Raw genomic sequence first — 451,453 nt, forward strand, 5'->3', positions numbered from 1 at the left:
TTGAGCAGGTCTTGAAGATGAGAAAAATGGTTCTGCTTTCTTACCTCTTGCAGAAAACAGGAGGTGGGTACTGAGAGAAGGGAGAACTGCATAAAGAAAAAGAATAATCTTGTAATCTGCAAGCAGTTGCCACAGAAGTTTTGCATAATGTCAATTATGTGACCAAACTACGAGTCTCACAAATCCTGTCACTGGTTACAGGTTCCTCGTTCTTTAACTGCAGACCTTCAGCTATGACTTGTGGAAGTCCTGTTTGCTCACAGCTGCAACTGAAGTCTGAAAAGGCTGGAGCCTCAGCTGGGTGCTTGGGTTTAGGTACCTCAGCTGACAGTCCAAAATGGATTTGTATTTTTTCTTTAGGCTGCTGTACAGTAGCTCTCCACTTATAAACCCAGATTGCTCCATCTCACAGGCTTATTTTTTGAGAAAGTAATTACTGGCTAGAAAAAGAAAACATGGGGAGTTTTTCAGTCTTTCTCTGGGTAGTGTCATATAAACATGCTCTGAAGGACAAAACTAAGCAGAGAAAAGCTGCTCAGCCATGAAGGACGAGAGCCAGGCACAAAACAGATATGAGGGGACAAGTTAGGGAGCCAGGATTAGCAAGCACATTTCCCTAAAGACCAGGGTTTCTGGTATTAATGTTGGCTATGAAATCATAGACTGTCCAGAGCATGCCTTCATAGAAGTTATGAGGGGGGGTCAGGAGCATTTCTGTGAAATAAAGCTGTTACTGGCCATTCCTTTGATGCTGTTGTTTAAATGTCTTGTTCATGCAGCATGAAAACTGGGCTCCTCACAGGAGTGTGAACACCTAATGAGTCCTGCTGAATAGAAACCCCTCAAGTGTGGATGCAGCATCCCCATTTAGTGATCCTGTCTTCTGCTAGACTTTTTTGTCCATCTGATTAACATTACTTTCTTCAACCCCTTGGCATGCAAGCAAGACACCTCACAGAATTCCTTGCATTCCAAATCCCCTCTTTGATACACAAAGTTAGCTTGGTTGTACTCTTGACCTCCTTACCTTGTTTTCCACCAGCACCTTCATACCCAGGCAATGTGATCTCCTGCTCACACGCTGTTTTCCAAGTAGCATAGACTGGGTGTGACATGCAGGGCAGAACACAAACAGCAATTTCACTTGTCAGGGAATTCCTCTGGCTTGACAGCTCGTGCTGTTGACTCACCAGGAGGCTTTTAACCTGGAGCACTACAGCTGTGGGACCCAGTTTTACTGGAGGGCAGTTCCTCTGGCACACCTGAGTGGCTCTGTGCATGTACTGTGCCTTTCCAAGATACACAGTAAGTGTTTGATGGATGCTACGCATTGCCTTGATTGAAGCCTGACACCCACGTAGCAACTGGGATGTTCAGTGTGTGCTGGGAAGGGAAACTACTGTTAGTAATCCTTCTACAGCTGTAGAAGCCATAAGGTATTTGTGTGAAGGTAATGAAATGTACATGGAGAAAATCCTTATAAATGAGTAATGATTAGTTTACATCATTATTGCTTATTTGGCCTATCATGAGGGGTTTTGGTCATTTTATGGTTTGGGGGGAGGCCAGGGTCAGACTTTAGAAACAAAGAGAGTATTTTCTGTTAATTAAGAAAAATATGCTTGAGTTCTAAATTAAATCAGAATACTCTTAAGCTGCCCTGCTGCGAATGCTTCTATGCAGATCTTCTGGCACCAAGTTAAACATTGTCACCACTCATGTGCCTACTATTTGTTATTTAGGCATGTGTGTGGGGATTTCTGGTGAAGACAGGACAATATTAATGCTGCTGTGCAAGCCCTGGGTGAAACTTCATCCAAACATGGGCAAACAACTCCAAGAGAGACTTCTGAACCAGAATGAGTGCAGAGAAGCTTGGAAAAAGATGTATTAAGGATCTGTGGCCTAGACTGATTCATAGGTTGTACAGAGACTTTGTAGTCATCTTTTCTGACTTTCTGTATTACACAGCCATTAAACTGCACTCCTGGATTGACTCTGTTTTGACCACAGGTGCGTGTTTATGAAATGGGAGGAGGAAGGAATTTGACCTGAATTTACAAAAGTTCATTGACAGAGAAGTCATCACAGCTCTTGGTAAAAGGTCTTAGTCTTTATAACCTTCACAGGTAATTACCTTCCATTATCATCACCACAGTTAAATGCTTATTATTCATTTCTACTCTAAACTTTCTTCAGGCTCCATATGTTCAGGCTTGGGATGCTGTAGTTCACTACAGCCAGGAGATTGGATGTGATGTCTGTTCTGGCACAGATGCCAGTGGAGGATCCAGCACCTTACTGGAAGAATCAGTAGAGGTGGGAAGAAATGGGACTTCACTTCTAGCAGTGGGGTTTATAGCCTAGTATTCTCATGTATGTCACCACTCCAGTAACCCTCATGGAACAAGGCTCTGTTCCTGGCATGCACTGCAGAAGCATGGTCGGCTTTTCAACTTCTTTGACCTTGTATGTCAGCCCCATGATATGTGGGATCAAGAGAAATTTGCTTTAAGAATCAAATCAAGCTGATGGAGCCAGGAATTAACAAGAGAGGCATTAGGAGCTCATTTATTTCCTCGTAGTGTAAATCTAAACCCCTGGCATGGTATCCAGAAGACATTTAATTTTGTAGGTGAATAGCACCTACATTTAATTTTGTAGGTGAATAGCAGTAGTCTGTGTCCTTTTGCAAATCATCTCTTCACACTTAACAGCACTGTTGTTTGTTCTCTCTGACCTGACACACCAGAGATGAGAGGATTAGGTTTCCAGACACTGTGAGTGTTAGGGACCAATTTGAATTTCAGGCTCAAGTGAGCCAATCGACTGCCTGGTGAGATACGGCACACCTTGGAACTAATGAGCCTTGACTTTAGTTGTAATTCATCAGTGACACCTGCCTGTACTACTTTACGTGGTTAGCTGGCATTGACTCTGCAGTGTGTGAAATCTGCTGGCTTTGTTGAGGGATTGGGCAGGCTGCCCCACTTAGGAAACTAAAGACACTGAAAGACACCATCTAAATAAGGTTTACAGAGGATCTAAGCCAAGCAGACTGGAAAGAAGAGACTGCTGGAAGAGATCACTGGTGTGTAGTCTGCTGATTACTAGTTTAATAAAACCAGAGAATAGGTGTGTGTATGTATGCAGGGAGAATTAAGGTAGACTGTGTAGACTATGTAATGTGCACAGCTTGTTTGAGAGTAAGCTGGAAAAAGATCCATTCATGTAATAATCAGTGAATTAATGGTTGGCTTTAGAGGTCAGCTGTGGCTATCTCACAACAGTAATTTATAGGGATGACCATTTAAAATAAACCTCCCTATAGGTCTTAAAAGTAAGTACCATGTATTTCTATGATTGGAAACTACATGTGTTTGTTTATGTCATATGGATAGAAAAATGTGCTTTATGTATAAGCTTCACAAGCACTTGAAAGCCATATCTGGTTCTGCATGATTCTGCTAGCTGTTCCAAGTACAACTGGAACAATTGTAACAATTTTCAGAGACCTCATTCTAAATATCTTGATGGAAGATATTCTTAATATGTTCTTACTCATTCTAATCATGGCTGCTTTTATTTAAAAATATTTTGAATGAAAATGGCTACAAACTCCCTACACCTATTTTTGTACTCTTGAACAAAATATTTTCTTGCATGCCAGCTAACAAACTGCAATTGCAATTAATCACAGAATTATTTTTCCCTTCTTGTCTTATTTCTTTCCAAATAATTAGTTTTAACTTGAAAGATGGTGATTATTACACAAGCACTCACTTTCCCGTGTTCTTTAGGTCCTGGACAGTGATTCACAAAATATACATTTGTTTGTGATGGAGCCAATACCTACATGTTGCTTCTGCAGTTCTTTTGATAGACAGGGATGTGTTCAGCTATTTCATTAAAAGGGCTGATCCTTTAAGTTTTACTATTGGCTTCCTTAGATCTGGATCAGTCTTAAAACTAATCAGTTCTTAGCTGGGTAACACCCAATGAATCTGGATGGTGAATAAAGCAGCATAAAGGGTATCATTTTCGCAACTGAGACAACCTACATGCACATAAGCTTATTTTTGGCTGCCAGCTCCTTAAGTGATTTTGTTTTCTTCAGTATTAATGATCATCAATTAATGATTAATTCCATTGACATAGGTTAAAAAAAATCTAAGCAAGCATTTTATCTTTTCCTCCTCTATTTTTTCCATCCTCCTGGTCCTGTGGCTGAATCCAGTCTTTTTTGCTCAAAATGCTCTCCACTTGGAATCTTGCTTATTTCTTCAAGGCTAAAAAACATTTGAGAAGACATCCCCAGCTTTTTGAAAGAGTCTGTTCTCTTTCATCCCCCCCCTACAGCACTGCTGCTGTAGAAGCTTAAAACTTCTTGCCTTCCTCAGCCTCTCCTTCCCTGGAGACTGGAGCCTCTAATCTCCTGCCTCCAGTTTCTTACCAGCCTCTGTGGAAAACATCATTTCTTGCAGCTGTCACACAACATAGTGCTGCCCTTACTGCCTGCCATCTCTCACCTCCAGATGCCATCAATTTGCCACTCTAATTCTGCTTTAGGTCACTCCAGTATTTTTTTGTGTCCTACCCAATGTGTTTTTCAGCAACATCCTGTCCTGTGTGGAACCTTGGGACCATTGCCTTCTGATTCCCTTTCTTTCAGATCTTAAGGCAGAACAGTGCTGTCCCTAAGAGCTTTCCTCTCCAGCACCCCTCTGAGTGATGGGAGCCCCAAACACAGCTTCAGCTGTTAGCTTTGTTCTGCCCACAGCTAACTCCCACAAACAGGATTCATGCTTCTTGGTGGGTACCTAGCCCTTGGCTAGCCCACTTGGTCACAATCATCAGTATCATTGTACTTCTTAATCATCAGACCTGGAATCTTGGTTTCCTATGGTTAGATCCTAATGTTCTGGTTTTGTCTCAATATTTTTATTCTGGTCTGCCCTGTGTTTTCCAAACAAGATCTCATGTCTCTTCACACTCCTGTAATGTTTTCCTGGTCTCAGCCACGCTGTTCCCCTATGACTGCATAGCCTGCTCTCTGTCTCTGGCTTCTTTTCAGATGATGCCCATTTATTAGTCAACTGTTCAAATCTCCTCCCCTTCCTGTTTGTTATTCTCTTATTTCTCCTTCAGGTTATCTTACTGCCTCACCTAGTCTAGAGAAGGAAACCCCTCAGACTTCTCCATAGCTTTGTTCAGCCCCACTTGCCTGGCTTTTTGGCTTCTGAAGCAGTCTGCTCTGCTATGCTGACCCAAAATCAGCTTTTAATTAAAATATAAGAAACCACTATACTCCTCCAATCCTTGCCTCTCACCCAAGAAAATCAATGCCATTGAGAGGTTTCTAGTGCTTGAATTGATGAGAGTAATGTGGCTCAAGGTGATGGGTCCTCTGTGAGGGATCCACACTGAACTCTTTACCAGGAATCACTGGTAGCTGCAGCAGGGACTTCCAGAGCATTCCTTGAGTGAAGACAGCAATTAGCTGTCCCCTAGTTTCCAGGGGTGCTGCATGGTGCTGCTCCCCACCTGTAAGAACATGATCTCTCCTCTGCCTTAACACTGTCAGCTCTTCACAATGTTTTTCCCATCTGACCCAGATTTAATTTTGCTAGCATAATGTCTGGGAGTTTTCATGAAAATGTGTCATAGGCTGACTCACAGTAAAGAAGCAATCAAAACAGGACAAGAAAATCTCTTTCAGGCAAAATAGTATCTCATGTATGCATCTAACTGATGTTCTTTGCTTTTTTCACACTAGATTGCGACTGAACAAGAATTTCAAAGTTGGGAAAGAAATGTGTGCTTGAGGCTCAGCTTTCCCTTCAGTGAATCCCAGGCAGCACTCCCTAAATGAAAGCTGTCACACCTGTGTTAATAAGGGTAGTACCTGGGCCTCAGCACACAGAGCATGGGAAACTGTGACCACAGACAGGATGCTCAAGCACAACAGCAGAATGTCCTCCAGTCTCCTAGAAAACTCATTCCAGAGTATAGTCTCAGAGAAGACTTGCTGGCATGTGCTGTCATGCCAATACTGTAGAACTATAGGGAATTGCTTATTAAATGGATTAAAAGTGCTTCATTTCAATGGATACTTTTCCAACTAACAGTAGTAGCCAAAGTACACGATGAAAAACATGCCATTTGAAAAGAGAGATGTAAGATTATATGTACTCAAAAGTCAAGTGTGATATGGATGAGAGAAAACATCTGAGAACATAATGGTGTCCTAGCAGCACTGGGGAGAGAAGCTTGAGAAAATTTCTCCCCAGCCACATTTGTCTCCCTTGAGAAAAGCTTCTCCCCAACCACATTTCCAGGGGATGCCATCTCCCTGAAAAATGTTAGGGCAGGGCTGCAGGAATGGAAGAGGCCCCCAGATGCCAATAGATGTCTCTTGTGCCCATGGAGATGACACCTGTGGTGCCTACCATCACTGTATGACCCCCCTTATGGATGGCTGGCACCAGAGGGGACTTGGGATGCCATGAACTGCAACATGCTATCCTGCTTTTCAAAATGAGCTCAGTGCCAGATGCCAGAAGAGTCCCTTGCCAGGGTATGTGTCATCTCTCTGAACTCTGGGGTGCCCTGGTGCAACATGAGGCAGGGTGACAGTGCTTTCCACCCATACAGGGTAAATGAAGCTGGCTGTTGCCTTTCAGCCTTGGCCAGGTGCTGCTGCACTTCAGCATCTGCAGCAGCTCAGAGGAGTGTGAGATGTGCTTTCCTAAGCCACAGCTCAAACAGGGATTGCAAACAAGTGTAACTTCACCCAATTTCATCATGGATTTGTTTGCAGAACCCTCTCCCCTCAGCAGGCAAACTGACCCCGGGTATCAAAAGCTGGACGGAGATCAGTCATCAAGGGGATATCCTGCTTCAACCCTGTGCCTGACAAAGGCCCTGATGGTGCCAGCCACAGAGGGAAACACAGGTCTTGATGTTTCTTCAGGTATGTGAACCAGCACAGTGGAAAATATCTGTGTATTATCCTGAAAATCCAAACTGATGTTTACTGAGCAAGACCAAAAAAATCCCTGATTCTGTGCTGGGAGAAAGCAAAGCAGCTGGGACTGGGCTGTCCTTCAGGTTTTTTACTTAAGCATGAACAATACCACCTCATTAGAATACAGTGTATAATGTGAACTAATACATAAATTGAAAAATTAATCCATTTTCATTCTATAAAGACTGATTCCTATCATAGCTAGGGAAGGGGGTTTTCTTAGAAGTGCTTATCTCAGAAGCTATTGGAAGGGAATCCGGTAGTACACTTTAATTGGCTGCTTTTGCATCATAAGATGTGTTAATGATTTGTTGGACAATTATTAAGCTGTTTAATCTTCCCATCAGCCCATGCAGGATGTAGTTACGAATAACATCTCTTGTACAGAACACATGTGTGACTCTGGCAAGATGAGATCCGTCTCCCTCTTTAGGATCTTGCAAAGAAAAATGAGAATCTCTAGAAACAGCCCTAGCTCCTGCAATTCACAGCAGCTGCATTAATGTATTACGTGTCTTCTGGGGGGAAAAAAAAGACCTTTGCTATGTTTAACATCAATAGATTTTAGCTAACACCTTTTTCATCACTGGCACTTCCCTGCAACTTTCTTACAAAAATACTTCTGAAAGAAGGCTTTCTTGAAAAAAAAAAAAACCAACAAAAATTACACTATTGCTATTTCAGTTGGGGCAAATTCATTAAATTGGCAAAGACTTTAGTAGTAATAATTACACAGTGACCTTTTCTTTTGAAAGCTGGAAAGCTTGTAATAAATGAGTCAGTGATTAGGGAAGGAGAAAGCAGTTAGGTGCTGGCTGGAAGGACTGCATTCAGCACTCTGCTGTGGGTGTTCTCTGTGCCAAAGTGTAAGGCATTTGCATCATGCCTTGAGAGGTGGTGGTGGTGCTAATTGTGTAGCTTTTGTTTGCAGACTGTTCTAGCTGAGGCCCAAACACAGACTGAAGTCTCAGCACCTCTGTCCAAGTTGCAGCCCAACCCAAGGAAGATGTACTTCTGAAATAATCTGCATATGTGAAAATTCATATTCTGAAATTTCATCCACTAAGTCCAATGCCTCAGGTTAGTGGCCACTCTAGACCTACCTCAGTTTCCCAGTTCTCAGAGGGTGAACTGTTATTCCTTTTGACTCATACTCTTGTTGAAAATATAAACGTGTGCATATTTGTGAATATTCCAGTGCTGTACCCTGAATTTTACAGAAAAACAGACAAGGAAATTTATAATTCTGCTACTGCAGCAAAGTAGGACTAATACAAATTAAAAGGTGCAAGGAGACTGCACAGTGACCAGGGAGAGATTACACTTTGGATGCCCATTAATTATCTTCTTTCCTGAAGAAGACAAGACTAAACCAAGACAGGCATGCATCCTGTATTAGAAAATAGTATGTAATTAATTAAAATCATATCAGGTTAATGCATGAAGGAGATATTAAATAAGCCTACACAGATTTAATTATACTGTACCCTAATTTTCATGTCTTTGACTTTACAACTTCTGTAATGCTTTAGCATGGCAACTGTATGTGTGCCTGTGCATTGATAATACCCTAATTAACTTATTCTGAAACAATAAAAGACAGATTTCCTCCAAAAAAATCATCAAAACAAACTGGAGTTTAATACTTCAAACTACCTTGCAACGGAAAAGTGTTAGAGGAATTAAAAATGCCCTCCAAATATGTAAATTCTGTCACTTCAAAGTTACTTCATCTTCTCATTTCCCCTTCAAGCCCCAAGTAAATTCTACCCCGGGGAAAACCCTGAGGAAGCTGGGCCTCAGGAAGAAGTTGAAAATTAGGCTATGAACTTAAAGGAAACCTCATGACAACTTTGAAGTGTGTAACTGTGACTCATTGGAGTAAGTACCTGTAATTCCCCCCTTGGGAAGTGGATGGACTTCTACATGTTGCTTGAGAGTGCATGATGAGGCCAGTCCTAAGGGGAAGCACATTACTAACGGGAAAATAATATTGCTAAAGGAGAGAGCCTCTAACAGCCTTTCATGGAGAAGCCAAGTTTGTGTGATGGGGCTTTTTAAAAAATGATGAAGCCAGAAGCAGTTTTGCCTGCTAGTGAGTTAGTGAGTACAAGAGGTGGTCCTTTATTTCCTGTGGTGGGCAACATTTCAATCCTATGCAGTAGCTACAGCTTTTCTTCAAACAAAAATTATAAATCAACTTGGTGTCTTGTCACCTTTCAGTTCCTTTATGGAAAATCCATTCTGTTTTGTGGCTGTTGCAATCAGTTGCTTGTAGTTTGTCCAGCAAGAAGCCATAGACCACATGACCGTGTCATGGGGCACCTGTTCCACTGGTCTTTCTTGGCTGGAGTCCCCATGTCACGTTTGCTGTGGTAGGCATACTACTGATAATTTCAGTAAGAAGCATGAGCTTCTTAAGTATACATTTTTAATAATTTTACTTTTGTTTCTTTCCCCCTGGTTCTTGCTGTTTCTTTGTCTATCATTCTTTCCTGGTAATTATTAATATTTAGAGGTGGCTCAAGTGGTGAGTTGACATTTTCATCGTCCCTCCAAGATCTGCAGCTCAGTGAATTCTTATCAATTTTGCAAAAGGCAGCTGCATTAAAGTGGCTTTGTTGCTCAGATAAGAAAAAAAGCAAATACAAGTGCAGCCAGATGTACAAATGAACCATGTTCTGGAGCAAGAAGGCCTGTGAAAGAACACAGCCCCAAAATAGGCATTGGGGTGAAGAGTGACGCAGGTGTGCTCAGACACAAGGTGGCAAGCAGTTCTGCTCCTAGGAAGCAGAGAAAAGCTGTGCCAGTTTGAACAGCAGTGAGGTAATTTTGTTCCCTTGCAAATAAATGTCTTGGAAGAAAGCAGAGGCTGGGTGCCAAGAGGCTATTGATCACGCTGCTAAATAAAGTAGTAGCCTCACTTCATGGGAGGTTCCTCTAGAAGCACCCGCTAAGCATTGATGAGGAAAGGGCTGGAGCCGTCCCAGCATGCCAGCCTGGCACGACACCTGCACAACAGCAAATGGGGGCCATGTCCAGCACCAGCCCCTGAGCCCCTGAGCCTCCCAAATCACTGCCCATCAGAAGGGACAGATGGAGCTGAAGGAGTATCACACAGCAGGCCAATGACACGTGGAGAAAAGTGGTGTGACAGGATGGACTTGCCCGCTGTCTCCTTCTTCAGGAAAGCAAGGAGGGCTGCTGGGGAGTTCCCAGCCAAAGAGCCTAATCACCAGATGAGTGCAATGGGGGCAGTCAGCCAAAATGCTGCTCTTCCATATTGGAGTCATAGGAATGAGAGAATAATGCCGTGAGGTAGCTCTAGCACTAAGTCCACATTTTCATCATCTGTCCAAGATTCCATGGCTTGTCCTTGATACCACAGAATAGAACGAGCCACCGTGTTTCTGTCCTCTCTATAGTGTGAAAAATGTCCCTAAGTGACTTAGATAAAATGGCAATGGGATTCCATCCCATCTTAACTGCAAGTTAAGAATGTGTCAAGAAAGGGAATGATGAAATACTAACAGGATGCCAAGGTCACCTTCTGGGTAGAAGCCTTGAGCCAAGGAAGTTGGTACAATTGTTGAAGTGAGCATTGCCCAAAGAATCAACTGTTAGGAACATGAACACTGCAAAATGGATAAGTCATGGAGCAACTTAGTGCAAACATATTACTGTTCTGAAAACCAGCAATACTTCTATAGCCATCATCCACCTGCTTCTTTATTGATCCAGACATCCCAGAGTCAGTCTTGCTACAGTTTCTCATCTATGATGAAAGTAAGGGGAGGGTTTTACAGAGGTGCTGGAGGGGCTAGGATGGCTGGTGCTATCTTGGCAGTCCCTGGGTATCCTTTATCTGTCATGAATGGCTCTGAGGATCTGAGGAACAAAGGTTCTGTTCCTTGCCGTTAGCTGGGATCCTGTGGTCATGCTTACTCCACTGTGAATATTGATGCTTACTTAAGCCTGACTGTGCAGTATGACATCAACACCATACATCTAAAGAAGGTTAATACCTTACTATTGTTATGAATGAAGTTCTATATGTCTAATTTAATAAACAACAAAATTGAATTTAGCAGGAATTTGAACTGAACAGCAATTTTATATAAATTAATACAATCAAGTGTATTAAATATAATGAAGCAAATACAAAAAAAATTGCAGTGATTAATTAACTATGATTAAGGTTCATACAAAGCATAAGCAAAACCGACCGGGGCACGGGGAGGGCTTCTCACCCTGCCTCATGTACGAAACAAAGGAATCCAAACTAAACTTATATTCCATATGCTAATACATATTCATCAATATTTTTCTGTAAATCCCCTCCTATTTTTGATTCTTGAAATCTACGTCACTATACTGCATAGTGCATACTCCACTTGTTGTTAGAGGGTCTCCTGGCTTTTTGGTGGTCTTTTCAGAGGAAGGCTCACTGTCTTCCTCTCTGTCCTCTGAATAATCTTACAGGTTGCACATGTGCACTAAGCTTTGTGTTATGTAAGTAAGCATTATGTTCTAAGTAAGCCTTATTATTTCATAGATTAAACCACAACTTAGATTCCATACTTGGAATCGTCCCAACTTTGTTCATCCCAAGGCTGATTCTGCTTTGGGATCTTGCTTATCTCAATACTACATCCTGTATCCTGTTTTTCACGTGTAACGTCTGCAAAGTGGTCCATCTGCTTTGTAGCACTAATCACATATACTTTTCCTTAATTATTTTATAACAATTATTTTCTAAAATATTGATATAGTTACAATTTAATTAGCACAAATCATATCCATTTATCACACACAGCAGTCCAAAGGCACGTGGGGAAAAGTGGTGTGACAGGATGGACTTGCCTGCTGTCTCCTTCTTCAGGAAAGCAAGGAGGGCTGCTGGGGAGTTCCCAGCCAAAGAGCCTAATCACCAGATGAGTGGGATGGAGGCAGTCGGCCAAAATGCTGCTCTTCCATATTGGAGTCATAGGAATGAGAGAATAATGCCGTGAGGTAGCTCTAGCACTAAGTCCACATTTTCATCATCTGTCCAAGATTCCATGGCTTGTCCTTGATACCACAGAATAGAACGAGCCACCGTGTTTCTGTCCTCTCTATGCTGTGAATAATGTCCCTAAGTGACTTAGATAAAATGGCAATGGGATTCCATCCCATCTTAACTGCAAGTTAAGAACGTGTCAAGAAAGGGAATGATGAAATACTAACAGGATGCCAAGGTCACCTTCTGGGTAGAAGCCTTGAGCCAAGGAAGTTGGTACAATTGTTGGAGAAGTGAGCATTGCCCAAAGAATCAACTGTTAGGAACATGAACACTGCAAAATGGATAAGTCATGGAGCAACTTAGTGCAAACATATTACTGTTCTGAAAACCAGCAATACTTCTATAGCCATCATCCACCTGCTTCTTTATTGATCCAGACATCCCAGAGTCAGTCTTGCTACAGTTTCTCATCTATGATGAAAGTAAGGGGAGGGTTTTACAGAGGTGCTGGAGGGGCTAGGATGGCTGGTGCTATCTTGGCAGTCCCCGGGTATCCTTTATCTGTCATGAATGGCTCTGAGGATCTGAGGAACAAAGGTTCTGTTCCTTGCTGTTAGCTGGGATCCTGTGGTCATGCTTACTCCACTGTGAATATTGATGCTTACTTAAGCCTGACTGTGCAGTATGACATCAACCACATACACCTAAAGAAAGTTAGCATCTTACTATTTTAGAAAATCCGTACACTTTCATAGTACCAAGACTGTTTGGTACAATATTTAATGAATGAGATTTTCCTGATTAGCTGGGGGCCAGAAGCCTAACAAGAGAGGCAAAGCCAAAATCCCCTCTGCTGTCATCTGCAGCCCAAAAAGCAGCTGGATGTGGGTCTCTCCCCATTGGATTGAAAGGCTTTCCGCTTCTCAGAGCAGTTTGTTTACAGCTGTGTCTAAAATAAACGTTGCCGAACTTATTTTTTTTTCCCCCGCTCCTGTTATTCCTGCGGAGCAAGTTGGATTCCTCTCTGACTCACGCATGATTAACTAACTTCCAGCTGCATTATCTTTATTGTTGCTGCCGATACACAAGCCAGCGCTCAGCACGACTCGTGGATCCCAAGCTGTGCTGGCGAGGCTGCCACTTAGAGAAAAAGATTTTTTTTCTAACAGTTGTGGTGTTTGGGAAATGTTATTATTTTTGTATTTGTGTATTTATTTATTTAAGAGACAGCAAGTACCTGCTTTCTCGGGGACCAGAGAAATTAAAATAAACAACTGATAACGCTCCCTGACCCACACGGTGCGGTGCTGCTGACGGAGAGGCCGTGTCCGGCGGCGGGGGGACACCGAGGGGTCCCGGGGCACGGCGGGACGGGAGGCGATGGGACAGGAGGGTCCGGCCGCCCCGGCGAGGAAGCGGTTAACGCCGGGCACCAGGAAACGGGAAGGAAGAGGCTGAGCTCGGCAGGAGCCGCACGGCGGAAGCCCCCCCGGCCCCGCTCCCGCTGCTGGAGCCGCCGCCGCCGGACCGGGCGCACGTGCGGGCGCGGCGGCGCAGGGGCACGTGCGGGGCGGGCACGTGCGGCACCGGCACCTGGCAGCGGCGGCCGGGCGGGCACCGAGGGAGGGAAGGGGAGCTCCCGCCGTGCCACCGCTGCCCCCGGGGAGGGCGGGCGCTCTGCCGGCCTCGGGTGCTTTTACCCAACCACTCGCCCCTTACATAAGCCAGGAGCCGGTCCGTCCCCCCCCCCTCCCCATCCCCACCGCCGCTCCCCGTTCCCCGTTCCCCCTTCCCCCTCCCGGGAGCCGCCCCCCTGCTGCAGAGATGTGACACGCCCCCTCTCCATCCCTCCCTCCCTCCCTCCCTCCCTTCCGTCGCCGTCCCCTCCCAGGAAGAAGCCGGAGTCGGCAGCGCCGCGGGCCCAGCATGGAGTAGGGCGGCCCGGGGCCGGCGGCGCCGCGCGGGCATGGAGCTGGGCCCGGGGCCCTGCGCGCTGCCGCCCGCCGCCGGGGCCGGGGCGAGGGCGGCGGCGGCGGGGGGACCCTGCGCCGAGATGCTGCAGGTGGCGGAGGAGGCCTTCCGCGGCGGCAACTTCGAGCTGGCGGCCGAGATCTACGGTTCCGAGCTGGCGGGGCTGCCGCAGCCCGAGCGGGGCCTGTGCCTCCGCCGCGCCGACGCGCTGGCCAGGGCCGGCCGCATGGCCGAGGCGCTGGACGCCTACGGCGCGGCGGCGCGGCTGGCGCGGCTGCGGCCCGAGGAGCTGCGGGAGCTGGCGGAGAGTGTCGCTCTCAGCATCCGCGACAAGGAGCTGCGTCTCCCGCCCTGGGGGAGCGGCGCGGCCGGCGGCGGCGGGGCGGAGGGCGAGAGTCTCGGCGACCCGGCGTGCTGCCGCCCGCCCGAGCTGTTCGCCTGCCCGCTGTGCCGGCGGCTGCTGTGCGAGCCGGTGACCCTGCACTGCGGGCACACCCACTGCCGCCGCTGCGCCGAGCCCGGCGACTGCGGCCGCTGCCACCGCCCGCGCCGCCCTGCCGAGCCGACCCCTGCCGCCGCCGCGCTGCCGCCGGCCGCCGGCCGCCCGCGGGTCAACGTGGTGCTGGGCAACCTGCTGCACAAGTGGTTCGGCGCCGAGAGCCGGGCGCGGCGGCTCCGCGCCGAGGGCGACGCGCTGCGGGAGCGCCAGGAGCTACCGGCCGCCCTGGAGAAGTACAACCAGGCCCTGGAGATGGGTGAGTGGCGCCGGCGAGAGGAGGAGGAGGAGGGGGCGCGGCGGGGACAGCGCTGGCCGCCGCCACCGGGCTGGCCCCGGAGCCGGGCGGGGAGGGGGCTTGCGGTGAGTGGTGGGAGAGGGCGCCTGCGGGAGGCTACGAGCAGGAATCCTGCCAGCGGGTCTCCTCACGCCCGCCCCCTGCTCCAGTGAATGGCTATTTTTGTTCCACTGGTATTTTTGTCCTTGCTCTGAAGGTGCTTGGCGTTTAGCTGTTCGCTGCCGATGACTCATTATGCAGTATTTCTAGAAAACCCGCTTTCCTATTTATGGGGAAGCCATCATTCAGCGTAGGATACGCAGTAGTGGTCGTGTTGAGCCGCGCCACGGCTTCCTGGAAGAAATGAGTGTGTGGATCAGATTCATTCAGCTACGTGCAGCTGCACCTTTAGCAAGATAAAAGCTTTGAAAACACCTGATGGGATATCAGTAGGTGTAAAGGCTCAGAAAATTTCCTTTGTCTTGCACTGTGCAAAATACTCAAGGTTATCTACGTTTAGCCTTGGAGAGACAGTCCACTCGTGTTTTGAGCGTAGCCTCTTTGTTGACACAGAGGATTTCTGTGTGCATGGTGTTCTCTGAAAAGCTTGGCTTTAAATAATAATGCCTGCCTTCCTCCTCTGCCAAACCGGTGGCAGCCTTAGTTTATCAAAACCAGCTTGTTTTCAGGTTCTGCGCCGAGTAGTAGGTGGGTGCTGCTCGCTCGGTTGTAGCCCTGTAGTAGTGGATGTGTGCGTGCGCCCGGCTGTTTGCCCTGCGAGCGGTGGGGGTGGTACAGCACCGGGCATGGCTGGGAGGCGTGCGGCGGGGAGAGCCGTGAGCTCGGCACAGCCCCCGCGATCTGCCGCTCCTCCGCTCTCAGCGACGTGGATGTCCGGTTTAATCGAGGAGGAAGGGGGGAGAATGCCTCCGTCGTTTTAACACTGACGAAATCCTGCGGGTAAATGTCTTTGAAAGACAAGCGTAGGGAAAATTGTGCCGCTCCTCTGTCAATGAGCTCCTTCCCTGCATTGACTAAAAATCACGTTCTTTGATCCTTGCTGTTACATGCAGGGATAAATGGCTCTGATTATTATTTGTTTTAATTTCTTTTGTTGTGGAGAGAAATAATTTCACCGTTATTCCAGTCCTTGGCTCACTTTCAGTTTTTTGCCACGGCTTAATGATAGGCATTGGAGATAGAAGAGTTTGGGATGGGATAGCATAACATACTATCTACTCACAGCTGGTACTGACTGTAGAAAGCATTACTTCTGCTGTTTCTTCCACTTTCCCAGCTAGATGTGACAAGTTTTCAGTCCTATCTGAAAACTATCCTATAAAACTATTATGTGGTTTAGCTGAAGTAATCCCTGTTAAAGTAGGGCAGGATGGAGCCCAAGAAGGAAGGTGAAGCAGAGGGAGAGGAGAGGCTTAATGTAGGTCACTGGTGGATACGGTGAATTTTCAGTAGGGAAGCATCCTAATATTTTGGGTTCAGGGTCCTACTGCTGGGAAAAATAGCATCTCATCAATGAAATTAATGTTTGAAGAGTTTTTTAGAGAACTATTTCTCACTGTTGTCTCTGCTTCTTGCTGTGTCTGCATGGGGCTGAAAGGAGAGGGAAGACTGTGGTGTGCTGCTGGTGTTCTCACACAGCATGTGTCTTTCTCCTTCCTCTCCCTGGGGTACAATCTCCAGCCATGGCTGTTGTGCATCAGGGCCTCAAGATAATTCCTTTGCAGTGTCCTTATTTCTGTCTTCAGTGATTTCCCAAGCAGCCTGGGAATCCATTCAGAAGGTCCTCACTCTGTCAGTGAACTTGAGTCTTTTCTTTTTAATAAAATTGTAATTGGAAATAATAACAGGTATCTTGCTAGCTTTTGAAATCCACATTCCAGAGGCTTACGTGTTGAAACTTCCCTGTAGTGGATCCAAATTCCTACTGATGAAGGGCAGCCCATGCCCCCAGCCCATCATCTTTTTTGATGTTTTGTGCATGCTGGTGCTGTTCCTCACAAATTGAACTACTGTGTATGAGCCTTGTGTTCTTAAATTCTTGCCACACGTTCACTGCTCTCCCACATGCTGGAGTTGCCTTCTTGTTTTCCAGCCAAGTATCATGGTAAATAAGGAAAAACCCCACAACTCTTCCAACTGTTCAGTGTTGAAATGTTAGCATGTGAGTGACTAAAAAGCACAGGACAGCCCTAGCAGTCACACCAGGTGCCTGAGAGCATTGTCCAAAAGCTTCCTGAACTATCAAGCTTGTGGCTATGACCATTTCCTTGGGGAGCCTCTTCCAGTGCCCAGCCACCCTTTGGGTGAAAAATCTTCTCCTAAAATCCAACCTAAACCTCCCCAGACTCAGCTTCATGCTGTTTCCTCAGGTCCTGTCCCTAGTCACCAACGAAAAGAAATCAGTGCATGGGCCTCCACTTCCCCTTGTAAGGAAGCTGTAAATTGTGATGAGGTGTCCTCTCAGTTTCCTCTACTCCTGGCTGAACCCACTTCTGATGTGTGAGAAGATAAGTGCTTTTTACAACCGCCAAATGCTCGTGTATTGCACAAGCATGTCAAGGGCCTGGCTATTTGAATTTTATTTTTTTTTTTTAGTGACTGTAGGCTCATGAACGCATTGATAATACAATTGTGATATAAAGTTAGGTAAAATTCCAGGTTTCTTGGCAGTACACATACTTCAGTGGGATTTTTTTACTGGTGTTTTTTGTGAAATACTTTCCTACTCTATTTGTTACAGCTAGCTTTGTGTGATGCAATATTAAAGCAAGTTTTCTTGTCATTTTGCTCGTTTTGATTGTGACCTTCTCCTGATTGACACTTTAGTTCTTGAGGTGCTTCAATTCTTGAATTACATTTCTGGTGCAATCTGGAATGTCTGGTACATATTTCAGGCCTGGGAAGAGATCTACATGCCTTCAAGTTGTCAGCTTTTTCCAGTTGAACTAGTTAGTCTTACAAACTCATACTGTCAGTGAGTATGTTCATCTTTTATCCTTAGCTATCACATTTACAACAGCAGTGCTGCTCCCATGTTCACTCCTGTAGTCTGATATGGATTCAGGTGTGGTTGAGTGGGGTTTTTTTGTTCTTAAGAAAATCAGCTTTGCTATTTGATCCTTCCAGTCCTCTTGAGAGGTGATCTCTGCTGTATTATACAAAGTCACTGCCTTTCGTTTTTCCTCTGCTATAGACATTGTAATAGATCCTCCATTATTGTAAGGTGTCTAATTACCACAGATTCAAAGCAAGCACATGTCAAGCTGCTTGAAAGAAAGCATTTGTTTCCAGATGGATCATTTTTTGTGCCAAGCTTTATGCTGTTCAGCCATCATAATATCAAGTATTGTCCAAATGTTGCTCTCATGGCTGTTACCCCAGCTTTCTGAATTTCATTTGTGTGGGGTGGGCTTCCTCTCTGACATCCCTTCTCTTCTAACTAGCCTTTTGATTGGACTCCTAGGTTAGTTAAACTGAAATATATGATATATGTGTGTGGGATTGCTTTGTTTGTGGGGTTGTTTTCTTTTGTTTATTTGGGTTTGGAGCCTCTTTGTGCAGTATGTGCTTTCTGCACCCTTTTTTCTTTGACCTGCTGCTCTTGCTGATGGAGGTACTCTCTGGAGGGACTGTGCTTGGGAGGAGTAGTTATTTCCTTATATCCAGGCATACAGACTCTTTAAGCTGTGTGCCTGAATTAAAGTAAGCTAGATTTCAGTGACAAATAAATTTATTTTGAGGATGTGCTTTTGGGAGTGTGTTCTGGTTTTGTTTTGGTTTTTTTTTTTTTTTTTTTTTTAATTTATTTCTCCAAAGCAGTTCTCATTTACAGAGGCAACAGGTAGCTGTTGCTTCATTGGGAAGATTGTGAATAGAGCTTTTCCCAAGTACAGCTCTAAAAGAGATGAAGCTCTCGTTGGCATGAGGGTGCATTCATTAGACAGCATTCATGTTACAGGTCCTGGGTGGTCTCTCAAGCCTGCCCACAGGGCTGTGGCTCTGCTGGGAAGGGCTGTGACCTTGTGCCCACCTGACCCTAATCTCAAATTAGCTTCTTGGGGTGTGGAGGGAGCCCTGCCCTGGCTCCTGTGATGTGATGTGTGAATTTTTTTTTTGCTTGCTGTGTGCTGTACGGTTGGGTCCCAGCCCTGAGGGTGGCACCCATCCTATCTGAATGCTGGTATTCCAGGACAGCTTGTTTCTACATGAGACATGTTGCTTCAGTGTGTAGTTACCCACTGCTGCAGAGTTTTATCAGGCTCGAGAAGATCATTGTTTCTGGAAGGCTGTAAGAGCTCAGCAAACACTCAAAGTGATGGTGTTTACTTCTAGTGTGATGGACTCTTTCTGAGCAGAACTATGTTTGTCCCGGGGCAGGGGGGGGTAGCTAATGCATGCAGCCACTCACATTGCCCAGGATTTTAGTTCTGCCCCTGCCAAGGTTTCCAGAATGAGCATATAGGAGATAAAGCTCAGCTGTATCATAGAGTTTTCAAAACACAATGACAGATTGAGGCCTTAGGAAGAAAGGGCTCCTTTGCACATACATCTGTGTGGGTCATTGTTTCAAGTGGATAAAGGATGGGTAGGAAAGGCCAAGGAGAGGAGGTGAGTTTGTACCAAGCCCAAAGTAGTGCCAGAGGTAGCAGTGCTACAGGGCAGGCAAGGGAGGTGCTGCTGTGTGCCTGCTGGGGATGCTCTGGTCTCTGGGAGTGCAGAGCTGCTCACTGACCTCTGGCCCACAGCGTGGTGGTTGAGGTATTGCTAGGAACAAAATGCAGATGCTTTTGTGAGCTTTGGTGGAAAGAGGAGAATCTGCCTCTCTTGGCCAGACCTTGGAGAGCCCTCCCCTCTCATCCCAGTGGATGATCATCATAAATTGGTCTGATCCAAAAGAAAGCTTATTGTGGCCACTCAACACTAATTACTTTTGTGGTCAAGCAATTAATGGAAATTTATCTGATGCTTACCAAATTCTCTCTTTGTAAGAATTGAATTAAGGGGGTGGGGCAAGCCAGGAAGCAGTAGAAAAAAGACAAAAGAAGCTACAGACCTTCAGTGTGAGTTGATTCAAGAGCAATTGCTGTAGATTTTCCTGCCAGGTAAATGCTAGATTGTGGGGTTGCACTCCTTCCTGGAGAGCATGGCATAGGTAAACTTCAAGCCAAGCATTCTTTGAGTTAGACTGAGTGCTTACAGCCATAAGATGGGTGTTGGCAAGTGTTCTGCCATGCCCCAGGAATAATTTGCTTGGGCATTTTCCTTTTATGTCTGTGTCTAAGTTGTTTCACATAAGGGTGGGAAAGGGTGATCAGAATTTCTTGGTGGACTGGTGGAACACTCTTCAGGTGCTTTCCTACTGCAGCCCTGACTAGTGATGGATTTCTCTGTTAATCCTGGGTCAAGGTCAGAAGAAGCAAAGAGCCCCAGTCTGTAAAGGGACTGAATTGTCTTTAGAGAGAGCTGTGCTTAAGTTTTTGTAGAGATTGTTGATGCCATTGTATGCATTTTATTAATTCTGCCATTTTCTAAGGTTGTACCCTTGTTAATGGTGCACCAAAGTCTTATTCAAAGAAAACTGCTAGAGAGCATCCATATGCACCTGTATGTGCATTATATATATTAGAATACTTTAATGGTCTCTTCTTTTGTATACCATCTATAGAAGGCTGCTATTAAAGATAAGGTCATTTGTCTTTTCCTGATATGATAAAAAAGATGTTTGCCAAATCTTCCTTCCTCACAGGGTCTTGGGTATACTTTCCTGTTTGCAGTAGTAAAGAAGTAAGTCTTTGATATTGTTCCAGCCATTTAGCAAAACCAACAAAAAAGTCATGGTAGACAGCTGTCATGCCTCCTACAACAGCAACTGGTTCAGTCATTTTAATAATTTATCAGAAGAATATTTAATTTTTTACCTCCTGATGTAAGGTGACTTTAACTGAAGAATGAGAGGTAGTGTTTCTGAAATTACCTGCTACAAAAAATAGTAGTTGCTTGCTGCTTAGAGGAGTTGTGCTAAAAAAGGAACTTTCCCATCCCTCTGTAAAATCTTGGAATCCCTCTGTAAAGTCTTGGAATCCACTTAAAGTGTGTGTCCAAAACCTCTTTGCCATGTTCTACATGGACAGAAAAACATGTAAAAGTAGGAATCAAGGTTACTTAGAGACTATTGCAGTAATCCCAGAGTTATTTTTAAACTTGAAATATTTTTCGGAGTTCTGCCCCACAGTGCCTCCCCCACTTCTTTCCCCCCCCCCCATTTTACTGTGAATTAGGGCTTGGAAAATAGTAGTAAATACTTCATGTATGTCACTACTGGAAACATGTCAAGTCATTTGGAGGAGAAGCTCATGTTACTCTTGGTTTGTACAGAGCTTGTGGTTGAGTGCTCAGGTCCTGTAGTTGGATCTCTGGAAGGTTTTGCCTGCTTGCAGAGGGTCTGCTGAAGGCAGAGGCATTGCTGAGCTGCAGCACCAGAGCCAAAGTGGTCAGGAGGCTTATTCATCACTGGCAAAGGGGAGAAGGCATCATGTTGTACAGTAGACAGTCTTCCTTTGGGTTTTCGGGGTTTTTTTCTGTGTTTTTTAAAAAAGTAATTAACGTTGCTCATGTAACTTATCCCATCTTAAATGGTACAGAACTGTATTTTCCCCTCCCCCTTCATGTATGTAACCCAGATGTAATTTCCTATAAATAATTGAACTGCTTCAGCAATCGTTGAGAATGAACTATACCTACTTAAAGTCTGAAGATTTTTTGAAGTCTCTTCAAACAACATACTCTTTTTTTTTCTTTGATTAAGTATAACAGAATGTCTCTTGCTTTTGAAAGATGTTTATAGAACTGACTTGTGCTTCCTTATCTTAAAATTAGTAGGGTATTGCAGTACTCTTTTCTTTTTTGCAACTGTATTGAGGGACCTGCTTGTTTTGAGGACAGAAGAAGTGAGGTAGTAACAGAGAAACAAGAGGGTCCTTTTTTGCAAAAGTCAGAAATTCTGAAACAAGCTTTAACTGGAAAAAGAGGTTACAGAGACCTGAAGGGTAACTTTAAGAAATGTAGCTTACGTAGTGGTCGTGTCAAAGAAGGCAGCTATGTTGTCACTGGTAAGGTAGTTTTATGATAGAATATCTGGCTGTAAACTGATCTTGTTAAATAAACTGTGACTGTGGGAGATCTACTTGGCTGGTCCCGCCTTGTCCGCAAAGGACAATGGTGTCTTTGGAGTCTCCTTGCAATCACAGGTTCTTTTGCACCTAGCATAGGTCCCTGTTTCTTTGGGAAGATCAGAACTTTTCCTTGGGTGCTTTGAACATCTGGTGGGGGGTTGACCCCTTGATGTTTTTTGTTTTGGTTTTGAATCCTGCTTGTTATGTCATACTTCAGTCAGTAGATATCTTGATTTGGGGCAGTCTCTGTACCTGCTGTTTGAGAGGATAATTCCATTGTGACTGAGGCTTTGGTAGGAAACCTTTCCCAGCCTTGAACTAAATGCTGGGTGAATTAGTAAGCATTGAAAAATGAGTCATATTTGTGTACTTACTGTTTTTATTATATGATGGCAAGAGGCCATAGATGACCTTGGGGTACATCATGTGAAGCAGCCCAAATGTCCAAAGGGTAGAGTGGGAACTGAAAATACAGGGAGAGTGTGTTGTTTCATGTTGTATTATCTGGAAACAGTAGCAGGCATCTAGCAGAGTGTTGAAAGATGAGTATTTGCACAGGAGGGAGCAGTGATCTCATATATTGTGCTTAGCTCCACGTTGGGACTTTCTTGAATTTCGGACTTCTGCTGCTGCAAATCATGACATGGATTTGAGAGGAAGGTTATCATTGGCTTTGGAGTTGTGGACATGGAACATAAACTGTAGGTTAATGTAATTGGTAATACATTAATTTGCAATAATGTAATGTTAATGGGCATGCTTCTTCCTCATGAGGCCAGAGCTACAGCACAAAAGCAAGGATGCAAAATGAGCTGCATCATCTGTAGCAGCTCTTCTGGGTAGCATACAACTTCCCTTACAGTGTATCTCCTGAGTAATAATGGGAACAGTGATTAGCTGTGCTTAGCAGTGATGACAGTCCAGCTTTAAATAACATATGGAGCTTCCTAACTGAGGACTTACTGAGCCTGAAATAAGACTGCTGAGAATCTAAAGCATTTTGTTCAGCACACTACAAGAGCTGGGTTTTTAAGCCTGGACTTTTGAGCAGCAAAATACTGGGACCTGAGAGAAATTAGTATCATTCTTGAAATTAAATCTTCCTTAAAAATTGGTGGCATAGGCTCCAAGTGGAGGATGGTGGTGCCCTGTGCTCCTCATCCTCACCACAACCTATTTCAAGGGTACCTAAGGCCATACACTACTGCCTGCCAGTGTTGGTCCCTTGGTCCCCCAGGGAAAATGCCTGCAGAGTCCTGTTCACAAGTGCCTGTCTCTAAGTGCTGTGGAAGGGTGCTGGGTTGCACAAGTAGATTTCTGGAGGAAGAGCCATCTTTTATTGCATTCTCTGTGCACTAAAAGCTCTTGCACATTTCCTCTGGGGTCTTTGGTTACTCCACTTCAGGAAAATGCCAGTGATTTAAATGCAAGAAGGAAAAGCCATGTTATTCAGAAAATATGTATACCTTTCAAAGTCCAGTTGTTAATCCAATTAAGGTGGACTGATGATTTAGAAAACATGGGTTTGCTGATTGCAAGTAGGTGGTCATAGTCATTGTCCCTCTTAATCAGGTTTGGGAAGCTGGTTTTCATCTTTGTTGTGAAATGAAGTTTTATTTTAAAGTCCTGAATGTCTTTACTACTTCTGCTAATTATGTTATCTAAACTTCACCTTTCTCTTTGCCACCCCCTCTTTCCCTACCAAACAATCCTGTGCATCCATTTTTTGTGTGTGGACTTGTCATGCTTACATGAAGTTGGAGGTGAAAAGCTAGTTTGCTATTCAGCTAATTACTAGAACTTTCTTATTTCTCACTAAAAAAAATATATATTTCATATTATTTTTCAAGCTTATTAAAAGGCTTTCAATACTGAATTGTTCAGAATTAAATGCATGATGTAGCAAAACAAGCCAATTTTCTTTCTCTCTCCAGGGCAGAAATTTCTTTAAAATGTGAGAGAAGTTTCTACTGAAATACTGTGCAGGCTGACTCTTACAAGCAATACTGAAAGGTTTTTGTGATGACACTTTCAGTTCTGTTCATGCCTTCAGGAAATATGCTTAGTATTGAAATAGGTTTGAAGAAGATGCAATTTTCTAGGAAGAATTATCAGATAAGGAGACTTAGAGAGTTCTTGAACTTGTTCTTTCTGTTCTGAGTTCCTGGAAGAATAAACTGTAGTTTATTACAGTAAAACTTCTATCATCATCTATGGTCAGTTGGGCAAATTCTCATAATTCCTCTAACTGCCTTCCAGGCACAAGGAGATTTTGGGGAGCCCTGTTCTCCTACCAGCCTCCCAAACTCAGCAGAATAGTTTTTTACAAAACTTGAATTCTTGGGCATATCTAGAAAAGTAATTCTGGGTGATAGCTTCTGTAACATAGTATAAAAAATGTGCAGATGAGCAAACGCACAAACATGGTGTGAGAGGAAAATTAATGATTTTGAAGAAATCCAAGCTGACAACCACACTCAGGGTAGGCAATATTTGGTGGTCCATAGGAGAGTCCAGGAGGCAAAGACCCAAACATTCCTCTGCTCTGGGCCCTGTATGGGCTAGGGTTTTGTCTGTTACAGTGAAATTATGGCTGGGGGGAAGGGAGATGCTTGGGAAGACTTCCAAGACTTGTGTCTTGGAGGAAGTCCCTGTGTTCCAGCTGCCCGGAGCCGCAGATCATGGGAGCCTCAGTACTGCATCTCTGATGCTGACAAGGACATAAATTTTGCTGTGCAGCTGTAGATTCCCAGGAGGAGATGGATTCACAAAATGCCATCTGCTGGTATTGTGGAAACAGTAAAATTTTTTATGCTTTTCTTTCTTAATATGGCCTGAAATAATGAGCCATTTCATAAAATAAATCTTCTTTTTCTCTGCTCTTTATCTCCAAAAGAGCAAAAGGGTGCATTATTTTAAAACAAATTTTTAACTATTGTGCAGCTTTTTATTTTAGGGTTGTTTCTTCGGGTTTGTTTTGTTTGTTTGTGGGTTTTGCTTGTTTTTGTTTTGTCTTTTGTTTGATTCTTTGCTCATTTGCTTTTTAATTGAAAAAAATAAACTTGACAGTTCTTATAGCATAGAATCAAAATGTTAGGAGTTGGAAGGGACCTTAAAGATCATCTAGTCCCATAGGCTGGGACACTTCTCGCTAGGCAACTGGATTGGGTTGCTCAAGGCATTGCTGAGCATGGTCTTGAACACTGGCATACTTGTATACTGGCATCCAGCAGCTTTCACAAACTCTGTACATCCTCAAGCCCTCTCCTTCCACCTTCTGTGACTTATTATTTTCACCACAGCATTTGCTGTGGCATGGAACAACTCAATATCATGGTGCTCTGTAGAAACCCTGTAGTTATTTAGGCTGTGGGTGGGTATACACTTTTTCATCCCACTTCCATGTGAGCCTTGAGTTGGACAAAGAATGAGGTTTCAGTCCATCTGGCTTTGCCCTGATGGGATGCAGACCCTCTTGGGACAGTCCTGCTGATAGCAGGAGGCTGGGAACTAGGATGCATGGGTTGGGTGTAGAGCCAGCAAGATTTCAGGCTGCACTGCTTGCTCTGTGAGTGAGGTGAGCCTCAATGGAGGTGGCTAGGCACCACTCTAGCTATGGCATCTAGTCTAGAGGCTTCCTCTCCCTTTAGAAGACTTGTTACACTATAGCCTCATAAATACTGTTGTCTTTAGCAAAGTTGTTTGATTTGTTGGGTTTTTTTATCCTTTCTCTCAGTTAACTAAACATTCCCTGCCAGGTACTCATTAAGATGGGCCACACCTTTTGCTTGCTGACTGAGTCTCAGGGAACGAGAGGTACTAGCCCTGAATACACGTAGTTTTTCTGGCTTGCCTCCAGGTTGGCTTATTTTCCCTTTGTATTGTGAGACCCTTTGGACTGTGCTTCAGGAGGACCTGCTGCTATTCCCACAGTGTTGTGCTCTGCTATGGTTTTTGTTTTTTTTTTTTTTTTTGCTTAAAACTCTTGCAGTGAAGATAAGTTCCTGAAAAAGAGCTGATGAACCTGTTCTCTCTCTGGGTCTGTTTGCACTGAAGAGTGCTGGAAAGCATCAGTGTGGTTAAAATGTGCAGTAGTGAATAGAAGCAGCAAGCTGACTTGCTTTGTCCCCTAATCTCACACTGCTTCCTTTCCCTGTCATGCCAGAAATACCCTACCCTGCACACTGCTTTCCTGTGGAGGTGCCTAACTCTGCTTGCTGCTTCTACCCACCTCAGCATACCCTGCAGCTGGGTACCCTAGAGCAGTTACAAAGATGGAAATATAGTATTAATTCCTTACTGTTCAAATGCAGCTAAATAATTTTGTATTTGAGCATTTACTAAAAGGAACAAAAAGCTTACTTGAAGATCTTAGGTTAATTGCTTTTCAGTTTCATTTAACTTGAAGTCTTTTTAAAAACTATCAGGTAGAAATGTGGATCACTGCATGCAGCAGTCTGCCTGTGTAATAGTTAAAAAAAACCACAACAAAACACCATAAAACCACACAAGCAGAAACCAGCACAGAACCCCACCTTGTGAGCTTTTGCAGAGCTCTTTAAGTGTAGTCTCTAGCTGTCACTGTCTGAGAGCAGTTGGAGAAGCATCAGCCAGGGTATGCCATGCTGCAGTTAGTGTATCTGGCGTCAGTCCACGCTACAGCCAAAAAAGGCAGCGCTCCTTGCTGCTTCTTTCCTTCTCATCTGGTGTCCTGGCACTCAAGTTTGTGTGGCTGGACAGTGAACTAGTTGAGGGGAAACTGATCCTCTTCAACCTTTCTATTTATTTGTTGCTGTTGAATTAACTTCCAGTCAATTGATTCTTTGCTCTGGTTTTCGGTGCAGGGTGCGAGCCTGGTTTGCTGCACAAGCAGTAGCATCAGCCCAAGAGAGGGGAGGAGGTGGGAGGGGGATGTGATCTTGGGCCATCCCTCCTTGTAGGTCCTTGAACTTAGAGTGGTGGCACCTGCAGCAGTTGTGCTTGCTCTGTGTGTCCATGCATATGTGCTTGTACCTGGGCTGTGTATGGGTGATGTGTTCTTACTGAGGGTGGGTTTAGGATGCTGGTGCTGAAGTGAGATCCAAACAGTGAAGCCAAAGCAGGCTGAAGAGAGTATGGAGACAGGAGCCCTGTGTGTGAACATGCATAAGGGGATATTTGTTGGAAAAGTTTAGATGTGAGCTAGTTTGGATGTGAAGTTTAAAAGTTACAGAAACGTGGTACTGTCTTTCAGCACACCTTGAAGCCTTTTTAAAGATTGTTACCAGTTCTGACAGTTTTAACCAGCTCACCTTTGGAAAGGATTACTGCACTTAGCTGCCAGCAGCCCCCTTCCAGCCTTCCAGAGGCCTCTCCCAGTACATGAAGGTCACCAGTGACCAAGAGTAAATCTCTCATAAATCTCATCACCTATGATGACATATCTGTTCTAGTGAACAAAAGCAGAGCATTATTTGGGATTTAGTGTGTGTTTTGCAAGGATGCTGCCACAGCCTGCTGCAGTGTCCTTGCCAAGCTGGGGACGTGGCAGGGAGGTGGAGAATTGACTGGACCATGGGCATGAGGTGGTCCCTTGTGGCTTGGGAGCTGCTGGGCAGATGGCTGCCAGTGGCATTGTCCAGGTGTTGTTGGTAATGGGGTTGACACAGTTCAGTACCTTACTAACAGCTTCCATCACAGGCAAGAGCACATTGTCAGTGACACCAAACTGGGAGAGGAAGAAGCGATTCATGTGTTGAAGGGCAGGGCTGTCATCAAACCAACAGCCTGGGGTATGAGCTGACCAGCGGTGCCTACTTCTGCAAAGGAAGTACACCTGGGACACAATAACTCTGTGCAACAGGATGGGCTGGACTAGACAGCAGATCTGCAGAAAAGAGCTGAAGGTCCTGGTGCACAGGCTGAACATGGATCAGCCAGTGTTTCTGTGAAATTAACATGTGTTCTAGAGACCTAGAAAGGACAGATTAATAATGCTTGGGAACTTTATAATCCATGTGAACTGAATGATTCATGAATTTGTGGAGGCAAGATGTGTGATCATGAGAGGTTTGCTTGCCCTGGAGAAGGCAAGTGGATATGAAGTGTAAAGGCTGCATGCATTTTTGTTATTTAATGGCTTCTGGTAACGTTTTAGCTGAAGGTCTGCTCTGGTGATTTCTTTCTCCATACTGAGAGTAGAAACATTTGCAGCTTTTTTCTTTTTGCTTTCTGAAGTGCCCTGTAAGCAAGACAGGTAAATAAGCAGTGGCATCCTGTTTGTGGATATGAAATATATCCTGTTAGATAAAACACAGCGATTGCTTCAGAGTGAGAAGAATATATTTTAAGCAGGAAAGAATGAAGGAATTGCCTTTTTTCCATTACAGGAGAGTATAAATGCAGTGGGTGGAAAGCAGTGACTTTTTTTGTTACTGTGGCTGGATATGAGGTTATAGTATTTAACATGTCCTGGTACTTCTTTTAACGAAGTTCCTTGCGACTGTTTTTGTTTTCCAGCTCCTTGCAAGTGTTCATTGATAGCACAGCGGGCAGAGCTCTGTACGCTGATGAAGAACTACCAGCAAGCTCTTCACGACGCGGACATCCTGTGCCGGAGCAAACCCCACTGGCCTGCGGTACGGTGCTTGCCCTTTGTAAAGACCAAAATGAAAACTGCTTCTTCTCGGAGTTCTCTCTGTGCTGGGCGTGGTGTTGAAAGAGCATCGTGGCATTAACAGGGCCAAAAACATCTTAAGTTCTTCAAAGAATAAGTCTGGAAGCTCCTCAGAATCTCCCCGGCTGGTGGGATTTTGGTGGTGGGCAGCTGGTGGTGTGGTTTTGGTCATGGTGCCTATTATCTGTAACAGCTTGTGCTGCAGCTTGGCAGGAGAATCAGTCTATAAGATTCCATCAGCCCAGGATGGCCCTGCAGGTCCCTCTGGGATGGATGTGTCCCCAGGAAATGGGTGACTATGACAGCCTGCTGGCCAGTGTGTGTTTCTGAGAAGCCACCTGCACTGTATTTCAGGATTATTTTCTTTCCCTCTTCAATCCTAAGATTTCATATCTGTGCTGTCTATCTGTGTCATGGTGTTTCATAGAGGGGTTGGGATTTTTTTCATAACCAAAGCATGTGCTACAAAGAGCAGTGGGCAGCTTGAAGCAAGTATCAGAAATGATGTTAGGAGGGAGAAATGGAAGAAGCACGTGGTGCCCCTCACTACTACTGGTTGCTTGAGGCTGGACTGAGTGTCCAACAGTTCACCCCACCTAGGATTACACCTGCAGTCAGTCTCTCTCCTGTCAGCAGCAAAACTGCAGCACAGGTTTGAGCAGTGGGGAGAGCATAGCGTGGGGAATTGGGGAAGGATTTTAGGCAGAACTTGTCTTCTGTGGAGACTAAGGAGCCTCCTGCCTGAGCAGGCAGGACTATGCATCTAGTGCTCCATTCCCAGTCAGGGCTAATACAGAGCAGGCAGAGAGGTGCTGTCTGAAACACCAAGTCTCTGGCAAGTTAGGTAATTTTCTCTGAAGGCTATCTGTGCTTTCATGTTGCAAGGCAGTTCATAATCTTCCCTTGCATCCAGTTTGCTTCTCTGTCTTGGATAATTTCTCATCAAGTCAGGAATCCCATCATGGTTGATGCTGGCTGGGTTTCTGTGCAGAGGGAGAAAAATTAATAATGTACATTCAGATATTTTCTTGAAGTGTCTTCTGTTAGCCTGAATCCATGGAAATGTGATGTGTGTCAGTCGTAGGCGGATAAAGGTTTCATTAATCACATCTCTGAAGAATGTAATTGAAAATGAAATTTGTCATCATGGCGTAACCAGCAGTGTCTCAGACGTACTTCACTTGTGCTTTCATGTTTGTGAGGACATCAGCATAAGCTGTGCTGACCCAGAATCCATGTTCTCCAGGAGTTCTGGGCATCTGCTTTGTTTTGTGTATTGCAGCATCTCATCCAGTAGCAGAGATTAGCTCAAACATGAGCTGTGTAGTTAAAAAAACCAAACCTAACATAAAATTAAACTCAATTCTGGGAGTAGCTCCTAGGATGCAAGTGTTCACCTACCAGTATCTTTTGGCTTATTGGTAACAGATGTAGTGGCTTGCTGAGTTACTGGTGAAACTCCTTGATATGCAGTAGTCATTGGAGCTATAGATAAGTTGGTTCTTTTTCAGTTGCTATGAAAACCAAGACTCTGTAGGGCAGGGAGAGTTTTCCAGTTGTGTTTTTATTTAGAGGCAGACAGAACTGCCCTCCTGTCTGCTACTCATGGTCCTGCTTGCATCTCCCTTTCAGTCTGATGCTTGTCAGGGGTATATGAAAATAGGAAAGGGAAAGGTGGCAGTGGTAGTCTCTGAAGTATAGGGGCCTCTGGTCCCTGGGCCTAACTTCTGGTGTTGGATCTTTAGGTACTTTGTCTGTGGACAGCCCACCTCAATCCTCCCTTGCAGATCAAATAAGGCCATTGCTCTTACAGCCTTGAAGGACAAGTCCAAACAAGCTTGTAGGCTCCCCAGTGCAGTGCAGTAATGCTGGCAGTGATGGCAGGTGTGTAAAAGGTTATATGGAGGCTGTGCAGGCATCCAGGCAAGAAGGTCAGGGTCAGGCCTCACAGTATCTTTTCTTACTGCATTGAGGAAAAGAAAAATGTACCTCTCCTGGAGAGAATTGATGTGTACAGGTCACCAAATGATAATTGGTAAATTCTTGTGCAGGTCACCAAATGATAATTGTGTTAATTAACCTGGCCTATGCAGTGCTTGCTGCTTGCTTTTGGCATAAGCTTCCTTCTTCCAATTCCAGTGGGATGGTAAAGATCTTAACAGGTCTCAGCTTGGACAGCAGTATTGAAAGAATGAGGGAGTTACCTGCTGAGGAAGATTGTGTGATACTGGATCTTTCAACATTATTATGAAGCAAGAAAAGTGGATCTGCTCATCTAGCCAGTCTCTTAGATGCATGAAGCTGTGCTTTCAGTACAGCCCAGAGATGTTCACATGGGTCAGGGGTGGACTTGTAGAGCACACTTCTGTCTAATAAGCAAGGGGGAAATGTTTAAATGCACACTTAGTTTCTTTTCATTGTAAAGGAAGTAATTTCTGAAGTCAAATTAGAACTGTAGTTTGATACTTGCAGGTAAGTTCAGAGTTGAAGCATTCCACTCTTGGTACTAGTAACAAGTACAGTATGATTTGTTCCCAAGCTGGCTACCGTAGCTGTTGGCCATGGATGTGTTACTCCAGAACACATGGGAGAGGTAGGGTGGGCTAAAATGCTTCAGGTTAAGCATTGATACATTGCCCTAAACTCATGATGGTTTTGGGACAAAGTAGACAGGTGAAAAGTTCTCTCTGTCCTAGTAAAACATTCAGGAGAAGTGACTCTCATGAAGTCTCTCAGTTGACACTGCCAGTCTGCCCTGTGCCACTGCCTTTTCTGTGCAGATGTCTTACTTTTTAAGCTTGTCCTGGTATGTGAAACTGTTCTCTGGTGTATCCAAGCACAGTGGGATGTGTAGTAGACTTTACCCCTGGGGGGAAAAACACCCCTCCTTATTCCCAGCTCTTCTCTTGGGAAATGAGCAATGCCTTTGGCAAGGGATGATGCAGCAGAGGGTTCCTGGGGAATCTTTTTTCACCAGAAGGTACTGAATTTCTTTCAGTCACGCATGTCAAAGAGGTTGTTACCTGAAAAGCATCTTGTTCTTCACCTGCAGAATGACTTGGACTTTCAGGTTTGTTTTCAGGTGTATTGCTGCCACTTCAGAAATGATCTCTAGATTTGTACGTTTCCTTTGTGTGAACAGGGCCATTATGTGAAAGCAAAAGCTCTTTCTGGATTGGAAAGGACTGAGGAAGCATTGAAGGAATTTCTTTATTGTGTTGCCTTAAATCCTGAATGGAGCTCAATGAAGAAAGAAGCCCAAAAGGTATAAAAAGTATTTACTAACTATTTGGCCATTGTGCTGCTTTTAATCCCACAACCAAGTAAAATTCATGGTATTTCAGGTGATAGTAAACACCCAAAGGATAGTTTGATTCAGGAGGTTATCCAATAAACCTTTTTAGCATCATGCTTTGTGAGGCACCTCTTGGTTTTGGTTGATGCCTCAGCTGGAGGGATTATATATTTGTGAATTCCACTGCGTAGGCTTGAGGCTGCTAATTTTAGGACCCACCAAAAAATGACTTTTATGTGGGAAGTGGCAGAGGATTGAGGAGAGGAAGCTGCGTGCTGCCCTGTGCTGGAAAAATCCTGCAGTCTTTGTAGCATTTTGTTCCTTATGGGAAGTCAGACACATTAAGTGCTAACAGCCCATCATCAGGTTCTCTGTAACCATCCACACAGGCAGCTTTTTATAAAAATGAGATGAGGATTTGGCAAGATGCTTGGTGTGGACTGGTGAGAAGAGGAGCAGGCTTTAAGCTGGGGGTTAAATCTGCTTGAGGATGGAGGAGATGGATGAAGAACACAAGGAATGTTTAAACACATCTTTGTTAACTGGCTTTGATGGGAAAGCATGATCTGAAGAGTTCTGGAGGCAGGGTCAAAATGGAAATGGGTAGGATCAGGAGAAGGATGCAACAAACTGCTGCCTTTGTTGCTGTTGGGGAGCAGGATCCTTTGGTAAGGGAGATGGGCACCAGAAGAGCACCTTGGAATGTGACTGTGGTTGTGGTGGGCGCTGCCATCCAGGTTTCCCATGGGCATTGGGGAGTGCAGGATGTCTTGGATGTTGCAAGCTTCTTGGCATCTAGAAACAGTGAAGTTTGTGGCTCTATGTTCACATAAACATAAACATCTATGTTGTAATTATTACCTTTTCTTTTTTTTTCTCTCTAATTGACTAGATAATGTGTGAGATGTTTTTCCCAGCCTTTGAAAATGTGCATGATAGTCTAACAGCACCTTTCTCTAGTCGAACATCCCATACAAGATTGAAACCTGCATTTCTGAGTAGCATAAACACACAGTCAGCTGTGGAAGATAACTCTGTTGCTGGGTCCTCAAAGGTAAAGCAAAAAGTGTTCAACATAAAAATACCAAAAATAGTATATGGATCTTTCTGATTTGTGTGCCATTGTCTTTGTCTGCACCTGAGTAGGCACTTACTTTAATGATAAGCCTGTTCTCTCCATTGCTGTTGGATCTCTTATTGGGATGTACTTCCTCAAAAAAATAAGAGTGAACCTTTTTCTTCAGAAAACAATGTGATGCCTTCATGTGGGGGTCAGTTGTGTTAGTGGTTTTTTTTACTGAAGATTTTAGTATGACAGGAACATAATTCCCAGAGACAGGAGCTGTAGGGAGAGATATGGCCTTACTTCATGCAATTGGGAAGTGACCTCTGATACAGACCTTTCTCCATTGCTAGGCTCCTTGTGGGAACATTGATCTATTGCTGATAAAACTAATAGATAAAAGCAAACCAAAATTGTCTCATGCTGTATATAACTTCTTATTTTTCTAGGATACTATGTTCAGGTTAACAAAAACCCCGTCCCAAGAGTCTGATGTATTCAGAAGCACTGATTCTTCTGTTACCCATCATGTTCTGGATCTCTACTTTGATGACAACAAGAAGTCTTTGGGAGCTATTCTCTCCAGTTTACCTGGGGTTGGCTTAAAAAGAAAGCTGTCCAGTGATATGAGGGATTTGCAGAGTTTGGATGTCCCCAATAAGATTCTTAAAAAAGGTTTGTGTTATGGCTTAGAAAAGTGATTTCTCTTGCACATACTGAAAAACTGTAAACTTTTTACTCCTCCCTTTTTATAGGGGTCAATAAAACATTCCCTACAGGAATTGGGGTAATATTTTGTTCTCTGGTGTATCTATTTCTGCTCTAACAACCTATTTAACTTATTCCAGAGCAGTTTAAGTTCACTGACTGAAAATTGTATTTTTCTTTCTCAAATGGGCTATTTCCAGTGTAATGTGTGTGTAATCCACTTTCACTTAGTCTTCATGTTGGTGGTGCCATTTCCATTTTCTAGGTCTCAGATATAGCTGAACTTCATTGTCTTTCTATATGATTGAAAGATGAAGTAAGCCCAGAAACTAATCTTTAACTGGCATTAGAAGTGGTCACATGCAACTTTATATGAAATATTCCAAGCAAACAAAGAAGCCTTTTTAAGGGTACTAAGCCCCCACTCCCCAGTTTTCTGTTACTTGATAGCTGTGCTTACAATTTGCTTCTTGCTTGTTATGCTTCTCAAGCTTCTAACAAAGACCTACAGAGTGGCTTTAAATGCTGGAGGCAATACTTTACTGAGCAGTGTAATAATTGGTTAACATAGACTTTGAAAATGTTGCTGTGCTGGTGTGAATTTTTTCCCCTAAAGAAAAAAAAAAACAACCCACACCTCCAGGAGTTTGACTTGTTCCTTGCAAGTCTTCTAGTACAGCTGTCTGTCTTTGACCTCTACAAAAGATACATATATATGGCCACTTTCTGATCATGTTGCTATGGGGGGAAAAAAACCCCTGTACTTGCCTGTGAACTGCAGACTCAGTAAATAGATTGTGAAATCTGACCCACCTGTATCTTCACAGGGAAGGCCAGAGATCGTGTTTTACCCATAAGCACTAATTTCTGGTGTGTTCTAGGTCCCAGTGCCATGTTACTATTTGCAGAATTAACTCAGCCAGGTCCTTGCAATTACTAAATGCTAACATGTGAGATGTAGGTTAAAGATAGCACTGTTTTTCTTTGTAGGCCACACACCACCTATCCTGTCTGTGCTCGAGATAAACCAGATGCTGAGCATAAGTTACTCTTTAACAAAGCATCCTAGTATTTTAACTTAACAGAAAAAACAGGGCTTTTAAATGATGAAGAATTTGGTTAATAAAAAACATGTGGAGGCAGCAGTCACAGCTCTTTTGCAACTCATCACAAAGATGCAAATTGTAAAAGAAGTTCCAGGATTTGCTTGTGTAAATGTCAACAGAAGCTGGAGCTGATAGCTTTTGAGCCTAAATAATGCTGCTGTGAAGTCTGAAGTGCATACCCTTAAAGTGAGTTTAACCCAGAGATATAAACCACCCCCAAAAATCAATCTGGGTAGAATTTTAAGTGAAGTGTTTTGCCTCTCTGTTTGCAGATTGTTGAGCTAGTAAAAGCTGTGTTAGCTCATGCAGCTCCAGTAGTCCTTTAAACTTTTAAGCTGTCTGAAATTTGGGATTTCTAGAACAGCCTAGTCTAGAAAAATGTAAGCCTTTTTATATTTGTAAGAAAAATTACCCCTGCTGAGAAATCTATAATAAGCAGTGATGAAATATTTTGACTGTGTGTAAACAAATTAAATTCTGGACCTAATGTACTTAAAAACATCTGGCCTGGCTGATGTGAGGGTGGTGGTGGGAAAGCAATAGCAGAATATTTTAAAAACTAGCCTAGAAAAACCCACAGAACAATCATTTTTGGAGAAGCAAATAATGGGTATTCAGCTCTAAAGTGTATTCTCTGGCCACAGACGTCATCCTCTGCTCTCCAAAAGATCTCCTGCCAAAAAATCTAAAACTTAGATGGGAGGTATGTTTGTTAGAAACAAAACTTCAGAAAAGAAAAGACAAAAATCAGGTTTTTTATGGAAGAGTTAACAGTGCAAAGAGCATTGGAAAATGCAGTAATGCTTATGACTTTACTAAGATAATCTTCTTGACTACTTAGATGGAGATGTTTTACCTGAAAACACCACTGACACTTCAAGTGAAATACCGACGACTCTGGTGGATGCATCGGACTTTGAGTGTTCCCTCTGTATGAGGTATGACTGTGTTGACCTGGCATTAACATAACAAAGCCTCTCTAGCTTCTGAAAAAAGTTACCATGGTGTAAGAAGAGAAACCTGCCAGAGAATGTCAAAGTCATTATTCTGTTCCTTTTTGCTGAACCTTACATCTGGTGAATCTTTACAGATGTGTTTTTTTTCCATTATGTATGCAGTTCTCGATTGTTTACCACTTGTAAAAAGGAAAACCTTTTTTGTATCATTGGGTAATGCCTGTCACCTGTGCTTTATACAAAAGCAGAAAAGAAAGAAAGAGTTAGGACTCTTTCCTCTCCACACATTGGGAATTGTTTTTGTTGGCAGCTTAGCTTTTCTGTTTGATGTTTTCATGTTAAGGTTGTTCTTCGAACCTGTTACCACACCCTGTGGACACACCTTTTGCCTCAAATGCCTTGAGCGTTGCCTTGACCATAATCCACTCTGCCCACTCTGCAAGGAAAAGCTGTCAGAAGTAAGTATGTCCTTGCCCCAATTAAACTGCACAAACTTGTGTTCTTCTGAAAACATCTATGTGGAGATTTTCTATGCTCTACTTGTGAGTTGCATCCAAAGCAGTGTGGCCAGCAGGGTGGGGGATGGGGTCTGTCCTTCTACTCCTCTCTGGTGAGACCCACCTGGAATGTTGCACCCAGCTCTGGGTCCCCAGCACAGGGGGGCAGCAAGTCCAGAGAAGGGCCATGAATGTGGTCTGGGGCTGGAGCACCTCTCCTGTGAAGAAAGGCTGAGAGTTGTGGTTGTTCAGCCTGGTGAGGAGAAGGCTCTGGGAAGACCAGCTCTTGGCCTTACAGTACCTCAAGGGGGTTTATAAAAAGATAGGGACAGGCATTTTAGTAGAGGGCCAATGCTTTTAAAGTGAAAGAGAGTTGATTTAAAGAGATTAGATGTAAGTAAGAAATTTTTTGCCAGGAGGATGATGAAACACTGGAAGAGGTTGCCCAGGGAGTTGGCAGATTGTCCATTGCTGGAAACATTACAGGTCATGTTGGATGGGGGACTCTGAGCAATGGATGGGGGGCTCTGAGCAATCTGATCCGTTTGAAAGTGTCCCTGCTCACTGAAGGGGTTGGATTAGATGACATTTAAAGAACCTTTCCAACCCAAACTTCTATGACTCCTTGAAAACAGAACAAGACAGTACCGACAACATCAAGCTGTGCACAGACCTCATTTACTCAAGGGTATATTTGGCATTCATTGGAATACAGGTGGTTTAGCTGGTTCTTAAAAAAATGGAGGCTTCTGGTATCACATCAGGCTCATGCCTGGGGAACCCCTCCATAGCCATGTTCTTACCAAATTTCCAGTTTGTGTGGAAACTGTGGTACATGAGGAATGGTTGCCCCTTGGTCAACACTTATTAGCAGCAGACATAAGGTATCCCATACACAGTGCTTCTTGCCAGTAAGCTGACAGCTGTAGATGAAAAAGATGCATGTATCTTTGCAAAAGTGAGGATGGACTGCCTTTTCTTCCTGCCAGTACAACTTTTCCAAAAAAAGGGATGGGGTTAAAAGGACAGTGGGGTGAACCACATAGGCTGAAGTGGAAGCTTTGGTGCCTGGAAGCTTAAAAGGGTAAGGAATCTGTCCTAACTAATGTGCACTTGGGCCTCAGGGAAGAATGGGCTTGGGAGGAAGAGATGTTACTTGTTTTCATGTTACCAGACTTAAGAGTTGACTGTTCCTTGTAGTTTCTGGCAAGCAGAACTTACAAGAAGACCGTCCTTACAGAAGAGCTGATAGTCCGTTACTTGCCAGAGGAATTATCTGAAAGGAAGAAAGTTTATGATGAAGAAATGAAGGAATTGTCAAAGTAGGCTCTCTTTATACTACCGACAGCTGTTACAAAAATGTATTCTTCAGTCTAAATTACTGAAGAAGATTAATTTGCTTATGAAAATGCACCAAAGGAATGAATTTGTAAATGAACCTGCCAGATGTTTTGTATTTTTGATGTGTATAATGCAGATAAACAAGTAACAATGTGCTTGGATGGTGGAGAGGCAAAACAATATTCTTAAAATAAAGATAATTGCTCTTTCCTATGAAACAACATACAGCTTTAGAAGTCACAGTGGGGGTTTTCTGGCAGTAGAATTCAAATTATCAATGGGTTATACTTCAGGTCAGGAAAAGTTCAAGGATCCAGTTTTGTCAGTGACTTGCGGATGTTGTGCTATAACTCAGCTAAAAAGTAAAACAAAACATGCAGTTAATCCTGAAAAAAATTAAGTGGATTAATGGCTTTGAAATCAAAGGGGTTTACTGAGTTTGGGGATTCTCTGCCATCTTGCTTTGAACATGACTGGGTCTTAAGTACTTTATTACTGTGAAAAGTTGTCACCAAAATCTTGCCATGTGTATAAGATGTATCACTGTGCATGTTTTTGGGAAATTGGCTATTTCTTGACTTTTTTCCTTTATGGAAGTAGGTTAGAGGGATTGTTTACTTAATGTATTAAGGAAAAGAGTCCTGAAATATTGTTTGTCTTGTGAAAATGGCAAACCTCAAAGAGATAGGCATTTAGAAAGATTGAGTCTAAGGAAGCCATTTATCTTCTATTAAGGATATATGCTGAATATAGCAGCACCCAGAAAAGTGATTTTTTTTTTAACAATTTTCTTACAGTTTGAATAAGGATGTGCCCATCTTCGTATGTACCATGGCCTTTCCTACCATCCCTTGTCCACTCCATGTCTTTGAACCTCGCTATCGCCTAATGATAAGAAGATGCATGGAAACTGGTACCAAGCAGTTTGGCATGTGCTTAGCTGATGAATTAAAAGGGTAAGGAGATGAGCTGAGAATGTCCTGTTGTTGCAGAGGCTGCTGTGAGCTAATGGAATACTGCAGCACAGTATACTTGTCTCCCCAAACCACTGTGGTTCCTTCCAGTTCTGTATGAACCAATACTAAAGTTGCTTACTTCTTAGTTTTGAACTTTAAACATTCCTTTTTACACAAAGAAGTACTTTTATTACTCTCCTGTTGGTTAATAGCAAGAATGCAACTCATCCTGTTACTACAGGCTCCAAAAATAGCATTTAATTGGCTGCGTGTTTGGAAAGCTTGCTGGCCTGTTTGTTCCAGTGAAAACTGACTGTCTGGGTAAGGTTCCCCCTCTGTCTACTCAGTTTAAAAAAAGGCAAAACAAAAATAAGACAAAACATTCAGACCTCCCATAGCTTTCTTGAAAGAGTGGTATCATTTTAATGAGACAACGTATACACTTGGCTGAGAAGTCTGTTTTGCTGCTGGATGTTGAATTTGAATGTTTGTCTTTACTGCTGTGTTGCAATGTCTAAACTATCTGCAGTGAGTGGGTTACATTGTCTTTCTATATGATCATACCTTTCATTCATTTTTGTGAATTCTGACACTGATGTGTTCCAGCTCCCTATGCAGAGACTGACTAGATTAAAGCTCCCTTACAAAACAAAACTATCCTCTGATTCTACTAAAGCCTTCAAGTTTAAATGTTTACAGATAATGGGGTTTTGAGACCATGCTCATGGGAGAAGCATGAGGTGATCTTGAGAGGTTTGCCTTATGAGATGCAATAGTTGCTGACTTCAGAAGCTACATTGGTAGGCTGTAGAATGGATCATGAACATGGGAATTTTTAAGAACACAGTAGACAGGCATCCTCAGGAACAGCATTTTTGTATGTGATCATCACTGGAGCTGAGAAGGGGTCAATCATTACTGAGGCGTGGCAGCCTTTCCTTGTCCACTCCATGCTTCTTGGGGGGAGGGAAATTTTATTTTTCTCCCAGACTGGACAGTAAGGTAGCTGTAAGAGTACAGGAGATGCTGCAGCTTCCAGTTAGCCGTGGCTGTGCTGCAGTGCCATTTGGCATGCTCTCAGTACTGCACTCAGTGGAGTTCAGACTCCAGCAGCAGCTGATGTTCCACAGGCCCTTTCAGGTCTATTACCAATTTTCTGGAAGCGAATACTTGGGAGAGTGAGGACAGAATTACCCTAGGACTTCGGTGATAACTCTCCTTACATCCCTGCAGGCTTGTGGAAGAGCCAAATTTATTTGGAATCAGGTATAATAATACAGAGAGCCATGGCATTACAATCCCCAAAACACAATAATTGGTTTGTTAAATAGCATCATGAAGGGTATTTTAAAATGAACAGTATGGTTAGATTTCTAAGTCATGTCTGTTTTGAGTTACTGAAATAATTAAACTTTTTGAGCTCGATGACTTAAATAAACCACTGAAGTGCAGGAAACCTTAATCTGCAGACACCTGCCAGGCTGTTCCAGCTTCTTACACAAGTAAAGAAGTTCTTCTGTTTATTCAAAATTGCGAAATCAACTTGGGAATACAAGAAGCAGGGAAACTTGTTTTGCCTCATCTGCTGAGACATGGCTACATACCTCCCTTTAAAAACACAGTGACAGAGCATGTTTAGTTCATTACCTTCCTCTGGTTTACGTCTCCATTTTAACTTATAATTGGTAAAAGAATATAAGCTCTTAATGTTGTCAGCACATTTTATGCCTGTCTCCAGGTGCTTTCTTGTCTCTCTGATTCAGGTCCCTGTCTACCCAAAAGTAACTCCTCTAAGGACAAAAAAGACAAAATCATCACTTCTGTATTAATTTCAAGATCCAGTATGAATGTCACTAAAATCGTTAATTAAAAACAATAGTTATGTAGCTGTTTAAATAGTGTATAGTGTAATATTGCTGTAACAAACTAACAGACTTGCTTTTATTAATCAGTTCTGTTGGTAGAGCACCAGGACTTAGCTGTGTGCAGCTCTGCTCCTCCTGCTCTTCCTGATTTTTTCCTGTACACTGGCTGGGAGAGAACAGTTGTTCCCCACCCCTCCCAAACCCATGATTTCTGGTAGACCAGAAACAGGAGTCATTTCTTCATCACTCCATTGTAAGAAATGACCAAGCCCTAGTAAAACAAGCATTTCCATGATGAAGAATTTATCAGACCCTGTGGTTTGGTATCTTGAGATTGAGACTAGATACAGTGCTTTCTCCTGCTTAACAGTAGGCTGAGTTGTAGATGTGCAAATGTATTGTGAAGAGTCATTGTGCAATCAGCCTCTCTAGTGAAATCACTGCGCCACTAAGGTAGAGTTAGGTAAGCTTGATAAAGTAAAAGTTAATTTCGTGCCTGTTTCCAGGGTGTGATTAAAACACACTACTACTTTAAATATAGTGGATGGAAAAGTGTTTTTTGAAGAGGGTATTTTGAGTTTGATTTGACTTTTTTTTTAAAGGAAACAAATGCAAGAAAAGACTTGTTATATGGAAAACATTTTTCTTCTAAAGCCTGTAGTCTTCTGCTTACACCTTGGAGTAGGGGGATAGCCCTCACAGCCATGCATTTGTTCCTCACTTTCTGTACTTTCCTCACGGTATCTTTACCCATCTTGTTTTCTTTGCAAACCAGATGAATTTGCCACCAGCAGCTGGCAATTCCCAGCATGAAACATGCTTCATTTAGTTTCCTGTCCCTTTCCAGCCCTCTCACCCCATAAACCTGCCCTGAAAATGCTGCTGCCCAGGTCCTCTGAGGGATGGCAGAAAGGGTGGGGGTTGTGTGGCTTATGTGAATAAGCAGAAATGTATTGTCACCAAAGCAGAGTCCTCTTTCAACTAAGAAATGGTGAATTAGGCCCAGTATTTGTCCTGATGTCTATAAACACTTGTTGATGACTTCCACTTTTATGCCCTTCTGTCATTTCAGATTTGCAGATCATGGCTGTATATTAGAGATCAGGGACGTAAAGTTTTTTCCTGATGGACGCTCAGTTGTTGATACAGTTGGTGTCCGTCGTTTTAGGGTCTTAAGCCATGGCCAGCGAGATGGATATAACACAGCAAACATCGAGTATCTTGAAGATAAAAAGGTGATCTATGGTGCAAAGTTATTCATACCCATGTATTGCTGGATTCACTTAAATAGCCTTTCCTTGTTGCATTTCAAGCTAGCTGTGCATTATTTTAAGCCAATATCATTACAAATTCACTAAAGCTCTGTTTTAAAAACCGTGGAACAAACTTTGTATCTTCTTTCCCTTTCTTCCTTTTTTCCCTTATAATTATCTCTGCTTAAAGTGTTACACTCTTTTCATGGATCTCAAAGTAGCTTCTAGGATGCTGAGGTCATGGTGTGTAGGTGAGGTCAGAGTAACATTTTAAAACTGGTACAGAATTTAAAGCCTTCTAAAAGCACATGCTCCAGTCGGTAGAGAACTGAGTGTTCTCTTGCACTGAATAGACAGTTGGCACACTTCATATGTCCTCCAAGTTCTCATTTACAGAACAGGTCCTCAGATAAATGTGGGAATCTGCTCTTAAAATGAGTTCTTAGGGACACGTAGTTAACCATGCCCTGTACAAGCATCCATTAGAGCTGACTGAGAACAGAAATGCAGAGAGGAAAGTAGATTTTAAAAACAAGTCCTCTTAGCAAAGCTGCATCAAGGCAGGTGTTTGTGATGGGTGTTGACCAAAAGTTGAATTTTTGGCCATGCTTTTTGGATCATCTTTGGGCTGTGTCTATAAAACCTTGGTAGCTGTTAACATGGAGCTTAGCAGTAATTTCCTGCTGATTGATGAAGTCAGTTCTGTCATACAGCTCTAGAGTACTCTCACAGTTGAAGTGAAAGTCTGTAAAGCCTTAGCAGTGCTTTTCTAACCTGAGTAGGGTGATGCAGTTGTTTGCCAGGACAGGAAAGGTTGAGCTCATGGAGGTGCCTCTGCCTGTGAAAGGCTGGAATAGGCAATCTGTTCAGAGTGAGGGTTGTGCTCTGTTTAAATCCCTAGTGAAGAGTAGTGGAACTCAGGTATACAGGCATTGTTTACAGATGGTGCCAGAGATCCACCTCTTCATAATTAGAGTGAGATTCACCTTGTCTCACAGTGGACACTGGTGTCTGTTCAATGCCCTACATCCACATGTCTGATGGTCAAAAATCTCAGTCCAAAGCTACCTGTTTTATATGCTCTTAGATACTTATCTTAAGATGAGATTAATTGTTCTCTAGAACTGCTTCTCCTTGATTGTGAAGGGCATCTAGAGCAGGTGGATCAGATGTGTACCTGAGTGGGTAGCATAGGTGAAATCACCTATGTGATGTGCACATGTTAAAGGGGAAAAAAAAAAAACCCCAAAAAATCCAGAATCAAAACCCCCAAAAAACCCCACAAATCACCAATTTGTAGTGGTTTTTGCTTATGCTTTTTTTTTTTTCCCTAATAGCTAATAGTAGGCCTGTGCAACTAAAACACTCTGCTTCAATAAGGGTGTTTCTTCATGATTGTTTCTGGTATTGGGAAAGCATCGCTTTCCCTGCTTCCTGCCTGCTCAGGTGTCTACCCTCCTCCTTCTCCTTGGCTGTCCTACCATGGCCTTACCACTTCTATAAAATAGTGCTGGTCTCTTAAGTGCTGTAGCCCCCCCGTCTCTGTGCTCGGTGGCAGTAGTGTTTGTTTTGTTTTGCCAGATGATGTACCACTGTCCAGAGGTCATTCTGTGACAGGGACTTGAGGTTGTGGGTTTGAGATTATAAATATGTCCCAGGATTAGAGAGCATATTCTTCTATTATGCCAGCATTTAGGAATGGATACTAGTGAGGCAGTTACTGCTCCAAGAAATATCACTTCAGGACACCTAGGGGAGGGTAAAAAGACTCCAGCATCACAGGTTTGAAATCTGAGACTTAGGCACAGTTGGTTTACATAAGGACATTTGAACAGCTGTAGTCACTGCATTATTTTGCTTCGTTTGCTTCTGGGGAAGCATGTGGACTCCACGGTATCAAACCTGTTTTGTTCCATCTCCCTTCTTTTAACAATAAGGTTGAAGGACCAGAATATGAAGAACTTGTCCGCCTTCATGATTCAGTCTATGATCAAGCTGTTGCCTGGTTCACTTCACTTAAAGACAATATGAAAGTGCAAATTCTCAATCATTTTGGATCTATGCCAGGAAAAGAACCAGAGCCACAGGTAATAAAACCTGCCTACTTATGCAGCCTTACTGTAGACAGAATTTTAACACTAGACTCTTTTCTGACAGGTTGTTGCTGTGGTTTATACATTCTAGACTCTTATTTACTCAATTTTGGTCTGTTGGCATGAAGCGTGGTAAACAATATACCTGTGTAATTTGGTAGCTGAAGAGATAAATCTTAATGGTGTATACAGATAAAGAGAACACCTGCAATGAAGTGTTCTCTTGTTGCTTGTTTTGTGGTGACTTTCTTAGCAAATAGAAGGTGAGAAGGAGGGTGATGTTCTTTGTGGGGCTGGGCTGGTGAATACATAACTGCATGTTTTTCCATCCTTTTGCAGAGCAACCCCAGTGGTCCTGCCTGGTACTGGTGGCTCTTGGCAGTGTTGCCTCTGGAAAACAGAGCTCAGCTGGCTATACTGGCTATGACCTCCCTGAAGGATCGTCTCATCGCCATCCGGCGCGTATTGATATTTGTGACTCGCAAAAGACCCAGATAACATGGACTTGTGTTGTGAGTGGGCACCAAAAACACCTCATGACAGGTTGTTCTGGGGGAGGGCAAAAGGGGAGGGGTTGTTTTTTGTATTTTTTAAAGATTCCTTCAAGAAGGAACAGCCCTTTCTGACTGCGTCCTGCATCCATCGATTGCATCGGTTTGTTACCTGGGTATTCACCAAACCTTGCACACTCTCCTGTTGTCCTGGTGAAAATGGAGCCTCTGCAGAGCTGTGCTACATTTAGAATGTAGCTGATGGATGTGGATAATTGCTTCAAAGTACTTTGATAGAATTGATGTTTCTAGCCAAGAGAGTTAAGTACTAGAGTAGTGCCATTGGCCTGCATGTGATCTGAATTTTCACTCAGTAGGAAGAGGAAACTGGACAGTGGATTGAAGAGGTGTTTCCTAGACTTTCTTGAAGGTAGTGAACAGAAGAGGAGTTATGCTGCCCAGCAGAAGTATGCACAAGGACTATAACCAACAGTACTCTCTGTTAGTGAATTGAAAGGCAGTCTGTCATACACCCACATCTCCCACTCTCTCTCTCTCTCTTCAGCAAATAACAGTTTGAGGGGAAAAAACAGGTTAAGCCGTTTGTAGTCAAGGCATCTGAGGATGTTTATCTGAAAGAATAATAGCTACTGAATAAGCACACTATTTGGTAGCCTTAGGTAATCCCTCCTTTGTGATTTACATGTTGTAGCAGAATAAGTATATACAAAATGTTTGGAAATACATACTTAGGTTTCTTTGAAGAGAAAACCCAAAGTAATCCTAGCCAGTCTTACTGCTAAATTCAAACCTAGCCACTCACTAAAGTATAATAAACACTGCTGTGAAATAATGATTTCACCCCAAGTACGAGGGAGGCATGCTGCAGTTTACTCTGAACACCTGCTCTGCCAGTGGAACCAGCGATGATGAAAAGTGGGGAGCTTTCCATCTCTCTCCTTCCTGCAGTGTCATGCTGACCTCCTGTTACATTGGGGTGGTCTCTACTGAACGTGTTTCAAACCGAAAGTATTGTAGTTTAGTACCAGTTGCTGTATGTGATGGAAATCAGCCCACAGTGACACCATGAAAGGAGTCACAAACCGAACCTATAAAGGCACGTCTCAATGCAAGCTTCAGTCAGGTGTTAAACTTCATTTGTCTCTTTGATTATTTTTTTATGTATTGTTTTGTTAATATCTAACTTTGATAGCTGTTAAATTGATCGCTTGTCAGTCAAATGATCAACATATGCTCAACTGCCAATGAAATAACTCAGTGTTACCAATTCAATTGGCATAGTTTCATATAACTAGAACTGATACTACCAACGGGGAAAAAAAGTTGACTTGAATCTCCATGTGCTGCAAGCATAGCAAGACCAATGTAAAGACTTGTTCATGTGCAGAAGTCTGGTAAGAAGAAATGGCTGCTTACCTAAATGGTCAAAGTGCCTGGTTTCTATTTTAGTTCTTTTGTCCTTATTTGTCAATGAAGAGGTATTTAAACTTTTTTTTTTCCACTTTGTACATGAATTCTGGAAGAAAACTGCATTAAAATGCAGTGATTGGGATATATTACCTGCTCTCTTTGGGTATTGTAGTTATAACCTCTGTGGTCTGGGAAACAAAAATTCCGTTTTTTTCCTTTCAGCAAATGGCTACCACAAATGGTTTCTGTAACATACCCTGAATGTACTGTAACTGCCTCTACCTTGAACACGCCTTTTCTATTTAAGTGGTTTGTAAGTGTATTCTCTGAATTGTGAAGTGCATAATGTACAACCAATGATGTCATAACCTCTACAGTAGCCTTCTGCAAGTTCTGCTACCACCACCAAAATACTCAAAATTCAAGTTGAATGCATTTCCTCCAGGATTTGAAGATGATGAAGAGGAATTCACTGAAGTATAAGGAATTGTTGTATTTGTGGGGAGGAAATGTCAGAAGTCAGTAGGTCTTCAGCCGACTGTCAGCTGAGCTACTGAAGGGTGATTTCACAAACTAATTCTTGGACCAGAAGATGGACTGTATTTGATCTCGCAATCCTTTCTGTTTAGCTTCCTGTTCTTCCCATTCCTTTCCATGCTGTGTATTTCTTCAAGACTCATTAATCTTGCTTGTTTGTGTGTCTGGCCTAGTTTTGAGTGTTACTAGTTTAGCTGGAAGAGGATGCTGATGGTATTTGTATATTGCTGGTCCCTGATCTTATATGTGCTTAATTTTACAGATAGGAGTGCATTTAAGAAAAAAAAAAAATCAAGGTGCTAGTTAGTGTCTTCTTGGCTTTGCCTCAGTAAATGTTAATGTTAATATTCTTCTCTGCAAAAGTGATTTTTTCAAGATATCTACTTTTGAGGTACTTCTGACAGAAAACCCTATGAAATGAGAGGTTGTTTACTGCTGTTCTGTAATGTGTAAAGACATTCTACATGGGAAATGACATTACTGTGTTCATGAAGGCCTGCATAGTTAATAGAGTGATTGTTATTGAAAAGAAAGCTGAACTGTAGAGGGATTTTTTTTTAGTCAAGGTTTAAAGCAGTTTGTGAATATTTCAGTGGCTGATGTTTTGGATAAAGGATAACAACAAAGGAATTGTCTGTGTATGGATGCAAATAATAATATTAGCAGCCCAAAGCTGACATTTCTTCCAAAACATTGAATGCTGATCAAATAGCAAAGCTTTAATAAATAGATAAAATCACCACTGCCCTGTGGTACTTGCTTTTTAAGGGGAAGTACCAGTTTCATTTTTACCAAATCACCTCTGCCATATAATATCTGCAGCATCCAGTAGTACCTCATGGGAAAAGCTGTCTCGTTGCTCTCTAGAGGAAATGTCCACGTTACAGCCAGTCTGTGCTTAGGTGTAACTTGTTGCCAAGGTACATGTGGAAGCATTGGAGCTGAGCTCCTGGAAGAGATAGACAGGATTTGTTGCCTTTCTAGCTCATTACACTTTTCTTGCTTGCTGTCCAAGCAAGGATGCTGGGATATATGATGAGTCTTTTCACTGTGGTGAATGTGGCCCTTCTTTATACATCGTAAAGAGGCCAAAAAGAAAAAAAAAAATCCCTCTACCTCTACACCTGTTGTTCACCTGTAAAATTTCAAGCTACAAAATTATATATATATATATTTTAACCTTTTTTGTCTTTCAGAAGCATACTAATTGTTTGCCACTGAGGCCTTTTATCTACTGTATTTTAATATGTTCATTTGATAGTCATCGAGATCTCTTTGTACTTCTAACCTGTAGAACTTGTCATGTTTCTTACTGCTCCTTTTTCCTTCTTCTCCAGTCCACTTTTAAATTGATAAATAGAAAGCTGTACACTCTATTCCTGTTACATTTTACACTAGTGGAACTGGTATTTTGGTAGCGCCTTAATTTTGCAGTTGTGAAATGATTGTATCAACTCTTATCTGGGGCTTCTGACCAGATGTAAATGAGTATGTTTAATGTAGATAAACTTGAAACCATTTTTTACTGTTTTAAAGCTAGAAATGAAATGGAGTGTGTACATATGTATAAATATAAATTATTAATCTGCACCTTTTTGTATCTAGTAAATACAGGAGAAGTTCATGTTCTAACCACATTTGGCACTTCTTGTTGCATAAACAAAGCCAAAACTTTTTTTAAAAATTGCAGTGTTCATTTCATGTGTATTTGCAATATTCATGGGAAATGTGTTTAATTTATGTGATATTTGGAATAAACCAGGTTGAATTTATGTGAGTGTAAGTTCCTGGGGAAAGCTTTATCACTATGAGGACCGAGAGCTAGAGCCGAGGTGAACACGGTCTGAACGAAACAAGCCACTGATGTGCTGCTGTCAGAAGAGGGGTGGTAGTTTGGTTTTCCTGACAGGAGCCCAAGGGCTGACAGTTGGTCTGATGAGGCTTTAGGAAGCAGATGGCATCCCAGAAGCAGTGGTGGTTAGATGTTGGGGTTCATGAGTTGCATGGCAATTGTTTTAGCCCCTGTGCAAGGAAGTGGGGAGGCTGCAGAGGCTGTGGCACAGTGGGGTTTGCTGGGCACACAGGGCAGACTGTGGCACTGGGTGGGAATATGCGGGGTGGATTTGAAGGAGGGTTGGAGGGTCTCAAAATAAGGGAAAGATTAAAGGACTTGAGCCCTCAGCAAGGGCTGAGATGGAGGAGGTAAACCTTCAGCTTTCTCAGAAGTGGGTTGTGACAAAGATGGGGTATGATTGTGAAGTGGGCTCTTCCTTTTGTAGTTTATTGGATTATTTTGTAGCCCTAAGCATGACCTGACTGGCCCGGTAAACTAAACTCTAAAAAAATACATGGTTACAGTGAAGAACAACAAATGCTTTATTATCTTAAGCCCAGTGAAATAAAGTACCTTCAGGGTGCTGTGAGGGAGGCAGTGTTCCAGAACAAGGCAACTGCACATGGCTAGCACCAGTGTATCAGGGGGTGGGACACTGTCAGGAGCAAAACTTTGAAGACCCTCATGGGTTCCTTCCAACTCAGGATAGTCTCTTCTGAAACAGAGTTATGTGGAGACAAAAGCCAAGTCAGATTGTGGAGAGCACATCATGTTCCTCAGTCACATCTTCCTGCCAGCTAAGCTGTGGAGCTAAACTGCTGTGAAGGCATTTTTGTAAATACTATAGCGTGGTTTTTTTTTTCCTTTTGGTGTTGGATTGACTCACCCTTGTATGAATGTCTGAGCATACAAACATCAGTTACAGGACTGCTCTTTTAGGTTGCAAGTGTATGTGGGAGTGTCTGTAAATGCTGCTTGAGTTTCTTCAATACCCTGGACAACAGCTTTTTGAAACAACATTTCTTTCACTGAAGAAAGGAGGTTTCCAAGGTTTCCTTTTTATTAGCCAGATCCTCGTGCTCCTTGAGACTTGAGAAGAATAGAGGTAAAGTAACTGCATGAAGTTGTAAATAGCTTTTTTTCCCCTTATTCTGCATGTCCTTTGCTAGTAGATAGATACCAAGCCTTGGAAAGGCAGCATCTCAGACTATGCCTACTTCCCTGAGCAATGCTGTTCTTAGAGTGTTGTCTGTTGTCTTGCATCACTAATCAAACCAGGAACCAAAAATAATGCTGCTTAATTCTGTCCAACAGCACTTGCTTGAAGCTGTTACCTATTGAATAATAGAATAAGAAAAATCAGGAGAAAATCTGATACTTTCAGGTGCAAAAAAGAATAAAAAGAAAGTAAATCTGTGCCAGCACTTTGCTCAGTTCCTCTAACGACTGTGCCTACTACACTTGCAGCTAAAAGACAAACATGTTTTCCATTGCATTTATGTTGCATGGTAGGAACAAGTTGTTTCTAAATTGAGATGAATATCACTTGCTGACAACTTTTATAGCTCTGTTCTGCCATATGTGGGGTTCTGCCTTGTCTGCTAAATTTGGGACTTCATGCATCCATGGAAGAAATGTCTTCACTTGTAAATGTTGCTTACGTTTTTTCTCATAAACATCTGCTGCTCTTTTTGTGCAACAGCCATATCGGAGCCTTGCTCCTGGGAGGACCTGGATTTTGAACACAGAAGCTTTTGTTGGGGTCAGGCTAGTTAACCTTACCACAAAGTTACAGAAACAGCTCTGGTCCCCTTTTCTCTGCGCCAGAGGCAGAGCTGGAAGTTTTAAAGTTATAGGCCTGTGTCCTTGCAAACCTGAGGATGGCATGTTGAGAATGGTATACAGCAAGTGACCAAGAGCATAATCTGTCTTTACCATAGCAAAAGCCAAAGGGAGGCACCTCTCTGTAGCCCCCTCAGCCCATCAACCTGTTCACAACATCTTAAAATCCTCCTACTCTCAGTTCAGCTCACAAAGCCCTCAGGAGACCCACTACCCATCATCCTCAATCTTGCCTGTGATTCCCTGCCCCTTCTCATCACAACATCCTCTTCCCTTGCTGACCCACTGGCTTTCTTTTCAAGGGAGAAAAGAGAGAAAAGGTAAATAAACCAAAAGCCTGGGAAGGGTTTGCTGACTGGTGGCTTCAGTTGCAAGTTCTTTGGCCAAAGCTATAGTAAGAGAGCAGGTTCAGGCTGCAGGGCTTCTTAAATCAGAGTAGATCTAAGGAGAAGGAGGGAGGAAATGTAGTGTCCATCATCATAAGTGGAGAGATATCCAACTTCAGTCTCAGCCCTGCCCTGGAGCGAGTACCTCATGTTTTCTGCTAGTGGCTGGGGTACCTCACAGTGCTGGCTGGTTGCCCTTGTTGGCTAAGAGAATGCAGACTTGCTGGGGCTAAGTTGTCATGGTATCAGAAAACACCTAACTGCTCTGTGCCAGCTTTATTTTCTTTTATCTGAAATTATTTGGCTTGGGCAGAAGGAGGAAGATCATCAGATGCATGAATGGAAGTTTACCTAGCAAGGGCCCAGCACCAATGTGATTTCCCTGTCTGTTCAGGGAAGATCTATCACCATGAGGCTGCATGGAGATCTGAAACTGCCACCAAATGTCTTTCATCAGTTCCAGGTAAACCATCAGTGATGGTGTGTGTTACAGAGAACAGCTCTTATATCGAGAGGGGTACCAAAACTGTCAAGGTAAATTTGCTTTCTGCCACTTAGGTACATGTCACCAGAGCCTAAGCTGCATCAGGGGCATTGCTGAAGGGTGACTTCATTCCTGATACATTCATGCATCTGCTGGGAGCTCTGCCCATACTTAGAGAAACACTGTGGAAAGGACACTGTTGTCTACAGGCACATCAAGAGGTGCTTCTTCATGTGGAGCACTCTCAGATCAACTTTTTAAGTAAATCTGCGAAGCCTTATGTTGTAGACCCAAAGTTCATTTGCCAATGGAAACCAAGATTCAAATAGAGATATTCAAAGAAAACAGAAGTTACTTACCCAGAACCAGAAATCACCTGGTTCTTTCTTTCCCCCACTCTACTGGAAGTGAAGGGCAGGAGGGCACGTGAGGGAACATCCAAACCTCAGGCACTGAGCCTGTGGTGAGACCACAGTAAATTCCAGAGGAAGAGTGAACACTGAAATACCCAGCCTGGTTTGCTTAAGGTGCAGTGTTCCCAAACCTTATGTGTACTTGTGGGAAATCCGTTTGGAAGATAGGAAGTTACTTTGGAGTAAGTTTTTATTCTCCCTTGCTCGCTGCTCTTATGAGTTGACTCTGCCCCCACCCCAGGTTTACCTACAAAGCTCAAGATTAAGCTCATTTGCACCCAGGCAGACTAAATCCTCCATAAGAATTGGATCAGTTTCCAAGTAGTCTAATGTTCTTTCTCAATATTGAATACTAGCAGACACTTGGAAAGTACAAGAAATTCTTGAATGGGAAAAAATAAAAGAATCTGGCAAGATGTTTCTCCCAAGTCCCTCAATTTGATTCTTCTACACATCCTGGAAAACTTTTTATTTTCCAAATTTATATATAGAATTTGAGAGGTGCTCTGAGTTTGAGCAAGTAATGTGGCATAATCATGACATTCATAAAAAACAATCGATTCCTTCTATAATTCTGCAATATTGTGACCTTGGTAACAAAGTGTATCAATTCCTCAGATTAATTGTGCATGAAGATCTTCCATTTTCCCTCATTTTGGATTGTTTTGTCTAGGCTCAGAGCTTCTGTTATTTCTGGTACGTTTTGTTTTGCTTAGAGAGGCCCAAATCGATCACACTTTCCTAAGTAAAGGAACTGTACAAAAAAATGTTCCTCCCACTCTTCACACACTGAAGTGTTTTGTTTGCTGTGTAGACAGTTACAAGGTTGTGTTCAGAACTCTTTATCTGAATCACGAGCTTCTCATTTCACAGAGGTGCCTCCTTACCAGATGGTGCTTTCAAGAAAGTAATTTTCTTGTTTACTTTGCAGCAATTGACTCTGCCTAAGTGCTGGCTTTGGCCAGTTATTTTCAAATATTTTCAGTACGTGCTAATTCTGCAGTGCAGAGGCTTCTTCGTTTTATTGTTGAGAGCAGTAAGAAGTAATTCCTCTTTGAGAATGTGTACTAAAGCATTGGTAAGGGTTGATGTTCTTCCAGTTGTAAGACAGCCTGGGTTTACATCCTTTATTTAGCAGCAATATCTGTTCCCCTTTAGACAGACAGCTGCTGGTTGCAGTTTGCCTTTTGCTCAGCACTCTGCTCCTTCTGCGTCTGGTGCTGGAAAATCTCTTGGCACAGAGGAGTTAAATATTTCTGAGCTCTTGCTTGAGTCATCTGTCCCCGGCTGGGGAGTGGGTTTGCTGCAAGCACGTCCTGCTCTGGAGCTGCTCCTGGAGCACGAGCAGGGCTCACGTCCCCCATGCACCGCCCGGCAGAGCCGGGGCAGCGGCGCTGCAGGTCCCAACCAATGGCACTGGCACTTTCCGCCGTGCATTCCAGGTGGAAGAGGGAATATAGGGAAAGCAGGTTTGGGCTCTGCTCTGTTCAGAAGCTGTGAGATTGTTCTCTGGCTCAGGCACTGCTTGGCACAGAAGAGATGTGTGTGGCCGCAGTGTGAAATCCTCTTTGCCACCCAAAATGTGCAGCTTCACACAAACTACCTGCTGGGAATGGCTCCTGAATTGGACAAATTTGAGGAGCTGGTGGGGCAGAGGGTGTAACATTATCTGGAGCCCAGAGAAATGCTGGTACTTCATCTCACAGACTCTAACACTGTTCCTAAGCCAGATGTGACGTCTGTGTGTTCCAGAGCCCCCAGTACATCTCACACCTTTGTTTTTTATGGCACTGTTTTGAACCCATAGACTTTTTTAGCAAGGATGTCCACAGGCTGACTGGAGGGTGTGTAAAGGACTGCTTTTCATTTTGGACTAGGCTATTACTAGCTTCTCTTTGCACTCCCTAGCTCTTGCATTGGCAGATTGGAGTAAACAATAGGGACTTGGTCTTTAGGGGGCTCAGGTGGGTGAGGATGGGTTAGTGAAGGCAGATTTTTGGAAAAAGCCATGGGCAGGTGGCCTTAACATCTCATAATTTCTTCCAATAGAGGAAATCAGGGGGCACCAGGAGCTGAACAAGGAAAGGGATTGCTCTTCCAAGCCAGTGACCTCTTTTTTTCTCCATTTCTGCTGCACTGCTAGAACTTTATCCAGCCAGGGAGTCCAGGCTTAGTCTCCCCCTTAGATCCCTTCTGTAATTTCCCAAGGTCAGCCTTCACTGGTATAAACCTGAATGACACAGCAATATCAAGGGAATAGTCCTGTGAGAGGTGGCTGAGGGGGCTGATGTTGTTTAGCCTGGAGAAAGGGAGGCTCAGAGGAGCCTCTTCAGCTCTACTCTCCCTCTGCTCTCTCTCTATGGCTACTCAAAAAGAACTTGTGGTGAGCTGGGGCTTGGCATCTTCTCACAAATAATAAGCAAGAGCACAAGAAAATACAGCCTCACTTTTACATCAAGGGAGGTTTATATTAGGAAAAAGTTCTTCACCAAAAGTTTTGTCAAGCATTGAAGCAGGCTGCTCAGGGAAATGGTAGAGCTGCCATCTCTGGAGGTATTTGAAAGACCAGCAGATGTGGCACCTGGGGACATGGTTTAGTGGTGAACTTGGCAGTGCTGGGGCAGGAGTTAGACATGTTGACCTTTAGTGTAATCTCCAACTTAAAATATTCTATTATTCTATGGCTCATCCAAATGCTTTCCTTCTGAAATCTTCTAAATTGGCAGTCCTTTGCTGAGTTTTCCTGTTCTTCTTTGCCTAGACCTTTTCTGTCTACCTTTCTCTTTCCTGTACTGGAATACAAAGGAGCTTGAGGGTACCATGGGAAGCAGAGGGAGCCTGAAAAGAAGCCAGAACTTGGGTATTTTTGCTAAACACCTCATTGACTTCCCAGCCTGACTCACTGCACTCCATCACTCACTCCAGCCCCTCCTGGATGATGCAGGAGGTCATGGAGTTGTGTGTAGCTGTTGTAATGGTGTGCTGGTTTTGGCTGGGATAGAGTTGGTTTTCTCTGCAGTAGCTCCTTTGGGGCTGAGTTTTGGATTTGGGCTGGAAACAGAGTTAACAATACAGATGTTTCAGCTGTTGCTGAGCTGTGCTTACACAGAGTCAAGGCCTTTTCTGCTCCTCACCCCACCAATGAACAGGCTGGGGGTGCACAAGGGGCTGGAAGGGGACACAGCCAGGACAGCTGTCCCCAACAGACCAAAGGGATGCCCTACACCCTATGGACTCAGGATATACCAACAGGGAGAGAAGGAGAATGAGGGGAAGCTCAGAGTGCTGGCATTTGTCTTCCCAATTCACCATTATGTGTGATGGGGCCCTGCTTTTCTAGAGCTGACTGAACACCTTGTCTGTGGGAAGGGGTGAAAGAATTCCTTCCTTCACTTTGCTGATGTGTGTGGCTTTTGCTTTACCTGTTGAACTGTCTTTATCTGAACCCAGCATTTTTTCCACTCCTACCCTCCCAATTCTCACCCCTATCCCACCAGGGAGAAGGCAGTGAGTGGCTGTGTGGTGCTTCACTGCTGTCTGGGGTTGAGCCACGTTACACAACACGCACACAAATCCTTTATTTTGGTTACCACTGGTTACCCAGCTCCCCTCATTGCATAACGTCTGACAGGAGCACCAGGTGACTTGTCACCCTATCTCCTCTCACCTCCACTCACCTCTTGGCTCCTGCTCAGGCAAAAAGGCAGCAGCCTGTGCTGCTCTGAGCCAGCCCAAGGGCTGCACCCTCAGCCTAACCTGGAGCCACTTCCAGGCACCACGGAGAGTGGCCCTACTGCAATCCTCCGTGCCATGCCCCACCAACTCTGTTCTTGACAATAACTTTATGCCTTCAGGGCTGTACAGATGCAAGTATTTTTCCCAAGCACATTTGTATGTCCTGCACCCCTCTGGGAGTTTTTAGTATAATATTTGTACTTTGGGAAAATGAGCATCTTTACTTCTGGGAGCCAGGAGTTCCCTGCACATTCCCAGAAGAAGCTTAGGAAGAGCCCTATGAACCTGTTTGCATCCACACATCCTGCTCAGAGAAACTTGGCTCCCAATTGCTTCTGGAAAGAGGCACTGAGACTCCTCCTTAATGCCTCATTTCTCTTGCTAAATTTTAGACAGAAAACCCTTCCTGGGTGCAAGGTTGTGCCTCTGTTGTCAGCCACATCAGTGCAAGATGACTGAAATCAGCTACCTCTCCCAAGAGCTACTGGGAGGTAATTACATTATCCTGCCCCTGCAGACTGCTGGGACTGAGCCATGACAACCACTGACAGAGACAGTGTTATGTTGCAACCACTACTTATTATTGTGGTTAAAATATACCCAGAGCACATAAAACATGAAGTAATCCTTCCCATCTTTCTAGAGGGCTCCAAGTGCTGCTGCCAGCTGGGACAACACCAGTGGGACTCTGTAAGGTCTCATGGCTGGAGCAGCAGTCCTTCCCTCCACAAAATGTTAAGCTGCTTGGTGATTTCAGCAAGATTTTCCAGTGAAAGAGAAGCCTCAGTTTTTATAGCTTTAGTGAAAAGTGGTGGCCACACAGAGGACAGAGACACTAATTTTAATTCCTGTTCCTGCTAAGGAAAAATCTGCATTTTAAAAGATTATTGATCAAGCAGAAGAAACAAATATTGAGAAAATAAGATGGATGGTTCTGAGAGCCCTGGGAATGACTTGTTTTAGTACTAATCTGCTGTGTTGTCTTGTTCCCTCAGAGCATGACTAATCCTGCAGTACACTGCAGGGGTCTGGCTCTTGCTCTGCCCAAGTGTGACCAGAGCAGTGCTTGGCCTCTGGACTTGTGACTAATTCAGGATTGCTTTTATTTTTGTCGGCTTCCAGGCAGGAACCTGGTGATCTTGCCCTTGTACCCCTCCTGCCCCCTTACCCAGACTGCTGTGGGTTTCCCCTCATCCTCATCCTTTGGCTGTGCTGTGGGACACGGTGGTGCTTCTCTCACAAACGTGTCTTGCCTGGGCTGCAGCACCCTGCAGCCGGCCCCGTGCTGGTGGAGCACTTTAGCCCAGGAATCACAGGGATGCTGTGCCTCAGCTTCAAGGAGAACCCCATGCCTCAGACACTGGCCAGGAGGGCAATTACATTGCTGTGAATGACCATGCAACACTTCAAAGGGAGGTAATTAAACATCTGAAGGCCAGAGACCTGCATTAATGGCAAGAGATATCAATCAAGAGCTATGGGGGCAGTGTCACTGCCCAGGTGAAATGATGATCCCTGGCTGTGCTGCTGCCAGTCTGCTGTTTCTGAAACTTGAGAAAGAGATTTGAGACCTATGGAAATTTGGAAATCATATTAAGTGATGAATCTTAGAAAGTAATTACAGAGAAAGAAAAACAAGCAAAATGAGTAGTGGGGTTTTTTTTTCTCCCTTCCTCCCCCATGTGAAATGGTAATGGAATATGGTTTCCTGGTGTGGTGCTTTAAGTACACTGTGTCCCAGTTTCGCAGTGTTCGGTACAATGTGTACAAAAAATAATATGAGTGTGTTGTGGTTAGGCTGTTTATCAGCTATCTACTTTACTAAGTAGATATTTCTATAAAGGTGGTGTTTTCACTATGAATTAACTATATAAGTAAAGAAAATGAAAAATCTGTTACCAGAAAATTAAATCTCACAGGATCCTGAAAAGAAGCTGCAGGGGACAGTCAATGTCAGGAAGGTAACCTCCTGGGGATTTTTTCCTCCCTTTTTTAAAGTATGACATAGTTTGGGGCTTTTTTTGTTTTGGTGTGGAGGAGGGGGATGATGTTATTTGTTTTAATAAATGGTTCCTGGATAAAGAAAGCAACTACACTGTCACTTTGCAAAATTTGCTGTGTCTCCTATCCTCTGCTGTAAGTCCTCTGAATATGAACTTATTGTGTAAAGTTGGCATCATTCAACCATCATTCTGTGCCAATACCTGCAACTGACAGCATGTTCCAAAAGTCCATCAAACCCTGGTTCACATTTCTAATGACTGGTCATTTTAGCCAAGTGTGTGCTTCTTTTTATTTGCTCTTCCTGGAAAGGCTTGTTTTCTTTAAAGGTAAGTTGATGTTTTTGTCTCTTCCACGATGTACATGGAAGGGGTGTTTAAGCTTCCTTTTGCTCCCCGTCCTTCTCTTTGTGGTCCCTTCAGGCTCCTCACATGGTGGTGGGACTTTGGTCCTTCACCTGCTGCAGACACTGACTGGTCAAAGCAAAGACTGCCAAAGCTGCTAGGCTCACTTGTTGGTGTGTGCTCTGCAGATTTCCCCTTTCATGTCCTCCAGCCCAACTGGAACTGTGCAGAATAATCATCACTTTCTTCTCCTTTTGCTGGCAGGAGCAGGATAGCTTTGTCCTCTTCTCTGATAGTCAAAGCAGCCCATCTCTTCATTAGATCAACTTTCAAGTTCCTATGTCCTTAATACACATGCCTAGAAATTTACATTGTATTATATTCCAATATTTCCCCTTGGATGGGACACACCCCTCTCAAGACTGAATCTTCCCCTCAATGGATCCCAGTGCCATTGATGGGTCATCATAAGCTCACTCCTTCTTTCTCTCTCTCTTTTCAGCATTTCCAGGTTTCTCTTCGTCTTCCAGATAATTTTTGTTGCTGCTTCCAAAAATGAGTTTTGCATTATTGAATTTCATTTCCATTCAGTTTAGTCCTATGGGTGTTCAGACACATTATCCTTTCCCTCCTCTGTGCCAATGTCTTTCAGCTTTGTAAAACACTTCCATGGGTATGTTAACCTCAGGAGTTACTGAACAGGAAGGATTTCTCCCAAGACTAGTCCTTGGGAAAAAAACACTAGGTATTTCTTCCCCATCTCCAGCACATAATTCTTTTTCAACTTGAAGCATGGATCACCTCTCCTATGAGGAAAGGCTGAAACAGTTGGGTTTGTTCAACCTGGAAAAAAAAAGGCTTTGGGGTGACCAAACTGCATCTTTGCAGTACCTGAAGTAGCCTACAAGAGAGCTGGAAAGGGACCATTTACAAGGGCATGTAGTTATAGGATAAGGGGGAATGGCTTCAAACTGACAGACAGTGCATTTAGATTAGATGTTAGGAAGAAATTCTTTCCTGTGAGGGTGGTGAGACACTGAAACAGGTTGCCCAGAGAAGTGTTCTCTGAAGTGTTCAAGGCCAGGTTGGATGGGGCTCTGAGCAACCTGGTCTAGTGAAGTGTCCCTGCCCAAAGCAGGGAGTTGGAAATAAATGATCTTTAATGTCCCTCCCAACCCAAACCATTCTGTGTTTCAATGAAAGAGATATTCATGTCCTGTGTTTATTCATCCAGCCTTTCTGCAAAAACCTACCAGCCCTTCACCAGAGTGTATGAGACTCAGCCACTTTGGCATAAAGCTCAGGCTCCTGGGTTCAAACACTGCTGAATGCTGACCACGGGCCTGTTTATGACTTTGAGAAGAGCACAGTAAGGGCTAAGCCCAAGTATAAGGTGGCACAACATGCAGCTGGAAACAAAAAAGAGAGGTATGGTGCAGAGCATCCTGTGACACTACTCCAAAACTACATTTTGTGTCTGAAGTCAAAAGACAAATTTGTTAGCCCAGGTGAAGTTACTACTGACTGCTTTTCTCAGACAGATGTAACATCTTTAATTGGAAATACCAAAGTCTGTCCATGACTTCTGGTTACAGTAGCTCACTTAATTAGTAAACCTCAAGCCCATCCATTTAGTTTTTAAACCAACTCTCTTCCTGTTCAATATATGTACTATTTTCCTTTCTAACGTAAAGATCTGGTACACTGAAATCAGGGATCTAGTAAGAAAACTTGATCAAGGGAGAAATTGTTTCTTCTTTTATTGAGTTACAAATGTATTAGAAATGCCAACAAACAGATCCAAAACTACCACCGGCTTAAAATAACTTGAATTAGAAAAGATTTTAGAAATATCCACAAGAGGTCACTGTTATCATTAGCAATAACTAAACAGAACTTCACACTTGAGAGCTGAGCATCCTTTCTCCCTTAGAGGAAACATAAGGTCGTTCAGAATGAATGTTCCCCCAATAAAATCTCTCTCATCTATCTTACAAAACAAAATGATTGAGGTAACAGTTTGTTATTACTAAATTAGTCCTAAGAATCCTAGATTTTAAAGAAACTAAAACTATTCAACAATTTCCTTGTCGAAGAATGACCTTTGCAAATCAAGATATTTTAATTGGAAGAATTTACAGAGATGTGCACATGGTCTGCTTTATGGTTTCCCAGGGTACTAAAGCAGAAAATATAAATAAATACGCCTCAAAATTTTGTCTTTCTTAGGTTGGTGGAGGATGGCAAACTCCCTTGGGGGAGAAAGGGGAGAAAGGCTGGAGCCTTTTCTTATCTTAAAAGACATGCAGACTGAGGAAAATGCCAGCAGAAATAAAAGCATCCTTCTTTTAATCTTACAATGCAAGATCCATACATTTTTTTAGGTTAAATGAAATAGTAACCTGATACCCTGACAGTTAAATTTGGTGGTAAAAAAAAGGGGCAATTTTGAACTGGGACCTCCAGAACGCTAAATTTTCAATCCCACAGAAATACAGTGACTGCCTGTAATTTCCACCATGCCAAACACAAGGGGAGAGTAGGATCCATGTTATTTGAGCATTCTCCTTTTTCAACGAAATTGCTTTCTCTTACCTTGAAAGAATCACTGAAAAGCATCATATTTGAATGATTACAATGCAGACAAAGGTGCCTTTCCTTTCTAGGTCCTCATATGAAATGGAAAAAGAAAGTAGGGAGGTCACCATAATGTGCTGTAGACAGTAATTCATAGCAGCAGCGTTGCCTACTTAGCGTGATTGCTCCAAAGTATTCTGCTGTCCAATGGAGGCAGCCATTCCTCACAAAAGCAGCAGTCTGCTTCCTCAGAGGGAAACAAACAGGATGGAAAGGGCAGAGGGATATTACTTTAGGACAGATGCAGATCCAATGAAGCAGTGCTTGACTCGGGCCTTGTGCCCAAATGACAGTGTAAGTGCTGTGTTAATGGAAACCCTGGAGTGGAATGAATGTGGGCCTTTCTCTGGGCAGGCAGTCTCTGGACCAGAGTAATTCTATACTGTGATTGAGGTGCAGATGACAAGAGACAAAAATAGGCTTTGCTTTTTTTTTCAGCATCAGTTTTGAGCCTGCTGAGTAAAATCTTCCATTCTGCTCATTATTGTTCCTTAACCTCTGGGCAAGTTGGTCCAAGAGGATTTCTAGTCAACGCCTCTCCTGACCTTCTCTACCTAAGCAAATTTGCTATAATAACTGTTACAGAATACATCATCTCCCAGTAGTTGCTTGGGAGTGGCTCTCACTAGGTTGTGCTAGTTGAAGCAAAGCCAATGTATTTCCAGAGGGCAGTGATTATTCATGGGAAATAATCTTTTTCAGGAAAGCAAAGCCACCAGATGAGCCATTCTAGAGCACCTATTGCATTGTCTTTGTTTTGGAGCAGCTATTCTGGTCTAAAAAGGCCAGAGGATTACCAGATAACCTGGTGTTCACACACACCCACACCCTGCAGCTGGCTGGGAGTGTGCAGTTGTGCACCTGTCCACACAATAATGGGGACATGTTACATGGCCAGGCACTGAGAAGCCTTAGTGGCCTGTGGCCCTTCTTGATCACAAAAATGTGTTCTCTATGCAAGGGGAAATATTGTTGTAGTTTTTCATATCACAGATTCATAGCATTGGCAAGATTGGAAAAGAGCTTTAAGTTCATCAAGCCAAACATTGCTCTTGCACCACCATGTTCACTACTAAGCCATGTCCCTGAGTCCTCTATCCACATGGTTTTTGAATGCTTCCAGAGATGGGGATTCCACCACTTCCCTAGGCAGCCATTCCAATGCCTGGCAACCCTTTTGATGAAGAAATTTTTCTAAATATCCAGTGATGATTTGGCCCTTGGCCATAAAATATAAGGCTGTCTTTGTGATTGAGGTAGACAACTTCAATTTCTCCTCAAGTATCTTAAAAATTTTAAACCTCCCTTTTGACAAATATCATTGGTATATCTGGCTTTTTCCTTTCCATACAGCACTATTACAAATGGTGTCTACCACTATAATTACTTGACAGTGGCATGAAGTAAGGCTTGTTTGTGAGCTTGCTCGTGAACCATTTTTGCAGTTGATGGAAAGCACAGCAGCATCTGAGCCCAGGCATTGAAGAGGTAAATCCTGTGAGTGAGAGAGAAGCAGGGATGGCAGCACAGCATAGAGCTGGAAATCCTTTTGTGGTGGTTTTCCTGTGGGAAGTGAAAAAAAGTTCTCTTGAAACACAATTAAGTGAAAGGCAAATGCTAAAACTGGTGCTTTGAAAAATGAACATAGACTTTTCTAGGCCATCTGTTTCCTAAATATGGGAGGCAATCCAGTCTGGAAGCATGTTCCCAAACACCTTTCATGTACAGCAAGGGGTTTCTCCCACCCAAAGCTGAAATTTCTTTCCAGGGGTAGGTGCCCTGTCGTGTTCCCAAGCTAATCATATTGCTACCTTAGATGATAACTAAAGAACAGGAACTGGAGTGATTTTTTTTTCTGATTCAGCTATAGTTACTATGAGGAAGGGTAATCTGTGGGGTGCACTCAGATATACCTTGTGATTGAAGTCCACATCTGTGACACAGTTTGATTCACACTTGCTGAATATTAGAAAGGCAACATTCATGATAGTGATCAATATATGTGCTGCATATAACAATGGCAGTTCAGGTAATTAGGAAGGATGCCTAGAATGAAGCTGGCATCTGAAACCTGCAGGTTTCCCTTCAGAGAAAGGCATAAAAGAGTAAAGCAGGAGGAATTAGCACATTTGGCTTTCAAGCCCTGTGGAAAAATTCTCTTTGCCAGTGGCAGAAGCTCTATCAATCAGAGGAGGAAAAGGATGCTGCCTTTGAACCTCTTTGCTTTCTTACCTCTTAGAGCTTTGGCTCATATCAAAATGAGGGACATTGGCAAGGAAGTGTGCACACACAACAACAGCAGGTAAGAGTATTGTAGCCACTAGAAAGAAAGGTTTCTTCATTCAGCCCTTGTAATCCTTGGGCAGGGCTTTATTTAGATGTTTCTAATTACCACAGTATGTTTAAATAGATACCCAGAGTAATCAGCAGGGAGCAACAGCTCTCCTCACTGCCTGGCAGGGCTGATGATGACAAGGGTCATGTAATGGCTTAATATGATGCCACTTAATATCCTACTTAAGCAGTGTAATTATGGGGTTTATTTGATAAAGCAAGAAGGTTTATCTCCTGCAGAAGGCGTGAATGAGATTGCCAGATGCAGGTGCTGCTGCATTATAAGATTCATTTTTTATATCATATAGTTTTTACAGCCTTGTCCACTTGGGTGATTTTGATTTTCTAAATCCAACACAGTCTGTCTCTTCAGTCTGTCTCAGTGGTGCCCCTGTATAAATAAGCCACTTTCCTCTAGTAGTTGGCAGCTCTCATTACAAATATTTTCTGCCAGCTGCTCTTGGAAGATTTCTTTATTTTAGCTTTTCACCACAAAATGGAGATCTCAGACACTCATCCCATGTTTTAACATAGTATGCCTCAAAGGAAGTGATTCAGTCTTTGTATACAGTCTTGGTCGACAGCAAAGTTTTCATGCAGAAACATAAAAAAGAGATTTATGTAACTAATATAACACTGAAAACAAACAAGCCCTCCAACCAAGTTCAAAGCACCAGGTTAACGTGTACTTTCTAAATAAATATGGTGCTTTCAAGCTCGTCTAGACCTCATGATCTAAATCTTAAGATGCTCAAAAGAACTGAGGGGGAGGGAGGGGGGGGACTGTGCTAAAATTTCAGAGCCATTGGGGGGTTTTCTGTAAGAATTCACGAGTGCTGAGCTCTTGCCACATCTTCTGAAGACTGTAACAGGAGAGGAGGGTGCCTGGCATTGAGGGCAAGGGCAAGACCCTCTGGGGAAGCGTACCCCCATCAGAGCAACACTGCTTCCTGCAAAAAATACTGAAACAAATAATCTGACACCTGGAATGGAGCAGGGAAGGAGTAGCTGCCAATGTAGGCTTGTCAAGCCAGTCTTATTTCTTTGTGTGACAGGGTGACAGATCTGGCTGACAGAAGCAAATGCATGTCTGGTCACGGCGGCTCCCACAGAGCGCTCCCAGGCAAGCGCAGCGAGTGTGTGGTCTAGACAGAGCTACTGCGTGGTGGGCACAAAACAGCCTGGAAAACATTGCTCAGAGAGGAACAGCGATTAACTCATTATCAAAATGGAAGTTTTGATCAAGAAGGGCTCAGTGGGAGGCTGCTGTGGCCCTGTGATTGCTCAGAGTCCTGGGCAGTGCAGCCAGCAGTGCCAGTGATGGACTGGAGAATGAGAATGGTGCATTTACAGACAGCAGCAAGGAGTGAGCACCTCAGGGGTGCTGGGGCAGGCTCCAAAAGACTTGAAGTATTTAAGATATGTCCCTGTAAAAAAAAGAAAAAACAAAGCAATTTAATGCAATTTGAAAGGAAAGTGTCCAAAGTCCAAATGCCAGAGAGGGATCAGCTCTGCAAATAAGCAAATCTATAAAAAAATTTAAAAACTCTAGTGGACTGGTTGTTTAAAGTGAATCTACTGTATCATGCTGCAATAAAAAAGATAAATCTCATGTTCCTACATGTACATAAGAATATGTAAAGTAATGCTTTCACTCTGTTCAGCTCAGGTAAGGTCTTAGCTGGAAGGCTATGTCAGGTTTGTGGTACTGCACTTGACAGAAGGTGAGACCCAAGAGGAAACAATGCAGAAGAGACCCCTGGAAAAGGCAGAGCCAGGAAAGCAGGATCAATTTCCCAGGTCTGAAAGTCATGGCTTTGGTTTAGCCTGAGGAGAGGCAGCTAATCTGCCCTTCATGCCTCTCCTGGAGGAGACAACTGAACCAGTGTCACAGCAAAGATGGTAAGGTTAGACATTATATAAGCCTCCCTTGCTGAGGCAGGAGACATTGTCAGGCCTCATTACCAGTGGCTGAAGGAGGGCTGAGACAGGCATTGCTGTGGAGCAGCCCCCATGCAGCAGACACCAGTGCCTGAGGGTGGTGGTGGGTGACCCTGCAAGGAGGGCAGCCGGCTCTGCTGGAGTGGCACAGCTGCCTCCAGCACCCGCACATGGGCTCAGACATCCATGATTTTGCTGAGACTGGTGGCCAAGGTGGTCTCCCTTCTTCCAGCCTTTAAACTCTGCCTGCTCCCTCTGCTAAGTGATGAGAAAAATAATGGAAAACATTGCTGAAAGGCATAAAGTTGTTCTTGGAACCTAGGAAATATATGCAAGTGGCCTTGATGTGCTGCCTGCCTGGCATGGGCCTGTGTATGCATGCCTTTACCTTGAGGTCAGTGAGACAATAACCTGTGTTTAGGTCAGCACCTCTCTTCAAATTTCTGCAAGATTCATCTGTATGTTACTCAAATGGCACAGTTTCAACAAGGTGTTATTTTACAAATGCTATTTAAAGTATTGAAACTTCTGGAGAAACCAGTGAGTTGTGGGCTGTATGGAGTACCGTGGTTTGAAATTCTGAAAGACATGTGGGTATCTGGTGGTGAGCTGAAGTGCAGGGCACTAACATCTAACCTTTCTTGAAATAGGTAGTCTCTTGCTTTGCTTCCTGTCCTCCAGCTAGTACAAGGGCATGGCAGTCACCAGACATCTTAGGCTTTGAAAGAAAATGAAATGAAATGGAAATGAAAATGAAAATCAATGAAAAGAGGCTGCTACCATTCTTACCTCAAGAAGAAACAGCTTTTTGTCCCTGGGGAGAACACAGGTTTGTGACAAACTAAGGGGAAGGACATCCTGCTCTGCCTGCCAGCTTTTGAAAGCCGTATCATGCCCTCTCAGCTGGCACAACCAAGGAACTGGCTCTCTTCATGTCCACGGGGAATTAAGGCTGGCTGAAGGAATGTAGAAAATCTGAAGTGATTCAGACAAGCATGACTCAGCCACCCTGTCACAGTAAGTTTATAATGCTGAGGAAGAAATTTACTCTTGAACATATTTTAATTGACACACCAGATAATATACAGTGAAAGAATATCTTTCAAAATAAAAGATGACAGACTTTCAACATCTGGTCTAGTTCCCTGCAACTATACTAGCAGATGTAAACTGTTATGTATTCCATTAGCAAATATCCTTCCTTTATTTCCTTTTTCTAAGTATATGAAAGCAGATGTATATATTTTTATTACAGCCATAATAATCTATCTTAATTTTATATATTCATGCTTGAATTCTGGATTTAAGCAAAAACTGCTCATGGTGCACAAAATTCTGCATGCTGAAATGGCAAGGAATTTTGCTAATTGCTTATGTGAGGCTAGGATTTTGCTCAATGAGATTATTCATGTGTCGGGAGTTTCCAGAAGTGGTATAAACTAACAGTATAAACTGTGAGTCTGAAGCTGAAGTTGTGTTTATAGGAACCATAATTGCACCAGAAAAATTCTGGGGGTTTTGTTGTTGTTGAGCTTATTTGCATTTTTCTTCTGGAGCTGATTGAATGAGGACTGCTTATGAGTCCTTATTTTGGCTGTCTCACGGTGATCAGAGAATGACAGAGTGGAAGAGCTGTGCCAGCTTTGCTCACTGCGCCCTGTCCCAGGAGCCCTCAGGGAGGTTTTGCAGGGATTCAAGAGGGGCTCCCAAGTGGGGTGCACAGGCCAGGGAAGAAAACCTGCCAAACTACTGGTTCAGATGATTTTTTATTTAATTTTTATTTTTATTTATATTTTTTCCTGCCTGCAGTAGTTCCTCACAAAGAAGATTCCCAGCTTTGGCTGCCCTTAGAGCTGCCAGCTCTCTGCTCTGGTGCTCACCACCTAACTTCTGTTAGTTCCAAAAGCTGACTTAGCACAGACCCACCATTTCTCCCTCATTTTCACATGGGCAGCTCAGCTGCTGAATTCAGGGGGTAGTAACTTCCAGCAAAGCTGTAGTGGCAAGTAACTGGGGGAGGTGACCTCGGCCACTGGAGCAGAACCAGCTGGGACAGGATGTGCCACATCCTGTGCCCCACTGCCCACTACAGCCAGTGTTAAAATCCCTGCTTTTATTGACCACACAGAATTGTTTTGGTAGGGCATTGTTCAAAGCATCTAGCACAGCATCTTCCCTGACAAAGTGTGTTAATGGAATGGGAGGGGGAAGCCAGCCTCTGAAACAGCAGTAGGCTGTCAACACACACAACATAGTGCTCATTCATCCAACATCAGCCTCTCCAAATATCTGAGTTAAAAAGTAAGCTTTGAAGCCAGCCTGGGAGGTAAAAATTGAAGGAGATGAGAAATTTGCATCTTTTTGTGCATTCAGTCAAAACTGCTCCTGCAAAAACACATAAAAGCCCCTAACCATTATGGATTTGTATATGTAGATTTAATTTTTCAGCTGCTTTGCAGTAAGACAGAGAAACCTGTCAACAGAAGCACTGTCACTATGTTCCATTACCATGTATTCATTTACATGACTATCAGAGACCAGCCACTTAAATACATCATTGTTAGGGAAGTGGTCTACTTAAAGAATGTGTGGCCCATTCACCCATAAAACACTAATTATCACAGCAGCACCTCTCCAATGAATCACTGGTAATGAGACACCATTATGGAAAGTATCAATTTTCAGTGCAACTCAGCCACACTGTAGATGGTCAAGTAATTTTGCTGAAGTGCCTAACAAATAAAACTTTTCCATGAAAATACATCTCTCTCTGAACAAAATCATTTTCCAAGAGGGCTTAGCAGGGTTTTTTTGTTATTTATATTAGGAGCAAATAACACCTTGGTCTGTGTGTTGCCTGTTGCTCTTAGGAAACCTGGATAGGTCATTACTAACGATAAGAGGAAATCTGTCACAACCTGTCATCCTCAAGTATAAGGTCACATTTGTGCTTCCTATCAGGAGGGAAGAAGATTCACAAGGCCTTTAATCAGAATCACAGAATCACAAAATGGGAAATGAAGGAAGGGACCACAGTGGGACATCTGGTCCAACCTCCCTGCTCAGGCAGGGTCATCCCAGAGCACATGGCACAGGATTGCCTCAAATAGTTCTTGAATATATTCAGTGACAGGAAACTCCACAGCCTCTCTGGGCAATCTGTGGCAGTGCTTGGTCACCCACACAGTAAAGAAGTTCTTCCTAATGTAATGTGATTTCATGACACAGACATGCAATTGAAAATATTCTCTGTTTGGTATTTCTGTGCACTTCTTGGTGGCACCTAGAGGCAGTGTATCTTTGTCATGAAGCAGACAAAACAGGTTTTTCAGATTTCTTGACTGACTTCATAAGATTCCCTCAGGAGCATATTTTCATATACTGAGGGGCAGAAGAGGCAGTTTCATACAGGTGTAAAATGGGGCAGAGCTTTGGTTCATGGGTAAAACCGAACCTGCTTTCTCTGAAAAGGAGATATCTATCTCAGATGTTCTGTGAGTCAAGAGTCCCTTCTCTGAGGCAGGTGCTCTACATCTCTGCCCTGACAGCCCACATTACAGAGAATCAGGTCATTGCCAGAGCTCATTGCAGCCTTCAGGTTCATTTTGTTGGAAGGAGATGGTGCCTCTTGCTGCAAAGTGTCTAGAGCAGCTGGAAGGAAATCTGCACAGCAACATGCCTGCCCATCCTCCTTTGGAAGGAAAGCAAGCGAGAGGACAAGTCATGTGTGCACAGGGCTCAGGAGTGACAGCCCCAGGCAGTGACAGGTTCTCCAAGCAGGTGCCTTGGCAGTGTATAGGTGACCTCCCCTGTTGCTGGCAGAGCTTTCTGGGCCATGGAAGCAGGCAGCAAGGGGAAAGGCAGCGCTTGTGTTAAGCCAGGGAGCTTTTTACACCATGAGAGCCCCCTGGTGTCAGGATGCCCAAAGCTGGACAAAGATACTGCTTCCAACAAGTTCCTGAGGCTGGCTTCCTCCTGGGTACATCAATGAGACCAAGCAGGTCCAGGCTGATAATCATGGCCAGCACTTTACCACAGGGTGTAAACAAGAGAATGCACCATGGTTTTTCTCATTCTTGATCTCTGTGCACACTGAAGGCCTATTGTAAAAGCTATTCAAGGATGAGCACATGGCATCAGTCAATAGAAGGGATCAAATACTTCCTCCTGTCTGCTCCAGCTGCAGTGCCTGGTTTAATTTTGAATGCATTCTTGCAGGGGTATGGATATGGGCCTCTCCTGCATCCTCTGAGGACCAGAGCTGCACACTCACAAGCATCACAGTCCTGCATGTCTCACATATATAGACATATTTCCCTAAAAAAGTCAATTTCCCAGGTTGATCCCTGTGGGTTGTCTCTAGCTAGACAATTTTGCTCACTTTTTGCATTTCCAAGAGCATCTCCTAGTGCCTGTGGGATGCATTCACATAGCCATGCACTACTTTTATCTTACAACACCTACATGAAGTAGGTTATTGTGGAGGTTTGCTCTTGTGAGGGATCTGCTGCTGCCTGGGATGTGGTTGGGAGCAAGACAGCAGGGCATTTACATTCTTCTTTTTGCTTAAGCAGCTGTCTCTTCCAGATTCTCTTGTGTGAACTCAAATCTCCCAGCTCAGTTGTTCACTGCTAAATATCTTTCTTCTTGCTTTCTCTGACATGTGACTGTGCCAAGGATGTAAGTGTATGATAAGAGGACAGGTATTTAGTATTTTTCCTTTGGAATGGACACTTGGTGGGCATGCTGCCTGCCTCATTCCAGAACAGTGTAGGCTTGTGAGTGGGATTTTATGGGGCCTGATTTATTACAGATTCGTTTATCATGGATTCAAGCAGCTGGCAGGAGGCTGGAGTGGCTGGTGCTTGCTCTCCAGTGCACAGGGCTCTGTGGCTGCAGGCAAAGCAGACCCACAACCCTCACCCAGGTCCTGTTCTTGGGTGCTGCCCTTATTGGCTGCTTAATTGCCCCTGCCAGTATGTAATTCAAAAGCACTGGTAGGCAGCCCTGGTTTTGGCAGGACAGGAGCTTCCTCTGATCCATGAAATGCTTCTGGCTATTGACTCCATGCATCAGGTTTCTCCCTGCAGAAAGCTCAAGGCAGCAGTGGATGTGTACTTTGTGGGTTGGGTTTTTTTGAACCTTCATTTCTCAAATAACTGCCCCTTGTCAAGCCTGGATCTGGTCCAGGGAACTAGACTTACCCTCACATTCTTAAAAAACATTGCATTTCTTTTTTTTGAGTTAAACACCCAAGTGAGCTATAAACAGAGACTAACTGCCATCCCCAAGAACAAAGGGTTTGCTAAGCAGTGATAAATAATAAATTGCCCGGGAAAAATGCATCCTGTACTTTGGGTTTTATTTTGCTTTGGCTTAGCACAATTTCCACAAAATTTTTGCAATCATGCTGCCATTATCTTTTCATGACAGAGGCCCTAGGAACTTGTCCAGCCCACAGTGAGAGCCCTTTATGTACCTACTAATGTGCTGGTTCACAGACAGACAGAGGAGGATGCTGATCTGAATAGCAATCAGATGCCAGCATACACTGCCTCTCTACAAGAACTGTGGACATTAATAATGTCTCTGGGGAGTGGCTGCAGCTGTAATAAAGAAAAGATATCTGCAGTGTTTGCACAGCTCTCTTCATTCATCCTGATATGTAGTGAAGTGTGATAATAAGGACTTTACAAAATCTGACTGTCAGTTTTGGGGGGAGATTCATCATGGGGGGAAAAAGATGGAAGAAACATTTGTTTTTGCTAAGCATAGTTGAAACACAGAGATAATCTTAAAAGTGATCCCCTTCTATTTTGTGCTTCTTGGTTTTTAGTTTTCTTTGGGGGGGCTGGCTATTTTTTGTACATGAAACAAGGGTCACTACAGGGTCACTTCTGAGGACAGCCTAAGAGGTTTCTATTTGGAGCTCTGACTCTGGAAAAATGTCACATCACAGGCCTGCATGCACACTTTTATTTTTCCATCCACAATAACAGTTGTGACTAAAGCAAGTTCAGAAAAAATAATTGCTTTTCCTCCTTTTTCCTTAACAACAGATCAGTTACATGGTGAAAAACCAAAATTGGCTACCTGGTAGTTTTGAAAATATTATAGAGCAGTTCCTGTGAATGCAGCACATCGTGAATCAGGTCCTTTGTGCTTCCTCCAAGACATCAGGAGCTAAGCATGAGTCAGTATACACAGGATAGCAGGGTGGACTTGCACTGCTGATAACCTCCTGGGGCTTCAGGAGCTGCTCACCTCCACAGAGCAAAGCAATGCCTCAGGTGCCTTCCTGGGAATCACAGGGCCTGAACTTGGATGCAGCCCCCAGTGTTTCCCTCCCTGGGAAGTGCCAGCAGATGTCCATGAGTCAGTCACAGCCAGGCTCCGTGTCTCAGTGTTAAATCACACCTCATCAGAGCTAAGCAAACACAAGGGGAGACTCAAGGCACAGCAAGGCTGACTTTGCATTACGTTTCCAATCTAACATTTTTCTTCTGGTGGCTTTTAGGCACTTAACTTTTCATTTGTAATGTTGCAGCAGCATACAACCACCTCCTTACTCCAAAAATGTGGGAGAATTCAGAAACACCGAGACAAAAGTGTTGTGCCAACTTAGTGACTCACATCTCTGGCTTGCACAGCAGGGCAGTCTGAGCCTCAGCAAAGAGGAGGAGATACATCCCTGCAGCTGCTGCCCAACGAGACAGAGATGACAAGGTACCTCAGAGTGTTTGGAGCACAGTTCAAGGTGCTTCAACCTTGGTTTCAGTGCAAAATCACATTTCCACCAGCAGTATCACTGGGAACCATTAAGAGCCTGGGGCAACTCTGTGTTCTCTGTAACAGGAGTGGTTTTGGTGACAGTAAAATGCAAGATGGGAAAGTACCTGTGGATGACAGAAGTGCCACTTAAATGAAATGCAAGAAAACTTCCATAAATACAAATGTAAACAGGCACAGTGTCAAAAAATTGAAAACCTAATGTCTCATAGCAGTGTTGCCAGGTCTTTTTACAAGCTTCTGGCTAATTGAGCTTTAAAAAAATCTTAGTTGCTGGAGTCTTTTGATTGTGGAAGGATCTCATCTTCCACTTCAAATACCAGTTGGACTGCTAGCCCTTTTGGCTGAGTATAAATATTCTTAAATTATGGCTTAGGGATTCAGAAACTAAAAGACAAATAAAAAGAGCTCCACATTTATTAATTTTAAAACACTTCTGACTCTTAATTGGCCCACATTGCATTTTGTGAAGGCTTCAATTTTAGCTCATCTGAGCATCTTACACATGCTCAGTGTAAGGTATTTCTCCACATAGCAAGTATATGACAGGCATAAGGGTAGAAGTAATCCCATATGCACATATTAATGCCTCCCTACATTCTCTGAAGATATCAGGAATGTGGATGTCAAAAAAAACAAGTCCCCAAGTATAAAGATGTCAGTGGTTTCTTATAGGGGTTGGTTGTTCTGGTTTTTTTCTTCAGTTTATGACAAGCTAAGATGTCGTGCTGGGCACGTCCTCACCATGAGTCCCCAATCTGCCTTTGTGCAGCCTCAGGGGCAGTCTGGGGCCAGAAGAGCCTCATAAAACCAGTTTGAGACAAAAACTGATGCTCTCTCAAAACTGTGAGCGGCTCCATTGGCCAATGCTCCTGTCTGGATGTCAGCAGTGCTCCACCACAAATGCTTTTCTTCACTGTCAATGGGCAATTCAGAGACAAACATCATCCCTCGTCTGCTGGCTCATGTTTGGGTTGGTTCCAGCTCCCAATTATCCAGGCTTGGCTTAGCTCAGAAAGTGTGTCTGAAGGGCTTCAGCAGCAGCAGCAGCAGCAGCAGGAGCAGCAGCTGGGCAGCCCTGCTGGAGCAGTGCTGTCAGCCCATGGCTGTGTGCTGGGGGCCTTGCCGTGTCCCTGGCAGGAGCATCACCTCCCTCTCCAGCACACAGAGGGATCTCAGAAGATGCCCAGCAAGGGCTGGGACAGCACGGGGTGGGGGTATCTAAGCCATGGCACAGAGAGCTCTCAGTGGGGCACCGTTGGCAGTGAGAATTTATGAAAAGGGAGATACAAACCCATCCATCTTTGTGTCACATTTCCCAGCTTTGGTGACAGTAACGGCTCCAGAGGCAAGAAAGGGTTTGCAGGACGTATGGCAGAATGGTTGGTGTTTGCTTACATTTATTTTTTTTAGCGGGTGAAAGGGGACAATGAAAAGTTTCAGAGTCCCCCTAGTTAATTCACAGAGCAGATATAGGTGTTATTAAGAGCAATATAGATGTTATTAAGATAAAATCTGTCTCTCCATATTGTAGTATTATAAAACTCAGAATCATAGGCAGATCACAGTGTCTCACTCCAACTAAATATACCTGTGCCTGTGCAGGTCAGACAGTCACCTTTCTGCTTTCACAGCAGAGCAGGCATCTGTCAATCCTCCAATATGTGCTTCAGGCCTGGCTTATATATGTCTAAGTGATTAATTAATCTCTGTGCAGCAACTGGAAAATGTAAAGTGCTACATAAAAGATAAGTATTACTATTACTAAATCTGTATTCGACGAGTGTGACTTGACATAAAGTGGCAGGTTTTATCTTACTCATTGCCACTATCTGAGAGAGGCCATTGACAGCAAATTTCTGGAGCACAATTTATTCCTCAGGCGGAGTGGGGTAAGCGGTGCAGGCGGGGAGCCGGCAGGATCCACCCGGGATGGGCTTTTCGCACCTCGCTCCGCTACCTGTGACTCAGGGGCATCAGAGGATGCGCCGGGCTCCCTCGGGACCTTGGGATGAATAAATCGATGGCGGCACACGGCAGCAGAGCCCCCAGCCGGGGGAGGAGCGTGGGGATGGCCCAGCGTGGCCGGCTAATGGCAGAGGCGTGACTGGGGAGCGGTGACCCCGGGCATGCAGAAGGGCTGCGGGAGGCGATGGAAGGAGATGGACAGCAGCTGATGGACAGCGGGGGTGCAGGGTGGGGGAGCTTCACCCTCTCCTATCGCCCCTCAGCCCGCAGGGCAGGCTTTGCCCCCGAGCAAGGCAGCGCGGACCGGATAGCTCAGTCCCTCCTGGGGACAGAGTGTCTGAATGCCCAAGCCGCTGGCAGCAGTGGCCACCTTAGCAAGCCCAAAGGAAATCAGCTCTTTAGTGATTATCAGCTATCTTAGAATTCCAGCTCTTTGCTTGCTAAGGCGCCTGGCAGGCTATTGGGGAAGCAGGCGTGAGAGAGGAGAAGAAAAATCATCCTGGAGGTCCACAGCGATGGTTTTATTGAGGGGTCTGTGAAGGGGTCCAGTGAGGGCTCTTCTTCTGCCCAATGGGCTAAAAAAGCCCCTTTTAATAGGGTATAAAGGGATCCAAACCTGTCCAATAGCAGGGGTTAAGGGAAAGTGACCTATGGGGTTACAAGGATAAGCTAGGGTCCGAGAGGCGATGACAGGAGCTTATTTTGCTATCTCATCATGACTCAGCAATTCCTACCGTGGAGCCTTAGCCCTCTATGGAGCCCCAGCCAGTGCCCTGGAGTCTGCTACGCTCTCCAGCTGGGCATTTCTTACAGGGCTCATCGGCTGGGTAGAAGCAGCAAGGGGGGGTCAGGAAGCTGGGAAGTAACACAACTGGTAAATACATATATGAATTGTGTCTGGCACTCTTGCGGGGAGCCTGGTGTCCCAGAGAGTTGATCTGACTATTCCCTCTGGGCCCTATGGTGGCATAAATATTTAATATTAACGATAATAATAGTAAAGAGCTTTGAAAATGGAGAACCCTGTAGGCAGTTATTTTTATTAATAGTATGGGCTATTTGTGGCTTAATGGCTGCCAAATACTTTCAGTTGATTTGAGTCTGTGAAGCCAACCTGAGCACATGATGGAGGCTAGCAGCTTAGTGGCTCACTTAATTTCTTTGAATTAGGTCTTGGTTCAAGAAAAATATGTGCTAGTGTTGCTGGCTTCTCCTTTGATTTTTTTCAGCCTTTCACGCCTCTTGACATCTTTTTGCAAAATAATGAAGGAACCAATCCCGGCGCTCCTGCATGGAGAAACTGCTCACATGAGCATGACCCCTGCCTTTGGCCCTTGACCTGCCTTTCTCAGTGTCTGTGGCCACAGCCCAACAGCAGGCACATGTTTGACTGATGTAATGTATGCTGGAGGGTGTAAATCCACCTGGTTAGTGGTTCAAACCTCACTTTCTTAGTAAGTCAGGTGATACAAGGCTCTGCTTGGGATCAAGATCCCTCCCATAACAGATGCAGTCCTTTGTTTCAGCCCTGAGCCTAGCATTCCCTCTGGCCATTTCTGGTTTCCCAAAGTTGCCTAGGAAGTGTTTCACTTTTAAAGGGCTTTGAGTTAATAAATGACAAATACAGCCACTGTCAGGTAATGTGTCATAGCTTAAGGAAAAGAGAAAGGTCATGAGCAAACCTCAGACGCAAAATATGTGGTTTCCCTGAAAAACCTCAAATGCACCAGGAGAAATTTTTCTTCTTGTGCCAAGCAAGGTTTCTGGATAAGTTCCCAAGCATCACTTTCTTATGGATCTCTTGCAAAGTCCCCAACCGTGCACTTAAAAATTTTGCTGGCCTCTAAATTTGTAGAAGAAACAAAATTAAAGTAGCTGTAAGGAGAAGGGTAAAGAAAAGACCTCTGAGTTTGGTTGTGTTTTGTTGTTTATTTTTTTTTTTAATTCTGGTTGAAAGCTACCAAGAGTGTGAGGAAGTCCTTGCAAAAATGCAGTGAGGACAGAGAGAGTGCCAAATGGAGGCAAATGCAGGGGAAGCGTGAGGAAGAAACAAATCTGGGCTGCCAGCATCAAACCGGTTTGCTACTTCTCACCATATTCCAATTTTTTTCCCCTCATATTAGCTTATTTGGCTATCATCCTAGTTTTCAGCAGCAATCCCACACAAGTAGACAAAGCTGTCTCTACCAGAGAAAACTGTAAAGAAATTTTGTGAGATCCAAAGTTAGCTGGTGCACCAAAAAGCATGTGATGAACATGGTGACCTGGAATCACTCTAGGGCCTTCACTGAAAAGCACAGAAAAAGTGCTACTTTAACCTGGTGACGGTCAAAAGAAAAATGGGACTTAAGCAGAACCTAATCAATTCTGCAAGATTTTGGACATGATCTTGATGTTCTTGACAGGATTTAATACAGAACTCACTGACTGCATTTAGTTTAGGTGAAAGTTGGGCTATAAGTCTCTCCTTCTCTTGGGAGATGTGGCTTCAAGCTTCTCAGCCACTGAGGTGGACTGTTGTCCCCAGGTGGAGCTGTGCTTGGACACTTCCTTAGCAGGAGATGGGGTAATGCAAGATGGAAATCAAGGATAGAAACCTGAATGAGGAGGGGATGGAAAAATTGGCCAACTTCTTTTGTGGCACTTATGTTTTCAACTCTGGTGGCAAAATTCCAGTTTTGGCCCCTTTTCCCTCCTATCTACAACATGTCCACTTGTCCAGGGCTTGGATCAGGAGAGGTCATGGACTGAGGGACATCACAGTGGATTTGCTGTCCTTGGCAGCCTCTTGCCTGCAGCTCATTGCTGCCAGCACTGCCTCCTGTGACGGGGCAGGGGGAATTGCTAAACTCTGCCTGCGAGCAGCTTACTTGTTCCACAGACCTGCAACTTTGCATCTCTTCAGATGCTGCTCAGGCATGCACACAGGGGTGAGATTTTTAGCTGTCTCAACATGCCAGAAGATGTTTGGGTTGTGGGGCTTTTTTTTATTATTTTCCACTTCTTATTTCATTGTTTTATAGCCAGTCTCTGCAAGTACATCACTAGCTCTCCATTTGCAATGGACTGTGGGTGCTGTGGAGTTATTTGATTGAGTATCAAACCGCACAATACAAAATTATTGAGTGGTCTTGTTCTTGAAGTAACCCTTTGGTGTCTCTTACATTCCAATACTGGACTTCTTCCATTTATTTCTGTATAGTCCTGCATTTGGAAGTAATTTGGATCTTGGAACAGCAGCCTGAAATTATTGGCTAGGCTTGTGTATAATGTAATGAGTGCTAGACATTTATAAGCTTAGCAAGTTTGTCAAGAGAATATCAGTTTCCACTCCTTACCCTATTACCAAAGGTGTTCTGGCTGACCCTACAGTTGCCCCAGAGTTTTAGTCATCTAGAAGTTTTGGCTTGAAAATCAATACAAGTTGCAATGATGTTCATATATTTTCAGCCATAGTAGAAATCAGTGGGCTCTGCATCCATCTGACCCTGGAAGTAGTGTTATCTAATAACTGAAAGAGCAGACAGCAGCTGGGCTGTCTTGGGCATGCTCTGCTCTGCTGAAATGGATTTTGAGACCTTGAATAAAACATTTAGTTTTTGTGATTCTTTTGTGGTCTCTAAAGTGTGGGTGTGTGGGTGGGTGTGTGGAGGGGGGTGTATGTGAAGAGGATGGATAAAGGAAGCAGGGAGAAAAATTTCATCTTCTTGCAAAATTTCATTATTTTGCACAAAACTCTATATGGGGTGTAGTTGCACACACAGCAAGTAGACACTAATAGACACTTGAAAGAGGGTCTGTCTAGAGGTAGAGCTTTGCACCACTCTTGGAGACCTTTCTGAGGGCAGATGAGAGAGGCCAGAATCTGTTGTAGTCCATGGTGTATGGACATGCACAAATTCCTAATGAAAGTTAAGAGAAGTAACACCATGTGCTCAAATGCCCACTAGAGCCATGTAGCTGAAGGATTCAAGCAGCACATCTTGCTTTAGCTGAGCTGTTTCCAGTGATTTAGTGTGCATATGTCACTTGGTTGCCACCTATTTTAAAAAAAAGTAAACTAATGCATGAAAAATAAGATAAAAGGTTCATTTCTCTAGTGTGATCTGTTCAAACAAAACAGATGTGCCTCACTTTCCAGAGAAATCATTGTTCTTCATTCTCTCAGTTTAAAAGGTACTTTGAACATACAGCCAAGCCACTTGATGTAGAAATGTTATCAGTGAAACAGATTGGACAGTGTTTTGTTACAATTCTCTAAATATGTAGTAGTCATTGACCTACAAGTACAACAGCTATAGCCTCAATAAGGTTTTTCAGTAGTGTAGATAAACACTGCAAGTGAAGGCTTGGCTTCCAGGCTGGATTCTGTTTCGTTTCCTGGACAGATGATGGCATTGCAGCCCTGCTGTATTCTGCAAACCCAGCCAAGGTACTCCCAGAGAGAGAGCTTGATTTGATTGTGCTATGCACGCTTTAGCAGCTTAAGATTTTGCCTTTTGCTTTTCATGTCTTCAGTGAAACAGATGAATGCTATAATAGCAGTACTTTCTAAAAGGAAGACATGAAATTTCTACATTTATAATAAAAAAGTGTTACCAACCTCATTGTAATTCAGACTTGAACTGTTCACCCTGTGCACGTCCAGAAACTCATTCTCTAATACTAGATGCAATGATCTCTGGAGGGAAGTTTTCCATCTGTTTCCTTATGATGTTAAGCTGTTAGTGCTGTTCATTATTTATTACATCTACTGGAGTATGTTGAGCTATGATTTTCTTCTTGTCTGGTATTAAGAATTTGACTTGGTTAGTGCTAAAAAAAAACCCCTAGGATTTGCATATTACACATTGATATTTAGTGTATTTGGGGAGGTGGGGGGGAAGATAGGGGGCTGTAATTGCTCCCAAGCTGCTTTTGTGCTAGCAGATAATTTATATTTAATTCAGCAATACAGAGCTAAATTAACCACTTTAAATGGAGATAAATATAGATGTGCTATATATGGGTGGAATCTGCCACCCATACTCTTATTAAGGAGTGTTATCTCTGCTTGACTTCAGTAGGACTTCTGCAGGGTAAGATGCTTCTCATTCTGAGCAAGGTGGGCAGAATTGGGCCCATCATAAATACGTATGAGTATATATTTCACCTATATGAATGAATGTGAGAGAGTGGGATTTATAAAATATGAGCATGCAGTTACCAATATGCACATTAAGCAAAAGCTCACAGGTCTGTTCTCTGTATTTTCACATCTTCTATTAGGAGAAGGTGTGGCAGACTTGGGTTATTATGTTGTTCTATGCAGAATAAATGCTACATAATAATCTCCTTGGGGTGAGGGATGGTTCAACCTGATTCTCCATTTCTTCACAGAAATTATTACATATTTCTGCAGGTGGATTTCTCATTGAGTTTATCCTATTTTGTCACTGGTTCCATTAAATCCTAACAACAGTTTGGATGTCCCAACATTGCCAGAAGGGACAGTGTTTGTGTTATTATTTGTATCTTTACATCCAGCGTCTTGCTCACAGAAATTTCTTTGAAGATGTACAGAAATTAGATCAGTATCTTATTATACTGTAATTAAAGTATCAGTTCAGGCTGTGAAACACTATCTAGATCAACCTTTGAGGTTACTCTTAACAATACTGGTTCTTTTGGAATAAATATATGTGTTTCCAAACTGCATAATGGCAAGGTTTTGCATATCATTCTCACGTGGAATGTCTTTTGATGTGATGGAGAATTGTAGATGAACTGAAATGTTCACTTTCCTGTCATGTAGTTGGTTCTTTATCATAATATAGATGTTATTAAGATAGAATCTGTCTCTCCATATTGTAGTATTATAAAACTCAGAATTAGAAATTCTTTATCATTTCTGAAGAACAAAGACTATGACTACTTTAAGCAATATCAAAGTCACACTACTTTTATCGGGGGGAGCATGAAGGAAAGCACCAATATTTGCAAAGCATAAGTTAATTCTTGTCAGACTTAACACAGGATATTTGCAATTACCAGACAGAATAATCACCAAATGATAAAACAAACAAGCTTTTCCTAGTGCTTCTTTAAAGTGGTAGCAAAAAACACCTACCTGGGAGCAAGATTGCTTGATTATGCATCTGCTCTTTGGACTGCCAGGCCAGATGGTTATCTGGAGTAAATCAACTCTGCTTTGGCATGCCAGTGGAGCTATGATGACCAGCACCTTCCAAGGTATATCTACAAGATACTAAGTTGGTAAATTTAAAGGTCCTATGAAGGTATTCTGAACACTGGAAAAATTTTTCGGTTTGCACCCACTGAAGGTCACTTGTGTAACACCAAACTCATTGGAGCAACTTTGGAGAGAAAGTTTGCATGCAGTCATTGATAGATTGCAATCTATCTTCTCACAGTGACATCACCCAGTGGTTTTTTTTTGAAAAGGATCTGGAAAAGTGTGGTTAATCACCATACAGCCATAAGGCTCTCCTGTAGCCCTCAAAACCTATCCTGTGTGCTGAAGCTCTGGTGATCATCTTTGTAACGTGTCTCTTACAAAGAGCAGCTCACCTCCCCACTTTCCAGACAGTTTTAAATGGAAGTTGTGGTATTAAATGAATGCTATTGGTATTCCTCCTCATACATGTCATTCTGCAAAAAGCATGTTTTGGGCACCAAGCCAGTTAATTGTGCAGTTATCTTCTTCAAGCATCCTTCCACCTGTTTTCTCTCTAAGGTGGACATATTCTTTAGTCCTGTCTGGGTATTACCACACCCTTTCAAGAGCTGCCAGGCCACCATGGATGCTCTGAGGTTGTGTTTCTCCATGCTGTCAGGTGACTTAATCAATGGACAGTCATATGTGATTATCTGGGTAGTGCTCAGAGGTAGTTCAGACATCTCTGGGTCAGACATTCCCACTGTCCAGGCACTCAGGCAACAGCAATGTTCATATAATTTCAGTCATGGAGCTGGTGAAAGGTCTGGAGGACAAGTCCTGTGAGGAGTGGCTGAGGGAGCTGGGGCTGTTAGCCTGGAGAAAAGGATGCTCAGGTGGCACCTTCTACAACCACCTGAAAGGAGCTTGTGGCCCGGTGGGTGTTGGTCTCTTCTTCCAAGCATTTCTATTTCTTCAAAAAGACATCGGGCAAGACACAGAACTGAAAAGCCTGAAAATTGACAACCCACCCTTGTCTCCTGCTGTCTTCTAGGCAGAGAGCATGGCAGAGCACAAACACCAGCTCTGCTCAGACAAAAAGGTCTGATAACTCCCAAAATTATGTGAGAAACCTGAATGACCTCTGTGAGTACTCCAGAGCCACCCAGAAAAGTACACTCTAAGAACTAATAGTAATGGATTTGTCAACTATATTTTCGTGCATATATAAAAAGGTTTATTTATTTATCTTGTTAAATATGCTTTTAGTAGGTGGATTGCACAGTCATAACAGTAACACTCTGAAACCACAACTAACATGGCACTTACATCCTAAACCCTTATTTTCAGTCACTTACAACTTTCTGAGAAAAGTAGCTTTCACATTGATTTATCATACTCCACCTGGGACCAGACACAATCATTTTGTTGACGAAAGGGAAGTTTTATTAACATCCATCCAGCCACTTAGCCAATTTGGAGTTGTCTGACTGAGAAAAAGCCTTTTTCACTTTTAAATCCAGCACATAAATTCTGAGGGCTGAGATAACTCCAGACTTCCTTGTTTTAAAAAACCCACCAGCAAACTCAAACCAATTTCACCTGGCTGGAGTAGAGTCTTCATCTGTCCCTTCTCTGAAGAAGAAACAAACTTAAAAATAACAGAATGGTGTTGTGTGTGAGTCCATGCTCACATATCTGTGTCTGTGCATATTTGAGTGAATGTATGGACCAGTTTCAAAACCAAACTACCACAGGCAAAACCTTCAACATGGGTCCCATGTATTGAAAGGGTCTAAAACATCTGCCAGTCTTTAATCTTATCCTCTAAACTGCCCACACACAGAAAGTGCTTAAGTCTCTGCTAAACTGGGGTCCTGATAACTTAAAAGAAAGGAGATATTAATTATGTGGGTTGACAAATCTCCTTAGCTTTTCAACTGTTACCTGCGCAGCGGTTGATAAAATGTTCAGGCTAATGGTATAAAGAAGTCAAATAATGATATTGCAGACTTAGAGGTTTATCCTGGGATTAATAAATTGCAGGAGTCCACAGTGAGTTGTGTTTGAAGGGATAGCAGCTGGATCCTTGAAAACAGATGGCCTTCCTTGTCAAAGTAGTCTTCATCTTGTCTAATCTTAAAAGCTAAGCAGGTTGGGGTTGGAAAGATTCACCAGAGAATATCTGATGCTCTAAGTTGTTACTTCTATAGCAGGAATTGCTGCTCACAATTTGATAAGAAATTTAATGATAATTTTGTGAATATAAATAAATAAATACAAAACTTATGGCTTGATTTTATGGGTTTTGTATTATTCTCAGTATCATATTGCTAGAAATTTTCTGTGTTCTCAGGATGATAGGAATTTAATACAAGCTTCTTTTGCCTTAATATATGATGCTTTGTTCAAATGGGAAAACATTACCAGCCTGTTGCTGTGACCTGCACCAGGAGTTTGAGAACGATCGTTCATCAACTAGAGAAAATTGAAAATTCCTGAAAACCCTAGATCCCCTGCATTTACAGCATTTTTTGTTTCATGAGCATTTTTGGCTGCAGGTTGGTTGGTTAGTTGGTGGTTGGTTGGTTCAGTTTTAACTGTATTGAGTGTGATTTTTTTGGAGATTTTCTTAAAAATTGGTGCAGTTAACAAAATACATGACCTCAGAGCACTGCAGCATGAGCAATTCAATCCTGGCAGGTACTGAGCTGATGCTACTTGGTTTTCTAAAAGCTGGGATCAGTAAAGATTTTGCCTTTGGCTTTGGTGAGAGCAGAGTGAAGCACTGGGGCAGCTGGGGAGCATTTATAGGTGACCGCTGAAGCTGGCAAACACTGGTATTCAAGACTGATCAGATTAATTAGTCTGTCAGCATGGAAGGGTCTGGTTTATAGCCACTTGACTGTTTGTTATGGGGCTTTCTCTCTGAGCACTGTTAACCAAATATAAATGCTTGGGAATTGCACTATTCATGAATCAAGTGAACATGGAGAGAGTAATTGTCACCTTCTTAAAATGCAACAATTCAAAATGCTTTATATAAGCATCTAGGATTAGAAAAATGCTGTTCTTTTCTGGTAATTTATTTTATATTGTACTGTATGATAGTCAGTGTGGTAAAGACCTATATCAATTATAGCATTTCATTACACAGTAGCACAAAACATAATGTTGTATAATAGTTTGCTTGCTTGAGAATAGGCAACTCTATCTCAGACAGTAAAACCCCCCCCAGAAATCCACAGTTAAATTACATCAAACATCTCATACTGTTGCAATCAAAAGGAGCATTTTTATAAAATCCAATTGAGCAAAATTAATTATTTCTACATAAGCAAGGTTTCAACAACAGAAAATTTTACAGCTGAGCTAAAATTTTGTGAATGATTATTTTATGCTTGTCATAGAATTTCTGATGACAAAAGGAAACCATTATCTTATAGCAGTTTCATGCTGAACTCTCTAAAACGACAGGCTTACAAGCAAGCATATTATACAAGTATTTATATAAATGCAATTTCAGACCTCCCAAGTACGTAAGTGCAGAAAGATGCTCATGCACAACACACAACTATGTGTGATTGCTTTCCCATTGACTGCAGTGTCCCTCGTAACACATTTGCCCCACAACACCAGTTCAAATGTTTTCTAGGAATTGTGAGTCTTCTCTGCAGATACTGATGGCATTATTCTAGCTACCAGTCACTTGCAAGACCTCATACCTGATTTGCATGTACCTTTATTTCTGTATTTTTCTTGGTATAGCAGAAGCAGTTTTTGCTAAGCATCAGTGTTCTTAAAATCATTGGATTCTGCTGCCTGAGGTAATGTGGATTAACGCTGTAATTTTGATATGATGAGATAAATGGGCAAACAAACTATTAAAAACATGAAATACTCTCTAAGAAAAAGTGTCTTAAAACTATAGCTCATCTAGTTTTCTGTTATAGAAATACTTTCACAAGTTTTAGACAAACTTCTAGATAAGGAAAGTGAGTAAGGAAAACTGCACATTTAATGGCATGGAAAAGTTATTACTGTATTATCAAAAACATTCCTCAAAACCAAAATATTTAGTGATTTTCTGAATTTTCATCTTTATGGCAATACTCAGTGACAAGGGCCAGCTACAGTCATGACTAGGTACTAAATTTTCATCTGATTACATGGCAAATTTATAAAGAAAATGTTTAATAACAATATGCTCATGTCTGCTCTGTGTGTAAAATATGACAACAGTCTTTGCAGGAGCCAAAAGAAGAAACAAATCATAGCTGTGTGTTTTCCCTCAAAGCAGAAAGGCAGGTGACCCTGCTGCTTCCAAGAAGAGCCCTGACTGCAGCACTTTGCATTTCTACAGTGCTCTTCACATCACAGATTGAAGGGGGAAATTAAAAAGCACTGCTTAATGTATCCTCCCCTTGGGTGCTAAGTCTTGTTGTCTCTATTTATGTTTGAGGAAATTTTGTGTTTGAGTGCTCTTTGGAAAGATTAAACTCCTTTGTGTTTTGGGCACCCAGCTTAAGCTGGACCAGGCCCTGTGTTCTGAGGCATCAAAGGGATAGCACCCCCTTCCAACCATGGGAAATGACAAGGTAAGCACTTCTAAAATTCAGTTTTCATGAATGAAGATAAAACTAAAGAAAATCCCATCTCTAGTCAATTAATAGAAACAACAAGTAGTGAAAAGAAATACACTGAACCCCCCTTTTTAAAATTAATTTTTGAGAACTTCTATTCAGTGCATCATTAGTTCCCTTTGGAAACGGTTGGAGAAGGCTTTCAGAAAGTATTCCAGACATTTATTGGTCCATAAACTTTTCTGTGAGACCAGAACGAGTCCCAGCTCACTGAGGCAGCAGTGTCAACTCTTGTCAGAAGACAAGGAGGAGGAGGATGAGGGTGAAGGAGAGAGAGGAATGAGTAGTCTGAGGCAGCAGGTAAATTTATTAGCCTGAGCTGAGCTACCCAGAGGCTGCTACAAGCCCTGTGTGCCACAGCATCAACAACTGCATTTGCTGCTTCCCCAAAGGCAGACCTGGCAGACCTTGATATACTTATTTGTGTATTGGTGAAGAAGTCAAATATTAAAATTGACACACTGTAAGAAGGTTTTCTCAACTGTACTGAATAAAAGGGAAAAAAACCCCAAAGGTTTGTCAGGTTGAATAAACCACTAGGATAAAAGGAGCAAAGTGATAAAGACTTAGATTCAAGGTACAGAAACAAGCATGAAAACACTTTTTTTTTTTATTTTTAAGTACATGGGGTGTTGGGTCAGCCAGCTAGTGTATCTGAACTATGCTTTTGAATGAATGTGAGATCTTACAAAAACATCTTCTCTCACAGGAAAACAGGGAAAAGCTGTTGCACTTTCTAATGCAAAACAACTTTGAATGGTAACACCAGTATTGGCATTTTCATTTGATCATAGTTCACTGCAGGGGCTTTTCCTTTTCTAAAAATAATTGATGCAAAAGAATATAATAAATATTTTGCAAATCAGATCTGTACCTAAATAAGACTATTCCAAAATGTATGCAGCATTGGAAAAAACATGCCTGAATTTGAATAATCATCCTATCAAGTAGAATCTTACTATTTACTTACTTTAGGAGGGGAAACATATTTATATAGATATATATAGATATAGATATTTCAATCTGTCAACTATGTAAAAATTAATCTTACATATATATGTGTGTGTATATATATATATATATGTATATACACACACACACACACACACACCCCATTTTAAAATGAGAATATGTATTACCTTCCTTAGTAAATGGATTAATTTTAAAATTTCAGCTGGAAACACTGAAATGTTTCCTGTGTCTTTGGAAGTTATTTAACAAATAAGAGTAAAGAGTAGCATAGAAGAGTTACATTTTCATAGTCTCTTCCTATGCCCTGCTACCTCATAGATTAATTATTTTCCAACACTTTCACAAGAATTGTAACTGTCAAGATGAACTTCCAGGAAAGTCAGTGAAAAAGTTGATTTTAATGGGAGAAAGTCAGTGCAATTTCAAAAAAGCCCCAAAATCCAAACCAAATGACAAATCCAAACTGCCAAATCTTGAGTATTTCAGAAGCTTGTAAAAATGTATAAAGTTATTTTTCTTTAATGTTCATGGAATTATAATGTAGCTCTTTGAGATGTAAATTTGGCCTGATGACCTCTTCTCTGGCTAATTACCACTGGCTTCACCATTCTGTTTTAAGATTATAATTGGCTCAACTTGTATAATGAACTCTTTTTAAAATTATTTGACTTCATAAAAACCCTCTGTTTGTAGCATTGTTTTTCTTTGCTAAAGAGATAAATGAATTTAGGAATGTGTCCCAATGAACCATTTAAGTGGGTTCACACCCTAAAATACTTGTAGAGTCCCATGGGTTTCTCCTGTCAAGGTTATATTCATTGCTGTGATATTTAAATGCTAAAAAATTTATTGCATAATTTTACTTTCCCTTTCCATTCTTCCTACCCACCTTCTCCTTCCCCTCACACATAGAATGATAGAATCATTTAGTTTGGAAAGACACCCAAGATCCCTCACTGTTCATAGTACTATGTCTGTTCACAGACTGCCAACAGTCTATTAGCCAACACAAAATCCAGCACATTCGTAGAAGATATTTCGGAGCCACAGCTTGGTTTGCTAGAACTTCCTGTGGTTTACCAGAGGCAATCTCAACCCAATAGTGCATTTTTGTTTGAAAAGCAGCTGAATTCATGTGGTAATCTTAGTGGAGACACTGCAGGTGTAGGACTTAGGGTGTCCCATGCAAGGAAATGTTGTAGGGAGAGTTGCTGCCTTTTGATACACGTCTCAAACATGGCTGGGAAAAGTGGCCAAGCTTCCAGTCTCTCTCAAGATCCCTGAGACCTCGGCCCACCTTTTCTAGTGATAGGTCCCTGTTCAACAGAGGGAATCCATTTTCTCTGTGAGCCCTGCATCAGTTAGATTGGAGGTTGTCCTGCTACCTCTGAACTCTGCCAAGTTGGGCCGAGATCCCGGCCAGCAAGGGTCTCAAATGCCACACAATGCTTTGAGCTGAGGTTAAGATGAGCCAGTGCTGTGACAGGAGACGCTCCTCTAGGCCTAGTTTTCCTTGTGGTACTCAAAGAGGCAACAATAAGGAAGGAGATTTGACACATAATGTACCTCCAAATGTGTTGAGGCACCTTTATATGATATTGCTTTCACAGTGTTCCCTGGAGTTATTATTGGTTCCACCCACACTAATTCACTCTAACAGAGCTTGACTCAGAAAAGAAGTAGTGCTTGTTTCATCTGACAATATCCTAAAAATTAACAAAAATGAGTGAAAAATAGCTGAAGAGGTTATTTTCTGATGTCTACTTTCAATAGGAAAAGGAAATTCCACTGTTTTTTTCTTTTAACTACATATCGTATTTTGTCAGGTGTAACTCTCAACCTGTTCATTGAAAGAAAGGGTACATTTTTAAAAAAGAATACTGCAGTACCTGGGCACAAAATTTGCAGAGTGGAGCAACCACATGCAGCAGTCTTTACTTGGTCTTGATACAAAGGTCCTCGTTAAAATGTCAGCAGGGTGATATTAAAAGAACCAGTTGAGGGACTGGGTCAAGTTAAGGTATTTTGGCATCCACAAAGTAGAACAGTACTCTAAAAGCCCAAAAAAGGCCGTTGAAGCTTAACAACCAGCAAGATGTTGTGTAGGTGTGTTTGTGAAAGAGAGAAGCATGCAAGAAAGTCCCCAAGGAAGACGCTTGCCTGGAACTGGAAGCAGATTTAAAACTGTGTCGAGCTGACAGACTCAGCAGGATCTCAGTAACTTTAATAAGCCTGGAAAAATACTTGCCATACTTATCAAGCCAAATTGACCCCCATTAACTCTTGGTTTCCTCTTATGTACACTTATAAGATCTGAGTTTTTCACCCTCACTTCACAGTTAGGATAGAGACATGCTTTATGACACTGAAAATTCTCAGCAGCCACTATAGCACACTTCTTTTCTCTGGCTGCAGAGTGTGGTCACAGCCTTGCTGCCCATCCACAATGGTTAAAGACAGATTATGTCTGCTGAAGAAAAATCAAATAAGGATCAAAGCAGTATATTGATTTATTAACAGCACCTAATTAAGCAGCAGTGAGTGAACAATACTTTAGGGATCAATACCAGCATGACAACAGATAAACCACAGCACTAGACTCTCCCACATATGACTTCAAGCACACCAGCAGCACCTTTGAAACCAAGTCTATTGCTACATCCAGGCCACATAGAACTGCTTTTCCATATGATCTGCTTTTAGCTCATAAAGGCAAATCAATTTATAGAAGAGATATAACCACGTCAATCCAGAATTATGAAGGTATGTAGAGATGCTTAGAAGAGAACACTTTGGGTTGAATGTGGATGTGGAGGCAAATGTTGTGATCAGCTCTTCCTGAGAGAGAACGACAGTCCTGACCTATCATTCCTCTGCCCACTTTCAGCCCATTCAAAGTGTAGTGTGAGAAGCCAGCATGAGCAAGGGTTGCTTTGTCAGAGAAGCTGGTACAGAAACTTCTACTATTTTTGCTTTTCATTGCAAGAACAATCTTTCAGAGATACTGACCTGTAAAATTCCAAGTTCAAGGCATTGACATTTTTTTCGTGTGTGAGGACTTTTTGTAGGGTTGGAGGTAGGATTTCTCCGGAAGTGACTTCTGCAGAGCAAAGTATCAAGGGATGCAAGCAGTATGGGGAAATTTTGATTGCATTTTCTTTTAACTTTTTCCCAACATTACCACATGTAATTGAATGACACATCTTAATTTCTTTCTGTATTGGTGTTAAACCTCTTTATCCTTGCTTTTTGCAGTCACTTTCTTCTAGTGATGATGAATGTTGTACAAATAGTGCAAGCATAATAAATCGGTTTTAATTTCCTTCTAGCTGATCTTGGATTTGGCTGGTGGCTATAAGTGAAGCAAATGTACTAGAAAAATAAATGGTAGGTTTTGATTGTCATAGCCAAATAGTCATTATGAGTGTTAATCACCAAAAGTGAATTCCAGTGTATACTTAACTGCACACCTGTCTGACATCTGGAAAATTGAACTAATCCATTTTCTGAAAGGAACTCCAACTTGGAAATCACATTTGCATTTGGCAGTGTTATGCCTACTATTGTTACAAATAGCCCTGAAGAAGATTAGACTGGAAGGAAATAAAGGCAATCTCCTTTGTTTTGTGGGTTGTGTGTGTCGTGGTTTTGACAGCCCCGGGAGGGAGTTATTTGCCTTGTTTATCAGCACAGAGCTCAATGCAGCACCAAGAAGGCTCCTGCAATGCTTGCCCCAGGGTCTGCAAGGGAAGAGTTACACAGGAGAGATTTTGGCAGAGCAAAGGTGCAGGAGGATGGGCACCAGGGCTGGGGAGGGGATGCACCTTGGGCTGGAGGAGAGAACCCCATTGTTTGGTGTGCTTCCCCACCCCTTACAACTGCCCTGGTGAAAGCAGAGCAAACAAGGGAAGGTTTCATGCTGTGCCTTCCAAAAGTGTTGAAAACTCCTTTGGAAGATTTTCCAGGTTAAATTAGCCAATTTATTTGTGGCCCTGTTTCAAAATCTTCAGAATCATCAGGTGAGTTTGTTTCTCTTGAGCAAAAAGGGGAGAACTACATCTCATGCATCACCCACACTTCTCAGGACTCCTTAAGCCCACCAGCATCTAAATGCAGGTTTTGCTAGCAAACCATAAAAGTGAGTGTCCAAGAATCAATATGCCAGAGATTAAATGGACACATTCATCCTAATATAAATTCATTTTATAACAGGTACTTTTTAGTTTTTATAGCTTTTAATTCATCTACCTGTAAATAAAAGAGTATACCTTCTATCACTGGGAGTGACAGTTATTATACCATAATTTTGTATTCTCTTTCTTAAAAAAATATAGAGAATCTTCTGGGCCAATATATTTCTTCCATATGTCTCAGTTGTTTTGTCACAATAGCAATATCTAAAAAAAATAAAATTACACATTACAGAAAATGAATCAGGCAGCTGATTTTAATTTTGGATTTTTTTAGTCCTATCATAATGTGTGATTGAAAGTTTGTGAGGTGCTCAGTGTGGTTTATAAAACCCTGTCAAGCTTGTAACTTTGGCAAAGAAAGACTTCTTAATACACAGTTTTTAATGTGAAATTACCATATTCTCTCTTAGCAAGAGAGGTCTTTTTCAGCAGCTAAAATTAACTGTTGAAAAACGTTGGAAATGTGCATGGTAATGAGTTCATTCCTGTCAAAATGAAATCATTAATATTAATTTTTTCCTCCTCTGAGTGACTCCTGCACCATTTTTCAAGTTAGGAAAGAAGTTAGAAAATTTGCAAGACCATTTCCAGGAATACAGGGGTAGCAGGTCTCCCACCATCATCAAAAGACAATTTTAATGTCTTGGCTTCTCCTTTGAAAACTTCTTACTTCACTGTTTAACTTTTCCTCTGATTATTTACATATTTACATTTATCACTGTAAGGCTGTTAACTTATAAAGCACATAAGATGTACAGACCTTGAGATTGCCATAAGATGGTCTTCCAAAAGGTTTTGGGGTTTTTTTTTGCAGCTAAGTAGAGCATTACATCCGAGTTCATAGTGTTCCCAGAGGACCTGTGTTCACTGAAGTCAATGGAAAAATTCCCATTGATTTCAGCATAGCTGGATGAAGTCCAAAGTTCAGACATTTATGAGAGGTCTCTGTGTACTGCAAAAAATAGGAGGATTCACAGGCTCTTGATTCTTCGGAAGATTTGAGTAGTATTTAATCTATGCTGCTTTTATTATGTTTAAGCATAAAACTAAAATTTTAATTTAGCATAAAACTAAAAATAAAATAAGCATGAACTTAAATTTCTTTTTTAAAAAGTTCTATTTATTTTAAAGATCCCACCCAATACTACAGCTCTGCTTACCAAGCAGGCAGGTGACATGGAGTCTCCCTGACAATAGCTTTTAACAATAAAAAGGTTTCATTTCTGTGTTAAAATTACAATTTTCACTCCACAGTACATCGTAAAACTTTTAAAAGATGACACTAACAGCAGAATCTTTTAAATTTAAAAATGTCCTGATATTTTTAACTGGATGTACCTTGTTGGCTTTTGTTTTAATTTGGGGGGAAGGGGAAGTGATCAACTTTTATCCTCGTTTAATGCCAACTAAATATTCCTTAGCTACTGAAGTGACTTAATGACATGAGTATGTGGTCTTATCAAAGTCCCATTATTGTTCTGACAGTATCTCATTTGTATGCAAATCCACTTGCATGCAACTTATTCTTTGGCAAACGGTGCTAGCAAGCCAGGGAGTGTCGTTTTAATTATGTGCATGTCTGTGCACAGTATATTTGTTACTGCACAGGAACATTATGCTGCTGTAACAACTACAGCACCTTATATCACGCTCATGAAGGCTGCTGCAGACCATCCTGCAATCTTTATTGTGAGTGATAGACATGCTCTGTCAGTCTCTGTCACCCAAGGGTAATCGCAATACATAAGGCAACCTTTTAGATGAAATATTAATGGGGCACTTTTTTGTGTATTCCCATCCTTTTTCATAATGGTGCCCAATGGATATCTGTTCAATTGGTGCCTTGCCTTCTCTAATTTCACAAATTCCTGACAATTAAGAAAAATTAATCCTGTTAGACACAAACCAAAAGGGAGAACCCTGAGCCCTTCTATGGTAGAGAACAGTTCCTGCTTGGCAGATGTAGGTTAGTGTCAGTAGCTGTACAGAGGGGAAAGAGATGGGGTGTACCTGATAGGGGGTATCAACCCAAAAATAAGGGGAATCTGCCAGGTGATTCACAGGGCTCCTTTCTGACACCCCCAAGAAGGGCTTCCTGGGAGATCTGGCCCCTCATTTTGTTTCTGCAACCTCTAGAAACACCATCCAGAGGATGGTGGGGGGGGACATTCTCTCTCCCCAAGGCCTTATGGACAAACCCATCCTTCTCTGCACTTCATCTGGTTTGCAAGATAAAGCTAACTCTGCATTGAGCCATGGAGCCAGCTCCATTACTCCTGATCCAACCCATGCTTTAGACAAATATCGCATTTGGAAAGATGACTTCAGAATTGTATGATTCCAGAAAAAAAGGACAGTGTCAGTGCCCCAGCTTTGAGCTAGCAGAGTTTTATCACAAATCTTTAGAAGAAAATAGTGAATCTATCAGGAGAAGCATAATAATGCAAAATCAGTCAGCAGAAACACAGAGGCACAGAGAAAGTGCAACATTCTCCTCTGAACGTAGCCTTAGCTTATATGGTTAAATAAAGGTGGATGTGACTGTACAGCACATCCATGTGTGGTGCTGCAGTTTGATCTATTTAGGAAGACAGGGCTGGAGGAGCTGTCTAGGTCATTATCTGCAGTGCTCTGCAATTGCATACGCCCCTCTGTATGTTTATGTACATCCCTGTGCATGGGAAGCATAAAATCTGCACACCTGCAAAGCAAAGTGCATTTAGAGAAACATTTTCTGTCTGCAAGGAAAGAGAAGCTCTAGTCGAACCAGACAACAAAACTTCTGCATTTACTAATAAACCTGACAAACTGATTTATGGCTGTTTTTCTTGCTGTGATTTGTTGACAGATTGTTCTTTATGCAAAAATTACCAAGGTTTAAATCTGTATCATATGGCCTCTAATTCAGCTGACAATATGTTACCAATTAAATTCCGCTTAAGCTATCATCAACTAGCAAACCACAGACTGTGTTAAAGAGAATGACAGTCAGATAGCCAGTAAAATCATTTGTGCCATTATTCTGAAGGCTGGCCTATAAAGGAGGGACATTAAGTAACTATATGAAAGATAAAAAGATGGTTTTTTGGTAGTGAAAATCTAACTGCTGCTTTTTTTTTAATTTAATACATCTCCCGTTGGAGAAAAAGAGATGGGATTCCTGTCCTTGGCATCCCATACTGTTCTCTCATGCAGAAGGAGAGGCACAGCAGGGTCAGTGGTTAGTGGGAGGAGTATTAATGAAACTCTACTATTTGCCCTTTAATTTGATCTTCAATTACTCTTTGGCTGAATTCTGGCCGTTGCTCTCCAGTATTGTTGTTTTCATTTGTAGGAAGAGAATGCATTTTCTGCCAGCAAAAGTGTAGATCCCTCAGTAAAAAATGTGTTTCTAAATGAGTCTAATTTCCCCAAGTAAATTTCTCCTTCACCAAGGTGAAAAAAGGACTCAGCACACAGAATGACATTGAATACCATAAAGAAGAATACAGGTCCTCCCTCCCAATACTGATCCTGGCAGCACCATGGAATTGGGTAGGGCATTGATACCCCTCCTTTGCAAATTTGCATAGGCAACCTCACCTGCAAAAGACATCTTTTAAATGTTGCTGTGAGATAAAAGCTGCTACACATCAAGGTCTGTGAGAGCTAAAAAAAAACCCAGCAAAAAAAAAAGTGCTTTTCTGAGCAGCCATTAGCTGGATTTGTTCCAGGAGAGGTGAGAACTTCCTCAGAGCCAGAGCTGTGCTGTGCGAAGTGGGCTGAGGTTCGCTTAGGCGTGGAGGTGGCCTGATTTGCTTTCTTGGCTTAAACACCGTAGTGCCAAAGCCCAGGGTTTAAACAGCGTGGTGGGAGCTTGTCTGTAAATGCTGCATTGTACAGAGCTTCCTGCTGTGAGTATTATCTACCTCCTTATCTCAGCTTTAATGTTGCAGTTGAGTATTAAGTGTATGTGTGCTCCGGAGAATGGGTAGTAATCTTTTGTTTAGAAAATAGAGCCTCTCGCTATTAACCCTAGTGAATTGAAATTTTACTCCTTTCCCCACTATATCATCACTGCAGTCATTATTTACTTAAGAGCTTTTTAATGGTTTGCTGTCTGTACTGATGACTGTGGTGTCCTAGGCAGGGACTAGGATTTGGGGACTGTGGATTTTGGGATCTCATCATGAGATATCTCTAATGAATGGTGAACTCCCCTTCATTTCTGTATGTTGCAATATAATAACATGAGCCAAAAAACCCCACTGAGAAGCAACTAAAATCATAACACTTAAAAAAATAAAAACATCCCTCTTACTGAAGATTACAATGTAAATCAGGCATCTATTATTTCTGTGTCAGTATAATAATTTAAAAAGAATTTGCACATGATAAGAGGCATCCTCTAAGGATGACAAATTAGGTATAATAAAACAGTTCGATGAGAACATAAATAAGAAGGCATTTGGGGCAAATCCTTTTCTTCCTCTGCAGTCATACAAATAAACAGCTTGGAGGATATACTTCTCTGCTTACAAAATGATAGCCAGTCCCCGAGGCTCTTACAGATCTCATCAAGTCCCTAGTCCCAGATGTCCTCCACGGAAGGGAAGGAGGGGAGCAGCAAAGTCTTTGGTCCTTGCCTTGCATCATGACTTTGTGGTCCCAATTGTAAAGATTACACTGCTATCTCACACCTGTCCATCGTGGACAGCTGTGCCTGCTCTACAGGTAGCTGAGACAGAAAGACCCAGGGTAGAACAGGCTGCCCCTCCAGTCAGCCCACCAATATGATGGTTATAAAATAGACCTCCATATCTGTAATGTCTATATGCATATCAGTGAGGTCTTCACCAGCTTTTGTCTGCACAAGAAAGGTAGGAATATTCTGGTGCAAACTTAATTGAACTACTTCATGTGTGCTCCTACATGAACTAAGAGTCAGTCCCTGTGCTACTCAATATTAACTCCTTCACTTTATCAGCATTCCCAGGCTGTAAAATTTTTCCTGGTTATTTAATCTCGCCTGGGCATCTGTGTGTGGTGTTGGAGAAAAAGGCAGTCCTGCAACAGCAGGTGCACCTCTTGCTGACAGCTCTGCCATGGTACATTTGTCAGTGTTTTCTGCTGCTCTGCCATCTCGTTCAGATTTTTTCTGGCTTATTTTATAGCTTGCCCTGCAGACCATTTGGGAATGCAGATCACTTCTACTGAAAAATATAGCCATGAGGGATGTCACACCAGGAGCAAGGATAGGTTTCTCTTCTCCATTTACTCTTTGAGAAGCTGACACTGCAGAAGCCCTGTGAGCCTCAGCTCTCTGCAGCCCTACTCTACCAAGTCTGGCAGACTGCACATTGCCTCCAGATTTTGTATCTGAACTGCTGGGTGTGCAGGAGTAAGATCCAGGACCCTACTGTTCAGATTCCCTCCCACCCTCCAATTTTCCCTCCCACAGAGAAGCTCCATGTCATTTCCAGCAGAGGAAAGAGGAAAAGTCACCTCACTTCAGAACAGTGTTTTATTACAAGCAAGAGGACAGGATGGAGAAGTCATAGACCATTTCCTCCAAAGAGCTGGGTGATCATGAGCAGCTGTAATAAGTCATGGTAGACTTTGTTGTAAATCAGCAGATCCTGGCCCCCATAATGGTCCCTCTGCTGACTTCTGTCTCGGCACAGCACGGGCCAGGCATAGCTCCCCACTCCAGCTCTGGAGAGGAATGTGTGTTTTGGACTGCTGCTGCAGTGGAATATATATATATAAATATATATATATAGCCCCAGTGGAAACCTCCCTCCTTGGCTGTTGAACTCCGTGCAAGGGGCTCTGCTTGTTGTAGCAGAGACTGCCATGGTTCTTCCTACTCCAGGTCACCAAGCAGATGGAGAGCATGGCTTTTCATAAGTTGGGTTGGTAGTGGTCAGTATTACAATTTAATTTGAATATTTGGCAATACAAGACTGCCACCCCTCGCTGTGATTATGGAGTAATGATATAAATTAGCAAAACTTCATTAATATCTTGCTGTCTTCCATCATAGCTTTTTTACTCCTTGCTTGATTTTTCAGATGAAACTAGATTTGTTCAGAGGTTCTCTGATAGTGAATGCATGTTTTAGTTAGATGTAATGAAGAGCAGGCTGCATGACACTTTGCAAGATTTCCTTTCCAGCTCTACCAGCAAACAATAGAGATAACCGCTGCCTCCCAGATTTCCATGCTCTGTTTCTTTCTGGGCATGGTCCAACTTGTCCTCAAGCTAAGTTCAGAAATTTTCATTGATTTTCATGGACTTTGGTCTTGTCCCTTTTAAGAGAAAGAATTTAATTTATACCAGAAACGCACACTTACCTAGTGGCATCTAAGCTGCATGTGGACACAGGAAGGATATGGGGAAAACAGACTCTGCACCATGGAACAGTGGCACCATCTAGTCCCCAGTTACTGTGTTTGATACATTTCCTAATTTCTGCAGTGATTTAACATTAGAGTGGGTCCAGCTCATTGAAGCAAATTTATATGCAGGAGCACTATTTTAATCTTAGACTTAAAATAATTTTAATTAGTAATAGCTTCCTTTTCCAGTCTGTCAACATACCTCCACCTCTTGGCTTTTTAAGAAATAAGGTAAATATAGAAATAAAAGTATTAAATTATTACCAGGCAACCAGAACAAGGAAAACATCAGAACTGTCAAACCTAGAAATGTGAAAAATGACCTAGACTTTCCAATTCTGACCTGTCTCCTCCACACAACTCTACCTGGTTCCATCTTATTTAAGGCTTGCTAATTTGACTAAATATTGAAATGAAATAATGAAAATACTATAATAGACCATCTCATCCTTTATTCTTTCAGTCACTTAGGTGCCAGGTTTCTTTCTCAACCTGCAACTGCTAACAAATATCACCTTCATGACTTTGCCTGCAGTGTTTATCCTGCTGCTGCTATAATTTTGCTTCCTCTTTGCAGGAGACAGCTGCTCTACACGGGTAGCTCTTCTGCAGCATGGTAAGGCATTATGGAAAAGCTTATTGCTGATGCTAATGGAGCTGGTCTAGCTGCTGACACAGAGCATATGGCTTTACTGGATTTCAGTTTCAAAATGCTGATCCCCTCTTTCAGGAGGAAGGAGCATGGTGATCTGGAGGACGTGGCTCAGCCACCTCCTCACTGTAGGAGACTGAGAGATGTATGGGCTATTTCACCCCCCTTGGTTTGGAAGGGAAAGTTACATTGCCTACACTTCCCTCGTACAATTTAAAGGAAACAAAGCAGAAATGTGGTGTTCAGAAACCATCATGCTGGTACCAATGGGGTTAAAATTTCTCCAGCAGTGTGCCTTTTCGAGGCATTTGGAATTTTTTGCTATTACTTGGATAAAAAAACCAATAAAGATAAGACATGCATTTTTCTTTTTCTAAAGCTGTACTTGTTTAATGGTTAAACGTGAAAGGGGGATACTAGAAGCATCCTGAATACAGTTTAATACATACTGAATACAGTTTAAATGAGTTTAAAACTCCAATTGCTTATAGTTTACGAAAAAAGTGTCTTAAACCAAATGGTCTCTGTGGGGTGATGCATGGGCAAAATGTAAAATGACACATAATGAAATAAAGTAATTTTATTTGCAAACCTGTTTGAAAGGCTGGTACAGAATGTAACAATCAAGCAGAAGCAGTCTGGCATTTCTCTTGGCGTTCTTTTGCAGAATTATGTGACCCAAGAAAGAAAACATTAAGATGTTCTGATTTCACCCTATAGGACAGAGAAATACACTTTGGTTAATGCTTACCATAATTCTATCTACTTGGCTCAGACAGTTATATTTTTATGAATCTTACGTTACTTTCTGTCACCCTCTAGGCAACAATATAGAGTTATTACAGTATAAAGGAAAATGCTTCCTGTTGAGCTTATACTTGAACAAGTCTTAACCAAGTGGAAGCTCTTAATAAAAGGGTAAATATACTAAAGAATAAACAGGTAGAGTGAATAAAAAAGGAATGTAGGCTTTATGGATGCTCAGGTTGATGGTGTAGCCCAGCGAAATGCAGAAAACTCCAAGGTAAAGCCGACGTGCTAAGCTACATCAGAAATCTGAGGGGGTTAGAATTTTGTTAAGTGAATTTAGTGCTCATTAAGGGATTTGCGGTGTCAGCATTATAAAGCAAAGTCCTCTCTCGCCCTCAGAATTGGAACAGCACAGTGCAGCAATATTAATTCCACGGCCGTTCCCTTCTTGGCCTTGCCAATAAAATTATTACCCAGGGACCCAATTGTTCGGCACTGCTCGGCGAGTGCCTCCTCACGAGAAATTGAGCTGAGATCACCGGCTCTTTTAATGTGGCAGACAGATTGCAGCACACTGTGCCATGCCAGGCTTGAAACACAGACAGCTTCTGCCTTTAGCTTAAAGGAAAATATTGTGAATTACTCTTGTTGTTTTCTGTGTCTCCCTGAAATGCCCACACAAATTATTTCCTTCTGCTTTACGTCTCTCATCATTTCCTCCTTTGTTCTCAGACCAGTTATTTTGACTAGAAGTTTATTTTGTGCAGCATAGGAAATAGAGATCCACAAATACTAACCAGACATAGGAAAAAATATCAGTGTGTAGGTTTTCAAATCAGTTGTGTGAAGCAGAGATCTACTGGTGCAGAAAACACTGATGAGGTTGAAAAAACTGTACTTGCTCTCTCTGTTTTTTTTTTTCTCTCTTAACTGAAAGTCAGCTAGGTATAGTTTTCATTCCATGGAAACTCTTCATAACGAGTATACATTTATATTGCAAACCCTTATTCCCTGTGGCCCCATGTGGCTTTTTAAGACCAAATAGAAAGCCTTCTTCAGCATTACTTTATCCCTTCGTCCAGACATCATTCAGAGCTACAGCTGATTTTCTAAATTACATCATATGTAAGTAGATTTATTTTTCCTTTTCTGCAGATATAGTTTCATTTCCTTTTCCAATTTGCATGGGTGCACATTCATAAATTTTAAATATATTTAACCTCTTTTCAAAGAATCCTTTTAATTTCTCTAAAGGTCCATGACCTTTAACTACGATACACAACATTTTGTACATTGAAACCCCACAAAAACATCCAGAAATAATGCCTTAAACACCTTACTACCTTTCCAAAGGTCCTCTTTTTCCCTCATGAAACAAAACATTCCCCTTAATGGTGCTCCTGGTAGCCCAGAAACAAGGGCTTTAGCTGAGAGGCATTTGCTGGGGCTTTGCTGATCACAGAGTTCATCAAGTATCTAATTAATGAGGGAAGATTGGATAGGCCACCCTGGACCCAAACAGGAATCTTACAAGCCGAGGAGCTGACCAGCACCTCTGGGTGCTAGAGCAAGGCAGAGAACACATTTCCACATGGCTGTGATAGGTTAACTTGCACCCATGGCAAGCCCTTTGTCACCTCCCGAGATGTTACCAGCGATGAAAGAATCCCACCTTAAACTGTGGGGTTTTAAGTGCCTGCTATTCCTGAATAGTCACCTTGTCACCCAGGCAGATCATTACCACTGTCATCCCTTGTTCCTCACCATTAGATGTCCCTTTCTAAGAGTAACTTCCCTGGGAAGTCCACATCCACACCTGCCAGGGCATGATGCTGGATGATTTCCTCGACTCTAATAAACCTTTGCTGTGAAAGGCAAGGAGCAGGAAGCAAATGACCTGCTCCCCAAGCTGAGCATCTTTGCTTAGTTTTGGAGAAGAGCAAGTAGCAACCTCTAAGCCCAGTTTGGGTGGCCTGTGTAGGAGAGCAAGAAGGGACACCCTGTTTCAGATGCCAGAGAAGATGACCAAGGGACTACAACTAGCCAGCATAGGAATGTCATGTTGGCTGTAACCCCATTCCCAACTCATGCTCCACAGCAGGGTCTGGCTGCTGGTACATAACCCCAGCTCACAGCAGCACCTGAGATCCCCAGAAAGAGCACACAAGTCTCTGGGATTGTTCAGTGAGGATCACCTGTCTCTTCCTTGTTTTGGTTTGCAAATGCAATTATCCCAAATATATCTTATTTGGGTGTATATATATATATATACATATATATGCACACACACACACACACACACACACACACACACACACACACACATATATATTTTATGTCACTGTGATCTTTCTCAGATTTCTCAGTACTGGCACTGCTCAGGGCTTGCCTGTGAGGTGGAGGCAGTGGAACAGACACAGCCTCTGGCACAGTGTGGAGGCAGGCAGGGACTGTGCTGTGCACCACTGCCTTTGTCTCCAGCTTTTCTCTGTTCAGTGAAGGCTGCCAGGCAGCAACCTTGGTCACATGGAGGTTTTCTTCAGGGAGCCACTGCTCCAAGAGATGCTCAGAAAAGATGCACCCTTAAACTGGTGCAGTCACTGAGAATTGTAATTATGGCATTTATTAAAGCCGTTTTCAAGGCATGAATGTAAGACAAAAGGAAATAGGTAGTAATCGCTCAACAGAATCTGACACCACTCACAAATTCAGAAATCTTTGGAGGAAAGATGAGGGATAGGTTAATAACCTTTCTCTTTTCCTTCCAAGGGGCATTGTGTGCTGCCAGCAGCGGTGACCAGCTTGAGCGTCCACCCGCTGATCCCTTGGCCACTTTGTGAGATGGCCCCTGACATCTGCTGGGGGGTGACTGGCTGGCAAGTGTAATTGGGAGCTGTCACTGGGGACACCCTCTTTGCTGCCCCCCTGCCCCCTGTGCCTGACCCCAGCCTGCAGAGCCCTCGATGGGCTCTGGTTCGGAGGGTGGCGTGTACCTGCCGTGCTCATTGCCAGCAGGTCGTGCCCTCCCCATCACCACAAAGCCACCATCCAGCAAAAGGGCTTTGTTCAACCTGGACCCCAGGGAAAGCCCACTCATAGCATTGGGTTCAGTCCTTTTGTTTCCAGGTTAAAAACTTGACCTTCCCCTCCCCTGAGCCTGAAACAGCCCTCACAGCACTTCTGTTCAGCAATTACATTTTCTTTTTAAATCTTTCCTTGGGGCTCAGGTGACAAAAAGACTTTGATAATATAAATAGGTCTCCAAACCTTTTGTGTGGGTAAAAAACTATAGGAAAGAGAAAAACAAGATGAAAAAAAAAAAATCTGTGTCTCTCTAATTGGCATAATTCCATCAGCCCTGGTTTATAATTTAAGATGGATCAATTCTGCAGCTGACATGATAGATGTTGTCATCAATACTTGGAAACAGCAATTTATATTTCTTTGTTTGGGGACACAGCCATCCACCTACCTCTGTGGGGGTATTATGTGTGAATCAAGAGCGATATGTGGCCAGTAGACTAAGACTTGACTTAGACTTCCAGCCATGCACCTTATTAAAATAATAAATATTTTCATTATCCAGAGAATCCATTATAGTTCTCTGTTTTAGCTATTGTTAACTAATAATTTGGATTAATTACCAAGTTAAATCATTAAAAATTAAATCCATATATTTTGCTTCTTTAAAAGAGTGATAGCTTGCAACCATTTGTGTAATATGCATGTTAAGTGGGAGAGTGGTGAAATATGTTGTGTTAACTTAACTTTGACAGCATCTGTATCCATGCCATATTACACTCTGGTCTTATCAAATCTCAGAAGCTACAGTGTATAAATAGACTGTGATGATATTTACAGGAGAGAAATCATTCACAATATTTTTGGCATCTTTTGTAGTGACTAGAGAAGAGCCACCTAACGAATACAATATACAATAATGCAATAAAGGAGCGTGTAAGAGCACAGAATCAAGGAGCACTTACACCTGCTGAGTCAGTTAAGGTTAGGCGAATGTTAGTGATCAGGCATAAACACAAGTTTCATCCTAAGGAATTTCAAAGCAGATTGCAAGTTTAAATAAATAGGGAAACACAATTCAGAGCTCATTTCTCTCTCTGCTGAAGCAATGCCAGCCATTGTGCTGGAACTTAGCACCAATTTAATGAAACATTATCTACTTGAAGACATAAAGATACAGGGAGAAAGTAAAGTTACTTAGGAAGAAAAATTGTTTCCAAATGTACATTTTATTATGTTAAGAGTACTAAACTATGGACTGTGCAACTGCTCAAACTGCAAGTTACTGAGTTCAGTATGGGAAGAACAGTGACACTGGATAGGCTGTGATATACAGGTGGCTAGACTAGATAATCCAGTGGGTTTGCCTTTGCCATAAACTATGAGGTTATGAAAACCCACTAGTACATTGAAAACTCTTTACACTTTAGTGTGTAAGTATTCACAGTGGAACACTGTATTTGAATTTAAATAGCAAACCTATTATAAAGTATACTCATTGGACTACTTTAGAGACCCCTGGAAAAACAAAACACATCCAAAAGCACTGAGGGACTGATTCCGCAAAACTGGCTCTAATTTAGGATCCCTTGCCCCTGTGGATGCTGCTGCCCAGCAGAAATAGGTACTGCTCAGAATGGAGATGAGATGCTAAAGAAAGACTAAATAATGCTTCTTGGTTTTTCATCTCATGGAGGAGATTTGTGTCTAGGCATTATGCAAACACTCACTGAGGAACCACGTGTGTCCTGCCACAGCCTACACAAGGGCTCAGTTACCAGAGCTGCCCTGGGAGCACTGCCTTGCTGTGAGAGGTGGAAGTGCATCACACACCAAGGAATGTGCGACTGTGCTTGGTAACCCTCCCTGCCAAACAGTGCAGCAGTCTGCCCTCTGAAGGAATTGCTGATGGATTAGGCTGTTGGGACAAGAGCAGGCATGGATTTACTGAGGAGATGTGGTGAGGTGTAACAGCCCTCACTTTGTCCCTGAAACTGCAGGATGTGACATGCAGGATGTGATTGTCTCACCCTGGACCACACTGCACGTACATGGCTGTGAGGCTGTCCCCAGCAACTCCTGAAATTCACAGGCAAGACAGAGGTTCTGCTGTGTCCCACCACTCTGCATTGGTGTGTCACAAGCGGGGCAAGATGTAGAATTTCTTATTCTTGAGACACACTGTACTAATGCTAAAGCATTTCCTGCACTGGCCACCCCCAGAATTCCTCTCTTCTGTTCTTTGAAAGTGTTCAGCTAAGGTCTTATGAATTCGCTGGGAATTAATTTCTTGCTGTGTACGTGTTTTAAAGGTAGGTGCTACCAAAGAGATACTATGGAGGTATTTTGCGTACAGAATGTTGACTAGGAATGTAGTATTTCTCACCTCCCCCTTATTTTATGTTACATTAAAATTATCTTTACTCTTCCTCTGGCAGTTGCTATGCCACGCTTAAGACAGAGAGTCTGAGAAGAGGGAAATGTCAACTTTTAAGATGATGTTCAGCTTTCCTGCTACATGCAATCTTTATGTAAGGGATTTGAATTACATATTGTTCCTAGGTTCTTCTTACAAAGTCTGCTTGACTGGACACAGTTGCTTGCTTGTTCTTAATGAAGAGTTGTTAACAGAGGAAAGCGTACAATGAAGGGGCAAATAATGTCTATATGAATCATGAAAAATATATGTATAATGAGCAGGATTAGGTAGCACATGGCATATTTTTATTTATATAATGCCATGCTTTCATAAAAAGGCAGGTTTCATTCCCTACAGGAGTTGAAAATGCATTGACAAGTCACACAGCAAGGGATGACAGGGGATTGCTAGTGGCTGCAGGAAAGCTGTGGGTTGCAACAGGCAGTGGGGAAGGACTTTCTTCAGCCACCATCCTGAAGTTTTTATAAACAGTTTGTGTCAATTTACTGCATGTTATGGTTTTGATCAAGGAACCAACTGGAGACAGAGGGGCCACTTCTAAGTAAGAAAGCAGCAGGTGAGTTTACTGTTCAGTGGCTGGAAAGAAGGAAGGATTTGAATGAATAAGACATGGAGCACAGAGGATGCTCCAGCCACAGGGACCAACCACAGTGTTATACTGAGGAGCCAGCACAGGACCCCAGCCAAGCATATCACAGGGGAAGCAAATGGGGTGGAAGGTTAACCTATAGGTGAGGTCTCTCATACAAGGAGCTTGAAAAATGCTAGCAGGGTCAGAGGAAGCATTGAGCACCTGGCAGATAGCCAAAGCAGTTGGGATTTTGAATTGACATTAATTTCAATGCAATTAGTCTTGATGTTCTCTGCTCTGCATGAGAGGAGAATAACAGCCATGATGGGAAAGAAAAGAACACCATGATAATGATACACATTCAAGAAATGTATAAGAAAAATAATAATTTTTTGTGTTAAAACATATTAAAAACATAAAACATACTGCCTATCATTATGTATTACTCTTTGAAATTTAATTCACTCAGTGCTGTTCATGCTGTTTGTTTACATTTTCTATTGATCTCAGTTTGGGTGATGAATTTAGCCTATGGAATTTTGCTTCCAAGTTTCCACACGAGTTACCACTTGTGAGCATTGCAGTCCACCTTGCTCTTCACAGAATGACCTGGGGTAAATTCCAGCACTGGTGTAAAGGGGGTCCCACTTCTAGTGATTTAGTCCATAAAGGTAGCCTAGGCTTGCCCTGCTGTATGTACCATTTCAGAGGTGATTTAAGCACTTCTGCAAATCACTGCTTAAGCTGGGTCTCGGGGAAAGAATCAGGGTCATGCTGCAATGGGGGTTGCACAACCTCCCTTAAAATAAGAAGAGTGAGGCAGCACAGGCTGTGGCTTGAAAAGGTCAGTGTAAATATGCTGCCCTTCACTCCTTCACACATAAGTAATGTATTTGTTGAGAGTGTTACCTGCTTTCCAGGCTCAATCTTCTGTCATGGTAAGCTTTACCCCAGCTGACAGAAAACCTGTTTTCAGGTGGTTTTATGTATCCATTAATACTGTACCAAGCCTGGCATCTGAACTGGCATGATTTTTTTTTTTCATTTTCATCTTCATTTGCTCTGGGTAGGCAGGGGGTGCCACAAGCCTGCCCAACCGGGACACACCCTTCTCCACCCCCCTGGGGAAAGTGAGGAGACGGGCATTACAGGAGCTGGCTCCCGTGTGTCACTCCGGGCTGAAATGTGCCACATCCCGAGGGTCGGGGGACTTCTGGCAGTAGGAGGCAGCACCACCTTGGCTGTGCAAGGGAACAGAAGCAGCTGTGGAATGGCTTGGGACTTTGAGATGACTCGCCGAAACTGGCGTGCAAACTGTTTTCAAAGCCGTGCAAACGGGTTTTCAAACCTTTCCCTTGGAGTGTGCCTACGCTGCAGCCAAAGCTGCGCCGCAGCTTGTGCAAGGTTACCAGCCCTAAATTAAATCAAGCTAACTCAGGAACGAATAACATACAGTCACAAAAGCAGGCGAGAAGCCTGCATAAATACTTGAGCGCTGCTGTGGGCTGCCAGGGTGCCATGCACGTCAGGGTGCCCTAGCCAGCTGCCAGCTGCCTTGGCTCGGTCTCCAAGAGCAGGGATCTCCCAGTGTGGGATCGCTCTGCAGATATTCGCGTTGGTGCTGTTGCATGAATAGCCCCCTCTTTTCGTCACGGATTTTGCACATTTCTTCTCCCTGTCTGCGATGACATGGCACTTCTCTGGCAGCTACTCACAGCTTAGCTGAAAAGCCCAGTATTCTGGAAAGTATTTAATGTGTGTTAACCTCTCTTAATGTGATTCAGCAACTACAAATCAGAAGCGCCTGCCTCCCCTGGCCAGCCAGATATCACAGCCGGTGCCTCACACAGGCTGGATGGCAGTGCAAGGCATCTTACTCGCTTTGGGTGGCAAATGCTGATGATTGGTACTTTTATTTTTAACCAGAGATCACTCATTTTTAAAGGCTTCGTGCAATCCAGGGACCTTTAATTGCCTGTGCAGGTCTAGGTGGACCTGTATGGGCATGAAGACTTGCACAGGTGCAGTTTATTACACATCTAATGAGGAATTGGTGCAAAAAGGCCTGAACCCAGCCCAAACCCTGGACTGCGGAGAGAGCCCCTGGGAGCATCCCGGGCTACTGGTTCCAGCATAGAGAACCGGCTCCCCGGCCCCATCCCACAATAAATGCCACAATTTCTCCCCAGTGTTTCTGAGCCGAACATCGTGGTGCTTACCCCGCATGAGGTGCGGGTGAGCCGGGATGCTGTGTCCCACCCCGGGGTACCTGGCCAGGAGGAGGAAGAGGAAGAGGGGAGGAAAAAGCCCACCCCAGACCCAACTTCTGCGCGCCAAACCCCCCACGGGGGTGCAAGCTGCCTCCAGCTCCCCTGCCCGCCGGGCTGTGCCGCCCCCCGCGCCGAGCGGGCGCTGCGCGGACGCGGGCGCTGCGTGCGCGGGGCGGGCGCCGCCTCGGCCGCGCTCCCGGCGGCGGGCGGGAGGGAGGGAGGGAGGAGGAGGCGCGGGGGAGCGGGGCGGGAGCGGAGCGCGGCGGCGGCGGCCGAGCCGAGCCCAGCCGAGCCGCGCCGCTCGCACACGAGCGGTGGCACCGTGTGCTTTCTTTTGGGGGCAGGGTGCTTGCTTCTTTCCTAGGGGGAAGCGGGAGGAAGGCGGCCGAGGGGTCCGTCCCCGCCCGCGCGTGTGCGGAGAGCGGCCGGCGGCGGCGCCGGGGGTGCTCCGCGCCCTCGCCCTGCCCGCGGTGCAGTTACGATGCGCCCCGGACGCCGTGTGGCTGCAGCGCGGCGGCGCTGACATCGCTCACCATGGACAGCTTCGACTTAGCTCTCCTTCAGGAGTGGGACCTGGACTCTCTCTGGTGAGTGGTGCCTCTGCTTCACCCCCGGCGCGGGGACACGGGGGCTGCGGGGGATGTGCGGTAACTGGAGGGGGTGCGATAACTGGGCCATGTGCAATAATTTGGAGTGGGTGTGCACTTACCGGGAGAGGTGCAGTAAATTTGGGGTACAGCAGTAGTGGGAGGGCAGTAAGGGGGGTGCACTGACTCGAGGGTACAATAACTGGGGCAGCGGGTGCATTGGCAGAGGGTGCAGCCCAGAGAGGTGTCTCCTCTGCCACTTGCTCTCCCAGCATTGCTGGCGCGGCAGGGGCAGAAGGAGGGGTACCCTCCTCCCCTGACTGCCAGGGTGGATCCGGGAGGTGAGTGTGGTGTTTGGCTGGAGGGGTCACCTGCACTCGTCCCTTCGCCCCCCCGCGCTCACCCCCTTCCCCTCTAATAATACCTTGTGCCCACCCACCTCTGGTACCTCGAGTTGGACTCATCCCCCATCCTTCCTGCACGCCCCTTTCACCCCTCCACCCCCACCTTCGCTCCGCAAGTCCCTCCCGGGCCGTCTTTATTGCGCCCCCCGCGTTGCATGCCCTTGACCTCCCCCTGCGCACCCCCGTCCCTGCCCGCCCCGGCGGCGGGTGCGGGGCTGCCAGGGAGGAGGGGAAACAATTTCTAGAAATGTCATTAGCGGCTGGAGGTGGGAAGCGCTGCCCTCCCCCCTGCACCACCCTCCCCAAGCTGCTGCCTCTGCCAAGTCCCGGAGTTTGCTGCGGGAGTCACGCTGCCCCCGGGCGGCCGCCGCTCCCCGCCGCCGGCCCCGGGTCCAGCTGGGGTTCGCGGGGTGGGGAGGACGCGCTCCGCTCCCCCTAGACCCCCCCGGGGTGCGGGGAAGCGCCCCGGGACCCGCGGGGCGATGCCGCGGTGGGAGCCAGCGGTGGGACGCGGGTGCGGAGCCGCGTGTGGCGGGAGCCCCGCTGCCCTGAGCCCCGCCGCCCGGAGCCCCGATACTCTGAGCCCCGCTGCCCGGAGCCCCGACGCTCTGAGCCCCGCTGCCCGCAGCCTCACTGCCCAGAGCCCCGCCGCTCGGAGCCTCACTGTCCGGAGCCCCGCCGCTCGCAGCCCCGTGCGGCCGGGCCGTGCGGGCCGTGCCGCCTTCCCCGGCGGGGCGCGCTCCTGCGCGGGGCGCTCCGCGGAGCAGCGGCGGCACTGCCGGCCCTGGAGTGCGGCGAGCTGAGGTTTCTTTTGCCGGCAATCAGACACCGGTGTGCGTTTTGTTTTAAGCCGTGCTAGGTGATCTATGGCTTCTGTCAGTAGGGAGCGCGTTCGACAGCGCCGGCTTTTCTCCTCGGTGGCAGGTGTAGCAGAGGGAGCTGGACCAGCGAGTCCCGTTAGTTGAGCCGCTTCTCACAAAAGACCTCGGGATGATGAGAACAGCTTGCGCTGCATAATGTGGGTGCTTATAAATGCATACATTGATAACATTGAGCCCAATAAAACTTTTACATTGCTGTGGGAACTTTAAAGAGCGCGTATAATACAAAATTAGTTATTACCCCATAAAAGTTTTTAATTATAGTGTTTCTGCCTGTGACACAAGTTAAGGTTATGTCCTCGTTTCAATTATAAATACCAATATTCAGTTTATATCCGAACCATAACATTTATCTCTGGCCTGATTTTAAGTTTACAGTCTGTATGCATAGTTTTACAATTAAATTACATGGTTTTTGCATTAAACAAGAGTGGGAGAAATAATACTTTTACACATTTGAATGCTTTTCCCTTTCTCCTTGAATGAAGACAAACTTTGGGCAAATTTTCTTTTTCAGCAAAAGTGGACTGTCCATTACTCTGTTCTCTGAGCCGGCTATTTGAGTTAATAATGATTTGAAAAACTAACAATGTAACTCTGGGACATTAGGGGTCTAGGCTGTGTCTGGCCATTGCTTCTTCTCATAACCTTCTTAGCACTCTTGGCTGTTTTGGAGCCACTTTCAAATGACTGTGGTTGCCATAAGACTCCTGTATGGGTCCAAAAAGACGTCAACTGTTTTCCAGCTAAATTACCTTCTTAAAAATATCTGTATTTGCATTACTTGCAATCTTGTGGTTTTATAGCTCTTGTTACTTGTTTTCCTCTATAACTGTTGCAGTTTAGAAGGTGAGTTCATCAAAAGGTCTCCAAAAAGCACATTAGAAGTTGTTGCATTGTGGCAGGCCTGCATTCACTGCTAAACTTTCACCCCTTTGTCGGGGTTGAACCCCACAAATACCCAGAGCAGTGCCTAGTGAGGGGAGCAAGGGGGTTGCTGTTGTGTTTCTGAGTCCTTTTTGGGGCACTGGGTTTTGCCACCAGCTTTAGCTTGGAGTAAAAGATCATGGGCTGTAAGTTTATCACGAAGCAGCTGTTTGACAAGTGGTTTGGAATAGTCAGTTTTGAAAACTCATACAAACAGTAATAAATAAAGCTTACCTTGGCTTAGTGAAAGCTTCCAAAGTCTGTTGTGAAGGTCAGCAGTGCCCTGGGGCCCTGGGTCATTCTCCCATTTGCAGGCAGGGTGGCTGTTGCCTGCTGCTCTCCTGCTGTCCTGCCTGCTCACCACGGGGCAAGTCAGGGGCATTCTCAAGAAACTGCTGTGAATTCTGCACTAAACTGGCCAAAACAAAGCTTTTGAACGTGGTGATGTTCCGCTATGAAGACTTATGAGAATGCCTTCAAAGTTGTGCAGTTGTTGCCAAAAAGGGAAATAAAATACACCACATTGATAGGAAGTACTTCATGGCAAAGAGCAACACTTAAAGAGACTTAATTGTCTCTGCAGCAAGAATAAATGTTGTCCTTTATTCTTTTGAATGTGGCCATAATGGCAATTTGTGCACTTAATTTATGACTGAAAATCCACTTTTTGAAGTATTTGGTGAACATTTTGCTTAGAAGTGCGGTAATTAAATATTAATGTGCTGTTCTAAAGTGAGGGGTTTTTTTGTTTGTTTGTTTGTTTTTCTTTTTCTTTTTGTTTTTTGGGTTTTCTTCATTTATTTGAGATGTTCTTGGAAAATCAAAAGGTGTTTCCAAATGAACAGGGGCATGCTAATCAATTTTCATTGATTGTTGCTATTATACTATTAATGAATTTTCTTTCCAATTAACACATGCTATATCTTTTTCTTTGCTGTAACAGAGAAAATGTAATGTTTTATCATGTAGTGGCTATAAGACAGTATTTAGCTAGTAAACTGTAATGGTAGAATATTGTAAGCTATTTTCTACTAAACAGTAGTTTTTCCAGATTGTATGGATGCCAATAACACTTCTGCTTTCCAGAAAACTACTATAATTCAAATAGTGAAAGCTGAGCCCAAACTCAAATAGGAATTTTAAGAAAACATACCAGTCTGTGGCATAAACAAAACTTGTGCCCATTTGGGAAGCTTTTTTGGGAACATTTTAGGGTGATCAGCCCAACTTAACTCAAAGTGTTGTTACTGCTGACCAACAGAGTTATCCTGAACACAGGGCACTGATGACTTCAAACCACAGCCCTGCCTCCTGTTTTTCCTCCTCCATGCATTTATTTGTGTGCTACATGTGTAGTTTTACTTGTCCAGACTCGAGGATGTGGATTCTCCAGTGTGTTACAGGTTTGCATTTGTTTACACAGGACAAAAAGAGATGGAAAATCTCAGATGGAGGTGTTTTATATGCCTGCTGTACATCAGTAAACATCCTATACATGATGGAAAGCAGCAAATGAACAGACCAAAGGACCTCATCACAGTGCCCAGACTAGTTCTGCATTACAGGCATTTGTTTTGTTATTTGCTTTATTTAACAAATCAAGATCAAAATTCAGCCAGGTCTTTAATTCCATGCTTATTCCAGGTTTGGGCACAGCAATAGTGAATAGCAGTCAGTGAAGGCTCTCCTCAAATGCTGATGTCAGATACAGGCGTAGGCAGAGTTGTTCCCCATTCATTAAAAGCAATTAGCAGATCTATTAAAGCACTTACTGTGCTGTACCAAACAAGAAAATAATTTTGAATGTAAGATGTTTGTTAGCCACAAACAACACAGTGTCTGTTTAGGTAAAAGAAGCCAAGTATGTAATTGGTTTATTTGGTAGTTACCTGATACTTCTGTGCCTTTTGAGTTAACACCAGTTTTGTAGGGGTTGGATAGTCCTGTAAAAAATGTATAGCTGTATAGCTTCCAAGCTAAGATCAATATCAAATGCCACAGTATAAGATGGCCCAGTGTGTGTTACAGACCTTGTACTGAATTATTAGTTCATTTGCTATCTTTGGGTCTGTTCCTGCTCCATTTGAAGTCAATGAGAGTTTTGTTTGGAAGTTGCTATTAACAAAAAGTGGTCAGACATCCAGCAGTCTTATAAATGAACCTTTTGTAACTTCTTGATTCCAGGTTGCCTGGCTTTTAGTCTCTAAATTTTATATTTGTGTAAGGCAAGATTTTTTTCTTATGTTGCATGGTGTTTACTGGAGACAGTTTTAGAAAGCTAATTCTACACATACTTCTTCAGTCAAAGTAGAAGATCACAATGTTTATTTTCAGATAACAGTAAGCAGCTACTTTGGGGTGAAAGGGGTCACTCTCTCAGTATGGTAACAGGCTGGACCAGCTTGACCTTTTTGCAGAAAATACTCAGCAATAGTACCTCCCTCTCAAAAAAAACAACAACAACAAAAAAAGTTAGTGTCCTCTTTTATCTCACATCTCCTTTGCAACTCCACTCCAGCCTGTGTCTTGGACTTTTCTCCTTATTTTTTTCTTTTTACTTCTTTTCCCTTTTCAACCAATAATGCTTGAAATCATCTTTGTCTCTTTATTTCTCTCTCTGTGTGGTGTTTCCTATTCTCCTTTCCTCCCAGTGTCAACTCACAGTTACCACCTGTCCCTCATTGAGATCCCATCTAAAAATTTGCTCTTTCTGTGATGATTATAAGTTGTGAGCAAACAATAGGCAAGTAATAACTATAGATTGTTCCCTTCTCCTGCTTTCACAGCATGTTCTCTCTTCTTGATGCCTGTTTTTTAGGCTGGAAGCCCTTTGGGTCAGGAACTGCTTTTATTGTTTGAGTTTTTTTTTTCTTACAGCACTGAACAAATTGTATATACTAAAACATTATAAGTAATAAGAAGAGCAAGCTTTTCAAAATACTTTATAAACATCAGCTGAATAATAATATTTTAAAAACATGTCTGCTGTGCCACGTGAGTGCTCATTTGCTGGGTGTAATATACCACATCCTCCTCATTTGAGTCTCCACTGAGTCCAGAGGCTTTGCCAGTTTACATCAGATGAGGATCTGGACTATTATCTCTAATTCACTGTACTTAGTTGGTTTTTTTTTAGAATAATTAGTTTTTTAAGCTTGTGATTTGTTTTTGTCTAATAAGTAAAATTCTGTTACACCAGTAGGACAATGGATGTGCTTTCATCTGTGTCCCTGAGGACTGTTTGAGTACCCATGTCCAATTGTGTGATGCAAGAGATGAACAGCCCTTTAGGCTCTCATTCTGACACTCAGACGTGAAGATTTGTCCTCCTCTGGGGATGTATTCATCAGAAGTTGAGGCGAAACCCTTACTCTAGGTTATTGGGGAAGGGTTCAGAAGAGGGCATGCATGAGATGCATGCAGCATTTCCCATTCTTTGTGAATATTTTGAAGAAAATACCAGGTTTCTTAAAACTAATGGACAGGAAATATGGGCCATTAACAAGCAGCATTCACAAATACTGGCTGTGGGAACATCTTGTCATCCATATATTAGCAATAATTTCATACTCAACTCCATGACACTGTCATTAAAGGAAGCAACTGTTTAATTACAGGGGTTTCTAACTTCATAAAACAAATTAATCCATTTGCTTTATATTTATTACGAGGAGATGACAAAGCACAAATAAAAAGAGAGATACCTTACAGTCAGGTTATTACTTTTTTATAATAGGAGTAATAGAGTAAAAGCTGTAGAAATTAAGAGAAACTGGCATCACATACAGGTAGAAATCAGGGAGGTTAAGTTCTGTGTGACATGTTGTCTCATCTGACAGACTGATCAGGTTGTAACTGTGAAGTGGCCCTGTCAGAAAATGAGATTTCAAAAGGATGGAATTTTCTAGGAAACCTATGGAAACTTTCTTTTTGTATGGTTGGTTAGCTGTAAGGCTAATTCCAGGGGAAAAAAACAACAAGTTCTTAGGGAAAAAGTGGAAGTTGGAAAAGAGAAAGCTGTAATCAAACTTCCTTGGTTTTGAACAGAACTAACTCTTCATAAACCCTGCCTTGCTGAGGAGTGGGAATTCCCATTTTGGTGCTGCTGCTGGGGTCTGGATTCTGACTGCTGCCAGGGAGGCCACTGGTCTCTGCTCTGGCCAAATCCATTGGATTCACATAATTACCAGTAGGGCTACTCTTCTGTCTCTTAAAAATCAGTATTAAGACACTGGTTATACTTGCTGGTGGTTGAAATAATGGATACTTATAGCTATATATTCAGGTAATACTCTACATAATTTCTGAATAATTTGTGGGTAACTACAAATTTATACTTAGGAGAAAGAGTGAATGAACTGTAGTGACAGTTAAATGAACATAATGACAATTATTAATATTCTGTGCTAAACGTTTTCTGTATTTTTTCAAAGGTAAAAACGCATAACTTGTGTTCCTCTCTTACAAGTTGATAGTTCAGCTTTCCTCGTACCTTAAGCAAACAAGAAGTAGTGTTAGTGACTTAGGAGGACTGCATTTTATCCTCTTAGGAAGATTTAAACCTGAATGCATGTACCAAGGACCTGGATACAAATGTGTCTTGGGAAATATGACAGTAGGAACGCAATTTAAACTTAGCCTCAGAGACCCTTTATGTCTTTCTTAAAAAATAAATTAGTTCCAATGCAGCAGTGGTGGTCTCTGCAGGCAGGAAACACTTAAAATTATGCAGAAGGGACCAGAAATCTTTGCTAAGAAGCTTTTTGTTGCTATGTTTTTTTTCTCAATAAAGATGATCCACAACTGTAAGCACTTAAAACTAAAAACAAGAGGGTTGTATCTGACAAAGCTGCACAACTTCTTAATGTAACCCAGTCTTTCTGTGTGGTTGTTTGCACATGTTTTGGAGCAGAGAAAGAGTCCTTTGTGGCTCAGCCTGGTTTGACTACATGGCAGGAGTGTACAAATAGAGGATGAAGGTGGTGTCTGCTTACACTGAGTATGTTTTGATTGCTTTGAGCTGTGATCACTTCTTTCTGCACAAATCACTTTTGATTTGATGTTAGGGAGAAACTCTTGGCTTCCCTGGCTCGTGCATTGCCATGATGGTGCAGTCTAGATGCCAGGTATTATGATGACCTGTGGTGGTAAGAAAAATGTAAATATGATAGACAGACTGATCAGAAGGAAAAAGGTTTGGTGAAGTATGCATTTGCAGAGTTCAGATTCAAAAGCCATCCCAGCAGTGGTCTCTGCAACCATGCATCTCTCTGTTTCTATCCTTGCATTCTTTGTTTTGGTCACTGTGAAGGTTTTGGGGAGCCTGTTCTCATGCATTGATGTTGGCAGGTGTCCTAAACCTCCTCTGGGGGGATGCTAGCTTTTGTTCTGCTGATGCTAAATGGTGTCTACATCCTAGTGATGCACCAAGAGAAAATTGATCCCTTCTGTCATTGACCACTTGTGATTGACCAGAAGGGTTCATCTCTCAGGTCTGTCAATTTCCAGAGAGAATGATTTAACTTTAATGTTTTTGTGCTCCTTGGTTTTAGAACAGCAAGTAGATGATTGTACCTTAGCCTAGAAAAAATTAACAGACTGAGTTGACAGAGACTCTGGAGAAGATAATTACATTGATATGCATCCAACAGAGGACACTTTTTTATATTTTTTGTTTCTGACATAGGGAGGGGACTTGTCATGTCATCAACTGTTTTTAAAGGACAAAGTAACAATAAAAGCTAAGCATGCATTTCTTCATTTGTGTTTGGCAGAGAGAGTGTAACATTTTCTCCAGGATGATGACCTTGAATTAACTAAATGTCACCAGTTTAAAGAGTAAATTAATGTCACAATGTGCTTTATTTGTGGTTAGGCTTGAAGACTGTCAGGAATTTCTTAATACAAAAGGTGTTTTTGTGCTAGTCCATTTACTAAGGCTCCCCACAAGAAAACCACCATGATCCTGACTGATCTGAATTTGTGTCACCACATTGCCTTGCATGTTTGTGTACACCAGAGTGTTTGCAGCTTGTGGAGCTCAGCCATTCAAAGTGTGCCACAGAATCACAGAAATGGCTTGAGTTGGGAGGGACCTTAGAGATCACTTAGTGCCAACCCCCTGCCTTGGACAGGGACACTTTCCACTGGACCAGGTTGCTCAGAGTCCCATTCAACCTGGCCTTGAACATTTCCAGGACAGGACATCCATAGCTTCTCTGGGGAGCCTGTTTCAGTGTCTCGCAGTGTCTTTACCTTCACAGTAAAGAATATCTTCCTAATACCTAATCTAAACCCACCCTCTTTCAGTTTGAAGCTGCTCCTCCTTGCCCTATCACTACATGCCCTGGTAATCAGACTCTCCCCAGCTTTCCTGTCAGCCTGCTTTAGGTCCTGGAAGGTGCTAAAAAGTTTTCCCCAAGACTTCTTGTCTCCTTTTTCTAAGGAGTGGATCCCATTCAGAACCCAGTCACTCTCTAATGTAAAAGGGGCAAGAATTATAGGTGGGTTTGGGTCTGGTTTTTGGTAACTGCCAGTGTCTATGAAAATCTGTTCCAAACCCATAGCATTGGTAGCAGAAATGTACTTATTACCAATATCTGTGGTAATGTGTAGCTGTTAATGTATCCCTGGCCATTTAGTACAGATGATTCTGCAACATCTGAGGTGAAATGGTGTTGAGATAACCCCAACAAAGGAAAGCACAGATAAATGCTTTTGCTGCTGGAGCTGAACCAGCTTTTGTAGATCCAAGAAAACGATCTCTTTATGGCAGTCTTCAAGGCTTCACACTTCACAAGACCTTGCCAACCGGGGTGCGTGGCTGTGTGAACATGATTACATAGCAAGTGGTATAAATGCAAACCTTTTTTGTTGTTGTTGTTCTTAGAAATATATAAGTAGCAGTATCTTGAACTAATTACAGCTGATGTAAAGCACATTTAAGGAAACCCATTAGCAAAGAATTAAAACTAGAGCAGATTAGCTATTCTTTAATGGCCTTGACTGTAGATCTTTTGATGCCTTGGTAGCTTTTTTAACACTCATTGCTCATCTGTCTTTATTCAATGACTGAGAAGCTTCTTTCAAGTGACAGTGAAAAATTTGCTGTTTTCTGCTGAAAAAATTATTACCTGGTAAGGTAAATTCTATGGAGTTCTGTACTGTTTTTGTTGTTGAGATTTAAAGCATTTTGCTGCTCAATGTGTCTGTGTAGTAGAATGAGCAATTCCTAATATGCTTCCTAGGAGTTATTAATTATTTACTTTCTTGAAATACAGATCATAGACAATTTTACATGACTTCCTTTCGTACAGACTTTCTTGACTCTTTTTTTATTTTTGTATGCTTTGCAAATGCCTATAAATTCATTTTCACTGAAAGGGGAAATAAGTAATTTAGATAATTGCAGCTGTTTCATAATTAATTAATTTCAATTTAAAATAATCAAGTAGTGCCCATCCATTGTTCTGTGTGCTTTTCTGAGGCATTAAGATTCACAATGTCAAAATAAGTTCCAGATGGAAGTGCATACTTTATAATCTGAGAAAAAATATCTGGTTTTGTCAAAAACCTGAAGAGTCCTGCCCTGATCTAAACAGAGAGTATTAAGCACATTTTCCATTTGCTTTCAAGTAATTCCAATTGCCTTAGGAATTACTTGAAAGTCCCAATTTGAAAAGTTTTATAGGGTAATAACTTATAAACAGAACTATAGAATAAGAGGAATAGTGATGTATGACTATATATTAATTTGTTTCCTCAAATACTCCTGGCATCTGTTAAAATGTAACAAGTAACAAGGATTAGCACATTTCCCCCTTTTTGGCACTCTTCTGTGATAAAGAGAAATATTTGCAATGATAAATCATCTCTTTGCTAATAATCAAACATCATCATATAATCATAATCATAACACATTCTCCTGATAAAAAATTCATGGTAAAATGAAATTTAAAAAATTGAGCAAAAGGAAAAATAGTTGAAGTGCGCTGAAAAAGTCAGTATGTTTTTATACTTTAATATATGCTTGGGTTAATGGAAGAACTTTTAATGTGGCAGTTTGCAATTGGAATAAAAAATCTTTTTTGAACATGAAAGACCCTTATGTAAGAGGTTTACATTATGTAAATGTTAGTGTTATTGGCAATAGCCCATTATAAAGGAAAACTTCGTATTCAGAAAAGCATTTGCAAATAATGGGATAGATGCAGCAATCACTAGTCCTCACTTGGACAACTTTCTCTTTGAAGTCAATGGAAGTTTTGCCTGAATAAGGTGGAAGAAATTAGCCCATTCATTATTATCTGAATTACATCAAGAGCTGACTGCTAAACAATAAAATCATGATTCATAACGTAACGGCTTCACTTAATTCTTTTGTAGTCTTAATATATCTCATTATATGGTACTTCTGTTCTTTCCTCTCTGTGCAGTATTCAAATTAATAACAACCACCTTTACATAACTGATGGGTCGACATGTTTTGCTGCCTTAGCAAGATCAAAGGATTTTATATACCCTTTTTGGATAGATATCAAGAATAGGGTGATCAATCTCTTCAGTAACCATTAAGCACATTGTAAATATCTCAGGGTACCCAATTAGACACAAGTGGTTTGCCAGATGCTGAGAGCATCACCAGTTGTCAGGAGATCCCCAAATCTGTGGGACAGTCCAGAATTTATTAGGGATTAGTGGTGGTTCGAGTTGTCACTCCACTGATTTGTGGCCATTCAGCTGTGCCCTGCCATAAGCAGCCTGCATGATATGTGGAGATAAGGTTCAGGTGACAGATATTTCGTCTTGCCCCCCAGGCACCTTTGGGTGGGACGGGGGCAGGGGTGGATGGACACTGGTGTTTCAGCTCCTCTCTTGTGACCAGGGAGGAATGCAAGTTATAGTAAGTGAAATTGCAAAATTAGAAGGGCATAAGAGAAGCAGACTGAAGAGAACAGCCCAAGAAAAGGGACCCCCAAAAGGCTTTATTACGAAGCTGGAGTTAACCCATTAACCCCTCTCCAGGAAGCCATCTGCAGCCTTCAGGGTTTAAGAATTCTTTTTATCTAGAGATGTAATTGACACAAGATGTGTAACAGCTGCAAGATGTCAGGTTTGTCAAAGTAACTAGAAAAATTAGTTCTATGACACACACGGAGCAGAGTAATGTACAGCTAAAAAAAGAAGAGGAATAAATTATCATAAGGGTTAAAAAGAGGAAGAAAAATAGTTGAATAATGAAAGTTGCAGTTAAATCTGAAACGCTGATGATTTGAAATTAAACTACAATGAAAGTTTCTGAGAAGAGTCAACACCCTATTTACCCCAATAGAAATAATAGTGAAACTCTTCATGTTTCCATTATAGCCATACTTCACTGAGGGGCTGGAACGCTCCAGAGTAGGGTGGCTACTGTGCTATTTTACCCTTCTGCCTGTTGCTGTTGTTATTCAGCATTACCATTGCACTTTGCATCTGCATAGGGACCCAGATTTGCTGTAAGAAGAGCTGTTGGGACTGGGGACAAAAATCCAGTGACAGTGCCAAAAACTTCATAGGCAAAGTGAAAAACTGAGGTAAATTATGGATAAAAGTTAAAAATGGTCAGAAAGAAAAGACTGGAGTCTTATTAATAATGTGAATAAACAGCAGTTGCAGCAAACCACCAGCCTGACAGTGCTGCCAAATCCATGAGTGTGAGCATGATGGGAAAACTGAGAACTTTTTTTTTAAGAACCTCAAAAGGAACAATGAAATGATTTGGGGCATGTTTATGAGGACTCCTCCCAAGTATGAGTGACAGCACAGGAATGACCTGAGGGGGATTAGTTGGAAACTTGGAGAGCCTTAATGGGTCAAGAGAAGACTAGAAAGCCTTATTTCAATAACTTCTGGTAATGACTTTTCATAATGATGGCAACAGGCCACAAAGGGCCTTCATGGTGAGGAAAGTGGGAACCACTGAAGAGCTGTGAAGAAAAGAGGTTCATAGTCAAAGCACCCTGCCTGGGAAATGCTGTTGGCTGTGGCATCTCAGCTGGAGCTGGCTCTCATCTGTGAAATCCAGTTGTGCAAGCTAAGGCATTCATAGCAGCAGAAAAATGCCCTTGCCCAAAGTCAGTAGATGGGTCTCAGTAGCACATTATAGTTTAGAGCCCCCATAATCCCAGTGTGTTAAAGTTCTGATACTGAAATGTTGATAACTATCGGGTGTTCTGTAAGGCAGTTCAGCACCTCATCAGACCACATGTGGCACCAATGGGAAATAACTAAATATAGCTATTACAGTACTACTATGGAGTACTCCTACAGTACTGCTGCTTTGGATCAGACTGAGTCTTGGAACATTGACCTGGAAGCCAGTCTGATATACCTAATTCCCACTTTCTGTAATTACTTGGAAATGTACCTCTTATTGAAAACCTTAAAGAAAATGGAATTCTGATTTTTTGAACAAATACGTAGCTCAAGTGTTTTCCTTTGCTCAACTCAATTCACGTGCCAAAACAACTAATAAAATTTCAGACTTGCTTATACTGTAATTTGGTTGGCGGAAGAAAAGTCATCTATTAAAGCTGAAGTCATCACAACTCATTAGGTGCTAATGTATCTGCTGTGTGGTGGAGAGGCAGGCCAGCTCTGCTGAAACGCTGTGAGTTTGCCCTCATCCGCTCACAGCTGTCTCTGGAGGATTGGGAAGTATAAACAAGTTTTCTAGCACTGCACACTCAGAGTATGCTGAGGTAGCTGCATTTACTTTAGCCCAGAAGTCTGTCTCTGTCTGCAGACAAGCATGGAACCAAAGGGAATGCAGAAGTTTGGGAATGGTTCCTGTATTTCCTCCCAGGAAGTCTCAAGAGGATAGGTGATTGTGTGTGCTCACAGATGTCCTGGGTACGTGCAGTAAATCCAACATTTTCTGAACATGCTGCTGGCCTTGCTGCACCTGGTAATAAACCCTGGCAATAAATCAGGTGATCTGCACATGCATAATAAATCCAATGCACCTGAATGCCGGCATACAGGATGGACATGCTGTGCACACACTGGCTGTTTTCCAGGTCTTCTGGATGTCAGGTTTCCTCTGTGACTGGCTTGCCTGGGAGTTCTGGCAAAAACTGCTGACATTCTCTTTTTATTTCAGCGTTTCCAGGGCACGTCCAGGGGGAGGGGGACATATGGGGGTACTAAAGCTTGAGCATCATTTTTCAGTGTGCCTGTACTCATTCAAGCCATGATACAAGCCTGAAAAGATAAACCACCCCTTACCTGTAAAGGTATTCTTTCTGTCAACTTAGGAATTTTTGAAAATAATACCCAAATTCATACAAGTTCAAATCTGTTCTCCATTTTCTTTACATAAAGCTTTTGTGTATCAGGTGAACGTTCGTACAGCTTCAAGGCATCGGCATCCTGAGTACCCTCTCAGTATCCATCAAAATATTTATTTTTGTAGGAGAACTTTAGTTTAAGAGCTGTCAGTGTGTGAGGACCTTCCTGAGGGCATGGAGGTCAGAGCATCCCAAGCAGGGAGAGGTTGGAGCCTGTAGTTGTACACTATGATTGTGTGTTGTTCTGCCAGCTCAGAGGATGTTCAAAAGAGGTCAGCTTCAAGTCACAATGGGTCATGGATTGCTCCCTGCCCTGTAGGCCAACTAACTTGGCACAAAATACATTTACATGCTGGAAAATCATAGAATTATAGAATCATAGAGTGGTTTGGGTCAGAAGTGACTTCAAAGATCATCTAGTTTCAACCTCCCTGCCAGAGCAGGGATGCCATTCACAAGACCAGGTTGCTCAGGGCCCCATCCAGCCTAACCTTGAATGCTTGCACGGATGGAGCATCCACAGCTCCTCTGGGCAACCCTTTCTAGTGTTTCACTACCCTCTGGCTAAAGAATTTCTTCCTAGCATCTAATTTAAACCCTCCTTCTTTCAGTTTAAAACTACTGTCCCTTGTCCTGTCACTATCTGCCCATCTGAAAAGTCCCTCTCCCTCCTTTTCATAAGCCCCCTTTAGGTACTGGAAGGCCTTGGTGAGGTCTCCCTGGAGCCTTCTCTTCTCCATGGTAAACAACCCCAGCTCTCTCAACTCATTTTCTTAGGAGAGGATCTCTGATCCTCTCTGTGGCCCTCCTTCAGGCCTTCTCTAAGAGGTTCATGTCTCGTGTGGAGGACTCCAGAGCTGTATGCAGTATTCTGAGTGGGGTCTCATGACAGCAGATAGAGGTGGAGGATTACCTCCCCTGACCTGCTGGCCACTCATCTTTTGATGCAGCTGAGGATGCCATTGGTCTTCTGGGGCTGACACAGCCCTGTCTCATGTACAGCTTTTCATCCCCCATAACCCCCAAGACCTCTGCAGGGCTGCTCTCAATGACTTCTCCCCATCCACCCATGTCTGGGAATGCCCTAACCCAGGTGCAGCACCTTGCTCTTGGATTTGTTGAAAATCGTGAGGTTCTGGTGCATCCACTTCTCAGGCTTTTCCAGATCCCTCTGCATGGCATCCTGTCCTTCTGTTGTGTCACCTGCACTGCTCAGCTTCACTCCATCTGCAAACCTGCTGGGGTGCACTCGATTCCACTGACGGTGTCTTTGACAAAGACACTGAAGAACACCAGCCCCAAGGAAGGGCTCTGGGGGACACCACTCATCACCCACCTCATCCTGGACACAGAGACATGGACCACAGCTCTCTGTCTGCATCCATCCAGCTAATTCCTTATCCACTGAACAGTCCATGGCTCTCCAATATGAAGATAAGCCTGTTATGTGGGACCATATCAAAGATTTTACAGAAATCTAGATAGATGAAATCTGTCATCTTCCCATGTCAACCATTGCCATAACTCCCTCACAGAAGGCCATCAGACTGGACAGGCATGATTTGTCTGTAGTAATAGAAGCAACTGGGTTTTACATTAGTAAGGTAAAAAAAGGTAGCCACATGCAACTTATTTATTGAAAATGCTTCCTTACCACTTGGTTATTGGAAACCCCAAGTGTGTACACTAGGGTTTGATTTTATTTTGGTCTGAGTGGTAGAGGTAATGAGCCCCATTGAGAAATGGCAGCAGAGAATTGTAACAGTGACCAGATTGGTAGTTCCTTCATCCCCACTTCTGCCATCATTTGGGAAATGAGGGAAAGGACCTCAGTGCTATGAGAGTAGGTGACTGATTTTGTAAAAATGAAAGCATCTTCTTCTTTATGTTCTGTAGGAAATGAGCCTTCTTTACCATCATGATAGATGAAATCTATCTGCTTAGAAATGAAGCCGGGGACTTTTCTGGACTGTATGTCACTGCACTTGTGTTTAAATAAGGACTATATCCAGGGCAAAGAAGCTGACTTGATTTCAATAAACTAGAAAGCATGTAAAATACTGCTAGACCCTACTGAGTTACCGTGTTGTGTCTCCCTTGGACTTTCTCATGGTGGTTTTCTGTGGCAATTTAGGACACTGCCTTTAAGCTGATTAGAAATTCTGAGCAAAGTTGGAGGGAATTTGTGTTTTTCTTCATCTGGGTGACATGCTTATCAAGTCAGCTACCCCCAGTCTGATACAGCAGGCTGCCAACAGACCTGTCACAGCAATGAAGTGGGTTTGTGGTGGAGAGAGAAAGTATAATGAAAACCACATCCACCAATTAAACACCTACATTTCCTTTTAGACTCCAAACAATGGACGTCTTTCCTTTTGCAAAAGAGATTTCTCAAATCAAAGCAACTCATAGAAGAAATATAAATTAGGAAGGAAGCTCTGAGCAGATCTTTAATGAGTCTCTGGCACAATGACACAGTGAGGTGTGACACATTCATGAATATGATGTAATTGAGAAGATTTAGGTTTGAAAAGGTTTGCTCAGCAATCAGGCAAAAGTAACGCAGCCAAATAAGGGACATGTTCAGGTCAAGTTTTTGGTACCTGTAATATCAGTTTTTTACAGATAGGAAAAGAGTACACTTGATGCTTTTCTTAGTCTGTGATACACATTTTTAACACCAGAAAAGTAGCATCAGTTACATTTTTTACTCAAGTGAACAGAAATTGACCTTCTTATAATACTGACAACACATAGAAGAAGATCTTTAAATATAACTGTGGATAGTTAAGGAGAGGATGAGGTAGAGCCTGGATATGACACATTCAGCAATACTGTAGATAGAGAGGTAGCAGCAGGAGCTTGAAGAAGAAAATCTGAAGAGAATCTCAGGTATAAAAAAAATCATTGCAAGGACACAGAAGAGCAGAACAGATACTTCAGGGAAAGGGTGTAAAAATTAACACTCAATTATCGTACAGTTGATATGGACCATATAAATTGAAAGATACTGCAAAAGTATACTGGATGATGATAAAACCAAATTGCACTATTATTATTATTAACAGTGGGCTAGTATTTACCTGAGGTAATGCTGTGTGATGCTTGGCACCAGTTGCATTGAACATCACATCTGCAGATCTGTAAAAGTTCTGCTGTGTTCATAGAGAAAAACATCTGAGTTGGTCAGCTTTGTCCATGGTTGCTTTTCTTCAGGAGAAAAGAGTAACTATTTTGGGCTCAGCATCATGCCAGTACATCTATGCTGCTTCTAGAGCAAAGCTATAGGGCTGCATGGTGCTGTATGTGAAAGCCCTCCTCTGGTCTCTGTTAGCTTGAGGATCTCTGCCCTGCTGTGCTGTGTATGTGTGCCCAAACCTTCCCAGAGGATGTGAGCCAGATGAACTCTGTCTTTGTGGGCATGGGCACCTTACAGGCTTAAAAAGAGAGAGGTGAGCCAGGCTTATTTGTGAGACTGTGTTTCCTGAGTATGATAGAATGTCAGCTGATTGCTTGTTGTACAGTATTTCAGACAGTGATGCATCTAAACCTGCAGTCTGTAATCTAAGGTGTGTGAATACTGAGAAATTCAGTCAGTTCAGGCAAGAGACACTGCTTATGAGGAGTACAGGCTAAGGGAGCACAGAAGGACCTTAGGTCTTCAGTGGAAATCAAAACTAGGCTGTTCTGGAAGGTCAAAGTACAGGAGTAATCCACAAAGGGTGCTTGTTAGTGGGCTGCAGATATACCTATGTTGCAAGCTGAATGCAGGACTAACATTCTAGTGCCCTATGTATCCAAACCACTGAAAATCACTTTGATTTTATCTGTTATTTAATGGGCCTAGCAATTGCAACACCAGCCAGAAATTCCTCTGGCTTATTTGGAGACTGGATTTTGATTTTGTTCAGTGAACCAGGCAGTGCAAGTTTATGCCAGGAGATTAATTTAGCTGATGATGTGTTGCTGAAGCAGATCCTTACTTGAGTTTTACCACTTTTAGGGAAGGTGCTGCATAGGGGTTTATGTGCTCATTTTTATCAGAATTAACATAGCAAACCCCATGACCCAGAAACCCCACACAGCTGAACTGGGCACCCAAGATGATGTTTTCTGGCAGAAGAACATTTAGACTTAGCTCCAGCTTTGCTACTACAGATACCTAGAGGCAATTTGGGGATTAGCAGGCTCATTAGCCCAGTGCATGAGGGCCTGGAGAGGTCCAAGATGTGCTATGGCCACAGGCTGCCTGTGCTGCTTGCGTGTCACACATTATTGCATCTTTGGGATGATACCACCCGGGGAAGTCAGGACTCCCCTGTTCCAGCTGAATGTTTCATCCACTTTACTTCTGGCCCCATGATCCCTCCATCCCAGATCAGGCTCCAGGGAGTGTGGTGAAGGGCTTTGAAGGTAATCCAGAAGTAGCCTTTGACCTAGTAAGCAGCACATGTTCCTTGAGACTGAATCTCTGGATGTGAAACTCATGCTGGAGAGATGCTTGGATCTGAGCTTCCCATCTCCTTATGCTGCTGCTTTAACCACTGGAGTGTTAGCAAAACAGAGTGTTTGGCTGTGTCCTTTGGTTTTCTTTTCAAAGGGAGGTATGCCCCCCTTGTCTGACCTAAATACCCAAGAGGGCACATAGGTGACACTCAAGCTGTGAGCTCTGCTTCCACTGGGAAGTCTAATCACAGCAAACCTGAAAGTTCTCTTTGACATTTTCCTTTGGCCAGCATAAGGTTTGCTTCCCAGTGTAGCCTCTGGATGATAAGAACTGGCTCTTTGATGCTGCATTCTCCCCATTTTCCCTGTGGGGAGCTTTGGCACCCAGTGCAGCACACTGAGATCCATTTTGAGAGCTGGGTACCAAACTCTGCATGCAGCTGTGCAGCTCATCCCTGTACCCAAGTATTTTAGAAGAAGGTTTAGATTTTAATGTCATTACATTTATTAAATTTATTGTTATCCCACCAAATTAACTGAAGCCAGCTGCTTCTCTCTAGCAAGAGGTGGTAAATGTTATTTCAGAGGAGATGGGAACATTTGTCCTATCTTTCATTTTTTCAGAGAAAGCATGTTTGCCTGGAAAAGATATCCTTTTTTTTTTTTTTTTTGTTAATTCCAAGATGGTCTAAAAAGACAGAAGATAATTCTAATCTAATCTAATCTATTTAGAGTATTTCTGGAGAGCCCATTACTGATGTCTGAGTGACAAATGAAGGTCTGGATTGCACCTGCCAGGTATGTGCCTGGGGAAAAGGCATGTGCAGTACATAAGGGTAAAGGCATGTGTGTCCTCATGCTCTCATGCAGGATTTATCCTCTATCCAGCATTTTCTCGTGAGATGTATAATAATTCCCAGGCAACAGCAGGTCAGATTTCTAAAAGAATATCATTAACTATGGCCATACCTCTATGTGAGCAAGCAAAATGCATGAGGATTTAAACTGAGTAGCCTGCTCTACAGTCTGCAGGATGCTGGCATTGATATGAGGAAAATTGCACACATACAAGCAGTTATTTAACTGAATTTGCTTGTATAGATTTAAAATATAGCTAATGTAATACCTGTACCAAATTCTGTGAGTTTAAGAGTAAGAAGTACTACTATAAGGTAGAACAGCCAAAATGAGCAGCTTCTATCCAAATTTTCAAGATAGCCTCTACCTGTAATTGGCAACTTCTCTCATGCTCAACCTGGTGCAGACACAAGCATGATGCACAGATTTCAGCATTAGCAGTAGCAGATAATTTCCCTCCAGAGAGAAAATGGGACAAATAAGCATCCTGTTCTGTTCCTGTCAGCAGGAACATTTCTATCTGTTCCTGCTACAGTTGCTCACTGCTTAGGGCCACTGACACCAAACAACACCAAGCAAACAGTACCAGATTTCACACCTAAGGCTTCAGCTGTGCCTTTGCAACACTTCTGGGCTGTCTTAGAGAAGTCACTGGCTGGTCCAGCATTCTGCTTCCTGTCTTTGTCTTCTACCTGAGCTGTTTTGACCACAAAGGACCAAGTCTAGGACTGGGTTGTGCTGGTCAAGAGAAGGGACGAGGCGGCGTACAGGAATGTGACAGTGGGAAATGAGGGTTGCTTGAGGCAAGGCTGGCTCTGAGAGGCTGGCAGCCTGCCCTCCTGAAGGGAGATGCTGACAGCTTCTCAGAGCAAATGAACTCAGCTCCTCTCCTGCTGTCCCTGACCATGCAGGAATGCCATGGCGGCAGAAAGGGGTTTGTTTATTCAGGGGAATGAGAAAGAGAAAAGGTTCTCCACACCCTTCAGGTTGCTGGCTACCATCCCTCATCTGACAACCAGAGAAAACAGGGGAGTTAAGGGCACTTCAGATTTTGCACCTCACCTCTGTTCTCTGCAGGCTCAAGAGGGGGAAGAGAGGATGGCTGCCTGCAGAAGGTTGGGTGCTTCTCATGTCCCTCAGATCTTTGGTTCCAGCAAAAATGAGTTTTATGAGGAATATGGGAGCTTGCCCATTGCTGCTGAGCTGCAGGGGGCCCTTGCCTCTCACCCCCAGTATTTGGTATTTTCTCATCAGTGAGAAGCAGGTAGGGAGCTGGGCAGCAGTAGGGCTTAGTGTCAGAGGGCTTCTTAGTTGGAGCAATCTTTTTTTGTTGGTTGTGTCTGGCCTCTCTGAGTGCAAAGAAAACCAGGGAATCTGGCTGTTAGCATGTATCCTCCCTAGACCCCAGCCTGCACTCAGGGATGTGGGTTATTTCTGGAACTGGGTACAGTGCAACATGTATACATTAGCAAAATCAAGTCCTTATGCTGTTCAGGAAAATTTGGCTCTGAACTGAATAGCTAAAAAAGCTATCTGTCTGAGCTGCTTAGAATACTGCACAGCTTCTGCCAGCTGAATAAAACCAATAGCATTTCTATGAACAGAGAGCTTTTGACAACAACCTTTGAATTATGAGTGGCAAGAACCATTCTCTTCATTTTTAACTTCTAACCCATGATGTATAGCATAGCCCTCATTTGAGGATAAGAGGTTACTATCTTATTGACTTGGCTTTAAATTGCATTTCATTGTATTAAAGAGCATCTGTCTTTTTTTTTTTCCCTTTTTTTTTTTTTTGTAGGGAGTAAGATATACTATAATGTATGAAGTGTTTGACTTTCATGTAGCTGTAAGGCTGAACTTCCAAAAACATTCAGCCTCAAAGCTAAGATGGTATTTAGTGGAAAACATCCCAGAAAATTAGGATTTTACAATTACCTTATTGGTAGTTTGATTTTAATATAGTTTTGCTGATAGCTACCTTTGTACTTAAGGATTGTAAATTAATTAGACATACTGCTTCATCTACTCAGGAGGCAGGAGAAGAGCTGAGCTAATAGCTATGGGAGTGCTCTACCAATTTGAGACTGAGGCTAAAATGACATGATAGAGGGAGAGGTTAGTCCTCTCCCAAGGTTGTCACTCCTGGTCACATTTTAATGTGAATTTATTAGACTGAAAGAGGTTAAAGAGGTAATTCTGGAAAGAAGAGAGAAATTTCTAACATAAAATGGAACTCATCAATAGTCCTGGTGTCTGTGGGGAGTTGTCAGATTCCATAATATTAACCATGTAATTAACAGGATATATAAAGTGATGTGCTTTCAAATAATTTATATTTCAGATGCCTATCGATGTGCTAATAATACCTCTCTTTTTTCCTTCAGTCTCTTGAAATCACTGCATTCCTTTTTTTTTTTTCCTCTCATCTGTATAAAACCCTTTGCATCTATCAGAGAGTTCTGACTAGTGCTCGTTCCCAAGGGTGACTTAATGGACAAAGTATAGATAAATCCACATGACAAATCCACTTTACAGTATGGCACAGCTGGCATTCCCTGCTCGAGTTCAGCTCACAAATAAACTTGTAGGGGAGCTGCATTGATGCAGAGTGCAGGGCAGTGCCTATTGCCTCACTCTGTCCTGGAAATGACCTCTCATAGGCATGGTGGTGACTCACCAAGTTTTGCTTCTCTCTTTCTGACAAATTGGGGTGCAAGGGGTCATTTGCACTGTGCTTTGCAAGAGGTTGTCTGCTTTTGTTGGCGTTTTTGTTGCTCTTCAGAACCTTATTTTTGTTTTTAGTGATTGGGCTTTGAATACCAAAAGGGTATTGACTGACAGTTAATAGAAGTCTATTATTATTATTATTATTATTATTATTATTATTATTATTATTATTAAGAGGAAAAGAAAAATCTTTCCTGAGCAGTGGAATTACCAAAATGACACCATAGTTTTGTGTGCTGTAATGCAGGAGCCCCACTACATAAACTCTTTGCCAGTGATGGCATCTTTCCTCGTGCTCCTCTCTGGTGATGCAGGGAGGGAGCAGGTCTGTGGCAGTTTCAGAGCTGTGCTTGCACTCAGCAGGGCTTGTGGGCTGATGGACAACCAGCTACCATGAGCTGGTATGGATAAGGACCAAGTTATTAGCACTGCTAGTAACTAAACTGCTGCTGATTTCAGTAGGACTTCTTGGAAACTTCTGTCAGATTTGGCTGAAATCAATTAGCAGGTTCAAAGTAACAGCTGTGGAAGAGGGACTAGATGGCAGGGAGACACCACAGTCTAGATTTGCTTTGCTTTCCAAGGAAACCTTGTTGACCATGCAGTACATGTCAATTTGTGAAACAAACATGGGTTTGGAAAAAAAATTGTTCTTGTTTCAAAACCATATTTACTGTTAGATGGAGGGAAAAAAGTGCAGGTTGAATATCTGGCACAGAGCCCAAAAAATGAACTTGCAGGAAATTTCCTTATGGGGTAATTTAGGTCTTTCAGGAAAGATGGTGTGGGAGGCAGCTGGAGTCTGTGAAGGGCAGTCACTGTCCCTGTGCTGGACCTAGTGCAGCATCTTGAACCAGAAGCATCCTGATCTCTGGTATTTACAGCTAAAATGATAAAAAACCTACAGAAAGCTGAAGAGAAGAGAAGGGTGAAACCTGGACCTCAGTCTGATGCAGGCCACCTTTCCCAAAGCATATTGAGCAGCACAGTGAGAGCCAAGCTGAGTCTGTGCCCTCAAACCCTGCATGGCTGAGTGTCACATCCTGGGCTTGTAAGTGACTGGGTTGCTGGGCAGTCTAATGATTACCTTTTGCTCTGACTGAAAATGAAAATGCCTGGTCTAGTTACAGGATGTGGGCCTGAACACAGACCCATGTAAGAACATATGTTCACACAGAGTAGCTGAAGGGTGTCAAGCTAGTTTTCCCTGCTATATATAAGCAACATACGGGAAAAATTCCATTTCCATGCTCACTTATACTAGAAACATTTTTCTCTTATAGCCATAATACTTATAACTGATCAACATAATGTAATGGTATTCTAGGCATATTCAAGTGACTGCGTGTGTTTCTACCCAGTGTTGTCAAGTAGCAATATTGTATATTAACATTTGAAGCATATCAGAAATTGAAGCATTTTCTTCTCCTATGCCCTGGCCATACTATTGTGAAAGTTCACTCATACAACCACTTCCAGCAACTGAACAATAAAACATTTCCAGCCACCCTGCGAGTTCATTTTATAGTAATTTAAAACTGCTCGTTACAACCAATAACTGTGGTGCTGGGAACGAGTGCACTGTTATAAAGTCCTGGCATATGACTTCTTATGGAAAGCAGTGGTTTTATCACAGCCATGAACACACAAGTGACCCAAGGCATAAAATTACTGCTCAGAAAAAAGAGATCTTATCTCCAGAAAATGCTCAGATATCTACTTATGACAATTACAACAATGATGATTTCACATCTGTTACGCAGACAGTTTTAATCTGTAAAAGGTTAAGTATTTGACAGTTACTTGTTCTCACATACAGATTAGCTGCTTGAAGGTTTAACCTTTAGATGTACTTAAGCAACTACTCTTTAAAATTTATTGTGTAAAACCACCCAAATAAAAACTGTCTCATCACTTGTAACTCAGAAATACAGGATGTTCCTTAGGTTCACGATATTTTCACCTTCCTTCTTACCAAATTGCTTAGCTTCTGGCTTTGCTTCTTCCTTTGTGCCTGAAAATATTTGCAAGCAATGCTGCTTTGATTTGGACAGGCATCACTTCATAATTAAAGGATAAAAAAAGGATTCTGTGATTAAATGTATGGCATCAGTTATTTTGACTCAGTAAAGAAGGCTGCTGAGGAACATGATAATTCCTTCACATTGAATAGTCCTGAAAAGCTGGGTAGGGGGAGAGGGAAAGAGGGAATGAATCTTCATGTGGCCTTTGCACTTAGGAGTGGAGGCAGAGGAATTATTTATCTAGTGGCAGACAGATTTCCAGATTTCTGTAGGCTTGTATTGATATTTCCTAAGCATGATAAAACATGGGATGTTTAAAACCTCTTGCATGGTAACGAATTAAATTTAAAATTATCATATGGAACTCGGATTTCCTTTTTCTTTTCATTTACACAGCTACAGTGAGACAGTGGGAAGGGCTTTCTCATTCACAGTAACAAAGCTGCCCAGTTCTCATTTTTGCTTGAATAGGTGTATCAGGCTATCAGTGCCCATACGTGTTGGGTGAGCATCCCATGTGGGCAGCAGCTACGGTGGGCATGCTGGTCATGGAGTGGAAGGAAGCCCCAGCACACACACTGGGCAGCAGCAAACATGTATATCCTCTCCTCTCCTCTCCTCTCCTCTCCTCTCCTCTCCTCTCCTCTCCTCTCCTCTCCTCTCCTCTCCTCTCCTCTCCTCTCCTCTCCTCTCCTCTCCTCTCCTCTCCTCTCCTCTCCTCTCCTCTCCTCTCCTCTCCTCTCCTCTCCTCTCCTCTCCTCTCCTCTCCTCTCCTCTCCTCTCCTCTCCTCTCCTCTCCTCTCCTCTCCTCTCCTCTCCTCTCCTCTCCTCTCCTCTCCTCTCCTCTCCTCTCCTCTCACCTTGTTTTGGCCATCAGTACTTGTGGACACTGCCAAAACCCTCCTGAGGATACCCACTGGAGGAACTGGAAGAAGTTGGGTGTTTTTCTGCTTGCAGTGGCATTAACCATTGTGGTTTTATGCCCCACTTGCCTTGCATCGTTGCAAATGGGACTGCAGTAGCTCTGTAGTACTGGAGACCATTTCAAACCCATTAAAGACTAATGGATATCTAGTGACAGAAAGTGTGCTGTGTGCCAATTAGAATATTTAAACTCTGCAATAAAAAGGAGTTAATAAAATCACCTTAGAATTTGAAAATATGATGGAAGGTAATGTGCTGTTTTTTCTTCAGGTGTTTGAACAATAAGAATGTTTTTAAAAGAAAATTGATGTGTCATTTTTTAAAGGCCAAGGAACATGCAGAAATGTATTCTTTCCCTATTTTCTCCAAATATTTTAATGCATATTTAGTAAGCTAGGGTTTTTTCCCCTCCACATTAAAATGAACTCTTTCAAAACTGATAGCTGGTAGATTCATGTGCTTAACCATAGATTTCATTCCATATATAGAGCAAGAACTTCACTGAAGATACAGAATGCCAGTGGCATGAATATTTAATAATTGCACTTTTAAAGTTTTTTCATCCTTTCTCTCTCTGGGATTGCCAAACCCATCTGTCTGGCCTCTAAACCTGTTTACAGGTATCTAAATTTAAAAATAAAAACCCCTTAGTTGCAGTTTCAGAATTTTGCGATGAAAGTGGGGTGGGAAATACTTACCTTATTTGTGAACTGCAAGATAAATAGAATGGGTTTTTTTTTTTGTTTTTCCCTTTTGTGTTTCTGATGATGTGCAGTATATTGTATTTCAGTTCACTTAGTGGGGAGTTACAGGCCAGACACAAAATGGAGTAAATTGGTAGAGCTACATTGACTTCCATGGAATTAGACCAGTTGGCTGATGGTAGCTGTGGATGTGGCCATCAGAAATCCTGAAATTCATATATTAGCTATAGCTGCCATGTGTGGAAGCTATTATTTAGGTTAATTGAATTAATTAATATAAATATTTATGTTTAAAGCAAAACAGTTTATGTTCTAATAAGATAACAGACATATTTTACGCATCCTTTTCTTTGCTGGATTTTCTTCCCTACAGATAATGATCTTTCAATCTCTGTTCCATAAATATGCATGTCATGTTCAGGTTTCTATTCAATGCATGCATGAGTAAGTACCACTGAATTTGATTAACTTCATTAACGATAAATAATGAAGAACACTATTTTAACTATTTTAGGACAAACAGTCACCTGGATAATGTTACTTGCTTGAGTAACCTTCTTCATCCTAATGGGATTGCACACAAGGGTAAAGTTACTCAGATATGTATGTGTAGGTTCAGTCTTTTATTATGTAGCAACCTTTAGAGCTTTTACTATCTGACAAGCAATCATTTATATCCTTTTTAAAAAATATTTATGGCTTCCTTGACTAATTGCTTCTTACATGACTTAGAGCCTTTTGCATTGGTATCATTTGTTAAAACATATCCAGAAGCAGGCAGAGCGGAATCATTTTTCAACTTTTTAGTGTCATTTTTATAGACAAATAACACTTGTAAATGATGGATAATAGCCAGCAGAATGCTGCGTTGTATAAAACGAGCATGAGTTATATTTGCTGGGAGATAGAAGGTTAACTTGGCTATGAACTAATTGAGGAGCCTCATGGTAAATGCAAAGTGGTGTGTGCACACTATAAACAAGGCTAGAACTAGCTAAAAGGAGGATTTAGGTTAATTCAGTATTTAATTTTTTTTTTGCACACTACCTGGTGTTTTCTTAAAAAAATAAACCTCAAAAGCCATATTGAGTCCTAACGAGCTTGTAAAAAGTCCAGAAGGAGAGACACACACAGCATGTTTAAAAAGATGAGATGTTAACCTGTCAGAGTATTGGGGGTGGATCTTGTGCTCCTTCAAGTCCGGCGCAGGCATGGTCACTTCCATTTGCAGTTTTGACTTGAACATTTGTTTCTTGTCTCATAAAATACTGCTTACTTGGCCAGTATTTGAAAAAGTCGTTACATTTTTTTGTGTTCTGCAGTTCATAGTTTACACTTATGCTGTGTTTTATGGCAGAATTCAAAATAACTGCCTTTTCTTTACCCGAGGAATATATGCAGTTGCATATTACAAATGTGTGCAACTGAATAACTTTTTTATAGGAGAGCACTTGACAGATGCCAGTTAACGTCAAGGGATACAAATGCTCAGTGCCAAGCGATGGCAGGATATACAAATCAACCTGGTACCAGATTTTTTTTTCTGCATAAACAGCACAAGGCTGTGACCTAAATGGACCCTGTGCAAATGTTTAACTTGATGCACAGGAGGAGTTGCAGTGATTTAAATGGAATTATTCAAGTATTTTAAATGTGTGTGCTTATGCGCTCACAAAATGGGGGCTACATGAAGTAAAATCAGAGTTTGAGCTTTCAGGTTCCGTAGAGCCCTGTGTAAATGTTCTTTCACTCATCCTAAAATTCCAAATAGGATCACTTTATTTCTTATTAGAGGGACTCGATCCAATTTGTCAGTGCTACCTGTCACTTTTGGGGACATTGCTGCAGAGCAGATGTAGCCAGCCTTTTATCTGTTCACTGATTAGATACTCTTCAATTGCTTTTGGGGGTTTTTTTGCACCTCGTTACTGTCAGGCTGCTTGCCTGCCTCATTGCATTGGCTTCCTTGGCTATGAGAGCTGAGAAAGCTGTAGACCATCCACACTGTTCTGGTGGTCTGTCTCAGGGGTGGTCAGCATCTCCTCCCCGATACAATCAGATCAAACACGCCTCCAGCAGGGCCAAAACAAAGGCATTGTTCTTGATGGGCACCCTGTGCCAGATCCTGAGCAGCTCAGCTTTTAGGTGCAGATCATGGGGTGATGGGGTCAGCCCTGTGCCCGCTCTGCCTGGGGGGAGAGAAGCCAGGGAGAGTCCTCCTGTTCCCACCCTGGCTGCAGGGCAGGCACCACTTCTATAAACTCAGTCATGACCAGCCTTTCCTCAGGGACTCCAAGTGTTCTCTGAAGCCCAGCTCAAACAGGGAGTTTGGGATGACCTTTTAAATTTGTGTTCCCTGAGGTTTTTCCAGTACTTGAGTAAGGCTAGTTTGCCCTTGTGGGTCATTGTAAATACTTAACATTGTATTTACTCATGCTGTCTTTAATTTTTGCAATGGTTTCAATTTTACTTTTAAATAAATATTTAGGGTGGGGATAGAAATTAAACAGTTGAACTCTTGCCAGCATCCCTTTTTTGTCCTTTTTCAAAGGCACTCATGAGACTCAGATGTAAAACTCTGGATAATATCCTTCCAGTTATGGCATCTGGCTTCTTGGCAGTCTCTTTGAGAAGTTGGCAGGCTTGGTGTTGCCTTTAAATCCAAAACTAGATCTCTTGTAAATTTTTTAAGATGCTTTCTCCTGCTTGTCATTTTTGCTTGCTTTACCTTTGATTCGGATGAATTCTTGCTTTATTAATCATTTGATTCTACCACGCTTGCCCAGTTTTCCATCTAGCCAGAATCCCATAGTGAAAAGAGATTTTTAAATGGCTTTAAGATGGGTGCATATATCTGTTTTAAAGTGATCTCCAACTGTGTGCAAGAATCTGGTTTTGTTTTTTTGGTGGGGTTGAGTGAATCAGGAATCAAGGTAATCTTAACTACACTGGACTGGGTAGCCTGAATGCTGTGTTTCAGCAGCTTCTTTATTGCTATGGTAGCACTCAGGTCCATGTTTCTGAAGCTCTTTAGAAGGTAATTTAACAGCTTTAGTAAAGAAAAGAGTTTGTATAGGGAATACTTGAATACAGCCACTTTTCAGATATTCTCCCCCTGCCTCCCCCCTTTTTTTCCTTGCAATTTCCTTTGGTTTCCAGGGTCCACGTGAAACCTGAATATATCTTTCAGTCTCTTGTAACTTCTAGCTTGCTGTATTTTTTCCCCATGTTGTACATAACGTGCAGCTGCCTATGTGTGAGTAGGTGTTGGTGTGTGAACATGAGTAGGAAGCAGCATTGCCCCAAGGTAGCTGGCAAGCCTGCACAGGGGAGCCTGCCTGGGCACACACACTCTGCCCTGCATTTCCCTGCAGGGCACATAGCCAAGAAATTGGTTTCTTTGCTTTAGTTGGTATGACAGTGCTGCTCCATGATACTCCAGCTGGGTCTGGGGGAGCTGAATCCTCCATGGCACAGTTTCACCCCAGTCTCAGAGAGAAGGGCACTGAGTCTGTGGTACTTCTTTGTCTCCCAGGAAGAAATATTCCATGCTGAGGTCAGGACTATTTGAAGCCTTTCGCACAACAGCCGCAGGAGCGGGCACCAGACAGGCTCCCTGGGAAGCAGCTTTGCCTTTTAGATAGTGTCACATCACAGGCATGGCTTAATGGAGTTGTTGCTTATCCATCAGCCCTGAATTGAGGATGGATGCATTTTCCCTGTGCTCTCTGTGTCTAGGACATTGGGCTAAAGTAGTATTACTTTCTACTAGGAGTAATAAAGAACGTATGACTTGTGCGTGTGTTATCTGTCTGTTCACACTAGTAGGTTTCCACTGGACACAGTTATCTTTTGGATCTTTGGATCAGGATCCTATTCTTTTGGAAAAGGCTGTCTTGCCTCAATCTTTGTTTGACAGACAGGAGGAGTGCAAATGCCATGTTCTGTACCCAGCTGGTTCCCAGCTGCAGCAGCGAGGCAGAGTGCCCCCCTGGCTGGCCAGGCAGAGCTGAGGCTGCTGTGCTCCTGACACTCAGTGAGCTTATTACCTGGTGGATGTGGGCTAAAAGTAATCAAAAAGCTCTCAGGTGGGTCAGCATTGCAAGCATTGAAGAAAATACCAGGCTTCTCTATGGGTTTTTTTGTGTCAAAATAGGCTGTGGTGGAGTGAAAAGAATAAAATCAAGTTGAATAGTTGGTAGGAAAAGCACATATCATTGCTTTTAGTCAATTGTTGCAGATTAAAAAAAACCTTTTGGGGGTTGGAGGATGCATATTGAAAAAGCCTAGAAAGCACCAGGCCATGGGTATAAGAAGATATACATCAGTGGGACAATGTCAGAGTAAATCAATATATTTCTCCTATAAACTCATATTCTTCTGAAGTCTGCTTAATATAACAACTACAGGCCTCTTTTTAAAAGGCATGTACCTTTGCATGTATATATCCTAAACCTTTAGAACTCAAATTCATTACAACTGCTTGTACCATACAAGTACATCTATTTCTTACTTCAGCAAAATAGCACTACCACCTTCATTTCAGTTTTAATTGCTTATGCCAGAAGTTGCTTGTGTACTGGCTTGATTTTGTTACAAAACATGGATTTCTCCATTTTAATTAAAAAATTAAAATAAAAACACCAATCAGAAATTTTTACTAACTACATTCATTTTCAATTCCCATTTATTTTGAGTAGTTGTGACTCAGACTAGATTTGTTATCCTACACTTCATTATTAAAGATAGTTAGCTATTAGAAATTTCCAGTGCACTTTGTATAACCTCCTGTCCCCGTGCCCCCTATGTAAATAAAAGAGAAGATAGAGAAGATGCTATTAGTGTAAGGTCAGAGATGGTGTCCTTTAAGTCAGCTTTTGCTACCAGTGACCACACAGGGTGGATAAAGGTGACACCAGAGCAGAGGAGGCACTAAATACTTGAAGTAAGCTTGTGTACATTAAAGTGTGTTAAAGCCCTGCATGAACAGGCTTGGTCTGTCCTCAAAGGGATCTTACATCAGTGCAGTTGATCCCTTTCCCTCCTGGCGGAAGGATAAGCTGCCATAATATATGTTCATCTGACTGGGAACTGACTTCATTCCCTCTGTTGATTTGCGTTGACTTTCCTGAGAACCCCTGTGAAGATGAATCTTCAATTGCAGCAGTATCTCTCTCCTCTTAACCTACAAAATAATTGCCTCAGCTGAGATATGTCTCTGTTAGCTTTTTTAAAATGCTGACTTTTTTAATAGCAGCTTTTTCTGAATTACATCAGGCTTTCTATTTATACACTGTTTTCTTTTCTGTGTTGCAGTGGGTTAGGAGAAGGGAGGTTTGTGATCTTTGGCCACATAAGATAATAGATTAATTGTTACTAGAAGTTTAGATTTTCATCATTTTTTACACATTGTATGTTAAAGACAAATTTAACTAGGAACAAATTCCCTTTGTGAGGGAGGTATCAAATGAAGCCCAAGCAGTCCAAAGTGTGATGAGCTAGATTCCTGTATTTGATCATTATGGGCAGCACTGCTAATAGGCACAGTTGTTGCACGTTGTTCCACAGGCAACCATTGTCCCTGTTTGGGGAGCTGTAGCCCTGTGGAAGCCACTTTGGCAGCATCAGCTCATCAGCTGCACCCTTTGGTGCCATGCAGGTGCTGTGCCCATGGAGTGACAGCGGAATAGTGAAAATGTTAAACCTTGATGGCTGAATGAAACAGAACCTTGTGACGCAGGACTCACTGAGGCTTCCCCCCTGGCTTGTACAATTTATCTGCAGTTTTAGTTTTCAGAGTGCTGAACTTTGTTGTAAGTACTAAAATAATGTTATTTGAAAGCAGCAGTATGTTGTACTACCTGCCAATATCATTTGCATAGGATAGGACCAGCAACTGTCAATTAGAGACGTAACTCTTTTTTTAATCCTCACTTAAGGTTTAAAACATAAGACTAGAAATGAGCTTCAGGGAAGCAATTTGTAAAGAATTTTTATGACTGTCTTCCTTTTTTATCTGTGTGAGTAGATAGATAATACAGCTTCCACTGGAAAAGCTCAAAGAGTCATATTTGTAAAGGATAAAGACATTACCTTTTGGTTCCCAAGAAGTTTAAATAGCACTCAATTTGCAAATTTATAAAGCACTTTGTAATATGTAAGACTAACTCTAGATACCAGTGGATGAGTATCAGTAGGAGTTTCCCAGTGTGAGCATATCTGAATGAGCTGGGGGCTTATCTGCCACTGATCCTGAGTTTATGAATGCTAAAGATGTTTCACCATGTCAGTGGTTTAAGATCTTTGATTAAAACTGTTGTGCTTGTTGTTCAAAGCAGAATATCATTCTGGTAATCTGCAATTACTGAATATACATTAACAAAAATCAGAGAAAGCAGTGAGGTCACATAGAAAGTGATACCCAGTCACCATATGTATTTATTAGTGTCACATATGAAATTTATGAGGTAAAGAAGTGCTGAAAGAATTTGCTGTCTTTCTAAGCAGTAGTCATTTGAGGAATTGCCTCAGATAAATGGGTTTGGCTAATTGAATCATACACTTTCATAGTGTGCTACATAGAAAAGTAGACTAGGAAATAAATATAATTAAAGTAAACATGCCCTTCTAATTAGTAATTGTTTCTGCTGTTTTAAGCAAATTTCAGTGGCACAAAGTAGCTGTTCCAGTACAAACCTAATAATGAAGGCTGTAATAACAGGTGTAAATTAACACAATGGAAAACATTTACAGTGTAACATTCTAAATTAAAAATGACATTAACAAGCCCGATTTTTAAAAAGCTGTATAATTAACATTTGTTCAACCCCTGACAAATTAGTGCAATACAAATACTAGATGATTTTATTTATAGCTTATAACATTTTTTCATTTTATTTTTGTTAAGCAGTAAATGGAGCAAATGTGGTTCATTTTTTTTCCTAGAACATGTCATATAAGGGCACTGTCAAAGGAAAGGCAAAGAAAAAGAAAAAGCAAAGATATTTACCCAAAGGCATTTTTTGGTAAGTGATGTGCAGGAATTGTTTGAATACTTAACAATATGACCCAGTCAGTGTTCTTGGTTATGTATGCTCTGAAATAAAATGTTGCAAATGGTTCAAGTTTGGAGAAATGCAAGTACAAACAGAATAGTATCTACTGTGCAATAAAATACTTTGATTCCCCCAAGTGCATCTTCAAAAAAACATAACATACTGCTAAGTGCTTAGCATTGATGTCTGTCTCTGCAAGAAAATATCACCAACAGTATTTTCTTTTTATGATGGAAGTAATAGAATGCCATGCCATGAATAGGTAAGCAAAAATATCCAAACTAGTTAAAAAAAGAAGGCTTTACTTCAATTTGTGACAAAACATGCCATATTTTTACATTATAGTAAATGTCTAATCAGATCCCAAAATAGAGTATAATATATCTGCACCATACAGACAAGTTCTTCTCTTCTTTCTTGATTTTTTTTTGCTAAAACTGTAAGAGTAGAAAAATAGTTTTCTGGTGGGATTAGGGGCAGTTGTAATTTTTTTCAGCTTGCCTATCAGTAGAAAATCATCATTGTTTAATTTACTTTTTTTTTACAATGTCTTCTTGGTTTGTCATAAATTACACAAGGTAGGTGAATTCACGTATCATGACTTCTTATTCCAAAGTGAATTTGTTAGACTGTATTTACCTCACAGTTGCAAATCCTGAGAGAAAGTGAAAAAGTAGTCCTTGTAATGTACCTGTACAGTGAACTTAAGCTCTGGGACTCAGCTTTTGAGGCAGACAGCTTCTTGCTAGCCATGATTTTCTACCACATTTCATGGGTGTTCCCAAAGCCCACACTGATGAGAATCTTCCTGAGTTGGCTCTGAATGGCTGGTGCTTAGTGTTTGGCTTGACATGTGCACTGTTGGGCATATTTAAGATGTCAGGGGTTTGAGTTTGGGCACAAAATCATCTTGCTTGTCCCTTACCTTCCCTGTTGTTGTAAAATGGCATTCAGATCTTTTGTTCACCAGATAGTTTTAGGAATGAAAAGTAAATTTCTAATAGCAAATATAAGTTGAACTGCCCTGAGTAGAACCCCTTCTGGAATTTTTAGTGTCAGAGATAATTTTAAGCTCTTCATAACCAATATATTTTAGAAAACCTCTTACTTGTTTTTGCATGTCACCTCTTGCATGTGCCTTGCATGTCTCTGCAGCAGCTAAAGATGGTTGATTTGGAGGTTGTGGAAAAGATGTTCCTATTCTCACATCTTACAGATCAGTTTCTGAATTCACTTACAGAAAAAAGGAAAATTTCATTCTCCTTTAACCCATACATTAAAAGAAAAGCCCAAACTATTCAAAATAAAAATTGTTGCAAATGCTGGGCTGCATAGAACCTTGATTCCACCTCCTAGCTCTAAGTCAGGAGCAGTGCACCTAGGCCAGCCTGACAGAGGAGAATCAAACCTTTATAGTGCCTATGAGTCCCTCAGGATTGTGGAGTAGCCACATAGGGACTTCTATAGGTCCCTACTCCAGAAATAATCTTTTAATACATCTTTTTGATGTATGTCCCTCCAGGAAGTGTCTTCATTGATGAGGAGAACAAGTCTTTGGTAAATGCTAACAGTCAGGTATTTCTGAAGGAGGAGCATCCCTGTAATAATGTCAGGGGGCAGTTTTGCTCATCTGGAAGGAAGATAGGATGTTGTCTTGTTCAGTGGATAAAGATTTCCCATTCTTGTTTATTTTATGTATTAAACCTGTCTAAGAAGGAACAATCTTAACAATAACTGTCTGCTGGTGAGGACAGGGTTGTGAGGAGGACTGAGATAAAGAAGCCAAGGAGGCTGTGGAGTTGATAGCCAGACTCTTCCAGCCCTTCCTTTTAAAGTTAGATAGCATTTCTGAAATCACATCTAAATCTCCTCTTCTGCAAAATAAGTTGCATGACTTAAGAGACAGAGAACACAATTCATCATTGTCTGCTCTGCAACAAGTTTTTATAGGTGGGTAGATCATTATCATGTGTTTCCCAGTCTTCTCTTTTCTAAACCAGACAAGCTCCATTTGTCCTTTTTCATACCTCACTCCTTTATCCATCTGTCTCTTTTCTGGGCTACATCACATCTTTCCTACAGCAGAGGTCCCAGGCCAGTGTGGGATTTTCTCAGCACCCAGCTGTGGGTCAGTTTTGGGTGAATCACAGAATCACAGAATGGGTGAGGTTGGCAGGGACCACACTGGCCTCCCTGCTCAAGCAGGGTCACCCCAGGGCACATTGCACTTGAAGTTTGTTATCTTAGCTTTAAATGATATCATCTCACCTTGATACTTAGGTCTTCCCAACTATAAAATTCTTTTTAATTTAGTGGAACACATCACGAACAGCAAAATGTTCTCTAGAACCATGTCCAAAACTCTGAAATCTTTATTGAGTTACTAAGATACTGTCTTGGTTCACAGCAAAATAGATCCATGCATATTACAATTGTTTCACAGTTTTTTCAAGAAGCAACCCCAAATAGAAACTTGAACAAATTCACTGAGTTTATTTTCTTTTGCTTGTATTCAAAAACCACCCAAATGGATTATCATAAGTTTTTTGCTTTCCATAACCTAGAAGGAAGTAATTCTCTGCCATTCCCTTTGTCACTGAGAAACTCTGTCAGCATTGCTGCTTAGGAAATTTTAAGGAAGGCTAAATGTAGTAGCAGTTTCCTGCTTAACATGGCATGTTAGCAACAAAATATTCTCTTGTTAATAACAGCTTCTGTTTATTTTTTGCACTGGGATATTCCAGTTACCAAGTGTGAATTTTACCTTGGTTTGTTTGGCTTGAAATAAAAATCAAGTTCACTGGTGATTGGTGCAGTTTTGTGCTCTCTCTCACCCTCACCTGTCATTTTTTCCTCCCTGTGGGCCCATCCAGCAGGGTTAGGGAGGAACAGCAAGCAGGTCCCTCATCTTTCTGTTCAGTTTCTGGGTTGCTGCAAGCAAGCAGCACTGTGGAATTCCTCCACTGCTCCTTTGTCTTACAGCCCACCCCAGGAATCAGCTTTTAGTGGGGAAAAAATTGTTCTACTAGATCTACCTGACTCACTCTACCAGTGTCTTTAAAATGTTAAACACCTTCCTTGAGGTTCAAATGTTATCTCTTGGCAAGAATTTGGGTATCTACTGGGGGGGTTTTGAATGTCATCACTTTTAAGACTAGAGAGCCTGAGAGCATGTGAGCAGCTAAATCCAAGCTGCATGATCAGCCTTCTTCTAAGTGCTGGATTTTCAGCATGGTGAATGTGAGTTTGAGTGAAACTGGCTAGGGATCAGGGCAGAGCTTCTCTTGTTTTCAGAGCCCTTTCTATTTCAGTCCTGTCCTATCCCCAGAGAACTGTGGGATCGTGGGTTGATAATCTGTCAATACAAAGAAGGAGGATGGGTTCCTCCTGTATGGATCTTTTTTTTAACATTGCAGATCTCCTATCTTAGGCATCAGCATTTTGTTGGCTTTTCTGAAAAATCAGGAGAATTGCCTTCAGTGTTGTTTCCTGGTTTTCTTTAACTCCTTTTGGTTATATTCTATTATCCTAGTGAAACAGAACAATAATTAAATTCTGGCTCTTTTTTTTAATGCACCACCTGTCAGAGAATTATTTCAGTCCTTCTCAGTTGTTCCCATGAAATCAGCTTCAGTGGGCTTACTGACAGGTCACACAAATTTGATATTCTTGAGCACTGTAGTGAGAGAAGGTCAAACTGAAGTCAAATGTTTTGACACATTTAAAGAATTTGTAGAAAAAATTACCCAAAGATTTCTAAGCTTCCTAACTCAACAAAAAGGGATCTTTGCCATGGAAGATTCAAATAGAAATGTTATAGGCATCTCCCAAATACATGTTTTTAGAATAATACATACAATTTAGATCCTTCCTCATGTTTTTGCAACTATGCATAGAATTTAGATACCTCTTAACACTTTCAAAATGAAACACTGAATAATTTTACACCTTATACTATACAGGTAAATAATATCTTTATAATTTACTGTGACACAAATATACATTTATGAACTCAGTCTTCAAGTAGAGTATGCAGTAAAAATAAAACATTTCTCTCTTGTAAGCTTTTGTTGTTCTTGCTAAAGCTAAAATTTGCTGAGAAAAAGTAGTCAGGGCAAGGCATCTGTTAGAGAGTGAGGGAGCAATGTATCCAACTTCATCAAGTCACTGGCTTCCCTGCTTTGGCCTGGAACCAGGCTGGTTCCCCCAAGTGACAGCATCTGCCTCTGGCACCCTCCCTGCATGGCCAGCTCTGCCTTCTGCATCCATCACAACCACTGAAGATTCTGGGTTGGTTTGTTTTGGTCATTTTTTATGTAATTTCCTTCAAATTTTGAAATATCTAAATGCATTTTAACCTACTTGAAAGTGAGGAACTTGAAGAGTCACACTGTTTCTGCAAGTTAAAATATAGGAGATTTTTTTGCACTGAAATTTCGTTTAGCCTTTTGTATTTCTGACATATTCAAGTTTTGGGTTGGATTTGTGGCATGGCCATTCTTCTTAAACAGAAGCAGAGTGTTAAGGGAGGCACAAACTGAAATTGTGATTCAAATCTGGGTTGGTTTTTTTGCCTTTTTTTTTTTTTTTTCTATAATGAGAGATAAAACACCTCAATTCCCATTGCATGTGACTTGAGGGGGGAAAGACATGGATGCTTCTCTGTGCAGCTCTGAAGGTGAGCATGAGTTATGTGATACAGTCATCTTTGTAGTCAGAATTAATTGGGACATGCATGTGTAAGAAGCTTACATGAATTACACCAGTCACAGGGCATAAAAGTTTTAACTTTTTCATCATTTTAACATGTGTGCATCTTTATTTATGTGTGGACATAAATTATTCTTTTATTCATGGGGATGCTGGTTTTGACTAAGTTCTCTTTCTAATTTTGATTGTATAACCCTTGGGGCTAATATGTCAAAATATGATAGAACAAGCAGGATATAATGAATAAGATACTAAAAAAGTCATATGTTTTGTGTAGCAGGCAGTTTTCTTAGGCAGGTTCTGAGGATATGTGGTGATACTATTATGTGGTAAAGCATAAGCCTCAGGTCCAGTTTATATTGTCCATTTTCACAAGAAAGAACTGGGAAGGAATTTGCATTCTTCTTAGTTTAAATGTACGCAATGTATTTTAGAGAGGTTGGTTAGCTTTATGGCACAGTGTATACTACTGTTTGGCTACTACTAGTGTCTTGTGAAAGGAGAGTGAAATACCCTCTATATAAACTCTTTTTTTTTTTCACTGTTTGTATCTTGAAGTTATATATAAGCCACAACTTTCTTAGGTTCTTGAACTCAGATTTATTACAGTGGTCCTTTTAGTTCTGTGAAAGCAAGCTGCCTTTATAGGCTCTAGAGAGTAGATTTAGGTATAAATTTTTATATATAGCCATCTTTATAAATAAATATAGGTGTCTCATTCCATTTTCTGTTGAAATGCTTTCAGTTGAGCAGAAGGAAGATGGAATTTCATAATTACCCATAATTAGATTTTATGCTTACAGACATTGATACAAGCAAATGATTGTTAAAACAATCACAGTTTCTTCTTATTGTGAGCTACAGTTGTGTGTTCAGGTAAGCAAAAGTAGGGATTTTTGTGGATTTATTATTTGGGAATTTACAGAGGTTGATTTTTTTTTTTAATCTCTATGATTAGCATAGGGTTTAACTTCTTTGGTTGTTTTATCTGCATGTGCAGTTATTAAAATGATCCAAAAACACCCTCCAAATTTATTTTTATCATGTAGATATGCTAGCACAGATCTGTTTAAAATTTAGTTCCACCTTACCTGTATGGAGTGATGGTTTCTCTGCAATATATAAAATAAAAGAATAAAAAATAAAAATAAAATAATAAGATCTCCATCTATCTATAAGATCTGAAGGAAAGATAAATTAAAATAAGGCATCTCAAAACATATTAATTCTATTTTTACAGAAAGCAGGCTCAGTGCTTGTCTGCTGAAGATCCTAAGTGATTTTCTGTGAATACATAAAATCTGATGACTTATGCACTGACTTGCTAATAACTTTTTTTTTTCTACAATGGGGTTGTTGTGTGGTTTCCATAATGCTGTAAATCATGATTAAACACATAAAAAAGATTGTCGCTCAAGATCCATTTTAAGCCAAGTGAAACATAATGCAGTATAAAATTTACATCATTTTCTTGATTAACCCTGATGAACCTTCAGTCATTATCCATTGTGGTAAAAGTAAATTGGAAATGTTGCTTTGTTAATAAAACATGTATAGACGTTTTCATGAGTCATAGATTTGATGGTTATTAACAGCTGACACATTCATAATGAAATACTGTGCTTTGGCTTTCTGTGAAAGTATAATACTGTGCAAGGCTGCAATCCTGTGTCCTGTAATTCAGGTCTGTATTTTGATATGCTTTGGACATCAGATAATTTTGAATATTGATCTAAAACCAGAACATAAATACAGGGAAGAGTTTTCAGAATCTGTGCATTGAGATGCTGTATTTTTCACTCCTGCTTCATAGGGATTCTTAGCAGCACCAAAATTGTTTAACTACTTAAAGCTACTTGTCTTTGTCATCCTGTGAAGTTTTGCTCCTTTTCCTTCTATGTCAAGAATATTTTTTAATAAACACTCTGTTACCTCTGTACTGGTAAAGTGCTCTTAGATCTGTCTTAATGTTTTAAGCTAGGTTTGAAGTGGGAAGGGGATAAAATCGGGCTCAATAGAGATGAGCCTAGGGGTCACATGCCAGTGTTGGTGTGAAATCAGTGGCCCAGGAGAAGTGCAGCTGCACCAGTGCAGCTGCATGGGGAGCAAACTCAAGGAGCCGGAAGCCATCGTGCACCAGGAAAACTGCAACAACATGGTCACTGTCACAGAGGTGTGGTGGGGTGACCTTCAGCACTGGAGCGCTGCAATGGATGGCTGTAAGCACCTCAGAAGGGACAGGCAAGGAAGGAGAGGTGGTGGGGTGGCTCTGTACATTAGGGAATGTTTTGCCTGTAGGGAGTTCAGGAATAGTGATGATGAGGTTGAGTGCCTGTGGGTGAGAAAAGGGGGAAGGCTACCAAGGCAGACATCCTGGCTGGGAGTCTCTTACAGACCACCCAACCAGGATGAAGAGGCAGATGAAAGGTTCTGTGAGTGACTGGCTGACATGTCATGATCTCTGCTCCCTGTTCTTGTGGGAGACTGTAACTTGCAGGATGTCAGCTGGAAACAGCACAGCAGAGAGGAGGTTCCTGGAGTGTGTGGAAGTTATCTTCCTGACCCAGCTGGTAAGCAAGCCTGCCAGGGGCTGTGCCCCTCTGTGCACTGCTAATGTGCTGTTCATGAGCAGAGAAGGGGGAGATGTGCTGATCAGAGGCCATCTTTGGCATAGTCATCACAGGATTATATTGCTTTCATTTCTCGGTGAAGTAAGGAAGGTGGTCAACAAAACCTCCTCCCTGGACTTTCTGAGAACAGACTTCAGCCTGCTCAGGACGCTGTTCAGAGAGTCCCTTGGGAAGCAGGCCTTGAAAACAAAGGAAGGCTGGGCATACATTAGGACAAAAATCTAAAGGCACAGAAGCAGACCATCCCAATGTGCTGAAAGGCAAACTGGCAGGGAAGAAGAATGGCCTGGCTGAATAGGGAACTTCTGCTGGAGCTCAGGAAAAGAATGAGAGTATGACCTTTGGAAGAAGGGGCAGGGAACTCAAAAAGAGTACAAGGATGTCTTTAGGTCATGTAGAGAGAAAATTAGAAAGGCAAAAGCTCAGCTAGAATTCAATCTGACCACCACTGTGAAAGATAATAAAACATGTTTTTATAAACACATTAACAAAAAAAAGAGGACTGAGAAAAATCTCCATCCTTTCTGGATGTGGAGAGGAACATTGTAACAAGGACAAGGAAAAGCCTAAGGTACTGTTCCCCAGGGCTCAATCTTAGGGCCAGCCCAGTTTAATATCTTAGTTGATGATCTGGACAAGAGAATTGAATGCACCCTCAGTCATTCAATTGCAGTTGCAAATGACACCAAGTTGGGAAGGAGTGTTGAGGGAGAGCAAGAAGTCTCTGCAGAGAGGTCTGGACATGATGGATTAATAGGCTGAGGCCAGTTGTATGAGGTTCAGTAAAGCAAAGTGCCAGGTCCTACTCTTGTGTCACAGCAAGCCCAGGCAGTGCTGCAGGCTGGGGCAGAGTGCCTGGAACACTGCCCAGTGGAAAAGGACCTGGGGGTGCTGGTGACAGCTGCTGAACATGAGCCAGCAGTGCTCAGGTGGCCAAGATGGCCAATGGCATCCTGTGTGTATCAGCAATGGTGTGGCCAGCAGGAGCAGGGCAGGGATTGTGCCCCTGTACTCAGCACTGGCCATCCCTTGAATGCTGTGTCCAGTTCTGGGTCACTTACTATAAGAAGAACATTGAGGTGCTGAAGCAGGTCCAGAGAAGGGCAATGGAGCAGAAGCCCTGTGAAGAAGGGAGCTGAGGTTGTTTAGCCTGCAGAATAGGAGGGTCAGAAGTGACCTTATCACTCTCTACAAGCACCAGAAGAGGCTGTGTCCAGGTGGGGATTGGGCTTTTCTTCCAGAGAACCAGGAACAGAACCAAGCCTCAAGCTCCCTCAAGCTGTGTCAGGGGAGGTTCAGGTTGGATCATCAGGAAGAATTTTTTCATTGAAAGGGTAAGAGTGGTTGGAAAGGGTTGTCCAAGGAGGTGCTGCAGTCAAATGTTCCAGAAATGAGTGTATGTGACACTTAGAGCTGTGATTTGGTTGGCATGGTGATATTTGGTCAAGGCTTGGACTTGGTCTTGAAGGTCTTTTCCAACCTCAGTGATTCTGTGATTCTCCAATTCTATGACTCTGATCTTTGCTTTTGCTACTTTAAGTCAGGTCATACGAGGGTGAATTGTATGGTAAAATTTTTCTACCAGTTGCAGAGCTTTCAATTTGTGTGTGCCATGTGAAGTATACCTTGGAGTATTTAGCAGTCCTGCAAATAGCTGTGGGTAGATGGATCACTGTACAGAGCCCCCTGGAAGAAACAGGCTACTTAAGTAGCTTAAAAAAATGGAGCAAGGAGAGATTTTTTTACTCTAAAAGACCTAGAGGCAAAACATAATTTTTCCACATTTTTCAGGGCACTTTTTAATTTATTTAGATTTTATGAAGTTTCAGGAAACTTTTAAACTTTTATTAGGTTAATTTTTATGAGTTTTAATTTTTTTATTACTGAAACTAACACTGAAAATCTTTATTGACTAAAACCCAGTTTTCAGCAAACATATCAAAAGGAAGTTCAACAAACATTTTAAATAAAGTATTAAACACTTACTGCAAAATGTCAAATAGATTTTTAAAAGGCCAGAATTTTTTCATTACATTTAAAAGTTCAGAGCATCCCTAGAAATCACACAATGATAAGAGTAAATTCCGTTTATGGGACTATTCAGTCTGAACAAGATTGTATGTATAATTCAACGTGTGTACATTCTCTACAGAAAGGATTTTTTTTTTAAGCTATAATTTTTGACTAATTATGACTGTAAGAAGCCTAAAGAAGAAATGCAAAGGAGAAGAAGAAAGGGCACAGGCTTGGCAGTTGGTAAGTGGAACAGTTTCCCATGAATAAGGATACAGTGGGAAGCAGAAATCCTTGTGGAGGAAAACAGGCACAGGGGTGTTGACATCTTTGGCAGGGAAGCAATGTGAGAGGAGAGTGATCAGATAGAGGAATGGCCAAGTTAGGTAAGGCCTTGTGTAGCAGCAGCCCAGGGAATTCAGCATTGTTAGGTTAGGCAGAAAAAAAAGTTCTCTCAGTTGAGAGCAGCCCTGAGGAGAAGGACTTGGGGGCGCTGATTGACAAGAACTCAGCATGGCAGTGGGCACTGGCAGTCCCCAGAGCCAGCTGTACCCTGGGCTGCACCAACGCAGCGTGGCCAGCAGGAAAGGGAGGGGACTCTGCTCCTCTTCCTCCCTGGTGAGACCCCACCAAGGGCGCTGCACCCAGCGCGGGCCCTCAGCATGGGTGGGATGTGGGCTTGCAGGATGGGTCCTCAGCATGGGTGGGATGTGGGCTTGCAGGATGGAGTCCAGAGCAGGCCTTGGGGATGATCAGAGGCTGGAGCACCTCTGCTGGGAAGCCAGGCTGGCAGAGTTGGGTTGTTCAGCCTGGAGAAGAGAAGGCTCCTGGGACACCTCATGCCACCACGCAGGACCTAAAGGGAGCCAGCAACAGATCTGGGGAGGATCTTCTGACAAGGGCGTGTAGTGATAGAACAAGGAGGAATGGCTCAGACTGAAAGAAGGTGGGTTTAGGTTAGAAATAAGGTAGAAATTCTTCACTATGAGGATGGCAAGCCAGTGGAACTGAGTTGTGGATGCTGCATCCCTGGAAGTGTTCAAAGCCAGGTTGGATAGGGTTTTGAGCAGTCTGCTCTAGTGGAAGATGTCCCTGCCCAAGACACAAGCTTGGAACTAGATGATCTCAAAGGGCCCTTGTGGGTGGCAACCCACACCATTCTGTGATTCTGTGATTCTGTGGGCTGTTGTATTTTTAAAATACAACATAAAAGTAATATTTTCAAAATTAAATTAAAGGACGTTATTGTGATCTGTCAGGTTTATGCTCTTCAGTCCTATTTTTTATTTTTTTTTAATCTATACCTGGGAGATATGGATGAGGACACAAAAGGAATACTTTGTCACATCTACAGTATCTGTTTCTTTGCAGCCAAGATTTTCACTCGGTTTCTAGAGGTTTTAAATTTAATTTTGAATTGTGAAGAAAAAGAAGCTCTTTCCAGGTGTAAGATTATTAGCAGTGGTGAATTTTACACTTGTGAATATACTTTCAAAGAATGTATTGTTAGAGCAGTGAAAAATCAAAGCTGTTGTAATGTTTTGTTTCTAGCTTGGCTCAGTGTTGTTTTAAGATCTTCAACCATCTTAGGCACTTTTGCTAGCAGAATCAGGGTTATAAAAGAAAATAAGGTATTGAAAACAGGATTACCTATTAATACAGAGTGGTGAATTTTTGAATATCTATGTGTAATGTAAGTATGGACTGGTAAATTTTTGTCGTTTGATGAAATTATTTTTCCTGAAACTAAAAATAAATTAGAATTATGTCTCAATTTCTCTCATTGATGAAAACTTCACAGAGGGAAGCAAATGTGCTTTTTTTGTCCGTAGTGAGACTGGAAGAGGTGCTCTTATAAAAGCAGGTGTTGAACTAAATACGATTTTTTAGTGTTCCTCTATTGTGATGCTCTGACTTAACAGCTTAGGTCCCAGTGTTAACTGCAGCCCTAGGTCTTCCCAGCATTTTGATACATATTTAAAATTCAATCAGGTTGCACAGAAAAGCACTTCTATTTTGTGAATGTCAGGTATGAGTGCCTGTAAGGTAATAACTGCACCCACAATTAGCCTTTCCTTGGTTCTTTCCACTTGCCCATTGTTAACCCTCAGAAGACCTCACCCGAACGCTGCCATGCTGATTTTGCAGATATGATATGTATATATTCATTTGTCTGGTGGATGCAATATATCTGCCCCTGAAAATACAGCTCCCTGTTTTGGACTTGGAATTTCCAGGCAGATAATTAAAGTAATCTCACACCTTCCAGCCTGCACCTGCCACTGTGTGAGAGGCTGCCCCGGCTCAGCTTCCCCTGATCATATTCATGTTTGGTCTGTAGTGTTTCATGGCTAATACAAATCATAAACAGGCTGTAAAAGCTGAAGCGTCAATGAAGCCTAGCTTTAAAATTGCTGGAAGCTAAAGTTTTAAAACTGATACTGCAAAGTGAAAAATGAAATTTAACCAGGCACTTTGGCGAAGGAAAAATAATTTATTGGATGTAAGATGAAAAGCTGTGAGAGTAAACATCAATCTCATCTTAGACACATGTCATTGATTGATGTTTGCTCTGTGCTGCTGCCTGGAGGTAAACTCTTTGAAATAGCAAAATAGGTACTTTATCTGTCTGTGGATAGGAGCACAGTTTGTTAAGTTACTGCTTTTTTGAGACCCTGCTACATCTTTATGTTCAATCAAAGTGAAAACAGTAAATCAGAGTAATTGCTTTACCCCACGGCATTCCTGTTTGTAAATGGGAAAAAATACTGTAAAAATCCTCAAATTAACTTCTGCTGTTTAGGATAGATAAAAAGTCTAAAAAAAGCCAGTTGTAGCCTAGGAAGGTATGTAATTGATTATGACACTTGTTCATCAAAGGCAGCTCCTTTGTTATAATTTAACTGATAGTTCAAATATCATTAGGGAAAATATTTAATGCTCAAAAATGAAAGGTGGCCATATCTTGGAGTTCCCTATACCCTGTCAGCAATGAGTTTCCAAGCAGATACCATTTATGCTTATCTGGAAATGAAACTGGCACCTAGACATTGGCCAGCAAAAACCATGGACATGAACAGTGAAATAGAAAACACTACTATGTTAAGCATGGCGATTCAGCAAACAAGACAACCTCAACTGTTGTAATTAAATCATTAGAGTTAAGATTGTTTTTTCTAAAAATGTTTGAGGCTTTTGCCTTTACAGGGTCTCAGTCTGACTCGTCCTTTTGAGTTTTAAAATATGGCAGAAATACAGGAATGAGGGTACATTAAAATTCAGAATCCAGTTTCTATTTTGAATTGAGTTTCATAATCACTGTCCTGCATCAGGGCTGGGCTGCTTTTTTATGGTGTTGTGTAAGTTTTTCCTTTGACTTACTCTATTTAGCTACTTTGGCATAAATGTAGTAATTCAGGGGAGAATTAGACTATTAAATATTTAAGAAAATGTCCTCACTTCAGCCTGAAATTTAGTATATTGATTTGTGTGCCAGATTAAAATTTGTGGGGAAATATTGAGAATAATCAGTAAACCATTTTAAAATTTATTTTCTTGAAATATTGCCTGTTTTCCACAGCTTTGAAGCAGTTCTAGCTTTGTTCATAATTCAAAAATGACCGTGTGCTAAAATTTAATTTCAAAGATATATAAGTCCTTGCAGAAAACTTGTTCATGGGTCTAGGTTTATTCTTGAAATACACATATCTTTTAGTCACTTACTGTATGGGTTATGTTTTTGGGGTGGGGTTTTTTTGCTTATTTGGAATACGATCAGCTCTGTGCTGATGTGGACTGCACCCAGCAGCTTGGGGATGGTGTCACGGGAGTGACAGGAGTGGCTGTTGTAGTCTGATGACATTGTGATGGAGCTTCTTCATTTCCTGATGGAAGAAGAAGAGTCAGTTTAAGAACAAGTGGGGAGGTTCACAAAATTTGGGAAAGAAGCTCAGCCCTGGGAACTAGGTCTTCCTTAGCAAAGGACTGCCAGGAACTGTGGGTTTGCCAGTTCAGAAATTGCTGCCTGTTATCATGAAGCATCAGCTCTGCTTTTGTAATTAATATGTCTAGACTTCAGGTTCTGAATGTTTTGTGCTAAGTGCCACAGGTAGCTGCCAAGGTGAAGGAGATCAGCCTCCTGGGTAAACATTAACTGCAAACAAACAAGCTACTCCTGCTAAATTTATATAGCAGTATTTATGTGCATGGGGAGGTAGAAGGAAGATGTGAGTATATATGGGTGTGGCAAAGCCCTCACAATTCAGAGAATAATGAACTAAGTTTTTGGACTGGAAAATTATATTGGAAGGTCTGGAAAGGCAAAGGCAAGATTGCAGGGTGCTGCCAATGATAAATTCAGAAACTGTGGCCAGGTCTCTGTACATATGTGGTAACACCTTCCTCTGTTGTGCTGGTACAGCTGGCTGGGTCACAGTCCCCTTTCTTTTCCAGAAAATAAACTGGTGCCAAGAAAGGGTAGTACCAGCAATCTCACCCTCATCTTACCTACCTGTGTCTTTAACAGCCTCAAAGACACCAGCTGTTAGGAGGATGGTGATCTTGTAACAGAATAACAGTACCCTTCCAGAATCTCCCTTCGTGATGCAGCAATTTTGTGGTTTCTGAAAAGGTCAAGCAGCATCGTTAATGCACACCATGTAATTCCTCTGTGAAGGTGCAGTGCTTCGTTTGTGGGAAAGGACATCTTCCTCTGAATGCAAATTTGAGTGTTCCCAAGCTGAAGGACAGGAGGGTATGTTGGTGCACTGTCGCCACCTCGTTCATCATGGAGATGAGACCTTTATATTTGAGTTGCTCCAAAAAGTGATATCTGAGCAAGTCAGGAATAGAGTGCTTAAAAAAAAAAAAGGAAAGGAAAGAAAAGAGAAGGAGATTTTTCAACACGTTAAGCTTTTTATATGATTTCTTTTAGCCTAGCCTGAGACAACATAACTCTTTGGACTTTGTAGGAGATTAAATCCAGCCCCAGGTTTTACAGGTAAAATGATTGCTCTGCTCCTAGGCTGTCCCCTGAGCCATCTCTGTCTATTTCTAATTAAGGACTAAAGGAAACGGTTCCTTCTGATGGCAGAGGTAGCATGAAGGAAGCTGTGAGTGTTCCTGTGGGGAGGCTGGTGCCACTGCCACCCTCCCACCAGGAGCCAGCACGCCTGGGCTCTCTCTGTGGGCTGGTCTCACAGGGAGCCACGCTCACCAGGGGCATGGCCAAAGACTGGGGACCATCCAGGTGATCTGCCAAAAGGTATCACAGCAGATCAAAATTCATGAAACATACCTACTCTGACATGTTTAGCAATCCATGGGAAATCTCATCTGGAAAATATCTGGGAGTGAAATTATTCCACGTATCTTGGAGAAGCAGAGGAGGTAGGGGTGCTGTGGCCAGGGTGGTGGCGGTGTGGGTGTGCTGAAAGCTCTTTGAGCCTGAGACACTGGAATTTAGGCACAATTCATTGGTATATCCAGCATGTGTCTTGGCAGATCTTAGGGCTGAGATAAATCAAAAAAGCAATGTGCCAAATTTGAGATAATTTAATTTCTATAATACAACCTTTATTCATACATAACTTTTGCAAGAGTTTGACTTGTTGCTTACGTTCTGGTTCATGTCCTTTAAGCACGAATTAGAAACAGATGCAACATTTTAAAAATAACAGTATACCATTTAAAAACTGTTTGATTTCACCTTTTGGAATTTGACCTGTAGGAAACAAATATAAATGACACTGACTTTTGAGTGGTGAGTGTTTGCATGTTCTTTGGCTCCAAGTCTTACAAAACTGAGCATGAATACTGCACATATATATGCATATATCACTCACATATGTAGACATGCCCTGATGAGGAAAAAGCCATGAGGTTTTCATGAGCTTGTTCTTCATGGCTTAGCTATTGAAACAAGACCCAGATTGAAGCATTAAAAGGTACCTCTGGGATTGTTTTAAATTGCAAATTTAAAAAAAAATAAAGAAGAATAAAGAAGAAATCTATTAAAAAGAATCATTTTCCATTAACTGAAGTGTTTGCAATAAAGACAATTATAGCAGTTGGCAGTATTCTCCTTGAACCAAAACAAATAAATACATTTGGTGACATACGTTCAAGGAAATGTGATTGCTGCAATGTTCATGCAAATAAGGAGTAGCTTCACAAATGCTAGACATTTTGCCATCTGGTATTACCAAAGGAACACAACTCTCAACTTGTAGCTCTTCCTAACTTACTGCTTGTAGATGGTGTATTAGGCATTGTCACGGTTCTGACATTTGCATAATCATTCTGAATTACTGCAGGTTGTGCATTGCATTGCCAGCAGTGAATTCATTTGAGAAGGGGGTTCAGAGATCTGATGACTTGTATGGCTTCATCAAATATATCTCTGTCCAATAAAGGGATAAAAATGTCCTTCCACTTTAGGACTACCACACCAGTGAATTTTTAAATTTGTATGAGGACTAGTGAAGAACGTTGCACTTATTTACTTCTTAGAAATTGGGTAGAGACCAGTATTGTAATTAATCTCAGGGAAGCTGTCCATCTCTATTTGGCTGCAGGCTAGAGTACAAATGCAAAGCATCTCAAAGAGTCAGGAGATTCTGGATGGGGACATGTAGCTGACAATGAAGTTATAACCTGATCTCTTAAAACTCCAGGAAGCCAGCCTAAAACCAGTTGTTAAGCATGGCAGAAAGTCTGATTTAGACACAGGTGGCTGTTAACTGACTCAGCTGATGGGAGTAGGCTCGATGGCACAATGAAGTGGAGACCTCTGCTCTCACAGCAGTCAATGACAACTACTCTGCCTCTGGTCTCAGCAGCATGCGCAGCATGTGCAGGAGGTGTTCTCCCTCCCAGGAGCCCACAGGGAGGCCTTCACCATCCCCTTCTTACTGGAAGAAGGCATTTTCCATGCCCAAAACTCCATCCCTATGATGGCCTCCTCATTATGCTGCTTTTCAAGGAGAGGGTGTTGGAGTGAATAACATGCATTGTTCATGAATAGTATGGGATTAAAACCCCAAAACTCTCAACCACCTGTAAGTGGTTGTAAACAAGGTGATGTTTGGATACTGTCTCCAACCTGCTGTGCTGAAACTCTGGGTTTCACAACAAACCCCTGTGTTTGAGATCTGTGCTGGGCCCCTGGCATCTGCCCTCAGACCATCAGACTAACTCTGCAGTCCTGCTCGAGTTAGCAGCATCAACAAGAAAACAAAAGATTTTCTGTTCATTTAGTGACTGTTGAGGCATTGTTCTGAAGTGTTAATAGCATCTAACATATCCTGTGTATTTTCAGCTCTCTCCAGTCCTGAATTAGAATCAGATAGCTGTTGGCCTTTTGGCTGCCTTGCCTGAGGCATACTAGGTAGCATCACGTGGGTAGCCAATGCAACATATGCCTTGCTAACTGGGAAGCTGGTTAGCAAGACAACGTTTATCTTATTAACACATGGTGCACTTACATGACATTAATATATATTCCTACTCCACAGATTTACTCTGTCAGAGGAAAAACATTAGCTGAGCTTAGCAAAATAGGAATCAGCATACTTGTCACATTGTCCTGAAGCAGCATGTTAACTTTGTTAGACATGTTGGCTTCCTTTGTGAGGAGAATAAAACATAATAAACTGAAATGTGTAAACCTGAAAGGTGTTGTTCTGTAGAAATTCAGAATAAGAATTCTCTGGTTTATGTTATCATGTATTTAACTAGAATTCTGAAAATAAAAAAGTCAGTTTTTATTCTGAATGTCTATATTTGGGCTAAAGTTGTTAATTTCTAAAAATTAATGCTGTTGTGTAATGCAGTGATTTTATTCTCTCTCCAGCTACACTCTACTAGCCATACATACACTGTTGTGCCACTATTCATTTATTCATGTTCTGTGGTTGTGATAGTGTCAAATCCATCAGAAAGAGGAATTGTTTCAGTAGTAGCTTCACGACTTGGCTGATTAGCAGAGATCAGAAGAAGCAACCTAACTGTGGAAACCACTGCAGCATATAGTTTTAACAGCTCTTTAGGGACCTAGTTAATGAAAGAATCACTACAGAAACACAGCCATGTGAAAAAAGGAGCATTTTCATACAACACTCAGAGGATATGTCATAAGTGGGAACATGTTCATAATTTCTATTTACTCACAGCTGTAATTACCATCTGCCTTAAGAGAACTTCTAGTCTTTGTCAAAGTTGCTTAGATATTTCCTTTGTCACGTTTCAAGCAGAGAAGTTCTGTACAGACTAGATCCTGCCATGTGATTTCTTTTTTATTTTTCTGTAAGAATTTAATTATCTATTCTCTGTGTGAAGAAAGCACTAGCATTCCCAGAGACCTGAACCTCCCCAGCCTACTTGAACTGGCGTTCATCTGATTCATGTTTGTGCTTATTTTTGCCATCTGTCTGCAAAACAAAGTTCTTAACTTTTAAATGCACACTGGTTTCTATGTTGCTCTCTCATTTTTAACTCTTAAAAACTATTTATCTTTTTTTTTTCTCTAACTCCAGTGTCTATGAGCCAGATAGAAACGTGCTGCGAAGGAAGGAGTGGGAAAGGAGAAACCAGGAGGCCCAGCAGGACAATGGCGCATTTAACACGAGCTATTCCCTCTTCAGTGAACCCTACAAGGTAGATGCTTCCCAGCTGGGCGAATCTTTGTTTATTTATTTATTCCTCAGTACAAAAATGTAGCCTGCAGAAGGCACTGTCCAGGTTTCATCACCTTCCCACGAGTGCTAGCTTCCCAAAATTCACAGAGAACATGCGTGATTCCCTGAGAGTCGGATTTTATATATATTTATGTTTATGTATGTGTATAAAGCTTCTTCTAGTGTTAGTAGCACACAAGAGTGAAATAAACTAGAAATATCCCAGCAATATTTGAGATGGAATTAAAATTAGGAGGTGAAGGTGAAAGTATCCTGTTTTTGCAATACTTAGAAGAAAACAATTGTGTAAGACTAGTGTGTGAAGGTCAAGCACTGCTGTAAACATTGTGCCCTGGCCAAGGTTATTGTACTGAAATATCTTTTTTTTCCTATAAGAATTACCAGGATAATAAGAAAATTTGTCTGCTCTACATGTTTTTCCTCCACCAAAGGCAGAAATAGCATAGGAGTCTCAACTCCCTGTGTTGTTCCTCACGGTAACAGCAGTTTGATGAGGCACAACTGTCTTTCATCACTCTGCATTAGAATGTCAAGCAGGGCCTTTTACATGCTGCAGGAGCTTGAAAATGGTGAAGAGGACTGGAGAGCAATGTCCCATGGGGGCTGCTCCTCTCCCTCAATTTACCCAACTACTGCTTGTATGTATCAAACCATCATCATGTATTTTCTGCTGTGCCTTTCCAGAAATGTCCAAGTTACTGTAACAGCTGCCACATTGTGAAGCCTTTCCCTCCATGCAGCATCACTTGCCCTTGATGCTCAGGCTGCTTTAGTGCCTCTTTCCAGGAGACCTATTTGGAACCTGGCACCTGGCTTCTGCTTTGACTTCCATGCTAGCATTTTAATTCTTGTGCTCCAGGGTCAGCTTTTAGCTTGCTCTTCTTCCAGATTGTTGTTTATATTTAGTCCCTAATAAAAAAGACAGATCTACCACTTTCAAACCATGTCCCTTGAAGGAACACAGCTCTGTCTGCCTTGAAGCTGACCTCCAGCTGCCCAGATTTCAGATTCATTACAAAGGCATTTAGAAACCATGTCAGATGTCTTGAACTCTTCAATGACCTAATTGAAAATGTCTACTGTGAGACCAGTCAAGGGCTAATCCATGGAAGAAGGCCTGGAAAGTGTAAGTCAGCTGTGTCTTGGCATTTCTTGAGGGCTGTGCTGCAGCGATGACTTAATGATTTCCCATTTGGTCCAGTCAAACAGACCACACACAAAAAGGACCTGGCCTTTTGCTGTGTCCCCAGTAGTGTTTTGTCTGTGGTACCTCAAATTGGCAATACTGAAGCTCAAATCACTTATAAAAGGCTATCACTTCGATTATTACTTCTGTGCTGATGTACTGACTGTCATGGCACAGATGTGATGTGCCATGGACACACCAGCAGTTTCTGAGTTGGGATGCCAGAAGGCACCTCTGTGCAGCCACAGTAAAATTCCATCAGCTTTAGTAGGAGTGGATGAAAAATCACTGCTGCCTCTAGAAGCAGAGAGGATACTGAGTGGATAATCCTATGAGGCAAGCAGAAAAATGGCTCCATTCCTGCTTCTTACCTTTAAACACTGTGTCCCTATTTTGAACAAATGTGTAAAGAGGGTGCTGCAGAAATGCATCCTACAGCTAACTTTGTCAAGGAGACTTGGGGAAAGGCAAAGCCCAGGACAGCAGTATAACTCACAGCTGTGTTGGTGTGGCAGAGTTGCTTGGGGTGATCAGTCCTTCTGATAGTATTGGACATCAAAACTTCTATCAGTGGCATACTCTGAATGTCATGTATACACTGGCAATGGACCATTGGACTCTCTGAACTAAGCCAAGCATTTGTGAACCTTCAGTGCAGGGAGAAAGAGCTGTGGCTTTTTGATCTTACTGTGGAGAGAGCCTAACTACAAAAGAGGAAACCTTTCTGCAAAAGCAAAACTGAAACCCACTTGTACTCCCTTTAAAGATCATGTTCACCTTTTAGGGGTTTCCAGAGGGGAATGAAGTTATAGCAGACATTCACTGCAAGCTCTGATTAAATTCAGTATTCCTCTGCACAGCTTGAGAAACATGAGCTAAAGTCAAAGGATATGCTATTCAGAAGACCATATCTGAAAATCAAAGGCAGGCTGGAAATCTCCTAAATCTTATGTCCTCTCTCACCTTGACATGTATCACTACTACTGTAACATCAAATTTTCTCAAAAATCCTAACTCTTCAGGTTGCCCCTTATCCTGTTCAAAGTATCCATAGCAACCCTCTATGAAGGATTACAGGAAATCCAGTATCTTTTACATAAAATCTCTTTTACAGGGGAATGAAAAAGTAGGAAATTAGTTCTGGATATTTTTTGGACAGAACACCTTGCCCCATTAACTATGTAAGTATTTTTAGTGAAGAAAAAAAATTCTGCTGGCCTTCCATGCAGCCATCAGGTTTATTTTTAGAAGTGTTATATGTTGCCGTCTTCAAATTCTTGGATTTGTCTTGCATTGCTGAAAAATATCAGAGCACTCTAAGTTAGACATGTTTGCACAGAATGCTTTTCCTACCTGCCCATTTTGTGACCATGTTTTCCCTGTGGGAATGCTTAAATAAGGCCAGCAATATTTCAGAGAAGATAATAGGACGAACTAAAGCTCAAAACAAGTTACCTCAGATCCCACCATGTTCCCAAGAGGATGTAGGTGAACTCTCTTGTATGAGATTAGCTCAACACAAAATCTCACCTGAAGCTGTCCCAGTGCATCTTGAAGGAATAAACAGCACAGACCAGTTGTCAGCACATGCCATGATACCAGTTTGCTGCAGTTATTCTTGTGGTTATCTGGGATCTCTCAGTACAAGATGTCTGTGTGTGACCTTCACATCACATCCATGTAGAAGACAACCCAATGACTCCTCTGAGTTGTTGATAGTCTACAGATAATCTGCAATTAGGATTTTGTTTCCTTTCCATCCACAGAGAAGCCATCATAAAAAACAGACCTAGGGAATTTGGACTTAGGGGCAAAACCTGCCCACAAATTTGTTTACGTTCATGGAGCTAGAGGCAGATGGGTGGAGAGCTGTCCTCACAAGATGTCTGCACTGTGGGAGACTTGTGGGTGCCAGGAGCCCCATTCCATTTGGTGGTCATTGTTGCCACGCTCCTGGCAGGGAAAGAAACCTCACATACACTCTGGCAGAATAATAATGACTATAGGCCCAACAGCAGATTTCCCACCATGGAGAGAAGCTGAAAAAATACTTCTCTACAAGGTATCTACACAGGGTGGAAGATCCAGTGAAGCATAAAAAGATGCACTGGGTAAAAGGAAAGTTTTCTATGCATCCTGGAGCACAATTCTGCTGGTCAAGGAGATGCCCAAGTGTAGAAGTTATTTAATTGACTTCAGGAGACATGAGGGTATCTCTAACCTTCTTTTTTTTCAGATGTATGTGATGCTTCCCAGATCTTTAGCCTCATTAATAGTTTCCTGTTCTATAGGACATTGATGTTATTCCTGTTAAGTGAAAGAACACCCTTTTTTAAAGTAACTTGCTATCTATGAGTCGGTCCTTCAAATTTTTTTCCATAGCAGGTTATTATCTTTGTAACAGCAACAGCCTCATGTGCAGAGGGAAGACCAGACTATAGGGGTTGAACCTTGAGCCATCTTACTCCAAGTTTCCAATGCAACATTTCAGATGCGAGACTTTCATGTTCTTCCCTTCCTACACCCCTTCAGTATATACTACTGATATATATATTTAGCTCTGTTAGCATAGTAACAAAAACATATCAGAAAGCTAGGTGTAATGCATTTTACAGGTACAAGGTAGTGTTGTTGAAATTTGAGGAGAAAAGTTTGAAGCAAAACAGGACTGCTTCTACTGTTAGACATAAGAATGCTTCCACTGTAGACCTCTAAAAGTTTGCATGTGGCAAGCACAGCATTGTGCTTTACTGTGCATTTTTGCCTGGATTCAGGTTTTCTACTAGGAAAACCTAAAAAGAAAAGATTCAAAACTGGGGAGTTTCTCTTGAATACCTTCCCTTCCATACCCCCAGTTTTACAGAGTAACTGATGTGGTTGCTACATCTTTCGTGTTTTTAAATGTAACTTTAAGAGGATCTTCTTCACTTCCTTTACTCCCTTCTTTCTCCTTCTTTCTGTTTTCCCCTAAAACAGAGAGTCTTGAGATGAAATCTTGGCCTTCTGAAACCAATAGGGGTTTTCCCATTCAGACTCCATGTCTGGAAGAGAGAAAGGAGAACTCCACTGTCTCATTACTGAGACAGTGTCTCTGAGCACTGTCTTCCTCTGAAAACGTAAAGCAAAGGACATCACATGCCTGAATCTTGGCGGGGCTTAAAAAATCTCTGCTGTAAAAATGCTAATGATATACCCTTTTGCTTACAGAGGCTTTTTTAAGCAAGAATTTTCAATCTTTTCCAGTATGTTTTGTTTGCTTGTTTTATTTCTTTGTGAAGCTTCTGCCTTTTCAGTCAGGAAGTAAATGGATCATTTTTAAGACAATAATTAATCTTGAAGGGGAGGAAGGGTGGCTGTATTCCCCTGCTATGCACAGCAAGCACTGAGAAATGTGAAGAATTTGGCAAGGGTTCTGTTCACCTTTTTTTTTTTTTTACAAGAGGAGAGTGCCCTGGAATGAGCACCCTGTCAGAGCATTTTTAAAGAAGGGACATAATCTGTACTTTTCTCATTTCCCACAAGCTGTTTTCAAGTCACCTCAGAGCATTTGGCTGGCTTAGACTGACAAATTCATTCAGCGCTTGCATGGGATGTTGCGTGGCCTCCCAGATGGTTATGAAAACTTAGGCAGGCAGAGGAAGAAATTGGGAATGCAGTGTTTTCATTCATGACTGAAGAAGAGTTTGCATTGGGCTACAGGAAAAGTTTTGTCATGGTCAGATTTAATCCAAACCATTCTGTGCAGTTGCAATAATAAATTTTCCAGTTTCCAGGTAATATACTTTAACTACAGCGTGATATCTGTGATAGATTTCTTTTTTTATATACTCTAAGGCCCTTTATAGCTTTTCCAGTTCAGGGTAGATTTAAGATGTTGACAAGTGTCTTCAGAGACAATAAGGATTTTCGATTTCATCCCTCAACGCTGCTGCTGAATAAGGCAGTCTTACTTCACTAAGGATTTGAGCAGAAGCATGCAGGGAATTTTGTTTTTCTTATGTTGACTGTAGCAGAACACTTGATTTTTGTTTTGCAGACTAACAAGGGGGATGAGCTTTCCAATCGCATCCAGAATACTTTGGGCAACTATGATGAAATGAAAGACTTGTTAACTGACCGGTCAAACCAGAGCCATCTCGTTGGGGTTCCAAAACCTGGGGTTCCTCAGACATCTCTCCCCAAGACCGATGAACATCTTATCGCAGACTCGAGACCACCACCTCCTCCTCCTATTTCCAGCACTACTTCTTCCACACCAGCATCCCTAGCTGCCCATCAGAGCAAGAGTACCACAATGGGCTGGCAGAAGGCTGGGCACAATGCCACTTCAGATGGCCAGCAGAGAGCGAGCAAACACGGACACCGGTCGCTGGAGTCACACAAGGGTGACTTCAAACTGGCCAGCCAAAAATCCAATTTGGAGAAACTAAAACACTATGCATCAAGTCCCACCTCCTCCTCTTCCTCCTCCTCTTCCTCCTCTTCCTCCTCCACCTCCTCTTCTTCCTCCTCCTCCTCCAATACTTCCCAGCAAAGCTCGCTGAGGGCCACATTAGGAGACAACACCAACAGAGTCCAGCAGCCAGCGAAGCTCAGTTGTAGCTCAGAAGGAGGAACCAAAGTCCAAGAGAGGCCAGCAAAGCATGGTGGGGCACACTGCGTCCAAAACTTCCCACCCTCTCTTGCTTCAAAGCCCAGTCTGGGTCAGCAGAAGCCAACAGCCTATGTAAGGCCAATGGACGGTCAGGACCAGGCTCCGGATGAGTCTCCAAAGCTGAAGTTACCAGCAGAGACAACCAAGTCATATCGGGGAGTGCCTTCCAGCAAGCCTGATTCAGCCAGGACCAAGTCAAAGATCACCAAGTTCAGCATTCCTAAGCAAGAAGAAGTAAGTGTTTTTACATTTCTTATGACATACCCCCATGGATGGATGGATGGATGGATGGATGGATGGAAGATGATGTCTTATTGCACCTGTCTCTTTACATATTTTTAACATACTGGTTTGCATGTTGATATTTTTGGTGACATTGATATAGCATATTGCAAATAGCAGCATCACAGGATTTAAAGGTATCTCAACAGCAAAATGCTCTTTGTCTTCAGGACCAAAACACTTCCTACAATGGCACATTTTCTAGTAGTGTATATTATTTCACTGACTCTTTCCAGAGTGCTCATTTATAAAACCTGGATTTTTTTTTTGGCAGGTGTATTGCTTCTTGCTGTTCATATTTCATTGATTTCTTTCTCTTTGGCAAAGATTAAATGAAGTGAATGTGAGCAGAAATAGTTCTGCCATCCTCAATGTCAAAGTAGTTTCACAATCTAAATAAATTACTTATGCAATATGAAATCTGTGGAATAGATAAGAATAGAGCAATGAGACTCTCCTTTTAGTTAGTATTATCTGTTTGTGTTTCAAGCCAATTTATGAGAAGACTGAGGTTTCCTGCTTAAAGAATTTCCATCTATAGAAACCTGGTGTAGTGGGTTGACCCAATACACCTGGCCATGCTACAAGTATGAGAACGTGTCTGAAAAAGCTTTTAGACAACTTTTATTTATCAACAATAGATATAGAATATGTCTGCTTGGACTTACTGTATATTCATTTAGTTCACATTCCTCTTATGCCAGGAGGACACTTTGCTTTACCACTTTGACTGTGATTGTCTGTTTTTCAACTATTTGGTCTGTTTTGATGGGAAGGAAGTGATTTGTTTTGGCAGAATAAAGGGTGGGTTTTTTTATTCAAATGTATTCAAAGGCCTCTAAGCCAATACAAAGATGGTCACATCATCCTCTTGTGAAAATTGATAGATCTCCCATGAATTCAACAATTTATAGTATTTATAGGACTCTAGGACTCTATTTGACTGAATCACTGTGACTTTCTCAGAGAAGAAGCAATGATTGTTTACTCTTTTTTGACAGCTGTGGTGTGTCTTGAGATGTTTTAAGTCTTAAAATTTTGTTTCTGGCATTGTTAAAGGAGAGGAAAAATCTAATTTTTGGTGAGTTCTCTGGCCTCTTAATGCCTGCTTTTCAGAAATGGAGTTGACTCTTGTATTCCCCTTGGGTTTGGCTTGGGAAAGAAATCTCTCTGGAAGCAATTATTTCTGTGATTTTTCTCTAAGTGAAAGTTCCATCAGTTCCAAACAACATGTAGGTGATATGTTGTTCCTGAAAAGGGGTTGTTTTAGGCTCTTAAGCTAGATCTTATAAGCAAATTTACATTCACAAAGTGCTGTAATTGTGCAGATAGATCAGTAACGGCAGATAGTAATATCCATTTAGCTGTTATTACCCCTTTCAGACTTGTGCTTCTATCTGCAAGTGGGAAGCGTTGTTAGAATTAAAGATGCCTGTGGCAATTATCTGACTCTTTCAAATTTCCCCCCTCTACTTGTAGGCAATACTCTAAGGACTAGTATGGAAAGGAGTTCTGATAGGCAATCATTTGTTTGTCTGAAACTCAGGATTTACCATTTGCATTCCAAATTTGTCTACCTCCGGAAAGAAATATTTAATTTGTTGTATGCAATCCCTGCTGCTGCATAAGCATAAGTTTATACTGCAGTTTCTAGATGAGAACACATGGCTGAGATCACTTTAAACTAGCTTGTTTAGATTCTGATGGCAATGTAGACTATAGTAGGAGAGAGTGGACTGCAGGTTACCTACTAAAATATTCACCAATTTCTCACAGATTTTATGTGATGCAGTGTTAAAAAACCAGTATTTTATAACAGAATATAAACATTCAACTGAAGTTGAAGGAGGAGGTGGACCAAAAGCAGTGTCTGGTGGTTTAAAAAAGATTTTATGAAAATTTGTGGACAAATTTCTAAGAAGAAAAATAGTAGGTACTATGGGTGTTGGAGTTTGAAACTGGACCTAACGAAAGTCAATGTTTAGATCTGAAAAATCAATGAAAGACAATGGACCAGCTATTTTTCACTTATCCTGATATTTTCTTTGTTCTAACTTTTTCCATCTCAAGTGGCACAAGCTGAAACTGGTAACCCACTGGTATTGCTACAGGGAGAAATATTGACCAAGACTGAAAGTTATTTATTTAGTGTTGCCTAATCCACACGCTCTTTGATTTTCAGTTGGACTTCTTTTAATTTCAAAATGTTTTTCCATTTCTATTATTTGTATCATAAATCTTCTAGTAGAGTTGTATAAGAATTCCCATCCTTTTTAAAAATTTCTTCTATTAAACTCATAAATTTTCTCCTTTACATCAAATGTTTGCCATCCCCTTTAGGGCTGGAAGTTTTAAGCTGCTTGCAGCACAAAAGCTGCCATGGTCCTGTGAATGTTTGCAGGCAAAATGAGGCCTCTGTTGTTCAGTGAGGCCAAAAGTGTTGGCCAGGACGGACCTGGTGTTCCCAAAGGCTGTGGGAAGAGCTGAGATGTCATATAGGATGACTGTGAGGGAAAGCAGGCTGACAAGGAGGCTGCAGCAGTGCCTGGAAGCTACATGGAAACAGAAATGAGAGTGGCAGAAAGCTGTTTAAGATCAGCCCGGAAAGAAGGAGAGGGGCAGAGGGCTTGGGGTAGGGTATCTGAAATGCTGGTAGTGAAATGAAGCTCTGTGTCAGCTAAAACAAAAGGTGTGTGGCTGAGAAGGGCTAGGCAGGGCACTCACTGTGCTCTAGGGTTTGTGTAGGCAGTGCTGGGAGGCCTTCCTGGCTCTGGGCAGCTTTCTGTCCACCAGAACCCCCAGGTCCTTCACTCCTGCTCAGCTTGCTGTCCACCAGAACCTCCAGGTCCTTCACTGAAGAGCTCATGTCCAGCCTGTTAGCACCCAGCCTGTATTGTTGCTGAGATTATCCCTCCCCTTACAATATTTCCCCTTGCCAGAGTCTTATCAGTTTATCTAACATGAGTTCTGGGCCCCCAGCCCAAGAAGGACGTGGGCCTGCTGGAGCAAGTCCAGAGGAGGGACACTGAGCTGACCAGAGGGCGGGAGCACCTCTCCTGTTCAGGCAGGCTGGAAGATTGGGGCTGTTCAACCTGGAGAAGGGAAGACTCCAGCGAGACCTTATGGCACCTAAAGGGGACCTTATGGACCTAAAGGGAGCTGCAAGAAAGCTGGGGAGGGACTTTTTACAAGGGCTTCTAGTTACAGGACAAGAGGTAATGACTTGAACCTCAAAGAGGGTAGGTTCAGATTAGATATTAGGGAGAAATTCTTTACTCTGAGGGTGGTGAAACACTAGAAAGGGTTGTCCAGAGAAGCTGTGGATGCCCCATCTCTGGAAGTGTTCAAGGCCAAGTTGGATGGGGCTTTGAGCAATGTGGTCTAGTGGAAAGTGTCCCAGCCTACGGTACCGTGGTTGAAGTTAGATTATCTTTAATATCCATTCAAACCCAAACCGTTCCGTGATACCTGTGCACTTCCATTTGTGTTCACCAGTTTGAAAGAACCGTCAGTGGAAAAATAAACACATAATGAAACAAAGTTAAGCTTCCCTGTAAGGACTGGAGAATAAGCAGCAGTGTCACACATAGTGTGTGTGTGTCTGTGTGTGCGTGCGTGTGTGTGTGTGAGCAGCAGGATACAAAACCCTCTTCCGTACATTCCATGAGGTTTTCAGAGAAACAGGGCACAGAGTTGGCTGCAGTACAATTATTATTCACTTGAAATAAGATCTCTTGAATACGAATTATAGACCATTACTTTTCAATACATGAAAAAGGTTGATTTTTAATGCAGTTCAATAACTCATTTTATATTTTTAATCAGTTTTGGAAAATCTTCAATGGACTTGACACAGAGTGAAGCTTATAAATTTTTAAAATTGTTTTAATGAGAATAATTTGGATAGACCTGTGTGTAGAAAGGTAGCATTTACTCGTTTGGGAATTTAATCTTTAGTAGCCCGGTTCATCAGTGTTAACTAGAATCCATACCCCACCTCCTGGTCATTCCAAAATTACCATACTGCTCTGTAGAAATGATAGCTCGTCATCTCAAGTGCTGGTATTTCACATTTTGAACTACTTAGAAATTATATTGCTGTAGGTAAAATCCCACTGTATTGGATAAAGGGGAAGCAAAATTTGATATCAGAGGAAAAGAGGCAGGGAAATCAAGTGCCTCTCTTTTCTAAAATGTTCTTGAGTGAAACAATATAAAAACACAGGGTGACAAATCATGTTCTTTATATCCAAGTTCTGTTTTTGAATTTCATCTCATAGGCTGCATGCTGCTTTTTTATTACATTGAGGAAGCCTTATCTATTGTCCTTTGCTTACTTCTCTTAAGGGTTATGGAACAAAGAAATAGAGGCTGTATTCAAGAATGACTATGAGTCTAATGGTAAAAAGGAAGATTTTGTTTTGTTAAATTTGGAAACACATTTATGTGAAATGTAGGTAAGGTCATCATGAGGACATATTCTTTCTTATGCACTTCACAGAGTACTTACACAACTTCTGCAGCAGAAATAATGCACCATAGATTAAAGGTTGAGTTTGGGGTTGGTTTTTTTTTTTCCTTTTTTTAATTTTTTTTTTTATTTTTGCCCTGTTCTTACTCAGGCAAATTCCTATTTGCCTGGGTAAGATACTCTCTGCAGTCACTCTCCTTTGAGTGGCTATATATAGCTATCAGCATCTGGCACACACTCTAGCAAGTGTCCTGTGAATCTGCAATCTCTTTTTTTGCCTATCAGCTCTATCCCCACATATTAATGGAAAGCAAAAACACCCCATAACTCTTCTCTCTGTCTGAAAAAACTACAATTTGGCCTCAGTGTTGATAATTTGGTCAAAATCAGTCTCTTTGAAGAAGATACATGTATAATAAGCAGTTCCATCCCAGTTTAAAACTGAAGATGCAAGTTCATGTGCTGCTACATTTCATTTGAGAACAGAAGGTCCGTGAAAACTAAATAGGGAATATAGTCATTATCATGACTTCATCTGGAAATCCCACATATCTGGATCTCTAGGACAGTAGAGGGGAAACAGTATCTCATGAGGAAGGAAGAGGGTTTAGAGGAGATCTGAGTAAGTGCTTTTCCTCAGAGGCACAGCACCACATCCCCTTGGCAGCAGTGGAGCCTGTTAAAGTGTTGCAGGAGTAAGAGTAGAATTCAGGCTTTTCTTCTCTACATCCCAGGGTGTTTAATTCTGGCCCAGAAAGGCAGAAATGAAAATAAAAGCACAGTCAAAGATGCTTTTAGATGAAAAGGGGGGGAGAGATTGAATGCATTAGCGAAAGGGTCCAGACCTCTTCCGGCACCGTTTCAGGATGCGCCCGAAGAGACTGGAGACATCAACACAGAATTAAGTGTGTTGATACTCCTCTACCATTTATTGACTTCATTGAAGAATTGCAGTGCTTGAGAAGCCAGTTAGCAATCACAGCACTTGAGTACTTGTAAGTATGAGGCAGTTGTAGATGTTTTCTTTCCCAGATGTTCGTGCTGCATTTACAAGGAGACACAGATCAATTCATCCCTGTAATGGTAGCACTGACCTGCCCCACAAATAAAGAATGTTTTCCCACATTAAACAGGAAGAACTGCACAACAAGAGCAGTGTGGTGCAGAGATGCCTGCTAGTGGTGAGTTACTCAGGACCTTCAAGTGTGTCTGTGGGAGGGCTGTGTGTTACTGCCTGTATTTATGTAGCAGAGTTCAACAGAGTAGGACTGTGAAGAATGAGTATATTAAATAGAGTGGTATTGGAAATGCTCTTAACAAACACAGTGGAGACCACAATGTGAAAGGGTTTTTTTTTGTATAGTTTTCAAATCATGACACAAGCCTTTGCCTTTCTCACCTTCTGTAGTCTCCAAGGCACACAACAACTGTGTGTGAGGGCAGCTTCAGTGAAAACAGTGGGCCTAATCTCTCTGGTTATTCTTCCATGACAGCTCTTGTAGAATGAAAATGCTGTTTAGACACCTTTACTTTACTTTTAGAGATCCCTAAATTTACTGTTCCTACCCTCAGTGAAACAAGTTCCTTTCTCTTTTGAATTAATTGTCAATATATTTTTTTCCTGGGACAGCACTAGCTAAACTTCTCTATAGGTTTTTGAAAATAAAGAATTTAATAGAATAATAACCTCTAAAGTTTTCTGTATGGATTGATTACCATATGGTATGTGCTGTCTGTTGCTATGGTGAATCACTTGTTCCTCTTTGTTTTTTATTGGTAAGATGACTGTGATCAGAGAAAAGTATCTTGAAATTAGATGTAAATTTATGATTTTCAAGGATATTCCTTAATGTTTGCACCTGTTTTTTTTTTGTTTTTTTTTTTTGCAAGTTTTCCCTGAGATTGCTGTTTTCTAATTATTGAAAACATACTTGAGCAGTTAATTTGGGTCTCTCATAGGGCAGATCCTCCCTGTGATAAAACTGGTCTTTCCATCTTTTCTGAAGTTGGAAAAGTAGCCACTTTTGGAGTAAGGAAAGCTCAGTGGATGTAAGAATATGATTAATTGTGAGAAACTTGTCTTGCCTTTTAGTTTATAACCGCCCCTCCCTGCCCTCCTCTAGTGGATGGCTTGGTTTATGAATCAGCTCTGGAGCTGATACAAGAGTGCATGCATAAAAATGTCCACAACCATGTTTAATTGCTTCTTTAGTTCCCTGTGGTAAGCACTAAAGTTATTGATGAAGGAAATAAGATTTCTGGAATTACCAACCCCAGATTTTAATTGCACATTTTGTCTGATTTTTTTTAATCCATTGTAGTGCTTATGATGATAACTGCATGTAATAAAAGTCATCCTGACCAGAAACAAAGTAGTCTAATAGATGTTCTTTGTAAAATGTGCCTGAAAAGATACACGGTATTGCTATCACTTTTCCACCTTTGGCCCCATTAGCATGGCTTGCTCCCAGGCCTGGAAGGTATTCAGCAGCTGGAGAAAGCAACTCCTCTGGATGTGGTTTCAGGAGCTGTGTGCTGGAGCACAGTGCTCCCACCAACACAAGAAACTGCCCTCCGCCTGCAGTTTTGGCTGAGCATCTTCTCCCCATCTGGTTCAGGGCTTCTTAAACAAAAGAGAGGGTCGAGGTACAGAGGGAGAGCAAGGGTGGGCTTGCTGTGGAGTTCAGATTACCAGTGAAATACTTAGATGGACTCTATTTCCCAGACAGCCCCTTGCACAACACTGGAGTGTTCTGTCAGGTGAGGAGTCCAAGCCCCTGCTGTTCTGCAGAGTACTTATGTTAATACCAGCTCACATCCTCCTTTCCAATAATTATAGCAAGGCAGGGCATTTCTGTCTACTCTTCACCTTCACAATCTGTAAGGGATCATGTAGGATGTAAAGGTAGTTTAGGATATTTTATATTTAAGAAAAAAAATCCATGAAAATTATTTAACTTCTTTGTTCTGTAGTTTCCCAGTCTTTCATGAATCAGAATGACATGAAAGTGCTACCACTGAACTTACTCACAGGGGTCAGATATGACTGATGAGCAAGAGAACTCAAGGAAAATACAGTGTGCTTCACAGATCACTGTTAATTCCAGCTAAATAAATAATGGGTATGTGCCGCTTGATGTGTAAGGTTAAAGAGGTCAGATCTCCAGCAACTGTCAATTCATCCAACCAGGCCAGAAGCAGTTAAATTCTTTATTTTTGGTCACATATTCACATACCAATAAATGAAGACAAATATACTTTTAAATATCTGCATGTTGCATACTTTATTCACACTGTGTGGTGTAAAGTTTTCGTTTCTGTACCACTTCTGAATATGGAAGATCTATCCCTGTGGTATCACAAAATAGCTTCCTAGAAAAGTAATTAACAGGAGGGTGGTTTTTTTTTTTTCAAGTTCAGAAAAGATATATAATGTAAGCATCTGATTTCCTGTCACTCTTGGTTAACTTTGTATGAAAATGGATAGCTTCCAAATTAAAGCAGGCACCGGACTGTCTGGAGAAAAATGCATCTGTAAAGAAACGTGTACATTATATATTCATGTCGTTCCAAATCTCTTAGTTGTATTTCATATATAACAGTTGCATGTTCTGAAATATGGTACCTTTTTTATTTCATGGGTCAAAACCAGCATGCCAGAAAGGCTGAGGCTGCCCCTTACATGGTCTAGGGCAAGTATTTCCTTTCCAAAATTCCCTCATACATTTCCCACTTTCTTCCCTTCCCACCATCAAGTTTCTCTGAGAAATGAAGGCATGATGTGAAGTTGCTTTTCACCACGATTTATTCAGAAGATAAATATACAAAAATAATTCAAGCCAGTGAGCCAACAGGTCAGGAATATTGAGAACCAGCATCTTCTCTCAGAACCAAAAATTGCTATTCATACTCCTCTGCATTTACTGCAAATGGCTGTAAGGGAAGCTTATGTAACTAGAAAGAAAGGAAAACCAAGAGCATTTCTTGTTAGCTCTTATCAGTAACAGATGTTTAAGGGGAGATGGGATGGAAGACTCTCTGCTTCATAGCTTCTTTGAAATGAGATATTGAAGATGATTTTTTTTTTCTTGCACATGCTAAAGATTATTAGTATTCAAATACCAGCAGCATAATCTATTGCTAATCAAATCTTACATTTATTTAAAGGTAGTTGTACAACCACAGTCAAATACAGAGGTAGGTACAACTTCATGTAACAGCTGAAACTTTGAGATCTAAAGTAGAAAAGGGGAAGACAGCTGTGAGATTACTGATCACAAATACAATCAAACAAAGTATTCATACAAAGTGTATAAAATGACCATGATTTGGTAGTTCTGAAATATTTTCCAAGAGGCCTTCTCTGATTTTAATTACTATCTCAGGGACATCAGATATAAGAAAGCATATTACCAAAGACAGTTGATACCTAAAACCTATTAGCTGGTTAATTTCTGATTTCATGGAAGTAGCAGTCCAGAGCAGAAGTATGCTGTGTAGAAAAAAGGCATGGGATGAAGGACCAAGTGCAGTGTGAGAAGGACAGTTGGGAAAATGCCATTAGCAGATGATGAATTGTCTTCCTTGCACTAAATCATTAGTGTTTAGCATGCAGGAAGAGTTAAAAATACATAGATAGAGAGGACATAAAAATGAACTGGGTTCTATAACAGTGAAGTAATCTGAGAAAAGAATTGTGTGGGAAACTGAAAAGAATGAAATTATGCTTTGGGAAACTCACCGAAAAGGAGTTAGTCATGGTCTAAATTTTTGTCCTCATGGGAGGATCAAGTGCAATGTGAGACAGTTTGAAAAATACCATAAGCAGCAATCATAATTTATGATAAGGTCTGCTTGCAAGACCTTTCAGTAGCTTAGAGATGGCTGTGCAGGGCCCAAAATGTTATTTTTTTCTGTAGTGTGTTTGCTCCCATGAGGAAGCCTTAGGACAGCATTCCTTCCCATGAAGTTTCTGCTCTCAGGTGGGAATGGACCTATGTCCAGACTACACCCCTGAAAAATAATCAAACTTCATGGTTGTGGTTATTTCTAAAGAAGCTTGTCCTCTCCCATGAGAAGAAAAATTTAGACAGTGGGGCATCACTCACTTCACAGATGTGCAGTCACTGTCTTGGGAGGAAAATGCATTACCTGTTTTGCCCCCATAAGCAGTACTGCAAAAGGCACAAATCTGGGCTTGTGGGTACACATAGCTTCTGTGGGAGGTGGAAGAGGCAAAACCTCATGCTCAAACAGGGTGTCTAAATATCTGTGAACAACCTCTACAAAGAGCTGACATCTGAAACACAGCAGGTCCTTTCTTTCCCACCACCCCTAAGCATAGGGAATATAGCTTCTGATCATACCCAGCTGCATTCTTATCAATAAACAAAAAAATCTCTGTTTTTTACTACTGTAATCTATTGCATTCAGGAGTTTCAAAGCTCTTCATAAGCTCTTTAATGACAACTCTGAAAACAATATTTTGGATCTGGTTGCAAAAGGGATTAGCTGAGGTGAAGGCAGATGGGGACACCTTCTGTGATGCTGCTGCTGCCAGAACAGGCCTGCTTCCCTTGGCCCCACTTGCTAGTGGTCCCAGTGGAGGGATCAGATGGAAAACTATGTGAGAGGCTGCTAGAGGACAGGATGGCACACCTGGATCATGCACCTTACTCCATTCCAAGAGCAAGGCTGGCCAGAGCTGGGGCTGGCCACAGGCCCAGAGGAAGCAGAGCCAGGGTGTTTTGGTGTCAAAGCTGAGTGCAGAAGTGCAGAGACCAAACCCCCAGCTCTGTGCCACAGCTGACCCCATCCAGAGTGACACATGAAGCTCTTCCATAACTTCATGCTGGAGATGGAAGCAAACGCAGAAACGTAACTAAAGGCTTCTTACTAAACTTAAATTATTGTTTCTCACTGTATTTCCTCCTGTCATTTAGGTCACTTGAGGCAGAGACAGTTCCTGAGTGATTATGTCACTGATGGTTTACCACTTCCATCTGAGTTATTCACTGCACATCCTCCACTAGAAATTAATAGAGGTTTTGCCATTGCATTAAGTGGTAGCAACACCAGGGTTTGACAAGGAGGAATATTTCTATTCTACATTGCATAAACTTCCTTTGGTCAAGAAGATATTGCTTGAGGGAAGATGGTCTTTTGTCTTCAATCTTCCTTTGTTTTGTTCCAGAGTGCAGATGTAACACTTGTGGTTGTTTTTTGACATTATTATTACTTTGAAGAAAGTCAGCAATAGTAATACAGAATAAAAATTGGGGCAGAAGCCAGCATTTGAACTCAAAACACTACGGTGCATTAATCTATTAATTTCAGGTCATGTCTTTAGCACATCAAAGGAGCTTCTTGACCAGTCTGAGGTGCTTGAGTAATTTTTTTCTCTCGTGTAATTAAAGTTTCTAGCTCCCTTTTCAGAATTGGTTTCCTCACCAACTGTTCAGTGCATAAATCTACGTGAGTGATTTCCTGACAGTTGTACATTAGGAATTATGGCATATCTCTGCTCATAACTTACAGAACTATCTCAGTACAGAGCAGAGACCATAAAACATGCCGAATGGGGATTTCTCAGATATGCTAATTGCTGCTATATAAAGAGCACGGGATGAAGAGCTGCCACAGAGGAAGTTCAGCTAAAAAGTACCCACCACAAATCTTTGAAGGTCCACAGAGAAGCATATCCTTCTGCTGCCACTTTTTGGCAGAGCTCTGCTGAGCAAAGGCTTTGTAGCTGAGTGAGCTTGGGCAGGGAGGGCTGGTGGCTCCCTGCAGCCCAGTGCAGTGGCCAGGCAGGAGCTGGGACAGGGATCTGCCCCTCTGGAGCTGCTGCCAGCATCTGGGGGCCTGTGGGGTTGGCACAGTACCAGTTATAAGAAGCACTCCCCACCTTCTTGGGCTCTTGGGTGTGGTGCCCAGGCAATGTTCTTGTCTGTTCTAAATTACACCCAAATGCAGGCCTAATTAATTTCTCTTGAAATGGACTGGATCACATGTCCCACTCCCATCTTCTCATCTGTGAGATGGCTCTCAGAATAAAGCTCCTGTTTTCTTCAGATTGAATTTTTGTGTATTCAGAGCAAAGGCTAAACTAACTAATGGACATCCACTGCCTCTTCTGACAAGCTTAGTTTTGCCATCCAGTGACAGGAAGATGTTGCCCATGTAAATAATTTTCCTATATTTTTTGAAATTTATATGAAATTTATAGCCATGCCAAACTTTGCAAATTAACTCCTTATCTGTAGAGTACCACAAAAGAATTTACAGCATGGAGGGGAGGATGCAGTTCAGCAAATCTGCTGTAGCCAGGTGTGAGCTACTCTCCTGTAGCTTTTCTATATGATACATTTTATGCATTGACTACAAATAGGTATTTTTGCACTCAGCAGAGTGGGACTGGATCACCAGATTAATTTTAAGTAGGCCATTAAGCATCATTGTTCAATACTGATTTTTAGCCATTGCACTTGAACCTTTTACCTCAGGCTGACCCAGTAGACAGAAACCAAAATTGCTGTGCCCCAGCAACTAACTGCAGCTCTGCTACTTCTGATACACCTATATACTTATTTTTTTAACAAGTTTTCTGTACTGTGAAATACATACCTTATTGAAGATAATAAATAACATGGAAATATTATACCACATAGCTATTATTTAATAATCTTAATATAGGGTACTTTTAAAATAAATCAGCTAGACAAATCAAAGAGTATAGAAATGGAATGTGCCTTTGTAGGCCCTGTGGGAAACTCAGCTAATGAACTGAGGGATATCAGTTTCTAGACAGGGAAAGAAAGTCTGCTTAATTTAAAGAAATAAGTTCAAGTATTTGCCTCCTTATTCTAAAATCATGGGTTTGGGCGTGATCACACAATGTGAAAAAAGTAACTTCAGTGCAGCCTTGTGTGTTTTGAAACACCAAGTGAAATACAATTAACTTTAAAATGGTAAATTGTAATGCTAAAAAGAAAATCTTCTGCCTTCCGGGTGTGACTGTCTTTTTAATTTGATGATGTCACCCTGTGAGCCATTAAAGCATTATCAATGAGCAGGCTGTGCATTTTCTAATGATTGCTGTGGAGTTGAAAAAGACTCTATAATGTTCCTGCAGTTTGTTCATCATTTTTGTTTGATAATTGTCCTGAAAATCAATGACAGCTACTGAGTACAGAAATTTGATTGAACCAAGTATAAATATAGGCAGCAATTTAGACTGTTCTTACTCAATAGAAAAATGTCTTTGGCTAATAAGTGGATTCCTATCTAAATTCATGAGTTCTTTTATGACATTTTGGGCTAAGCCTGAAATAGATTAATCTTTTTCTGATAAAGTTGCATAAGCTGTGATTTCTCTGGTGACCACATTTAATTGGATATTAAATAAAGTGCTTATCTTTACACCAACAGGTTTTATAGGCTGGATTTCACAGATTAAATAACAAGTAATAGGCACACACAAAATTTTTCTGATTAAACCGTGATATGCTCAGATTAAAAATTAGACTGTCCTGATTCAGGTAGGCTTTTGAGGTGCATGATTACAACTGAGGGTTAAATGCACAGAATAGAGGGAAACTGCAGGATGGTGCAAAGAGCTGTGAGAACAGGTCAGCTCTGTATATTCTTCTTTCCTGCTTATTCTTCAGCAAATGTACAGCAGGGTGGTTTTCTGTTGGGTTTGACAAGAAGCTTGAATTCTTGATAATGTTTTTGAAAAGCCTGAGGTTGGGATTCATTATGCAAGGTGCTGTACAAGCACACAGCGAGAAGTATCCTGTGATAGAGCCTATCAGCCCTGGAAAGGCAGAGGAAAGGTTAACAGAAGCCTGGAAAGTAAATTAACCTATCGCACCTGAAGAAAGGAGATAGCGACAAGGCTGAGAGAAGTACCCAAATAGAAAAACATGGATGGTGTTTGGGAGGAGGAAGGCTTAATAGGGTGAGCAAAGACCACACTTGGGAGGAAGAGTGAGGTGAGGAGGAGGGGATGGAGAAGGTGAAGCTGAAAGAATAGCCCAGCTGTTACAGGAGGCATTTGTCTGGTACTCCACTTGCTGGAGAATGCAGACTGACAAAAGGGCTCCAAAGGGGCAGGAGATAGTTAGGACTTGCTGCATTTCCTTTAATGACAATGAAGGACACTCTTGGAGCTGAAAGGACACTTCTGTCGCAGAAAAGTGCAGGACATTGAAGGAATTGAGCTGGATGGCTCGGGCACACGTGTGAGATCAGTGGAAAGGAGTAGAGCAGCTGTGCAGAATAAGACAGGAGGGGAACCACCAGTGTGAGCCTGAGGCCTTACATGGGGAGGAAGTAAATGAAGACATTTGCATTGAGTAGGCTGTGCTAAACCAAATGATGTGAAGCTCATGCTAATTACAATGTTTTCTTCACTGGTATGACATATTGTGAATGTGAAAAGAAACTGATGCCTCCCTATGTAACCAAGTCTACTTTTGACTTTCTGTGCATGGAGCTGGCAGCCCTCTGGTAGTGTTTTGTTGATTTTGTTCTTGTATATGGATGAGAGAATTGCAGTAGCACTAAGCAGCACTAAGCTCAGGAGCTTGGACAACCCTCTCCTGATGGATTTGACTCTTACAAGATCAGCCAGGAAGAGCTGAGGCATGAGTTTGTTGGGTGTTTTTTCCCCTAAATAAAACTGACCCGTTGCACACAGTATGTAATTGTCCCTGAGCTGATGTCAGACTTGCAAATGGTAATTTCTCACAGGAGGTATGTTACTTCTCACAGCAAGTCAGCAAGGCTGGCAGTGCTACAGGTGGCATTGTTGCCCAGGATCCAGTGACTCCAAGCCACTGGCATCATTTGTCTGAGACTCAAGGCAGAAGGTGTTAAACATCCCAACTGTGTTACTGAAAGATAAAAATGGAAAATAGCTCCACTGAGTAGTGGGGACAAGCAAATGGCCTTGTGCTGTACTTCGGTCTGGGGTCACTGGGCCCTGTCTTTTTGCATAGCTGAAATAGCTGGTGTCTAGATGATAAAGATGTTGACAATTATCTTCTCCTTCCTCCAGAGACCACACAAAGCTAAGCCTTTTTCTTTTACTTTCACATAACTTTCTTTTATTTTGACTTGTCATGACTTTTGACATTGGCATGAGGATGTTTTCTGGAGGAATTTCCTTTGCCTTCTTGGCATTTGGTAATGCAAAGCATTTTGTTAATATGTTTTTCTTTGAAGCCATATTTTTTGTTAAGACCTTTCAGGATGGTGTTCTATTTGCTGCCTCTCACAGAAGTCAGCTAGTAAATAGCAGCCATTATTTCCCCATAGGCTTTAGAAAAATGGTAAATTACTTAAAGCTTTTCTCTGACTTGTTTTATTTCTGGTAAAACAAGTATTTCCAATGAAACATCAGGAAAGGGATGGCAAGCTTCAGAGCTCATGTTGGTTTTGGAGGCCAAGAGCTGGTTCAAGGGCTGCATCAGCCCACAAACACATACACTGGTTTCTGTGGAGAGGAAGGCAGCACAGGGCTGTCTGGGGCAGCCACAGCCTGCCTTCAGAGATGAGACAGGATGCATCTCAATGCCCCGCTGGGAATTCCCTGGGATGTCTGCAACCTCTGCTGTTAGCAAGCAGGTGGCATGTTCCCTATGCAGTTGAGGCAGTGATAAACTAGTATGTGACTAGCTTGGAGACTTGGTGACTTAGCAGAACCGTATCTGTTTTTAAACCTTGTGCAAAAACATGAGTAGCTAAGTTCGCACTCAATGTACCCTTAGAGATGTGGTTTGTGAGGGGGCTGTTTGTGTGTAGATCTCATTTCTTTGCTAATAAGTAGGGAAGACTTAAAATAACCTGTGGAATTGTTCAAGGGGAAGCAGATCTCTGCAAAAGTCTCTTCTTTGTCAGGGTGTCAGAGCTGATACTGAAAATGCAGTATCTAGGTAAACACACAGGATAGGCATGTTTCATTTGCATGTAACAGGAACCAAGGCCTCTACAGATATAAACTGGTCTCATGCCACCAACACTGAACATTTACCTCTTTACTTGCTGGTCTCTTACTAGGTGCAAGTAAGTTCCCAGTGACCATGCACCCTAACAGTAGTTTAATCGCTGCTTTAACAGAGGGTCTTTGTAAAATTCATGTACGCAAATAGAGTGTTTCTAAATTGCCAACACAACAGCAGAAGCTTAAGTGCAATTTTTATTCCAATAAAGATGTGATGAAATTATGCCTAATGGTCTGCAGACTGCACTTTTATATGCACTTGCAATGCTCCCATTGACTTCAACTGCTGTTGTCAAGGTATTTCAGTAGTACTGAGCTAAGGATCATTACCCTGTGCTATTATAATACATTAAACTAATGCTGCCATTTTTCCATTATAACAACAGTACCTGGCGACTGAAGGCTACCTCCGACCCAATAACTTGCAATCAAATATTTGTTTCAGATTTCAAAATGCATATAAATTATGAGGCTTGACGAAAATGTTCAGATTAGACAAGCTCATACCTCCACCCTGGTCTTTAATTTTTTGCGTGCAGACAAAGCAAGCTTGGCACTGATGAACAATGTAGAAACTCTTATATTTTTAAGAACATGAGGATTTTAGTTTGTAAGTAAGTTTAGTAAAACTACATTTGAACTAAGCTTTCACTGACTTTCATGCAAACAGCCTGAAATTATATATCTATACTGTACATATCCCAAATCCCAAAGCTTGTGTCCTTCAAAAACAAAGTAATTCCCTGACTGCTGTTGATGCAGCATGCATAAGGGAATAATTATACAAGTGTCCTGGAGCTAATCTCAGTTGTCTGATATTAAAACCAACCCACCATTTTTTTTGGCCGAGTCCTGTTTGCTCTAATGCAACAAAAATACTGTACTTAAGTGCAAGGGGGAGATAGCTTTGCAGAGATTAGTCTATTGGTTCCTAAGAAATGAATAATTTTAAATTCAAAGAAAAACAAATTCACTAATTATATAGCCTTTGCTACACTTGCTGATAGCTTGCTACTTCTTTTATCTTTTTTATAACTGCCTAAAAAAGGAAAACGATAAAGAAAAGAAACTGAAAAATTCTTGAAGAGCTGACTGATATTACCTTTATGATAAAGTGAACCACAGACAAGATTAAAAAAAAGAAACCATGGCCCCAAGTTCCCTTGGAAACCTCTGCGAACTCATATTAAAAATGTACCTACAACATCTGCCGGACAAACAGGAATGAGGACTTGATAACCAAAACAGAATCCAGATGTGCACAAAAATAGGCTTCTTGCAGATACTCCTATGTCACTTGTACTGCACATCTAGAGCTGAGATACCCAAAAACGTGGGTGATTCATATAGCGGGTCCTTCTGATATTGTTTTCTCCCCAAAATATTATTTTATCTTTTCATGCATATTACTATATGTTGTTTGCCATTACAATGGGAAATATCCTTAACCTTATCTAAATTTTTTCTTTACCCTTTTCCTTTTAAGAACCTGCTTTTAAGAGCTATTCTTCAAGATGAAAATATTGTTATGAAAGAACAAATAATAAAGTTATGCACAGATCTGGAAAACTGTGTTTTTCAAGACATCAGGCCAACAAATTTCATTGCAAAAGCATTTCATGGTTCAAACTCAGGGCTTACTCTAATATGGCTAAGAATTTTCTTGTGGAACAGATGCAGCCTTGATTGCAGCAGTCCTAATTTGGCCACTTTTTTCTATTCATGCAAAGTTGCAGATACAGAATCTTCTACTAGTGCATCTTTGACAGCTTATCAATGTGTGAGGTCTAGCATTGGCATTATAGATGTCTTCAAACAGAACACTATCTGTATAATGTGGCACCTCTCACCTCCCTTGCTGAAGGGACAAGGAAGACAAGGAAAAAAAACAGGATTGGCTGGTGCAGGACCATGTAGTACTGTGCCAGAGGACACAATTGCATGCAGTGCCTGTGGGGTTCAAGAGACCTTGGATTCTGGTATTGTTACCTTCTGGTGGTTATCTCCCACTGCCTGTGGAAAGCATGGCCAGCTCACTGTATTTCCAAGAACAGCAATAGAAAGTGCTCATCTTATGTCATTGGGGCTTCACAAATCATCTCATCAGTGCTGCCACACTGGCTGAGAGTGGTAGAGGCAGCTGGAAGGTTAAATGGCATTTCTTGTATTATCTGGAGGCCCTTCCTGCAAAACACAGACAATCTGTGTTGTAGTGCTCTAAATATCTTATTTAGTTGGTGTTTTTACCCTGGTGATGGGAAAATTTTACTGGGTATGTCAGGTCACGTGGACCATTTATTCCCCCTTTCTCATCACATGGTTTCTCCCTCACATAACCCCCTGGTTTCTGCATGCCCTGGTGTCTGTCCCATGGGTGGTCCCTCCCCTTGCCCCTCCCCAATGTTATCCCATTGGCCACAGTCCTCTTTCCCCGCCCCCATCACCTGGGGCATAAAACCTACGGCAGGTGTGGTTCTGCCTCTTCGCTCATGGGTGGTTCCTGCCCCCAGAAGTGTCTGTCTCAAGCTAATGAACTGGATACTCATCTCCATGTGCAAAGAGCGCTTCTCGTCTTTTACCTTCCGTCCGTGCAATTCCGTGTGGGCTTTAGTCCTGAGCAAGCCCGATCTGGATTTATATTAGCCCAGAGAACCACGGATTTATTGCAAATCTGTACGTGGGTAAAAAGCATATACATATTAGCACCATTTTGCTTTCCTGGCTGTATAGCCCCCCTCATTTTTAATGGAGATTTCATTTGAATTCTTTATGCAGTGATTTGCTGTTAAAATCTTGCCATTTGCAGATAGTTATGTACTTCTGTGAAACAGCATTCATGATGCTTTGGTTTAATTATTTGCCTTATAACGGTGAATCCACTGTCTAGGAACTGGTTCTCAAGCAATAACCCTTTTTTTGTAAGCATGCAAAAATGTGCATGCAGATATCTGCAGGAACACTTTACAAGTCCCGTATCCTCCACTTACAGGTGAGTGTCACTAAAATGTGCAGATTTTAAATCCAAGCTCCTGCAGTACACAGGGAATCAGCTTTTGGAATGAGTACCAGAAGAGGAAGACTCAGGACACATCAGTTTGAGCATCTACAGTAAGAGCTGTATTCAGGCTTCTTTTATCAGGCATGCCTCCATCTGAAAAAACTGTGCTCCAACTTAATCATCCAGTTCTGCACAATACTTAAAATAAACAAATGAATTCTACAGGGGGATTTAAATTGAACAAATGTATTCACTAGGGAAAGCACAGTGGCATGACTGAATGGCTTAAAATACAGCTGAGGCGAAACTGTTCTTCAAATGATCAGATCTGCAGATTGGCTCCTTAAACGATCTATAGACCTTGATAATCACATTCTTTTTGTAATTATCACAGATTTACAGACAGGAAACAATTCCAAAAAACTGCTATGACAGTTTGCCTAAAACCAGTGAGGTTATTGAGCTATGAAATAGCCATAGCTAGGAAAGATGTGATTTTGGAGTGAGGAGAAGACAACCTAGAGAGTCATTGTTTTAAAAGAGAGTCTCTCAGGATCCTGCAGCTTCTGATGGACATGCTGCAGTTGTAGGGGTCCAGTCCCTGTTGCATTAATAATCCCACCCTGCTTTCACAGGGCATGATGCTATACCATTTTTACTTTGAGAGGGTTGCATTTCTTCTCCACTAAATGATCCTAGGTGACGTTTTAAAATGTGTGGATAAATGAAGGGGCAATAAATTTTGTGCTTGTCATGATTTAAGGAAGTAATTGCCATATTTTCCTCTTTTTTATCTTGCTTTAAAGCATGTCATTTACAAATAGAAGTGCCCAAGGACAGTTCAGAAAGCAATTCAAAATTGTATCTTATTGGACATAATAAACAATTTTGGTATTGGATTGCATGACTGAAATGTGGAGTTATTAGGTATTAGTGTTGCATTATATTTCATATACTGATTGAATGAATTTGATGAGCAAAGACAGAGGATTATTATGCAAACCACCCCCATTGTTTCATATTAAAAAGTGAATATTTAAGAGCTGAAAAAGCAAATTTGTTTCGGTTACACGACACACATTTTTCAGTATGCAAATGTGCCACATCTGTGTATTTGTTTTGCTGCAGATACAACCAGCAAGAGTTTAGTGATGAAATCTGTTCTTAATTATGATAGCAGCTGTTGGAGCAGTAGCCATTTTTTTCCTCCTGATGTGAAGTTGCCTGATTTACTCATTTTTGTCTGCATTTGTCAGGGCTGCCAGTGCAGAGAGAGAACTCTTTGTGAGGGGTTGCAATTTGTTTTCTGTGCGAGAGCCAGTGAAAATTGACTAAATCTGCGCAGCGGGGTAGTTTTATCTTTTCTTTTCCTGCATTGCAAGCTGTTGTACCTCTGCTCCAGCACAAGAGGCCTATAAAACTACCAAACAAATGAGGGAGCTGTTAAGTGTTCCAGCAAGTATCTTAAGCAGCAGTTCGTGTAAACGAACTATGCCTTAATGAAGAAGGAAGAAAGAAGTCTGACATCATAGCTGTGGGACAGATGGCATTAATATAATGAATTGATAAACACTTTGGAAGCTTATTTTTCCTTCCTCAATTATTTCATTTCCATATATGAGCATGAAGTTTGTAAATGCCAGACAGTTTAGTACTCTATTTCCTCAATATTTTGATAATAGCGAGAAAGAGTGGGAAGATTATAAAAGGATGATAAAACCTCCTTTCTGAATGCACGATCTCTTACAGTAATTCGTTAACGAGGCAATGCTGTTGCAAATCAAGACAGAAAACGACCAAGAATGCTTCATAGCATAATGAAAAATTGGCCAAAAATTGCAGTGCAAATGAAAACAGAATAAAGAGAAGACATAAGTTATTGATACTTAAACTTCTGTGCTAAAAGCCTACTGAATGAAACATTTATCGTCTCCCTACAATCATAGACTAATCATCTGTTTCACACTGGATTGTTTCCACACCAATATTTTATGCCTTGTTTTTCTTTTGATCTAGGCAACACTAAATTTAAACAGATTTCAGCCCTGTTTCTTTTTCAGTTAAGTTTTTGATGCCTTATCCTGCATCAGTGAAATCTTGGCCCCAGAACATAGTGAGAGCCTGTATAGTTCTTGAAAGAATATGCAAAATTTGCTGTTCTTTATTGAGAGAAGCAATCTGCTTTTGCTTCCACAAACAGAAAAGGGTTCAACAGATTGTGTAACTCTTCACTTAAGATAAGGCTTCTCACTTTATTTTCTGCCATTCAACTTTTCCTCTTTCACTTTTGACCTTTAAGTGTTGCATTTAACTGAAAGAAACATAAAATCATGAGCAAATGAGAGATTGCAGGTAAACTATAGCTTCCTTAAAAACAAAGGATATCTCAAAGTTAAGCTATCTGAAGTAAATCTGTAAGTATGGAATGTTCCTCAGTAGAAGAATATGTTTATATATCACGGACATGGTCATAATAAGAATTGATGTTCAGAATAAGAATATGGGCGTGGGTAGGGTGGGAGAGTCATCAGGAATTCCTGTCCACAAGTAGTTGTTTACTTTAATAGAAACATAAAAGGAGAAAGAGGGTTATACAGTGTATTCCAGTGAGGAACTGGAATGGTATAAACACACAGTAGGTAGGCAGGAGGAGACAGCACTTTATCCATGATGGGCAAAGCATACATACTGCCCATGTGCAGAGCTTGCCTTGGGTACCGCTGCCTGTCTGCTGCCACAGCAGCTACATTTGTGCTGAATGACTGCAGGGCCTCATCACTGCAATAATTGGCATCTCTAACCATCTACAAACTAAGTTTGCGTTATTTTTCTGAGCTTTCCAAGATGTCTGGGCATGGCCAATTTTACCCTTTTGAGCTGCATACGCTGTTCCCGTTAGCTCATGTATCAGAATGCAGCCTTGGACCTCTGCAGTTGCCCATATTTTCCTTCAAGCTTGACTTTCTTCAGGAAGTTACTTTGTCTCCTGTAAAGAAGTCCAGGTGCTATTGCTGCTGGAATATAAAAAACATATTTTGGACTTCTTGTCTATATCACGTGCGTGTTTCCATGTCATGTGCTTGTTTTCTTGAGAAGTATAGTTGTGGGGACAGCAAGAGTCATAATGAAGTTAATGGCCAAGTGAGGAAGGTCTGGATTTTTCACTGAAGTAACACTTAAAATTTTTCTTCTCTGACTATTTATTTTGACCATTTCTTGTCTTCTGTCTAATCTACCATTAGAAATTTCTAATGCAGAAGTGAACTAGTGACTCAAGGCTCTAGCTGCACTCAGTTGAAATAAATAGGCTATTTTTAGCTGCAATTAATCTGACGTTCCCAAATATCCATTTAGAATAAGATCAATCCTTAAAAGCATGCAACCCTCTCCATCAACCAGCAAGGGAATGTGGAGCAGTTAGCTTACATTTAGATGTCTACAGTTAGTCAAATAAATCCCTCACTTTCTGTGTCTGTTTTCTATTGCTGCTGTGCCAAGCATGTTGCATACCTAAATAATTACTGTAGTTTTGAACAGTAGTCACTGAGTCTGTAGCTGTGAATTGCATATTATTCACTTAGTGGATTTTTTCTTCTCAAAAAAGCCTCATTTACAAGAGGTTATAGGTTTTAGCAAGGTGTCTTTGCACTTTAGTGTCGTGATTACAGCAATAAATATACAGAAATGTTGCTCTGTAGCATTATGTCACTGAAATTTGCTGACACAGTAAATCCTAAATGGGATACAGTGACTTATGGCTTATGACTTCAGCATATGTTACAGAGGGTACTTTAATAGAAGAGAGGCGTATGATACTAATTACCCTGTGAAATCACACTATAATAATGCTTCAAGTAATCACACTTCAAAGTGACAAAATTTTCTTGAAAGACATCTTGTCAGGAATGCTGCCTTTTCCAACTTCTTATGCCTGTTCCTTATTACATAACAAAATTTACTTTTGTGTTGGCAAATAGTTTTAAATATATTCCCAGTAAAAACAAAGGTCTGATACTGCATTGGGATCCATGCAGGGCATTTCAAAGCACTTGGGGCAGCAAAATCTTTGCTCCTTCTGGAAGACTTGATGTGAAAATAGAGGAGATATGGCCTTCCCACTGAGGCAGAGAAAAGATTTAAAGATGCATTTTAGATGTCACCTCCTGCTGCTGGGTAACTTACGGTCTGTCAGCCAAGATAAGGGAAAAAAATGCCCTGTACTCAACACCTCAAAACTTGAATGGTTAAGAAATGTGTTCTGTCAGGAATTTGGAGAGGAAGCCATACCCAGTCCTTGCTGATCTGAGTAGCAGCTTTGCAGCAGTTCCCCAGGGCTAGGGAGGAAAAAGTGGGACATTTGATGCACTTCTGCTTCTCCACCCTACCACCCCACATTCCCTGCTTCCTGATGGAGATGTACACAGAAATACCCAAGGACTCAGCTCCAGCATCCCTCTCCATGTGGGGTGTGCTTGTTCTTATGATGTTAGTTATCTTGTAAGCATCATTTCCTCTGCAAGATGTTTGTAGGGAATTATTTTTCCTTGGATAACATGAATTTTTTTCCTCCCAGATGATTCACACAACTGACTTCTGGAACTGCAGTTCAAAAAGTAATAGCTCATAGGCAACTGCATAATGCTGGCTCATGGGCAATAATGCATAATCTATATCTATGTAGCTTAAAAATTCAGAGTACCAGGTTTGTTCCCAGCCCTTTCTAGGAAAAACACAATATCTTTATTCTGCAGATAAAGACAAAGAGAGAAGTCCTGACTCCATTGAAGGGAAAGGTAAATTTCTCTTGAGCTTCAATATTTTTTTTCAAGTTTGGCCTATTATTGATAGAGTAAAGTTAATTTTCTGTTTCTGATTCTTCAAAGCAGTTGGTGTAGAGACAACTAACTGCTTTAGCTGGAGGAAAAAAATAGAAGTGTTGAAATACTTACTTCCAAAATTTCAAAGTCAAATGTTTCAGATTTTTAATGTGAAAGAACTCCCTCATTTAAAAATTTTCCTTAGTTTCTTACTCTTTCAAGTGATGAAATTATCATAATATCAAACCATCTGGATTCAAGTAAAATAAATTGTTTTGATGGATGTAGTGTAATTAATTTAGTATTCCTTCTTTCCTTTTTGAAGGAAAAAACAAACCAAAAATATTCAGCTCAAATAAGAACAGTTTTTCTTACAATTTTCACTTCAGCTACCAACCCAGAAAATCCATTATTTTCACATTTTTAATTCATGGTAAAGTCTTAGGAGCTATTTTGGCCTGTCACTTGATGGGTGTATTGCATAAAATACCTGAAATATTTATGAGTATATCAAACTCTATGACACAAGTAGCTTGACTATCAGATTTGTTTTCTGAAGTAAACTTTACAGATATAACTCTGTATAATGAAGAAAGTCTTGTTTAAACTGATGCAAGAAACACCTAATTATAAAACACATGGTTTAAAATAGAAGTGGGGGAACACAGAAAGTATTTTCTGTCCTTCTGTCTTGGGTCACTGTTGACTGAACTACACTAAATGTTTAATTCATGACATTCATGAAATCAAGAATATATGATTTTTAGTAGCTTTTCCTGCTGGAGTACAGCTCTCTGTGACTTAATTGGAAATTTAATTTAATTTAAATTGAAAAGTTTTTTCATTTGTGAAGTATTCCCACCAGAAATCTATGATATCCTGTAGAATTAGACTCTGTATCATTGTTAAACCCTTAATTGACTATTTCCCATCAATGTGTTCTCATAGTCAAAAGTCTCTATGATGAATTTTGCATTGTGTGTATTTGATGACACATTCTCTTATTTAATGCATCATTTTTTTCCTAAAAAAAAAAAAAGACAATGGAAAGAACAAAAAGTACAGAGAAGTTAGAAAGTGACTAATTTATTGATAATTTGCTGAGAAGGTGTTGAAGTAAACCCACAGTACAGGTGTTTGGGATAAAGAACAAGGACAGGCTAGCAGGGAAGGTTAACACCAACAAGAAGCCAACTCCTGCATTGCTGGCTGGCCCCAGTCTGGCTCAGGTGGTCCTTTCTGTCCTCACTGGTGGCTGCAGGCCCAGGCATGCCTGGTGCTGTGTCAGTGTTCTGCTGTTTAAGCTCAGTGCCAGCTCCTGTAGCACTGCCTGGGGAAGCTGGAGAGAGCCAGCTGGGGCCTGTACACCATTGTCCATGAGGCTGGAGAAAAGGCTGGGCAGAGGGGTCCATCCACATCCACACTGGCAGCACAGTAGTAACATTTGAAAGTCAGGCCAATTTGTTCCAAAATTGGAAAAATAAATACTCATCTCTAGGCATTGACCTGACGTTCTTCTGCTGGAGCCTTGAAACCAAAGCCCACCAGACCCCACATACTTTGATGGTCTAATTTTTAAATTTCCTGACTCAGATTTTAAAAATAATGATTCATGAAAACATTTTCCTAAGGATGATGCACAGAAAAAAGCCCCAAAAGGTGAGAAGTAGGATCAATATAAACTATATATGGCCTTATTTTTATTTATGATAAGGCTCCTTTATCTTGCTTTTTATCTCCATTATAAAGAAGCCCTAAAATTAGTGTAGAAATTGCAATTTAAAACCCATTACCCTCACTGTAAAGCAATTCACTGTCAGGATGAAGGAGGAGAGGCATGGTTTGGTGATAAAGAGAATCAGGCCCATTATTCCCAAGAAATCCAGTTTGCTTGAGTGAGAGAAGGGGAACTTCTAGGTCATTTCAGTAGTTATTTTATTCAGTAGAGAATAAATAAAGGAGACTCTGTACCGCTGGCAAATTTGATCTATAATGCCTCATGCACAAATCAGATTTTTCAAATGAACCTTGATGGCTGCAGGAAAATATAAGAGAGACTGACAGGCACTACTTGGTTTGAAGAAAATAAATTTTTGTTCTGCAGCTGATTGACTTGCTCACCTCTTCTGTAGAGATATGTGTTTTACAGGTGGGTTTGTGGACACCATCCCTACACATAAGTAAGGTTTTCTTTTACTGTATGAGGCATTCAATATTTGTGTGTATGTGGATATCCATACACTTTGGGAAATACTGTATTCTGCTCCTCCCTGTGCTCTCTAAATCACTGTCACTGTAGTTTCCTCAAGTTAGGAGCACTCACCAATAACACTGCTCACCATGTTTACCAGTGTTTCAAGGGCCTTCTCCCTGTTCAGAAAACTGTAGTAAACTTTATTTACTCACTTTTGTTCATGGCTTAAAGATGGCTTAAGGGATTTAACTGAAACAACTTCTCAGACAAGGCCAAATGTGAGCCATACTAGCCAAAATGTTAAATATTTTGAAAAGCTGTAAGCTGACAAGAGGGAGAAATTATTATAGAGACAGTTTTGATTGGATGCAAGTAGATCACCCTTATGAAATCAGGTGATAAAAATTTAGTTTTCCTCTCCCATTCATGACATACTGAGATAAATTAATGGAATTTTTACTTTACCTATTGTAAGTATGCTAGCACCTATTAAAATATATAATCTTTTTATACAGTAACCTAATCCAATGCTGATTATAACACCAATATGACATATTTCTGTTATCATGCTCTTCTTGCTTTGGAAATAATGGCATGTAGGTCCAGAAAGACAGGCATGCCTTTCTGAGTTGTCTAATCTTCACTTCCTTTCAATTCCATAAGGAGTGTTAATACAATTGGTTGGTGAACATAGAAAGGGGAACTTGTGCTAATAGTTCTTAGATCAGTTTCTTGATCTCCCAGGAGGATTTTATCTTCTAGCTACAGTAGAATGATGAGGTGTATGACTGGGTTTTGTTTTAATTAAGGTTTTAGGCTTCTCATTTCAGAGAGTGTGGCTGGAGATGGTGTGGTCATATTGCACCACTGTGTCAGAAGTTTGAATAACACACTTCTCTGCTTGGGAGGACTTAATCATGAGTTCACAGATGTTAAACTAGAATTATTTCATAAAGTCAGGCACCAATTAGTTTCTCAGCATTGGTCAGGGCAAACTGGAGAATAATCAGGGAACAATTTTGAAGTCCTGTAGTAAATTGCTTCTTTACTCCAAGGCACTGCATTCTGATACCAAACAGGATTGGATTTTTTTCCTAAAGAAAGAGTAGCCTTATAGACAGGAACCCAACCGGTATAAAACAGTAAATTTGACAAACTGTGTCTCTCTCTCACTGTAATACAAAAACACCTCTTATCCCACATCACTGCTAAGATTCTATTCCTTTTGGAATAATACTCAAACATAATGCAGAAACAGTGACTTCTGGAATTAATGAATGTTTCTGCTGGTTTGGGTGTCTCTCATGTTCTGATTACAGGACTTGACATGAAGCTGCTATTAAGAAAGTGTCTCATTAATACACTACTTCCAGAAGGGAAGAATCCTCAGCAGACATTTCCTCCCATTCAGCAGATCACAACACAAGGTCCTTGCCACAGCCATTTAAAAAGGAAATTGAAACAAGCAGCCTAATTAAAATAATATCTGTTGAAACTCTATGTGCCACCAAAGACCCATACATGAAGTAATCATTTTCTGTAAAAGGTTTCATAAATAGAAAACAAAAGAAGCATCTAATTTCAAAGAAAAGCAAAGAAGAAAAATTCCAAAGGAGGAAACACAGTGCTTATTTGTAATTAGGAACATTTAAGTCCAGCTTCATCAAAACTGCCTTTGGAGAAAAAGGTTGAAAGAGTGTCTCTTTTTGCAATATATATTAGCTCATGTAGTGTTCTCAAAAAATATTGAATGATACAAAAGTGTCAAAGGCTATCTAGCAACCTTGACAAGATTGAAACCTGTGAATATACAGAAAAAAAAGGACTAAAAAAACAAGTTGAAAGAATTCACCCTTCCCTTAGCAGAGTTGTGAGAAGGTTTTTTTAAACATCATTTTAAACCTGTTTTAATCCCCCTGCAAAAGTATATGAGACTTGTTCTGGATTCAGGCAAGGGTAAAATCATCTAGTCTGAATTAGCAGCATTAGCAGCACTTCAGCAGAGAGAGGGGGGAAATGATCCTTTCAGAGCTTGTTTTAAGAAAGCTCAAACTCAGGGAATAAGTAGCTTCTCTTATTAGGGCATCTATAAAAATCCCTCCTTTATCTATGTTAGCATTTGGTTAATACTAATGTGGAGATAAGCTGCAAAATAGTGGAGAGGGCTTACTTTTGAGAGTTGCTCATGTAGTTGATGACAAGAGATGATAGAAGTTCTGCCAGGGATGAGTGCAGGCGCAGGATGCTGAGAGGAGCAGGTTTAACTTCACCAGGCAATCAATATGTGGCATCTGAAGGTCAAAGGAACTTGAGAGTGTTCAAAAATATATGAGGTATGTCAAGAAACTTGAGGGGGTTGCAAACTGTACATCTTTCTTTTGGTCATTTTCTGGGCAGACAGGTAGCTGATGTGATTTTTTCGCAGGATATTTAAGGGTGTATTTGGTAATGGTAGCATGGCCAGATATGACAGTCATTACCATTTCTGAATTATGATGCAGATGTACTGATATGTTGTGCCAAAGCAATTGCAGGTGGCTTTTGACTTCTTATGTGGCAGTAAATATTCGGTTAATTGCAATTGACGTGATCAGCTTGGCCTTTTAAGGAATGATATCTCAAGAAGAAAATCTCAAAATCTCAAGTCATTCTTCAAGAGCACAACAAAAATTCCCATCTGAAGACAGACTCTTTTTACCTGGTTAAAGTACCAAATGTGTATCTGGTTGAAGACAGGACTAGGTGAAACCACACATTTCCAGCTTGCAGAAAGTTTTGATGTTTCAGAAATTTGTTGTGCATTCTTCAGAGTCCCAGTCAATGTACTTATTGTATTGGTATATCCTGGCTCCTCCAGCTAAGGTAAAGGCAGCTCCCAAAAATCTCTGGCTCATCTGGAGGCCCAGTAGTGATTACCCCCTGCTCATCTTTCCAGCATCATCATTCCCCATTGGCAGACCCTTCAGGGAATTACATGGGATAGTAAGAAACCAGTCCAGCTTGGAGTGGGCTGGGAAGCCCCACTTGGGAGATGAATGTCTAAGGTTCCCAGTTTTTTTCAAAAATAGTGTACAAATGCGAGATAGACTGCAGCACTCTGAAAAAAGGGTCTCTTTTCAGATAGTCCTGCAGCTGTAGCTGAAGCTCAAAATGTACATTATTAATTCAAGTTCCCTTGTTCCAGTTGGTATGTATAAAACTGGCTCCATAGTTATTATCAAATATGGATGTACTTCTAACAGCTTCCTCTTAAGTGAACTAATGTAATCTGAAATATACTTATGTCTGTGTCAGATACCTGTGGTTGAAATAGATAATTTCACTGAAAGTCCTAATGCATGTTATTTCAAGAAGTGTTTTCCAAAAATGTTGCATTTTATAGACGCACTAAAGATTCATCAATACCCTTCAGAACCATCTGTTCCATTTCCTGATCACCTTTTCCACAGTACAGTGAGGTTTCTGTCCAGTTCCTTTTTTCCCTTCCTTTCTTCATGAAATGCAGACAATTCCCATGTATCAGACATTTGCTTGACTTACAAAGGCAAGTGTTTTGGAGGATCATTATCTGTAAAATTCAGTGCTATGAAAAGGAAAAGTGTGCTTTGTGTATGTACAGTGTATGTTATACATGGTTATTATTTAAAGTAAACGTGGAAAAGAGTAATGTAAATACATGGTAAGAATTTTAAAAGGTTCATCACTAGCCTCAATTCCTACTGACTCAAATGTGAGCAGAGAGAGGTTGAACACAGTAAGAATGTTCTTGAAAATCAACCGTGGTGGTTTTGATTTTTTTTTTTTCTTTAGAAAAAAGCTAGTTTGGAGATGGGAAAACAATGAGCATGTTCTGGTCTCTGTCAAATGGTGTTTGCTGTCACTGAGAGCAGAGAAAGTAGCAGAAATGGAGTATATTTAGCAGATGCTACAAATATACCTTCCTCCCCATCAGGACTTTGATAAATAGCGTGTGCTCTGCTGTGTTTCTCTTGCAGGGCATCCAGAAGCAGTAGAATGACACACACACACTCATTTTGTTTATATGACAAGCCTTCCATGTGGAAAAACTGATGAATGAAATGCCACATGTACAGCAGTGCGGGAGATCTCATTTCTCTTCAGGCTGGGAAACACAAACTGCTCTGAAATCACAGAACTCTGTGTGTCTGTGTGTGTCTGTGTCTGTGTGTCTGTGTGTGTCTGTGTCTGTGTGTGTCTGTGTGTGCCTGTGTCTGTGTGTCTATGTGTGCGTGTGTGTGTATGTGTCTGTGTGTGTCTGTGTGTGTGTCTGTGTGTCTGTGTGTGCCTGTGTCTGTCTGTGTGTGTCTGTGTGTGTGTGTGTGTCTGTGTGTGTGTGTGTGTGTGCAAACAAGCCTCTGCTGTGCCCACCTGGCAGCTGTGCTGAGAGTGCAGCTCAGGCCTTTGCCAGGGCTGCCTGCTGGCACCTCCTGAAATGAGGCACTGGGGATGCCCTTCCCTGGCTGGCCTCCCCACTTTGCCACTGCCCACCCCCAGCAGCAGCATTCCCTGCCAGAGCAGTCCCTGTGCCAGGCACCACCTGCTCTGGATTGTGCAAAGGTACAGTTTCTCTGTAGCTGATGTGATACAGGTGAAAGGATATACCCACTTTGGGGTTTGAATTCCATCCCCACCGCTGGTTGATCCTGACCCCTATGCTGCACATGGCTCCCAGGTGGGAATGCATCCCATGGCATTCCAGGGCAGGCAGGGGGGCCAGGGGTTGCCCAAGAGGGTTACCACCCAAGGGGGTTGCCCACCCCAGCCAGGTAGAGACCTGGCTCTCTCAACACCTTTCTGGTGTGGGTGGTACATGTCTGCTGGGCCAGAGAGATATTTTGTAGGGGGCCCAGAGAGGCAGGGAGGTTGATGGCACTATCACAGCTTAATGAGCATAGTACTGGGCTTCTGCCTTCCATTAGCAAGGCTCTGGCTCCCACTTTGGTACATGGTGTCTTAAAAACGCTGCCTGAATATTCTGTCATGTCTTCTCACCACATAACAAGCTAAACCTTTCTGGCCAAAGGATGTGATCCTTTTTGCTTCTCCTTCATCTGGCCAGCATGCCCAGCAGCTCATGCTTCCTTCTGATTGCTGTGCCAGGGACTCTCCTCCTCACAGATCCTCTCCATGATGATCTTATTTCTCACGCCATCCCCTCAAGTACCCGTAAGCAGCTTGTTTCAGAGGATGAGAGTCCTTGCCTGGCAGCTTTCTCCAAGGTCCACATCTGTGTTTCACACAAAGAGCATGTGTATGAAACAGTTTGGTTTTTGCATCTCGGGAGACCCTTTTGTCTCCCATATAACCTTTGTGTTCCTCTGGGGCAGTGGTGCCAGCACTGTCCTCTTCACAGTGACCTGGAGCAGTGTCATTGCCCTCCATGGTGATGCTTCTGAATCAGACAAAACTATCTGCATTTTCTGTTTTGCAATCTTCTATTTTAGTGCCTTCTCTGTCTGGTGTTTTTCTCTTGAAGAGTCTTTGCCACTTTGTATGCATGTCTGTGGTAAAATCCTCCAGCCTTAACCCTGTTTTCTCTTAATACCTGTGTAATCACAGAGTACACGTGCAGATGTATGTTTTCCTTTTCTTTATTTCTCTTTATGTGTGCCTCTTACCTCAGGTGCAATAGGAGGTGGGTGAGCTTTTTAACTGGGAATGATCACAAGGTATTGCCTACAGAAGTTTTGAAAGCTGACCCTGTAAACCATCTCAGCAATATTTGAAAGGATGTGCACATGCTATCTGCCTCATAAAAGCTTATATTCATGCAGTTAAACTATTTACTACTGGCAAAGGTGTGTTGGGTCAGTGAAGGGGAAAAGCAGAAACACCAGGCAATTTCTTCCTACAGTGCATGTCCTCTACCACAGATCAGAAAGGCAGTGGGTGTTGTATTTCAGGAGCTTCAGGTGTCCCTCAACATTGGCTTCATGTTGTCCATGCTCAGTGGATTCTGATCAATCCATATCTGACAGGATGAGGCCCCTCCTAGGCAGCAGGCTTGAGGCACTGCTTGCTGGATGCACACACCATCATATATCCCCCCTATGCCTTTCTCTCCACACTGCTGGGGAGAGTTGGGGCTCATGGTAAAGGGATGAGTGGTTTTCATATTTTTCTCCTTGATTTTGCTTCAGTCTTGGGCCTAGCTTGCATCTCTGTGTGCTTGGCCTCACAGCAGCCAGCAGATTCAAGCTGGCTGGCTGCAGCCCCCTCCTCTTTTGCGACCTGAGGTTGTCTCTGTTACCCACACCAAGCATTTCTCTCTCTATTCAGCCTCCACATCACACCTTACCTGATCCTGCACATCTGTGGGGGCCAACTGCAAATGTGAAATCACCTGCAGTGACTGTGACCTTCTGAACCCAGCAGGAAATACTTGGGATAGGGAATGGAGACCGTGTTGTGTAGCAAAGGAGGAGTCCTGAGCTGCTGAGCTTGGAAGGTGCCAACAGTAATGAGAGAAGCACAATCAGAGTTGTTGAAATGGCATCATTGGACTGCTTATGGCTGTAACATGACTGAAATTACATGTTTTGTTTTATTTTCTTCAAATGCTTGCTTATACCACAGGAATGTTGGACTAAATTGCATCTAGTGGTCCCTTCCAGCTTTAACCATTCTTGATTTTTTATTACCTGTCACCTCACCCCTCATTTGTCTTCCTGCCTTCAGTCTTTAGGAGTCTCAAATCCAGGCAGCATCTGCTTTTTGTTTGGAAACTTCCTGATGTATTGGAAATGCTCTTGAAGTAAACAAATGAAGACAATAGTGATGGCAGTGTAATGTAGACAACTTGTGAAGCAAAATTCTATTCCCCCAAAAGAGGTCTGGGTCAAATTTGGCTCTTCTTACATCCATGCAAGACAAGAGAGTGGAATCTGCTTGGATTTGTGGGAAGAAAATCTGATTTTTCTGGGCTCAGATGTAGATCAGAAGGGAAAGCAAGAGAATTCTGCTCCTGATTATGCTGTAAATCAAATTAACTTTACACGTCTGCTACGTCTTTCAAGTTTAGTGTTCTCTGAATTACTGCCTTCATGTTTACACTGTTAAAAGTCTAATGCATTAGTAAGCAGCAATCACCACAGCTTTGCTCCACATTAGAGGAAAAAACCCCACTCTCTTTACCAAGAAGGACTGTCAGGGATTACTGCATGTGCATGTCCTGACAAACCAAACAGCCTCCAGGGTGCTTATCTCTGCTGCTGCTCACTTCATGTTTTATCCATTAAATGAACATGATGATGGTATTTTTTCTTATTTCTTGACATCACTTTTAGCATGCTAGCAAAATTTAACATGCAGTCATCTTGGCTCAGTATAAGCAGTAATGTCATATAAATTAGTTTTGAAGAAATAATTTTCTTGTTAATCATGGATTTTAAAACCTCCCTTGTTCATTGTATGTGTTTTGAAGGGAAAGACCTAGGTTGAGTAGGTTTAAATTTGGCAAGATTAAGATAGATATGCAAAGCTTTTCTCATATCACAGGGGTTTTATTATTGCCCTGTTTTTCTGGGAAGTATATACATTTTTAAATTATTTCAATAATACAGGTAGGTTTATCACATAGAGAAGTCAACTGCTAATATAGCACTACTGTGATCTATAGCTTTTTTTAAAAAAGGTCTTTCCAAAAGAAGAGGAATTGTTTGAGGAAATAGGTTTATTGTAAATGTGTTGGGATTACACTCAATAATGGAGTTGATGTTCCCTGGGAAAAAGCTTTTCCCTTTTTCTCTGTTGTATGTCAGTCTTTATTTGCATTTTTAAAACATTTTCATTGCACTCTGTGGAGTTGCCTCACTTCTTCTTTTAAGAATTTAACATAGCTGAAAGTGATATTTGTCTCCAGTTTCTCTGGGAAAAGAACAACAACTGCTGCCAAGAAAACAGAGGATTTCTGATTGTTGGGTTTTTCCACAGAACTAATTACAAAATTGCATATTGCCTGGCATGACAGTCTTTGAGCTGTGGCCTCAGTTGGTTATGGCAGGATGAGAGGGTGTGCATGCCTGGCCTGCCAGATGGGATTTGTTTTATCAGGAAAATTCTGGTTTTGACAGGGCTACCATAGTGTCCCGCTGCTCGCCTTCCTCGGTATTGTACGGGCTGCTCTGTTCTTCAAACCCTGGCTCATCTCTTGTGCTTCTGATGTAGAACACACATCAGACACGGCAAGAATTTCCTAGATCCTGAGGTGGATTTCCCCTGAAAATGATTTTGCTTGCTGCCTTTATCATCAATAAATCTTGGCAGCCAGACAGCACAATCCGCTGCCATTCACATCCTGCTTTGTGTGAAAGTTACCCTTAACCTAACGGGAGCCATTTGATCCTTTTCAAACTGCAGGCTGGCTTTGGTCAGGTCCTGCTTTTCAAATACTCTGCTGCAGCTTCAAACAATTGTTTTGCCCTTGTCATCACCGTCATCATCCATTGTTCTTTTTCCCCCAATTGTACTTAATCTCCTGTATCTAAATCCAGTCTTGCATGTAAATAAAAGCAGAAAAATTCTCTTCACTTGGTTGTGTATGATAATGTTTAATAAAAACAAAAGTTGTGTGGTAGATAAATATTTAGGAATGATACAGGTGCACATTTAATTCGAGAATCATTTATTGAATGTAAAAAGGCTACCATGCCTCCCTGACCACATCATTCTGTAAAAGCAGACCTTTACTTAAAAATTATCTGTATCCCAGAGAAGAAACAAACCAATTTGGAAAAAAATATTGCTTTTATTTGTGGTGTCTTTGTACTTGTGGATATTATTAACAACAAGATGATGCCCATGAGTAGGGCTGGTTTTATTGGGTTCTGTGCTCTAACCCTGGTGCATTTTTTTAGGTTAGAGAGAGTGTTCTTATTTCTCCTGTTAGTGTCCATCCCTCAGAGGCATAAAACACCCTTATATTTTTGGTCTGAAATAAAAAGATCCTGGAGTCAGAGCCCCATACTCTGGGGACCGGAGTGGGCCTGTTGTGTCACCCAGAGTTTATTTCTTCTCTCCATCCACAGATCCATGCTATAAGCATCCACCAGTTCACATCCAGTAAGGGCAAAATGTCCTCCCTGTAGGTACCCCTGAAGTCAAGTGAAGTGTCAGACAGCAAGACCCCCCCAAGGGGTGGTCAGATGTGACACAGGTATGATCTGTGGTACCCAGGCTAGTCTGGAATGAGAGTCAGAAGCGCCCCACATGACCCCACTAGTGGTCATCCACTGGCCCAGCAATTGCAGCTGCCACCAGATAATCTTTAAGGTAAAAGTGTAATACATTCAGGAGGAGTCTTCTGCTAGGTGAACTACGTGAACTCAAGTCATCTAAAATCAAATCTTTCATTCTAGGTTTCAGAATTTTAAGACTTTACCACTCTGTCTTCTCTCTGTCAACAATGACAGCAGTTCAGTTACTGCAGCTTCATAATTCACAGCCTTGATTTGCTTCTAATACAGGATTTGGAGATAGAGATGTAAAAAAATATTTTCAAATTAAGAACTAAAGCCTCAATTTGAATTAAACTGTGTCAGTCCAGATTGAAGTAATTGAGAATTGGCTCCATAGGCCAGTTTGTTCTTGAGTTCACTTAGCTGGCAGAAGACATTTAAAAAGCCAAGTCCATATCCAGTAGGAAAGAAAGCTAAGAAAAAAATTGTTTTAAAACATTTTCCAATGAACAATCATCAGGTTTTACATAACATTGTATTTTTTTCTTCTGAATTCTTCGATTCATTCATTCTTTTTAGGCTGAAAATGCCAGAGCCTGAAGAACACTTTAGGTATTATATAGGAATTGCTTGAATGTTTTAGCAGAAACTTTTCAAGCAGCTTGAGCAGCAACACTGAGACAATAAAGCTTGCTTGGATTTTTAGATCATTAATCAGGGTTCTTTATACAGAAATATTGCTTGAATTGGCACAGTCCCACACATTGATGGAAAAGAACTGCAGAATGAAGAAGTCCTTTTATTTCAAAGCAAAAAATAACACTGCAGAAGCATGACTAGCAATATTATACTAAAAATAGTTGCTTTCTTTGGCTTTTTATCTGATTAATTTGTTATGTAAGAGGAATATTTATAGCATAGGAGCAGCTCAACCTGCTGCATGCCCAGAAAGCATAGCATGACATGCAAAATTTGGGAAGAATAGCTGAAAAAAAAGGCTTGTATTTCCTTTTGTTCTAATAGTATGCTATGATATATGATATATAATTTGATTTGATGATTTGATATGATTTAGCACTGGGGCCAAGAGACAAACAAAATAAGGATTGATTTAGCCCCTTTAGTTGGTTCTTGGGGTGGCAGATTTTCTATGAATGAATGAATGAATTTCCTACAAGCAGAACTGGTCGGTAGGTTTAAGTTTGATTGGTGGATTGTAGTAAATGGAACACAGCAATGTTAATGTCTCATAGTAATGACAGTTTCTCTCCTTCACAATTTCAAGTGACTTTACCTTGCTATGTTTAGTATTTTTCTTGCAGAACAAGTGAAGGTGCCATATGCCAAATATGTTTCATGTCATGGCATCTCCACCAACTCTCAATGATACATTACATCTGTCTTAAGGATTTGACTCCATTTTTGTCATTTTATGTAAGACTGCCAAGGGTTTCTCAAAGCAACTGAAGACACTGACTTACCAATCTGTTCCCGATGCATTAGGAGTAGAGAAGGAGTAGAGCCTAAGAAATATGGAAATGTATTCTTTTTCCTCTCTCTAAAATTTTCAACCCTTCTAATTTCCTTCTTTAAGAATAGGTTCATGAAAATGAACTTTTTTGCTCTGCATTTTGTCTGTTTCTGTTACAACTCTTTTATTCTATGCATACTACAACAAAACTTTTCTGAGTTAATAGAATTTGTGAGATTAAATAAGAAGTGAGAAATTAACAGCCAAATAACAAGTAAATCTTGGCAGCAGCCAAAGCAAAGGAGGAGAGAAGGCAGCACAGAAGGAGGGAATAAGAACTCCCAGAGTGAGAACACGTAGAAGTGCTGTCTGCAGTGTGCTGTTGTCCCTTCTCTTTTCAAAACAGACTCATGCAATCTTCATAGTTATTATTGCCCCTTCTGATTAAGCCCTGCCATTAGCTCTGCTCCTTACTCTAGAAGACTGCATTCCACATAAACACTCAACTTTTATTTTCTTGAAGGCCAACTAAGAGAACAAACTGTCCACAAGGAAGTAAAATACCAATCCTTCCCCTTAAAAGTTAATCTAAAAAGCATAAAACTGTTTTTTTCCAGTGCAGCTACATCAGTGCCCTAGTTTGGATCTGGAGTTGCACCTGAAGCCCGTCTTGGTCATCCTCACTTAGCAAATTTTGGTTCAGCTTGCTGAACAGTCAGAGTGTGCAAACTAGGTTCTTTTCAGGGGGAAGTAAATGTTTTCCAGAAGCACACCTAACCCACTAATGGGCACTCTGAGGAGCAGACTGAGTGCTAGTCTGCAGTAAGACACAAAAATTCAAGTGGGGGGCCTCAGCACAAGCTGTTTCAGTCTACTGCTCCACTTTGTCCCCACTAGTCAGTGAAATACTCTTCTTTATCCAGGTTCTCATTCACTGACTGTAACCTTGGCTCTGTAACCAGTCTGTCTCTCCCCCAGTACTGCCTGCACTGAGATCTTCCCTTCACTGTTAAAAATCAGCAAAGCATAAGGAAGTGAGTGAAGTGACATAGCTTCATACCAGCTGAAGATCTCAACTCTCCTGCTTTCATCTGCCAGCTCTGTCTCTCTCATGCTCAAAAGATGAATAGAAAGAAAAGCTGATGGAAGAAGTAGGACCTGTTGGGACATACACAGCAGCATTTTTGTGACAGATCCATCCAGTTTTACTTCAAATCTACTTCAAGCAGCATTGCACCTTTGGATTGGTTTTTAAATGGTAATGTTTATTCCTTATTAATAACAAGACTGTCTCATAGTAGACAGTTTTGGACCAAATCTGTCCAGTGCTCACATGTTTGAATAGTCACAAAAGAATTTTAACAGTTGCCTATAAATTTAATTGCTTCATAGCAATTATTATACAGAATAGTATATGTTTTTTATTACCCTCAGGTCCCTTTTTAATAGGAGTGCTGTGCTTTGTACAAGTCAATTATTTTTGATAGCTACAGTAATTAATGTTTAATTATATTTTATTAGTCTCATTTTGTTCAACTATCTTGGAACCAATCCAAGCATTTCTAAATGCTATACTTTGTGTGTGCATGTGTGCACACATCTGCATACTCTTCTTATGTTGATAAATGCAACCTCTGAGTGCATTATTCTCACAGAGGGGCAAATATGAGACTCATCTCAGAAGACTAAAGAAACGCATGTGCTGTCCTCTTTCCCATGGCTATCAATGATATCCCTCATGCTCATCTCACAACTGCAAGACAATCTCCCAATTTTCTCCTACACAGATAGATTTCTGATGTCTCCTGATACATGTTTCTCATGAGTTTAGAACTGTATTTTCAATGGCTTTCACTGTGCACATGTATGAGTGACTTTTTTCCTCTTCACTTATTTTCACTTTTTCTTCTTTGTTGGCTTTCTGCCTTTTTTCTCTTTTATTTCTCTTTTCCCTAGGAATGACTTTTGTTACTATTTCTGAATCCTCTTTGTGCCTCTTTTTTTCTGTAATGTTTTTCCCTTTCCTTTACTGTCTTTCTTCCCCACTTTAAAGGGAATAAAATCTTCTGTCTCTCTCTGAAATCTTTTTTCCCAAGTCTCATGTTACACCAGGTGTGTAGCCTATCTCAGAAGTTAAACAGCTCTATAATTTTATATTTTGTTTCATTTTTTCTGTTTAGGTTGGTGATTCTTTCCTCCTCTCTCTCTTTCTCCTCAATTTTGTCACTCTGTCATCTCTCTCCTCCTTCCTCAATAAGCAAATTGTATTTACTTTTTTCTTTCAAAAAGAAACTTTTTAATTTTGGCTTTTTGTGGCATACTTTTTAATTTTGGCTTTTCATTGAATCTTTGTGCACTTCATATGTTTGTCAGTTTTCCTGTGAAATGACAATAGCATGAAAATACTGATAATAATTTACTAGAACTTTTTCTTCTGGAAAGAATATACCACCATTTGAATTGCAGTGACCAAGCATTTTTTCCCAACAAGTTTAGGAGCTTGTGACCTTAAGAATCCACAGAAAACCTGCTGGCTACACACACATTACTATCTGCTGTCTCTGTTTGGCTTTTCTAGGTTCCATGTTTAACCTTTCTCCATCAGTGCAGCAGCTGTGACTAGTTTTGTTCTGAGTACTATTTATGTTATGGGAGTATTCAAAGGCCTTAATCAATCCTGGAGCTTCATAACCTGAGTGTCTTACATTCCTAGAAAGGAAGATTCATTCAGCTTAATTGGAGGATCTACTGCTTAAATGGCTGCAATGAGAGGTTTGCTGTGTGCAGTTTTCAAAGCTAACCTTTCTGGCATATTTGCCTAGAACACAGTGCAGTAAAAGGCAGCTGCTCATGACTTCTTGAGGCTGTCATTCCACTGACAGGTGTTTTCTGTTCCCTTCAGTGATGATTGAGTTCAGCGTAGTGAATTTTGCCCATAAATCAGGGATCAGAGTCACCAATGAAGTGTGGGAAGGGGCCTGAGTTGTCTCACTCATTACTTCCTTTTTATTGTGGTAAACTGGTGTTGACATGTCATGTTTTGGGGACAGATATTTTGCATGTTGAAGGAGAGCCAGTGTTTAAAGCTGTCTTTGCCTGCTGCTCATTCCTGCTTCCTTCCACTTTGCTGTGAGTACTTGCAATGCAGTTTGGTATTCAATACAATCTTTCTCAGATTGGTTTAATAATGCTCACTGGGTATGAGTTATGAAGAACACACTGGGAATAATAAGAATGGTTGTGTACTGACCACATCTTAAAGAACATTTTAGAACTGCTGAAAGAAAAGCTTCTTTACGCAGTATATTAGATAGAGCAATGGAAACTGAGGAAAATTATCTCTTCTGAGAGACAAGGAAAAGATAAATAAAAAATATTTCCCACAGTATAAAAAACATTGACAAAAGCCACAAAAAGGCAAGGTTCTCAAAAAGAGATCACACCTCAGAAAGACATCCAGGAGAGAGAATGTATGGGCTACATGATTCACTGAATGCTCCTAGAGGTGGACAGAGAGAGGTCCTGCTGTCCTACAGATACTATGGCAGAATTATGGTACAGGTTCACTTTGAGACTTCTTAAAGATTTTTGAGTTGGAGTGGTCCTTGCCTCCCTCCAGACAGAATGCTTTTGCTAATACTCATTATCAGATCAGACCACATATCTTCTCAATATATAAAAATTCAGATTATTCCCAAATAAATCAGAGTGGGGCCTTGAGTGAGTACCTAACTATTCACCTACACTAAAGAATTACAGTTTTTTACCACTCTGCCCTAAGGAACCCATCCAAAGCCACTTAATTGAACCCAATGTGTTCCTATTAAAAGCTTGAGCAAACCAGCATTTTCCATTGCTTATCATGAGAAGTTTACCAGCTGGCTCTAATTGTCAAATCCAAGTGCCAAATGCCAATAAGCATTTGTAGGGGGACTAAAAGCAAGCATTGCTGATTCATCCTTTGCCCTTTGCCTGAACAGAGACTGCAGAAGGCACAAACAGCTTTGGCAGAGGTGCTGCTTGTCCTTTCTAAAACAAAAACAACCCCGATGGCAGCCTGCTCAGAGATACCCACCACCTCATAAGGATGTGCAGTGAGGTCCTCGAGGGAGCTCTCCAGTCACACAACACTGTGCAGGAATTACTCAGCTGACTGAAAGGGCCCTGTTCCTCACTTCACTGCAGTGATGCTCACAGGCATGACATTAAACAAACTCTTACACACATCTAATTAAATGGGGCCTGAGCACCGTGTCCCTGGGTGCTTAACGCGGTGTGGGTTCTTGTGGCTGGCTCACACCGAGCCAGAGATGGCTGGTCTGTAATGAGATTACAAGATCTGATAATAGCTCTCCAGTTATTATCTCTGTGCCAAGACATTTGTAGCTGTAAAAGGTATTATGAATAGGAGACTGGAGGGCGCACTCCTAAGCCTCTGACTAGTAGATGGGAAACAACTTTGCAAGTTGAGCAAATTTAATACTTCCCCCAAAGAAATCCCTGTCTTCCAGAGCTGAGAAAGACAAATTGCTGGAGAATGCCCAGATGTGATTGTGTGCAGCCACTTTTGCTCCTGTCAGCTCCAGTCCCAGGCATCTGCTTGCAGGCTTGGACCCAAGCAGCATCAATCAGATGAGCTGAAACAGCGCAAGAAGGAACACCCATTCCAAAAAGATCGTGGGAGTTTTTTGTCGGGTGTTTCCCAGAAGAAGACTCAAAAAAAAAGACTGAAAACTTTGTTGTTTCTGGTGTGGTTGATACTAACCTAAGTATGCAAAGGCAAATTCAAAGAGATAATTAATTCAAAGAGATAGCACTTAAAAACAGTGAAAATACCAAGCACTGTGCAAACTATTTCTTAATCTTAGTAATAAATGTAGACTGTAAAATATTAACAAAGATAATGACTAGCAGATTAGAATTTATTATGCAAGACTTCTTCACTATAACCAAGAGGGATTCATTAGAAATAGATTACAATGTACAGCAATAATAACAGACAATTATTGAACATAATAAATCTATGTAAAGAGAGGGATGAGTTAATGTCTGTCTTTTCTATTAGACAAAGAAAAAATTAATCTGATCATGTAAACTCAAGTCATTCAGTGAGAATGAACAGGTCTATGTGTGACAGAAGAGAGGCATGGATATGCAGAAATTAACTCAAGGAGATGTTGTAGAAAGAGACATAAGCTCAAAATGCCCCACTCATTTTTAGGGTATTTTCCCCATAGTTAAGTGTAGCCTTATGTAACAACCACAAATAAATAGATTGGGTAAGGATAAGATAAGTGACACTAGTAAACAGTACATTAATATTACTATCACAACCAATATATGCTCCTTGTTAGTATTCTATATTTTTCTTTCTTACTCAGTTCAGTTAGATTGTAGGAAAGGAGGATGTGTGGGGTTTTTAACACAGCTTTAATTAATATTCAGAGCGCATTGTGGCATTATATTTCTAATACTCATATTTTGATGTTATTTTAGGCATTTTATTAAAAAGTTTATTCTAGTGGGAACTTGTTTTACAGTGCTTCAAATTGTTAAATATTGTGATCTGTGGCAAACTTTCTACAATTCTACCTGCAGGAACCATCTGCTTTGCAAATTTTCCAAATAGTAAACAGCTTTTTTCTAGGTTCTGTTGTCTTTACTCTGGTTTTCCTCCAGCCTTTCAGTCCTTTGCCAAGCTCAACACAAGACAGCTAATCTCAGAATGATCCAGTGATCATGTTAGGCCATTTTTCTTAATCTGAACAGACAGTCTTTTCTGATGCTGCCAGCTGACTGTACTGGGGCCCAGCTTGTTGGACTTACTCATGAAGTTCCATGGATCTTACAAACAGTTGAACTTTGCATCCAGCTCCTGGGTTACAAACAGGTGGGCACTTGTCTGTGTCTTCTGCTACAAAGAGCAGAACCTGTTCCACTGGCTTGTGACAAATAGAACTGTTCTTGTTATTGCTGCTATTATTGACAATAATTACGGTAGTAAATGTCCCATCAAGAGTTACTTATTTAGACAAATGTGTTTCCTTCTCCTTTTTCACTGAATATGTACTTAGATGGTGGGTTTTTTTAAGAAGTTAAATGCTTTCATTTTAATGAAGCAGTCCAAAGCAGCTGGCAGATACTCACTGTTCTTCAGTATGATTGACCTTAAGTAGGATGGAATGTTCATAAATTTAAGATTAAAAAAAATCATGACTTTGAAAACAAGGCTCTTGATGATATTCTGTGAATTTTAGCCCTAAACCTAAATTTCTGATCTCTGTTGAAAAATACAAGTAAAAGCTGATAAGGCTAATAAATCACTCTCTGATTTGAACTGAGCTCCATTAGAAATAGAAATTTGTTGCTTATAAAGTACACCTCTTGGCTCTCATTAAATCCTTGTAGAAGTGATACGCTGCACTTGAAAATCATAGACTGGAAAATAAATACATTCAAGTTGCTTTGCTGGGCCAGTACTCTGTATCCCAGTGGTAAACTTAGCCTATTAATGGCTAATGCTTTAAAGAAACACAAAAGCCCTAAGGCTACACTTGTATTGCATTGTAGCTGCATAGTAGCAGGGAATATTAAAGCCTTTGAACTTGTGAAGTAGCACATTGTCCTTGATTATCTGTAACTGAATCTAGACCAACTTTGGACACAGTTTGGCTAATTGCTCCTGCCTGAAAATGCTTGGTATCTTTTATGAAATAGCTTTATTCTCCACTTAATTGCCCAAATAAAAGAACATGTTCAACAGGTCACGCAGCAATGTTAGGCATTAGATGCTGGGGACCTGATTTTGCATAGATGTCCATGCTCATCTGCTCCTTTGAGGTGACTTCAGGAAGCCCCACAGAAGTCCCTCTCCCCCCTGCTCTCACATCTCCTTCCCCACCTTTGCAGTGAGCAAAGACCCTCAGTACTGGACCTTTCTGACTTTCTTCTCTCTGTCCTTCTCTTACCTTCTCCTACCCTTCCAATGTAGTCTTCATCCAAGGTTCCTTGAGACAGGGAAGAAGACCTCTCACTGAGATTAGAGAAGAGTATTTGCAGCTATAGAGATCATAAGAACATCCTTCTCTTCCTTCCTGTCCTTGTCCCTCCCCTGCTAACAGAGCACAGGGCTCTGGGGGTTTTACCAGAATATTGGCTGTCCTGAGCAGCAGCTCCATGCAAGGAGAGAAGACAAAATCCTCTCCTGGCCTTTCTTTTTTCCTGAGACAGACAGACACACTAGAGGAGTGTCTTTTCCTTCCATTCTGATGGTCCACATGAAGCACACAGTGCCAGTGCATCCATACCACTCTTGACTGGCTCAGTGGTGCCAAGAGCATCCATCGATACTCCTGGCTCAGATCTGGGCTTGAAGGACTAAATGTTTTAGCCTTGCAGTTAGCTGGCACCTGTATTATGCAGCATTCAGAGGACCAACACACAGAACTTGGTACAAGTATGTTCCAACATTTTATCCCTGTTTCTGTACTTTTTACATGGCATAATCACATTGAAATCCTAACAAGCAGGAGGGTATGGGATGAGGCAGCCCCTCATTTCCAGAGCTTCCTCACAGGGCCATGCTTGCTCCCTTGTGTGTGATGAGTGGCTGCATCTAGTTCCTGTGAATTAACACTGCAGCAACATGGAAAATTTGAGCTGTGTCACTGTGAAAAGAAACAGCTCTAGTGACGTGAAGTGAGTCACCTTGGAGTGGCTGGCAGCAGACTGAAGGGCACAGTCTGCTTCTTGGGACAGTAGTTGCTCAAGGATTTGTTTTTCCCAATCTCTTATATGAGTAAGGAGATAAAATAGAGTGTTCTGTGCATTTTTCAAACTCCAGGAAGGGTATCAGTCAATCTGACCTTCATCAATTTTGAAGACAAGCAAGCACAGTTGAGAAGAGTTGCTCTCCCACTGTGATCTGCTTGGGCAGACAGCAGGCATGGGGTCCTTGAAAACCTCAGGCCTCTTGTTCTGAGTGTGGAAGCTGTTGGGCTTGGCTTAGATCTTTCCCTGCCTGGTTTTGGTCCTGTTGCTGATTGCTCTGTTTATGTGTGGTTTACGGGACTAAATTGTTGGTGGTGTTGCACTGTGCACTCAAACTACAGCAATACCTTCCTTTTAATTTTGGTACTTCTTGCTTTCTATTTATCTCAGGATGTACAAATCTGCAGTGTAATTTGTTTACAGCTAAGGCTACACTTACTCAGTTTGAGAGCTGAGAAACTGAAGTTGCAGATTGCTGTAGGAAGACATGGACCACTATTTTAAATATTCTTTTTACAAAGTCATTTTATTTTACACAGTCAGTGTTAATATGGGAGAGTGATTTCAGAAGGAAACTATGAGGGAATACAGTATAAATTCAACTTGAAAAGGTTGCCTTTCACTAGTTACAAACAGAGTTAAATCATTTCACCACCTTTTTCTAGGTTCTTTTCAAAGATTTAGTTGTTTAGATTATGCCATTTTATTCAGACATTACAGCAGCAGCTTGTTGAAGATTCATGTGGCTATGATGTCTGCAGTCTCAAGATGAAGAACTGCACAGTGAAAATGATGCACACATTTAAGTTAATTTAAATCTATTAATTAGTTTTAAAAGAGCAAATGATAAATATTCATAATGATGAAATATAACTAGAATCCCCAAAGGACTCAGCTTATATCCTGGATGAGTGACTTGCAAATTTGCCTTTAAAGCAGGGGGTGGGGAGAGGACACAAAGCTATTTTTTAGTTGTAAGTTAAGAAGAAGAAGCAAGGTAAGCCAGCAAATATAGATAACAGTACATGGTACTTCTCTTTTCCAGATTTGTTTGAACTGCTTAGGGAACAGAGTGAAACCTATTTCACAACTCAGAAAATGTGAACAAATGGGTTTTGAGAGCTGTAAAATTAAATATCAATTATTCCTTCTCACATTCAAGCAGTAGCATCAGGCTTGAGAATAAACATAATTATAAGAATTAATAAAATTAGTTAGAGGACACACCATCATACTGAAGATTTTCACTGAGCAGAAATATTCTCAGCTGGTATAAATCAGTATGGCTCCATTGACGTCAAAGGCTCTGCAGCAATCTGCACTGGCTGGGGAAGCAGTCTTCTGTGGCTAAGAGTGCTTTTACCCAGGCCAGACCTGCTGCTTTAAGGATTTTAGAAAAAACAGAAGAATGCCTCATGGTCTTGTGACAATTGCTTGTTGCTGTTGGAGAAAATATTGTACTCTGTGCATCAGCACAGGCTGCTGGAACAGAAAGACACCTTCATTTGTGAGAATTATATCTGAGCACTTTAGACATTATTCAGTTTTACTGGCCTATATTTACTTTAACTGGCTTTATTTATTTCCTTTCCATACAAGAATTTAGTGCATACACATAATACTTTCTCTCTTCTTTATGATTGGATTTGCTTTATCAACTTATCTCCCTTAAATTTGTTTTGGTTATAACTGAGCTGTTACTTTTTACATATAAACACTGACATGTAGGAAATTGCCATTCTGGGCAAGACCAGCTATGCCTCCAGTCCAGCATCCTGCTTCTGGGCTCAGCACTGAGGCAAGGCACTGAGATTCAAAATTACCTGCTGATGGGCAGCACTGCTTCCACAGTCTTGAGGTTTCTAGTTGCTTTATAGGCTGCAATGTTAGGCTTTATACTTCTCATTAAGAAAACTGTGTTTGCCAACTAAGGTAACAGAATGTGTTCTCATTACCTGTATAAAGATCCTGTCCCTTTTTAATCCTGCTATGCTGCAGGCTTTTCTCATTACCTTGTGACAGTGAATGCCACAGTTTAATTATGTTTCACCTAAAAAAAATTAAATCTGTCTTCAGTGTCATCAACTGTTCTCTTATGTTGGTATTGCAAGAAAAGTCAAATGGCAGTATCTAATTGACTTCTGCAGGAATAATCTGTGACCCATTCTTCTGTCAGCTAAGCCATTCAAGTCTTTTCCATCTGTGTTCATCTAGGAGTCCACCCATCATTTTACCAGTTCTATCATTTTTACCAGTTATCATTCACCCTTCTATCATTTTTACCAGTTATGTCAAATCCTCTTTTCCCTGTGTCCTCATTTGGTCTCTGTCCTAACTGTAGGACTTCCCAGTCCTGATCCCCCAGTGATCAGAGAGATTTCTGGAGCATATTGATGCCTCCTTTCTGCCTACATACCTACTTTTCTACTAGAACTCAAAGCACTGGGCAGTGCCTAAAAATCTAAGCAAAGGGTGTTACACAACTGGGCATTCTTCCCCAGTTAAGACACAGCTGTTGGGACCTCAGAGCTGAGAAGTTCTCACCCACCCCAGAACTAAACATCACATTTCAAGGCAGTTCATTAGTTTGAAGCAAACCAACCTCATCTCTTCCGACTGGGGGGATGGAAGGTGTGAGAGATAAAGGATCTCACTAGATGTGACCTTTTACATGTACCTTATGAGATGTGTCCTCCTACCTGAAACGGAGTAAAACTGATTGTAGATTTGCGCTGTCATCTTTTTGTCTTTACAGCATGGTGACTTTGTGCAGGGTGTATTTATCAGATTACAGAATACCCAACAGTGCAGAGATTAGAGTGAGTTAGTTAATCACACAGCACATTCCATATGACACATATGACCCAGATGTGAAACAAAAAATATTGCCATTATGATGAGATCAATTTTAAAGTAGAACAGAAGATGGAAATTTAAAAATCTGTAAATTGCCTAGGCAACATAAAAACCATAAAACGGCTTGCAGCAATTGGTAGAAAAACCACAAATCTCTATGCAAAATAAAAGATAAGTGTGTGGCAGAATTATAGCCCCTTAGTCCATATGGTATTTATGCATATTGTTTTTATTTGTAGGCGTGCAAAAGAGAATAAATGTAAATATTTCCTTCTTTTTGATAAAAGAAGAAAAAAGAATGCTTTAGTATTGCCTTAAATTTATAAACAACTTTTCGTGATGAAGGATCCCTGACTGACAGGGGAACTGAAATGCAATATTCAAAATGCATCCTTCAAAATGCTGCACTTCATATTTCTGGTAGCATTGTTCATTTATTTGAAACAAGAGCTTCTTAAAGCTCTGTCTGGTTTTTCTATGTTTAATATAAGTTTAACAATTTTGGAGCTCAACAGATAAAAATAGACAGTTGAAGCAGATTGCTCTTCTAGTCTCAGTAACTAAACTGGGGCCCAGAAAAAATGTCTTTGCCTAAGCTAATGACATCTATTGGTGTGTCTTGGTCTAAAGACCTTCCTCTTTTGCAGAGGACAGGATGGTTGCATAACAGTGTTTTTGCTATATTTGCAGCAGAGCTGTTTAAAATTTTGACTCCTTTATGCATCTTCTCTAAGAGTGTCCCCTGCTGTCTCTAGCATGTAGTCCTCCTCCCCCGAAGGAAATTCTGACCACAGTACTGAAAAGGAGAGTATTCTTGAGTGCCAGGTAGGGTGCTAGAGAAGGGCCTTCACACCCACACCTGCAACAGAGTTGTTGGTGAAGATATTTATGAGCATTATGGCTAATGTAACTTGACAGGTGCAAAAGACTCTTCCTTGAGCAGTCACAATGGCTGCTGGGTCATTAGGTCTCCATTAGGAATTTATGTCTTTTTGCACCAGAAATAGTCGTGTGCTGATTTTTGAACAAGTACAATTTTTCATTTTTTTTTTCACTCTGCCATGTGCCACGAAATCTAGTGATATTAAGCAGTGTTTCAGCAAAAACTGTTTTGAGAGTGTGTCTCTTCTTTTCTGTTTTCTCTTTATTTTTCAATACTGTCAGCTCTATCCTCTAAATTGCCAACCTGTGCTTTATAAGCATCTCAAGTTTTGTTCTAAGCAGTATTAATACAGACAGGCTGTCAGCAACCTCATTGTGTAAATACTCCATTGGTTCCCTGAGGGAGCCATCTTGCTTTGAGCTACTTAGCACTTGGTCTACGAGTTGGTGGCTGTAAGCAGGCTCGTGTCCCTGAGGAGCCAGGTTAAACAAAACCCCACAGCTTGTCTCCTCTTCGTTTTTCCCCTCCTGCCTTAATGAATGCAGAGGGCTTTTTTTGACGGCTGCTAAATGGATCCCTTATATTGAAAAGCAGCAGTTTCTATCACGGATGGCCATAAGGCTGAGTTTGACTGGGAGAAGGAGGACCACAGAAAGAGTTGTTCTGAATAGTGGCCCTTAGTTTACATGGCAGAAGTGTACAGCATCATCAGGCTTCAGTCATGTTGTGCCTTCTCAGCATCTCCCCCAGTTTAGCAGCGAAGCAGAAGCAGCTGTCAAGATTGCCAGGAAAATACATTGAAAAGGCAAGCTGAAGAGATAAACACATGCAGACTGTGCTGCTGGGCTGGAGCAGCACACCCACAGCAGGCACGAGCAGCCTAGCACTGCATTTCATGTCACACTGTTGTGCAAGCTCTCCATTGCCTGCAGCAAATGAACTCTCAAAGCTGTAATAGGGGAGCAAGTGACAGGATGAATTAAAGAGCTGCAACAGCAAGGCAATAGTGGAAGCACAGAAATGCTTACAGGGTACCAGAAGGGACATCCAGTAAGGCTGCAGCCAGTATTTGAGGACAAAAAAAGATGGTTAGGACCTCTCTACAGCATTATGGTCATAAAGTGGCATCATTGTGGTGTTACATGGGAAGCCCTAGTGAGCTATCAGTCTCCTGGGATAGTTCAGGTAAATCTTTCCGTATGGGTGCTGTCAAAAAGAAATCAAGTACTAACTCTGAGATCATCATGTGTGATATGTGATCCTTGGGAACTACATCAGTGACCACCAGTAGGACAGAGTCTGTGGGAGAAATGCTGGAATATTCCTTAGGTGCTTCAGAAAGAGCAGGGTTGATTAAAATTATTTGATTTCCACTACCAAGTAACAAATTTTGTCAGAGGATTCTATATTCACATCAAATTTATAAAAGATGCATTCTAAATCAGTTCAAAAACTCATGTAAGTGGATACATAAATATTTGTGTATGTATATGAATGTAAATATATGTCTCTCATATGTGCATGGATGGATATATGAAATCATAAAATGTTTTGGATTAGAAGGGACCATTAAAGATCATCTAGTCCAGCCTTCCCTTGTAGTGGACAGAGACACCTTTCACTAGACTGGGTTCTTTAAACCCCTATCCAGCCTGGCCTTGAACACTTCCAGTGATGGAGTATCTGCAGCCTGTCTGGGCAACCTGTTCCTGTATCTCACCATCCTCACAGGAAAAAAATTTCTTCCTTATATCCAATCAAAACTGACCATCTTTCAGCTGAGAACCATTGCTCCTTGTCTTGTCACTACAGGACCTGATAAAAAGTCTTTCTCCATCGTTCATAAAGTCTCCTCGGTAAGATGGTAAGGCCTTCCTGAGCCTCTTTTCCTGGGTCAGCAGCCTCAACTTTTTCAGCCTGTCTTCATATGAGAGGTGCTCCAGTCCTCTGAGCATCTTCATGGCCCTCTGGACTCCATCAGGTCCATCTCCTTCCTATGCTGGGGAGCCCAGAGCAAGATGCAGTGCTCCAGCTGGGGTTTCACCAGAGTGCAGTGGCCCTGCTGGACACACTGCTTTTGATGAAGGCCAGGATACACAGTTGGCTTTCTGTGCTGCAAGTGCACATTGCCAGCTCATATCTGATTTTTGTCTTCACTATCCCCAAGTCTTTCTCCTTAGGGCTGCTCTCAATCCATTCTCAATCCATATGTATTTGTGTATTCATAGGATATCTCAGGGAAAGCAAGAAAATGTGTTACAGTCTCTTCTTTTGATGTTTTCCTATAATCCATTAATTAATTGTTGGAAGGAAAATCAGAAACTGGAATTCTTCACTGGATGAATGCCATGACCACCAAGCCACACAGTTATTTTCTTGTCATTAGATACAGGCTTTGTTGTACTTCATGTCTTGTAATGAGAACTTTGCACCTACTTTTACACCAGACATTGTGTGATAACAGGAAATTTCCATCACCTAAGAAAACACTGAATATTTTTGAGGATATAGTTAATACCAGTATTTCTGTGTCAGTCTTTACAGTCTATGTTTTGATGTTCTGTTCAGTCCCAGTAACAAGTGCTCCCCTTCTACCATATCCATAACATCAGTTCACAAAGCGGAATTTCAGGTCTGGCAATAGTCAGGTAGGTGATTTTTCTAAAATTTCTAAAATAAAGGGGGAAAAAAAGCAGAAGAAAACAAAGTCCAGCATTCAGAGAGCTGCATTATAAGTGTCTCACTGCAAGACACTTTCTCTGGGGGAGGTCAAGCATCACTGACTGTGCTGGGATCTACTCAGAGCTGAGCACATAAATATCAAATCCATAGAGGCTTATGTTGAGATGGCATCAACCTCCAGGAAGGCACGCTTTTCCTCTATACAAGAGAATCCTGTGCATGTGGGAGCCTGTGAGTATGATCTCAAGCATTTTTAAATATGCATAAGAACTTAAAATGGTTTTTTTTTGATTGTCAGAAGAACCAGTGTTAACTCCTGCTGGTGATAAGCAGACCTCTCTGGAGTGTCTCAATCCCTTCCCTCCTCCCACTCCTATACAATTTATAATACTCCCAGGCTACTTTTAGCCAGTTGCTGGAGTGAATTGGAGGAAATCAATTCAGGAAATAACCATTAACTGATTTGTTTTGCTTAAAACTCAGAAGGTTCAGTTCCACTATCATCAGTCAGCAGCAGTAGGAAAAAAAGAAAAGGGCAAACAGGACCTTGAGTATGTTATATGTGCTTTCTTGCAGTTCTCTAACCAAAGAAAAGCACATTAAAAATGTATAAGAATTAGCTGAAAGTGAAAATAGAAGGGGTGTTTTTTTAAATAAAAATCAAAAACTAGAGGAATTTTTTCTAATGGAACAAAGCATCCTACTCAAATCCAAAGGTAAAATGCTGCTATAGAACACACCTGTGCTGAAAGCAAAGCCACGGTCAAATTAGACTGATAAAATGGGATGAGGAAGAGATGTCACAGGTACCTCTACCTAGAAGCATTGGAAGGACAGTATGACTGCAAGCCTGCAGGATACTTCAGAGAGGACTGAGAAGGATTTTCCACCTTTTGCTTTGATACTGTTCTACTTTCTCCTTGCAAGCTGGTGCCTGGCATGGAGAGTAGAGCCCAGGCATTCTGTGTCCCGAATTAATTCCCCCTAAAGCAAGGGAGTTATTTACTAGCTCCCTTTCTTATCCAGTGTAAAAATAGTGGAACAGCTTTAACAGGAAGAAATTGCATATGTCCCATCTTCACATTGCTGAGTGGGAGTTCAGCCATGCTGTTATTGGGACCAGGATGGATCTAAATGTAGCACTCTGGTCTTCCCAAGGAGCATCTAGTGAGCACGCGACATGCACAGCAGGGCCAGGCTCACTCAGTCACTTCTGTGGGAGATATTCCATTTTTGCACCCTACTTAAACATGCAGTGAACCAGAGAGAGAAAGTGTGATGACCCAGGCTCAAATCCCTGCTTGCAGTTAATCAAGTAGCTGAGTATATTTGCTGGTTCTCATCCGTACTGTGTGCTGAAAGTGGGGCTAATGGTAAACAGATTGCTGTCAATATAAATGTATACCTGATTTTCTTTTCAACTTAAACAATTGAATAAGTTCATAAAGAGTCATGTGAAGGCCAGCATTGAAATTTGAAGTTCAGTAAAATATTTCTACACTAAAAGTTTGAATCTCTTGTCTTGAGAATGTGATCCAGGCCTCCTAGGACTTCACAGATAAATAGCTGAATTTTCTTGCAGAAACAGCATGAATAGCCATAAGCCTTTGTGCGGTATGGTCCAAGTGTGATGTTCCTGCCAATAACCTGCAGAAAGCAATTCCAGGTTTTTATTCTTAGAGAGAAAAATTGTGGGTTTTTTAGGTGATGAAATTTATTATCTCTCCATTTCTATTGCTCTTCACCAACCCCAGATCTAAAAAAAGCAGTAATTCAAAGGTTCTATCCACCACAGTTACCTTGACCTGTGGTCTTATAGGCAAGCCACAAAACTGATCAGGAATTTTAACCACTACTCAGGATTTTGCAATATAATGGGGAAATCATTATCTAAATCTTGTATTGTATTCACTCCAGTACTAGCAGTAGGGTCTTCCTGTATTCAGTCTGGAATTGGAGTGATGACACTGTGTTTTAGGGTGGTCACACATATTATTTTTTAATTCCCAATAGTCAATAAATTCTATTTTAGAAAGAGCTATCTTTCATTCCTGTCTTTAAATATTTTATGTAGTTATTTCAAAGTTTTAAGGGTCAACAGTTGAGCGTCAGCCCTCAAAATCACTCACAGGTCACTGTGTATTCATAGCACTTTTAGTTGAAAAATACATCAATGAACATGCTGCAAATGTACCTGGAGACCATTTACCATGACCATGAGAGTCACCAGTGATCACTGGAGCAGAAATTAGAAAGAAATCACACCAGTAGCAAGGCCAACATAGAGAACATATTTAGAAGAGAGTTTGATGCATCTTTTCCCATTTGAAAGTGATGCACTAGTATAGATCCCTCTTCTAATCAAGTAACCATGATATTTTAAAACATTGTGACATCTGAGATTTAAATGCAGTTCAGAATCCCTGTGTGATACTGAAGGCAGTAAATGAGTCACTTAGACACTGTCATTAAAAGATTTTAGGGATAGGCTATATGGGTCATGCAGTTGTTCTCATGAGGTTTTAGGTTCACTGCTACATATCTACTTGGGAAGAGGTAAAAGTGAAAAGTTGAACTGGAAATCTGATCCTCTAAGTACTGTTCATTCTGCTAGTAAATACTGACTTCTCCCCCAACAGTAACTGGTATGAAAAAGACAACTGAAAAGTAAAAATTAAATTGTGCATTTCTTAGGCGAAGACACCACTGATAGAGACAAGTGCTGTGCTATTTCATGCATTCATTTTTGTTTTCATCTTTTCAAAATTATTCCTCAAATAATTTAAAGATGCAAACATTTGGGAAGGGAGAGTTTTTTTTCTTTCATAATGATAAATTGAGGCCTGTCTCCAGTAGAAACATTGTATTTTTTCTTAGAAATACTGAGACTTCATCTGTGAAAATGTGCAAAAATCTGCTGGATGGAAGCAAGAACTAAATGCCTAGAACATAATCTCATTTGCTAAAAATATAGATACTTGAGTATTTGTGGTTGTTCCTCTCCAAGAAGTCTTAGGTTGGGGGACATTCTGGGGGTGCTCTGTCCAGGGCAAGGAGAATCTTCTTTCTACATGTGTCAGCGGGTAGAGTGTCAGCAGGACTGATGCTATGCTGGCTCCCACCCTGTGATCCTCTTTTAGACACGATCACCTCTAGTGTCAGCAAGGTGCTCCAACTCTGCTGAGTTTCCTGACAACTTTGTGGAGTCGTTTCCAAGACAGCTGTGAACCAGTTTGACATCACTGACTTGTATTCAGTTATATTAAGAATCATAGCATCACAGAATCATGGAATGGTTTGGGTTGGAAGGGCTTTTAAAGAACATCTAGTGCCAACCCTCCTGCCATGGGCTGGGACACTTTCCACCAGGCCAGGTTGCTCAAAGTGCCATCCAACTTCACCTTGTTATGAATTAAGACTATATATGTGCCTGTGTCTGATAAGCTGCACAGGGTTTTCATTTGAAAATTGGAAATTGTGGAAATTTTCATCAAAATAAATCAATGCAGTCCATACTGGTTTCAGAAATAAAGAAAAATAAAATGTACACCTGAACTCTTCTCAAGCTATCAGCATCCTTTTGGTGAGCTCACTTGACCAAGGGTCTCCTCTATGTTCTAAAAGAGGCAAAGGATTTTAAATGGTCAGATTGTAAACAAAGAGTGCTTTATATGGTAAATGTGAAGTAGAATAAATTTTTTAAAATAATAGGAGAGAAGTACCAGATTGAACAAGCAGTAAATTATTTATTCCCTTTGGACAACTAAACTACTCTGAAAGAGAAAAGCTTTTATAAGAATTGATTGTGTACTAGCACATTATGACTGGAGCAATACCACACCATACTAGTTCTTCAGGGTTTTTATTTCTGTAATATTTTTATGTAATAGCCAAAACAATAAATAAAGCCCAGAAATTTCTTTGTACTCTTTGTGTGGTGGGATAATGCAGCACCCTTGTCAGGAAAGAAACTACACAGGCTGTCATTTATTCTTATTATTGGCTAATATAGTATCTGATGTGGGGATGTTAGTTCATGAGAAATCTAGACAGGAAATAACATGAAAGGCTGTTAATCCCCATTAAGAAGAATAACAGTGTCATGAGAAATACGAGGACGCTGTTCCATTACGGGTGTTAAATGATGGGGAATGCACCATCCTAAGAAGCTCTCACTAACATCCTTTCTATCTGCAGGTTTCCGTGAAAGTGCATTTATGACCCTTTGCACAGCATTTGTCATCATGAACATAACCTTTAGAAGGTTTCCCTAGTTAGCACCTCTCTCCCCCCCTTTCTAGCACCTGGCCTGGGTCACAGTGCATCTGGTCCTTAGCACCGCAGGCAGATGGAGGACACGGGAGATGTGTGTTTGCACACATCCAGTGCAAACACCGCCAGGATTACAGCCCCCAGCTACAGGGAGGGGACAGCAACTGCACGGAGGAGCAAGTTGTGACCTTCTGCTTGGTTTTGTCATGGTTTCCGACTGCTCAGGAGGAGCTCCTGCATTTGAGACCAGGAGTTTAAATATCACGCTTTGATCAGTAATTGCGGTGCCGGCGCTAACCCTAAATCAAAATCTATAAAATGACAGCCATAAACTTTGGAATACAGATTTTACTGCTGACCTCTTGGTGATATCATGGCCAATTAAAATTGTTAAGGTGTGTTCACTGTGCTCCTTGGAACCTAAGTTCAGTTCTATTTCCTATACATAATTTGCAAATGCTACTGCCCTGAATACTATATATGTGTAAGAGACTGAAAATGTCTGTAACCTCAGTATAATTAAGGAAAGTAGTTAAAATAGGACACTGGAATGCATAGCAATATATCACTGTGAGCCCCTTTTTTCATAAAGTACTATTTCAAACAATAAATTTTAAAAAGCATTTATAAAAAATGACCTTTAATTTTTTAGAGATCAGTCAAATTTATATTTTCAATCTACCACATTTTAGATTCATTCTGCTACCTTATATATCTAAGAACCTGATTTCTTGATGGATCCGGATTGTTCTATAATTCTATATATACATATTAATTTCTAAGAGTTTAAAACTCTGGTCTGTTATAAAGTTTTGTCTCATTAGATAGTGCCTGAAGAACATAAACTCTGTACTATTAGAACAAAAAAAATATTTATCATATTTTTAACAGGATCATTAGGTTAAATAAAAATTTGAAAATCTTCTGAAAAAACTACTAATGGTTTTTTTTGCTGTGGTAAGACAGGGTTGTGACTCTTTGCTAATAATTTCTAGTAATCCAAATGATGAAGTGATGTTTATGAGCTGTATTTGGCATAATACATAAAATTTTAGCGAAAGGCAGAACTACTGATTTGCACTTTGGCTGGCAAATACTTTTTTATTGGTCATAGTGGCTCCCACCCTAAGAATATAATAATGCCCAACATTGTTGGGTTAAGTTAATAAATGGGAAGTTAAATTTTATAGACTAATAACTTCCACTTATCAAAGTTCACTTCTCTATAATAATGAGAACACAACATTTTTGTATACATTGCACTTTCCGTTTCTCATAACTTACAGCATGTTTTGTCAAGGTAGTAGCAATATATTACATCTAGATAGCACAATGCATGGAGGGTGCTATAGGTCAGGGAGCAGTGTCCAGAAGTCCTACCAAAGCTATCCATGTGGAAATCCTGCAAACAGGGCTGCACTTTTGGGCTGCTCTCCTCCCCAAGGCTTGTGTCTCTAACTCTGGACTGCAGATTGGTGCACTTAGCTGTAGGTGAAGAAGAAGGGATTACAAGTGACCTCGCTCCTGATAAGTCACAGTTGTTCTAATTACCAAAGGAGAAGAACAGCCTTGCCCTTAATGGGTTGCAGCTGTGACTAATAAAGTGTGATAAAAAGGGGTGGGTTGGCCAGCCAGAGAGAGCCTGGAGGAGGTAGACTAGTCCTGAGGAAGAAGGAATGATCCAGAGAGACGCAAGGAAGAACAAAACAAGGAACGGAGTTGCTGCTGCGAAAGATTTGCTGTGAGGCCAGTCTGGGTCTGAGTTGGAGCCTGCAGTCATAGCTGAGCTGGGTAAAAGCCTGTAGTCAGAGGCAGCAAGAAAATACTTGCAGTCATATTCCAGCAGGAAATAGCCAGCAGTCAGAGTCTGTCAGAGAAGCCAGCAGTAGGAGCCTGCTGTAGTTAGAGACAGGATGGCAAAGCTGTAAATAAGAATAAGCTGGGACCCTTTTCTGGTTGTGAAATGAGAGTCTGTGTCTTGGCTCATTTCTACCCCTAATGAAAGGTCTGCTGCAACACCTGAGACTAAGATAGAACATCTAAAGGCAACTGATAAAGAAGGAATAATCTACCTGTTTTCTGGGCTCTAGCACAAGGGAAAAGGAGAGCAAGGGCCTCTTCCTACCTACAAACGGGAGAGGAAATGAACATTCCCTTACCTGGATCTAGTGGTTTACAGGCACAAGAGTAATTCATTATATAGTCCACCTTGAACTGGGAGTTGATGGGATAATGATCTGCCATCTTGATCATCTTCTTGAGAGCATCATAAAATGGAGATTAAACTGATCAGGGAGGAAAATCCTTCTTCAGTGGAGCAGGTGAAGTACTTCACCAGGAAGCTGGCATCAGTGGCCACAAGAATTAGACCCTGGAAGGTTGATCAGAGGTGAAACTCCAGGTAGTCAAGATCATTGTCCCTGTAACACTTAGCTACTCCAAATTCACTTGCTCAAGCCCCTAGGTACCCTGCAAACTCCTCCAAAGCAAAGCTGTCTGAGGTGCTGCCTGTTACTGTCTTTCCCCTTCACTCCTTCTTCAGTAATAGGTCAGCAGTGAGAGCACTCACCTGGAAAAGAGAAAGCCAATTTTCAATCTCTCCTTTGTCTGACAGGTTTTCAGTCCATGTTGTCTATCTACTAGATGTTCTCAGCTTCTGTCAGCTACCACTCCTTCCCTAAGGGCAGATGGCTCTACATCTGTCCTTGCTGTTTTGGGTTTTGGTTTTTTTTTTCTGTAATAGTGGCTCTTCAGACTGCTGGCACTGTGTTCCTTAACCTTAGCAAAGCATCCTTGCCATGGAGGCCCTGGCTAAAAGGAAGCACCATTCTCCTGAAGGTCATGTGTTGTGTGGTACTAGCCCTACAGTTTGGTACTAAAAGGCTCCTCATGGTGAGAGCAGTGGGCTGGGAAGCTCATTGCAAGACTTCACCTTGGGGCTTTGGGTGTGCAGGTCTCCAGAGCCTGAATAAAGAGGTGTTTGAGCCACTTCAGTGCAATCCTGGTGCCCACACTGGGTGATAACTATGTCCCATTACAGACCAGGTCAGTATTTTCCCAATTGGGGAACATCCCTTTTCCCCAAGGCAAGGAACATGGAAATACTTGTGACTGTGGTGGGAGGAAGTGGGGAGAACAGCAGCCCAATTTTGTTCATCTTGGCACATCCAGTAGTAGAAAAGGATGCTGTGTGTGCAGGGACAGGGAACTTCAAGGTGTAGAAAGGTCTCTCTAAAGATCCTAGGCTCCCATGTGATAGGGAGACTGAGGTGCCTGTGGCACACCGGATTGGGTCTCAGTGACAAACTGCTCTTTGTGGACTGTTGATGGTTTAGATTCTCTGTTTTTAATATGGGGACCTTCTTGGATCATTTAGTTGTGTCTGTTCCATTTGTATATTCTAATTTGTCCAGTCATTGTGCTTTGTTTTGGTCTATTACACTTTGTTAAGTTAGGCATTTTTATGGTTTTTTGTCCCACTGCTAGCAGGCTTAATGGTATGCTCAAAAAATCATTATATAATTGGACTTAAACTTATTTTTTTTGTTGTTTGTATACTTCATGGTAATGAATTTGTATCTAATATAGTCAAATAAAGGTTAGAAAGAAAATAAAATCCAAGTACTTGTTACTTTTACAGAAGGGGGAAAAAAAACCCCAGCCTAAATTGTTGCAAACCTACTTACCTTTTTGAAATGAAGGCATGACTAGTGCCCAAAACATCTGACATAAAGACTATAAAATCATCTTTATCAAGGGCACGTGAAGGAGGCTGAAATTTTGCATTTAATTTGAACCTCCACAGATCCTTCAGAAGGGTTGGTTTGTAATATAAAATTAATTAGCCATGATACAGGGGAGAAACAAGATGGACTGGAAACAGCTGCAAAGACTTTGGAACATGCCATGTAGCCAGTGATGGAATTATTCAGGCATTTCAGTCAGGTAGGAGGGAGGACATTCAGGGAGATTGTAGGCATGGCAAAGGTTACAGAGTGCAGGGTAGCTGGAGGAGAAGGCACTTGCACCGCAGATGTTGTGACCATGCCAGGAGCTGATGGCAGGATGGGTTGTGCAGCTGGCAGAACCCACTCCTCTTGTTAAAGGGTTTGCTGTCCATCTCACCAGCCACTGATTCTGGGTCTCATTGTACACTATATGATGGACTCCAAGAAGACCCACATGTCCCAATTTGTAAACTGTTGAGCATCTGAGCCTGTCTCCCATACAGATGTCCGTTTCAAGGCCCTTAAGAAATAAAATGTGCCTCAGGATGCCAAAATGTGCCAGACTCTATCTACTCTAGCATAGTTGATATAAGAAGAAAAGATGGCACATGGTATCTGTGTCAGCTATGACCCATGCTGAGGTTCCAGGGCATTGCCTCCTGCCTCTCAGCCTTTTGTAGTCTGGGTGGGGTATGCACCAGTAGGCAATACAGCTCCCAGGACCACTGATTCCACATGGTTCAGAAGGGAAGTCATATTTTTGAAAGGGGATAGTAGGAGTTTTATGGGCCTGGACATATTTGTGCTATTTAATTTGTTTGGCAAAAGTTTGTGTAGATAATCCATCTGAAGTGCACATCTCATGATGGAATAGAGTCTTTTATGTCCATAATGCATGACCATTATATTACAGTAACAGGCAGGACAAGGAAATAACAAATGGGAAGATAAGAGATTAGTATAGTCTTTAAAAATGTCTATTATTATTCAAAACTCTATAACTGTCATTGCTGAAGACAAACTATATTATAAAAACACACTATAGTATTATCTGAGTTATGGAATCATGCCTTCTAGAAGCATAAATACCATCGTTTTGGCATTTCTGCTATGGTGTCAGTACATAGTTCTGCTTGTTCCATAGAATGAGGAAAAGCTAAATTAAAATTTCCTGACAACTTCTGATTCAGCAGTTTTTACAACAAGTAGAGGTTGTATCTACCTGAAAGCCTGTTTGAAATATGAAAAGGAAAAAAAAAAAAGGAAGTGAAAAGAGCATGAAAGAGAAGAGCAGAAGGCAAAGAAAGAGACCAGAGACATTAGAGAGGTGAAAGAGCCCCTACTGGATGCTTCATCCAGTTGGCAGCCAGTCATTCGTGGAGTTCCCCATGGCTCAGTATGGGGGCCAAACCTGTTTAATATTTTTATCCATGATGTGGAGAAGGGGATTGAGGGCGCTCTCAGTCTGTTTGCAGATGACACCAAGTTGGGAGGGAGTATTGATCTGCTGAAGTGCAGGAAGGCTCTGCAGAGGCATCTGGATAGGCTGGATCAATGGGCTGAGGCCAAAAGTCTGAGGTTCAACAAGGTGAAGTGCTGGGTCTTGCAGTTGGGTCACAGCAACCCCAGGCAGTGCTAGAGGCTGGGAAGCTGCCCAGTGGAAAAGGACCTGGGGGTGCTGGTCCACAGCAGCTGAACATGAGCCAGCAGTGCCCAGGTGGCCAAGAAGGCCAATGGTGACCCGGCCTGTATCAGGAATAGTGTGGCCAGCAGGACCAGGGCAGGAATTGTCCCCCTGTACTTGGGACTGGTGAGGCCTCACCTTGAGTCTTGTGTCCATTTTAGGCCCCCTCAGTACAAAAAGGACATTGAGGTGCTGCAGCATGTCCAGAGAAAGGTAACAGAGCTGAGGAAGGGTCTGGAATGCAGCTTTTACAAGGAGCAGTGGAGGGAGCTGGGGTTGTTTAGCCTGGAGAAATGGAGGCTCGGGATGGGCCTTATCACTCTCTACAACTGCCTGAAATGCTGGGTGGGGATTGGCCTCGTCTCTGAGGTAACAAGCGACAGAATAAAAGGAAATGGCCTCAAATTGCACCAGGCAAGGTTTAGATGTGATACTAGGAAAAACTTCTTCACCAGAAGGGTTGTCCAGCAGTGGAAGAGACTGCTCAGGAAAGTGGTTGAGTCACCATTCCTGAAGGTAAAGACATGTAGATGTGGAGCTTGGGGACATGGCTAAGTGACAGACTTGGCAGTTCCAGGTTAATAGTTTGAGTCAATGATATTAAGGGTCTTTTTCAGCCTTAATGATTCTGTTATTCTATGAATACCAGACTCAGTGAAATCTGAGGCCAGCAAACATGGTATCCAGTTAACTCAAATTGATTTGAACACACATGGAAGGGGTGTTCAGCTGACCTGGTTAATGAATAGTTCATGCACTGAAAGTTTTTTTCCTCGTGGAGAGGAGAACTAGATATGCTTTGTACAGCTGAAATGCCTGAGCAAAATACATTAATTTCAGTGGCTTCTACTCAACTTGTGTAAATTATTTGGATTACTTAGATTAATCAATAAAGTTAATTTCCTGTCTTCTCTGCCTACCTTCTAAAGAGACCAGAATAACATAGAGGAGAGGCAGAATTCCTCAGCTCCACAGCAGTACAGGCTGTCAGTCCATATGTGGGCAGCTCCAGATAGATGCTTCTGGAAGGCAGCATATTTACAAGTGGGACATAAAGACCCAATGTCAGGTCAGGAACCTGCATGGCTGGTGAGGAGGACAGCTTGCAACTTACAAAAACTTTGGGCACACATGCTCCAGAAAAGATAGACTGTGATATTTGGGGAATCTTTTGAGCCTTTTTTACATTTGTTGGCCAAAGCAAACTTCTGCTTATAGCCTCATCCCTCTGAATGAAAAGCTAAAGCACTAAGGATGCCAGTAAGTTTCCTTTTCCATCAAATCCTTATAACTTATATTTCAATATTATCTTGTATACCTGCAGCCAATTTTTTTAACTATGGTTATTCACAGTATTTCTTTAATAATATGTGAGTACCTTGCAACATCATATGGATTTCCTGGGGTTTGCATTAACTGTGACCATTAAATTGGTAAGCCAGCTTGTCCTCCATGGTGCTAGGGATTGATTTTCTTGATTTTTTGAAGTTATTGCCCAAATCTTTCCATACAAAGAACCAACTCATTCCCCCTTTTCCACCATGGTTTGTAAAGATGGGATTCAACTGATCAGATTTCACTGCTGACATCTGAGCTAATTGTCTAGACTGTCCTTGCTGTCACAGGAAAGAAAGGGGCCTCGTGGGTCTCAGTTCACTTAAGGCAGACATTTAAGACAGACCAGATGAGTGACACATTCTCAGTGCACGTTTCTTGCTGGTGATTCATGTGAGTCAAGATGATGTGAGTGTGGCTGTTTCAATGTGAGTCTTTACCACCTGTGAGTGACATCTGCAGGGGGGAGATGATTCCCCTTTAGCAAGGATTGCAGGTATAAGGGACCTTACTGAACAAAACAGGTTTTGATGATTAATTTCCCGCTATATATCTTAGAAACAATTTGTCTCCGAAAGAAGCATGCATTTCAGAAAGATTCTTACGTGCTGGGCTTCTTTTGGACTGGTTTGGGTTTTGAGGAGGGAGGTGTTTTGCTTTTGTTCTTGTTCTTCCCTTGAAATGCTTAACTGTCGTCAGTTCAGCCAGAGTTTCTTGTGTCTGTTGCACAAATGTTCATGTGCAAAGCACAGTAATCCTTGAAGTCACGGCACTGACTTTCATTGCTTTTTAAAGACCCTTTAGGAGATTCCTAGAAATCAGCTTGGGACCAGGAAGAAACAGTGCTGTGAATATTTACATTTTAACACAAGATGTCATTCAGTGGAGTAACATCTGCTGTGTCTGTAATGTGCTGTTTTTCCAGGAACTTGGATGAGTAACAGTTAAGTTTTATCTTGAATTTGTGCTGATAGTGTGATTCTTTGGATGAGAAGGGGAGAGTTTATCTGAATAGCCAGAAGCAGTGAAGAGCTCTTCAGTTTCTGGAGGTATTATGAAAAAGTTAAGCAGCCCTTATATTGCTGCTAACTAAAAGAAAACCAGCACCAACCATATCAAAGAGAGTCAAAATAAGCCCTACCTCTGGGTGGCCAGTTGAGTGGATCCAAGAACAGATTTCATCCTTGCTAAATAGCTCAGACACTTGCCATGGGTTTTGCAGTCTGTGTATACAAGAGCAAAATTCTGCCTTTTGCTGTCCTGCTGGTAAGCAAGGCCCAGATCCTTAATGACCTACTTTTTATTATTTGGTAAAACAATATTTATTATTCAGCAGGCTTCCCAATTAATTGATTTTCTGCTGTTTGGGATGTAAGAATTCAAGCTGATAACATAGATGGTGTTCATGATGGTAACACAGGCAGATAATGCTAGAAGGGAAGATTCAGGGATTTTTGGCTTTTAACTGATGCAGTGAAGTGTGTTCATTTGTTCATTAGAAGTGCATTTAAATTGGCTTAACCATATGTTCATTTAGCTCTTCATAATACTTTAATACTGGCAGGAGTGAAGCCTCCCAAAGAACAATTCCCTTATGCTTCCAAACATGATGTTAAACAGATCTGCTTTAATATTCTTTCACTGCATAAAGCAAATGTATAAAACAAACTCATTTATCAAATGAAAAGAATACAAACACTGAAATACAATTACTTTTCTGATGGCTGTTGAACAGGTGCTACATTGTAATGTATGATAAAATACCAAACAGATTCATTATGATTATTGCTCACCATTACAATAAAGGTAACCTTCTTTAGGATCTGATCCTTCAAGCATTTGTATACATGCCTAACTTTGCAGATGACTTCAAGGCAACTGGTCCCAAGGGCATGTTTTCAGGATTGAGAATTTAATGCCTGGACTTCTTAAATAATACATCACTTAAAGTATAAGAAAGTGGATGAGTTAATTATTTAGCTTGTTTTTCCTGTCGAAAACAGTTGCCAGCAAGTAGAACAGATAGGTAGGAAGAGTCACAACCCGTAGAGATTTTTAAATACAGAGCAAAGCAGAAAGCATTATGTTGCCATTTGCATACATTCCTAGAAGTTACAGGGAAACTCAGCTCACAAATCAGAAATTGTGAATGAATTCAGCAGATTTGTCAAACAACATGATTTAAAAATAACTGATGGGTATAGTATATGTCAAAACAAGCCAAGCAAGGCAGCTTCACTGCCCGTGCTCCTTCTTCTGTGGGAGTCAGCAGAGACTTGCTATCAGCCTTGCTGAGGAGGAAGGTTTACCTCCCCTTGCTGTGAGAGAGCAATCTCCCTGGAGCCTGCCTGCACCCTGGCCTCACCCCAGCATCCCTCAGCCACTGTCCCAGGCACATCTGTGGAGCTCTGCCCAGCAGTGGCCCTTTTATCCCCTTGCTAGCAGGATTTCTGTTCTCTTCTGAGTCAGTCGCCTTCCCTGTCCTGCGTGTTATGGCTCAGAAACATTCTGCTTCTTCAAAGCTTTGCAACAACAACACTTTGACAATCTGTTGGTGTTAAGCCAGGTTTATATCAAAGCACAGCAGTGAAGTAATACCACATATAGTGGCTGTGGGACTGATTTTTCCTTTCAGAGGTGTGGTTGATTTGCCATCTTCCCCAGACATATGGAAGATCTTCACAGAGCAGCATTACAGAAGGGGGAGAGTTTTATTGCTGTCCAGTTCCTGAGCCAAAACAGCGCACCAGGCTAGAGGAAGCATACCCTGTGTCATATACAAACCAGTGTGAAGTAAAAAAAAAAAAAAAAAAAAGGGAAGAAAGAAATTGGTACTAGAATATATTTATACTGAATATATACTCTGATATCAGAAAAATATTTGTATATCATACATGAATATTGTTGCTGGAACATGGGAAATATTGTATCTCTGTTTGTTTCTGGTTACTGTTGGAAAATTAATGGTTTTCTGGAGCAAATAAATCACCACTTGGCAGCTGTTACTGGCAGGACAGAGCGTAAAACACACATATGCTGAGCACAATATTTGTCTCCTTTTCTTTCTTATGAATGTGAATGAAATAAAGTACTGCTAGGTGTTTCCAACCAGCATTAAGCTGTTCTTTGGTAATCCTGTTAAACAGGATGAATACATAAAGATTGGCTGTAGTTGGTTTTCTGTAGTGCCCAGCTCTGGTTCATTCAACAAGTTGAAGTCACATGCACCTGTGCAGATTCAGACAAGTGAACAGTTTTCTTGAAGCATGTTTCGCCAAGAAGGGTCTGGATGAGTGCCTGGGACGGACCCTAAAGCTGGCAGATCCTTGTCATTGAAATGTAAAGCTGGCAGATCCTTGTCGTCTCAGCTTGGCAAGGGAGGGTCACCTGTATGCCAGTGAAGTTTGCTACATGGTAGCCAAAAGCGGTAGCTGCTTTCATTAAGGCTCTGTCTGTGTAAAAGCCTACACAGCAAGTTAGGACTTGTAGCCTCTTTTACCAAGATAGAAGTTAAAAATAGAGTTATCTGGTGAACAGCTCCCAGGATTTTCTCTTAGGTCTCTGAGATGAATGGTGTGTGTCCCATGGCTCTAGGTGGCCATCTAAGGAGCTATGTGGGGGTGTGGAGCCCTGATGTCATCAGAAGGAATTTGGATGTCAGTTCTCCTTGGCCTGACCTGTCCACGGCATGCCTATGCAAGACTGTAGGATATGTAAGGGCTGCCTCACTTTGATCTTAGGCAGCAGAGCTGGAAGGGCTCAAGAAGGCCATAGGGGCTATCTTGCAAGACTGAGGTACAGTGATACTTCTCAAATATCAACTGATGTGTCAAATCATTTTTTTTTTTCTTACAGATTAAAAAACATGACCCTGGACTGCGTCAGTTAATTTCTTTCAATAGAAGTTTACATACTTAAACCAAAAGGAAACTTGCTTGTTTATTAAGTTCTGTCAGCTTTTGTTAACTCTCTTTTCTTCATGCCCTTCAGTTTCCTTGCATTTCCTTGCATTAACCACCTAACGCAATCCTTTTTTCTTTTATTTAGCTAGAAGTGCTTTTGTAGTCCTTCAGACTTTGAAAAGCCTCTATGTCTAACCTCTTTCTTTCATAAGCAAGTACCTCTGCCACTTACAGACTGCTGCAGCCATTCATGCTGAAGTTTCATAAGGTTCCCTTTCCTTGTTTCTGTGTCTCCCTGTCTGCCAGTGTCTCCCCTGTAGCTGCAGTACCTTGGGTAAGGAGTCCTTGGAATTCTTGCTCTTCAGGGGAGAGCGGGGCACGGCCTTGCCAATTTTATAGAATTATTATGCTGCCTGAGGTGAAATCAAGCCCTTTCTTTTCTGAGCAACCCCGTTCTTTCTGACTGCCTAAAAGGTGGTAGCCTCTTCAGCTGCTCTTCCATGGGTTTCTTACAAGCCCCCTGAGGAGTCATAAACCTGGATTTTAGGGAAAAAAAGACATGGAGAGATTTTTTCCTGTGTTGTCACTTCAATTAACCTTATGCAAGCATTTAAAACTGCTAAGGGTTTAAAACCATCAGTGTGTCCCTGTTTTGTTGGGTTTGGGTTTTTTGGGGGACATTTGGTTGTGATTTTGGCGAGTTCTTTTGGCTTTTGGTTTTGTCTTTTTTTGTTTGGTTTTTTGGTTTTGTTTATTTGGGTTGGTGTTGGTATTTTTTTTTTGTTTGATTGGGGGGTTTTGTTTTTGTTTTGCTTTGGAGGTTTTTCTTGTTTGATTTGGTTTTGGGGATTTTTTTTTTATTTTTTTTTTCAATTTGATGACTACAGGAAAGGCAGCTTCATTTGCTGAACAACTACCTATTACTCTTTCACTTCAGTGTATTCAGGATGTTGTTCTTATCACTGATACTCTGCATAGGATTCATTTCCCTTCACTTGCAATGTTTAAAATTTGCATGTCCAAGACTATTTTGGACTCTTTTTATGGCCAAAAGACCAAAACAGGGGCCTCCAAAAGGTGCTTCATCTGGTCTTTCTTAGTCAAAGACCTTGGAAGAGGAACCGCTTGCAAAAAGTGTCTGATTCCTTCCATGGACTGTAAGCAGAGCAGAGAGTGACTAGCCATGACCAGAGATGTCTAGTTTCTAAAAACTTTAATTTAGATGGATAGCATACATCTGTTACCTAGGTATCATATAAAAATGTGCTACACACCTTCTCTGTCATTTTAACTCAATGCCATTGCATTTCTTTTCTTTTTCTTTCCTATATAGCTTTGCAAAAGTAGATTCATAGTTTCTCACAAAGACAGCAGTTCCTTGTGTCTTAGACAAACCTTGTATTTGTCCAAATAGTCTCTTACCACCTTAAATTCACATCATAATCACAATGTAGAGGGCTCTGCATGACTTTTGCACTGTAATTTTTATAATATCCCCGTGACTTCTTGAAGTAGCTGTTATCCTGCTTGCAATTAAAGCTGCATAAAGTCACTTCAGAGCATTCTCATTACTTATCAACGTGAATATATTGGCTGTTATCATGTGTCTTTTATTTTTTAAAGCAGAATGCATCAGTACAACTGTGATTCAGATTCATTGCAAATATAAAAATAAAGGCTCTTCTCTCTTTTCCCTATCATGTATTTCCTATCTTGTGGTTATATTCTACTTTATATATGGTAATGCTCATCCTAATTCACCAAGCCACATTCAGAATTGCAAACGAGATGCGGTGCATCAATGGTGGAAAGTCATATTTTGTCCTCCTCTTTAATACTCAAAGCAGCATAAATATAATCCTGATTTTTCAGCTCAGTGCCAGCAGTCTAAATATGTTCCCATTGTTCTCAAAATCTTCATATGGATAGTATTTCTTCATGATAACATTTATTTATCAAAGTTTATGCTTCTTTGACTTCTTATAAAATAACAGCAAAGATAAATGAATCGATTGACCCCAAAAGCAGTTTATTTATCCCTTTAGTCACACTTCAGTGGCAAAATCAATACTCTTCTGAAATATCTGATATTACAGTGGTTCCAGTAAATACTGACATTCCTGAGCTATGTGAAGGGGGAACAAAAATTTATTATCAACTTAGATTTTTAGTACCTTTATTGATTTTTCTGGGGATGCTTGAATTTTTATTTATCTGTTGCTAAGTAAGTGACCTTTGTTTCAAAAAAACCCCAAAACCTGCAAAGCAAAACCAAAAAGCCTTAAGTGTAAATGCTTTAGTTTAAAAAGCAAAAGGGGGAAAAAACCACACATCTAATACAGTCAGTGACAACAATTTTTACAGAAGAGTGTATCTGGTCTTAAATGATGCATAGCACATCACTGTGTGTTCTTTTTCATGCCATCTCTGCATTAGAAAGCGCATAACATGTAATTTTTTTTTATACTGATACTGTTGACATACACTTTGTGTGACAGCAAAGATGTTTCTGAGTCATGCATTGCTACCAATTATTTTGATACAAGGGTGAAAGAGATGAGTGACCTGAAAGAAAATAAAATAGTACACAACAGGTTACATACTTCATCTAATGAACAGATCTAATTCCTGTAAGCATCAAGAGGATTTATGCACACGTAGGGAAGAAAATTTTCTCTCTCTTACCCTGGAAGCTTTTAAAATACAAAAACTGGATGAAAAAGATAAGATTTGAGGGAGTTCCTAAGGGCAATGTGGTGTTTCCAGTCTGGGGAATCTCACTGAAACAGTGTTTGGACTGTATAGCAGAGAAAAACTCACTTTTTCAGTTGTGCTAAACTGAGAGGAACCCACTGTGTCAGAATTTGGAAGAGAGGTTTGTCTGAACCAGCTTGGGGCAGACATGGTTGGGAAAGCCTAAATTTAGCAGTCACCAAGAAGTGCAGGTTCATCCCAGGTGGACACAACAGGACAGGAGGAGGCCATCAGGGGTCTATAGCAGCCTTGCCTTACCATGCTTATGTGCCTTGAGTTGTGGCATAGTCATCCCAGGATTTGTCAAAGATGGACTAACAGTTGGACCACATTGCTTGGAAAATTCCATGTGACTCTGCTGTCTCTTTGGAGCATAAGGAGGATAAGAGGAATGAAGGGGATAAGTGGAAAAATCAAGGTATAAATCAGCTTTCCCATTGTTTTGTATCCTGGCCAATCACTGAATATTGCCCATGTTACTCGCCTGGGCAGAAAAAATTGAATGTAAATTTGAAATGTGTGTAGAGGGGTGCCTGCATCTGCATGTTTTACATAAAAGATCAGACCTCCTTAGGGAAATTGTCTTGGAAGAAGAATGACTTTTCCAGTAGCAGAGTATTTGAGACCTGAAAAAAATTTGTAGAAACTGACAGAAAAGCAAGCTATAGTTTGAAGTTTGAAAAGTTATTATTTCCTGCCAGTTCCTATTCTTGCTGGGATAAATGTGCTCATTTCTGAGCTGCCTTGATGTTCTTGAAGCACATCTAGATTTAAATCTTGAACATTCTTCACCAAAATTCACCAAAAAAATAACTGGTAGCGAGTGCTTTAACTTGGTTTGTCAGTCCTTCAGCTGTCACTGTTCAATCCTTGCCTCAAACAAGTCTGTCCTGCTTTCCATTGGCATCACTCAGAAACACAATCTGCCACCAGTGAGAACTAATGGTGTCTGTTTATGGTTCCCTGATGGAAGTGTAGTTCTCTCCAACACTCCTATTAAGAGCAAAAATGGAAAGGCTCAGTGGTCCTGTACATATTTGGGATGTAGGCCAAAAGATGTGTAAACTCAGCACAAGCTCTGGCCATAGGTTGGTAGGACTGTGGTGAGATTCAGTAAAGCAGAGGTCTTTTGTGAATAAAATTCTCTCCAAGGCCTTTTCACTGTTTCCTGGTACTGAAGTATTCAACAAGACCATCTAATATTAAAAAGCTCCCAACATTTTCTATGGTTTTTTCATTCTTTTCTAGCTACATCCCCTGATAATCATGAAATCATCCAGAGAGAACTATCTCACTGAACATTTCCTCCTCCTTTAGACCTGCCAAAAGATTAATTTTCTCCACAGAAAGAGAATTCCATAGCTTAATTCCATTTGTGTAAACCAGAAAATCACTTCCCTTCAAAAGACGGTGTAATTAAAATACATTTTCAGAATTTTTATGAAAATCAGAAAAGTTTTACTTAAAAGTTCTGATCCAGATGAAAACTAAAATATGTGTGTGGTTTTAAACTTAGTAATTACAGAAACTTCATGTAGACGACATGGTTAATCATGACCTTCACTTTTTTGCATAGTCAGGGATATATAATATTGAAACAAACAAAAATACCCCAACAAAACCACCAGCCTATTTCAAACTGTAAAGCTAAAAGAGAACTGACTGACTGAAGAAACATCTGGGAGCAGATAACTTTCTGGAAGTTTCAAAAACATCAGGACAGTGATTGTAATGTCCTGGAGCTAGAAACAAGAGAGTACATGAGGCCAGTCTACAAGTATTTTTATGCTGAATCTAATATTGAGAAAAAACTTGCCAGAGGACAGAAGAGAGAAAATAGACTGAAAAATGTTCAGAATGGCTGTTACATGATGGAGATTTTCTCTCCAAATGTTGCAATGCTCTTTCCCAGAGGCCTTTCCTGCTGTGCTGCTCCTTCAAAGAACTGATATAAGTTCTGTCTTATTTGGTTGTCTTCTATCTCTAATGTCATAGTTATAAATCTGCTGAGAATCAAATATATTTTGAAATTTTTAAATAAAGTACCACCAGAAATTCCTGCATGCATTGGCATATCTAGAGTAAATTTCCTGACAGGAACATTTCTCAGAGTTTCTCTTCAGTCTTGTTTCACAAAGTTCATGCTATGGACTGAGTATTGATTGCTTAATTCCCCAAAACAAAAGAAAAATCTACTTACCACTAGATTCAAAATTGGCTGAAATTTTGAAACATGGTGCTATTTGTAAATGAATGGATATCTCACTTTCAGTTAAAATCACGCTGTCTGATCAAGCAGAACCGCATCATAATTAGTAACTGGAAGACTACTTGGTTTTACTTCGAAATAGCCCTGGACACAAAATGGTTTTGAAGCTGGCTGAGTGAAGAATATTCCCCTTGCAGTTTGGTGTGTCAGGTGCTGTAAGGTTGTACTAGACCAAGTTGTTATGTATGCAGTTCTCCATTAAATATAGGAAATAAAAGGATGTTAACAGATGTATGGGGAGGGAGACTTAGAAGTCTCTGCATGCTTTTCATTTCTCCCCCACTCCCTCTGTGGCAAGTGCCAGCATATGTGTTTGGAGCACCAGCAAGGGTTCCTGCCATATGCCAGCCCATTTCAGTGGTTCTGCCTGTATGTGTTTGCATGTGTATTCATATGCATATATGCATACAGGTGCAAATGACATAAGGTCAGTGTTCAGTGCCAGAGGAAAGCAGTCGGTGTGGAGGAGGGGGAGAATCATAACTTTGACTGCTTTGAACTCAAATTAAATGTGAAAATGAGTAGTTACTTGAAATGGATTTGTCAAAATAGCCAAAGGGAGTTTTGACCTCATCACTCGTATGTGAATGGCTTATGGACAACTAAATCCCTGGGCTCCTTGAAAATCCCAAATCTAAAGGATATTTTTTAGAGCTAGCAACAAGACTCGGTGCCACTGACATACTTCTGAGAAATTGGCATCATGAACCTTCAATCTGATTAGTTACACAGGTACTTGTGAAATTGCTTTATACCAAAGCCTTAAAAAAAATTTACAGGATATATTCCAGTGCTCAGAGAAGTCATCACTGTAAGAAATACATGGTACCAACGGGAAAAAAACAAGTCAATATTCCCCTGCCTTCATATCTAGCCAATCTGCCTATCCAAGTATTTTCTTTAAATTTAGTATAAATTTAAAAGGTTTAAGGGCATGCAGTTGTATCATCATTTTAAGGCAGCCAAATTAATTCTTTCATGCAGTGCTTGAACTTAATGGAGATTGACTGTCCTGTTTTCCTATTGTAATGATGTGTACCAACTCGAAAATGAAGATGTTGGAGGATAAAAAATAGTGCTGTGACTGCTATTGATTAGCTGTCTTGTTTGCTTCATTGTTCAGGCTCTGTTGGCCTCTTGGGCAGAAGGACACCCAAGTATAACATCCCTGACATTTTCCTGAAAAGATGCATGCCTTAAAAGTGACAGCCTTACTTAAAAAATACAGTTTTGATGTATAAATGCGCTGGTTTTACCTGAAAGGATTCTGATGGATTAGAGCAGACAAAGAGAAAGATTTCTGAAACGTACCTTGGGTCAGCCTTGTATTGAGAATAGATTTAATAGCAAGTGTCTTACATGATGATGACACTTCTAGTGTCTCTCCATTTCCTTGTATGTGGGAATGAGCAAGAAAAGTGGAGTTTATCTTCAAAGACAGAGTAATTAGGTTATTCTGACTAATGTGCTCAAGTTTCTTTAAAGGCTTTGAGTGGTCATGAATTCCAGAAGACTTGACTGTGTGTGCTGAAGAAGAAAAGTGGCCCTTGAACTGGCACATAATTTTATCAAAAATACTGCCTGTATTTTTAAAAGTCTCTGTATAGATTGTTTCTTACAGCCTTAGATTGTTTCTTACAGCCTTCAGGCAGTGGGCTATTTGATACCATTTTGTTTATTCTCTTGCCTGTTTTTCATGAAAAATATTTAGAACAAGAGTCACGTAATTAAATTTGTAAAAACAATCATTCTTCATTGCATACATATGAATTTAATGCCACATCAGTGTGTATATTCAGATATGGCTCTTGCTTATACAGAAAAATAACTCATAATTTACTTAACTCTCTGTCAAGGTATTTAAAGGAGTCAAGTACACTAAGTGATTTCATGCATCACCTTTAATGAAATGCACGAACATATGAGCATGACTGTAGGACTGGGTTGCAGCCAAAGTTAGAAATGCCTCTGCTTTTATCAGTGTTATATTACAAAGGGCCAGATTCTGCCATGTGTACTGTCATGTCTGGGAGAAAATGGATTTTGCCAATGAATGACCTGTGGCTCAACAGGGGTGGAGATATTAGAGACTCAGTTTGCTAATGGCTCTGTGGCAAAACCATGTTTTCTATTAAATGATGTAATTGCTTTGCAAAAACCTGGGCAATCAGGCAGTAAGTGGAAATCAGCCAGGAAAAAAAAATGAGGTTTCTGATGTGCTTCAGCTGGAGGTATTGCAGCACCAATCTGACTCTTCCTCTCATCCTGCACACCTGAGAGCAAGCCAGGGTGCTGCTTCTCTTTGATTCATGCTTTATGAGGGTCCTGCCTTCACAGAGCACATCTAGCCCTGCCAGTTCCCTGGCTTGGTGTGTCTCGTCTCCTGGTTCATGGCAAGGTATTTTCATTCTGCTCTTGCAAACACCCCTCACAAAGACCACCAGCAACCTCAGCTCATTTCTTATCTACCAGATCAAAGTTACATTTCTTCTTTTCCCCCTCAAAGCCACTGAAAAGCTTGCTCCTGTTCTCTTCTTCACTTGTCCCTGGTGAGCTGAATTCCCTGCTCCAGTGGGGACGCTGTATCTCCTGCCCCTCTACCTGACACTGTGGACAATGGACTCTGATGAAATGACCCTCAAAGTCACACTTCTTTCCTTATTCAGGATCTCCAGGGAATTCATCTATCCTGCAGCATCCACTGAGATGTTTATTTACTAAAAGTAAACTCTAGAAAGGCTGACAAGTCCAAGCCAGTCTCCAGCCCTCAGTCCTCTGGTATGTTTTGTTCCTCTCTGTGCATGGTGTTCCTTGAGTCCATTTCAATGGCAAAATGTTTTGGGGGACAGAACCTGCTTCTTGCCTTCTGCTTACTTATCTGTTTTTGAACGAAATTACTTGAAAATGAAGTCCTCAAAATTGAGCTGCTCTTCAGAACTGAGGAGCAGCTCAATTTTGGCAATGGCAATCTTAATGGCAATCTTAATTTTCTTCCCATGCACTGTGATTTGATGTTTCATTATATGGTCCTGAACTATTTCTCAAATAATACAGCATATTTTTTTTGACTGAACAAAGAATCATTGGACACATATTTGCATTATCCCCCAAGCATTACCATGCATATATGCCTTCATACAATTACTCGACATATGGAAAATCTTAATAAAGTGTAGATACAGTGAAAATGGCATGTATAGACAGAAAGCATATTAAAATTATTTCAAGGAATACATTATCAGGTGTAATTTATTACTGAATTAACTACATGCATGTTACTTGAAGTAGAATCCATGTTTTTCATTCTGCGAGCACTCATTTCAAAACATGCAAGAATAGGATGGAAAAGTGAGCCGAGTACAATGTCAACTGTAGTAAGGAAAAAAGGGTCGTCTGACATATTCAATGTTCATTTGCATCCTTCAGCACTCTCCAAATCTCTTTATTCTTCATCATTCACATTTTACCCATTCTTGATGGGTAACTCCTAACTCCTTTGTGCTGTAAAAAGGATATTTGGAGGAGGTTTGTGACTTTCAGGACAGCAAAAGCTGTTAAACGCACTGTATTTTTTTTTCTTCTCGCTCCTTCTCTTTTCTGCCCAATTCCTTCTGTAATAGTGATTTTTGTAGTCTGTGCAATCTAGAAAACCCTCCACTGAAATGAAGGAGCCATAGCTGCTGCTGCCAGAGTCAGACTTACAAAGGGCTCCCATGTAACGAGCAGCAGCACATGAAACCAGCTGAGGAACAGAATGCATGAGCTCAGGGGAGATGGGAGCATTTTCCACAGAGAAGTTTAATCCTGCTACTTCCTTTGTGTTTTGATCTATTTGGCTTCCATCATTGTTGTCAACATTGTAAATCATTGCCAACAAGATGAACTCTGCATAACAGTCCACTCTTTGTCAGGACCACACCTGGGCCCCAAATAACAACACTTATTTTAGGGTGTGTTTTAAAAGGCTGCAAGTGCCAAGGAAGAGCAGAGGTTGTTAGTTTTGTGTAGCACCAACAGCTAATTTTCTTGTTGCCTTTCCATCTGCCGCAGGAAGCATTGAGGCCTCCATGATACTGAAGAAAGCCAGGATCTTTGGGAGCAAGCCTCAAGGGCAGATCAGTTCTAGTAACTTTTCCTTTGTTGCTGTTTCTGTTAGATTTTATAAATCAAATTAACACTGATAAAAGAAAAAAAAAAGGAAAGGAAAGGAAAGGAAAGGAAAGGAAAGGAAAGGAAAGGAAAGGAAAGGAAAGGAAAGGAAAGGAAAGGAAAGGAAAGGAAAGGAAAGGAAAGGAAAAAGAGAAAAGCAAACAGAAAAGCTGTTACATCCTGTTCTTTTCTAACTATGCCATTAAAATTGTGGTATTGTGGATGAGCTTTAAAATCGTGAATCTACAATATTCTTATAATACCATAATGAAATGCACTGTTTTCTGGCTGATAGAGAGTCAGAATAAAGAGGTTTTATTTTTTTATTTTCTCTTTTCTGGCTTTTTGGGTGTACTAAAGTCTAACAGGAAGATTTTTCTGAACTCTCTGTAGATTTGTGCTTCAGTTTTGGACAGCTGGCTGGAAAAACCCTAATTTGATGCAGTATATAGGATCCAAGGATCGGTGTTTGACTGTAGCGTAAAAAAATTAGATAATAAGAGGTAGTTAAATACATCAGTGAAAAGGGTAGTTAGGAAAAATACAGGTAGTGTACCTAGGTGGATCATACATGCACAAGGATGTGAAAGGCAGGCTTTGCATCTAGTAGATACTCTTGAGTTTGAAGATTAGTTGAGCAAAGTGTAAATTCAGATGATGCTGCATCATGTGACTCTTTGTGACGTGTTGAGTATGTTTGAAGTATCTTCAAATATATTTTCAGCTTCAGCAGCTTATTCTGTAGGCATAAAGTCTTTACTTAATTTGTAAATTACTGTCTTCATTTATAAATTACTATACTGTATGCATTTATTTTAATCAATCACTGCAGTTGTGAATGCCGGTCTGATTTCTGAATCAGCACTCAAAGATAAATGATAGATGGTTTGTTAAGCTCTCTCAGCTAGGGTTCATGATGCTTAATTTTCTTAAGTGATAATATTTCATGCCATAATACTGATCTTTTTTTATTCTTCTTTCTGCTTAGTGGAGTTTAACCTAATTACATATGGTCTCTCTAACAGTTGCAGTATGGAACCTTCACTGAACTTTCATAAATCACCATCTTAACTTTTTCAGAAGAAACCCTACAAAAGGTCACCTGTCATCAAAGATATTCTAACTAAAAGTCGTAACACTTAACCCCGTCTCTAAGCTCTCTTAACTCAATTATGCCAATGCATCACTCAGCTCTCTTTGGGTTAGCAATAAAAGGAGTATTGGTCTAGGGCCATTTTTTGGATCCCTGGCAGCAAGACACCATACATGTACTTACCTCATTCACAGCTGGATGGTTTCATTGTAACCCCTTGTGTCTCACTCCAGCATTTCGACCTCATAAAAGCATAATGTCACTGAATGCTGAGGTTTGATGTAATTTATTCTGAAGATTGTGGGTTTTAAGTCTTCCATGTGCAGTTTAATAACAGCATTCTTGTCATCAGGCAAACTTTCCTCTCTCAATATTTTCATCTGCATTTTTTACACACAGAAACGTATATAGACCCAAAATAAGCTGAAGATTTTTGAGTTTGATTTTTGAAGTTTTTGAGAAGTATTAGAGAAAGAGAAAGAGAAGGGAAGAGACAGAGAACAAGATAACTGAAGATTAATCATACCAAAACCAGGCATCCTTTTGCTGTGGTTTTTTCCATTCCTGTTATATTTTTGTTTGGACTGGCTCCAGAGAAGCCCTGTTCCATGTCGCTCTTGTTGTTGTGTGTGTGCTCATGCATAAATTCAGGTCAAGTATGAAACCTCTTTTCTTCATTCCTGGTAAGAATGTGTAATGTCCTTATCAACAGATAACAAGAAATCTGAACTAATTTAGCTCACGACCCTGGATTCTTTTCTTTTTTTCTGCCATTAGCAAAAATGTAGTGTTTGCTTAGTTGTTAATGTATTTGGTTCAGTAAATTAGAGCTGCTTGAAATTTCCACTAATCCTTTTCCATTGAGGGTTCCCTGTACTAAGTGACACTGAATAAAACAAAAACCACATGCACACACAGGTTTCTGAGATTTTCTGAATCAAATATAATTTAAGGAGGACAACATTTTAAAACAAAGTGTTGTAGTTTTGGGGTTTGGTTTTTTTTTTTTTTGGTCAGTCGGTTGGTTTGTTGGGTTTTTGGGTTGTGGAGGTTTTTTTAGGGGGCTGTTTTTTTGTTGTTTGGTTTTTTGGTTTTTTTTTGTTTTGTTTTGTTTTGTTTTATTTTTGTTTGGTTGGGTTTTTTTTTTTTTTTGTTTTAATTACTGTGCCAAAAGTAGCAATGAATAAACAGTATTTACTGAAAATATGCTTTGCTTGAACTTGGTCATTAAAGCTTACAAGGGCTGAGGGGTTATTTTGTAATGAAAGAATGGACCAATATATAAGGATAAAAGTAGAGAAAAGGTTTTACACACAGCACAAAGATGTTTTTGAATGAATCAGTCTTTGCTATTTAATTTACATTTTGAGGGCTCATTAGGATGATGAATGACACTGCTGGAGAATAAAACATACTTCCTGAACAAAAGAAAATCTCTGTAGCCTAATAACATTTTATGCCAGCACTTACATTTGTCAGAAGTGGATGCTATTTATCCCTATGATTATTTAAAAATCATTTTTATTGTCCTTTGTGCTGTGTCCTCTTCTGGGAATTTTAATTCAGAGTTTGACACCTACTTATTAACTTCCATGAAGTATGGAGTACAAAGGCTTATACTATATAAATGATTCTAACCAGCCATGTTTATATTGCCGGGAGCTGTATACAAATTAGCTAAGTTTGGATTCATTTCTCCTAGAAATGGAAAAAAAAAATTGGAGTTGTGTAACCTTTACCACCTCAGCAAAGTAAATGTGAGTTGAGCATGGCTGACCTGGGCTTACCAGGATATGGCCGTGAGTCAAAAGAACAAAGAGGAGAAGTTTATGGCATTAATGCCATGAATTAGGAATCTCTGTGAGTTGAGAACACTCTATTTCATGTCTTCTCCTTCCCCATCTGGAAGGATGAGGGTGAAATAGGAATGCTAATGTTTGAAGCTTCAATCCCATCCACTCCTTAATCAGTAAATAATTACTTGCTGTCTTTTCCTCAGTACTTACGTATGCCTATACTCTAGAGTCAAAGGTATGCAAATACCAGAAAACAGACTATCTCTGGAAAAATGTCAAAATATTTTGGTAAATTATACACTATTATAATAATTGTATTTTTATGGTTTGTCTCAGAAGACGCACTGCTTTTGTATCAAATATTACGTTTTAGACCCTTAATGAGTGTAAACCATCCTTTCACCTACCTTCCCTCTTCCACTCTCCCTGTAGTAGATCTGCTCAGCAGCAGTGATATCCAGCCTTAAGAGTGGAACAAGTCAAAGATTTGCTTTGCCTTGCTGGGGGAGTGCACTTGTTACTCAGTTAACTTTTTAACTTTTTGTGAGAGCATGTAAAACAAGGTGACATACAGATTTGTTTGGTCATTATGATAGGATGTGGGAATGTTTTATCTTGTTTTCCTTCCCCTTTCCAAAGCCATCCTCTATGCCTTTCAAGAAGTCTAGCTGACACTAAAGCAAGTATGAGTGTGCAAGAAAAAGTATTTTCTTATATCTAATTCTACAGCATTTCACATTGATTTTTGAGGTGGTGCTAATCATCTGAAACGTTAGATCCCAAATTTAGCTATCATTTTTATTTCTGAAGAAATTGCTCATCAGCCTCCAATATATTCCATAAATTTTCCCTGTTGCATATTTTGTGGGCAAATAAATTATGGGAACATTTTGTAACATTGTGTGCAAGTGTTACATGACTCTGTGCAGGTAATGGGTGAGCAGACAGAAACATTTGGCTACTTTTCATCCCCAAATGTGGTAGAGGTATTTCTGGGCATCAGTGTCAGCCTGTTGTTTGGAGAGCTCCCATGGAGTTCTTGCAAACCTCTTCCCCTTGGCTGGATCCAGCTGCTATGAGTGGAAGCTCTGGGAATACTGCTCCAGCACACACTGTGCCTTGGCTCCCCTTTTATGAAGGACTGAGCCTGAGAAGGTTTGATGTCTACAGGCTTAATTTTGAAAAGCTGAGATCTTGTGGACAGACCTTATGTTTGATTTCAGAATACCCATTGTAGATTTTTGAGAGTGTGTGTGCATGGGTGTGTAATAGAGTTTGTTAGGACTTCTCTTGTTTCACTTGTTACTGTAATTTTCAGAGGGAGTTCCATCCTGCCTACCTAAAATGCTTCCAACCCCTTAAGCTGCACAATGTATTCTTTGTTATCCTTCCTAAAAATATACTGTGTTGCCCATATAGAACTGTAGCTATATCTTGTATTTGAAATTATATATACCAATACATATCTAGATTGTGAAGTGCTATACAAGCTTTCATGGTAACATGCTTGCATACCAAATGCAGATTATTTCAGACTATTTTCAGTCGAGATGTCTGTTTAACATTTTTGTTGGTGACATGGGCAGTGGAATTGAGTGTACCCTCAGTAAGTTTGCTGACAACACCAAGCTGGGTGCTGGCAGCAGTGTGCTGGAGGTAAGGGATACTATCTAAAAGGACCTTGACAGGCTTGAGAGGTGGGCCTGTGCAAACTTGGCTCAGGGCAATCCCAAGCACAGTTACAGGTGGAGGGATGAATGGATGGAGAGCAGCCCCGAGGAGAAGGACTTGGGGATGCTGGCTGGCAAGTTCAATGTGACCCAGCAATGTGAGCTTGCAGCCCAAAAAGCCAACTGTATCCTGGGCTGAATCCAAAGCAGTGTGGCCAGCAGGGCAAGGGAGGGGATTCTGCTCCTCTGCTCCACCCTGGTGAGACCCCACCTGGAACCCTGCATCCAGCTCTGGGGTGCCCAGCACAGGAAACACACAGGCCTGTTGGAGCAAGTCCAGAGGGTCAGAGGGCTGGCTGTGATTCTGTGATTTAATATTTTCCTTCTGAACAAATAGCAGGATATACCACGTTCAAAAGTGGCATCTCTTGTGTTGGTAGCTTTGATTGAGCTCTGAACCCTAGTGAGACACAATGGTTGACTTTGGGTAGGTTCACATGGCAGTCTCTGCCATGGTTAGTCCTTATAGAGGCTGAGAGGTCTGATGCACAGGTGGACACAGATGAAGAGTTTCTGTCTCTGCTGTAGAGATCCATCAACCATTTATGCAAATTGCCAAAATCAGTGCTAGTTTATTTTAATATGCTAGACAGTCAACTGTAGCAATTCAGCAGCTGCTATGCAAGCAGGAACCTCTGAGACAGTGTCGGTACAGAGAGATAAGAATGAAAATGTAAGCCTGGCTTCTGTCTCATTTTTGCTGTTATTTTCTTCTTTAGCTTAGAGGTACAGTTATTCTGGGTAGCAAATGAACCAATATCACACCTTTTCAAAGGCAGTGGTTTGGTTTTGCAATTATTTTCTAGGAATGAGCAATCCCATTGTATCTTGAATTTATATTTAGATGCTGTCAACCAGGCATCTGGGGCAGTGAGTGAGGGGTAGCAGACCCTGAGACCCATGTGGGTGATCTGTGCAGACAGGCTGCTGTGTCTAAACAGTCCCCATGGATAAAGTGATGCAGGTATTCAGCCCATAACTGTTGGCTGTTTTTCCAACTGCAGGTGTTCAAAATCCCCTTGTGTTTCAAGCATAAATGTATATAAAATTTATACTAGGCAGGAGCTGCTCTTAAGTAGAGATTTTCCCAGTAACCCCCTAAGGCAGAGGCAACAGTGACCAGCTGGTTCTTGACTGTCAGGTCTATGCCTTCACCTGCACAGAAACAGTTAAAAGTCTTTGCCTGCAACCCTTGTTAGAGTATCTTGTTTCATAGTTGTATTTTTCCAGCAGAAAAAGAATCATGAAAAAGAGAGGGTTTTGCCAAGAACATTTTATTCTGTTCCTCACAAAATACCTATTGCTGCAAACGGTGCAGGACAATCTGTGTTTTGGAGTGGCTTTCCCATCTTCTACCTGCCCTAATCTCTAACTGGGCTACAAGGGACTTGGAGTGGCATCTGCACATAAAACATTCTGGAAGTGCTACTGGAAGTATGGCTGGGGAGAGGGAAACAGAGAGCTTAAAGAAGCCTTTAGAATATATGTAGCCTTTTGCATTTTAATTTTTCTCTGGTGTTATTGCCTGATGCCCCTATGTGACAATATGGGCACACAAATAAAAATCAGGTCCCAAGTGTAGTTTTGCCTTTCCCTCCTCTCCAACAAGAACCAGGACCTGAAACTCCAAACCCTTCATCAAATAGTTAATTCTCAGGAGAATGAGCCCCTCATCATTCCCTTCATAAACAAACAAATAAATAAAAGATACAAGGATCTGATCTGTTTAATACACACTCTAAAAAAAACCAGAGTGCAGACTAAACATAGTAATCTGATGATTACAAATTATTCAGTCCTATAAACAAAGCATGACAATTGATGACAATGTGGTATCATCTATCATAAATGCAGAGCATCCTCTCTCATCCATAACAAATAATTTGGAGTATTTCAAACCCATAACAAATATATTTAATGTAGTTCACTGTAAAACAATGCATGTTTCTCTGTTTCTAATGCTATATTCAAAAGCCAGCCAAGAGCTTTTTGTGTTTTATTCATTATATTCATTTATGCTGCCAATTCTACTTACTATTCTAGTATTCTGATTTGAAAAATCAAAATTTAATGTATTTCAAGCACATTTAATGCATGTGTGTCTTCAAATTATAGGAGATGGTTTATAAAGTAAATGATGAGACCATAATATAATTCTTGGGTTTCAGATAAATTTTTATCTTGCTAGTTAAAGTATTGATCACAAACCTTACATTCTATTGGTAGCTTTTTATGTGAGGCAAATCAGCTGCCATTGTTACCAAAGCTGAAAATCTCCCTGAGTAACCCATGATAGGTTTATTACATAGGAAGCTTTGATCCTCAGGAGTCGACTAAGATATTCAAAGTTCTTCTAAAGGTGTCTTAGAGACTGCGATACAAATTCAGATGTCTGCTGTCAAACGACTCCTATTCAACAAACCCCAATGAGCCACCTTTGAAAGTGAAGCAGCAAGATGACACCATTCATAGCCTGGCTTTTGGAGAGATCTTTGTGCTCCCCTGCCTTTCCGTACCTGAAAACTCGTTCCACCCCCTATCAAAGTTGCATAACAGAATTTGTAAAAAGCTACACAGAAGGGTTTAATGTGTTGAGAACAAATAACTTCTTTGTTGATATCCACTGCCAGATCAAAGTGACTGAGGGTAATAGGCCCAGGACTGCATTACCTTCAGTTACACCAGGGAACAAAAGAATAAAATAAAAGAGCAAAGGGCGGCAGAGAACAATAAAAAAGGGAAAATACTAACAAGTTTAAAGGATTCAACGCCCTGAAACATGAATAAAAGCCACAGAAAAATTCATCAAGATCACATAACAAAAGGGAAGCATGTGGCTTCTCAGCTGAAAGGCTTTCCAACTGCACTCCTGTTTTCTGTATGTGTTGTTATAATTCAGGGTGCCACAAGACCTGCCATTCTCAACAGGGACAGAGAGCTGGCTCTGCTGCTCAAAAATGCAGATTTGTTGTACTTGACCTAGATGGAAATATCTGTAAGCAGTATTAGGGATTTTCTCTCCATTTAGCTTCCATTTAAAATGAAATGGGGCTACACTGAACATTTCTTTCTCCAGAGACGAAATAACCTGTTTTTAAGTGGAGGATTGTTAAAAAAATCCTAAAGGCTTATTTTGAAGCTTTCCAGTGAAAGTTTTGGAAATCAACCCAAACCAAACCTAAGGGCAACATAACCTTTCTGTGAAACTCACGAACACCTTAAAGACATGGTGGTCCATTAGCTGTGTGGGAGGGCTCAATGCCAGCAGGTGGGAAATGTGTGCTTACTGGAAGGACAAATGTGCTTTTCCAGACAGAAAATCTGGGAAAGCTGAGACCAGTTTTTCTTTCTACTTTCTTTCTGTATTTCACTGTTACTTGTAACAGTGACGGCAAAAGGAAAATCAGAAAGCATTGTGACATTCAGATGCAATATCCCCTTTAAAAGTGGATACCTTGAGAGAATATGAAAAGGGAAAGCCAGAAGAAAAAGAACTAGGATCATTTAAAGCAAACCTTTTGTCCTCCAAGACTGAAGGACCAGTGTGGCTTCCATCAAAAAAAGTTAACAAGTACAATACAGCTACTTGGGAACTACCTGTAGCTCTCCCCCAAACCTGGGACATCATTTATTCTCCTGCTCCTGGTCTTTGTGATTGCCCAAAAGGTAGGATGCTCTCATGGAGCCCACATGAAAGCAGGGACTAGTGCTGGGAAGCTGCCATTCCCTGGGATGGATGATTTTACAGGTGTGGAGATATCTTCATTCTGGAGATAAGGGAGCATGGGACAGTGCCAGGCTCCTGCCTAGCTCCCAAAAAAGAGAACTGATATGGGCTTGCAGTGAATCAGTGGTAATTTTTTTTTTTCCAGTGGGATATAGGGAAGAGGGGGCAGGAAAAAATAAGGAAGGTATTTCTCTATTCTGCAACATTATAAATGTGCTGAATTTATTGGTTCCCATATTAAGGCTATTGTTGATAACATTTGGCACTTGTTTGGTTACTTTGGACATTTCCAGGAAACTTTTAGAGTTTTTTTGTGTGGCATGTACATACATACATGTACATGTATGTCTACCTCGGTATATATATTTATACCTTGATGTATACATGGTGCCATGTACATTCCTAGCTGGAAGGAACTTACATCTGTGAGCTCTAAGACATCCAGCCCTGACATTTTAGTTGAAATTTTACATATCCTGTTAACTGCAATACTTTTAGAAAGTACTGGTTTCAGTAGGTTTGCCGTGAATGTGTTCCCATCAGTCTGTCAGTGACCATGGTATGCCTTGATTTTTCTTTTGACTTTCAGGAATGCTGAAAGCACAATAAAACTCTGCCAAGGTTTTCACTGTAGCTTGAAGAATTGTGCTATTTATCAGCCTTCATGTGAGTTTTAAGAGAATCCACCTGAGCTGACCAGAGGCATCAATGGATTGATTTAAAGATGCAGATGCATACAACTCTTTTTCTTCATTGATAATGCTTTTGGTTTTCAATAGCAAATTACAACCCTCTTGGGCAAATAGGTGTCCAGGTCATAATTGCCATGACCAGAATATGGTTTTTGTGTTCTTTGCAATGAGGCTAAGCTATCATTGTCAAAACCATGTAAGGCTCTCTTCCTTACACACAAAAGATTCTTTTTTTCAAGCTCATTTCTGATCCATCTATTCTGTGAAGCAGTTGTATTCTGTGCAAGTCAGGGAAAGCAGTGCAATGTAAGTGTTCTAAATCACTGGAAAGGCAATATCACCTATGCTCAGGCAAGGTAGAAATATGGTCTAGCTCTGGATTTGCAGATAGGTTATTTGACTCTGCTGTCTTTATCACCAGATGCTCACTGGTCAGACTGGCTCAGTCGAAGGTTCTTGATGCTTGTTGCCCTCACAGTAGCAGTTACAGTGAAAGGTTGAGGTTTGTTTTCCTGGGGAGGAGACACTGTCAAAGCCAAAACTGTCAGATGTTTGTGACATCCTTAGACTAGCAAAAGCCATTAGCAGAAAGCCTCTGGTCTCCAAATCATGGGGGGTTTTTACCTGTTGAGTTTAGATCAGTCTAAGTCTCTAAAACTGAGAAGGCTGCTTTCAGCATTAGGGATTAGTGAGATGTTGTTTCTCCCCAGGAAAGCTTTTTCATCTCTGTGTGTTGTAGGAAATAATCCAGTGTTACCTTCTGGAGCTACAGGCTGCTGCTCAGTGTTTTGGGCTTCTGGCTGCCTCTTGAAGATCCTGTAATCCTCTTTTAGGCCTCTGTGAAAGCCTTTGGTCTTGGTATTGGGTAGAGTGACATTCTTGTTACCCATCATGACAGAAAATACCCTTGTGTCCTTTGTCCTGTCCTCAGCTTTTTTAACAGGATGGTCATTCAGATTTTTGGTAGTATTTCAGTGTTAGTATCTTTTCTTTGGACTTTGTAGAGATGTTTTTTGGATCATGAATTTTATTAATATTGAATTTCTCATATGAGGTTCTGTTTTTCAATTACTGCCTCCACCACTGCCCAAAGGGTAGATTTTTTCCCCCAGTGTTTCCTAAATGGATGTAAATAGGCTTTAAGGAACACCTGGTAGATGTTACTCTTTCCATCAGCACTCATGTACAGGGGCATTCTTCCATTGGGGCCTTTTGTGGGAAAGATTTCTCCAGAGCTGTGTACTGTAAAACCTTCAATCTGTAAGAGATTTAACCCTTTCTGTGCAACAGTTTGTAATCACATAACCTTTAGCTCAGTGGGAATGAATACCAATTATCATTTATAAACAGTTCCTCTCATTATGCGCCTATTTATGGCATCTTTTATAGCTTGCTAATTACAAGCACACAAACCAGAAATGTTTGGAGTTAAATAATGTAAACAGGGATGTAATTGATTTTCATGTTGAATAGTTTTTATTGATTTATCGTTAATTAACACTTTTAAAGGATCTCTTGGCAAAGTAATCCATTTAATTTATTCAGTGTTATACTAGCTGATGCTAAATTCATGTTAAAATTCACAAAAATATAAACAGTTCCATAGTACCTGTTTTTCCAACTGTTGCCATTATGCAGATGTTACATATCCTCCCCAAACAAACACAGACAATATATTAAATGCAGTCAGTCAGGCTCAGTCCAGGTCCCAGCCAACAAATGTCCACATCACTAAAAACAGCACATTCCAGTTGACACCAACTGGCCATCTGTGCAGCAAGGAGGACAGGTATCTGTGGGGGAGAAGAGCTGCTCTCTGTTGGTCTCAGGGCAGAGTCCCTGGGTGGGCTGTTGAAGGACTGCACGGGCTGAGGGAAGAAGATTTCATGCTGCAAAGCCAAGACTCTGGTGTCCATAACGGGAACTTTCTGACAAATACACCACTCTGTCAAGCAGCAGTCGCTTGACATGTTTGGGGCATGCATAGAGTACTGCAGAAAATGTAGCATGCTGAAGACTCTTCCAGAGGTCCCCAATGGCTTTTTCCAGTTTTTTCCGTGGGAAGCAGGGACTGTGGAGTCCATTCAGGGGGGTTTTGGCAGCATTTTCAAATATGTTAGATACCTTCCTCTCCTGCTGACTTTTCTGAAAGCACAGGTGACTTACTAGCACCTCCCCAGGATCAAGCATCTATCAAGGAGTAAAATTGCAAGGTGCAATCTCCATTATCACCAGCCCATTATATTTTTCAAATGGGTAGTAAGAGAGTGTAATCACAACAGGCCCTGTTTTTTCATTAGTGAAGAAAAACATTAATATACTGTGACATTATATTGATTTGATGCAATCAATCTTTCCCAATAACAATAAAACCTTTATATTTTATTAATAGAACAATGCAGTTCGTCTCAATTACAACTCCACTTTATTGTTCTGGGTCAGGGTGTAATTTTGGCATGTTTGGAATTTTATTTTTATTAATATAATGTAAAAGCCTGTAAAATCACTCTGCTGATCTGTCAGTAGGTTTCATTTGAGGCTCCCAAGCACCCTTTACTAGATGAAATGTTACCGGTGCAGCTCCAGTCATTGATTGTTCAATGACCCTTAGGGGTGGAGAGAGTGGGGAGGGTTAAGAAGAATTCTTGGCCTTTAATTGTCTTGATTTTATTTGTGGTGTGGACACTGAGACTTGGACTCAGACCATGTCATCAGTTTGAAGACCTCTCAACACATGGCCAGACCCAGCCCTTCCAAATACCCTCCCAGCTGGGCTGTAGGAGTCTGAGCTCTGCTGAAGCTCCCAGCAGCCATCCAGATGGCAGCCCTTCAGCATCATTTCACTCCCTCGTCCTGGCTTCTCAACATTTACTGCAGGCCAGGCACTGCATGGACAGGAGATGATGTCTCAAGCTCTGGGACAGGCCATGGGCACATAGGGGAGGAGTTATGCTCTAACATCAATTCCTTGCTCTTTTAAGAACAATACAATGAATGGCTTTACTTACACATCCACAGTACATCTATCTTCACCTAGACTCATCTGCTATAAGACCAGTACAGCCTTGTGATACTCTGGGTTATGGCTCTGTGAATTTCTCTCCAGTCTTTTTTTGGAGGGTCTTGCTCTCCAAAAGCTGCTGTTCTGCCTCAGTTCTAGGGGAGCTGCTGAGCACACTGCTCTGAGTGCCATTCATCAAGAGCACAATGGGCTCTTGCTTCTCTTTCCTAGTGTGCATGGCAAGTCTGTTGGGTCATTTGGCATTTCTCTCTCTCTCTACAGATATTTTTGATTCATCTCCTTTAATTAGCCAGAACATATTCCTGGTCCTGGTAAAAGACTAGGGCATCATGATATTCTAGTTGCAGTGAGGCCCCAATTAGTACAGATACTTTCATTAAAGCAAAGCTAGATTACTTTCATCACTTGATCTTTTTTTTTCCTTGAAATAAAATCTTTTTAAAAGCTACTCCTCTTCCCTTTTGAACCAAGAACAGTGTTGCAAGATCCCTTGGTAGGAAAAATAATCCACATAAAAATATGGTGGGTCCATTTCAAAAGAAATGGGTTTATTAAAGGTAGCAGTTTATTAACAGTGACTGTGAAATAGATGGATTTAATGACTTTAATTAGTGCAACACTTTCTGACACAGACCTTGAGGAGAATTTAGCTCCTCTTTCCCATCTCCCTCCTGCACTTCTCTGTGTCTAAAGAAGTGTCAGCAATTCCTCATAGTAAAAGTGAAACAGCTCCTACTCACAGCAATGCCAAGCACAGGAGAAAACTCCTGTACCAACAGACTGTGGCCACTGGCACTCCAATTAGTGGTAAGGCATAGCAGGAGTGCAAAGTAAAGCTTTCAAATATCAGGAACAGAAAATCAAGTTTTCTGAGCTGTCTCTTTATATCTATTTCCTTGGTGTAACCTTACACAGCTCAGCCCTGCTTGCCTGCCTCCTCAGGGAGAGATTAGGAGTCTTCTTCACAGAAGGCACAAGCATTATTAATGGCACCCAGTGAAATGAGGGTGACTGCAGTGTGCCATGGCTCCCTGAAGTCTATCCCTCTAAAGGTAGATGGAAATATTGCTGGTAGGTCTCGTGTCACCCATCAAGATCAAAATGCCGTCATTGTTAGAGAGGGAGAAAGAAACAAGAGAAATGCCATTTTTAATTTCGTCCTGATTTTTCCTGCTCAGTCCTTTTTCTATGGGATATTCCAGATTATCAGTAGTGAAAATGCCTGCATCCATGTTGATTTTGACCAACCCTATTTTCATTCTTTTTTGAAGAAAATGCTTTCTCAAAGTAAAAAAAAAAATTCCAAAATTTGGAGAGAAACATTTGATATTTTGGTTTAATGCCTTCTTGATTTAGGCCATATCTTATTCTATGATTACAGATTATATTTCTTAAAATTTGTCATTCGAGTATTGTGACTTGATCAAATTTTGATTTCTCAACTGAATTGAAGAATAGTTCATAAAAGTTCATTTTTAAGGTAATGATGTGACACAATTGCATTTTGTATGGAAGCATAGCCAAAGGGATAAAATCAACAAGTAGCCTGTGCCCAGGTCCCTATTCAGAATGAAAACATTACAAAAAATGGGGGCAAAAAGGTAAATTTTTAACTAGGTTGACCTTTTTAGTTCTTAAATCTTTTTACCAGGCCATCTTTCATGAGGTTCAAAGTCCTTCCTTTTCTCTTCAAGAGCCATGTGGGTTCAGCACAACGACTCCATAAAGAGCATTTTGGAGAATGTAGCATATGTAAGGAAAGCAGTAACAACTTAAGCCCTGCATGTCTAAAAACCCTTCCTGGACATCTGCAAATGACACTTCCCCAAAATTCCTTTCCACAGCCTGGCTATATTTCTGCAGAACCCCCAGAAATCACATCTCCAATCTCAGGCCCAAAACCCTGTTAAACTCCAGCAAATTCAACAACTTGAATGTGTTAAGATCTCGTTAAAGAAATGATTGAAGGGAAACTTTGAGAGTAATGGTTCTCCTGAACCCAACAGGCAGAACACATACTTACAGATAAGTAAAAAGATAAAGAGTTTGCTTCTTCATAGTGGATATCCCTTTCTAGCAAATGGATTGCATAGAAAATGTTGTATGTGCATGTGTCTCTGTGTGTGTGTGTGTGTGTGTGCCTGGCAAAGAAGCATTTCTAATATGCTTTCAGGTGGGATTTCTAATATTCATTTCTAATATGCTTTCAAGGTGGGATTTTCTCACCCCTTTTTTCCTATTTTGTTTCATCGTGGATTTTGGTTATTGCCTGCCAACATTCAGGGCCTGAAGCTTCCCTTTCCCCTTTCCCCTTTCCCCTTTCCCCTTTCTCCTTTCCTGAGGGGAAATCCTGCAGCTCCACGGTGAGCAGTGCTGTGCTGTGCCTGAGCAGCGTGGGGTGGACGTGAGGTGGCAGCTGTCATGCTGCTGGCTGGAGTTGACACAACCAGCCTGGCACCCATTGAGGGGAAGAGGATGAGTATGTACCTCAGGCTTCTGGAGATCGTCCTCATGCCTAATTGATACTGGAGACAAAAATCCAATAGCTTCTGGACACTTCATAAAAACACCTAGCACAGTCCAAATAATGACAGCACCAAAAGCTTGCATCATAAAAATCTCTTGGGCTAAAATGGAAATAGATACTTGCAGAAGATTTTTCTTTCTTTCCTCAACATAAAGATTTAAAGGAGGGAGAAGTGTCACAAGATAGGCAATTCCTTTCAGAGAGGTTTCTTTATATATCTCTGTGTGAATGCTCTTGGTAAGGGAAGAAAAAATAATGCTCTGAAACAAAATTTTTACCGAGGTAGCTTTTTTTTGAAATGGCATCCCGTTTCCCAAGAATTCTATGTAGCCTTTAGTCAGTCTTGTTTCTTACAGTTCTCTGTGCTTTGCATGGTAATTAGCTGCTCGTGTTATCAGCAGCACGACGCTCCCGGCTATTTCTCGAGCAGCGCTGCCGTTATCCTGGGCGGCAGCTCCGCGCATCCCCCGCCAGCCCGCACGGCGGCCGCCCCTGGGCGCGGAGCTCGGCGCTCTGCAGGCTCTGCTCACCGAGGGACGAGGGCAATGGGCACAGAATCCGAGGGGGAAAGAGGCTGAGCCCACTTTCCTTGACAGGTCCCCAAAACTTGGCAGTACTTCGCTGATGGTCCACTGGAGGTTCAGTGAGGCAAGTTTGTTATGACAGATCGCAAAACAGAGAGGAAGACAAACGAGACGGGTTCATCAGTGTCAGAGCAAACACAGGGGAGCAGCTCCTCAGCTTAGTTTGTAACAGCAGCCTCAAAACCTTTATTCGGTTTTAATTTTAATTTTTAAAAATAATAATGAAAACGTTTATTGCAGGAATGTCCTGTGGAGGGACTGCTTTGCAGAGCCTGCCAAGCTGTGCCGACATCAGCCATACGCAGGGGCCGCGTCACACAGCCGCCACCAACGCAATAGTGCTTGGATGGGGAAGTCCACCCAAGCAAAGAGCGTGTCAAGGGCTCTCTGCAGCTAATGCAATCCCTTCTTTTAATTTACATTTCAAGAAACATTTGCCAGCTTTTTTTTTCTTTTTTTTTTCAACCTAAACTGTGGCCACAAAGTTAAATTCAGTTTGCCAGATTCCATGGCAGCGCATGTTCCTCTGTAGCATCAGTGGAGGTGTAGTGGATGGTCTAGAAAGTTTGATATCAACAGTAATGTTAAGATGTTTGTAAATACTCAAAAAAAAAATCAAATTTACATTTGGCACTCAAGAGATGAAAAACAGAGAGGAAAACATAGACATTGAGGGAGTTTCCCCCAAATATTATATCAGTTTTACATATCTTGTCCTTCGTTTTGTGTTTCCAGCCTATTTTTCACCCTTTGAAATGGTGCATGATGATATTGAGAGGGAGATGTGAAAAGCTTTTAGTTCCTGCCCAGAGAGATGATGGGCTAGAAAGAAAAGCTAAAGTTTTAGTTCTGGGGTAATAGAAAGCAAAATTTCTTGCTGATGAGTACTTGCAGACTTTTTTCATTACACTTCTAGGGGAGTTATTTAATTTCGTAACAGACGCTTGTTCCTAATCCTAGTCTGAAATAGCCTGCTGCCAAATTCACATTCAGTATTTTTATCCTCACAGAGAAAGAGATCATCATTTTATCATATGTTCAATGTGCTCTATACAGCATAAGATCATATGGTCATCTCATCCCTTCTGTAAGATGGCAATAGACTAAAACAGACAACTTAAAGGTGGCAGTGAATTGGTTTCTCTCTAAACAAGGCACTCATGATGAGGGCTTTGCATTCTCCACTGTTAGAGGGACAGCAAGTGAACAAACTGGGGCTTGGGGAAGGAAAGGGAAAAAATAGATGGAAACCCACAGAGAAGAGAAAAATAGCAACTATTAATTTTTAAATTATTTAATATACAGAGATTGTTGTGTCTCTCCATCTTGCTAGGTTCACTAGCAACACAAACACTTGCACTCCTGCTCCTGTGACAGGAATATCACAAATGGTGGTGTGCAGCTCCTCAGGGGAGGTCAGAGGTCAGAACAGGGCTATCTGCTCAGGCCAGCAGCTTCTCTTCAGCATCCATAGATCAGATATGAGTCATTTTTCAAAGTCTGACTTCACCACATGTACCTTTACCTTTGAAATCAGTGGTGTAATTTGTAGTGAACTGTAAAGCTGATGGACTGTGTTTCACCAAGAAGAGTTGATGTGATTAATTTGTTTATTGAGGGCCATATTCACCAAAGATTTAGCAGGAGTGCAGGCAATAAAACATTTAAGACTTTCTATGAATTGGCATGAAACAACAGCCACAAAAAATTAGAAAACATAAGTTGTTCTTTTGCATATGCATGGCTGCTGTTCTCCTGACCTTGGTTACAGCTGGTGGGCTTTAAGCAGTTGAAGATCCAGATGTCCTCACTCCCTCAGCTCAAACTGGGGAGTGGTGGTAAAAGTGTCCAGGACTTGCACAAATTGGTCAGTGCAATCATTTGGCTTTTGTAGGCAGAGGTATCCATTTTTGAAAAAGCCTCATGATTTTTTGGGTGCACAAATACAGATGTGGTAGAGAAGTCTGATTTCCAGAAGAGAAGAACTTCATTTGGAAAAATGAATTGCTTTGATATATCTCCAGGTGCACACCTGAAAATTCAGAGCATCCAGGGGTTTTTTGAAAACAAGAGAAGACCAAGCTCACCTCTCTGCTAGCTCTTTGGGTACAGTAATTACCAGATGGACTTTTTTCTATCCCCCTTTCCCCACATGGGAAGATCTCAAACCCCTGCTTTGTGAATTAGTTCTGTTCTGCAGAAAGAAGAAAGCCTTTTTTGGGGGGATTGTCAGGGAGTGTAGTGTGGTGAAGGAAATCCCCAGACAGCCTGCTGCATGCAGCAGCCACCTGTATCTTGTGGAGAGCTGTAAGAGATGGGCAACCCCTTGGCATCAGTACCTCCATCCAAGTGTGCCCTCTCTTCCCAGGTGTGCTAGGCAGTGTGAGCAGGCAGGTACTGGGCAGGGGGCAGGCAGGAGGGAAGGGGGTGTGTGTCTCACACTGCCTCGTCCTTGCTGGCAGAAGTTTGGGTCCCAGTGAACACCCAGGCTGAGCAGGCAGGTGAGGCACCATCTGGATGGTCTCCAGCTGCCCTGCCAAATCTCTGATTTCCCCTCTGCAGAGTAGCTCTGGAGTGAGTCATACTGCTTGGGAGAGTCGAATTCTTCTGCGCCCTCAGTCCCACAATGCAGGGGTGGCCTTAGAGTCGGCATTTTAGGAAATGACAGCTTCTCAGGACTGCTGCGCCCATGCTCAGTGTTGCTGCCGGTGTTGCAGTCTCTGCAGCTCTCCCCTCGGCATCACATCTGCCCTACACATCCTCAGCCTTTGCACAGACAGTGTCACTGCACAGCTGTGCTGCCCAAAGGATGTGGAGAGATGTTATTTACTTAATAGAAATAAATGCACATTGGATCCATGTGCATGCAATAACTTCTTTGCTTCTGCTTACTCATACATGGTAGAGCCCAAACTGCAGGAACAGAACCCAAAAGTGGTGTGAAAAAAAGTCTGTTGAATTTATAGAAATATGTTGCAATCATATGTAAACACTGTAAATATTGCATCTTCCTGTGGTGCTGCTAGGGAATAATTTGGGAATTTTAAGCAGTGCAACTTTTCAGATGCTGGAAAGACTTGGTCTCATTTTGAATCTGTAATAGAGGTTGGAATATATTTCATGTGACAACCATGTCTTCAGACCTATTTGTTATTTCTTTTTAAAACATAAACAAACTGTCTTCTCATTTTGTTTACAGGACAGTGGAACAGGAGATAACAGCTGCATTGAAGAAATATTGCGGGTAGGAATCCTAAAAAAACCCATTTTTTCCAGTCCAATTTTGTTTGCTCTGAAAAGACAAGAGAATAACAAGAATATTGCAATTACTGCTGTTAAAATTTTCCTCCTTTAGATTGTCATCTTTCTAAGGAAAAAGTAGGCAAAATTATTTCCTCATGAAAAATAATTGAAAAATCTGTGAGAACAACCTTTCAAAGCCTGTGGATTTCACTGCTACTTTATGCCTGTACAGCTGACCTTCATGCATGGAGAAGCAGATAATGGGATAAATTATAAACTGAAATGTACAATGATGTTTCAGGTTTACAAACCATGCAAAGTGCATGTTTCCATTAATCATGACTGTCAAAAATCTTAATTTTGAAGGGAGGTCTAGGAAGGTCATTTTCCACCTGGATTTAATTATGTAATGTCATTATTTTCATTATGTCCATTACATAATGACAATGTGCAAAATCTGTAGTTATTTCCATATTTCATTATTATTTCTTTTATCTTTGTAATTTCTAGTTTATTTTCATGGAGCAAATTAATACACATCCAGACAGATCTTGGCTTGAATTAACTTGGATATTGATTATTTTCTGTGGCAGAAATATTTATAAACAGTGAAAATTTTCTGTAATATTTTAACTCGTGGTTATTTTGGTTCTTTTTCAAAAAACAATAATTCGATAATTCACAATTCTTAAAAATTTGATGTGATTGAAACACAAAGCAAGGTAGATGGAATGATAAAACCTCCCTGTTACTGTATGTGCTTTTACCTCTTGGATATTCCACCACCCAAATATTTCTAATGATTTATAAACTACAGGGTTATAAATATTTGGTTTGGAGGTTAGCACTGCATCAAGCCTGTTGTTTCTAAAGGCATTTCTCCATTTTCCCTCAATATGTTAAATGCAGCTTTTAATTCTTAAACTGGACAAAGAGTTTATGGAAGGGTGATGATGATGTATTGCTTATGACTTCACTGGCAGAGCTTTTGCTTAGCTGACATTTACAAAGTAGGCTTTGTTAGGACTTAGGTGCATATTCAACAAGCCCAAGCCACAGTCCCTGCTGGTTTGTTACAAATTAGTGGCAGATATCCTGAATTCATGATGTGATGTGACACTTAGGCTCCCATTTTCATTTTAAAGCAAAGCTTTTAAAATTAACAGTCAGAGAAACTGGTCTTCCTCCTTTAGTTTCTGTAGTTTGGCTCATGCTATTAAGCAAAAATGCAGAAGAGGCACAATTCCTTCCACTCAGAGGAAGATGAGTATGTAAGAGACCCCATCTGAGAAGGAAAATGCGCTGTATGACTAAAGATAGTAAGGTGCATCTCCAATATAATGAACATAGCTGCTGCTCTCTCTTTTTTTTCCTTTGGAATGTTCCTCAAGAAATGTTTTTGTCAATCTTCATGATGAGTAACCTCACCAATCTGCCCATCTTCCATGTCTGCAAACCTGGGCATCACTTTCTACTCTGACCTTCCCTTGTGTCTCTGTGTCTAGGACTACACGTAAATCTTCCAGGCTGTTACTCTGTAGAATTTCTGACTGAAGCTCTTTATTCACAAGGGTTTAAGTCTTTGGTCCAAAATTCTCATTACACACTTTGATTGCTGCTGCATCCTTTCCTAGTTTTTGACAAATGCAAGGTTACCCACCTCCATTCATGCTGCTGCACAGATCATTTTCCTAGCTTGACATCTTGCCCAGAGACATCTGTCTTCACATCTCACCACTGTCATCTCCTTCTCTATCACATCAAGTACAGCAATGTGTCTCTGACTTTAAGGTCTCCAGTCCATGCTAACATATGAAATCCCACTTTTAGCTTAGCTGGTGATGTCAAAATATTGCTAAGTTTTACATCAATTAATTTCTCCAATGCTTCCCATCAGATCTGGGAAGAGCCTTGAAAACTTTCCCAATCAGCTCCATAGCTACCTCCCAATCTTAAGGGGCTCTTTTTTCCCCAAGGATGGTGGAAAACCAGTGGTGAGGTCAGGGCTCTACCACTGTTTCTCATGCTTGAACATTTTTGTCCCAATTGTTTCTTGTAGTACTCTGTCAGGTCAGATATATCCATCTGCTCTCTTTTATACTGAAAAGTGGATTTTCTATGTCAAGGAACTGCTGTGTATTACAAAAGTAGTGCTTAGGTACTCTCATAATACAAATCCAGATCTGCAGTTGTGGTTGTTACTGGTAATTACTGAAAACAACAACAGTAATAATGTGCCTTTGCTGCTCACTTTGTAATTTACTGGCATCTAGACATTTGCATCCCTCTCCATTCCCCCTTTTTGTCCTGAGCAGATCCATGAAGTTGTAACACAGATTTCTACTTTTCTGACACAGCCTGTTAATAAGGAATGCCATTTCCATGGTTTTGTCATCATAAAGCCAAAGTTTAGCTTCTTTTCAAACAGAAAATATGAAGTTGCTATACAGGTGCCCAAAGGCAGACAATGAAAAGCCACAGCAGCTGAAATACTTGTGTTCCCCTTAGAAAAGATGGCTGGCCTGCTGGAATGTGTTTATTATGGGAAGGACCACTCCTAATACATGGAGCATCAGCAAAAGGAAGAAGATGTTTAAAATTCATCTTTTTAAGGAATGTTTCACCCTACTTAGGCTGTCTCTTGCACAACACAAAGCAGAAAATATCCCCTCTTTCTAGGTGATGTGTTCCCTGCACAAGTCAGGCTGTGGCTTTTCCATGAAACAGATACTTCCATGGCATGTCCATGCTGCTGCAGTCAAGAGTGAGGGCAGTAGTAAGTGTGCACCAGGTCTGCTCCATCTGCTTCCCTGTGTTCCCCCAGCAGGTGAGAAGAGGCAGGTTTGTGCATGGATCTTGTCACCCTCTGGTTCCAGCATGTGGCCATGGCCAGAACTAACATTTGGGCCTGGGCTGCAAATCAGTTTAGGCGTGGCTTTAAAATCACCAAATCTGATGTTGCCCTCACTGTGACAAGATTTTATAGTTTTTTTGCTGTCTGCTGCAACACAGGTTGCCACAGCTTAAGTCTAGCCTTTTTTGATGTCGTTTTACCAAATGTATTGAAGATCTATGGACTTTGTAAACTGACAGATCCTTCTGCACAAAACTGCAGCTTCCAGAGAATGCCCCCAAGTGCTGAAGCACAGAACCTCTTCCAGTCCTGAAGGAGGTTGATTAACAAGACAGTAACCCTGTCGAGATTGGAGCTGTTGTAAGGCCTCCTGTAGAGTTTATAATCACTGCAGGAATCCTGAACCTCATCTAACCCCATGCACTAATTTATAGCAGCTTCTTCAAAGTGTGCTGACTTCTCTGTCCAGCTGCAGGCACACACTTTGAGGATAGAGAAACTTCTAAGAGAGCTTTCAATGTAAATAACTCCAGTAAGATCAAGTTAAAGATGTAATGTTGAAACATGAGAGAAAAGCCTCATTTCTTGCAAGTAGATTTAAAAGGCAATTTCTTGTAAGCTTTGCATTGTTCATGGAGGACATGATAGAAAACTTTGAAGTGGAAAATAACAGTTAAGACTACACAAATACCCTTTGTTCCACCGTGCATGGAGCAGCTGCTATGCGAGTTCCTGAGATGTTGCCAAAGCCAACCTACTCACTTCCTTGCTAAAACACAGCCTGGCTAAGCAAGATTACTTCAGTTCTGGGGTCCCCAGTGCAGGAAGGACATCAACCTGTTGGAGCAAGTCCAAAGGAGGCCACCAAGTTGATTAGAGGGAAGGAGCACCCCTCCTGTGAGTAAAGGCTGAGACAACTGGACTTGTTCAGCCTGGAAAAGAGATGGCTTAGGGGTGACCTAATTACAGCCTTCCAGTACCTAAAGGAAGCCTACATGAAAGAGGAAGACTTTCCATGAGAGCATGTAGTGACAGGACAAGGGGGAATGGATTCAAACTAAAAGAGATTAGGTTTAGGTCAGATACTAGGAAGAAATTCTTTATTCTGAGAGTGGGGAGGCCCTTGAACAGGTTGCCCAAAGAAGCTGTGGATGCCCCATCCCTGGAGGTGCTTAAGGCCAGACTGAACCTGAGACCTGAGCAACCTGGTCTCATGGAAGGTGTCACTGCCTGTCCCTTCCCTGGAGGGTTGGAACTAAAAGATCTGAAAGGCCCCATCTGTGATTCTATGATAGTAATTCTGGCTGATTTCTATTTGACTTTATTAGTGTGTGGAACTGTGTATTTTGCTATGACTGGTGAGGTTTAAAGTAAACATTTATTTTACTGTAGTACCTTCAAAAAATGGGAGCAATAAGAGTCCTGCCTCTCCACTAAGTTAACTGTTGCAGTCAATATAGGAGGCACTCAGAGAATATTTGCTATGGAGTTAAGTAAGGGAGCGTGTTGAGTGCAGGCAGTTCTTGATTTGTAAAGTAAGCGGCGATTGATCTGGCTATCCTTACAGTCTTAGCTGTGATTTCCTAGAGCTGTGGTAGCTTTGTTGGAAGGAAACCCACAGGCAAGCTGAGCTTTTGATTATTGAAGAGGTTCCTTGTGAATTCCCTGGATTTTTTTGTTGACATGAGCAGTGTCATTGAACTGGGTAGAGAGAGGCATAGTTTGAGTGTTTGGCCTGCAAACAGTGTTTGGCTGCAGAATGAGAAGACAGCAGGAAGCTGGAGGAGAAACAGGAATGCAGAGAAAGGGCTGGAGAAAACCCGAGCACAGCCAGTTAACACAGAAAAAGCCACGTCCTTTGAAATGGCATGGAGCAGTGGGGAGACAGGCTGGGCTCTGCAGTGGAGGACAGATAATTTCTCTCAGAGGAGATAGAAAAAGCCATTGGGAGGCAGTGAAAGGACATGGACTCCAGCTGAGAACATCCGCCCCCGTGAAGGACAGCTCTCCTTGGTGCCATGAACCTCCTGTACAGGGAGGGATAAGCACCCACAGATGGCCTTGAAATAGGTTGTGACTCCTCATGGCCACAGGACATCCACTTATGAAAATGACATTTTAAGTCTGATGGCTGTGATAAGTGATTTACTTGACTCTCTCTACCCTGTGAATCTAATCAGAGTGTGTAAAGCACTGCATTTCTTATTTGAGCAACATTAAAAAAAATAATGTAAACAGAATCTAATTCTGTATTTTTCCCTTCCCCAATTGGGATTCCTGGCTCATTAGCAGTCTTGCTAATTCTTTAGCAGGAAGCATTAAGGATCGACCCATCAAATATTCAGGGCCTTTTTTCAAACCTCAGCAGCCATATGTGCCATGAGATCAGCTGCACTCCATCAGCTGATTGAATTAAAACAAGAGCAGAGGTAAATTAGAAACTGTCTGCACAAGACAAATCCTGTGAAAACATGAATTTCTACCAAACACACTGTCACTGTGAATAAGCATCACAGTCAGTGGAGCACGTGTCAATACTTAGAGGGGAGAAAAATCAGTTTCTTAGAGGTAGGTTGTTAGTTCAGCAACTGTGAACTGCTGCCTTGTAAATGTTAATGACTGTAAGATCCCACTGGCTGCAGTTAAGCTCCTGGTGGAGTCGGACATGTGAAGAATTACAGAACACAAATATGGTAATCAGTAGTATATTTCTAAACACTCCTGTTGCTTTCCAAAGCAGAGGCAAAACCCTACAGGTGGAGTGAGACCCACTTTGCTGCACAGGCTCATGCAGTAGCTGCCTCTGCACCAGCAGAGCCTTTCTCTGCAGTCTCACTGCTGGGCAGCATCAGGAGGGAGGTGAGAAGGCCAGCCTCAGACCAGCACCTTTGTGGAGTCATTTGGGTTAGTTATTGTGACTGAACCTGGTGGGAAATTCCTGGAAAAGTTTCTGGAGGAACACACCAACTTCGGCAAAAGAGAGATGGTCAAGGAGAGAGAAGATGTGGAGACCTATAAGCATCCCCAGTTTGCAGAGACTTGTTTTGTCTCATTGAATACAGAAGTACTCCAAAGTGTCAGAATTGTATAAAATAATGTATCAGATGCATAAAATAGCACTTTTTTTCATTGCAGTCTTTCAGAAGAACTTCCACAGCATAGCTTTGCTTTTAGTATCCTAAATTTCAGAGCAATTAAAGCATTTTGGCTGATGTATACTGCTCATTGCATCTCTTCAGTATTATTCTTTTTGTCTTTCTTACTCAAATAAATGAGAAATCATACATACCCAAGAGTGTTTGGAAAATCTAGCATTTCACTCAAGGACTAAATCCCAGAAACATTAAGATACATTTCAAGCCATTTAATGCAACCTGAAGGACTCACCTATAAACATTGCCCTTCTTACCACACCTACACCCAGCTCATCTGTACAGAACCTTTTCTGAGCAGTCACTGTGCCTTTGTCAGCTTTCTTCAGCCAGCCTGGGTATGCTAGTGGTGTGGACAGCAGCACTGTAGAGCTTCAGCAAGCTCTGCCTGGAGCTTCTCCAGCTTCTCAGTGAGAATTAGCAGTCCATACGGTACCTTGGGCTGTTAGAGCAAAATTAGCAGCAGTACCAAAGATAAAGATATTTTGTCTTTGTCTTTGTCCACATAAGCTGCAGTGATTACAGAGAGCCATACCTGTGTACACCACCATCCCCTTGACTCCTCACACCATGAAAATTTCAGGACACACCCTCTGTATGCACTGCCCTGGACTGTCTCTGTGTATCTGCTTAACCCAAGGTCTTCCTCCCTCCAAAAGGCTGGAGGGAGATTGCTTACTTTTCACACATTTTGTCCCTTTTGATGCCTTCTCAGATCATCAGAGTCCCTCTCCAGGTGATCTGTTAGTTATTGTTAGTTCATCTGAATAGAACCTGCTCCTGGTTTGGCCACCATGCATGGCACATACTTTTTATTGCCCACATTGTGGTTTTCAGCTGTCAATAAACCTTCACAGTCAACATTTTAAACCTAGACATGTAAATATTGCTTCCCTGACCCTTAACAGATAGAGTCTGAGGTACAGAACACCATGTAAAATGCGTTAAATGCTACACTAACAGTTTTAATGTCAACCAACCATAAATTAGTTGTACATCAGCTGTTCCCTTGAATTTTCACTCTTTGATTTTTTCTGCCTCCACTGTTTTTGTTGAAAAAGAGAGACAGTTTGCTGTCTCAAAGGAATCTGAGGTGGGAAGTATGCTGTATATTTAAAACTTGAACATAGTAAATCTTGATGTCAGTTAATAAATACCACCTTAAAAAGACAAAAATTATAAATGTTTTAGTGGAAATAGGAGATCAAGCTAGAAACTCATATGTGGGACTATAACTTAGAACTAATACCACTCAAAGGTAATCTGTCTTTCAGTCTTCAGGTGCCAGTGCAGGATGTGGAGGCACACTCTGTGCTGTTAGCCACTCATGTGCTGGGGCACTGACATTTTCAAATACAGCAAAACCTGGTGGTTTTTTGAACTGAATAGGGTACTACAGACAAAAGAGACCCATACTCGTATTAGAACTCAAGTAGCTGATGTGCAAAGGCTTTGTGGTAGGGAAAGTCAGGTCAGTGTAGAAATGAAACACTACAGTGCTAATTTGGTGGAATTAATTTTAAAAATTGCTGTTTTGTAGCAAGTGTATATACCCTCTTATTTGACAAAGCAAGAGAGAATCTAGAATTAATTATCCAGCCTCTCTGCTATGCAAAAACAATACAGTAAAATACTTACTAATTTTTCCCTCTGTTTAGAGTGTTTTCACAAAGCTGGGGAAAAAAGCACAATCACCAGCTTGTTCCAATACAGAGAAATGATTCCATGTTATTAGGGGCAAAGGGCTAGATAGATCCTCATTTTGTATAGCCCTGCCACAGCTCCTCTGAGGCCAACAAAATTAATACCAAAATAATACCAGAAAGGATCTGTATTATCAGTCCTAACACAAGAAGAATAAAATTTGGGCAATAGCAGTTATCTGCACTGCTGGGAGCCTGGGACTTAAGCCTTCAGCTGCTGTCCTTAGAGAAGAACTGACTTTCTACCCTCTTGGTAAGACTGACACAAAACAATTGAAACCACAGGGAAATGGTGTGACTTGAGATGGCAGAGCCCTTCAGCAAACCCTATGGTGACAGTGGTTTCCTCCTTGATTAAACAGGCATTAAGGAACTGACCAGAGAATGTTACTAGATGCTGGTAAATTGTCTGATTTCCAGGGATGGCCACAGGGCAATGGAGGGAGAGGCAGAGCCCATACTCCATGTGTTCTGGGCTGCAGAGCCAGACAGTCATTGCCCCACAGTCCCTGACACCTAGGGACACAGCCCTGGTTTGTCCTGTGAGCCTGCAGGGTGACAGACCTGGTGCCATCCCCACCTTAAGCTGTGTCTCTGAAAACCTGCATTGCTTTGAGCTGTGGGTTTCAGTGGCCAACACTGCACAAGTACTTTGGCCGTGCACCTTCTCCTGTCTCCCACACTGCTATTTTCGGTAGACATTCTCTTATATCTAGGAAATTCCTCTGTGGTGCCTGATTTTCCACAACTGGAGATGATCACCAGGAACTGTCCCACCACTGTCACATTTTGGTCTGACCCAGGATGCATGAGCTCTCTGCTTATGTCTGAGGGAAGCAGCTCTCCTCATTTGGGACAAATATTCTTTTGTTAATCTCACTTAATCATATTTAGGAGCAACACATGAGTTAGCAGTTAGCTTCACTTGGCAAAAAGACTTGAAGGAAATTGTGAGAGAAAAGAGGAGTCTAATAAAAGGAAATTAAATCACTTTCAAGAATATTCTATTGCAATGTCTGTACTAATAAGTGAAATGGTCTAATAAGTGTTCTCTTTGCCTGAGGCTAATCAGCATTGCATGGCTCATGCCCAAAAAGCTAAGCTCTCTCCCAGCCATGCAGCAGAGTGGATTCAGCCATGCTGCCTGTTGGGAGAGACCCCAGGCATGCAGGGTTTTTCTTTGCAAGAGCTGGCCCCAGTCAGAACCGTGCTGCTGTCAGAAAATACCATTTATGATATGAATGGCTGTGGGCCAGCACTCAGGTGTGATTCCCTCGCTGTGTCAGGAGGGATGCAGTCTAATTTTCTGTGGTTTCTTCCTGCCTTGTGCAAAAACTCAAAGACCTTGGACAATACAATACTAGCCACACTGCAAAAAAAATGTGGTTGAAAATCTGTAATGTTTCAAATTCTATGTATTTTGGCATGTTTTTGCCATTGTAGTTCTCTGCCCTTGGGACATACTGGGTTGGGTTTTTCTTTGAAAATGTAAAATTTGGTTTTGAAGGCAATACAAGAGCATATGCTACTTGTCTGCAGTGATGTTAATAGCATACTTCAAGAGAGACTGACTGAATACCAATCAAGTTTTGACCAACCAAAATGTCACAGTATCTGTCCTTTGTGATTAGTGCTAAATGCCATTTACTGTGTATGGTGCATTGTGTCATTCTTAAAGTTATTTAGGATTTAGTAATTTAGGAAGTAAAATGCTGTCATGTAGGCTTCAAAAGTGAGATACTTAGAAATAATGCAGTTATTTAATGTACAAATTTTTAATGTTTTCTGAAATGATGGGCCTCTGAGTGAGTTGTCACTCTGAGCTGTGTACAGATTATAATGAAGATGGTGATAAAACATGATAAAACATCACATTTCTGACAGTTTCTGAAAATCTAATTTTTGCCAACAGAATTAATTTAATTTAAAAAAAGACTTTTTTGCAATAATATTGACTAAACTTAAAGTCACCCAGACATAAAAGGACTTACATACAAGCTTCTCTTAGAAACCATGCAATTTTATGTAGAAATTGCAAGCCTGTCACTTTACCCTTGGAGGGGAAAAAAAGTTATTCAGAGTAATGACAATAGCTTGGTGGGAGAGAAAGAGGACTTCACGCAGCAAAAATGTTTCTCTCCAGCTGTGTGGGTTTTCCACAGGATTTTTTTTCATTAATATTATCAAGTTATTTGTTATTTACTCATGAATGGTGAATAAATACTGAGCAAATCCAAGACATTGTTAATTTTTCTCATATTGCACGTACGCATATGTAATGGTTCATTATAACTCTGCATTTCCAGAGTATTCCAATGTAAATGAAAAGAGCCCAATTAAAAAAATTGTAGACCCTGATCCAACCTTTGTTGACTTCAGACCCTGATTTTGAATTGAGCACCAGAAGAGAAAATCATGGCTATTAAATTGAGTAAACATTTTCTTCATTTATCTGGGTGGCTTTTTTCTGTCAGAGAAAACTATTTTTTGCTAAAAATGCCAACCCTTAAAAACTTAATGAGTATTAATGAAAAGCTGGAATAATTTAGCATGGACAAAAAAAAAGGGTAATTTTCCTCAGACATCATGTTAATATGAACTAAATACTGAAAGGCCTGTTCTCCTTGTGGTTTGTCAGAATAATTCTCCTTATAGGTGATAGGTACCAGGTATATATGCATCAATAGCAGAACAGACTGCTAAATATAGTTGCTGCAGCAGCAGCTGGTTCTCTATCATGTTCATCAGATGAGAAAGCTCAAAGCTGCAGCAGCCTCATAGCATAGGAAGGATGATGCTTGAAGAAAATTTTTCATGGGACCAGAGACATGAGCTTGGTTTTTCACTTCAGCCACTTCAGCCTTTTTCCAAGAACATGGACAATGTCCATCCTGCTATCTGTGGGCCTGCCCCACAGGGACAACCAGCCTGCCTCAGCCTAAGGAGGCTACCCAGATTTGCTGTGTGCATCACTTTGTCCAGGCTCTGTGACCACTGCAGGTTCTGTAGGCTTTCCAAAAAAAAAAAAAAAAAAAAGTGGTTGGGGCTTTTCCCTATTAGATTGAGAAGCAGTGTGTATTTCTAGACAAAGCAATAAAAGATCTGCACACTTTTCCTATTTAAATTTTCCCATCATTTTTTGCTGTCACTTCAGCTCTCTTGAATCCAAAGATGACATTTCCACCCTGTCTTCCAGGCTCAGCCTGGCTTTCCCTCTCTCTTCCCTCCCAGGCAGCAGCATCTTTCATCCTCCCTGGTGTCTTTCTGCTCAGAGAGCTGCCTCCAGGCTCTCTTCTCCTAAACAAGCTGCCTTTGTCTCTGGGCCCTTGGAGTCTCACAGGAGTCACTTAGGCTCTCTGATTTTTTTTAAGACCCAGGATTAGTATCTGATATCTTTTTTCACTTGTCTGGGATTTTCCACTACCCACATCTAGACCCCTCTGGAGAGGCAGGGGAAAAAACCATGGCCCTTAACCTTTTCTTTTCCTTGGGTAAAATCTTTTCAGGTGCTGATAATCTTTAGCTATCAACCTTCTCATGCACAGACATTAACTTTTTTTCCTTGTCGTCTTAGCATATGGAGTATAAAGCATTACATAGTAAAAAACAGCCATAAGGAATTCATAAATTATACATAGGCAGATTCCCCAAATCATCAAACATTCCCTTCTGTTAAAGATGTTCCCTATCAGTTATTTTTTCTGTGGTGTATGGACCTTTCCATATCTTGTCATCTAAGCTTTCATGGATTTTTTCTTCTTTGTTTGTGTGGTTTTTTTTTTGGTTGGTTGGGGGTTTTTGTTTGGTTTTGGTTGGTTTTCTTGTTTGGTTTTTTTTGTTTTGTTTTGTTTGGGGTTTTTTTTGTTTTGTTTTTTGTTTTGGTAATTTCAGTGAGTTCACATTTAAAACAAACCAACAGGACTCTGTTTTTTTACTCCAGTCTCTGTCCATTTTTGCCAGCAGAAACCATGCAGCTTGGGTGAACAAGTGAAGGGATTTCTCAGTTTAGATAGACATAAACCTAGTGTATTTGGTTTTGGTGTCCTTTCTCACATGCTTCACTTGGCAAAAGATAATTCAAAAGCCATGCCAGCTAAATAATGTGAGTACTAATAAACTCAACACATGCAGAAATGGGTTGATCCATGATTGCATCTTATTCTGCTGTTGAAGTGCCTGAATTTTGAACAAGAGCCATTGAATTATTATGCAAAGTACATCATAGGAAGCATGCAGGATGTAGGGCCAGCAAGAACTACTTAGTTGTGATGACACCATTATTATATGATCTATTGCAATGTGTCCTCAGTTTTTCCACAAAAGATGCCACTCTTACTAAGTTTTTAAGGCCATGTTTCAAATCAAATCTTACAAGTACCAACATTGGTGTCTTTAAAATACAAACCAAGGATTTTAAAGCATTGTTGGCTTAGCAGATGCATTTTTATGAAGCTCATATCCCAAAATAAAAGCACTTTAAGAATCCTGCAACTTAAAGTGTGTTAAAGTAAATGGAAATGGAGCATTCTTGGAGATGAAGATAAGGAGAATCAAGTGTTGAAACTAACAGAGGTAAAAGGGGAAATACAGCTGATCATACACCCATCCACCACAGCCATTCCTCTCCAGCTCACCTCCACTCATCTCTCCACTGCTTTGGTGCTGTTCCTGTATCCAGAAGGGATTGGGTATAGGGTCAGTCCAGCCAAGCACTGCAATTTTCTGTGTGGAACAAGTCAGGCTCCTGCTGTGAATCACACTCATGCTGCTGCCTCCTCCTCTTCTCTAGGTCCATGAGAACTGAGAGGGAGCAGGCACCCAGCCCTGAGTTCAGGGTCAGACACAGCCAGTGTGAGCACCCCGTGCAAAACAGACTCAGCCCTGACAGCTGAATGCTTTGTGTTAGTTCTGAGCAGGAGGGATTTGAGCAAGAACCTCAAATCTAAGATATGAAATGTTATAAAGATCTGCAAAATTAGATGCTTGGTGTAGTGGAGCACTGTTGGTTTATCTGACTCCATGTAAGCTGTTGGTGGCCAGGAGGTCCTTCTGATCTCACATGTCTAGCTGGGTCCTGCCCACACAGCAGGACAACAGACCTGCATAAATCAGTCCACACAACTTTCCTGCACCCTAGTTTCAGCCCCAAATCCCCTGGATGTACAGGTTGAAGGGAGTCCCTGTGTAGCTCAGCTGGGTTATGGATCTAAGAAGCAGGAAGACAAGGAGCATGGATGGCAAAGTACAGCTTTGCAGGTGAATTCAGACTAAGCCAGAAGGAAATTATTCTGCTCCTGTACTTTCCAATATTTATGTCATTTATCTCAAAATAGAATTAAGGTGTGAAAAAGCCTACAAAATGCACAACTGCATTTCTCTGTAAAATTACAGGGTTTCTTCTTTTTGGAATAATGACTGTAAATTCCTTGGTATCATGGAGACTACTTAAGGTCACATTTACCAAAGAATATTTAAAGAAAGTTCAGACCTTTTGTGTCTGACACATTCTGATTATCTGTCTGGAGGCAAGACTCCTCATTTTGATATGTAATGAATAAAATGCACAAGTGGAAGGAATGAGGATAATGAATTTGCAGGATAATTTTACTAATTATCTTGTTGCTGATCATAAAACTAAGGCTCTGCAAGTCAATCCTACCACAGCTATTAATATGCAATGCCTAAAGCTGTTCTTGTAACATTTATTATGCATCTCTCTGGTTCTGCACAAGTTGATAGTTTACTATTAAATTTGTAAAAGTGGGGTTAGTAACAAGTTCATTGTTCTAAGCATAACGTGTAGAATTACACAGGTTTACCAAAGTCTGAAGTAAATGAAAGCACATAAAATAAGATTTTCTTTTACTGTGTGAATATTACATGATGAGTTGAGATGGAATTTATCTCACCTTATTGTTATCTGAAGATAGGTGTCTAATCTAAGTTAAGATTTTAATCTCCCTACATAGTCACAGGAGAGAGGATGGGACAAATTATCCTCTGAAGATGCCTTTCTCCTCACTGACTATACAGGAATCTCAGTCTCTTTGCTATTTTTTTTTAATTAAAGCTAAAATGGATTCAAGATTATTGTTGAGAAGTGGTGAATAGGAAAATTTTCAACAAGGAAAAGAGTCAAAAATACGTAATAGTACAATGAGGTTATGATTGACCCACCAACCATTTGGATGAGAATGTTTAAAAGGTAGTTGGAGGACATAAACCTAGAGTCAGTCCACAGTGATGCTCTGCCTTTGGGAACAAATCAAGAACATGAAAAACTATTGTCAAAGTGAGAGAGACAAGCTCAGGAGCCATAATGAGATGCTCAGTTGTGACTTTAGGAATAGGAACCGATGAGTGAGGGTGAAAAATTACTGGCAAGAAAGACAACAGCAAACACAATACTGGAGAAGTGAAAAGTGGGAGGAAGCAAGTGGATCCTGGCACCTATTTCTTCTGCATCCAGAGGGCTAGGAGCTCAATCTCCTCCCTCTCCAGAGCAGTGCAGAATTGTCCCCCTCCCTGTGTAACTGACCACAAATCTCCTAAACTGTTCCTGTGACCTTCACTGCTTTGCTCTCCCCTCTACAAAAGTTTAGATATTGCCCATTATTTCTCCCATGTAGAAAAGTCTGGTGTTTAACTCATTATGGTGCAAAAGGGAATCAAAAGATAAAATCTGTAGGCATTAGAAATGAGGAATTCTGTAGGGGGACTCTGTGGCATGGGAGTGCTCTGGGAAAGTGGCATGGTAGATCTTAATCCTGTGACCTCAGTTCTGTGTCATTCTGCCTGGGCTCTGTAGGGACCTTGTCTCCACCTCACTCAGTACTTGTTCAAGCAGACTGCAGTCATTGGCATCACCTGTGCAATGGAGAGCATTGTGATGGGCATACAAATTTTTCTTAGAAAAAAAATACAAATCCTCCCAAAAAGATCTATTCAGACTACTCCTGCAGGTAGCTAAGATACCATAAAGTTTTTGATAACTAAATCCATTTGGTGTTTTATCTCCCACCTCAAATCATTTCCTTCTGATATTAGACAAAACTACAGCACAATAAAAACCAATAATGATCTGGCACTTGGCTTAATAAAAGAGTCTTTTGAACTGCTATAACAACATAGAAAAGAGGTTATCCATTTCAGCATAGATCTTAAAGTTAGCTGGAAATATTTATAATATTAACGGAAGAATCAAAGCTGCTTCTGTGCCAACCATGCCACAAATAAGAATTCTGCAAGTAAGGACTTTGGAAGCCCCACAGGACTCTGCTTTAATAAGCAAGTCATCTAAAAGCACTCTTGCAGACAGCCATGGGGTACAAAATAACCCAGACCAGAAATTATCTGGCTGCAGAGAGACATTGGAAGCAACAGGTTCTCTCCAGATAACAGGATAAAAAACAAGACCATTTTGAAAAATAAGTATTTTTCATGTTGCCTTTTTATTTTTTATTTCATGTCTTGCTTGGGCTTTTCTCACCCATAAAAGCTCATCAAAAACATTAGAAGAAGAAATGGAGTGCTATTTGCAGGTTTTGGTTTTGTTGTTGTATGAAATGGAGAGCATACTGTGCTATAAATAAAAACTTGTAAGCAAATTAAAACCTGCCTAACAGGAGATTAAGATGGTCTGAAGTCACTGACTCAGATCATAAACAGTGCCGCCGTTAGCTGAAACCATTAATCACTGTGGGGCGAAATAAAAGAGGAAATTTGTTAAAAAATAAGCAGGGGCAGGATGCTAACTCCAGGGGCATGCTGTTTGGCTCGTTAATAATGTATAACGAAGCGTGTGCCAGATCAAAAGCAAATCACATGCAGCTGGCAGAAAATGAAATGGCATTAGGCAAAGTATTTGTCTAGCTATGAGGCTATTTAAGAAACTGCTGTCTATTAATGTAATGTTGATTAAAGCTTTTCAAATTAAGCTTTTCAAATTAATTTTTGCTCATAGAAACCCCATCAATAAAGCATGGTATATGCCTTTTATATATATGCATGCACACATATGGGATGCCCATATGTATGCATTATATATTATAAATACGGCAAATATTTAGTCACAACTTTGCAAAATTACCAGGAGTTATCAGCAGCTAATTAAATCATCCTCACATTCTTATTGTAATTGATACTCTGGTGTGTGTGTGTGTGTGTGTGTACTGAATAATTGTTATTTGTCTGTGTTGTGATGCTATTTTTGATACGACAGACTTTGTTGAAAATCTATAGCAGAGGGAAAAAATGAGTGTTGATGTCACATCCCCGTTCCTCACATGTAAAATTGTTGGTTTCAAAAATCTAGAAGGGACACACCTGTCTCCTGAGCTCCTTCATCTTTGAATGTGTTGGCTCAGCAAGGGGTCAGGAAGCTGAGGTGCACTACTTAGACAGGTGCATTTCCACCAGCATTCTGTTTTTAAGACACTGATACACCCATAAGTAGCTGAGGTTGGGCTCATGCAGGAGGCCAGAGATGTGCTTCTGCAGCTGGGTGCAGTGTGGACCTGTTTTCAATCCAGTGAAAGGCTGAAGCACCAGGCCTGGCCTGAAATACCCATGGTCTAACCCATAGACTGGAAACATGAACCTTTGTCATGCCTGTTGGGCTGGCTTGGGCTTTTTCTACCTTTGCCAGAGGTCCAGATTCATCAGGAGAGAGTGGGCAGTATCTCCTCACAAAACTCAGCAGAGTCTGAAGGTCTTGAGTCTTTCATTAGTAAATTTGCAGATGACATTAAGCTGGGAGCATGTGTCAATCTGTTGGAAGGTAGGAGGGCTCTGCAGAGAGACTTGGAATGGTTGGATGGATGGGCAGAGTCTAGCAAGATGAAGTTTAATAAGTCCAAGTGCCAAGTCCTGCATTTTGACCACAATAACCCCCTGCAATGTTACAGGCTGGGGACAGTGTGGCTGGACAGAGCTCAGGCAGAAAGGGACCTGGGGGTGCTGGTCCACGTCTGAACATGAACTAGTGTGTGCCCTGGTGGCCAATGGCTCCTGGCCTGGATCAGGAATAATGTGGTCAGCAGGAGCAGGGAGGTCATTGTTCCCCTGTACTGGGCACTGGTGAGGCCACACCTTGAGTGCTGTGTCCAGTTCTGGGCCCCTCAGTTTGGGAAGGACATTGAGACACTTGAGTGCATCCAGAGGAGGCAACGAGGCTGGAGAGGGGCTGGGAACACAAACCCCACAGTAAGGAATGACTGAGGGAGCTGGGGGTGTTCAGCCTGGAGAAAAGGAGACTCTGGGGTGACCTTGTCACTCTCTACAACTCCCTGAAGGGTGGCTGTAGTCAGCTGGGGGTTGGTCTCTTTCTCCAGGCAGCAACTGACACAACAAGAGGACACAGCCTTAAGCTGCACCAAGGGAAATATAGGTTAGATATTAGGAAAAAGTTTTTCATGCAACGAGTGATAAAGTACTGAATGGTCTGCCCGGGGAGGTGGTGGATTCACCATCCCTGGATGTGTTTAAAAAAAGACTGGATGTGGAACTTGGTGCCATGTTTTACTTGAGGTGTCAGGGAACAGGTTGGACTCGATGGTCTTGAAGGTCTCTTCCAATCTTGTGATTCTGTGATTCTGTCTCCTGAGAAGCAGGAGCCCTTTGAGGCTGGCAAGAGCTTGCCAAGTTCCCAGCGTTGCTGCTGATGCGGGTGGCGGAGCACAGCCAGCCCCTCTGCCACCGCTCCCTCCGCCACCAGGCTCTGGAAGGGCACAGTGTGCTCTGTGTGCTGCACAATGAGCGACCCCGCATTGGTGTCAGAGCCCCGCGCTTGTCCCCGTGCAGCAGAGCCCATCAGCCTGGGACACACAGCTCCCGCAGCCTAGAAAACACAGCTCCCGCAGCCTAGAAAACACAGCTCCCGCAGCAGAGCCCATCAGCCGGGTCCTGGGACACACAGCTCCCGCAGCCTGGGACACACAGATCCCGCAGCCGGGAGCACACAGCTCCCGCAGCCGGGGACACACAGCTCCCGCAGCCTGGGAAGCACAGCTCCCGCAGCCTGGGAAGCACAGCTCCCGCAGCCGGGAACACACAGCTCCCGCAGCCTGGAACACACGGCTCCCGCAGCCTGGAACACACGGCTCCCGCAGCCGGGAACGCACAGCTCCCGCAGCCGGGGACGCACAGCTCCCGCAGCCGGGGACGCACAGCTCCCGCAGCCTGGGACACACAGCTCCCGCAGCCTGGGACACACAGCTCCCGCAGACTGGGACACACGGCTCCTGCAGCCTGGGACACACGGCTCCAGCAGCCGGGAACACACAGCTCCCGCAGCCTGGAAAGCGCAGCTCCCGCAGCCTGGAAAGCACAGCTCCCGCAGCCTGGAAAGCACAGCTCCCGCAGCCTGGGACACACAGCTCCCGCAGCCTGGGACACACAGCTCCCGCAGCCTGGGAACACACAGCTCCCGCAGCCGGGAAAGCACAGCTCCCGCAGCCTGTGACACACAGCTCCCGCAGCCTGGGACACACGGCTCCCGCAGCCTGTGACACACGGCTCCCGCAGCCGGGGACACACAGCTCCCGCAGCCGGGAAAGCACAGCTCCCGCAGCCGGAGACATACAGCTCCCGCAGCCTGGGACACACGGCTCCCGCAGCCTGGAAAGCACAGCTCCCGCAGCAGAGCCCATCAGCCGGGTCCTGGGAAGCACAGCTCCCGCAGCCGGGAACACACGGCTCCCGCAGCCGGGAACACACAGCTCCCGCAGCCTGGGACACACAGCTCCCGCAGCCGGGAACACACAGCTCCCGCAGCCTGGGACACACATCTCCCGCAGCCGGGAAAGCACAGCTCCCGCAGCCTGGGACACACAGCTCCCGCAGCCGGGAACACACAGCTCCCGCAGCCTGGGACACACATCTCCCGCAGCCGGGAAAGCACAGCTCCCGCAGCCTGGGACACACAGCTCCCGCAGCCTGTGACACACAGCTCCCGCAGCCGGGAACACACAGCTCCCGCAGCCTGGGACACACGGCTCCCGCAGCCGGGAAAGCACAGCTCCCGCAGCCTGGGACACACAGCTCCCGCAGCCGGGGACACACAGCTCCCGCAGCCTGGAAAGCACAGCTCCCGCAGCTTGCCAGCCCTGCACCCTTCTGCAATTACCACCAAGCTTCACTTCTGTCACCGCTTACTAAAAACATGGCACGGTTACCGAAATAAGTGAGCACTTAAGGGAAACCCAGACCTTTTATGTCTGCCACTTATTTCCTGATTATCTTCCTGGAGGTCAGGCCCTTAGTTTTGACACTTAATAAATAAAATGCCCACGTTGCAGGAAATGGGATAATGAATTGTGAAAAGACATAATCAGCAATGACTAAATAATTAAGGGAATTGAAATGTAGAGTCATGTGGGAATGTATTAATAATAACATGATTTTTCCATATGCTAAAAAATTCTGTCTGTTTTTAGAAAATCAGTCATCACACATGCTCTGTGGAAAAAAAAAATTAATGTAGACTAATATGAACTGTAATTAGATGTTCTGCTTTTAAACAGCTGAATAAAAGATGAAATCATATAGAAAGTATATTTAGATACAAGCCAGAAAGTAAACTGATTATTATTCATAGTGCTGTTAATAGGAGCTGTAATTTATGCATCTAGTGGGAATCATGTTAGGCAATTAGGAAAGGGAGTCACACTTGACTTCCCTTTATGCATTTACATATTTATATATTTTTCTATATCTTGCCAATGTCTCCATCTTTTCAGTTACCTTTAATCCACAAAACTGTTTAGAATAAGACCTTTTACACTGAAATTCTCTGTTGGAGCTCAAAAGTTGGCCTTCACTTAGATTAAAGGAAACCACACAAGCTTATCTTTGATCTTATTTGTCCCCTGACACTGGACTTTTGCAGGTCCTCAGTACTACATGAAGAATGGGACTTTTTAATTTTTCTCCACGCTTCACCTTCAAAGGCTTGCAGCAGAAATTATCCTGGCAGTAGATCAGGATTGTGCCTGCTTGTGCTCCCCTCTGCCTATGCTACCCTCTCCCTGCTTACCCAGGACTCAGGCACTCAATTGCTTGGTCCCTCTAGTCTGCACCTAACAAATCCTGGAATCCTATAATTCACCACACTCCCAGCACTGAAATCCCAGTGATCTGGATTTTGCTTGTTGGCATTGCTGAGTTCATAGAATATACAATCCACTATGAATATTTAATACTTTCAGAAGTTCAATGCAAGAATGCATTGTGCTTACCTTGGGCAATAACATGGTTAATGTTTTCATCTCAAAGTGTCCTGGTATCTAGTCACATGCTAATGCAGACTTGCAGCAATCCCATAAAATATGGGTCAGCTGGAGAGGGTCACATCACCAGATATGTTTGAACAGATGGGTGGGCTGAGGTACAGAGAGCTGTTGTGGTTTGCTCAAGGTAAAAAAGCAAGTGGCAGAGCAAAGATTAAAATTCAAGGCATTAGATCAGCAAAGGATTAAGTGTCATGTTCATCTGCTTCATTTCCAGACATATATAACATGTATCTCAATTAATCTGCAGATTTGGAAATATTCCAGCGTTTGGAAATATTCAGCCCATAACTTTCAAGAAAAGAGGCAGGGAGACATGACAGAGACAGGGAAGGGACAACAAGGGACTGCAGGATGGGGTGGACCAGTGAGCCTTCTCCCACAGGGGCTGTGCTGCCATTGGCTTGCAGGGCAGTTTCATAGGTAGCCTGTCCCCATGAGTGTGCAGGAACAATGCAAGGTGATAACCTGAGCCAAGTCCCCACTCCCAGCAGATAAGAAAGAGATTTTCCTCTCTGTGTAATGCTGAACTGAGCCAAACTACCCCATGACACTGGCTGCTACCAGACCTGTCTGAGATGAGTCCTCGATGAGCCTTGTAATACATTACCAGTCCTAAACTTCAGGTCATTGTGCTCTGGCTTTACTTGCCCTGTTTTGCTAAGGCTGTTCTTCTCATCACTTTGCTGGGTGTGATGCTGCAGAAGGAAAGTGAGCCCCCCAAGGCCTGGGGCACTTCCCCACTCTCTCTATTCCCCCACAAGCCCTCCTAGAGATGAGGGCCTGGTGTCTTGGCACGGCCCTCTGGCTGCAGGGCTTTCATTTTGGCTGTGGACCATCTTTTGTAACTGGGCTGGCGAGGGCTGCCTCTGCTTCTGCTTGGGGTTGGGGCTGCCAGTGCCAGCTGCTCCCCCTCCACCCAGGCTGCAGATTGCCCAGCAACACCTGGCACCTCACCCTCTGAGAGTCCCCTCTGTCACCCTGTCCTGTGCAACCATCTTCACAGTACTACTTTTAGCAGACATTATGCAGTCACGACCCACTCTTTGGCATGCCCTGACACCCTCCTCGCCTCTCCCATTCCCGAGCCAGGAAGCAGGAGGTACTCTGGGAGCAATATCATGTTAAGCTACAAGCCACAGAAGAAAAGAAAAAGCAATAAATGCATTTCTGTGCATTCCAATAATGCTATTTTTTTTATCAGACAGAAGGTGATTTTAATTCGCCCCCCATAAATGCATCTCTCTCTCTGCACGGGTCTGGCTCATTGCATTTGTTCTCTGTTGAAGTGTGATGTCTTGGGATGGATCCTGCAGGCTTAAAATAGAAATGTTCCTGCTTGCTGCTGCTGATGTATCATTGGGTAATCATTAAATAAATTCAGTGTTTTACTGCATTAACAAAAACACATGATTGTTTAACAGAGTGTATTACAGAAGATGGAGGCTTTAATGGTCTCTATGGATTTTTAGTTTGTAAGAGTACATTATGGAGCTGTCTTGGTAGGGTGCTGTTTTCATATGTGAAAGAAGTTACTGGCGTTATACATCATTTTTATATCTTGTTGCTAGGCAACATATCATAGTGCAGTTATTGCAAAGGTGTCTGCTTCCTCGTTAAAAATCTTCATGTTGCTCCTTAATTCTGCAAAATTAGCCCTGTTCTTGATCCTACCCTGCTTCCTCAGATATCTTTTGATTGAGGTTTCATCCGTTAAGTTTTGGAGAAATATAACAGGTCTTTTATTAGCTGAATTTGGGGTTGAAGCCTAAAGCATGTGCATTAGTGCTAATCTTTAGTTTCCACCTTCATCACGATTTGTTTTCACGTAGGGAGCCACGCACTTCCATCCACTTGGGATTCAAAATCAGACAAGTAATTTGAGTGGTGGTATATTTAAGATAGGGTTAAAAAAGCAGCAACAACAAAATACAGGGACTACCTAGGGTGTTCTGGGAAACTTATAAAATTCCCTTTCAAACTCATTTCTTCTGTTCTTCAACACAATCTGCAGCTCCTGCTTCAGCATAGCGTTTTTGCAAACTCCTAGTGTATTAGCATTTTCAAATCCAGGGACAGTTTTGCCTCAGCTTGGGTCAGGTTGTGCAAGATGTGGGGCTTTACAGGACTGAGCTGACTTCATCACCTCACTTCATTCTCACCTGGAGAAGGCAAAACTATTTCAGAAAAATGCAGTTGGTAATAACAGGCAGTATCACTCACAAATATCTTCCACACAACAAAATAACATTTTTTTTTCTGAGTGCCAGCATTTATTCCCTTCATTACCACTTCTCCCAATCTTCTTTGACTTGGAGAGCTGTCTGCTAGGGCTGTATGTGCTCCCCAGGCACAGAGGTGGCTCTGGCACGTGTACCCCCCAGATGCTTTTGCAGGCTCACGTGGATCCACAGCACATGAAGGGGCTGCCAGCGCTAGGCAAGGGGGAACTGGGGGCTTCCACAGACCTCAGCATGCAGCAAATGGCTCTTTATTATCCTCATCCCTCATACCTTTGTTGGTAGTGTATTATAACTCCTTTCATTAACCAAACTTAATGCACTGGCAGTTAGTATACCTACTGTTCATTTTGGGGCAAATGGTACTATTACAATATCTGGTTTTAATTAAGCTGTTCTGGATAAAAGCTGGCATGCTAAAAGCTTTTTTAAATGCTGTTCCTTGGTACACACCCACACAACAACAACCAGTAAGTCAATGGGATTTTGTCTAACATCTCCCTTGGAAGATATAATTTGAGGTGTGGTATCAGGGCAGTTATTTCTACAGGCATGTGCACCAGAGGCGGGGAGAAGTGAAAGAAACATGAAAGAAGTTCATTCTCTTATTCTTTTTAAACTGGAGAAGATTTAAAAATAGGTATAAGACTTATGCTCTAAAGACTACTTTTTAAAGGATAAATGTGCAAATAATTAATTTATAATAGGACTAATTTCACAATTCTGTGAAATTTTAATAGATAAAATTGCAAATGAAAGAAAAGAAATTGCAAAGGCCAAAATGTTTAACTTCATGATGAATCAATGTACCTTACTAAAAAATACCTGCAAATAATTTTGACAGTGATTTAAAGCTGATTAGTTAAAGCTGGTAGTCTGAAATAAATTTATTCCTGCAGATTTCACCCCAGAAACACACTGGATTATTTCTGAATAACCAAATGGCTCCATTTGCACCCTACCTACTTCCCTGTAACTTGCAAGGAAAGGGATAGGGTGGACTCACACTACTCTTCCATTGCTTCTAACCACACAATTTACCTTTAATGTTTGGGCCCCTGGGTGGTCCAGCAGCTTTAACTCTGTTCCTCCAACATAATTTGTGAAAACATTAGCACTGCTTTCCCACTAACAATTCCTCTGCTCTGCACCCCTCTCTGATCCTGCTAGAAGTGAGTAATGAATATCCAACCTGACCAGCTTTCCTCCCCTATCTCCCATCAGTTTGAGGAGACATTGTTAAAATGCATGCAACTCACTGTAGTCCAAGAAGTGTTGTCAGTGTCCAGAGGAATCTTCCTTCCATTTCAAAGAAAGGAGTTTGGGGAATCAGCATCACTTTTGGTATCTGTTTATCCATAAAGTTATAATTTTTTTTGAGCAATTTTATCAGTTGATCTCTTGAAATTCCTTTGGTCCATATAGAAATCCCTGCAAATGCAATTGCATCCCCTCATGCCCAATGAACTCAGTTATCAGTCAGAATCACCTTATGGTGGATGATTGTTTCATTCATGGGAAATTTCTAATAGGTAGCTGACTTGGCTTAATCACTTGTCTTTTCTCTGTGCAAAATACAGAGGAGAATTCTCTTTTAACCCATATTCAGATTCAAAAATTAACCAAGACAGTGCCACAGGAAAACAAGAGTACACTTGTGAGCACTGAAAAAGCTGTTGCTTCTCACTCAACAATGCACTCCAGAACAAAACAAGTGGTGAGACTCCAACTCACACACCACATCATTCCCCATGCCTATGTTTCACTGGTTTATAAAAAATTCATCTCTGGTTTCCAATGGCACTGTAGTTCCATGTGCTCCCACTGCTTCAGAAAGGCTGTCCTTGCTGATCATCAGGCCAGATGTGCAGCAGGATTGCCTCTTCTTCCATCTACAACAGTACCTGCCATCATGTTCATGTGCAGGTTGGCAGCTCAGGAGGTGAAGGGCAGCCTCCTTCTTGGATCAGTGGCAGACATGAAACTGCACACTGCCCCTCACCAGGACTGTGCAGGTGTGACAGGCAACCTTGCCCTCTGCCATTGCACTCATGAAACACTTCATCTGGGGCCTGGGGGACAAGGGCGGGTTTCTAAATTATTGTCAAGTAGACAATGCTTATTTCTGGCATGGTCTGTAAAATACCCTACCCCAAGCAACTCAGCTTTTCAGGGCTCTATAGGGATTTATGGATTTAAAAATAGCTGTGACCAGGAAGAAGGATGTTACCAACTTCTATTTGCTATGCACTTCATTAAAAAACCCTTGATGTTTTACTTCAATAAATTCTTTACTTCCCCACTGACTCTCTAGATGCCTGTAATTCTTAGAACACTCAAATAAACAGGATCAAGACAATTTTGTTTGTCCAATGTGATGATTCTTCCAGCCCTGCCTGTTGCCTTTCTGTGAATCTTAGTCTCCCAGGACCAGAGCCAAATTTGACACCTGGTGCCAGCCAACACCTGATAGTCCAAGTTCTTTTGGCCAACACTCTTCAAACATATTAGTGCCAGAACCCTCTACAAAGCTGATCATAAGAATTATATGGACTGGTTTGCTTCACAGTAACTCTCTGATCAGCTCAGTCATGATACATCTTTCTTGTTGGAGCCCAACAGCAGCATCTCACCATCTCATGTCACCATAAGTAGTCTTTCCATTTTTATTTCATTCTGAGTTATCAGGTAAAAAATAATAAACCAAAACAGAAGGAATGCTGAGCCAGTCAGCATCTTCAACCATGGGACAATTTTTCTGACATCTCCTTTCCTATATTTTCAAACATACATGCCTTGGCCCTTGCTGGTCTTCCCCCAGCTTAGTTACTGTGTCTTGGTTAGGATACAGAGGTGAATGATGCCTTTGATAAGCCCACTTGTTAAATGTGCTGTGGTTCTTCTGGGGAAAAAAAAGAAAAGAGCAAATATGCCTAGTAGCACTTGGACTTTAAAAACACTTTACACAATCTTAGTGTGCTAAAGTCGATTTGGTAGCCAAAATTAGATCACCATTTTCATGTATTGTTTCCTTTGCCTGCATCCATCTTGAATTTCATCTCATATTTGGACTGCCAGTGTTTTGGGGCAGGAGCTGCTATTTCAGTGTCTCTGTGGAGCACTTTGCTGAGTGGATCCAGACCAGGACTCAAGAAAAGAACTACATGTTTACACCTCCCATTCACAATTATCATGCAGATTCATGATCCAAAGGCAGATTATTTGCAGGGGCCTTGTGCTCCTAACTGGAAGGGACCCTTCCTCTTAGCATTTCAACAGGGTTTGCAACACCTGATAGGACCCTTTCCTGGAGAATGGGGGAGAGATCCAGAATGTGTTGGTTCACCCCTCTGCTGCTTCATCCTTTGAAGTTCAGCCTTATCTGAAATTGTCTCCTAAGTTCAAAAGATTCTGAGAAGTCTCAAATCCTAGGCTCCTTTGCCAATAATTATGTATCTGTAGCTTTACTTGTCATGAGGCTTTGCCCCCAAAGGCACCTCCACCTTAACTAGGCCATTCCAACTTCAGGCTCTTGCTATGTCTTATGAAGATGCAGAAGTGAATCTGTTGAACTTGTATATCTGGAGGAAAAAAATGATAATCCCTTCACTACCCTAGAGCATTTGTTCTTCTGACAGCTTTCAATAAAGTCCTGACACAATGTAAGTTCATCACTGGAAATGTGTTTAGCTTATGTCATGACCTGCAGATAGTTTTGGAGACTTCTGCAGATTTCACATCCATCTCCAGCTCTATCAGTTCAGCCTAATACCTCTTTTCTTCCCAAAATCTCAATGCACTCTTAAAAAAAATAAGGCGGTGATATGTCATTTAACATGTATAGGATTGACACTTCTAAGTGATCCTCCAAAATTGCTCAGAAGTCCAGTCTGAAAGGGTTAGAAACCAATTTATTTCTATGGAAAGTTGTCCAAGTAGATTTTGTACTATATTGCTATTTCCCATGAGTATCCTCCAGAAGATACTCTAGGCTTTGGGACCCCTTTTGACTCCATTTGAGGAGGTACATCTTCAACTTCCCACTTCCAGTTGGAAAATCAGAATGCTGATCAACTTGTCTCTCTGTTGCTCTTTGGATAAGATTTCTCCCCCTGCATCTCTATTTAAAATGCAGTTGTTCATTACCAAGAATTCATGGTCTCTGTGGCCCAGCATTTGGAAGAGAGGAGCAGCTTCCTTGACACTAACTCTGTTTTTCTGCAAAAGGTTTTCCACACAAACTCAATGACCCATGTCCCCTCACTGCTGTCACTGCTGACTTGGAGCCCAGTGCTCTGACACACCTCACTGATAAGGCACCAAGTGGCAAATGCCCTCCCTATCAGAACCTTGCTCTGGAAAGGTTCTGGATGGTGGTGCTGTACCTGGTGCCACCTCAGTCTTGTCACTGTAGAGGAAGCCAGGGACTCCTGCACTGGAAACTTGCCCCTAGGGCAAAATCTGTGTGGAAGCCCCTCTTCAAAACCACAGTTAATGTCAGGTAAGTTACCTTTTTTCCCCCTCAGTCTCTAATTAGACATCCCAATTATGCGGTTTAATCTAATTAAAGTAATGATGCAATTATACAATAATTGATACATAATCGGCATGCAAAAACCTGTGTAAGTATTATTTAACCAAGAGAGTAAATTTTAGATGAACCTTTTCAGTCTCTTAAAAGTATATCATTTTAGCAACCAGCTTGAGGAAGGGATTTTGCCTACTCAAGCATTTATAAATCCTAACTGCCACTAGTAAAATTCCTTTTACTTACTATTTATGGGCATTTATCTCCCATTGACTTCAATGGGAGTTGTCTCTGAGCACCCACAGACAGAAGTAAAGCTTAGATACTCCAAAAGGCTCACCGCAATTATCTCATCCAAAGATGGCAAAGTGCTATGAAGTCATTTCAGGAATGCCTAATACTGGATTGCCTGCTGCTAGAGATGATAAAAAAATAAAATAAATCTTATTGTAGATTGCAAGAGAAGACAGCTCTATGGTACCTGTACTGGTACTTTCTCAATAAACCTTACCACTTAAGATAATTTTTTTTAATTAACTGCAAATTGCTTTCTCATTATCCAAAATAAATGTGCAAAATGTGCATATTACATATGCACCACACTTGCAAATATATAAACTAAACCTTAGCTGTGTATCCACCTAAGGTCTGATGCAGCAAAATGATAGTGTGAATGGGGATGCAGGAGTCCTGGCTCTAATGGTATGATGAAGAACCTGGTTTTCTTCACTCATTTTTCTGAAACAGACAAACTGACAAGCATGTGTTTCATTGTATGAGGATGTTAGCTGTATCTGCAATAGCCAAAGACTCATGTTCTGAAATGACATCAGAGACTTGAGGGCTTGTCTGATAAAAAATGGGATTTCTTCTCATCCCTGGATAATACTTTCTTTAGCCTACTCCCCATCCCCTTTCTGTTGTGCAGAGAACTGTGCGCTCTATATAGCTTTTTCCCACCTGTGATGTGGCTGAATATCAGCAATATTTTACCCTTGTTTTGGGAAGCACTGTGGAATTAAACGTGTACATTTCTATAATACTCTATAAGTAATCCAGCATGCCTGGATGTGTGAAGAAATGGGAATGGCCTGTCCCTTTCTTTGTCTCTGTTGCATAACTCCTGCTTTAAACTAGGTGTGTTGTATTGAGAGATGTTATAAAGTGAGTTTATTCAAAATACCCCAGTATCTGTGTCAGTGGAACTATTTACAAGCAGGGAAATTTCAGAGGAAAATGTGAATGTTCCCTGACAAGCAGTCACTTCAGCTTTTGTTGTTGTTGTCGTTTTTTGCATGATTTGCTGCTAAGGTTCTAGTTTTAAGTGTTACTACCCATGTGTGTGCAAGTATAATTTTGATTTGATCCATATTCTTTTTAATGCCAAAATTGCTGAGAAAAGCCTTTTAAATTTGGTTTCAATTCAAATATGATGGGTTTACTGTCAGTATTTAATTGTCAGTATTCATATTGCTAATATAAGTGTTTAATCCTTTTCATGATAGACACTGAAAATACATTTTAAAAAAGCCTACAAATGAACAATTGTTCATTCCTGGTGATACAAATTTGGTTCTACATACAGAGTCACTGTGAGCCTGCATATATGGCTCACAGTTTCCAAGCTTAAGAAGGAGTCACCGGTGCTTAGGTGACCCTCTGGTCACTGGTAAGGGTCGCATAGGGAGAATTTTTGTCTCCCAACGTTTTTTTTTTCCCTCCCACTGTGTGTTTTCAAACTGAATGTAAGAGGACAGACTTGGCTAGGCAGTGTATACAGAAAGTCTCCAGTGCATACTGAGTCCTAGTTCTTTGACCTAAAGGATGCAGTTATTTCAAAGACAGGGGAAAGAAGCATTTCCTGTGCCTTTCTAAAGTGCAATTCTCTTGTTGATGGGCTACACAACATCAGTAGATCCATCAGAAAAGACTGCCCAGGGAAGTGGTTGAGACACCATCCCTGGAGATATTTAAGAGATGTGTAGATGTGGCACTTGGGGACCTGGGTTATTGGTGGACTTGGCAGTGCTGGATTAATAGCTGGACTTGATGATCTCAGAGTATTATTTACTCAGAGGTCTTTTCCAAGCTAATCAATTCTGTGATTTAGTAACAGAGATCTGGAGATGGGAAGAAAGCAAGGTAAAGGTAGCTAAAGGGTATGAAAAAATTCAGCAGGCATACTACTGCACAAAAACTTCCAGAACTCTAGCATATTTATATTCCATGGAAAAAGTCAGCATAAAAGCCTGGACATAAATGTCCAGTTATTTCACAGCTCTGCTTACCTCTATTGCTAACAGAAGTCTCATCACTGTAGATTGCAGGCAACATCATCGTGCTAATTTTTCACTAGTCCTTATTTTTTTAGCAGCAAACTCACCCATATTTATTGTAGGAACTTGAGTTAGAATTTGCCAACAATTTGGGGATTCTGGTAGGCCAGGGGCTGCTGTCTTTGGTCAAGATACAATAACTACCAAAGTACAGCTGATCTCTTATGGCTGAGCATGATTTAAAGGAAAATCTTTGAAAGAAGTATAACTGCCTGAATTACTACTCTTTTATATGTTTTTAAATGAGAATGTAAAGGCCAAGGGCATTTTTTCCTATTTAATACTATTAAATCCATCATTAAATCTCTCACTGAACACTGGGAGAATTTAATGGTGCCCTCAAGTGCCGATGCTGATGCTTGACTGTGTTAATATTGTTGTATATACAGATACAATAAATAACACTTAGCTAAGGTAGTGTTAGCAACCTTATTGGGTATATCAATACAAATAGCTGCACTAATGAGATTAAGCATCAGAAACCAATGGCAATGTGAATTGAGGCACTGAGGCTAAAATATGGATAGGGATTCAACACATTGAACCTATCAATAAAACTGAACAGACTCTACTAAAAGCTTTACTGCTAGTTGGCATTAAAGGATTAATTTGAAAGTACAGTTTTTATCTTTTCTCATCTCACTTTATCACATCCTCTGTCTTAAAACTCCTCTTTTTCTGGTGCACAAGTATTATGAGTGCTTCTATTTGCTGAACAGTCTGCAAAACCCTTGGCAGGTCATGGTGTTTTGCCTTGCTGTAACACAAGCTCCCTTTGGTTGATGTAATCCAGCACTGGAAATGCACTGGGTTTGTACCACTGGTATTTTTTCTGTCTGGTATTCTGAACATAGAGTTGCACTAGTTGAGTCACCTCTAGATCACTGTTTCTTCTCTCCACACTACAAACTACATCCTTTGGATGTAGTTGCCTTGCCCATGCAGATTATTTTAAGCCACCTTCTTGCAGGAACCCCAAATGTTCATTATTATAGTACTTTTTTACCAGTGCAGAGATCTTCAACTGACTCCATTGCATTTTGAGAGTATTTCAAATTTATGGTTTTATTGCTAGTAGGGAAAAAAGCTTTATGTTGTGGTCTTTCTTCTGATGGGCTTCTCTGTATCCTAAAGCTTAGAAGGATATACCCACTGCTTGTTTTACTAAGAAACTCTTTCAAAGTGAAAAAGAACTGACCTAAAGGACTAAGTTTAATCAACAGGGGTGAAAACCTTGCTTGGGCAGAGAAATCCCTGAAGGCTTAAATGGATATTAATTGCTACATAGACATTATCTGAACCTTCCCATTTCAATGAATTGCAGTTTGATGCTTCTTATAAAGAGGAATTAAAAGAAATTAATGTTTGCTACCATGAAACAACCTTTTGTGACTCTCAGTATTTTAGATTCCCAATGCTAAGGCAGTTATTTCTATTTCTCTGTACTCTGAAAAATAGGTAACATAATTATATAGTGGTAAAGATATGTCCTGTTTCCTTTTTCTTTATGTATTACGTTAATTTTTCTACATGATTTCTAAGAGATTAAAAAAAAGAAAACATATACATCCTCGTTTTTTAAATGTCAGCAAAGGAATGTTAATTATATTGTAAAGTGGATAAGTAAATCATGTAGTTAAGAGTTCAAAAATAAACAAACATTTGTAACCATCTTATTTCCTTGCATACCTCTATCATAATGTAGCCTACAATTTCATAATCACCTACTGTTTGCTGGCAAACATATTGAGGAATTTTTTAGAGAGTCATAAAAACTTTTGCTAGCATCATTTTTCATATCATTCTAGCTGTAAAACCAAGCTGTCTGTGGTGAGAGTCTGGTACAGCACTGGCAGAGAATGCCTAGAAATGGTGAGGCAGCCTGACATGCTGTCCCACAAAGGTTTGCTGTGCCCCATACAGGGCCTTCAGTAGTTCAAGTTAAACAGTTAAAAACTGTTTCAAACATCTGCTTATTTTGCTTTCTAATAATTTAATGTGATTTTAGAAAAACTAGATAAATCTAAATGTATTTCATTTTAGTTAAAATGGCTTAAAAATCATTGCTTTTTTTTAATAGATACAAATTTCTTACGCAGACAATGTCTACAATAATGCATAAGATACTGATGTTAATCTATTTCTTAATGAAATAAATGGTGTAATGGATGAAGCCAGAACATGTTTTCAGAGTTGACTGAAGTCTTCAATGTATATTTTCATACCTTGTACTATTTTTTCCATCTGGAACCACAGATTGGCATTGTCACCCTCAGTGCCATTTATGTCGAGACAAGGGTTTTCTTAAGGGACTTTCTGACTCAAGATTCTTTCAACCTTAGTTCCAATTTTATGAGTTGTAACTCATAATAATATTATGGTACTTACAGAGATTATGGGGATGCTGGGATGCCTAATTCAGCTTTGCAGACTACCTTGCAAATGAAAGCCAGTGCATATAATAAGCACGAAATACTGTTTCAGGGCTTAAAACAGACAGAGCTTGAGACAATAAGAGTTGTGAGGAACACACTTAATATAAGCACTAGACAAATGTAAATTGCACAGCTACAGAATGATCCCCTTCACTGCTCCATGGCTGTGTTTGCAGCTAGAGAGAAGCACACACACAAAATGAGCTTTAACAAGAAATGCCAGATTGCCTAGGGACATCTGAGGCAAACAAAGGGGCTCTGCCCGCCTCTGACAGCATTGCAAAGGCCACCCCATGTGTTGCAGGGAGAAATTGTAAGTGCTGTTTCATGCCCATGGAATCTGGAAAATATGGAAACTAAACCTTAAGGCATCAGCACTGGCTCCTGAGCACAGGATGGTGAGCAGAGCTCCCAGCCAGGCGGGCTCCCTGCTTGTGCACAGTGCCCTCACAAGGACTCCTGACACACCATGCTGCTGGCAAGCCTAACACCTCCCTGCACAGCAGCAAGAGACTGGCCTCAGCCCTCTCCCCACTCTTCTAGAGGATGGTCCAGATCTTAGGTCCACTGATGTGCCCCATGCTATCCTTCTGCAGGCCATAGCAAGAGTGTTGGGCAAATGCCTCCATTGTGTTTATCCCACACTCAAATCCCCAAGGTTTATTGTGGTGCATCAGGAGCTTATGAAATCAAAAGCAGCACAGGGCAAGTATGGACCATAGGTTATTCATACATAAGAAAATAAGAAACTTCTGTTTCTATGTTTTCTAAAGCACAATGGGACTTGCCTTTCTCACAGTCACTCCTTTTGTGGTCAGTACCTAACATTCACAGGTGAATGCAAATGGTTCACGTGTTTTCTTGACTTACAATGTATTGACAACCATAAATGCTGAGGATTTTTATGGACTGAAAAATAAACAAGAAAATCAGGCTTAGCTACATTTTAGGTGTGAGTCTGAATGGTGTATCTTATCACCCAGGATGACTAGTGCTCTGACCTGTGTGACAAGCCAGATCACTCCAGCCACTCTCCTCTGTCTTGAACCTATTATCTTGTATTTGGCTGAAGCATATAATTTGGAAAAACATCCTTTATCTTATGACTTGAAGAGATGAAGATAGGCATTTCCATAGCACTGCATCCCTGCAGTGAACCACTAGCTCATGAGAAGTTGTTCTTTTTTTCCTACCTTCACCTTGCCATTTGGTTCTTCTATCCATTGCCTTACAATACACACACAAGATGTATATTGTAACCCTAATGATGTAAGTGATTTTTGTCTTTTTCTATTATTGTGGACTGGCAAGAGTTTCCCCTGACTTTTAAAGTCATCTCTTGAGAGTCCTGTTAAAGGTGTTGAGTAGAAGTTCTGCCTTTCCTGGGGACACTTCACAGTTAGCTCCAAATAGTTTGCTAGAAGTCATGTTACAGGGGGTTTTGCCCCATGAAGATGCTGACACAAATCAAACCTAGTGGCTCTTAGTGTAACAGAGATGATTTCATCTGTGATCTTCCCTGTTCCTTTTTTTTTCACTTCTTCAGAATTCCCAGCATTTCTGAAGAATGGAAGGAAATACACTATTACAGCATTGGCATAACCAGTTCTGTTGTGCTACCATATTCAAATGCACCCCGATGAACTGAGCTCTTTGGGCAAGAGTATGAGATGTGGGATATTTGTTGTTAGTTTCCTGTCCTCCTAACACCTTTCTGGGTCCAGTGTCCCAGTCTATGGTGTTCCTAATTTCTGGACATGAACCTGTCTATGTTCAACTCTGTACACCTCTGTACCCTTAGCTGAACTAGTATCTGTTGCCTTCAGACATCACATTGTGCCACTGTGCTACTTCTAGAATACAAACCAGCAAGATTTAACATCTTTCTGTCAATTCAGATATAGGAGGCACATGATGTAACCTTGAGAACAGATGGCTGAATTCACATACACTGAAGCACACAGTGCTACACTGATTTCTTAATCTCATTCAGAATAAATGACTTGTATATGAACAGATTCCCCAAGTTGTCAGAGCATCATAAACAAAATTGTCTGCTAATTGCAGTCAGCCACATCCATGCAAGGTTGTCCAGGAAGGATTTACAGGCTGCTTTGCCTTGCAGAGCCTCTTTGTTTTATGGCAGGGAAAAGGGAAGGAGGGGCTCTGTCTTGGTGCTCAGCTTTTCAGTCCAAGGCTCCAGCCTGCTGTAATTTTCACCTGTAAATTTACAGATTTAATTTAATTGCATTAAGAAACCACAAGTGCAAAACCTCTTGGAACTATACTTTATAGAGCTACATTTGACAGCATTTTAACTTCTAATACTTTATTTCTGACTTTTTTCTTTTTATGGATTTTTCTTACCCTCTCTATCATCTTTTCACACTGACCATGTTTGTTGTAGTAGCACAGAACAGAAGCTTCCTTGCTTCTTGTTATGGTTGGCAGCCTTCACAGGTATGTTAGCCAAAAGGCATTCTGGTAGCACTTCAACCCAGAGTACAAGGTACATTTACTTCATGTGGTGTCTGCCCACAACTTGTGCACAGAGCACACAGGCATCACTGTGTTGCCCCTAAGTTCATGGAGGCTGACATGTTCAATCAGTTGGCTGAACAAGCTGAGCTAAAAATACCAATTCATACCCACTGGTGAATCTCCACTGTGGATGCACAAAAGAGCCCTTTGAGTGAGGCCCCAGGCTTCCAGGAACCAAGTAAGTCTTTATGGTACCCCCATTCCTCTTAAAATGGCTTCAGGGGTATGAAATTGGAATTAAGAACAAATTAGACTAAACCAATGACCTGTTATTTCATCTTCTGATCAGGGAGTGATCCAGGACCACTAGTGCACCTATCACAAAACTTCCAGCCTCCCACAACATAAGAGAATGGAAAATTTTGTTTAAAAAAAAATAGATTTTTTCCCCCACAAAATTTGTTTCAGTGACCTCCTTGCATTTATCAGTGTATTTTTATCTGAATTGAAGGAGTGTTTATATTGGAACATTGCATGCATTTGTGGAAAAGATATTTCAGTATTGATAAATATTTACCATGATGGTATTTCTGTCTTCTCCAAACCACAGATGTTTTCCTTACTAAATGTGCCTGGTTTTTGAGATTTGAGCATTTTTTTCTCTGCTGTTTTGTCTGTATTAATACAATAATCCATCAAAACAAGAGTAAGACCAGTGTCCTGCTATTTTTTTTCAATAGCCTTTATTTTAAATTCTTGAAATGTTTCCAGAGCATTTCTGAAGCCACTACCATTGCCTAAGAATTAACATGCTTGTTACAGTCTCTGAAAATGTCAGCTATATGCACTTTTTCATTATTATCTGAAATCATGCAGAGATCTGGACCTTGAAGTATCCTAGGTCTTTTCCTCTCCTCTTTTTCCTCCCCCCACTCCCAAGAGGCAGCTATTCATCTTCATTAGCCACTTCTGTTAGCTTGCTGCCAACTGAGACTAGAAAACTAGCTGCATCAGTCTTGCATGGCAATTCAGGAATTAGAATCCATAGTCCTTGGGTGCAGGAGGTTAATGCACTAATAAAGATTGTACCTTGATTAACCACATCATCTCAGCTTGCCCAAGCAAGGTTGGTGTTCAGACAGTTTGTTGTATCATATGGCTCAATGCATTCATCTGGAAACATAGCTTCTTAGCTAGGAAGAGATATTCATCTCTGTGACTAAAGGAGAAATTTTACCTTTTTTTTTTCATTCCAGTGAAGAATATTTAAAAAAAAAATAAGGAAGTGGTCTAGTGCTATTCTGGGATTTACCTGTAAAAGAACACCTTCCTTTCCTAATAAGGGAGGGGAGGGAGGTTTGCCCTAAACTCTGATATGAGAGAGCATGACATGGTTTATAAGCTAGTTACCTTGTTTTTAGAATGAAACCACATTTCTTTTAGGTATCCATAACTTCTTCCAGACTTACAGGCTCATTTATTCCCCCCCAAAATGAATAAAAATTTGCAAGCCTCTATGTTAAAGAATTATAATCATATAAATGAAGGACCTAAATAAGTCAGTTTGATAAGTAAGCAGCTGTAGCCTTCTTTTACATTTATCTGTCCTAGATTGCTGAACCTTGACTAAGTGTTGAGGTTATTTTCAGGATGGTTCCACTAAAGCAGAGATAACATATTCCAAACAGAAACTTATTGCACTGGCATTTCTGATTTGCTGTAGGGTGAATTGATCCGCAGATCACGTTGCAACTGCTCATGATTTGGAATGGTTTAGTTCTGTAGATACCAAATATCTGGAGATTTAATGCTGAACACATTCTTTAGTGCTGCAGTCGGCAAAATCTCTTACCTTCTTCCTTTTCATGGGCCAAATTTCTCCTTTTTTCTTCCCGCTCATGGGCATGAGCATGTACACACACACACACAGATACACACAGACACACACAGAGACTCCCAAGTCCTGTTACTATCAAGCAGTTTCTGCTGATGACCATCTGTGCACATCTGAAGAACCAAGCACAGCAAAAATGGCACAGTCACAAGCTACACAGTTACCTTTATTTCTTTGTTTAGAACAAAAAAAAAAAAATATTCCTTGACAATCACTTGCCCCTGGATTGCCATGTATCTTTGGACATTATACCAATGAAGTCTAATGAAAGGAATTCATATTACAGAGAGCAGCGAAGCATTTGGAGAGCCTTGGGACTGGTGCCAGAGGAGAAATGTGGTAGAATGTGTTTGCAGCAGATTGCAATGAAAAAAGTGACTCCCTGAAATCATTTTAGCAGGAGTAGGAGAGACAGAAGAACTGCTGACTGAGGTTCAGTGCTGAACTGGCACCCAGCTCAGTGTCCTTCCTGCAATTTCGGCACCATGATAGGGAGCTCACCAGAGTTCCCTTATTTCATCCTTCATTTAGTGGGTGAAGCCATGTGTGCTGCTTATCTCAAGTTTGGAAAGCATTTTGCATCATACATGGCTAATATTAATTATAAATTAAAACCCACCCAAATGAATGGAGAAAACATAAGTGAAAAAGGAAACAATTGAAGCTGGAAAATTATGAGGTATTTTTTCAGGTGGTGATGGTTCTGAATAACATGTTATCAAAAGGATAATGACCAATAAGAGATGCTCAAATGGAAAGCAGAAAATTATCAGTTGCTCCAAGGAAACTGTGGGGCTGATGAGGAAGTAGAAAACGAGTTCTAAGTATGGATAAGTGATATCATAAAGAAACAAGATGAAACAGCTTTATCTTTCCATTTTATAGGTGCATATTGGAGGTTTGAGTTAGAAAAGTTGCAGCAATGACAGATACCACAGGAACCAATTTTGAAAAATGAAAATTAGCTTTTCACATGATAAGAACCTTACCACAGTGAAATACTGCCAGCTTCAACACAGTCCCCAAAAGTTTCAGTGTCTGACTCTTTGCTTTGGATATTTGACACTAAAATCATAGCCATGTTGACAGCTAGTGGCAAGGAAGCTTCATTGAATTGAAAGGGATATTTGCCAACTGACAGCAGTTAAAAAGGGAGACTCGTGTTAAAAAAAAAAAAAAAAAAAGATAATATTGTGAAGACAGAAGAGTAACTAGATCAGAGGTTCTCAGACTGTGTCTTGTGATCACTTGCTAAAGGGTCTTGGAAAGCTCTGCATTAGTTTTGCATGGCCTTGACTTCCAGCTGAATAAATATATCTAATGCTTCCCTAAAATCTGCATTTCAGTGTAGGCAACTACAAAGACAGATCCTCTCCAGTCCCCCTGAGCTAACCAGCAAGAGTATTTGCAAAGGAAAATTGTGTCTCACAAATCTCCTATAATTCCTGTGACATGTCAGTAGAGCAGTGGATGAAGTTGAGTCAGCTAAAATAATTTTCTAAAGGTGTTTGACAGGGGCCTTTATGAGGTGCCACACATATTTCTTAAATCATCATGTCTAGAGAGACAAAATATTATTAATCAAAAATCAGCTAGGTGAGCATAAGCAGAGAGGAGGATTAAACAGTTGGTTTTCTTAATGATCCAGTGATAAGTTCTGGTTTTGGCACTGAGTGAACAGCAAGATTATGCATGTGGTAAGACTTAAAATCTAGATGATACCCATCTCCCTGCTTGTTATTAATTATGATTTTTCTGAATCGGTTCAACCATTCCCGGTATCATGTGCCACACAGCAAGACTGATGACACTAGATAAATAGCATTGCCTTAAATCTAGAGTGAGTACTATTATTTACCTCTGCATGGTACTTTTCCTGAAAAATTATCAACAAGCTAGGGTTAAAAGCTCCAAACAAAACACTGCCAAGCAGTCATTAATCCCCAAGAAATGTCTGGTTACTTAATTGTTGCTGCAGAAACTGAACTTGGAGCAAGGATATGCAATACTATAGATTTCTTTATTTGTAGGCTTTCCCTTCAGTGAGAAGAAAAGCCAAGTTGGCATGTTGAGTAAGATTAACTAGGCTTGGACCTTTATAGCTTGTAAAACTGGACATTTATGTATGACTGCTGAAAACTGATTTACTACAGGCAGAGACGAGCAGAGTTGCAGGGTTGTAGAGTTACAGCATGCATGTGAATGAGACCTGCCGTCACCACCAGCACCAGCGCAAAACAACATTGCTGCAACTCTCACAAGGAGAAATGTGTGTTACAAAACAAAGAAAGGGTCCCTGAGCTGCTCCTTGGGCTGGTGCATCTGGCTGCAGGAGAAGGAGGGCAGTCATTGTCATCTCAGGCAAGCTGTCCTCCAGTTGGGCAGGACATATCATTATCCACATATATTTTTAAGCAGCCTGGTCAGGGCTTCCTTCTTTGATCTAGAAGTCTTTGTTTTCCCCACTTCTGGACCCCAAATGTCTTCTGAGTACTTTCTTTAGTTGGCAGTGTTCAGGCTTTAGGATTAAGTTAATCAGGTTTGAAGAAGACTATAAATTGGTTTTAAATTGGACCATTATCTTGTAGTGGCTGGAACATTTTCTGGTGCCAGGTGTTTCTGACTTATTTTTTGTCTGATTTCTGCTAAAAATGACCCTGCTTTTTTTCTCTTTCTAATTTCAAAAACCTTTGTGTCAATCAATGTTCTAACACCAATTTGAAGGTGCTAAGGCTCTTAAATACATTTAAATTTTCATCAGTCTTTTTCAAACAGTTTTCAGTCCATCGGGTGCTTTATGGCAGTACTGCCAATGCCAAACTTCAAAGGCAGGGAATTTTCCTGAGAAAAGATGTGCATGAAAGTTCACTTTACAATAAAAGTTGAGTTCTTTCTGTTTAGTTAGTTAAATAGTTGCCATTTAGGCTTGCATTTTCAGACATTTCACACTATGTATCAAAAAAAATCTCAGTATAATCATATGTCCCTACTAGTGTTTGAATCTGTCTCAAATATCTTCAGATAGAGTCTAAAATCCTGAGACTTGGCACACTTGAACATATTCTGGATTTGTTTCTGCTTGATCTTGCAAAGTGTTGACATTTTCTGGACACCTTTATCCTTTCTCCTGATTTTTGAGGCTGTGTTCTTGGCAGCCAGAAGGAGACTCTGCACATAGTTTAATGTTTCTATTTTCAAGAAAACATTATACTACATTTAAATCTTACCACTCCTCAGTGCTGACAGCCTGTAGTTTGGGACATTTTTCATGGTGGCTTTCTGATTCTTTTTTTCCTAATTTTATTTAATTTTATAGTTTTCTGAATTTCAAAGGGTAGAGATAAATAAACAATATATCAACACAGTGTATTATTCACAATAATACACAACTCAGTGTATTATTCTTGTAAATTCACATTCAGATATTCATGATAATGTCAATTATCAACCCTGGCAGATATCAGTAGTCTTACTAAATCTTTGTGTCAGAAAGGGTTACATCAAATTTAAATTATGTAGAAAGCTTTATTATATACCACAACTGAAAGTAAAGAAGGAGAAGAGAAACTAGTTGGGGGAAAAAAAATACCATTAAGGCTGCTTTTTATTGAAGTGTGGATGAGAAATGATGTTGGAGAAAAGAAGAAATGAAAGATTTTGACATGTCAAAAAAAAAGGTCACCCTTATTTTTAATCAACCCTCTGGTCCTTTCCCTGGATGAAGGCATCATTGTCAGACTTGGGCAGGCAAGGTGGGAGGAAAGAGCTCTGCTGTTGTAACAGATTGGTTTGTGCTGGCACAGAGCAGACTCTTCAGGACACGTCTTCCTGAAGGTGACAGTGGGGTCACCAATTGTGTAACCTGGAAGAACTGCCTCTTGAGCAAATGGCAATCACAAGCACTGAATGGAATATTTCACAAGTAGGATAACTTTAGGTCAAAGCCACCAGATGTTCCCAGTCTGGCTGCCCCCATTCTTCAATTGACAAAGATAACTTAAAGAATTGCCCTTTGGAAGAAAGGGACACTTAGTCATTCCCATGTGTTCTTTTGGGTTCAGCACCTCAACTTTTTGTAGGGAAAAACACTTTGGTTGGCAACAGGGTTTTAGCAGTGGAAACAGCTCTAGTCTATGTATGCAACATCACATTTCTCACAAAATAAATGGTCCTCCGAGGGAGAAGTAAGAAAAAAAGGTGTGAAAGTGGTACTTTTTTAGATAACAGACTTAGGGTTAAATATCCACATTGCAAATCTCCTATTTGTCAATTTATAGTCATACACCTTTACTGTTGGAATATTCCTTAATACATAATTCCTTAATCTTTTGCAAACAGTAGCACATATGCCAGATACTTGAGGCAAACAGCAATCTGATTGCCTATGTTTTTTGCTGCCTGAGTTTTAAGAAGTTACTGTATATTAAAAATTGCTATATACTGTTATTGCTGGCACTTATCAGATAAGGAAGTCATAAGATGAATGATCTGCCTCAAAGAAGTGAAAAGCAAAGCAATTCTGATACTGAAACTGCAAACCAGATGATGCTCTGATTAGAGGCATGCACATAGATTACAGAAGTATAATAAATCATGCAACTTTTTAGCCTCAAATAAAATAAAAGAATGCAATTTTTATTAGGAAATAAACTGTTTATCAAGAATGCTTTAAAGGTGACATTTATTGCTAATAAACTGTGTTGAAAGGGCTGGTCCTTTCACTGGCAGAACAGCCAGAGACTTTCCACTATGTAAAAAATGCAGCAGCTCAGTCCATGCCAGGTCAGGAAGCAGTTCTGTCAGCACTAATGAGGAATGGGCAAGAGACTCACACACGCTTTTTTCAAACAAGAACATTTCTTTTCTCTTTAAAAAGAAATGAGTCATGGAAATATAACTCCAGTATTATTTTGGGAGGCTGTGGATCTCTGCATGGCTCCTTGGAATATCACTGAGAAACAATTCCACAGTCAGTTAATGGTAGCAAAACCCAGCAAAGCATCTGCCAGGCAGGCTCTTGATAGTGTCAGCAATCCCCCTGCCTAAGGCAGGATCTTATTGGCTCTTCAGTTCTTCTAACATACAAACCAACCTTCAGGATTGTCATGCTTGGCACTATTTCTCATATTAATTCTCTTAAGTTACTGTGTACCAAATACTGTGGCTGTTGGTGCTGAAAATGTCGAAGAAACATGTCCATCCCTTAAACTCCTGCACTAGAGAGGAGCAAACTTCTTGTCTGAAGTGTTTCATTTATCCCTTCCCAAAAGCTGCCTTGCTTTGGAGACCAACTCATTCAGACTTGGACCATAAGAGTATTGAGCAGGTGCCTACCTTCTACCTGAAGCTGTGTAAAGGATGACTACATAAAAGTCAGGTCAAGCTGCATCTATCTCTTAGGTATGAAAAAGTGTCCCTCAAGACAAAACAGGGAGGAGAAAAAGGTAGAGTGCAGCACCCCTCATCTGGGGCTTGCCACATGTCTGTGTCCTGCAAGGCACAAACACGTTGGAGTTAGGAACTTACTCAACTCCTTCACAATGATAAAGGCAATTTTAGGAATTAACTGCTAGCAAGTGGTAAGCATTTACCATTCTGACCTTGCCTTTGAAATCAGTTTTGTGGTTAGTCCACAGTGTGTACCCCATTACTTGGTCATGAACTGAAATTTCTATTCCCATCTACAAAAAAAAATGCACTTGTGTTAATCTCACCAGCCTGGATACATTCTGTGATTAAAATGTATTTGCAGATTGTCAGAAAAATCAAACTTTTTGCACTTAAGATGAATTATCTATTCAGGAAATTGAGACAGTGCTTAGGAACTGATCTCAAGAGTCTGTAAAAATCATTGTAGCTCATGTTTTGTCTAGATTATAAGAAAACTGGGCATTTCCTAGAAGCTGCAGTAACTTAAATATTCCACTGCCCAGGTACTCTTGCTACTGATTGCTATCATTGTCTCCTTTTCTACTGACTTTCTAAATGCAGTTTGCTGAACAATATTGTTTTTCAGGAGATGACCCATTCATGGCCTCCACCACTGTCAGCTATTCACACACCAGGAAAGGCAGAACAAAGCAAGTTTCCCTTCCCAAACAAGGTAAGGCATTCAGCATCATGGAGAAACATTCCTCCGGCATGTCACAATGTGGCCTACACAAGGACATAGTGACTGAGGTCTCTGGGCTGAGGTTGATGCCCTGGTGATGATCTTCTTCTTCTTCTTGTGTGTGTGCCAGTATTGCCTGTTTTTTCCCTTCTTACAGCCTCAGCAGGGCTACACAGTTTGCATCCCTTGGCAGCTGAATAGAAGGTGGTGTGGGAGTCACAGGTGCCTCATGGAAAGGCAAAACCACAGGTGTCTGTGGTGGGATGTCCAGATGGGATGGCTTCTGCTGAGGCTCCTGACTGATACCGTAGGGCACAGACAGCAGTGGAAAGTCCAATGCAAAGGGAGCTCCTCCTTGCATCCATTGCTGCTGTGTCATTTGGCTTCACCAGCTGAGATTTTTGTTGAAACCTTGGAGGAGGCCTTCACTAGTACACTGGCCTCTAGTTGGGGCCTGAGGATTGGCCATACATCTTCTGCCACCAGCCTGGCTTCAGATGGGCAGCTTTGCTAGAGAGGCAGTCAGCACAGTGCTGTGATGTCCAGAGGGGCCACAGAAGCATTTGCCACAGAAACATTTGATCCCCCAAGAGATCAAAGCCACTAGTCCTGCTGATGCTCCCTTAAAACCAGCCCCACTATTGGATATGTATCCACGGAAGGATGCAGCGCAGCATGGTAAAGCTCATCAGCACAAGCTTGGGGAAATCACATTATTTATACAAGGTAAGTCAGGAGGGAATGAAATCAACTGTCTTGTGCAAGAGCCAATAAATTTCACATTGTATCACCATATACTGTGTAGATGCCACAAGCATATTTCATGCAGCATTCAAGCTTGAAAGATGGTATTGATGCTGTTTATAGTCTTTCTCCTGTTAAAGCAAGCTCGTTTGGCAACTTTTAAGTCCATTCTGCAAAATTTAGTTCAGGGAATAATTATAACTACAAAGCCAAGAAAACTTCATTTGCCTACAGTAAAACAGCTTTTCTATGGATGAGAGTGTCACGATTTTGAAGTATCAGGGGTGTAAACCAAGACGTCTCTGGCATGTTATGAAAGAAAAAGAAGGAAATAACTCACTATTTGCTTGTTGAAGGCAGACAAATGACTGAAGATGGTAGGTGAGGTAGAGGCTTGTTAAGTTAAAGTCCTGTAGGAGAGAGGTGGACCAGCAGCTTACAGGCAGGTGAAGTGCCTGATAGGGATGACAAAGTGAGGTGGTGCTTGCAGTGCTGCATTTCCTGCCACAATGATCCCCACACGATGCATTTGTGTGGCACATGTGCAGATGTGCACGGGCACCTGTCAGTGGGTCTGTGTGGCCATCATGAATCCACTTCCTCCCAATAAATGCATTGTGATAAATATAGGAATAGGAGAACCACAGAGCAGAGAGCAAAGATACGTGAATAATGGTTGATATTGACTTTCTCATCTTCTCTCTGCCTGTTCATCCATCTCTCTGGGAAATTTTCTCTTATTTTGAATTGCAGAGCCATTTCAGAGACCTACCATTCATTTTTAAAGATCTTTTCCACAGTGGTTTCCTTTTCTCTTGCCAAAGTAGAATTTCAATTTTTTTTTAAGCTTAGGATGAACAAGATTTCATCTAGTAATATATGAGCATACTTTTGTACATATAATAACATCACAACTGTATTGTGGCCTGGGTGGTCTGCATGGCCACAAATTCGAGTGCTTTGTGTGTGATGGGAAAGAAGTACCTTAAAAAACTCACTGGAGTCCTGGAACAATCCTGTATTACTTGCCATAGATTATGTTAATTTTAGACACCACTTCTATTTTAAAATATTTTAAAATAATTAAAAGCTATTCTGTTGCTTAATTGGTAATCTGTACAGTTACAGACTTTGGAAAGGATTTGCTTTTCAGACTCCAAAATGCAAAAAATGGTTTCCTAATTTTTCAAACATGTTTTTCAAAATTTCATAAGCTAGCTATTGCTTTTCACAAAGCATGGTGTAAAATCTGTATTGGACATCATAGGGAATGTCTCCAGAGCTCTTGGAAAGCTTTCCCACAGATAAGCTACGTAGGTGTCCTTATTTTTTAAAACCTGAGGATGACACCAAACTTTTGTGGATCACACATTATTCAGATAAATGGGTCTGTCAGTTAAGTAGTGACCAAGGCAAAGAGAGAGATTGAAAGGCTAAAATCAGGGCAACAGCTTCATGTCTTAGTTACAAGTCATGCACAGTAACATGATTTCCTTTTCAGTCTTAAGGGCAGTGTTGAGACATCAGTTCTATCTATTTGCAAAGACTCTTCCAGCAAGAGAAGCAAGTAGGCTGCACCCACTTTTAACAGAAGACAGTTTCCAAACATAAAAATACTCATCATTTTGGGAATGAGAAAAAGAGAAGGCTCCTGCCCTGTTACAAGGATGCAAATCATAACTACTTTTCTGTCTGTAAAAACTGAGTGTCAGCATCATTAGTTCGCATTCACGCCACGCTGCTTTTAACCTGCAATTCAAGTAATTAGCGATCTGACAGCTTGAAACTTGAAATTTATTAATTAGGCTATTAAAGTTGCAAAGGCCACAGCAACTATGGCTAGAATGGTTTTGAAATCAGTCTAGTAAAAAAAAGCTAAATATCTGAGATTTATATATCACAAATATAACGGAATTCCACATTTGAAACTGCACGTGTATCAATCAATATAACTAAATGCTCATTTGATGGAGGGGATGGATGTGCATGTGCTGTAGTTCTATATGAAATCAGGCCTCATTAGCATGGGAGGTTTGGATTGATTCACAAGAATGGGAGGAGAGTCTGGGTCAGGTTTGACACATGTGGTACTGCCCAGTAGGTTTCCAAGTACTATGCTGCTGCAGGAGCACCACTAGAGACCCGTCCTTTATGTAATGGAGGGCAAAAAGTTCCATTTCATCCTTTACTTTTTGAATTTTCTTTCTCTCTGGAATTAATTTGTACTCTTGAATTTATTTGGAAGGGGCAATGACAGTCTCTGTATTTCTTGTTTTTCAAAGCTTAAGGATAATTGATTGAATGTGTGATGTGACAGGCTGTGTGTGCTTTCCTTTCTCCTATCTCTGCCACACTTTGTTATGTACAAATGATCAGGCATTTCTTCATTTTAATTTTATTTAAAGCATCTTAATAAATAAACTTTAAATGAATAATTAAATTTGTAACAGAGCTCACTTGATGCTTGTGTGGATGAGCTTTCATGTTCAAGCATTAACTCTCTTGTGCAGAAAAAAATGCTGTTAATTCTGCTGCCTGCTTTGCTCTCTTTCTTCATTTTTACTGTGATTTCTTGTCTTGATAGTTTGATCAGGTGTTTGATTTCTGGTTATGTATATGTGATATTATGGGATCAGCCATCATTTTGTTATTTGAGAATTAATTTAGCCACTCCAGGAGAACTGGTTTCTTGTCACAAAGCTATTGGGTGATTTTTCTCAGCAGATGCTAAGTTATCATAGTGATGCTGTTCTTTACAAGTGCAATTCATTTGCTTTTTCCTTTCTTGTTGATTTTAACAAGCTAGAGGAAATACACTGGACAATAATCTTCAGAAATGAAGGCTTCACCTTTTTTTAAAGTTATATTCTTTCTTTCCTCCATTGGTGGGAACATTCTGTATTTCTCTATGAGATATTTTTACTAGCCTTTGGCAGAGACAAGAACTGTACTCAGCAGTTAAAGGGGAAGGTGCATTCTTCCTGAGGTTAATGAAAAGGTAAAAGAGTCAGCAAGATCTTTGTTTAGAAGTTTCAAACACTTTTACAAATACAAATTCCCCTCAAAATTACTGTATTTCCTTGAACTTCTCCAGGTACATAAATTCTCTGTTTTGGAAACTGAACATGCTCTAAAAGCCTACTTTTATTGGGAGTGTGGTTGGCTACAAGAATAGCATTTAAATTCAGGTGTACATACCACTATGTCACCACTGCAAGCTGATCTTGACTTTTTAAGATTACATTCATTCTCTAGAAAAAAACAGGCTTTAATCTCTCTCCATCAGAAACATTCACAAAAATCTGATGCAATTTGTCAAAGTAAACAATTTCAGATTACTGAGAAATTATTCTTGGCATGTGAAACATGGTGCAGATCTTTTCATATTGCAGTAGAGGGTAGAAACTCCTGGGGCTTGCCCAAAAATTTGACGTCTCACATTACAGGTATGTAGGATGGAAGTAAGTTGCAGATGTGTACTATGGTATTGAAATTACAGACCAAATCCATGCAGTCTTGACAGAGCAAAATGTGCAGATTGAGGGATTCTGATCAGCTGAGCCCTCAAGATACTGGGCCTGCTGTCCAGCCAGCCTCTGTTTCGAGGGCCCACAAAGCTCTGGGCTCCCAAGCCCCTGAGGAATTCTCCTGAGTGACTTAGCAGCACAATCTCAGCCCAACCAAGTCAGAGCATCCTTGGCTCTCTGGAGACCTGCAGTTCCTCTCCCCATGAGCTCTGTGTTTGGCTCATCCCTCTGTGTCTGTGGACCAGGATCTGGTCCAGCACCCAGTTCCTCATTGAAAATGACCACGTGTGTTCCTGTGGGTGCCTGGACTCTCTGGGCAGCCTTAACTGCAGCTGTAACTGCAGCATGGATATGAGGTGGCATTCCTGTGTGTGTCTGGGTTATTCAGAAGAAGAGTTACATACAGGATACTTCTCCTGCTGCCATTCATGGCAAAGTATTGTTTTTTCCCTTGATTTAATTATCTTTTTGCTATGGTTTATATTTGTATTTATAGGCTTTTAAAATATATATTTTTGTGAATGCAAACAAATTCTGTGAGTAAAACACAGTGAGGTAACATTTGCTCTGGAGGGAAAAGTGCTCTGATTTATTGCACCACATTCACAGATATTGCTGTTGTCATACAAGGTCGACCTTGTAATCTCAGGGAACCAGAACTAGTCTGTATTTTCATTCTCTGATGCTGTCAATGTCAACATGTAAAAAGAAAAGACCAGCTGTGCTACTACCTCAGGAATCCAATGGTCCATGAAACAATATTGGCCTTCCCTCTGTCTTCTCATCTGAACTTGTAGAAGATAATAGACGAGTTTTGGCTGATCAATACATGAATAGTGAGCAGGAAAGTCATAGTAGCTGTACAAGGAATTGCACCATTAAGGGGTTGTTGTGAAATAAGTTTACAAGCCTCATAATTAATGGATTTTCCAATAAATATTGGACTTGTTCTCGTAAATGAAAATTACTTTGAAACCCAATGAACAATCATCAGTGCTGTTTGTACTGTTAAGGTTATGTCCAATAAGTATTGCAGAAAAAAATTGCTGAAAAAATAATACACCTTCCCTTTTTTCTGTTATTACTGTAGGAGTCACAACAGGGATCTACAGGACACAGCAATACAAGTAAGTACCAACTCATTTTCTGGCTTCATTGAGTGGAGGGGTAGACAATGACTTAGAAAAAGAAGTGGCTGATGAACTAAGGGATCAGTGAAAGACTGGGACAGCACAAAGCCTCAGCAGGCAGTACTCAGCTATGGACAAATATGGAGAGCTGAACTGAAGAGTGACCATCAAAATGTCAGCTCTTTTGGTGGCCTGGGAAGAACAAAAAGTTTTCATTTCACTATGGCTATTCCATTATGTAAACGACAAAGACTGAAAGAGCAAAAGAGTGGTTTTTTTGGAAAACCAGAAAAGAGCTGACCTACTTGCACAGTCAGATCTAGACTGCCAGAAAATTGTGCAAGAAAACTTGTAATCATTTATCTTTCATACACAATGGTATATTTTGTGGCTATTGCACAGTAATAAGCCACATAAATCTTGCCAAACTAACACTAGATAACATTTCAAAGACCCTATGGCCATGAGTCTTTTTGGCTAGCAGTGCAGGTAGGGGATGATGGGTGCTTGTGTGGCTCCTGCTCAGGGCTTTCCAGTAGACTCCAGTTTACAAGTCATGGTGCAGATCAGTACTACTTTTATAACATTTAACTGTGGTAAACTGTATTGAACAGGAAGATTGAGTTGTTCTGCGAAACAAAATATTAATCCTCTCCCTTGACACCTCTGATGGTTGTTGATGTTGTCTTGCATATTAAAAATACATGATTCTAGCCTGCTTTCCACATAAAATTATCACAACCAGAAGAATTATTTTGCTAGCTTCCTGACCTGTCAGCCAACACAAAGCCCAGTTTGCAAATTGCAGGGCTGTGACTGAAGGTGAAAAATTCCCTGAGCTCATAGATAGGGCTTTGAATGGGTCTGGTCACCCACTGTGTGAGGGAAAAGACATCCAGAGAGACCAGACTGGGAGATACAGGCTTTTAAAATTGTGTGGCTCTTCACTGGGGAAAGGTCAGCCTGAGGAAGACAATGTTGTGAAGAAACATGCAGCGGTGTCACTTAATTGCTGGCATTGGTTTGATATTGCTGCAAGTACCAGCACTAAGGAAATAATAAAAGGCAAAGGGTAGAAGGTTCTGTCAGAAAATAATGAATACAGTAATGAGAGAAAGAAGCACAAAAGAACCATAATAGAGAGGGCTATGCAAACACAGGCAGAGGCACAAGCATGACAAACACACTGGCTGAGCTGAGGGCTTTGCAATGACTTCAGAGGCCACAGTAGTTGGCCAGCTTTGGTCCTAGCTGAGTATTTTCTCCTTCCAGCACTTGAATAAAATAGGTTGTTCTGCAGATTTAATGAAACCTGCATTCCTGTGTATTACAAAATTGATCCTATGACCTTGCAACTTTTCCCTGCTTCTTACTCCTGTGGTCTCTGATCCCACTTCACTTCCTATTGTCCCATCCCTCCTACATCCCCTTACTCCGGTTCCTCCTCTCTTCATTCATCCTGCCCAGCAAAATCTGCAGCTGGGCAGAAGCTACACTTGGTACTGCCTAGCTGATGGCAACCAAACAGAAGAACAGCTGGACCCATGCAGAAATATTTTCTTCATTGGTGGCAAAAGCTAGGGTCACCGTTGGGTGCCCAGACATGTTTTCTAACATCACAGAGTTTGACTACCTTTGAGAGGTGTATCCATGAGAATTCCTGTTGAAGTGCTGGAATAAGATATCAGATAAAACACAGTTAGAATGAGATATAGACTTTACCAGTCATGTATGTCAAACTCAAGAGAAACTTGGGAAAAATTTATTCAGATGTGTGGTGGGTTGATCCTGACTGGACACCATGTGCCCACCAAAGCTGCTCTATTACTCTCCTGGACACAGGAGAGAAAATACAACAAAAGGATCATGGGTGGAGATAAAAACAGGGAGACAGCACTCACCAGTTACTGTCATGCGCAAAACAGACTCAACTTGAGAAAATAAATTTAACTTATTACCAATCAAATCAAAATAGGACAATGAGAAACAAAACCAGACTTTAAAAGCACCTTCTCCTCATCCATCTCTTCATCCTGGGCTCAACTTCACTCCCAAATTCTCTACCTCCTCCCCACCAGCAGTGCAGGGGACCAAGGAATGGGGGCTGCAGTCAGGTAATCAAATCACACCTGGTCTCTGACACTCCTTCCTCCTCAGGGAGGGGGACTCCTCACACTCTTCCCTGCTCTGGTGTGTGCCCCCCCCCACATGAACTTCATGAACTTCTCGTGAGCCCCTCCCACAGGTTTGCCTCTCATAAACTGCTGCAGCATGGGTCTCTCCTCCTCAGGGAGCAGTCCTTCAGGAACAATCCCTCACAGGGTCACAGGTCCTGCCAGCAAACCCACTCCAGTGTGGGCTCCTCTCTCCATGGGTCCACAGGTCCTGGCAGGAAATATTAGCAAATTACTCTGTGAGAAAGAACTCTAATGGTCAATGTATTGTGTTATCCAAGTGCATATCTTCAGAGTCCCAATTAGCTGTTTTTCCCCATTGCACCCTGAGCTTCTTTGGAGTGGCTCTTGAGCCTGTCATTTGCAGTGGTTTTACTGCAGCTGCCAACATTGTCTTTCTCATGGATAGCATTTGCATTTCTGTCATCCTTCCCTCACAAGGAAATCAAAGCATTTAAAAACTCATAATGGCTGAAATTATTCAACTCCATCACAATAAATATCATTTATCCCTGTTACCCAGAAAGGGAAATTTAATCTGGTTGAGTGATTCACCAAAATTCCAACTAAGAGGAGAAAAGTCCTTTTCTGGCCACCCACTATTCAACAGGGGAATCCTACAAAAGTTCATTTGAAATTTATTTTGAAATTTGAGCAAGCTGGACACATCTGCTTCTATCTAAAAAAGGTTGGGTAAGAAGTTGTGTGAGATGAGGCAGAAACTAGCAAAAACCTCCCAGTCCTGTGGCTAAGGATCTCTGGACTGACTGTTTCCACTGTGTGTTTTCTGCATACACCCACTGATACACACCTGTTTCAGGAGACATAACTCAGTGATTAGCATCTGAAATAAAATGTGCTAACAGCAATCCCATAGCAAGGTGGGTAGCATGTTCTTTGTTAATTACAAAAAGGCTTAGAAAAACAATGGTTCACACAAATTTGCCCATAAGAAGCAGTCAATACTAGAGAAGATTTAGCAGTTCAGCAAATGCCAGCCTCCCTCAATGGTACCTGCATGCATTTGACAGGTTACATGAAAAAATCAAAAGCAAATCTTAATTTGGCCACGAGTCAGTGTAAAAAAAAGCCAAGTTATTGTAACAGGTAATTACCTTTTACATACCCTTATTTAAAAATATTATCTGTACCGTATCTGTGACATTCACCTATGCTTAGGCTATACACATTTGTAAAATTTCCACATTTCAGTCAAGTGAGAATGAAGTTGGTAAGAACTGATAAAGCATTAATGGCCAGATTTTCTACTCTGGTAGGCTGTACTGATGCATTTCTACCATCTGTACAGGCTCTGTCCTTCCTCTCCACACAGAAGTATGTTAAGTGACAATTAGCATAAAAGCAGCTATAAATGCTTACAGTAGGGTAATCCATTAATATCCAGTTTGGCTAAATCACAGACATTCTGTTTCCTCACAGTACGTATGCTGTTTCCCTTGTTGCTGCATTAACATACATTGCTGAAAGTAGAACTGATGTGAACTCTGCTGGCAAAGCACTCAGGAATCCATATTCCCTCTCACACTCAAACAGACCAGTTCATGGTAATAATTCATCACTTAGAAAAGACCCAAGTTACAAATAGGAAATCTTTGAATATATGCCGACTGTTACTGTTGGTTTCTTGTTCCAAATTACCATGATGCAGATGAGCTCCAGGGCTCCAGGCTCCGGAAGGCTGACAAACATAGATTGTAGCAACAGCTTCCTAGCCAGCGAGTTCACCATCTGGATATACTTTCTGAGGTCTCTGCTGAAAGTGAAGGGTGACCTAGAGATTATGGAGTGGATGTGTTCCATCCTGTGTGGATGCCCTGCTCATGCCTAAATTTTAGGTGGCTTTAGCTGTCCTCTTATAGTGAATGCTGAGCTTTCCTAGAGGTTCATGTAGGCATTGGTGGTTTTGAAGTCATACAGTTTTCCCCATCCTATTCTGTAAAGTTTAGACACCTCAGCTGCACAGACACAAACCCTACCAGAAGGGAGGATGACATCTAAAAGCACTGTGTCAAGGTATTTGAGATACTCAGAACTTCCACTACAAGTCAGCTACCTCCAGAAGGTCACCGTCTAGAGTGTCCTTCAGCTTCCTGCTGTACAGCAGTGGAAGAACACTGGTAGCAGAGTCCTGCCTCTTCTGAAGGCAAGAGCAAGTTTTCCAGAGGTGCCCTTACAGCTGCTGCTCTGTGGAAACTGAGGCTGAGGTCTTTGTCAGCAGCAAATAGATGATGTGTAATGCTCATGTGCATGGACTAGGTATCCAACACCCACTCAACTCAACAAGCAGCACATCAGGCAACACCAAAACAGCCTGATCAAAATAAGAATTTCTCACGGTTTTTTCAGGAGGAATAGGTGCATTTTGGTTTAACACAGCTCATTATATGGTAATGGAGAAAAACACACCCATCAGTAAACCAGTCACATTCAACCTCTGTGCCTCCTTGTCTGCTAGGCAACATAAACTCACGTGTAGACAGCTATTAGCATCCAGCAACACACAAGAGCAGCAGCATCTGCACACTCACTAGGCCCAGGATTCAAGTTCAAGGTGGTTCAAGGGGAGTAGCTTACCCTCTAAATCCATGGTAGAGCTACACAGAAATCTTACACGGGAGTGCAGCTCCCTCAGGTTACTCAGAGAACATTAATTACAGCAAACATCAGCCTTGCTGCGTTTTGGCAGGCAGTAGAAAGGAGGGAGAAGGCACAGAAGGACTGTGCCTGGCTCAGCAGAAGCAGCGCCACCCCACCTGCCAGCAGCCTGCCTCCCACTGTCTGTGCTATGTTACTAAGTTGTGTTGGGCAAATACATTATTTTGGACCCGGGATGGGGATCATCACAAGCTAGCATACCAGAACCCACATGATCCACAGGGAAATGTGGAGAGGCATCCCTTGGGCCTCTGGTGCTTCCCAAGTATTTGGGTACTTGGCGTCTCCTGGCATTGAGAAGTCAAACATAGCAAAGAGGGCTTCCCCAGCCCCCACCTACAGAAGCTAAAGATCAAATCCTTAATGTGTCAAAATGAATGTGAACCAAAATATACACTGGCAGAACTGTGCCCTGATCACTGCCTTACTGTCCCCTGCTGATACTGTTTTGCTTTGTATGAAATAATTACTGTTCCTGGAGCAGGGTTCTGGAGCAAGTGCATGTTGTATGGAGTACAGTCTCAACAGCAGAGCTGTAGGGCCCTAGAGAAATCCTTTCCATTGCTCCAGGGTCTGCTCTCCCTGGTAAGGTCTGTGTACTCTGAGCACCTCCTCTTGTGGAGTTTCTCTGCCTACATTTACAGAGCACTTGTCAGTGACGAGAAGAGTCAAGTCAGGATTGACTCCCTGCTTGCAAATGCTCCAGCAGTGCCCCTGTGGTTGCCTCCACAGCTGTCTGTGTGTGTGGCAGGAGTGGTCAGTGTTAGCAGTGAATAAAGCGTTGATGTGTCACATCTGAGCAGTTTTCATACTGACCCATTTCTGATGTCATTTTCTTCTTCTCTTTTAAAGGGAAAAGTGATGTAGAGCCAAAGACCCCAGAGAAAAGCGCAACCCATACATCGTAAGTCACATTTGCGTTTAAGATTGGAGAAGGCAGCTGTGTTTTTATCAGATCTGTTGGGCAAAATAGAATTTGTTTGTTTTCATTAAGATAAAGCTCTTTCACTGATGCTTTTCGTAAAACGGCTTTTTAGATAATGACTAAACATTAATTATTCCTAGAACTTCTGCATGCTAGTAAGTCAGCAATCCTTGCAAGTGAAATGGCTCCATATCACACTGAATAGATATGAGATTATTTTTGTGGGTGGGCAAGGCTGGCCTTTAGAACCTTACTTCAACATTACCTTAATGCTGCTGGAGTTTGTCACACTTGCTAAAAAACATCATGTCACATATGCCTTTGATGTACTGATGTAATTTTAAAAGACTGCAGTCTTCAGCTTCACCTCTGAATAACTTGAAATCCAATTACAGTTATCTCTGGTCTCTCACGATTTTGTTGCTGTTTTTGAATTAACGAAAGAAGTCAAGAAATAGATAGGAACAGGCACTTGTAATATATCAGTGTTCACCTTCACTTTAGTGCAACAATAGAAGCTTTTACCATTTTTTACTCTAGTATACAAAAGGCTGAATTGTTTTGCCAACATCAACCAGTCTATGAAACAGATGGGCTGCAAGCTAAAAAAAATTTAAAATAGCATCAGTCTTCCAAACTAAGCAAGATAAGTGAATTCTTTTAATAACTACCAGGCAGTAGCATTATGAATTTCTGCAAAATCATTCACCTTTTTAATCCCATTTTAGAGAGAGAAGTTCTTGTAACCGTCAGTCATGTGAGTTTTAGAGTGCATCTGACCCATAATTTATGTTTTCTGATTCCTGTTATTTAAATTCAGAGCATTATATCATGTAAATCTCACAAGGTGTCACCATTTGTTACATGGCCAAAAGTAGTCACAGAAGGAGGTACAATAACAGTGATTTATTGTGGGACGTTTTGATTTCTGCTGCAAATACGCATTAAAAATCTTCTGGAAATTAATCTGGGAAAAGATTTGACACGGTGTAAGAAATGGCTTGTCCTGCAGATTGTGTTGTGGAATGTAATTATAGTATGCAAGCACATTTAGGCAAACTTATTAAATGAATTAAGCATTAGCAACCTTATGCCTTCTGATAGCATGATTGCTGGGAACATTTAATAGAATGATTTCAATAATTATCATTTTTAAAAATAATATTGCAATAAAGACCAAAAGAAGAAGGGTTTTAATGCCATCTGGAGGTATTTTGGAGAAATGAACGCATTTATTTTTCCTGATATTAGCAATATGTAAAACACAAGCCATCCTCCACAGTGTTTTTTCTAGTTAGTATTTTATTGATGAGGAATGTTCTTTTCTTCTGCATTAGATTAAAATCCTGTAAGATTTCTGAACCACAACAGTGGTATCTCTGAACCCAAAATACGGGTTCAGAGGTACATCCCAATATGGTTATGGGTTGGATTTGAGACTACATACTGGGTGATACAGTGTGTCAGAATCTGGTTAGGTGTGACAGGTTCCTTGCCTAATAAGAGATCTTGGTACCTTCTGAAACTGCTGTCTACTAGATACAGTATATTTCTAATGCTTACCTTTAAATTATTACTATGTTCTAAGGCTACCCCACAGCATACATTGGCTCACAGAAAATTTTTAGTGGCAGAAACAACTTGTTACTGTTGATAAATTACTGCATTCAGGAACCAGAGGCCCCTCTATTTAGGGAAATTCCATAGCAATGGAGGCAGGAGAAAAAAGAGGAGATGAGAAGAAGGGAGCCAACAAGTGTTGTGTCAAAAGAGAAGGAAGAAAGTGGGACTGATACAGTTAAGTTGGAAAAGGAATTGCTAACATCAAGTTTTCAGAAAGAGATAAAAAACTGGGAACAGTAGAAGAGAAAACCAGAGATCAGAAACTGAAGACAAGTAAAAGCCATTAGCAAACTAAAGATGTACATGTTGCTCAGAGGGCTGGATCTGTGAGCATTAGTGAAGGAAAGTAACTCACGCTGATATTTAGGCACACACTGATGCCCCAGTTCTCTTTATGGTACCCTGCTGTTGGCCTAGGTTTCTTCTCTTTTCCACCATCTTTTAGGACAGCTTTTTATCCCTGGTATCTCAGGCAGTCACAAATACAGAATTCCTCTGCTCTTTTGGGGCTGCAGCAACTCGCACCTGCGCACACGATGCACAGCCAGGAGAACCTGCAATGCACACCTGCACATGGGGCTGTGAGCCTGTGTGCCTGGTCTCTCTGCAGATGGGTGTTCCCTGCCCTGATGCACATGGAGAAGACCCTGCCTGGGCAAGAGCTCCAGCAGTGCCCAGCTGGAAGCCTCAGGGGTGTGCAAGGGGCAGGAATGCTGCCAGGGTCCCTGTGGGTAAAAGCCTGTACCCTCTTGCAAGGTGTCACTCCTTTCAGAGTGTCAAAGGAGCCCAGCTGGCATCTCCTGGCAGGGGTGCTAAAAAGGAGCAACACTGATGTAAGAGAGAGATGGCATGTTCAGGCCTGACATGGGGAAACTGTGGATGCACCTCACCGTGAATCAGCGTTTCCCTGTGAAACAGGAGCAAACAGCAACAAAAAAACCTCCCCCAAAGTCATGTTTGCCTAGAGGAAAACTACAGAAAAGATAGGGAGGATTAAATTAATGGTTTTTTCTTGAAAATGTATTTTTTATTTTCCTCAGGCATGTTACAAGCCTCACACTCTAGCCAAGCTTATATGATTCAGTGGCAGTTAATTCATCCCTGGTGCAGATATACTACCTCCATCCAAACATTATTTATGCAGCTTCAAAGGACAGGTTGATTACCCTCCTGAATCAGGCAGTGAGGCGTTTGTGAACCAAGCATTAACATGACATCTCCCCTCAAGATAACCCTCATGCCTTGCCCACTGGGCTCCAGGTCCTCAAAAACAAACATAACCCTGAGACCCAGAGCCCCAGGAGCAGAGGTGCTATCTGTAATCTCCAAGAGTACACAAACTGAGAGTGCAGAATGCATAGTGCTCTGTTCAGGGGCTTTGGGTACAGGAATCATTTGGAACAGCATTAAGCACAGGGGCTTTTCCTGTGTGTCTAACTCCATAGATAGACTCATTATGGCCTAGCTCTCCACTGATAATAATATTAAACATTAAAAAAATAGTAGGCATTAGATGATGCATATTAATTGATGCAGCATCCTAATGAGGCAGATGAATAAGGGCAGTTATTGCAATGCTAAGGATAACAGAGATGGGTCTAGGAGAATAAGACTGATGAAAAAGTGGAAAGGAAATCTAAGCAGAACTGTATCGTTTTGCACAATATTCCTATGGCTTTCACTGCCTTGGCATTCCCAATAATCACCTGAGCTGGCACTAAAGAATTGCAATAAAAGGTGCAAACAATACAGAAGTGTTAAGCTGTCTGGAGTCTTCCCCAGTTGATTCATGTTCCTTGTAATTGAATGCTTTTAAAGCCATGAGCATTCTGTATTTGAAGGGGTTTTGTTGTCATTGTACTCAATATATATAGCTCTCTATGGGTCATATGGTTATAGCTTTGCTGAGCATTTCCAAACTTTTAGGACTGATCAGAGATATCTAGTGATGCTTTGTTCTTTTGGTTTTGCGATCAGAGGGTCAATTTTCAAGGGTCAGAAAACTTTCACAAATTTTGTTTAAAATATCTAATTTTTATTAAAATTCTTTCCCCTCCCCATGCTTTTACCACCAGAGTCTGGAGAGCTGCATTAAGACATGGGCATGAATGAAGGAAGAGTGGTCTTTGGTTCTTTGATATTTGCAGTTACACGATTTTAGTCTTTCTTTTACAGATCTGTGTGTCCTTCCTGTAAGCCTCAGATTGTTATAATTAAAACTTTTAATTTTATAAAACTGCTGTGCAAGGCAAAGTGATTCCAACCAGTGCATGTGTTTCAGAGGATGTTGCAGAGCCACAGAAATGCCTCCCTGAACTGGGGATCTGGGATCTTCCATCTTCCCACGTGCAAAATATGACAATAATTAAAAAATAGCACAAATATACAAAGTGCCCAGCGTGACTCCTGCTCTTGGAGTGACTTTCGATGTACTGTCTGTTGCAATGTTCTTCAGTACCTTTGTGTTTGTAAATGATTTCCAGTTCAGACTACCCAAGGTTAATCATGCCTGACTGTGATTCACTGCTATGCATTTACCTCGACATTTCTAGTGCACTTACTTAATGATATCAGGGTTAGCAACCAGATACCTCAGTGCTGTCTCTTTATTAACCCTCCCACAATTGTTTTCATGCTGAGCTGCTCCAGATTTTTCCCTCCCTTTTTACAAGAGAATTAACTAAGATTGAGGGAGGCTTTTATAATTTATGGCAGTTGTGCAGGTTTTGTCCTTTGCTAATACTCTCTGAGAATCACAGCGATCACAGTGTGTGTATGTGTGCGTGTGTGTGTGTTTGCTTGTTTGCTTTTGCCAGGCAGAAATAGATGTTGACTCTGTTCCCTCCCTGTACTGGTCCCCAGCATCACGTGCAGAATGGTTTGCTCAGGGGGACCTTCATTAACAGCACTAAAGTCAGCAGCTTCTAAGCTGCCCATTTGCAGACATTAGTGCTACAGTTTCTTGCCCATCCAACACCTGCTCATCATTCTCACCACCCTGAATCTCCTTCAGGAAGGAAACATCATGTTGGAGCAACATCATTGCTGTTCTTGCTTGATGTGACATGTTTGTATTGGCATGAGCATCGCATGTTGCGATGCATCTTTGTTCCTCTCTTGTCTTGCCTTTTGTATCTTCAGAGTGGCTTACAGTTATTCAACAGCTGAAATCACCTGCTGGTTCCCCCCTTCTGCAATGGGAAGACTGAGGCAGCAGGGCTACAAGGTGCCTGCAGAGAACAGAGAGAGCCAGTCTCAAATACAGGCACTAAGTTTGAGCAGGTGCTGCCAGCTCACCATCCAGCCCTTAGCCCTCAGGGAGCTTGTCCTCTCACATCTGGCTGACGTGGGGTCTTGACCTCAAGTCTCTCAGGCAACAAGTGCAATCTAATGGGACGCTGGAAGCTGGAAGAGTAGCCTTAATCCCACCTCACTTTGCTGAAAGCCCCAGTGCAAGTTATTTCAAGTTAACCTTGGGCTTTTCCCCAGCTAAAATAATTAGACCACCGTGAAGACTATCTCATTAATATTTGTACAAAGTGTTGAAAAATGTAATGTCCTGTAAAAAATGCTGAGGATTACTCACCCAGAACAGTAAAGGAAATGGGTGGTAGTTTAAGTTTTCAAAGACAGACTTTGGTACTAAATGGCAAGTGTCCTGAGAAGTGCCACATGTAGGGAGAAAGGGAGAGCAGAAGCTGCCGCCTTTCCCAGGTGCCTGCAGACCTGGTGATCAGTGGCAGCTCCTGCCCCATCACCATTCTCCCATCCTCTCCCCAGAGTTTCAGTCTTGGGACAAGGGTCACAGTTTAAATTAGAAGGATTTGGCTTTAGTCTTGCTGAAGTGGAGGGAGAGATGGCAAATAGAGAAGGGACAAACATGCAAACTGCAGAGGAAAAAACCCTCCAGCGGTACATCTTCAATATCCTTCTCTTTGTTTGCCAAAAGAACCATGATGGATCAAGTCAACTGAACCAGAAAATAGCTAACAGATGGGCCTGGAGGACAATGGAAGGGGTGAAATCCATGCTAGTGAGGAAGCTGGTTCCAAAAAAAAAGGGCTGCACACACTTCTATGGGATATAATCCACTTTTCAGCTTTCTGATTAAGATACTGGGGCAACTTTCTAATCTCTCACAGCTCAGCTTGTGGGCATTTTAGATGGCAAGAACATCTGCTGCAGACACATCAGCCAGTGATTTGATGAAAACTCTTTTAGTAACTCCACGAGCTCTATCCAGGGCTGTCCTGGGGCACATCAATCTGCTGATAAGCCACCGATGACCCTGCTTTGCTGAGAAGCACAACTTCCAAAGGCAGGTAGCCAATATGAAATAGCACCCTTTATGATAATTTTGGGGTTTTTTTTATTTCTAAAAACTTTAATATGTCAATGGCTTTTAAAGTATATCTGTGATGTTTCTGAAAGAAGTCATGCAGTCCATGAAAAAAAAAAGAAAGAAAGAAAACAACCCCTCACTATGATGAATGAAGGCAGTGTTTTTCAGAGTGATGGAGGTCTTTAAAACTGCAGAAGTGAAAGTCTGGTGTTTATCCATGAACTAAGTCTCTGGCAGAAGAAGAAGGCTGGTTTCATTGCACTATTCCACCTGTTTACTTGAGCCTCAGCTTGCAGAGCTAACCCCTAACACAGCCAGATTCTCACTCTGCTCAGCCAGTCAAGCAAGGGCAGCTAAAATTTTAAAACCCTCTCCTCAGCTCTCAAATTTCCATGAAAAAGTTCCTCTTTTCTGCCCTCTTCCCTGAAATATTACCCTTAGTCCATGTACAGAGTGTTTCTCTGTGTGTTAAATATATAGACTGTTAAAAACGCAATTCTAACAGAACTTTCCACCCCCGAAAATGAAGTGATTTCACCTGTGGGATGCATCAGAGTCACTGTGGTATTGTCACAATGCTGATGTGAACCTTTCCTGCCAATTCCTAACCTTTTCTGAGCACAGATTTTTTGAGTTTACAGAGCACAATGCTGCCGATAGTTCACAAAAAACCCCTATTGTAAGTTGACACCAAGAAGTCTGTTTTCTTCAAATGCTATAAAGACATTTTTTTGGAAGACATTTGCTCACACACATCATGACTGAATCTGTCTTTAAGGTCTACAAAGTTAAGGAGAAAGAATAAATTTGTATTACTGGTCATCTTTTTGCCATGTAAAAAATATAGACACACAGTAGTCGAAGTTGATACAAGTAAAAATAATCTTTAAATAGCACCTAAAGTCATAAAAAGGTCTCAAAAATATGATCTTCCTGAAAGAAGATGAGTTGGAGCTGATTTGTTGGGTTCAGAAAGAAAACATACGGAAACCCAATCTGACCTTAATTGCAGCTGTGGCTTTCCTGGGATAAAATTGAGCTTCTGTTGATTTTGAGTCAGATCAAAAAAAGCATTATCTGAGATGTCAGCAAAAATGGGCATAGGTGAATGCTAAATAAAAGTACTACTGAGGTCTGGGGAAGTTTTGTTTGACTTAGATGGGGTGAGATAGGGCTTTCACTGTCCTAGTTTTAAATGCTATCCCTCTCTTTTACCAGATATAACAAATAGCTTGCACTAACCACCCTTATGGCTCAATGAAGAGTTTTATTTATAAAGTAGCCTTGATACAGACCCTCTTATGTAGCACCTTCACCTTTACTATCTACCTGTACTCCTCACACTGTAGGGAAAAATAATTAGTTGCAGGAAACTGCCCTCATTTTGATGCCACCCTTGGCTCAAAGCTGAAGGGGAAAGTGTTTTTATGCAAGAGAAACCTTCACTCCAAAACAGCAGCTTTGTCCCATTGGAAAACTCAGTATTATGCAGGGCATCATTTCTAATTTTATACCAAGTCAAAAAATGCTTCTGTATCACTAGTGTTCATTAAATGCCATTTAGAGTGAAGCTGACCAACTTAACTGGACAAAATATCATCATGCTTGAGGAAAGGTTTTCCTGTATTACACTGAGAGCATATTTTTCTCTTAGGGACTGTTTTCCTTGGACTTTGTCAATGGTAAGGGACTGATTAGGAATTTTGTATGTGTTATGTATTAGCTCAGAATGCAGTGGCTAAAGGGGAGTTGCCAGGACAATCAGGAGATGCAGGTAGCTGGGAAGAAGCCTGTTTTACTGGCAATGCCTCCAAGAAGGCAGACACAACACCACCGACCCCACGGTGTATTTTCTCTCTGAAGAAAATGATAAATGGAAGCTCTGCGTCTCGCACGTTGGAGTCGCGGTGTGCATGGTGCTGGTTTTTGCTGGGCTAAAATTCCTGGTTGCCAGGGTAACACATTTTGGAAATTCTCTACCCTGGGCGAAAGCTGCTGCAACTTGAAACCCGCCGTAGCTGATGCTTGGCGGGGGCACCAGCACTGCTGTGTGTGGGGGGCTGCTGGCTTTGCCCAGGGCTTTGGGGCAGGGAAACAAAACAAAATGGGTCCAAAGGAAGAGAAGAATGATTGGGAGTGTTCAGTACTTCCAGACTTCCAGGATGTCATAACCTGATTGTTTTCTCCACACCATGTCAGCCAAAGATGGGGGGGTTAGCTCATCTCAGGGCTGAATTGTGGGTGATGGGAAGAGGAGAGGTGTGTGTGCGCCTGGAGGGTGGGGAGAGGAGGAGGGTGAGAGGGGAGGAAAGAGAGATACAGGGTTCTGGCCACCTGCCAAGAAAAATAACTAACATTTTGCAAAAGAGAAATCCTAAGACTGAGGTCATAGTATGGAAAAAGTCTGTTTCACAGACTCTTGAGCCTGAATACAGGCCAAGTTTTTTAGGGGTTTTTTTTCCCCCTAAATGCAGGCATCCTATTAACATTTGAACACTAAAGCTCGTCCAGGAATAGAAAGATTTTGGTATCTGAAGTGCCTTAGTTTTATACTTTATTGGTAGACAGATATAATTTTTTAACAAGAAAGTGAGATTCTGAATGAGAAGCTCCCTCATTTTGCAATTAACTTATTTTATGACTATGAAGAACAAATTAAAGGAATCTAAAGAAGCGCCTGTTTCTCCCACAGAGTGACCAACTCGAAAAAAAGAGACATTTCAAGCTTGGTGGACAACTTTTTATTTGCCATGCAAAATACAAAAAGATACTGAAACCTGAAATGATGAATTTTCCTGTGTGGAAAAGTCTGACTGTTCAGCCATGAATAGCTATGATTTTTTTAAACCTTTATAGTGGCAGGCTGGCAGTTTCATGACAAATTACTTTTCATACCTAACTAAACAAATTGTTGAAGTTCTTCTGCCTTAATCTTTGGATTTGGATTAAAAGTCAGAGTGTGGATATTTTTTAACTGGGAAAAAATAACCCTTTGGATTTGTTAGGATGTTATTGCAAGCAAGTTTTCTGGTCTTTGATTTGCTAAGCTACAACTGGAGTCTGCCTTCCTCAGGGTAAGAATATTTCCACATTATCATTTCACCTGTGGTATTTTAAGAGGGAGAATATTATATCTCAGCATGTATCTTGGCTTTGTGCATTCTGTTCTTTGTTTAGCATGCAGACAAGCCTCATCTCCCAAAAGAGATGTGGAATATATTTATCGGCAGTTTTAGAACTGATGATAGATTTGACAAGCAAGCAGGGTGACACATTGAAGCTATCAAAGCTGGAGATGAATCAGGACAAAGGTTTGGATGAGGTATATTGTTCCTGAGATTCAAAAGGATTATACTTACTGATCATTCCAAAATCAGGGCAACTGTACCACTGACTTGCAAAGATAAAAGCTAAGTTTTTCCAAAGGGAAAAAAAAACAACCACATGGTTTGATTGGCCCACAGACCTTTTATGGCAAAATAGTGCAATTACAGCTGGCATTTCTGCATGCTGATTTTTATTAGTTTTGTAAGATATTTTGTCAGGATTCATTTGTGCTGATTCCCTCTTTCATGGCATAAACTGTAAGCAATTGTCAGTAGAGAGAAGGAGTCTCTCGACATATTTCTTCAGAGACACACTCCAGGAGGTGTGATAAATCAGGGATACTGAATTAAAACAGAACAGATCTGTTACCTGATAATCATGTGAACTTACTGTATATTTAATTGTGTTCGAATTTAGTGCAATTATGGGTAAAAATCCTGTACATTCACCATCAGCTTTCCTACTATCAAAGCAAAGCAGACAAATCAGCACAAATAATATCTTTAAAGTATTTAACACCACGATACAGACAAAGAATGAGCAAATCACCCTTTTGTCCCTGGCTTGATGACCAATTTTTGTGGCATTTAAGTGGGCATAGAGGGGACCTTCTGTTCTGAAGTCCCCCAGGGAGATGAGGCAGGCACCCAGATGTGTGACCTGTCTTGATGTAGTTCCGATGAAGGCCAAATACAGCAAAGAGCAAGGAAAGGGTCTGGGGCTGGGAACCCCAGAACATCACAGAATATACCCTCAAAAACAATTTGTCATTACTCTGGTCTATACTGGTTTTAACTTTTGATCTTAAGAAACAATTCAGATCCCTGCTCATGTAAAATCCATGTTTTCCTTATAACGTACAAAAATGTGATATGAGGCACAAACTTTAATACTTTTAATAACTGTAAGCAACAGCAATTTCTATACACTTCTATGGAAAAACAATGAAGCCTTTTGCCACAAACTGTTAAAAAAAAAATTGGGATTTCCTCTGTCACATGGGAAGATTTTGATCTCATAAATAATTATAGACAGGCATGATGCCTTTTAGCAGGACTTCTTTCAGTATTGTTTGAAAGATCAAGAATTCCTGTGAGTACATAGATTTGTGCTTGTGCTGTGCTGCCCATCTCCAGTTCAGTTAAAAAGCATTTCCCTGAGAGCAGCAGGCTTTACCGAGAGCAGCCTCAGTAAAGCAAGATGACTGGCATGTGTAGAAAAAAAGGGCTTGCTACAAAGTGACTACACATGGAATGAGCAGTTGGGGAAAAAAGAGGTTCCTGTGTTTGTCAGACTGGAGGTCTGCTTCTCCTGCCCATCCCTCCCAGCTGCCATCAGCACCCTGAGCGTTGTCCTGCAGCTCGGCTGTCCCAGCACAGCTCTGCTGTGCACAAGTGGTCCAGGAGCCAGGAAATGCACAGCCAGCCTAGGACAGATGCCCTGTCCCCTCCTGAAGAGTTTTACTCTTGCAGGCTTTGTATTCAGGATAAGGCAACCTCTCCCTGAGCCTTCTGCATGTATTTCATTACTGTCTAGGAGTGGCTGGCTGATGCCACTCTTCAGCAGGCAAGCTCTTGTGAGGAGCCCTGCTGCACCCACAGCAGCATCCAATGACTGATGCTGAGCAGGCAGGAGTCAGGGACCAAATTGCCAGCTCTGAAGCCTGGGAGACAATGGAATAAAGAGAGAAGGGGGAAGATCAGAGGTATGGTAACAGAAGACTTGTCATCCACAATTTTAGGGGTTTCCATTACTATATGTAACAAGTAAGACTAAACAAGTATAAAGACACACATAATACATAAACAGTGAGAGGTGGGCTGAAAGCTGAATGCTAAAGGTAGGATTTGTAGAAGGACCTATAATACTGATATTATTCCAAATTTGTATATATTTCCCTCAGACAAAAGTAGGTGGATTACTTAATAACCATCATCTCCAGGCCTTGTGAAAAGATTATATAAAGCAACAGCACTCCTTTTAAAATTATTTTGATTTATCTTTATCTAACAGAAATGGCCAAGTATCTCTTTAGCATGATGCCATTTGGCTCAATGACATTGCAGAGCTATGAATTCAGCATGAGAAGAACAACTCTTTCTGTGCACTGAAGAACATAAAAGTTCAGGTTCCTAGCTGCAAAGCAAATACCTCCTGCTCAAGCCACTTATGTTTTTCTACTTGAGAGAAATTAAAATCTCATCTTATTTCCTTGCATGCTCTTGTCATCCACTCAGATTTTTATTCAAATAAATCTCTGGTTCTTTTCAAAGAATGTCTTCTGTATGAGTTGCATTAGCTTTAAGGACTCACCAAGAACAACATGGTCCAGGCTGACACTCTCCCATCAGAGAAGGAACTGTATGAATCTTATCCTACAATTCTGCAGCTCAGTTAATTAAGTACTTGATGTCCTAAGAAGCTGCTGCCTCCCAAAGCCAAGGAGAGGAAGCTGCCAGACCCTGTTTCCATCTTTGGCCACCAGACCCAGTGACGTTCAGAGACTTTCCACCCATCACACCATGTTACACAACTCTTCCCCTCTCCCCAGCCCAGAGTGTTGATGAAATTAAGTAGCATGAAAAATTAACCCCACTGTTGTTGTAATGCAGCTGGGTAATGTGTGGCCTCATTTGCTGCTGCTTTGGTAGTGTTTGATGCTTTGGTAGTGTGGGACTGTGAATGGGCAGAGGGGAACCCAGTAGAACAAACGCAGGGAACAGCGCCAAAACCCTACCTACTCTCCAGGTATCCTTGGGCACCTTAGGCCCAATGCAGACTATGATTGCTGATTTCTCTTTCCCTGCCTTGTTACTTGCTGTCATCCTTCGCCATCCACCCCTTCTGCTTTTTTCCCTTCAATTTCTTCCCTGCTGCAACCTTTCTGTTGTTTTCCTACCATCGCATTCCTGGTTTTGTCAGGATTCATCACCTGCAGCCTCATTTCTTATTGTTTTTCACCTGTGTGAGCCCTCCCATTTTCTATTTCTTTTTTACAAAGCATGTCTCCATGTCTCCTGAAAAACAGAAAAGAAATAGAGAGATGTATGTAACAAGGGATACAAAAAATACACCCACAGTAGCTCAGATTTCTGGATTAGTGCATATCATCATTTGCCTCCTTTCTCCCTTGATTTTTTCCATCATGTCATCTCTGTTTAATGGTAAAGACTAACTTTTAACTCTTTTGTCAGGTGCTTGTTATTGCCCCAATCTTCCTTTAGGGTACATAGTTTTTCATTACTTCTCTTTCAAGAATCACACAAGAAAAAGAAAATAGAGAGAGAGAGAGATTAATATGGAGAAAAGTTTTACTTAGCTACAAAATGTTTTCCTTTTATAACTTTAGCCATGATTGACAGATAGGTTTATTTAATCAAATTGCCTTTTCTGACAGTGTATTATTTAATGAGGGAGTTCTCTTTTTTTGATTGCATAGGAAGTGTGGAAGCATCTGAGAATTTCTGATGTGCTATTTACTTATCCATTATGTTGGGAATCAGTGTAATTTCAATGTCAGCAGTGGAATTAATAACCATAACTGTTATCTGTCACAGAATGATCTATTTGGGGATTTTCTCAGCAAACCAGGATATATCCCCCTCCTTACACCACAGAAGGAAGTTTTAAAAAATAAGTCAAATTTGAATATGTTTTGGTTTTGATTATCCCTTCCAGGCTAATGGTAAAGGCACATATTTTTGGGCTTTAATTCAGCATGGAGTCACTGATATTAAATCCTTTAGCAACATAAATTATCCCTACTCTTTTTTCCCACTATTTATTTCACTCTGTTTCTCAAAAACATCTGTCAAGGATGGCTCCCCATTGAAGTGCACCCTCTCTTCACAAAAACAAAAACAAAAAAAACCAAAAAAACCTCCAACAAAACAGCAACAAAAAAACCCCAAAACCAACCAAAACCCCACCAACAAAAGAAAACAAACCAAAAAATCCCTGACACTCTAGTTTCCAGAGATAAGAAAAAAAATCCCTTTTTGGCAGTAGTGTGAATTTGTGCTGACTTTGTTCTGGTTTTGGTGTTGTGCTTCACCATGTGAAAGTAGGGGAGTGCCTGAGCAGAGAAATGGAATTCCATGAGAGAGGCAGAGAGGGCCCAAATCTGGTTCTTCTCTCTTGAGGTTATGTGCAGCCTCACATAAGTAAATAACTGATAAATGAATAAAACCTTTCAACTGATACATTTGATAAGCACCAAGACTTTTTATATGACTCCAAAGTAAGGGCAGTAACTATTAAATTAATTGCTTTTTAAATAAAACACATAAGAGAAATTTTTAAATCCTTCATTGTTCCTAAAAGTGTTTTAGTGCCTCATTAATTCTTGATTAGCCTGGTTGTTAAGAGGCCATTATTATGTGGTAATAAGGTGTAGGAAATTACCTCTAGGACTATAGTCAAGTCACACAGACCTGCTATAGTTAGCACCTCATCAGGTGCTCAGACCAAGTGCCAGTGGTGTAAATCAGGACTGCCCTGCCTGGTGGTGGGGCTCAGGGTGCTGCTCCTGTGTGATGGGATGTTAGCTGAGATGAGGTGAGTCCTCTGGACTGAGAAGTCCTGACAAAATATGATCCTCTCAGCAGCCTCCTGTCCTTCAAGGGCTTGCCAGTCTTGCCTTTGGCAGAACAGGAAAACTGCTATAAAACAGTGGAATAAAATTATTTTGCAATTACACTCATTTAAGTAATTTAAAATATGCCTGAAGCTAGTGCAGATGAAAGTTCACTCTTTGCTGTATGATTTGTTAGGTAGAGTCAGAGGAGATTTGGTGCCAGTCCAAGAGAATATCCCCAAACTAATGACCTCTTCAGGTCATTAATATTTCTTTTGAACACACAGTCCTTCTCAAAGCCTGCACAAACATTGGTAAAGCTAATCATTACTACCCTTTTACAAATAGGAAAATGAGCCTTGGGGGCTATTTTATTGGGATTTGATGCAACATTAATCAGCATTCTATGGAAAATATGTCTATGTCCTAGCTTGCATCTATTTATTTTTCAATGTGTATTATTTTATCTTTTTTCCCTAAATCTCTTTGAGGTTGGTGAGCTAATGCTCACCGTACATTATACAGCTCCCATTCATTACCTGTCCAGGGGGGCAATGTGATGCAGCAGCATCACCATCTTTGAAGAGCACTGAAGGTGCTCCAGCCAAAACCACAAAGCTCAGTGTCCTCAGAGGAGGGAGAGCCCCTGGTGTGGTTTCTTGGGGTATGTGTGACAGTGTCCCTCGCTCCAGCCCTGAGTGCCATCCCAGAACTCCTCAGGGACTGACCCTGAGCCACAAGCAGCTGGGGAAGAGCCCCTCCCATGTCTCCATTTCACCCTTTGCAGGCTCAGAGCTGGGGCTGTGGGACAAAGTCTCCATACTTGGTGTTTCAGCTGCATCAGAAGAAGCCCCAAGACCTGTGCATGGGAAGGTGCTGCAGGCTATGGGCACCACTCCCCCTCATTCCCAGAGCATCCCAGAGGGCATGGCCATCCTTCCAAGCTCATTTTCAGCCTGTCCTTCTCACTGTGACGAAGGACACCCTCAGTTTGGCACTTTGTTTGGCTGATTTTGGGTGTGCTTGCCTGCCTGCCGGGTCACTGCCATGGCAGTGACAGAGCCAGGCCCCACAGAAAGCCATGCTGCTGATGCCTTGTGGAGGTTGACCCAGAGCAGAGGCTACACAGAGTTAAACAGTAAAGTAGGTATTTATTAGAAAGCCTCAATGGATACACCTTGGGCAGCACAAGAGCCCAGCCAGGGCTACATCCAAGGTGAACCCAAAATGGTCACAAAATGGGCGGCTGTCATGGGGTCCCACGCTTTTATAAGTTCTGGTCCATTTGCATATTGGAGTTAATTGTCCAGTTATAGCTTTAGCTGATGAAGTACCATCCTTCTTGTTTTCCTCTCTTCAGTCCACTGTTGTTTGTACTCTTGGGCCTGAGATTTGGATCATTTGTTCTTGTTCCCCAGCTAGAGAAGGAATTCTTTTGTCTACCTGCTCTGTGAAGAGAGTTTACTGTCCCCTAATATGAAGCTCAGAAGTACACACTAAAGCAGTACAGAATTTGAAAAATATGAAAGCTAAAACCTGAGGCACCACCAGCAAGCAGCAGAGCCATCGCCATCAGACAGGCAGTCAGAGACCATCACCCCAGCTGCAGTGACATCCCACACACAGCCCCAGTGGTCCCAGGCAGGGCTGCAGGAGGCATCTATCTGCTGCTCCTTTCTACTGGAATGTATTTTTAATATCACATGATAATAATTAGCAGGCCAATTGTCATAGCTATTACAAGGATGGGGGGAAAACTCCACCAAAAAGCAAGTATTTAAAGGCCACTTCTGAGTGCATTTCAGATCTCACAAAAACTACTGGAAGAAACAACTACAGCCCAAACCACAGACTTTTAGGAGTTAATAATGACATGAGCGTAGCAGTAAAGAACATCAAGAGTTAACAGTCCCAGTGTGATAAAATATTTAATCCTAATCTAAACAAGCAATATAACAAATCCTTGTAAGGAATGAATGATCTCTCACATGTAGCTTAAAATAATCAAATTTTGATTTAAAATACCAAAATAGGTCAAATGTTATGGGTTTTTCTGGAAGAAATTGAAATCGTCCAGTCCAATTTTATTTTTTATTTGCAACACTCTGCAGATGAATAAATGCATTCTTTACACAAAACCCTCTTGCTCTGTCTCAGGTAGGAATGTCTGTTTGCCAGAGAATTAGGGACTGTGGAGTGTTGACATATTCTGTTCCAGTAGCTCTGCTGTGCTCTGATAGAAGAGAGATTGTTATGTGGAGGAAGATACAGTTTCAGCACCTCTTCACCTCCCCACCTTGGCTTTGGCTTTCTTTCACTTAAAATCTCCTCCTAGTGCAGGCTCAAAGATGAAGTAGAGAGTGAACAGTGTGAGATGTTGGGTCACAGGCACATCTGAGGCAGTGCCCATCCCAGCAGGACCTGGAGTTTCTGTTCTGGCTGAACAGTGACTTTGTTTAAAAGCAGTGAATCTCTTTGCCTCTATTTCCTCTTTCTGACTGCATGAGAATTATCATGGGTTTGCACTTTTGATTTCTTAGGGTGTTGGGAAATGTACCTATGCAGATATCTCTCACTAGAAAACAGTGCAATAGGATGAAGCCCAGTAGCAAATTGGTCTTGATAGGATGGATCCTGTTTCATACTAGTTAATGGTCCTGGTAATGAGGAGAGCAAGTTTGTTCAGCTAGATGGAAGAGTGAGAGAAAGTATCAATAAGAAAATTCTGACAGAATTCCTTTTTTTACTCTCTATTCTTCTTTGGAACTCCTTTCAATTGCAAATAAACTTGAAGCTTTTGAGACATTTATAAAAAGATGTAATGAGGGCTGGTTGCTGCATTTTTGGAACAGGAAAAACCTTTCTGTAGTACACTGAAAAATACACAATGATTTCTTTAGACTAATAAACACTCTGCTGGAGATAATCTAAGGGTTTGTAGAACTTCTGGAAAGTCATTTACATATTTCAAAGCTCTTTATTGTCAGTCTCCTACATTTTGCCTATTTTATTTCTTATTTTTATCTGGCATCTCTGCTGTCATCAGCACTAAAAATATTTAAGTGCCTGGTATAATACATACATCTGAAGTTTTTTCTCTTATCAGTAAAAATCATTTGCCTTGAAGGTAATATAGTGAGCTAAATTAATTGCTGATGAAACTGGTTTTACTAGAGTGACACTGATGATAAAAGTAACCCAATACATTTAGTTCAGGAGATCTACTTTTGACCATTAACAATGTTACTACTAAATTGAATTCTTCAAAAGTCAAGTGTCACTCCTTGTATATATGACTTTTTGAATATATATTGCACAATATAGACACCATATTTGCAGTTGTACTAAGTTAATGTATGATTATCTATAGGGTTTATTCTTATTTAAATATCAAACAGATAATTATCTACAGCTCTGACAATATTAAGTTCTGCATATTTTCTTTCCACACCCAAAAATACTGAAATTCTGAAATAATAGTGATTGTTTTGATTGGACTGAAGCTGATATCAAGTAATAGCAAGTTAAGTAATACTTAAACCCATTTTTTCAAAGGTGGAGGCCATAGGTAGATCCTGTTGGGCCTACATAGAATTCTTTTCCTGGGAACTCAGTGTCAGATAACCATAAATGTCAAACATATAAACCAACCAACCAGCTATGTAACAGAGTAGATTTAAGCAAGGATTCTTTATTCCTATCTGATTCTATAAAATAAACAAACAAAACTTAAAAGCCAGCAACACAAATCCCTCCATTTCAGTCACATAGCAATCTGAGAATCCAAATCCTGTGTGCTTGGTTCATTGCAATACTTGCTCACAACCCTGCTGGGGATGTTTGCATCTATTAATGTCAGTCTGACAACTGATGACAGAAAAAAATATTTCCCTGAAAGTTTCAATTAACTGCCAATGAGAGGGGAAAAAATGAAAGAAGCCAGTAAGTATTGTGGACCCATATGAAACTCAAAACAAATCTAGGTTTAGAACTTTGCAAACAGAATTAAATTAGCTTCTGAATCAGTAGGAGTAATTGATATTTTGTTTAATACAATAACAATTATCTGGGGTAACTGAAAATAAAAATAGTTTTGTTAATTTTCTCAGCAAAATGTAAAAGAACTACATCCAGAGCTGATAATTTCACTTAGGTTACCTTACTCCTGACAGAGCTTGGGCAGCCTTGTTATAGTACTAGATACAAGCATATTTCAAAGTAATGTTTTTGAAAGCAGGAAAAAAAAGCACAGCATTTCATAAATGTTGCAATTTATAATTTTATGTAGAATTTAAACTTCTTTAGTTATTTAGGGAAAAGCATTGCTCAAATCTAGCAACTGCCAAGCATTTTGGCTGGTCCTCACACTGTTCCTCATGGTTAAACTGTGTTAGAAAATTGCCCTCAGCTCTAAATCCCTCACAAAAGATTCTAGTCAGTCTTGTCCATGCTTGAGCCGTTGTGAAAAATTATTGTTGACATTTTTCTTGAGATGATTCAACATTTCCAAAGCTTTAGGATGGCAGAAAGCATTATCAGACATCATTTAGACTTCCAAATGAATATTTTTTATGTGATGGTTGTGGTGGTTTGCTGCTGGGTGGTAGAAGTTGGCAATCAGAATACAATTGTGCCTAATTCATTTTTACACAGTATTCCTATTAGTTAAAATAGGCTACTTCTTTTCAATTCTTTACAATTTCTTTGCAATTTCTTTACAATCCTGACATAGGATTTTTGATTGATTTTTTCTCAGAAACTGCCAACATGATACTGCCAGCATGCCAAGCTGGTGTCCAGAAGAAAATTTAAGAGCAGTGATAAAAGGAAAGGATAAAATAGAAGCACTTCTTGCAAACAAGGGTTTGTAATAGATATTCTGACATTATATGAATGATGAGGGATGGAAAATTCATAAGGTTGTGTGGAAGTGCAACACACACTCTGAGCATAGAAGACTGACCTATAACTCATAAGATAGTGTGTTTCAAGTGAGTTATGAGAGTTGTTCCCTGGTGTATATTTAAAAAGAGACATTAGAAAGGAGATATAGTGTGGTTTACTGTTTGAGAGCTAAATTCATAATTTTTTCCAAAGGGTATTTTTTAGAAAAAGGACTTTTTCTTTTCTTTTTTTTTTTTTAATACATACATATTGGAGTGCAGGTGGTGTATTTCTGCACAGCATGTGCATCTGAATGCTGGGAATAAAACTCTTCTCATCCATGGAGCAGCCCTCAGCTGACTATTTTTGCTGTTGCTATGACCAAAGGAGATTATTTCTAAGAAAGAGGAATAGCCAATTATGCATCCTAGAAGGGGTTATCTCAAAGTGAAACAAGCAGGCTAGAAGCACTTGGTGATATCAGACCCCAGGGCAGCTGGGGGAAAACCCCTCCTCAGTGGAGCTGCACAGCACAGTTTGAATTGATGGGACCCTACATGAGCACCCATCCCTTCACTGCTGCTCCGTGGGAAGCAAAGGAATTCTCTGACCACTGCAGCTCACACATGTGTTGTGTTCATGGCCATGTTCAAGGTGCCAGTGCCAGCCTCCACCTTCCCTGACTGTGCAGGACTTGTGCCCCAAGTCCTGGAGCTCCCTTAGCAGCTCCTTCCCTCTCTCCCTTCCCCCTTCAGCCCATCCTCAAGCAAACCTGAGAATTCCTGTATTTTGGTGGGACTGCTATCAGTTCAGAGATGTCTGCCCTGTTGGGATTATCTTTTCCCCAACATACCAGAAGCAGAGAGGAGTAAAGAGAGCACTATCACTAATGCACCATCTCCTAATGAATTAAGTTTGGTAAGCTAAGTAACCCTGTTGGAAACACGTGGCCATGGATGCAGCTTCAGGAGCAGGCTGCAGGACTCCTGAGGAGCAGCAATCCATTTGCCCCATGGGGCAGAATCTGCCTGGTGTTGGGCAGAGGGCTTTGCTTTCCTTTTACAGTCTGCCTTGGAAGGAAAAAAATAATGCATTTTTCCCTGTGCCTATCTTGGCTGAAAATGAAAGGCTCTGAGAAATCTGCTCATGGGAGAGGTTTAAGCCCATTCCCACAGAAATCTCAGGGCTGGAAATTTTGACAAAAGTCACAATGGTCCCTGAATGTTTAATGCACAGAACTCCCTATGGCTCACTTCTCAGCATCGAGTGATAGCACATCACCTTGGCCATGTGTGAGCTTTCAGGTCTTTCTGCCTTTTGTTTCTTTCTTTTTTCCCCCCTTCTTGCCACACAGTGAAATTAGTTATTAGAATTAGTTATTTGACAATTTATTCTGACATTGTATTATTCCAACAATAGTGAATGTAATGGTGTGTAATTAGGAGCCAGAATATAACAGTGGTATGAAGATGATTTTCACAGCGAGATTTCTTTAAATTAAAATTTCATTACTTGAAAAGTGTCATGCTTTTGCCCTTTCCAGAGTGTGAACAGTGTCCATGAATGAAAGGGATGACCCTCAGGGATGGATAGCGTGAGTTTCAGTCTCTTGCACTCCAGTTGGAGATTCTCCCAAGGCACGGCTCTTCCATAATATGTGAATCTATAAGGGCACAATATATTTTAAAGTCTCTGCAAAGTGTTGATTTTACAGTGAAACTCCTTCCACTTTTGAGGAGGTGGGGTTGTTTAGGGAGCTGTCTGTGTAGCATCTGGAGTTGTGAAAAGTCTGTAGCACTACAGACCTGTCAATTTTCTATAGATTATCCTCACAGCCCATATCTTTAAATAAAACGGTATGCTTCCTTTCACAGTAGCCAACTGGATTCTTGTCTGTTTATTTTCTTCTTTTAATCATTTTTTTCTCCATCTAGTCAAATAAACTGCTAAATTCAGTGTGTATGCTATGGAACTTCATCCAAAACTCTACTGTCTCCTTCCTGACAGGGCTGACAGAGAGTATAATCACTTGTATTGTCCAGAGTACTGTTTACATAAAGGAGCAATAAATACCTGTTGAAATTTTTACTGGAGGCCTCCCAGATGGATGGTTCATTTATTATTACAGACAGGGTTTCATTTACTTAGTTATTAAAAAAAGCAGGCCGCTACAGCCCATTTATAACTATATTAAAACTAAATGAAGCTATAAGTATTGCAGACGGGACTGAGTAAAATACATTTAGTGACTTTCCAGGAAATGGCTAGGCAAAGTATTTGAAAGGAAATGCTGAAAACTTCAGGGGTCCTGGTGTGTCTTTCACAGATGTGCTTCTACTGGCTGGAGCTGCAGACAGAATGGAGGAGGTATAGTTCCCATATGTTCCTGTGCCATTCATATATTCTGCAATAGCCTCTCTGTATCAGCCAGTCAGCCATGAGCCTTTGGGAATTGTTCCTTTCCTCCTCTAGCCTTTCTTGACATGGAAAACTCCAGCTCAGGATATCCAACAAACTTCTTCTTTATCCCAGAGACAAAATACCAACTGAATATCAACTCCAGTTACAAGAGGAGATGAAGGCACTCCATCAGCATCAATCTGTGAAGGAAAGGCAGGTTAATCAGGTGGATTGCAGAGGTCTTAGTTTGGAAGGTATCACCAGAGGTCTACACCGACAGCTTTGAAAGTGGAGTAAAGATTGTAGATGGTCTTTGTGGCACTTTTCTAGCACTGATGACTTTTCACCAGACATTCTCACCCCTCCTTTGAATAAAGATAAATTGGTTAGTGGATAGGAAGCACACAGTTGCCTGTGAACCAGACCATGATTTTATTATGTCCAAGCTAGAAAAATAAAGGGCAGTCCCAATAAGGAAAGGTGGGTGTCCCAAAGCATAAGAAATTGTTGACCATAAATAGATGGGATAGAAAAGCCTAGAAACAAGGCAGCTTGAAATTTTTAAAGCAGAGTTTGTTAGGTTAGCAGAAGGCTGCATTTCCAGAATCAAGGCAAAAACCAACAAAAAGCTAGTTCAGCATCAGTGGTGAAGTAAAAGTAGTAATTAGAAAGAAAAAGCAATTTGTGCAATAGACATGAAATTTTAAATATATGTAATATGATTACATATACATGCAATATAACAGTCTAAAAAGAAAATGTAAAATACTGAATATGGATAAAAGGAATGGATGATACTAGACAAAAACTCAAGGACAATGAGAATATGATGTTTCTTAAGGTACATGAAGAACAACAATAATAAAGAAATTCTAGCAATAGCCCCTCATTAGCTGGAAGTATTAAAGCTGTAATAATGTTAGAGTCAATAAATATTTTTTTTACATGAGAAAAAGCAGGTTTTCCTATTAGACAGACAGGAAGCTGAACAGTGTCTAGAGACAATAAGTTATTTACTATCAACTACCCTAGAGAGAAGTATCTGTATGCCTCAGATCCTCCATGTCACCATACAGACACTGGCTGGAACACCACTGGCCAGCAAAATCTGAGGGTCATTCGTGATGTACCTTGAAATGTGGGGTAAACCTCACCCTCATGAGGACTCCAGCATAAGGACAGATGCTTGTACTGCTGGGGATTTGCAGTAAGAGATCATTTGTAAGGAAATAATCACTGAGTACAAAATCAGATGCTGCACATTCAGCTCGGAGAATTGGCAGTGGCAGCTCTGTCTCAGACACATTAAATTCCCCAAGATTTCTGCCACAATGGCTGACACATAGGCAGTGCTGCAGTTCATGCACTCTTACTTCATTTCACATTTGAAATGAATATTTTTTAGGTGGCAGCATCAGCAATGGCTCAGAAATCAGAGGGAGAGCGTTAGTAAATAACTGCTAATCACACCTAGAGAAGCTTTGGGGGGGTGCAGGGGCAGGGAGGCAAGGAACAGATCAGAAAATTGCAAGCAGCACATTCAAAACTCTTATTCCTCAAATGTGCTTCCTCCTGTCACACAGAGCATGATTAGCCATGAAACTTTGGCAAGCCCTCAGACTGATTGGACTACTTAGGTGTGAGCTGCTGATATGTCGCTCATCACTCTTCCCTTTTTCAGAGTATTTGTGCATTTTTTGGTGCCTTTCTTGCTTGGGGAGCAGCCTCACAGGGGTTTGTTTCCTTGCTTTCCTCAATCTCTCTCATTTTTCAGGAGGTACTCTGGGTCCTTCTGCCCAAACATTCTCAAGAAATGCTGTGGTCTGCGGGGCACTTTCTCACCACCCTGCCAAGGACTTAAAAAATTCAGGGAATGATTCAATTGCATTTGTTGTCCTTTTTTTATAGGGGAAAAACATCACCAGGGCAAACACAGTCGCTCACAGGGGCAGCTGCTGCAGAAGAAACCTTATTTCAGCTTCTGCTCCTAGGAGAGAGTGATGGCTGTATCCCTTGGAGAGGACTGCCTTGCATTTCTAATGAGACCATCAGTGTAATGGGAATTTAGCAGAATATTTAGCTGGTCTAAATGGTTTTGAAGAGCAGTGCAGACCAGCCTAGATGGATTCAAGCCAAGGACAGAAAACTTTTCCTTCACAGTATCTATTTTTTATTGGAATTGCTAATTCTATTTCTATAGACTGAGTCCGTTTTTCAGGCATTTAAATTCTACACTCTGGAATTAAATCTCACATTGATATATAGGCTTCATTCCAGCATTAAGTGCATTAATATTTCACCAGCCTGATTTTACTGGCTTTCTCCCTCTGTTTTTAATTAGATTTGATGGTATTCTATATAATCATGTTTTCCTGCATGTTTCTGTGTAGCAGAACTTGCACAAACTGTTTGTTAGGGGATTTTTACAACTTAAACATCATATATACAGAGTGAATTTTAGATGCTGCAAGCAGTGCTTGCAGAGGTCTTACAATCCTGCTGAAAGCTCTGTTACAGCACTTATAAAATATCCTCTTGATCTCATTGCTTACCTTAATCCATAAGCTTTTGACTTTATTTTGTATAAAACAAAAATAAATACTACACTTTTCAGATAATATAAATGCATGAGCTTTTCCAAAGTGAAACATTTGCATCAATTATAGCACTAGAGTGAAAAATAATTTCAGCAATCAGAATCTAATTAATTAAAAATTACTACTGTATAAAACCAGCCACTCCTATATTTAGGATTTGTAAACAAAGCTATTTGAAATACCTGTTTTGGCTGTAGGTAAGTAGTGAATATAACTGCCCATCTGTTACGTGCAAGTAACCAAGGTTATAGCAACGACATTCATTTTCCTTTTTTCTCTCTTTTTTTTCTCTTTTTTCTTTTTTTTTTTTTTTAAGAAAGGAAACATGTTCATCTGTTTCTTATGAATTCTCTGTACTTCTTACCAGGCATAATTTTCCTAGCATTTCTCTTTTAGAAAGCAATGGAAGACAGCCAGAAACTGAAGGTACATTTGTCTTATTGGAGCTTAAGTCATATTATGTACGTGAGCACTCATAGCTGAAACAATCCCAGTAACATAAGGGCACAGTCTGTGTAGGAACATCAGATTCCCACCTGGCATTCTCTCTCATTTTTCTGGGGACAAGAGTTAAAGGTCTTATACTGTGCTGTGCCCCTGGGAAGGTTTTGTTTTGCTTTTTTTATAATGTGAAGGAATACTTTTCTTCTCCTATATCAGTGCATCAGTTGTGACTTTAAACATCTGGGGTCAGTCTGAAAGTCTTCTAGCATACTGCTACTTAGAATAATATCTATTTTCTTTCTGGGTTTCTGGTAATATCAAAACTAATGCCCAGTTCTTGAAAGGTCAGTATGCATTTATGGGAAAGAAAATAAAATGCCAGTAAGGTACATTGAAAATAAGATAATTTTCCAAAAGCATTCAGAATAAAACATTGTGGTAGCCTAAACTCAGAGCACTTAGTTATTTGATTTTGGTATTTCATTGCAACTCTTTGCTTCAGCTAAAATCAAAGTATTTTTCCACTACTGAAGTTCCTTCCCTACATAGTGGGAAGAAATCATAGAAGGCCATAGTGCACATGATATTCTGACTGAGATGCTGCCTAGAATTAAACTGGAACAATACACTTGATCAGATTAACACGTTCAGGAGATATTTTACAGATTGCAAAGACAGCACCTTCTGAGTTTATTTAAATGACAATTTCAATATACAAGTATTTGTATCCTGGGCTCACAAATTTGGCATGTTCTCTCCTAAAGCATTAGAGTTAATGATTTAATTACTATCAATATTTTTCCCTTCCCTTCTTGATTTTTTTTTCTGGTCATTATAATGACCAACATTATCATGAAGAAAGACTGTATCTTGTATAGTAGCTTAGACCACCAGAGGGACGTAGAGTTTTGTCCCTCACTTGTATAACCTCTCTTGAGATGCCAAAAGGGAACCTTTTTCTAATCAGAAAAAGAAAAAAAAACAAACAAAAAAAAAAAAAAAAAACCAAACAAACCACAGAGGAATTTTTTTAGAGTTTTATGCCTCAGTAAGTAATTTGCAGGGGAAAGGAAAGCAACCATTAGGCCAAGGAATGTGAAATTTATCAGAGGTTAAAGTGAAATACAAGGTGTGAGGCCTGCTGCTTCTTTCATGTGCACCAGCAGGTGTGAAGGATAATTCCAGGATTCAGGCATGTCTTCACTGTAGAAGAGAATAGATATCCTTCTAAGTAGGGCTATGCTGGAAGCACCTCAGAGTGGCCTCATCATCAAAAGTGACCACAGATTCTTCGCTGGCTCTTGAGGACGACCTCCTCCAGACACTGCTGCTTTGACATCTCCTTCCCCAGCAGCTCCTTCTTCTCAGAAGGAGAATCATCCAGCTCTGCCAGAAATCTTTGACATAAGGCCTGACTCTACCCTCACACTTGAAACTTGTTGTTATTTGGATGTTAATTCCCAGAGGGGAAACCAGATGTCTTCCTGCTGCTCCCTGCACTCTGGCTGGGCTGAAGAAAACACATGCTTGGGACTTAGCTTTCCTGCAGTGACAAACCAGGTAAAAAGGCAGACAAGCAAAACTGCAGAATTGCAAGTCTCAACTATTCCATTTGAGCAAGGTGGTTCCCTGGCAGCCTGTGATGACCTTCCATCCCAAATCCCCTGTAATTTTGATCAGGAGCAATTCCTGGCCCTGTGGCATGTTGGGATGAGCAAGAGTCCCACAGGTCTCTCTGCAGTGCAGCACAAGGCTACCCCAGCCCCAGTACCCTTCTGAGCCAGTGCAGTGAGTAACCCTCAGATTAAAACAGGTCAGGGTTTCTAAAGAGCTGTAGGAGATTTGGACACACAGTCACATTGACGTTGGCAGATGTTGTACATCAGTGCCCTCCAGACCACTCTGTATTTTCCTCTTTATGTAAGTAAGCCTGCAGAGCCCCTGCTTTTCCCCTGTAACTGAATGGCCCATCATCCCAGGTTGCAACCCCTTGTTCCTGGAGAATGAAACCAGCTGGCTTGCTGAGGCATTTCCCAATATCCCAAACCCATCCTCCTCTCCTTTCATTGTGGCTCTACCTGTCACATTCTTTGTAGAGAAAGGAACAAATGCATTAATTAGAGAGCAGTGAGCACTCCTGCCTAAACCCACCCCTCACTGCCTCCACAACCTCACAGAGATTTCACTAAAATGCATAATTAGGTTCTGCAAAGTGACTTCCTGACCATATGTGCCCTTTTCAAGTGCAGAAGCCCTAAGTGGTGCTGTGTGTTTTTCAGAGCTGCTTTGAGTACCACTTCATTTCTCTGGCTTTTGTTTACAAGGTTGTATTTACTTACCTCTTTACTGGTGCCCAAATACATAAAAGCTAGGCTCATTCTAAAAAATCTGAAAGCTCATGCATGATGTCACTTACTGGACTGAATTTTGCATGTTCTGAAAAAAGTGTAAAGGCTGTGTTTGCACATGAGCTTGTCTGTGCTTGTCTCTCCATCCTTATACTAAATTTGCCAGACTATGTAAAGAAATCCCATCCCAAACAAGGGTTGTTTTAAACATGGTCTGAAGTGCTCTGCTAACATGGTGTACCAAAGCTCATTCTGTGCTGAATTTGTGTCAAAGTGCTTTTGAGATAAATTACAATTTAATGTAACACCTCTTGTGAGCTTAGAGTATTTTATTTCTCTTCTGTTCTCACTCTTTTCAAGTGGGGTCTTCAAGTGGTCCAGTTGTGGCATTTTTCTTTCAACCACCATATTGTTTCCATGATGGAAATGAGCTGTTAAGGAGAAACATTCTTCAAAAACATTCATACTTAAAACCAATATACCTTACTTAAGACACTTAGTGCAAAATAGAATCCCTGTAACATAAACATCTCCTCCTCAGCCCAGGCCAGGTGACAGTGTCCTGCTCTGGCTGTGGCTTTGTGGATGATGGCTGAGGGCCTCATGTGAGAGTGAAAGCTGTCTGGGAGCCAGTGAAGACTTTCAGGCACAGAGGTTATACCTGCACAGCTCTTGCTTTACAAGGTAGACCTGTACTGGCAACCTGATACATCCTTGTATCAGCCAGATCCCTCTCTAGGAGGAAAAAAACCCAAGTATTTTATGATGACCGGGTTATTTTTCCTATCCCCAGTGTTAGGAGCATGTTTGTATTCTGATGGTAGTTCCAAAAGGGGCTGTGAGCCCCAGGCAGGCAGTGCTTTTCTTGGAAAGCAGCACTTCTAAAATGAAAAACAGACAGGGAAAATAAAGATGGTCTAAGATGTACAAGCAAGGAGAGTTTGAAGGATCAGTGCTGCTCTTTGTTATTCCTTTTGTCTGAATGGTACTGGATTGTAGTCCTTGTCTCACACCACCACACAGCCTGAAGGCTTCTAAATATCCTAGTTGCTTCTAATGACAAGCTCACAAAACATTTTTTTATATGTTAATACAAAAATCCAGGACACTGATAAATACACAGAGGTATCTAGAATGTTTCATTATATGCTTTTGATTTTTCAGCTTCCATTTAGGAGAAGAACTAAACTGCTAAACCTAAAGTAAATGTACTTAACTACCACATCACTAGCAGAAATTCATGCACTCGAGGAAGAGCAGGAAGTGACACCCTGGGAGTTCTTTTCACACAAGCATACCACTTTCTGGTTAAATCACTATCAGTGCAGATTTCATCACATAAGTGCCAAATTCCAGATCTGAGCTTTCTATTTTCATGCAGTGCTTTCTGAGGCATGGCCTAAACAGATCCAATTAAAAGAATGAGCAAATATAAGATTGTTTGGATCCCTGTAAGTGACGAGATCCAAGGCTAGTATGGATCTTGTGGTGTTTACAGGAAGTTTTGCCTCTCTGATGTGGTTTATTTCCTAGAGCTGTATCCTGTGTCATCATACCTGCCCTGTTTGCCCACTTCTCAACAGGGCTTGTTAGCTGGGTCAGTGCTTGCATTGATATGGCCATCAAAGGTTTGCTGATTTGGGAGATGGCAGAGAGAGCTTTTTCCTGACAATGGACATACTTTGAAATAAAACACAGGCGAGTCCTGCTGGGAGATTGTCAAGTCCCTCCAATTCAATGAGTGTCCTGTATATTCGAGGTGTCTGCACTGCCAAGAGATTTTGCTGAGTTTGATACGCTGATTTTACAAAGGAGAAACGTTGGCACAAGTAGAAGGAAATGTGGGGAAAGAAGCAAGAGGAGAATCTTTAAGAGGTGAACTGGCAAGAATCTGTGCTCCGACCCCCAGCCCTGCTCTCACCCACCTCCATTCCCTGAAAGGTGCCGTGGGGAGATGGGGAAGCAGCTGTGACAGCAGCAGCAGGCAGGGGCTGTGCGCACACGAGGCGCTGAGCAGAGCGTGCTGGGCTCTGTGCTCTTTTCAGGCACAGCACACCATGGAGCCCATGGAAGAGTCATGCTCTGCAGGCACGCTCTTGGAAGATCTAGGCACAAGTACAAGGAGGTGGTTTGAAATTACTACATATGTCTTCTTGCAATACTTACACTCCAGGGACCACCCACGGCACAGGATGTGTTTGAATTGCTCACCAAGCTTTCTTCTGGAGCTGAGATGAAATTACAGATTCTTTTTTCCGAGAGTGCAAGAAAAATTAGTAACTTTCTGAATTATTACTATTATTACCAAGGTACTTTTTAAAAATAGGTCCTATTCTCTAAAGACTTTTCAAGCACTGAGGGAAATCTTTGCATGTCTTCAACTCCTTTAACTCCTGGTTACTTAATCTTAGATTGTAAAAAAAAATTTATGGAGATAAAACCAGATTCCTCTTCTTTGTGAACCAGTTTAATCAAGTTGGGGAAAGGATATGGGAAGGCAGGATGAAACCCTCATTAGAAAAGATGCATTATTTTCTATATTTACATAACAGTGAAATCCTGTGGATACTCTTGTGCACTAAGAAAATATATTTTAGTTTTAATTGCTTCAGTCAATGTCAATTTTACAACAAGCATGCAATAAAGTAAAAGTGGCCTTTGGGAAACATCACTGAACTTTATTTTGTGCTGCAGTATTGCAAGTGTAAACATCTACTTTTGTTTTGTAAGCTCAAAGCCAAATGGACAGAAATTTCCTCTCAGGGAGAGTACTGACCTGTCAGCATCAAAAATATTCTTTTTAGAATATAAAATTGTTTGTCAGTGATTGTAATAACAAGAATTTTTGCAAAATCCATTATTACTCCAACAAACATTTTTTTTTAGGCAGCAACAGTAGGAAATTAACTAAAAAGTTAGCTGATAGCAACTGGATAAGTTATAATGTCACAGCTACAAGATTCCTGGGATAAAATATATTTTCTTTCTATTGACATTATTAAATATTTACAGTAGCTCTGAGAAAATATCCAATCTAAAGCATTTTGATAAGTTACAATTTATTCTGCTTGCTTTCCAGAATGCTAGAAGATGACCTCAAGTTAAGCAGTGATGAAGAGGAGAATGACCAGGTAAGAACCAGACAAGTAACGTGTCACTTGAAGCATGTTTCATGTCGAGACTGAGCTACTGCAAATATTTTGCTAATGCTTTTTCTAAACATACAGAAAGGTTATCAAAATACATGGCAGTACTGTAAGTGGAGTAACAGATGTTGCTGCTCAGAGCCAGCCTGCGTGTGCTAACTGCTGGATTGGTAGGGAACAGGCTGCAGTGCTCTTGATTTATTACCTTGATGCGACCCAGAAGGTTTTTGTATCAGCTTCCTTCTGATTTGAATTTGTTTTGTTTTAAAGAGTGGCCAAGGAAGGGAGAAACAGGAATTCTGGATTAAGGGTTCAGGCCAACTTTGCAATCATGAGCTGGCCCTGGGGATTAGCTGCTGGGCTGCTTATCTCTTACCTGCCTCCAGCATCCCCCAGCCCTGGCCTCTCCTCTGAGCATTTTTGGTCCTGACTCTGCGTGGCCCATGCCTGCTAAGAAAGCTAAAGAAAACTGAGAAAAAGCCTTGGCTGTGCATTTGATTACTCTGTAACACAGTGATTACAGCAACTGTGTTTTAAACACCCTACCCTGACTGGCAGCAGATACACCATCTAGTGTTCTCCATGTGTCAGGGGAGCTGGGTTTTGTTGGCTGTAGGAGGTGTCTCCCAATTTTTCCTTAAAATATTGTTGTGTTTTGTCTAAATAATTAAGGATTTAGTAGAATAGGGCTGGAGCTTGACTTTCCCATGATCAACTGAGTGCCTTGTTGCCAGGCAGTGCTATGCTCTGTTCTTCTCAGTATCCTGGTGTGGATGATTTGGTTGGGAGTGAGGCCAAGACCCCCTTCCCTTCCTTCTTTCCCTAAAATGCACAACCCATGCCTTCACCAGAGTATATGAGGGCAGTACTGCTCCTGGTTGCATCTCACAGATACAATGTGGTTTTCTGTCCTGGTTTTGGCCAGGATAGAGTCAATTTTGTTCCTAGTAGCTGGTACAGTGCTGTGCTTTGATTCAGTGTGAGAACAGCATTGATAAGTCCCTGATGTCTCAGCTGTTGCTGAGCTCACCTCAAGTCAAGGACTTTTCAGTGTCTCCTGCTCCACCAGTGAGCAGATGCACCAAAAGCTGGGGGAGCCTATGGCCAGGAAAGCTGCCCCAAACTGGCCAAAAGGATTTCCCTTCCACAGAACATCATTTCCAGTACATAAACTGGGGGGAGTTTGCTTGGAGGCACCAATCACTGCTTGGGAATGGGCTGGGCATCAATCAGTGGATGCTGAGCAATCATAGTTTGTATCACTTGTCCTTCTTTGGAATTTATTTCTCTCTTTTTGTTGTCTCCCTTTTCATTGCAATTACTATTCTTACAATATTATTATTTTATTTCTTTTATTTCAACTGTTTAACTGTTCTTATATCAACTCACAAACTTATTTTTGTCCCTGCCTCTCCTCCCCATCCCACTGGGGCAGGGGGAGTGAGCAAGAAGATGCATGGTACTGTTGCTGGCTGGGGCAAAGCCATGTGAGCTTCAAATATGATTATTTCAGTCATGGGTAACTGGAGTATCTAGATGGGTAGACTGGATGGATATCCAGACTTCTGAAATTCAAAAACTTAGACAAATAATTCTAGGTTCATAGGATAGGCATGATTTTCTTTAACTCTTGTTATTAGATGTCTCTATTTTACAATATAGTGCACACAACAGGTAAATCAAAACCTTTTAATCCATTTTGAACAGAGCTTCTTGGTGTTAAGATGCAGCACATAGATTCTGTTATTTACATATTTATTCAATTTCTTTTTGTTTAACATATTTCATCCTGAAACACTTCACATTTAATTACTCTTCCTGCTTGTCTAGATAGTTTAAAATACAGCTCACAGACAGCATAGGACAAAGTAAAGTGAGGGACGGAAGGGATGTCTGAAAAGTAACAAAAGCAGACCAAGGGGCCATGGTGTTTCAGCCAGGGGCTGGGTGATAGGGGAGGCAGGAGCTGCTGGCCAGCAGGGATGTCCTTCAGGCAGGGAGACAGGATCCTGAGTAATGCATGTCAGAGTGAAACAGGCTGGGAGAGCCAGAGAGAAAAAATTCTGGTTTGCTTCATAGCAATCAGAAAAGGACATGTGAAAGTGTTTCTTGTGCATAAAGAACATGAATAGGTTTAGGCAGAGAAGGGATTGTGGAAAAGTCCTGCTGATATGGCAGGCACACATGGACCTCTGGTTCAGCACTATGACTTGTAATTATTAACATCTTCTGTGTGTTCATGTGCTGTGCCAGGGCTCTGCTCAGTCACCAGGGCTCCAAGATGCAGCTGATACAGGCTGGGTCTGTCACCTCGGTGCTCCAGCAAGCTCTGCAGAGCCAGGAGAGAGCTCACCACCCACACGGCAAAGAGCAGGCCTGAGATCCCATGACTCACTTCTAATCATCACAGGCCCTGGCATGAGCAGCCTTTGGAAATTACTTATTTATTTGGTCCCCTTTCCTAGTCCCAATTTTTTTCCTAACTTGGCTCTACAGACAAAAATCTCCCAGAGGCACAGGCTGGCTCCTGCTGTATGAAATGCTTGGTAGAACCTTAGCTGAGACCTGCAGGTTTGCTTAATGAACAATCCTAAATAAATTTACCTGCTGAGAAAACAAAACACTGCCTTTCCATGCACCTTGCAGGAAATAAACACAACAAAGAGTAACACAGACTCTCTCTTCCAATAACTGCTCAGATGGACCTGTGTTTAAATGTCAGCAGAACTCATTTCCTTTTGCTTCCTAACTCAGAAGCTCTTTAATCTCATATATCCTGAACTCAGAAACAGGAAAGAAAAAAAAAATCGGAGATTAATGGATAGGAACAGTACATGAGAGATTCCCACATATTCCTTAATTCCCAAATTAACCTTTGAGCAGTCAAACTCATTCAAGAAGTCCAGTTTCTCAAAGAGCTGAAGATGAGCTGTACATAAGCTGGGAAGCTTTTAATTTTGCTGATTTCTAAATGGGGAAGTTCAGGGGAAAAACTTTGAAAACTTTGGAGGAGATTTTGCATTGAAGTCTGAAATTGCCAAGCAGCGAATGGGAAGTTTCTGAAGTGGTGCAAAGGGGGACAGGTGCTTCTGTGCTCCCAGGGCTGGTGTTTGGAGTGCTGTGACCAAACCAAGGAATGTGAGCCATGGATGAGGGAGGCCAAATGCAAGACAGAGGCATGATTAAAAGCTTTGAGACTGCAGTGGGCAAAGCATTCCCAGCCCTTCCCTCAACACCAGCAATTAAGGTATTGAGATTCACAAACCCAGGAGAAGCCAAAGAGGCTGGGTTTGAGCTGAGTACATGTGCACCCACAGTAATTATATTATCCACACATATTAGTCTTGTAATTTTAATTACATAAATGTATTTTTCCTCTTTAATGAGCATAGTTTATCCATTTAAACTGATCGTTTCAATTTTACAGGCAGTGATCATAGGATCTAATATGCAGAGAGAAAATTTCCTGTTGGCATATTTTACACCACACAGATTGAAGAAAATATACTTTTTAATCCTCAATCAATATCTGAAGAGCATGCAATTAGCAGATACCAAGGTAGTTAACATAAATCTGCAAGTTAAAGAGCCAATTCATTCTGATTTATAACACATAGAGTAATAATTTCATCATCATCTCTCCCAGAAAGCATCTGAAGCTTTGTAGCATGAAGATGTCAAAATTGTACTTAAGATTGTTCAGACTACTGAATTGTAGTGGTTATTGCCTTTTGGCTCTTTGAAGTGTGGCACAGCACATGAAACAGTCCCCATTATAATAACCTGCTCTTCTCCGTAGAGGTCACTGGATAACTTAAATCAGTCTTGGGTGAAATATTAAAAGGAGATTGTCAATTGTAATGTGAACAATTCTCTTTCCCCCCCCCCCCCACCCTTGTCCTTTTACAACATGAACATTTTGTAATAGAAAATAATTCCTTTAAAGGGAAAAAGATCCCTGGCATCATTTGTGCAATTCGTGTCAATCAATAGCCAAATAAATTAACTGACTGGTACACATACATGGAATAATAATCTAACATATTTTTGCAACCCAAGTCTGCTTCCTCATATGCATTTTTTTTGCACAGGATCAGGTTGGTTGCCACTGAAGTTTTGTGGCTGTGAAAATTTATTACCCACAGAGTCAATCTGCATTCTGGCTGCCAAGTCTGAATAAATAGAGTCATTGTGCTTGTCTGGAATATGTAACCAAAGTTCATCGAGTCAGCTTGACTTTCACATCCCACGAGATTCATAAAAGCCAACACCCTGGTATGTGCTCTTGATTCCTGCCAAAATTTTGTAAAATTGTATAAACAGAAGTTGAAGAAGCAATCAGAACACACTCCCAGGGACATGGCTCGGCACTCTAGCCCTGGCTGATCTCGAAAGGGAAGACACAAGATTTTTCTTTTCAAAGAAAAAATAGTATGACTACTCTCCTGTGGCGGCAGGTAACCACAGGGGTTTAAGGTGCCCCCCTTGCAGAGTGCACAGGGAGGCAACAATCAATCCTCTCAAGTTCCTTCATTTTGCTCATGTGTCCTGCACTGAAGGAAGAGATCAGGCAGCATTTGCCTGCAAGTGGCCACCATCCTCAAGAGAGGACAAGGACAGACTGGTCCTCCAGGGTGTGAGCGGTGTAAGTGAAACCAGCCCCTCCGCAGGCAAGCCAAGACAAACAGAAAGCCTTGTCATTTCACAGGAGACCTCAGGGGAAGAGCAGCCTCAGAAAGTTCATAGCTTTAGCACAGTAAAATAAAAGTCTTGTCAGCCTGATCTGGCTGGCCACTGGAGCCCCATAGGGTGCTGGAAGCCCACCCAGCCTGGTGCCTTCCTGGGCATCTTGGGGTTGCCTTCCACCCACGGCAGCCCAGGGACAGTTGGGGTGGGCTGCTGGCCCTGGGGGGCTTGTCCATGCTTCAGCATCACCCTGGTCATGATCAAGCCATAAAAACTGATGCTGATTTGAGTTACACTTTTAGCTGTCATGGGACATCTAAAATCCCATCATGTACATGTTGAGGGTTACCAGGGCACATTGCTGGAAATGCATCCTTCTGGTAGGACTGTCTGCAGCACAGGCATTTAGGACAAGCCAAATCTGTCACAACACTGCAACAGGACAAAAGCCCTGTGCTTTTGAGCCCTTCTATGTGCTCAATGGCAATTGGTGTGGGAACTTCTCCCTTTCACTTCTGGATATGGGGTGACAATCAACAAAAAGAAGAAAATCATCCTGAAATGAACAGTCACATATCTACCTTCTCCCCAAAGGAATGATTCTTAGTAGAGTCATTATAAACAGTACTTCTGCATATGAAATGTAATATTTCAGCTAATTTGAAGCCATCTGTAATGAATTGTGAAACAAATTGATAAAGGAGCAAAGCTTTCTTTCTGTAGACCTGTTTGGAGAGCACTTTCCAAAGTGGAAGATTAACTGAGCAGAGCCCCAAGGTAGGAATATCTGGAGAGAAGAGCTTTATTTGGCAAATTGCAACACAACACTGCGTAGCCCTGTTCATTGTTAGAACCATTTTTAGACAGTGCTAATTGTGTTCACATATGCCATGTCCAAATATTTTAACCACATTATGTCATTTTAGTATTGTATTCCCTTTTATTCACCTTTTCATCAGGCAATATTTGATCCTTGATCAGAAAGGAAAGTTAGTGAAAAAGGAGATGAGAATGCTCAGGTCTAGAGAAAAAGCACAGAGCCTGCATCTTTTCTGCAAATGAATTTCTCTCTCAAAAAAAAAAAGCCTTGACAAACTTGGAGGAAAATATCTTTCTGATGAGAAGTTTATCACTCCACTGAGCACAGAAAACTTATTTCATGAAGTCTGGCTACACACGAGTCTGACCGCAACCAAAACCACACAAATCAGAGATAAGCAAAAGTGGAAAAAATTAAGTATTGGGTAAAGGAATGGCTGGAACCTCAGGTGTTTTTTTTACCTAATCCAAATGCTCTGTTCAGCCCCCTGTCACTATAATGTGAGTGTGTTTTTAGACTGGAGGAATAGGCACTGTAACAGCCTTACTTATCTTGGGTAAGTCCATTATTTCCTGTGTATTAGAGAAGCAATTCTTTTGGTATCCAACTTAACTAGAATCCAGAGTAAGATTTAAGCCAGCTGAGCCAAGGTTTTTTGTGGTTTGCCAGCTCTGATTTTAAAATCTCCGTGACATCTAAATTTGCACTTCCACAAGGCATGACAAGAAGACCAAGATTGCCTCACTGAAACTGTCAGATGAAACAAAATAAGAGCTCAGTCTTGTCCTGCCAACTTGGCTCACATCACTGCCTATCTTACAAAATCAGATTCTATGGCTGGCAAGCAGGATCAAGCTCTAAATTTGAATGCCACCACTATAAATGACAGTGAAAAAAGTTGGAGACCTGCTTGGATCTTGGACATGCACAAAATTTGGGGACATTTGAACATGGCACTTTGATCTGCATGCTCCTTAGTAGCAAAACTCCAAAATAGACAGGAAATTAAATTTAAAGTGTAGGACATCTTCCTTGTCTCTTCATGTGGATGCTGTGACTAAGCTAAGTTTTAGCTTGGTAAATCTCCAAAGCCTGCCCTTTTCCACTCATATCACTTTTTTCCAAGACTTCTTTCTGTATCTGACGTAACATTCTTAACCCCATCTTCTTGAAATATTTTCTTAAAACTTTTTCCCCTTGTGAAGTAGAATTACTGTATGAACATCTGTTTTGACTGGCGTGGGAACATATCCTGCTGCAATCAATTCAGCAGTGTTGGCTAACTTGAAGCATGAGGAAGGATTAGATCCAACATTTCCAGGCTGGATTTTGCTTTTCCCTGTCTCATAAGCTTTCCAGGCTGTGCACTTTACCTCCTGCTCTAGAGAGCCCTTGCTGCAGCCAGGCACTGTGCCTGAGCCTTGGTCCTGCTCAAGCCTGGCCGCCAAGCTCTGTTTGCCTTCAGGCAAGTGCATTCCAGCATGCCTGCAAGAGAAGGGTTAATCAACCAGCAGTCACAAAGAATCAGTGCTGTTTGTAACATCCCAGCTGTTAAAGGCTGTGCCTCTCTCACCCGTGTGCACACTCAGGCATGCACACACTCACAGTCTCACAGCCTCCCCAGGAGCTGCCTCTTGCTCCCTGCAAGGCAGAAGGTCAAGCTCACTTCTCTCCCCATGGCCATTGAGCTGGGCAGGGGTGATGCCAGCATCACCATCAGCATGAGGAGCTATGTGAAGGAGATGTGGTGTACAGGGGTGGGAGACAACAGAAATAGAGAGGCAGCTGAGAGCATGTCAGAAAACAAAATGAACACAAAAGGGGAAAGGGATTAAGGGGAAAAAAATAATGCAGAAAATAAATTGTGGGGAGAAAGACATTATAAAGGGAGTAGAAGCTATATTAGAACATGATGAGAAATAAGTAAAAAGATTCAGAAGCCAATCCATCAAATACCATTTAAGAAAAAGAGACTGAGGAACCATTGCTACAATTTCTCCTGCATCTAGGATGAAAACTGCCTCCTCTGAAGTCAGTGAGAGTTTAACCACTGGTTTCAATCAGCCTAGGATGTTACTCCTGTCTTCTTTTTTATTTCCTTGCACAATCCAAGCAGATACTTGGGTAGTAGCAAATGCATCACAGTTGATTGACATAGCACATCCCTGGGAAGTGTTACCACTACTTGGGGAATTTAGGCTTGTCTTTCCCCTATTTTCATATATTTGGACTTCTCAAAAAAAAAAAAAAAATCTACTTTAATTTCTGAGCTTTCAGACTTCCCAATAAATCTTTTAAAGCCCATGGCACAACACTGACAATTCTTGTCTGCAATAGCCTAAGTGCAAGCAGCACTTCAACCAAGTTACTTTTTCCTGGATAAGGAGACTACTTCTGTTGAGACAGAATGGGTTTTCCAAAGTGGCTGCTGCTTTGTTTGCAATGACTGAGACCTTCCTAACACTGGCATTGGAAATTAACCATTTTATTAATGTAAAATAACAAGGGTTTTTCTTCTGCTCATCTCCACTGAAAAAGATTAAAGTTAGCTCATCTGTGTTGAAACCTTGCATGGTTTTTGGGGCCAAACTGCAGGAAAAATCTGAGCAGATGCAGGACAGAAGACTCAGCATTTACAGATTTATAAAGTTCTCTGTATGGTTAATACCCATGCTGATTATACAGCAATTTGGAGATCCACATCACTTTACAAGTATTAACTACTTAATACAATGCCCCTGAGAGGTATTTAGGTAGAGCTAAGCAAGAATTATTATCTCTATAGAACTGACAGGGAGACTGTGACTGAGATGTGGCTTGTTTGAAGCCACACAGCAAGTCAGCTGCAAAGTCAGGATTAACACTTGAGTCTTTCACTCCCAGGTGCCATGTTCAAGTCACTAGACTGTTGCCCCTGAAGATTAATAAGGATTAATGGGCAAAGTAGAGTAGAAAGAACAATGTATGCCAAAAATATAATAATAAAACTCCAGGGTGAAAAATTAATACTGAGGTGTTGAAAGGCCTCAGAGAAATCACGAAATCCAGAAGGAGTTTTACAGTTTCTTAAAAGATGTGGCTCTGATGATGATAACCAACTCCAAAATGGGAAGAAAGGAAGACCCTTTTAAGTCTTAAAGTCTGTAAATCTTAAATAAATATGAACCAGACAGTGAAAATCACATTCATACATTTATATTGCAAATTTACAGAGAAACACTCAAGCTGCAGTTTACAAGTGATTTTAAATCCCTCAGAAATCCACACTGGAAAGCAATCCTCAAGCAAAGCCCCTAGGAGCAGTGGGGAGTGCAGAATGATGCAGTGAGAGAAGGCATGTCAGGAATCACTTACAATAAATTGCCTGACCTGATCTGCTCAAGCAACTTCCCGTGGCCACAAGATACTCCTGGGCATTTAACCAGAGCAAGTCTGTGAGTGCAGGAGGTTCCCATCACCTCTGTTTTCAGCCCTGATGAGCAGCTCTGCACTCTTCAAGGAGAACACTGAAAACTGGAGAGGGTTTCAAGACATGGGAGAAAGATGCTTAACACATTGGGAGAACATGGCTTGGAGTGAAAGATACCCACAGGATGGGCTGAGCCTGTCTAGAGCAGGGCTGCTGGCTGGATCCAGCCTAGAAACACCTGGGCAGGGAGGGAGGGGAGCTGGGAGGCTGCAGGGCAGCTCTGTCTCACAGGCACAGGTCTAACTTCCAGCACAAGAAGGTGTTTATAAATTCATCTTAGTGTGGAAGATGGAAAACTCTGCTTGTGGTTCACAATAAGAGAATTATCCAGAAGTTTTTCTCTGGGTCCACTACAGCACCCAGGTTCGAAGCAGAAAAAAAATCCCACTCTGTGGAGTCCCATCACCCAAACTGTGCCATGCAATCAGCTTGTGCCCTTCACAAAAATTTCTTCCTGGCTTCACTGGCTTTAGAATAAACTGCATTTAAGCTAAAAACAAACAAAACCTTTGGAAATGAAAACAGAATCAACATGGAAGACATGTGAAGAGTGAAATGTGAAAGAAGACAGATATAAAAGTGTTTTTCCTGGTTTGGTTCCCAAATGGCAGTATATAGTAATGACATCTTTCCTTAACCCTGGCTTGGAAAAAGTGTGTCTACAGCTCATTAAGTGCAGTCCAATACAGGGTGACATCCAGCACTCTGGGTGGTTGCTAATATGAGAGCTGCTGACTTAGAGCATAAATGGTTCACTGCACAGCTCCAGGGCAGCACCTACCACCCAAGGAAGACAAACATGATGGTCTGGAAGCTGTGCAATTTACTCATGCACAGGCAGCATGTGTTGCTTCACTGTCCCCAAAGAAATGGTTCAAATTCTCACCACATGTACACCTGTGCCATCTCAGGGACATCTCTGCTGTAGCTCGTGTAACTCCATGCAATCACTGTAACTGAGCTCTCTCACAAAAACAACACTTAATCCACAGGACAGGCAAGATGGAAAGCAAAATGCCTGAATCTGCCAACAGCCAATTTATTGGCTTTTATTTGCCAAAGGTTGCTGTGGGTGACGTATAGGAAAATGCATCTACAGTCAGCCTGTGGTGCCTCCAAGACAGTCTTCCAAGCCCAGCAGAACATACTTCAGTAGTTTTCATTTGTTTCTTATCCAAAAATGCCTGTGAGCCCAGCAGTTTATGAAGCAATCCTTTTGCAACAAATTAAAAAAAAGAGGGATTTCTGGGGAACACTCTTAACACTCCTGTATCTCCATCTCAATAGCTGTATTCAACCCGTTCTGCTCACTGCTCAGTCCCAATTACAATAAGCTAGCTCACTGCTCAGTACCAATTACAATAAAAGTATTTAATTTCCTCTCTGATTTCCCTTCAACAACAGATTGCAACTTGTCACACTTCAAGCTAATTTTGGTAGCTCATTTAACACACACTGAAACCTAAATATGTTCCCAAACTCTGGCTCATTGCAATAAAGGATGGAGAAAGGAGATGAAATCTCTGGAGGCTGAGAACCCGATCATGATTACTGCTGGCTGAAAACTTGTTTTGTCCCAGTAGTCTTGGGGTGCAGCTAGAATCTTCCATGAATGATTGATAGACTATAGACAGATCAATGAAACTCTGCCCTAAATGTATCTGAACCAACTCAGCTGGGGATCAAAGTCTAGCAGCCACTGTCCTGTAATTTGCAATTCTTGATGTAGTGAAACAGCATAATTCATACTCATTTACTGTGGCTGGTTTCTCTAGCTCAAGTACCTGAGACACCTGAGTGATTGGTTTCTTCCCTTCCTTGCTTCCTACTCAGCATTTAAGTTACTATGTGGTGAGTTGGCCTCCAATATCCATGTTCACATTGAGGAGAGTCTTACTCCATTTAGTAACCCCACCGATTCCAAGAACTGAAAATTAAAGATTATGTTCCTTGATAGTGAACACATTCTACCACTTATCAAGAGAATATTAAGCTTTCCATAAGGCACTTTTTAGTGCTAAGTCTTGGAGATATTTAAATTCTGTCCGCAATATCAAAATTATTTCTTATCCCAAATTTCTATAACCAGCATAGTAACTTACTTCCAGGAATAATAAAGACTGTAGAACATATTCTCAGATTTCTTGATGGATGATGAGTTGGCCTCAGTAAAGTTGTTAACGATGTAAAATAAAATGCAAATTAAATAGCACAATCAAAATGTAGCTATTAAAAAAATAGTCATGCAGGCATTATATGATACTAAGTACCACCCCTTTGCTTACATTGTTAAATACATAATATCAGCACTTTAGAAACATAATAAATCACAAAAAAAAATGTTTCTATAGCTGTTCGTTCCTCAAACTATGGGTCATAACCCTCCATGGGGATTCCTGAATGAGTTTGAATGGGATCACAAACTGTTAGCAAGAAGTGAGGGCACATATTTCCCCCTAAATTGAGCAGCCCAGTCCTGTGGCAAGGAGGGGAACAGGAGAGCAGACTGTAATTAGTGGCTGCAAGTATTTATACTTGCTAGGGAACTGCTAACTACCTTTAATTACAACAGTTCACTTTCTCCAGGAGAGGGGAGCAATATAGGCTCGAATTAAAATTGCTGGATAGTTGCTAGCTGCCTTTCATTGCAGGCAATAGATCTGTTTCTCCAGGGAGGAAGAATAAACTTGTGACTGGATCTTATTCTCCCATCATTTAGAAATGGGGCCATTACCAACTCAGGGGGTCACACAAATATGCAGTCCAACACAGTTGTATTTCCAGCCTGTGTAAGAAAGAAATCAATAGTCTCATTTAGAGAATGTGTGACCACCAGACGAAGACTGAGGTGCCCCATGCAATCTGCATTGCACCTCAGCGAAGAAGGATGTTTATTAAAGGACTTTAAATGAGAGAGTAATTGAAAAAGTAGAATGATCTCACTGAAACACTTGTACATTTCTTTCTGTGTCCCTGACTGTCATCTGAACCCACTTTCTTATCCAGAAGTGATCACCTTTTCAAAGCTTTCAGCAACTGAATGCATCAAGATGGAATCTGAAGACTGGCACTTGAGGCTGCAGTTCCTCACAGTGTCTCCTGGGTCAGCGCACCAAATGGGTCAAGACAAGGCACCTCTCCTCCTCCCTCCTGAGGGCAGCTTTCCTCAAGCCTGGAAGAGAAATTATGCAGCACTTCTTCCTCTCAAAATTAGGGATTTTAGGGAAATACAACAGTGCTATGAACCCCACTTCCCATATTAGGGGCTTTTAGCATCCTCAAAGTTCATGTTTGCTTTCTTGCAGTCTCTTCAATATCCATGAGGCCTGTGGCTGCAGAGCAGCCTGTCTCCTTCAATGCCTTCTGGCTACCACAACCACCATGCACCTTTCTTCAGGAGTGCTCTTCAGCCCCAGAAGGGAGTGGAAGCAATGTCAGGTGGAAGTGACCTTGCTGGTGGACATGATCTTATGTCAGCATCAAAGATCTCCACTCCTCCCCCAGTGCCGTCCATATTCCCACACTGCACCCTGTGATGTGACACCCTCTCCCTGGGGAAGCAGCTCAGAAAAGGGATCTAGCTTAGAAATAACAGAGGAGGAAAAAAACAAAAAAAAAATACGGAAAATTGTTATTTTTTGACTGGATCAGTTTTCTAACCTGTTGTATTGCACAACCACATGAGCACCTGTGGTGGCCTGAGCCAAGAGTGGGAAACATGAGACATGTCTTGAACAGCACTGGCAGGTAGTGGCTGTGTGAGATGGAAAGACTGGCCCTGGCTGACATGGAGAGGAAAAGAAGAGGTGACCTGAATGCTGTCTACACAACTTGGCCATGGAAAATGGCTCAGATAGTGAGAGAAGCTCCTGAGTTTTGCAGACAAAGATGCAATGTAATGCAGGCCTCAGCATCGAAGCTGGGCATTTTGAAATTCAAAATGGTCATAGCCTCCTGCTAGTGGGAGTAATTAGGCATGGGAGCAGAGGAACTCCTGTGGGCCCTGGGTGTTTAAAAAGAGTTTAAGCTATAAGTCATTCTAAAACCTAAGGTTTGGGTATCCTCTGAATTTGAACTTACAAGAATGTGTGACATTGTCCTAACAAACCCCTTGCAGAGGAGAGAGGAAAAATGATGCCAGCCCATGGGACTGGAGAGTGACTGCACTCTTTAAAGCCTGTAGCCAGTGGCATGGATAGTTTTGTATACAAGAGCATGGAAATAGAATGACCTCCTGGAAACAGTGAAAAATACTAGACTTGCCATATTATTTTCCTAACACTAAAAACAATGTGTTCATGCCAGGAGAAAACTCCCACTGAGCTGCTGAGACCTTCCAACCCTTCCAACAGGTTCTCTGCCCACTGCAGAAAGTCAACACTGAGGAAAAACCCTCGTGTGAACCATGCCACTGTGTCTTCTGCTAATCTGGTGGGTGATACACATCAAGCTACATCTCCCCAGAAACCCAGCAGGCACAAGTTATTCCAGAAAGTCCCAAGAGAAAAAATCCTGCTTCCAGAATCAAGTGGAAACTCTTCCCACTCTTGTCAGATCTTCAGGCATCCATTCAAGGGATCATTTCACATCTTTCTGTGAAATACAACGTAACTGCAGCCACAAGTCAGGTTTTCTCATGTTGTTATTTGCAATTTGTCAGCAGCATTTTTGCCAAGCCAGAAGGGTTACATCCATACTCTCTGGTACTGAGCAGGATGCCTGTAAGTCATCTAATTTGTTTGGAAATAGGGATGCGGGCCCCAGCAGGCTAATAAGACAGGAAGAGCAGTTTCAAAACGTATTTACTGGTAACTGCAATGAGAAAATAAACTTTTATTTCCCTGCCCCTTGACTGTCTGTACTGCTTAGCTCTGTGCCATGTGAGGCACAGCCTGGACAGGTGCAGCTGGGGATAGGACACACTAGGCATGTCCAAGTGGAATGGAGTCTTTAAGGCAGATTTTCAAAACATTATGGATTTCATCTTTGCTTAGGACCTGGTTACTGTGCCAAAGCCATGAATCACTACTTGAAGTGATTGAAGGAGGGGGAAAAATAATATTAGTAAAGCGACAAACTAGCTCAGGGATCGGCTTTGTAGTCCTATTAAACTTGAGAGGCTACTGTTTCCATTCCCAGACCTGGTGCTTAACACAAGAACCATGTTTCCCCACCCCATCCAAAGAGTTGTACTAGGCAAGAACTGAAGAGCAAACCAGCAAAAAGTCAGTCCTGTTCTGTGTAGGCAAATGCTTCCAGCAGATTAACATGGCAGCGTTCATGAAAAGTCTGCAGCAGTTCTGGCAAGCTTGGCAAAATTTATAATTCATCGCAGAGGAACCAAATATGTGATGTTTGTTTCTGTGGAAGAATGGGAGGAGACTAATGGTAAAGGAGAAGGAGTGGGAGTGCAGAAGCGGGGAGAGGGGAAAGCAGAAAACCGAGCCCTGGCGAATTTTCAGGGACCTACAGAAAAAAATTGTCTAAATAGAGCAGTTCAGACCTCAAATACCGTGCGGTGCTTTGACAATCTTCTGGGTTTTGGCATTTTAAACAAAGTGTTCTTACATTTACTAGGCTGGAATGTCCATTTGACTATAGACTCTGCTACTTTGCTCGTACTTTAACATTTTGGACATGTGACAAAAATGTGTGTAACGCATTTTTCAAAGTGTTGATTGTGCTCGTAATTTTCAAGTCAGAATATAAAATAAACATCTCTGCCCTTTCTTCCAGCAGGCAGCACAGAGATCTGCTCTCCGCGTTCTATCTGACAGGTACATTTTGTCATTTTTATGAACTATAAATTGCTTTATGAAACGTTGAGCCCTATTTATTGTGGCATATAACTCATAATCGGATTTTGTCCCCAAAGTATCTGTGAACTGGGATGTTAAACATTTTGCATGCTTGGATTTGTCATGCATGTGTAGAGTTTATTACTGCAAAAATCACAGTCTTGTTGTATTTCATACAGAGTATGCAGAATCCCTTGTTGTGATACCAAATGAGAGATAAGAAACTTACTGGAGAAGGCATGAATGATGCAGTAAATTCTGAGCTTTAGAGTTTGCTGAGATATATCTGAGCTCATTTCTCAGCAATAAGTACTTCATTTATTCCGAGATGTTCTCTTTTGACTTTTTCCAAATCCTTTCCCTGGGAATTACTCTTCCTTTGATGAGATTCTCTGTATGTTTTATGCACAAAAACAATGCCCTTTTTTACCCCTTAAGTTTTAAGAGATTGGTATTTTGGAGGAATTTAATTAATTTTTTCACTTCTTCTGGAACTGCAGCAGTGCTCCAGGCAGATAAGCAGGGGACCAAATCCTTAGTGTTCAGGTTTTACTCAGCTCTTTTTCAAGCAAAAAAATCCATTAACTTCAATGGGAAACTTGCCTGAGTGAGGAATTCAGGATTTGGGCCATAGTAAATGTTATAGTTGGGCTGTAGGTCTGCACAGGTATTTACCTTAAATGACTTTTATGAAAGAGGATTGATTGAAATATAAGGTAGCTTTCTAAGACGGTCCTGATTTCTTTTCCAGTTTTGGGAAAGGGGGTAGGGAAGGGGGAGGAGACACTGTACATTTTAGTGCCTGTGAAAAAGAACGAGCAGATTTACATTTTTCCACAAATGAGGTACTGTGTCATGCAGGCTGACACAGAGTAAATTTCCCCATGTCTTGTTGGCAGCCCCCTCTGCTCCGTCTGGCCCCCAGCCCCCCGCCTCCCTGGGAATAAGTGGTAATTGACTCTGGAAGCCAGCTCAGGCCAGGATTTCTCCAGAGCAGATCCTGTCACTTAGGTTGAATTATATGTTGTGCATGGATGAATAACATTTCTCTCTGCTTGGAGGGTAAGACCGCCAAAATTATTGACCTTCCCTCCCCAAGTTTACAAACACTGTTTTGTTTAGAATTTTTTGCCCCAGAAAAAATTCTAAACAAAAAAATTCAGAGTAAAACGTATGGGATGTGGGTGAAATTGCTGGCACAGTTATAGGGCTCAGAAGTATTTGCTGTAACTGGAATGAATGCAAAAAGAAAGTGGAGTTGGAGTCAGCATTGTGCCCCTCTCCCTGGAGGTGTGCAAGCTCACTGCCGAGGCAAAGCAGATTTTGCACTTGGTGGGGACAATACCGTGACCAAAGGAAACATGGGGATTTTTTTCACAGCATTCTCCCCCTGGGCTGCATGTGGAACATTCCTGCAGGAGTGGCCCCGGAGGTAATTAACAAACCCCAAATCCCACAGTTTGATTTCTCTCTCCCTGGAAAGAAAAGTGCTGGTGATGGATAGATGTTCCCTACCTCATCAAAGGTAGTGAGGTAGCTGGGTGCAGGCTGCCTTCATCCACAGAGCAGAAGGGCCTCAGTATTAATAGCCATCATGGCTCAGATTTAGGATTTATGATCAAATATTTCCCTGTCTGGCCCTAAAAACATGCTCAGGGACTACAGCTTTTCCAACCAGCTCTACAGAAATTTGGCTGCCAGGGTACCCTCCTCCCCCTTCTGGAGGGGGTGCTGGGAAGGTTGGGGATGCACCCTGGGGGTTTGCCTCCCTGCCACCCATGACCTACCTCACTGCAGCGAGCAAATGGGAGGGCAGGGGGCCAAAATCCCCCACTGTGACAGCAGTTTCTGTCTCTTCTTGGCTAGAGCAAGGATGCCTGTGATACTGCTGCTCATTAGTTGTGTCCCAGTAGCAACTCAGAGCTCCCAGCCACACAACAGCACTTCCCAGCAACAAGGGCGATGGCAGCTTACTATAAAGCTTTCAGTAATTTTGCCCTTTTGTTAAAAAATACTCTCCAGAAGTTCCTCTTGCAGTTTCAGATTCTGTTAAAAAGGTAACAGCTAAACTAAAAGATGAGGAAAAAAACCTAAACAAATGTAAAAGAGAGAGTTTTAAAATCTAGCCATTGATTTCTGTAGTGTATCACACTCAGTCTTGTTTTCAGAATGACACAGTAACCCCCAGCAGATTTATGTGCAAACACAAAGATTAGTGACCCAGAAGCTTGACTGAAACAGCTTTTCTGCTTCCAGAAGACAGGTTGCTCTGCACATGCACTGACTGTTTTGTCAGCAAAGATGCACTGGCCCCATTAGCTTTTCATTCTCTCATGAAAAGCCCTCGGTGTTTATTCAGCACAGCTTGGTTTTAATTTTATTGTGCTCTTCAGTAAAGTGGTCAAACTATACAGATTACTCACTTTCTGGGACAGAGATGAGCAAGAACTTAACTCATATACCTTAATGGTATAGAGCTGGCATATTTTCAATTGTCTCAAATATCCACTGCCTGAATAGCTTTCAAGTGAAGAAAAATGCCTGTAACTAAAATATCCAGAGTGTTCTGCTGTTATTTAACAGTAAGCAATGTGGTTAAGCCAGGTCTTAAACTTGCTTAATCCCACTGAGCTAAATAGATTTTATTATTGACTCCCATGGTTCCAGAACTCTGACCTTAAGGCTGAAGTTAAAAGCTAATTTTTTTTTTGCAGTCTGTTCCACTAACCCAGAAGCACTTGCTTGCTGGATACATGTGCAATGGAGAACATCCAGCTGTAAATTACAGCTGTTTGCAATCCTACACAAACACAACACTCATTATTCTTTTGTTCTTTTTAGGCTGAAAAGCCCACCATCAGGGAGACCATAGAGTACTTAATCCACACATTAAATTTACTCACAGCTCATATTCATGTGCAAGATAAGATTTTCCATGAAGAAAAGATTTACAGTGGTCCTAGGGCACTTTTATTCCCCTGGCTGTTTTTAATTCTCTGTGCTGGAGTGTAGGCCAGGTGGGTCTGCTGAAGAGTTTTGAACACTTAAAGGAAAGTGATGTACCACTGCTGAATTTCCTCTCTGGTTGTAACAAGGGAAAGCCAGGTCCTTTGCCGAGGGCTTGGGTGGTACCTGGGAGATGTGCTGACTTCACAGCCATGATCTGATCTGCTCTCCTTTCTGTGTGCTTGTACTGCAGGAGGCAGGCAAATCCCACCAGCTCTGCCATACAAACTTCAGCGCAGGCATGTAAGGTACAGGCAGAGCTGAGCCCAGTCATCTCAGCAGCCATATGGCTGTGCTGGCAGCCCTGCCCTTCCTTCCCAGGGGCTGATAAGGCCTGTAAAGAGTCCAGCTCAATAGCTTGCCCTCAGCACCTCGGTGATACAAATGTGTCGTCTAGACCTGCACTGTTAAGCATGGGCTGTGATAAACCTTTTAGATCTACCACCTCTTGCTGCTGACAGAGCAGGCATTTCAGCACTAGCATCCATTTGCCAGGGGAGACAAGCCCCATTCATGATGGCTGGTGAGCTACACAGCCGGTCTTGACCTTCAGTCTGGGCAGGAGGGATATTGCAGTTCCATGTAACCATGTCTCGTCTGTCCATGTCTGATCACAGTTAGGACACCAAAATGAGGGCTGTACCAGACATGAGCTGGTTTACCCTAATGGAACTGGCCTGTAGCACACAGGATCCTGAAGGGCAAATGAATTTTCCCCCTTCCCCACTGGAGAAGTGAAGGGTTTGGGCAGCTGAGAAGCAGTGGAGCCTCTCATCTGTGGGGAGAGACATTTGGAAGCAGAGGTGCTGCTGCACTTCCTCTCATGGCTGCAAGCATGCATTTAGCACTCAGGTGCAAGAAAAATCAGAAAGATTGACCTTGGGCAACCCAGTCTCTTGCCCTGTTATTGTAAGCAGACACAGAATTGATGATTAGTCCAGCACATCTGGACTAATGTAGCACAGCTCTTCTTCAGACAAAGCCACATTGAGATACGCTATTTGTGTTAGGAGGCCTGGGGAGGCACTGCCTATGAAATATTAAAGCAACAATAAGAGGCAATTTAGATCTTTTAATAGATCACTTAAGGCAGGCAAGGCAGCTGTCCAAGCAGCCTTAAAACTTTTTGTGAAAAGAGGCAAAGTTTTCTTGTTCTCAGGTATCTTCTTCAGCTGTGATTATGCAAAGCAGTTAAACTTGTGATACCCTAAAGTAAGTAAAGAGTCCAGTGACAGCTAGCAAAAACACTCATGTGCTTCATGTCACTCATACACTTAATGTTTGTGTTGGAATGATGTTTTTGATAACATCGCCTTTCACACCGCGAGAGCTCTCCACACGAGAAGCTACATGCTCAGTGTATCAGTGAGTGACTCAGCTAGCTGGCTGGCCAGAAAGCTTCATGGGGCAGCATTGTGCAATCAGCCCAGGGGAAGCCTTGGCTCGGGACAGCTGACCTGGGACCCGGCAGAGAGTGACGGAACTGAGATCACAGGCTCCACAGGAGTCAATAGTTGGCCAGAGAAAAGCGTACGCGCACAGTGCTCGCTGCCACAGCCAGGCATGCTGCTCTCAGCATAAGCACACTGCTTAAACTTTCTGGGTTATCTTTGGGAGGAAAAAGAGAATACCTCGGAGAGGGTATATATGGATTTATCATTCATGTCTTGCATGTAAGCTTGGTTGTTTGGAGACGCTGGTGTCTCACACTTGCACCCTCCCTGGCCCCTGCCCCAGTATAGGGCAGCAAAGGGCAGCTGCTCCTTGGAATGGTCTGGAGTTTCTCAGTCCTGCTAGTTACAGAATGTGAAGGTGGAAGAGTAATGATACATATTGTATATAGGATAGTTTTTGCAGTAGTGGAGAATGTTGTGAATTAGTGAAAAGGGGCTTTAGAAGAGGAGCCTGTGTAGACAGCTTGGAGTGAAAAGGAATAGGTGTCTCTGTAAAACTCCCTCTATTTAATTTGTGAGCAAGACCTGTAGCACTTAGCTTTTTGCTGCTGGATCTTTTCTCATACCTTGAGTATTGCTGGTGTTTATTTAGAATTGTTCTATCATGGCACTAAAGATGTGATGTGGAGGTATTGTTGTGTGAGAAAGTGGAGCAGAGCTGTCCCAGGGAACTATAACAACATTGAGCCCTACTGAATACTGGAATTCATTTGATGTTTAAAGACAGCAAAAGAAAAGTTAAGATGTATTTTTCTCTTCAAGGAAGTGATAGTGTTTTGCTATCATGACAACCAAACATTTCCCACCTCCCTATGAGCAACCTCATGCATTTGCTCCCCAAAGATATCTGGGGGAAGTCAGTCAGTTCTAGTTCCCAGAAACATCTGCATTTTGAAAAATATCTATCTGCCAGAAGAAAAGTCTGCCTGGTAATTTCTCACATATTTTCTTTGACTTCCTTGGTCTTTTAAGAAACAATGTGAGGATAATTAGAGCATGAATGTGGAAGGTAAAAAGGCAGGGTGTAGGTCTGTGGTCTTTCATATATTAGTAAGTAGAAAACAGGTCCCATTGCTGGCTGGCAGCATGAAGAATATGCAAAGTGCTATTGGGAAGAAGAGTGTGTATGTGTGCAGCATATGAAGTGCCTCAGCATATGATTAACCTCGCTGGGTATGTAGTAAATAGTAGATAACTGTGATCAAAAAAGTATTCGTGTGATTTATCAAACTGAGCAACTGTGCATTTTGCAGTGAAGCAGGAGGTCAATCCTGAAATCTAGGGCAAGTAGAGCAATAGGAAATTGCAGGGACTAAGAAGTTAATCATACTGTTGGACTGCTTCCATCTGGTTTTGAAAGACGGAGTCAGTGCAGTGCTAGCGAGGACGCTTCACAGCAACAGATCAGGAATTAATTTTTTTCAGCAAATCTTCAGCTATCATTTGTGGTAACACAGGCTTATAAAAATGTAATTTAATTTCTTTGGAATAAATCAAATAGGACAAGAAGCGTGAGAGTGTTTTTTTAATGTGCGTATCTGAGGCAAAAAATAAAAATTGTGAGTATTAGAACAGCAACAATCCAAGAGGAAACAAACATTAACAATATAAAACCTGGAAGGCATATATGGCCATCCAGTTAAATTGTGCACATAATTTTCTCTGAAAAATCAGTTCACAGTTGGGAAACTTCTACATTTTTATGACCCTTGGAGGCATAATCTTGTCTAACCTGTCTGTCCATCTTCATAAATGTGGATCAAAGGAGCTCTGACCTTATGTTTTGTGGAATTGATGCTCTGAATACCACTTAGATATATCATGAGTGCACAGCTATAGGCAGAAAGTTTGTTAATAAATTCTGTTTACCTTATTATTGATACTACTTACGATATTTCAGTGAGGTTTGAACATCTGGAAATAAAAGTCCCTGTAGGCAATGAACATGTTGTAAAACAAAAGGGATTTTAACCCTGATAGTAATTCTGGTAGCTAAAACTTGCTTTCTTCAAACAGGTGGGAGGACAGCTGATAACATTATGCCTTTCTTACTTCAGCAGTGGGATAAGAGAACAGAGAGCCCTATACTAGGAGTAACATGTTGTGCTATTTTTAGGGCTAGGCTGAAAAAAGTGAAATGTTATAAATACATTTGTATCTATTTCCTGGCAGTCTGATGAAAGAGAGCTCAGGTTTACACAGCACCAAAAGCAGGAAACCAGCAGCCGCTCTGTTCACACAAATCACCACTTTCATTACCACTTCATTTTGAGAAAAGGTGAAAATTCATAGTAAGCAGCAACACCTCATCCTGGTCCAGTTACACGACGCAAGTTTGGGGTTTTTGACTCCTGTGTGCCTGTGAGTCGCATCCTAGCTGTAGCTTGGGGAGTCTCCAGAGCAGGTGCAGCAATGCAAAGGAGAAATCTCAGTTCCCTGTGAGTGAGGCAGCAGTCCATGCAGCAGATGGAAGGAGATCCCCCCTTCAAGCTTTAATCGTTCAGTAATCAGCCAGGCACAACAGGGCTTTCTGGCACCAGCTCCATGGATGATGACATGCTTGCTCCAGTCAGTTTTTCCTGCCTTCCTGCAAAGATGGTTTAGAAATCTCAGCTAAATTTCTGGGTTTGTCTTTGTCACTGGTAAGGCTATCTGCCTTCTGTCCTCTGTCGTTTTTAATTTTATATTCAAGAGCTTTTTCTTCTTGCCCTTGCTTTTGTTCTGACCCTGGCAACAATGGAGGCAGAAAGGAAAGGAGAGGCTGGCTTGCTTAGGGGAGAACAGTCAGGTTCTGCAGGAGGCCAATCCCATGAAAAAGACATGCTTGTGCTCAGGATGGGCAAGGGATTCCTCAGAACAGTGTCTTCATGGGGCCCCAGTGGGGACAACACTGTGCAAGAAGTCTGTGCTTTGGCTGGCCCTTTGTTCTCTGAGGGGTGAAGAGGATACTACACAGATACAGAACTCTGTCCAGTTTCTTTGCAGGCAAAGAAAAAAAAAATAGCATGAGTTAGTACAAAGAATGAGGTACCCTGTGATTTCTCCATGGGGATTAGTTGTGGCTGATCAGGCCTGAAATGCTCCTGCAAGGAGTCACATTGTTGTGATCTGAGATACTTTGCTCCCCCATGCAGTCCCATCCGGGTGTCTCCTCCGTTTTTTCATGACTGCCTCAATTTTGATATAAGTTGCAGGAAAATTTTTATCCTTTCCTCTCTCTTGGAAAAGTATTGGATTTAATCTACCACTGAGGAATGGTTCATACTGTTCTAGGTTTCTTACATTTCAGTGAATGGAAATGCGTGTTCTTTGAACAGCCTGGGTTTTCTCCCAAAGAAAAACTGAAACATTTGTGAAATTAAACAAAGCTCTTATGGTGGAACAGTTTTTTTACCACAGCTATGTCACATATGCTGGTGGGAAGGTACAGCAGCAGTCCAGCAGGGTGCAACTGGCTCCCCCAACACCCTCACTGGCAACCTGATGAGCAGGGAAAATATTCAGACTCTGGAACCATTGAAGCTTTTTCGATGTAAACTGAGATCCAAAAATCTCAAATGGCTCATTTTCTAAAGTTACAAGGTTGGGGTTTTTTTTGCTCACTCAACATTTCCAGGGAGTCTGTCTGGTGACATTTTCTTTACAAATTACCAGACCAAACACTTTCTGCTTTATTTTTCATTATTATTGCTTTCTTTTGAGGTTCTGTTTCATGGGTAAATTCAAAATTGGAGGGCTTTGTTCCAAACTGGAATGGCATGAAATTTCAAATTCCTTCTCCAAATGGAAGACCTTCATTTTCTCAAGGACTGTATTTATAGTAGGCTGCCCTTTTTGCAGTCAGAGAGGGGCCAGATCATATTATGACTGTTTGCTCTAATGTGTTTTTAACTGAGAAGTAAAATTAGGCCTGGATTGAAACTGGATATAAAAAAAGTCTAAGTTCCGACATTACATTTTTCTAACCTGCAAATTTTATCATTTTGAAAGGCAGAAATAAATAGAAATTACTAAAATAAAATTAGGTATTTTTCCACAATGTATGACTTAAACATGACACATGCTATGTTTAACATGGTCTGCAATCTTCTACCATTTTAGCCAAAAAGAAAGTTGTTTATTTCAAAGGCAGGTATGTTATATCCTACAAAATTTACTTTGCATAGCAGTGTATCTAATGTGTTAGATTGTTATCAAGATTTTAAAAGGTTTTTTCATTCTTGACTCAGGCACAGTACTCTTTTTCAGGCTGAGACACTGCCTCTCACCCACACATTCACACAGAAGAGAATAGGCCCTTCTCTGTGAAAATTTAGAAGCCAAATAATTCACAAGTACCTCTCACCTATTACTTACTGGCACAATCAAACATAACTGCTCTAAATGAACAGTTTGTCAAATAAAATTAAAAACAAATAAAAAAAACCAAACAAGCAAACAAACAAACAAAAAAAACACACAAAAAAACCACCCAAAAAAACACGCAAAAAACCACAAAAAACAGGGAAGTATTGTTAAATAATCCCATGATTCTGATTTAACAGATATAAATCCCCCCTCAAAAAGTCATAGAGACCTGCCAAGTAAACTTATTGCTTTGCAATGATCCTTTAGGACACTTTAGTATGCTTTTTTCAGGATCTTCTGCAGCCCTGGTGTCGTGCATACCCAGGGAGGTTTGTATTGTTTCACACCCAGGAAGGTGATGCCTGCTGGCGGGGAAGGTGCTGCTTAGGGAACAGCTCGACCCTGGTTCCCAGCAGCCCTAAGGGACTTTGCTTGCCATTCCCATCATTCCCATCTTCCTTTTCTTCCTTCCTACGTTGCCTTTAGAGGGAGAAGAGGAAAGCCAGACTTGCAGCCTCTGTCACATGCACCTTCCCCTACGTGGCCTCAGATCTCCATGATTTTGGTTGTTTCCCAAGGCGACCTTGTCCCAGAGCTTCTCTGTCTGCCCATCATGGACCCTTGCTGTGTTTCTTGCTCAGGTTGCCCTTTCCCCATTCCTCAAAACCACCGTGAACCCCACTGGGGTGCCTGGAACCTCCCCTGGAGCCCCCATCTCCTACCAGCCTCCTCCAGCCGCCCCAGGAGCCGAGTCCCACTGGTCTGCAGTGCCATCAGTACCAGTGCAGGGTACCCAGGCATCAGCCACTGCTGAAAGCTTGATGTGGCCCCCATCATTGGAGGGGGACAGTGGAGAAACAGCTGTAGAGAGGACCAGCCCTGTCTTGCCTTGTTTGCAGCCCCACGGACACCCGAGGCAGGGTGGGGGCTGGCACTGCCACCCACCCAGCCAGGGCTGCCCTTGGCTGCCGGCCCACGGTGGGGCAGCCACGCCATCAGCTGGACAAGGGGGGCTCTGTCTGCACCTTGAGACTTTGCACTCAACTGCCTGCAGTAACCATCACTCTGCCCTGCTAATAATGCCCTCAAATACTGGCTTCCTGAAGCCACTCCTTTTCAGGTCGTGACGTCCCTTTTTCTACAACTTAATAAGCTTGATACTGACCATGTGGAGTTAGAGTGGGTTTGTAAATATTTGTATCTTCAGCATTATTTCTTTGATAGCAAACACTAGGACAATAATTCCCACATTAAAAAGGCTCTTGGGAAGGGTTTAGGAACTCTGGCCAGGCAAAAATAGTTGCCTGAAGGAAGAGGAAAAACCTTGGAGAATTACCAGACTCTTTTTTTTAAATTTTTAGACAAATGGACTTTTCAAACTTTGCCCTGAAAAGAGATCTGGTCATGACCTACTATAAATCTCATATGGCCATTTAAAACCTCACAGTGCTCTGGTTAAACAGCATTGCACCAGACAAAACCTCCAGGGCATGGGGACATTGCTGCGGTTTTTCCCTTTCAAGCTTGTATATTGTCCCCATAACATATTGCCAATGTTCACAGGACCAAATGAGACTGTGGCCTTTCTTTAATGTACTCAGAGCTCTTGTGTCGAGAGCCTGTGAGGTCAACAGGAAAACATGGAATGAAATCGCAGCTGAATATCGGTCTTTCCCAGGCTTCCTGGCAATTTCCAACTTCTCACTCTTTTGTTTTCACTTAATAAGATAGAGCTTGTCCTGTGCTTAATTAAAAAAAAAAAAAAAAAGTTGTGAAAGAGCTAAGACTCAGAAAATGAGCAATTTTATAAAAGCCTGGCAGATGCCCAGTCTGCTGAACCTACTAAGAAGCACACTCATTTTTCCAGTTTGAAACTTTTTGGTGCAAAGACCCCTAGTGCAAACATCTCCCACAGGACTTGTGGGAAGAGTGCCAGTGTATAGAAAAATAAGAGTGCTGCTATTCTGACATGAAAGCTGTAGCCTACATTTTTGAAATAATGGTGTTGAAAAGTGAAGCTCTGAGAAGAACCTAATTTTGGGCTTCTCCAGCTGTCAGATCATCCTCAGCTTTCCTACTTCTCCTTCTGCTAGAGGGGCTCACAGCACAGCACCTCTCTCTGTTAAAGATGAAGAGGAAATCAACAACTGCAATGTCATTTGTGCAAACCCAGAGAAGAGTCTGAGAAGACAGCAAAACCTAAACACTCCTTTGAGATTATCACTCTATAATTGTGGTTCAGATGTACCTCTGTTTCAACTTCTCTTTTTACACCATTTTCTATATTAGCATATTATGTGCTTGTCAAGTGCAACCAAATTTTAACTTCAGATTGTTGATGTTTTATGAGTATTATATAAATGTGTATAAATATAAAAATATATAAATATATAAATATATATAAATATAAGTATATATAAATATATACTTATATTTATATATAAGTATATATTTATATATAAATATATATATAATAAGTATATATATATACTTATAAAAATAAATATATATATAATAAGTATATATAAATATATAAATATATATATATATATATTTCCCAAATTATTGTAAAGGGTTTAAATGTTGATGAAAAGCAGCAGGTTGACACCTGAATATCCAGGAGTTTTTCCCTTGTGTTGCAAGTGCATTTGCCCCCTTCTGGAGCCTTGAATTATCCCCATGCATTTTCTTTATGTGTGCAAAGGGCACTGTTGAAGCAGATGAGTGCCTCAGCATTTGATGTCATTCACTAATCTGAGCCAATGACACACTATTTTCTAAGAAATGTATTGTATTATTTTCTTCCATTTGGTCAAAATGCAGCATTAGCCATTTAACAAGAGCCATGACAAATATCTGTCATTGTCCACTGTCTGTTGCTGTCCTCTGCCTTTGTAAGGTCTCACAGATTGGTTAGACTGGGAATTATTACATAGTTGAAAAACCCAAATTATTAGGGCTGTTTTTATGACCAAAATCTGGTATCACTGTGGAGCAGCAGTAAATTGTGGATCTGGTTTGAATTGTTCATATGTCCGCCATTTACCACTCCAGCCTTTTTAATATATTACAACAAACTATGAAAACACACTCTGATTAAATGAGAGAACATGGAAAATTAATTCCCACTGTCCCAATGGAGAAGACATACCCCAGTGTCACAATGCACTCCTTGTCTGCTTTGGAGTCAAACTGCACAGGGATACCATGCACCAGTGTTCATCTGCTAAACTGGACAGTTAGCTGGAAGAACTGGTAACTCCAAACTCTGTGACTGTATGGACCTACCAGTCACTCCTCTGGTTAATCAACAATTGCAAGGATGAAAAAGAGGTGCAACGTGGGTAGTCTGGCCAGTATAAAAAGGGACATCGTGGAAGGAAGGTAAAATCTGGAATGAGAAAAGATGAGCCTCTGTTAAGAGACTCTTCACTACTTTTTACTAAGGCCATACCATACCTGAAAGAACAGATTTTCTGATACTGTTTACAGGTTGTCATAGGCTGTCATAGGCTGATTGACTCAAGGCTTAGCTTCTAAGAATATTTGGGGTGTTCAAATACACTTTCTGCACTTGTACTGAAAAGAATAATTACCCCCAAAAGATGCGCTTCTTTTTTTTCAGAAGTAACACTCAATTCACATGGTCATGATGATTCTAAAATTACCAACATGTGTCCAAAGCTGAGACATGACAAGGGTTTGCTTAGTTAGGAAGTAATTGCACTAGGTTTGTCTTTGCAGCTGGTGAAAAGCTTGTTAAACGCAATAGTGCAACCCTGAGATTTTCTGTGTTTAATTTCTTACTTAGACATATTTTAATATCTTTGCTTTAATGTTGATATGGTCTTGTCAGGGTTAGAGTTATTTATTTGGTTGCAGGCCCACATGCATGGGAATTATGTTATTTAAATTACATACATCTTCAGTTGACATGACTCATGTTACAATTGAAATTAATAAGCCAGCCCTGTATACTAAAAATAAGCAAACAAATGTAAAACACACCATCATATTAGCAGAACCACCACACACTGATTAATGGTGGACAGCACAGTCATCAAATCAAGGTCACAATCAAGATCTGAACCAATGAATCAGAGTTCTGAGTTTTCAAACAGACACATCCAATGAAGAAGGTAAATAGCTTTACATTATAAGCTTGACATGATTTCGAACTACATTAAGTTAGTTTTGCATCAAGAAAAGCTGAAGAGAAAACAGTTCACGTTTCAACCAAGCTCTTTACATATATTTAAGTCAACAAAGCACTGAGTAAGGCAATCAAGTACAGTATTCTTCAGTCCTTGCCACTGCTGCATGAGGACTGATGCTGTTATGGTTGAGTCCAGAGAAGTCCAGCCACCAGAGCAAACTCATCAGCAATGCAGAGTTTAGAATTTCCTTCTCAGTTATCAGTTATTACAGATAACTGTATCAGTCTCAGATACTGGTATCCTGTATGGTTATTCTTCTGCTCTTATTCTCGCCTGGCCATCAAACTCAAGTCAGAGGTCACTCTGAAAATCACACACTCTTGCAGCTTTTAAATTATTAATGTAACATTTATGAAAATACTTCTTGCATAATTACTAGGTAAGGACTATTAATAACTTCTGGAATAATTCACCAGCAGAAAATGATGGATCTAAGAATCTGACATTTGCTGCTAGGCCGGCAAGCAATTATTATGTGCCTTTTAACTTTTTTTCCTTTTTTGGCCAAACAACTATGCAGCTATGTGAAATAAAGTAGGATCCTTCCCTTAAAAGAAAAGAAAGTGTTCAGCCTCATCCTTTCTTCCTAAGGATCTTTATTTCACATGGTTGCTGGCTGCCAGCACAACATGGCAGAGGCTTCGGCCAGGATAATGACAGACTTTAAAACTGACATCTTGTGCTTGGTGGTCCCAAGAGGTGGCAATGCTTCTCACAGATCCGTCCTTTTTCCTGCTTACTTCACTGCACAGATGGAGCCTGCTTTCCTGGATGTGGTCAATACAGCCTGGTGTCTGGCTGTGGATCACTGCTGAATATACCCATGGCCCTGCAGGCAGAACAACAGGCTGAGGTGTGACACACCAGCCTCCTGCATGGTGTGTGTTCCAGCGAGCAATGACGACCTTTTCCTGCAGGGAAAGCACTTAAAACCTACACTCAGCAGGTGCCACCTCCTCAGGACAAGCTAATACCCTCATCAGCACACAGTGTCTCCATGTCTTTCTAATAATAATCACTTCTTTACCCTAAATTAGGAAGCTAATATGAATCAGTTCACAGCTTGCCCTGATGACTTTTAATCTAAGACCACAGCTGGCCTTTGTGCTTTTCATCAGATGAATTTCAATAATAATTAAACAAAGTTTTCTCAGTTCTGCTTTAGGTCTGGCCCAACATATCTTGCAGACCTTACTCCTGTGCAACACTGGCAAAATCCTGCCAGCCTGTAAAATCAGTGATGGCAACATGAATAATGAGTTGCTGTATTTATACAGCATCAGACTTACAGTTATTTTCCAGTTGTCTATACTGCTTTTCTTTGTATCTAGACCAACCCTGGAGAGTAGAGAGAAGTCTGCAAAGTTTTAGTCCATGAGATCATCTCGGTAATTTCTTATTGCAGGCACTGTCTGTCTAACTTTAGTTCCCCTGTTAAATAATTGTGATATTGTTTCTTTAAAACCCTTGACAACAAAAATCACAACAACCATAAGTAATCCATAGACATATGGAATTGTTTTGAGAAAGAAGCAAATTGCTGAGACTCCTTAAAAATGAAAACCTACCAAGGAAACCCCAGCAGCCTTTGACAGTCTGCTCTAAAAATTTTCACTTGCTTTGATGTTGTTTGTAATTTATGCTCCTCAGAGGCTTTTAGATGAAGGAAATCATCTGTTTTAATAATGTGAAACCTTCTTCTGGCTACTCGAGATGGGAATTCCTGCCCTGTTTCCTGTGCCTCTCTGTCATGGCCAAAAGGGGAAGGAGGGCTTAAAAATTGCAAGGCTGTTAGTGATCAGAGCTGTGGCATCACCTACCATTTCAAAATGTCTACCCAAAGATTACTTACCTATCACTGCTGAAGTAACATGTTAAGGAAACCTGTTAAGCTCATTCTCCACTGCAGTGTTATTTCACTGTATTAGTAATTCATAACACTAGGTTATGTGGTAACAAGTATAAGACAAAGGCAATTTTTGAAATAGTCCCTTTAATTCAAAATTATTTTAATTACTAGTGATACCTGTTCTTTTTTTCCCTCATTTCTGTCCTAAGTCTCTTCATGATTCAAAAATTGCCACTGGGCTATCACCTCTCATAATTGCCATTCTCTGAGCTGAGTGAACAAAGGAAAAATTAAACTGGAGTGTGTCAGGCAAGCAGAATAGGAAATATATGTTCCTGCAGGAAAGCTACTCTCCTCCTAATTACCCTGCAATTGCCAGGTTCAAAATGTAATTTATGAGCAGCATAGATAGAATGGCCACATTAGTCCATTATTTCATGATGATCTTTTCTACTCCTGCCTTCAGAAAGAAGGGATTTTGTAGCTGTCAGTGCATTGGCATTGTCAGCAGCTGCTCTGGGCAATGATGCTAGACAACTGCACTGGAGAGATACTCCCAAAAAAATGTTAAGCAGTCTCCTAACAGCCCAGTTTTATAGAAGAGAGGTGCTGTAAAGTACAGCTCAATAAATAAAACTTAATCTGATGGGCTGCCTCAGACACTGCTGGTCATGTTCAGCAACAGATCCAGAAATGTTTGAAGAAGGAAGTTTTCCAGCCTGTGGTTGCTGCTGTTGCATGTTTCACTTACTGTAAAATATACCAAATGCAGCAAATGAACCTCACAAACACCCCCTGAGTCCATTTTGCTCATTTGCTACAAGTATGGAGTAGCCTGCAAAGGATGGAGTAGAGAGTGAAGCTGCATGTGATACATGTGATAGGCAGCTGACATGTTTCAGCTGTAGGTTTGGTGCCTGAGGCCAAGTCTGCATTTCAGTCAAGTTGGGGCAGTGACTTACTCATCATCTGAGTGAGCTTTAAACACAAAACAGGGGGACACTCAAGGCCAGATGGAACTCAGGCACCATTCAGTGCCCATGTAGTTACCACATTATCACATTAGTTAGCACCATAGTTTGTGATACTTGAGTTAGTCTCAACAAGGTCACAGAGTGACTGAGGCTGGAAGGCATCTCTGGGGATTATCCAGTCCCACCCCCACTCAGAGCAGCATCAGCTAAAACAGTTGCTCAGGGCCAAAGTAGGGTCTTGAATTTCTCCCAGGATGGAGACCCCACAGCCTCTGTGTAACCTGTTCAAGAGTTTGACCACCCTCACAGAAAAAAAAAAAAATTGTTATATTTAAATGGAACTTCCTGTGTTTTGATTTTTGTTCTTTGCTTCTTGTCCTGTCACTGGGCACCACTGAAAAGAGCCTAGGTCTGTCTTCTTTATTTCCTCCTGTCAGGTATTTATCCTTCTCAGTCATCTCAGTCTCCTCATGTGAAAGATGTTCTAATCCCTTAATCATCTTCATGGCATTTTGCTGGTCTCCATGTCTCTTCTGTGCTGCAGAGCCCAGATCTGGATCCTGGGAGAGGCCAGGGGAAAGCAAAAAAGTAGAAGAGGAAAGGCTAAGTTCAAAGGCAAAAGGGAAAACTGTCTTGCTGATTCTGGATGTGACATGCAAACCTCTGAGTTAACTGACTGAGAGTTCATTGCCTTCCAGCTGTACACAAAGTCCATCAATATTTTTCTTTGTCGCAATCTAAATCCATAAGGAAGCTTGCCCCTTCCCTGAGAAAGCATTAGATTATATTGCTTGGGAGTATCAGTCCTAAATATTCTGTTTCAGTTTCCTGCAGAGAATGTTGAACGGAGTGCTCTTAGGAATGGGAGATGCCTGCTCTGATTCATTCTTCCAAGGTTTTGTTTTTACTTTGCCCCTGAGGAATTGGCCATTTTTAATGACTTTTATGATTAATAAAACTGTCTGAAGGCCTGCTGGGGTCTTCAAGCTAGTAGTTATCAACAAAGTCATCTAGCTTTCTCCCCTAGTGCCTAAGATAATGGCAAAGACCCAGCGCTTGATCTTTCTCCCCAAGCTGAAGCTTGCCTAGCTGCACTCAGGGTCGTGTTGGGGTGGTGAAAAAAAAATCCCCAAGAGTTACTTTCATGCTGCAATGACTATGGAAAATCATACTCTCCTGGAAATCTGTGTCTCATCTTAGCAAAGCTCTTGTGCAGACTCTCCAACTTTCCCCCAGCTGTTTCCCAGCTGCAGGCAGGTGATGTGATACCCTTTTAAAGAAGCAGTGAATGTATATCCTCACAGCTGGGCACTGAACTCCCAGCAGCAACACATGTTGACTCCTACACCTTGAACAGTCTCCATGCTGGGTCACACTGCTGAACACACATTCCTGCTCTGAAGAGGCTCACCACTTGACACAGCACATCCTAGGCTATGCAGGAGCTCAGGCAGGCAGGGGCATGTTTGAGACACTGCAGTAAGACTAATGCCAGAAAGGGACTATTGGCCTGGGGGCAGAGAGAGGAAAAGGACAGAAACAGCTTGTTGTGGTGCTGGGAGGGGAAAGAAGCACCAACTGGCAATATTCCTCCCTGTCCCTGTGCCCTCTCCCCACTGCCAAGTGTGCATTTCCTTTCTGCCCCACTGGGAAAGGCAGGGAGAGCAAAACATGCATTGAAGAATAGGCAAGGGCATCTCCACAGCTTTAGTGATATTGTAAATTCACAGGAAACCTAAAAAGATGCATGGTGGTTAATGAACAGCAAAACATGTGAGATATGGATTGAAAGGTATATTGGAAGATATATGTTTAACTACATCAGGACACAGCATGGTATAAGACCAATTTTTTTTTTTTAATTAAAATGTCATATAGATCTAGTGTTTTTCGTAGTAGTTGGTAGCACATTTCACAGAAATAAAGGATTGATAACATCCTGCAGGAGGTTGCAGCTGGGGAACCACTGAGTCCAGACACATTGGTACCACATTGTAGATTAATAAGGCAAATAAAATTATATTTACTTTGAAATTTATTTCTGCCTCCCCTCATCATCTGTGTGTGCATGAGTAAACCTCAAGTTTACTTTCCATTGATAACATCTAACAAAAAGATGCAATTCACATTCAATTTTTCCTTTGAATTGTAATGGGCAATTTATATCACTCTTCGTAACATTTATATATTTGTGCATATCATACTTCTTCATAGTTTTTCACAGATCACATTATACCTGAGGAAGGCACAGCAAAGGTTACTTGTAGACACTGCTCTCTGCTTCAAAATCCTTCATCAATTATTTGCACACTGTGTTTGCTGGGTTACAGTGGGTCAGATCCTGACACCCCCACTAGACAGACCATTCCTGCTCTTCAGGAGCACTTCTGGGTACTCTTATCCAAGCTGTAAAGTATGATATTACTAAACCAGAATAAGAGGTCAAGAATCTGAGCCTGGTCAGAATGGGAGAAGTTTTTTTGCCAGGGGCTCAGACCCCTGAAAACCTAAGGCTGCATCACCTAAGGCTGCAAAACCTAAGGCTGCATCACAAGCCTGTTGAGTATTTACTCAACAGCTAAAAGTTCATTTTAAACATTCTTTATTTCCAGCTAACATGTCAATAATAGGTGAACAGCATATCCTGGGCCACTCTTTCCAAAAACATATCAAAGCATTTTTGGATGACGATGGAAAACAGGCTGTGCCTACAACAGAAAGGAAAACAGAAGAACCTTTTATAAGTTTTCAAATAATCTCAAACTAATTAAGTTTTAACATCCTCTCTGCTACAATTCTGGGCTTTATTAGCTGTTCTGCTTGCCATTCCTGAGCCTGCCTAATGTCTTCTGTAGAACAACTATGCATTTTTTTCAGGCATTTGTCATTTCTTGAAACATATAAAAGAGACACTTGGATTCAAATAACAGACCATCTAAATGCTGTTCTGCATAGGGAGTGATATATGCTGACAAGGACTAGAAGTCAAATGTTCTTTTTATGTTTTTTTATGGTGAGCAAACCTACTTAAAACAAGCTTCTTCTCAAGGCAGCATATTGATTAGAGCTGACGGGCCAAAAAGACCTTTGGGAGACAACAGAATATGGCTTGAGTCAAAGAGTAACACTAAAGCTGGCAGCAGCAACATTAACAGTCAGTGAAACCTGAGAGAGTTTGTCTCATGCTGAAATTTATTGCACCCATTTGGACAGCCATTATGGTAGTTAGTAATTTTATCTGCACAAGTTCATCTGTATTTGGACTCTCAGAGCTTAGTGAGAGGTCCTGCAAGGCAGAACCATACCCAGGGCTCTGCTGACTGAGGCAAATGATTTCTGTGCTGAGGCAAGGTGTGACTATGCCTAAAGACTATGAAAGGCTGTTTGTATTGATGGCCAGCCACAGCATTAACAGTAATTCTGAAATAAGGTGACAGCAGGCCAGTGCAGATGAGGATTTTCTAGTCTGCACTACTGTGGTTTTCTTCTGAGGCTTGATGAAGCTGTCACTCACAAGCAAACATGGCTGTTCTCTTGGATAGAAGTACATTTACATTTCACATTTTAGTAAATAAATGGGCAAAAAGACCAACACCCAGTCTAATATCCAGTGAAACTGTATCAAAATCTCCTGATGAGACATATTGAAAATGGTAGGTTAAAGCCACTCTACAAAATATATTGCATTGCTCCTTTGCCCAGTTTCTGCAATTACCATTGCATTGAAATTGCCATTACTATTACCAGTGGAGATGTTCCGTATCCTCATTGATGATGGGTTCCAGTGCTTAATCATCTTTTTTTTTTCTAACATGTCTCTTGGTGGGTTGAAGCCAACCAGACTGCTGGAATCACCTTCAAAATGTTAGTGGAGGATCTGTTCCTGAGAGAGGTATAATTGTTCCTGATACTGATATAATTGAATCTGACAGGGCTTTTGACAGTGGTCTAATGAAATAGTGGAGTACTGAGTTGGGAGTGGATATAGGTCTTCATATTGGATACCAACCCCTCCTTAGGACAAGTGGAGAGAGGTGACTGAACCCTGAAAAGAAGATTGTGGAGAGGAATCTGAACCAAACCTCCCTGGTTTCCCATACAGATTGCAATGCACAAGGTGCTGGGCATTGTAAAGCACACAGTTTAAGCAATCCTTAGGATCTTAAATTCTTTCTGAGTCCATCAAGAGAGGTAGGAATCTAGGATCTTACATTCTTTCTAAGTCCATCAAGAGAGGTAGGAATCTCCAGAGAGCACAAACTGGCCTTGACCAGACAATAGAGAGATCTCAAATAGAAAGTTCCTAACATTGCCAAAATAGTGAAAAAAAGAAAAATTAAAAGTTCTGGGGCACATATGAAAGAAAACACACAAAAGCCATTGTCCTTGGTCTCAGGGGGAAATCAGAAGCAGTGTTCTATGACTGAATCTTCTCAACAAGTTTATCCAGTTGCAATTTATTTCTGGCCCACCCTCCCTCCCCTCAAAAAAGTCTCTATAGAGATTGCTTCCTGATTTGACAGGGGATGCAGAAGGGTGCTGTTCATGGACTATTCTCAAAGCTGTTCATCATTCTCCAGGCCATTGGTCCAAGGCCATGTTCCAAGGACAATATAGGACATACAGACTATGAAAGTCATTTCTTCAAGTCCCTGTACTTTGAGACATTAAGAGGCTAATTAATCTACCAAGGTAAAAAGACCCTATCAGTCCTCTTCTACTAAAGAGTTAACTTGCCTGGACCAGGGATTCTCTCCACTCATATTCAGCTGATGCAAGGTCAATGACAAACACACCAAGGAAGTCAGAGTTGTTTTATTTTTCTTGTGAGCAGGTCAAATAAAACACTGCTGATGCTCCATTTATCTGGAGCGACAAGCATACACTTGGCAGCAGCGGAAAGCAGACGCTGGAATCTGGCACCAGGCTCCCAGCACAGCTGTCAGCCTGCTGACTAATCACTTCACCCCCACGTTAATGCTGCTCCAGGTCTGCTGGACCCTTTCATCTAAGATACCCCAGCACATGCTCCTCTTGATAGACCAATTGATACAGAGGTGCACCATTAATTGTTACATAGCATTTTATTTTACGAGATTTTTTAACTCAAAGTGGGTTTTTTTTCTAGAGGGTTTCTCTTTTCTACCATATTCCTTCACAATGGGAGCTATGATTTGACTGCCTCCAGTATCAACTAGACCTTAATTAGATGCCCCTTGCCATAATGGATTTTTTCAGGGTTTTTGTATATTTATGTGCCTGAGCTTCATAGCTTGTTCTTTTAAACAGCCTTTCCTATAAATTTTTCTTTGGTGACTATTTTGACAAGCTGCAATTGCACAGTGCACACCTGACTTTCTCCAGAGAGACCTGGTTTTCCTTCAGTTTGTGTTATCAGATGATACTTGTAGTCTTGTCAGCACAAACTATTTAAGAAGCTCCCAGGGAAAGTGCTAAAATATAGTGGGGGCCTATGAACTCTCTTCTTGGCAGCTGTGCTTTATTAGCTGAGCTGTGCAAAGGTGGTGCAGCTAAGGTAATGCAGTGCTTTCACAGAAGTATTATATATTGTGACAAGCCGAACAACCTCCAGGACTCTCACTCATCATGACTCCCATTTCATACCTCATCCATTACAGGAATGAGGTATGAAAACATTTCTCTGTTTCCTAAAGATATTAACAGACTCCTGGGAAATCGTTTACCTGGAGAAAGGGAGAAAGGAAAGTGTTGAGCCTCATTTTTTTGCATTCAGGCTGAAACAGCGAGCTGTGGCAGGGCTCACTGTCTTCTCCTGTTAGTGAATGATAAGTTTTTGCAATTGGTAACTGGTTCAGAAATTTAATTGGTTTAATGCTTATAGTTAGCAAAGGCACAAAAACATAAATTTGTGTTGCTTCCATACTGACTTCAGAAAAAGGATATCCAAGGGCTTTTTAAAGAATAATAGAAGACACCTCCTAACACACTGATGGTGGGCAGTTCAGTCACACCCATGTATGGGATGGTGGCTGGAGCCCTGGAAGGGTCGTTTGATTTGGCCATTTAAACACAATGGAACAGACCTAAAACTAGAGCAGAGCCTTTCTGTCACAGAAGCATACAGGCATGGAAAGGCTTGGGTTAGAACAGATTCTAAAGATCAGGGGAGTTGGAACTGGATGATCTTTAAGGTGCCTTCCAACCCCAGCTTTTCTATGACTTTGTGATTGTACTCATCTTTGAATGTTAAGTACACAGAGACTTTTGTACTGGTATTTGAAGCCATGGTGGTATCTGGCTGTTGTCTGTGCATGTTCTAGAGTTTATGGTATCATTTCTCTTTTCTCAGCATGATTTTGTCCTGAAACAAATGGATGAGGTCCACCTCCATTCTGTGGGCTGTCCTTAAGGTGCTATTTCTTGGCATTCTACATTTGCCTCAGAAGATATCCCCATATGTTCTGTTACAATATTGGGATGGCCTGATCTTCAAGTCCTTATAATTCCCATGCTTCAGAGGTCTTTGCTGGAAGAGAATTTGAAAAATACACAGGGGCAGCAGCAAGAAGTGGGCATTTTCATGGCTTCTGTGATCCATTCACAATTATTGAGACAGGAATTCCCTACTGCGTGCATGGGAGACATGCAATATCTTCAGTGCCAGGCAACTTCAGTGCCAGGCAGCAGAGATATTTATACAGATCTTGGCACAATGCTCTCCGTCTGTGCTTTGAGGAAGCACCATGTGCAATTTGCTTATTGCAATAAAGGGATAAAGTGTTTTCCATAAAAGACCTTCGATGGGTAGTAGGTTGGCTCTGAGGGAAGAAGGAAGTGGTGTTTCAGATACTTTAATCTGAAACCAAAATAGAGGCTCTGCCAACAGAGATCCTTTAAACCATGGAATATATTTTCATCACTAAATTTGAAATACTGTTTCGGAGTCTTGGTCAGATTTAGTGTTGGATTTAAATCACTGTAGCCTAATTGAAGTTAATGGAGCTATGACAGTTTATACCAGCTAGAGGGCTGGTGTCTGTTTCAAAGTATTGTTTTCCCACAATTGGCCTTGATTTCTAAACAGTGATAGACTTTTTTCTGGGTATCCCAAATAGTCTAAGTATTCATACAGCCTTTCTTTCCACACTTACCTCTCAATGTTGACAATGTGATCCCTAACAATGTCTCTTGTTTATTCAAATAAGCTCTTCTCACTAGTTATTGCATTTCTCTCTCCTCTGGGAAGTCACAACCATTTAGCAGTTGCACACCAGAATGAGATTTAGAAGAAAAATAGTTTAGATGATCACAGCTGTGCAGATGACACTGAATAAATAGAGTCCTATCTCCAGACACAGAAAAAAAAATACAGCAGACAATGTCTGATAGTCTTAGTGATGTTTTTGGTAAGAAAGCTTTGGATACAATTCTAGCAAAGTGAAATTACACAGACCAACTGGACTCTAAAATGTGATCCATTTTCCCCCTGCTCAGCACTGCTGAGGCCACACCTCAAGTACTGTATTCAGTTTTGAGCATCTCACTACAAGAAGGACATTGAGGTGCTGAAGCGTGTCCAGCACAGGGCAACAATGATTGTGAATGTTCTGGGACATAAGTCCCACAAGGAGCAGCTGAGGAAATTGCCTTGTTTACACCGAAGAAAAAGAAGGCTCAGGGTAGACCTTATTGCTCTCTACAACTACCTTAAAGGAGGTTATGGTGAGGTGGGTGTCAGCCTTGTTTTCCATGCAACCAAGGAAGGACAAGAGGAAATGGCCTCAAGTTGGTCCAAGAGATGTTCAGGTTGGATATTAGGAAAAAATTCTTCACTGGAAGAGTGGTAAAGGGAAATAGTAGAGTCACCATACCTAAAGTGTTCAAAAAATGAATAGACATGGCACTTTGTAAAATGGTTTAGTGGGCCTGGTGGTATTTGGTCAACGGTCAGTCTTGATGATCTTGGAGGTCTTTTCCAACCTTAATGATTCTATGAGCATTTGCATAGCCTTTGTTGTGGCTGGAAAAGTATTTGAGAGGCTCACTGATATATTCCTTTGGCTGAGTAATTTCTCCAAGGCCTCATTCTCCCTTGCATTGCATTCTTGATAATCATTCATGCCTGTGTAAAGTGCCTTCGTATTGTAACGCAGTGAAGAACTGGGATGACAAATTCTTCAGCATCAGAGGGATTTTTTTCTATATATTGTCACTGAATACTTGCAGTTTGGGAAAGAACTGCATCAGTTTTACTTGTATCTTTATCCATGCTGCATGTGTTTGAGCCTGGATTCCTGCAATGCAGCATATGCCTAGCCTGGGAAATTCTTCTGGCCAATGCTGAATGCCGTGATTTATTATCATTGGAAGCAGTGCAGCTGTAAGACGCAGCTTAATACGAAGCATAGAGTGGGACTCAGATCCAGCATGATCAACCTGAAGAGGTCTCATGAGGGCCACCAAAGCAATCTCATTTGGGAATCTGTCTCCACTGACTGAACAGCCAGGTCTAGCACCTTGCTGCATAACTGTTCAAACCACCTTGGTGCCATTCAAATGCTGGCCATGGCCATGCATCCTGATGGGGCTAACAACTGGTCCCACACAAATGACCTCTAGGCCTTGTCCAGGGATTGAGATGTCTCCTTGGACCTCTCAACTTGGATCACAAGTCAGTTTGAGTGGGGAAGAAGTATTAATCTCCCCAAATCACTGGATTTCTGAATTGGTATATAAGAGAAAAATTTGGGCTACAAGGAACCTAGCAGTTCTTTTTAGAAGGGCAGTTGTCTACTAGACAGTGCAGGAAAACAGTTTGTTGGAGACTTGCATGGAAATTAGGTGCCCCTGTAGCCAGGGTAATGGGAGATATCTGATCAGAAACTTCAGATGGTGTGTTGGTTTTTAAATGGTCTTATTGCTGAACTTCTGGCAAATTTACAAGGTATTTACTCTCTCTCTTAAGTCAGAGAGTGCAAGTTATGATTAAGAGCTCTAAAGAAAAGTGGGTCTCACTTAATTGTCGTTTAATTCCTTAAAATAAAAATAGAAATTCTATGATGTGGTAATTAATTCTGGGGCATAAACCAGTAGCAAAATATGCTCAAATGTTATATGCCACAGTCATTAAAATGTAGATCAGTCTAACTGCATGATCTTGCTTACATCCTTCAGAAAGAGCAGTCCAAAATAAAAGTTACCAATTTAAAAAAAAAACGTTGCTTTTTAATAAGAATGCATGAAGACAGATGTAACTGTTATTACCCTGGTCACTATAACATAATGAGGATCCTTATAAGAATATGCTATATTTCAAAATTGAAAAAGTAAAAGAGGGACAGGAGACTTCAGCAGTGTTAGCATAAATGGGAAAATATTGTAATGTTTAATTTTGTAGTATATTGGCTACCATTAGAACAGCAAACATAGATTTCCAGATGTTTGTGAAGAATCCAACAGTTATATTTTATATCTAGGGCTGTAGTAACAATTTCTATTCAGCAGCCTGGAAAAACATTTCATGTCACAACAGGAAAGAAATATTACCATGGGTTTTTTCCCCCTCATCCCCTATATAGCAATTTTTGAATATTTCAGTCAATGACAAATAAAAATGATGGTTTACAAATTAAAACCTCAGTCACTAAGGGCAGGACATAAATGTGCAGATGTTTTGTGATGCTCAAGAACTTTCAGTCACAATGCTGTTGTGGAGAGGACTGGAAATCCATCAGAGTCAGACACTGTCAAAGGCATTCCCTAAGCTATGCTGTCTGAAAAGGCAGTTAACTTTTCATGGTTTTTCCACATTTTCTTAAGGAAAAAAAATCAAAACCACAAAACCTATTCATAATGGCTTGTATATAGCTCTCACTATTTTATAATCAAGGGATTAACTGCAATTTATTAAAATAAGTGAGCAACCTAAATCTGGAGTTCACTGGGCAACCTGTACAAGTCAGGAAAGCTGCATTGTCCTGAAACTGTTTACAAAATATCCATTTTCCTTCTCCAAGAAGGAAAATTTTTTACAAGCTTCCCAACTGTTTCTGTCACCTCTGTGCCTTAATGAAGTTACACAAATGGCTGCCTGAAAATCTTGTCTTTACTGCACCTACATGCTAGAGAAAAAAACAAGTTTTTAAAGGCACTCCTTGTAACTGGTACATTTAATGCCTGTGCATGAAGACAGACCTCCTGCTACCCAGGAGTTGGCAGACTGTGACCATGCATGTAGCACCAAGCCATCCTGACAGAGCATGAGCTTTTACTGCCACCTCTCTCTCTACTGCCCAGTAGTAGTTACAAGGATGGAAATAAAGATCAAAAATATAAATGGATGTCAGCTCCTCCCTCTCCTGTTTATTTTACTTGCTTTTAATTAGTAAGGTGAGATTTTTTTCCACTGCCTGGTCTCACTGTGCTTTGAGGAGTGCAGAAAACTCTCCAACAGTGTCAGGATTCCCCAAGCAAAAAAACCTAAGAAAGCCATGGACAGCTGTACCACCTCCTAGCAAAAGGCAGCGGGGATGCTGCAAGTAAAGGCAATGTGCTGGCTTGTGCAAGACAGGTGGTCCAGAGAGGAAAGGCTGGCATATGTTAGGGGAGGCAGGTAGAGGGCCAGAAATTGTGCAGCCATGGGGAATTGTGAAGTTTAAACCACTTCTCTGATGGCCTGGCCCCTTGTCAAAGCTTCAGGAATTGCCTGTCATATGTAGCTTGTGCAAGGTGTCAGGTATCAGTTTTCCATAATGAAAAACACCATTACCATGTAAGGACAATTCATTAGGTGCAACATAGCAGAACTGTAATTAATTATTAGATATTATTTCTCACAAAATGCTTCTCCAAGATCACATTGCATTAGCCACAATATTGGACTGATGGAGCATAAACAAGGGTAATGATAAACACCGGTGAATGGAATTGGGAAGAGATGGTTATCAGGGTACCAGTGTGTTTCATGTGTTTCATTAATGATCTGGAAAAGGAAGTGGATAACCATTTAATTAAGTTTGCATTTGATACTAAATTAGAAGTTGCTGCAGACACCTCTGAGGGCAGCAAAATAAATCAAAAGGAGCTAGAAGCTTGCAAGGTAAAAGAGGAAAATGAGATCTGGTGTGAAGGAAAAAAGCAAGCTAATCTCTCTGTAGCAAATAATCATGTAGCTATAAGTAGAGGAATTCTGAAGAAAGCAGTGTTGAAAGAGAGGTAGGGATGTTAATGGACTATACATTCCCTCACAGCTCGGATATATGTTTACAGAAGCAACGCATCAAGGAGCAGGAAGGTAATAGCCCTTCACTGCAGGGCTGTAGTGAGAAGCCATCTATAATGCTGCACTCTGTTTTGGGCACCCTGTTATCAGAGAGATATAGACAAATTGGAATGAGTTCAGAAAAGAGCCATAAAAATGATTCCATATCCCTGGAGATAATGACTTATGAAGAAAGATCAGAAGAAGTAAATGTGTAAGGCCTTGTCTGAAAGATGACTGAAGAAGGACAGGAAAACAATCTGCAAAAATGTGAGAGCAAAAAGGGAGGAGGATAATTTATCATAGTAACTATTAGTAATACGATGAAATAATAAGTAACAACTATAAATTCTAAAAGGGCAACTTCTGGTTGAACGTAGGAAGAAATTTCTGACAGTGGAATTTGGGTTAGTTTGCAGAGAAGTTTCCCAGGGGTAAAAGTAAAAGCTGCATTCAAGTCATTTAAAATCAAATTGGACAACTCACTAGAAAATGCACCCTGCTATAGGGAGCAATATTGCATTGCCTGGGGAATAAGCTGGATGACTTAATATGATATTTCACACTCAAGTCTTTATGACTATGATATTTTTAACATGCATGGTCAACTATTTCAGGAAAATACACATTTCTTCTGCTGTCAGGCCTGATAATACAAACACTTGCATGCAAACATAACTTTAAAGAAGGCAAGCAGCTCTGCTGACAGCACTGCATTGCTGACATGCCAAAACACAAGCCTGAGCTCTTCAAGTTTTTGCAGACTGAGTCTTAGATCTTGAATTGTCAATATCAAGATGGTATATACAGGTAACCACATCATTTATGGGCAGGTAAAGAAGTGTGCAAAATGGAAGATGGGAGTTGGAAGCTCCAGTGAAGATGTATCATTATTGTTATTTTTATGGTTATTGCTATTACTGCTTATGACTGGTAGTGTGGGGTTCAACTCTGTTTCTTAATTGTTCACCTTTTTGGTCTCCTGCTTTCACCTCTGGGCTGAGTGTTCATTAGACAGCATAAAACTGCTTTCTATACTGCTTTTTTAACACTTAGTATTTTTAATATATCCTAAAATATCTGTGGAATGGGAAAAGACACAAGGTGAAGTGAAAACCTGACTCTTCCCCAGATGAAAAAGATGGCAAAGGCTATGGATTTAAATGGATATGAGAGTAACCCCATCTTTTCCCCCCAGTTATAGCAATGTAACATTGAAATCGCTTCACTATTTACTAGCAGCAGAGACAAGCTCACAGGCATTCACAGAGTATGCTCCCTAAAACAGCACAGTTCTTGTATGTGGGGGTTTCATGTTTATGTTCCTGTTTTCTTCTCTTCCCTCCCTGTCCCACACCCCATGGGCTGTGTGTTGGGCTGGCAGCCTGGTGGTGCCGCAGGCCAGTGCCCGAGCCTCGGGACTCTCCAGCAAGGGCTCGAGCAGCAGCAGCTCCAGTGAATCCGAGAGCAGCTCCGAGTCTGACTCAGAGAGCGAAAGCAGCTCCAGCGAGAGTGACGGCAGCAAGGCCTCGCACTACTGCAGCCCGGAGGTAAGGGCTTCGCTATCATTTGGGGTGGCACTCCATTACTACACGCACTCACACCTTCTCCCAGCCAGACCAACACAAGGAGGCTGTGAGGAGATGCATGGAAAAACAATGGGAGAGAAAGGCTCAAGGATCTTCCTCCTGGCATGCTGTGAAATGTAAGTGGCAGTGGATGTTGGGGCAGATTAAAGCATTTGAAACAAAAATAAAGAAAAAAATAACCCTGTTAGATTTTCCTCAAATTGGAGATGAGTGGAGCACCTTGCAAGGCTCACAGCTGCTTGAAGTTTTATGCAACTCTGCCTCCATAGCAATGGCTTGCTTAGTGTGTAAGTCTTGATGTGGGCTCCCAGCACTGCAAGGGAACTAAGGGCTTCTCTACACAGGGAAGCTATTATAAAATCAGTTTGAGAGTAGATTTTTAAAAGAAACCAGTTGTTCACTCATGCACTTCCCTTGCCTCACTCTCTAAGTGAATTATTTTCTGCTACTGCTGCCTTTATGTGATTTCTTTCAATTCACCTCTAAAATGGACTAAACTGAATTACTCATGGTGCAAAACACTGAGCCCAAACTAGTCATCTGGAAAGCTAGCACTGAAAACTTCCACATGTAGACAAGCCCTAGCCAAACTACAATTAAGCTGCCAGTGCTGTGACACCTTCTGCTTTCACCTCTGCAGAAAGCTCAACAGACACAACAAAGCTGCTTTCTTTGCTCTGCTTTTCTACCAGGATTGACATTTTTACATGTTTTGGTCAATACACAAGTTTAGAATTAAACTATGAACTCCACAGCCACATCACACACATTAATGTATGTAAAAATATTCCAAAATCTAGCAGCAAGATTGTAAATACACATGAAATACAGTCTGTGTATTTTCCTACTCCACATAAACCATCCAATCACAAGAATCCTCCCCCCAAAACTATGTCTCACCTATTCTCTCACCCTGAAAAACAAACTATCCTGCAAAAACAGCAAACCTTTCCTCGTATTCTCCTTGGTTATTTGGAGACATATTTCCAATTGAGCAAAATGCAGTACTCACAGAAACATCCTTAATATATTTTTCTCAGGTTCTGTCACTTTTGTTCCTTGTTTAACACTTATCTTCTGTCTTTCCTTCACAGCACTTTCAGACCCATTTCCAGCTAATTCTCCTCTTACTTTGTCCACTTCCTACATCTTTCTCTTCTTTCCAGTCTCTCTTGTTGCTCTCCCTGAAGTACCCCATGTCTTATTTCCCATTCTGAGCTTTCTTATCTGACCTGTTAAGACCTTGTTCTCTGTCTACTTAATTCCCTGCTGGAATTAGTGCAAAGATCTCATTCTTGGTCTCTCCTCTCCCTGTGGGATCTCAAAAGGTGGAAGAAAAGGGGCAAAGAGAAGAAAGAAAGGGGAAGGAAATCTGAGATGAAAGGAGGAGAAGCACAGGAAGGGAGGAGTGGTTACCTTTTAGGCAGATACCCATGCTGCTTGGGCCCAAGAGCAGAAATTCCTCAGAGAATGCACAAAGCTAATTGACTGAGGCAGGTCTTGGATTTCATAAAGTCCAACAGAGAACTAAGTCATGGAAACATGGAGGAAGTGCCTCCTCTTAAGCATTTTATTCATATCCTCTCGAGATCTGTGGAACTACTTTTGTACAGAGCCTGAGCTGTCAGTGATCATTGTCACGAAACAGCTGCCCCACTCCAACAGATTGCTTGTCTCTTTGCATTATATTTGTGTGGTTTGCCTTCTAGGACATGCTGTATGAAACATGCCTACACAAAAATGTAAATGACTCACAAATGTGATGGCTGCAGTGATTTTCATAGGCAATTTTCATCCCTTGATGGGATCTAGGAGACAGCACACACAGATATGGGTGTCCCAGGGAAGTAGAATACCTGTGTTTTCCCCAAGGGCAAATGCTTTCCCAGGGCTATCATATGACTGATGGAACCAGTTCAAACATGCTCAAGTAATGTCTCTGACTGCAAGTCCTTTCAGCTTTGCATAAATGCTTTAACTTACATTTATGCACCCAGTGAAGCCATCTTTCTAAAGTATATGTGTCACAGACATCTTTTCACTAAAAATCCTTTCTTAGGATTTTTTCCCTTCTGAGAAGCTGAGGCCTCAGAAACAAAATGTAAACAATGGTTATCTGCTGCTGTGGAATGCATCAGGTGGATTTTTGATTGGCCCATCTTAGATGTTTATAATTAATGGCCAATCAAGGCCGAGCTATCTTGGACAGAGTCTGAGGGAGCTGCCTTTTGTTATCATTCTATTCTTAGCTAGCCTTCTGAGGAAACCTTTCCTTCTATTTCTTTTTAGTATCGTTGTAATGTAATATATATATAAAATAATAAATCAAGCCTTCTGAACATGGAGTCAACATTCTTGTGTCTTCCCTCATCCAAGAACCCCTGTGAACACTGTCACATATATGCCAGTTTCTTACCCAGTAAATGGAAAGAGACAGGTCTTTGGAAGCTCCCTAAAGGGAGGCCATGTCCACCTAAGTTTAAGTAGTGGACTCAATTCTAGATTTAGTCTTAAAATTATTTGGCTAAGACAAAAAAAAAAGCATTAACTGGTGCTTTCAGTTCAGGTTCAATGAACTGGAGCAGTCCAGCACAATGCTGGGCAGAAACTCTGTATTTAAAGGTTGGGAGGAACTTAATGTAGAAATCTGCAAACCATTATAATGCCTCCATTATCCCCCCCCCCTTCCCCCCCCCCAATAATCTGAAACATTATATATACATACTCAAAGAATTTTATTTCTGGGACAGTGTATCTTCTGCACTTGAGGTTATATAACAATTCCAGTGCTATTTCATGTCTTCTGTAATTTTTTCCTCATCTCATTTTGAGATTTTCAAGTTGTCCTCAGGTGTCTAAATGCAGCTGCCTAGAGTGAAAAAGCAGCTCATTGTAAAGCATACATATAAAGTAGATTAGATGAATTGCACCCTAAAAGTGTCTGTTTCTTTCCATTGACTATTTAGAGGCAGTAGTGACTAGCTCAGCTGTCTTCACTTTATGTCTGCAGTAAACTAAGAATAATGGCTGAGCTAGAACAGGAGACAACATTCAGACTGGTTTCAGTGATGTGGACAAATTAAGGTGCCTCAGACATTAATGGGAGTAGTTAAAGCTTTGTGGACTGCAAACCTAAAATTATGAACAAGGAACTGAGACTTCTATCTCCTGTTTCTTTGCTGAAGTCATGAATTCTTGGAATGACCTTAATTAATGTCATAAATGGTGAATCTGGAAAACAATGACATCTTATCCTTTTTCAGGTGGTTGAAAAAAATTTGGGTGCCAAGTATACAGAAAAAGCTACATTTCCAAGCTAAAAATTTGGTTTATTTGTTCTTTGTTCCATTGAATTATCCTACAGGCCTTTACTAGAGCTGTCTTTGGTTAGACAACCACAAATTCCTGCTATGAGGGAGGATAAGAGTGGGGAATGGGCAGGAAGGAAGCAGAGAAGCTATCCCATGGGACAAAGGATCACTGGCCTCACCAACAGTAACCAGTCCAGAAGAGAAAGATGCCCCTTTCTGAGCCTCACCAGCCCCACATACCAGATGCAATGGCCTTTACAGATTTTGCTGTTGTAACTGTTCACAACCATAGTTTCTTCCTCCTTTTTAAGGACGAAGAAATATTGGAATCTAATATTGGAATTTTACCATTAGACCATCTGTAGATGCTGTAGTTACCTTTGCAAATAGGATTCATGGGTTTTGGCTGTCCTGGGGACTATTATTGACAAAGACTGCAAACTACACTCTCCCTTCCCTCCAGAAAACTCTTTGTGCCAAGAACCACCTCTTAGAGTATATGTGTGCTGTGCCTAACACATGGGAATGCCCAGTTCTAATTTGTTAAAGCACTAACAGCAGTGATAATAGTAGCAATATAATCCAATAGTAATAATAATCATCATCACCATCATCTTCTTCATCATCATTGCTGTCTGTGCCTTAAACATAACGAGAAAGCACCACAATTGTATGGGCATTGCCCTGAGTGAAGTATTTGATAATAGGGCAGCACAAGCAAGTTACCACAAGGGTAAATTAGTACATGGATTTACAATAGGCAGAGTAGCTTGCAGGGATGGTGGGCTAAGTCCATGCACATGTTATGGGCTCTTATATCTCTCAGTGAAAGTGGTGTCATACTTCTAGTTTACCACATATTAGCCATGCCTTAGGTCCCTCTTTGTAGTAACAAGCATAGAGTCACCCCATTACACTGGCATTGTTTAACAGCCCTTTATCCTAGAAAGTGTTTCTGGATAACATTTTGACAAGTTTCTTTTTGGATGCATGCCATTCATGCGTCTGGTTGCACTTGCAGCCTTGAAGAGATCTGAGATATATAGAAATGCTGCGTGGGAGTCATCCCACCTAAAACTGCACACTTCTCCTGTGGATACCTACATCTGCTCACCACCTCAGCCTCCCCTTTACAGTCTGTGGAGAGGAAAAGACGTTTTTAGGGCCCAGCTCATCTGGCCTATTTTATATGTCTATTTCAAGAGGGAATTTTTCACACCCTAGAAGAGTAGTTCACTGACTGGAGAAGGAACTTGTTGACTAGCTAAGATATAGGTGTCTATGTTGTACAGATGAATCCACCCACAATATTTAAGGAAATGTATCACATCCTGTTTCTTCATGATGCCTGGCACATGTGTATGTCTGTGGTATGTTGATCCCTGAAAGTATCCTAGTTCTGTGAAGTTTCCTGGCTTGAGTTTTCATGCCAAACCTATATTTAATTGCAAGTCAGCTGACCAGCCTATATTTAATTGCAAATCAGCTGATAACAGACTGTTATTCCTATTACCAGTGCCCATCTGGACAGCACTGGCTTTACCCCAGTTGAAAACTGCCCAGTTCTCTAAAAGGCCCTGGGGCAGCATATTTCCATGCATCAAAACCAATGGGCAGAGAGCATTTTGGTATCAGAATACCCTGCATATATATTCGTATGTATTTCTATCCTTACATGCTGCTAAAAAACTTTCAATTTAACAAACCAACTTTTCTTCCATGGAATGGTGTGTGGAGCGGAAATTAGGGATTTTGTTTTTCTCCCACAAATAATTACAATTGGGCATGTATAATGGATGGGCAAAAATTTTCAAGTGAATTTTCCCAGTCATTTTTTTCAGCAGTCCTGCTATCTGTTCTTGGCTGTCATGATTTGTTCTCTTGCAAGATGCCTTCGTTTTTTTTTTTTTAATGTGATCTCAAAGTGCAGTAATTTTCAGTTAGAACAATCAATTGAATAAATTACTTGCAAAAATGAACTGGCATCACCCGTGTACACTGAGAACCTCAAATATTCAGAATTGGTATCAGGGCCCAAAATTAGAGAGAAAAGTTTTAAAATTCTGATTTTTTAAGTTTGGATTCTTTTAATTTACCTGATAGACTACAGACATTTTACTTTTATCAGATGAATCTTAAAGGATTTTTTTAGCAGACAGATCTTGGGGGTTTTTTTCAGAAACCACAAGGATGTGAATTTTTATTTAACTAAACCTCAAAAGTGCACCTGAAACTCCTGACAAAACCAGTAAAGCTGGTAACATTGTTGATCCTTTTTAATAAACTTCATAGTTGGTGGATAGGTTGGTAGGACCATAGGTATTATGCCTAAATAGCAGACATACTACTCTAGCAAAGTCCTGCACTGCCAGGTTATGATGCTGCAGCATGTAATCACTTTTTCCTGCTGGTTACTGTGATCCCTTGAAATCTGTAAGCCACCGTTTTCAAGAATAACAAGATATATAAAGAGGCAGAATGGGATGTAACAGATGAATTTGGAAGTTTTTTTGAACTTCCAAGCAGCACTCACTCTGACCTACCCTTACAGGCAGAGGTGTATTTTTCCCCACGTGCTTCTGATGTATCTCCTTTTCTGCAATACTTCTGAACAGTGGAAAGACTTCCATGTATAGTGAAACTTTCATTTTATATCTAGTAAATTCAGTGTGTGCACAGTGAATGGCATCAAACATATCTATCTGTATTTTCAACAGCAATTAAAAAAATGCTGTTCATTTTTAGATAAAGAGTTAAGGGCTGTGAAAATATAGCTTCATCCAAGAAAAATATTGACCATCCATTTTCAAGATTTACAGCTCAGGAAATAAATTCTTCATGTGAGATATTAGGGAGTATGCTTTAAAAAACATAAATGTAAGCCAGTCCTGCAAACTTCCCATAAGTCTGGGTTAGCTCAGGAATGAGTAAATTAGACACTTTAGCTAGAAGGAATATTTTTATCATATGAATTTCAATGTCTATTTTTTTTTGCTTATTTTAGGAGCCTTTGCTCCTTGTAGAGTGCATACAATCCTCAGTGGGTGATTCTGAAGGCGCCCTTGGCCGTACAAGAAACTTGTGTTGCCCTCAGGCATCTACTTTAAATAAGAAGTAAGATACTCTTTTAAGTTAGAGACTGTGGATATTCTCTCTTGAGCAAACTTTCTTCCAGAGCACTGATGGTTTTCATGTTCGACTTATGACACAGTTTTTGATTATTCACATGCAATGGCCTAGTGAACCAAATATTGGTTCCATCTGAGGAAATTAGGGAATTTTTCACTTTGGCTTTTGTGGGGTTAGGTTATGGCTAGCCGTCTACTCCATCATCTGTTTTTTTCTGGGGTTTTTGCCTTTCCTCTTCATTTTATTACATTCAAATTACTGATTGCAAGCTCTAGAAAACAGTCACACATTGTTCTGAAATAACATTGTCTCAGCTGTGGTTACATTTGAAATCATGATTATCCCACTTCTTCCCTGTCCTAACACCATTATGTTTTAAATGTGCTCTTATAACTTGATAGTGTTGTGACAGACATTAAAAGAAAAACTAACAGCCACACAATACTCACAAAATGAACCCTTGACAGCACCACCACACAACAAATGTTTGTGGATTATAATGTCAATACAAGACAGGTTACATGAAGCGCCTGGTTAGCCCTCCAACTCCCTACCACATGCCACTTTGTATGCTTCTTAAATGCTTTCTGTATTTACTGCAATGGCACAGGACACTAAATGCACATCCCTAGCTTTCCTGATAGCTATTCTCCCCTAGCCTCAGCTGTACCCTGCCTTGTTTTCCTCCCTTCCTATTGTCATTGCACTTTTTTCTGTTTGGAAACTTGGGAGTATTTCCCAGTAGAGGTAATGGCAGTACTGCTGCTGTGAATCACCCTTGGAAATGACCCATCACAGAAGCCCTTCTCCTTCTCATCTCCAAACCCCATTCTGAAACCAAAACCATCCCCGACGGCAAGGCATGAGCTCTGTCCTGCAATGCAGGGCCAGTGCCGAGGGGTTGCCATAGGTTGGGGCGGCTCTTGTACCGAAGGAAAATCTCGGTGGTGCCCGGAGGGATGCGGCGTTTCGCTGTCCCAGAGGGATCCCGGGTTGGGGCAGAAGGGCCTCGGCACTAAGCTCTTTGCCGTCTGTTTCCTTTTCAGCCCGAGCCGCCCTCGTCCAACAAGTGGCAGCTGGACAAGTGGCTGAACAAAGTTACTCCTCACAAAGCACCCATCCTCACCCACCCCGATGGCCCGGCGCTGGAAGCCCATCCCTACTACGGCCGCGTGAAGGCAGAGCGGCAGGAAGGACAGAAGACCCCGGCTGAGGGCCCGGCCGAGCATCGCAGTGAGGAGAGCCGCGCCGCCGCCGCCGCCGCCGCCGCCGCCGGGGACGGGCCGCGGCCCAGGACCGCCAACAAAGCGCCAGGCAGCAAGGGCAGCCGGCAGAAGTCACCCCTCGCTGCCGACGGCGGGCCGCCGAGGCGGGCAGCAGGGAAGAAGGCACCGCGGCGAGCCGAGAGGAACTCCGCCGGAGACGGCGCCCCCTGCCCCAGCGCAGAGGAGCCCCCTCGGAGCCACGGCTTCCCTGAAGGCGCTGCTGGCGAGGCGCCCAGGGCCCGGCCCGGCGGCGGCGGCTGCAGAGCGGGGCACCGCCGGGAGCCCCGCTCAGCTGCAGCTGGTGAGAAGCGTCGGGCCCGAGGGCCGAGCAAAACGGCGCCCAAATCCAAGGAGTTCATCGAGACCGAGTCTTCGTCCTCATCATCCTCCTCCGACTCAGGCTCTGAGTCGGAGCGGGAGGAGCGCCCGCTGCCCAAGGTGCCAGCGGCAGCCGGGCCTGAGCCGCGGGGTGCCAAAGACGCGGGGAGCGGCACCGCCAGCAAACCCCACGGCGGCTGCAGTGCCTTTGGCTCTATTAATGCCAGGACTAGTAGTGAAATAGCAAAGGAGCTGGAGGAACAGTTTTACACCCTGGTTCCTTTCGGTAGGAATGAGCTCCTGTCTCCTCTGAAAGACAGTGATGAGGTAAAGTCGCTGTGGGTCAACATTGACTTGGCTCTTTTGTCCAGGATTCCAGAGCGTTTGCCCGAAGAACCGCTGGCCATGAGCGCCGGAGCAAACCAGGCGGCCAGCTTCCCGCAGGGTAGTAGTGCTGAACCCCCCGCAGAGAAGGGTTTACCGAAATCTAGAAGGAAACGCAAGGTGAGCGGCTGGGGAACCGATCACAGGGGGTAGGGGAGCCTCCAGCAAGTGGGAGGCTAACACCGCTTGCACCCACGTCCAGTGCTCGATGGCAACGTCTTCTCCAGGCTGGCCTTTAAGAGCTGGGATTTGTCCCTGCTTTCCACGTAGGGACTGGCCAAACCCCGGAGGAAATGCCGGCCCTGAAGGTGATGAAATTCCTGGCCTCGAGGGATCACAGCTCCTTGGAGACCGCGTTGACTGCTGTGTGTGTGCCTTTGCGTGCCTTAGCGAAGGCACTGCCTTTATAGTAGCATAATTTTCTCTCCTGAGGCCTCTCTCAAAACCTGAGCATTTGGAAATGATGCTCAGGTCAGCGAAGGGACAACTGTCTGCTGCCTTGTTGTAGTCGACACAGTATCACTGAGTGTATGGTAAAAGAAGAGGCAGCATCTTTTGTCCCTTCTGACTGTCAGCAAGAGGCAAGCCCTTCTGGGGCAGCAGGGATCCCTGGCTTTGCGAGGGATGCATTGGCAGAGACCTGGGACCTGACTGGTTCTGGATCCTGGATCCTGGCTCCCTCACACCCTGGTGGCCCCATTTTCCCTTGGGGCTATAGGTGTAGGAGTAGGACCACAGTCCATTAGCTGCCCCCTCCTCAGCAGCACTGTCACCATGCTTGGGTGAGCACAGCCCTCTGCTCACATCCACCCTTCTGCCATGCTTCTCCCACTCACTTTCTGGGGCCAAGGGGAAAGCCCCCTCCTCTCCATGGCCAAAGCTTTCTGGTCTGACCAGGCTTTCTGGCTTGTTTGTACTGATCTGACCCCAAAAGTCATTCTGAACTAGAATTACCATCTGATTTCTGAACAGTTTTGCTGTGCAACCAATCATCTGTTGCCCTCTGAGCTACTGTATGTGTGAAGATGGATCTGTATATTTTTTGAGGACCATTTATCTAAACAGTCTTCCATATTGTTTTATCTTTCTTCATTTTTTGTCCTTCTTTTATTAGTATCTGAAAGGTGGCAACCCTGGTTTAAGTGGGAAAGTAGTGGAAACCAAGTTTTATATTGTACCCCTTTCTTTACATGCTGCCTCTTAAATTTTGTTTTTTAAGACATGGATCAATCGTCTCTGATCCGTGTTAGCTGTATACTCAAAGAAAGTATCATCATTTGTAACAAAATGACAGAAAATACCATCCCTGACTTGTTGAAATATTTTTGGATCTGTAGTAAATCCAAACCATAAAAAATTATTACTTTTTTCTTCACTCAGTGTGAGAATGAGGAAGAGTGCAGAGACATCAAGAAGACCCACTTAGAGCGAGAGACTTCTTCACGATTAGCTGCCTCTGCCCAAAGCATCACAACAGCAAATCACTGCAATATGAATGAAAATAGGTAAGATTTTTCCTTCTTAGTTACCACTGAATCATACAACTAGTTGCAGTTTATTGTCAGGTGTTATTTTGTTCCTTTCCTTCCTTTATTTTTTAATTATTGCATTTTATGTTGAAAAATTAGCCACTGCATCTCTGTTCTTCTGGTTTAATGATGAAATTAGTAGCTCCTGACACATTCATGTACTTGCATTTTCATCCTGTTGCACAAAGAAGTTGTGAGCTCAAGTGTGAGGCTCATAAAACAAGTAATTCTAGTTAGAGCAGTGTGATTGTCCAAGACATATTCCCTAACACTGTGCTGTAGGCAGCAATTCACATATACAACCATCTTATAGCCCTTTCTTAGACTTTCTTTGCTTTCTTTACTTACAAGTTGCAAGCTTTAAGTTTGGCTGTATAAAAAGAATTATGTATCAGCTGTGTGGAAAAGATTGAAAAAAATATTCATAACAATGCCTGCAATACTCAGCTCCAGAATATATTTGAGAATCAGTATTTTTGAGATTACAAGCATTCCATTCTGTGTAATTAGTAAGTATTCCAGGACAAGGAATTTAAAACTTTTTAAAAAGTGAGATTTTCAAAGGATATAGGGTATGAAACAAAAAATGAATATTTAGCATTTACTGGCATGGTTTATGCACACAGAGCCCTATCAATGTGAGAGCAATCACACTTGAGTTTCTCTGGGGGCTTCCAGCAGTCAAACTTAGACATGCACAGTTTCAGAGTTCAGCTGCATTCTTCTTGGTACATGCTGGTTATCAGTATTTTTTTTATTATTATTATTATTATTTTCTGGTAGTATCAGGCTACTTCTTGGGTTGAAACTGCTACAAAATAAGAAAGAAAATATTTGTTTTTATTGTCGTAGGCTTTTCTATTGTACACATCTTTGATGAGATTGAGTAATTCTTGTCATTAATACTGGAAAAAATCCCAAAGAAAACTGATATATACAGTGTTTATTCAAAAATATGCATTCAATTTCTTTGTCTTGACATGTCACATACGTTTCATGAAGTGAAAACAATGCCCAGAACAGTTCCTTTCTTGTGGGTGGTTGCATGCAGACATGCTGTTCCTGTTACCCCAGTGTCATATGTTTTATGTTGCATTAATTTTCAGAGACTAGCATGGCTGTCATAGCTTGCTGTGTCACAGGGTTAATTCTGTGCCTCCTGGAAGCAAGACAATAATTTGTGATTTTCTTGACATTATATTTAGTTCTTCCAGTAGCAACTGTGTATTAAGAGGAACAAAGAGTTTCTGAAATGTACAGTTGCCTCCTAGTTCCTACAGTTGCCTCCTGGTTAGCTCTGCTTCCAAGACGTTTCTGTGTTTTTTGCCACAGTGTAGGACATGATTTCAAATGCTGATATTCCCACAGCTGAGGAAGGGCTACTGAGGCTGTAACTAAACCAGCAGTGCAGATATCAGGACCTCCTGCTCCTCTTGCAACCAGCATCTGCTCATGCTGGCACATCTCCTATCCAGTTACACCATGCCTCTCAGGTTCTCCTGTAAATATACTCAAAAAACTTGTTTGAAACCAAAACTCTTTCTTCTTTCCTTTTCCTTTTCCTTTTCCTTTTCCTCTTCCTTTTCCTCTTCCTTTTCCTCTTCCTTTTCCTCTTCCTTTTCTTCCTTTTCCTTTTCTTCCTTTTCCTTTTCTTCCTTTTCCTTTTCTTCCTTTTCCTTTTCCTTTTCCTTTTCCTTTTCCTTTTCCTTTTCCTTTTCCTTTTCCTTTTCCTTTTCCTTTTCCTTTTCCTTTTCCTTTTCTTCTTTTTCTTTTCCTTTCTCTTTTCTCTTTTTCTCCTCCTGTCTCTTTTACTTACCCTTTTTCTATTTTATCTTTCTTTTTCTCTGGTGTTTTCCTTCTTTTATTTTGGGTTTTTTTGACAGAGTAGTATTATTCATCTCCCAGTAAAGCCACCCAGACAGTTTTGGCAGCACAGCTGAGGGCTGGTAGCAATGAGAGGAGCAAGACCACCTTCAGCCATAAGCATTTTCTATTGTGGAATTACAGGCTGAGAGTCAGACTAAGTAAGATCCTGTTTGACAAGAAAGGCTGCAGGCTCAGAGATACCCCAAATCTCTTGCACCTATATCAGATCCACAATCTGCCCATTCCCAGCAGATCACAGTTCTGACAGTCCTCTGCTGCAAGTTGTTCTGCATGGCCTCTCAGTATAAGATTTGCTGCTCACACTAAGTTTAGGTGGGCCCTACTCAGGCCATTTGTGCAGCACAAGTAGAAATTTCAGCTACTCCTCACAAGTTCAGGGCTAAGCTTTTGAGGGTTGGGTATACTTCCAAAGAGCCATGGCTTGCCTTGGATGCTTTGGCCCACACTTTGACAGCGATGTATAAACATGGGTAGCCAAGGCATGAGTTAATGTTTGAAAAGAGGAAAAGAAATTACAGGATCAGCCTGCACATTCAACATAATGCCAAAGATGTTCTTTTTCTTAGGAGGAGGAGAAGGGCACAGTTGTCTATCTTTCACACTCGGAGTCTTGCTTTCATAAACACCAATTGGTCATTAAAGCAAAACAGTTGACATGGTGTTTTAAAGGTACTATGCCATTTGAAACAGTAAAGGCTCTGAATTACAATTCATGGCTTCTCTTACAGCTACTTTGTAAAGACTTGCCAGATAAATGGACAAATGTATGATAAGAGCACATTTAATTAGCTCTGTTCCCTGAAATTATGTGCAGAAATGAAGTATGGTTTTTACTGTATTCTTTTTTGTGATTCCATTAAGTGTATATTGTCTGATACAGTAACTATAAAGAACTGAGAATTGTCCATAAAAAGTAATAGGCTGAATAAAGGGGAATGTGACAAGGATAGGTATAGTGTTAAAATTGTCTTCCTGACCTTAATCACAGTTTTAGTCTTAATGCCAACTATCTTCTTAAAATAACTTGCATTTTTTTGTGTGTTGTTTTAAGATTTTCAGCTAAATATTTTCTTCAAATTAATGCATCTGAAGTTTATTTCTGGGCATATTTATAAGGTTCCTGACTTCCCATCCAAAACTTCTCCCAAATAAATGAAAGCTGAAAATACTGTCTGTTACAGCTTTCTGCTTTAGAAGATAGACCAGCTCCCATTTCTCTGTGTCTACTGTTTGCATATGTTTCCTTTTGTCTGCATTATCAGCCTATTTTTCTTTGTCTTCAAAATCTGTATTAGATTAGTATAAACACTGCTACCAAAGGCTAGGCACTGAGCACAAAGAGAAGCCAGTCATCTTTAAACACATTTCCTGTTTTAGTTCACATATGGTTTTATTGCCATGGCTTATAAATTGTCACCTGTAATGGTGAAATAGGGCTCCATAACCTGAACTTACACTTCAGAGCCTAATCTTCATCTCCAGCTATCCCTTAAGAAATGGTGAGCAAGTAGCCATTTATCTCTGTATTTTTTTTCAAGTACTCTGATACAGACTTTATATTAACTCCAGAATGACAATTTGCCTTGAAGGGAAAGAGAAGAAACATGATACAAATTTGTAAATGAACTCTTGGTCCCAATACTGTAAGCTCGTTTCCAGATACCAATAGACTTTATCCTACCAGCAGGTTTTAAATTCAAAGTTTTGGTAATATATAAAACATTTACCTTTCTCAAAGCCAGCTTTGTGACACTCCATTACTGTAATTTCCATTTCCAGCTTGGCAATACCAATAAATAAAAATGAGAAAATGCTTCGGTCACCCGTCTCTCCCCTCTCTGATGCATCAAAACACAAATATTCCAACGATGATTTAACTTCCTCCAGCAGACCTAATGGCAGCAGTCTATTACCTTCAATCTCCTCCAGCAAAAAACATAAGGGTGAAATCCAGTCACAGCCACATCCTGGGGACTTCAATGTAAGTGTATGCTGTTGTTCACAATATAAAGCTTAGCAGTATATTTTCCACTTTGTATTGCAGTCTGATAGTTTTTGCAGAATGTTATGCAAAAAAAAAAAAGAGTTGTAATAATGAATGTTATTTTCTAAGTTCAGCTTTTCTGGTTTGGAGTTTAGCAAGGCATAGGAGAAAGGAAAGAGGGCAGTCTGTAACACAAGCAAATAGCAAAGGCTACATAAGCAGAAGGTGAAAGCTAATGGCCCAAGATGAATGGCTTTAGGCCTCCAGAGCATTGCTTGGGCATGATGCAAGTCCCCTGCATTCCTGGTGCATAAGGTCCCTACTGTATAAGGGCTCACTCAGCCACTGCCTAACCATGGGAGTGCCTGCAGACAAATTCTTCTGTCTTAGAACAAACTTCTTCAGATTCTGCTTGTACCAGTGACATCTTAGCACCAGCCTCAGAGCTCAGTTCCATCAGAGTTGTATTCATATCCTTATCAGAGAGTCTTGCTCACACCAAGTGTGCCCAGAGCACTCTTCCAGATAAGTCTGTACTACAACACTGCATTGTGGCCTCTGCATTCAGAGGATGGAGAGAGAGGAGTAGATGCTTCCTCCATTTCTGCATGAGTTCTGTGATTAGAATGATGGAGTGAAGAGCCCATTACCTCTTTTAATTGAGGAATTTCCATCTCTCTCTCATCTGATCTTTCAAAATCATACCCTACCCTCCAACCTACAGACACTGAGAGTAGATGATCAAGGGCAGACTACTGTCACCTCCTCCCCATGACACTGTTGTGCTTTGTGTGAAATACCTAGAAGAAGCAATTTGGATGCCATCATCTTGATGCTCACTGTGGTAGCATCTAGAGAAGCTGCGGAGGCACTCTGCTGCCCATGCTCCTCTCCTTGCTACAAAAGCTAATAATGTTTTTTATTCTGTATCTATTTGCTGTGTTTGTTATTTGATGTAAAAGAGGCTTCAAAACCCTAAGTATTAGTGTCTAAGCAACTAGAAAAACAAGCTACCTGAATTGCAGCAGTGGCCTCTTCCAGCAATTTTTGCTGTGGGGATAAGTGGCCCCCTTGTATCTGCTAAGCATACATGTTTACACTTTAATTTTGTTGGGGTTTTTGGGGTTTTTGTGAGAACAGAGGAGGAAATAGTAAATATAATCTTAATTTTGGACACGTTTTCAAAAACAGGTTGCCATAAATTGTGTTTTCCAAGAATATCTCACAGATGCTTTTGGTAAATTGAAAAAGACCAATTACATAAAATATTCCAGTGAAAAGTCCTTTAACATATTATAGTTACTAATTTATTTTTCATTAATTAAATGTAAAGTTTTAAACATTTTAACTTGCAAAACATAAATTTAGAAGTTTATAACCCATTCAGAATTATAATTATGATTCTTCACTGGGTATCTTGAAAATAATTTAAATTCCTTCACAGGCAAATGTGCTGGAAATCAAAAGTAAAAGGTGATTGCTTTATGATCCACACCCTTAGCAAATGCATTTCACTAAGATTTTCTGCATAGCCTAGCAATGCACCATTTGGTCAACACTTAACAACCTTTGCAATAAAATTTATATGTATCTGGTTATTCATCTGAAAACTTTAGCCTGATGAGCTGATCTGGATGTGCCACATAGAAGATGAGAGCTCATGAACTATAAATGTTAAACTTAGCTTTGTTTTATCCCATCTTCCCATCCTGCACCCAACTGGCAGACCCAAGTGGTCCTTCAAATATCTGTGAAAAGCTGCAAGCAAAGCTTGCCCACAGTGGGCATTTAACCATCTGAGCTTTTTTCCCCATGTCCCTGGTGCCTTTCTAGCCTGTCACCTGACATTGGAACAGCATTTTTTGGCAGTGATTATCAACCCAAAACCACCTGGGGCCCTCTGTTTTGCTCCATACCAGTGCACAGTAGCCCCCACAGCAGGTCACTTGGTGGGCTGAAGGTGCTCAGGAGGCCACATGAAGAACAGGGCTGCAGCTGAGGGACTGCATGAGACCCTGCCAAAAGACATGTGCTTCCACTGTAGCCCAGAGAAGTGATCTTTCAAGCTGATCAGGGGAGCTCTGGAGCACAAAGAAACCTGGACTACAAATTCATCCCGCACAAGCACATCACCAGTGTAGTGTGAAACAAGTCAAACATGGGCTGTGCTCTCCTAAGCAAGGTACAATGCTTGGTTGGAAGCTGAAGGCCAGAGGTATAACTTAATCTTCTAAATGACAACAGATCTATTCTTTAATAATTTCACTTGCTGTGTTTCAGAGTATTTTGATAGTTACTATTAAAAATTTTGCTCAGTTTCTGCTGTATATCATATTGAAACTCAAACCCTTTACAAAGTGCTCTGAGCAATATCTGTGAATTTGTGGTCATCAATGTCAGGACACTTATACATACTCCCTGATGAAATAGCAGGAAAATTAATTTCCTATTTACAACAGAAAGCAAAGACTCTCTGGTTTTTGTTACTTGGGGTTTTTTAAGTTATTAACCAATTCCTAAATATCTTATCTACTGTTTGTTGTCTAGAAAGCAATTCACATCAATTCAGAAAATGTTCTCTGCAATAAGCCACAGTTCCAAACAGAGCCTTGGTCACCTCTGTCCACCACACCCAGGGACTGCAGAAGAACAAAGCTTATCTTTGATGATATGTGAGTATATATGACTTTAAAATAAAGAAAACAATGGCATTTAAAGAGAGAAAAATACAATTTGTCCAACAGGAAGTGAGACATTGCCTGCAGTATTACAGTAATACTTACTCTACATTGAGAAATAAATGAGAAATACTATATAAAACCTTAATTTTTTCATCATAAATTAAGTTTCTAACCACAGAACAGTAGAATGCATAGAATCATGGAGTCATAGAATGCTTTGAGTTTAAAGGTACCTTAGAGATCCCTGAGTGCAATTTCCACTCTGTGGGAAGGGCTGCCACCCACTAGACCAGGTTGCTCAAAGCCTCACTCAACCTGTCCTGGAACACTTAGAGGTGTGGGTAACTCCACAACTTCTCTGGGCAATCTGTTCCCATGCTTCACCTCACAGTAAAAAATTTCTTCCTAGCAGCTAATCTAAACCTACCATCTTTCAGTTTTGAGTCACCCCCACTTGTCCTGTCAAAGGCTCTTGTCAAAAGTCCCTGAGCATCAGGGAGCAGTGAGGAGTGTCTGTTCCCTAAAGGACAGGGAGCCAAGAGCCAGGATGCAGCATGCAGCTGGCAGGGGTCCAATCCCACAACACCAAAGCCAGTGAGCAGGGCAAGCCTGAGGCTGGAGTCATCCCTGCCTCCCTGAGCCTTGGCAGCTGCTGCTGTCGTGGCTACTTCTGCTCAGCTAAAGGTATCACAAAAGCAGGGGGAACAGGAAGCAGCAATGGTTAGCATGAATATCTGTAGGGATATCTGGCCCTCCCCACTTCCACTTCATTCTTCACATATCCCTTGCTCTCCTCCTCTTAAAATAATCTAAGCTTCTAACTGTCTTTATTTTTGGTAGATTAAAAAACTGGTTTGTCCCCAAGGTCATTTAGGACATAGTATTATTTAGTGAATATAATGGTGAAACTGAAGGTTGAAATCCTAGTATCTAGAAAACCCAGATTATTTTTGACTGCAAATACTGATACTTGGTTTTGGGTAGTGTAGAAAAGGTTCTGTTCAAGGTATGCCTCAAACTGCCTGAAGCTCTGAGCTGTGTGACCTTGACATATTTTTCCTACATCCAGACTTTCACCCATGACATCTCAAACTCCTTTATACCAAAGGAAACCCAGGGATAACAAACAACCTGGTTTCCTTAGGAAATGCTTTCTACCAAAATTGTTATTTTAAATTTATTATTATTATTATTATTATTATTATTATTATTATTATTATTACTGTTGTTGTTATGCTTGTTCACACTATATGGTCTCAATGTTAACTAGAGAAACAGCAGCCTCTCATAAAATGACACCATATTTCCTACTATAAGGTATAAATAATTCCTGTGGACTTCAAAAGGATGTAACTGGTTTGTATGTCAAGAAAAGAGGGCTGGTGAGATTAATTTTTGTGTATATTCACGGCAGTCATAAGCAGATGTGAGCTGAATAAATGTAATCAGTTTTTCCGCCTCTTTTGGAGAAAAGTCTCCTGTGTATACATCCTTATTCACCCTCTTTCTCCACCTCCCGCCATGTTTTTAACTCTCTTGGTACACTTACTCAACAATCTCTGTTGAGGAAACATGAAGCTGTTTATAAGTACTACCTAACTCTTCGTATCTCTTAAAATACTCTGTCATCTATAATTTACTTGTGGCTGCTCAATTTTTTTCTGCAGTTTAAACATGTACCTACAAGGCAGAAAGGTGTCAGAGTGTCTGATAAAAGTCAAAATTGTAGGATGTGCTCATCTCTGGATTAGAAAAGAGCATAGAAACAGTTACAACAAAACTATTGTGTCTTCATCTGATTTTCCCTCAAGCTGTCAGCAAAAAAAAAAAAAAAAAAAAAGGAGGGGGGGACTAGTTTGTTGGTTTGTTTTGTTTTTCCCCTAGGATATAGTTGTAGGAGATCTGCTTTGGTCACCATCTCTATCATCTGAGGCTTTTATCACCAGCTTTCTCCATTAGTGTTACAAGTGATTCCTCTGGTCCTCTGGCAAGCATCTCCAATAAAACTGTTTCATCTTTTCAGAGAGAGATACAATTAAACTGTTCATGTGTAGTGCCTTCCATGTAGAATATCCCCAAGCAACTTGTACACCACTAAAACAAAGTCTAAAAAGGCAAAAAAGATAAAACACAGAAGCAAATATGTCCTAATTTGGCCTTAAAAGCCAGAAACAGTTAAATGCCAGTTGTGCTAGCTAGAGGAAGAAGCTTGTCAAGTACTACAGCTGTCATCCACAACTTGTAGCTGGGATACACCACCAGAATACCAGCTACACTGGATCTTCATTCTGAAATTCCTCTGCAGAGAAGTCACTGAAATGTAGCAGATTAGACTGGCTGCAAATGTTAAATGTCAACAAATTTGACTCACATGTTAGAAGGATCAAATTAAATATGGCAGCCAGTGCCTTTCAAATTTGTATAGCACCACAGCAGAGGATTTGAAGGAATGCAATACAGTAGGTCTAAATTATGTAGTAATCCTAATGGCAGCATTTGTCCTAAATGATGCCTATGAAGTATTTCATCTCATAATCCATGAATTCTGAATTACTGTAATCCAGCCATGGCTTTAAAGTCTTAATTTTAATCAGACTCTAAAGTTTTAAAGAGACTAAATCCCTTATATTTGATTTAAAACAACAACTAATTTTTTTGACCAGTCAGTGTCTCTTTACTGTATTCTCAATTTATTTTCTCCAGAGCATTGACAACAGCTGTCACTAGCAATAAATTGGAACACAAGTAGGTCAGTAAAAAGTATATCTTGCTTGGCAGAGTGCTGTATACACATACACTGCAGTATAACAGTAAATATAGCTAACAGTCTTCAAAAGACAGGCAAAAGTCTCCTTCCTCTGGTTTGCCATTGTTTGCTGGTGAATCTGAATATACTTAGAGGTACCCAGCATGTCACATGCTTCAATGACATCAATGCTGCATCCAGTAGTAATTTCTAGTAAGATTTCCTGGATTTTTGGTGACTTCTGACTCCATGAAGAGAAGATTTTCAAGGCTACATAATAATGCTTCAAGCCATATTGAGTCCTTCTATAATTTCACTGAATAACAGAATTCCCAATAACTGCATTTAGGAACAAAGTCTGTTGTCCTTTAAGTGCTAGGCATAGACATCCTGTGGATGCCCAAGGGCACCCTCAAAATACTGCTTGTGTGGTATAAAAAAGTAGCAGAGTGTACCCAGCTTCCCTTCTTTCCTTATAACTAAATCAGAACATGCTCCTTGGAATTATTTTTTTACCTGAATTTTGAGTTATAATTTCAAACTTGGGGTGTGCTTTTTCTTCACTTACATTTATTTCTCTTTTTTTCTTGCATTATAGGAACAAGATAATACATTGTCTACAGCATTTTTCTATAAGTTCATATTTTCTTCAATGCCTCTTCCACTTTAATGGGTTTAGGTGCTACAGACACCCATCATTGTCCAAGGGACATATTCTGCAGTGGGATAGAATTCCCGTGTTTGTTTGCCAAACAGTAAACCATATACCCAGAAAATATTCACCTGTAAAGGTGTTACCTATAGAGCTTATGAAAATAACTTCCTGGCACATCTCTTTGTTTTGACTTGAACTCCAAATGTCTCATTTTCAGTCTTCTCTTCCTTGTTATTCCTCCTTAAAGTGGAAAGGAAAAAGTGCTCTTAGGTTGTGACTCATACATCTGGAAGTGATCTTACTTGAATTGTTCAAAATGCCTTAAGGATTCCTGAAGTATTTAGAGGTACTTTTGTAGTGTTGAACACATCCTGAGGAGCACAGTTCAGGAATAGAGAGTGGCTCCTCTTTCTTCTCATCAGCAATCTAGAAAATAACTAGTCAGACCAACCCCTATGACACTATGTTCTTCACAAATTCATATGCCTGCTGTGTACTGCTCTAAGTTTCTTGGCTTTAGGGGATTTCAAGACTTGGTCTGACCCTCCCAGTCTTCCTCTTCTTCCCTTCTTACTTATGGCACTGAATTTCTCACATGTATGCTGATCATGAGAAAATAACATTAGACATGCCAGACACTGCCTCCCATGATTAGATAATTTAGCTGCCTGCTCTCTGCAAGACCACGGGTCACCTTTAAAGGCACATTTATGAGGGCTTGTTTTGGTGGGAAACTGATGCTTCATCAGCTCTAGCAGGAGATTTTCAGAGTATAGGATTTTTAGCCACTAGTCCCTGTTGCCAAAGCCAGAGCTGTGGACCTCTTTTGAACTTAGCTACATACATGTCCCTCCTCTGCTCCTGTAAGCAAGTGGTTCAGCAGGCTTATGTTTATATGATTAAACTGTCTTCACTCCCCAAAACAAAACACATTCACTGTCTCCTGACAACAGTCCCTAGCCTGTGCTGTCCCCAAGCTGTGCCCAGGCATTGTCTGAGCTCAAAACTATGCCAGGGAGAATATTAGCAATTACACTGCATGGATGATTAAATGATAAAGCTGGTATCCTCGCCCTCCTTATTTCACTTGCACAGGCACAGCCAAGGAATGAATGCTTCAGACTAAGGTCTGAAATAGTCTCTGAATATTTTGCTACTCATGAAAGAGAATCTATTTGTATCAATTAATGTAGCTTTTTCTTACTCTACAGATTGACTAGAAAATATTTTCAATCCACTGTAAATCATAACAGTAAGCAAGACAAGGGTCTTCTAATCAGGTTCAGCAAACACTCCTCCAGGTTCCAGAAGCAGAACTGAGTTTCACAGATGGGAGAGAACAATCTCTTCCAGCAGTGTCTCCCAGTCTTTCCTCACCTCTGCATGGTGAGCCATGAGCAGATGTCTGCAGTGCATAACGAAGACAGTCCAAACCCTGCAGCTCTTTTAGTAGTCGAACTCTCACACTGAATATGAGGAAGACTCATCTAACTTCCCATTGATTTTGTTGTTCTACCACATCTCAAGTTCTTGTCAGGGCTTGTTTTCCTTAGGTTTTGTTTCTCTACTAATATCTACAAGTCCATTGCAGTGTAACTGGGGGTTTGTCTGCTTGTGCTGGATCACAGAATGGTGTGGGTTTTCATCACACTCAATGCCAGGATTCCTGGATGGGATGGGGAAAAGATAGTCTAATGCCTCTATCTGAGGTTTAATTCCCAAGACAGCTTTGCTGTCCTTGTGGCAGTGGAAAATAACTTTACATACATTTGAAGAATGTGCTTCAAGTCCATTTTTAACAATATAGTTACCCAGAAGTTTCCCTTTTATACTGAAATTGCCCTAGGGTGCAAAGGCTGTGATTCCTCAAGGATGCATTAGAGCATTCCTGATCATTCCTTCAACATATAAAGGATATTTTCATCTTTCAGTGATGACAAACCACACTGGCAATAGTCATAATCTTTTTAGAGAATCACAGGTAGACCATTCAAACTGATTTTTACCCTGGAAATACCCTGTTCATTTTGAGAACCAGCAAAAAGTCATGGAGCTTCAGAGGGGCTGTGATAACACACATGAGGAACATCAATTCCCAAAACCCTTATCAGATGTCTTCCTGGTCTTTTGTGCCTGGTTCTGATTTCTTTCAAATCCTGTGATTACTGAAGTGTCTTAGACAGGCTCCACAGGACAGGATCCCTGGACAGGGTCTTTGTTTCAGGATCACCTGCTTCTTTCAGTGTAGACACCCCATTCACTGACTCAGGCTTCACATATACTCTCACCCAACAGTTTCACCCACACCTTGTCTTCTCCCTCATCAGAGCTGGAAACATCAGGTGGACCCTCTCCCAGAAACGTCTTTCTGCCTTTGCTTTACAGATGCTTCTTGAGAATTCAAGGTGTCATTCTGTGGCATTTTAAAACAAAATAGATCTGGACTGCTGTGGTACTTCCCTGTCTCTGTAGGACTGATTATAAAGGCTAACTGTAACTAGCTTCATTCAGAACATCTATTTAACATCAAAAGAGACAAAATTGTAGTTTATCTGCAAGCACACAGTGTTTTCTGCCTCTACTTTTAAAACAGGAAAGTTTATTGAAGTCCCTATTGTGAATACTTGTTTCATGCCTCTCTGTTCACTTGTACACTTTGCCCTTATGTGTTTCAGTCTAGATATTGATTTCACATGGAAATCTTTAAGTCATGAATCTGGGTCATACACAGGAATTTGTAGTAGATTTTGACTCTTTCTCATGTTCTCCTGTATTTCGCTACACTGACATAGTTAGTCAGGGGGATTTTGCATTTTTGCCAAAATAGGAGTCCCCACTTACTTTTATCCTTCTGCATTTCATTTCCATTAGATGCCAGGCTTTAATTTTGTCTGCTATTTTTTGCAACAGTAACTCCCTCTCTAGGTATCTGTACTATTCATCTATTCATCTTATCTAAGCTATTGACCTTGTTATACTAAACCCAACAAGATAGTAGTTGTGTAGTTGTGTGATTGGGTAAATTTCTCTCACATTTTGGCCCAACTCCAATCAGATCCTTTGTTCCTATCTTTCTGAAATGCCTATAGTACTATCAGTTAAATGGCTCAATATTTATCTCCTGTCCCTCTCCACTTGCATGCTCCTCTGCTGAACTTCCAGCCTTGCTGGGTCTGCCAGAGTGACCATGAGACTTCCATAGAGCTGGGTACCCACTTTGGCAGTGCCATGGGCTCTCCCCCAGCCTGTGTGCCACTATGTATGCCATGCCTCAGACACAGCAGTGCCACATCCCATAAAACAGCATTTATTTCAAGTGGTGGAATGGGCAGGAGGCTGTGATACATCGGGGGAGAGCACTATTTTGTATAGTAACACCTGCTGAGCTCTGTCATTCACCCAAAGATGAACACCCTTATCTATGACCCAGAGTGTCAAACAAGCTCCTGACACATCCTGTTACAAGACAGCAAATCGGCTCTGTACACCTGCCTTTCATGTTATGTGGTTTTCCTGCTCTTACAGGATTTTTCTCTCCTCCTGGACTGAAAGTTCAGGGCATACTGGCACAGCTTCAAAACTGTACATGGGTTCACCCTGGTTAGCTAATTTCTTCTGATTTGCCCCTAGCTCTGATCATATTTTGAAGTTGCTCATTTTGCTGTTCTACTCCTTTCCAACACATTCATTTTTTTAGGGTTTAGTTACTAAAGTTGTGAAACTGCTCCTCTATTTAGAATGATGATTTAAGCTGCTTTTACTATATGAAATTGTTGTACACTGAGGAAGCACTAGCTTGTTTTTTTACAACACTTCAGCAGTATTATCTCTGAAGGGTATTAAAATATGCACTTGGCTACATTTATGATGTTTAATTGAACTTTTATTAGGTTTTTTTAATGTATCCTCATAAAGCACCATACAACAGCAAGAAATAATGTACAAGTGGTAGATTATGTAAATGAAGCAGAAAATGCTATGGTTTAGTATTTAGTTCATATAAAATATAAAAATTAGATGAAAAATGTGGTTTTGAATGCAGTATAATTAAAATTGTATATTGGAGTCTAAGCTACACCATACTCTGTAAATACCAGTGGCTGTTCTGAGTTCCAAGGAGATTTTGCAGTAGATGCTGATAAATTACTGTACAAAGTAAGGCTTTTATTGATTCACTTTGTTTGATTCTCTTCCCATTTTTTTATTGCATGAGTTTACACTTTTGCAATTATCCGCTAAACTGGAGTAAATTAAATTCAGAGGGGAGCACAGAAGACAAAGGTGGCGGAGATGCCCTGTAATGGCATGGAGTTAAATAGGATGAGAGAAACATACACAGACAGGCAGTCACCTGGGTAGTGGTGACACCACTCTTAGGAGCTCAACAGCCTGGAAATTCTGAAAGGCTGCTTCTGGCAGAGGAGTAATTCCAATGCCCGCAGCCATCTCGCCTCACGCTGGGATCCCGCGCAACATAACAAGCAATGGATACGCTGTCCTTCCTGCTGGTTTTCAACAAGCTCCCAGGGAAAGTGGTGCCAAGGCGAGTGAGAGAAATACTGGACAGTAGTGGATTGTTTGATAAATTTCATCCTGGATTCAGCCACAGCCATGCTACTGAGGCTGCCCTTGTCAAAGTCATAAATGGTTTGAATGCCACTGCTGAAAAGGAAGCCTGGCCTTGTTTGTACTATCAGATCTAGCCGTGGGGGGGTTGTTCTGTAAAAGGCTGGATTCTGTTGCAGTGCCTAGGTGACTGCCTAGTGTTGACTGAGAATGCGTTGAAATTGTTCCAGCGGTACTTGATTGCTTTCCCCAATCAACAGAGTAGGGTAAATTCTCCTCGAGAGCAGCCAGTTTCACATAATGACACTTGATCCCAGGGAGAATTCACCAGCAGTCTGACTTAGTTGGCTCTAATGCTTTACGCTCTTTCTCTTGCCATTCAGAGAGATATATGAGATGCATTACAGCAGTGTATTAGAACTCCTTTTTGGCTTTGTTGAAGAGGACTATATTTCTAAAAGTACCAACAATCAGATATTCAGAAACAAAAGACTTTCTTGTGCAGTTTAATAGAGATAAAACATTTGTTTCTATCTCTTAATTTGAAGTCAGACTTCTTTTAATTTTTTTTTTTAACAAGAGGTCTGAATTCTGTTTTTAAATCTGGAGTGAAAGTGCTGATGCCAATAGATTCATACAGTTGTAACTAAAGAGGAGAATCTGACCCAATTGTCTGAAAACCAGAAGTCACTGAATAAGTTTCCTTGCAACTTCAGTTTACATTCATGACCAGTAAACATAAAGAGTCTCCAGTGCTGCTTCTGCTACTCACAGGCACTCCAGTTCAACCAGTAGCCTGTTACCAGGATTTTTTTTTATTCTCTTGCTTCTCTGGCTGTGGCAAGACTGTGATCTGCAGGGGGATTGCAAAGCTGAGACCAAAGATCTGAAAAGGGTTTTAGCCACAGATCTTTCTGAATCTCATCAGTGGGAAAACACACTTACTTTTTCTCCGCTCATCAGTAACATATAGTATCTGAAATTAGCATCCAGTGAGATTACCTGTGGAATCTCCAGTCTGAGATTATCACCAGCATAAGTAAATAGGTCAAGCTGCAGAGGAGGTTTGCATGCACCTTCATGTTTGTAGCAGGCATGGGTTCTTGGTCACTGTAACTTCAGAATCTGTAAAATTAGAATATGACTAACTTCATAGATAAAAAATATGCAGTATGCAAAAGAGCTATCCAGAATAATTAATTTATGCATCAGTTTTCTCATGTGTCTGCATATGTCCGTGAGCTCAGGCAGCCTCTTATCTTCAAGGAGCCCATAAAAGAGGGTGTTTTTCTTTTTTTTTACTTCATGACATAATAATTTAAACTAGTGTCCTGAAAGCAAAAAGAGAGATTATGTTCATGAGCAGTGAGAAGCTAAACAAAACTGAACTTGGAACCCCTTTAACTCATATTTTAAAAAACCTCAGCAAATAATTAAATTAAGCACCCCTTTTTGTTACTAAAATGATACAAAAACATACATTGAATCTATTTGACATTTCTGCTTCCCATTTGCACCTAACATGCACGTTAGTTATCTGAATAGAAACATCATTAACATGTAGCAATAAATTGAAGAATAGTATTTCATAGGTGGCATAAAGACATCAGAATTTGACTTGGCATGTTTATTAACACTACTGAGCAAGTTCTGTTTAGGAAGCTAATAAAAATGATACCCTATCCAATTTTTCCCAATGCATCTTAATTTCTGCTAGGCATGCCCTGATTTTTAAATCAATCTTGTATTTTTCCTATGGAAATACCTAAACGTTCACATGGAGAATATATTTATGCTTTGCTTTAAAATGGCATTTTAATGGCTTCTTTTTTTATATTAGATTTTGCAAGCAGCTTGGTACAAACCAATGACTTCAGTTTCTGTGTTATGCTTAACCATCGTGTAGCAGGGCCCTCAATGCAAGCCTCCTTGGTTCAGGATCTCCTGCTAATACCTTCATTGCTAATCATAACTCAGGAGAATAAATCCTGCTGCAAGTTGAAAACCATTTTACAATTAACGTATAAATAAGTCAACCATAATTACATTGTGTTATCTCACTTTGTTTTTACAGCCTCTTACCATGCTTCAGACAAGAAAATTAAGCATGGAGTGCTGGGTGATATACAGGAGGGAATGTTTGAGAGGATGTATTTTAATGACCTGAGTTTGACAGGCTCATGTAAAAGTTCATCACTTTCATCATTTCAGAGAGCTGAGACTTGGTTTGTTGATTTGTTCTACTTGGCTTTGCTTTTTGCTCTTCATAGTAAACCATCTTCCCTACGTCATTGCACAAGATAGACAGAACTTAACATTTTTTTAAGAATTCTTTCAGTGTTTCTGAAAGCATAGCTATTTTTCTGCATCAAGCTAAGACTGTTTCAATGTGTAATATTTTGTAATTGACCAAGACCAGTTTCAGATGGTTCTTCTTATTAAGAATGTCTTCTGGGGCATAGTATTTGCATTGGCAGTAGATTATGAGATACTAGGACACAAACCTGTCTAGTCCCCTTTCTGACCTAACTGGTAGAGTAAGCTGGGGTGAAATTTCATTCTGCAGGAGAATATTATTTAACAGAAAGTTGGAACAAAGGAACTGCTTTTCAGATCTACAAGGTTTTTAGGACAGAAATCATTCTAAATTTGCCAGACTTTGAATTTCATTTCTATCTAGTTATATTTAGCCTTTCTTCTCTTCAAAATAAGGTTGACTAACTTCCTCTGATGCAATTAAATGTCCTTAAAACTGTGTGAATATAAATAGAAAGAAACAGACTGAGTAAATCTACTGTTCAAATAGCCTTATGTTCTTGAGGAGGTTATATAGCCCCCCTCTTCTGTCAAGAGGTTCCCTCATGCTCCCACTTACCTCAGATCTGAGCATGTTCTTACTGCTATGAGCACAAATGTTTTACTCATCCATCCCACTTCACTTTTTAGATCTGCATCTTCTCTGACTTACACAAAACATTTTGTTAAATACATGTGCTCATAAATCCCAATTTCAAGGGAAAAAAGTTAGGAATATGAATTTTTTGGGCTGGGATAATCTCAAAGCCTTTTCTGCCTCTCACCCCACACCTCCAAGAGGGAGGCTGGTGTTGCACAAGGAGTTGGGAGGGGACACAGCTGGGACAGCTGACCCCTGCTGACCACACCATGGTGTCATGCTTGGCATATAAAGCTGAGAGAAGAAGGAAGAAAGGGTGAATATTTGGAGTGGTGGCATTTATCTGCCCAAGTCACTGTTAATCACATTGAAACCCTGCTTTCCATGCAGTGGCTAAACACCTGCCTGCCCATGGGAAGAAGTGGATGATTTCCTTGTTCTACTTTGCTTTACCTGTTAGTCTGTCTTTATCTAAATGTGCAAACTTTCTTACTTTACTCTTCCATGCTTTTACTCTCCTGATTCTCTCCCCCATCCCGCGGGAGGGAAGTGAGTGCGTGAGTGAGTGAGTGAGTGAGTGAGTGAGTGAGTGCATGAGTGAGTGGAGCTGAGCTGCCTATTGGAGTTAACATACAACAGATTGCTGAGTGGCAATAATAGCATATTGTTTACAACACCAAGCTCTTAAAAACATGAGCAGTAAAAACATCAGAATTCAAACTCCAAATACTCGGGAAAATCTCATTTTCTTGAGATGAGGACAAAGGAATGATACTCTAATCAATATTAAGAAAACTATTTTGCAAGTCAAAACTTCCCCCTCTGAGACAAGGATGTAGTAACCACAATATAAGCTGAGAAGAACCAGGGCATATTTCAGCTGAGTAGAGAAAGAAGGTCAGCTCCCACATACATGAGACAGGAAGAATCTGCAGGGTCAGGAAATGTGAAGACTTTTATGAGAGGCAATGACTGAAGATGCAAGGTTATGGTCTGAAATGACACAGCAAACGGCTGTTCTCCACAGTGACTTATAAAGGTGCCATAGGGAGAGCTTGTGGGAGGAGATGAAGAAATTAGCTTCAGCCATGAGGAGCTCACTGATGTGGTGACACAGAGACATCAGTTTGTTTCCATTTTGAATGAGAGTGGATAAATCTGGTTACAAACGCACTTGTGAATTTCAGGACAGAAACAGAAGTTGAATTTGTGCCCTGCAGTCAGTGGGTCAGGTAGGTTAAGGAAGGGATGGAATCTCCCATATTTGTTTGAGGAGAAATCAATGGGGAAATTGGCATGAGGAATGCCAGTAGAATTGCAGCAGGTGGCCCAGCACTGAGTCAGAGATGAACTCCAGGAAGCAAAAGTAAACAGTACTCAGCATGCTTACAGATAAGAGGGACAAGAGCGAGATGTAGCTGTGGAGGCAAGCAGGTTCAGTGTGTGTTTTCAGAGTGGAGAGATTAAACACGCACTTGTTTTGAGAGGAGGGAGAAGCCAAGGCAAATAACAATGTACATAGAGGACTAGAAAAAGAGGTAAGCAAGCACCAGGGAGAGGAGAAGACAGAATATCTTGTTCTGCTTAATGCCTGTATCCATTTTGCAGATCAGAACTGCACTAATTTGGGAAGCAGTTTATATAATCCATAAAAATGCATTTTATTAGCCTTTCTTTACTTGAATCACTGACTTCTAAAGAATGAGAACAGCCATAAATGCTATTGTCTCCACAGGCAGCAATTTGAAAATAGAAGATGCATGGTTACACGATAAGTGTATTTTCTTCATAAAAAATGTTTGCAAATCAGGTTTAAAATAAGGGAAAAACAACCTTAAAATATTCTGCACTTCAGAAAATAATAAAATGTCTTCTTATTTTCCCCTGGTAGACCACGCAATGCAGATTACTTTATGCAGGAAGCTAAACGGAAGAAGCATAAAGCAGATGCAATGGTGAGAACATTTTCTTTCCAGTTACATTGCTCCAAATAATTTTTGTAATGCAGTTTCTTCATCAGTGCAGTATTCCTGGGGTAATTATAAAATCTATTATAAGGATGGCTAGGCTTGTTAAATTAAGAAATGTTTATATAATCAAATGTTCATAGCCCAATAAACTATGACTTAACAAATAATGACTTACTGAGATAAAGGCCTGGATAAATAAAACTTTCCATTTATCCCTTTGCTTTAATTAGTAACTATAGTAATGGAGGCTGCGTAAAGGATCCACATACCTATCTTCTCAGTTTAACTAGCTGGCTAGGTCCTATAATTGCATCTCACTCCAAATTTGGTCTGGTAGCTGAGGTATTTGCACTTTTTTTTTAAGAGCTTTGGCTTTTCAGTGCCAAAAGAATCCTGGTTTCATGGCAGATGTTTCCCAACATAATCAGAAGCACACAAAGAATTTGTGTAACCCTAGAGGAACACCTAGCACACAAAGTACTGTTGCAACAGATTCTTCACCCTGGCTTTGACCTGTCTAAAAATGTAGCCAGAAAGAAAAAGGGGAATCTGAGGTTATATGGAGCACTGAAGAGATGCTTGTCTTTCCAAACAAATGGATGCAACAAAATATGCAGTGCTGCAGCACAGCTCTGCTTAGCTGTCCCTCAGTTCTCTCCAAGGCTGTATTTGTCCAGTGCCACAGATAAGCCAGCACAACATGATGTCTTTGGGATGGCAGTATATGGAGTGGGACCCTGCATTAGGGTGGCTGTGTTGCAGGTGGGAGTAGCTGCTTTCCTGTCTTGCTCTGTCAGAGACACTTTGCTGTCATACCATCAGGAAGGAAGAAAGGTTTTCCTCAGCTGTGCAGAATGTAGAAAAGCCAAGGAAGCAGAAGCAGGTCCTTAATTTAGAACACTAACACAGAGTTTTACACTCTACCTGAGTTTATTAGCACAAATTTCTGTGGTTTATTCAGTTCCATATTACTCTAAAGTGAGTCTTAAAATCAGAAAATATTGTGGAGAAGTACAAATGGTGCATTTTAGTATGTTGCTTTAAACAGAATGAAAATGATCACTTAATATGCAAAGGAAATTCTTAGCCTGGAGAGAAACGTTTTTATGGTAGACTCCCAGAAAGTGGAGTTGCCAGCATTATTCTCTTCTGTGCCACAAGTTTGCTGCATGAAAGTCACCTAGGCACAGTTTGAATAGCTTTCTGTCAGTATCAGGTGGTTGAAATATCCTCCACATTCAGCTTCCCTACACAGTGGACAGCACCTTACTTACACCTTGTAAACAGCCCTTTGCAGGTGCTTCCTCTCCCTCCCTGGCTGTGTAGGCATCCTGGGGAAAATGCCATATTGCCAAAGTGCCTCCAGGCACTTTGAATCACCTTGCTGGGCTCGACACCTCCTACTTTGGCACTGCACTACCTGACACAGGCATTCACAGTGAGCAGCTTGAAAATTACTCTAAGTCTCTCTGTTCCTCAGTCCCCCATCTGTGAAATCGGGATAATAGCACTTCCACCCGCACTGGAGCATCAGGGGGAGAAATATAATAAAAAGTTTGTGAAGTTCTCTGGTATGATCGCAGTGGGAGTCATATAAGAACCTAAAATAGATTGAAGCTAGTGTGCCATTCCAAAGTTACTATTTAAAATCTTTATCCCTTGGAAAAGAATAAGGTCCATTAACCTTTCACTGTGTGCATCAGATTTCAACCAAATGCATCCAGTCCATTAATGGGCTTTATGTACCGCAGGAGTTCTGACTGAAGGAGAAAGAAGTCAGGACAGAGAGGTATTAGTATGATTCATCTCTCTCTTCACTTCAAAAATGAAATTCTGAGGGCAGATAAGTGGCATGTAAGTGTACACATATGAACATTAGATGCATGTTTGCATATGCAGTGTTACTGAGGACGTGCATGTATATGCAGGTTAGTGCACAAATACACACACAGAGAAGTACCAAAAATAGGAGAAGAAACGGGGCAAGGAAGGAGGATGGCAGAAGATGCTGAGGGAGCAGAGCAGTCCCTGAAAGAGGAGGAGGATATAGAAAGCAAATTCCTGACAAGAGGAGAACAATGCTGAAAATGGTAGGGATAAAGAAGACAGGAGACAGAGATGAGCCTTTGTATAAGAGTTAGTAGTAAAAGTATTTAATTCTCTTCTCTTAGTTATGATATCTGTTACCTTTCTTTGTTGAGTGATAAAAAACTACAGGTGCAAAGATGTGTGAAACCCTTTTTAATGAAAAATGAAAGCTGGAACAAAAGGCAGCATGAGTTTGTGGAATTTCCAGCACTGGAAGAGCTTTAACAAACACTGTTGGGAATGTCCTAGGCACAGCTGACCCTTCTTTGGGCACAAGAGTGTGGAACAAATAATATCTCAGAGACTTTTCTAGCTATATGTTCTGTATCTTTGATTTTCACTGATGCACAGGGTTTGATGGGTATTAGCTTTCTCACAGGAAAAATTGTGCACCTGAAGATACATCAACTTGTGTCAAGTTTACAATATTTGTTGAGAAAATCCTATCAAACGTAATGACATCTTGATGATTACACTACATCTCTGTGTCCTTATTTTTTTCTCTCTAGGTGGAGAAGTTTGGAAAGGCACTGAATTATGCAGAAGCAGCACTATCGTTTATTGAGTGTGGAAATGCAATGGAACAAGGCCCAATGGAATCTAAATCCCCTTACACCATGTATTCAGAGACAGTTGAACTCATCAGGTAGGAAAGGAAGACAATCACCCCAGGGGTTACTCTGTCCAAACATGATCATGTGCATTATCACCTATCTTTGTACATGTAGTAAAAGTGAACTCCTTACAAGGGCCTGGTTATTCATATGTAATGTATATGTTTTATCTGTGGTTTATTTGGAAATTAAATCAAGAAGCTGTGAAGAATGAAAAAAAGAAAAAAAAATAAAAGAAACAAACAAAAACATGAACAAAAAACCCCAGAGATTTTCCTATTACTTGAGTTGCCAATTAGTTCCAAGAATTTCATGATGTAAGTCCTGAGCTACTCAGTGGAAGAAACCAATAATCTATAACAAAACATTCTCATGGAGTGGTAACTTGAAAAATATTGCAACACATGTAAGATTGCTGTTTAAACATTACCTGAAAGAAGATGTGAACAGTGATAGAAAAATGGACACTCAAAGTCCATTTGATGTGTGTGCCCTAATGTAGCCAGTAAAGTCAGGAGCATAGCTCACCTCAGAGCTACCCCTACCTTTAGTCACCTTCATGGATCTCCAAACAGGGCAGTCTAGAATTCAGAGCCATCCACAGTCCCTCTGAAGTATGTCTCTTAAGTCTTTTTCTCCATTATAGCTGGTACTTAAAATTAACATTTTTGGCAGTATCATTGATAGAGAAAACAGAGGTCAGAACCATTGCAGCAGCTGAGGGACTCTGCAAGAGAGAACCCCAGACACACACTAGTGGAGAAATCTGCACTGACAGTGACCATGGTATCATTCCTCAGGACAGTCAACCATGCAGTTCCATCCAGTCAGGATTAAGCGCATAGGAAATAATACATTTTCATTTTTAATCATATCCATAATGAGTCAGAGCTTCTAAAACAAAAGCATTCTTTTGGACTTAGTGTTAATGTGACGATTTTCTCGCATGTTAATAATTCCACTGGCATTTTATTCCACTTAGGGCTGTCTTCTTATGCATTTCAGTGGATTGAGGCCAGCTTTCTAACTGGAAGGCTATTGAACAAAATCAAGTACTTTTTTTTCTGTAAGAGCATTGTACATTCCATCTCTGCAATTTTTTCCTTCCTTTTTTTTCCCATCTCTGTAATTCCTCCCTTCTTTTTTTTTTTTTCCCAAAAGGCAGAAAGCTCTTTCTTTGTCTGCCCTGTCTTTTCTCATGGTAGTAAATATATGGTCCTAACTCTGGAAATGAATTTTGCTTGCAGATGCATAGCTTTCAATACTGTGTATAGCTGTGGCCGTGTTGTAATGTGAATTGTAGTTGATATCGCTGCAACTCAGAAAAATAAGTGGTTTGCTAGGTATGCCGGTAGAAGCAAAATGTTCATACTGAATCTTTGCACAGATATCAGAATTAGAGTTTGAAAGCAAAGGTAAGAAAAAATCACAAGCAGCTAATTACGGGGAACAGGTATTTTTCTGGAAGTGAGCCCAGAAGCGCTGTGTGTTGTTATAACCTTGTCTGTTGTTCAGGTATTCAGCTGGAAGCTGAGATTTCCAGAAACCAATTTGTGTTTGCATAGCACATACACTCTTGAAACACCAGTGCTACCTCTGTGGATCTTTAATATTTATAGAGTTTGAATGTAATGTCATGTGAGCAAAAATAGCTCTGAGCCACATGTTCCCCCTCTGCCATGCTGTGCTCGGAGGAGCAAATCTGGGTAGACACACTCAGAACTGGCAGGGTGAGGTCAGCACCAGCTTCCAGGCAGGCTGTCTGCCTTCAAAAGCTCCAAAACCCTTTCTGCATGAACTCTGTGTAACTGGGTCTCTGCAGCAGCAGAGGTTATTTTGGTAGGACAGTGTCACCTCGCCAGCTAGGCTCCCCTCTGGACTGATGGATGATCAAGGGGGTTCACGGCTGTTTAAAGAGTGCAGGGATGCACTGCTAATGACAAAACAGCTCTGAAACACAAACAGGAAAAACACATGTATGGCTGGTAACTTGAACAAATATGTATAAAGGGTCAGAGCAAACGACATTGGCCAGCATAGCTCTCTGATCAGTAATACAAAGCTGTCTCAGTTAACTCACGTTGGCTTTTTTCTTCTTGCTTAAGGTATGCAGTGAGACTAAAAACCCACTCAGGCCCCAACGCCACGCCAGAAGACAAACAGCTGGCAGCATTATGGTTAGTAGAACAAGCTTTCCTCAAAAGGCTTCTTTTCTGCAGTGAGCCAGTCCTTGAAAATCAGATGCTGGATGCAGCCAGATAGAATTATGTTCTCTATTGAAATTAAGAGAATCCTTTCTTCTCTGGGAAGGTCCAACCCTTCTATCACTGTACCAAGTCTGCATTCTGTCTCTGTAAATAAGCAATTCATACTTATTTATTGATTGTGACAGGTTGGCTATGGTACGTCAGTGTAATTAATTTTTAAATGCCTGATGGTTTGTTGTTTTTTATGAGTGATGTACTTTTGTACCAACAGCTCGGTAAGTTCTTTTGCGGCTGACATTTTAGGCTCAATAATCATAAATTTTATTTATATTGTATGAAGGGCAATATGGTGATGGGGATAATTAAGCCTCTTGGATTATCTATTAAATTGAGATTTCTAAACATATATGTAAGCACCTTAGATTCTATAGGACAGTTTCTGATTGCTAGTAAAATAGTGTAGTGTTATTAAAATCAATTTTTAATTTAATATCATTGTAGTTTATACATAAAATACCTATTACATGGTTACTGAGTCTCAGTAAGTGGACATTTACAATCAGCAAGTGTGTTTTTAACATCTATTAACCATCTGTTAAAAATCCAAATTAAATGCATCTTTAGCCTCCATAAAGAAGGAGTCCTAATTAATCATTTGTATAAAAAGGAACAAAATATTCAGAGATTTTTTTTTTTTAATGCCCTTTCTCTGTCACTGGTTTTCTGTTCCATTGGGAGGCCCACATAATGCATTAGTGGCGATTGCTTTAAAAATGCTTAGGTGGGAAAATGACTAAAGAACGGTTAAAAAAGGACATATAAAGCCACATTACAAAGGCTTGCTGAGAACTGCCGGAGCGCTTCGGTGCGTGCGGAGGCACATCCAAATTCAGGGAGCTGCTGCATCTGTTCCAGCAGGAGAAAGGTCAGCGCGAGGGAAAGCAGACGGAGCCTTCTCCGGGCGATGAATGGCAATCTTAACTCACCGTCTGCCAGCCAGCAGATGAGCTGACACCATTTGCATATGTGCTGTACCTGTGAAGGTGACAGAGGGAGAGCGATGCTGGTGGCTGCCAGCCCGCCGCTCCCGGCCCGCCTCTCCCGGGGAGACACTGCCCTCCAGCGGCCGCGGCCGGGACTGCGCCGCCGCGCTCCGGACAGAGCCGGGCTGCGCCAGCAGCCCTGCCTGGGATGGGGTCATTCAGAGACAGTGTCCGAATTCGAGGTGTTCGCTGAGGTGTGGGCAGCCCTTGGCCGCGGGGAGATGGGGAACATTCTGCACGTTCACACTCAAGGCACCTTCTGGTGTTCCGGATTGGCTCCTACACTAAATACTGCTTTTAAAAACGAGGCCTCTGCTGCCAAAGGAAAAGCAAATCACACAGGGTTTTTGCTTCAAAAGCAGCGTTACTGTGGGGCACTTTCACACTTGCCCTAGTTTTCACACTTTTTCAATCCAAAAACCTTGCTGGGAAAAGGTGGTGGTGATTCTCAATTCAGAAAATAGACAGATACACTAAAGCCACTAGCAAAGAGAAGTGTATGTGTCCTGAATACTGACTATTGTGGTACATAACTATAGTCAATAGCCATTACTCTCATTTAATTAGGTAGCTTTAAAGGTGTGTGGCACTCTGCAGACTAAAGAGGAGCACAGGGGCAGACAGTACCAGTACAGCACACTGAGTTTTTCAAGCCACTGCTGATTTCCTTTGAGGACCAAATCAGGCAAGTAGCCTGGGAATAGCCTCCAGGCTCTAATACAATCTCTGTTCTGGTTTCCTACAGAGAAGTTTGGCCACTGAAATCTGTGCCAGATCCCAGGTTTGTCTTTATACCAGCCATCTCCATCTGCTGGAAGAGACCACTGGGTGTATACAGAATACATCCACTATAAGTCAAGTTCAGTATATCCAGGGTATCACAATAAAGTCCCAAGATAAGATATCTCAAAAAGCTGTTTATGCAAGTAAAAATACAAAAAAAAAAAAAAAAAGTGTATGTTGAGTTCCAGGATGTCTCTTTTCATGAGACAGGCTTTTGATGAAGTGTGCAGTCTTGAAGCCAGAATGAAGGCCTGGGAGCCCAGACCCTTCTGAGTATGGTTTGTTTAGTACCTCACTGGTAGCATTTGTCAGCATGACCTGCCCTGGCTGTGGTACCTAGCTCTGCTCATGAACCCATGGCAAAGTGTGAAGTACTGCCAACAAATGGTGATAAAAACTGTAAGCAAGGTGCTGTCAGCCTTCCACTCTGTGTTAGTTTGAGGATTTAAGATATTCAGTGGGATTTCTGTTCACCCTGTACTTTCTGCTCTCCCTTATATTCCAGTTACCGCTGCCTGGCCCTTCTGTACTGGAGGATGTTCCGGCTCAAGAGAGACCACGCAGTCAAGTATTCAAAAGCGCTTATTGAGTATTTCAAGGTGCATTTTTTATGGCATGTCTGTAGATCAATGTTTTTACAGGAGATACAGCATCTTACTGGAGCAGTAGCTGTGCTGGAATTAGTTTTTCCCCGGTGAAGTCAGTGATGTTTTACCATAGACTCTCATGGCAACATCTGAGCTCTAGGTAGTTCAGTTATCTTCACAAGGGTCCCTCTTTGAAAAATACACACTGTGACCTTTCACAAAGCATGATAAATTTGTTGTACTAACAAACAGGTATTTTCAGATTATTCTTGATCCATTGTCTAGTGCTATCCAGCTCTGTTGTGAATAGGTTTTGCAGATTTTGCTGTAAGATTTTGTGTAATCCCCTTCAGGATTACACTTCCCACGAGCTGAAGACTTTGATCTAGATCAGTCCTCAGACGCAGGCCTTCTACTCAGCAGCATGAGTAGGTAGGACAGTGCAGAGGGCCATCTTACCCAAGGAACTGTCAGAGAGCCCACACTGAGTTCAGCAGGAGTTGTACAGAAGCATCAGAGGGCAGACAGGCCACCTGCCACGTACTTGACATGGCACCCTTGGCTTCCCCTTCCTGCTTTGCTTCACCTGTTACTGCTTCCATTTTTTATTTCTGACAAAGTGAAACTTCTTGCAGTCAATCCATCCAGCATGTGATGTACAAACACAAAAGTTAGCCTTTATCTTCCTAAATTTAAAAAAAAAAAGAAGAATGAACATACAATTGTTTTAAGACAAACTGCTTTGTGGGACCTGAACAGGCATTTGTCTTTGAACACAGGGCTCATCAGTTGGGGTTTTTTTTGTGGACAGAAGAACCTTTAAATGAAAAACATCCATCCTTTGACATTTTGCTAATAAAAAAATTCAAATACAGGCACAAATGTTTATGACCAAATTCTGAACACATGAAGAAAGTGAAGGGAATTGACAGATCTGTTATTGTCAAATGGAAATTGAAGTCAATGTAATTGCTTCAAAAATTTAGCAGTATATAATTCAACATGTTATGTTTCTCTAACAATTAATTGATTTCAGGGGTAAGAAATATGTGCCTATTGATGTACTTTATTTTTCTTGACCAGTTCAGAGAATAGCTGTATTAAGAACAGCTCTCAACCATGTAAAATATCTCCTGCTACCAGACAGAGACTGTTTCACAGCAAACATAAAATGGACTTACCCTCTACTGTAGCCAAGAAGAGTTTCTTTGCAGAGCTCCTGCTGACACAATGACAGCATAGCTTCACATTAGAAAGTATTCTCACCTTTAAAAGCAAAAGTGGAAAAAATCATCCATTTGCTATAATTTTCAGTGGAAAACAAACCAATGCTCCACTCCTTTCATATTTGGTATCTAAAAGCTTTCAAAACCAAGTGATATGAAATAAATGCTGACTGCATTAAGAACTTCCTCATATATTATCAATCAGAGAAGGATTTTTAATCACACAATTGCAGGGAAAATTGGACATACTTTTCTTTTAGAAAAGAAAAAAATACTATTTAAATCTCCTTTAGGTGATTTATTTCCACTATAGAAAAAAAATGCAGCAGAGAATTAGAAAGAAGGCCCAGATATTCAGGGGCCAGGCACATATGAGAGAGTAAAGAAACCAGGAGAATGGGTTGCAGTAGGGAAAGTGGTATAAGAGATCCCTTACAACATTATACACTTTAGAATCGTTACCCCCACCATTCTGGTGCAGAACTGAGAGGAACCTGAAGCAATATACCTAAAGCATGCGAAAAAAGGTGTGTGGGAAGTTGTACAGTAAGGCAGAGGTTGGTTACATTTACAGTGGAAGTATCCTTGACTCCAATTTTCAAATTTTCCTGCTTCCAACTCTGTAAGTAAACAACAGGCACTCAGATTCCATTACAGTGTAAAGATGAAGACAAGTAGTTCTGAGAGACATCAGAAAAGAATGGGAAAAAAAAAATAATCTATTCTGGAGCAGGATCAAATGCTGAGGATTCCCAGGTTAGTTCTATTTAAGATGGTAAATGAGAAATTTTCCCTTTTTATCTTTTCACACCTGAGCTTTGCCTGTCAAAAGGAAAAAAGGAAAAAAAAAAGAAAAAAAAAACCTCAGAAGGAAGAGCCCCTTGTGGGACACTCCAAAGCTTATTTTTCATGTCACGTACCTGGGACATAGAAGACCCAGTGTCAAAATGCAGGAAGAATGACAGGGTACACACAACAGTGGCATCATCACTGCTAAAATACAGCCAGTGTTGGGGTGCACATAAAAGATGTAGAAACCCAAGAGGCAGTTCAGAAGACACATTAAAACTGAGAAAACAAAGTTTTTTAAAGAGAGGCTTAGGGGATTGTCCAGTTTGGTGCTGAATGGGTTAAGAGATCATTGTGTACATGGAAACAGAGCTGATAATTTGCAGATTACATGCAGTTTTGCTGGCTCTGGACCAACAGAATCCAAAAGATAGCACTGAAGTTAGGAAGATTCAATCTTGAAACTGTGAAACACCATTTTTTTTCTAATTATAGACGATAGACATAGAACAGGATGAGAAGAACAATAAGGAAGATAAATAGTGTTGAAGAATTTCTATATGGCTATTTGTCCTTTTTAGAAGGAATAAAATAAGATACATTTTAAAAGTAATTTGGATTCTTTCAGAAGTGGCATGATTGGTGGAAAACAGACATTGCAGATTGTGTGCATTGCAGGATTACTCCTGGCCTTGAAATCCACAAAATCTGAAGCCCCTTGTTTACCATTTTCCTTCCTAAGCCCTGAGAGACCAAGAGGTTTTGTACTGCTGGTACTGCCTGTAACTCCTGCAGTTTACAACCACTACAGCCTTGCATTTAAAACAGTATCCATAAACAGATCTCAAGCTGCAGGACTTTGTCTGGTCCCACATGGATATCAAGAAGAGAGGGCTGTTCTCCAGCACACAGTTACTTCAGCTGAAGGTTCAGCTTCAGGAGAGAGCACAAGGAGGTTACTTTCCTCTGAAAAATCAGGCTGGCCATTGCTGAATGTGAGACCATGGATGAAATGGACTAGAAAAGCTTGGTTTCTTAGACTTCTTTCTCACAGCCCAAGCACTAAATCAGTCACTTGGGAGAGGTGGAGTTTTTTCCCAGGTCAAATGGTAAGGAACCAGTGACTGAATTCCCTCCAGCTCCTGGAATTTTAACTACTAAAATAATTTTTAAATTATAAAATAATTTATCCAGTCTCCATTACTGCTGGCACCTGAATTTCTCCTGTTTTGTAAATACAGTGCTTGCACAAGGTAGTGGGGTCTCTCCTCAAGCAATGAAATTCTTTAGCGTAAGCACAGTATACCAGAGAGAGTCTTAGTGATTCCAGGCATACAAGAGACCCCACTAAATGATCAAATGGCCCCTTCTGGGGTTCTCTGGGGAATCCTTCAGCTATGAAAACCACCAATCTAATCTACATGGGCAGTCTCTCTGACCTTGTGAATGCTGCCATGTTTGGACCAAGGGGAACAGCTCCACAAGGAGCAATCATGAGCAAGATTTTTGAGCCTAGTGGTTAAAATACCCACCTGAGCTGCAGATCCTCAGATTCACATCCCTGTGGATGCCAGGCTGAGCAGATTTGCACAATCTTGCAAGTCCTAGGGGAATGACATTTGTCATTAGAGGGAGGAGAGTGGGAGGAAATCTTTCTGATTTTCTTCATCACAAGAAATTCCAGCCTAAACTTTACAAAGAGTCCCGCAGCACTTTTTTTTTTCTGAATTCCCAGGATTTCTGTGAAAAGTTTCCATTTCACCTAATGTTTTTCTAATCAGTCCCTATGCCAGGGTGTTGAAAAGGCTGTTTCAAGTCTGTTCTGTAGCATTGCTTCATCATAACATCAGACTAGGCTGACTGGGTTTATTACTTCATGAGATGCAATTTCATCACTTTCTTTACATTTCTTTCTTTTCATTTTGTAGTCTTATATAAATTGTATGCATTGTGAATTACTCTTTCCTTTCCAGAATTCATCAAAAGCTGCCCAGAACCCATCTCCTTGGGGTGCCAGTGGAAAGTAAGTTGCACAGAATCTTATATCAGATTGGCAGTTGGAAATTGTGTATTTTTATCTGTGGTATGTTCTGATACTGTTGTGTGTTTAATCCCAACACTTTTAAAATAACTTCATTAACACTGGTTTCTAGGAGCACAGGAACCCCATCACCTATGTCCCCTAGCCCTTCTCCAGTCAGTTCTGTAGGATCCCAGGGGAGCACGGGGGCCCCTTCCCCATCTCCTATCATCAGCATCCCGCAGCGCATTCATCAGATGGCCGCCAACCACGTCAGCATCACCAACAGCATCCTGCACAGCTATGACTACTGGGAGATGGCTGACAACCTGGCCAAGGAAAACAGAGGTGAGCAAGGCAAGGCAGTGGACTATTCTAGAAGACTGTCACATGATTTGGATCAGGAAAATAACTACTTTGATATGAAACCTGTCTGCAAAGTAGGACTGCAGACATTATTTCTTTTTTCAGTCTGCTCCTAGTTTGTTCCAAAACAGCCCAAAAAGGCAATTTTGATAGCTGCCTTGCTCAGAAGAGCTGAGCCAGCACTTGTGACAGACAGGTCACAGACTTGGCTGTAAGTAGCACTTCCTGCCATCTGTGCATTCTAGAGAGGAAGGTTTGTGGGAGCTAAGACATCTTCCTGCCCCCAAAGTCATGGAGCTGCATGGGATGTGTTTAGCCAGACCAAGTCAAAAAGCAGGAGCACACCTCCTTTCTGCAGAAGGAATGAACAGCCCCTGGCCCTCCCCCATCCGTAGCAGACACAGATTGGAACAAGGTCACAGCAGCAGACTTCTCTCAGGTGAACTGGTTTCCATGAGCAAATGCCTCAGCATCTGACTTGATGGTGAAGTATTCCTTAGTCTTCAGGCTAATTTGTGTATTTAAGGCAGGGACATGGGCAAGATCCAAGTGAAAACAAGGTCACCTAAGTGAAGGTATGTAGATATGAGTTGGGGGGCTCATCTCCCATTGCAGTTGATGGAACTTAGTTCAATGCAAACAGCAGTTCAGAGTGCTGTTTAGTACACCCTGAAAGGGAGACAGGGATACAATTCACTGAGGTATCCTTACCTAAACTGCCACTCCAGAACTCTCCTGCACATCCTCTGTTAGATCTGCCAGTCCAGGCTGTACGTATCAACTCCCTGAGAGCATCTCAAATGGGCACTACATGCCACTGAGTAGACAACAGAATTGTCCCTATCCATGGCACAGGGTTGGAACTGGCTGATCTTTAAAGGTCCCTTCCGACCCAAACCATTATGTGATTCTAAGTCCTGACTGGCTAGTTAGCCAAATTACTCTTTAAGCTGGGTTGGCCATGTTGTACAGGCCTCTATTTCTCTGTCATGGTAGCTTAAATATCTAGCATATCACAAATGTGTCATTGGACACTTGTGTGTGGACTTTTTGATCTACTTGTCCTCAGTCTCAGAATAAATCTTGCCCAGAGTCTGTTTGCTTTATCAAGACTCAATGGAAATTAATGAAAAGCAAAGCTGAAGAACTCACTGCTTTGTTCGTTAAAAAGAAAATTGTTGTGCATCAGCCTGTAACATCATGAACCACGAGGCTTTAAAATTAATCTCCCCAGCACTAAACTTTCATTCCCATGGAATGTTCAGCCTGACTCAATTTGCAAGAGAATAAAATCTGTTAAAGAGTGACAAGTAGCAAATAAAGATTCACTCTTCTGATGCTGAATCCCTGCACTTTTTTTTCCCTGCAGATTTTTTTAACGACTTGGATGCATTGATGGGACCTATCACCTTGCACAGCAGTATGGAGCATTTAGTCCAGTACACTCAACAAGGACTTCACTGGGTGCGGAATAGTGCTCACTTGTCATAATGACTGTGTGCCATTCACATGGACAGTATCCCTTTCATGGATAATTCAGTTATTCTGGACACTGTGCTACAGAAATAGTCAGCTACAGCATTGATCCAAACAAAGGTGAATATTTCTTCAATACTGAGCAAAATTCTTCTGAGTGTAGACATGTATGTGCACAGAGGTACAATATACAATGATGTCTCTTCAGAATGAATTGTTCTGTATCACTCTCCAAACATTTTCACACACTAGAAATACTATAAAGAACTGATCTTAATGCACAAACATACCCTTTCTATTCTTGTATTGAAAAACTCAGAAACCAAAATCTTATGGGTTGATTGAACCAAGTGCAATAAGCACAGATCCCTATTCAGGAAAGCTCACAATAGATTCTTAACTTTAAGCTTGTACTGAAAGCCTGATGACTTCAGCAGAGCTTAAGCACATACACAAGGGCTTTCCTGAACTGGAATGAATGAGGGCAAATCATAGACATGGAGAATTTTTACTACGAGCATGGACACGTCACAGAAGTTTCCATATTAATTGTGCCATCTCCCTGTTACTTCTCCACTGGAGCACAGAGAGGAGGTGTGTAGTCCACATTAAGTTGGAGAAAGACAGCATTCCTTCATGTGCAATAAGTTTCAACAAATTGCATGCATTTCTTTATCTCCTGTCTTTTTAAATAACTTTATGTCTCATTCAGCTCCTCACCAACAGTGCGACCTACAGTATCAAGCAAAAGGAAGGCCTAAAAACAGATATGCTGGTAGGAAGAACTTAAAAGAGATGGTGCAAAATTGCATTCTGTTACTGACAGTAAATAGATAAGGAAAAAATATGGCAAACAGTAATCCACTTAGGAAGGAAAATGTGTTAATTTCGGCTGCACACACACACAGACAGATATTTATAACAGTTGTTGGCTTTGCATGGGAAGGCTTCATCCTGCAGATTTCGCTTTCATATACTGTTATCTTTTTCATCTAGCAGAAGCTTGCAACATTTTCTTCCAGGCTGTATGGGAGCATTACATGCAATTTCCTTTATCTGGGAAGCTGAGTTTGCTGCTCATCAGGCTAAGAACTGTTTCCTATCATAATCCTCTCACTCTTCATGCATAATCCTCAACTAGGCTTTAGCGTTTCTTGATTTATGGGATGTTTTCAGTTCTTGTTGACAGGCTGTGTTTTTCATGCCAGAGAATTAATCCCACAATAATTAGAGTTTAATTTGGGTCAGATGAGGTCAAGGCCAGTTCATATCAACTGCGCTTGCACTCAGTGCATTTTTGTTCATTTTCAGTGGTTTTCACATATTTAGGGGTTTTTTTCTGTATTGGAAATATTTTCTTTTGCAATCAGATTTGCTGCCTTTACTCAAATCAGCAGCTCCAGTAACTTTCAATTGACTGCTCTTGTCTGAGGCATTAGTTGAACCCTTTTACTGTTATTTTCTAATCTAATTTGCTTACATATTAAGAAATTGTGAGTACAAAACATACTTTCAATAGAAGATACAAGTAGAAGTAGCCACTGATACAAATGGTTGATCAATTGGTACTTGCTGCCTTTATTTTTCCATCCCCCATTTTTGAAGAGCTGCATTTTGAAGAAAAGATACCAAACAATATGGCACAATTTCTCAGTCAAATGTCTTTGGTAGCACAGACTTCATGTACCCCATGGTAAAGAGTGGGCTTATGAGCACACTGAGCCCCACATAGCTGTGTTTTTCTCACCATAACTCCAGCTATTGCTCAGACTCAGCATTCACTGTGTTCTCTGAAGCAGCCACTAAGGAACTGCTCAGCCCCAAGCCATCCTGGGCCAACAATTTTGTGCCCATCGGTGCTCAGATACTTCCCCCCAGGAGAATGCCTGTGGCTGTGGCCACCTCATAGTACAGACTTGAGTGTTATAAAGTGGCTGGCTTTAGGAGAGAACATGTACTTGCCTTTAAATGACAAAATACGTGACCTCTGAGTCCTGCTGTCACCCTTAGCCCTGGCTGTCACCCACCCCAGAAGGAACACAATTTGTTTCGTCTCAAGTATCGTGGAGAACTCGATCGGTGCCTTTCTGTTTATCACTTGCCTGATCTCCAGCCGTGGAAGGAAGTCTGTCAGGATTTGCTAGACTAGTAGCAATGGATTCTGTCAGCTGCTTCAATGCCATCCACAGGTACTGCAGGATTTCTCCTCAGATCAGGAAAGTGAAACTCCAGCTAGATTAGCTTCTGTTTTCTTTGACGGTGCCTATGATGTTTATCTTCAGATAAGTTTGGGGGTTTGGGAGCCCTTTCTGATATTTAATGTTGAGAAATTTTAGAAGTAACATATATTACTTGCCTTAAATGGAGTTTAGTTTTATTGCACATGTGGCATTTGAGTTTCAAATATGGAACTTTGAAGCATGTTTATTTTACTAAGATCAGGATATTTTTCTTAATCATGATGAACTCTTTGTACGGATATAATATGTCAAGAAACTTCAAAGAAATGCAAGAATTAATGGCGTTTTGTTGTAACATTTCCAAGTACTAAGCATCTCTGTAGATGATTGTCCTTTCCTGTACATTGCTCTCATATTGAGTTATCTCAGCTAAAATACCTATTGCTTCCATGGAAATCTTACTGATTTTTAGTTTTTGTGCTGGCGTCATCTGTGTTGTCTGATGAGCACACTGAGCCTTAATTTCTGGTGGTGCAACAGGATGAGTGGATTAAAGGGTTTGGCCTTCTCTCCATAGGGTTTCTCGCAGCTAAAATGTTTTAGCAAGGTTGTTTAGAATACTCTTCTGTGCAGGCTGTTTGCTCGGTAGGGTCGCTGCTGATTGGATGTCTGAATGTGGCATGGTGACAACAAATACTTAATTTCATCTTCTTAGGGACTGGTCTGCAAAAGTGCATGTGACTTCAGGTCTGGTCCAGTTAAGCATATGCACCACTTGAAGAACCTGAATAGTCTTAGGCATATCACACTGTGGGTCAAAGATGCTCTGTGTGTTTTGGATGGGACCATAGGAGGCTATCCTTTTTTGCAGTTCCATGAAACACACTGACTTATTTTAATCTGCTGTGAAAGTCCAAGAACATGCAGGCTTCTTTAGTCATAGCAACATTCAGATTCAATTTTGGAAAAGTTAGAAGTCATTCTGTACAAATCCAGAAGGATTATGCCTGGAGAAAGAAGTCTGCTTACAAACAGAGGCTCCTGAATCAGTAAGAGCTCATACAGCAATGGGAATGGATGCAAAGGAACTGTGTATTGCAGGTGGGCTTGACAAATCCAGAACAGCCTATAGGATTCTCACAGGCAGCAAGATCATACAGAGCCCTTGGCCTTAAACCTTTATAGTATGGCATGGTGGCATGACTGTCAGGTAAGAACAAAGCATATGCAGAGGTTCAAGTGTGGTCAAAAGACAGGCATAATCCTTCCTGTCATGTGGCAGGATACCCAAACCCCTTGTTTGCCTATTTCTTTTGTTCAAATAACAGAGCTCCAAAGGAAGAGATTAGAGTGAACAGAAGACCTTAGGTAAAGGAGGTTAAGAGGATCAAGCCCTAAGTGTAGATACAAACACATATGTATATACTGTAAATCTAAATAGTAATAAAAGTCACTCAGCATGAAGGATATTACTAGTGCCTACCATTGATCATCAAGTACTCATCACTGAGCAGCCATATCACCTAAGAAGTGCAGCAGCTGTTGTCAAAATAATTTGTGTAGCTAATTAATTTATATGAAATGCACCTTTGGGACTGTGCCATAGTATCTCTTTTGTAATACAAATGTTCTAACATTTTTCATGGCTACTGTTTCAAATCTGAAATGTCAGGATATCTTTTCTGCCCCAGATGAGAACATACACTTAGACCTGGCTAATCTGTACTTAGTTTATCTACCCAAGAGACTTTAGTAGTCACCAGCCTTAATGCATGTACAGTATGTACAGTATGCTATTCACTGACTTAGTTGTAGGTTTTAATCCAAATGAAATTGGAATTTTCAAAATGATTTGGATTAATGGCATCTGCCTAGATATCCCATAGATGTGACATTAAATGATTCATGATTTTAAGCAAGAAAGTTTGAATTTTATGTAAATAACAGTGGATGAATTCCTTGATCTTTTTACAAGACGATTTTTTTAAAATTAAAAGATTGTCAAAGCAATAGGTTTTTTAACTCTCCTAAATTCTTGGCAGGTCGTGGGTTCATGGTAAAAGCTATATTAAGAACATCTCCTTCTGCAATATGCCTTGTCTTTACATAATCCTCTTAATGCTTAATATGTCAGAAAGAAATGCTTCTTGTCCACAGCAATGGCAACATTTCCCTCCCCCATACAGCAAGAATCCTCAAACTAAAGAATAAAATCTCCTGGCACAATAGAAATACAAACAATGCCTGAAGTAAACAGACTTGTTAAGGTAACAACAGAAGTCTGCCTGGCACAGACCTAACATGCCTCTCATTTTGTTATCTTTTGTTATCATTTACATCACATATTTGACCTCACTGTGTTTGAAACTAAAGAATTAGTCTAGTTTTCATGTCTTAAAAATGCCTGGTTGGTCTGATCAGTATCATAATTAGAACTGTTACATTAGGTTATGTGCTGTGCACCAAGGCCTGGGAAGGCATGTAACCATAGATAAATTTGTCAGAATGCACTCAGAAAAGCATTTGGATGATCTTATGTCTGGTATGTCTCAAAAAATGTGGAACTATGTCTCTGAGCCAATATTGTTAGCATGAAAAGTTAGCTACTTTACCATCTCTCACAAACCTGCCATTTGCCCTCAAAAGGCCAAGCCTCCATTTCCAGCATCACTGGCCCCAAGCTGTAAATTGCTCTTAAGGTTAATTAACAAACTGGGAAAGTCACTTTAGGTCCTGTTTGTGCTAAGCTGACTAAAGCTACACGAGGAAAACACTAAGATTTAGAGCATCCATTGGTCTTTCAATAGGCTATGGTTTTCTTCAGTGAGATGGGTGAGATCCAGCTCGGGCTATTTCTTCAAGTAATTCCTCTGCCTCCACTTGCTGTCTAGTCCTGTTGCTCTTGGTAGCCCACAAGTATGCTTGACTTTCAGAGGTGTTTCATACTTTGGCAGCCCAAGCTACCTTTCCAATGGGGTGCTGGAACACGGAGCAAGTAACTCACAGGTTGCATAAAGGGCCTGGCTTTTGCCCCCAAAACCAGCAACAAATACACCAAAGCTCCTTCACTTTTGCAATTTGTGTAGCTTGAATTTCACACACTGCAGCTTGAAGCCCAGCCTTGTCCCTGCTGCTCTCAGAGGATTCCAGAAGGTCCAAGGAAAACAACAGAACTGGGGGTGGTGGAAAAAGGGATTTCCTCTGTCCCATGGCACTTAGTCATTTCTGGGAGCAAATACAGTGAACAGCATGAATGATAAGGCAGTCAGGTCTCATGTTTCTCATATGTACTAACACAGGGATACTTAACATTTATCTGCCTCATAGGGCTTTATGAGAATTAATTAATGTTTGCAAATCACTTTGTATCCTCAGAAGGAAAGTGCTGTTGAAGAGCTATGGAAAAAACTGCTAAGTACACTGGATGAATTTCACCCCTGAGTCCAGAGCTACAAGACCCACAAAATCCTTAAATACTATATAAGCTCTTGGTGTAAGCACCAGAGTGTATAAAACTTGTGCTTAGAGCCAAGGGGTGTCACAGTCTAGGTGAAATTGCCATTCCCAGAGTATCTATGACTTTGATCCTGGCAGAGAGCAAGAATCACAACAGTACATAATGGGACAAACAGCATAGATTAACAAAGTGCTGCATGGCCATCCTAAGAGTTTAAAATCTTTTTATGTCTTTCAGTTACTTTGTATATCTGCAAAAGAAATTTGTACAAAGTATGTTCCTCAAAACAGCCTCGAGTGTTCAAATAATTCATTAATCCAAATCCAGCTTCACATAACTTCAGATCAATGGAAATTTTCTTTTAGCATGATGCATTGCAGAGAACTAGTTGCTTAACAAAGCATTTGTTAAAATGCTTTTTTTTAAAACAAAGTCTGATTATGTCTGAAATATGTATCTGATTTTGATGCCCATTACCAGTAACCAAAGTGGGAAGTCAGAGATTGGTTGGGAGCACAGTGTTCTCCCACTCTGTGTGGGAGTGACCTTCCCAAATCACACCATTGTTAGACAGTATCCCCAGGGCAGACTTCCAGCTCTGTTCTGAAACATTACCCCTAGAAGTTATCAATAAAGCACTTCACCAAGGACTGAACATTGGTCAAATCAACAAAATGTTTCTAATGTGGTTCATGTTATTCAGTCAACACTAAGAAGTTCTTTCTTAGCAGTAGTTATCCTTTTCTCCTCCACGTGGCATTCTTATATGTGGAATTCTTACCCTGTCAACAGACTTGAAAGAAAACACTTCCTGAAGGAACCAGCTAGACATAGATAACATTTACCTAAGGACAGGCCCTTCTTATTCTTTTTCTCACTCCTATTTTGGAATACACCTCTATTTAAAAAAATTATATTTTCCTTTGCAGTTTAGATTTATCATAGAATCATAGAAGGGTTCAGGTTGGAAGGGACCTTGAAGATCATCTAGTTCCAACTCCACTGCAGTGGGCAGGGACATCTTTCACTAGACCAGGTTGCTCAAAGCCTCATCTAGTCTGGCCTTGAACATTTCCAGGGATGGGGCATCCACAGCTTCTTGGGGCAATCTGTTCCTATGTCTCACCACACTCAAAGTAAAGAATTTCTTCCTTAGGTCCAATCTAAATTTACTCTCTTTCAGTTGAAAACTGTTTCCCCTTGTCCTGTTACTACAGGCCCTAGTAAAGTCTTTCTCCATCTTTCTTATAAATCCCCTTTTTGTCCAAAAGGACCACAGTCACTGTAAGATCTCCCCAGAACCTTCTCTTCTCCAGGGTGAACCCCAGCTCTCACAGCCTGTCTTCATAGGAGATGTGCTCCATCCCTCTGACCATCTTCATGGCCTCCCCTGGACCTGCTCCATCAGGTCCATGCCCTTCCTGTACTGGAAACCACAGAGCTGGACACTGCACTCCAGGTGCTGTCTCACAACATCAGAGTAGAGGGGAGAATCACCTCCCTCCACCAGCTGGTCATGCTTTTTTAGCTTTCTGGGTTGCAAGGGCATGTTTCTGGCTCATGTCCAGCCTCTCATCCACCAGCACCCCCAGGTCCTTCTCAGCAGGACTGTTCTCAATCAGTGCATCCCTCATCTGTATTGATACTGGGGCTTGGACAAACACAGGGACAGGACCATGAAATTGACCTTGATGGGCCTCATGGGGTTCACATGAGGGTCCTCTCTCTCACAAGGTCCCTCTGGATGTCGAGGTACCTTCCTGCAGTTCTAGACATTTTCTTCTTCAACTCCATCTCCTGGCTTGTGACATGCAGGACAAGGGAGAGTAGAAACTGGTCACAGGAAAAAGGTGAAAGGCAGTGCAGAGCTCTCCAAGCAGTTCAGGACCTTCCTGCTTTCTTCTCATTCCCACTCCATCTGTGGGACTGGCATCCACCTTCTCTCATTATTTCCAGCAAGAAAATTCAGCATCTCCTGGCCCAATGCCTTGGCCTGACTGTGCTACCAATCCACTTGAGTGAGCTTTGCCACTTCATGGCCCTGCAGTAGAACCAGCAGGAGCTGGTGGTCTCACCTGTACAATGCCATTCCTTAGGCCATGGAGGATACACAGTCAGCCTTGTAACAATTCACTGGGATTGAATAGGAAAAGAAGGTGGAATGAGAGAGAAAAAGGATTCTGATTTAAACACAGAAGTTGGAAATCACCTCATCTTGTACTGAAGGTCTAAAATAAGCACAGTTAATCTCACCCTAGAAATTCTTGTTTGCCTCCACTGGCTAAAAGGGAGTTAGGTAATGAGCTCAGATACAGAGGTGCTATAAATCCCACCCCAGGTTTATGGTCATACCTGTTGCTTACAGGAATGCCTGATGAAATTGGTGAATATCTCAGGATGCACTGAGGCAGGATGGGGCTGAGATCATGTTGGGAGGGAGCACATATGCAGGAAAATAGGCATGTGGTAAACACATTTATTTCTCAGATGTTTCAAGCATATGTTTCAGACTTGGAGCACTCTATAATTTACTAGGCCTAATTCCAAAGTAGATCCTTGAGAACTGAATGTGCACCTTTTTCTATTAAGATTACTGAAATATCAAGAAAATACATTTTACAGTTTACTAAACAATTACAGGCGCTTTTTCCTTATGTTGCCTGGAAGAAGAGCTGGCCTCCTTTAAAAATGGAGAATTTTTTTCTGTAGATGACTAAAGAGATGAGATTAGCTATGAGCTTAAGTGAGGCCAATATTACTCTTTTTTATGGAAATTCAACAGCATTTTTCAATTAATTATGTGAAAATGGGAATTTCATCCATGATGAACAGCCTGTAGGTCACACAGAGACACCTAAAGCTTGTGGCCTGCCAGCAGAACAGTGAATGCCACAGCAGCTCCTAGGGCTGGCTTCCCTTGCTGTTGGTGGGGACAGAAAGAGCCCTGGTGTGTTGGGAGCTCCAGAGCAGCCAGGTCAAGGTGGGCTTGCAGTGCCATTGTCTCTTTCCATGGATGGTAACAGGAGGAGCAGGAGCCAAAGCAGAGGAGCCAGGCACTGTGAGAATTGCTCTCTGGGCAGTGATCCCTGGTCCTCCTGTGCAGGGGCATTGTTCTGTGCTGACCATGGCAGATGGAGACAATAGCCAGAGTAACAAATCATGGCTGCACACACTTACTGCTTTTGGCAACTCCCTGCCTTCCTGGGCATATTATCTATGGAAATCTGGACTGCAGTGGTGTCTGCTGGCCAGTGCCATGTTGCAGTAGGCATCCTACAGAGACTCTCCTTGGAGTTGCCACCTTGCAGAATTCAAAAGTAAACCACAGGGTGGATGGGTGAGGGAAAAAAATGGGTGGGGGAGGCAGTTCAGGGTGGGTGAAATAACAGGAGGCTTACACCTGTCATGACTTCTCCTGCCAGTTGCAACAAAAAATCACAGGGTTCCCTCCCCATTTCCCATACTGCACGTGGCACCAGTGGCTGAAAAGGCAGTGTGGCAATCCCAGTGTGGGATCAGCTGTTGGCTGGCAGTGCAGACAGCACAGGACAAGGTACTGGCGCATTGCAACTCTTCCCCTTCTCCCTTTTCACACAGTAAGCTCCTGAGTGAGGTTCCCTGGCCAGGTGAGGTATGCAGAGACCAGTTCATGACTAGAGTTATTTTTGTAACAAACTACAGAGGTTCATTTCCATATTTCGTTTATAGCAACAAACGTCAGTGGATTTTTTTGTAAAATTACTCAAGTGGAGATGGCTTTGTTTGCAACTCATAAAATAACACTCATGTTGCTCTCTGAGGATGTGCTACCCGAGGCCTCCCCCACCCTGCTACAGCAGTTTATCTTTCTGCTGACCATAATCCCACAGTATGTCCCCATACAGCAGGCAATATTGTTTACACAGGTTAATAAACGGAGTATTCTGTACAGTAATTTATGCTGTAAAGTATGTACATATATCACAGTAGCAGTCACAAATGCTTTAAACTGCCTTATTTACTAGATTGGCTAGCATTTCCCCCCTTGCTCCAGAATACTTTAAATTATTTTTATCTTTGCATTAGGTATTTTTTTAGTTGCTGCATTTTGACCCAATTATTGAAAAAAAGGTTTTTACAATAAATAAATATCTAAAATTTAAGTAGAAATAGCAAATTCACTGCCCATCCAACTAATATAGCTCTGATTATGATTACAAATAAATATGGTATACTCTTATCTGTGTATCATAGTATACGCCAGAAATCATATTCCACTTGTGATCAATACAAACAAGAGCTTTAGTAACTTTCACCTATTTCATTCTTCCATTGTGAGACAAAAATATAATAAAATACTTAATGTAAAATGTCCCCCGTGAGAGCCCTGGTCTTATTCCTCCCTCAGGCAAAACTCACATTGGCTTCAGTGGGAGATTTACCTAAGTACAACACAGGGACATTACAAAAATAAATATATGGCATATAAACAGTACTTGTGCTTTGTAGTCAGTCCTTTCCTCTTTAGTGAGAAACATAGGGTAAATGCTACATCTGTAATGCTCCTCTGTCTCACTCCTTCCCTTCTGCTCTACGAGTAAAAAACTGGGATTTAAAACCAATTGTATTTGTTCCATTTGCTCAAAATAAATAGAAATATTTTGGGGATCAGTTCCAAGCCAAACTAGAAAAGAAAAGAAAATGTTGCTTTTGTTTATTTTCATGTTAAATTATGTTACACAATTAAACAGGATAATGCATACAAAGGCAATGAAATTATTGATTACTTGTTTTACTGTTTGGAGATTTTGCTATGTCCACAGTTCATGTAAAACTCATGTAGCACAGTTTCTGGGATGGTGAAAAATCCTACTGTAATGTAACAGAATGAGCCTTAAGGATTTGTAAGAATAAGCACTTTTATATTAAAAAGCAAATATTAATTCATCAGTAATATTACTTTTTTAATGTGACAATAAACCATGAAATCAACATCCTTCTGTCTCAATTATGCCTCATCTGTCTCTTTCTTAAGCCTTTTTCCAAGGGAAGCAATTGCCGGGTTTTGTGTCACAGCTTTTGAATCCCATCACAGTCACCTGTGTTCCTGCCTAAGTCACACACCCTCATCCACAGTTCCTTCAGGGTGAGCTCATGAAAGCTTCATTCAAGGAAGGAGGAAAGGCTCCTTCATTACAGCACATCTCAGTAGCAGGACACCAGTTTTAACTGGGGTGTCTGGCAGAAAAAAAAAATTATGTGAAAAGAGGCAGCTCTCAGGGAAAAGGAGAGCAATCACTGCTACATTTTAGTGAGGCACTGGATGAGCACATCACCAATCCGTACTTTTCTTTATGCAGATGTAAGAAACAAGCCCCTGTCCTTAAGAGCAGTAACATCTGTAAGTAGTGCCAAAGCCAGCCATGATTTCAGCAGTTGCAGAGCAGCACTTCACAATTTACAGCCACTATTATAATAAAACCACAAGAAATACAAGTCACTCTCCAGCCTGCCTTCCCCTGTTCTCACACACGCACACAGTGTTTACCAACTATTTCCCAATTCCTATGGCTTCTTCCCATACAGGATTGCCACTTCTCAGGAATACTTACTCCATACTTGGGCCAAAACTTAAATGCTGCTTTTTTAATATGGCTGTTTTGCAAGTGGTGGAGTCTTGTGGTTCTTTTCTGCGCCATCAATACCTGTGGAGTCAGGGGCTAGACATTTTCCTAATTCTTACTGGGGAACACATATTTTTCCAGGCAGCATCTGCCAGCCAGGGCAGGTACTGGTGGAACATCTCAGGTGCAGCACAGAAAAAATGACCAAACAATGTTCTGCACTTTGATGAGTCACCACCATACAGAAACCTGTGCGTTCAATGGACTGTAATCACCACAAGCTGAAGCACATAAATGGAGAGCTTTGGTGCTGATGGTAGAGAATGGATTTCAGGAAGTGACTGTGACTCATGATGGGCTGGCACATGGCATTGCTGCTCCTGATCACTGCCAGGAGGCTGCTGCAGGGACAGGAAAACAGGCCAGGAGTGGTCTGCCCAGGCACTGGGAGATCACTTCCCCAGGCACTGCCTGCAGCAGCTGAGGAGCTGATGAACCAAATGCAGAGGGACAGTTCCCCATAGCAGTGATTCCAAGCCCACCAAGGCTCATAGTGAGCCCACTGCTATCTCCCCATCAGTGCTGGTTCAGTCCTACACACCAGATACAGGTTCTCCCAGTTAGCTTCTCCCAGTTAACAGAGCTCCTTTTTTTAGCACTGCTCCTTCCTCTGAACACCTCAGCACTTGGCTCTTAATCCTGTAAAATATTCAGAATATGCAGAATTTTACCTCCTGACTTGTTCCTCTTAAACTTCCTCTTCTCCGTGTAATTCAAGGTCAGGAAAGAAATTAGGCACCCCTGAGCTAAAGACCTGGAGGGCCCATTACAATGATGTAGTCTTACTTCCCAGGAAAACACAGGCCATAACATTTCATCAAGGGATTTCTTTATGAAAGGCTAATAACTTGATGAAGAGAAGCCTAACCTTTTATTAAGGAATCCAGTCTTAATTTAAAGACACAGAGCAATGAAGAATTTACTGCAGCTCTTCAACTCTTAAAATTCTGCCCCAGTGTTTCACTCTGAATGGTATCAAAGCTAACTGCAACATCATAGAGATTAAAAGAACCACAAACAAACAAAAAAACCCCCTCAAAACCTGAAGATGGAATATGTGTTCTGAAAGGAGAAAAACAAGGGGAAACTTAGCATTTTAGGGGAGTTTCTGTTCATAATTTGAGGAATGTATGCAAAGATAGTAATATTTGCTATTCTGAAATAAATTAGTCTGTGATCTTGTTCACTGAACATGCAAGCCCACAAGACAAAACACAAAAGGAAACATTGCAACAAGTCCAGCTGAAATGCAGGCCCTGTTGTCATACATTCACATTTGCGTCAAGCTCACATTCACAATAACATGATTCTTAAATTTTCTTTAATTTAAAAATAGGAACCAGCAGCACATCTCAATGTCCCTTAAAATGAAAGCCAGGCCACTCAACTGCCTGGATAGGGATTATTAGCTCGAAATCTCCCATCCTATAAGGAATTATAAATCAGTAGAGATGTACTGTTACAGTGTCTCCCAGGACCATTTATGCAACTCCTGTCAAGTGTGAATTTGAACTGATTTGATATTCTGTAGTCATTTTTCAAACACCAGTGTTACAAATCAGCTGTAAGAAGGTAAGGTTACATATGTCAAGAACTATGACTTGAGAGCACATATGCCTACTTGCAGTTTAAAATAATGGGGAACACAGTCCTATAGATACAGATCTTGCTTTTCCTTTTCTTTTTTTCCGGCTCCCTAGAAAAACAATTTATTATCCACACAGTGCTATGGACTGCTCATGATTTACAAATCCTTGCAGGTAAGCAGAATGAACACTAAGCACAAGGAGTACATCCATTTTGGAAAGCCACTACGGAAAGCATACCTATCTTTAAAAGATTTCCCTGAGAGATATTCCCCAGCCCTCTCACTGCTGTCATGCTTCTCAAAAAGTACTAAAACCAAGCTTTTGCAGCCATGTCTACTTAATAGTTTAGGCATTGTTAGTAGACATATAATTTCAGGTGCCTGGGATCTGGATGACTTGGATGAACCTTCACTTGAGGGAAGAGCTCCTGAATCCAGGCAGACAGCAGTGCCTAAGCAGGGCAATAATCTCCAGTCCCTACTAAATTATCAGTACCTGATGAAGAGCCCCAGACAAGACCTTCCATCCAGCTGGGTTCAGAAAAGTACATTCCTACAGGTGTTCCCCAGGATAACAAGCAAACCTCTTAGGAAAAGAGTGAACCAGGCCATAATTCCAGGTTGGGGGTTTTGGTTTTTTGTTATGGGGTTTTCTTTGCAGGCTAATACAGCAGGGGTTTTGCTACAACCTGAAAGCAAGCCTTAACATAAACAAGCACTCTCTCAGGATGAGACCCTACCTCAAGCTGCCCATTGGGATCAAGTGCTTATTTGTAATACTGGTGTTTGAAAAATGAGCAAAGAAAATCAAATCAGCAGAAACTCTCACTCCCAAGACAGGCTCCACAGTCCCAACAGCAGCCACAGTACACCCTCTGCCAAGGGCCTGGGACCTGTTACACCACACCAAGGGTCATCTGTCTTTATGTCATTCTTGCATGTCGAACACTGGCAGCAGCTAGTAGGAAAAAATTAACTAGGCTCAATGGTCCTTTAATGTGATTAATAGAGTATTACTTAGTGGCATTCTAAATTCACTGATGAACCAGAAAAAAAAAAAAAAGGAAGCTAAGAGTGATAAAAGTTCATTGAACTTCAAGGATACAAAATATAAACAGGGTGTCTGCTTCTGCAAGTGAAGACAACCTGGTCAGTCTGGATTCAGTGAATTGTTTTTATAGCTCTCTCCATGATGCTGAATGGACTAAAAGCTTAAAAACAGGTTTAGATGAGGCAGACATAATTTGTTCTTGTTTCATCAGAACATAAATTTTGACTAGGGAGGGATTTAAATATCTAAGCTTAGGTCCTCTAACTAGCTTGAGCTAATAGTTTCTAATCAAAACAAGGTATTCTTTGCTGTGTATGAAGTTATTTGAGTTAAAACACTGCAAGAGTGGAGGATTTAAGCTTAAATGTGTAAATTAGGTATACACGAAAATTTATTCTGTATTGGGTGCTTTACATCAGGCTCACAAAAATCATCATTATCATCCAGAGAAAACCAAAAGAAGAGGATAAAGCTGTCCTGTTTCCAAGCATAAGACAGGGGTAAATTGATACCCACTTCACATGCTTTCATAAAGCTCCTGCAAAAGCACGAATAGGTGCTTTGAGATGATAGAAGGCAGTTGGAACGCTGAAAGCAATCCAAAATTCTCTTCTGATCATAGATTTATAATGCATGCTTTCTGAAAATTTTACACTAAAGAAACAGAAGTGACCCAACTGCGTTTGCTTCTTCAGTTCAGCTGTTCTATTCACCTTTCATTTGCCTTACCAGTGCCAATTTAAAACATGTGGGTCAGGCACAACTGGCTCATAATGAAGAGATGACATTTGGATTTCATTGCATTTATGAAAGTATTATTAAATACTTTCATAACTATTTATGAAGAAGATTGCACTAACCGGTGTCTTCCTAATTTTTAGTGTTGCAAATTTTTCACCATCTTAGTTGCCCTCACTAAAATAACCTGGACAGATTCTAATTCCACTACAGATCCTTTTTGAGCAAGACAGTAGAAACTAAAACTTTGTGGATTTCAGCACAAAGTATCCCAACCTCAGCACTGAACCCCCTCAGCAGCATTTTCCCAGACAATATTCTTCAGATTGCTTCTGAACATCACTCAGTCAATTTCCAATTCACTCACAACTTCCTACCTGTGAAAATTATTCATTTCCAAAATTACATATTCATATGAAAGACACTTTGGTTTATCTAGCTAACACAACAAAATAGCACTGTAGTATGAAGTAGGCTCAAAAAATAAAAAACACTTGAAAGTAAATTTTTTTTTTTTTGCTTCCAGACTGCTTGGAGCTTTAGTTGTAGAAGACAGAACTGTGCAAACAGGGCCCCCATACAAAAACTATGGGCCACAAGAGCTGCACAGGAGAGACACCTTCAACTCCAGAACTCTAAGAAAGCTTTTTGCACTGTCATAACAGGACAGGAAGATCATCTATTTAACTGAGATGCAATTTAGTGCCTGGCACCCCTGACAGCCCTGGAGGTCACTGTCTAATGCTGCATGAATCATTTGTGACTTTCCAAGGAGCAATTCCCACAAGCAAGAAAGCACAGCCAGAAAATGAGTGCCTCAATACCAGAGCATTTAGCACATACAGTCAAACGTGTGTAAGGTGAAGTATTTGTGGTTCTTTTGACATGGAAGACACAAATTGGCTTTGATAGATCTACAACTGCACGTACGAACCTGGGCTGAGTGGGTTGGAAGGGATACACCTCCTGCTAAATATCAAGGAGAGCCCCACCTTCATTGTGCTGCTCGTGCTTTCAGATCCAGGTACATCTTCCAGGCATAGCATGGAATTCCAGATGACCCTGCCTTACTACTCTTCACTGCATCTGGGACATATTACCAGAAAACTAGACTTTTAGAATGTTCTGAATGACTACAAAGAGGAAATAATAGGATATATTGTAGATTGACCTGGAAAAGCTCATACTGTGAAAACAGCATGGACAGTGTGGGCAATGCATGTCAAATCTACTAATTTATGAAAAGGAAGTCATAAATAGCTTAAGGATGGCATAAAACCAGAGAGATAGCAAAAGGAAGTATTGAAAAGGCTTTTTCAATTAAGGGTAAGACCTTTCTTCTTGAAGTGGTAGAAAAAAGGGTCTAGGAAGGGGAGATAAGGTCAGGTTATCAGATAATGCAGTCTTCCTGGGTGGCAAGATATCTGCCAAATGAAATGAGACAGCATGAATGTTAGAGATGCCAGACGGGAGCTGGTTACAGTAATTAAGTAATTAAGGTCTGAGGTGCTGAGCTCAGCACCAAATGCCTAAAAAACAGTACAGACAGCTCAACCAAGACATCTGACCAGGGTACAGCTGTAACCCACACAGCTAACAAGATATTCAGCTACTCAGTCAGCACTGAATTCTCCTCTGGCATACTGTCCATGCCCCTCCCCAAGCAGAGAAGATCCTGCAGAGACAAATGGAGGTCAGAGAATGAGAATGAGCATGAGAATGAGCATGAGCATGAGCGAGTTGGGGATCAGAGGGTGTAAAGGTAGAGGCAGAGACTATCACCAGAAGAGATTGAAAGGAATGAGATTTGTTTATCTCAGAAAAGAGGCAGATAGGAAGGCACACAGTAAGATAAAATACCAAATACTCTAGAGAAGAAATATCTGACATTTTTCTCTAACTTGCTGCATAACACAAGAATAAAGGAACATTCAATGAAATGAAGACCTCATGCATTCAAAGCTGATCAAATGAAAGTCTCTTTCACATAATGTGTAATTGGACAGTGGAAGATATCACCACAGGAAGCACTGAGGTCAAGAACTGTGCAGGATTCAAAGAAGGATTGGATGGCTATATGGATCACAGGAATATCCAGTCAGAACAATTATGCTAAACTTTGGAAAAAGTAAAAAGACAGGCTTTCACAATTTAAGCCAGTACCTGACTACAGGAGAATTAAAATTATGTTTCTATAAGGGCAGATTATCCCACATCTTTCTTGGAGGTCCTTCCATCCTTGCAAGAAGTTGATGCCGTTCTCTTTAGGCCAGAACATTAGTCTGCATGAACTACACAATTTATATTTTCCCACTTCCACATAAGCTTTAGAGGCACTGAATAGCTTTGCGTAGCTGCAATAAAGTCAGCAAATTCAAACCCTCCTTTTTTCACAGCCATGGCACCCCCTGCAGTTAATCAGCACAAGGTGTTTTTATCTCAATTTCCTTTTTCATAGTGTGGCTACAACTGTGGAGCTGCAGCCTTGCAGACATGGAGGGACAGCATTCGCTACCTCCCTCACCTCACCCCAGAGACAAGCTCAGTCTTGTCAGCTCCTTTTCACTGTCTTGCATTCTCTCTTACAGAAGAGGTAAAACTTGATCAGAACCTGAGCTTAATCCAGTAGCAAGCTCTCTGTTGGGAGGCTTGTGCAAATGAACCTCTAATTTCCTGACAATATGCCCCAAATACTGTCTTCTCTGGCCATGGTGCTAAATGGAAGAGCCCAGGCCTCCTGTCAATGTCCATGCAGTTCATCAGTGTGCTCTAAACCATGTCTACCAGCTTCAGGACCTCAGGGCTCAGCAGGATATACAGGCTCCATCCAACTCCTGCAGCAGTGGCAGCAGTTCTGTATTTACACCACACATACAGCAGTTCTGTATTACACAGCACACATCAGTAAATGTACTTCAAGTGCCTCTCTAATCCCCACCCAGACATGCACTATTTTTCTAGGCATAGATAGTTTCCTAGACAGGCATAGTCACCTGAAACCTATTTAATTGCAGTTTTAGTGCTTACATACCCTTTTGCAGGTATTCCTGCTTCCAGTTTTTCCCTCCTTCCTTAGCCTGGTAAACTACCTGTTGACCTTAAATTCAGCCTGTTGCTGTCCCAGCTTTTCACAAGTAGTACAACAATCTCCCAGCTTTTCACAAACCCAACAATCTCTATCTTAACTAGACCTGAAGGAAGACAGGGCAACATTTACCTTGCCCCTACCCTTTTGTCCTCTTTGAATGGGGTTTGAGGGAACCCACATTCAGTATGGCTTGTGTGCAAAGGTTCTTCACTCTATTAGCAGGCAGATAGATACAGCTTAGGAATCTGCACAAACAAAATCCGAATAAAAACAAACCCTGAGACCCTGGGGAGGGATTCTTCCCTTAAATGATTTTTCTACTTTTATCTGTGTCTTTATTTGTCCTCCTGCTTGTTCCACAGGACACCTCCATGTACTGCAATTGTGCATCATTCACTTAACTGAGTCATGTGTTCCTGAAGCTGTATTTCACCATAGCCAAGTCAATGGAGTCAGAAGGTAAATGTCCTTTTCTTGTGCAGCAGTTTGTGACGTTTCTGCTCTCTGCTCAGCACCACTCCTTAATTTTTACAATCTTGTATTACTACAACTATTTTCTGGTATCTGTACTGATCATTACTGTAATTTTTAAATCTCTTTAAGGTCTCTTTGATCCCTCAGAATGAGACTCTTAACTTTGCCTCAGAACTGAAATCACTGAAAGCATTAAGAGTTTAGTTGCTTTATAATGCACCTTTCTCCAAACATAACCTTCCTGAGACAGTGACCCATGCTCCATGCAGTAGTCTGGGGCCTAATAACCATTTTCCAGGGGACTGTATTGCCTCTTTGGTGGTGCATTATAGCTCACTGTTCCATCGGTCTAGTGTCTTGTTTGCCTTTTTTATTGCAGCTGTGCACTGAAGTGACGTTTCCTATGTGCTTTTTTTTACACAGTAACCCCCTTCCCTCTCTGATCAGTGTGTTGAATGTAACACCCATTCCCTACATTTGCTCTTTGTTCCCAGACTAATTACTTTTCATTTTCTACACCAAGCAGCATTTGCCATCTGCTGGCTCATCAACTAAATGATCCAAATACCTTTTGAATCCGCTTGCATTGTTCCTTATTGCTTCTCTGTGCTTCCAGTTTTACCATCCAGCCAGTGGAGATTCCTTGTACACAGTGCTCAGCTGAGGCACAGTAGCAGAGAAATGGGAAACCACATGATCTTCTCACACCTAGGGCAGAGCATCCTGCCTGCATTTGCCACTTGCTGCATTCATATAGAAAAGAAGGATTCCCTTTGGAAAAAATTAGGCTCACATATGCTTCAGCCTGCTTGAGATAAAGGATGGCTTTAAGCCCAGGCCTGTGCTGGAGGACAGTGCAAGGCAGTCTCTCACTCCAGAGATCCCAAGACAGGATGCAGCTTTCAGAGACCTCATCTGGTGTCCCCACACCAAGATACAGCAGGTACTCCACTGCTCACCTCACAGCTCCCATAATGTGTCCTGGAAGAAGGGGCACATTCCACATCTCCTCACACCGTGTCCTGTTTGTGTGTGCACATCTGCACATGGGGAAAGGGGAAAAGGGAAGATGAACATGGAAACAAAATGAGATTTCACTCATACAGAAACCAGCACCATCACAGCCCTACAGGCAAAAGTATCAATTTCCTCTCAGCCCAACAGGGCAATTTCTGAAAATCCAGCACAAAGGCCTAATTGTGGGTGACCCAATTGTGACCTTATGGTACCTGAAGAGAGAATACAAAAAGATAGACAGAGACTATTTGCAAGGGCATGTAGTGACAGAACAAGGGGGAATGACTTCAAAGTGAAAGAGAGTAGGTTTAGATCAGATACTAGGAATAAATTCCTTACTGTGGGAGTGGTGAGGCATTGAGACAGATTGTCCAGAGAAGCTATTGATGTCTCATTCCTGGAAGCCCTCAAGATGAGTTAGATGAGGGGCTGAGCAACGTGGTCTAGTGGAAGATGCTCCTGCCTATGGCAAGGGGGTTGGCACTAGATGACCTTTAAGGTCCCTTCCAACCCAGGCCATTCTATGATGAATTTGTGAAGTTGTTCTGAAATACCTCAGGAAATGTCCAGTGTGTGGAAGGCCAGATGTATGTGTAAGAATCAGGGGTCAGCTGGGGACACACACTTTTTTCCAGGCTCTGAGAGAATAGTGCAGCATTGATGCTTTTAAAACAGGGTTTATGGGCAGGCTTATGCTGTGCTGAAGCATGTGCCACACGGCATTCTCTTGGAAACTCTTTTCTGTCTCAGCAATAGGAAGCCTGACTTGCTGGTCTGTTGCCTTTGCCTTATTTTGTTTGTCATTTAAGGAAAAAAAAGTCTTGAATCACCCAGAGTGAGCAATCTTTGGGATTATTTTTTTGGTCTTCCCTTGAAAGCATTGCACGTGCTTGATGCATCAGCAGTTGCCTATCCAAGCTACATTCAGGTAAGAGAACAAGACAATCTGTGCATTGCTTGCAGATTTTCTAGTAATTTATTTATTTGGAAAATGACCACAGAATGGCTCATTCAGAAGGTCACCATTTTGCAGCTGTTTTAGGGTCCACGTGTAAAATGATCTATTTTTTTCTTTACAGTTCATTGATTTTCTGAATCTCAAGTTCAGAAAGACCGAGCTTGATTTCAAACATTTGCTGCTCCCATTTATAGTGTTTTTACATGGTGATTTGAGTTAGGACTGCAAAATGTAGATAAATCTTTAATAAGCTATGAACGTCACAGGAAATAACTTGTGCCATGCCTTTCTTGGGCAGGCAATCAGCATAACCAGCCAAACTAACTTGTCCTTGCCTGTGATTGGAGATAGTACTTTTTATCCCAAATTTTTCATGTTTAAATCAGCTGGACTTCTTGATGCTCGGCATTTTTGAAAACAATTTTTAACTCTAATCGAGCATGGAAAAATTAGCATTTACTCCTTACTACACTCACATCCTCTTTTCTGCTACAACAGTGCACTAGGAAAAGGGAGTTTTGCTAATTCATGGCATTCTTTATTAATATGTAAATCAGAGGAATTCATCACAGTCATAAGTGGAAAGATTTTTCATAGTCTTCCTTTTAGTCTTAGGTTGCTAATAAAAGAATGAATCTCCAAGCTGAATTTCACGTAGTCTGAGACTTGCATATGAGTCTGAAGAGTTAGCATTCTGAGAGAACAGTGACAGCCAATATTCAGCATTTTTAAACAGTAAAACTGCTGCAAGCTGGTTTAGACCTGTCCCTGTACATCACAGCTGTATCATTTGTGCAGCACACAGCCTCACAGAACTGCCTGGAATTCAGGAGTGGGATTGGACCATGCATCTCTAGGATTATTCAATTCACTGGAACTTCTCAAAACCTTCTCTATCATAACATTTAGACCCCACCCGGAGCCTCAGTCTTGGTTTCCCTTCTGGCAAGTTTGCATACAATGAAAATGGGACAGGAATCTTGCAAAAAGGGAAGGACTCCAATGTTCCTCAATGACAGTATGATTTGCTCTATGTCATAATATGAAGGAATTGAAATTCTCTCCAAAACCACTGCAGAGGCCTCTGTCTACATGCACCCCAACCAAAAAAAAAAAAAACTCCAAACCTGTATTGAGCAGTCTCCTCCTCTGGCTCACAAACATCCTCCAGATATTTTTGTACCTCTAGCCTCAGCTCAGATGTTTTTCCTTTTCTACTACTTTCTACTGCTAGCATGGTCGTAACACTCATGCCATTTCATCCTTGCTGACATGCTGTCTTCTTTTTTCCCATTCTACTATCCACATTCTACTTGTTTATCCCTTCCTTTAGTGTTGTGGCAATTCTGACTCTCCCTGGGACTCCACACTGGGCTGAGAGCCAGCACAGGCCTGATCCATTCAAGGGGCTGTTTTCTCACGAGCTGTCAGTTTCCCTGTACCTCAGAACAGCCAAAGGATAAAGTGTTAAGAAGACTGTGATGCATGGCAGAGAAGTGAGAAGAATATGAAAGACTGACTTTTGTGACTAACATTCATCTTAGCTAATATCAAACATTCCAAAGCCCATTTACATATGAGCTAGTCACCCTAGAGTCTGTACAGTCAGGTACATTCCAGCTTCCTCAGCTGTGGGTATCTAAATTAGGAGAAATTAATTCAATCCTTCACTTCTGGTTCAAACTGCACCTTCTGTATCAGCATTCACTAAATCCACTACATCCACTTTGCTGATGCCAATACTATTTTTCAATCCTTACATTCTTAAAAATAACACAAGCTGTAACATGAAGAAAAGTATGCCAGAGTACAGTTCTGTCTTCCAAAGTACCTCAGGATCCTTTCTGCCTGTTATCTGCAAGTAGCATTAGAATCTGTAACTTGTTTGGTATTCACTGTTATTCAGGAACCCTGAGAGACAGAACAAATACACTGCCTAATTCCTACCATGGAGAAGCTGAGCTCTCCTATGGCTTTAGAGAGAAAGAACCCCAGCAATAATTCCTTGCCCTTGGTGCAGAGAGAAGAGAATTTCTAAGCCTCTTGGAATGTTGTCAATGGCATCCATTAAATCTCTGATCACAATACCCACAAAAAAAAAATCTTGGTGGGAAATAAAATATATGGACTTCCATATAACTGAGATCTCAAACAATTCTGAGGAGAAGGAAAACACTGGCTCCAAGCAGAAAAAGGGAAAAGAACTGGAGGTAACTGGCCTCATAAGAGAAAAATCCTTCCCCTTCTACACAGAGTACCTAGAGTTCACAGAGTAAGAGACTTCAGAGGGTAAGAACTCTCCTCCTATGCAACTTGTAAACAGGTCAGCAAGGGGCCTTGCAAAGTCCTGCAGTCAGCAAGAAATCCATCCGCTGGGTCACTGTCAGGAGAGATCCATGTCTGAATATGGAGAAACAGGGCAGTTAGGTGAGAGACACAGCTTTAGGCTTCTTTATGTCATTGTGATCCAATATGCCTACCAGGGTTTTGTTGTTGGTTTCAGGTTTCTTCGAGTTGCCTAACAGTGATTTTGTTGTTTTGAATAGACTGTCCTGTGTTGTAGCAAGTAACTGCTTTAGGCAGAACCCTGTAACAATGTCTGTGTCCAAGCTCAGCTGGGAACAATCAAGAAACTGTAAGAATCACAGCAAACAAGATCAAGGTCTCCACTTCAAATTCTCTTTAAAATAGAGAGGCAAAACTTGCAATCAGTGAGTATTAGCCTAGGAAGACTACAAAAATAAAAGGTAAATGGAATAAAGGCACACATTATATATATATATATATATATATATATATATATATATATATATATATATATATATATATATATATATATGTATATATATGCACAGTAGACTCTTACTTAATATGCAGGTGGCAATCCAATCATGTATTTCTGCCCTTCACACAAGGAATTTTGCATGTAAGGAACTGCTGAAATGGAGATACCAGAACACTATTGAGATGATGTAGAAATATTTGCAGATGTGCAATTTTCATCTAAAATAAATTCTACTGCAGTGTCCTAAACTGCTTCAGCACAAAATTAGCTAAAATAAAACTTATATTTATGTATTCTTCCCAGTTGCAAGGGCAGATGCAGCCCTGACGTATGACTGGGGGAGGATTCTTCACCATTCAGCTGTGCCCACAGGATCTGCACCAGCAAAGAGTGTTGCACTCACCAATGGTAATGAGCAAGAGGAAGATAGAACCAAGAGGTCTTTAGACTCTTCAGTAAATCAACATTTTGTGTAAAATAGGCCTGATGCATTGCTCCATTCTGGACACTAGTGCACCCCTCCAAAATGACTACTGGGGGGTAAAGTAGGTTCATAAAATAAAGCCACATGCCAGCATGTTTTAGGAAGTACATGAGACAAATATATATTGGTGACACCTTTCCTTTCAACCACTGGCCCTGTGATTGGCAGTAGTAACACAACAACCATATTGCTCCATCATTAGCAAAATGCCTGAAGCTAAGGTTGGCTCTGATTCTTTCCAACAGCCTTTTCAGGTTTGTTTGTTTTTCATAATTGCTTTGCTTCCCATAATTTTTCACCTAGGTCTTTATTCTTGCCTTGAGAATGCCTTCTGTGCAAAGAGCCTCACAGCCACTTCCCCTAATGCCAGGCCCCAATGGAGACTGCTGCTCTCTGCAAGGTTTGATTTTATGTTATTTTATCCTTTCAGGACTGTTCTTAGTTACATACTGAGAAAAATTTTTAAAGGGTAGGGGGCGTGGCGCAGATTGTTTGCAAGTGTAGATTATCCTAGAGGTTTAACAGGTTTTTGTTGTTTGTTTGGGGTTTTTTTTCTGTTATGTTTAAAAATCATACCAGAGAAACAGGGATTTCTATCCCTGGCTAGAGATCTTCCTTAGGTTCTTTCACTGTTGAAAGAGCGAGAGCAGCTCTGCTTAGTAGAACTAATTAATCATAATTGTAATAAAACATTTATTCCACTTCAAAATATCTGACTGCATTGTGGTTCAGGAGCTAACAAAAATAGACATCATGATTAAAAAGTAGGTGTAGGTAGTGATATGTAATAATGCTACAACCAAACGCTGCAGATGAGATTTTACAACAGCACTTTCACTGGTTAACATGAAACAATAGTGCTCGGTCAGGAAACTACTGCAATAATCCTGCAGCTTTTACATGTCAATATTTAGGCCATTACTACAGCAGGCTGTGCTACTACAGCATTGCAGGAGTTGTGAAATGTGTCTCTGTCGTTAATAATCACCTCGGCCCTGCGAGAGACGTGCGAAACTACAGACGGGCATGCGTCCCCTCCCTCCGGCTCCGCGGCCGGCTCCTGAGGGCCGGGAGGGCGGCGGGGCTGTGAGCGGGGCTCTCCGGAGGGCGGCTCCTGAGGGCCGGGAGGGCGGCGGGGCTGTGAGCGGGGCTCTCCGGAGGGCGGCTCCCGAGGGGCGGGAGGACGGCGGGGCTGCCGGCGGTGCCCTCCGGAGAGCGGCTCCCGAGGGGCGGGCGGACGGCGGGGCTGTGAGCCGGGCTTTCCGGAGGGCGGCCCGAGGGCAGAGAGCCGGGCGGGCCGGGCCGTGCCCGCAATGCAGCACCGCCTCGCCGTGTCCCGCCGCCGCGCTGCCACCGGGACGCGGCTGCCCGGGGCCGCCCCCAGCCCGGGGCTGTGCCAGTCCCCGATCCCGGCTGGCTGCCGCAGGGGTTCTGTGTGTAACACGTGTTTGCGCCGAGAACAGCACCACAGTGACGGCCACGGCCTGAGCCACTCGCGGGCAGCCGGGCTGGCTGTGCTGGGGATAGGAGACATCGCTATGAAAAAGCCCTCTGTACCTTGGGCGGAGACAAACACCTGAATGAATTACGAGGCTGAACCTGTTGGTATGAAAGGGTCCAGAGACAGAGATGGATTCAGTGTCCCCTCTTCTCATCCCTCTGCTGCCCGAATAAAAATCACCTCCGAATTTGCGGCTGAGAACTAAACCTGAGTTTGAGTTGAACACACCCAGCATGAATTTGACGTAGGTGATCCTTCCAAGAGCTCCTGAGCCAGAGGAACTACAGAGTGAGAAGTAAGGACCTTTCTCCCATATGACAAGGGAAAAGTCCACTGCTGCAGTTCTCAATTGTTTATTTGTCTGTCACGACTGCTGCTTACAGCAGCTGCAGGCCGGTGAGTGCCATGGTAAAGCAGTGAGCAGCAGCTGGTTGTCAGTTGCACCTCATGGACCCTCTCTGGAAATGGATGAAGGTGGCAGCTTGGTTCTGGTAGAGCCAAGCAATTGGAAGTGCTCTGCCCTTTAAACATAACTACCTGCAGACCAGCAAAACAGCAGGCAATGGCACAGGCCAAGTTTTCTTCTTCCTCTGTGGAACGGCAGAAGATTGGCACTCTGTTGGCCCTTGCATTGGTGTGTAGTTGGCAGGCCAACATCGCCCTGGGAAACACGTGAGACTGGAAAGAATACACAGAAATATCAGCATGGGGAGGGATCTTCCCTTGGTGGCTTTATGTGCCCTCTGACAATATGAGATGTCATGACAGAAGCCTTCAGATGCCATTGCAGCCATAGTCACTGCTTGGCAACACCTCCTATATTAGGCTGCAAGTAGCATGACCCTGAGTTTCACCTGGAAATGCCTTTGTGCTGAAGGTACTGAAATTACATCAGACATCAGACATACTTTCTGTAAGTTTTACTCAGAAAATGAGATTTATAGGTAAGGGCTGCTCAACAATAACACCTCATTGAGATGACCAGCTAAAACCTCAGTCCCACTGAACACCTAGTGCCTCTCTCCCCACCCTCAGATTGGATTCCAAACTCAATGAAGACAGCAAGAATGCTTTTACTGAAGTCAGCAGGCTTGAACCAGGCTTCACCCTGTAAATACCAACGACCTAGCAATAAACCCAGTTCCCAATCTGGCTACTATAACCTAAGATGTTTCTCTGTCAGTTCAGGAGCTCACTAGTGAAGATGAGTTACAGCATGAGGGTGTTAGAAGATAACTCACTACTGTTATTTTTTGGCCCTTTTCCTAGACTTACCTATTTTTATCCTCTTTTTAACATTAATTCTGTTTTCTGTTTCTTCCTAAACTAATATTGGCCTATTTTAACTAACTGTATCTATTCTTTGCTGAAAGTATAGAATGGCTGTTTCAGGTTTTTTCACTGGTAACTCTTACCCCAGCTATATTTCACAAAACAAAATAGCTGTCTCCATATGCCTCTCTAAATAATTGTTGGTTCCTCTTATAATTTGCTTATATGTCACTTTCTATTTAAAAATAAAATACAATCATTGACTAACCATTTTAAAGCTGTTCTTGCTAACTTAAATTAATCCCTATTCCACTTGTCTTTCTGCCTTTCTGCTCCACAACTGCCCCCTAGAGAAATAGCTCTGTAAGAAAAAAAAACAATGCACAAATCCAGTCATGCAATACTTTTAACAGTTAGTTTACTCTAGACTGGCAAGGACTGGGATTGGTAGAGTAATTTTCTGGCAAAACTGGAAAATGTTGGCCCAGTGAAATGGATATATTCTAGATAACATATATTTTCTGAACAGTATTTTTCAGAACCTTTTTTTTTTTCAGGTAATATAATTGCTGATAAAAATTAGACTGAAAGCCACCAGCCACAATGGGTCCAAAATTTGACCTAAAGCTGGTCAAAACTCTAGTTAGTGCTTCCCTCTGGCAGGAAACACCCATATTTTGAAGACAAGTTTCATTAAAATACTGAGCAAAAGTCAATTATTTGGGTTTTTCTCATGAAGGTGCTAAGAGCTGAGCCATAAATTTTTCTCAAAGTGAAATGCAGGAAACACTCTGGCTAAAATAGCTGATGCTTAGCTGAGAGACACAGACCTGAACCCTGAACTCAAGTTTTCCTTATCCTGCATGGATATCTTGAGCAGTGTGTAACTAGATACGGGTGAAAGGCTGGACATTCATTAAGTTTTCAATGTTATTACGCAAAGTAGAAGAAAAAAATATTTGAAATTGTAACATTTTTCACAGAACAGGACAACTGTGGCTATAGAGATGGAGAAAAGAAAGTTCCCCATAAGCCCTTGTCTTACAGTGACAGCTTCATCCCTGGAACTAAATCCCTATGGGTCTGAGTCCATCTGACTGGCATGGTTATAACAAAATTGGAGTTTTGCCTAGCATCAGTGGGGGCTCCTAGCAGATCTGTTTGTGTGGATACAATTGTAGGACTGGGGCTATTTGCTATTTATATAACAAATTCCATATACCAGAATCAGAAGAAGTCAATAGTAATTTTTATGTAAATTGCATCAAGTAGCACAATTCATTAGATTGGTGTTTCTAAATATTTCTCTCTTATTTCCCCAACATTCCCATACACTATTACACCTGCTTTCCTATACAAGAATCTCCACATACCCAATGTTTTCCCCCAGAATTGGCCTTCCATTCTTCTCAGCCTCCCCATGGGTACACTTCAGAGTATCCCCAGTGTACTGAAAGGAGGTTGTAACCAGATGAG

At 41.4% G+C, this 451,453-nt stretch overlaps 2 protein-coding genes across 4 annotated transcripts; both read left to right on the top strand.

The window, feature by feature from the left end:
• The first annotated feature begins 13,878 nt into the window (after positions 1-13,878).
• On the top strand, positions 13,879-47,985 carry LONRF2 (LON peptidase N-terminal domain and ring finger 2). 2 transcript variants are annotated; one of them, XM_054627698.2, is made up of 12 exons: positions 13,885-14,755; positions 28,465-28,583; positions 31,764-31,886; positions 32,809-32,970; positions 33,429-33,654; positions 35,635-35,731; positions 36,093-36,207; positions 37,447-37,568; positions 38,385-38,543; positions 41,481-41,643; positions 43,599-43,748; positions 44,094-47,985. In XM_054627698.2, exons 1-12 carry the CDS (start codon positions 13,996-13,998, stop codon positions 44,250-44,252), a joined length of 2,355 nt encoding a protein of 784 aa, XP_054483673.1. In that variant the 5' UTR covers positions 13,885-13,995; the 3' UTR covers positions 44,253-47,985. The 2 variants fall into 2 exon arrangements, 1 of the variants encoding a protein (XP_054483673.1); XR_013180870.1 differs by lacking the exon at positions 41,481-41,643 and having other exon boundaries at positions 13,879-14,755; positions 44,094-44,231.
• Positions 47,986-105,232: 57,247 nt separating this feature from the next.
• On the top strand, positions 105,233-434,333 carry AFF3 (ALF transcription elongation factor 3). Of its 2 annotated transcripts, none has more exons than XM_077173416.1 (21): positions 105,233-105,557; positions 155,728-155,848; positions 161,112-161,963; positions 254,822-254,866; positions 296,792-296,878; positions 302,249-302,285; positions 307,991-308,042; positions 337,684-337,735; positions 352,462-352,502; positions 380,997-381,162; positions 388,688-389,728; positions 390,989-391,113; positions 394,804-395,005; positions 397,556-397,680; positions 410,444-410,507; positions 413,120-413,256; positions 415,330-415,401; positions 417,763-417,856; positions 421,833-421,882; positions 422,013-422,227; positions 423,615-434,333. In XM_077173416.1, the coding sequence occupies exons 1-21, from the start codon at positions 105,505-105,507 to the stop codon at positions 423,734-423,736; spliced, it is 3,753 nt and encodes a 1,250-aa protein (XP_077029531.1). In that variant the 5' UTR covers positions 105,233-105,504; the 3' UTR covers positions 423,737-434,333. The 2 variants fall into 2 exon arrangements, with proteins under 2 accessions (XP_077029531.1, XP_077029532.1); XM_077173417.1 differs by having other exon boundaries at positions 352,465-352,502.
• The last annotated feature ends 17,120 nt before the right edge of the window (positions 434,334-451,453 follow it).

This window comes from Agelaius phoeniceus, chromosome 2 (assembly GCF_051311805.1).
Source record: "Agelaius phoeniceus isolate bAgePho1 chromosome 2, bAgePho1.hap1, whole genome shotgun sequence".
Classification (NCBI taxonomy): Eukaryota; Metazoa; Chordata; class Aves; order Passeriformes; family Icteridae; genus Agelaius; species Agelaius phoeniceus.

Bases quoted from the DNA above. Each gene is read 5' to 3' on its own strand.
- LONRF2 (XM_054627698.2), top strand. From the start codon at position 13,996: ATGGAGCTGGGCCCGGGGCCCTGCGCGCTGCCGCCCGCCGCCGGGGCC. The intron at 35,732-36,092 runs GTATGACTGTGT...TTTCATGTTAAG, and splicing joins GAGTGTTCCCTCTGTATGAG to GTTGTTCTTCGAACCTGTTA. The intron at 36,208-37,446 runs GTAAGTATGTCC...TGTTCCTTGTAG, and splicing joins GCAAGGAAAAGCTGTCAGAA to TTTCTGGCAAGCAGAACTTA.
- AFF3 (XM_077173416.1), top strand. From the start codon at position 105,505: ATGGACAGCTTCGACTTAGCTCTCCTTCAGGAGTGGGACCTGGACTCT. The intron at 155,849-161,111 runs GTAGATGCTTCC...TTTGTTTTGCAG, and splicing joins TCTTCAGTGAACCCTACAAG to ACTAACAAGGGGGATGAGCT. The intron at 337,736-352,461 runs GTAAGAACCAGA...CCTTTCTTCCAG, and splicing joins ATGAAGAGGAGAATGACCAG to CAGGCAGCACAGAGATCTGC.